The sequence below is a fragment of the Oreochromis aureus genome, linkage group 3 (assembly GCF_013358895.1).
Source record: "Oreochromis aureus strain Israel breed Guangdong linkage group 3, ZZ_aureus, whole genome shotgun sequence".
NCBI lineage: Eukaryota > Metazoa > Chordata > Actinopteri > Cichliformes > Cichlidae > Oreochromis > Oreochromis aureus.
This window is the reverse complement of record NC_052944.1, coordinates 12,837,404-13,357,781: the sequence shown is the minus strand read 5'-3', so window position 1 is coordinate 13,357,781 and position 520,378 is coordinate 12,837,404. Positions and strand designations below refer to the sequence as shown.

Sequence of the window (520,378 nt, the reverse complement as noted above, 5' to 3'; positions counted from 1 at the left end):
TTTGCACCAACAAGCTGAGATGTTTCCTTTGTTGTGGTTTTAAAGATGAAGTCAAATCTTTAAAAACCACATTTATAACCTTCAAATACATTGGATTTAAAGTTTGAAACATATTATAATATAGTTTTAGTATAGTATAGTTTCCAGAGTGCAGTATTGCAATAATATTTTTAGTAGTGTGAGACTTTGAGTGCTGAATTAATAAACAGGAACAGTGTTTCTCTGATATTGAGTGAGGGGACACATGTAAGCCATAAATGTTCACTTCATGATTCATGGCATGCTTCTCTCTGCAGGGCTTGTATTGGAGCCATCTTCACTTTGTACTTGAATCTTTGCCTTTTTTCAGTCTTTAGAGAATGAGGCTGGGTGAGTGAATAGTCAGCATGTTCACGTTCCTTCTATACAACCATAATTTAAATGTTCTGCTTTTCTTTTAAAATGAATTGTGAAATTGTTTGTAGATCCCCACAGTGGCTCACACGGTGGTTTTAAAGTCCAGTCTTTGCCATTTCAGTGTTTTACAGTCAAGTCAGGATGTTTTTCAGCGGCTCACCTTGACTCTGATGCATTCTGGGAAGCCGATTAAATTATCTAGCATCAGTTTAAGCTAAAGTGGCAAAACAAAGTCTGTGTATGTCAGCGTGAGTTTTTCACACGCATCCAAGAACATCGAAAGAGAAGATGATAAAAAACGATGAGGGAAAAAGACAATCACTATGGTAACAAGGAGAAGAAAATGCCCATTTTCCTCTGCTCTCCTCTCTAATCTTCCAGATAACACAATCGCCCCATGTCCTTCCTTTTATCAGTGTGTTTCATGTGTGTCCTGACCTCACACCCCAACTACCTTATGTGGACATTTAGTAATTCTGTGTTTACACAGTTAGGAAATGTTAGAATATTCTAAGACAATTAGCTCTTCAGTGAAAGCGTCTGGGAAAACTTTGGGGCTAAGCACCATGATGAACAGTATGAACACTGCATCTTGAAGTCCAGATGGGCTGTTATTTCTGCACCTCATTTGTGATGTTATCAGGGCCTCATGCTCCATTTGCTTTGAAGATTGGATTCTTTCAGCCACTTCAGTAATTAGATACTTTAGTGGCTGTAGGGCATTTCTGAAAACTGATTCGAACACTTGCATTAGTTCTGATTGGTAGCTTGTTCTTTCTTTATCTGAAACCTCAGATTAATACCCTAATACTTGCAAAACATAGTGTGTCCATTCGATGTGTATAGCAGTTGCTGGTACTTCTGTTTTGCTCTGTTCTTGGTGGATGTTGACGTGACATTAATGGTTTGTAGTAATGTACTGAGTCCAGTTTATCACTTTTAGTCTGAGGAGACATTAAACTGCAGAGATGTATTGGGTAAGCCCATATGTTATGAATCTAACTGAGTGAGGACACTGCTGCAGATAGCTCTCATTAACTGTATATAAAAGATGGGCACTGGTTTGTAGCCTCAGTTTTAGCTTTTTGATTTAGTAAAATGTTGATGTTGTTTGTTTGTTCTTATCTAGAAATGATCATAACTAGTGTATCAATTACTGTTAGTACAATTATCTACACACCATGCTACATTACAACAATAAGGAAGTTATTAAAGTCAGTCATGGTAGGTATAACTACCATGAAAGGTGAAATTAGCTCTGGACCAAAACTGTTTTTGGTTTTTTTTTGTCCAAAGCTGTAAACAGGGATGCATTTTAACAGAGAAGTGTATGGGGGCTGAATACTCTTGTAGTCAAGGAATGTTACGGCCCTAGCAGGGCCTCCTCCTGAAGGTGCCTGTGTGGGCGTGTCCCGCCACCTCTTCTGCCTGAGGTGCCACCTTTCCCTTTTACACAGCTGACTCTCATCAGTAATTAAAAGTATTTAAGCCCAGGGAAAGGTGAGCTCTGGGCCTGAGTGCCATGTGAGTGGTTACAGCTAGTGAGCTGAGTGTTTTTGTGGTTTTCAGCTAGTGAGCTGGGTGTCCGTGTTTGCAGCTAGTGAGCTGCTCTCTTTTTGACTTACTTTTATTTTATTGACCAACGCTTGAGTTTTGTTTGTTTTCTTAAATGGTGATAGCGGCTTGTCTGTCTCTTTTAGTTACTTTTAATACAAACTTTAATAAAACTCTTTGATTTAACCCTTTTGACTCCTTGACTCCTTTTTTCTGACCCGGACACTTTTTGTTACTTCCCCCTCGCCGCCTAGACCCCTCAGGGGAACGTAACAAGGAACTATAGTTTTCAACACTTTTTTCCCTCCTTTTTCAATCATAAAAATTGGTAGCACAAATCCAGCTGTATTCATGTAGAATGTAGGGCACAGACTGGGATAGATATCAGGGATTATGGTTAGATTTTTATAATTTTGTATTTTAAACTGTTACATTTCAGTATCCTCAAATAGAGTCCGGCAGCATACATACTTACTGACTAGTTGAATAGCTACACAAAACTGGCAATACAAACCCAAGACACAAAATAATACAAAGAAGTAAATAGGGCACAAAGAACCTCAGGAACATAGGAGAAGGATAAAACACAGAGTAACAGGTGGGTGAACAGATGAGCTTAAAGAAGAAAGAAGGACATGAGAATAGCTAACTGGTAAAAAAAACGTTAGTTGGAGACCTAGGTGGAAACAATTAAAGAAAACAGGGAATAAAAACAAAGGCAGGAAGTAAATATAACAGTAAGGCACATGAGAAAACTAAACGTCAAAGTCAAACCTGAAGTAACCAAACTATAAAACTAACTAACACAAGAAAACATGCACGGCGGCAGGGAAAGTAAAACCACAGAAACACAAAGGAGTACAACAAAACCGACACAATGATGTTATGTGCAGATTTTCTATCTGTCACACATATTGTACAGTGTATTTCTACAGACTTCACACACTTCCCTGTGTCACTGTACAAGTTAACAAAGCCCGTCTGGTGGAACTGTATGTTTCTTCAGAGCAAAGGTCTTTTGGTTGATTCCTCCCACATGTGATCAGTTTTCTGTTACTAGACAACACACAAGTTACACATTAATGCAGATAAGTCCATACTTTATAATTTACTGTAAGGCTCCACCCTCTGAGTGTGATGTGTTTATGCTCTCAGTGACCTTCAGCCTCTGTTAAATTGAGTCTGTAGTAAAGTAAACACAAAAACCTAACAAGAAGAATAAGAATATGCATATCAGTGCACCAGTGGTTTGTCCTCATGTGCTGTAGACCTGTGGCTGCGTGTGTCTTTATAAAACCACCACATTTGCAGGTCCAGCGTTTTCCTTCCTCTTATTACAGTCCACTCGTGTGTGTGTATCCATCTGTAGCTCTCTTCCATCATCTGTGATTGATGGAATGAGCCAAGGAGCAGCGACAAGCAGAGGGAAGTGGATGTATTTATTGAAGCAAATAAAAGATGGATAGAGCGTGGGAGATAGAGGAAGCAAGAAAGAGAGAGAGATGAGCTGTCAGGGGTTCTTGAATGGCACAGCAATTCCCACCTGCAAACACACGGCTTTTGAATCCTCGCTTTTCTGCTTCAGATGAAGTGAAAAGATTCACTTTTGGAGATGATGTCTGCCATTCTGCTATTGCTTTCACTTGCTCCACTTTGGGTCTGCTAATGGATGTGCAACAACTGCTGTGCATGCACACACACAAGCGCACAACTTGTTATGCAGTCACCACAGAGTCGCGTTCCTTTGTTTCTCAAGCTTAGATGTCAAATCAAAGCATTTTTCTGATATTTAGGTCATTCAGTGAGTTGTAAGCCACTACAAACCTGGAAGAGTTACAGGTATACACACACTTAAAACAGCAATACACACTTTTCTCTCAACTCAGAGTGCTCTAAAATTGGAGTGGGGGGAAAAGACTTTTCAAGGCAGCAGTAGTGTCTTGTTATGGCTCTGGTATGGATCTTCTTTAAAATGATGTCAACAGGAAGTCAAAAGCAAAGCAAGTGCTGCTCAGAACTTCCAGAACTTGGTGTCTACAACATTTCCTCTCCCATATCTTTCTCAGAGAGGACACAGCAGCACAGAGATCTGGATTATATGTTACACCTTTTGGAAAAACATCAGATAACATGAGGCCCACAAATGGCTTTACGAATAAGGAAAGGCAAACATTCACACACATGCTGCAATAAAAAGTGGATGAGTAGCTTAAATGAACAAATAATAGGTGATGAGATGTCAGAGTGGGGCTGGCTGAGGAGAGGAGAAAGAGAGGACAATGGAGCAAGAGACGGACCAGTCTTCTTCCTATGATGTTGTTGGAGTTTGTTAGTCTCTGGCACTGTGCTCGAAAGCTGTGTGAATGCGTTACCCGCCGGTTTATAAGTTACCCCCTTAAACCTCACTGGAAAGGGAAGGGGGAGAGCAAGGGAGGTGAAGGAGAGTGGAGATGAACCAAAGGGAGCGGAAGGAAAGAAGCAACAGAGGAACAAACACAGGCGAGAACAGAACAAAAAGAGTCGCAAATAAGAAGAACCTTGAAGTATTGCAGCATAATTATTATCCATTTGCCACGTTTTGTATTGGTGTGGCCCAGCAGCTGCAGGGATGTGGATAGAAACCAAAACAGAGGTGGAGAAGGCCAGCAGGACCCGGGCCAGCTTCAGTCGGCGTGTGTTGAATGGCCTGCTATTGTGCAGTGGAGACATGGAGCACTTGGATAAGTACATGAAGGGTAGGAAAACACACAAATTACATGCCATCCGGAAGCCTTTTCTTTTAATACTAATCTTAATGTAATGAATCGCAAAACTTTGCCACTAGAGGAAGTGCTAAATTACCATAATTATGAATAAATGATTCAGAAATGCTTATATCACCATTAAAACACGCAGATGTAATCATCATGCGACTCCCACAGAGAATGCTGCCGCACTTTTTCTCCAGCTTGGAACAAAATTATCATTAAAATCCAATTTTGATTCTGCTATAAAACCCTGACTTAGCAACAAGAAATCCAACTGCGGCTGAAATTTTGTGAAAGCTGCACTTGCCTCTTTGAGTCCACTTGCAGATGTGTGAGTCCACACACATCTGCAAGCACCTTGCTGTGAAGTTCTGTTTATTTATAGGGACCTTTTTTTTTTCCTCATGTGCCCTCAGACAAGTCATTTGTGCTACAGCTGGTAGTCTGTGGCCTGAGAGCGGTGGCCAGGGTAATTCTGGCCAACAACCCGCTGAGTGGTGGTCTCATCCTGGCTGCCCTGTACTGGGCTTCCCCCTGGCAGGGCCTGCTGGGAACTCTGGGAGTATTGGCCTCCACGCTAACAGCTGTCATCACAGGACAAGACAGGTGGGATGATATAGAAATGCACAAACACAGGCAACACTACAGAAGCTGAAAGCAGTGCACATTTATGTGTCCATATTTAATGCTTTGGTCATTCTAAAAGCACATAAATAAAACATATCCTCTTTAACCTTTGACCTTGTAATCTACTCAGGCTCGCTAAAATTGATCGGGGCTTCTACTTAAAATTCATGAGAGTAGTTCAGCTCCACAACTAAAAGCCCTGCATATACACCACCCTGCATTTATTTTTGAAGCCTTCTCCCAGTATTTATACCATACAAAGTGAAATATGTTTTTAAGGTTTATAAAACAATTCCAGCTGAACAGGAGATCCTCATATTTTTAACTTTGACATGCAGAGAAAGTTTAATGTCACCCATGGGACTCAGCTCATTAACTCAACTGAACATTTTATTTTTCTTGAGAACCCATTAAAATCTATTTAAAGCTTTGTTAATTTGTATTGCTTTACAGAAAAACAGTACAGATTTATTACCTTTCAGGTTTTTTAAATTCTTTTAATTTTCCACATGCAAAATGTAATCGTCATATGTGAATATTCCTGTTCTGTGTCTGCGTGTATAGTGCTGAGGTGGCGGGAGGTCTTCATGGTTTTAACGGCATGTTGGTGTCTCTGCTGATGGGAGAGTTTAGCTCAGCTGGAGACTGGTACTGGTGGCTCCTGCTGCCTGTCTTCCTGGGGTCAGCAACATGGTAAGAAACACATACACGGACTCATTGTTTTATATTGCCTTCTTGTGTGTCCATTATAGTATAGTATAGTATAGTAGTAGTATTTCCTCAGAGTGCTTTCTCAACTCTCAAGGTTTCTCAAGGTTAATGGTTCAGGTAAGGGAATGGCTGTCATTCATCTTGTCCTTTCAGTCAGATTCTCTAAATTCAAAAGAAGATGTTTCCTTCTGTCTGCAGTTGTTCATATCTTTTATATCTGACTCTGTTTGCGAACTTCCCCATCTTTCTATATGTACTGTACATGTGAAAATTGCAGTCAGTAAATATGACACTGATTAATCCAAATATAGCATGAAAGGAGGAGCTGACGTGCAAAGCAGCTTGCACATGCAAAGCAACTGTAGGTAAGCTAAACCATATTGCCTAAATAGCATGCTGTAAATGTGAGGTGCCAGTTGAATGCATAAAAATGAACATTGGATTATAGCTTCCCCATCATGAGTTGTCTCTGCTGAGACTTACAGTAGTCAGTCAACAGGATATTCAAGAAAAAGAAGTGACTGCATCAGTGACAAAACGTGTCTCCCACTGAAAAGTCCAGATGAACATAATAAACTTTCTGGGTTTTCCTTACCTGGATGATAGAGCATGCATCAATAAGTTACCAGTGTAATTTTGTCTATTTCAATAAGAAAGGGTTTCTATTTCTCATTATTTCTTCCTTACTGTTTTCCTTTTTTCAGTGTCTTTCTTTTTAGTGGACTCTCATCGTTTTTAGACCGCTGGGACTTGCCTGCTGCCGTGTTTCCCTTCAACATTATTATCATCCTCTACCTCCTGTGTACTGGCCCAGAACACCCCTATTTTCCACACCACTCAGTAAAACCACCAGGGGCCCTGGAGCCTAATGCTACAGAGCTCATAGCATTACAGGTAAAGAATATGTAAAACCTCTGAACTGGGATTCTGTCTGATAAAAACTGTAGAAGTAATTATGTGAAGGCACAGAGATGCAACTATAATCTGGAATCGATGACTAAAACCTTGAGATATGGAAAAGAAATACCAAAATACTGAAGGCTACATTTTAACAGATTTTTATACCTGTCACCCTTTTTATTTTTCATTGACTTTCATACTGGGACAGAAAGTCTGACACAACGAAAATGAATTATTCATTTGTCTCATATCATCTAGCCATGTCCAGGTGCATTATTTGCCTCAGGCCTTAGATCCCTGAAGTTGTCCATATGTTTTCTGTGAAAATTATTGAGATTGATTTCTGCACGTTCAAGTTTATGTAAGAGTTGACATCTTGGTTTTCAGTCTGACTGTGTTGGCTCAGTCCCACTGGCACAATCACTCATTATATCCTGTCTATTCACACAGGTGCCATTTCCTAGAGTATGTGGTACTGTTTATTGGTATTTCATTACAAAAAGAGATATTTCTCTATTTCTGACTCTCCTCACTGATATAATTAGAACTATTGAAACTATTAAAACAGATTATGAAATAAATGTATTAAGTGTCATATAAACTATATAACAGTACATAAACAAAAAAATCAAAATCTCTAACATCTTGCATAACCAAATAACTGTCTTTCATGCCAGCCATATTTCACGGGCACTAGTGATACTGTTAACTTCAGTGATAATTGTCACATGGGAGAGTCAGATTTACAGTAACATTACTTTGAGATGAGGATCATTTAATGATCCAGAACACAGGTGGGCTGTGCTCAATGCATTGGGAGAACTTTATTACAGCACTACATCTCATTGATGCCATTAGGAGTTTATTAGGATCCCACACATAGAAAGGCAAGTCACAGTTTCTTAAAATGTGTCTCTCTGCTGAGAGTTAACGGTGCTGTGAGACTAGTAGAGAGGAAACCAATATTCTTATCCAGGATGTGCCAGAGGTGTAAATATTAAATAGTGAAAATATGCTGGCAAAGACATTTTTTTTAAGAATTGAAGTCCAGCAGTGAATGCATTCAAAGTGCACCATGGGAAAAGTTTTAATTAATTTTAGTATGATCCCATTTTCTTCTAGCTAGACAAACGCACATATATGAAAAAATTATAAGTGCAATTACAGGACAAGGTTGTACAGTTTATACAATTTTAACCAACACTTGGAAACAACATGAATGCAGGATGGAGCCATGCCTTCATTTTTTCCCACCAAATATTGATCTTACCATCCAAATGTTGCAGCATTAATCAAGGCTCATCAAAACAGGCAATGTTTTTCCACTTTTCTCTTGTCTCTCTACCTGGTTCAGGTTTTCAGAGTTACCTTGACTGTAAAGAGTGGACACTGTTACTGTTTCCTTCCTATCAGTTTGCAGCTATGTGGCCATTCTACTCTGACCTCTGGCGTTAACAAAGCATTTTCCCTTCAGTGATCTAATAGGTAAAGTCACTTTCTTGGACCATTCTCTGTAAACCCTAAAGGTGGTTTTCCAGGAATATCCCAGCAGATCAGCATTTTCTGAAATCCTAAGACCAGTCTGTCTGGTGCGAACAATGATGAAACATTCAAAGTCACTTAAATCAGCTTTCTTCTCTCTGATATTTCTTCTTTCTTCTCTCTCATGCCTAAATATACTGAGAGCTTTTAATGAGACTGGCTAATTAGATATTTCTTTTACTAAGCAGCAGAACAGGTGTACCTAACAAAGTAGCCAGGGAGTGCCTAATCGCTCCACTAATCGCTCCACTTTTAGTCCCATTAGCCACATTAGCCACTTGATTGGTTTTATAAAATTCTACCTGAGAAGTAGTAAACTACATGATGGTTAACTGGATTTCTGTTACTGATGAGCTGACATCATGAGGATATCCAGTAAAATATCTTAAAAAGGCAGCTCATCAAGTCATTTAAAAAGAAGAGGTGCTGCTCATTTGCAGTCACAAAAGGAAATATTAGAAGTTGGCAGGATATATAATGAAGAAAAAAAAAGAGACATAAAACAAGCTTAACTAAGGCCAGGGTTATCCTAAGAGTGCGCATCATGTTGCAGCCTGGTCTCCAGAGTGAACAAGTAACTGGGAGCACTATATGCATAAGAGCAGCCAGCAATGACTCACCAGTTACTTAGCAACAGTCAGTGGTGGCGCTCCTGTTTGGAAATTATAATGAGTCAAAACTGTTTCAACTAATGATTTTTGCTGGGAGAATGTGATTGCACAGGTTAGGCTCTTTATAAAGGTTAAGGTTTTAATTGTATTCTTTTCAGTTTCTGCGGAGAGAAAGGGCTTGGACTTGTGATGAATGGTTTAAATATCACGACTGCTAATCAAGTTCCCAGTAAGTTTGGGAGTAGGTGGGTGGGCTGAGATGGGGGTTCAGGGGGATTTGGGAACTTGGGGTTCAGCAGTCAGGGACAAAAAGACAAAACATCGGAGTGAGAACTTACTCCTGAATTTGATGCTGAAAGTATAGTAGACTGTCTACAAGTTGCTGAACAGTGTACCTTTGTAAGGAATTTATTTCCTTTCAGCCAGTGAATTCAAATGAAAGGCGCTTACCTTGAGCTGCTTCTCACAAGACAAGAATCCAGACTCTCACCAGCTGCTGTGTTCGGCTTTTGATCTCAGTGAGCCAGCTGGCATCTCAGCACTTAAACAGCAACTGAATTTAAATTTCCATTCGATCTTTGGCAGACCCAATTAAGTGACCCAAATCAGAAAAGCTTTGTGATTCTGTGGATATTATAATGTCTTAACAACTAGGTTTATGCTCTAATTACAATTTGATAGTTTAAAAATATACAAATTCCTAAAACATGTTTTTGTATAGACTCACACAGAGAAACACCAAAATACAATCAGGTCACTGACTTGGTCATGGAAGAATATCCAATTTCTTTGTGTTGAGAAACTCCTGTGTTGTCATTGCAGTATGCTTTGTGTCGTTATCATTGCGCTGCAAAACTGTCAGATCAGTTTTGCAGCATTTGGCTGAAACTGAGCAGAAAGTAAAGCCCTGCACACTTCAGAAATCATCCAGTTATTTCTGTCATCATCAGTAAACACATCATTTCCACTTGCAGCCATTCATGAAGGCATCTCATGCTTTCTCAAGAGTGTCCTTGACTGGTGGAAGGGGGGTTTTATATCAAAGGAAGTAATTTACAATCATCAAGGTTGAGGGCCAAATTATCAGCTAACTTGCATTATTTTTCATTTTTATTTTTCATTTTACCAAAGCACACTCGTAGTCAGCACAGACTGCTTTCTCAACGAAACTGAAGCTCCAGATTCTTTCCTGGGCCGTTAGTACAATTAACCTCACAGCAATTCATGCTGTTTGTCAGATAACCAGCAGCACAAACATGGTCAAAAGGTGCAGGTTAGTGACTCCAATTAGCCGAGGTTATGTCTAGAAGATAACCAAGAGCATAGTTTGAACCCACCTGTCAAACAAAGAGGACAAAGAGGAGTTATGCATTAACAAGCCCAATAACCCATGCATGACCTCAAGCCTTAATTCGGTTTATATAAATATTTTATCCCCTGCGAGGCAACATGCTGCCGTGATGGCACTCTTGCCTCGCAGCAAGAAAGTTCGGGAATTGAATCCACTGTCAGGCCGAGGGTCTTTCTGTGTGGAGTTTGCGTCTTCTCCCCATGTCTGCATGGGTTCTCTTTGGGTACTCTGGCTTCTCCCCACAGGCCTGAGACAAGCAGTTAGGTTAATTGATGACTCTAAATTATCCATAGGTGAGTATGTGAGTGCAAATGGTTGTCTGTCTCTCGCCTTATGGCAAATGGGATAGACCACCCATGACCCAGATAATCAGAAGAAAAGGGATAGATTTTATCCCATGTGTTGTTGCCACAAAAGAGAAAATGACATATAGATACCAAATGCATTAGGCAGTAGTCAGGTGAGGCGCAGCTGCAGGAGAAGCTGACGCATCGGAGCTGCATCGGCTCATCATGCTGCCCTGCGTAAATAGCACTGGGTCCTGAGTGTGTGTTGTGGTTGGTGATGTGTTTGGCTGCGATCTGGAAAGCTGCACCCGAGTATTGTTAAAACAGCAACCGTGAAAAAAGTATGCTGGAAAGCATGAGCTCCAGGTTAATGGGTATGCAAATTTGAGCATTTTAACATGGGAGTCAGCTGGAATTGAACAGCCTTTAGAATCAGCCTTAAGTGTTCATTTAGGGAACTTCAGTCTTTGGCTCTTGTGCTTTGACTTCAGCTTTCATCCACTGGAGCCGGGAGACATTCTCTCTGTTTTTGTGCATGACTTTGCTTCATTATTTCTTTAAGAAAATAACAATTCCCTGCTAACAAAACACTGAAGGCAGGGACACGACCTTAGAAGACCTGTAAGCAGGCTTGCTAGTATGAAGCTATCTGACAAAGACTACAGACTGAAATTGTTTTTTCTTCTTCTTTTTTTTTTTTTTTGTAGCACATTGCCTAGAGTGCATTTCTGTACACGACGATATGCAAAGTAACTGTGAAGTTATCTAAACTAGATTAGCCATGCTGCCTTAAAGCCTTAAGCGCTGTAAGGTGTCCTGAATATGGAGTCAAGATTTACACATGATTCCATTAACAAGCATCACACCCTGTGGCACAGTTTGTCCATCACACTAAATAATTACTTTCCACAACTTTCAGCTCCATCAACTCAGATTCTTTTTTTCTGTTTTTTTACCCACATATCAAAGTTTCTCCATCTTTCCCTCCCTCAGACATATTTCATTATTTCCTTTCTGATTCACTCCATCTGTCTGTCTTTCATCGCATAAAAAGCTGTTCTTTGAATTTAATAGATTCCCTTTTTGTTTGTTACTTATGAGATTTAAAACCTCTAAATCCTTCTTTTCATTTCTGTGCCTCTCTTCCTTCCAGTCTGTTTCCCTGCTCTGCTGTGCAAATCTCCTTCCTCCTTCCTTCCTTCTTTATCTCTCTCCTTCCCTTTAGTTTACAATGAACAAGGTCACTGTGATCCAGTCCCATCCTCTTATTCCTTGCTACTTCTTCTTTCCTCTTCCTAATTTTCCCCTTTTTTATCCAGTATTTCTTTTCTGTTGCTCTCTGTTTTACTTTTTTCCATCAGTCTCCAATTTCTCCTCCATTCTTTCTTTCACTCATGTTTCCTCTGGTTCTCTCCAGAGATGGTGATGACGTCGATCCTATTTATATTTGATGTCTTCGACTTCAGTCATTCTGCTGAGGATGGTGCTCTGGCTGCACTTCACTGACAGTGTATTTAATCCTTCACAAACACACACGCATACAGAGGGACGCATGCAAGAGTTACAGCAATATAATGAAAGACCGTTTATGACTTGTAAATATCCACGACAGGCAGGTGCACCAGCACATCACCATGGAAACTCTTCATTTAACTGGTTTGGATGCAGCACGGGTGTGTGTGAGTGTTGGTAAAAAAAAGAATGCTGATTTAAGCTGCAAGAAAGTCACTGAGGTTATTTCAACCATTGTGTTATTATGTTTTTGTGAGAGTGTTTCTGCTCTTGCAACTTATATAAATTCTATGTAATGCTCTTCAGTATGCTAGGTAATAAAAGCAAAGCAAATAATCCCCTAAGTCCTCTCTTTGTCCAGGTAATACGTGGCATCCCTCTTGGAGTGGGTCAGATCTTTGCCTGTGGGGACCTGGGACCGTCCCTTCTCATCTTGGGAGCCGTTTTCCTCTACTCCCCCTTGCTCGCCGTTCATGCTCTGCTGGGATCCGCAGTAGGAACACTGACCGGTTGGTTTCAATCTGTGTGTTCATGTGGCTGCGTGGGAGGAGTGGGAGAGAGAAAGTGTTATTGCATTTGTTTGTGCATCATACAAATGCACCACTCACAATAAATCCCAATTTAACACAGTCTTCAGTGATACTGGGATCAACTTGTCAGCATTTCATTGTATGATACATCACCTTACAGCTCACCACTTACAGGAAACTCCTAAACTTCACAGGAAAATGTGAGGAGGCGAGTATTACTGTGTGAAAATAGTGTAACAATGTCCTCAGTGGCTCTGGGGTACCATTTTCAAGCATGAGACAATATTTATGACAGAAGGCCAGCAGTACAAACTATAAGAAAGACATTTATGTTTACTGAGGAGAGAAGTGGACCCTTTCACAAGGTAGTTTTGTTTGTGTTATGGTGTGGTAGAAGGATCCAATTTACCTTCACAAAGGACTTAAAGTCTGCCTTTTCTGAGCCTATTAGACCTTTCTTGAAGACACTGTTGATATAAGACACAAAACACAAAGAGAAATACAGCCACAGTCAGACTGAAATCTGGAATAGCTCATGGTTCCCTACAGTGCTCTAGGTCTGTTTCATGCTCTGCTCTCTGTGATTTTACAAATTGTGAATCCATTGTTTATCCATCTGAGCCTGCCTTATTTACTTTAGGAAATATGCACACATTTGCAAATCAATTACAAGGTTGGAAGACACAGATTATTCATATTTTTATTCACACAATTATCCTACAGTAACTTACATGCCTTGTGATTGATACCCAGGTGGAAGCATGATGATAACCCCAAATGAGTCAGTAACATTTACACATAATATACTGGAAAACTCTGTTTATATTAACAATATTAACAGATTTGGCCTAAAAGCTATGCTTTATCATGCTTTACTGGTTTGTGAAACAATGTGTCAAAGTTGGTGTTACACATGTAATCACACCTGTGCCCAAAACCAAAATGCAATACCTCTGCCAGGACCTGAAGACATAAATGTCTGCATGCGAAATGTCACATGAAAGTGTGTTTTAATGAGGTCAGTGTCAGGTTAGGTTCATGCATCTCTCTGAAAATAAGACATGTCAGCAGCAGATGCATAAGTAAGAAGCTGTTTGCAGCAGTAGCTTGTGCGCACTAAGATAAATAAAACACAAAGCAATTAGCCATGCAGGGCACTAATACTGTTGGCTTATATACAAACCCACGGGGCTGTGGAACTGTGTTCTTCTTATATCTGCTTCGCTCTGACTCTGTTTACACAAAAGAATGAGAAATGCTGGACGTTCAGCACTGATTCCAACCACATCTATGTAACTTTAGTACAGTGTCCCAAAATACTTTGTGTGTGTGTGTGTGTGTGTGTGTGTGTGTGTGTGTGTGTGTGTATATGTGTGTGTGTGTACATCATGTGTGTTTGTAGCTATGAGTCATACAGAATAAAAAAAGAAGAGTGGGAGTAAGCTGGTACAGCTACACACTCACACAAACTTGTGGACACATGCTAACAGTGGCAGGGACATACACACAGGCATGCAGAAACACACACAAACACAAACAACCACACAGACTGCTGCAATAAAAACAACGGTGTGATGGGAAAGTAATCAAAGGGATGTGACCAGCGCCGTAGCTCCGCAAACGCACATAACGCACACTGCGTAGGGCACCAAATGGCCGGTAGGGCACCAAAAAAATCAGGGTCGTAAAAAAAAAAAAAGTAAACCATATTAATACTATAAATATCATATGCATTAATATGGTTAAACAATACAAAAGCAACATAAAACAATTTTCCGAGAAAAAAGGGTGAATCTGCTTTGTGCCCTGTCTCCAGTCTCCTCCTGGTGCCCCCCACTCCCAGTGGTCTGTTCTATAATGCCTCAATTCGGTATTGGTAAACACCTGTTTGAACATGGCCTCGAAACGGCAACAGGAGTCGGGAGCGGAGAAAAGAAAGAAGAAGAGGAAGCGTGATGAAACTCAGGCGTCGCTTGCCGGTAAGGCAATGTTTAAATAATAACAATAAGAAAAAGTTCATTATTGTAGCCCTTGCTTGCACGCTCATGTCCGTCAACTCTGTGATAGCTCCTGTTAGCAGTGTTCATACTGTGTTAACAAATGTTGCAAATGATTGATGTTGGGTAGTTTGTTTACGTTGTGGATATGAATATAGAATGGACTACTAAAAGCAACTCATCATGGTCACTCAATTGACGGTTTTCAGATAACGTTAGCAATCGTGAGACTAGCATTTCTCCTCCTCAGGTTGCTAGCTGGCTAACGTCATGCATGCTACTGATTAACCTTAACTTTGGGATAGGTCAGTGATGCAGTCAAGTATTATTATCAGATTAGACAAGATTACTTTGTATGTTGCTGCATTTCAGGATATCTATAAAGACGCATATCTTATTTATGCGGCATAAATAAGATATAGGTTTCATATTACAGTGTAATATGAAACCTATATCTTCAGTAATATAGATTTCCTACTTGCGCATTTATATCAAATTATGTACAGCATGTTTATATTGCCATTTGCCATTATGAAAATCTATACATGTAAAATATAGTTAGTAATTTTAAATGTACCAGTGACTTACTTAATTTATTAGTCTTATAATGCAATTTTTTCGTAGGCCTACTGTAGATTCAAAATTGTATTTCTGTAAAATCCTGAATATTTTCTCTTGTATGCAGGGTCAATGCTTAAATATGTTCAAGGAGGATCTCAAGGACAGGATGAACCATCCAGTAGTAGTGCCATCCCTGGACATCAACCACCAGCCATTGTAGACCCTGCAACAATCCCTAGCCAAGAAGAACAAGAACCATCAACCACCAGTTCAGGTACAGTTCCATACACAAGTACCACTGAGAGTCCTGTCACTGAGAGACTATCAGAAAGTGACACTGTGGAGACATGTGCCCCTTCAACCGATCCTGCTCTTTGGCCAGCTCACATTGTAGATGCTGATCGTGTTGAAATTGTGCGGAGAGGTCCTTTTAATGTCAGCTCTGATTTTAATTTTCCAAAGGGGCCTGAGTATTTATTTGTAACAGTATTTTTAACCTCCTTTAACCTTATTTATTTGTTTAACTGTCATGTTTGTTGTTATTTAATTAAACAAATTCCACTGAGAAATTCAAAAGTATTAATGTTTTTTTTTTTTTTTTTTTTTTAAGTGGGCGGGGGCACCATAAAGCATTTGTGCTTAGGGCACCCAAATGGCTAGCAACGGCCCTGGATGTGACTATAATGAGATTGTGTAGGAGACAGAGCCAAGAGGAAGCAGCCTGAGGTAGCGTAGCAGCTAAATGCAGAAAGACAAAATGCCAAAGTCTCTCTCACTGCTATTTGTGCATGCTCTCTTTTTTCTGTGATCCATTCTTCTTTCCTTCATTTCTTTGTAATGCGGCTTTTGCTCTTGATGATTTTAGAATTTTAGTCATATTTTAGCCATATTAAGCTATTTGAAGTGTTTTATTAACATGAAAGCCACTCACTCTTTTGTCTCTGTCATTTAGACACCTGTAGTTTAGGGCTCCATCAGAAACATTTTAGCTGCTGCAAAATCCAAAATTTAGCCGCTAGCCTAAAATATGCTCTTATCCAACAAACAATCCTGTTCCTAATTTTAAATGCTGTTGTTACTGCAATTGGCTTACTATACATCTGCCAGGCAACAAATCTCTCAAAAAGAATAAAACTAAACTTCATTTATTGTTTTTGTACTTTTTGTCTACAAAAGTCTGATGTATCAGATTCCTCTGCGTCACAGATCTGCACAGTTGTTCTTAACTATTAAATAAATGGCATGTTGCACTATACTGTATATACAGTCATGTGAAAAGTTCATAACATTTACTGTGTAATTATAAGCAGCATTTAACCTTTTGGTATTGTTTGGTGAACCAGAAGTTCTGAATAAATGTAAAATGGACACCCACACACCGAAAGAAAAGAAGCCACAGCTGCAACAAATGAGACAGTTGAGAGTGTGAATAAGTGCTACAAGGTTAAACTTACAACTGAATCCTGTTCAGCAGAGAATTAGAACAAGAAAAGAAGGATCAGTGTCAGGAGACAAAACAAATAGAGATGGAGAATTGAGAAAGGGTATAATAAGTTTTGAAGGGAAAGTAAGGATAAGGCATGACCTGAGTAAATGAAATAAAAAAGTGACAGGGAGAGAAACAACAAAAAGATAAACATGCTTGAAAATGCAGCACAGGAGAGCAATGTGCATATCTCTCTCTATAATATTTTACTGGTAGCGAGTAAGTAAAGTAAAGTAATAATTGACAACAGATTTCCTTCATTTGAGGACTGAATTATTATAATTCATGACATATGTGATAAAAAAGCTGGTATTTACTTTAAGAAGAGAACAAGCCTGTAAATTATTGTGAATCCTGGATTGAATTTGTATCGTTATTTGGACAAGATAAATGAACCGATAATCTTTTGTGATATTTCGCCCACTAGTTGGTAAGATACACAATGATCAGTAAGCACCTTTTTAATTAAGTTTATTAACTAGGTGTAAACATTTTTTTAGATTTGCTATACAAAAACCCAGACAAAACAAAATAAACAAACAAAACAAACAAACAAAATCAAATATAAAATTGGAATGTAAAGGTGGATTGTACATTTACATTTCTGGTTACAACTAAAAAAGTAAATAATAAAACCAAATCAAACAAACAAAAACAAACAAACAAAAAACCCAAAGTGTTTTGAAAAGAAAACATTTTAAATGTTTATATTATTTTTGTTAAAATACTAAGGCTTACTACTTATGCCCTGAAATTATGTTCGTTTTTTTAAATATACAGTATCTCACAAATGTGAGTACACCCCTCACATTTTTGTAAATATGTTTTGTTGCCAGCATTTGGTTGTATGTTGAGTAATTTTGAGGTGAACCTAATTTAAAAAACAATAGAATAAAATATTTACAAAAATGTGAGAGGTGTACTCACTTTTGTACTGTATTAATGCAAGTAAAAGTAAAAAAACAAAAAAAAAAAACTGTGTAATTCATCTATGGACTAAATGTCACCAGTTTATTTCTTTGTTTGTTTGTTTGTTTGGGTTTTGTTTTTTACTTACAAAGTATGAAATCAGTGACAAAAACATAAATAAAAACAAACAAAAAAATGACTGTAGTGCTAAATGTGTAGAGATCAAAAGGCAGGCAGGTGGCAGATGTTCAGAAATGTGTATTTTATTGACAGGCTGATGAAATCATTGAGGCTGTCTCAGCTTAACAGCTTCATCGCCTTTTAATGTCTTCAGAAGGAGGCAGAAAGATACAGAAGCAGGGGTCAGACTTGGAGAGGAGAGAGTATGAGGCCATTTTTAGAGCTGTCATTCAAAGGATTGTGCTGTAAACTAGTCCCATGAGGGATTTCAGGAGGAGGAGATCAGGGGCTGTATGTAGGCCATAGCCTGTCTACCTTCTGCTGCATTCATATTGTGTATCAGGTACAGGAGGAAAGAAAAAGTGAGGCATCAGAGAAGTCAACTAGGGTTCACTGTTAACTCTGGGTTCTTTCATCAAATGTGAAGCTATACAATGGGAGCCTATTTTAGAGTAAAGGTCTCACATCTGCATTTGTGATTTTGCATAGCATAGCATCAGAAGAACAAAAGAAAGGTGGAAGAAGAAGGAGAAGGATGTTTATTTGCGACATGTAGTATAATGTAATGCATAGGGATGTTTAAAATATATCAAACTAGAGTGTAAAGTAAATGCTAACACCTGTTTTTGTAATTTTATTTAAGCTCTTGGCAGAATTATGGTCAAACTGTACACCAGTGGTCTTGAGTCAGACCTTCGGGTATTACATAAGAAGCTTAAGGACATAAATGAAGTATTTTCTGTGAATGACTGAGCTGAACAGTCTGAAATTTCTGTTTATTAAGTCAGAGCATGTTTCTATTAAAGTTCATAGTAATAATAGAATAATGGAAATTTCCAGAGGTATAATGATTTCCAGCAAATAACTGTAGCAATAACCATGAATCAGGCCAGCAAAAAGAAAAACTGCCCATTTCTACTATATTTCATAGTAATATTGTCTCCACATTATTATTCCATTATTACCATGTTATTACCAAGCTGTAATATAAAGTACTACTAAAGCTAGGATAAATAATTCCATCTGAAGCTTAGACTGTTGAACCCTGGAGAGTGTTAACATTTGAGTCCACATTCAGTCAATTTATGTTCATCCCCAAACAGTTTTCCCCTTAAAAACATCAAAGGCTGCATCACTAGTTGCATGAAGCCCAGAGGATCAGCGCCTCCAGAATTACTTTCATGGATATGGCCACTAAAAATATTGGGGTGGCACACCTGAAACAGAATTTCCAGCTTTATTATGCTGTTGCTGCCTCTCACCCTATAGTAGCTAGGATAGCACCCCCTCCCCTGCCCCCCCTGACAAGGAAGAGCATGGATGGATGGATATTGTGCTGTTGTCAAATACAGGTTGCTTGAAAGATAGAGAAGAGGCAAAAGAAGAGAGAAAAAAGAATTGCTCTATCTTGTGCTCAAGTTTATTAGAATTATTACCAACATAGGACGGTCTTGCCAGGAGGGTCCACTGGGTGGGAAAGGAAATTTAGGAGGCAAATGCCAAAATACCAAGTTAGACATTATGCAAAGTTCATATGAGTTCATTGCGATTAATTTCTCCACCATTTACTCTTTTTGCAAGTCACTGTTAATGGAGGAATGTGGAAAAGGGAGGAGAGGAAAAAAAAGGGGAGAGGACATACTGGATTTAATATCAATCAATCAAAATTTATTTATATAGCACATATTAAAACAACAGTGTTGACCATAGTGCTTCACAGTCAGTAAAAGCATGAGACAATTAAAACAAACAATAAAACAGGACAACAAACAATAGGCAACAACACAACAAGCTATGATATGAATACTCATTCTGACTCATTCTGACAGCACAGATGACATCAGAAAGAGAGCAGGAACACACAAGAATAAAGAAGTAAAAACAGTAAAAAAAATTTAGTATCCTCCAGGGACTTTCTCCATCAAAGCTATTAGCCTTTAATGGTGTAGAAAGAGACCAAGTGGGAAAAGGAGGAGTGATGAAGGAAACAATGAAGGGAACAGGAAAAGTACTGCGTGTGAGAAACAAAAGAAAATGGTGGGAATAAAAGATGGAGAGTGTGAAAGGAGGCAGAGACAAGATGAGCGCAGAGGGAAGTGAAGCGTTTAACGAGCAGCTGCTGAAGGAGGTGGCCGTAAAAAGAGAAAAAGCAAACGGGAGTGGAAGCCAGTAGTCTAGCAGACACAGAGTAAGGAAGCACCACAGGGGTGTGGTCAGTCTGCTTCAGGTCCAGACTGCCAAACTGCTGCTGCCGATGCCTGGTAATAAGGAAATCAATCACAGCAGTGCCTGAGGGTCATTAATCTACAGAGGAACCACCGAAATTGATAGTTCCTTGGAAAATACAGTCTGTGAAACCAGCATCAGAGCGACCACGCACAGTCACCATGCATTTACACTGTGTATTATCTTTAATTTTCAGGCATTAAAGAGTTTCTACTGGGTCTGAAAGATTAAAAAAAAAATGTACTTAGCAAAGTGGAGCTCATCCAGCTTAGTGCACATGTGTATTAATGATTTATAAGAACAGCAAATGGAGGATTAAAGGGTCACTCCTCACAGCCAGACCGTGTTCAGTCATTTATTTTATAATATTAGACAAATACAGACAGTTAAAAGTCCATCACTCCTACTACAGGGCTCGTGCTGAATCTTACGAGCTACGTGGTGCACATTTACTAACAACTTTGCAATATGCACTCTTTTTATCCAGCTTATATAGTCACTTGCATTAGATCTGAGGGAAGGCATGGGGGATTGGACACAATATTGGTGCGGCTCTTGGAATGGAAATATTTAAAAAGCTGGATGGATTATAACACAGTTTTTCACATTGATGAACATAATGTGGGCATAATGTGTCCTAATGACTTACAGGTTAAAGCTTGTTGTTAACAAGTACATGACAGATTGCCATGAAAGCTGATATTGGCATGTCCTTGAAATGAATATTAATTATTTCGATTGTGTCCTAACTATTAATCTGCAACCTACACCAGGTCAACATTTGAATATATCCAGTACTGTAATTAGAATATCTCCTGACATACTAATTAGCAATTGTTGGCATTCTGCTGATGGATTGGGATGCATTACATTAAAAGGTGTTTACCTGCATGAGGGAAGTGAACATGCAGCCATTGCAAGTTAGGTGTATGACAATGGAGCAAAGTTTAAATAATCAATCAGGAAACAATCTGACACAAAAACTTTTTCAAAAGGTCAGATCTGCTCCAAATGCAAGGTTGAAGATGTATCCCAGGGCGAGAGGTGGGGTACACCGTGTACAGGTGACCAAGCTATTGCAGAACTAACGCAAACAGACAACTATTCACACTCATATTCCGGGGTACATGAAGAGAACCCACATAGACAGAGAGGGAACAATGAAACTCCAGAAAGAAAAGCCTCAACCAGTCAGTGGATTGTGCGAACCACCACAACACTGTGTTGCAATACTTTCTTTTTTTTTTTTTTACATTTCAACAAAGGTTAAATATTTCAGAGAAATGTTAACTGTCATGCTCACTGATTCTGGAAAAAAAAAACTTGTTGGCCTTTGCAGATGAACTCAGTGGCTCTACGTGTTCTTACTTCATTGTATTAAAATTGTTATTCTCCCTTGTGAAGGTTGAGAGACATTGTGCAGCTGGTGCCGGAGGCCAGGGAGAAAAAATGGCAGTGCTTTTGGCCCTGCAGAGATTTATCTGGGTCAGCATGCCCCCTGTGCAGTTTGCTTTTAGTTTCAGCGTCACACTGTTGTGGATATCTCGTGTGCACGGGAGACAGAGGCAAGGCATTGACGTTGTCTTAATCCACCTGCCTCTTTGACATCAAACCCAGAATGAATTAATCACTTGTGATAAAGATTTTAATGTTTTTCTCTGTTTCAAATCTAAAACTGCATGTCTGATAGGATAAGGGTTAAGAAAATGTAATAGGCAGATTCGCTTTGGTGTGGCCCCATTCGACATACAGATGGCCCAATTCAACCTGCAATATTCTGGAATACAATAGACAAAGCAGGCAAATTGGCAGCGGTTACCTTAGTGATGCATCATATTCTGTAAACCCAGTTACACAAGACTTTAAAATACTAATTGCTCTTATTTGAGCTTCAGTGAAATGTTGATATTCAGTGACATTTGTTCTATAATCTGTGCTTTTCTCTTATTTTTGTATCTTGATTGTATATATGTAATCCTGTTTGCTATTTATTCTTGCTGTCCACTATATATTTTTTATTCCTGTGGAGCACCCACAATTTCATTGGACATGTACAATGACAATAAAGGCCAATTCTATTCTATTCTACTCTGGACCAGTTTTTGTCTCTTCCTGTGTGTTGATTTGAAGTAGCAGCCAGGAAACATTAAAATGTCCTTATTAGGTTACACGCAAATTACACGTTGCACTGAGAGCAGCCACACAATAGTGTGCATATAGCACCACCACATGGACACTTACTTAGTACTTCAGTATGTCAGTGATGGATGCAGTAATTAATTGTTATTTGTGTATTTCCACTTGTGTTATTACCATATCTGCGAACAAGTGTGACTCATTCATTGGCTCTTATTGTGTGTATGTGTGGCAGGTTTGTCCATGGCAGTGCGTCATGAATCTCTGTACTCAGGTCTGTCAGGGTTTAATGGAGCTCTGGGCTGCATGACTGTTGGAGGACTCTTCTTTACCTTCAGCTTGTGGACGCACCTCTTTGCTATCGCCAGTGGTAACACAAACACACAGACACACACAGGCACAGTTATTATCTGTTGTCCCAAGTATCTAATGGCAGTTAAATGACGCGGCAGTTACATAACAAATGATGTAAGATGGCATTTAAGTACAAATTTATTCTGGGGGATGCTCTTCTCTAGCCACTGTGTATACTCTAATACGCACAATAGCTTTTGCCTTAGAAAAAGTGCCCTACCAAACAAGTACCTTGGGTGTCAGGAAGGGCAATGTGGTGCAAGAAATTTTAAAAATGGAATATGTGGAGTTACCTGCTGTGGTGACACCTTTTAATTAAGAGAGCAGCTTAAAATAGCTTTCAACAACAATACAACCATATTGTTTCCCATTTTTAAAATAATATGTGCTTGAAATGAAGTGATCTTCCTTGTATTTATCTTACAGTAATAATAAAACTGCAAAACAATCTTTTTGCTTGTGTAATTGTGGGTCTCAGTACTTAAATATGCCACTGGAGGGCAACAAAACTATTATTACTAGTCTAAACATAAGCTTCCTATTGCCTCTGTCCATGGTGCTGAAGCATTAAAGCTGGCTATCACTTAGCTTTAACCCTTTAAACCAGGGTTGGCAACTCCAGGCCTCAAGGGCCGGTCTCCTGTAGGTTTTAGATGTATCCTTGACCCAACACAGCTGATTTAAATGGCTAAATGACCTCCTCAACATGTCTTGAAGTTCTCCAGAGGCCTGGTAATGAAATAATCATTTGATTCAGGTGTGATATCTAAAACCTGCAGGACACTGGCCCTTGAGGCCTGGAGTTGCTCACCCCTGGGTTAAAGCAGTCAAATTTATTTATTTATTTATTTTTTCTTCATCTTGATAATGTGGGTAAGAAGTTTTCATGTGTCAATAACCCGATAGTAATATGTAATACTCACAGCAACCAACTTACTTTGAGAGGAAAGTGAGGTCAAACAAACAAGACAGATTTTTTTCATGCCCAACACAATAAAACCATTTACGTGGGTCTCTGTGATATTCACCCGTTTGAACGAAAGGCTTCTTTTTTGTGCATTTATGTAATTTGCTCAATTTGCTGGTGTTCTTTGACTCACCAAAATGTCACTTACTCCATCACAGCTCTTCTCGGTGAATCATAACTAAATGAATTCTTTTGTTGATCATTCTGATGTTGAATCATCCCTCCTTAAGAAGAATATGGCATGTCTCCATTAATGACCACATACATATGAAATAAACAGCTTATTTAACCTGCAGTCACACCATTTCTGTACATACACTATTTCCACTTTCCTGTCATTAATTCAGTTTATTTCCCCCTTTTCTACGTTATCCCTCTACTTATTACTGCTCCTCTCCTTTTTTCCTCTATTTACCTCTTTCCTTCATGCTGAATAGCTGTAATTACACTGAACAATTGTTTCTAATTGTGTCAGTTATAAGATGGAAAGGCATTCTGAATAGACAGATTATCTCTCTATTCAGAATGTGTTTCCTTTTCAAACCTTTAACACGTGAATACAGAATCAAATTGCAGCTCAGGCAACATGAACAGTGGTACTGACCCCTCTGAAAAGGGACCTAATCTGCTCACATTAGGTAAATTGGCCTTACGTGGAGCTGGTAATGTGCCTACTGTCAGGACAGGAGAAAGTGCAACTAAATACCACAGAGCAGTTTGTGAGACAGAAACCTGGAGAGTGATAGGGAGTGAATATGTGGAGGATATATTTGGCCCAATCTTTTTTTTTCTCCCGTCCGCAGCCTTCTTCTCTGCATATGCTGACATTGCTTTGAGCAATTTGATGGGAACTGTGAGTACACACACAGGCCTTTCACAACCCTTTTCACATTTCTGATCCCAAGGGTGATTCCCTGCAAGCTTGGCCTCTTATGTTTTATAGTCTGTAGAACTTCCTATTCTTCCAAAATAGGATATAGCTTTCAAATTGATTGGAACTAGATCTGGAACTGTGAAATTTAAATCACTTTCTTTAGCCTTAGATGTGTTTACAGGAGCCACCAAATGTAACTAAAATAACTATAACTTTCAAATAAGTAGTCACAATAGATACACGATCCGTGTACTTTGAATCTAAAAAAATTATGGATTCAGTGTCCTAAAAGCTTGCACATATATAGAAGGAGAATTTCTAAAAGTAGTGGACATGAAATTTTGTCTCACTTCAGTCTTATTCATTATTAAAGATCCTCTCTCTTTTTTCTGCCAAGGTTGGTCTCCCAGCAAGCAGCTGGGCAGCTACTCTGGTGGCCACACTGATGTTGCTGTTGACCGGCAGTTTAGCAGCGTACCGCATCCCAATTGGTCAAGTGAGAGCTCCTGAACGCAACCTGCGCTCGCGCAGCCAATGGGAAGCTGGAAACACCGAAGAAAGGGAGAGCACAGATGTGTAGCGTGAGGATAGACATGCACTTGTGTACGCAGTACTGCATCTGAACTGTCATGCTGTTAGTTGGATGGACTAGACCATAACATTTTTAGGTAAACATTCTCATGTCAGCATAGGCTTGTTAAGGACCGTGAACACTTTACTGAACACTTTAAGGAGGACTTCATTCTATATTTTGCCGACAGTGTTGCAATTAAGGCACAGCAGTGAAATGTTCAGTAGTCTTTACATAAATTTATGTATTCAAACCTGACCATTTCTATTAAATACGTCAAATATTCCACTCTGATTAGCCCCCTTGTATTATTTTCCTCAAATGAAATACAAAGCCGACAGAAACAGGCAATTTAAAGGGAAAGAAAACCTCTTTTAATAAGCATGAAAATCAACAAGTCAATAAAATCATTGTTTTTTTTAAAATGACAGTTTTACTGTTATTGTCAATAAAAACACAGACTGAATTCTAGTTTTTTTTTTGGTTGGTTTTTTTTTTTTCAGACTCGTTCATTACCCTGCATAGACATACAACAGCACTCCACTGGAACTCACTGTAAACACAGACCATACATGTTGCTCAATGCAGGCAGGAAACTGGATAATGAGATGCTGAATTTAACTGTGGTCAGCTGCTTAGGCCTGGAATTTAAAGGCAACTGCTTTTATTATTACTTTTATCATTATTATTATTACTATTATTGTTATGACACTTGTTAAAAATTCTCCCAAATCAAAAACATTGTGGTTTACTACACTTTCTTTTTTCACAGTGCTCCATGTTGCCTGTGTAGATTGTTCACGTACATATATTTCCCATCATCACCCCAAACACGCACGCCTACATTCACATACACACTTTTAAATTAGAAAAAAATAATAATAACACTGAATTTCCATAAAGGTGAAACGACAACTTTCTGCAACAAACAATGTGACATCTTTTCTAAAGATTTCCTCTACATCATGCATATTTTGCTGCCTTTTTTTTCTCTTCTACACAATTACCTGGGACTACATGAAGTACTTAACAGACAATGCTGATGAAGCTGGTAAGAAGAAGAAACTTACAAAAGTGCCTTTCAGTCTGTGATTGATCGAGCATAATAGTTTAAAAAAAAAGTAGAAATATAAATACCTGCACAAACAGTAGTTGCGTCTTCTTAAGCTGCATTACAAAAAAAGAACATTCATAGTTCTACATACTTTAAGTTGAAGATTTGATTGTGAGTGTCGTTGTGCTTTTTTTTAGAATGAGTGTGTGTGTTTGTGTTTGTATGTGCACACGGGCGCAAGTGTGTGTGTGTGTGTGTGTGTGTTAATCGCACAGCTGGAAATCACCAACTGTACTTGGAACATTATACATGACGATGCTTCAGGCCCACCACTGCTGACCAATCACAATCTTGTGGTGTCATAAAGTGACACCTTCAGGGCTTTTTGAAAGGCTTTCCAACATCTGGTTAATGTTTTGATTACTCCAAAATTTTCTCAAACCGTTTTATTGCATAATTCTAACTTAACTTTAAAAAATGAAGAGGGTGGGCAGCTCAAACGATGATGATTTATCAATGGCTTTTGGTTTCACGTGCAACATAAACCCCAGAGTCCTGGGTGAAAGTCCTGTGGTTAACACAGTCAAGCACCATAACGTGCCCTTTATCTTTCTCCTTTTTCTGGCTCTTCATGCGCTTTTGTCTGACTTCCTAACTGCCTTTTCATAAGTCTTTAAGCTATGACATCACAACAACATGATTGGCCAGTTGCAGTAACAGTCCTGGAGGAGCAATAATTGTATTTTATTAATAGTCATAGAAAGTTGTAGAAACAACATCTATGTAATGATGACAGACAGACCTGTGTTCACTGCTGTTTAGAATAAAGGCAGAATCACAAAGCTGTCTTGGTTTGTATTTTTTTTTTGGCACTCACTCACACATGCACACATCTCATACAAAATACACATGCGTACCACCACCTAGGCCAGTGTGTAGCAGTTTTTACACACTGACAATGTCTGTAAGATCTGACAGCTGTATAAATTTTGTCAAATGAGGGAGAGGTATCAGTTATATCTAACTCAAATACGTGTAAACTTTAGATCGTGTATGTGTGTGAGTGTGTGTTACTGTGTTTCTAATGAATTTTAGCACGCATGCGTTTGCATTTTCTTGTTTTGTTCCTACGCCATAACAGCTACAATGGCTGTCCACAAAAAAATCATGTATGTTCAAGCATGCCAGTAAAATGGTATTTGTTTGTATCCCTATTCTCAGAACAGCCACACAGTTTTTTGTTCTTCATGCACGTAAACATTCATCTAAACTAAGCGAGTGTAAACAGTGATGCCAGCCTAGTTCTGATTTGATGTTAGCATACTTTTTAAACCAGCAGGACAGGCACTGGAAAACATCCTAAATTTAAATAGGAAAAAAAGATGACGATTTATAAACAAAGCGAAGAGAGGAGAACGCTAGGTTAGCCACAGAAGCTTTTCCCTGGGCAGGTTTTGGAAAGGATTTTTTCATCTTGACTTAGAAGTAGTTTGAAGATTGACAACACGCTCCGTGAGTGGTTAATATGAAGCTATGGCTAGTTTAGCACACTGGAAGCAGGGAGACAGGCACGTTTAGCTCAGTCCAAAGCTGACAACATCTGCCTACCAGCACCGAGCTCGGTCATTACATTAAATATCACCTCAGTTGGGATATTTTATACAAAAGAACACAGTTATTTCCATCTGCAGTAACTTACGTTGGGCAGCATGGCTTATTTCTGGGACCTTCTTGCCTTTTTCGGGTGCACACATAGAAAATTTAAGGCAGGAAAAGCATCACCAACACCACAGATATGGTACTAATTATGCCAGACACAAGGTGAAAGGAGGAGCTAGGGTGGAGGTATTGTGCAAAGTGTTTTGTATGCACAGCAACTCTGGGCAAGCTATAGAAGCTTAAATAGGATCCTCTGTAGCTAATTAGATGTGTAGAAGGGTCTGGCAATGAAATCAGCTTGACTTTGTGGCCTGCTTCAACTAAAGCTACACTCGTTTTTGTGTAATCCGTGCACTAGTAAGCCCAAATCACTATGGCTATATTTAAGAAATAACTGGACGCATTAGTCTTTGGACAGAGAGCAGGTAGTGTACAAAGTTGTTTCTCTTTTTGTCAACAATGCCTGGCTGCAATTTCGGAAAATTAACCTGATAAAAGCGGTGCAAATAAATCAAACTAGTAGTGTTGTCAGCTTAAAACTCCGCAAAAATAAGCGAATAAGAAAAAGTACTAAAAAACTCCATAACACTGATTATTCCAGCTTTAAAAAAAAGATGCATACATCTATGATGAAAAGACCTATGGCCCACAGAGCTGCTTGGATCGAGCACTCAGCTACAATCTCAAACTATTCTGCTGCTCACTTTCTTTGAGAAATCTTGTAATCCTCAGTCGTGGGTGGAATCTGAGAAAGATTAGCACAGCCCTGCTAAAGGTTTAAACTTTAAGCTTATTTTATATTTTGTAAATCCCTCCAAAAGCTCTGGGTTGATCCCCATTACTGCCACACAGACTCAAAGGAATCCAGAATTGTCACTCAAAAGAAGGTTTCCTCTCTTGATGGAGAAAAATATGGACCTCACTTCTTTGCAAAGCACAGTTGTTTATGTCTGTGCCGTGCACACTGCATTTCTAACACCTCTTTGTGCATAAGTGCCTTTGTGTATCTACCACATCAGTGCAAATGTCTTTGTTGTTTGTCGTGGTGTGTGTGTGTTTGTGTGCCTGTGTGTGTGAGATCATGTGAATGCTTATGTGAGTGTTTTGTGTGTTCTATGTTCACAGCAGCCTTCCCAGCACCACCCCCTCTCTGCTCCTGGCTTCTCCCCTGAGGATCTCCAGGAAGCCCAGTTTAGTCAAGAACTCCAGCCTCTGACGGTCTGTAGGCTGCACCTCACAGAACACACCCTGAGAACCTAGACACACACACACGGCACAAAAATCGCAAAGCAAAGAGGCAGTCATTGACAGATCAGTTTTTCTCCAAGAATAAATCATACAAATATACAAGCAACATATAAATAACAGAATTAGATAACAAAATGCCTTTACACAGTCTAAAGCAGCAACATAATCAGCAATTACAACTAGTAACTTATATTTAACGGTGTGAAAACAACTACAGGCAGCTTTTCCCTTAAACCCTTCCTTTATTATTGGAGTATTCTTCCACCCTCCGCATGTTTTTTCTGCTCTTCTCTCATCCTCTAATCCTTTTACTTAGCCTTGAGGGAATAAGCGCATACAGATTCATGCTAATATATGCAGCAGAATTTTATTTAACAAAACACACACTCACAAACACACACGTGGAGCTTACCATTGGCCTTTAGCGCAGTGAGGAGGGCGGTGAGCAGGGTGCGGCTGATGCTGATGTCCACCAGCTCGGGTAGGGCGTCCAGTCGCAACTGCGAAGGAAAGTGGTAGAGCAGCGAGTCTGGGTACTCGCCCTGATCCTCCTCCATCAGCTGAATCAGGTCCTGCACAAAGGAGAGCAGAGACACAGATGCACTTTCACATGTTGCAGAAGATTGTTCTTCCCCCGGCTGCCACTAGATGTTACCAATTGGGCACGTTTGGTACCAGACTCATTTCCAGTTACCCTGCAACCTTAAAACCTTAAAATGAATACAAACACACAGTAAAACACTAATCATCATTACAAATTAAGATTTGCTGACGCTGCATTTTAAGTATACTAGTACTGCCTGGTGACCCCAGCAGACACTCCTTGATCAGCAGCTTTTATATTTATATGCAAAGATTTCTGGGAAGAGTCTAATGTACTTCCTGTCTCAGAAGCTGATAAGCATTTTTCTTGGAATTGAGTTAGCTAACAGCAACTAGAATACAAGTGAGGTAATGTAATAAGCAGCTATTTGTATAACATACCAGTAATATGTAACTATGTGACACAAAACAGGGGAAAAATAATTAAAAATTCTCTAGAACAGATAAATGCATATGAATATGTAGCATCAGTCGATGAGGGAGACCATTTTTGGTAGATTTTTTAAACCCATTTGTAATCCACTTGTAGTCCTGACCAATCAAATTTGAGCATACTATGGCTGCATGTTAGTAAACAGTCCCTGTGGAGAGAAAAAGATGGATTGTATTTGCAGAAATGCAAGCTTAAAACCAAGATGTTGACAATCTTTTTTTCTTTGTTTTCATTTTGCTGCATTTGTAAACACTGACCAGTAGATGGAACCAGAGGCACTGGCGTGGATATCTACTGGTTACACCGGAAGCCTCTTAAGGTGCCAGCCCTCCCAATTGAGCAAACTAACCGATGGATTCTTTGATCGAACACTCTTGTTCCCTAGCCAATTTGAATGTGACAAAAGCTTTCAGCTGGTAAACTTTAAATTTTTCGGCACCTGTGGCTGCCTGCTGAAGTGTGAATGATCCACAGCATAGCTGTCAGTTTGCTCCGTGACGCACAGAGTGGCTAAATGAATCCGCCACACATGTCAGAGTTTGACTCTGTCTGCTGGTCACCACCAGTTATGCTTGGCTCTTTGCCAGAGATCACTGAAGAGTTTGTGATGATGATGCAAAAACAACATCAGCACTGTGTGCTACTGTATAGACTTCAATTCTCAAAAATGATTCTGTATTTTAGAGCACTTAAATCCTTTTCTTCCCCATATTTGCCATATTTCTGCATTTCTCTTTTTATTAACAATTAGTCACATTCACATGGCAGCAGCTGGTAAATCTGAATGCACCATTCGCAAGTTTACACACTAACCTGCTGATACAGAAAACAGGCCCACTAAAGATAGAAAGAATACTGCAGGTGGCTCTTAGACACATACTAAATTAAATCATTAAATCCGGTCTGTGTGTGTGTGTGTGTGTGTGTGTTATTGTCTATGTCTACCTTTGTGTTCCACCTAACTCCCAGCGAGTTATTATCCTTCACAGAGGAATCCAGATGGTGTGACAGCAGGTACTTATAAGTCTTAAGTTAAGTGTGCGTAATGTGAAACTGGTCTGTCGAGTTGTGTACTCTGTGAGCATTTATGTTTCAGCATAGGGTGTCAATCAAAAAGAGAGGTTTAACTGGCTTCTTGTGAGAGGGTAAAACCCACCTGGGTGTTTGGATGTGTGCCGTTCATTTTTGGTGGGTATTTGTCCCTCATGGCGGGTATCCAGCTGGCCTGGCACCGCTTGGCAAAGGAGCGAACATCCAAGATGCCTAACACACAGCCACAAACGCCCAGCTCATCCTCCAAGATGAAGCTGTACTCGGGGCACAAAGCTAGGCATGGTCCAAGACATCTAAGAGAGTGAAATCAAGTGTTATTGATTTGATGCAGTATTTGACAAATCGTTGCACACTTCCCGATTGAGTTTCTTTTTTCTCTCACACGCAGACACACCTGTCTCCTATGACATCTGGATGAGCAGCACTAGACTCTGGCCCACCCTGTGTCCTCAGGTGAAGTTGGCGGACCATTCGATACAGCTCCACCTAAGTACACAACCATTAAACCATGTGTCTTCCCACACCAGTGTTTAAATGTTGAATTAAAAATCTACTGAATAGTTGGACCTCTTTTAACAATTTAAAAAGTTCCATAAATGTTGCACCTACATGATCTACTGGTTTGCTCCCTGGTTGTTTAATGCAACTGTAAAAGCTAACACATGACCTTCCAATTCCCCTTTTGTTTAACCTCTTTGCCAGTTGTGCTATGTCAAGAGTTTCTGCGTGTGGGTGAGGCTACCTTGTCTTTGCTGTGGTATGGCCTGATATTGTAGAGGCGAGAGGTAGGGAAGAGAGGGGGAGGATGAGTAAAAAGTTCACTGCTGCTCCCTACTGGCAGAAGCATCTGCACACCACATGGGGAAAAAAACATGCACACACATTAGGCAGTTTTAGGGGCTCGACTTGATAGAGCAGAGTAAAATATTATCAAGAATTTAAGAAATGAATGGCATCTGAAATAAAACACACTACCTGCACCTCCCCTGACACACCCCCCTTGAACGCCCATGGCTCAGACTCTACTCCCAATAGGTCCGCTCCCGTGGTCTTCCCACACCCTAACACAGAAAAAACAATCATATGTGACTGGTTACATGACATGTTCAGGGACAGTGAAATACTAGAAAAGTTACCAGTGCACACGGAGAATGATCGCGCAGCTTGAAAATTTTATGTCGAGCATAAAACTTTAGAGCTTTACAGCATTACAGCACCACAAGAGACGCTCGCTGAAATAAACTTTTTTTTTCCCTGTGTCATAAAAAATTCAGTCCTCCCTGCACCGTTATCAGCTGGGCTCCACTGAGCACGAGCTGAGAAGTAATGACTGAATTTTGTAGTAAGTTATTTCAGGCGCAGATACAAAAAGTTTAAAGACCATCAGAGATCAGGCTTACTCACATTGGAAGCAGTTCCTCCAGGAGCCGAGGGCAGAGCTGTCACTCAACACTCGTCCATCTGAGTGAGTGAGTAAGTGGGCATGTTAGAGTGTAAGAGAAAAATGAGCCACAGACAATGACTGGCAATAATCTACAAAACCCCTTCACTGATTCCACCAGTGTCCTCTCTTAACATAAGTACTGAATATGTACAGTTTATAGTATGTGCTACATTATATAATGCTATAAATAATAGAGCAGAGACCATAGGGCATACTACTAAAATAGTAATCATACAACTAGACAGTAGATTAATTATTATTGAATAGTATGTCTACACAAAACAATAGAAATCTGTTACATGCAATGTTATACAATACTATAGTATACTATTATTGTATTCTACAGCAGAGTATTGTGTTGGGCTCTTACACTATAGCACTATAATACTACACAGTTTCTCAATATAACATCAGTTCAATAGCATGGTAAACTATATACTGCAGCGTGCTTCTAGTATACTAGGACCAAGTGGTATACTTCTACTATGCTATTATGCTCTGTTCTGCTACTGTATGGTAGCACTGTAATGTTTATTTATCTAGTATTCTTTAATTAAATTAACCCAATTATCACATCCAGACAAAGCACTTTGCAAGCAGTTAAGTGGACACGTCTGTACTTTCTCAAGTTCAAGTGAAATACGTTGTGCAACAACTGTACCTCACACGTGGCATAATTGCTGTGGGACAGCTGTAACAGCACAGAATTTCAGTGGAAACTTGTTTGAATGTGAGGGACAAATAACTTTCTCCTTTAATACCTTAAAGCAAGAAACAGGAGTGACCATTCTGTCATTCTACATCTATATCTATCTATAGCTATATATTTATCTGTCTATATACAGGGAGTGCAGAATTATTAGGCAAATGAGTATTTTGTCCACATCATCCTCTTCATGCATGTTGTCTTACTCCAAGCTGTATAGGCTCGAAAGCCTACTACCAATTAAGCATATTAGGTGATGTGCATCTCTGCAATGAGAAGGGGTGTGGTCTAATGACATCAACACCCTATATCAGGTGTGCATAATTATTAGGCAACTTCGTTTCCTTTGGCAAAATGGGTCAAAAGAAGGACTTGACAGGCTCAGAAAAGTCAAAAATAGTGAGATATCTTGCAGAGGGATGCAGCAGTCTTAAAATTGCAAAGCTTCTGAAGCGTGATCATCGAACAATCAAGCGTTTCATTCAAAATAGTCAACAGGGTCGCAAGACGCGTGTGGAAAAACCAAGGCGCAAAATAACTGCCCATGAACTGAGAAAAGTCAAGCGTGCAGCTGCCAAGATGCCACTTGCCACCAGTTTGGCCATATTTCAGAGCTGCAACATCACTGGAGTGCCCAAAAGCACAAGGTGTGCAATACTCAGAGACATGGCCAAAGGTAAGAAAGGCTGAAAGACGACCACCACTGAACAAGACACACAAGCTGAAACGTCAAGACTGGGCCAAGAAATATCTCAAGACTGATTATTCTAAGGTTTTATGGACTGATGAAATGAGAGTGAGTCTTGATGGGCCAGATGGATGGGCCCGTGGCTGGATTGGTAAAGGGCAGAGAGCTCCAGTCCAACTCAGACGCCAGCAAGGTGGAGGTGGAGTACTGGTTTGGGCTGGTATCATCAAAGATGAGCTTGTGGGGCCTTTTCGGGTTGAGGATGGAGTCAAGCTCAACTCCCAGTCCTACTGCCAGTTTCTGGAAGACACCTTCTTCAAGCAGTGGTACAGGAAGAAGTCTGCATCCTTCAAGAAAAACATGATTTTCATGCAGGACAATGCTCCATCACACGCGTCCAAGTACTCCACAGCGTGGCTGGCAAGAAAGGGTATAAAGAAGAAAAACTAATGACATGGCCTCCTTGTTCACCTGATCTGAACCCCATTGAGAACCTGTGGTCCATCATCAAATGTGAGATTTACAAGGAGGAAAACAGTACACCTCTCTGAACAGTGTCTGGGAGGCTGTGGTTGCTGCTGCACGCAATGTTGATGGTGAACAGACCAAAACACTGACAGAATCCATGGATGGCAGGCTTTTGAGTGTCCTTGCAAAGAAAGGTGGCTATATTGGTCGCTGATTTGTTTTTGTTTTGTTTTTGAATGTCAGAAATGTATATTTGTGAATGTGGAGATGTTATATTGGTTTCACTGGTAAAAATAAATAATTGAAATGGGTATATATTTGTTTTTTGTTAAGTTGCCTAATAATTATGCACAGTAATAGTCACCTGCACACACAGATATCCCCCTAAAATAGCTAAAACTAAAAACAAACTAAAAACTACTTCCAAAAACATTCAGCTTTGATATTAATGAGTTTTTTGGGTTCATTGAGAACATGATTGTTGCTCAATAACAAAATTATTCCTCAAAAATACAACTTGCCTAATAATTCTGCACTCCCTGTATAGATAACTCCCTGCCCACTTCCTTCAGGTAAGCTTGTCTCAGTTCGTTAACACAAATATCTGATCAGCTCACAAATTTAAGTTTAAGTGATTTACATGCCAAACCTTGAAGCACGTGACCTCACTAGGTGACACAACTGTGTGCTAAGAACAGGAAAGTGGAGCTAGAGTTCAAACTTGGACAAACAGAAGGCTGGGAAACCATTGCCTGGTCTGATGAGTTGATTTCTGCACATTCAGATGTTACGGTCAGAATTTGGTGTAAACAAAATTAAAGGATGGATCCATCCTGCCTTGTATTAAAATAATCTGGTAGCCTTAGTGTAAGAGTGTGGGGAATTTTTTCCTGTTTAAATGGCACAGCCTGCCTGAGTATTGTTACTAACCATGTCCATCCATTTATGAGCACAGTGATACATCTTCTGACAGCTGCTTCCAGCAGGATAACACACCATGTCACAATTAGTTTCTTGAACATGATAATGAGTTCACCGTACTTAAATGGCCTCATTCTCATGGCACATTCTCGTACAGCAGAGAAGATCAAACCAGTGCAGAGTCCAATGCATCACACTGATAGTATATCAGTATATTGCTTCTGTCCTTACCAAGCCAGCATATAAATGCCTTTGCCACCAGAGCTGTGTTCCTCAAGTCCCACACATAAGGGTAAAGGTCATAGAGCACAGCCCTGTTGTTCCCACCCACCACACTGCAGTGGAGCTGCGCTATGTCTTCACACAGAGAAAGAAACCTGGAGGCCCGCCCACGCCATTCATCAACCTGAGGACATAATAAAAAAAAAAGACTACATTATGTTGTTATTTCTCACGTGTAATATACACAAGCTGTACAAGTACCTCAACAAAAACTCCTCTCATAATCCTCACTGACCTTTTGAGGTGCTGCCTTCTTGCTGTTAGTGCTGACCAACTGGCAGTTTGTTTTCAGCCAGGTCAGATCCTGCAGTAGCTTCTGGGCTGATGGGCCATGCTCGTGAGGGAGATAATGAAGACCAACCAGCAGCCGCACCTGCGACTCGCTTAGCAGACCTTTCCCACCGCAGAGCCCACGACCCTGGGCTTTCTGTCCCCGACCTCCAGCCGCAGGTGCTCCAGGCTTAGTTCCTGGAGGTTGCTGGATCGGTTGGCAAGACTGGTATGACTTCCTTTTCTCCCCCTCTCGTCCTTCCCTCTCCCCACTCACTTTAGTGGGTGAGGACGGAGGGGAGCTGGAATTCAGGGGGAAGACTGGGAGTTTGGCCACAGTAGAGGTTCCTCTGAAGGTGGAAGGACAGTCAGATCTGTCAGGAGTTTTACTGTGAGATGTTGGGACAGAGGCACGCTGGTCTGTCCTTGTGTTCTGCCGGCCTACAATCATCATGAAAATAAATTTTAAAAAATGCACAGGTTGAGTGTTTGAGTAACAACACTACACTGAACATAAACTGCAATAATTCATCAGTGTTTATCTGTATACATATATATATATATTTTACCAGCTTGTAAAGGTTGGTTGAGTTCTTCCATCCAGTCTTTCAGTGCAGCAGACAGAGCTCTATCCGGACAGTACTCACACTCCTCATCTGGGGCACACACAACAATGCATTCAAAACCAAAAACAGCCACACCTTGCATTCTCGTTCTGTAATGGTTATTGGCTTACATGACACATTAAGGAAACTATTACATGTCTGCACAACACAACCTCCTGTAACAATTAAAATTTTTCTCATCTCCTCTTCTGAAAGCGTCTTTGTCCTCCAGCCTACCGCCCAGTTCTTCCTCCAGAGAGGGACCGGGCTCTCTCCTCATTTCCTCCTTCATCACACCGTGCAATTATTCCTCAGTCATCACCTCTCCCCCACCCAGTCTTCAGAACATCACACGCTACACTGCTTCTCTGTTTCCATCCCATTCCCTGCCCTTCCCCCCGCGACAAAAAAAAAAAAAACTCTGTGTGCCTGTGCTCTAATGCATTTTACTGTCACGGTAAATGAGATGCAATAAATATGAACAACATATATGCTGCAGCCCACTTTTGCAGAGGTGTGACAGGAATTCTTACATTACACTTCGAACACATAACTTATTATACACTGTGTGAAAAAGACTAATGAAATGACTTAAAGTCACAATGTTTTAACAGCTTTTACAATAAAGGCAGATTGAGGCTGGTGAAACTGTGTAGGCTGAAAGCTTACCAAGTGACTTTAGAACAACAGATGGAGCTTTGACTTTGCTTATTTGGTAGGTAATATCAGACACAATGTCTGTCTGGTGGTCAAAATGGTGCTAGTTGCCAAGCAACACAGGCTTATTAAACATTTCTCCTGAAGCGATGGGACTAACTGTACATGGATGTGGTCTGGCAGAGACAATATTAGTTTATTAACTCAGGACATCTCCTGTCTCATCATACTCCCTCACTCCATCTGCCTTCCCTCTGCTGGATCCCTCACCTTTCGTATCCTCTTTCCCAGCTCTGTGCCAGCTTCCCAGCGTGTGCAGCGGGATGTAGTTGGCTTCAAACTCGCAGTTGGGGTTAAGCAGCAGGCCCCTGAGATGGTTCCTAAGCTGAGGCTCTCGACCCTTAAAGGGCCCCAAAAACAGGCGTCTGGAGTCATAGTCATTTGCGTGCAGATTGTCCCAGATAAGTGGCGGGCGTTGGAGGACTGACTCCACCTCAGCCAGGGATTCCAGTGACAGTTTCCTGGAAATGACCTTACTGCCTGTGGAAAGAGAAAGCCCAATGCTAAAAAATCTGTTAACCATTTTCCATTTAAGAGGTCTACCTTAGGACAGCTAAATAAACAAACCTACGGTCAGATAACAATGTTACTGCGAAATACTGGAGTTACAAGGTGCTTACAATATGTTTTAATGACACGCACCTAAAATATTTCTACAAGCTTTGATGCATATTTGGCATGCAGAGTAATTTCCCTGTTCAGCTGGTCCTCCTGGAGGGACTTGTCGTTTCTCATTCAAACTAGAGGTGCTGTTGGCTCTGCTTCAAATCACATTAAATCATTGGAATACAAACTTGTTTCTGTTCCATTTAACGTTATGGGCTTTGTAATGAGCTACAGATTCTATTATAAATCTTAAACTTTTCGGTCCTTTTGTGTTTTTGAAGGTTTTTCCTGCGTTCCTTCTGTTCCTTCTGCTTCAGCCCCCCTTTTTTGGTGACGTCTGACTTCATTCTGTCTCTCTTTCGATTTACTCCCTCCTTCACTTTGAAGGTTAGTTTCTCATGTGAGTTTTTGCATTTTTTCTTTCCCATTTTTCTTCTCCCACCTTCCTAAATGCGTGACTTCACCTGCATGTTACAGGCCTTCCCTCCCTAGTGTCAATCTATCAGGCTCTTGCTGCAACTCCCTTGTGTTTCTAATCACTTATGTTTTGAGTCTTTCATCTGAGTTTGGTTTCTTTGTGCCCTATTTGGTCTTTTGAACTACAGTACGGATTTCCTGCCCCATATTTCCAGCACCGCCTGTTTAGAAGGATTTTGTAGTAGTAAATTGTGACAGTTTTCAGCAACTGGAAAGCAGAATCAAGTCCAATAACAGATAAGCAATTAAGGAAATGGATAGATAAAAACAGGTACACTACATGCATATATTGTCCATATAAAACAATGTCAGAGCACCATATAAGGTAGCTAACCAGCGAATTCATTTCCTTTAAACTGGACAGGGGCCATTGCCAACATGACCTAAGGTCTATAGACCTGCTGCAGGTCTCACTAGTGAAACAAAAGCCACTGTTCTGAGCATTGTAAATTATATCTGCAATATGCAAGTGGCACAGATTGAGTAATACTTGTCATGGCTGAACACAGACAGTGCTTCAAGTACTATAAATATAAAATAATATGAAATCAGCAATAAAATTGTAGTTCACAGGGTCACAATAAAAAAAATATATAACAAATATACATCTTACCAGTCCATATTACTGTTATGTTAGGCAGCAGGTCCTCTCCCACAGTTTGCAGGTAGGGAGACTTGGATACACTGGGAGAACAGAGAGAACCACAGTACTCTACACAGAGAGGGAGAAAAGCAGTGATATTTCATGAAGAGGCAAATATAAAAAGTGCTCATGTTACATTTTTTTGTATAATTTTCAGTCCTGTAACAAGTCCTTAATCGGCAAGCCTACCTGTAGGGCAGAACAGGAAGACAGGCGGTTCCCCCAAGAACCGATAAATCTCATTGGTTACTGTGACCTGAGCGTGGGCAAATGAAGTGAAGGCCTCGCTGTCGGCTTGACACATGGAATGATCAATGTCATCGAACAGAATGGCAAATGCCTGGCAACCCAGGTCTGATACCTGGACAGAGTAAGGAGGTTGTGTTTAAAGAAAACAGAAATCAATGAAACTTCTGTAGTAGATGACCTTGTGTAGCCTACCTGTCTTAGTTTGCGTTTAAGTAGAGTCAAGTCGCAGGAAGAGGAGAAGACTATGTCCTGACCAGGAGACAGCGCATAAACAAACCTGAGGCCTCTCGACTGGGCCTCTACAATGAGAGTACGCAGCTGACCTGAGAGGACGAGAAAAGTGAAAAATACTAAATATGAATTTTAAAACAGGACAAAAATGTTTTTTAAACACTGATTAAAGATGTCTGAATATTTTGTTTTCACTTTTTTTATATGACAAGATTACATACTAAATCCTGAGCTGTGGTATAATGTGTACTGACATTTCCCTTCCCCTCTTTTTATGTATCCTTGTAGAAATCAGCTTGACTCTAGCAGTAAAAGGTGCAAAAATATAATGGACATCATAAAAACTGTAGACGCCTTTACGATCATAATGAAACATACATTTAATGCCAAAAGGGAAATTTCAGAATGTGTCAGAGAAGTTCTGCTATACTAGTGTACAATGAATTATTAGTCTGATTGTACCCTTGTGGTTCCCCTTTAAATAGATTAAATTGGTTTTACAGATTTCAGGAAACCATGGATGCCCATATGAGTGAAAATTTGCTATGGTTAGAGGTCCTTACCCTCCTCTTCAGGAGAATAGACTTCTCTCCACAACAGTCTATGTTTCAGGTCATCTTTCGGACCGTACAGGTAGGTGTTCAACCCCCAGTGCTGCATCCTGATGGAGAAAGACATGACCAGATGGGTCACATGTTGTCACAATGCTCACACTCAGAGTTTTGCAGAGCCAGGAAACAAAAAAGCTGCTGAAAAATCACAGCTGCCATGACTCACCACAGGATGGTAATGTAATGTACTTGCATTTATCTAGTGTTTTCCCACTCAAGTCACTTTTTTAACCACACACTTATATAGACTCAAAGCACTTTATGGTCAGTGTAGAATAACCAGTTACTCCAACATGCATGTATCTGGACTATAGGAGGAAACTGGAATACTCAAAGGAAACCTGCATAGTTATTCAATTGGTTGAATAGCTTTCAGTTTCAGGAAGCCATGGAGTGAAAAAAAGCTTAACAAATTAACAGATGGCTCGAGTGACAATTAGAGCAAAGTCCAAAAAGGCCAGAGGTGGGGCTCATATCAGGAATCTTCTTGCTGTGAGGTGTCAGTTTTAACCAGTGCAGCATCATGCTGCCCAGTGGGCTGCAGTTTTTGGATTTTTGGTTGTTTTTTTGGTTGTTTTTTAATAATAATACTCCTTACAGTTAAGTTACAGCTACTCTCCCATATACCACATTTGTATTTGGGAGTAGCTCACACTTAGGTATGAATTAGAGTCACTGCTTTCTGGTGCAGTTCATGAATCCATACTTCTAAATGACTGAATATGGATTAAACCACCATAAATGATTTTGTATATTTAACTGTTAGACACTTTACTCATCTTCCATATTTTGAAGCTAGAGGTTGAGCTCAGGCAGAAGTTTCAGGGGTGAGGCAGGACTTGGGTTTCTGTGCATGATTTTAGGTATTGCATACAATTTAAACAATTCAAGAAAAGTAGCAGAAATCTACTAATTTTTGACTTGAATGTTTGCACTGGGCACAGAAAAGACAACCTCAAACAAAAACATCCTAGTAAAGTTTATGACAAGTTACAGGATAAATGGTTCAGAATATATCAATGGCCCAAACTAATAATAGGGAAATAATCTGAATCAAGGCCCCAACAAAGACATGCTAGAGGACAAAGAATAGACGGTGTCATGTAGACAAAAGAAAGGAAGCTGGAGGACAATGACAAAATAATGAGGCAAGAAGAGACCAATGTAGAATTTGTAGCTATCTTCACAAATTGTGCATATTACCATAGGCAGGTGTGTCTGCCAGCAGAAAAGAATGGATGACATCATTTGGAAATCAAGCTCTGCAAAATCAGCTGCTTTGGTTTATTTCTGCATTATTTCTTCACTTCAACATATCGTGCTGGACTTGCTCTGTGTAAGCATACATATCATTCAACATCCAACCCATGGAGCGAGACAGAGTGATCGAGACAGAATTGGAGCTAAGAGTGAAGACAGAAGGAGGAAAAAAAACAAACAAAAAAAGTGGATCTAGCTGCAAGAACATAGATCCACAATATCGATTGAGAGTCTCCAAGGCTGTCTCAGTTACAGGAAATGACCTCCTGAATTATAAATAGAGCATAGTACTAAGAGTGAAACAATACCAACATCATTCATACACGCACAAATATACAAACATGAACACTGCTTTGTCTCTGTACATGGACCGGCTCTTGTCTTTCTTGTCATTTTGTGGGTGTGCTGTGCTCTCGATCTCTCTCTCTCTGCTTCACTTCCTGCACAGATGGTAAGTCGCCTCCACAAAGCTGCATCCTACCTCCCTCAAACACACAGTCACACACACAGTCACACACACAATTACATACTGTACACGCATCCACGGCTAATCTTACGCAACATTCAGCGTATGATTTTTGCCTGCACCCCACACTGGAGTCTAAAAAAGCTTGTCTATAAATAAACCTGGAGCCCACACACTCAGCTGCAGCTACGCAAAAGTTTTGGAAAATAAATTAATTCTCTTTATAAAGCATCCACTGCCTCGTTACCCAGTTTTCTGCACCCTCCCAATGCAGTGCAAGTTTACAGATAGATTTGAGCAACTTACAAAACTGCTGATCATGTCTTTTTTTTTCTTTGTCACAATCCAAAACCTATTAAATCACAATAACAAGCACAAACAATGAGCCTTAAAAAAAAAAACTGGAAATATATCATGCGCATATATCATTCAATGGCAGTGGAAAGAAGAGAAGCAGGGGGACCTACCCTCTCTGGGGATGCAGACGGCTGTGACTATTGGCTGCTGAGCAACACAACTGTGTCACAGCTCCCAACAGGGATTTATGCTGCTCCGCTTGTACTTAACATCAAGATTTAATCAGTCTTATGAGGTGGGCAAATGTGAACATACATAAAAAGGAATTGCCTCATTGTTAATTAGTGCAGTCGTTTGTATTTAACTCACTGTTGTTGCTTTATTGTTGTGTTCCTGATGGTTACTTCCTGAATGGACAAGAAAATGCCGCTTTGAATGTGTGCTGAAAAATAGTTGATTAGTATTCTGCCTCTGCTGTCATGAAAATCACTGGGAGCTGATTCATGCTGAAAGAGCTTGTCTCTCTTTGTGAGCTGATCAAACTGTTAATGAAAAGTGCTGTGGCCCACTCAATAAGGAGCTATTTTTGCCTTCGTTTAGTCAAGATTTGAACCCCAACAGTATTGCCTTTAAATTAGATTCCTGCCTCCGATAGCAGCCATACTCTTAAGAACATTTGATTACCCAGAACGTTGATTTTATCTAGCTTAAACAGCATTTGTCTTCCATTTTTAAGTTGTTGTCATGCTTATGGGGCTGCACTGTATCACTCCAGCCTCCAACCACCTGAAGAGTGTGATGGTCCTTGAAAGCTTCTTCATTGCAGAGCTTCATGCTCAGCAGATAATAGTTTATGTATGGACACTTAAAGGGGAGCTAATCTGCTCATTTCAAGCTTGAATTTCTAATTCTTAGACTAAATTTAACCTTTATTTAACTTATGCTGGGCCGTGGTGCAGCCCGTCAGCTCATCCATTTTCTGAAAATAAATACATTTTAAAAAAGCTGTTTTAGCTCATCTTGTAATAATATCCACCCCCTCTCTCAGCAAACTTTCTTCTGATTGGCCGGCCCTTTCAAAGAAAAGGTTTGAATAAAAGGTAGGTGGGGCTTCTGTGCTTCTGTGGATTACTAGACATACACTGATGTGTATGACAGGACATAAAGAGGAGCATAAAATGTCTCCCTTGAATAATGGGGCACTTTAATCATATGATATTATCATTTTAATAACTTGACCTTTGATAAATTTCCCACTGCAGCGTTGGAAATGCACTGCACCCGAGTAAAAACTTCGCAAAATAAGTTTTAACACCAAAGATGGTAAAAGAAGATCTTTTGAACCTCTTTCTTAATCCTTTCACTATAACAAGATGTAGTGTCTGCCTCTCCTTTCCCCTCCTGTCACCCATAGCTGAGCCCTAGCACTGAGGATGAAGCTGTCCTTTACTATGGAATCATTCTGCCTCAGTAATTTCTCTCTGAAGCTGTGCTTGGCACTGAAATAAAGGTTTGGATCTGGTTTCAGCCTAAAGGCATCAAGTCAGCAGCTCCTGAGCCCACACTGTTTTAGGGAAAAGAAGATCAGCGACACAGAAACATCCCGTCTGACCAGGGTTAGAAGACATATGCATGCTCACCTGTGCTCACAGACTGTGCATACAGAAGAGTGAAAGCAGGGATGCAGAAAAAGCACAAATATCTTGAAGAAGTGTTGGGAGACTTACCACTGGAAGAGTACTTTCCTCTGATCCATAGACCAAGGCCTCCCATAAAAACCTGATGAGGAAAAATACGGAACTGAGTGCACACAGATAACTGAATCACTTGGATGAAAAGATGATTGTGTTAATGCACACTCAAATGAGATCTTCAATGACTTCCTCATTTGCTATCACATTATTCAACAGTAAACATGAAATTTACACTGCATTCTCACATTTATACACAAAAGGAAATATACTGTCGAACCTCCATGAGTGTCTTTGACTATAACCCTTCAGCGCTTGCAATTGGAATTTAAAATAATGTGCTTGTTGGTTAACAATATTGTTTGATACACATATATGTGTGGCATTTAACTCCTAATTACTGCAGCGTTTATTCACAAATCAGAGAATTACTGGACCCCTTTAGCAGCTACATTGCTGTCAAGTACAGCTACACAAAATGTTTCAAGATCTTCCCAAGCTTATGTGGTCACATGCCTGCTGCGTTTGGCACAGCCATAATTCATTTCCAGCTACACTCTCCATCACAGTTTCTATTCTTAGAAATGGGAGCATCTCCAGTGTCCCTCTTCCTCCTTTGTGTTTTGAATAAGTCTGCAATGTGTGTGTATGTGCGAGTGTCTGTGTACAGTAAATGGGTCAGAGTAAAAATTAAATCAGATACACTTACAATTTCGACTGCTTTCTCCTGCTAAATACTTTTGGGGAATTGGTTTTATATTGGTGTGCATGGGTATGGCATGTCTGCATATGTGTATGTGTCCTGTGTAAAGCTGCCCACCAAGCCAAACCCAATTACTACATCTGCTGGATGCCACCACAGGGTTGAGCATGTACAAGAATAAGTAATCTGTGTGCAGCACCACTTTGGTAGAAATTCACAGAGCTATAAAGCTGAGATGGTGGACAGACCAAAAAGTACAGAAACAATGAATCAACTCACATAAAATGAATCTGCAACAATTTTAATTTTCGAGGACCATTTCAAAAAATTCCCTAAGCAAAAACATGAAAGCAGTTCAGCTCCCTGTTTTATATTCCCGTGAACTGTATATTTTTGGAGTTTGGATTTGTGGGTGAATATATAACAAAACAAAACACCACACAACCAACTCTAGGGATTACAGAGAATGGTCTGAAAAAGAGAAAAAATATCCAACTGTAGTTCAGCAGTTCTCTGGGAGTAAATATCTTTTCGATGTCAGAGGTAAGAGGAGAATGGCAAGATTTACGGCTGATAAGAAGACATCAGTAACTCAAATCACTCATTACAACCAAGGTGTGCAGAAGACACACCTTGTGTCTTCTGAACACAGAGGGAACCTTCAAGCAGATATGCTACAGCAGCAGAAGACCACACCAGGTGCTACACCTGACAACTGAAACAGGAAACTGAGTCTATAGTTTCCACAGGGTCACCAAATTTGAGTCTTGATTTCTGCTGTGATATTCAGCTGGTAGAGTCAGAATTTGGTATAGAAAACATAGGCACATGGATCCACAGTTCAAGCTACTTGTGGGGTGTAATGGAGTGGGGGATATTTTTCTGGCACAATTTGGGCCACCTCTTACCAACTGAGCATCATTTAAATATCACAGATTGTCTGAGTGTTGTTGATGACCATGTCCATCCCTTTATGACCACAGTGTACCCATCTTCTGATGACTGCTTCCAGCAGGATAACGCGCCATGTCACAAAGCTCAAATCATCTCTAACTGGCTTCTTGGAAACAACAATGAGTTCATTGTACTCAAACGGCCTCCACGGCCATCAGATCTCAATCTGCCAACAAATCCACAGCCGCTGTGCGATTCTATCATGTCAATATGGACAAAAATCTCTGGGGATTGTTTCCAGCACGTTGTTGAATCCATGCCATGAACAATTAATTCAGTTCAACCCAGTACTAGCAAGACGTAGCTAATAAAGTGACTGGTGAGTGGTAATACTATAAAACACAAATTAAACTGTTGAAGTGTGACATCAATGCTACTTCATGAAAAGTGATACAGAGAGGTGTATTTTGTGAAAACACTGAATCCCAAAAACCAAAATAAGTTAATGCCGTTTTGCAGGGAATAATTAAAAAGAAACACTTGAGACAACTTTTTATTATAGGTTGTCAGTTTCTTCTCAGTAATTACACCCTGACGATTAAAAATAATCACATAAATGTTTGTCAGTACACATAGTTTGCCATTGGCTTCTATGTTAAACACGAACCTTTTCTCTTCACACAATGCTGTAGAAAAAATATACTTGGTATCATTTAGAAATGGTCTCTGCATTGTCTGCACATGCACTAGAGTAGCATTACCGTGCAGACAATGCATGTAGTCAAGTAGTATCTTCAAAGCAAGCTGCTAACTAGCTTTTTGAAAGATTTGATGTACCAATGACCCTATAATGTTGAACGTCTGCTTCTCTACCAGCAGACTAGGAGTTTGTTCTGAGCAGTCACTTTGCCGTTTGTGAGGACTCCACTTCTATTCTTAATGTGACTGGAACCACTCTGGACTTCACCTTTCACAGGTGTTCTTCTTTCTGCCTCTGGTTCTACTCATTTCATACCATGTCATAATTTGCTGGCTCTGTGTGAGTGTGGTGGTTATGGAATATAATGATGGGACAGGTGTGTCACCATTCCCACTGTCCTTTTGCAGTATCCTCGTAGCTTGTGTTATTGCAGTTCTTCTCTTCTTTGTTGATTTCTTTCATTGTGCTGTCATCATCAACACTACCATCATCATATACATATATATATATATATATATATATATATATATATATATATATATAGTTTTTGTTTTATATATATATATATATATATATATATATATATATATATATATATATATATATATATATATATATATATATACATATATATATATATATATATATGTGTGTGTGTGTGTGTGTGTGTGTATACACACACACATATATATGTATGCAATCTCCAGTCACTATCTTCACCATCATCATAGTATCCTCATTCCAACTACTGTCAATGTTATCATGATTTTCATCATTATCATCTTCATTGTGTTTCCTTAGGTTGGAGCCTAAGGAAACACAATGAAGACCGTATTGAACGTTTTTCATCGCTTGCTTTTTCATCCACACTTCAAGCCTGACTGATTACCACTAGATCTTTTCATAAACCCTTTTCATTCCACCTAGGCCCGTTTTCTTAAGCATACGCCCCTCACACACGTCTCGAGTAAGTAAAGAAAAACGTTCGGTTGTAAATATAGGTCAAATGGTGGTCTGTTTAAAAGCAGCCCCCCAAGGGAAAAAAATCACATGATCTGACAGGTCGATCTGGAAGTCGGGCGCTCTTACCTTCCACCACCCCACAAAGGAACTGCTTCTTCTCCTCCATTCTGGCCACCCTCCGCTTCCAGTCGGCCCCTAAGGAGCGAGGGCAGACAAGATGCTCTGCCTATCTGTCAGCTTAGATCCCGGGGATAGTCTTCATGCCTCTCCTCGATCTGCTTCCACCTCCTCCTCTTTTCCTTTTCTACACAGCGCTGATGCTCCCGTGCTGCGTTCAGGTGCTCAAGCCAACCTCGTACTTTTTTTCCAGCAAAGTGCCGAGTAATTTCAGAGAAACGTTATCATTTCCAATAGGTTCAAGCTACCGCACAAAACACAACATACAACCCACTAACAGTTTAAATGACCCTGTTAAAGAGGTGGGTATAGGTAAACAAAAAAATAACAGCAACAAAAAACGATATTTTACAGACAATGCAAGAGAATGAAGAGGATGAAAATCAGCCAGGACAAGTCATTAAATATCTGTTAAATGTAGGTGTGTAAATCCACAAAGAACAGTGAGCTTCAGCAGCGGTAGTAACACAGGTCATCTGCTCACAGCCTTTAGATTAAGAAAATCTACTAATTTCTACTCAATAGAAATTATTGTCAGATGTGATTCTTTTGCCCACACTCCCCGCCTGCCGAATCCAACTTTAACTTCTTCATTACTAGTTTTCCTGTTTGGAGGCAAAGGTCACCGTCTACAATGTAGGCAACGTAAAATAGAGATATATTTTTATTATTCTTCCTTTTCTGTTCTACTTACCCAGTTCAAGCTGAGTGCATTCATTGGAATCAAAAGGTCAGACTAACATAAAGTTTGTATTTTCAATCTACTAATATTATTTTATTATTGCATTAATGTAGCACAAGGTTCAGTTAACTCTGCATTAAAAAAATGGCAGAAAATTTCTTCAAGGAGCTACCATTACTTTCTTACTTTAAGTACATTTCAGAGCCTGTACTTTTTTCACGTTTACTTGAGTAAAGAAGTTTAATCAGTACTTCCAATTTTACCCGAGAAGTTTTTTAACACAATTACCTGTACTTCTACTTGAGTGCAGAATTTCTGTACTTCTGCCATCTCTGGATAGATAGATGTACAGATTTCCCGAAACACTGAAGGCAGCATCTCCCAGTCGTCTCTTCCAGTCTCCGGGCGCACAGGCGCAATGGCACCTTGATAGGAAAGGGGAATGAGGTGTGTGCGTGTTTGTGGGTAACTTAATGACCAACCTAATAATCATCCACAGTTACATTCGTCGTAGCCGGTATTTTTCACATGCACAATACTTCCTGGATTGCTGACTTACTAAGCTCGTGGGTGTGGCATATTCGATGTTTATCTGCTCTAGAGATGCTTTAAAAAGTGTACCGTGTATGTTAGTTTCCAGGAAATTGTTGTGAAAACTATCGTGATATTGGTACTACAGTATGTTTCTAAATTGTTTTGTATGATGCTTATAACTTTTATTACTGTGAATAAATGGGCTAATATATAAATTTGAGTTAGAGCACCTCTTGCTGGAATTACACTTAATTACACCAGTGCTGCACCCATATTAGGGGTAAGAATAGATAAGTACTATAGTTACATATACAGTTGTATGGAGCTTGTTAAGGGTCCGAAATTGAGGACGAGAGTAAAACAATGATAGTCCAGAAAAGGCCGTTCAAACAATTGATTTTTAATGAATGCACGCAGCGTGGAGAGGTGCAAACTGCAAAACAGTTGTACATCTCTGCCCAAAATACACTCTAGATTGCTTTTATAACATCAGGGTATTGTAACGCCCCTTCTTGCGTTTACAAGCACATAATTTGCATGTACAGAACATTCATGTATTTTAAGAATTAACTGCAACATAGAGGTTCCTCCTTGTGGCATCCTCTTAAGAATATGGTGATGATCTAAGGCCTTTGAGGTCACCATGGACTGGACATCCTTACGTCACCTGTAACTAAGCAAACTCAAATGCAACAAGAAGCTGAATACATTCAGGCCTTTGCTCAGCTACTTTTTTTTTACTGTAACAATATACTCAGCATATGAGTTATGATATATATATATATGTTTAACTCAATCATTTTAAAGTAGTTATAACTGCACCTGTAATAAACATGTTAATATTTGATTATGATAACCCCTATAATATAAATTATAACATAATGCCAGCAACTTCAATAAATGCTTGGATGTTATAATAATTAATGCAATGATAAAGATGATGGTTATGTAAAATAATCCCTGTAATTCCACAAGCTGTATATGCAAAGCTAATGACTTTTTCTCAGTGTTGTTATTATTTCTTATTTTTATGGCAGCTGCACATGTACTTCAATCTAAATCAGTAAAACGGAGCCAAATGTTTATGTCTAATGTAAGTATCTATTTATGCATGTGTGCTGAAGTGTCACAGAGGACAACCAGCAGGCTATCACTATTACCTTATTCTGTTTACTACTTGGCAGTTCCCCTTTACCAGGTTAATTTTGCATGCATCTTAAGGAAATTAATTCTCTGTTGGGCCTGAAACCCTCCTGGCTCATCTCAAACCTTGCACTGTACCAGTAAGCATAATGTTAGCACCTGATAAAAAAAAAAAAAAACAAAACTGTCAAGGTATGAATACATTAAGATAACCATTATTTGTCAGGACAGCTACTTTTAATATGCTGAGGAATGTTGTTTGCCCAGATAGTTGCCAGGTATGTTCACTTTAAGCCGCAGCTGTGTTAACAAAACAAGTACATGCATGCCAGACAAGATAAAAACAATCCATTGGCTGTATGATCAGATCTGTTTGAGTTTTTTCATTACTATTTGAAAGTTGCTGTGGACAGAAGAGCAACTTTAAAGTAGACGTGAAAATTACTACACTGTCCATATTATCTATATTATGATTTCTGCGATATTTTTCAGTAACATTTTAGAAGCAATGGGTAAGTCGGTTTATTTAAGATATTTCAGTATATATTATGTTTTTGTAATTTTCCATATAAAAGACATAATTTCTTTTAGCCAAGGGGTCAGCAGCCTTCACTATCAAAAGAAGCCTTTTTAAGCAATTAAAAATATGGACTGAGTTAAATATTATTGCTGTTTTATTGGGAATGTGTTCACTGCAAGTATGTCATCAATCTCTAGCCACTATGACAAAAGATTTAATAGGTTGTTCTGGCTGTCGGACCTAGTTTGTTCTTTGAGGAAAAGATGGTTTACAGTAGTAGCCAGGCTTACAAGATCAAGACTATAAATACCGTAGTATACTTTTAGTTGAATAATTTACCTCCGACTTCTCACTTAACAAGGAGTAAGAATCTAAGAAAGTCTTCTAGTTACATTCTGATAGGAGCAGATGCCCTCTAACACTGTTTGCAGGCAAAAAGTCAAGTTTTTAGTTTTAATGCAGTCACTTTGATCAATATGGTGTCCAGAGCAGAAGATATATAACATGAGGGTTTGTTAGTAACTCACAACGTTAGACACGTTTATCGCGTCGCATCAGATTATAAACTATAAACACAAAAATACATACGTCAAAGCCATATGAATATTGTGATTGGGCCAAATTGTGTTGTTTTAATTAACAAATATGTCTAGCTGGCAAAATAAAAGAAAGTGAGGAGTTATGAGGAGTGAGGAGTTATGCAACTAGCATTAAGCATTTGCTAGGGAAAACCCCAACAGATGCTTTATTTCCTTAAAGAATAGCACTCAAAACACTAAAAGGAGCAGGTGACAAGGCGAAAGGTTGGCAGGTTGACATTTAATTATTACTAATTACAGATTAAATATTTTTCTGAGCCAAGATCTTGAGTTTAGGTAATCAGGATTGACTATAAGACTGCCCTCCGTTTAAAAATGGTCAATGCAATATTTAATAAGAGATTAAAAGCTATGCAGTACTTTTTTCCCACATAAACTGTAATCTTTTTTTAAGCAGTTCCTTCTAGTTCTTTCCACTGAAGATACTGCCAGATCTTCAGTGGCAGTAAATATTGCCAGAATGCCTATGAAAAAGAGACATGACTTTACAGTACTCTCACTGCAGCATTTTGGGGTCACCCAAAGACATTTCAGGAAGTTTTGAGAACAACTGGATAATAGTAGGTAACAATAGTCCATTCTAGAACTAATAAATAACTTACGAATTAATTTTTCAGCACCAGAATGAAACAACACGTTTCAAATTTTTGAGATATTGTGCAAATACAAAAAAGCAGTCCTACGTATTTGTTTAATATGCACACTGAATTATATATCTTGGTCAAAAATGACCCCAACATTCCTCACAGTGTTACTGGAGGCCAATGTAATGCCGTTCAGAGTAAGCATCTGGTTAAACACCATGTTTCTAAGCTTTTTAATAATAATAATGACCTTCTTTCACTGCAGCTTTTTTATTTTGCTTTTGTGAATATAGCCTGCTGTAGCATCAGACTTTTCCTAAACTCTTCTATATTCTGTAGTTCCTGCTGTGCAACCAGGTTGTTGTACTTGTCCTGAATATTTTTTCTTATAGAGCCGTCTTATATTATAGTGTTTAATATACAGCCACAGTAGCTCAGTTAACAAGGTTTACTGGCAATGTCAACAAGCAGCTAATCTGCCCTTAATCTGCCATATAGTCAGACGTGCAGGCTTTTGAACCGAGCACAGATAAAAAGCTGAAACAGCTGGATGATCTCTCTCCTCTTTAGTCCAGAGGATATGGAGTCTATGTTTTTACATTTTTATTTGTCTGTCCACAGAACAGTTTTCCACCTTGCCTCAAGTTTAAATAAGGCTCAAAGAAGATAGCAGTGTTTGTGCATCATATTCACATATGGCTTTTTCTCAGAATGATAAAGCTTTAACCTGCATTTGTGGATGGCATGGTGAACTATTAGTGACTGTCCATCTTTGCTTCTCTACATTTCTAATATGCTCTTTTTTATGCCCAGTCATGTTTCTGACCTGTTGCCAATTATCCTGCTTAGTTGCAAAATGTTCCTCCTGCATTTTTTTGTATTACCTAAGTTTTTGCCTTTTGTTGCACACATGTCAACTTTGTTGAGACATGTTGCTGTTATCAGATTCAAGTTAAGTTTATATTTTACTTCCTGATAGTTTTGTCAAATGATTTGTCACAGAAGAATCCGTTTTACTTCCTTTAGTTTTAGCTACACCCACAAGGATGATCTTTAAATAGTCACAGCAGAAGCTGAGCACTAATAAACCCTGACATTGTCATGCTCAATGAATCCTAAGGGGCACTTGGAGTATTTTTTTCTAAGAATCGGTAAGAACTATATATCTATATATCTAACATATTTAACTGGAATGTTTTCTAAGGATCTGTTTCCACATCTGCACATCCACACATATGTTATATTTATAGTAGAGATGGACCGATCCGATATTACATATCGGTATCGGTCCGATACTGACCTAAATTACTGGATCGGATATCGGCGAAAAATAAAAAATGTAATCCGATCCATTAAATATAAAAAAAAAACCTCACAAAACTTGTAACACCGCGTAACTCGGCTCATAACCATAGCACGTTGCAGCAGTGTGCATCATGTGATAGAGCGGCTGTGTGTATTTGTAGCCTCTACCAAACCAGCATTTCATCTCCGAGGAAGTTATCCCAGAGAGAAGTAAAGCAAGTGTGTAAGTTCATCTCTGAATGTTTGTAACGCATTCCCACGTTAAGCTTAACAACCGAAATATGGAGCGACTGCCTCTCTCTCTCCCTCTCCTGCCGCTACTTCAATCGTGAAACTGCTAAACAATCAGCTGATCGCGAGTCTGTCTCTCTTTGTTTTTGGCCCACTTTGCACCAGAAAGAGGAAACCAGCGGCGGAACAACAGCAGCACGTTTAAGCTTGATAAGCTGTTGTTAGAATTTATTTAATATTACTTTCTACACCAGGATCCTTTTCTATGTAGCTGACGGCTGGTAACTGTGCAGGGGCGGATCTAGCAAAGTTTAGCCAGGGGGCCCGATAGGGCATTAACAGGGAAAAGGGGGCACAAAGACATACTTTTCTTTCTTATTCTCATTTAAAATACGTAGCTTTTAATAAATAATTATCTGAATCTTACACCCAAAGTTTTAATCTGATATAAAATGTATAGAAGTCCATTACTATATATAGTAACTCTTAAGTCTATAAACCCTAGTAAGCTATAGTACTTTTTCCTTTGGGAAGATACCATCTGTGAATTCTGCAATTCTGTTGAAGAAAGATGTTGAATCTATTTAATTATTCTTGAAAAATAATTTGTTTCTGTGCATTTTTTTTCACCCTGCATCAAATTAAAGTTGATTACATCGATTAAGCATCATGAGGTGGAGGGTGGGTGGTTCCCTTTTTTTTTTTTTGCTGGGAGTTTGCAACCCTATTAGTTAGGTTGCTTAATATTTCTGTTAAGTACTCTTTAAAATACCAGAATAGGGAGGATGGAGTAGGTTTAAGTTAGGTTTTAAGTTAGGTAAGGTTTATTAGATTGATCATTGTTGCTGAACTATGAAATATTTTGGGTGCAGTGTATTTTTTACATACAGGTATAACAGAATAGCTTTAGTGTTGTTGTTTATTTAAACTTGAGTATGAACTTATACAAAATGCAGCAAGATATTAAAAAAAACAGTTTTATTGATTAAAAAACACACAATATCGGATTCATATCGGTATCGGCAGATATCCAAATTTATGATATCGGTATCGGTATCGGACATAAAAAAGTGGTATCGTGCCATCTCTAATTTATAGTAGCAAAGATATATTCATTTTACATTAAACAGTTTAACATTGTGGCTTTTTTCATAGTTTGGACTTATGGATTATAGACTGATCATCCTGGTGTTCACAGGTTGGTGCCTCTTTTTCTATTTAAAAAAATCGTTACAGGTCAAAAGTCTTCCTTTAATCCTACCTACATACATGTGTTTCTAGATAACATGTAACTGCAACAGAGTGGTCAGCTTGAAAAAATTAAAAAGCTGTATCCATCAGTCGTAAATGTATTCTTGAGCAGCAGTCCCCAACCACTTGGCCACGGACCGGTCGTTTGGTACCGGTATTCTGAGAAACCCTCCTACTAAAATTTGACGGTGACTTGCAACTAAACCTAACCCTACCCCTAACCATAACCCTAACCATAACCTTAAGAAGTATTCCGGATGGGTGAGAGAAAAAGAAGTTAATTCGGCGTTGGTTTTGTGCGCGTGAGCCGCGTCTGTGCAGAAACATTGGGTAGGATGTTTTTTCAGGTAGGATGGATTCCCAGAACACCTGCCATGGCTTGGGTTGAGGCTCGGGTGTGAAATTTATGGTTTTCAGGGGTTTTTATCGTTTTTTTTTATCACTTCTATTGTTAACTTGGTTTCCCTGGGTCTTTTCCTATATGTTATGAATAAACGTTCTTTTTTTGGCACTGGTACTGGTTTTATTTTGTTGTATTTAGACGCGACACCTTAAAGGTCGGTCCGTGAAAGTATTGTCGGACATAAATCGGTCCATGGTGCAAAAAAGGTTGGAGACCGCTGCTCTAGAGGACATCTGGATTTGATGCTGTAGTATTAATTTTAGATTTTACTTAAAACTATGACAAAAAGAACTAAATTAATTAAAATACAATACAGATTTCAATCAGTTATGAATACTGTCTGACACATACTTCCCCACAGTTATGTAAGCCTGTTCAATGGTTTTTATGAGCGTGAAACTGAAGCTAGCTCTAGCTATGCCTGCAGAGGACAAATTGTCTCAGCTTTAGATTTTAAATTCAGTGCTGTTTAGTCTAGGTTTAGTGCAGCATTCATTAATGTTATATAACACAGGTATGTAAAAGTATATTAAAGTCAATGACATGGTATTGAAGGAGGTATTTTCTTGATGTAGATTTATGGTGAAATACAAAAATCATATCATCGATTAAGACACTTTGTGAAACCATGAAGTAATATTTCTAATAATATATCTGATTCATATTCCCTTTTATATTATTTTGTTAAATAACATATACATTCTACATAATTCATAATGCTCCATAATTTAATAATGCCTTATTTCAGGAGCACTGGTTAGTGTTGCCTTTTCTCAGACTCGTCAGTACTACTTTGTGAGCACCTCAAAGACATGGACAGATGCACAGAGTCACTGCAGAAATGTCTTCACTGACCTGGCAACCATAGAAAACACAGCTGATCTTTATGCTGTCGCAAGCATTGCACCAAACACAGGTGAGTGTTTAATATTGGAAGTAAAAATAATACATAACGAACTGTAAAAATATATACATTTACATTAAGCTGACAACAACCAAATTCTTGAGAAACCTTAAAGGAATACAGAAAACAACAAACTGCATCTTTTTAAAAAGGCAAGGCATGGATAGGTCTCCATGATGACCTGCAGAACAGTTGGAGATGGTCCCTAAATGACGGCAGCTTCTATGGTGTAGGAGAGGCAGCATTTAGAAACTGGTACCCGGGTTCGCCCAACAATCTTAATGGACAGCAACAGTACTGTGTGGCACTTTTAAGTGGGAGTCCATACAATGGTGAATGGGATGATCGCTATTGTGGCAATAACTACTCCTTTGTGTGCTATAATGGTGAGTTTACATGGAGTAAGAATTAACAATGTGTCAAATATTTCTCCTTAAACATTTTGACCTATTCAGTCTAGATCATAAATCTACTATTAGGTCTTCTTTTTCATTTGCTGAACTCCACACACATTTTATTGAAACTATGTCATCGGCAAGTCCAACCTATCAGTCTACTGGTTCATTATTTCTGTATATTTGCAGGTACAATAAATGGTGAAGCATCCTTTGTTAAGGTTAACATTGCTGTAAATTGGACTGATGCTCAGAGTTTCTGCAGGAATAATTACATTGATCTAGCCAGGTATAGTATTCACTAAAGAAGACTTTTCTGTTTATTATGTCAGGGCCATTAGCTGATTAGTTGGTTACCTACTTTTGTTTTAGTCTTTTTTATTGTTTAAGGTAATAGAAAATGATGAAAATATACTACACAAAAAGGTGTTTGTCATATGTAAGACTGCTGTTCCCCTGTTTGTTGCTGGTTGACACCAAATCTTGAAAGAGCCATTAAATGCACTTTATTTCAAAATAATTTAAATAAGTTCTAATAATACATTGGAAAATGTGTTGCATGTTGAAGTGTCAGTTGTTTTACTTCTGCTTTAAAAATCCAACTCTTCTTCTTGCAGTATACGAAATCAGACAGAAAATCAGAAGATCACGGTCCTAGCAAATGGAAGCTTTGTGTGGATTGGTCTGTATCGAGAAAAGGTGTGGTCTGATGGGACTGACTATCTATTTCAATACTGGGCCAGTGGGCAACCAGACTCTGGAAATGAGCAGTGTGTTGCTGCAGATTTCAGTGACTCAGGACGATGGTCGGATGAATTGTGCTCTAACAACTTTCCATCCATCTGTTTTACTACAAGTAATAGATCCAATTTCTACGCTCATATACTGAATAGATATTCATTGTTGAGTTAAGGCAGTTTACCATGCACCTGTTTGCTACTGAATACTCATAGTCAAACCAGTACTTTTGGTTTGGGAACAAGTAGTCCTGTAAGATAAAAGTGCCAGTGAAAAAGATGTTTATATTTATATTTTGTACATGAAACAAAAGCAGACACAATCATTTTAATATTATATACTATATTAGAATATACAGTTCTTCACAGTTTGCATGCCAGCTAAATACAGTGCTAATCTACTGATCTAATTTTAAAAACAGTATCTGCAAAGTGATTATTGGGCTTTGTTAAAATGGCACCAAACAAATAGCTAAGGATTTCACAAACACTGGCAAAACAGTTTTTGTTGTTTCTGTCATTTACAGTGACGTTCAGACTAACAGGACAAACTGAGACCAGCATCACTCTGCAGTGGAATAAGATCAGCAACAATGTCAGCTTTGTTCTCCAGTTTAATGGTACAGAGACAAACATCAGTGCACCAGCTGGAAATGGACCAGTGAATCAAACAGTCTCATCTCTCACTGCTGGAACTCAATACACATTCACTCTCTACTCTGTGTTTGAGAACGTCAGAAGTAGTGGAGTCAGCATTACTGCAGTCACTGGTATGATACTACATTTCTTGCTCACTGTATCCCCCCATTCTATTTTCTGCATATATATGTGTGTGTGTATATATATATATATATGAAACAGTAGACAGTATGTGCAAATATTTACCTGAGATTACATAGATCAATGTCAAGAAGTGTACTCTTTTTAACCAGCAGTGATGATCACACTTTATGGCAAAAGAGTTTGTGTTATAATACTGATGGCTCGGGTTTAATTGACAGTGCAGATGAAATGCATCTACCAAACGTCTTATCAATAAAACAATAAAAACAACAGACAGAAAATAGAAATTAAGACAAAAAAAGTTATTTTACATTATAATGTTTATGTCCATATCCAAACAACTTCTGAATTTTTTTTTCATTTTTTCCTGTCAAGAACAAATCTAACAATATACTATGTTTTTCTAGAGGTGTTCTGTCTTTATACATTGCCATACCCAATGAAATTGTATCTGGTATAGCTTTATAACTTGCCAGGAGTTATATATGTTCAGATCAACCAGTTATAGAGTGTTGATATGAAGTGTTTTTTCAGAGTAAGACGTGCAGCTCAGACTGCTTTCTAATCCTCGTCTGTAATTTTATTTTCCAACTCATTGTTATATGTATTTATTTTATAATGTGCATTCTCTGCTGAGCAGGATATATACAGATGATAAAAAAATTTCTACAGGTGTTTGTGGGAGCTTAAATTATTGAATTGAATTAGTGAATTGTGTTATCTTAGTATGTTGTCTTCTGAGGTGGGGATATTTACACAAATAGTTTGTTTTCACATCTCATTTTTTCAAAGGACATGATGATAAGAGTGTGGAAAATACAATTTTTGAATCTTTTAAAACCTTTAAGAAGTCAAAACTTAAAATGTACCATCTGGTGTCTTAAGCTGCAGCTGGGAAATTTTTGAAAAAGATAAAGTAATGTAAGAACTTTGTCTTTAAATAGTTGATTTAATTTAAAAGACTGGTAATAGGACATTTTTCTTAGTCATGAGACCAGCAACAATTTTGGTCTTAAATATACTGAACTTTCACTGACTGAACTTGCTATGAATATTTTTTTTCTCAGCTCCTCTAAACACAGACAGCTTCATGTCATTTGCACAAACTGAGAGCAGCATCACTCTGCAGTGGAATAAAGTCAACAACAATGTCAGCTTTGTTCTCCAGTTTAATGGTACAGAGACAAACATCAGTGCACCAGCTGGAAATGGACCAGTGAATCACACAGTCTCATCTCTCACTGCTGGAACTCAATACACATTCACTCTCTACTCTGTGTTTAAGAACGTCAGAAGCAGTGGAGTCAGCATTACTGCAGTCACTGGTGAGTTATTATATTCACATAATTTAATTATTTATTTCACAAAAAACTAAGATAAAATACAAAAAAGGCTTTTAGAAGCAGCTTTAGCAGCAATAACGTGGACTAATAATTTTATCTATAATGGCAAATAAATTTTGTTTTGGGTTTTTTTTTTTTTTTACTTCAATTTAAGCAGTGTTTCAATTTAAGATGAACTGAATATGCATTTTTTTTTAATGTATGTTGTTATCTGAATCAAACATCTCATTACTGAGAGGGTGCTGGTGCTGAACTTAACACGGATCATAGTGCCATCTAGTGGGAACACAAAATTAAACATTTAACACTTTCCTACACAGATCCAATCAGGTTGACCAGAGCCATCTAAAATTTGATCAGGAAAGCCTTAAGGAGTTGGTGTAACTGTATTGTGAGTTTTTATGAAAAGTCATGACTCTGTCAACATGGCGAAGTTATATGTGTCCCCATAAAGAAGGAAATTCCTGTAAAGTATGGGTATTGTATGCTACAAACTGTCTGAAAACAGTCCCAACTTGACCACATCTTTAAGCCAATAGTAAGGGATACTTAGAGCACCAAATAGTGGGAACACGAAATGTCATGTTTTGTACTTTGACATACTCTTCCTCACAGGCTCACCAAATCCACGTGAAAAGTGGTCTGAATAAACTTTAGACCATAATGATTCTTTCGTGTGAAAACTGTGAGGCTTCATTTCACAGTGAGTCAGGATAGTGAGGACATTTTCCATGATCAGGAAATTGCTGAGGGGCTTGGAAAGCTTAAAAAATCTTGAAAATTAGACTCGCCTCAGTCATGATGAAAACTTATGAAGCCCATGTGGAAATTTATCAAGACAATTTGTAATCACTCATCTTCCTGCTTTCCTGGGTGTTCGATTGGTTTTCTGTTCTTTACATGATAACCACTTTCCCATGCTGTCAGTCTCAATGCTGACATCAAGTCCAATCATCTTCTAGCCCACCTTCTCTGATCCAATCAGCCTCTGCTTTGTGTGGTTTAAATCTGTGCTCACCACCATGCACCCCTTTAGACTCTCTTTCATGCAACCCACCTCCTCCCCATCTTCACCTCAGACACCTCAGCCAGAGCTCTATTCAAATCTCAGTCTTCATCTTCACCACCAGTGTCTGGAGGGGTGTCTTGTCCTAAATCCTGTCATCACCGGGATTCCGTTCTGCCATGATTGGTCATCGGAGCATAATAGGCAAATACATTGATTTCTCTATCTTAATAAATCAAGTTCAGTTCTTCAAATTGATCTTTACTAATTAAAATACTTAATAGTTTTTGTTCATGCATGTGGCAAAATGCCTCTATAGTCCCAACTGCAGTATTTAAATGAAGCAACCCAAGTGGTACGTTTCATCCACATGTATGAAAATTGGTCGTCCACCCAAACCAATCCGAAGGTTCATTGTTCAAGTCCTGCTAAAGGGACGCAAGCTAAAGGGTTCTTGGGCAAGAACCCTTTACCATGTGTCCAATGCATCCACCAGGGTGTGATTGTTTATGTGATAGTTGGCAAAGTACTTCAAGCATAGAATACAGTGCTGTATCAATAAAGATGATTTGGCTTGTAATACCAAGTGCTTGTTTGTCCTGCAGGTGTTGACTGCATGAATTTCCAGTGCTTTGACCCCTGTCAGAACTATACTGCTCTGAATAATGATTGGCGGTCAACTAATAATACAAACATTCAGGACCTACACTGTGATCGTAATATTGACTGGCAAGGCTGGTATCGCCTGTTTCTGGGGCAATCCAGTGCTCGTATTCCAGAGAGGTGCATAGACTCAAACAGGTGTGGGACCCATGCACCTTTGTGGATAACACAACCTCATCCCACACAGGTTGGTGAAATTGTGAATCGCACTGTGTGCAATACTTGGAGTGGCAGATGCTGCTTGTTTACCTCACACACCATCCAAGTCAAACTCTGCTATGGAAACTACTATGTCTACAAACTTGAAAAGCCAGTCACGTGCTATCTTGCATACTGTGCAGGTATTGTTATACTTTAAGTATTACTACACTATATCAAATTCATATTTATCAAGTTTTCCTCAAATTCACCTGTTCACAACAATGGCTCCACCATGACTGCAGTACTTGTATTTATTTTTAACTTTAAATAGAGGTGAATGGAACAGACCCTGAAGTTCCTTCAACCACAACGTCTCCAGCCACTCAGGTTAATATCACTGCTACAACAGCAGTGAGCAGCAGCACAGCAGGTGAGGGGGAGGTCCGTCTGGTTAATGGAGAAAACAGCTCCTTCTCTGGTATGGTGGAGCTCTTCCACAGTGGACAATGGGGGACAGTGTGTGATGATTACTGGGATGCTCAGGTGGAATGTGTAGACAGCTTGGCTGTGGCTGGGTCCACTCAGCACCGCAAAATGCACTATTTGGACAGGGCATAGGACCCATCTGGTTAGCCGATGTTGCCTGCACAGGCAGTGAGTCAACACTCTCTGAATGCTACCACTCAGGGTATGGATCTCACAACTGCTGCAACCATGATGATGCTGGTGTCAAAACAATGTGGAAGAAAAGAGTCATTTTAATTAGCTTGGGCCACTCTGTCATGATCACAGACAGAATCAATTTGATTGGATTTGATTTTTTATACTGTCTGTGGTCATCATTTATCAAATGTGAACATTAATTAGAATAGATTAAGGTGAAATTATAGATTTAAAAACCAAATTTAAAATTAATTATTCAGCTGTAACCTGACAGATACAAATTTTGAGAAACAGATAGGGGACAGTTTCATTATGGCCCTCTGCCAGTTATTACCCAGGAAGAAAGAGACTGTGGGTGGGTCCACCCTCAAGTTAGTATCTTATTTGTATTTAAAAAGTGTTTTTGGACCAATTTCCGACCATTTCATTTTTACATTAACTGTTCAATAAAATGTTGCATGTGTTATGAAAAGCTCAGTTTTATAACTAAATCAATTATTTCTGTCATTACTTATAAAGATAAACTCTACGTTAAAAGAGAAAGCTTGTCTCTGCAGTTCACTTTGCTAGGAAGTTAGTTTTCTCACACTGACTCTTAGAGATTGTTAGAGATATGCATTCATATCAAGCAGATTAGACTACGATAATACTCTATTTGTAGGACCAAAAATTATCATTATCAACTTGTTCAGTATGTAGCAGCCAGAGACATCACACCTATACAGATGTTTGTACTTATGAACACAGTACTGGCTCCATTACTTCACTGGCTACCAGATGAACAGATAATTACCTTAAATTATTTCACTCAGCTTATAAAGCACTCAATGGTGTGCCCACTGAGTGCCACGCCGACTTACTCATTCGCGTCAACACAGTAAGATGTGTCAGATAGCAGAAATACTAGAGGTATTCACCTGATTGACTCTTAATAAAAATAGTAAGACTTAAAAAACATCACATTCTAAGTTACAATTATGACAGGATGCATGTGATGCAAGTGAAAATATAAAAATCTGCAAAAGTTCTTATTCGAGACACCAATTGAAAAAACAGATGCAATGTGCTGATCAAGTCACTTGCCTGCCCAAGAAATCAAATTTTGAACTTACTTTATTTGACTTATTTTTCCATTTAGCTCCTTCAAATGCAGAAAACCTCATATCATCAGGACAAAATGAAACCAGCATCACTCTGCAGTGGAATAAAGTCAACAACAATGTCAGCTTTGTTCTCCACTTTAATGGTACAGAGACAAACATCAGTGCACCAGCTGGAAATGGACCAGTGAATCACACAGTCTCATCTCTCACTGCTGGAACTCAATACACATTCACTCTATACTCTGTGTTTGAGAACGTCAGAAGCAGTGGAGTCAGCATTACTGCAGTCACTGGTCAGTTCATGAATTTATTTAAACTGCATTACAATGTTATCACATATTAATGATTAAAATCAACAATAAAATTATTAAGTGTTATGAAGTAGCGAGAAATCAATTCTAAAGAAATTTTGAACTTACTTTATTTTTCTCATTCTTTTGTTTAGCTCCTTCAAATACAGAAAACCTCATATCATCAGGACAAAATGAAACCAGCATCACTCTGCAGTGGAATAAAGTCAACAACAATGTCAGCTTTGTTCTCCAGTTTAATGGTACAGAGACAAACATCAGTGCACCAGCTGGAAATGGACCAGTAAATCACACAGTCTCATCTCTCACTGCTGGAACTCAATACACATTCACTCTCTACTCTGTGTTTGAGAACGTCAGAAGCAGTGGAGTCAGCATTACTGCAGTCACTGGTCAGTTCATGAATTTATTTAAACTGCTTTATAATGTTATCACATATTATTGATTCAAATCAACAATAAAAGTATTAACTGTTATTAAGTAGCAAGAAATCAATTCTAAAGAAATTTTGAACTTACTTTATTTTTCTCATTCTTTTGTTTAGCTCCTTCAAATGCACAAAACCTCATATCATCAGGACAAAATGAAACCAGCATCACTCTGCAGTGGAATAAAGTCAACAACAATGTCAGCTTTGTTCTCCACTTTAATGGTACAGAGACAAACATCAGTGCACCAGCTGGAAATGGACCAGTGAATCACACAGTCTCATCTCTCACTGCTGGAACTCAATACACATTCACTCTATACTCTGTGTTCGAGAACGTCAGAAGCAGTGGAGTCAGCATTACTGCAGTCACTGGTGAGTTCATGAATTTATTTAGACTGCATTACAATGTTATCACATATTAATGATTAAAATCAACAATAAAATTATTAAGTGTTATGAAGTAGCGAGAAATCAATTCTAAAGAAATTTTGAACTTACTTTATTTTTCTCATTCTTTTGTTTAGCTCCTTCAAATGCAGAAAACCTCATATCATCAGGACAAAATGAAACCAGCATCACTCTGCAGTGGAATAAAGTCAACAACAATGTCAGCTTTGTTCTCCAGTTTAATGGTACAGAGACAAACATCAGTGCACCAGCTGGAAATGGACCAGTAAATCACACAGTCTCATCTCTTACTGCTGGAACTCAATACACATTCACTCTATACTCTGTGTTTGAGAACGTCAGAAGCAGTGGAGTCAGCATTACTGCAGTCACTGGTCAGTTCATGAATTTATTTAAACTGCTTTATAATGTTATCACATATTATTGATTCAAATCAACAATAAAAGTATTAAGTGTTATTAAGTAGCGAGAAATCAATTCTAAAGAAATTTTGAACTTACTTTATTTTTCTCATTCTTTTGTTTAGCTCCTTCAAATGCAGAAAACCTCATATCATCAGGACAAAATGAAACCAGCATCACTCTGCAGTGGAATAAAGTCAACAACAATGTCAGCTTTGTTCTCCAGTTTAATGGTACAGAGACAAACATCAGTGCACCAGCTGGAAATGGACCAGTAAATCACACAGTCTCATCTCTCACTGCTGGAACTCAATACACATTCACTCTCTACTCTGTGTTCGAGAACGTCAGAAGCAGTGGAGTCAGCATTACTGCAGTCACTGGTGAGTTCATGAATTTATTTAAACTGCATCACAATGTTATCACATATTATTGATTCAAATCAACAATAAAAGTATTAAGTGTTATTAAATAGCGAGAAATCAATTCTAAAGAAATTTTGAACTTACTTTATTTTTCTCATTCTTTTGTTTAGCTCCTTCAAATACAGAAAACCTCATATCATCAGGACAAAATGAAACCAGCATCACTCTGCAGTGGAATAAAGTCAACAACAATGTCAGCTTTGTTCTCCAGTTTAATGGTACAGAGACAAACATCAGTGCACCAGCTGGAAATGGACCAGTAAATCACACAGTCTCATCTCTCACTGCTGGAACTCAATACACATTCACTCTCTACTCTGTGTTTGAGAACGTCAGAAGCAGTGGAGTCAGCATTACTGCAGTCACTGGTCAGTTCATGAATTTATTTAAACTGCTTTATAATGTTATCACATATTATTGATTCAAATCAACAATAAAAGTATTAAGTGTTATTAAGTAGCGAGAAATCAATTCTAAAGAAATTTTGAACTTACTTTATTTTTCTCATTCTTTTGTTTAGCTCCTTCAAATGCAGAAAACCTCATATCATCAGGACAAAATGAAACCAGCATCACTCTGCAGTGGAATAAAGTCAACAACAATGTCAGCTTTGTTCTCCAGTTTAATGGTACAGAGACAAACATCAGTGCACCAGCTGGAAATGGACCAGTAAATCACACAGTCTCATCTCTCACTGCTGGAACTCAATACACATTCACTCTCTACTCTGTGTTTGAGAACGTCAGAAGCAGTGGAGTCAGCATTACTGCAGTCACTGGTCAGTTCATGAATTTATTTAAACTGCTTTATAATGTTATCACATATTATTGATTCAAATCAACAATAAAAGTATTAAGTGTTATTAAGTAGCGAGAAATCAATTCTAAAGAAATTTTGAACTTACTTTATTTTTCTCATTCTTTTGTTTAGCTCCTTCAAATGCAGAAAACCTCATATCATCAGGACAAAATGAAACCAGCATCACTCTGCAGTGGAATAAAGTCAACAACAATGTCAGCTTTGTTCTCCAGTTTAATGGTACAGAGACAAACATCAGTGCACCAGCTGGAAATGGACCAGTAAATCACACAGTCTCATCTCTCACTGCTGGAACTCAATACACATTCACTCTCTACTCTGTGTTCGAGAACGTCAGAAGCAGTGGAGTCAGCATTACTGCAGTCACTGGTGAGTTCATGAATTTATTTAAACTGCATCACAATGTTATCACATATTATTGATTCAAATCAACAATAAAATTATTAAGTGTTATGAAATAGCGAGAAATCAATTCTAAAGAAATTTTGAACTTACTTTATTTTTCTCATTCTTTTGTTTAGCTCCTTCAAATGCAGAAAACCTCATATCATCAGGACAAAATGAAACCAGCATCACTCTGCAGTGGAATAAAGTCAACAACAATGTCAGCTTTGTTCTCCAGTTTAATGGTACAGAGACAACCATCAGTGCACCAGCTGGAAATGGACCAGTAAATCACACAGTCTCATCTCTCACTGCTGGAACTCAATACACATTCACTCTATACTCTGTGTTCGAGAACGTCAGAAGCAGTGGAGTCAGCATTACTGCAGTCACTGGTAAGTTAATGAATTTATTTAAACTGCTTTATAATGTTATCACATATTATTGATTCAAATCAACAATAAAAGTATTAAGTGTTATTAAGTAGCGAGAAATCAATTCTAAAGAAATTTTGAACTTACTTTATTTTTCTCATTCTTTTGTTTAGCTCCTTCAAATGCAGAAAACCTCATATCATCAGGACAAAATGAAACCAGCATCACTCTGCAGTGGAATAAAGTCAACAACAATGTCAGCTTTGTTCTCCAGTTTAATGGTACAGAGACAAGCATCAGTGCCCCAGCTGGAAATGGACCAGTGAATCAAACAGTCTCATCTCTCACTGCTGGAACTCAATACACATTCACTCTCTACTCTGTGTTCGAGAACGTCAGAAGCAGTGGAGTCAGCATTACTGCAGTCACTGGTAAGTTAATGAATTTATTTAAACTGCTTTATAATGTTATCACATATTATTGATTCAAATCAACAATAAAAGTATTAAGTGTTATTAAGTAGCGAGAAATCAATTCTAAAGAAATTTTGAACTTACTTTATTTTTCTCATTCTTTTGTTTAGCTCCTTCAAATGCAGAAAACCTCATATCATCAGGACAAAATGAAACCAGCATCACTCTGCAGTGGAATAAAGTCAACAACAATGTCAGCTTTGTTCTCCACTTTAATGGTACAGAGACAAACATCAGTGCACCAGCTGGAAATGGACCAGTGAATCACACAGTCTCATCTCTCACTGCTGGAACTCAATACACATTCACTCTATACTCTGTGTTCGAGAACGTCAGAAGCAGTGGAGTCAGTATTACTGCAGTCACTGGTGAGTTCATGAATTTATTTAAACTGCATTACAATGTTATCACATATTAATGATTAAAATCAACAATAAAATTATTAAGTGTGATTAAGTAGAGAAATCAATTCTAAAGAAATTTTGAACTTACTTTATTTTTCTCATTCTTTTGTTTAGCTCCTTCAAATGCAGAAAACCTCATATCATCAGGACAAAATGAAACCAGCATCACTCTGCAGTGGAATAAAGTCAACAACAATGTCAGCTTTGTTCTCCAGTTTAATGGTACGGAGACAAACATCAGTGCACCAGCTGGAAATGGACCAGTAAATCACACAGTCTCATCTCTCACTGCTGGAACTCAATACACATTCACTCTCTACTCTGTGTTCGAGAACGTCAGAAGCAGTGGAGTCAGCATTACTGCAGTCACTGGTAAGTTAATGAATTTATTTAAACTGCTTTATAATGTTATCACATATTATTGATTCAAATCAACAATAAAAGTATTAAGTGTTATTAAGTAGCGAGAAATCAATTCTAAAGAAATTTTGAACTTACTTTATTTTTCTCATTCTTTTGTTTAGCTCCTTCAAATGCAGAAAACCTCATATCATCAGGACAAAATGAAACCAGCATCACTCTGCAGTGGAATAAAGTCAACAACAATGTCAGCTTTGTTCTCCAGTTTAATGGTACAGAGACAAACATCAGTGCACCAGCTGGAAATGGACCAGTAAATCACACAGTCTCATCTCTCACTGCTGGAACTCAATACACATTCACTCTCTACTCTGTGTTTGAGAACGTCAGAAGCAGTGGAGTCAGCATTACTGCAGTCACTGGTGAGTTCATGAATTTATTTAAACTGCATTACAATGTTATCACATATTAATGATTAAAATCAACAATAAAATTTTTAAGTGTTATTAAGTAGCGAGAAATCAATTCTAAAGAAATTTTGAACTTACTTTATTTTTCTCATTCTTTTGTTTAGCTCCTTCAAATGCAGAAAACCTCATATCATCAGGACAAAATGAAACCAGCATCACTCTGCAGTGGAATAAAGTCAACAACAATGTCAGCTTTGTTCTCCACTTTAATGGTACAGAGACAAGCATCAGTGCCCCAGCTGGAAATGGACCAGTGAATCAAACAGTCTCATCTCTCACTGCTGGAACTCAATACACATTCACGCTCTACTCTGTGTTCGAGAACGTCAGAAGCAGTGGAGTCAGCATTACTGCAGTCACTGGTAAGTTAATGAATTTATTTAAACTGCTTTATAATGTTATCACATATTATTGATTCAAATCAACAATAAAAGTATTAAGTGTTATTAAGTAGCGAGAAATCAATTCTAAAGAAATTTTGAACTTACTTTATTTTTCTCATTCTTTTGTTTAGCTCCTTCAAATGCAGAAAACCTCATATCATCAGGACAAAATGAAACCAGCATCACTCTGCAGTGGAATAAAGTCAACAACAATGTCAGCTTTGTTCTCCAGTTTAATGGTACAGAGACAAACATCGGTGCACCAGCTGGAAATGGACCAGTAAATCACACAGTCTCATCTCTCACTGCTGGAACTCAATACACATTCACTCTATACTCTGTGTTCGAGAACGTCAGAAGCAGTGGAGTCAGCATTACTGCAGTCACTGGTGAGTTCATGAAGATTTATTTAAACTGCTTTGCAATGTTATCACATATTATTTATTAAAATCAACAATAAAATTATTAAGTGTTACTAAGTAGCGAGAAATCAATTCTAAAGAAATTTTGAACTTACTTTATTTTCCCATTCTTTCGTTTAGCTCCTTCAAATGCAGAAAACCTCATATCATCAGGACAAAATGAAACCAGCATCACTCTGCAGTGGAATAAAGTCAACAACAATGTCAGCTTTGTTCTCCAGTTTAATGGTACAGAGACAAACATCAGTGCACCAGCTGGAAATGGACCAGTAAATCACACAGTCTCATCTGTCACTGCTGGAACTCAATACACATTCACTCTCTACTCTGTGTTCGAGAACGTCAGAAGCAGTGGAGTCAGCATTACTGCAGTCACTGGTGAGTTCATGAATTTATTTAAACTGCATTACAATGTTATCACATATTAATGATTAAAATCAACAATTAAATTATTAAGTGTGATTAAGTAGCGAGAAATCAATTCTAAAGAAATTTTGAACTTACTTTATTTTTCTCATTCTTTTGTTTAGCTCCTTCAAATGCAGAAAACCTCATATCATCAGGACAAAATGAAACCAGCATCACTCTGCAGTGGAATAAAGTCAACAACAATGTCAGCTTTGTTCTCCAGTTTAATGGTACAGAGACAAACATCAGTGCACCAGCTGGAAATGGACCAGTAAATCACACAGTCTCATCTCTCACTGCTGGAACTCAATACACATTCACTCTCTACTCTGTGTTCGAGAATTTCAGAAGCAGTGGAGTCAGCATTACTGCAGTCACTGGTGAGTTCATGAATTTATTTAAACTGCTTTATAATGTTATCACAGATTATTGATTCAAATCAACAATAAAAGTATTAAGTGTTATTAAGTAGCGAGAAATCAATTCTAAAGAAATTTTGAACTTACTTTATTTTCTCATTCTTTTGTTTAGCTCCTTCAAATGCAGAAAACCTCATATCATCAGGACAAAATGAAACCAGCATCACTCTGCAGTGGAATAAAGTCAACAACAATGTCAGCTTTGTTCTCCAGTTTAATGGTACGGAGACAAACATCAGTGCACCAGCTGGAAATGGACCAGTAAATCACACAGTCTCATCTCTCACTGCTGGAACTAAATACACATTCACTCTCTACTCTGTGTTCGTGAACGTCAGAAGCAGTGGAGTCAGCATTACTGCAGTCACTGGTCAGTTCATGAATTTATTTAAACTGCATTACAATGTTATCACATATTATTGATTAAAATCAACAATAACATTATTAAGTGTTATTAAGTAGCGAGAAATCCATTCTAAAGAAATTTTGAACTTACTTTATTTTTCTCATTCTTTTGTTTAGCTCCTTCAAATGCAGAAAACCTCATATCATCAGGACAAAATGAAACCAGCATCACTCTGCAGTGGAATAAAGTCACAACAATGTCAGCTTTGTTCTCCTCTTTAATGGTACAGAGACAAACATCAGTGCATCAGCTGGAAATGGACCAGTAAATCACACAGTCTCATCTCTCACCGTTGGAACTAAATACACATTCACTCTCTACTCTGTGTTTGAGAACGTCAGAAGCAGTGGAGTCAGCATTACTGCAGTCACTGGTCAGTTCATGAATTTATTTAAACTGCATTACAATGTTATCACATATTATTGATTCAAATCAACAATAAACGTATTAAGTGTTATTAAGTAGCGAGAAATCCATTCTACAGAATTTTGAACTTACTTTATTTTTCTCATTCTTGTCTTTAGCTCTTTCAAATGCAGAAAACCTCATATCATCAGGACAAAATGAAACCAGCATCACTCTGCAGTGGAATAAAGTCAACAACAATGTCAGCTTTGTTCTCCAGTTTAATGGTACAGAGACAAACATCAGTGCACCAGCTGGAAATGGACCAGTGAATCACACAGTCTCATCTCTCACTGCTGGAACTCAATACACATTCACTCTATACTCTGTGTTCGAGAACGTCAGAAGCAGTGGAGTCAACATTACTGCAGTCACTGGTGAGTTCATGAATTTATTTAAACTGCATTACAATGTTATCACATATTAATGATTAAAATCAACAATAAAATTATTAAGTGTGATTAAGTAGCGAGAAATCAATTCTAAAGAAATTTTGAACTTACTTTATTTTTCTCATTCTTTTGTTTAGCTCCTTCAAATGCACAAAACCTCATATCATCAGGACAAAATGAAACCAGCATCACTCTGCAGTGGAATAAAGTCAACAACAATGTCAGCTTTGTTCTCCTCTTTAATGGTACAGAGACAAGCATCAGTGCACCAGCTGAAATGGACCAGTAAATCACACAGTCTCATCTCTCACTGCTGGAACTCAGTACACATTCACTCTATACTCTGTGTTTGAGAACGTCAGAAGCAGTGGAGTCAGCATTACTGCAGTCACTGGTGAGTTCATGAATTTATTTAAACTGCATTACAATGTTATCACATATTAATGATTAAAATCAACAATAAAATTATTAAGTGTGATTAAGTAGCGAGAAATCAATTCTAAAGAAATTTTGAACTTACTTTATTTTTCTCATTCTTTTGTTTAGCTCCTTCAAATGCAGAAAACCTCATATCATCAGGACAAAATGAAACCAGCATCACTCTGCAGTGGAATAAAGTCAACAACAATGTCAGCTTTGTTCTCCAGTTTAATGGTACGGAGACAAACATCAGTGCACCAGCTGGAAATGGACCAGTAAATCACACAGTCTCATCTCTTACTGCTGGAACTCAATACACATTCACTCTATACTCTGTGTTTGAGAACATCAGAAGCAGTGGAGTCAGCATTACTGCAGTCACTGGTGAGTTCATGAATTTATTTAACCTGCATTACAATGTTATCACATATTAATGATTAAAATCAACAATAAAATTATTAAGTGTTATTAAGTAGCGAGAAATCAATTCTAAAGAAATTTTGAACTTACTTTATTTTTCTCATTCTTTTGTTTAGCTCCTTCAAATGCAGAAAACCTCATATCATCAGGACAAAATGAAACCAGCATCACTCTGCAGTGGAATAAAGTCAACAACAATGTCAGCTTTGTTCTCCACTTTAATGGTACGGAGACAAACATCAGTGCACCAGCTGGAAATGGACCAGTAAATCACACAGTCTCATCTCTCACTGCTGGAACTCAATACACATTCACTCTCTACTCTGTGTTTGAGAACGTCAGAAGCAGTGGAGTCAGCATTACTGCAGTCACTGGTCAGTTCATGAATTTATTTAAACTGCATTACAATGTTATCACATATTATTGATTCAAATCAACAATAAAATTATTAAGTGTTATTAAGTAGTGAGAAATCAATTCTAAAGAAATTTTGAACTTACTTTATTTTTCTCATTCTTTTGTTTAGCTCCTTCAAATGCACAAAACCTCATATCATCAGGAGAAAATGAAACCAGCATCACTCTGCAGTGGAATAAAGTCAACAACAATGTCAGCTTTGTTCTCCAGTTTAATGGTACAGAGACAAACATCAGTGCACCAGCTGAAATGGACCAGTAAATCACACAGTCTCATCTCTCACTGCTGGAACTCAATACACATTCACTCTATACTCTGTGTTCGAGAACGTCAGAAGCAGTGGAGTCAGCATTACTGCAGTCACTGGTGAGTTCATGAATTTATTTAAACTGCATTACAATGTTATCACATATTATTGATTAAAATCAACAATAAAATTATTAAGTGTGATTAAGTAGCGAGAAATCAATTCTAAAGAAATTTTGAACTTACTTTATTTTTCTCATTCTTTTGTTTAGCTCCTTCAAATGCACAAAACCTCATATCATCAGGACAAAATGAAACCAGCATCACTCTGCAGTGGAATAAAGTCAACAACAATGTCAGCTTTGTTCTCCACTTTAATGGTACAGAGACAAGCATCAGTGCACCAGCTGGAAATGGACCAGTAAATCACACAGTCTCATCTCTCACTGCTGGAACTCAATACACATTCACTCTATACTCTGTGTTCGAGAACGTCCAGAAGCAGTGGAGTCAGCATTACTGCAGTCACTGGTGAGTTCATGAATTTATTTAAACTGCATTACAATGTTATCACATATTAATGATTAAAATCAACAATAAAATTATTAAGTGTGATTAAGTAGCGAGAAATCAATTCTAAAGAAATTTTGAACTTACTTTATTTTTCTCATTCTTTTGTTTAGCTCCTTCAAATGCAGAAAACCTCATATCATCAGGACAAAATGAAACCAGCATCACTCTGCAGTGGAATAAAGTCAACAACAATGTCAGCTTTGTTCTCCAGTTTAATGGTACAGAGACAAACATCAGTGCACCAGCTGGAAATGGACCAGTAAATCACACAGTCTCATCTCTCACTGCTGGAACTCAATACACATTCACTCTCTACTCTGTGTTCGAGAACGTCAGAAGCAGTGGAATCAGCATTGCTGCAGTCACTGGTAAGTTGATGAATTTATTTAAACTGCATCACAATGTTATCACATATTATTGATTAAAATCAACAATAAAATTATTAAGTGTTATTAAGTAGCGAGAAATCAATTCTAAAGAAATTTTGAACTTACTTTATTTTTCTCATTCTTTTGTTTAGCTCCTTCAAATGCAGAAAACCTCATATCATCAGGACAAAATGAAACCAGCATCACTCTGCAGTGGAATAAAGTCAACAACAATGTCAGCTTTGTTCTCCAGTTTAATGGTACGGAGACAAACATCAGTGCACCAGCTGGAAATGGACCAGTAAATCACACAGTCTCATCTCTCACTGCTGGAACTCAATACACATTCACTCTCTACTCTGTGTTCGAGAACGTCAGAAGCAGTGGAGTCAGCATTACTGCAGTCACTGGTAAGTTAATGAATTTATTTAAACTGCTTTATAATGTTATCACATATTATTGATTCAAATCAACAATAAAAGTATTAAGTGTTATTAAGTAGCGAGAAATCAATTCTAAAGAAATTTTGAACTTACTTTATTTTTCTCATTCTTTTGTTTAGCTCCTTCAAATGCAGAAAACCTCATATCATCAGGACAAAATGAAACCAGCATCACTCTGCAGTGGAATAAAGTCAACAACAATGTCAGCTTTGTTCTCCAGTTTAATGGTACAGAGACAAACATCAGTGCACCAGCTGGAAATGGACCAGTAAATCACACAGTCTCATCTCTCACTGCTGGAACTCAATACACATTCACTCTCTACTCTGTGTTTGAGAACGTCAGAAGCAGTGGAGTCAGCATTACTGCAGTCACTGGTGAGTTCATGAATTTATTTAAACTGCATTACAATGTTATCACATATTAATGATTAAAATCAACAATAAAATTTTTAAGTGTTATTAAGTAGCGAGAAATCAATTCTAAAGAAATTTTGAACTTACTTTATTTTTCTCATTCTTTTGTTTAGCTCCTTCAAATGCAGAAAACCTCATATCATCAGGACAAAATGAAACCAGCATCACTCTGCAGTGGAATAAAGTCAACAACAATGTCAGCTTTGTTCTCCAGTTTAATGGTACAGAGACAAGCATCAGTGCCCCAGCTGGAAATGGACCAGTGAATCAAACAGTCTCATCTCTCACTGCTGGAACTCAATACACATTCACGCTCTACTCTGTGTTCGAGAACGTCAGAAGCAGTGGAGTCAACATTACTGCAGTCACTGGTAAGTTAATGAATTTATTTAAACTGCTTTATAATGTTATCACATATTATTGATTCAAATCAACAATAAAAGTATTAAGTGTTATTAAGTAGCGAGAAATCAATTCTAAAGAAATTTTGAACTTACTTTATTTTTCTCATTCTTTTGTTTAGCTCCTTCAAATGCAGAAAACCTCATATCATCAGGACAAAATGAAACCAGCATCACTCTGCAGTGGAATAAAGTCAACAACAATGTCAGCTTTGTTCTCCAGTTTAATGGTACAGAGACAAACATCGGTGCACCAGCTGGAAATGGACCAGTAAATCACACAGTCTCATCTCTCACTGCTGGAACTCAATACACATTCACTCTATACTCTGTGTTTGAGAACGTCAGAAGCAGTGGAGTCAGCATTACTGCAGTCACTGGTGAGTTCATGAAGATTTATTTAAACTGCTTTGCAATGTTATCACATATTATTTATTAAAATCAACAATAAAATTATTAAGTGTTACTAAGTAGCGAGAAATCAATTCTAAAGAAATTTTGAACTTACTTTATTTTTCCCATTCTTTCGTTTAGCTCCTTCAAATGCAGAAAACCTCATATCATCAGGACAAAATGAAACCAGCATCACTCTGCAGTGGAATAAAGTCAACAACAATGTCAGCTTTGTTCTCCAGTTTAATGGTACAGAGACAAACATCAGTGCACCAGCTGGAAATGGACCAGTAAATCACACAGTCTCATCTGTCACTGCTGGAACTCAATACACATTCACTCTCTACTCTGTGTTCGAGAACGTCAGAAGCAGTGGAGTCAGCATTACTGCAGTCACTGGTGAGTTCATGAATTTATTTAAACTGCATTACAATGTTATCACATATTAATGATTAAAATCAACAATTAAATTATTAAGTGTGATTAAGTAGCGAGAAATCAATTCTAAAGAAATTTTGAACTTACTTTATTTTTCTCATTCTTTTGTTTAGCTCCTTCAAATGCACAAAACCTCATATCATCAGGACAAAATGAAACCAGCATCACTCTGCAGTGGAATAAAGTCAACAACAATGTCAGCTTTGTTCTCCAGTTTAATGGTACAGAGACAAACATCAGTGCACCAGCTGGAAATGGACCAGTAAATCACACAGTCTCATCTCTCACTGCTGGAACTCAATACACATTCACTCTCTACTCTGTGTTCGAGAATGTCAGAAGCAGTGGAGTCAGCATTACTGCAGTCACTGGTGAGTTCATGAATTTATTTAAACTGCTTTATAATGTTATCACAGATTATTGATTCAAATCAACAATAAAAGTATTAAGTGTTATTAAGTAGCGAGAAATCAATTCTAAAGAAATTTTGAACTTACTTTATTTTTCTCATTCTTTTGTTTAGCTCCTTCAAATGCAGAAAACCTCATATCATCAGGACAAAATGAAACCAGCATCACTCTGCAGTGGAATAAAGTCAACAACAATGTCAGCTTTGTTCTCCAGTTTAATGGTACGGAGACAAACATCAGTGCACCAGCTGAAATGGACCAGTAAATCACACAGTCTCATCTCTCACTGCTGGAACTAAATACACATTCACTCTCTACTCTGTGTTCGTGAACGTCAGAAGCAGTGGAGTCAGCATTACTGCAGTCACTGGTGAGTTCATGAATTTATTTAACCTGCATTACAATGTTATCACATATTAATGATTAAAATCAACAATAAAATTATTAAGTGTTATTAAGTAGCGAGAAATCAATTCTAAAGAAATTTTGAACTTACTTTATTTTTCTCATTCTTTTGTTTAGCTCCTTCAAATGCAGAAAACCTCATATCATCAGGACAAAATGAAACCAGCATCACTCTGCAGTGGAATAAAGTCAACAACAATGTCAGCTTTGTTCTCCACTTTAATGGTACAGAGGCAAACATCAGTGCACCAGCTGGAAATGGACCAGTAAATCACACAGTCTCATCTCTCACTGCTGGAACTCAATACACATTCACTCTCTACTCTGTGTTTGAGAACGTCAGAAGCAGTGGAGTCAGCATTACTGCAGTCACTGGTCAGTTCATGAATTTATTTAAACTGCATTACAATGTTATCACATATTATTGATTAAAATCAACAATAACATTATTAAGTGTTATTAAGTAGCGAGAAATCCATTCTAAAGAAATTTTGAACTTACTTTATTTTTCTCATTCTTTTGTTTAGCTCCTTCAAATGCAGAAAACCTCATATCATCAGGACAAAATGAAACCAGCATCACTCTGCAGTGGAATAAAGTCAACAACAATGTCAGCTTTGTTCTCCTCTTTAATGGTACAGAGACAAACATCAGTGCATCAGCTGGAAATGGACCAGTAAATCACACAGTCTCATCTCTCACCGTTGGAACTAAATACACATTCACTCTCTACTCTGTGTTTGAGAACGTCAGAAGCAGTGGAGTCAGCATTACTGCAGTCACTGGTCAGTTCATGAATTTATTTAAACTGCATTACAATGTTATCACATATTATTGATTCAAATCAACAATAAACGTATTAAGTGTTATTAAGTAGCGAGAAATCCATTCTACAGAATTTTTGAACTTACTTTATTTTTCTCATTCTTGTCTTTAGCTCTTTCAAATGCAGAAAACCTCATATCATCAGGACAAAATGAAACCAGCATCACTCTGCAGTGGAATAAAGTCAACAACAATGTCAGCTTTGTTCTCCAGTTTAATGGTACAGAGACAAACATCAGTGCACCAGCTGAAATGGACCAGTGAATCACACAGTCTCATCTCTCACTGCTGGAACTCAATACACATTCACTCTATACTCTGTGTTCGAGAACGTCAGAAGCAGTGGAGTCAGCATTACTGCAGTCACTGGTGAGTTCATGAATTTATTTAAACTGCATTACAATGTTATCACATATTAATGATTAAAATCAACAATAAAATTATTAAGTGTGATTAAGTAGCGAGAAATCAATTCTAAAGAAATTTTGAACTTACTTTATTTTTCTCATTCTTTTGTTTAGCTCCTTCAAATGCACAAAACCTCATATCATCAGGACAAAATGAAACCAGCATCACTCTGCAGTGGAATAAAGTCAACAACAATGTCAGCTTTGTTCTCCTCTTTAATGGTACAGAGACAAGCATCAGTGCACCAGCTGGAAATGGACCAGTAAATCACACAGTCTCATCTCTCACTGCTGGAACTCAGTACACATTCACTCTATACTCTGTGTTTGAGAACGTCAGAAGCAGTGGAGTCAGCATTACTGCAGTCACTGGTGAGTTCATGAATTTATTTAAACTGCATTACAATGTTATCACATATTAATGATTAAAATCAACAATAAAATTATTAAGTGTGATTAAGTAGCGAGAAATCAATTCTAAAGAAATTTTGAACTTACTTTATTTTTCTCATTCTTTTGTTTAGCTCCTTCAAATGCAGAAAACCTCATATCATCAGGACAAAATGAAACCAGCATCACTCTGCAGTGGAATAAAGTCAACAACAATGTCAGCTTTGTTCTCCAGTTTAATGGTACGGAGACAAACATCAGTGCACCAGCTGGAAATGGACCAGTAAATCACACAGTCTCATCTCTTACTGCTGGAACTCAATACACATTCACTCTATACTCTGTGTTTGAGAACATCAGAAGCAGTGGAGTCAGCATTACTGCAGTCACTGGTGAGTTCATGAATTTATTTAACCTGCATTACAATGTTATCACATATTAATGATTAAAATCAACAATAAAATTATTAAGTGTTATTAAGTAGCGAGAAATCAATTCTAAAGAAATTTTGAACTTACTTTATTTTTCTCATTCTTTTGTTTAGCTCCTTCAAATGCAGAAAACCTCATATCATCAGGACAAAATGAAACCAGCATCACTCTGCAGTGGAATAAAGTCAACAACAATGTCAGCTTTGTTCTCCACTTTAATGGTACGGAGACAAACATCAGTGCACCAGCTGGAAATGGACCAGTAAATCACACAGTCTCATCTCTCACTGCTGGAACTCAATACACATTCACTCTCTACTCTGTGTTTGAGAACGTCAGAAGCAGTGGAGTCAGCATTACTGCAGTCACTGGTCAGTTCATGAATTTATTTAAACTGCATTACAATGTTATCACATATTATTGATTCAAATCAACAATAAAATTATTAAGTGTTATTAAGTAGCGAGAAATCAATTCTAAAGAAATTTTGAACTTACTTTATTTTTCTCATTCTTTTGTTTAGCTCCTTCAAATGCACAAAACCTCATATCATCAGGAGAAAATGAAACCAGCATCACTCTGCAGTGGAATAAAGTCAACAACAATGTCAGCTTTGTTCTCCAGTTTAATGGTACAGAGACAAACATCAGTGCACCAGCTGGAAATGGACCAGTAAATCACACAGTCTCATCTCTCACTGCTGGAACTCAATACACATTCACTCTATACTCTGTGTTCGAGAACGTCAGAAGCAGTGGAGTCAGCATTACTGCAGTCACTGGTGAGTTCATGAATTTATTTAAACTGCATTACAATGTTATCACATATTATTGATTAAAATCAACAATAAAATTATTAAGTGTGATTAAGTAGCGAGAAATCAATTCTAAAGAAATTTTGAACTTACTTTATTTTTCTCATTCTTTTGTTTAGCTCCTTCAAATGCAGAAAACCTCATATCATCAGGACAAAATGAAACCAGCATCACTCTGCAGTGGAATAAAGTCAACAACAATGTCAGCTTTGTTCTCCAGTTTAATGGTACGGAGACAAACATCAGTGCACCAGCTGGAAATGGACCAGTAAATCACACAGTCTCATCTCTCACTGCTGGAACTAAATACACATTCACTCTCTACTCTGTGTTCGTGAACGTCAGAAGCAGTGGAGTCAGCATTACTGCAGTCACTGGTGAGTTCATGAATTTATTTAAACTGCATTACAATGTTATCACATATTAATGATTAAAATCAACAATAAAATTATTAAGTGTTATTAAGTAGCGAGAAATCAATTCTAAAGAAATTTTGAACTTACTTTATTTTTCTCATTCTTTTGTTTAGCTCCTTCAAATGCAGAAAACCTCATATCATCAGGACAAAATGAAACCAGCATCACTCTGCAGTGGAATAAAGTCAACAACAATGTCAGCTTTGTTCTCCACTTTAATGGTACAGAGGCAAACATCAGTGCACCAGCTGGAAATGGACCAGTAAATCACACAGTCTCATCTCTCACTGCTGGAACTCAATACATCACTCTCTACTCTGTGTTTGAGAACGTCAGAAGCAGTGGAGTCAGCATTACTGCAGTCACTGGTCAGCTCATGAATTTATTTAAACTGCATTACAATGTTATCACATATTATTGATTAAAATCAACAATAACATTATTAAGTGTTATTAAGTAGTGAGAAATCCATTCTAAAGAAATTTTGAACTTACTTTATTTTTCTCATTCTTTTGTTTAGCTCCTTCAAATGCAGAAAACCTCATATCATCAGGACAAAATGAAACCAGCATCACTCTGCAGTGGAATAAAGTCAACAACAATGTCAGCTTTGTTCTCCTCTTTAATGGTACAGAGACAAACATCAGTGCATCAGCTGGAAATGGACCAGTAAATCACACAGTCTCATCTCTCACCGTTGGAACTAAATACACATTCACTCTCTACTCTGTGTTTGAGAACGTCAGAAGCAGTGGAGTCAGCATTACTGCAGTCACTGGTCAGTTCATGAATTTATTTAAACTGCATTACAATGTTATCACATATTATTGATTCAAATCAACAATAAACGTATTAAGTGTTATTAAGTAGCGAGAAATCCATTCTACAGAATTTTTGAACTTACTTTATTTTTCTCATTCTTGTCTTTAGCTCTTTCAAATGCAGAAAACCTCATATCATCAGGACAAAATGAAACCAGCATCACTCTGCAGTGGAATAAAGTCAACAACAATGTCAGCTTTGTTCTCCACTTTAATGGTACAGAGGCAAACATCAGTGCACCAGCTGGAAATGGACCAGTAAATCACACAGTCTCATCTCTCACCGTTGGAACTAAATACACATTCACTCTCTACTCTGTGTTTGAGAACGTCAGAAGCAGTGGAGTCAGCATTACTGCAGTCACTGGTGAGTTCATGAATTTATTTAAACTGCATTACAATGTTATCACATATTAATGATTAAAATCAACAATAAAATTATTAAGTGTGATTAAGTAGCGAGAAATCAATTCTAAAGAAATTTTGAACTTACTTTATTTTTCTCATTCTTTTGTTTAGCTCCTTCAAATGCAGAAAACCTCATATCATCAGGACAAAATGAAACCAGCATCACTCTGCAGTGGAATAAAGTCAACAACAATGTCAGCTTTGTTCTCCACTTTAATGGTACAGAGATAAGCATCAGTGCACCAGCTGGAAATGGACCAGTGAATCACACAGTCTCATCTCTCACTGCTGGAACTCAATACACATTCACTCTCTACTCTGTGTTCGAGAACGTCAGAAGCAGTGGAGTCAGCATTACTGCAGTCACTGGTGAGTTCATGAATTTATTTAAACTGCATTACAATGTTATCACATATTAATGATTAAAATCAACAATAAAATTATTAAGTGTGATTAAGTAGCGAGAAATCAATTCTAAAGAAATTTTGAACTTACTTTATTTTTCTCATTCTGTTTAGCTCCTTTTGTTTAGCTCCTTCAAATGCACAAAACCTCATATCATCAGGACAAAATGAAACCAGCATCACTCTGCAGTGGAATAAAGTCAACAACAATGTCAGCTTTGTTCTCCTCTTTAATGGTACAGAGACAAACATCAGTGCACCAGCTGGAAATGGACCAGTAAATCACACAGTCTCATCTCTCACTGCTGGAACTCAATACACATTCACTCTATACTCTGTGTTTGAGAACGTCAGAAGCAGTGGAGTCAGCATTACTGCAGTCACTGGTGAGTTCATGAATTTATTTAAACTGCATTACAATGTTATCACATATTAATGATTAAAATCAACAATAAAATTATTAAGTGTGATTAAGTAGCGAGAAATCAATTCTAAAGAAATTTTGAACTTACTTTATTTTTCTCATTCTTTTGTTTAGCTCCTTCAAATGCACAAAACCTCATATCATCAGGACAAAATGAAACCAGCATCACTCTGCAGTGGAATAAAGTCAACAACAATGTCAGCTTTGTTCTCCAGTTTAATGGTACGGAGACAAACATCAGTGCACCAGCTGGAAATGGACCAGTAAATCACACAGTCTCATCTCTTACTGCTGGAACTCAATACACATTCACTCTATACTCTGTGTTCGAGAACGTCAGAAGCAGTGGAGTCAGCATTACTGCAGTCACTGGTGAGTTCATGAATTTATTTAACCTGCATTACAATGTTATCACATATTAATGATTAAAATCAACAATAAAATTATTAAGTGTTATTAAGTAGCGAGAAATCAATTCTAAAGAAATTTTGAACTTACTTTATTTTTCTCATTCTTTTGTTTAGCTCCTTCATATGCAGAAAACCTCATATCATCAGGACAAAATGAAACCAGCATCACTCTGCAGTGGAATAAAGTCAACAACAATGTCAGCTTTGTTCTCCACTTTAATGGTACGGAGACAAACATCAGTGCACCAGCTGGAAATGGACCAGTAAATCACACAGTCTCATCTCTCACTGCTGGAACTCAATACACATTCACTCTCTACTCTGTGTTTGAGAACGTCAGAAGCAGTGGAGTCAGCATTACTGCAGTCACTGGTCAGTTCATGAATTTATTTAAACTGCATTACAATGTTATCACATATTATTGATTAAAATCAACAATAACATTATTAAGTGTTATTAAGTAGCGAGAAATCCATTCTAAAGAAATTTTGAACTTACTTTATTTTTCTCATTCTTTTGTTTAGCTCCTTCAAATGCAGAAAACCTCATATCATCAGGACAAAATGAAACCAGCATCACTCTGCAGTGGAATAAAGTCAACAACAATGTCAGCTTTGTTCTCCTCTTTAATGGTACAGAGACAAACATCAGTGCATCAGCTGGAAATGGACCAGTAAATCACACAGTCTCATCTCTCACCGTTGGAACTAAATACACATTCACTCTCTACTCTGTGTTTGAGAACGTCAGAAGCAGTGGAGTCAGCATTACTGCAGTCACTGGTCAGTTCATGAATTTATTTAAACTGCATTACAATGTTATCACATATTATTGATTCAAATCAACAATAAACGTATTAAGTGTTATTAAGTAGCGAGAAATCCATTCTACAGATTTTTGAACTTACTTTATTTTTCTCATTCTTGTCTTTAGATCTTTCAAATGCAGAAAACCTCATATCATCAGGACAAAATGAAACCAGCATCACTCTGCAGTGGAATAAAGTCAACAACAATGTCAGCTTTGTTCTCCAGTTTAATGGTACAGAGACAAACATCAGTGCACCAGCTGAAATGGACCAGTAAATCACACAGTCTCATCTCTCACTGCTGGAACTAAATACACATTCACTCTCTACTCTGTGTTTGAGAACGTCAGAAGCAGTGGAGTCAGCATTACTGCAGTCACTGGTAAGTTAATGAATTTATTTAAACTGCTTTATAATGTTATCACATATTATTGATTCAAATCAACAATAAAATTATTAAGTATTATTAAGTAGCGAGAAATCAATTCTAAAGAAATTTTGAACTTACTTTATTTTTCTCATTCTTTTGTTTAGCTCCTTCAAATGCAGAAAACCTCATATCATCAGGAGAAAATGAAACCAGCATCACTCTGCAGTGGAATAAAGTCAACAACAATGTCAGCTTTGTTCTCCAGTTTAATGGTACAGAGACAAACATCAGTGCACCAGCTGGAAATGGACCAGTAAATCACACAGTCTCATCTCTTACTGCTGGAACTCAATACACATTCACTCTATACTCTGTGTTCGAGAACGTCAGAAGCAGTGGAGTCAGCATTACTGCAGTCACTGGTGAGTTCATGAATTTATTTAAACTGCATTACAATGTTATCACATATTAATGATTAAAATCAACAATAAAATTATTAAGTGTGATTAAGTAGCGAGAAATCAATTCTAAAGAAATTTTGAACTTACTTTATTTTTCTCATTCTTTTGTTTAGCTCCTTCAAATGCACAAAACCTCATATCATCAGGACAAAATGAAACCAGCATCACTCTGCAGTGGAATAAAGTCAACAACAATGTCAGCTTTGTTCTCCAGTTTAATGGTACAGAGACAAACATCAGTGCACCAGCTGGAAATGGACCAGTAAATCACACAGTCTCATCTCTCACTGCTGGAACTCAATACACATTCACTCTCTACTCTGTGTTTGAGAACGTCAGAAGCAGTGGAGTCAGCATTACTGCAGTCACTGGTAAGTTAATGAATTTATTTAAACTGCTTTATAATGTTATCACATATTATTGATTCAAATCAACAATAAAAGTATTAAGTGTTATTAAGTAGCGAGAAATCAATTCTAAAGAAATTTTGAACTTACTTTATTTTTCTCATTCTTTTGTTTAGCTCCTTCAAATGCAGAAAACCTCATATCATCAGGACAAAATGAAACCAGCATCACTCTGCAGTGGAATAAAGTCAACAACAATGTCAGCTTTGTTCTCCAGTTTAATGGTACAGAGACAAACATCAGTGCACCAGCTGGAAATGGACCAGTAAATCACACAGTCTCATCTCTCACTGCTGGAACTAAATACACATTCACTCTCTACTCTGTGTTTGAGAACGTCAGAAGCAGTGGAGTCAGCATTACTGCAGTCACTGGTAAGTTAATGAATTTATTTAAACTGCTTTATAATGTTATCACATATTATTGATTCAAATCAACAATAAAATTATTAAGTGTTATTAAGTAGCGAGAAATCAATTCTAAAGAAATTTTGAACTTACTTTATTTTTCTCATTCTTTTGTTTAGCTCCTTCAAATGCAGAAAACCTCATATCATCAGGACAAAATGAAACCAGCATCACTCTGCAGTGGAATAAAGTCAACAACAATGTCAGCTTTGTTCTCCAGTTTAATGGTACAGAGACAAACATCAGTGCACCAGCTGGAAATGGACCAGTAAATCACACAGTCTCATCTCTTACTGCTGGAACTCAATACACATTCACTCTATACTCTGTGTTCGAGAACGTCAGAAGCAGTGGAGTCAGCATTACTGCAGTCACTGGTGAGTTCATGAATTTATTTAAACTGCATTACAATGTTATCACATATTAATGATTAAAATCAACAATAAAATTATTAAGTGTGATTAAGTAGCGAGAAATCAATTCTAAAGAAATTTTGAACTTACTTTATTTTTCTCATTCTTTTGTTTAGCTCCTTCAAATGCAGAAAACCTCATATCATCAGGAGAAAATGAAACCAGCATCACTCTGCAGTGGAATAAAGTCAACAACAATGTCAGCTTTGTTCTCCAGTTTAATGGTACAGAGACAAACATCAGTGCACCAGCTGGAAATGGACCAGTAAATCACACAGTCTCATCTCTCACTGCTGGAACTCAATACACATTCACTCTCTACTCTGTGTTTGAGAACGTCAGAAGCAGTGGAGTCAGCATTACTGCAGTCACTGGTGAGTTCATGAATTTATTTAAACTGCATTACAATGTTATCACATATTAATGATTAAAATCAACAATAAAATTATTAAGTGTGATTAAGTAGCGAGAAATCAATTCTAAAGAAATTTTGAACTTACTTTATTTTTCTCATTCTTTTGTTTAGCTCCTTCAAATGCAGAAAACCTCATATCATCAGGACAAAATGAAACCAGCATCACTCTGCAGTGGAATAAAGTCAACAACAATGTCAGCTTTGTTCTCCAGTTTAATGGTACAGAGACAAACATCAGTGCACCAGCTGGAAATGGACCAGTAAATCACACAGTCTCATCTCTCACTGCTGGAACTCAATACACATTCACTCTCTACTCTGTGTTCGAGAACGTCAGAAGCAGTGGAGTCAGCATTACTGCAGTCACTGGTGAGTTCATGAATTTATTTAAACTGCATCACAATGTTATCACATATTATTGATTCAAATCAACAATAAAAGTATTAAGTGTTATTAAGTAGCGAGAAATCAATTCTAAAGAAATTTTGAACTTACTTTATTTTTCTCATTCTTTTGTTTAGCTCCTTCAAATGCAGAAAACCTCATATCATCAGGACAAAATGAAACCAGCATCACTCTGCAGTGGAATAAAGTCAACAACAATGTCAGCTTTGTTCTCCACTTTAATGGTACAGAGATAAGCATCAGTGCACCAGCTGGAAATGGACCAGTGAATCACACAGTCTCATCTCTCACTGCTGGAACTCAATACACATTCACTCTCTACTCTGTGTTCGAGAACGTCAGAAGCAGTGGAGTCAGCATTACTGCAGTCACTGGTGAGTTCATGAATTTATTTAAACTGCATTACAATGTTATCACATATTAATGATTAAAATCAACAATAAAATTATTAAGTGTGATTAAGTAGCGAGAAATCAATTCTAAAGAAATTTTGAACTTACTTTATTTTTCTCATTCTTTTGTTTAGCTCCTTCAAATGCACAAAACCTCATATCATCAGGACAAAATGAAACCAGCATCACTCTGCAGTGGAATAAAGTCAACAACAATGTCAGCTTTGTTCTCCTCTTTAATGGTACAGAGACAAGCATCAGTGCACCAGCTGGAAATGGACCAGTAAATCACACAGTCTCATCTCTCACTGCTGGAACTCAATACACATTCACTCTCTACTCTGTGTTTGAGAACATCAGAAGCAGTGGAGTCAGCATTACTGCAGTCACTGGTGAGTTCATGAATTTATTTAAACTGCATTACAATGTTATCACATATTAATGATTAAAATCAACAATAAAATTATTAAGTGTGATTAAGTAGCGAGAAATCAATTCTAAAGAAATTTTGAACTTACTTTATTTTTCTCATTCTTTTGTTTAGCTCCTTCAAATGCACAAAACCTCATATCATCAGGACAAAATGAAACCAGCATCACTCTGCAGTGGAATAAAGTCAACAACAATGTCAGCTTTGTTCTCCAGTTTAATGGTACGGAGACAAACATCAGTGCACCAGCTGAAATGGACCAGTAAATCACACAGTCTCATCTCTTACTGCTGGAACTCAATACACATTCACTCTATACTCTGTGTTCGAGAACGTCAGAAGCAGTGGAGTCAGCATTACTGCAGTCACTGGTGAGTTCATGAATTTATTTAACCTGCATTACAATGTTATCACATATTAATGATTAAAATCAACAATAAAATTATTAAGTGTTATTAAGTAGCGAGAAATCAATTCTATAGAAATTTTGAACTTACTTTATTTTTCTCATTCTTTTGTTTAGCTCCTTCATATGCAGAAAACCTCATATCATCAGGACAAAATGAAACCAGCATCACTCTGCAGTGGAATAAAGTCAACAACAATGTCAGCTTTGTTCTCCACTTTAATGGTACGGAGACAAACATCAGTGCACCAGCTGGAAATGGACCAGTAAATCACACAGTCTCATCTCTCACTGCTGGAACTCAATACACATTCACTCTCTACTCTGTGTTTGAGAACGTCAGAAGCAGTGGAGTCAGCATTACTGCAGTCACTGGTCAGTTCATGAATTTATTTAAACTGCATTACAATGTTATCACATATTATTGATTAAAATCAACAATAACATTATTAAGTGTTATTAAGTAGCGAGAAATCCATTCTAAAGAAATTTTGAACTTACTTTATTTTTCTCATTCTTTTGTTTAGCTCCTTCAAATGCAGAAAACCTCATATCATCAGGACAAAATGAAACCAGCATCACTCTGCAGTGGAATAAAGTCAACAACAATGTCAGCTTTGTTCTCCTCTTTAATGGTACAGAGACAAACATCAGTGCATCAGCTGGAAATGGACCAGTAAATCACACAGTCTCATCTCTCACCGTTGGAACTAAATACACATTCACTCTCTACTCTGTGTTTGAGAACGTCAGAAGCAGTGGAGTCAGCATTACTGCAGTCACTGGTCAGTTCATGAATTTATTTAAACTGCATTACAATGTTATCACATATTATTGATTCAAATCAACAATAAACGTATTAAGTGTTATTAAGTAGCGAGAAATCCATTCTACAGAATTTTTGAACTTACTTTATTTTTCTCATTCTTGTCTTTAGCTCTTTCAAATGCAGAAAACCTCATATCATCAGGACAAAATGAAACCAGCATCACTCTGCAGTGGAATAAAGTCAACAACAATGTCAGCTTTGTTCTCCACTTTAATGGTACAGAGACAAACATCAGTGCACCAGCTGGAAATGGACCAGTAAATCACACAGTCTCATCTCTCACTGCTGGAACTAAATACACATTCACTCTCTACTCTGTGTTTGAGAACGTCAGAAGCAGTGGAGTCAGCATTACTGCAGTCACTGGTAAGTTAATGAATTTATTTAAACTGCTTTATAATGTTATCACATATTATTGATTCAAATCAACAATAAAATTATTAAGTGTTATTAAGTAGCGAGAAATCAATTCTAAAGAAATTTTGAACTTACTTTATTTTTCTCATTCTTTTGTTTAGCTCCTTCAAATGCAGAAAACCTCATATCATCAGGAGAAAATGAAACCAGCATCACTCTGCAGTGGAATAAAGTCAACAACAATGTCAGCTTTGTTCTCCAGTTTAATGGTACAGAGACAAACATCAGTGCACCAGCTGGAAATGGACCAGTAAATCACACAGTCTCATCTCTTACTGCTGGAACTCAATACACATTCACTCTATACTCTGTGTTCGAGAACGTCAGAAGCAGTGGAGTCAGCATTACTGCAGTCACTGGTGAGTTCATGAATTTATTTAAACTGCATTACAATGTTATCACATATTAATGATTAAAATCAACAATAAAATTATTAAGTGTGATTAAGTAGCGAGAAATCAATTCTAAAGAAATTTTGAACTTACTTTATTTTTCTCATTCTTTTGTTTAGCTCCTTCAAATGCAGAAAACCTCATATCATCAGGACAAAATGAAACCAGCATCACTCTGCAGTGGAATAAAGTCAACAACAATGTCAGCTTTGTTCTCCAGTTTAATGGTACAGAGACAAACATCAGTGCACCAGCTGGAAATGGACCAGTAAATCACACAGTCTCATCTCTCACTGCTGGAACTCAATACACATTCACTCTCTACTCTGTGTTTGAGAACGTCAGAAGCAGTGGAGTCAGCATTACTGCAGTCACTGGTAAGTTAATGAATTTATTTAAACTGCTTTATAATGTTATCACATATTATTGATTCAAATCAACAATAAAAGTATTAAGTGTTATTAAGTAGCGAGAAATCAATTCTAAAGAAATTTTGAACTTACTTTATTTTTCTCATTCTTTTGTTTAGCTCCTTCAAATGCAGAAAACCTCATATCATCAGGACAAAATGAAACCAGCATCACTCTGCAGTGGAATAAAGTCAACAACAATGTCAGCTTTGTTCTCCAGTTTAATGGTACGGAGACAAACATCAGTGCACCAGCTGGAAATGGACCAGTAAATCACACAGTCTCATCTCTTACTGCTGGAACTCAATACACATTCACTCTATACTCTGTGTTCGAGAACGTCAGAAGCAGTGGAGTCAGCATTACTGCAGTCACTGGTGAGTTCATGAATTTATTTAACCTGCATTACAATGTTATCACATATTAATGATTAAAATCAACAATAAAATTATTAAGTGTTATTAAGTAGCGAGAAATCAATTCTAAAGAAATTTTGAACTTACTTTATTTTTCTCATTCTTTTGTTTAGCTCCTTCATATGCAGAAAACCTCATATCATCAGGACAAAATGAAACCAGCATCACTCTGCAGTGGAATAAAGTCAACAACAATGTCAGCTTTGTTCTCCACTTTAATGGTACGGAGACAAACATCAGTGCACCAGCTGGAAATGGACCAGTAAATCACACAGTCTCATCTCTCACTGCTGGAACTCAATACACATTCACTCTCTACTCTGTGTTTGAGAACGTCAGAAGCAGTGGAGTCAGCATTACTGCAGTCACTGGTCAGTTCATGAATTTATTTAAACTGCATTACAATGTTATCACATATTATTGATTAAAATCAACAATAACATTATTAAGTGTTATTAAGTAGCGAGAAATCCATTCTAAAGAAATTTTGAACTTACTTTATTTTTCTCATTCTTTTGTTTAGCTCCTTCAAATGCAGAAAACCTCATATCATCAGGACAAAATGAAACCAGCATCACTCTGCAGTGGAATAAAGTCAACAACAATGTCAGCTTTGTTCTCCTCTTTAATGGTACAGAGACAAACATCAGTGCATCAGCTGGAAATGGACCAGTAAATCACACAGTCTCATCTCTCACCGTTGGAACTAAATACACATTCACTCTCTACTCTGTGTTTGAGAACGTCAGAAGCAGTGGAGTCAGCATTACTGCAGTCACTGGTCAGTTCATGAATTTATTTAAACTGCATTACAATGTTATCACATATTATTGATTCAAATCAACAATAAACGTATTAAGTGTTATTAAGTAGCGAGAAATCCATTCTACAGAATTTTTGAACTTACTTTATTTTTCTCATTCTTGTCTTTAGCTCTTTCAAATGCAGAAAACCTCATATCATCAGGACAAAATGAAACCAGCATCACTCTGCAGTGGAATAAAGTCAACAACAATGTCAGCTTTGTTCTCCACTTTAATGGTACAGAGACAAACATCAGTGCACCAGCTGGAAATGGACCAGTAAATCACACAGTCTCATCTCTCACTGCTGGAACTAAATACACATTCACTCTCTACTCTGTGTTTGAGAACGTCAGAAGCAGTGGAGTCAGCATTACTGCAGTCACTGGTAAGTTAATGAATTTATTTAAACTGCTTTATAATGTTATCACATATTATTGATTCAAATCAACAATAAAATTATTAAGTGTTATTAAGTAGCGAGAAATCAATTCTAAAGAAATTTTGAACTTACTTTATTTTTCTCATTCTTTTGTTTAGCTCCTTCAAATGCAGAAAACCTCATATCATCAGGACAAAATGAAACCAGCATCACTCTGCAGTGGAATAAAGTCAACAACAATGTCAGCTTTGTTCTCCAGTTTAATGGTACAGAGACAAACATCAGTGCACCAGCTGGAAATGGACCAGTAAATCACACAGTCTCATCTCTTACTGCTGGAACTCAATACACATTCACTCTATACTCTGTGTTCGAGAACGTCCAGAAGCAGTGGAGTCAGCATTACTGCAGTCACTGGTGAGTTCATGAATTTATTTAAACTGCATTACAATGTTATCACATATTAATGATTAAAATCAACAATAAAATTATTAAGTGTGATTAAGTAGCGAGAAATCAATTCTAAAGAAATTTTGAACTTACTTTATTTTTCTCATTCTTTTGTTTAGCTCCTTCAAATGCAGAAAACCTCATATCATCAGGACAAAATGAAACCAGCATCACTCTGCAGTGGAATAAAGTCAACAACAATGTCAGCTTTGTTCTCCAGTTTAATGGTACAGAGACAAACATCAGTGCACCAGCTGGAAATGGACCAGTAAATCACACAGTCTCATCTCTCACTGCTGGAACTCAATACACATTCACTCTCTACTCTGTGTTTGAGAACGTCAGAAGCAGTGGAGTCAGCATTACTGCAGTCACTGGTAAGTTAATGAATTTATTTAAACTGCTTTATAATGTTATCACATATTATTGATTCAAATCAACAATAAAAGTATTAAGTGTTATTAAGTAGCGAGAAATCAATTCTAAAGAAATTTTGAACTTACTTTATTTTTCTCATTCTTTTGTTTAGCTCCTTCAAATGCAGAAAACCTCATATCATCAGGACAAAATGAAACCAGCATCACTCTGCAGTGGAATAAAGTCAACAACAATGTCAGCTTTGTTCTCCACTTTAATGGTACAGAGACAAACATCAGTGCACCAGCTGGAAATGGACCAGTGAATCACACAGTCTCATCTCTCACTGCTGGAACTCAATACACATTCACTCTATACTCTGTGTTCGAGAACGTCAGAAGCAGTGGAATCAGCATTACTGCAGTCACTGGTGAGTTGATGAATTTATTTAAACTGCATCACAATGTTATCACATATTATTGATTAAAATCAACAATAAAATTATTAAGTGTTATTAAGTAGCGAGAAATCAATTCTAAAGAAATTTTGAACTTACTTTATTTTTCCCATTCTTTCGTTTAGCTCCTTCAAATGCAGAAAACCTCATATCATCAGGACAAAATGAAACCAGCATCACTCTGCAGTGGAATAAAGTCAACAACAATGTCAGCTTTGTTCTCCACTTTAATGGTACGGAAACAAACATCAGTGCACCAGCTGGAAATGGACCAGTAAATCACACAGTCTCATCTCTCACTGCTGGAACTAAATACACATTCACTCTCTACTCTGTGTTTGAGAACGTCAGAAGCAGTGGAGTCAGCATTACTGCAGTCACTGGTAAGTTGATGAATTTATTTAAACTGCTTTATAATGTTATCACATATTATTGATTCAAATCAACAGTAAAATTATTAAGTGTTATTAAGTAGCGAGAAATCAATTCTAAAGAAATTTTGAACTTACTTTATTTTTCTCATTCTTTTGTTTAGCTCCTTCAAATGCAGAAAACCTCATATCATCAGGACAAAATGAAACCAGCATCACTCTGCAGTGGAATAAAGTCAACAACAATGTCAGCTTTGTTCTCCAGTTTAATGGTACGGAGACAAACATCAGTGCACCAGCTGGAAATGGACCAGTGAATCAAACAGTCTCATCTCTCACTGCTGGAACTAAATACACATTCACTCTCTACTCTGTGTTTGAGAACGTCAGAAGCAGTGGAGTCAGCATTACTGCAGTCACTGGTGAGTTCATGAAGATTTATTTAAACTGCTTTGCAATGTTTTCACATATTAATGATTAAAATCAACAAAAGTATTAAGTGTGATTAAGTAGCGAGAAATCAATTCTAAAGAAATTTTGAACTTACTTTATTTTTCTCATTCTTTTGTTTAGCTCCTTCAAATGCAGAAAACCTCATATCATCAGGACAAAATGAAACCAGCATCACTCTGCAGTGGAATAAAGTCAACAACAATGTCAGCTTTGTTCTCCAGTTTAATGGTACAGAGACAAACATCAGTGCACCAGCTGGAAATGGACCAGTAAATCACACAGTCTCATCTCTCACTGCTGGAACTCAATACACATTCACTCTCTACTCTGTGTTCGAGAACGTCAGAAGCAGTGGAGTCAGCATTACTGCAGTCACTGGTAAGTTAATGAATTTATTTCAACTGCTTTATAATGTTATCACATATTAATGATCAAAATCAACAATAAAATTTTTAAGTGTTATTAAGTAGCGAGAAATCAATTCTAAAGAAATTTTGAACTTACTTTATTTTTCTCATTCTTTTGTTTAGCTCCTTCAAATGCACAAAACCTCATATCATCAGGACAAAATGAAACCAGCATCACTCTGCAGTGGAATAAAGTCAACAACAATGTCAGCTTTGTTCTCCAGTTTAATGGTACAGAGACAAGCATCAGTCCACCAGCTGGAAATGGACCAGTGAATCAAACAGTCTCATCTCTCACTGCTGGAACTCAATACACATTCACTCTCTACTCTGTGTTCGAGAACGTCAGAAGCAGTGGAGTCAGCATTACTGCAGTCACTGGTGAGTTCATGAAGATTTATTTAAACTGCTTTGCAATGTTCTCACATATTATTTATTAAAATCAACAATAAAATTATTAAGTGTTACTAAGTAGCGAGAAATCAATTCTAAAGAAATTTTGAACTTACTTTATTTTTCCCATTCTTTCGTTTAGCTCCTTCAAATGCAGAAAACCTCATATCATCAGGACAAAATGAAACCAGCATCACTCTGCAGTGGAATAAAGTCAACAACAATGTCAGCTTTGTTCTCCAGTTTAATGGTACAGAGACAAGCATCAGTGCCCCAGCTGGAAATGGACCAGTGAATCAAACAGTCTCATCTCTCACTGCTGGAACTCAATACACATTCACTCTCTACTCTGTGTTCGAGAACGTCAGAAGCAGTGGAGTCAGCATTACTGCAGTCACTGGTAAGTTAATGAATTTATTTAAACTGCTTTATAATGTTATCACAGATTATTGATTCAAATCAACAATAAAAGTATTAAGTGTTATTAAGTAGCGAGAAATCAATTCTAAAGAAATTTTGAACTTACTTTATTTTTCTCATTCTTTTGTTTAGCTCCTTCAAATGCAGAAAACCTCATATCATCAGGACAAAATGAAACCAGCATCACTCTGCAGTGGAATAAAGTCAACAACAATGTCAGCTTTGTTCTCCAGTTTAATGGTACGGAGACAAACATCAGTGCACCAGCTGGAAATGGACCAGTAAATCACACAGTCTCATCTCTCACTGCTGGAACTAAATACACATTCACTCTCTACTCTGTGTTTGAGAACGTCAGAAGCAGTGGAGTCAGCATTACTGCAGTCACTGGTAAGATCCAACATTTCCTACTGTCGTATTTCACAGAAAGAATTCATTACATTGATATACACAGTTTGTAAACTGTTTGTTTACGGTTAGATGTTCCTTGTCGAAATGAAGTACTCTACAGTACCTAGTGATTTACACACTAAAAACTGCTGGGTTAAAAATAACCCAATTTGTTACCCAGTGTTGAGTCCAATTTGGACCGAGCCAACGCCTGTTTGTCTCAACTTAACATAGTTGGGTTTTTGGTTTGACCCAGCACACTGGGTTAGGATTAATATCCAAAAATTGGGTTAAATTGACCAATGTTTAAAGTTGAAGTTACCAAAAATGATATTAAAAGTCATAACCCATCACAAGCGTTATATTACCATTAATATTTTGCTTAAGATTCCTACTTACTGTGTGCTTTTAACACTAACTATTTTTACCTCACTTGGGAGACAGGCGACTATATTCCACATGGTTGAGACCTGTCGGCCCAGGTTCAAGTCTCACCTGTGGCCCTTTGCCGCATGTCTGCCCCTGTCACTTTCCTGTCAGTCTTTACTCTGTCTAATAAGGCCAAAAAATGGATTGCTGCTTACTATAAAATTCAGCGTATAGAAACTAGATTCAAAACAGATTGTCTCAAAACTACTTTTATTGCCATATGATACATAGAATATAGACAGTAAAATTCATACAAAATATATCAATGAAAGTAAAATGCAAGTAAAAAGTGTATCTAAAAAGTATAGAATTCATTATATTATATCCATTACTTCAAATCAGTCTTTGGTTAAAGCACATGTACACACAGTAAGTAGGAATCTTAATACACATAAAGACATGCTATGTAAAGCCAGCTCTTTAGAAGAAATTTCATGTAAAAACTTTTTTTTTTCTTTTTTCTTTCAGTTTTTTAGGCCCTTTATTTCAGTCGAGTCTCAGAAACTAAGGTGTTCTATTTGACAGTTCAATCTCTCTCTTTTTTTTTTTTTTTGTCTGTCCCATTTGGTTCTTTAGCCGTCAGAATTGTTGTCTGAAGACCAACAAGGATACCAAATGGATTTATTTTGCAAAATGGATCATCATGGCATTGCCGTATTGGTCCATTTGATCAAACTTTGTTGTTATTATTTATTTTATTTTCAGTTGTTACAGATGGGACAGACATGACGGGGGATAGGAAGGGAGAAAGAAAGAGAGGAAGGAAAAGAAAACAGAAGGAAAAGGGACAGTGAGAAAGGGCACTTACAAAGACAAAGAGAAAGAAAAAAAAATCTCCTGGATCACCTGTTGAGAGAAAAGAAGAGAAGACAAAAAAAAAAAACCAAACAAAAACAAAGCAACATACTAAACACAACACCATCACGTTAATCTAGCTAAGTGTGAACAGCAGTAAATACTAAATATTGAAAGTTGTTGTGCAGCACGCAGGACAGACAGCGCACAATGTGCTTTGAAGTAGCAGCTAAGAAAGGTGTAGTTTATGTCTACGAACAGTGAACACCCGTGTGCACACCTGTGTGGATCAACGCGCTTGTATACAAAAGGTTTCCCCATGAAACGGTCTGCTAGAGGGTGTGGAGGCCCATAGCCCCGTCCCCCAGGGCATGAAGCAGGCATGGAGGAGATCCAGGCTCCAGACATCCAGAGGCCCCAGAGTGCGAGAGCCCAAGGAGTACCACCGGAGGGGCATCCGTGCCACCCTCCTGGGAAGGGCTGAGGAGATCCCCAGACGAGGGTGTCACCCAGTAGTCACGGAGCAGAAGCCAGAGGGGGCTGCACTGGCATGCCTGCCATGTAAAAACTCTTAACATTAAACAACAGATGATTTTATGATTTTTTAAGTACTTTACGTACATCAACACTTTGGAAAAGTGGCAAGAGGGAATCTCCCTCTCAGATCATTTCATGCACCTTAATGAGCAACATTTTACGCTTCGATCATAGCTAAATGAGCCCTCATTAATTTGATCATATTTGATTCATGTCCTCGGATTCATCTACTCCCAGGATAGATGACATTGTGAAGGAATTCCCAAACCTGGGCGTATGACTTTGGGTAACTTGATTCAAAAACAAAAAATGCTTTGAAGCAGCCATCAACAGACCTTAGACTGCTGCAAAAAGCAGAAACAAATCTAACTTCTAGTGCCAGGCAAAATTACCATTTTCTTGGGGTTTCTTTGGTGCTGAATTCTTCTTCCTGATAGAACGAAGCCTTTTCCTGACATTGCATAGACACTCCCCCAGAAATTCAGTTGCTGGCCTATGCGTTCTGCCGGGGCTGAACCATGCATCCTGAAATTTTTAAACAAAAGAAAAGAAAAGGCAAAGGTCAGTAAATTAAGATTTAACAGATTGTTTGCAGTTGTTTGAGTAATGTCAAGCTATCTGTAATCCTGGAGTGGTGAGCTCCAACATTATGCTTGACATTTGCTCAGATAGGACAAAAGAACAATGAAGCAGTATCACTTCTTCATTGTATCAATGTGTTTCACACACTTTACACTGTCACAAGGCTGTACCAACCTTTTTGCCAACTTCTCAATAGATTTACAACAAATGTTATTATTTATGCATCTATAATGTGCATATGACTGAAGAAGTCACTTGGATGAGTGATGAAACATTTCTGCCACTGAAAACGCTACGTCCAGATGAACAGAATCAACCTTTTGGGATTTAACTACCTGGATGATTGAGCATACATGAAGACATATAATGTGCATACATTTTATAAAGATGTGAAAATTGAGTAAATACAAACTAAATATTTATTTTTATAATCACAACAATAATCAGTATACTGATTGAAAAACTGGCCGGCATTCAGGTATTTTAATTGTTGTTGTGTGTATCCATTGAAGTGTAGATACTTACATATCCGGTGCCATGGCAGTCCTTTAAACATGGAAAATGATCTACTATTGATGAGGCCAAAATTGCCTTTATTCTTGAAGTTGGGTTGCAAGCAGAAACAGTTGCATTTAATAAAAATGGATAAACAAAAAGGTCAAACTAACCCAACTTATCAACGTACAGCTTTTACCCAGAAGTTGAGTTACAAAAATAACCCAGCATTGTTAGTGTGTATATGAAGATGCAATGTTTTTTATTAAAAAATCAGTAAAGAGCAGTTGGAAACATTAATTTCATTCAACAGTCGCCTCAAGGCACTTTTTATCGTAAGGTAGCACTACAATATTAGAGAGAAAACCCCAACAATTTGATGATCTTGATGAGGAAACCTGTGTGGGAAGGAAAAATCCATTGGAGGCTTAAACTCAGCAATATATTAAAAGAGGCTTAAATAAATAACTTTCGGATGCAAGTTGGAAATAATAACTTTACAATGAAAAGCTGTTACAGTAATGATACATCAGTGGTTTAATGTTGTAATGTTGAGGATTGATTTAAGTTACATTAGTTACAGTCTGGCTCTCCTCAGACCTGGTAAGATCTGCTAATGAAATGTTGCACTTTCACAATTGTATTGCTTACCTCCCAATAGAACACTCACAAACTCTTTAAAAAGTCCCCTTACTACTCTCCCTCAGCTCCTCCTAATGCGGACAGCTTCCAATCATCAGGACAAAATGAAACTAGCATCACGCTCGAGTGGAATAAGATCAACAACAATATCAGCTTTGTTCTCCAGTTTAATGGTACAGAGACAAACATCAGTGCACCAGCTGGAAATGGACCAGTAACTCACACAGTCTCATCTCTCACTGCTGGAACTAAATACACATTCACTCTCTACTCTGTGTTCGAGAACGTCAGAAGCAGTGGAGTCAGCATTACTGCAGTCACTGGTAAGTAAATTAATGATATGTACAAGGAGGAAGAATAGGATGTTGTTGTTGTTGTTGTTGTTCCCTTTTGCTGCTCATCTGTGCATGTGATTTTGTCCTTTTCCTTGTTTATTAGTTTTGAAGAATACATTTACATATAAATATTTTGTTTATAGTTAATTTTATTTTATTTTCTCTCCATATAAATGCATAACTGATTCTACTTTCTACATCCAAAGGGCCTAGTAAGTATTTGCATTTCTTTCATTTACTGTATCCCCCTGAAGCATTTCTTCATGTATACAAATTGTATACCTGTGTTTGTATCATTTGATAATTTACAATTGCTCTGTAATTAACTTGTAATGCATTATGTGCTTAGTGCTATAATCCTAATTTAAAAAACGTAGGATTCTTTGAAAAATGTAACCAAAAAACTATACATTTAAATACAGTATAACAGAAAAAATAATCCTTTAATTTCTTTCATAAATAAAGATTTCATGATCATTATTCATTATTATTTCATGTAACATTTGTGTTTTTTGTGTATACAGATTCTATTATTGGACTCAATGCGAGGCTGCGGTCATTTCTTAAGCTGTCAGAGTCGGACATTCAGAAGAGATTGGAAGAGGTCAGACTAGCCTCTGTTTGATTTTCTTTTTTTCATACTTGTACTCACTTTTTTCTGTTTTTTATGGCTTGTTTTTTTTCTCCGCCTCTAGTTCTTCAGACAACATGGATTACAGCCACAGGTTATATCCCTGAAGATCCTGAAGGTTAAACCATGACACCAGATGAGAAAAGTGCTTTATACTTTACATATTTCCAATTAATTTCCTCACGCTAGAAGAAAAATAAATTTGATTAACCATTTTTAAAGATCTCCATATACATATTTTTGTGTATTCTGTGTACTGAGCAGCAGCAGAGGTCATTAACAAGTTAAATGTTACCTTGACCTTTTGGTAATCTTTGTTGCTCAGAAGTTTGTTATAGGTGTGTAAAGTTTTGTTTATCAGTGTTACAAATGTGATGAAGCAAGTAAATTAAATACTGTAGGCATTTATGTTATATCATTGTGTTTCTAAACCAGTGGTTCCCAAACTTTTTTGCCAGGCCCCCTTTTTACAAGAAAAATGTTCGCGCCCCCCCAACCTAAGCCCCCGCACAAACACATCCTCCAAACACACACACCCATATTTTGTTTACAAACTCCATTGCGGTTTATTTCACACCTCAAACATTTAGTAAACAATTAAGCAACTACAAGTAAACGGCAATAAATTACAGGTAGTAATAAAATATACTACTAACTCTTTTACGCTACGTCCATACCTATATGGGTATTTTTGAAAACTCAGCTGTTTCTATGCGTTTGGGCCTTTCATCCACACGTAAACGGCGTTGCGATTCACCGAAAACGGAGATTATTTAAAACTCCTTTTTTGCGTTTATGTGTGGACGAGGATTACAGAGTTCGTCACGCAACTACAAAGGTATGTGCCTCTTTTCACGTCACGCTGTGCGCCACGTTATTGTTTACATGAGATGAATTGCAGAATGGCAGATAGAGACAAAATACTGTTAATCTGACTATCTTCAGGTTTTACACGCTTACATATACACACGCAGTTACTGTCCCTCCATTTAGAAAGGCAGAGGCGTCACGGTGTGATTATTTTACGTGTAGTTGTTTTGTTTCCTGTGTAATATATTCAACATTGTTATCAATACATTTTTCAAAAAATGGCTCTCTGTGCAAAATGGGTTTAAAAACAAAAACAGCTGTGGGATACTGTTTGTCCGTGATTTGAACAGGGGGAACAAATTACGGCAGGATCAGCCTGATATTATTTGTATCCCACTGTAACTTTACTGTATAAAGAGCTAACATCTCCATTTTTCTCTGTATTTACTATTGTGCTATTGTGCTATTACTTTTACTTACTTACTTACTATCTACTGTACAATATAAAGCGCCTTGAGGCGACTTTTGTTGTGATTTGGCGCTATATAAATAAAATTGAATTGAATTGAATTGAAAATGTCAGGAGTAGTTAGTCATTACAAGAAGTGTTTGTGAACTACAAATCAAGAATGTGGGATACTGTTTGTCCGTGATTTGGAGAGCCCAGCGCTGCTCCCGACGCAGGGAAACCAATTATGCAGGGGAGACCTACCTTGGCACTTGTGCAGGTGAAGCCAAAGGGAAGATATGCTTCACCATATTTTCTAGTCTTTGGCTTGGAAGGAAGTTGGTTTGGAAACATATTTGGCGATGCTTCATCTCCTGCTTTGCGTTTGTGTGGGAGCCCCGTCAAAAACCTGTCCAGTGTCCAAGCGCTCTTTTTTTTTTTCTTTTCATACCGCGCCCCCCCCCTGCAATGGCTCTGCGCCCCCCCCCCAGGGGGCGGGCCCCACACTTTGGGAACCTCTGCCCTAACTCCTGCAGACCATGAGACATGAGTGAGACAGATAAATATGAAGGCATGCCGGCTCGGACGTCGCCCGGATCAACAAGGTCCGTGTCAGGTGTTGAGGAACCAGGGCACCCTGACGACAAGTGGGCTACTGGAACAAGAAGGCATCGGTGGGCAAGAGATGAAAACAGGGCGTTGTTGGAATGCTACTACGCAAGTAACCCTGGCGGAAGGGGTTACATGAATAGGATGAGGGACCTATAGATACATATACATATATATATATATAACCAGCTTGTAAAGGTTGGTTGAGTTCTTCCATCCAGCTCTATCAGGATAGTACTCACACTCCCCATCTGGAGCACACTCAACAATGCATTCACCACCAAAAACAGCCACATTTTGCATACTCATTCTATAATGATTATTGGCTGACAACAATAACAATGTTACTGTGCAAAACTGCTTACAATATGTTTTAATGACACACATCTAAAATATTTCTACAAGCTTTGGTGCATATTTTGCATGCAGAGTAATGTCCCTGTTTTGCTGGTCCTCCTGCAACTTGTTGCTTCACATTCAAACTGGAGGGGTTGTTGGCTCTGCTCCAAATCACATTAAATCCTTGGCATACAAACTTGTTTCTGTTCCATTTAACGTTATGGTCTTTGTAACGAGCTATAGATTCTATTATAAATGTTAAACCTCTTGGTGCTTTTGTGTTTTTGAAGGTTTTTCCCTGCATTCCTTCTGTTCCTTCTGCTTCCAACCCTGTTGTTGGTGAGGGTTTGTCAAGGTTCATTCTGTTTCTCTTTCAATTTACTCCCTCCTTCACTTTGAAGGTTAGTTTCTCGTGTGAGTTTTTGCATTTTTTCTTTCCTGTTTTTCTTCTCCCACCTTCCTGAATGCATAACTTCACCTGCACATTACAAGCTTTCCCCTTCCTGGTCTCAGTCTATCAGGCTCTCGCTGCAACTCCTTTGTGTTTCTAATCACAAAGGAGCCTTTCATCTGAGTTTGGTTTCTTTGTGCCCTATTTGGTCTTTTGATTTTCATTTTTGAACTATAGTACGGATTTCCTGCCCCATATTTCCAGCACTGCCTGTTTAGAAGGATTTTGTAGTAGTAAATTGTGACATTTTCAGCAACTAGAATGCAGACTCAAGTCCAATAACAGATAAGCAATTAAGAAAATGGATAGATAAAAAAGGTAAACTACATGCATATACTGTTCATATAAAACAATGTCAGAGCACCATATAAGTTAGCTAACCAGCGAATTCATTTCCTTTAAACTGGACAGGGGCCATTGCCAACATGACCTAAGGTCTATAGACCTGCTGCAGGTCTCACTAGTGAAACAAAAGCCACTGTTCTGAACCATGAAAATTATATCTGCAATATGCAAGTGGCACAGAAAGACACACAGACAGATAGATGTTACCTGTCCATATTACTGGTATGTTAGGCAGCAGGTCTTCTCCCACAGTTTGCAGGTAGGGAGACTTGGATACACTGGGAGAACAGAAAGAACCACAGTACTCTACACAGAGAGGGAGAAAGCAGTGAGAAGTAATATTTCATGAAGAGGCAAATATAAAAAGTGCTCATATTATATTTTCTGTATAATTTTGAGTCCTGGTAACAAGTCCTTAATCGACAAGCCTACCTGTAGGGCAGAACAGGAAGACAGGGGGTTCCCCCAAGAACCGATAAATCTAATTGGTTACTGTGACCTGAGCGTGGGCAAATGAAGTGAAGGCCTCGCTGTCGGCTTGACACATGGAATGATCAATGTCACCGAACAGAATGGCAAACGCCTGGCAACCCAGGTCTGATACCTGGACAGAGTAAGGAGGTTGAGTTTAAAGGAAAACAGAAATCAATGAAACTTCTGTAGTAGATGACCTTGTGTAGCCTACCTGTCTTAGTTTGCGTTTAAGTAGAGTCAAGTCGCAGGAAGAGGAGAAGACTATGTCCTGACCAGGAGACAGCGCATAAACAAACCTGAGGCCTCTCGACTGGGCCTCTACAATGAGAGTACGCAGCTGACCTGAGAGGACGAGAAAAGTGAAAAATACTAAATATGAATTTTAAAACAGGACAAAAATGTTTTTTAATCACTGATTAAAGATGTCTGAATATTTTGTTTTCACTTTTTTATACAACAAAATTACACACTAAATCCTAAACTGCAGTGTAATGTGTACTGACATTTCCCTTCCCTTCTTTTTATGTATCTATGAAAATTCAGCTTGGCTCTAGCAGTAAAAGGTGCAACAAAAAATATAATGGACATCATAAAAACTGTAGACGCCTTTATAATCACAATGAATCATTTAATTGCAAAAGGGAAATTTCAGAGTGTGTCAGAGAAGCTCTGCTATACTAGCGTACAAATGATTGATAGTCTGATTGTGGCATGTTTTGCTTTTCTTCTCTTACTTTAAAGGTATCTCATCTCATGTGTCATGTTTAACGTTGCATCCTCTGTCTCATTGTGTGTAATTAGCCCCAGCTGATGTGTTTCCTGTTCCCTCATCATTCACTGTGTATTTAATCCCTTTGTTTTCTTCTGTCTAGGTGTGTTGTTCTTCCTCCTGGCTTTGTGAGTTTCCCTGTGTGTTCCCGTGTGCTCTAGTGCTTTAGTTTCGTATTGCTTTTTTTTTTTTTTTTGTCAGCAAACAAAGCTGTGTTCTTTGAGTTTAAGTGAGTCTGCTTTTGGGTGGATGTAGGGAGTTGGGAGTAGATGTAACTGGTAAGGATCCATTTGGGCTGATCAACGTTAATTTTAGGGAAGAGCAGCCTGGACAAACCACAGCCCAGAATGCCAGTGCCCCCATGGAAGTACCCAGGGTGGATACAAAGAGTGACACTACCATGGTAATGGTGGATTACATCCAATTAAAATCTATAGATGTGATAGAGAGGGTTACAGGCTACATGGACAGCAACCTTTCGTTAGATTGGATGATTCAAAATGCCAGAGAACAACAAGTAGGTGATTGTGTAGCATGTGCAGGCACCTGACCTCACCTGTACACTGAACCTGTATCCAGAGAACTCATGGGGGTTCAACTGCATGATTGGCTTAACCCAACAGGCAGCTCCAACCAATTGTACGATAGTAGCTAGTATAGTTCCTCCAATTGATAAAAACACTGAAACAGGTACATTTTTATCTAAATGTGCAAATTACACTTGTTTTAATTTTACCACCCCCTCTGCTACTGTTAATTATGGAAACATTGAGGCTGATTGGTGTAATATCACTCTTAGTGGCACCAGCAAAGGTGCCAGAGTAGGAGAATGGGGAAGGGCTGGCTTATATTATTATTGTGGCAGCAACTGTTTGTTTATCAGAATTCCCCAAACTGCCATAGGAACATGTGCCAGGGTTAGACTAGGAGCCCCACTAGTGTTGATAGGTGACAGGGGATATGGGGCGATCGTGGCTCAAGAGTTGGGAGTTTGCCTTGTAATCGGAAGGTTGCAGGTTCGAGCCCCGGCTCGGACAGTCTTGGTCGTTGTGTCCTTGGGCAAGACACTTCACCCGTTGCCTACTGGTGGTGGTCAGAGGGCCCGGTGGCGCCAGTGTCCGGCAGCCTCGCCTCTGTCAGTGCTCTGTCCACACACACTGGTGTGGCTACAATGTAGCTTGCCATCACCAGTGTGTGAATGTATGGGTGAATGACTGGATATGTAAAGCGCTTTGGGGTCCTTAGGGACTAGAAAAGCGCTATATAAATACAGGCCATTTACCATTTACAGACTAGTGAAAACGAATGATGCTGGCACCCTGACTAGGAGGCATACATGCCATGTGCTAGCTCGTAAATCAGCAGGAGCCTTTGACCTAACTGTAGGATCACCCACTTCTATAGATGCCATAGGGGTACCTGGAGGAGTTCCCAATGAATATAAGCTGGTAGATCAAGTAGTCTCAGGGTTTGAGAATATTCCAATTATTTCAGCATTCTTTCCTGTCACACCAAACAAAAATGTAGATAGGATTAATTATGTCCATTGTAACGTATTGCGCTTGCCAGCTTAACTAGAGATGCAATTGAGGGACTAGCTGAGCAAGTAACCTCAACGTTTCTGATGGCGGTACAAAATAGAATGGCTTTAGACATGCTGAACATTCAGGGGTTGACAGTCCATTAGAGTTTGTTTGTTATGTTTGGTTTGGATTTATTTTATCTATTATGATTTCTTTAGCTACTTTTGTTGCAATTTTAGTGACCTGGGGATGTTGCTGTGTTCCTTGCATCTGGTCTCTTGTGTTAATAGACCTCTCTCCATCGAATCATATCTGTTATTAATCTCTGTCTCTCTTCCACAGCATGTCTTTATCCTGTTTTCCTTCTCTCACCCCAACCGGTCGCAGCAGATGGCCGCCCCTCCCTGAGCCTGGTTCTGCCGGAGGTTTCTTCCTGTTAAAGGGAGTTTTTCCTTCCCACTGTCACCAAAGTGCTTGCTCATAGGGGTCATATGATTGTTGGGTTTTCTCTGTATTTATTATTGTGCGATCTACTGTACAATATAAAGCGCCTTGAGGCGACTTTTGTTGTGATTTGGCGCTATATAAATAAAATTGAATTGAATTGAATTGAATTGGTTAAGCTCATCACTAGGACCATTGAGCCCACAGGGCCTGACCAAAAGGGGGCGATGATGCCTCTGCAAGTCATCTTCTGGTGCTTCCAAGCATTCTTCTCCCATGGCCAAAAGAGGTGATCTCTTAAAAGAGATCAAAAGGGGGATTTGTGGAAATAATGTATTGTTTACTATGTATGTTAAAGAGAACATAGTTTATTATCGTTTGTCATATTATGATACTGTTGTTGGTAGGGCATAGAATACAAATAATAAAACATTGCTGGAATGTGAACAAGGAACTAGGGTGCGATGCAGGAGAACAACTAACCCCCACCTATGTTGATCTCCAGTTGATCTCTGTAATGGTATTTGGGAATAAAGTGATTGTGTGAAACTTAGAAGCATCTCTGTGTGGTCTCTACCAAGACAAAAGGATGGGAGAGACTGGTGTTATCTCGACAGTATGTAAATTTGTATATAAGTATCTATGTATGCATGTGCAATGAGTTGTCACAGAGGACAGCCAGCAGGCAATCATTGTTACCCTATTTTGATTACTACTTGGAAGTTTAAACAGCTTCCTTGGATTTTTTGCTGCTAAATAGATGAAGCATTCCCCTTTACCAGGTTAATTTTGCAAGGAAACTAATTCTCTGTTTGGCCTGAAAACTTGCTGGCTCATTCCAAACAATGTACTGTACCAGTAAGTATGATGTCAGTGTCTCATAAAAACTGTTAAGGTATGAATGCACTAAGATAAAAATACTATGTCAGGAAAGCTACTTTTAATACGTTGAAGAATGTTGTTTGCCAAGATAGCTGGCAGGTATGTTCACTTTAAGCTGCAGCAGTGTTAACAAAACAAGTATATACTTGCCAGACAAGGTAAAAAAAAGTATGGCATATAGACGTAAAACTTGCTATTGTCATGTTTTTGTAATTTTCCATATAAAGGACATTCTTCTTCAGACCTCCTACTTAATATGTGTAGGGGTTTTAAAAAGTCTTCTAGTCAACCACTGACAGGAGCCGATGCCCTCTAACAGTGTTTGAATGCAAAATATGGTGTCAAGAACAGTTATAAATGCAGTATGTCACATAAGATTAGGAACAATTACCACAAAGAACCATGTTGTTAACTTGTGTCATATAGAAAAACAAAATGAGGAGTTGTGCTGGGGAATTTTCATTACATCTGTGCACCACTACTTCCTCAAAGCATAGCTCTCATAACACTTAAAGAAGGAGGTGATGAGCTGAATTCAATTCAATTCAATTTTATTTATATAGCGCCAAATCACAACAAAAGTCACCTCAAGGCGCTTTATATTGTACAGTAGATAGCACAATAATAAATACAGAGAAAAACCCAACAATCATATGACCCCCTATGAGCAAGCACTTTGGCGACAGTGGGAAGGAAAAACTCCCTTTTAACAGGAAGAAACCTCCAGCAGAACCAGGCTCAGGGAGGGGCGGGGCCATCTGCTGTGACCGGTTGGGGTGAAAGAAGGAAAACAGGATAAAGACATGCTGTGGAAGAGAGACAGAGATTAATAACAGATATGATTCGATGCAGAGAGGTCTATTAACACATAGTGAGTGAGAAAGGTGACTGGAAAGGAAAAACTCAATGCATCATGGGAATCCCCGGCAGCCTACGTCTATTGCAGCATAACTAAGGGAGGATTCAGGGTCACCTGGTCCAGCCCTAACTATATGCTTTAGCAAAAAGGAAAGTTTTAAGCCTAATCTTGAAAGTAGAGATAGTGCCTGTCTCCCGAATCCAAACTGGAAGCTGGTTCCACAGAAGAGGGGCCTGAAAACTGAAGGCTCTGCCTCCCATTCTACTTTTAAATACTCTAGGAACAACAAGTAAGCCTGCAGAGCGAGAGCGAAGTGCTCTAATAGGGTGATATGGTACTACAAGGTCATTAAGATAAGATGGGGCCTGATTATTTAAGACCTTGTATGTGAGGAGCAGGATTTTGAATTCAATTCTGGATTTAACAGGAAGCCAATGAAGGGAAGCCAAAACAGGAGAAATATGTTCTCTCTTTCTAGTCCCTGTCAGGACTCTTGCTGCAGCATTTTGGATTAACTGAAGGCTTTTCAGCGAGTTTTTAGGACATCCTGATAATAACGAATTATTAGAAGAGTTAAAATGTAGTTGTTACCAATTACAGATTAAAGAGTTTAGTACATATGAAACTCAACGTTAATGACACTCAATGTCAAAAAAAGAATATTTTTACCCAGAAGGAACCTGGTACTGGAATAAAACCATAACAGATCTTTGTTACATAGCATGACACCAATGAGGATATGCACAATGATTTATAGGATGGGTTTGAAGTTGCATTCCACGAAAGCAGAAAAACAAACAAGAAAGTAATTTTTTTTAGATTTTACTTCCTCATAGCTGCTCTGTTGTCTTTCACAGATATATCTACACACAGCAACGCTCTTTAAACTATCAGATGACCTGAGCGCTAATAACCAAAGATACTATATTATGTTACAGGAGGTACTGAAAGGCAGGCATTAGAAGTATATGTTTTCTTGGACTTAAAATTGCGATAAGAACAATCTATGACAACCATATTTTACTCAGAAATATACTAGTGAGCTCTTCTATTTATGCAAAGGAGTAAATTCATTTGAAGTTCACATATTTTACAGTGGACTTGTGGATCTTCTCATAGCTCTAACTCATGGATTACGGACTAATCATCTGTGTGCTCACAGGTTTGTGCCTCTTACAGTTGTATTATGAACACTTTTATAGATACAGTATATCTCTCCCATTTTATTACTACATGACATGTTTTGCTGTTATCATCAACACAGGAAACTAAGCATGGTTTTACTGAGACAGACTGCAATTTGATCTAGTTAAATCTGCAGGGAATACAAGTTTTAGGTAGACATTATACAGTTTATACTGGACCTACAGTATATAAAGTGTAATATAAAGTGAAGGTATAAACCAGTCAGTGACATCTCAGAAATAGTGTGGGATTTTCTCACTGTAGTTAAATGTGTAATTATACTTGAATATAAAATACATGAGATAAAATGTATCACAGTGCTTCTTAGTTTATGAAAAAGTACAATGCTAGTACCTTACAAAGTGCTTTTTGATCATATTGTTAAACTACTTAAACCTGATTCAAGTTGACTCTTTATATTTGTCACGATGAGCTGTTTGGCGGGTAGTGATTGGACCCAAATGCAGGACTCTGAGATGAAGTATTAAACTTAAAGGTGGCAGTTTTTATTCACTGGCAAAAAATGACTAAGAAACACAAAACATGAATACTAGAAACAAAAACAAAACTCAAAGTAGGAGGGATGACCTGAACTGGGAGTTCAGGAAGTGACATGACGTAACCTGACAAACATGACGAGCACGGAACACACAACTAATGCGGAGGACGCAACAACTGGCAGGGCAAAACACAGGGCTTAAATACATACTGAGGGAATGCGAAACAGGAGGGAGACACAGCTGGGGACAATGCAGACACGATGAAGCACAGGGAAGCAACACAGAACACCCTAATCCAAAGACTAAGAATATAACAAACAGAAGATCACAAATCATAATAATAATCAGAACTAACAGTTCATTACTTAAACATAAATAATAAACAATGTGACAATATTAGTTGTAAAATAACACAGTATTGTACATAATTTATAAATAAAAACTGACTGCTACAAAAATGAACAATGCCTCACTTCAGGAGCCCTGGCTAGCGTTGCCTTTAGTCAAACTCATCAGTACTACTATGTGAGCACCTCACTGAATTGGACGGAGGCACAGAGCCACTGCAGAGATGCCTACACTGACCTGGCCACCATAGAAAGCACAGCTGACGTTGATGTTGTCAGAAGCATTGCAACAAACGCAAGTAAGCTCTTAATACTAATATTATAAATGTAACATATACAGTTCTTTAATTATACATATAAAACAAACTCCCAACAGCTTGAGAAACATAGGAATACATAAAACTAACAACTAAAATAATTTGGGTTGTAAAAAACAACAATGAATGCAATTTGTGGTTGTTTTTGCATTTAAACATGCAACCATTTTATTTAATGAACATCTTTTTGAACAGGCAAGGCATGGATAGGTCTCCATGATGACCTGGAAAACAGTTGGAGATGGTCCCTAAATGACAGCAGCTTCTACGGTCAAGGAGAGACAACATTTAGAAACTGGTACACTAGTCAGCCCAACAATCTTTTTGGACAGCAATACTGTGTGGTACTTTTAAGTGGGAGTCCATACAATGGTACATGGGATGACCTTGAGTGTGACAACATGCTAAACTTTGTGTGCTATAATGGTAAGTTTATATTGAATAGTTTTTCTGATAGTTTGCAAATTAAGAAATGTTTTCCCCCACAATTATGATAAAATCTGTTATTAGATCTAAACACAACACATATTACAGATTTTACAAATATCTATTTTGACATGTTGTATTTCTTCTTTTCTTCCATATATTTCCAGGTACAGTAGATGGTCAAGAATCTTTTGTTAAAGTTAATATGCTTATGACCTGGAATGAAGCTCAGAGTTTCTGCAGGGAGAATTATGTTGACCTACCCAGGTACACAATCCATCCATCCCTATTGACGACTACAAGAAATAATATTAGTTTCTAAGATTTCTAAGAAGCCATAAATATGCGATGCAGACATGATGATCTTTTCATTCATTTCAGTGAAAGTTGAAGTTAAAGTACACAATACACAATGTGCCTTTACCTACTGTATATAAATATTGAAATTATTATAGTTATCATAAAAATTTTAACTTTTAATGTGTGACTAAATGCTGGATATGTAACATTAGGCATTATAATTCCAAACCAATACATTAAGAAACATAAGCGAAAAACAATACATGTGTCAACTTATGTAGATGCTTAACTCTGTATTGAAAATGCTGCATGCCTTCTTACAGTATACGAAATCAGACAGAAAATGACAAGATCACGGTCACAGCAAATGGAAGCTTTGTGTGGATTGGTCTGTATCGGCAAAAGGTGTGGTCTGATGGGAGTGACTCTCTGTTTCAATTCTGGGCCACTGGGCAACCAGACTCTGGAAATGAGCAGTGTGTTGCTGCAGATTTCAGTGACTCAGGACGATGGTCGGATGAATTGTGCTCTAACAACTTTCCATCCATCTGTTTTATGACAAGTAAATTTCTACTCTCACATCCTACATAGGTGTTCAGATTTGCATTAAAAATTTTAATCATGAACTGTTTTTTGTGTAATATTCATAGCACAACCAGCACATTTACCATGAAAGTAATGTGACAAAGCTGGATAGTGAATTTGTGTACATGAAAATAAAAAGGAAACAATGATTTTCTGTATGTTTACATTTCTCATGCACAGCCAAGATACCAGATTAATATAGTGGAAATACAGCATACAGATTATATTTTAAAAGATTATATTTTGTTTAAAAAAGGCAAAATGGACATCTCTTAGATTATATAAATATATAATATTATTTGCTATGAGTTTGTAATATGCAACAGACTGACACTTAAATACAAGGATAAATTATGAACCAATTCAAAAGTGTATTTGAACCAGAGTGATAATGTCTGTCAATATACCAAAGAACTTCTTGCTTTTGACTGCATTTTCTATAATGATTAAGGGGGATAATATTTGTTGTAACCATCTGTAATTTTTATCATCTACAGTAACAATAAAACTAAAAGAACAAAATGAAACCAGCATCACTCTGCAATGGAATCAGATCAACAACAATGTCAGCTTTGTTCTCCAGTTTAATGGTACAGAGACAAGCATCAGTGCACCAGCTGGAAATGGACCAGTGAATCAAACAGTCTCATCTCTCACTGCTGGAACTAAATACACATTCACTCTCTACTCTGTGTTTGAGAACGTCAGAAGCAGTGGAGTCAGCATTACTGCAGTCACTGGTATGATACTAAATGTCTTGCTCACTGTATCCCCCCATTATATGTTCTGCAGTATAGAAATTTTATATCTGTATCTATATCTATATCTATATATACATATATATATAGAGAGAGAGAGAGAGAGAGAGAGAGAGAGAGAGAGAGATGAGTTCATCAGGAAGATGGCCTGAATGACTGAATACCTTAGACAGCAAAAACCCAAGAAAGAGGAGCAAGAGGAGGAACCATCATGGAAGGACAGACCCCTACAATGTATGTACTACCAGCAGATAGAGGAGGTGACTGATATCCAGAAATCCTACCAGTGGCTGGACAAAGCTATACTGAAAGACAGCACAGAGGCACTAATTATGGCAACACAGGAACAAGCTCTAAATAAAAGGTCCATAGAGGCTGGGGTCTGACAGAAGAAGACGGCCGTAGTGATAGATGTAGCGACTCCGAATGATAGCAACATCAGGGATAAGGAACACGAGAAGCTTGAGAAATACTAAGGGCTCAGAGAAGAGCTTGAGAAGATGTGGAAGTGAAGGTAACGGTGACCCCAGTGGTAACCGGAGCACTAGGTGCAGTGACTCCCAAGCTAGGCCAGTGGCTCCAGCAGATGCCAGGAAAAACATTGGAGATCTCTGTCCAGAAGAGTGCAGTCCTAGGAATAGCTAAGATACTGTGCAAGATCCTCAAGCTTCCAGGCCTCTAGTAGAGGACCCGTGCTTGAAGAATGGACTCCCCACAGGGGCGAGCGGGGAATTTATACACAGTTGATATTACGTGGAAATATTTACGTGACATTGCACAGATCAATGTCAAGAAGTGTACTCTTTTTTTACCAGCAGTCAGGATCATACTTTATAGCAAAACAGTTTGTCTTATAGTACTGGTGGCTCGGGTCTAATTGACAGTGCAGGTAAAATGCATCCATCAACTTAGCAAACTTCTAATCAAGAAAACAATAAAAACAGCAGAAAGAAAAGAGAAATTAATAATATATCTATATTTTACATTATTATTTTCATGTTCATAACATGAAACAACAACATCGAACAACTTCTGAAAATCTTTATTTTTTTCCTGTCAAGAACAAATCCAACAATATATCATGTTTTTCTAGAGGCATTCTATCTTCATACATTGCCATGCCCAGTGAAATTGTGTCTGGCATATCTTTATTAACTTGCTAGGAGTTATATATGTTCAGATTAACCAATTATAGAGTGTTTGTGTGAAGTGTTGAGAGTATTAGTGTTAAGACTAAGATGTGTAGCTCAGACTGCTTTCAAGTCCTCTTTTGCAATTTTAGCTTCCAACTCTTCATTCCATGTATTCATTTTATAATGTGCACTCTCTGCTGAGCAGGATATATAGAGATGGTAACATTTCTACTGGTGTTTGTGGGAGTTTAAATTACTGACTTAAATTAGTGAATTGTGTTATCTTAGTATGTTTTCTTCTGAGGTGAGGATATTTAAATAAATGGGGGGGGGGGGGGTCAGTTCTCATTTTTCAAAGGACATGATGAAATCAGAGTTTGGAAGATACAATTTTTGAATCTTTTAAAACCTTAAAGAAGCCCAAACTTAAAATGTAGCATCTGCTGTTTGAAGCTGCAGCTGGGAAATGTTTGAAAAAGATAAACTAATGCAAAACCTTCATCTTTAAATAGTTGATTTGATATAAATGACTGGTATTAGGACAATTTTATGAGTCATGAAGCCAGCGAAAATTTTGGTTTTTAAGATACTGAACTGTTACTGACTGAACTTACTATGAATTATTTTCTTTCTCAGCTCCTCTAAACACAGACAGCTTCATGCCAATTGCACAAACTGAAACCAGCATCACTCTGCAGTGGAATAAAGTCAACAACAATGTCAGCTTTGTTCTCCAGTTTAATGGTACAGAGACAGACATCAGTGCACCAGCTGGAAATGGACCAGTAACTCACACAGTCTCATCTCTCACTGCTGGAACTAAATACACATTCACTCTCTACTCTGTGTTTGAGAACATGAGAAGCAGTGGAGTCAGTATTACTGCAGTCACTGGTAAGATATTAAATGTCTTGCTCACTGTATCTCCCCAGTATACAATCTGAAGTATGGAAATTATATATATGTATATATATATATATATATATACGGTGGCACGGTGGTTAGCACTGTTGCCGCACAGCAAGAAGGTCCTGCGTTCAATTCCACCATCAGGCCGGGGTCTTTCTCTGTGGAGTTTGCATGTTCTCCCCGTGTTTGCATGGGTTCCCTCCGGGTACTCCGGCTTCCTCCCACTTTCCAAAGACATGCAACTTGTGGGGATAGGTTAATTGGATAATTCAAATTGCCACTAGGAGTGAATGTGAGTGCGAATGGTTGTCTGTCCCTGTGTGTTGGCCCTGCGACAGACTGGCGACCTGTCCAGGGTGTACCCTGCCTCTCGCCCTATGGCAGCTGGGATAGGCTCCAGCGCGCCTGAAAAGGATAAGCGGAAGCGGATGGATGGATGGATGGATGGATGGATGGATGGATGGATGGATATATATTTTATTATTATTTATTTATTTATTTTTAACTGTAAATAGAGGTGAATGGAACAGACCAGATGCTGGTGTCAAAATAAGGTGGAAGAAAAGAGTCATTTTAATTAGCTTGGGCCACTCTGTCATGACCAAAGACAGTATCAATTTGACTGGATTTGTTTTATTATATTGTTTTATTATACTGTCTGTGGTCATCATATATCAAATGTGAATATCATTTAGACTAGATTATGCTGGAATTATACATTTAAAAACCAAATGTAAAATGAGTTATTCAACTGTAACCTCACAGATACAAATCTTGAGAAACAGATAGGGGACAGATTCATTATGGCCCTCTGCTAGTAATTACCCAGGAAGAAAGAGACTCTGGGTGGGATTTCATTTTTCACTGTTCAGTAAAATTTGGGATGTGTTATAAAAAGCTCAGTTTTTATAACTAAATTAATTATTTATGTCATTACCTTTAAAGATAAGCTCTGTGGTAAAAGAGAACGCCTGTCTATGCAGTTCACTTTGCGAGAAAGTAAAAAACAAAAAAAGATTTTTCTCACACTGACTCTTAGCGATTGCTTAAGATATGCATAGATATCAGGTTAGACCTGGAATAGTTAATGTCATTTTTTATATTTTGACAACTCCTCACAGGTTGACCAGATCCACATGAAAAGTGGTCTGAATAAACTTTAGTTGTTGATGATTCTTTTGTATGAAAACTGTGAGGCTTCATTTCACATTGAGCTGTCCCAGTGAGCTGCTGAGGGGTTTGCAAAGCTTGAAAAATCCTGAAAATTAGACTCACCTCAGTCATGATGAAAACTTCTGAAGCTCATTTGTAAGTTCAAAAAGGAAGATCTGTAATCACTCATCTGCCTTCTTTCCTGGCTATTCGCCTGCTTTTCTGTTCTTTACATGACTACCGCTTTCTCACGCTGACGGTCTCAATACTGACATTACTCTGGTCCAATCAGCTTCTTACCCAGTTTGTCCTGGTTTAAATCTGTGACTCTCTTTCATGCAACCCACCTCTTCTCCATCTCCACCTCAGACACCTCAGCCAGAGCTCAATTCAAGCCTCAGTCATCTTCTTCACCACCAGGATCTAGACTCGGAGGGGTCTTGTCCTAAATCTAATCATCAGCAGGATTCCGTTCTGCCACGATTGGCACGACAGACTCTCTAATTGCCAAATACATTAATTTCTGTGTCTCAATAAATCGTGCTCACTTCTTCAAAGCGATTTCTCCTTATTAAAATGTTTTATAGTTCTTGCTCGTACATGTGGCAAAATGCCCCACCTGCCATATTTAAATGAAGCAACCCCAGTTGTATGTTTCATCCAAATGTCTAAAAAAAAATGTAGCTTCATGTAATATCCCAAGATGTGCAAAAAACCTCTCTTGGAATTATATCCACGTACTTACAACAGAAATTCACCATTTGGTACTAAACATCATCAGACGATGACTAAATTTGCATTGCGGTTCCACACGTGATATACAGCCACATGATGCTGGATTTTCTCTAACACCACCTAGTGTGCACAGGAAGGGATAAAATCCCTTTTTAGTGCAGCAGCTAGACTTCTGTATAAGACTTTCATGTTGTCTTTATGAATTGAATTTGACAAAATGCAATGCTCAAAACCAAATTAAATTTTGCACAAGCAAAAAGACTGGTGAAATTCGATGCACATGTATAATATCAAAAATTCTCTCCTGTGCACATACCTTTAACCCAACAGAAAATCAGCCATTTTCAACTGAATAAAACCACAATCTTTTCTCCAATGCATCCACCAGGGTCTGAGTGTTTATGTGATAGTTAGCAAAGTACTTAAAGCATACAATACAGTGCTGTATCAATCTAGATGTTTGGCTTGTAATACCAAGTGCTTGTTTGTCCTGCAGGTGTGGACTGCACGAATTTCCAATGCTTTGACCCCTGTCAGAACTATACTGCTCTGAATGATGATTGGCGGTCAACAAATAATACAAACATTCAGGACCTGCACTGTGATCGTAATATTGACTGGCAAGGCTGGTATCGCCTGTTTCTGGGGCAATCCAGTGCTCGTATTCCAGAGAGGTGCGTAGACTCAAACAGGTGTGGGACCCATGCACCTTTGTGGATAACACAACCTCATCCCACACAGGCTGGTGAAATTGTGAATCGCACTGTGTGCAATACATGGAGTGGTAGCTGCTGCTTGTTTACCTCACACACCATCGAAGTCAAACTCTGCTATGGAAACTACTATGTCTACAAACTTCAGAAGCCAGTCACGTGCTATCTTGCATACTGTGCAGGTATTGTTATACTTTAAGTATTACTACACTATATCAAATTCATATTTATCAAGTTTTCCTTAAATTCACCTGTTCACAACAATGGCTCCAGCATGACTGCAGTACTTCTATTTATTTTTTACTTTAAATAGAGGTGAATGGAACAGACCCTGAAGTTCCTTCAACCACAGCATCTCCAGCCACTCAGGTCAACATCACTGCTACAACAGCAGTGAGCAGCAGCACAGCAGGTGAGGGGGAGGTCCATCTGGTTAATGGAGAAAACAGCTCCTGCTCTGATAGGGTGGAGATCTTCCACAGTGGACAGTGGGGGACAGTGTGCGATGATTACTGGCATGTGATGGATGCTCAGGTGGTGTGTACACAGCTTGGCTGTGGCTGGGTCTACTCAGCACCAGAAAGTTGCTCTATTTGGACAGGGCATTGGGCCCATCTGGTTAGCAGATGTTGCATGCACAGGCAGTGAGTTAACACTGTCTGAATGCTACCACTCGGGGTATGGATCTCACAGCTGCGGCCACCATGATGATGCTGGTGTCATCTGTGGATGTAATTGTGTGTTGCTAAAGGCACTGTCCCACTGTTTTACTGCATGTCCATAGTATAAAGTTTAAATACTAACATCTTGATGCATTCTCAATCATCCAGGTAAGTAAATCTTCTAAAGTTGATTCTGTTCATCTGGACGTAGCGTTTTCAGTGGGAGAAACGTTTCGTCACTCATCCAAGTGACTTCTTCAGTCTCAGCTGACTGCAGGTTTCCCCAATCTTATAAACAGTACATTTGCGTAATGACTGAAACCAGCCCACTGAAGGAACAATGGGCTGGGAGGTCACCTTCATCATAATTATGCAAATTCTCATGACCATTGATCAACAACCACTGATCAAGGCCCACTGATCAAAGACCACTGATCAATGGCCATGAGTACCATTCACAGAGAGTTGTGGAATGGCTGCAATCACAGCATTGTAAGTATTTTCGTCACTGCTCAGTGACGAAAATACTTATGAGCCCCTGAAACGAGACCCAGGAAGTGGCTACAGGAAGAGGGTGATAGACTCTCTGAAGCAGTTAGAACAAGACAAGGCTATCGACCAGATCTCATACCACAGGCTATACCCAGGGGAATCGACACCAAGTCTGTATGGTTTACCGAAGATACATAAACATGGTGCACCTTTAAGACCAATTGTCTGCATGATCAACTCGGTCACCCATAACATCTCTAAGTTTCTGGCTTCAATCCTCAACCCGCTGGTAGGCAGCTCTGAACACCACATCCAGAACACTTTGGATTTTGTTGAGAAGGTGAGCGATGTCATTATGGAGGCAGATGAAACCATGGTGTCGTACGATGTTACATCTCTCTTCACTTGCATCCCAGTCACGGAAGCGTTGGAGGTAGTCCGTAAAAGATTACAGGATGACACCAACCTCAGCAGCAGGACCACTCTCAGCATCGACCGAGTGTGTTTGCTTTTGGAACTGTGTCTTCATTCCACCTACTTCACATACAAGGGTCAGTTCTACAGGCAGAAACATGGGTGTGCCATGGGCTCCCCAGTTTCACCCATCGTGGCCAATTTGTACATGGAAGAAGTGGAAAAGAGGGCTTTGCTATCCTACCCTGGAACACCACCAAGTCATTGGTTCAGATATGTGGGTGACACCTGGGTGAAAATCAAATCTCAGGACGTACCACAATTCACGGATCACATTAACTCAGTGGACCAATACATCAAATTCACAAGGGAGGATAGGAAAAGTGGCAGGTTAGCCTCCTTAGACTGTGAGATTTCCATCAGTAATGGGGGAATCTAAAAGCTGAGGTGTACCGGAAACCTACACATACGGATCAGTATTTAAGGTCTGACTCTCATCATCCACTGGAGCACAAACTGGGTTTATGCCCCAGTGGAGCAACCATCCCCACAGACACAGCGGCCAGGGAAGCAGAAGAACATGTGGTTATAGTAAATGTGGTTATCCCAGCTGGATATTTGTCAAAGCTGGGAAGGCACCTAAAGAAAGCTCCAGCCGATCCAGGAGAGAAGGACAACTGCTGCCCAAGCGAAAACCTGTAGTGATCCCGTATGTGTCAGGAGTATCGGAGCAATTGAGATGCATTTTTTCTAAACACCAGGTCTCTGTGGCTTTTAAACCCCAAAACACGCTGCGCCAAAAATTAGTCCACCCCAAGGATCGGGTCCCCCGACACAAACAGAGTAACATAGTGTACGCTGTTAAGTGCCAGGAGGATTGCCAGGATTTATACATGGGGGAAACCAAACAACCTCTGGCAAAGCGGATGGCACAACACAGAAGAGCCACCTCGTCAGACTCTGCAATCTATTCACACCTACAGGCCAGTGGACACTCTTTCAATGATGAGGATGTACACATCCTGGACAGGGAGGAACGCTGGTTTGATGGCGGAGTCAAGGAGGCAGTGAATGATACTCATGGCCATTGATTAGTGGTCTTTGATCAATGAGCTTTGATCAGTTGTTGTTGATCAATGGTCATGAGAATTTGCATAATTATGATGAAGGTGACCTCCCAGCCCATTGTTCCTTCAGTGGGCTGGTTTCAGTCATTACGCAAATGTACTGTTTATAAGATTGGGGAAACCTGCAGTCAGCTGAGACTGAAGAAGTCACTTAGATGAGTGACGAAACGTTTCTCCCACTGAAAACGCTATGTCCAGATGAACAGAATCAACTTTAGGAGATTTAAATACTATTTTAGAAACATATTTTTAATTTAAGCCACATTTTTTGTTCACAGATATTTCAATATAAATTATTTTGTCTTCCAGTCAAGAATGATAAGGAATATGAATGTATGTCAAAGTGGAACATAATGTTTATCTTAAAAAACAAGCTTCATATTTATTAGCTCCGGCCACTCTGTCATGATCATAGACAGTATCGATATGATTCTGTTTGATTTTTCTATATTTTCTGCGGCCATCATTTATCAAATGTAAATATTAAATAGACTAGATTAAGGTGGAATTATAAATTGAAAAAACAAATGTAAAATGAAATATTCAGCTGCAACCTGAAAGAGACAAATCTTTAGAAACAGATACAGGACAGTTTCATTATGGCCCTCAGCTAGTAATTACCCAGGAAGAAAGAGACTATGGGTGATTTTTCACTGTTCAGTAAAATTTTGGATGTGTTATAAAAAGCTAAATTTTTATAACTAAATTAATTATTTATGTCATTACTTTCAAAGATAAGCTCTGTGGTGAAAGAGAAAGCATGTCTCTGCTGTTCACTTTGCTACAAAGTAAAAAAAAAAAATTTAAAAAAGATTTTTCTCACACTGACTCTTAGAAATTGCTTAAGATATGCATACATATCAAGCAGGTTAGACTATGATAACGCTCTATTTGTAGGATCAAAGATTATCATTATCAGCTTGTTCAGTATGTAGCAGCCAGAGACATTACACATACATAGAAGATTGTACTTATAAACCTATTACTGGCTCCGTTATTTCATTGGCTGCCAGATGAACAGATAATTGCCTTAAAATTATCTTAAAATTCACTCAGTTTATACAGCACTCAATGGTGTGTCCACTGAGTACTTCGCCGACTTGCTCATTTTCTTCAACACAATAAGATATATCAGATTTACAGCAATACTAGAGGTATTTTCCTGATTTACTCTTAATAAAAATAGTAAGACTTTGAAAACATCACATTCTACCTTAAAATTATGACAGGATGCATCAGATGCAAATAAAAAAATAAAATACAACAACAGATGCAATGTGCCGATCAAGTCACTTGCCTGCTCTCTTCTTTCAGCTCCTCCAAATACAGAAGGATTCAAATCATCAGGACAAAATGAAACCAGCATCACTCTGCAGTGGAATAAAGTCAACAACAATGTCAGCTTTGTTCTCCAGTTTAATGGTACAGAGACAAGCATCAGTGCACCAGCTGGAAATGGACCAGTGAATCACACAGTCTCATCTCTCACTGCTGGAACTCAATACACATTCACTCTCTACTCTGTGTTTGAGAACGTCAGAAGCAGTGGAGTCAGCATTACTGCAGTCACTGGTAAGCTCTTACATTTCATACTGTGCTATTCACAGAAAGAATGCATCAAGTTGTGATTATAAACAGTAAACTGGTTGTTTACAGTTAGTTCCTACTTGTCGAAATGAATCAGTGTACATTACATACTAGTGATTTATGAAGGTGCAATTTGGTTATTTAAAAATCAGCCAACAGCAGTTTGAGATATTAATTCATCAGTCGAGGCAGTATCAAGCAGTGTTGGGTAAGTTACTTTAAATTAGTAACTTAGTTACATTACTAGTTACTTCTCTAAAAAAGTAACTCAGTTACTTCAAGTTACTCGTTACTTTCAGAGTAACTAGTTACTAGGGAAAGTAACTTTGGTTTTACTCAGAATTCTCTTGTTAATGTGTTGCTTCCGTAACTGGATACCCAGCAAGATTGCCAGTCTTCTAGCTTGCTTACTTGTCACAAGTGCATTGTGCCACCTACCAATAGAAAGGAAAAAATAATGTGCACATTTCCACGAGAGAAATCGCACGCCTGGACCATCGTTGACCGCCGCATGATTCTAGCCTGCTTTTTACATCAAACACAAAAACTGCAGTCGTGGTGCTTTCGATTGTACTCAGAACTCGGAAATTCTGCCGTCTGAATAGGAAGATGTAGGTAACACCAGACTGCAGATGAGCTGCATACAGAGCTGGACTGGGACAAAACAATCGTCCCAGGCATTTTGACTAGAGACCGGCCCACCATTATAGGAAAAATCATAAAGCCTTTGAATGAAAATAAACACTGTTGTGACAGTGATGTACACTGTTCTGATGGTATATATGTATCAATCTATCAATTGTTTGTTGTAAGACTCAGATAATTATTTTTTTTTAAAAGCTAGACATTTTAAATGAGAATAAGAAAGAAAAGTATTTCTTTTTGCCCCCCTTTCTCTGTTAATGCCCTACATGGACCCCTGGCAACACATTGCTAGACCCGCCCCTGCACAGTTACCAGCTGTCAGCTACTTAGAAAAGGATCCTGGTGTTATTTGTCTCTCAGAAACAGTTCATAACTTCCTTTCAACTCATTCATGTCACCTAAAAGGTAAACCTGTTTCTCGTATGTCTGTGAAGGTTCTCAGTCATCCAGGTCATCGTAGTCAAAGGAGTTTGCAAAGAAAAGCGTCTGGACTTCTTTGAGTTGCTTGAAGACGTTTCACCTCTCATCCGAGAAGCTTCTTCAGCGAGCGTGAGCGACCATCTTTGAACAGAGGCGGTGGTTTACGACACCAACTGTCTGCCATCTATAATCCAGTTTTGAGTTCCCTCCCCAGACGCCTTAACGCCCACTCACATCCTGGGCCATCTGACCTCAGGAAATCACATGATAGGGTGGGGCCAGGTTTCACAATGAGCTCACCCGAAACCCTGGCTGATTAGGTCCCACACCCACTTTCACACCTTGGCGCATGTGATTAGAGGATCACCAGGGGGTCCTTTGTCCCTCCTTGGGGGGATACTCCCACTGGGTTTAAATCTGGAACTCTCGGCCATTTGACCTTAGAACTGAAGAAGCTTCTCGGATGAGAGGTGAAACGTCTTCAAGCAACTCAAAGAAGTCCAGACGCTTTTCTTTGCAAACTCCTTTGACTAAACCTGTTTCTCCATCACCTGTTCAGCTCTGATGATTCAGTAAGGACATCTCCTGGTTTCATCTTCATGTTTCCCTCTCACCAGATAACCAAACCGACATCATGACCAGCAGCTTTACAGCTGTGGCTCCAGCAAACATCAGCTGATACTAGAAATTAATATTAAATAAATTCTAACAACAGCTGATCAAGCTTAAACGTGCTGCTGTTGTTTAGCGCGACATCCGCTGGTTTTGTCATGGTCCTGGGTCATTTTAACCCAGTGTTCTTAGTTTTCCTGTGGTTTTGTATTTTGTTCTTTATGTTCATAGGATTGTTTGGTTTGGTATTTGGATTCCCCCTGTGTCCATGCTTATATTGTGGTGTTTGTTCTGGTACTGTGTTCCCATCCCTTGTGTTCTGTGTTCTCCTCATCCTCTCGTGTATTCATTCTTGTTCTCTGCCTCTCTCTCTCTCTGCCTCTCTCTGTGCTCATCTCTGTGTACTCTGTGTTGTGTTTAAGGTCCACATCTTAGTGTCAGTATTTTCAGTTTCGTGTCCTCCCCGCTCTGTCATAAGTAATTGTCCTCAGCTGTGTTCCCCGTGTGTTCCCACTTCCCTCATTACCTTCCGTGTATTTATGTCAGAGCAGCGGTTATCCAGCCGGACATGTTGGGGGCGGTTGGTCATGAAGTCCAGTAACCATTTGCAGATGAGGGAACTGATGCCCAGGTCTGTCAGTTTCCTGATGAGTTGTGAGGGGTGGATTGTATTGAATGCTGAACTGAAGTCTATAAACAGCATTCTGGCGTAGGTGTTGTTGTTGTCCAGGTGTGAGAGGACAGAGTGCAGTGCGATGGAGACTGCATCCTCTGTGCTCCTGTTCTGGCGGTATGCGAATTGGTGGGGGTCCAGGGTGGGGGGAAGACAGGATTTGAAGTGTGCTAAGACCAGCTGCTCTTAGCACTTAGTGATGATGGGGGTGAGGGCTACTGGGCGGTAGTCATTGAGGCTAGATGGGTTGGAGTTTTTGGGTATCAGGACGATGGAGGTGGATTTGAAGCAGGCCGGTACCACAGCGTGGGCCAAGGACAGGTTGAATATGTCTGTCAGGACTCCTGCAAGCTCCCCAGAACACGCTCTGAGAACACGCCCGGGGATGCCATCAGGACCAGGATGCTCCTCAGTCAGTCAGTCAGCCTTCTCCTCAGTGTACAGTCCAGTCTTCTCCCCAACCACCATTACTACCACTAGTTCAGTTTGCTACCCAGTCTCCCTCAGTTAACTCTGTAGCTCAGTCTCCTGCGTCCCCGCTAGCTCAGTCTCCTGCGTCCCCGCTAGCTCAGTCATCTACCCAACCACCAACTCCACTCTCACCACAGCCATCATTACAGCCACTAGTTCAGTCCCCTGTGCCAGTTCAAACTTCAGTTCAGTCTCCCGTAGCAGGTCAGCCTCCGGTTCAGTTACACACTCAACCACCTGGTCATCTACACGTTCAGCCAGGGGTCCCAATTACCTCTGGCTCTACATCAGCTCCTGCTGGAAGCTCGGATGAGTCCATCCAGCACTTCGCGGCTCCCACGCCGCCAACCGCTGGATGAGTCCATCCAGCACTTCGCGGCTCCCACGCCGCCAACCGCCTCGTCCGCTGGGGGTTCTGGTGAGCCCGGCCAGCACTTCCTCGTCTCCGCTGGGGGTTCTGGTGAGCCCGGCCAGCACTTCCTCGTCTCCGCTGGAGGGTCCGAGGGGCCCGTTCAGCCACCTGTTTCCGCTGGGGGTTCTGGTGAGCCCGGCCAGCACTTCCTCGTCTCCGCTGGGGGTTCTGGTGAGCCCGGCCAGCACTTCCTCGTCTCCGCTGGAGGGTCCGAGGGGCCTGTTCAGCCACCTGTTTCCGCTGGGGGTTCTGGTGAGCCCGGCCAGCCCTTCCTCGTCTCCGCTGCGGGTTCTGGTGAGCCCGGCCAGCACTTCCTCGTCTCCGCTGGGGGTTCTGGTGAGCCCGGCCAGCACTTCCTCGTCTCCGCTGGAGGGTCCGAGGGGCCCGTTCAGCCACCTGTTTCCGCTGGGGGTTCTGGTGAGCCCGGCCAGCCCTTCCTCGTCTCCGCTGGGGGTTCTGGTGAGCCCGGCCAGTACTTCCTCGTCTCCGCTGGAGGGTCCGAGGGGCCCGTTCAGCCACCTGTTTCCGCTGGGGGGTCCGAGGAGCCCGTCCAGCAGCACGCCTCGTCTGCTGGGCGTCCTGGAGGACCCAGCCAGCACATCCTCATGTCAGCTGACGGTCCGGGGAAGTCTGTTCAGCCGTCACCTGCTGAATCATCACCTGCGACTTCTACACCGTCACCTGCAGCATCACCGCCTGCAGCATCCACATCGTCGCCTGCAGCATCCACATCGTCGCCTGCAGCATCACCGCCTGCAGCATCACCGCCTGCAGCATCACCGCCTGCAGCATCCACACCGTCGCCTGCAGCCTCACCGCCTGCAGCATCACCACCGTCAGGTCCCGCGGCCGTCCCGCTGCCATCAGGTTCCGCGGCCGTCCCGCTGCCGTCAGGTTCTACGTCTTCATCCTCGTCTGGTCCAGCCTCCGAGCCTTCATCCTCCTCGTCTGGTCCAGCCTCCGAGCCTTCATCCTCCTCGTCTGGCCCTGCCTCCGAGCCTTCATCCTCCTCGTCCTCAGCCTCGCCTGGTCCGGCCTCTGCTTCAGCCCCGCCTGGTCCGGCCTCTGCTTCAGCCCCGCCTGGTCCGGCCTCTGCTTCGGCCCCGCCTGGTCCAGCGGTTGTTACACCACCGTCCAAGGTACGTCCAGCACCTCGGCATCGTCGGCCACTTTCTGGGCCTCTAGCCAGATGTCATCGCCGTCGTGGGCGGCCTCCGGACCGGCTCTGTCATCTCCTTACCCTGCGTTGCCGCCGCTGCCTTATTGTAATGTAGCACTACAATAATAGAGAAAAAAGACCAACATTTAGTTGATGTCTATGAGGAAACATTTGCGGGACGGGAAAATCCATTGGAGGCTAAACTCAGCAATATATAAAGGGAAGCCTAAATAAATAATTTTCAGATGCAAGTTCGAAACAATAACTTTACAATGAAAAGCTGTTACAGTAATGATACATTAGACTCTCAGACCTGCTAAGATCTGCTGATGAAACTAAAAGCACATATGTGTGTCTTTAACTTGATGTTCCACTTTCACAACTGTCCCCCCACCTAACTGCTCTCTCTCAGCTCCTCCAAATGCAGACAGCTTCCGATCATCAGGACAAAATGAAACCAGCATCACTCTGCAGTGGAATAAAGTCAACAACAATGCCAGCTTTGTTCTCCAGTTTAATGGTACAGAGACAAGCATCAGTGCACCAGCTGGAAATGGACCAGTAACTCACACAGTCTCATCTCTCACTGCTGGAACTCAATACACATTCACTCTCTACTCTGTGTTTGAGAACGTCAGAAGCAGTGGAGTCAGCATTACTGCAGTCACTGGTAAGTAAATTAATGATGAGTACAAGCTGGAAGAATAACAGCTTTTGTTTTGTTTTTGACTTTTTTCTTTGGTTTAGTTTCATTTTTGTTGTTGTTGTTGTTACATCTTCCTTTTGCGGCTCATCAGTGCATGTGATTTTTTTCCTTTTCCTTTTTTTATTAGTGTTGAAGAATACATTTACATGTAGATATTGTGTTTATAGTTAATTCTATTTTGTTTTCTCTCCATGTAAACGCATAACTGATTCTACTTTCTACATTCAAAGGGCCTAGTAAGTATTTGCATTTCTTTCATTTACTGTATGCTCCCAAAGCATTTCATCAGGTATATTGTTTGTATACCTGTGTTTGTATCATTTGATCATTTACAACATTTCTGTAATTTACTTTATAGTGTATTACGTGTATATCTCTACAATCCTAATTAACAAAAACTTGGATGCTGTGAATAACAACATACATTTAAATACAGTATCCAAGAATAAATACTCCTTTAATTTCTTTTATAAATAAAGATTTCATGATCATTATGTCATTATTAATTAATGTAACATTTGTTTTTTGTGTAAACAGATTATGTTATTGGACTGAAAGCGAGACTGCGGGCATTTGTTCAGCTGTCAGAGTCGGACATTCAGGAGAGACTGGAAGAGGTCAGACTAACCTCTGTTTGATTTTCTTTTTTCATACTTATATTCACTTTGTCCAGCGATAACATGAAGCCTTTTTTCTGTTTTTTATGGCTTGTTTTTTTTCTCCACCTCTAGTTCTTCAGACAACATGGATTACTGCCACAGGTTTTATCCCTGAGGAACCTGAAGGTTAAACCATGACACCAGATGAGAAAAGTGCTTATACTTTACAAATTTCCAATTAATTTCCTCAAACTGGAACAAAAATTAATTTGATTGACCATTTTTGAAGATCTCCATATACATAATTGTGTGTATTCTGTGTACTGAGCAGCAGCAGAGGTCATTAACAAGTTAAATGTTACCTTGACCTTTTGGTAATCTTTGTTGCTCAGAAGTTGGTAACAGGTGTGTAAAGTTTTGTTTATCAGTGTTTTAAATGTGATAATGCAATTAAATTAAATACTGTGGGCATTTATGCTATATCATTATCTTTCTAAACCGATGGGTTATATTTTTATGGGATCTATTTGAACCAACAGAATACTGTGTTAATGTAACTCTGAGCACCCCTTGCTGGAAATAAAAGGAATTACAGTGCTATTGCTTCTGTTGTAGGGCTGGAAAAGGAGAATCAATCTAGCTCAGATTATGTCTAAAGTCAAATTCCTTATCACTTCTTTTTTGTCAGTGCTGCCATATTTCTGATGGCCACACATTGTAAATAAATATTGACAAGATCACAGCAGAGGTGGACTTTTTTTTTTTTTTTTTGCTGTTTCTTTCTACATAGTGTTTGGTTCTCTTATCATTTTTTGTCCTGGTGTCTGCTGCATTTTTTCCTGAGTGCTCTGTTCTCCTGTCATTGTCTGAAGGGCAGTCTGTCTTTGTTAGCTCTGCAATAAACTGGTGATCTGTCCAGAGTCTAGCACAGTGAGCAGCTGGATACGCAATAAACTAAATTAAAATATTGCTATTTATTTATTAGTATCTATTTGTGTTCCACTTTGATTCTTTTGGGATCAGAATCAACAACTGTAAGCTAATGTGACGTAGCAACAGGAAGAGTTGCCATACAGCATTAATCAGCTTACTTTCAAGAGGTCACACTGGTAGTCTATTTATCAGAAGAGCGACTGCAGACCCGCAGACCACATGTCAAAGTGACCTTGGACAAGATACTGAACCCCAAAATGCCTGTCATTCATTCATCAGTGTGTAAGGCTACGTTCACACTGCAGGCGAAAGCGCATCAAATCCGATTTTTTTGACCCTATGCGACCATATCCGATCATGGTATGACAGTGTGAACGGCACAAATCCGATATTTTCAAATCCAGGTCACTTTCATATGTGGTACTGAATCCGATACATATCCGATGTTTTAGAAAGCAACTGCTGTTTGAACGGTCATGTCGCATTAAATCCGTCTTTTACGTCACTGACACAAGACAGACGCCAATTATCAGCTCCGGAGAAGCGCCCGAGAAGACATCGCGAACGCTCCCAGTGTAGATGTCAGTGAAACTGTTGGGAAGACAACGTGAACATTTTATTTATACTGTATAATCTGCAGATTCTGACAGAAATCTGCAACTATCCTTTGAAGCACCGCTCCTCTCTAAAACAGCAATAATTATTAGGTTATTTACATTATTATGTAAATAACAAAATAACTTAAAGCAAAAATTGGGAAACGTAAAGTCCGAAGTCTTTATATTAAGGGCCATCAGTCAAACAATACTGTTTGCTCTGGGTCTAAACAGAGCGAGTTGTGTGTGACATCTTCTTTTGCGCATGCGGGCCGCTTTGATCGTTCACACTAGAGCGCGTTTGATGTCGCATTTTATTTGTAGTGTGAACAAGCAGACAAAAAAAATCGGATTTGATAAAAAAAAAATCGGAATTGAGCATTAAGACCTGCAGTGTGAACGTAGCCTAAGTGTATATCAGCCAAGTGATACATACTTATCATTCCCTATAATTTTTCTTCAGAAGGACTGACTTACAGTGAGCCAAGAGCCACGTATTGAGCAGCTGGACATACAGAACCAAACATAAGGGGAGGCTCTAGGTCCAGAGATGGAGCAGGTCATCTACTGGAATCTGTTGGATTCCAGTCATTGCACAGTCATACCTTTTATATTAGTACTATGAAATTGGAAACTGTCCTGCGTCAGCAATACGCACATCACAACACGAGACAGCACAGCACAATACAACATAGTAGCTTAGGTTTTTTTTTTAAGGTGCAAGAAAGGTACGAGCAAAGGAATGACTTAATAAATAGAAAGAATGAGTGTATGTTTATTACGGAGCCCCGCAGGGGACATGGGAGAAAAAAAAAATTAAGACGGACTTTTGCGAGATCTCATAAAACAAACTCGAGATCTCGCAAAACTTTTGCGAGATCTCGCATAAAACTCTTTCGGGATCTCGCAAAACTTTTGCGAGATCGCAAACGCGTTTTGCGAGATCTCGCAAAAAGTTTTAGCCGCATTCGAGGCCGCTAGGTCGAGGCCGACCGGGAGGTCGAGCACGACGTGCCGGGAGAGCGGTGTTTCTCCCGGCTGTAGTAGGTCTCGACCTCCCGTTAGCTTCGAGATGGTGGGTGTCAGATCTCGAAAACGTCGGAGCACTTTTTGCAAATATGTGATGTCTTGTAAACCGCGCAGATATTTGACATTTACACAGCTACATTCACGCCTCAAAATATCTTAAAAGTTTATTTTGTGACCCAGAAAGAGTAATATTACGACTAAGTAGCTGCCGCCATTGTTGAATTCAACTTTTTGCGGGATCTCGCAAAAGTTTTGCGAGATCCCGAGTTACTATTGCGAGATCTCGCAAAACTTTTGCGAGATCGAGTTATTATGCGAGATCTCGCAAAACTTTTGCGAGATCCCGAGTTTGTTTTGCGGGATCTCGCAATAGTTTTGCGAGATCCCGAGTTTTGTTTTGCGAGATCCCGCAATAGTTTTGCGAGATCCCGAGTTACTTTTGCGAGATCTCGCAAAAGTCCGTCTTAATTTTTTTTTCTCCCATGTCCCCTGCGGGGCTCCGTAGTTTATTGCACATTATCATTATTATCATTATTATTATTGTTATTATTATTATTATTATTATTGTTATTGCCTAACAAAAAGTCCAGGGAGGCAGCCAATCAGGTTAGCTGTTAGCAATGATTAGGGCTATTGCCCTATTGTAAAAGCTGTCCATGAATCTGTTTGTCCACGACCTCAGCAGCCTCAATCTCCTGCCAGACGGCAGCAGCTTAAACACCCGGTGTCCTGGTGTGTGCAATCCCGTAGGATTCTGCATGCCCTCTGAGGACAGTGATGAACAAGGAGGGAAGAGGATGTCCAATGATTTTGGGGGGCATATTAATGACCCTCTGAAGGGCCTTTTTGTGTGCCATGGTGAACCATACACAGAATTGTTAATAACTATACTTACCATGTGTACCAAACAGGGCTGCGACTAGTAATCGAGTAAATTTAATAATTAGATTAAAAAATTCTCAACACTGATTCTTTGCTTTGATACTTTGTTTAAGGCACGGCTCCGTAGCACGCCATTGTCAACGTGGAAGCGCAAATGCGAGTATTTTAACCCGGAAAACAAACCTGCAACACAAACGTATTTATGAGCAGCATGTGAATAAAATGTTTGACAACATTAAGCCCACACACGCTAATGACAAAACAGAAGCAGTGAGGATGATTCTGGCATAGTTTCACATGGTGCCAGAATCTGTTCCCACACCGCCAAGAACAAAGAGGCGGAGTGATTACCGAGACAGTGAGCTCAGGTAGAGTGAAAGAAAAGCGAACTTTGGTGCTGCTGCATCCACCTTTTGTTTTACACAGCGAAAAAGCATCAGGAAGTCTCCAGATGTTGTATTAAAATATGCAGATCAACTGCTACCCAAGTCTGATAATGTGACGAAATTATCCAGCTTAAGGAATCTGACGGCAGCCGTCCTATTTTACATGGAAGCGAACAAGGGTGAAAACCACTCAGTCATCAGAGCCAAACCCTTTAGAATAAACACCCAGCAGAATATATGCATTCAAAACTTTGTACATATATTTCTCATTTACACAGAAAAACAAATGTCTGTTGAACACAATTAGGCAGATACCCACTGATGATTAACATTCAAAAGGGAGTTATGAACTTTCTAATCAACTTAAATCCAGCAGCCAAGACCAAATCTCTAAGGTCTCCAGAACTTAAGGGATGAACCCAGAAAAGAGGCCCCTATGTCAACTGATGCTGAGACTAAACACCAATCAGACTGAACCAAACTGTAATAAAGTGCAAATCTAAAACACGGGAGAGAAGAACCTAAAAGCCAAAGTAGAATCAAATATTCTCTGTCCATAAACAGAAATTATGAATTAGCATAATATGTCTTACTCTGCTGATCAAACATAGACTCTGTGACTACAAACCAACATGACTACAAACCAACAATGAAATAAAGAAGACAAAAAAAATAATCATGGAAACCAAAAGAAAACAGAGCAGTTGAGGTTCTAAGTGAGATACATATCCTTCTCACATGTTAATGAGTCATTATTATCAAACTTATAATCAAACATATTCAGTTCTATAATTCCAAAAATACAGAACTGTGATCTAAAAATACTCCTAAGGAGAATATCTGGCTGCCCATCATACACTCATCAGCCACTTTATTAGGTATGTGTTCAAATGCAGGTTTTCACATATATCCAATCACATGAAAGCAACTCAAGTATTTACGCATTGTAACAGCCCTTATTGTACTATAGCACCACTAGCGTGGTGGCGGCCATTCCATGCTGTTCATGTTCTGTTCTTAGGAGAAACCTTACCATTGTAACGGGCTGGTGCCGGCGACTACCGATCTCCGCGGATGTATGTACGGACCGAGTAGAGCTGTGGAGACCTGGCTTGTATGGTCTTTTGTTGCTGACAACGAATAAAGGTCTGTTGTTTGATTTAACTGACTGGCTTCGAGTTATCCGGCTAACCTCCCCACCACATGCCGGCTGGAACTGCTAGCCGCTCCTTCCTCGCCAGACTGCTGTTACACAATGGAGCCTGACAAAAATACATACACTGATACGTTGGGTTCAGTTTCATAGGGTTTGTATTCTATCAGAGCAATGAGGAAGTAAAAAGCTGGTCCATTTTTTACTTTATTTCCTGATACCCTACACCAGAGGTTCCCAAAGTGTGGGGCCCGCCCCCGAGGGGGGGGGGGGGGCGCAGTATGAAAAGAAAAAAGAAATAAAGAAGAGCGCTTGGACAGGTGGTGGGGGGGCGCGAACATTTTTCTTGTAAAAAAGGGGGGCCTGGCAAAAAAAGTTTGGGAACCACTGCCCTATACCAAGGTATTTGTCACAGAGGGTCTGATTTACTTCTAAATAATCCCATGACTAAGACCTTAAACATTAATAATGAACATAGTTAAACATTAAAACATGCATTGTATATTGACTTACAGGCATTACTTAGGATTAAAATATTGATACCCACCTATGTTTCATGTTTTTACAGGGAAATGCACTGAGAATCTGTTCATTTGTACAAACACACGCACACACAGTCTGGCAGTTTGCTGGTCTGGTGCAATCAGGTGCAATCTTCCAAGGAAATTCCCCTGAGGTGAGAATATACAAAACAAACAAACAAGAATTTTTTTTTTTTTTAAAAAAGCACTCACAGGCCTCACTCACCATGTTAAATATTAAAGATCATGACAGTGGAATTTCACATCTTCACATGATCTGTTTTACAACAAATAATTTACACAATCTATTTACTGTCACAAATCTCCACTATGAGATTTACATTATGAATGGTGTAGCTTTTAATTAATGTCACATGCTATAGTGCAGCCCACATACTAATGGGCAAATAATAAGTGACATGGGAAATTATCTCACAAGTCAGATTTAATTGCATCACAGCCCTTGGGTTTGACATGTCTGCACCTAAACCTTTGCATACATTTGCAATATCTCTAAAATTAGAAACATCCCATTACAGCGTGATACTGAAAAACTAGTGGATGCATTTATTATTTCTAGGTTGGACTACTGTAAATCGTTTTCAGTCCTAAAATCTCACCAAAAAACCTTCAATTATCCAAAATGTTGCAGAGGGAGTACTGGCTAGAACGAGGGAGCATATTTCTTCAATACTGATTTCTTTTCATTGGCTCTCTGTTGAATCCAGAATCAAATTTAAAACTCTTCTCCTCATATACAAGGTATTGAATAGTCAGGCCACATCTTATGTTAAAGACCTCATAGTACCATATCACTCAAGTAGAACACTTTGCTCTCAGACTGCACTTCCCAGATTATTTTAAAGTAGAATGGGAGGCAGAGCCTTCAGCTTTCAGGCCTCTATTCTGTGGAACCAAGTCCCACTTTGGATTTGGGAGACAGAAACTGTCTCTACTTTTAAGATTATGTTTAAATATTTTTGATAAAATATATATTTCGGACTGAATCAGGTGACCCTGAATCCTCCCTTGGGCTTGGGCTACTGGAGATTTCCCATGATGCACTGTGTATTACTTCTTTCACTCATGTGTTTATACACCACTGTGCATCTAATGATCAGTTATTATTCATCTCTGGCTCTCTTCCACACTGTGTCTTTTATCCTGTCTTGCTCCCCTCACTCCCAGTCATACGCAGCAGAAGGCTGTCCCTCTGCCACAAATGATTTTGCACATCATCCAATATTTTTGTTCACTGGAGTTGTAACTGGTGTTGTAAAGTATTTCTTTTACCAAGAAGGAAAAAGGAAAAAACAGATGAAATAGCACTATGTTATGCTGTAATATGAGACAAAAAGAGATAAGCACTGAGACAGGTTGGTTTTTGAAAGAATTTGTATTACATCAAAGTAGTGAATACAAGAAATGTCTGTAAGGTTTAGACTGTTCTTCCTGATATCTGATAAGTCATTGTTACAGAAAAATCTGTTTTACTTCCTTTTGTCTTAGCTACACCCATTAGAACGATCTTTAAACAGTCACAGCAGAAGCTGAGAACTAATATTTCTACACTGACATCTTACTCAATGAATACTGAGAGGTGTTTTAAGTATTTCTTTTCTTGGACTTGGTAAGAACAATCTATATTTACTGTATTTTATTAAAAGGTTATATAAGGATGTGTTTCTCTAAATGTATATTCATTTAAAATAGGCTGTTTAACATTGTTGCTCTTTTTATAGTTTTGACTAATGGACTATAGATTGATCATCTTTGCCTTAACAGGTTGGTGACTCTTTTTCTTAAAAAGAATATCAGCTTAAGCAATCTTCTTTCAATCCTACCTACATGCAGGTGTTTCTACATAACATGCAACAGAGAGGTCCGCTTAAAAAAAGTTGTATCTATCAGCTATAAATGTTTTCTGTAGGGCTCTAAATTTGTAGTCAAAATTTTAGATTTTTGTAATATGGCAAAAGAAACTAAATGATTGAAAAAATGAATCTTAATCTGTTATGAATACTGTTTGACGCGTACTTCACCATATTTATGTAAAACTATTCAATTGTTTTTTAAGACTCAAACCAAAACAAGAGCTACCTAAGCCTGCAGAGGACTAATTTTCCTTGTTTTAGAGTTTAAATTCAGTGCTGTTTAGGGTAGGTTCAGTGTAGCATTCATTAGCGTATCAACACACTGAATTTCAACATTTCAGCACATCTATAAGGAAGTATAATCCAGTCAATGACATGAAGAGCTAGAATAGGTATTTTACTCTTGCTATAGAGAAATGTGTAAGAATGAATGTGTCTTTAAGTATATGAAGAAATAATAAAACAATAACAGGACCTTACAAAATCTATTTCGCTGTTGTCAAATGACCTATAAGTTGGTAGATTCTTATATAAGACGCTTTGGGAAACCTACAGTAATATTTCTAAACCTATTTTATCCATATTCCCTCTTTACAGTATAAACTATAATATATTATGTTTTATTGAGTGCTGCAAAATTTAAATAGTGCCTTATTTCAGGAGCACTGGTTAGTGTTGCCTTTTGTCAGACTCGTCAGTACTACTTTGTGAGCACCTCAAAGACATGGACAGATGCACAGAGTCACTGCAGAAATGTCTTCACTGACCTGGCGACCATAGAAAACACAGCTGATCTTTATGCTGTCACAAGTACTGCATCAAACACAGGTGGGTTCTTGATATTGGAAGTATAAATCATACATAACAAACTGTAAAAATATATACATTCACAATAAGTTGACAACAACCAAATTCTTGAGAAACCTTAAAGGAATACAGAAAACAACAATTTGCATCTTTTTAAACAGGCAAGGCATGGATAGGTCTCCATGATGACCTGCAGAACAGTTGGAGATGGTCCCTAAATGACAGCAGCTTCTATGGTGTAGGAGAGGCAGCATTTAGAAACTGGTACACTAATTCGCCCAACAATCTTAATGGACAGGAACAGTACTGTGTGGCACTTTTAAGTGGGAGTTCATACAATGGTGCATGGGATGACCGTTCTTGTGGTGATAAATACTTCTTTGTGTGCTATAATGGTAAGTTTACATGGAGTAAGAATTAACAGTGGGTCAAATATTTTTCCTAAATCATTTTTACCTACTCAGTCTAGATCAGGGATGGGGAGCTCCAGCCTCAAGGGCCAGTGTCCTGCAGGTTCTAAACATCACCCTGGGTCAACACACCTGAATCAAATGATTAGTTCATTACCAGGCCTCTGGAGAACTTCAAGACATGGTGAGGAGGTCATTTAGCCATTTGAATCAGCTGTTTTGCATAAAGGACACATCTAAAACCTGCAGGACACCGACCCTTGAGGCCTGGAGTTCCCCACCCCTGGTCTAGATCATAAATCTACTATTAGGTCTCACTTTTCATTTACTGAACTTCGCACGCATTTTATAAAAACTCTTTCATCAGCTAGTCCAACCTATCAGTCTACTGGTTTATTATTTCTGTATATTTGCAGGTACAATAAATGGTGAAGCGTCCTTTGTTAAGGTTAACATTGCTGTAAATTGGACTGATGCTCAGAGTTTCTGCAGAAAGAATTATGTTGATCTAGCCAGGTATAGTATTCACTAAAGAAGACTTTAAGGCACAACACAAGTTACCTTTTTCTGTTCTGGCAATTTTTTCCCAATGAAATTTGAAATTACAAGACACATTCCCTGATTTTACAACAGCCTTTGCTTTTATGTTTTAAATGAAAATTGGTTTAAAGTCATAGAAAATTTTAAAAGTGTTTGCTTTATATAAAATTTCAATTCCTCTGTTGATTGAAAGTTATTGCCAAATCCTTAAATAGCCACTAAATGCACTGTCTTTGAAAATAAAATAAAAAAAAAGATTTTTCCTCTGTATTCAAAATCCAACTCTTCTTCTTGCAGTATACGAAATCAGACAGAAAATCAAAAGATCACGGTCCTAGCAAATGGAGCTTTTGTTTGGATCGGTCTCTATCGGCAAAAGGTGTGGTCTGATGGGACTGACTATCTATTTCAATACTGGGCCACTGGGCAACCAGACTCTGGAAATGAGCAGTGTGTTGCTGCAGATTTCAGTGACTCAGGACGATGGTCGGATGAATTGTGTTCCAAGAACTTTCCATCCATCTGTTTTACTACAAGTAATAGATCTAATTTCTACTCTCACATACTTAACAGATGGAATAGCCTGCGTCGAATAAACATATTTCTATTAAGGCAATTTATTTTTTACTGAATTTTAATACTCAAACCAGCACTTTGGTTTAGATATTAGTAGTGTATGATGAGTCCTTTAAGATCAAAGTGAGAGTACATGTTGTTTTCAGCTCAGCTAAATGCAATTCAAATCTACTGATCACAAAACTATATAAAAGACATTTCAGGGGTTTTTTTTCTCATTTCTGTCATTTACAGTAAACTTCAGATCAACGGCCCATAATGAGAGCAGCATCACTCTGCAGTGGAATAAAGTCAACAACAATGTCAACTTTATTTTCCAGTTTAATGGTACAGAGGCAAACATCAGTGCACCAGCTGGAAATGGACCAGTAAATCACACAGTCTCATCTCTCACTGCTGGAACTAAATACACATTCACTCTCTACTCTGTGTTGGAGAACGTCAGAAGCAGTGGAGTCAGCATTACTGCATTTACCAGTAAGATAATAAATATTTTCCTCACTGTATAACTACTGCCCGTCACCCCTCCCAGGGTAAGATCCATCTCCAGAGATTTCTCTCCTGAGCCATTCTTTCTAGTTGGCTCCAGGTGTAGCCCATCTTATTTACTTCTGCCTAGAGGTCTCATCGCCAGGTTTTTCTTGGGTGGCCTCTCTTTTCCTTGTCTTGAGGGATCCACCTGAGAGCCTGTCTGGGATGTTGGTTGGCGATTTATGTAAAGTATGCCCTACCCAGCACCATCTTTTCTTCCTGATTTCTTCCTCTACTGGAAGTTGACAGGTTCTTTCCCATAAGTTGATATATTTGAGAGTGTGTGCTAGCGAATGTGGAGGATCCGTCTGAGACAGCTGATAAGGAATTTCTCGGGGGATTCCAAATCTATGTCTTCCAAAATGTATATTCTTTTACATTAAATGTTGTCATAATATGCAAAAAAAAAAAATCATCTACAAGCAGCTTGGGAAGCTCAAGCTAACGCTAATACAAACACAGACATGCGAATGCCTACCTGACTTCTTTTAGTGGTTCCTTTTTCAAGTGGCACTAATCCAGCTTCCAGGGACAATAGCTAACTATGGCCACAAGATGGCAGTAATGTTAAGTCCCTGTGACAATAGGCATCTGCTGTAAAACATGCAGAGTCGTCTGCTGTGGACGCATTTCTTCTCAACTACATAAAACATGGTCTCGCAATTGGTCCTCCTAATTCTTCTTTGGCAGTTTTTGTGTCCAGATGTTTTGATTCATTTATCTGAAATAGATAATAGACCCAACGCAACCAAGGATCCATTTAGCTCCTCCAAATCTGTTGAAATATTGTACTACACTGTTTTGTAAACTGCTCTAAAGCCTCTCTTTATTTAAAAAAGAGGCTTGCAGTATTGTCTTCATAACAGAAGCCACTCAGACCAGTAACTTATATTTAAATTACAAAACTGCGATTGTTTTCTGCTCATTGGTCAGTTCTTTATTTTTCTTGAATTTTCTCTCGTAACTGCATTCTCTTTTACTTTTAAATGTAAAAATAATAAAGCTCAAGGATGGTGAAAGAAAGATAAACAGCTAATAATATTGAGTGGTGCCGGATTTTTTTATTTTTATTTTTTGAAATATTTTGTTAATAATAAAAGAATAATAATAAATAATAAATAATAATAAAAGAAGCGATACTACAACCTAAAGATAACTCACTACACATAAAACTATATTATTGGAAAATTGTTCTTAAACCATCAAAAGTAAAACTGCCTACTGCAGAAAAATGTTCCCCAGTGTTTATTCATCAACATCACTGTTGCTAAGCTCGTATCAGATCAAATAGTCGTATCAAGGACTATTTGATCTGTTTCATCTACAGTGCAACATTCATCCAAATTTCCACTTATCTCTCATAGGGCATTTAAAGTTAATGTTACGCACATATGGGAAGGGCAAAAACAGAGAACAGGCAAAAAACAATTTAGAATAAACATCATGGCTATCTTTTTATTTTTGTATTCTAATATTCTAGTATTCCTAGATCTAATGAGAAGTTAATTGATTAGAGGTAGATTTTAAAATAAATGCTTAGGTTTTTTTTCTGTCTCAGTTCCTCCAAAGGCAGAAACCTTCAGGTCATCAGGACAAAATGAAACCAGCATCACTCTGCAGTGGAATAAACTCAACAACAATGTCAGCTTTGTTCTCCAGTTTAATGGTACAGAGACAAACATCAGTGCACCAGCTGGAAATGGACCAGTGAATCAAACAGTCTCATCTCTCACTGCTGGAACTCGATACACATTCACTCTCTACTCTGTGTTTGAGAACGTCAGAAGCAGTGGAGTCAGCATTACTGCAGTCACTGGTCAGTTAATGAATGTTATAGATGTGTAAGTTAACTGAGTTAAAATGCATTTTGACCCACTGGCGTATCACTGAAATCAATAACAGTACACTTTTAGTAACCTAGTGATTTTTGACAGGAATGTGCTGGGGTGTCTGACATCCAGTCTCAAGAGCCACTCCAGCACCCCAGCATCCTAAACTCCTTTTCTGCAAATACAATATAATAGAACAGTGTATTGTCATGTTCAGTTTCTTCAGAAGGAAGTAGAGGAGACATATGTGTTGTTTAAAAAGATTTAATTTGCTTCGGCAGTTGAAATTACAAGTTACAGCACTGGACCTCGATGTCAACACAGCCGTCTGCCTCACACCAAGGATGACTCTGGTTCAGGCCATACAATTTTATACTGTGACAACTGTACATCTACTTCTTCACTCACGTCAGCTCACTTCCGACCTCTCCTCGTATCTGCTCCTTCCCCTGGAAGAGACAGAAAAAGAAAAGCACCTCCCTGCCTAGCCTTGGTTACTTTAATATTATCCTAATTCTGATTCTATATATCTAGTTCTGGACTCTGTGTTCGGACTCCATTTGGCCCCTTATAACCGTTATTAGTGATGTGTAAGCATGTAGCAAAACCCCCTGCGCTACTACGTCAGCTGTCAATATTTCAGCCCAGACATACCACTGGACAAAGCTTTCGACCCTCTAAACACGGAGTGCCAACTTGTTTCTGTGCACACTACATTGTGTATGTAAAAATAATGAAAACAGCTTTATTTAATCATTTTAAACCCTAACAATAATAATATCAAATGTAATGAAAGAATTGGCTAACTATGGAGGGAAAGCAATGTATGTAATGTAACTTTTGAAAGCTGGATTCCCTTTCATGCATTGTGCCTCAGTAGTTTGGTCAGCTGCCTATCATTCCTTTAGTCCTTTGCAAACTATAGCCAGTAGATTTATGAAACACTTTTACTTTTACCACTCAGTAAAATTAACCATATTCACTGCTGTATCTACACAGTATTTTTTATAACATGATTACCTTGGCATTTAATCTTACTCTTCAATGCAGCCACTACATGGAACTGTATCTCCTAATGCATGTTTATTGAAACAGAAGGTCTCTGCGCATCAAAATCATTTTAACTCACTGAAAATCCAGGAAAATTAAATCTGTGTTTGAGTTTCCTAGTTTAATGTAACACTTTAAAAGCTTGACTACTTAGCCCAAGGGAAACAAAAGTGTTTTTAAAGTCAGCCGCTGACTGATATTTTTTTCTTTCAGCACCTCCAAACACAAAAAGCTTCACAACAACTGGACAAAATGAAACCAGCATCACTCTGCAGTGGAATAAAGTCAACAACAATGTCAGCTTTGTTCTCCACTTTAATGGTACAGAGACAACCATCAGTCCACCAGCTGGAAATGGACCAGTGAATCACACAGTCTCATCTCTCACTGCTGGAACTCAATACACATTCACTCTCTACTCTGTGTTTGAGAACGTCAGAAGCAGTGGAGTCAGCATTACTGCAGTCACTGGTGAGTGAATATGTTTCAAAAATAGGGTTAGGGTCAGGGACACTACAGTAGTGAAGCAAAAAGCTCTCGTCTACCTCTGAGCACAATTGCTCTGATTTTGCAGGTCATAATGTATGCTTTTGTATGATTAAGTATTTGTAATTCAGTATTTCTTGATGAACTTGGTAAAAGGTAGAATCAGCAATCACTCAAACTGAATTAAATGTTGGATAAATAAAAAGGAAAATTACTATTTTTGTGGGTTTTAATTTCCTTTCGGTAACACTTCAGCCGCTCATCCGTATCTTTAAGCATCATTCTTTTGATTTTTCATTTGATTCATTAATGCAATGCAATGTTTGATTTACACTATGAAGACATGTCAAAGAAATATTTATTTAATTTTAAATGTTTTTTTTTTCTTTATTTTTCTGTGTGAACACGCAATAAACTCTGCTTTCTACAAAGGACCTAGTAAGTGTTTATATTTTTTGTTATTATTTTGTATTATATTTAGTTTTTATTAAAAATATTTGTGTCTGATCAGATGAATTTCATATTTCTATCCAGTGCTTAATTTACTTCATTGTGTGTCATGTGTTTGGATCTATTTAGCCAGCGTTTAAATTTAATCCTAATATTAATCCTAATATTAAAATGAAAGAAGACACTGTTATGTAGAAAATGTCATAATAAAAAGTCAAATAAAAATGTTCTCCGTAAACAAAGAGGCATTTGAATACTAGAAATTTTTCTCCAAATTTCTTCTAAACAAATTTTTCATAAACAATAATATCTGTAACATCAAATTGGAATGGCTTATATAGGTGTAGTATAGCTTTTGTGTACTGTAATGAAGTCACACTGACTATTTCATGTTATTATTTCAAGTAACTTGTTTTTATTTATGTGAACAGATTATGTTGTTGGAATGAAGATCAAATTAAGGTCATTTGTTCAGCTGTCAGACTTGGATATACAGGATAAGATGAAGGAGGTGAGATTTCCCTGTGTTTGATTTAATAAGCTTTCTAAAATTTACTTTTAAATAGTGTTTAGAATTTTTTGTCTAGTGGTAACATTAACATTTTCTCTATTATGTGCGTATGGGTGACATTTTTTGTTGTTGTTGTCCCAATCTAGTTTTTCAGACAATATGGATTATTACCACAGTTTTCATTCCTCAAGGTTAAGCCTGTTCAGCCATGACACCAGAGGAGAAGAGATGAGATTAAGAGAAAGTGACTGGATCTGTACTGTTATAGAAAAATTATATTTTTAATTACTTTCCTTAAACAGAATCAAAAATAAATAAATAAATTATTTTGGGGGGTATAACTGGGAAAGAGCATTGTACATCTTTATCCTTTGTACCTTAACAGTAGAAGAGGTCATGATTTAATTTCTTCTAAAATTATCAGTAAGCACTGTTAAACAACAGCAAAAGACTGGAAGATGAGCCATCTGAAATGTAGTCGTTCCTTGGACTACAAGATTCAAGATTCTTTATTTGTCACATGCATAGTTATACGAGTACAACACGCAGTGACTGTGCCCTGAAACACTCCGACTGTGCAAAAAGAGAACATTATATACAGTAAGTGAATATGTACAATAAACGTACAATAAAGGATAAAGTTTTAAAAACTTTGCACCAGATAAATTAATACACTGTACCTTTCTAAACTTTTCACTCATGGATTGTGCACTGATCATCCTTGTGCTCAAAGGTCAGTTGTCTTTCATTTCTACCTGGCTACATCTGGGGAAATGGTTTATGTTTCAGACATTTAATTCAGTCCTGTTTAAGGGTAGGTTTAGTGAAGCATTCATTGTTTGTATGTTGCACAATTCTGTGAAAGTATAATATAGTCAATTATCAGTCAAGACAGAATTGATTAGGAGACAGAATTGTCCTTTTTGGTGTAACTATATGTGTAAATGTGTAAATATGTAAGAAAACTTTGACACGTGTAAATAATCACAATAATCAGTAAATATCTCCTTATAAAAACTGCAGTATACAGTTGGTGTAATCAGATCCAGAAGATTGGGTCTAAAAACTTAACTGTTGGAAATTCCAGCAGAGGCACCAGAGGGATCAGCCGCTGCCCAAAAATGGGACGATACAAATTGGTCTTGTATTTTTTCCTCTCTATAGCTTTTTCTCTGCACAGTTTTGCCATGGTTGATAAATTCAAGAGGTTTTTGATTTCCACTCAACACAGAATACAGAGAGCGCATATTCAAGCCTGGGTGCTCCCATTCCCTTTTCAACCTTTCTGACCTGGTGACCATAGAACACAGCTGACCTTGATGCTGTCAGAAGCATTGGAAAAAATACAAATTCTTATATGAGTACTGCTCAGAGTTTCTGCAGGGAGAATAATGGTCATCTAGCCAGGTACAGAATCCACTATTGAAGATTTAGAGGCACAACAAACAGACTACTCAGGGCTTTTAGTTTTCTGTTTATGAACTCAGAGCTATGAAATGTTGATACAGTTACTTTTAACCACTGACTACAATTAACCACTGTGGGTAATTTATCATACAGCATTGATCTTTTGAATGAAAACTGACTCATTTTGCAATAGGAAGGGATATTGATTCATCTATTTTGGAGAGTGTCCTGTATATTTTGAACAGTAATTTGGGGGGTTTGAAATTAAAGAATTGCTCCACACTTGCTGGGGTTTGCAATTTGACTGTGATTAGGCTTACATTTCTTTTTTACTAAAGATTTTATTTGTTGATATTCTAAAAATCTAATCTTGTTAATCCCACACTGTATTACTAATCTGTCAAACAGAATAAAGTGTTCCATCAAATATATGTTCCAAGTATTTAATTCTTTTACAACTCCAATCTGGAAAGGTAATCTTATTATTGTTCTGTAGTATGTCAGGTTGTTCGAAATGGGTGTACGTTTGCATGGGATTAAAGAAGACTTTTAGAAATGCCCATCGTGCTAAGAGGAGTTGATGTTGATGGATACATGTTGTCTGATATTTAAGCTAATGAATGGTAGGTCCAAAATCTGTGTAGCCATGTCTGTTTCTCCCTGGGTCCCAATGTAAAGTCCATGTGTCTCACTCTGTGTGTTTCCTGTTTGATTTTGACAGTCTCTCATCCCATGTACAATGTGCTGAGTTTTGCTTCTTCTTGTGTCATAAAGTCTATTCATCACTGTCCAGATGTTTTGCTTCATTAATACTCAAAGTTTAGAGTACATTACGGAGAAACATGTTGGATTTTGAAAGGTTATAAACAAAAATATTCATCTCCTGGAATCTTTCTTTAGTTTAAATATTATATGTAAAATAGTCGTAAGACTAAAGACAGATATACATATATTTGTAAGAATAATTGCTGTTTAAAGGGGACATGAAAAGCTATACAAATAAAAGCTAATTTACACCACTCATCCCTGCTCTCAAAAACTGACATAGATGTAACTTTGTCTATAAAGCTGAATTTAGAAATAAGTGCGTAAAGTTAAAGTTTTAAACGTGACATCATGTGGTTGGTCGGTTTGCGGCTAATAGACTTAACATTAGTTTATAATGACACCAATGTGATCAATCAACCAATCAACTGTCCCGCCCTGAAGCCCACTTCTATGTTGAAGAGGGAAACAAAGCCAAGGTTCTTCCAAGGACCATGGGTGGGCAAATGACCTAAAGTTTCCAGTGTATTTGTACTGGTTGGATAGTGCCACTTCCTATCATGAAGTGTTAGAAGTGTTTAATGTCCCACCACCATAGTCTATGATGTTGTCCAGCTGGTGTGGCAGAATTAAAGACATGTATAAGAGTTTAGTTTATCTTTTTGCCACAGGTGAGCTGCAGAAGCCTGTTAGTTATCCTAAACAGATAAGATAAGATAAGATAAGATAAGATAAGATAAGATAAGATAAGATAAGATGGCCTTTATTAGTCCCACAGGTGGGAAATTTGTGGGAAACAGATGCCTTGTAAGGTGCCATGTCACACAAAGACTAAATAATCTGCTTTATTCTTGTAGGACTGAGAACTGTTTGTGACTACATATTTTACCCAGAAGGAGCCTGTTACTGCATAAAGAAATAACACAGCCCTATGTCATGTGACCTAAAAAAGGATAGACACAGGGACAATAGAGGTTGGCCTTGAACAAACTGTCATTGTATTAAAGCAGTGAAGCAAAAAAAGATAAGGCAGAAAAAATGTTTTAGATTTTTCTGTCCTGATACCGGTGCCAAGTTACACAAAATTTTGTTATACTTTTGCATTGCTATACACGCAAGAATGCTCTTTAAAGAGTCCAGCAGTAGCTGTGCACTGATAAACCTTGACAGCATACCAACAGAGGCATTTGGAGTGTTTCTTTGTCTTAGACATAGTACTGATATAACATATTTTACTTCAACCTTTACTGGGGACCCAGCTGGGTTGAGGTTTGGACTTGGAATGAGTCACTGGAACCACTTCAATTTTTTATTTTTCCGCAATTCTAATATAGATTTTGGATGTAGAAAAATATGAAAGATCTTTCTGTCAGTCAGATCATTCTTGTTTGCAATAACAGCCAAAGTTTTGTTTGTCTTTTTTCTGACTGTGCTTTTATGATATTGTGGTAATACATTTTAAAATGTACTTTAAGCATTTAAAATACTACAGAACGGTCTTGCTAATAGAGATGGGAAAGGCAAACTAGTTCCTGACTGTTGCACACTGCAAAAGAGTAATGTTCAAACCATGGCAGAGACTGATGTTTTGCACTTCAGAGTCTCTGTCTTGTGTTTAGTTCCCATAGTGATTGGTTTGCATTTCTAAATGTAGTGTACAAAAACAGCAAGACTTCCTACACAAAAGTTGGATTTTTAAAAAATACAAACTCGAAAGTGAAATCTGCACAGCTATCAGAAGGTCTGCAAACATTTGGGAGACAGGGGAAACAAAAGTACAAGTGAAATGTAACGATCATTTTACATGGTACCACTTTATCAGTCAAATTCACATGAGTAGTGTTTTTGTGCCAGTGATCCATGACAGTATAGATATAAGCAGATTCTATCTATGGTGAAGAGAAGTTGAAGACTGCCAATGAATCTGGATGTTCATGAACAACCAGATTCATTTGCAAACAGGTTTAAGAGGTTTATTACAAACTCAACCAGTGCAGAGGAAGGGTACGGCAAGCTCCAGGCTGAATAGAGAGAAGCACATCCAAGAGTTGGCAGGCAAGTGACAGTGGCAAGCAAAGTCCTCCAGACTCAGAGCAATTTCTGAAAGTATAGATATGCCTGATGTTTCCCACAACTATAGCTGAGCAATCAGGCAAGGTGTCAAGGAATCGACTAATCTTTAATTCGACAAAAGGATGATGAATGACACCATTTGACAATTACTGTTAAGTGGAGTGGAGCAAAAATGCAGGACGTTAGATTTTATGATACTAAAAACAAAAGTTCCCAGGTGTTCACTTAGGGAGTGCCATTGCTCTTGTTAACAAGTTCTTCCTCTTAAAACTCATTTAACAGTAGAATACACTAAAAATTAAAGAATTTAATTCCCACAAAATTAGACTGAGAGCACAAAACAAAATCTTTAGGAATTTGTGGCAAAAGAATGAACAAAATAACTGCAAAATGACTCTGCTTATGCAATTTTTGATGCTTTTCAGTGAAAATGTAGTGAAGCAATGTTAATCCATTTAAACAATCATGATAAAAGCTACTCAAAGCATTCATAAAAGTCAACCAGTGATACAGCAGATAAAATAAGTATCAAACAGGCCACCAATTTTCAAATTAACCTCCTAGGACCTGGCGTCCACATATGTGGACATCACATTTTGGGTTATTTAGACCAAAATACTCAATTTTGCTCTACAAGGGCCTGATATCCACGTACGAGGACATTATACTGCTACTGTTCTATCAAAATTTTAAATGAATATCCTCATATGTGGCTCTTATTTTTCTTAAAAATAAGGTAAAAAAAAAAAAAATCTGGTAATTCTTTGTTTTTACATTCATCGGGCCCCAATATGCCCAAATATCAATGAGAAATTAAAAATGCATGCCGTGGAAGAGTTCGGGTCTTAGGAGGTTAAATATATTTCTAAAGATACAATGAATATGAAATTCTCAGATATTGGTAACAGCCCGTCACATCCAGCCCTGTATTCTTAAAAAAATGTGTAGACTTTGCTTTGGAAAGAAATTGTATTTCCTGTGACCAGTGCAGTAAAGAATAAGGTTACATTTTGTTACTGGCATGGAGCGATTCAGCACAAAGCATTCTCTTTTACTTCCTTAAATCTTATCTATGCTGTTCACATGATCTTTAAATACTCACTGAGCAATAGTAAGACTTTAAATACGGTGGCCCTGAGAGGCAAACGGACCGCAACTTCAGAAAACACTTGCAAAAAGAAAAATGCTGCAAAAAGAAAAACGCTGCAAAAAGAAAAACACTGCAAAAAGAAAAACACCTGCAAAAATAAAAACACCTGCAAAAAGAAAACGCTGCAAAAAGAAAAACACCTGCAAAAAGAAAAACACTTGCAAAAAGAAAAACGCTGCAAAAAGAAAAATCATTATATTAATAATGATTAATATAGTAACTATAATATTGTCCATGTTGTATTTACATTACCAAAGTGAGATGGCTTTAGTCTCATGAACAACATTAGCTAATTGTTATTTACTAGCTAATCTTAAAATGACTGTTCAGTACAGAAATGAAGCCCAACAATCATGTTTTACAGTCCCGTGGTCGCAGCCTCAGATACTTATCAAATCACACAAAGCTCATGTAGAAACAAATGAACAAAATATGTTCTCCTTCATTTCTGTCAAACAAAGCTGTATGACACGTTTCCAGCTGTTAGTATCATGGTTGCTAGGCAACCTTGGAAGCGCGACGGAGGCTAGACCGTCCCATTTCACAAGCCTACAAGCCTCGCACTTCCCGCCTTAGCAGTCTTTGAGTACGCGGCCCTTGAGGACCGTTAAGGCTGCGTACTTTAAGGCTGCAGACCCTGAATTGGGATACAGCCATACATACATGTTTTGGTTGGTGCAACTGGTCCGTCGGGTTATTGTCTCCCCAGAAACATTTCTGTTGTGTCTTGTGTGCTTTTGCAGCGTTTTTCTTTTTGCAGCGTTTTTCTTTTGCAGGTGTTTTTCTTTTTGCAGGTGTTTTTCTTTTTGCAGCGTTTTTCTTTTTGCAAGTGTTCTTCTTTTTGCAGCGTTTTTCTTTTTGCAGCGTTTTTCTTTTTGCGGGTGTTTTTCTTTGTGCAGGTGTTTTTCTTTTTGCAGCGTTTTTCTTTTTGCAGCGTTTTTCTTTTTGCAGGTGTTTTTCTTTTTGCAGCGTTTTTCTTTTTGCAAGTGTTTTCTGAAGTTGCAGTCCGTTTGCCTCTCAGGGCCACCGTACTAAGCAGCATGCACACTTAGAAACATCTGAAGTACGTGGAGTTAAAATAGTGGTAAGAACAATCTATATCCACTTTATTTATCCACTCCAAAATATGGGTGAATGAGCTAATAATTACACTGTTGTTCATCTTTTCTTAGTTTTAACTCATGGATTATATGGTGATCATCTTTGTGCTAATACGTTGGTGCCTCTTTTTGATTAATTCTGTTTGTATTTTTGTTTGTTCTGAACAATTACAGCTCCAGAAACCTATATACTCAGGGATTTTTGTATAAAAAAAACAAAAAACAGTTGTGAATGTTGTTCTCCTGTAGAGTGTATTTTATTTAGGTTAAGATTTTGTCACTGAACAAAAGCTATTTTCCCTTTTTTGGTAAATGGGTAAGCATGAATACAAAAGAAAAGATGAAAGCTATAAATTCATAATAATATCTATATATTAACAATATGAATCAATAATAGCACTTTGCAAAGAGATTTTTGATTTATTTTATTTGATTGTTTGTTTGTTTTTTTGCTTAAAAGTTGGTGCCAAACAAAAATGTCTCAAAGGAGAACAAAGTTCTGTGAAACCTTACAGTAATGTTAAACTGAACACTACCAAAATAAAAGACAATGCTTTGTCTCAGGAGCGCTGGTTAATGGTACACTTAGTCAAACTCATCAGTACCACTATGTGAGCACCTCACTGAACTGGACGAAGGCACAGAGCCACTGCAGAGATGTCTACACTGACCTGGCCACCATAGAAAGCACAGCTGACGTTGATGCTGTCAGAAGCATTGCAACAAACACAAGTAAGCTCTTAACACTAGTATTACATATGTAACATATATGACTATACATATAAAACAAACTCCCAACATCTTGAGAAATGTAAATGGATTATATAAAACTATAAAATTATATACTTTGGGGTGTTAAAGAAGAACAACAATTCCAGTTTGTGGTTATTTCTGCATTGAAAAGTCTCATTTTTATTTAATGAGCATCTTTTTGAACAGGTAAGGCATGGATAGGTCTCCATGATGACCTGGAAAACAGTTGGAGATGGTCCCTAAATGACAGCAGCTTCTACGGTCAAGGAGAGACAACATTTAGAAACTGGTACACTAATCAGCCCAACAATCTTAATGGACAGCAATACTGTGTGGCACTTTTAAGTGGGAGTCCATACAATGGTACATGGGATGACCGTGACTGTGACGGCATGCTAAACTTTGTGTGCTATAATGGTAAGTTTATAAGAATTTAAAATAATATTTCTGATGGTTTGCACATTAAGAAATGTTTTCCCCCACAATTATGAAAAAAATCTATAATTAGATCACTTTTTTCTCAATGAACACAACACATATTAGAGATTTTACAGATATCCATTTTGACATTTTGTATTTCTTCTTTTCTTCCCTATATTTCCAGGTACAGTAAATGGTCAAGAATCTTTTGTTAAGGTTAATTTGACTATGAACTGGACTGAAGCTCAAAGTTTCTGCAGGAAGAATTATGTTAATCTACCCAGGTACAGGATTCATCCATCCCTATTGACATCTACAAGAAATAAGATTTGTTTCTAAGATTATGAAGTCATGAAAATGAGATGCAGACACGATGATCTTTTCATTCATTTCAATTAAGGTTGCACTACACATTGCATGATGTACATCATGCAATGTGTAGTGCAACCTTAATTGTCTCTTTACCTACAAGATGTAAATGTTGAATTATTGTTGGTTTTCTCCAAAAGTTGAATCTGTTCATCTGGACGTAGCGTTTTCAGTGGGAGAAACGTTTCGTCACTCATCCAAGTGACTTCTTCAGTCTCAGCTGACTGCAGGTTTCCCCAAACCTTATAAACAGTACATTTGCATAATGACTGAAACCAGCCCACTGAAGGAACAACGGGCTGGGAGGTCAGTTCCTTAATCATAATTATGCAAATTCTCATGACCATTGATCAACAACCACTGACCAAAACCCACTGATCAAAGAACACTGATCAATGGCCATGAGTACCATTCACAGAGAGTTGGGGAATGGCTGCAATCACAGCATTGTAAGATGCCCCCTCCTCGATTCAGAGATGGTCTTTCCCTTTTCATGTAAATGGCCTCCTTGACTCCGCGCTCAAACCAGCGTTCCTCCCTGTCCAGGATGTGTACATCCTCATCATTGAAAGAGTGTCCACCGGCCTGTAGGTGTAAATAGACTGCAGAGTCCTGGCCTGACGAGGTAGCTCTTCTGTGTTGTGCCATCCGCTTCGCCAAGGTTGTTTGGTTTCCCCGATGTATAAATCCTGGCAATCCTCCTGGCACTTAACAGCGTACAGCGTATTGCAACTCAGGTCGGAATAAAAACGCTCGGACAGGTTTAACGTGTACACGGTCGAGACTCAGGGAGACTCGCACTGTGCAATAAAAAGAAAGAGTCTTTATTCAGAGAGCACATACAGGAAGAGAGAAAATAGAACTGCAGGCTTCCTGTGTAACTTCCCCATTTAGGAGTCTGCACAGAGTTGCAGAGTTTAAGCTGAATACTGAAAAGAGCAAACACATTTAGATAATGAAACGTACTTTTAAGCATAACATAATAAAAATCCCAAAATCCTAAAAAATCTCTTCACATTCCCTCCTGTTGTACATATGTATATGTACAGTTCATAGCTTATTGTATCAGTCTATGGTAACAATTTTAGCCAAGACATCATAAAACAGTGGGTTTCGTGAGTATGTTATATCCAAGTGTCTATCTCATTATGACCTTCTTCATCCTGTGACAGGGTGATGCAAGCATGAATTGACAAACAAGGTATGACACATGAAGTGTAAAGACACAACAACAGTATTATAACACCAACAAAAACAAGTCCTTTAATGAGCAGGGACTTCCAAGAGCCGCTTAAAAGCCACGTAAGCCAGTCTTCTGTGTTTGCGGCATAGTCTCGTTGTTGTGCATCCCGAAGTTGTCTGAGTGTTTTCAGAGCATCAGTCATGTTCGGTGAGTGCACATTATCTGGAATGTATGTGCAACATGTGTTGCTAAAGAGAATTCTCCTTTCTCGGCGAGAATTATGTCCAATGCTACCCTGTGTTGCATTACTGCAATGCACAGAGCATCAATCTCCTGATCCCATTCGTCGTTGAATTTACATGAAGCATTCAGAACCTTTTGTCTTTCAGTCCAAAGTTTAAATTCCTCTGGGACATCGGAACCCCATATGGAATCATGCTGCTTGAGGTCCGGGGTGCTTCGTCTTTTCCTTGTTGTTGACGTTGATGTTGACGTGGCGTCCATGGTTATCTTGAAAGTGTGGTCAGATATGAAAATGGGAGCGCACTGACCTGTCCAATTCCCAGGAAGGATATCCCAGGCCATCCCTTGCACCCAGAAGGTGCCATTTGAGATGTTGCTGCTCTTCACGGGCCCTCCAGGAGCGTGTGTCTGTACTGCTTTGCAGTTGGTGGTGTTTCCCATTGGCGTGGATCCGTTCTCTTGGCGGTAGCATAGGCTGTGGCTCGAATTCCCATTGTTTCCAAGAAAGACTGGGAATGATTTAGCCTTACTTCTGTGCTTCACTTTCAGGTCAACCCAGAACCATTCGTCACATGTGCCATTTCGCAGTCCTATCTGGAGAGGTTCCTCATGGTTGACCACGATTCCCTGGAATTGATGCCCAAGGCTGGCGTAGCTTGCGGCACACTTTGCCTGAATTATGTCCATTCCCTTCGCATACAAGGTGGCGTATTGTGTCGTTGGGGGCATGTAGGAGCAAACATAGCAGTCTTTTCTGGGTGTGCTGTCATGTATATATCGATACCATGCGTTGTTCATCCATGGATGAATGTGGTCTTGTGTCATGTCATGGAGATGTGAGTTGTCATGTGTCCATCTTGTCTGCAGATGGTGTTGTTCATCTTTTTTCTTTCGGGTGAGTGTTAATAAACTCACCAGGAGTGCAACAGTAGCCACTAGGAGGACGAGTGTCTTCATGATGACCAGACACACCTGTGACCTCTGATGAGTAGACTACTGGCAAGAAGAAGAAGGCGGGGTATACCCGATCAGCCCTCCCTCCACCAGTAGATCACCATACAGGAGTTAGGGGTGTGGGCGTCTAGACGTATTAGGTCGTCACTCACTTTTTTGCAGTGGCTTTGATGGATCCAGGACGGTCTTTCTGCTATTTTGCAGGCAGTAGGTGGACCTTCCCACCTTGGTGAACTCCAATTTTTCCTTTGGAGTACTTTGATCAGGATCCGATCACCTGGTTTCAACCTGCAAGATACTGGAGAGTTGTTTAGAACAATCTCTTTATTTTCAAGTAATTTAGTCATCCATTCGGCTAGTGTAGTTTCTCTTATTGACTTATCTATAGGTTTATCTATAGGTTCACTTGTGATTGCTAGTGGAAATAGTCTACCGTGAATGATTTCAAAAGGTGTGAGTTTCTGAGAACTTTGTGTCAGTCTCATCCACATTTTTACCAGGCCTATACACTCAGGCCATGGTCTCCCTGTTTCTTCCATGCATTTTCTCAGTCTCTGTTTTATTTCCTAGTGCTTCAGAGACCTTACTGATTACTTCATTAACCATATGTGTCCCATTGTCTGATCTTATCAGAGTGGGGATGCCATATATTGAAATAAAATGGTTGCACAAACATTTTGCTACTGAGATGGCGTCTGCTTTTTTACTGGATAGATTTCTGGCCATTTTGAGATCACGTCTATGATCACTAGAGCGTATTCTGAGCCTTGGCATTCATTTAGCTCAATAAAACTCATGTGGATTGTATGAAAAGGATGAGGTGGTGTGCATTATGTGCATTATGTTTTTGGCAAATCATGCATGTTCCGACAAATTTCCGAAATTTTATCTACCACTCCTACCCCCCCTCCTGTTGACCATAATGCTGCTGATATGTGTACTTTGGTAGTATTGGTTTGCTATTACAGGTCATCAAATCATTTTCTGGCTGTGCTCCACCTTTTAACCACCTCTTTTGTTCTCTAGTTGGTGCGGCTTTCTGTTCGTTTATAAGCACATCAAGTGGTATTTGCATTGAGGAGTCAGACATTAATGTGTCTATAGTTTGTTGTGCTGCTGCTTTTGCTGCTTGATCTGCAAAGTTATTGCCTTTAGTGACCTCTGAGCAGCCTTTCTGGTGTGCAGCACATTTACAAAATGCTAACTGTTTTGGCAATATAATTACTTCTAATAGTGTCTTTAGAAGATCTCAAAGTGTTGCACAGCTGAAAAAACATACTGTCTGTCAGTGTATATATTTATATCTTGGCCTGCGTGTGTGAGGATGTCAACGGTTTCGCTTCTACAACTCTATCTGCTGTGGTTACTGCATAGCCTACACACACTATTCTTTGAACCGTCTAAGAATAGCCACACAGTTTCGTCCTAGGCTATTCTTAGACGCTGAACCGTCTACAAAAACATCACTGAAACCAGCTTCAAGTTACTGAATGCTTCTTCCGCTTTCTTCTTTGTAGATGCAACACTACATTTTGACTTAAGGCATTTTAGGCAATTCCTATTTCTCAAAGAATTCATACATCTTACATATTTCAAACTTTTAAGTTAGGAAAAACTTTGCATTGCTTATAGCTCATAGCTCACAGCTCTAAAACTCGTCATTGTTAAATCATGTGCCTAATCATTATATGTCACTGTGATCCACAAGTATGATCACAAATTTGTTTTCCAAACTTACAAAACAAACAAACAAAAACAAAAACAAATTGCCTATGGCATCAAGGCTCTCCGTTCATATTAATTGAGTGTAAGCTGCTTTCTTCATTGCAAGTGTGTATTGCCATAAGGTTTAATTCATGCATCATATCACTGAGTTCTAAGTTCAAATTATCTCCTCACACACACACGGTTTCCTGTCACCGACAGGCACACATTTCCTGTTTCTGCAGACTAATCGAACTCTTTTGTTTCTCTTTGTATTCATAGTCTATAAGACCTCTTTAATTCTACTAAATCTTGATCTAAAAACGATACATCTTTATTTCACACACACTTTTAAATTGAGCTCTTTCAGACATCAGGAATCATCACACACACTGCCTTTTCTCTCAAACTTCCACTTGTTCACTCACTCTACTATGAACCTTTGTAGTGTTATTATTACTTATGTTTTATTATTTTTGTACAAATCACACCCAATCACTCAAAACCTACTACTCACAGCATTTACACAGTTAAAATCACTCAAAATATGCTTTCATACGAGTATTTCAGACATGCTTTTCAAGATATATAGAGGTCACTCACTGTGCATCCACAGTAATGAATTCAAACTCTATTTATACAATTGTAGTGAGCAAAACCAGCATCTCCATGCGCGTCACTGCTCCTCATTAGCTTGGTAGTGTCCACATATTTAATTCAGCTTCTCATTAGTTGTTAGTATAGGTTTGCTCTTCATCCTAACAAAGTCTCATCTAAGATGACAGGTTTACAAGCAGGTCAAGTGTCTCTATGCACCTGATTAGTGTAGTTAATTCCTTATTTTCTTCATCTCATATATCATTGTACTGAGTTTGAGCAAACCTTAAGCTTGAATCAGACTACTTTTAACAATCATTCACCTCATATCATAACTGACTGAGGTGCCTCTTCTTATTAATAGTATGTCATTATTAGTGTTATCATTGTATTGTTTTTCCTTTTTTATAACAGCAATAGTATATTACAATACACTACTTCACTACTTTACTACTAATATACAATAGTATATTAGTTTATATTTTATTATGTATCCATCACGGGTCTGTGTGAATCTGCAGCTTCACACCTTCCCAAGCTGGAGACATTTGCTTTTCCTTGGCTGAACAATGACGCAGCCGTAATATACCTTATGCATCTCTCTTTTTTATTTGATATATTTTGTGTGAATTATCTGGTTTCACGCATTCTATTCATTCAGCTTGGTTGTCTTCCCAATTTTGTTTCATTGTTAATACCAGTTTACAGGTTGTTAACCTTCCTATTATCTCATATTATCATGCTTATCACTAGATAAGCTTTGCTTTAATTTAAGTTAACCTTAATTTAACCTTTTGTTTATTCCACTTCATTCCTCTTTCCATGCTTTAAAATATTACAACTCTTGTGTACGCTTTGATTTCTTTTTAGCTTCCTTTTCAGTATTTATTTCTGCTTGGAGGGTTTCTTATAATTTAGTTAATGCATTTTCCCTCCCACGTGGGACATTTAGTTTTCTTTGGATTTCTCCATCTATATGCACTAATTTGTCCGGCACCTGGACATCTACTTTTAACCGGATTATTCATCCAGAATTGCTGTGCGTTGCTGACCTACAGCAGACAAGAGATTCTGGACATCTGGACTCATAACTCCAACAGTTTTATCGCCGATCTCCGACTCATCCCAGAGATCTCCAGAACACCGGAGGCTGCCCACTCTCCCCGGCCGGGCGGAAGTGCACGCAGACGGCGCCGAGAACGTAAACAAAGGCGAGGTAGGCGCGGAGGGCTACGGGCTAAGCTAAAGCTAACACCACATTGGCTGCCTTTACCCAGTATTTTCCTCGCCAATGTCCGTTCTCTGGCAAACAAAATGGATGAGATACGGCTCTCCATCACTAACAACAGACGGATTATGGACTCAAATGTCATGTTTTTCACCGAAACATGGTTGAACAACAGCTGCCCGGACAATGCTATCGAGTTAGCAGGGACGCCACACACACCGAGCCGACAGGCTAGCAGATGACTCCGGCAAGACCAGAGGTGGAGGTTTGTGCATTTATATTAACAATGCTTGGTGCATGAACTCCTACTACTGAGAGTCACTGCTCACCTAATGCGGAGTTTTTAATGGTCAAATGCAGACCTTATTATCTCCCAGAGAACTCACTTGATCATACTCACTGCAGTATATATCCCCCGACGCTAATGCTAGGTTGGCCATGAAAGAACTTTCTGCAGCCATTAACAAACACCAGAATAAACACCCCGAGGCTGCTTTTATTGTTGCTGGCGACTTCAACCACACCAACTTAAAGACAGTCCTCCCCAGATTCCACCAACATGTCTCCTGCCACACCAGAGGAGACAAGACTTTAGACCATGTTTATTCCAACTTGGCTGGAGCCTACAAAGCAACACCCCTCCCCCACATTGGACAATCGGACCATCTCTCCCTGTTCCTCACACCTAGGTATTCACCACTCATCCAATGTGTGAAGCCTGCTGTGAGGACAATTAAAAAGTGTGGCCAGAGGGGACAGACGCAGTGCTCCAGGACAGATTTAAAACACAGACTGGAATATGTTCACCCACACAGACCTGGACCAGTACGCCTCATCTGTACTGGATTACATCTCGAAACCACAGACAGTGTCACCACCCAGAAACGGATCACCATGTACCCCAACCAGAAGCCTTGGATGAACCGGGATGTTCGTCTCCTCCTGAAGGCCCGCAACACCGCCTTTAGGTCAGGAGATGCACACGCCTACAGTACAGCCAGGGCTAATCTAAAGAAGGGCATCAAAAAAGCCAAACACCATTACAAAAAGAAGGTAGAAGAACACTTCTCCAACTCCAACCCCCGACGCATGTGGCAAGGACTCCAGACCATTACAGACTACAGGACCACCAAACCCTCCCCCGCATCCTCTGATGCCTCCTTCCTCAACGAGCTCAACAACTTTTATGCTCGTTTTGAGCGAGGGAACCCCACAACCACAACCATAACAGACATGACGCCAGACCACCAACCTCTGACTCTCTCCCCCACCGATGTAGGAGCGGTGCTGAGCAGGATCAATGTCCACAAGGCTGCAGGTCCTGATGGTATCCCCGGGCGTGTTCTCAGAGCGTGTTCTGGGGAGCTTGCAGGAGTGCTCACAGACATATTCAACCTGTCCTTGGCCCACGCTGTGGTACCGGCCTGCTTCAAATCCACCTCCATCGTCCCGATACCCAAAAACTCCAACCCATCTAGCCTCAATGACTACCGCCCAGTAGCCCTCACCCCCATCATCACTAAGTGCTTAGAGCAGCTGGTCTTAGCACACTTCAAATCCTGTCTCCCCCCCACCCTGGACCCCCACCAATTTGCATACCGCCAGAACAGGAGCACAGAGGATGCAGTCTCCATCGCACTGCACTCTGTCCTCTCACACCTGGACAACAACAACACCTACGCCAGAATGCTGTTTATAGACTTCAGTTCAGCATTCAACACAATCCACCCCTCACAACTCATCAGGAAACTGACAGACCTGGGCATCAGTTCCCTCATCTGCAAATGGTTACTGGACTTCCTGACGAACCGCCCCCAACATGTCTGACTGGATAACCGCTGCTCATCAACAATCACAATGAACACCGGTGTACCACAGGGCTGTGTGATGAGCCCTTTCCTCTACTCCCTCTTCACCCATGACTGCAGACCTGCTGATGGTTCCAACACCATCATTAAGTTTGCAGATGACACCACGGTGATTGGCCTCATCAGTGACAACGACGAGGCCGCCTACAGGGAGGAGGTGGATCGTCTGGCTGAGTGGTGCGACACAAACAACCTGCTGCTTAACACCGAGAAGACTAAGGAGCTCATCGTGGACTACAGGAGGAATGCTGACCCACATCCACCCATCCACATTAAGGGGATGGCTGTGGAGCGTGTGAGCAGCTTCAAGTTCCTGGGAGTCCACATCTCCGAGATCTCATCTGGACGACCAACTGCTCCAAGCTGGTCAAGAAGGCTCACCAGCGCCTCTTCTTCTTGAGGACTCTGAGGAAGAACCACCTGTCCTCAGACATCCTGGTGAACTTCTATCGCTGCACCATCGAGAGCATCCTGACCAACTGTATAACAGTCTGGTACGGGAACTGCTCTGCCTCGGACCGGAAGGCGTTGCAGAGGGTCGTGAAAACTGCCCAGCGCATCGCCGAGCACCACTTCCTGCCATAAAGGACATCTACAGGAAGCGGTGTCTGAAAAGGGCTGGGAAAATCATCAGAGACCCCAGTCACCCATCACATAGACTCTTCACCCTCCTGCCCTCTGGGAGGCGCTACAGGAGCCTCCGGACTAAGACCACCAGGTACCGGAACAGCTTCTTCCCCACAGCTGTCAGACTCCTGAACTCTGCCTCCTGACATCTGACCCACGTTAAACTCATGGACTGAACATACGCACACCCACAACCACTAGCACTTTACCACTACTGTATAGTTCTGTGTAGATAATCATTCTGTACATACGATAATTTTTAATCCCACAACTGTTTATAACTTACATAGTTCACATTCTGTATAACTGTATATCTCAGATTTCTGTATAGTTTTTATTTCATATTTATATCCTGTTCATAGCCTGTACATAGCTTGTACTCACTACAGCCTGTACATACTTATAGTTATAGAATATTCATAACATACTTCACACTGTGTACATTATAACATACCATAATAGACCCATTTCTGTTATATACTTACACATCTCTATTATTGCTAATTTATATTGTAACATATCTATATCACGACTAAAGCACTTTCTGGATGGATGCAAACTGCATTTCGTTGCCCTGTACCTGTGACATGTGCAATGACAATAAAGTTGAATTCTATTCTATTCTATTCTATTCTATTCTATTCTATTTCTTTTCTAACCACAGCTCGTCAGCAGTGAGCAGTGTTGGGTAAGTTACTTTAAATTAGTAACTTAGTTACATTACTAGTTACTTCTCTAAAAAAGTAACTCAGTTACTTCAAGTTACTCGTTACTTTCAAAGTAACTAGTTACTAGGGAAAGTAACTTTGGTTTTACTCAGAATTCTCTTGTTAATGTGTTGCTTCCGTAACTGGATACCCAGCCAGACTGCCAGTCTTCTAGCTTGCTTACTTGCCACAAGTGCACTGTGCCACCTACCAATAGAAAGGAAAAAATAATGTGCACATTTCCACGAGAGAAATCCCACGCCTGGACCGTCGTTGACCGCCGCCATGATTCTAGCCTGCTTTTTATATCCAACACAAAAACTGCAGTCGTGGTGCTTTTGATTGTACTCAGAACTTGGAAATTCTGCCTTCTGAATAGGAAGATGTAGGTAACACCAGACTGCAGATGAGCTACATACAGAGCTGGACTGGGACAAAAAAATCGTCCTGGGCATTTTGACTAGAGACCGGCCCACCATTATAGGAAAAATCATAAAGCCTTTGAATGAAAATAAACACTGTTGTGACAGTGATGTACACTGTTCTGATGGTGTATATGTATCAATCTATCAATTGTTTGTTGTAAGACTCAGATAATTATTTTTTTAAAAGCGAGACATTTTAAATGAGAATAATAAAGAAAACTATTTCCTTGTCCCCCCCCCTTTCCCTGTTAATGCCCTACATGGACCCCTGGCAAAAATTTGCTAGACCCGCCCCTGCACAGTTACCAGCTGTCAGCTACTTAGAAAAGGATCCTGGTGTTATTTGTCTCTCAGAAACAGCTCATAACTTCCCTTCAACTCATTCATGTCACCTAAAAGGTAAACCTGTTTCTCCATCACCTGTTCAGCTCTGATGATTCAGTAAGGACATCTCCTGGTTTCATCTGCATGTTTCCCTCTCACCAGATATACAAACCGATATCATGACCAGCAGCTTTACAGCTGTGGCTCCAACAAACATCAGCTGATACTAGAAATTAATATTAAATAAATTCTAACAACAGCTGATCAAGCTTAAACGTGCTGCTGTTGTTTAACGCGACATCCGCTGGTTTCCTCTTTCTGGCGCAAAGTGGGCGATAAATAAACAAGAGAGAAAAGCCGATCAGCTGATCATTGATCAGTTTCGTGATTGAAGTAGAAACGGGAGAGGGGAGAATGAGAGAAGAAGAGGCAGCTGTGCAGCTTCAGCTTTGTGTCTTTTTCATTGTAGCTGAAGTCCTGGACAAACTGTGTTCCTTTTCACCTCAGTACGAAACGCGTAATATTTTCTCTGAATACGAGACGATTCTGTTTTTTACTGGACGGTTGGCAACTCTAATAATTAACCGTATGAACCAAATAAAGTTCAGCATCAGTAACATAGCACCCACCCAGCTGTATAGAAACTCCGTCATGCTAGCTAGCACGCAGTACGAAAATGTCAGCATACCGAAAATAAACTCCACCTAAACTTGGTTTATATCTGACCCAGATAGACTGCAGGTCATAACTTCTTACCTGAAGTTCAGTTCAGCTGACACGCGGACCGGCGGCCGCTTCGGGTCTCTCCTCTTGCCTCCCTTTTCCTTCATCCACCTGCTGGCCTCCACCACTTGCTAATGTTATTGAATCTGTGGAAGCTCCGCGATATCCACCACACGAAGTAACGAGTAACGAGCCTATCTAAATCCCAGTAACGAGTAACGCGTTCCTGGTTTTGGCATAATAACTAGTTACCGTGCTCGTTACCACAATAATAACGTAGTTACTGTAACGCGTTACTTAATAACGCGTTAGTCCCAACACTGGCAGTGAGTTACCCATTTTAATCCTCTTATTTTTAATTTTAATACTTTACAACTACACAACTGCGGCACCTTCTCTGGCACGAGAATCGAGAGAGGTAGTTGACACGGCCTTCTACTTTCAAGCTATTCTTGAAAGCGGTGTCAACACGACCTGTTTCTCTCTTTTCACCAGTACCTGGGTGGCCAACAGCAAACAAAATAGTGGAATAGTTCAGCATCCTTATTGTGCTGTAAAATCAACTTATTCCACCAACAAAAATAAAACAACAACAATACCTTTTCAACGTGCACTACGTTTTACGGACGAGGTTTATCTAAAAATGCTTCCAGCCCTTTTCCAGGCGAGCCTTTACTTTTAGAAATCCACCTAAAAATGCTTCCAGCCCTTTTTCAGGCGAGCCTTTACTTTTAGGAATGCTACCAGCCCCTCTGGGCGAGCCTAAAAACGTTTTTACGCGAGGTGTCTGAGTGTTAATATTCACCTGGTTGCTGCCGGTCTCTCAGGTCAACCTCATCGACCCCCACCGCCGTGGACCACTTATAAGAACGCTGGCCAGAACCCGAATTCACGTCTCTGGACTTTATCCTGTACCTAGACAGGAGCTGTCGACAGACTTCAGCGCGGGCTTCTCACGACGCCAGGACTCGATGAGGCTTTCCTGTGGGATCACACAAAAATGCTGTGTCCCATCCGGCTCGAAGGACCAAGAAATGTCAGGAGTTTTCCTGTATTGCAACTCAGGTCGGAATAAAAACGCTCGGACAGGTTTAACGTGTACACGGTCGAGACTCAGGGAGACTCGCACTGTGCAATAAAAAGAAAGAGTCTTTATTCAGAGAGCACATACAGGAAGAGAGAAAATAGAACTGCAGGCTTCCTGTGTAACTTCCCCATTTAGGAGTCTGCACAGAGTTGCAGAGTTTAAGCTGAATACTGAAAAGAGCAAACACATTTAGATAATGAAACATACTTTTAAGCATAACATAATAAAAATCCCAAAATCCTAAAAAATCTCTTCACACTATGTTACTCTGTTTGTGTCGGGGGACCCGATCCTTGGGGTGGACCAATTTTTGGCGCAGCGTGTTTTGGGGTTTAAAAGCCACAGAGACCCGGTGTTTAGAAAAAATGCATCTCAACTGTTCCGATACTCCTGACACATACGGGATCACTACAGGTTTTCGCTTGGGCAGCGGTTGTCCTTCTCTCCTGGATCGGCTGGAGCTTTCTTTAGGTGCCTTTCCAGCTTTGACAAAAGTCCAGCTGGGATAACCACATTTACTCAGGGCCTTGATGTGCTGTTCTTCTGCCTCCCTGGCCGCTGTGTCAGTGGGGATGGTGTTCGCTCTGTGTTGTAGCGTCCTGATGACACCCAGTTTGTGCTCCAGTGGATGATTTTCAAGATAGCGGCTTGAAGTAAGGTTGTACCAGAGAGTGCTAGCACGCCAGTTCACTGATTTTACACTGATAACCCGCAGTTAAAGCTGCAACACGGATACTAACTATTTGTAAGTCTGCGATGAGCATCAGCAACTACTTTTTGAAACCGTCCGACAACAAGCCGCGAAGGAAAGCTGCAGTGTCTGACGCCGCAGAGGGCTCCAACCTACAGAGCGGAGAAGCTAACAAGGGGACGAGTATGGGAGCTGACGCGGACTTGGTTATTAGATCGGAACCAGCGGTCCGCGAGGTGATTCGGGAAGTAACTGCGAACCTCACTAAAGTTATTGAAGATAAACTTGGACCAGTCTCTCTGCTTTTACAAGCGCAAAGAAAAGCAGCTGGAGGACCATGAAACAAGGATAAAGGAAGCGGAGGGCCGGATCTCGGTTTTGGAGGACGCCACCAATCCAGCGCTGGATAAGCTCCAGTCGCTGGAGAAACGGGTAAAGGAGCTCTCGGAGTGCGTTGATGATTTGGAAAATAGAGGGAGGAGGAAAAATATCTGTATCATCGGTCTCCCGCAGGGCGCAGAAGGTAGAAATCCTATCAGTTTTTTTGAGTCCTGGCTGCCTGAGCTTCTCAATATCAAAACAAAAGCTGGTCGAGTTAAAGTGGAAAGAGCGCACCGCACAGTAGCACAAGCCCCGTCCTCTGGACAGAGAGCACGTCCTGCATTGGTGAGGTTGCACAATTATCAAGACAAACAGCGGATCATGAACGCAGCATGGGCAATGAGTAGGGATAACCAGCCCTTGAAGCACGGGAATGCCACAGTGATGATTTTCCAGGATTACTCAGCCGCGGTTGTACGTAAACGGAAAAGTTTTGATGAGGTAAAGAAGCGCCTTCGGAGCTGACTATAGGCAGATTTACCCCGCTTTACTTAAGGTGACCCATCGCGGATCCACTAAGATCTTCAGAGATGCGGCGGAGGTAGAATGCTTCATCGAGTCGCTGGACTTAACCCCTGCAGCTGATGACGAGTGAGAGCTGATTTCTCTTCCTGTTTTTCGGACGTTACATACACGGAGTTCCACTATCATTACCGTTCGCTAAGAGGTCGTCTAGAATCATTCTGCGTAACATTTGTGGTATGTTGTGAGCGTTGCTAGAACTCCTGGGGTGTTTTTTTTTCTCTTTTTTCTTTTGGGCAGGGAAGTATCTTCTGCTGTTAGGAAACCTCTACACTCGAGCTCCTCCATTTCAGGAGGGGAACAGTGGGTTCTTCTTATTTTTGTTTTGTTTTGGTAATGTTTAGTAGTGTCTGTTTAGCTTGGTATTTGTTTACCTGTTTTGTTTTGGCCCGGCTTTGTTTTTATGTTTACCTGAGTTACTGTCATTATTTAATTTTAGGAAGATGTGTAGAATACTCCAGACCCTATCTGAATAATAAAAGACCAGCATGTCAACAGTGAACATATGCACCTGGAATGTGAATGGTACCCATACGCCTGTTAAGCGAAGAAAGGTCTTGAATTATCTCAGGTGTGAGCAAGTCCACATTGCTTTATTACAGGAGACGCATTTGAACCCTGTGGAACATGCTAAACTAGCGCAGGGGGGATTTGGGCAAGTTTTTTTTTTTCATCCTTTACATCAAGGAGCAGGGGTACAGTTATATTAATTAGGAAAAATCTACCATTCACACCTCTTGATTGTATAAGGGATACTGAGGGCCATTTTGTTATAGTGAAAGGTGTTTTATACGGAGAGGAAATTGCCATTATGAATATTTACTGTCCCCCTGGTCACCCGGGACACTTTTTGATTACAGCCTTCACAAAATTTGTGGACTTAAATGTTAAAAACTCATTCATTGGGGACTTTAACTGTCATTTTAATCCAATTTTGGATAAATCTCCTCAGGGTAAACCATCTCTTTCACCTCAAGCCAAGACCCTCGTTACCTTATGTAGGAAACTGGATTATGGGCTGCGAATGGTATTTCTGCCTTTTCTGACTTAATGGACGGGTCTAATCTTATGTCCTTTAACCAGCTAATCGATAAATACAACATTCATAGGCATGACTTTTTTAGATATTTAAAAGTGAGGGACCATATACAAAAGGCTACAACGATACTCACTAACCAGACCGTCTCTAAATGTGAAAAGCAGATATTTCAGCCAAATCTTATAACTTCTATAAAAATTTGCTATGGCCTGTTAACAAAATTTGGGGTCACTGACACAACCTATTTGAAGGGTTAGGGTTATATACATATGGGGATCAGTGACGAGGTATGGGACGAAGTCTGGGAGAATGCTAAATATCTGAGCGTCTGTAATAAAGTAAAGGCAATCCAACTTAAAATCCTACACAGAGTTCACATATCACCTTCTCAACGCCATAAATACAATTCAGACCTTTCTCCGCTGTGCCCTAAATGTAAAATAGAGGTGGGCAACCTAACACACTGTCTATGGCCCTGCCGGAAAATACAACAATTCTGGTTTCTCATAAAGCACGAACTGGATAAGATCTTCACCATTGACACTGAATGCAATCCACTGTGCATGCTACTTGGAGTGGCAAATGACAAAATTTAGGGGGAAGTTTGGAAAGCAGCTCTATGCGCTGTTAACATTCTGTCCAAGGAAATGTGTCCTCTTGAACTGGATCACGGACACGGCCCCATCTAAAACTCAATGGCTGATGCTCCCGTGCTGCGTTCAAGTGCTCAAGCAAACCTCGTACTTTTTTTTTTTTTTTTTTACCAGCAAAGTGCCGAGTAATTTCAGAAAAATGTTATCATTTCAAAAGGTTCAAGCTACCGCACAAAACACAACATACAGCCCACTAACAATTTAAATGACCCTGTTAAAGAGGTGGGTATAGGTAAAAACAAAACAAAAAACAAACAAAAAAAACAATATTTTACTGACAATGCAAGAGAATGAAGAGGATGGAAATCAGCCAGGACAAGTCATTAAATATCTGTTAAATGTAGGTGTAGGGATGGGTATTGATAAGATTTTCACGATTCCGATTCCATTTTCGATTCTGTTTAACGATTTGATTCTTTATTGATTCTCTTATCGATTCTTATTTTTTTTAAAAGAGAACACTAAGGTCGATTAGCTTAGAACTTTGTTTTATATCTTCTCTTTGAACAAGATAGAAATTTAGGAGTAACATGGCCTTACAAACCCAACAGTGAGATCTTAAGAGATTCACAGCCTACGGCTCTTCAATGGGGTGTCACAGGGTCCCCAGGAAAAAAATTGTAAATGTAAAATAATAAAATAAATATTCTTAACATAACATAAATTATTCTGTAGCAATTACACAAGAATATCCAGTAATGTCCCTGCCTACAATTAAACACATTCACTTACCGAAAATCGGGGCAAATGGGTGCAAGCCTTTGACCACAAACTTAGTCACTGCTCGGTGACATTCGTCTATCCTGGCCTGAAAGGAGACGCTAACGGTAGACTGCAGCGAGAACTGCCAGCCAGACTCTGTCTGTCTCATCATGGTCACCTAAATGCAGCGCACAGTAATGGCAGGTTTTGTAATAAGGCAGATCGCGCTAACTTAATATGCACTGTTAGCTGATTATTTACCTGCTGTATTAACGGGAGAGGACGTGCAAACGTTACCGCTGCTGCTGGTTTGAGATTCACGAGTCCGGAGCGGAATTAAAAACACGACATTCATTTAAGGTTATCGTGTGTTTTGTGAGCAAATGCTTTTGCATATTCGTAGTGTTTCCTCCCTTAAATGAAATATCTACTTTGCAAGTATTGCAAGTTGCCCCGTTGTCATCCGTTCTCGTAAAGTATAACCAAACTTTTGAGTGTTTAAGCCGCTTAGGCGCCCTGCCAGGTAAATGACGCTCCGCAACGTGGTGACGTCTTTCGGGGCGACTGGAATCGATAAGGGAATCGTTTGCAAAAATGGCAAACGATTCCAAGGAATTGAAACAGTGGGAACCAGTTCTCAACAAGAACTTAAGGTTATGTATATAACCCCGGTTCTCTGAGTAGCATGAGTGAGTGTCTCACTATGGGAACGCCTCCTGCGTGACCTCATCAGAAGCTCAAATACCATTACGCCAGCCCTTACAGGCTGGCTAAGTGACGCCCATGTCAGGAGGGGCTAGCACCCCCCTATATAATAGGCTGACATAGCGTCAGATGTCATTCAAAACAAGCCCACCTCTTCCTCGCTTCCATAGCAAGGAGGGCGGTCTGGTGAGACACTCACTCATGCTACTCAGAGAACCGGGGTTATATACATAACCTTAAGTTCTCTTTCATAGCATTCGTTTCGTGTCTCAGTATGGGAGAAATACTGACTCCCGGATTGCCAGACATGCCTGTTAAGAAGACAACTGTCCCCAACAGCACTTCACAGGGGAGAAGCTCCCACCTGGGAAGAACCTGCACTGAGGACTGAATGCGCCAGGTTAGGTGCTGTTACATCTAACCTGTAAAACCTAGAAAATGTGTGAGGTGAGGCCCAGCATGCAGCTGCACACACCTCCTGAATAGAAACTCCCCTAAAAAGAGCCCATGAGGTTGCCAGACCTCTAGTGGAATGCGCACGCAAGCCAGCAGGAGGCTGAAGGCCCCTGCTAGTATAGGCCAGGGCAATTACTCCTACTATCCAATGGGAGAGGCGCTGTTTAGACACAGGCTTTCCCATGTGTGGTTTAGCCCAGGACACGAACAGCTGGTCACTTTGTCTGACACTCTGGGTTCTGTCCATATAAATGCGCAGAGCACGGACTGGACACAAGGTATGCAGCCGCTGTTGCTCCTCTGAGGAGAAAGGCGGTGGGCAAAAGGCTGGCAGTTCTATAGGGGAACATGTGCCAACAACCTTTGGGATAAAGGCAGGGTTGAGCCGCATACTGACCCTCGTATTATCCGAGGAGAACTGAATGCATGACTGATGCACTGAGAGAGCGTGGATCTCTCCTACACACTTAGCTGAAGCTAAAGCAATTAATAGAGCTGTCTTCAAGGACAGAAATTTTAACTCAACCTGTTCCAGGGGTTCAAATGGGCAACAGGAGAGCGCAGCTAATACTGTGGGAAGGTCCCATGATGGAGCCAGTGGCCTAGATGTAGGCAATTTACGTCGTGCACCCTTCATGAAACGGCATATTAAGGGATGCTGACCAACAGTCTTTCCCTCAAAACCACTATGGCAGGCTGAAATTGCTGCCAAATACACCTTGATGGTGGAGAAGGCTTTACCTTCATCAATCAGGGCCTGAAGAAATGACAAAATCACAGCCACAGAGCACTGAAAAGGGATGGCCTGTGATTCTAAGCACCAGCTTTCAAACACACGCCACTTGTGCTCATATAGCGTCCTAGTGAGCGATGCTCTAGAACTCTGAATAGTGTCGATAACACTATGAGGGAGCCCCACTGTGTTCAGGTTAAACCACTCACGGGCCAAGCCCGTAGAGCTAGCCTCTCTGGGTGGGGGTGGAATATTTCCCCCTGTGCCTGAGACAGGAGGTCTCTGCATAGTGGTAATGGCCAAGGTGGGCCGCACAGCAACTGAAAAATCTCCGCCAGCCAGTGCTTCCCTGGCCAGTGCGGGGCTATCAGGATCATATAGTGACTCTCTCTCTCACTCTGGCCAGAGTTGGAGAAATGAGGGCCACTGGGGAAAAGCATAGAGGAGGGTTCTTGGCCACTCGTGAGCTAGAGCATCCACCCGAGTGGAGCTCTCTGATCGTGCAGCAAGTAAAACAGGGACACTGAGCATTCTCCTGGATGCATAAATGTCTCACGGTCGCCTGACCGAATCGCAGCCAGATCTGCTTCACCACCTCTGGGTGAAGCTTCCAGTCTCCGTACAGTGGGTTGCCCCTGAGAGAAGATCTGCTCCAAAGTTCAAGATTCCCGGCACGTGAGTTGCTCTCAGTGACAGCAGGTGGACACTGCTCCAGACTATCAGTCTGTGTGCCAGTGTGTGTAACTTGGGGACCCCAGACCCCCTGTCTGTTGATGTAGGCCACAACAGTGGAATTGTCCGACCTCACTAAAACATGATGACCTCTCAGCCAAGGGAGAAAATGTTTTAGCGACAGGTGAACTGCCAGCAGTTCCAGACAGTTTATGTGGGTGGAGCGCATGTGAGGGCCCCATTCCCCATTCACTGTTCTGCCTTCGTGGGTGGCCCCCCAGCCCGAAAGAGAGGCATCTGTGGAGACCACCTTCCTGGCTGAAACTGCCCCCATGGCAACGCCCTGAGACAAGAAACCTGGCTTCTTCCACTCGCGGAGAGCGAGTGAACAGTCTGCAGAGACTCTCATGCGACGGTGGCCGTCTCGGTGAGGGTCTAGTCCCCGCGAGCCCACCCAGCGCTGAAAGCCTCTCATATGCAGGCGTCCCAGTGTTATCGCCACTAGAGAAGAAGCCATCAGACCTAGCAGCCTCTGGCACTGTTTGAGGGTCAGTGCTAGGGATGACAGTATGGTCGCTGTTCTCTCTGGGGACAGAAAAGCTCTCACCCGGAGGGAGTCTAGGCTGAGCCCTATGAAAGTAATGCACTGAGTTGGCTTCAGTGTGCTCTTTTCCATGTTTATCTGGAAACCCAAACTCTCTAGGTGGTGTATGAGAGCATTTGTGTGACAAGCCGCTTCCTGGCGGGTTGGGGCTGCCACCAGCCAGTCGTCGATGTATGTGGCCACCCGAATGCCCTTTTCTCTGAGCGGGGCCACTGCTGCCTCGGTGCATTTTACAAACACCCTTGGGCTCAGTGAGAGACCAAAAGGCAGGACTACAAACTCGTATGCTATCCCCTGGAAAGCAAATCTTAGATACTTTCGGTGTGGGGGATATATGGGGATGTGGAAATAAGCATCCCTCAGGTCGATTGATGTGAACCAGTCGCCCGCTTGTACAAACCGTAGCAGCGAGGCGTGCGTCAACATCCTGAACTTGTATGTCCTTAAATGCCGGTTCAGGGCACGGAGATCCAGAATGTCTCTCATCCCCCTCCCCCCTTTCTTTGGCACAAGGAAATACCTTGAATAAAATCCGCTGTGCATTTCCTCGGGAGGGACAACTCTTATAGCTCCTTTGTCTCTCAAGGTGGAAATCTCCTCCAGGAGAAAGCCGGCAGACTCGCCCAGAGCATGAGAGTAAATGATTTCTTTGAAATGTGGTGGAGCGACATTGAATTGCAGCCTGTAGCCCTTTTCCAATGTCCTCAACACCCATGCTGACTGAGTGCAGGTAGCCCAGCACTTTATGTGGCGAGACAGAGGGCTCACTGGCCACTCCACCGAAGATAGCGTTTTGGCGCCCCCTTGTGGTTGTAGCGCGAAACATACGCCATTTCGGTGTCCCGTCACCTCTGTCGCAGGCGAGGGAGGTGACGGGCTCACCACGGGCTGCGTTATGGCAGACGTTGCTCTGTTTTTCAGCATGTTTGATTTTTTCATGTGTTTTACAACACTCAACAGCGCCCTCGGCAAACTGCCTGGATGCGCGTGTCGGGGCTTTCTTAATACAGAATGCACGAGAGAAGTGCTTGTGAAACAACACTGCGAACTTTGGCTCTCTTTCCCTCTGGCGGGTCCAGTGACAGAAACGCCGGCCAGAGTTATGCACTCTGTGTGGAGCATGTTCCGTTGAACTTGCTCTGGAACGGAGCTGGTTGGCGGCAGAGCGGCCCATGAAGGGGGGAAACTGGGTTCGCTCTCGCCTAGAGGAGAGGCTGTCAGGCCGGCCGCTTCTTCCTCCTCACGGTCGCGGCAGCGGGGAGGAGGAGGGCCGCTTCGAGGTCTGGCCTGGGGAGACTGTTTCCGAGTCCAAGGATTCTTTGAGCCCCAGCAGCCTGGGGGCTGCCTGCGTCTTAGGCACTTTGGGGATCCTGAAAGCGGGGACCGGGTGAGACGCTGCCTGCGCGAATGACTGGCGCGGTGCCGCTGGGGTGGCGTGCTGGCCCCTCCTCGGCAGGCAGAGTTTCAGAGCCTCATCATCTCTCTTTTTCTCCTCACATCTCTTCTGCATGGATGTAACAGCCGCACCGAAGAGACCTTGAGGGACGACAGGGGTGTCGAGGAGTTCCTCTTTTTCCTTAGTCGTCAGGTTGGTGAGCCCGAGCCAGCGTGCTCGCTCCTGAAGAACCATGAGGCCCATGGCTCTCCCAGTAGCCTGTCTGGCTACCTTGTGGAGGCGGAGGACGTGGTCAGTTATAACGCAGATTTCTTCCCACACTGTGGTATCTGGTTTAGCTGTCATGTCCTCTTCTAGCTCAGCTTGGTAAGCCATTAGCATAGAGAGGCGTTGTGGGCTCTTACCGACAGAGCCGCTGCCTTGTAGCACTTATCTGTAAGGCTAGACTGGAAGCGGTCTGTCTTGGAGGGAGAGATGGAGCCGATGAGGACAGAGACGTCTTCGGTGAAGATGGCTCGCTACCAACGGCTCCACTTGTGGCATCTGGCGGAGGCCGATAGACTCCATCCTCACAATCCAGCAGAGAGCTCCCCGCGATGGGGTGTTTCTCGCTGTAAGGTTTTGCTTTCCACGTCACCGCTATCTCATCGAGTAGCTCCGGGAAAACAGGCAACACATGCTTCCCTGTCTTTTTCGCCTTCGGCAATTTCTTACCGTCAAAACGAGATTTTACAACCTCTGTTTGTATAGCGGGCCACGGGATGTTGAGCCTAGCAGCTGCGCGGCTTGCACATGTCCTGCATGTCGAGATCCAGGGAGACGGCGGTGTCGGTTTTTCAACCTCGCGGTAGCCGAGTGCTTTGCAGCCCAGCTGATGCTAGCCAAGGAGGTGGAATTTTCCTCCTCCTCGTCAGACAGCAGGAGCTCCGAGTCAGCCGACTCATCTCCGTCCTCGTTAGCATCTCCTCCCCGGGTGACTCCAGCATGGGGAAAAAACTCACAATCTCCGTGTGCCTCCAGCGACGGGAAAGCGGTCGCGATGGGCTGAGGGTCTACCTCTGCCCAGCTCGGCCCTGGCGTTGCGGCCAAATCATCGGGCATCTCAATTTCTCCTTGCACCGCAGCAGCCTCACACAGCGAAGGGTCGCCACCCGACAGGTTAGCCTGGCGAGCTAGCCTGCGGCAGAGTAGTTTGCGTGGGAAAGCCGCGCAGTGGATACAGTGGGTGCGGGTGTCAAGGCAGCCTGAGCGTGAGATAAACCCAGGCATGCCGCACACGAGGTGTGTATCCCAGGCAGAAATCTTCTTGCCGCAAGGACAAAGTTTTGCAACTGCGTTGTCAGTCGTAGCCATGGTTAGCTAGAGGGTTGCGCACGTTAGCGAGACTGACACTGAGTGTGGAAAATATTGCTATTCCTCAGCTAGCGTGGGGTGAAAAGTAGTGCTACTTTTCTACAGGTATTGCTACCTAATGTGTAAAAACCGCTAGCGCCGAAGGGTATTGCTACCTGATGGTGAAGCTAGTGGTACCTTTATTAGCAAAGTGTTGCTACTTCGCTTTGGGAAAATATTGCTACTTCCCTGGGTGAAAGTATTGCTACTTGACACCAGCACTAGCTACAGAACAGTATTGCTACTGCTTGTATGCTAGTGGACAACTGAAATGCGGGGAACAAAGCGACCGGCGACCGAGTTGTTCACTCGAATCTGTGGACAGTTTAGCTTAGCACCCAATAGCACAGTTGTCTACAGGCTTCTGTGAGAAGCGAGAAGAGGTTTTTGAATGACATCTGACGCTATGTCAGCCTATTATATAGGGGGGTGCTAGCCCCTCCTGACATGGGCATCACTTAGCCAGCCTGTAAGGGCTGGCGTAATGGTATTTGAGCTTCTGATGAGGTCACGCAGGAGGCGTTCCCATAGTGAGACACGAAACGAATGCTATGAAAGAGAACCGGTTTTCGATACCCATCCCTATGTAGGTGTGTAAATCCACAAAGAACAGTGAACCTCAGCAGCAGGAGTAACACAGGTCATCTGCTCACAGCCTGCACGCTAAGAAAATCTACTGGAGCGCTCAAATGAAATTATTGTGAGATGCAATTCTTTTGCCCACACCCCCGCCTGATGAATTCAGCTTTAACTTCTTCATTACTCAAGCTGAGTGCATTCATTGAAATCAAAAATTTAGACAGACATAAAGTTTGTATTTTCAATCTACTAATATTATTTTATTATTTATTTTCGGCACCTCTATATAGATAGATGTACAGATTTCCCGAAACACTGAAGGCAGCATCTCCCAGCCGTCTCTTCCAGTCTCCGGGCTCCCAGGCGCAATGGCCCCTTGGTAGGAAAGGGGAAAGGGGTGCGTGCATATTTGTGGGTAACTTAATGACCAACCTAACAGTCATCCACAGTTACATTCGTCACAGCCGGTGTTTTTCTCATGCACAATACTTCCTGGATTACTGACTTACTAAGCTTGTGGGTCTGGTTGCATATTCGATGTTTATCTGCTCTACAGATGCTTGAAATGTGTACCGTGGAAAGAATGTTACTTTCCAGGAAATTGTTGTGAAAACTATCGTGATACTGGTACTACAGTATGTTTCTAAATTGTTTTGTATGATGCTTATAACTTTTATTACTGTGAATAAATGGGCTAATATATAAATTTGAGTTAGAGCACCTCTTGCTGGAATTACACCAGTGTTGCACCCATATAGGAGTAAGAATAGATAAGTACTATGGAGTTACTGCATATGCAAAGCTAATGACTTTTTCTCAGTGTTGTAATTATTTCGTATTTTTATTGCAGCTGCACATCAATCTAAATGAGTAAAATAGAGCCAAATGTTTCTGTCTAGTGTAAGTATCTATTTATGCATGTGTGCTGAAGTGTCTCAGAGGACAACCAGCAGGCTATCACTGTTACCTTATTCTGTTTACTACTTGGCAGTTTGAACATCTTCATTGCATTCTTTGCTGCTAAATAGATGAAGCATATTCCCCTTTACCAGGTTAATTTTGCATGCATCTTAAGGAAATTACTTCTGTTTGGCTTGAAACCATCTGCGTCATCGCAAATCTTGCACTGTACCAGTAAGCGTAATGCTAGCATCTGATTTTAAAAAAAACTGTCAAGGTATGAATTCACTAAGATAACCATAATTTGTCAGGACAGCTACTTTTAATATGTGAAAAATGTTGTTTGCTAGGATAGTTCACTTTAAGCTGCGGCAACGTTAACAAAACAAGTACATGCATGCCAGACAAGATAAAGACAATCCATCTTTAAAGTTGCTGTGGACAGAAGAGCAACTTTAAAGTAGATGTGAACATTACTATGCTGTCTATATTATCTATATTATGATTTCTGCGATATTTTTCAGTAACATTTTAGAAAAAATGGGTAAGTTTGTTTATTTAAGATATATCAGTATATATCCTGTTTTTGTAATTTTCCATATAAAAGACATAATTTCTTTTAGCCAAGGGGTCAGCAGCCTTCACTATCAAAAGAAGCCTTTTTAAGCAATTAAAAATATGGACTGAGTTAAATATTATTGCTGTTTTATTGGGAATGTGTTCACTGCAAGTATGTCATCAATCTCTAGCCACTATGACAAAAGATTTAATAGGTTGTTCTGGCTGTCGGACCTAGTTTGCTCTTTGAGGAAAAGATGGTTTACAGTAGTAGCCAGGCTTACAAGATCAAGACTATAAATACCGTAGTATACTTTTAGTTGAATAATTTACCTCCGACTTCCCACTTAACAAGGACTAAGAATCTAAGAAAGTCTTCTAGTTACATTCTGATAGGAGCAGATGCCCTCTAACACTGTTTGCAGGCAAAAAGTCAAGTTTTTAGTTTTCATGCAGTCGCTTTCATCAATATGGTGTCCAGAACAGAAGATATATAACATGAGGGTTTGTTACTAGTAACTTACAAAGGTAGACACCTTTATCGCAAACTATAAACACAAAAATACGTACGTCAAACCGATATGAATATTGTGTTGTTTTAATTAACAAATATGTCTAGCTGGCAAAGTAAAAGAAAGGGAGGAGTTATGAGGAGTGAGGAGTTATGCAACTAGCATTAAGCATTTCCTAGGGAAAACCCCAACAGATGCTTTATTTCCTTAAAGAATAGCACTCAAAACACTAAAAGGAGCAGGTGACAAGGCGAAAGGTTGGCAGGTTGACATTTAATTATTACTAATTACAGATTAAATATTTTTCTGAGCCAAGATCTTGAGTTTAGGTAATCAGGATTGACTATAAGACTGCCCTCGGTTTAAACATGGTCAATGCAATATTTAATAAAAGATTAAAAGCTATGCAGTACTTTTTTTCCCACATAAGCTGTAATCTCTTTTTAAGCAGTTCCTTCTAGTTCTTTCCACTGAAGATACTGCCAGATCTTCAGTGACAGTAAATATTGCCAGAATGCCCATGAAAAATCACGGAGACATGACTTGACAGTACTCTCACTGGAGCATTTTGGGGTCACCCAAAGACATTTCAGGACATTTTGAGAACAACTGGATAATAATGGGTAACATTAGTCCAGTCTAGAACTAATAAATAACCTATGAATTCATTTTTCAGCACCAGAAGGAAACAACACGTTTCAATTTTTTTTGACATATTGTGCAAATACAAAAAAGCAGTCCTACGTATTTGTTTAATATGCACACTGAATGATATATCCTGGTCAAAAATGACCCCAACATTCCTCACAGTGATACTGGAGGCCAATGTAATGCCATTCAGAGTAAGCATCCGGTTAAACACCATGTTTCTAAGGTTTTCAGAATCAGAATCAGAATACTTTATTGATCCCTAGGGGAAATAATTTTTTTGTTACAGTGCTCCATTACAAACTAACATTAACAAAGACAGACAGTACACTGACTAAGAATAGCACAATATATACAGGCATATATATATATACATAAAGTCACTTATTAATAAATAGCTAAAAAAGAAACATGTGTAGCTGTTGCAGTAAACAGTGTGTTAAGTGGATGCGTTGTACAGGGAGATGGCCACAGGCAGGAATGATTTCCTGTGTCGTTCAGTGGTGCTTTTCGGTAATCTCAGTCTCTCACTGAATGTGCTCCTGTGACTGACCAGCATGTCATGGAGTGGGTGGGAGGTGTTATCCAACATTGTCTTTATCTTGCATCCGCCTCTCCGACACCACCTTGAGGGAGTCCAGCTCCATCCCCACAACATTACTGGCCTTACGGATCAGTTTATCGAGTCTGTTGGCATCTGCAACCCTCAGCCTGCTCCCCCAGCATGCAACAGCATAGAGGATCGCACTGGCCACAACAGACTCGTAGAAAATCCTGAGCATTTTCTGGCAGATGTTGAAGGACCTCAGTCGCCTCAAAAAATAGAGACGACTCTGGCCCTTTCTGTAAAGTGCTGTGGTGTTTTTAGCCCAGTCCAGTTTATTGTCAATGTGTACTCCAAGGTATTTATAGTCCTCCACAATGTCAACACTGACCCCCTGGATTGAAACAGGGGTTAAGTGTTTCTTGGTCTTCCTAAAGTCCACTATCAATTCCTTGGTCTTTGCCACGTTGAGCTGCAGATGATTCTGCTCACACCACGTGACAAAGGAGTCGACCACAGCCCGGTACTCTGTCTCATCATCCCTGCTGATGCATCCAACCACCGCAGAGTCATCAGAAAACTTCTGAAGATGGCAGGTCTCTGTGCAGTGGCTGAAGTCTGTGGTGTAGAGGGTGAAGAGGAAGGGAGAGAGGACAGTCCCCTGTGGTGCCCCTATGATACTGATTACCTTGTCAGACACACACTGTGGGAGACGTACATATTGTGGTCTTCCTGTCAGGTAATCAACAATCCAGGACACCAGTGAAGCATCCACCTGCATCGCTGTTAATAGGGCCAAGCTCCTTTTTAGTCCAGAGAATGTGGAGTCTATGTTTTTACTTTTTTATTTGTCTGACCACAGAACAGTTTTCCACTTTGCCTCAATTTTAAATGAGGCTCAGTGTTTGTGCATCATATTCACATATGGCTTTTTCTCAGAATGATAAAGCTTTAACCTGCATTTGTGGATGGCATGGTGAACTATTAGTGACCCTCTGTCCATCTTTGCTTCTCTACATTCCTAATATGCTGTCTTTATACCCAGTCATGTTTCTGACCTGTTTCCAATTATCCTGCTTAGTTGCGAAATGTTCCTCCTGCTTTTTTTGTATCACCTAATTTTTCAGCCTTTTGTTGCTCACATGTCAACTTTGTTGAGACATGTTGCTGTTATCAGATCCAAGTTGAGTTTAGATTTTACTTCCTGATAGTTTTGTCAAATGATTTATCACAGAAGAATCCGTTTTACTTCCTTTAGTTTTAGCTACACCCACAAGGATGATCTTTAAACAGTCGCAGCAGAAGCTGAGCACTAATAAACCCTGACATTGTCATGCTCAATGAATCCTAAGGGGCACTTGGAGTATTTTTTTCTAAGAATCGGTAAGAACTATATATCTATATATCTAACATATTTAACTGGAATGTTTTCTAAGGATCTGTTTCCACATCTGCACATCCACACATATGTTATATTTATAGTAGCAAAGATATATTCATTTTACATTAAACAGTTTAACATTGTGGCTTTTTTCATAGTTTGGACTTATGGATTATAGACTGATCATCCTGGTGTTCACAGGTTGGTGCCTCTTTTTCTATTTAAAAAAATCGTTACAGGTCAAAAGTCTTCCTTTAATCCTACCAACATACATGTGTTTCTAGATAACATGTAACTGCAACAGAGTGGTCAGCTTGAAAAAAAAAACCTGTATCCATCAGTCGTAAATGTATTCTTGAGCAGCAGTCCCCAACCACTTGGCCACCGACCGGTTGTTTGGTACCGGACCATGGCTTGGGTTGTGAGTTGAGGCTCGGGTGTGAAATTTATGGTTTTCAGGGTTTTTATCGTTATTTTATCATTATTTTATCGTTTCTATTGTTAACTTGGTTTCCCCTGGGTCTGTTACCATATGTTATGAATAAATGTTCTTTTTTGGCACTGGTACTGGTTTTATTTTGTTGTATTTAGACGCGACACCTTAAAGGTCGGTCCGTGAAAGTATTGTCGGACATAAATCGGTCCATGGTGCAAAAAAGGTTGGAGACCGCTGCTCTAGAGGACATCTGGATTTGATGCTGTAGTATTAATTTTAGATTTTACTTAAAACTATGACAAAAAGAACTAAATTAATTAAAATACAATACAGATTTCAATCAGTTATGAATACTGTCTGACGCATACTTCCCCACAGTTATGTAAGCCTGTTCAATGGTTTTTATGAGCGTGAAACTGAAGCTAGCTCTAGCTATGCCTGCAGAGGACAAATTGTCTCAGCTTTATATTTTAAATTCAGTGCTGTTTAGTCTAGGTTTAGTGCAGCATTCATTAATGTTATATAACACAGGTATGTAAAAGTATATTAAAGTCAATGACATGGTATTGAAGGAGGTATTTTCTTGATGTAGATTTATGGTGAAATACAAAAATCATATCATCGATTAAGACACTTTGTGAAATCATGAAGTAGTATTTCTAATAGAGATGGACCGATCCGATATTAGGTATCGGTATCGGTCCGATACTGACCTAAATTACTGGATCGGATATTGGTGAGAAATAAAAAATTTAATCGATCCATTAAATATAAAAAAAAAACAAATACCTCACAAAACTTGCAACACGCATAACTCGCCTCATAACCGTAGCACGTCGGAGCAGTATGCATCACGTGATAGAGCGGCTGTGTGTATTTGTAGCCTACCTACCAAACCAGCATTTCATCTCCGAGGAAGTTATCCCAGAGAGAATTAAAGCAAGTGTGTAAGTTCATCTCTGAATGTTTGTAAAACGTTCCCATGTTAAGCTTAACAACCGATATATGGAGCGACTGCCTCTCTCTCTCCCTCCGTCTCCTGCTGCTACTTCAATCGTGAAACTGCTTAATGATCAGCTGATCGGCTTTTCTGTCGCAAGTCCGTCTCTCTTGTTTGTTTATCGGAAACTTTGCACCAGAAAGAGGAAACCAGCGGCTGAACATCAGCAGCACGTTTAACCTTGATAAGCTGTTGTTAGAATTTATTTAATATTACTTTCTACACCAGGATCCTTTTCTACGTAGCTGACGGCTGGTAACTGTGCAGGGGCGGATCTAGCAAAGTTTAGCCAGGGGGGCCGATAGGGCATGAACAGGGAAAAGGGGGCACAAAGACATACTTTTCTTTCTTATTCTCATTTAAAATGTCTAGCTTTTAATAAATAATTATCTGAATCTTACACCCAAAGTTTTAATCTGATGTAAAATGTATAGAAGTCCATTACTGTATATAGCTTAGAGCTTAGAGCTTTTTATTGTCATTGTGCAGTTTCTTGCACAGTGAAATTGGGTAGCTGGACCACAAAGGTGCTAATGTAAGAAGAAGAGAAACCAATATACAACGAAGGGGGAAAAAATAAATAAATAATAGAATAAAATAAAAAGCAGTGCATATGTATACATATGTGAGTGGAACTATATACATGTCTTGATGCATTCTCAATCATCCAGGAAAGTAAATCTCCAAAAGTTGAATCTGTTCATCTGGACGTAGCGTTTTGTGGGAGAAACGTTTCGTCACTCATCCAAGTGACTTCTTCAGTCTCAGCTGACTGCAGGTTTCCCCAAATCTTATAAACAGTACATTTGCATAATGACTGAAACCAGCCCACCGAAGGAACAATGGGCTGTGAGGTCAGTTCCTTAATCATAATTATGCAAATTCCCATGACCATTGATCAACAATTACTGACCAAACCCCACTGATCAAAGACCACTGATCAATGGCCATGAGTACCATTCACAGAGAGTTGGGGAATGGCTGCAATCACAGCATTGTAAGATGGCGAAAGATGTACCCTTAGGGCCCCTCCTTTCTTCTTTCTTTCCCTTTTCACGTAAATGGCCTCCTTGACTCCGCGCTCAAACCAGCGTTCCTCCCTGTCCAGGATGTGTACATCCTCATTATTGAAAGAGTGTCCACTGGCCTGTAGGTGTAAATAAACTGCAGAGTCCTGGCCTGATGAGGTTGCTCTTCTGTGTTGTGCCATCCGCTTCGCTAGAGGTTGTTTGGTTTCCCCGATGTATAAATCCTGGCAATCCTCCTGGCACTTAACAGCGTACACTATGTTACTCTGTTTGTGTCGGGGGACCCGATCCTTGGGGTGGACCAGTTTTTGGCGCAGCGTGTTTTGGGGTTTAAAAGCCACAGAGACCCGGTGTTTAGAAAAAATGCGTCTCAACTGTTCCGACACTCCTGACACATATGGGATCACTACAGGTTTTCGCCTGGGCAGCGGTTGTCCTTCTCTCCTGGATCGGCTGGAGCTTTCTTTAGGCGCCTTCCCAGCTTTGACAAAAGTCCAGCTGGGATAACCACATTTACTCAGGGCCTTCTTGATGTGCTGTTCTTCTGCCTCCCTGGCCGCTGTGTCAGTGGGGATGGTGTTCACTCTGTGTTGTAGCGTCCTGATGACACCCAGTTTGTGCTCCAGTGGATGATGAGAGTCAAACCTTAAATACTGATCCGTATGTGTAGGTTTACAGTACACGTCAGCTTTTAGATGTCCCCCATTACTGATGGAAATCTCACAGTCTAAGAAGGCTAACCTGCCACTTTTCATATCCTCCCTGGTGAATTTGATGTGTCGGTCCACCGAGTTAATGTGATCTGTGAAATGTAGTATGTCCTGAGATTTGATTTTCACCCAGGTGTCATCCACATATCTAAGGGTACATCTTTTGCCATCTTACAATGCTGTGATTGCAGCCATTCCCCAATTCTCTGTGAATGGTATTCATGGCCATTGATCAGTGGTCTTTGATCAGTGGGTTTTGGTCAGTGATTGTTGATCAATGGTCATGGGAATTTGCATAATTATGATTAAGGAACTGACCTCACAGCCCATTGTTCCTTCAGTGGGCTGGTTTCAGTCATTATGCAAATGTACTGTTTATAAGGTTTGGGGAAACCTGCAGTCAGCTGAGACTGAAGAAGTCACTTGGATGAGTGACGAAACGTTTCTCCCACAAAACGCTACGTCCAGATGAACAGATTCAACTTTTGAAGAACTATATACATGGTGTATGTGTAGGAAACATTGAAACAGACTGGGACCAAAATAATTGCACATGAGCCAAACATATTGCACAGAACATGGAAAGACTGAGATATTGCACATAGATGATCAACAGCAGTGTCAGAGTGGATGTGTTGGGGAAGTCTTTACACACTCTTAGTTTGCATTAAGAGTTCTGACAGCCCACGGGAAGAAGCTGTTCTTTAGTCTGTTGGTTTTGCACCTGATGGATCTGAGCCTTTTTCCAGAGGGCAGGATGTTGAAGAGGTGGTGGTTAGGATGGAGGTGGTCCTTTATAATTGCCCTGGCTCTGGAGAGACATCTTGAGCTGGCAATTAAGTCCAGGGAGGGGAGTGGACAGCCAATCACCTTCTCTGCAGTTCTGATGACCCTCTGTAGTCTCTTTTTGTCAGCTGTTGTGCAACCAGCGTACCACACAGGGATGGCGTGCACCAGCACACTCTCGATAGTGGCACGATAGAAGGACACTAGGAGTTCAGTCTGCAGCCTGTTCCATCTCAGAACCCTCAAGAAATGGAGGCGCTGCTGGGCTTTCTTTACTAGGGCTGATGTGTTTGTGGACCAAGATAGGTCCTCGAATATGTGGGTGCCGAGGAACTTAAGGAGGACACCCTCTCCACATAGTCACCTTTATGGATAGGGAGGGGATCAGTTCTTGTTTTTATGGAAGTCCATGACCACTTCATTTGTTTTCTTGGTGTTTAGGGTGAGGTTATTGTAGTAACTGTTAAGTCTAATATACCCTAGTAAGCTATAGTACTTTTTCCTTTGGGAAGGTACCATCTGTGAATTCTGCAATTCTGTTGAAGAAAGATGTTGAATCTATTTAATTATTCTTGAAAAATAATTTTTTTCTGTGCATTTTTTTTCACCCTGCATCAAATTAAAGTTGATTACATCGATTAAGCATCATGAGGTGGAGGGTGGGGGTGGTTCCTATTTTTTTTTTTGCTGGGAGTTTGCAACCCTATTAGTTAGGTTGCTTAATATTTCTGCTAAGTACTCTTTAAAATACCAGAATAGGGAGGATGGAGTAGGTTTAAGTTTATTAGATTGATCAGTGTTGCTGAACTATGAAATATTTTGGGCGCAGTGTATTTTTTACATACAGGTTTAACAAAATAGCTTTAGTGTTGTTGTTTATTCAAACATGAGTATGAACTTATACAAAATGCAGCAAGATATTAAAAAAAAACAGTTTTATTGATTAAAAAACACTATATCGGATTCATATCGGTATCGGCAGATATCCAAATTTATGATATCAGTATCGGTATTGGAAATAAAAAAATGGTATCATGCCATCTTTAATTTCTAATAATATATCTGATTCATATTCCCTTTTATTTATTATTATGTTAAATAACATATAAATTCTACATAATTCATAATGCTACATAATTTAACAGTGCCTTATTTCAGGAGCACTGGTTAGTGTTGCCTTTTGTCAGACTCGTCAGTACTACTTTGTGAGCACCTCAAAGACATGGACAGATGCACAGAGTCACTGCAGAAATGTCTTCACTGACCTGGCGACCATAGAAAACACAGCTGATCTTTATGCTGTCGCAAGCATTGCACCAAACACAGGTGAGTGTTTAATATTGGAAATAAAAATATTACATAACAAACTGTAAAAATATATACATTCACAATAAGTTGACAACAACCAAATTCTTGAGAATCCTTAAAGGAATACACAAAACAACAAACTGCATCTTTTTAAACAGGGAAGGCATGGATAGGTCTCCATGATGACCTGCTGAACAGTTGGAGATGGTCCCTAAATGACAGCAGCTTCTATGGTGTAGGAGAGGCAGCATTTAGAAACTGGTACACTGGTTCGCCCAACAATCTTAATGGACAGCAACAGTACTGTGTGGCACTTTTAAGTGGGAGTTCATACAATGGTGCATGGGATGACCGTTCTTGCGGTGATAACTACTCCTTTGTGTGCTATAATGGTGAGTTTACATGGAGTAAGAATTAACAATGTTTACCATTTACCAATGTGTCAAATATTTCTCCTCAAACATTTTGAGCTGTTCAATCTAGATCATAAATCTACTATTAGGTCTCCCTTTTCATTTCCTGAACTCCGCAAACATTTTATAGAAACTATTTTATTGGCTTGTCCAATCTATCAGTCTACTGGTTCATTATTTCTGTATATTTGCAGGTACAATAAATGGTGAAGCATCCTTTGTTAAGGTTGACAGTACCTTAAATTGGACTGATGCTCAGAGCTTCTGCAGGAAGAATTATGTTGATCTAGCCAGGTATAGTATTCACTAAAGAAGACTTTTCTGTTTATTATGTCAGGGCCATTAGCTGATTAGGTGGTTACCTACGTTTGCTTTGGTCTTTTTTATTTTTTATTGTTTAAGGTAACAGAAAATAATAATAATAATGATAAAAAATATACTACCCAGAAAGGTGTTTGTCATATTAAAGACTGCTGTTCCTCTGTTGGTTGAAGGTTCACACCAAATCTTGAAACAGCCATTAGATGCACTTTATTTTAAAATTATTTAGATAAGTGGTATTAATACACTGGAAAATTTGTTGCACGTTGAAGTGTCAGTTGTTTTACTTCTTCTTTAAAACTCCACTCTTCTTTTTGCAGTATACGAAATCAGACAGAAAATCAGAAGATCACGGTCCTAGCAAATGGAGCTTTTGTGTGGATTGGTCTCTATCGGCAAAAGGTGTGGTCTGATGGGACTGACTATCTATTTCAATACTGGGCCACTGGGCAACCAGACTCTGGAAATGAGCAGTGTGTTGCTGCAGATTTCAGTGACTCTGGACGATGGTCGGATGAATTGTGCTCTAACAACTTTCCATCCATCTGTTTCACTACAAGTAATGGATCTAATTTCTACTCTCATATACTGAATGGATATTCATTTTTGTGTTAGGGCAGTTTACCATGCACCTGTTTGCTACTGAATGCTCATAGTCAAACCAGTATTTTTGGTTTGGGAATAAACTGTAAGATAAAAGTGACAGTGAAAAAGATGTTTATATGTATATTTTTTCACATGAAACAAAAGCAGAAAGAGTCATTTTAATTGGTTAAACTATACCAGAATATGAAGCTCTTCACATAGTTTGCATCCCAGCTAAATACGGTGCAAATATACTGATCTAATTTTAAAAACAGCATCTGTAAAGTGATTATCTGGCTTTGTTAAAATGGAACCAAACAAATAGCTAAGGTTTTGTCAAACACTGGCAAAACAGCTTTTATTATTCTTGTCATTTACAGTGATGTTCAGACTAACAGGACAAAATGAAACCAGCATCACTCTGCAGTGGAATCAGACTAGCAACAATGTCAGCTTTGTTCTCCAGTTTAATGGTACAGAGACAGACATCAGTGCACCAGCTGGAAATGGACCAGTGAATCAAACAGTCTCATCTCTCACTGCTGGAACTCAATACACATTCACTCTCTACTCTGTGTTTGAGAACGTCAGAAGCAGTGGAGTCAGCATTACTGCAGTCACTGGTATGATACTACATTTCTTGCTCACTATATCCCCCCATTATATTTTCTGCAGTGTAGGAATTATATATATCCATATATATAACAGTAGACAGTATGTGCAAACATTTACCTGAGATTACACGGATCAATGTCTCTTTTTTACCAGCAGTGATGATCACGCTTTACAGCAAAACCGTTTGTGTTATAAAAGTGGTGGCTCGGGTTTAATTGACAGTGCAGGTAAAATGCATGTATCAACTTAGCACACTTCTTATCAAGAAAACAATAAAAACAACAGAAAGAAAACAGAAAATAAATTTTACATTATTATGTTTATGTCCATATCCAAACAACTTCTAAATTGTTTTTATTTTGTCCTGCCAAGAACAAATCCAGCAAAATATCATCTTCTTCTATGTATCTTCGTACATTGCCTTACCCAATAAAATTGTGTCAGTGCATATCTTTATTGACTTGCTAGGAGTTATATTTGTTCAGATTAACCAATTATAGAGTGTTGATATGAAGTGAAGAGGTGTAGCTCAGACTGCTTTCTAATCCTTGTCTGTAATTTTAGTTTCCAACTCTTCATTCCATGTATTCATTTTATAATGTGCACTCTCTGCTGAGCAGGATATATAGAGATGATAACATTTCCACTGGTGTTTGTGGGAGTTTAAATTACTGACTTAAATTAGTGAATTGTGTTATCTTAGTATGTTTTCTTCTGAGGTGAGGATATTTAAATAAATGGGGGGGGTTTCAGTTCTCATTTTTCAAAGGACATGATGAAATCAGAGTTTAGAAGATACAATTTTTGAATCTTTTAAAACCTTAAAGAAGCCCAAACTTAAAATGTAGGGATTGCTGTTTGAAGCTGCAGCTGGGAAATGTTTGAAAAAGATAAACGAATGTAAAACCTTCATCTTTAAATAGTTGATTTGATATAAATGACTGGTATTAGGACAATTTTACAAATCATGAAGCCAGCGACAATTTTAGTTTTAAAGATACTGAACTTACTATGAATTATTTTCTTTCTCAGCTCCTCTAAACACAGACAGCTTCGTGCCAATTGCACAAACTGAGACCAGCATCACCCTGCAGTGGAATAAAGTCAACAACAATGTCAGCTTTGTTCTCCAGTTTAATGGTACAGAGACAGACATCAGCGCACCAGCTGGAAATGGACCAGTAACTCACACAGTCTCATCTCTCACTGCTGGAACTAAATACACATTCACTCTCTACTCTGTGTTTGAGAACGTCAGAAGCAGTGGAGTCAGCACTACTGCAGTCATTGGTGAGTTATTGTATTCCCAAACATGTCTCTGCTTTTGAGTATACCAGTGTAAAATGAAGCTTTTGCTACAGCTCGTATATTCCATGTGATTTATAAAAACAAGAAAGGTGGTTTAGAAATAGCAGAATGCCTTTTCTGTTGACGTTACCTATTTTTAAGCAAACGCTCCAATTAAATTCAAACTACAAGAAATTAAATATTTTTTAAATATTTACTTTTGAAAGTAGGAGAGTTATTGTTAGAAGCGTTTTACCTTAACTTAAAACTAAAGCTGGAATTTGAGTGATTCGAAACATAATATCAGGAGGATCAGTCCTTAGGAGGTCTAAAAATTTGATTAAACTAATTAAATACAACCTGAAATAAACACATGACATGCCATGATTTCATTATTTATTTCACAAAAGACTCAAACAAAGTACAAACACCGTAAAAAGCTTGTAGAACAGCTCTAGCAGCAGTAACATGGAGTCAAAATTTTCTTTCAAATGGCAAAAAATGAAATTTTTTAATGGCACTTTTTTTTTCTTCTAACGTGGAGCAGTGTTGATTTAAGATGCCAGGAATTGGTTTCCTCTTATCTACTAATACTGGAATTGAATACGCATTTTAATAATATCAGTTTGTTTTCTGAATCAAACATCTCACGACTGACAAGAGTGCTGGTCTGAACTCAACAATAGTAATATACATACAGACACATACATCCAATCAGGGTGTCCAGAGCGGTCTAAAATTTGATCAGGAAAGCCTTACAGAGTTGGTGAAACTGTGCTGTGAAAACAATGAGTTTTTATCAAAGGCATGACCCTGTCAACACGGTGAATATTGATGTGTCCCCATGAACCATGAAATTCTTGTAAAGTATATGTATTGCATGCAACTGATAACAGACCTAACTTGACCACATCTGTATATAATAGTAAGGGCTACTTAGAGCACCACCTAGTGGGAACAGGTAATGTCATGTTTTATACTTTGACATACTCCTCACAGGTTGACTAAATTGACATGAAAAGTGGTCTGAATAAACTTAGACCTTGATGATTCTTTTGTGTGAAAACTATGACACTTCATTTCACCATGAGATGTTGCAGGGAGTTGCTGAGGGGCTTGCAAAGTTGCGAAATTACACTCACCTCAGTCATGATGAAAACTTATGAAGCATATGTGTAAGTTCAGTAAGGAAGATCTGTAATCACTCGTCTGCCTTCTTTCCTCAGTATTCATCTGCTTTTCTGTTCTTTACGCGACTACTGCTTTGTCACGATGTCAGTCTCAATACTGAAATTACTCTAGTCCAGGGGTCCCCAATCCCAGTCCTCGAGAGCCGGTGTCCCTGCAGGTTTTAGATCTCACCCTGGGTCAACACACTTGAATCACATGATTAGTTCATTACCAGGCCTCTGTAGAACTTCAAGACATGTTGAGAAGGTAATTTATACATTTAAATCAGCTGTGATGGATCAAGGACACATCTAAAACCTGCAGGGACACCGGCCCTCATGGACTTGGATTGGGGACCCCTGCTCTAGTCCAATCATCTTCTCACCCAGTTTGTTGGTACATTATCCATGTACCGACAACAGACACTATGTGGTACTAAACATCATCAAATATACACTAAATTTGCATTGTGGGTTCCACACGTGATATACAGCCAAATGATGCTGGGTTTTCTCCAACACCACCTAGTGTGCACAGTGAGGGATAAAATTACTCTTTGGTGCAGCAGTCTGTATATGACTTTCATCTTGTATTTATGAAATTGACAAAATGCAATGCTCAAAACCAAATTACATTTTGCACAAAGAAAAAGAATATCAGAATTTGATGCACATGTATAATATCAAAGATGTGCAAAAGAATTTTCTCCTGTGTCCAGGCTTTTAACCCAACAGAAAGTCAGCCATTTTCAACTGAATAAAACCACAAACATATCTCCAATCCATCCACCAGGGTCTGAGTGTTTATGTGATATTTGGCAAAGTACCTCAAGCATAGAATACAGTGCTGTATCAATCGAGATGTTTTGGCTTGTGATACAAAGTGCTTGTTTGTCCTGCAGGTGTGGACTGCATAAATTTCCAGTGCTTTGACCCCTGTCAGAACTATACTGCTCTGAATGATGATTGGCGGTCAACAAATAATACAAACGTTCAGAACCTGCACTGTGATCGTGATATTGACTGGCAAGGCTGGTATCGCCTGTTTCTGGGGCAATCCAGTGCTCGTGTTCCAGAGAGGTGCATAGACTCAAACAGGTGTGGGACCCATGCACCTTTGTGGATAACACAACCTCATCCCACACAGGCTGGTGAAATTGTGGATCGCGCTGTGTGCGGTAAGTGGAGTGTTGGCTGCTGCGATTTTAATGCACCCACCATCCAAGTCAAACTCTGCTATGGTAACTTCTATGTCTACAAACTTCAGAAGCCATCCGGGTGCTATGTTGCTTACTGTGCAGGTATTGTTATACTTTTAAGTACTACTACCATATATCAAATTCATATTTATCATGTTTTCATTAAATTCACCTGTTCACAAAAATGGCTCCAGCATGACTGCAGTACTTGTATTTATTTTTAACTGTAAATAGAGGTGAATGGAACAGACCCTGAAGTTCCTTCAACCACAGCGTCTCCAGCCACTCAGGTCAGCATCACTACTACAACAGCAGTGAGCAGCAGCACAGCAGGTGAGTGGGAGGTCCGTCTGGTTAATGAAGAAAACAGCTCCTGCTCTGGTATGGTAGGGTCTTCTACAGTGGACAGTGGGGGACAGTGTGTGATGATTACTGGCATGTGATGGATGCTCAGGTGGTGTGTACACAGCTTGGCTGTGGCTGGGTCCACTCAGCACCAGAAAGTGGCACTATTTGGACAGGACATAGGGCCCATCTGGTTAGCCAGTGTTGCATGCACAGGCAGTGAGTCAACACTCTCTGAATGCTACCACTCAGGGTATGGATCTCACAGCTGCAGCCACCATGATGATGCTGGTGTCAAAACAATGTGGAAGAAAAAAGTCATTTTAATTAGCTTGGGCCACTCTGTCATGATCACAGACAGTATCAATTTGATTGGATTTCTTTTATTATGTGTTATAAAAAGCTTAGTTTTTATAAGTAAATTAATTATTTATGTCATTACCTTTAAAGATAAAAGAGAAAGCCTGTCTATGCAGTTCACATTGCGAGAAAGTTTAAAAAAAAAAAAAAAAAAAGATTTTTCTCACACTGACTTTTAGAGATTGCTTAAGATATGCATACATATAAAGCAGATTAGACTACGATAATACTCTATTTGTAGAATCAAAAGTTATCATTATCAGCTTGTAGCACCCAGAGACATTACACATACATAGAAGATTGTACTTATGAACTCATTACTGGCTCCGTTACTTCATTGGCTGCCAGATGAACAGATAATTGCCTAAAAATTATTCAGTCAGTTTATGCAGCACTCAATAGTGTGTCCACTGAGTACTTCGCCGACTTGCTCATTCTCTTCAACGCAATAAGATATATCAGATTTACAAAAATACTAGAGGTATTTTCCTGATTTACTCTTAATAAAAATGGTAAGACTTAAAAAACATCACATTGTACCTTAAAATTATGACAGGATGCATCGGATGGAAATAAAAAAAATAAAATACAACAACAGATGCAATGTGCTGATGAAGTCACTTGCCTGCTCTCTTTTTTCAGCTGCTCCAAATGCAGAAGAATTCAAATCATCAGGACAAAATGAAACCAGCATCACTCTGCAGTGGAATAAAGTCAACAGCAATGTCAGCTTTATTCTCCAGTTTAATGGTACAGAGACAAGCATCAGTGCACCAGCTGGAAATGGACCAGTGAATCAAACAGTCTCATCTCTCACTGCTGGAACTCAATACACATTCACTCTCTACTCTGTGTTTGAGAACGTCAGAAGCACTGGAGTCAGCATTACTGCAGTCACTGGTCAGTTAATCAATTGATTTAAACTGCAATACAATGTTTTCACAAACTACTGATAATACTTCAAGAGTATAATTTTTTACTGTTTTTAATTAGTGAGAAATCAATTTTGAAGAATTTTTGAAACTTACTTTATTTTCTCATTTTTCCATTTAGCTCCTTCAAATGCACAAAACCTCATATCATCAGGACAAAATGAAACCAGCATCACTCTGCAGTGGAATAAAGTCAACAACAATGTCAGCTTTGTTCTCCAGTTTAACACTAAGTCCCAGGCTTTTCTAACCCTCTGTCAGCCAAGTGGAAGCTAACTTGGCTAGTCTGTTAGCATCAATTCACATGTAAATTGGGTCATTACCTGAGAATTGTGGAGGGGAGTGGGGTGTGTGAATGATTGCGAATTTCTAACTGCAAACTGCCTCTTTGTTTGTGTGTGTGGGAGGGGAACTGCTAAAAGCTGTGAACTTCATTTTGTGTTCGTCTTGATGCATTCTCAATCATCCAGGAAAAAAAAAATCTTCAAAAGATTTATTGATAAAAACAGTACAAAAAAACCAAAAATATTTCTATTTAAAACAACCATTTGTACACATATTTACAGATCATAGGAAAAAGTGAGTGAGTACATTTCAATCACTCACAATCCTGGCACTACCATGGTATCTGTAGTCTGCATTTACCACATGTGTATCTGTAGCAGTGAACACATCGCACAGTGGCATGATTGTTCTTGCATTTGTGTTTGACCTGACACGTGGCTCTTTTGCAGGGCTAGGTGTGGAGGTTGTGTCCGTCAGCAACTGTTCTTTTCAGCCTTCTTCCCAGCCATGGAGAGTTAGCCAACTCTCTTGCAAACTCCACCAGGAAGTCCACCCGTCTTTCCTGCGTCCGGTGCATTTTGATATAGCACATGTGCATTCAGTGCTGCCATGTCAATCATGTTATAGGACCGTGTACTCCCGCACCATCTGGTCCATCACATCCACGCCACACTTTGTGGTGTTGTAAAGGTGACAGTGTTTGGCTTCCTCTTTGGTGGTGTTATCAGTCTGAACCACGCTGTGCATGCTGCTAAGAATATCACTGTCTTCTTCCGTTTGGCTGCATACGCCGTCAGCGTGGCAGCAGAGGTTGAAAACACCTAAGAAATAAGATAAATTGTTATTTCCATAGCACTTTTCACACACAATGAAACACATAAACATAGAACCACAAAAGACCTGCAGCCTACCTGAGTGGTGAATTCATTGCGATTTGTGTATCTAGCGGATTGAGGAATTTCCCAGCGAATCTTGCTGACTGTGCCGAGGATGGTGGTTTTCCGTCTTTAAGTTTTAACTAGTAAGTGAGCGCAATGTGAAGAAATTGTCCGTGGTAACATTTCTGCCCTTGTCCAGGAATGGTTCCATCAGCCTCATCACTACATTTTCAGACAGTCTCTCCCCACTGGGACGATTGGGGTCCTTGCCAAGATATGTGAGGACATTGCAAATGTACTTGGATTTTAGAATCGCAGAGCCACCCAAAACTTGATCCCAAACTTGTCAGGTTTACTTGCAATATACTGCAGGAAACAGCACCGAGTCTTTGATCTTGATCAAAGATCTTGATCTCACTGGGGGTTACTAGGGTTCCATCACTACGTGACTGCTGGTCAGCAAACCTGGGAAACCCACAGATCATTGGAACTATGCGCGTAACCGCTTCCAAGACATCATGCAACACCTACGCTTTGATGACAGGTCCACCCGCAGTGATCGAGGAAAGACTGATAAGTTCGCTGCAGTTTCCAGTGTGTGGGGATCATTTGTCACCAACTGCATCACGTGCTACAACCCTGGTCCACATATCACCGTTGATGAACAGCTCTTCCCATCAAAGACTCGGTGCTGTTTCCTGCAGTATATTGCAAGTAAACCTGACAGGTTTGGGATCAAGTTTGGGTGGCCTACAGAGACAAAAATCCAAGTACATTTGCAATGTCCTCACATATCTTGGCAAGGACCCCAATCGTCCCAGTGGGGAGAGACTGTCTGAAAATGTAGTGATGAGGCTGATGGAACCATTCCTAGACAAGGGCAGAATTGTTACCACGGACAATTTCTTTCACATCGCTTTCACTTGCGCAAAACTTCTTAGACGGAAAACCACCATCCTCGGCACAGTCAACAAGATTCGCCGGAAATTCCTCAATCCGCTAGATACACAAATCGCAATGAATTCACCACTCAGGTAGGCTGCAGGTCTTTTGTGGTTCTATGTTTATGTGTTTCATTGTGTGTAAAAGTGCTATGGAAATAACAATTTATCTTATTTCTTAGGTATTTTCAACCTCTGCGGCCACGCTGACGGCGTATGCCAATGAAGAAGAAGAACAGTCTATATTCTTAGCAGCATGCACAGCGTGGTTCAGACTGATAACACCACCAAAAGGAAGCCAAACACTGTCATCTTTACAACACCACAAAGTGTGGCGTGAATGTGATTGACCAGATGGTGCGGGAGTCTCACACGGTCCTGCAGAGGAACACGGCGCTGGCTAGTTGCCGTGTTCTATAACATGATTGACATGGCAGCACTGAATGCACATGTGCTGTATCAAGCATGCAACGGGATTTAAAGGAAAGACGGGTGGACTTCCTGGTGAGCTAGCAAGAGAGTTGGCTAACTCTCATATGGCTGGGAAGAAGGCAAGAAAAGAACAGTTGCTCGGACACAACCTCCACACCTAGCCCTGGAAAAAGAGCCACGTGTCAGGTCAAACACAAATGCAAGAATAATCATCTGCTGTGCGATGTGTTCACTGCTACAGATACACATGTGGTAAATGCAGACTACAGATACCAACATCAGTGCCAGGATTGTGAGTGATTGCTGAAAATGTTGAAATGTACTCACTCACTTTTTATTGTTATTTGTAAATATGTGTACAAATGGTTGTTTTTTTATTTTTGTTTTTGTACTGTTTTATCAATAAATCTCAGCAACAAAGGAAATACACCCATGTGTGTTGATTTCTCCCTAAGAAGGCAAACTGAAACACAAGTTTCCTTGTGGCTCAGGAAACTAACCACCCAAGTCGTTCAGCATGGCCCCACCGTTATTTTACATAACAAAAGCAGCTGTTCACAGGTGATTAAGGATATTAGCTAAAAGCCTACCAGCCATTTGGCTCGACGGTGGTTTTATAGGTAGAAAAAGCCAAATGGGCTCTTCTGGGACTTCTAGTGTTAATGGTACAGAGACAAGCATCAGTGCACCAGCTGAAATGGACCAGTGAATCAAACAGTCTCATCTCTCACTGCTGGAACTCAATACACATTCACTCTCTACTCTGTGTTTGAGAACGTCAGAAGCAGTGGAGTCAGCATTACTGCAGTCACTGGTCAGTTAATCAATTGATTTAAACTGCAGTACAATGTTTTCACAAACTACTGAGAATAATTCAAGAGTATAATTTTTACTGTTTTTAACTAGTGAGAAATCAATTTTGAAGAATTTTGAAACTTACTTTATTTTCTCATTTTTCCATTTAGCTCCTTCAAATGCACAAAACCTCATATCATCAGGACAAAATGAAACCAGCATCACTCTGCAGTGGAATAAAGTCAACAACAATGTCAGCTTTGTTCTCCAGTTTAATGGTACAGAGACAAGCATCAGTGCACCAGCTGGAAATGGACCAGTGAATCAAACAGTCTCATCTCTCACTGCTGGAACTCAATACACATTCACTCTCTACTCTGTGTTTGAGAACGTCAGAAGCAGTGGAGTCAGCATTACTGCAGTCACTGGTCAGTTAATCAATTGATTTAAACTGCAATACAATGTTTTCACAAACTACTGATTATAATTCAAGAGTAGAATTTTTACTGTTTTTAACTAGTGAGAAATCAATTTTGAAGAATTTTTGAAACTTACTTTATATTCCCATTTTTCCATTTAGCTCCTTCAAATGCACAAAACCTCATATCATCAGGACAAACTGAAACCAGCATCACTCTGCAGTGGAATAAAGTCAACAACAATGTCAGCTTTGTTCTCCAGTTTAATGGTACAGAGACAAACATCAGTGCACCAGCTGGAAATGGACCAGTGAATCAAACAGTCTCATCTCTCACTGCTGGAACTCGATACACATTCACTCTCTACTCTGTGTTTGAGAACGTCAGAAGCAGTGGAGTCAGCATTACTGCAGTCACTGGTCAGTTAATCAATTGATTTAAACTGCAATACAATGTTTTCACAAACTACTGATTATAATTCAAGAGTAGAATTTTTACTGTTTTTAACTAGTGAGAAATCAATTTTGAAGAATTTTGAAACTTGCTTTAATTTCCCATTGTTCCATTTAGCTCCTTCAAATGCACAAAACCTCATATCATCAGGACAAAATGAAACCAGCATCACTCTGCAGTGGAATAAAGTCAACAACAATGTCAGCTTTGTTCTCCAGTTTAATGGTACAGAGACAAGCATCAGTGCACCAGCTGGAAATGGACCAGTGAATCAAACAGTCTCATCTCTCACTGCTGGAACTCAATACACATTCACTCTCTACTCTGTGTTTGAGAACGTCAGAAGCACTGGAGTCAGCATTACAGCAGTCACTGGTCAGTTAATCAATTGATTTAAACTGCAGTACAATGTTTTCACAAACTACTGAGAATAATTCAAGAGTATAATTTTTTACTGTTTTTAACTAGTGAGAAATCAATTTTGAAGAATTTTTGAAACTTGCTTTAATTTCCCATTTTTCCATTTAGCTCCTTCAAATGCACAAAACCTCATATCATCAGGACAAAATGAAACCAGCATCACTCTGCAGTGGAATAAAGTCAACAACAATGTCAGCTTTGTTCTCCAGTTTAATGGTACAGAGACAAGCATCAGTGCACCAGCTGGAAATGGACCAGTGAATCAAACAGTCTCATCTCTCACTGCTGGAACTGAATACACATTCACTCTCTACTCTGTGTTTGAGAACGTCAGAAGCACTGGAGTCAGCATTACTGCAGTCACTGGTCAGTTAATCAATTGATTTAAACTGCAATACAATGTTTTCACAAACTACTGATTATAATTCAAGAGTAGAATTTTTTACTGTTTTTAACTAGTGAGAAATCAATTTTGAAGAATTTTTGAAACTTGCTTTAATTTCCCATTTTTCCATTTAGCTCCTTCAAATGCAGAAAACCTCATATCATCAGGACAAAATGAAACCAGCATCACTCTGCAGTGGAATAAAGTCAACAACAATGTCAGCTTTGTTCTCCAGTTTAATGGTACAGAGACAAACATCAGTGCACCAGCTGGAAATGGACCAGTGAATCAAACAGTCTCATCTCTCACTGCTGGAACTCGATACACATTCACTCTCTACTCTGTGTTTGAGAACGTCAGAAGCACTGGAGTCAGCATTACTGCAGTCACTGGTCAGTTAATCAATTGATTTAAACTGCAATACAATGTTTTCACAAACTACTGATTATAATTCAAGAGTAGAATTTTTTACTGTTTTTAACTAGTGAGAAATCAATTTTGAAGAATTTTTGAAACTTGCTTTAATTTCCCATTTTTCCATTTAGCTCCTTCAAATGCACAAAACCTCATATCATCAGGACAAAATGAAACCAGCATCACTCTGCAGTGGAATAAAGTCAACAACAATGTCAGCTTTTGTTCTCCAGTTTAATGGTACAGAGACAAACATCAGTGCACCAGCTGGAAATGGACCAGTGAATCAAACAGTCTCATCTCTCACTGCTGGAACTCGTTACACATTCACTCTCTACTCTGTGTTTGAGAACGTCAGAAGCAGTGGAGTCAGCATTACTGCAGTCACTGGTCAGTTAATCAATTGATTTAAACTGTAATACAATGTTTTCACAAACTACTGTTAATAATTCAAGAGTATAATGTTTTACTGTTTTAAACTAGTGAGAAATCAATTTTGAAGAATTTTTGAAACTTGCTTTAATTTCCCATTTTTCCATTTAGCTCCTTCAAATGCAGAAAACCTCATATCATCAGGACAAAATGAAACCAGCATCACTCTGCAGTGGAATAAAGTCAACAACAATGTCAGCTTTGTTCTCCAGTTTAATGGTACAGAGACAAACATCAGTGCACCAGCTGGAAATGGACCAGTGAATCAAACAGTCTCATCTCTCACTGCTGGAACTCGATACACATTCACTCTCTACTCTGTGTTTGAGAACGTCAGAAGCACTGGAGTCAGCATTACTGCAGTCACTGGTCAGTTAATCAATTGATTTAAACTGCAATACAATGTTTTCACAAACTACTGATTATAATTCAAGAGTAGAATTTTTTACTGTTTTTAACTAGTGAGAAATCAATTTTGAAGAATTTTTGAAACTTGCTTTAATTTCCCATTTTTCCATTTAGCTCCTTCAAATGCACAAAACCTCATATCATCAGGACAAAATGAAACCAGCATCACTCTGCAGTGGAATAAAGTCAACAACAATGTCAGCTTTGTTCTCCAGTTTAATGGTACAGAGACAAACATCAGTGCACCAGCTGGAAATGGACCAGTGAATCAAACAGTCTCATCTCTCACTGCTGGAACTCGATACACATTCACTCTCTACTCTGTGTTTGAGAACGTCAGAAGCAGTGGAGTCAGCATTACTGCAGTCACTGGTCAGTTAATCAATTGATTTAAACTGCAATACAATGTTTTCACAAACTACTGATAATAATTCAAGAGTAGAATTTTTTACTGTTTTTAACTAGTGAGAAATCAATTTTGAAGAATTTTTGAAACTTACTTTATTTTCTCATTTTTCCATTTAGCTCCTTCAAATGCACAAAACCTCATATCATCAGGACAAAATGAAACCAGCATCACTCTGCAGTGGAATAAAGTCAACATCAATGTCAGCTTTGTTCTCCAGTTTAATGGTACAGAGACAAGCATCAGTGCACCAGCTGGAAATGGACCAGTGAATCAAACAGTCTCATCTCTCACTGCTGGAACTCAATACACATTCACTCTCTACTCTGTGTTTGAGAACGTCAGAAGCAGTGGAGTCAGCATTACTGCAGTCACTGGTCAGTTAATCAATTGATTTAAACTGCAATACAATGTTTTCACAAACTACTCATAATAATTCAAGAGTATAATTTTTTACTGTTTTTAACTAGTGAGAAATCAATTTTGAAGAATTTTTGAAACTTACTTTATTTTCCCATTTTTCCATTTAGCTCCTTCAAATGCACAAAACCTCATATCATCAGGACAAACTGAAACCAGCATCACTCTGCAGTGGAATAAAGTCAACAACAATGTCAGCTTTGTTCTCCAGTTTAATGGTACAGAGACAAGCATCAGTGCACCAGCTGGAAATGGACCAGTGAATCAAACAGTCTCATCTCTCACTGCTGGAACTAAATACACATTCACTCTCTACTCTGTGTTTGAGAACGTCAGAAGCAGTGGAGTCAGCATTACTGCAGTCACTGGTCAGTTAATCAATTGATTTAAACTGCAATACAATGTTTTCACAAACTACTGATAATAATTCAAGTGTTTACTTTTTTACTGTTTTTAACTAGTGAGAAATCAATTTTGAAGAATTTTTGAAACTTACTTTATTTTCTCATTTTTCCATTTAGCTCCTTCAAATGCACAAAACCTCATATCATCAGGACAAAATGAAACCAGCATCACTCTGCAGTGGAATAAAGTCAACAACAATGTCAGCTTTGTTCTCCAGTTTAATGGTACAGAGACAAACATCAGTGCACCAGCTGGATATGGACCAGTGAATCAAACAGTCTCATCTCTCACTGCTGGAACTCAATACACATTCACTCTCTACTCTGTGTTTGAGAACGTCAGAAGCAGTGGAGTCAGCATTACTGCAGTCACTGGTCAGTTAATCAATTGATTTAAAATGCAATACAATGTTTTCACAAACTACTGATAATAATTCAAGAGTATAATTTTTTACTGTTTTTAACTAGTGAGAAATCAATTTTGAAGAATTTTTGAAACTTACTTTATTTTCTCATTTTCCATTTAGCTCCTTCAAATGCACAAAACCTCATATCATCAGGACAAAATGAAACCAGCATCACTCTGCAGTGGAATAAAGTCAACAACAATGTCAGCTTTGTTCTCCAGTTTAATGGTACAGAGACAAACATCAGTGCACCAGCTGGAAATGGACCAGTGAATCAAACAGTCTCATCTCTCACTGCTGGAACTCGATACACATTCACTCTCTACTCTGTGTTTGAGAACGTCAGAAGCAGTGGAGTCAGCATTACTGCAGTCACTGGTCAGTTAATCAATTGATTTAAACTGCAGTACAATGTTTTCACAAACTACTGATAATAATTCAAGAGTAGAATTTTTTACTGTTTTTAAAGAGTAAGAAATCAATTTTGAAGAAATTTTGAAACTTACTTTATTTTCTCATTTTTCCATTTAGCTCCTTCAAATGCACAAAACCTCATATCATCAGGACAAAATGAAACCAGCATCACTCTGCAGTGGAATAAAGTCAACAACAATGTCAGCTTTGTTCTCCAGTTTAATGGTACAGAGACAAACATCAGTGCACCAGCTGGAAATGGACCAGTGAATCAAACAGTCTCATCTCTCACTGCTGGAACTCGATACACATTCACTCTCTACTCTGTGTTTGAGAACGTCAGAAGCACTGGAGTCAGCATTACTGCAGTCACTGGTCAGTTAATCAATTGATTTAAACTGCAATACAATGTTTTCACAAACTACTGATTATAATTCAAGAGTAGAATTTTTACTGTTTTTAACTAGTGAGAAATCAATTTTGAAGAATTTTGAAACTTGCTTTAATTTCCCATTTTCCATTTAGCTCCTTCAAATGCACAAAACCTCATATCATCAGGACAAAATGAAACCAGCATCACTCTGCAGTGGAATAAAGTCAACAACAATGTCAGCTTTGTTCTCCAGTTTAATGGTACAGAGACAAACATCAGTGCACCAGCTGGAAATGGACCAGTGAATCAAACAGTCTCATCTCTCACTGCTGGAACTCGATACACATTCACTCTCTACTCTGTGTTTGAGAACGTCAGAAGCAGTGGAGTCAGCATTACTGCAGTCACTGGTCAGTTAATCAATTGATTTAAACTGCAATACAATGTTTTCACAAACTACTGATAATAATTCAAGAGTAGAATTTTTTACTGTTTTTAACTAGTGAGAAATCAATTTTGAAGAATTTTGAAACTTACTTTATTTTCTCATTTTTCCATTTAGCTCCTTCAAATGCACAAAACCTCATATCATCAGGACAAAATGAAACCAGCATCACTCTGCAGTGGAATAAAGTCAACATCAATGTCAGCTTTGTTCTCCAGTTTAATGGTACAGAGACAAGCATCAGTGCACCAGCTGGAAATGGACCAGTGAATCAAACAGTCTCATCTCTCACTGCTGGAACTCAATACACATTCACTCTCTACTCTGTGTTTGAGAACGTCAGAAGCAGTGGAGTCAGCATTACTGCAGTCACTGGTCAGTTAATCAATTGATTTAAACTGCAATACAATGTTTTCACAAACTACTGATAATAATTCAAGAGTATAATTTTTTACTGTTTTTAACTAGTGAGAAATCAATTTTGAAGAATTTTTGAAACTTACTTTATTTTCCCATTTTCCATTTAGCTCCTTCAAATGCACAAAACCTCATATCATCAGGACAAACTGAAACCAGCATCACTCTGCAGTGGAATAAAGTCAACAACAATGTCAGCTTTGTTCTCCAGTTTAATGGTACAGAGACAAGCATCAGTGCACCAGCTGGAAATGGACCAGTGAATCAAACAGTCTCATCTCTCACTGCTGGAACTAAATACACATTCACTCTCTACTCTGTGTTTGAGAACGTCAGAAGCAGTGGAGTCAGCATTACTGCAGTCACTGGTCAGTTAATCAATTGATTTAAACTGCAATACAATGTTTTCACAAACTACTGATAATAATTCAAGTGTTTACTTTTTTACTGTTTTTAACTAGTGAGAAATCAATTTTGAAGAATTTTTGAAACTTACTTTATTTTCTCATTTTTCCATTTAGCTCCTTCAAATGCACAAAACCTCATATCATCAGGACAAAATGAAACCAGCATCACTCTGCAGTGGAATAAAGTCAACAGCAATGTCAGCTTTGTTCTCCAGTTTAATGGTACAGAGACAAGCATCAGTGCACCAGCTGGATATGGACCAGTGAATCAAACAGTCTCATCTCTCACTGCTGGAACTGAATACACATTCACTCTCTACTCTGTGTTTGAGAACGTCAGAAGCACTGGAGTCAGCATTACTGCAGTCACTGGTAAGTTAATCAATTGATTTAAACTACAATACAATGTTTTCACAAACTACTGATAATAATTCAAGAGTAGAATTTTTTACTGTTTTTAACTAGTGAGAAATCAATTTTGAAGAATTTTTGAAACTTACTTTATTTTCTCATTTTCCATTTAGCTCCTTCAAATGCACAAAACCTCATATCATCAGGACAAAATGAAACCAGCATCACTCTGCAGTGGAATAAAGTCAACAACAATGTCAGCTTTGTTCTCCAGTTTAATGGTACAGAGACAAACATCAGTGCACCAGCTGGATATGGACCAGTGAATCAAACAGTCTCATCTCTCACTGCTGGAACTCAATACACATTCACTCTCTACTCTGTGTTTGAGAACGTCAGAAGCAGTGGAGTCAGCATTACTGCAGTCACTGGTCAGTTAATCAATTGATTTAAAATGCAATACAATGTTTTCACAAACTACTGATAATAATTCAAGAGTATAATTTTTTACTGTTTTTAACTAGTGAGAAATCAATTTTGAAGAATTTTTGAAACTTACTTTATTTTCTCATTTTCCATTTAGCTCCTTCAAATGCACAAAACCTCATATCATCAGGACAAAATGAAACCAGCATCACTCTGCAGTGGAATAAAGTCAACAACAATGTCAGCTTTGTTCTCCAGTTTAATGGTACAGAGACAAACATCAGTGCACCAGCTGGAAATGGACCAGTGAATCAAACAGTCTCATCTCTCACTGCTGGAACTCGATACACATTCACTCTCTACTCTGTGTTTGAGAACGTCAGAAGCAGTGGAGTCAGCATTACTGCAGTCACTGGTCAGTTAATCAATTGATTTAAACTGCAGTACAATGTTTTCACAAACTACTGATAATAATTCAAGAGTATAATTTTTTACTGTTTTTAAAGAGTAAGAAATCAATTTTGAAGAATTTTTGAAACTTACTTTATTTTCTCATTTTTCCATTTAGCTCCTTCAAATGCACAAAACCTCATATCATCAGGACAAAATGAAACCAGCATCACTCTGCAGTGGAATAAAGTCAACAACAATGTCAGCTTTGTTCTCCAGTTTAATGGTACAGAGACAAACATCAGTGCACCAGCTGGAAATGGACCAGTGAATCAAACAGTCTCATCTCTCACTGCTGGAACTGAATACACATTCACTCTCTACTCTGTGTTTGAGAACGTCAGAAGCAGTGGAGTCAGCATTACTGCAGTCACTGGTCAGTTAATCAATTGATTTAAACTGCAATACAATGTTTTCACAAACTACTGATTATAATTCAAGAGTAGAATTTTTTACTGTTTTTAACTAGTGAGAAATCAATTTTGAAGAATTTTTGAAACTTACTTTATTTTCCCATTTTTCCATTTAGCTCCTTCAAATGCACAAAACCTCATATCATCAGGACAAACTGAAACCAGCATCACTCTGCAGTGGAATAAAGTCAACAACAATGTCAGCTTTGTTCTCCAGTTTAATGGTACAGAGACAAGCATCAGTGCACCAGCTGGAAATGGACCAGTGAATCAAACAGTCTCATCTCTCACTGCTGGAACTCGATACACATTCACTCTCTACTCTGTGTTTGAGAACGTCAGAAGCAGTGGAGTCAGCATTACTGCAGTCACTGGTCAGTTAATCAATTGATTTAAACTGCAATACAATGTTTTCACAAACTACTGATTATAATTCAAGAGTAGAATTTTTACTGTTTTTAACTAGTGAGAAATCAATTTTGAAGAATTTTGAAACTTGCTTTAATTTCCCATTTTTCCATTTAGCTCCTTCAAATGCACAAAACCTCATATCATCAGGACAAAATGAAACCAGCATCACTCTGCAGTGGAATAAAGTCAACAACAATGTCAGCTTTGTTCTCCAGTTTAATGGTACAGAGACAAGCATCAGTGCACCAGCTGGAAATGGACCAGTGAATCAAACAGTCTCATCTCTCACTGCTGGAACTCGATACACATTCACTCTCTACTCTGTGTTTGAGAACGTCAGAAGCACTGGAGTCAGCATTACTGCAGTCACTGGTCAGTTAATCAATTGATTTAAACTGCAATACAATGTTTTCACAAACTACTGATTATAATTCAAGAGTAGAATTTTTACTGTTTTTAACTAGTGAGAAATCAATTTTGAAGAATTTTTGAAACTTGCTTTAATTTCCCATTTTTCCATTTAGCTCCTTCAAGTGCACAAAACCTCATATCATCAGGACAAAATGAAACCAGCATCACTCTGCAGTGGAATAAAGTCAACAACAATGTCATCTTTCTTCTCCAGTTTAATGGTACAGAGACAAACATCAGTGCACCAGCTGAAATGGACCAGTGAATCAAACAGTCTCATCTCTCACTGCTGGAACTAAATACACATTCACTCTCTACTCTGTGTTTGAGAACGTCAGAAGCAGTGGAGTCAGCATTACTGCAGTCACTGGTCAGTTAATCAATTGATTTAAACTGTAATACAATGTTTTCACAAACTACTGTTAATAATTCAAGAGTATAATGTTTTACTGTTTTAAACTAGTGAGAAATCAATTTTGAAGAATTTTTGAAACTTACTTTATTTTCTCATTTTTCCATTTAGCTCCTTCAAATGCACAAAACCTCTTATCATCAGGACAAAATGAAACCAGCATCACTCTGCAGTGGAATAAAGTCAACATCAATGTCAGCTTTGTTCTCCAGTTTAATGGTACAGAGACAAGCATCAGTGCACCAGCTGGAAATGGACCAGTGAATCAAACAGTCTCATCTCTCACTGCTGGAACTCGATACACATTCACTCTCTACTCTGTGTTTGAGAACGTCAGAAGCAGTGGAGTCAGCATTACTGCAGTCACTGGTCAGTTAATCAATTGATTTAAACTGCAGTACAATGTTTTCACAAACTACTGATAATAATTCAAGAGTATAATTTTTTACTGTTTTTAAAGAGTAAGAAATCAATTTTGAAGAATTTTTGAAACTTACTTTATTTTCTCATTTTCCATTTAGCTCCTTCAAATGCACAAAACCTCATATCATCAGGACAAAATGAAACCAGCATCACTCTGCAGTGGAATAAAGTCAACAGCAATGTCAGCTTTGTTCTCCAGTTTAATGGTACAGAGACAAGCATCAGTGCACCAGCTGGAAATGGACCAGTGAATCAAACAGTCTCATCTCTCACTGCTGGAACTCAATACACATTCACTCTCTACTCTGTGTTTGAGAACGTCAGAAGCAGTGGAGTCAGCATTACTGCAGTCACTGGTCAGTTAATCAATTGATTTAAACTGCAATACAATGTTTTCACAAACTACTGATAATAATTCAAGAGTAGAATTTTTACTGTTTTTAACTAGTGAGAAATCAATTTTGAAGAATTTTGAAACTTACTTTATTTTCTCATTTTTCCATTTAGCTCCTTCAAATGCACAAAACCTCATATCATCAGGACAAAATGAAACCAGCATCACTCTGCAGTGGAATAAAGTCAACAGCAATGTCAGCTTTGTTCTCCAGTTTAATGGTACAGAGACAAGCATCAGTGCACCAGCTGGAAATGGACCAGTGAATCAAACAGTCTCATCTCTCACTGCTGGAACTCAATACACATTCACTCTCTACTCTGTGTTTGAGAACGTCAGAAGCAGTGGAGTCAGCATTACTGCAGTCACTGGTCAGTTAATCAATTGATTTAAACTGCAATACAATGTTTTCACAAACTACTGATTATAATTCAAGAGTATAATTTTTTACTGTTTTTAACTAGTGAGAAATCAATTTTGAAGAATTTTTGAAACTTACTTTATTTTCTCATTTTTCCATTTAGCTCCTTCAAATGCACAAAACCTCATATCATCAGGACAAAATGAAACCAGCATCACTCTGCAGTGGAATAAAGTCAACAACAATGTCAGCTTTGTTCTCCAGTTTAATGGTACAGAGACAAGCATCAGTGCACCAGCTGGAAATGGACCAGTGAATCAAACAGTCTCATCTCTCACTGCTGGAACTCAATACACATTCACTCTCTACTCTGTGTTTGAGAACGTCAGAAGCAGTGGAGTCAGCATTACTGCAGTCACTGGTCAGTTAATCAATTGATTTAAACTGCAGTACAATGTTTTCACAAACTACTGAGAATAATTCAAGAGTATAATTTTTTACTGTTTTTAACTAGTGAGAAATCAATTTTGAAGAATTTTTGAAACTTACTTTATTTTTCTCATTTTTCCATTTAGCTGCTTCAAATGCACAAAACCTCATATCATCAGGACAAAATGAAACCAGCATCACTCTGCGGTGGAATAAAGTCAACAACAATGTCAGCTTTGTTCTCCAGTTTAATGGTACCGAGACAAGCATCAGTGCACCAGTTGGAAATGGACCAGTGAATCAAACAGTCTCATCTCTCACTGCTGGAACTCAATACACATTCACTCTCTACTCTGTGTTTGAGAACGTCAGAAGCAGTGGAGTCAGCATTACTGCAGTCACTGGTCAGTTAATCAATTGATTTAAACTGCAATACAATGTTTTCACAAACTACTGATTATAATTCAAGAGTATAATTTTTTACTGTTTTTAACTAGTGAGAAATCAATTTTGAAGAATTTTTGAAACTTACTTTATTTTCTCATTTTTCCATTTAGCTCCTTCAAATGCACAAAACCTCATATCATCAGGACAAAATGAAACCAGCATCACTCTGCAGTGGAATAAAGTCAACAACAATGTCAGCTTTGTTCTCCAGTTTAATGGTACAGAGACAAGCATCAGTGCACCAGCTGGAAATGGACCAGTGAATCAAACAGTCTCATCTCTCACTGCTGGAACTCAATACACATTCACTCTATACTCTGTGTTTGAGAACGTCAGAAGCAGTGGAGTCAGCATTACTGCAGTCACTGGTCAGTTAATCAATTGATTTAAACTGCAGTACAATGTTTTCACAAACTACTGAGAATAATTCAAGAGTATAATTTTTACTGTTTTTAACTAGTGAGAAATCAATTTTGAAGAAATTTTTGAAACTTACTTTATTTTTCTCATTTTTCCATTTAGCTGCTTCAAATGCACAAAACCTCATATCATCAGGACAAAATGAAACCAGCATCACTCTGCGGTGGAATAAAGTCAACAACAATGTCAGCTTTGTTCTCCAGTTTAATGGTACCGAGACAAGCATCAGTGCACCAGTTGGAAATGGACCAGTGAATCAAACAGTCTCATCTCTCACTGCTGGAACTCAATACACATTCACTCTCTACTCTGTGTTTGAGAACGTCAGAAGCAGTGGAGTCAGCATTACTGCAGTCACTGGTCAGTTAATCAATTGATTTAAACTGCAATACAATGTTTTCACAAACTACTGATAATAATTCAAGAGTATAAATTTTACTGTTTTTAACTAGTGAGAAATCAATTTTGAAGAATTTTTGAAACTTACTTTGTTTTCTCATTTTCCATTTAGCTCCTTCAAATGCACAAAAACCTCATATCATCAGGACAAACTGAAACCAGCATCACTCTGCAGTGGAATAAAGTCAACAACAATGTCAGCTTTGTTCTCCAGTTTAATGGTACAGAGACAAGCATCAGTGCACCAGCTGGAAATGGACCAGTGAATCAAACAGTCTCATCTCTCACTGCTGGAACTCAATACACATTCACTCTCTACTCTGTGTTTGAGAACGTCAGAAGCAGTGGAGTCAGCATTACTGCAGTCACTGGTAAGTTAATCAATTGATTTAAACTACAATACAATGTTTTCACAAACTACTGATAATAATTCAAGAGTAGAATTTTTACTGTTTTTAACTAGTGAGAAATCAATTTTGAAGAAGTTTTGAAACTTACTTTATTTTCTCATTTTTCCATTTAGCTCCTTCAAATGCACAAAACCTCATATCATCAGGACAAAATGAAACCAGCATCACTCTGCAGTGGAATAAAGTCAACAACAATGTCATCTTTGTTCTCCAGTTTAATGGTACAGAGACAAACATCAGTGCACCAGCTGGAAATGGACCAGTGAATCAAACAGTCTCATCTCTCACTGCTGGAACTCGATACATTCACTCTCTACTCTGTGTTTGAGAACGTCAGAAGCAGTGGAGTCAGCATTACTGCAGTCACTGGTCAGTTAATCAATTGATTTAAACTGCAATACAATGTTTTCACAAACTACTGATAATAATTCAAGAGTATAAATTTTACTGTTTTTAACTAGTGAGAAATCAATTTTGAAGAATTTTTGAAACTTACTTTGTTTTCTCATTTTCCATTTAGCTGCTTCAAATGCACAAAACCTCATATCATCAGGACAAAATGAAACCAGCATCACTCTGCAGTGGAATAAAGTCAACAACAATGTCAGCTTTGTTCTCCAGTTTAATGGTACAGAGACAAGCATCAGTGCACCAGCTGGAAATGGACCAGTGAATCAAACAGTCTCATCTCTCACTGCTGGAACTCGATACACATTCACTCTCTACTCTGTGTTTGAGAACGTCAGAAGCAGTGGAGTCAGCATTACTGCAGTCACTGGTCAGTTAATCAATTGATTTAAACTGCAATACAATGTTTTCACAAACTACTGATTATAAATCAAGAGTAGAATTTTTTACTGTTTTTAACTAGTGAGAAATCAATTTTGAAGAATTTTTGAAACTTGCTTTAATTTCCCATTTTCCATTTAGCTCCTTCAAATGCACAAAACCTCATATCATCAGGACAAAATGAAACCAGCATCACTCTGCAGTGGAATAAAGTCAACAACAATGTCAGCTTTGTTCTCCAGTTTAATGGTACAGAGACAAGCATCAGTGCACCAGCTGAAATGGACCAGTGAATCAAACAGTCTCATCTCTCACTGCTGGAACTCGATACACATTCACTCTCTACTCTGTGTTTGAGAACGTCAGAAGCACTGGAGTCAGCATTACTGCAGTCACTGGTCAGTTAATCAATTGATTTAAACTGCAATACAATGTTTTCACAAACTACTGATTATAATTCAAGAGTAGAATTTTTACTGTTTTTAACTAGTGAGAAATCAATTTTGAAGAATTTTTGAAACTTGCTTTAATTTCCCATTTTCCATTTAGCTCCTTCAAGTGCACAAAACCTCATATCATCAGGACAAAATGAAACCAGCATCACTCTGCAGTGGAATAAAGTCAACAACAATGTCATCTTTCTTCTCCAGTTTAATGGTACAGAGACAAACATCAGTGCACCAGCTGGAAATGGACCAGTGAATCAAACAGTCTCATCTCTCACTGCTGGAACTAAATACACATTCACTCTCTACTCTGTGTTTGAGAACGTCAGAAGCAGTGGAGTCAGCATTACTGCAGTCACTGGTCAGTTAATCAATTGATTTAAACTGTAATACAATGTTTTCACAAACTACTGTTAATAATTCAAGAGTATAATGTTTTACTGTTTTAAACTAGTGAGAAATCAATTTTGAAGAATTTTGAAACTTACTTTATTTTCTCATTTTTCCATTTAGCTCCTTCAAATGCACAAAACCTCTTATCATCAGGACAAAATGAAACCAGCATCACTCTGCAGTGGAATAAAGTCAACATCAATGTCAGCTTTGTTCTCCAGTTTAATGGTACAGAGACAAGCATCAGTGCACCAGCTGGAAATGGACCAGTGAATCAAACAGTCTCATCTCTCACTGCTGGAACTCGATACACATTCACTCTCTACTCTGTGTTTGAGAACGTCAGAAGCAGTGGAGTCAGCATTACTGCAGTCACTGGTCAGTTAATCAATTGATTTAAACTGCAGTACAATGTTTTCACAACTACTGATAATAATTCAAGAGTATAATTTTTTACTGTTTTTAAAGAGTAAGAAATCAATTTTGAAGAATTTTTGAAACTTACTTTATTTTCTCATTTTTCCATTTAGCTCCTTCAAATGCACAAAACCTCATATCATCAGGACAAAATGAAACCAGCATCACTCTGCAGTGGAATAAAGTCAACAACAATGTCAGCTTTGTTCTCCAGTTTAATGGTACAGAGACAAGCATCAGTGCACCAGCTGGAAATGGACCAGTGAATCAAACAGTCTCATCTCTCACTGCTGGAACTCAATACACATTCACTCTCTACTCTGTGTTTGAGAACGTCAGAAGCAGTGGAGTCAGCATTACTGCAGTCACTGGTCAGTTAATCAATTGATTTAAACTGCAATACAATGTTTTCACAAACTACTGATAATAATTCAAGAGTAGAATTTTTTACTGTTTTTAACTAGTGAGAAATCAATTTTGAAGAATTTTTGAAACTTACTTTATTTTCTCATTTTCCATTTAGCTCCTTCAAATGCACAAAACCTCATATCATCAGGACAAAATGAAACCAGCATCACTCTGCAGTGGAATAAAGTCAACAGCAATGTCAGCTTTGTTCTCCAGTTTAATGGTACAGAGACAAGCATCAGTGCACCAGCTGGAAATGGACCAGTGAATCAAACAGTCTCATCTCTCACTGCTGGAACTCAATACACATTCACTCTCTACTCTGTGTTTGAGAACGTCAGAAGCAGTGGAGTCAGCATTACTGCAGTCACTGGTCAGTTAATCAATTGATTTAAACTGCAATACAATGTTTTCACAAACTACTGATTATAATTCAAGAGTATAATTTTTACTGTTTTTAACTAGTGAGAAATCAATTTTGAAGAATTTTTGAAACTTACTTTATTTTCTCATTTTTCCATTTAGCTCCTTCAAATGCACAAAACCTCATATCATCAGGACAAAATGAAACCAGCATCACTCTGCAGTGGAATAAAGTCAACAACAATGTCAGCTTTGTTCTCCAGTTTAATGGTACAGAGACAAGCATCAGTGCACCAGCTGGAAATGGACCAGTGAATCAAACAGTCTCATCTCTCACTGCTGGAACTCAATACACATTCACTCTATACTCTGTGTTTGAGAACGTCAGAAGCAGTGGAGTCAGCATTACTGCAGTCACTGGTCAGTTAATCAATTGATTTAAACTGCAGTACAATGTTTTCACAAACTACTGAGAATAATTCAAGAGTATAATTTTTTACTGTTTTTAACTAGTGAGAAATCAATTTTGAAGAATTTTTGAAACTTACTTTATTTTTCTCATTTTTCCATTTAGCTGCTTCAAATGCACAAAACCTCATATCATCAGGACAAAATGAAACCAGCATCACTCTGCGGTGGAATAAAGTCAACAACAATGTCAGCTTTGTTCTCCAGTTTAATGGTACCGAGACAAGCATCAGTGCACCAGTTGGAAATGGACCAGTGAATCAAACAGTCATCATCTCTCACTGCTGGAACTCAATACACATTCACTCTCTACTCTGTGTTTGAGAACGTCAGAAGCAGTGGAGTCAGCATTACTGCAGTCACTGGTCAGTTAATCAATTGATTTAAACTGCAATACAATGTTTTCACAAACTACTGATAATAATTCAAGAGTATAAATTTTACTGTTTTTAACTAGTGAGAAATCAATTTTGAAGAATTTTGAAACTTACTTTGTTTTCTCATTTTTCCATTTAGCTCCTTCAAATGCACAAAACCTCATATCATCAGGACAAAATGAAACCAGCATCACTCTGCAGTGGAATAAAGTCAACAACAATGTCAGCTTTGTTCTCCAGTTTAATGGTACAGAGACAAGCATCAGTGCACCAGCTGGAAATGGACCAGTGAATCAAACAGTCTCATCTCTCACTGCTGGAACTCAATACACATTCACTCTCTACTCTGTGTTTGAGAACGTCAGAAGCAGTGGAGTCAGCATTACTGCAGTCACTGGTAAGTTAATCAATTGATTTAAACTACAATACAATGTTTTCACAAACTACTGATAATAATTCAAGAGTAGAATTTTTTACTGTTTTTAACTAGTGAGAAATCAATTTTGAAGAAGTTTTGAAACTTACTTTATTTTCTCATTTTTCCATTTAGCTCCTTCAAATGCACAAAACCTCATATCATCAGGACAAAATGAAACCAGCATCACTCTGCAGTGGAATAAAGTCAACAACAATGTCATCTTTGTTCTCCAGTTTAATGGTACAGAGACAAACATCAGTGCACCAGCTGGAAATGGACCAGTGAATCAAACAGTCTCATCTCTCACTGCTGGAACTCGATACACATTCACTCTCTACTCTGTGTTTGAGAACGTCAGAAGCAGTGGAGTCAGCATTACTGCAGTCACTGGTCAGTTAATCAATTGATTTAAACTGCAATACAATGTTTTCACAAACTACTGATAATAATTCAAGAGTATAAATTTTACTGTTTTTAACTAGTGAGAAATCAATTTTGAAGAATTTTTGAAACTTACTTTGTTTTCTCATTTTTCCATTTAGCTGCTTCAAATGCACAAAACCTCATATCATCAGGACAAAATGAAACCAGCATCACTCTGCAGTGGAATAAAGTCAACAACAATGTCAGCTTTGTTCTCCAGTTTAATGGTACAGAGACAAGCATCAGTGCACCAGCTGGAAATGGACCAGTGAATCAAACAGTCTCATCTCTCACTGCTGGAACTCGATACACATTCACTCTCTACTCTGTGTTTGAGAACGTCAGAAGCAGTGGAGTCAGCATTACTGCAGTCACTGGTCAGTTAATCAATTGATTTAAACTGCAATACAATGTTTTCACAAACTACTGATTATAATTCAAGAGTATAAATTTTACTGTTTTTAACTAGTGAGAAATCAATTTTGAAGAATTTTTGAAACTTACTTTATTTTCTCATTTTTCCATTTAGCTCCTTCAAATGCACAAAACCTCATATCATCAGGACAAACTGAAACCAGCATCACTCTGCAGTGGAATAAAGTCAACAACAATGTCAGCTTTGTTCTCCAGTTTAATGGTACAGAGACAAACATCAGTGCACCAGCTGAAATGGACCAGTGAATCAAACAGTCTCATCTCTCACTGCTGGAACTCGATACACATTCACTCTCTACTCTGTGTTTGAGAACGTCAGAAGCAGTGGAGTCAGCATTACTGCAGTCACTGGTCAGTTAATCAATTGATTTAAACTGCAGTACAATGTTATCACAAACTACTGATAATAATTCAAGAGTAGAATTTTTTACTGTTTTTAAAGAGTAAGAAATCAATTTTGAAGAATTTTGAAACTTACTTTATTTTCTCATTTTCCATTTAGCTCCTTCAAATGCACAAAACCTCATATCATCAGGACAAAATGAAACCAGCATCACTCTGCAGTGGAATAAAGTCAACAGCAATGTCAGCTTTGTTCTCCAGTTTAATGGTACAGAGACAAACATCAGTGCACCAGCTGAAATGGACCAGTGAATCAAACAGTCTCATCTCTCACTGCTGGAACTCAATACACATTCACTCTCTACTCTGTGTTTGAGAACGTCAGAAGCAGTGGAGTCAGCATTACTGCAGTCACTGGTCAGTTAATCAATTGATTTAAACTGCAATACGTTTTCACAAACTACTGATAATAATTCAAGAGTAGAATTTTTTACTGTTTTTAACTAGTGAGAAATCAATTTTGAAGAATTTTTGAAACTTACTTTATTTTCTCATTTTCCATTTAGCTCCTTCAAATGCACAAAACCTCATATCATCAGGACAAAATGAAACCAGCATCACTCTGCAGTGGAATAAAGTCAACAGCAATGTCAGCTTTGTTCTCCAGTTTAATGGTACAGAGACAAGCATCAGTGCACCAGCTGGAAATGGACCAGTGAATCAAACAGTCTCATCTCTCACTGCTGGAACTCAATACACATTCACTCTCTACTCTGTGTTTGAGAACGTCAGAAGCAGTGGAGTCAGCATTACTGCAGTCACTGGTCAGTTAATCAATTGATTTAAACTGCAATACAATGTTTTCACAAACTACTGATAATAATTCAAGAGTAGAATTTTTACTGTTTTTAACTAGTGAGAAATCAATTTTGAAGAATTTTGAAACTTACTTTATTTTCTCATTTTACCATTTAGCTCCTTCAAATGCACAAAACCTCATATCATCAGGACAAAATGAAACCAGCATCACTCTGCAGTGGAATAAAGTCAACAACAATGTCAGCTTTGTTCTCCAGTTTAATGGTACAGAGACAAGCATCAGTGCACCAGCTGGAAATGGACCAGTGAATCAAACAGTCTCATCTCTCACTGTTGGAACTCGATACACATTCACTCTCTACTCTGTGTTTGAGAACGTCAGAAGCAGTGGAGTCAGCATTACTGCAGTCACTGGTCAGTTAATCAATTGATTTAAACTGCAATACAATGTTTTCACAAACTACTGATAATAATTCAAGAGTAGAATTTTTTACTGTTTTTAATTAGTGAGAAATCAATTTTGAAGAATTTTTGAAACTTACTTTATTTTCTCATTTTTCCATTTAGCTCCTTCAAATGCACAAAACCTCATATCATCAGGACAAACTGAAACCAGCATCACTCTGCAGTGGAATAAAGTCAACAACAATGTCAGCTTTGTTCTCCAGTTTAATGGTACAGAGACAAACATCAGTGCACCAGCTGGAAATGGACCAGTGAATCAAACAGTCTCATCTCTCACTGCTGGAACTAAATACACATTCACTCTCTACTCTGTGTTTGAGAACGTCAGAAGCAGTGGAGTCAGCATTACTGCAGTCACTGGTCAGTTAATCAATTGATTTAAACTGTAATACAATGTTTTCACAAACTACTGTTAATAATTCAAGAGTATAATGTTTTACTGTTTTAAACTAGTGAGAAATCAATTTTGAAGAATTTTGAAACTTACTTTATTTTCTCATTTTCCATTTAGCTCCTTCAAATGCACAAAACCTCATATCATCAGGACAAAATGAAACCAGCATCACTCTGCAGTGGAATAAAGTCAACAGCAATGTCAGCTTTGTTCTCCAGTTTAATGGTACAGAGACAAACATCAGTGCACCAGCTGGAAATGGACCAGTGAATCAAACAGTCTCATCTCTCACTGCTGGAACTCAATACACATTCACTCTCTACTCTGTGTTTGAGAACGTCAGAAGCAGTGGAGTCAGCATTACTGCAGTCACTGGTCAGTTAATCAATTGATTTAAACTGCAATACGTTTTCACAAACTACTGATAATAATTCAAGAGTAGAATTTTTACTGTTTTTAACTAGTGAGAAATCAATTTTGAAGAATTTTGAAACTTACTTTATTTTCTCATTTTTCCATTTAGCTCCTTCAAATGCACAAAACCTCATATCATCAGGACAAAATGAAACCAGCATCACTCTGCAGTGGAATAAAGTCAACAGCAATGTCAGCTTTGTTCTCCAGTTTAATGGTACAGAGACAAGCATCAGTGCACCAGCTGGAAATGGACCAGTGAATCAAACAGTCTCATCTCTCACTGCTGGAACTCAATACACATTCACTCTCTACTCTGTGTTTGAGAACGTCAGAAGCAGTGGAGTCAGCATTACTGCAGTCACTGGTCAGTTAATCAATTGATTTAAACTGCAATACAATGTTTTCACAAACTACTGATAATAATTCAAGAGTAGAATTTTTTACTGTTTTTAACTAGTGAGAAATCAATTTTGAAGAATTTTTGAAACTTACTTTATTTTCTCATTTTACCATTTAGCTCCTTCAAATGCACAAAACCTCATATCATCAGGACAAAATGAAACCAGCATCACTCTGCAGTGGAATAAAGTCAACAACAATGTCAGCTTTGTTCTCCAGTTTAATGGTACAGAGACAAGCATCAGTGCACCAGCTGGAAATGGACCAGTGAATCAAACAGTCTCATCTCTCACTGTTGGAACTCGATACACATTCACTCTCTACTCTGTGTTTGAGAACGTCAGAAGCAGTGGAGTCAGCATTACTGCAGTCACTGGTCAGTTAATCAATTGATTTAAACTGCAATACAATGTTTTCACAAACTACTGATAATAATTCAAGAGTAGAATTTTTACTGTTTTTAATTAGTGAGAAATCAATTTTGAAGAATTTTTGAAACTTACTTTATTTTCTCATTTTTCCATTTAGCTCCTTCAAATGCACAAAACCTCATATCATCAGGACAAACTGAAACCAGCATCACTCTGCAGTGGAATAAAGTCAACAACAATGTCAGCTTTGTTCTCCAGTTTAATGGTACAGAGACAAACATCAGTGCACCAGCTGAAATGGACCAGTGAATCAAACAGTCTCATCTCTCACTGCTGGAACTCAATACACATTCACTCTCTACTCTGTGTTTGAGAACGTCAGAAGCAGTGGAGTCAGCATTACTGCAGTCACTGGTCAGTTAATCAATTGATTTAAACTGCAATACAATGTTTTCACAAACTACTGATAATAATTCAAGTGTTTACTTTTTTACTGTTTTTAACTAGTGAGAAATCAATTTTGAAGAATTTTTGAAACTTACTTTATTTTCTCATTTTTCCATTTAGCTCCTTCAAATGCACAAAACCTCATATCATCAGGACAAAATGAAACCAGCATCACTCTGCAGTGGAATAAAGTCAACAGCAATGTCAGCTTTGTTCTCCAGTTTAATGGTACAGAGACAAGCATCAGTGCACCAGCTGGAAATGGACCAGTGAATCAAACAGTCTCATCTCTCACTGCTGGAACTCAATACACATTCACTCTCTACTCTGTGTTTGAGAACGTCAGAAGCAGTGGAGTCAGCATTACTGCAGTCACTGGTAAGTTAATCAATTGATTTAAACTACAATACAATGTTTTCACAAACTACTGATAATAATTCAAGAGTAGAATTTTTTACTGTTTTTAACTAGTGAGAAATCAATTTTGAAGAATTTTGAAACTTACTTTATTTTCTCATTTTTCCATTTAGCTCCTTCAAATGCACAAAACCTCATATCATCAGGACAAAATGAAACCAGCATCACTCTGCAGTGGAATAAAGTCAACAACAATGTCATCTTTCTTCTCCAGTTTAATGGTACAGAGACAAACATCAGTGCACCAGCTGGAAATGGACCAGTGAATCAAACAGTCTCATCTCTCACTGCTGGAACTCGATACACATTCACTCTCTACTCTGTGTTTGAGAACGTCAGAAGCAGTGGAGTCAGCATTACTGCAGTCACTGGTCAGTTAATCAATTGATTTAAACTGCAATACAATGTTTTCACAAACTACTGATAATAATTCAAGAGTATAAATTTTACTGTTTTTAACTAGTGAGAAATCAATTTTGAAGAATTTTTGAAACTTACTTTGTTTTCTCATTTTTCCATTTAGCTGCTTCAAATGCACAAAACCTCATATCATCAGGACAAAATGAAACCAGCATCACTCTGCAGTGGAATAAAGTCAACAACAATGTCAGCTTTGTTCTCCAGTTTAATGGTACAGAGACAAGCATCAGTGCACCAGCTGGAAATGGACCAGTGAATCAAACAGTCTCATCTCTCACTGCTGGAACTCGATACACATTCACTCTCTACTCTGTGTTTGAGAACGTCAGAAGCAGTGGAGTCAGCATTACTGCAGTCACTGGTCAGTTAATCAATTGATTTAAACTGCAATACAATGTTTTCACAAACTACTGATAATAATTCAAGAGTATAAATTTTACTGTTTTTAACTAGTGAGAAATCAATTTTGAAGAATTTTGAAACTTACTTTATTTTCTCATTTTCCATTTAGCTCCTTCAAATGCACAAAACCTCATATCATCAGGACAAACTGAAACCAGCATCACTCTGCAGTGGAATAAAGTCAACAACAATGTCAGCTTTGTTCTCCAGTTTAATGGTACAGAGACAAACATCAGTGCACCAGCTGGAAATGGACCAGTGAATCAAACAGTCTCATCTCTCACTGCTGGAACTCAATACACATTCACTCTCTACTCTGTGTTTGAGAACGTCAGAAGCAGTGGAGTCAGCATTACTGCAGTCACTGGTCAGTTAATCAATTGATTTAAACTGCAATACAATGTTTTCACAAACTACTGATAATAATTCAAGTGTTTACTTTTTTACTGTTTTTAACTAGTGAGAAATCAATTTTGAAGAATTTTTGAAACTTACTTTATTTTCTCATTTTTCCATTTAGCGCCTTCAAATGCACAAAACCTCATATCATCAGGACAAAATGAAACCAGCATCACTCTGCAGTGGAATAAAGTCAACAACAATGTCAGCTTTGTTCTCCAGTTTAATGGTACAGAGACAAACATCAGTGCACCAGCTGGAAATGGACCAGTGAATCAAACAGTCTCATCTCTCACTGCTGGAACTGAATACACATTCACTCTCTACTCTGTGTTTGAGAACGTCAGAAGCAGTGGAGTCAGCATTACTGCAGTCACTGGTCAGTTAATCAATTGATTTAAACTGCAATACAATGTTTTCACAAACTACTGATAATAATTCAAGAGTAGAATTTTTTACTGTTTTTAATTAGTGAGAAATCAATTTTGAAGAATTTTTGAAACTTACTTTATTTTCTCATTTTTCCATTTAGCTCCTTCAAATGCACAAAACCTCATATCATCAGGACAAACTGAAACCAGCATCACTCTGCAGTGGAATAAAGTCAACAACAATGTCAGCTTTGTTCTCCAGTTTAATGGTACAGAGACAAACATCAGTGCACCAGCTGGAAATGGACCAGTGAATCAAACAGTCTCATCTCTCACTGCTGGAACTCAATACACATTCACTCTCTACTCTGTGTTTGAGAACGTCAGAAGCAGTGGAGTCAGCATTACTGCAGTCACTGGTCAGTTAATCAATTGATTTAAACTGCAATACAATGTTTTCACAAACTACTGATAATAATTCAAGTGTTTACTTTTTTACTGTTTTTAACTAGTGAGAAATCAATTTTGAAGAATTTTTGAAACTTACTTTATTTTCTCATTTTTCCATTTAGCTCCTTCAAATGCACAAAACCTCATATCATCAGGACAAAATGAAACCAGCATCACTCTGCAGTGGAATAAAGTCAACAGCAATGTCAGCTTTGTTCTCCAGTTTAATGGTACAGAGACAAGCATCAGTGCACCAGCTGAAATGGACCAGTGAATCAAACAGTCTCATCTCTCACTGCTGGAACTCAATACACATTCACTCTCTACTCTGTGTTTGAGAACGTCAGAAGCAGTGGAGTCAGCATTACTGCAGTCACTGGTAAGTTAATCAATTGATTTAAACTACAATACAATGTTTTCACAAACTACTGATAATAATTCAAGAGTAGAATTTTTACTGTTTTTAACTAGTGAGAAATCAATTTTGAAGAATTTTGAAACTTACTTTATTTTCTCATTTTTCCATTTAGCTCCTTCAAATGCACAAAACCTCATATCATCAGGACAAAATGAAACCAGCATCACTCTGCAGTGGAATAAAGTCAACAACAATGTCATCTTTCTTCTCCAGTTTAATGGTACAGAGACAAACATCAGTGCACCAGCTGGAAATGGACCAGTGAATCAAACAGTCTCATCTCTCACTGCTGGAACTCGATACACATTCACTCTCTACTCTGTGTTTGAGAACGTCAGAAGCAGTGGAGTCAGCATTACTGCAGTCACTGGTCAGTTAATCAATTGATTTAAACTGCAATACAATGTTTTCACAAACTACTGATAATAATTCAAGAGTATAAATTTTACTGTTTTTAACTAGTGAGAAATCAATTTTGAAGAATTTTTGAAACTTACTTTGTTTTCTCATTTTCCATTTAGCGCCTTCAAATGCACAAAACCTCATATCATCAGGACAAAATGAAACCAGCATCACTCTGCAGTGGAATAAAGTCAACAACAATGTCAGCTTTGTTCTCCAGTTTAATGGTACAGAGACAAGCATCAGTGCACCAGCTGGAAATGGACCAGTGAATCAAACAGTCTCATCTCTCACTGTTGGAACTCGATACATTCACTCTCTACTCTGTGTTTGAGAACGTCAGAAGCAGTGGAGTCAGCATTACTGCAGTCACTGGTCAGTTAATCAATTGATTTAAACTGCAATACAATGTTTTCACAAACTACTGATAATAATTCAAGAGTATAAATTTTACTGTTTTTAACTAGTGAGAAATCAATTTTGAAGAATTTTTGAAACTTACTTTATTTTCTCATTTTTCCATTTAGCTCCTTCAAATGCACAAAACCTCATATCATCAGGACAAACTGAAACCAGCATCACTCTGCAGTGGAATAAAGTCAACAACAATGTCAGCTTTGTTCTCCAGTTTAATGGTACAGAGACAAACATCAGTGCACCAGCTGGAAATGGACCAGTGAATCAAACAGTCTCATCTCTCACTGCTGGAACTCAATACACATTCACTCTCTACTCTGTGTTTGAGAACGTCAGAAGCAGTGGAGTCAGCATTACTGCAGTCACTGGTCAGTTAATCAATTGATTTAAACTGCAATACAATGTTTTCACAAACTACTGATAATAATTCAAGTGTTTACTTTTTACTGTTTTTAACTAGTGAGAAATCAATTTTGAAGAATTTTTGAAACTTACTTTATTTTCTCATTTTTCCATTTAGCGCCTTCAAATGCACAAAACCTCATATCATCAGGACAAAATGAAACCAGCATCACTCTGCAGTGGAATAAAGTCAACAACAATGTCAGCTTTGTTCTCCAGTTTAATGGTACAGAGACAAACATCAGTGCACCAGCTGGAAATGGACCAGTGAATCAAACAGTCTCATCTCTCACTGCTGGAACTAAATACACATTCACTCTCTACTCTGTGTTTGAGAACGTCAGAAGCAGTGGAGTCAGCATTACTGCAGTCACTGGTCAGTTAATCAATTGATTTAAACTGTAATACAATGTTTTCACAAACTACTGTTAATAATTCAAGAGTATAATGTTTTACTGTTTTAAACTAGTGAGAAATCAATTTTGAAGAATTTTTGAAACTTACTTTATTTTCTCATTTTTCCATTTAGCTCCTTCAAATGCACAAAACCTCATATCATCAGGACAAACTGAAACCAGCATCACTCTGCAGTGGAATAAAGTCAACAGCAATGTCAGCTTTGTTCTCCAGTTTAATGGTACAGAGACAAACATCAGTGCACCAGCTGGAAATGGACCAGTGAATCAAACAGTCTCATCTCTCACTGCTGGAACTCAATACACATTCACTCTCTACTCTGTGTTTGAGAACGTCAGAAGCAGTGGAGTCAGCATTACTGCAGTCACTGGTCAGTTAATCAATTGATTTAAACTGCAATACAATGTTTTCACAAACTACTGATAATAATTCAAGAGTAGAATTTTTACTGTTTTTAACTAGTGAGAAATCAATTTTGAAGAATTTTTGAAACTTACTTTATTTTCTCATTTTCCATTTAGCTCCTTCAAATGCACAAAACCTCATATCATCAGGACAAAATGAAACCAGCATCACTCTGCAGTGGAATAAAGTCAACAGCAATGTCAGCTTTGTTCTCCAGTTTAATGGTACAGAGACAAGCATCAGTGCACCAGCTGGAAATGGACCAGTGAATCAAACAGTCTCATCTCTCACTGCTGGAACTGAATACACATTCACTCTCTACTCTGTGTTTGAGAACGTCAGAAGCAGTGGAGTCAGCATTACTGCAGTCACTGGTCAGTTAATCAATTGATTTAAACTGCAATACAATGTTTTCACAAACTACTGATAATAATTCAAGAGTATAAATTTTACTGTTTTTAACTAGTGAGAAATCAATTTTGAAGAATTTTTGAAACTTACTTTGTTTTCTCATTTATCCATTTAGCTGCTTCAAATGCACAAAACCTCATATCATCAGGACAAAATGAAACCAGCATCACTCTGCAGTGGAATAAAGTCAACAACAATGTCAGCTTTGTTCTCCAGTTTAATGGTACAGAGACAAGCATCAGTGCACCAGCTGGAAATGGACCAGTGAATCAAACAGTCTCATCTCTCACTGTTGGAACTCGATACACATTCACTCTCTACTCTGTGTTTGAGAACGTCAGAAGCAGTGGAGTCAGCATTACTGCAGTCACTGGTCAGTTAATCAATTGATTTAAACTGCAATACAATGTTTTCACAAACTACTGATTATAATTCAAGAGTAGAATTTTTTACTGTTTTTAACTAGTGAGAAATCAATTTTGAAGAATTTTTGAAACTTGCTTTAATTTCCCATTTTTCCATTTAGCTCCTTCAAATGCACAAAACCTCATATCATCAGGACAAAATGAAACCAGCATCACTCTGCAGTGGAATAAAGTCAACAACAATGTCATCTTTCTTCTCCAGTTTAATGGTACAGAGACAAACATCAGTGCACCAGCTGGAAATGGACCAGTGAATCAAACAGTCTTATCTCTCACTGCTGGAACTCGATACACATTCACTCTCTACTCTGTGTTTGAGAACGTCAGAAGCAGTGGAGTCAGCATTACTGCAGTCACTGGTCAGTTAATCAATTGATTTAAACTGTAATACAATGTTTTCACAAACTACTGTTAATAATTCAAGAGTATAATGTTTTACTGTTTTAAACTAGTGAGAAATCAATTTTGAAGAATTTTTGAATCTTACTTCATTTTCTCATTTTTCCATTTAGCTCCTTCAAATGCACAAAACCTCATATCATCAGGACAAAATGAAACCAGCATCACTCTGCAGTGGAATAAAGTCAACAGCAATGTCAGCTTTGTTCTCCAGTTTAATGGTACAGAGACAAGCATCAGTGCACCAGCTGGAAATGGACCAGTGAATCAAACAGTCTCATCTCTCACTGCTGGAACTCGATACACATTCACTCTCTACTCTGTGTTTGAGAACGTCAGAAGCAGTGGAGTCAGCATTACTGCAGTCACTGGTCAGTTAATCAATTGATTTAAACTGCAATACAATGTTTTCACGAACTACTGATAATAACTCAAGTGTTTACTTTTTTACTGTTTTTAACTAGTGAGAAATCAATTTTGAAGAATTTTTGAAACTTACTTTATTTTTCTCATTTTTCCATTTAGCTCCTTCAAATGCACAAAACCTCATATCATCAGGACAAAATGAAACCAGCATCACTCTGCGGTGGAATAAAGTCAACAGCAATGTCAGCTTTGTTCTCCAGTTTAATGGTACCGAGACAAGCATCAGTGCACCAGTTGGAAATGGACCAGTGAATCAAACAGTCTCATCTCTCACTGCTGGAACTCAATACACATTCACTCTCTACTCTGTGTTTGAGAACGTCAGAAGCAGTGGAGTCAGCATTACTGCAGTCACTGGTCAGTTAATCAATTGATTTAAACTGCAATACAATGTTTTCACAAACTACTGATAATAATTCAACAGTATAAATTTTACTGTTTTTAACTAGTGAGAAATCAATTTTGAAGAATTTTTGAAACTTACTTTATTTTCTCATTTTTCCATTTAGCTCCTTCAAATGCACAAAACCTCATATCATCAGGACAAAATGAAACCAGCATCACTCTGCAGTGGAATAAAGTCAACAACAATGTCAGCTTTGTTCTCCAGTTTAATGGTACAGAGACAAACATCAGTGCACCAGCTGGAAATGGACCAGTGAATCAAACAGTCTCATCTCTCACTGCTGGAACTCGATACACATTCACTCTCTACTCTGTGTTTGAGAACGTCAGAAGCAGTGGAGTCAGCATTACTGCAGTCACTGGTCAGTTAATCAATTGATTTAAACTGCAATACAATGTTTTCACAAACTACTGATAATAATTCAAGAGTAGAATTTTTTACTGTTTTTAACTATGAGAAATCAATTTTGAAGAATTTTTGAAACTTGCTTTGATTTCCCATTTTTCCATTTAGCTCCTTCAATTGCACAAAACCTCATATCATCAGGACAAAATGAAACCAGCATCACTCTGCGGTGGAATAAAGTCAACAACAATGTCAGCTTTGTTCTCCAGTTTAATGGTACCGAGACAAGCATCAGTGCACCAGCTGGAAATGGACCAGTGAATCAAACAGTCTCATCTCTCACTGCTGGAACTCGATACACATTCACTCTCTACTCTGTGTTTGAGAACGTCAGAAGCAGTGGAGTCAGCATTACTGCAGTCACTGGTCAGTTAATCAGTGTTAGTGATATGTTACAACCCATCTTCAGCAATATTTGTTTACAGAAGGAAATGCAAACATAGAAAATGTTAAATGCAGTACATCTTTGATTGACCAATGTAACATTTTAAATCAATCTCTAGACAATATTTAATGATGTATGAAGGTGCAGTAAATTTGGTTCCACTTAATAATTGATCAAGAGCAGTTGGGGGGCATTAGAAGATTATACTCAGCAACATATGATGGAAAACGTAAATAAATAATTTTCATATGCAAGTTAGAAACAATAACTTTATAATGAAGAGCAGTTACTGACAGTCATGGTACATCAGTACTTTATTGTTGTACTAGCAGTAAAAATTGGTCCAGTGATGCTTAGTAAGACCTGCTACTGAAACTAAAAGCTGGTATGTGTACTGCTTGCACAAGAGGAAGCAAACACATTTTAATACTTTGTTAAACAAGTCACTTCACTCGTTATTTTCTCTCTCAGCTCCTTCAAATGCTGAAGGATTCAAATCAACAGGACAAAATGAAACCAGCATCACTCTGCAGTGGAATAAAGTCAACAACAATGTCAGCTTTGTTCTCCAGTTTAATGGTACAGAGACAAGCATCAGTGCACCAGCTGGAAATGGACCAGTAACTCACACAGTCTCATCTCTCACTGCTGGAACTAAATACATATTCACTCTCTACTCTGTGTTTGAGAACGTCAGAAGCAGTGGAGTCAGCATTACTGCAGTCACTGGTGAGTTAATGAACAAAATAATACAATGTAATGTGATCCACCATTTTCAGGAAAACCGTTACGTAATTTGAATTTAATTTGAAATGCTTTTTTTCATGTAAAAACACCACTGATTCTGCTTCCTACATCTTAAGGGCCTGGTAAGTATTTGCATTTCTTTAATTGCTGCACAGTCATGAATGATTTCTTTGTGTCTGCAATTATCTCTTTGTGTCATTTGGTCATTTTAGTTTTAGTTTTTTACTTATATGTGTCTGATGGGTTTGGGTCTGGAAAACCAGTTGGAAAGCTATGTAAAATATTTTATACTTTACTAACTATCAAACATAGAAACTATATCATATGAACTTATTTTGCATTATTGTTTTTTGAGACATGCACCAACATGTCTCAAGATGGTAATTTTGTCTGAAATGCAAACAAAAGTGAACAATAATAATAAATAAATTAATAAATAAAATAACGTTCCTCAACATAAAACTGCTAAGACTTTGAATATCTCATTATTGTCATACAGTACATAATGTCTTTGAAATATTCGCGCAATTTGGAGAAATCTCTCCAAAATCAGCAATGGATGTCCATATTTCATATTTAGCTTTCAGAAATTGTTGTGAACATATTCTACTCTGCCTTGCACAAATGCAGGTTAAAGCTCTATCATGCTAAGACATAGGTAAACACAAAATGCCACTGCCTTCTATTGGCCAAAGCTTATTTAAAATGGAGTGAGGCAATGTGAAAACTGTTCCGTGCCCAGTGTTCAGTTCAAAAGCCGGTATCCCTGATGGTATGGGTGCTTTGGTACACTAGTGCCTAGGACATATTGACAGACTCTTGTGAAAGGTAGAGGGGATGTTACACGTTGTTAACCATCAAATTCAAAAAGATTCAATTTCATATCTTTTTTTCAAATCGTACATGTTTTTTCCAGGTAAAAGAACTTATTTTTAATATTGTATTGTGGATAAAATATGGGTTTATGTGATTTGTAAAATAGTGCAATCTGTTTTTCTTTGCATTTTAAATAATGTCAGGATAAAGCAAGACAAAATACTCACTTAAAAATGTATAAAATATAAATATAATTGAGAAATTATGAAATAAAAACATAATACTGTAATGAGGTCATATGTTCTTGGTTAACTCTACTTCAGATAATTAAATAAAAGAATAATTGCTTAGTTTAATTCAAAAATAAAGATTTCATAAAATCATAATAACAAACATCATAGTATTGTTTTATGTACTGAAATGAAAAGTAATACATAGTTATTTTAAAAGAGTACATTGTCATTTAAAATGATTGTTTTATTATTTTATGTAAAAATTGTGCTTTTGTATCAACAGACTTTATCATCAGACTGAACGTGAGACTGAAGTCATTTCCTCAGCTGTCAGACTCAGAAATTCAGGATACACTGGAGGAGGTCAGACTAACCTCTGTTTGATTTTCAGCATCAAGACATTCTTATTTTACTTTCACTTCATCCACTGATTTTCCTGTTGTGTGTGCATGTGTTGTTTTTTCCCCATCTAGTTCTTCAGAAAAAATGGATTATTGCCACAGTTTTTTTCCCTGAAGGTCCGGAAGGTTAAACCATGACACGAGAAGAGAAAAGAAGTGATTGAATGGAAGTGAACAGATCTGTGCAGCAAAGAAGAAAAGAACGTTTCTTAAGTGCTTTTCATGTTTATTACTTTCCTCAAAAAGGAACTAAAACAAATTAATTGTTTAATTAATAAATACATAAATAAAAGTAGATTTTTTTTGCTCTTTATTCTGTGTTCTTTAACAGTAAAAGAGATCATTCAATAATAGCTATGTGAAGTTTTGCTTGCAAGTATTATAACTGTGTTGATGCAAATAAACAAAATTCTGTAGGGATTTATAGTACAACACTATATTTCAAAACCTATTGTCATGTGTCCTGTGTGGCAGGCAGGATATAGGACCCAATTGCAGGACTCACGAAACAGAATGAACTTAAAGCGTTTATTGCTGGGAGACTTTCCGTAAAAAGTAAACTTCACAAAAAAAATAACCAAAACCTCAAACATTAAACCAGAAACTAACCTGGACACTTGAGTCTAGAAACTAGGGATAGCTTGCTTGAAGCTGACACTCTGGAGCGTGTGTCACAAAAAAACAACACACTGCGTCAGAAGCACTGACGCACTGACGTTAGAACGTAACTCTTCGGCACCTGGTTCAATGGTTTATAAGGAAGTAAATCATGCATGGGATTTGTGGAGTGTTTTGATGGTGAGAGATAGCAAACCACTGATCATTCTATTGAGAGATATGGAGCCAGCAAGGAGGAAAGGGGGTTCTGTCATATGGGAGTATTTTGAGTTGATTTTGGTCAATCGGGTGGGTTTGCCAGCTTTGTGTTCTTGTTGTTTGCCTTTGTTTTGGGTGTTATTTTATTTTTAAAACAATCTTAAAATGTTATTCTATAAAATGTGCAGCAATTGAATTTGTTTATTCTGTGGGACCCAGGAAGACCATATACCTGCATCTCTACCAGTTTCTGTGCACGCCAGCCTCTTCTGTTCCATGTGAGCGGATTTTCTCTAAGGCAGGAGAAATTATCTCCAAAAGCAACAGACTCGGCCATTGCACAGTGGAACAAATTATCTTCTTAAAATAAAAGCCAAACAGGATAACCTTAAGTGCATCATGTTTTTATTTTACAAGTTCATAAGTATTTCCCTTTTCAGTTCACAATCAATTCCAGGTCAAAAATATGTATAAGACAATTGACCTGATATAATATTATTTATAAACATAGCTGTCCATCTGTCCAGTGATTAATTGCATAAGTACATGGACGCAGGACCTCACACCAGAAGCATACTTCATAATAATAATGTACATTATTATTATATGTATATTATATGTTTTTTTCATCTATTGTGTTTACTAACATCAAGAAGTCACAAGCAAAGACAGACCACACCATGGCACATGTTTAAATAAGGAAATCAAATTTGTTTATTAAACAAATAGACATAATTTTTTCTCCCCAAAAAATACATGTTCAAAGCAACACAAGGGGGACCCAATATCAGACAGAATTGTGAACTCCACCCTGTAGAGTGGGCAGCCATATGAAGCAGTACACTTTAATTTGTAGACTCAAGCTGTTCTTCATGTTTTTGGCCAGCAGATGTCACCAGAGATGACTGTGTTGAAAAGCTTCAAGTAATGAACCGTTTTTTAACACGAGCTTCAATGCTTTAGAAAGCTTAGTTTAGCCATCGCTACTAGAAACTAAGGAACACAAACTAGGAAATTCATAACATGGCAAAGATGGTGGGGAATGAAATATTCTCTCAGTCTTAGGACATGAACACCTTGGATTTTTATAAATGAAATCAATGTTCTGTTCTTGTCAAACTACTCTTAAATAGAAGTTAGTAGAGTACAAAAATCTGACCAATGAGAAAGATGCTTTATGAAATGAAACTGCAGCGTCTGAGTTGAAGGCAACTAGACTTTTTATTAAGTTCTTGAAGACATTTCATTTTTCATCCAAAAAGCTTTTTCAGTTCTAAAAAGTGATGGTGAGTTTCAGATGGACACATATGGCGTCATTTACCATTATCTCAAAAAGCATCTGTGTCTTCTAACCAAAATGTGAACGTTTTTACTTTCAAAAGAATGATGTGAATATGTACATCTGTGCTGATGAGCTGGGCCTCCTATGTTGTACTATCTGCAGAGTGGGCTCTCCTATGTAAAGGTCTGAGCACTCCTCACTCCATTGCACAGCACACACAGTTCAGTTTGTTTTTATGTGCTTTGTCATTAGGATGAAATAGTTTTTGTCTGAGGGTGTTTCCGGGTCACAGAGTACCAGCGTGCTACGCTTGAAGAACACTCTTCTGAGTTTCTCCCACGAACTTGCAACATAAAGAACAACAATGTTGTTCTGCCAGTTGTTTGGTTTCTGAGTAGTTGAGGTTTTTTTCCTGAATCTCTTTAGTGTGTGTTTGTGTGTATGTGTGTATTAACTTGTCTTTTATTTCAAATTTTGTTTTGTAGTTTTTATTGCTTTAAAATATAATAGGCCAACATAGATTTTTCTCTTTTTTTTCTCTTTTCAGCAAATTCAGTCATGTAATCATGTAATCAAATGTACTATATGAATCAACTCAGCCATTGTCATTGCATCTAAAGCATGCAATGTATCAAAAGGATGCTGAGGACACTTCTGAGGAGGTGAGACTAACCTCTGCTTTTGTTCTTTTTTTCAGTGTCAACATCTATTAATATTCACTTTAACTGACAATTGACTTTCTGCAGCACCAAGATTTTTTCATTGGTTTTATAGGTGACATTTTTAAAAAGTAGGTCTTCAGACAATATGGATCAGTGCTGCAGTTTTCTGAAGATCTTTTCAGCGTGTTGAGCTGTGAATCTATTGCAGAATTATGAGAAATGGGTAACAGATAAATCATCCGTGCTCAAAAATATAATATTTTTGGGGGGGGTTTATTCAAAATCAACATTTAAGGTGTGTGCAATACAAACACAGTAGCAATACGTCCATACAAAGAACTACCACACAATACAAAACCAGCAATGCACCTGATACAGACCTTACTCCTCCCACCCAGGAACAAAATGCAAAGGAGAAAAAAGAGAATGAGAGGGAGAGTCGTGTGGGTGTGCCAACAGCTGAATAGGGAGGACTTTGGCTTCACAACCGCAGTGCTAGTATTATGCTTCGCTGCCTCAGAGATCAGCTTTCGCATTCAGGAAAGGTAAGAGCAAAACACGATGAGAGATGAACTAGGTATGAGTCAACATTATTTTTTAGATATTTCTGCTCTTGATCTGCTTTCCTTTGTACCAGACAGACAACATACTGTATACTAATATCTGAAGCTGTCAGTTTTTACCCCCTAAGGGAATATGGTATACTGAAAAGTTTCCACAATGACAAATTACAATGGTTGGAAACAAGGGAGCATGTTAGTATGTCTGTTCAGTGTCTCAGGCCCTTTTTTAAAGTTAAGCTTAAAGAGGAAGTGAAAGGCTGAGCTATGTCGCCATGCAGCTGGACTTTGTCCAGTGAACTGCTTTGAATTGTTTCAAACCATTGATAAGGAGGTTTGTGTGTCTGGCTCTATGCCAAGTACTTACAGAGCTGACAATAAGGGAAATGCCTTGAAAAATGACCTCGATCTACGTTTGAGGTCATTTGTTAGCCTTGTAAATGTCCCAGTGTTACCAATAATGACGTTCTCAGTGACTCAGAAAGTAAATGATTAATGTTTTCTAAGCTCTCTCCTCTCTAATGTGCTTTCTTTAGCTCTGAGGTGATGGCTTCCAATAGTTTTCGTCTGTCAGAGGTGCAGTTTCAGTGTTCCATCTGCCAAGACGTTTTCTCAGAGCCCGTCTCCATCCCCTGCGGTCACAGCTTCTGCTTCACCTGCATCACAACACACTGGGACGTAAGCCGTGCAATTAGCTGCCCCAGATGTCACACAGTCTTTGAATGCCGCCCCGAGCTTTGTGAAAACTCTTTCGCTAAAGAAATGTCAGAGCAGATCCGAGCGAGAAGGCAGAACGGCGTGATTGCAGTGACAGAAAAAGTCATCTATTGTGATGTGTGCACAGGAACGAAAACTCAGGCACTGAAATCATGCCTCACGTGTCTGACCTCATACTGCGAGATGCACCTGGAGCCTCACCTGAGAGTTGCCACTTTGAAGATTCACAAGCTGATTGAACCTGTGGCAATGCTGCAGAATAGGATGTGTAAAAAGCACCAAAGGCTTTTGGAGCTGTTCTGCAGAAGTGACCAGAGGTGTGTTTGTGTGCTGTGCACCGAAACCGACCACCGCTCTCACAAAACGGTACCAGTGGAACGAGAAAGCCAAGAGAGGAAGGTGTGAACTCCTCAGCAGCACTAAACTCTTGTTAAATTAAATGCTAAACGAAACTCTGGAATAAGACAGTAACTATTTAAAGGTTCTGTCTTCATTTTAACGTTTAGGTGCAGATGAAGAGGATCGAGGTTGATGTTCAGCAAATGATCCAGGACAGACTGCAGAAAGTGGAGGAGATTAAACGATGTGTGGAGCTGAGCAAAGTGAGTTAACATATCTGGGTGTTTAAGCCTCTCAGGCTGTGATTAAAGCACCTAGAAACTAGCACCATTCCATAACAATGGACCGTGAGCTCAGTTTCATCATCATTAATATGCAAATTGTCATGACCACTGATCAATCAGCACATTGTAAGACAGTTAGGCCCTTTCTCAGTTCAGTAGTTCCTTTTTTACGTAAATGGCCTCCCTGTCTCCCACTTAAACAGGCATTCCTCCCCGTCCAGGATGTGTAATGTCCTGGACATTGTTAGGCAATGGTGCTAGTTTCGGTCATTATGTAAGTGCCCTGAGACTGATGAACTCACTTAAATGAGTGACAACACAATGTTCAGATGGACATAATCAACTGTCTGGGATTTGTATTATTCTGCTTGGAAGCCACATGTGTTCAAATGGATCTACTGCTGAACCTTTTGCTGCCCTGAGGAAAAATGCGTTTTTGTTTGTATTGCTTAATGCCCTCTATAGGTAAATTCAAAGAGAGACATAGAGAAAAGCGTGCAGGTTTTCTCCGCTCTCATTCGTACCATGGAAAGAAGTCAAGCCGAGCTGGTGGAGATGATCCAGAGGAGGCAGGCGGCAGCAGAGCAGAGGGCAGACAGGCTCGTTGCAGAACTTGAGCTGGAAATCACTGAACTGCAGAGGAGAAGAAGTGAAATGGAGCAGCTTTTTCACACAGATGACCACCTCCATCTCATACAGGTTAGGAATTTAGTTTATTTTCCAGAAGGTGGAAAGGTAGACAGAAAAAACACATGGAAGTGGCTCCCATTCAGTGGGAGACGGATCATTTGTCATTGTTTTGCTGTTAATTTATCCAGTTACAAAAAGCAGGATTTTTTTTTAAATGATCCTACTTTGTATTGTAAATGATTGCTTTTAAAGTAAGTTTTCTCTTCTTTGTGTCAGAGGTTTCCAGCTCTGAGTTCTCTTCCATCTGCCAGATCCTGCTCTGAAATCATCGTCCATGCAGACACCAGTTTGGGGATATTACGCAGAGCAGTGTTCAGCATTGAACAGCAGCTGCAATCGGAGCTGAAAAAACTTTCCATTCAAGGTTCATATCTATTCTGTTTTTTTAATGTATTTATTTTTTGTCAACATCATTACATTAAATGACTGAACAGCTGCTTTCAAACAACATCACAATTAAAGATCACACATGGATGGAGTATTTTTGACCGTATTTTCTGATCTTTTTGCAGAGCATGAGAAGATTCAGCAGTATGCAGGTAAGAGTGTTCATCGTTAACTGTCATGAAAGGGAACATTTATATTTCCTGCTTTGACAAAACAGGAAACCACACAAAAATATTTTCACATTAGAAATAAGAGGCTAATAAAGTCCCACATAAACTGTGTCTTCCTACCAGCTGATGTTCAGCTGGACCCCAGGACAGCCAACCCTTGGCTGGTTTTATCAGGGGATGGAAGGCAGGTTTGGGATGGCAATGTTGAACAAAACCTGGCTGACATACCAGAGCGTTTTGACACAGCACCATGTGTCCTCGCCCTCAAGGTAATTAAAGATGTAGCGGGTTCCCCTTTAAACATTTTGTCTTTTTGTTGCTCTCTGTGATACATGGATAAATGGGCAGTCAGTGATGTGTAGCTCTCCCCTTAAACAGGGATTCACCACAGGAAGGCACTACTGGGAGGTGGATGTCGGAGACAAGACAGCGTGGGATCTAGGTGTAGCTAAAGAATCAGTCAACAGGAAAGGTTTGGTCACACTGTGTCCAGAAGATGGTTATTGGACTATCTGTTTGAGGAAGGGCAGTGAGTACCGGGCATGTGCTGGACAGGCAGAGCTGCTGTCCCTCGCTCAGAGACCACGTATCGTTGGGGTGTTTTTGGATTATGAGGAAGGCAGGGTGTCATTTTACAACGCAGACACCCAGTCACACATCTATTCTTTCACACACGGCCGATTCACCGACGCGATGCTTCCCTTTTTTAACCCTGATATGAGTGACAACGGCAGCAACAAATCACCACTTATCATCCGCCAAGTCAGTGGAATCGATGAAGGCAAAGATTTAGATGACATCACTATATGATGTACGTCGGTCTGGGTTTGTTTTTTTGCATTAAACTGTTCCCTGTTTTGTAATGCATGAAGATATTTTTTAAACATTTAAAAACTGCATGCAAATTGTAAAGTTAGTATTAAATTTTTGAATGAAACTTTTCATAAAATAAATGATCCTTCTTTCTCAATAAATACCTCAAACTCTAGTTGCTTTGCTTAGCAACTGTAAAATAATGATTTCTATATATAGGATATATTGCATTCTGGCTTGTATACTAGAGAATTCATCCTTTTACTTCTATCAGCTGTCACATCATCAATAAACGCTAGTGACTGGGTGCCACAGCAACCATACATGTCCATGCCATAACACTGGTCCCACCATATGCTTCTGACCATCAGCGGTTTCTTTCCTTCTCCACACATTTCTCCTCCCATCATCCTGATACAAGTTCGTCTTGGTTTCATCTGTTTTCTGGCCTTCCCGTTCTTGACTGTAACAGTGATGTAATGTTCTTGTAAATCCTTGTATTTAAAACGACACTGAAAATCTATAACATACAAATGCAACACAATGAATCGACTGAATCATCTTTGTATGTTCTTTTCATTTGTCATGGTATAATAAACCATCAGGCCATGAAACTGCTTGTCAGTCAATTAATTCTTAGCCTCTGAAAATTACCATAATAAAAGTGACCTTGAGTAGAAAAGCACTACATTAAAACCATACTTTTTGTGAGTTTTTCAATCAGCTGCTCTTGTCTGTTGTATATGCTTACAGCCTCCACCCACTTATTTATTATCTGCTTCCCTTGTGCTTCAGTAAACAGATCTGAGACCTGCTTCTCTCTAATAACAGCTCTCCTCAGTCATTAATGCCTAACTACAAAACTGATTTCAGAGCACATCTTAATCTACAACCTGATGCTCGCTAATCAGATTAGCATGGAAATAGGATTAGCATCCACGCATGTGGATCACTACTTCAAGATTGGACCACGACTACTGTATACTAATGTTTCTCACTGAATTACATCTATGCACAGAAATATATCAACATAGATCTAAAGTAGAAAGCATCTCTCTGTGAAGACTAAGCTAACAGAGGTTGGGAAGGAATGAAAGAAGAAAGTCTTAAGAGGGATTAAACCTGGACAGGAAGGGCAGACATAAAGAAAGCCTGGTTGTGCTGGACACTAGGCTCAAGCAGGAAACACCACACAGTTTTCACACGGTGAGTTAAATAGCTTTTATTAGGAAAGCTTTCAGTGTTGAAGTCTGAATTCTTTTTTAAAAAACTGTTAGCTTTTCTGGGCATTGAGCACATTACAGTTTAAAGTAGTCACTTTGGAATATCTTTAAAAACCTTTAGACTGTAGAGACCCTACAATTATTCTCTCTCTCTCTGTTTTTAATTGTTGTAAGCCGTTTAGTGTGGTTACCATAGTGAAACTTTAAAACATGTCATATTTGCAGTATTAAGGTATTTCGTCTTCAGCAATTCAACCTCATTTGAACCAAATTCAGGTTTTGTAAGGCTGACGGTTTCTGAGAAGATGAGTCTGTGAAGAGCGGTGTAATGTCGCCGGTGGTGGACGAGACAGCTGGGGACCTCCCAGTGAGGGATGTGGGCATGATGAGAGGGGGACTGATGCCAACTGTCCCAGGTTGGTTTGTACTGATATGTGTTTTTGTGTGTGTTTTCTTTAAAAACACAACTTGAAGAAAATAAACCACAACCTTGAAGTACAAGCATCAGAGATAATGCCAATGAAGGTTACAATTTAGCTTTGCGTTAAGTCTCAGTTTATTAATAATGAGCAGGGTTTAGGCAATAAATAAACTGTAAATCATTAGGAATAATTCTGCAAATATCCCCTTATTGCCATCTTCTCAGATACTCTACGGGATGTCAAGTCCTGGAAGAAGCATCATGTCATGAGGACAAAAGGTAAAAGCACTTCAGGTTTTTATAGTCTGTATGGAAGTCACACAACAGAATCTTCAGTTTTCATGTGTGTGTGTGCTTTCTCTGTGTTTCCATCTCCCTGTCCAGCAGACCCTCAGCGCCTTTTTCGATTTCCCAGAGAGCACCTGGAGGACCTGTGCCTCCGACTGCAGGAGGAGAACAGTGTGCTAAAACAACACACACGCACCCAGGACCAGAGACTACGCAGGTAACACACACACACACACAAAACACCGACACACACTATTTGTACCTGATTCCATACATTTGAATACTGTGGCGCATATTAATGAAAATGTATTTACTGGCAATAAGATGAAAGTAATATTGGAACCCCAAACATAGATTAAGGAGTGCATTTTGCACTCTTTGAAGGCACTTACTGAACACCTGTCAGCTCATGCTAACTGTGGCAAATTAAACCTCTCTGCTTTGCCTCAGTATGTCTTCAAGGCTAATGCGTCTTCGTCAGACCAGTCCTGGCTCCAGTGGTGTTAAGGAGAGGGACATGGAGGACACAATACAGGAGCTGGAAGCCCGAGTGGCAATGCTGGAGAGCCAGAAAGGAGTGCTGCAGAACAAACTCAGCCTGGCCAAGCAGCACATTATGGACCTGGGAGCTCGCACACCCTACAAATTCAGCAAAGGTGTGTGCAACAGCAACAACAACAGGAATAGAGGCTGCAGTGATTCCCTCTTAAATCTCTTTATTTTACTTCCCTGGTCTTCGTGTTGTTAGGTAAAAATCTGGACGGAGACGGTGGAATGAGGAGGGCAGCCCAGACTGCACCACCTCGATATGGCCCTACACTGGAAGATACCAGGGCAGAGATGGAGAGGTTGTAAGTGTCCCATGTGTGATGCGCTAAATGACCAAATGATCCATTAGCTACAGCGGATCATCCTTTAGCATGCCATTACTGGCCACACTCTTGTGTAGCTGAAGTAAATCGCATGACCTCTGAGAGTCTCATCATGATCTCACTGTGTCTTTCCCACCCAGCAGGTCCACTATGACAGAACAGGTGAGGGTGGCAGAGCTGGAACTAACTGCCCAGGCGATCAGAGACTCACTGAGAGAGAAAGAGAAAGAGATTGAGGGGACCTTTCGAGAGATGAGAAAGCAACAGGCCGACAGACACCGGTAGCTACAGCAGAGACATCACAGAGACAATAATGAAACAATTAAATAAAATAGGATAATTGATGTTACTGCATTTTTTGTTACTGCATTTGTGAAACTGGATAACTGTGAATGCTCAGCATGACAGCGTCCTAATTTGACTTTAATTTGCTTGTGCCGCTTGTAGCATTTCCTCCTAAACAAGAACGTTAAATGGCAGCACTGTAGAGCTAAGTACCTGTGTGCATGATACAGCACGTATCCTCTCAGCATATCATACAATAATCTCACACGTTGTATCACAGCTGTACACTTGAATTGAGTTGAGCCCCTTGTGCTCACTTTCACACTCTACCAGACAAGCTTTGCACAGTTCACCAGTGAGTGAATCAGCTGATTTAAAATAAGTCTTGCTTATGTTTTACTGGGCTTTGGCACAGCCTGTCCGTTCAACCCACTCACTGTCTGAAAGCTCACTGTGTGTTGTAGCTCCTCAGTCTCCTTTTTGAACTTTCTTCTTATTGGCTGCAAATTGCAAAAAGAAGGTGTGAGCAAACACCAGGATTGTTCCCTCTCTTTGTCATCAACAAAAAACTGAAAAAGCAAAAATAGAGCTGTCTGAGATGAAGCCTTGTTTAAAGCGTTCATCGTGTTTGAGCATCCACTGCTGTAACGGCGAGGACAGAAAAGACAGAAAATAAGCCTGTGATCTTAAACTTTAAACACAAACACAAGCAAACACTTGCATTTTTGCTTTTTTAAAAAGAACATAAGTAAATTCATCCATCAAATATGTTCAAAATTATTTGTCTCTACCAGAATAACTATCAGGGAGAATGTGGATTTAATCCGTCTGCAAAAGCAGCTTTCAGAAAAGAGCGCTGCCCTGAGAGTTACAGAGGAGAAATTCACCAACCTGCAAGAGGTCAGAAACACTGTCTGTCAAACATTTCTTTTCTTATGTCACAGGAACTTCTTGTTTCAGCTTACTAGACATTTTGCTTTCCTTCTAGGCTTATGAGAATCAGCTAGAAGAGGTAAAGGTCTCAGCACACTGATAAAGTTCAGCTGATGTTTCAGGTAAATAAAATTTGAAAAACCGCTAATCGTAATTTTGTTTTTATATCAGACTCAGAGATCAATGAGGGAAAGTCAGGGAGCTCTACTGGGGAAAGTGGAGGAACTGACTGAACAACTGAAACAGGAAAGACAAAAAGCTCTGGAACTAGAGGGACAGCTTACCAACACGACCCTGTCTCTGCAGACCCTTGACAAGGTACGCTACCTGTATCTGCATGAGCAAATCTAAGAGAGAACTTCAAAGATGACAGAAGGATGTCTATGGTTCATTACAAAAAATCTGGAGATCATATAATATATCATTTCTCTATCAGCTGCAGGAGAGGATATCAGACCTGGAAGGAGAGAGGGACCTGATTAAAAGGAACTATGACACACTGCTAGAAAGGTAAAACAATATGTGCTTCAAGACCAAAGAAAGTTATTAATTCCGATGTAAACCACAAAACATCACCTGTTGTTTCAGTGGTTATTTAAACCTTCTTTTCCACACTCTTTTTTTCAGTACTTTATCTTCTCAAAGCAACCATGATCACCAGGTGGAAAAAGAGAAAGAAGTGCTCCAGACAAGCCAGAAGCTCGGGGAAAATATCAGCAGGATGGAGGAAATGCTGCTGGCAGAGCAGGAAGACAGACGCAGGCTGGAAGTGGAGAAGGAGAAACTGAGACAAGAGAAGGAGATACTGGAGGAGCAGATGGAGCAAGAACGAGGTCTCTTCATTTCTCAGCATGTGCTCGTCCAAAGCAAACAGGTTGTGTAATAACAATCCCGTTTGTTCACTTCTGTTGTTACATTTAGAGCTTTCCTTGTCTATGAGAGACAAACAAGAGCAGCTGGAACAGGAGGTGCTCCGGTACAAGGAGCAGGTCTCTGCTCTGCAGGACAGGCTGGACTCTGTGAGCAAGGTCTGTTTTCATGCAGCTCAGCAGCTAATTTACACTTTCTGTGTGTTATCGTTGCTTTAAGCACACTTTGTGACACAGTTCCCTCTCTTCCAGGAGTTTGACATGAGCGTTGAGGAGCTGAGTGAAACCCTTCTGCAGATCAAGGTTTGCACTCTGTTGTACCCTGTTAGACAAACAAACCACATAAATTAGGAGATAAATTGCTTTTTTTTAGCCTCGTGTCGTGTTCACTGCAGGCATTTAGAATGCAGCAGGAGAGCAAGGAGGGTTTGCGCTTCCTCCTGGCTGATGGGAAGTTGGAAGATTCACCCGGCGAGCTGGTGAATATCCAGGCATCGCATGCTGAGACTGTGCTCGAATTACAGAAAACCAGAAACCTTTTACTGCTGGAGCACCAAATCACTAAAGACCTGCAGGTTTGCACAGCTTTTAAATGCATATGTGAATTATGTGGAACATAGCTGTTATCGCCATTTTTTTCGCAATTTCTCCCATTTTCTTCTCAAAGGAAGAGTTAAGTACAGTCAGTCAGAAGGTGGAGAGAGAGAGAGAGGAGAGCAGGAGGAGGATTGCAGAGAAAGACAAACTGCTATCAAAAAGAGCTCTGCAGATGAACAGTTTACAAGGTGTGACGATGACAATGACAGCAACTCTTTCTACATTATAGTAACAGGAGATTCTAGAGAATGACAAACAATTGCTAATTAGTTACTCAGACTTACTATTTGACATGAAAGAAATGATGTACATTAGACAGAATCTCCAAATATTTTATTTTCTCTTCTGTACCTAAAGCCCAGTTGAAAGAGTTGGCATACAGCCCCAGGAACTACAAACGTACCATACCAGTACAGTACACCTGGCCAGTTGGAGATCAGGAGGTGGTGCAGCCCATTGAGGATGACATGTCATTCTCTCAGCTCAAGGCTGGGGAGTCGCTGCTAGAGATCCACCTGAAGGTAAAGACTCACATCCCGAGCCTGAATAATTTCAAGCTGTTTTCCCAAAGGTTATGATAAGTGCTCATTCCCACCAACAGGCTGCAACCTTCACCCCAGCAGGACTGCGTATTATGGGGGGCATCCATCCAGGGGCAGATAAAGGTGAAAATATTGTGAGCTTCTGCACATACAGCCTGCTGGACTTTGAGATGCACTCTACTCCTCTGGTGTCAGGAAGCCAGCCCAATTATGGCTTCACATCCCGCTACTGCCTGACAGTCCGGGATCTGGGCCGGCTGGGAGGTCAGGGGTCAAGAGTCAGAGTAGAGCTCCACCAGGCATTAGGAGGAGTCCGGTTTGTGACCCACGGAAGTGGACAGATGTCTCTAATGGGTGCCATAGAGAGGAGAGGAGAGCGTATTGGTGGACACGTGAATATTACAGGTGTGTAAAGAGAAGCTGTTTTGTTAATTCCACTGCATAGATGAAAAAAAGATATCTTAGAAATGTTTTCATTTTATTTACTGTTTCCCTCTCAGGACACGAGGGTGAAATTGTTGGTGTTGTGGATTTCTGGGCACGTCTGTTCCCTCCTGCAGAGCCTGTGGTCACTGTGGCAGAGAGTGGAGCTGACTGGAAAACAGTGAGACACAGAAGCCCTGTGCAGATCACGCTTGGGTGGCAAGACAGCATTCATGAGGTAAATCAGAGAGAAGATAAGCTGATGAAAGCACAGTGAATAGTGTGTCCATACTGGGAATACACACAATTTGGCCTTCCAGCTCATACTGAACCTACTGTATGAGCTACATGTATGTTCACGTGTTAAGGCAAATCTGTGCCCCTTGTCATCTTGTTCAGTATTAGCTTTACAGTTAAGTGTATATATTTGTTACAAAATGCATTCATTTTATTTAACCTTCTAGTTTTTTTGGGGGGGGAGGTTGTTTTTTTCCAATTTGAGTCCAGTTTGGGTGAAGTAGCCTTTTAAAGTTGGATGCTCTGCTTCCAAACATGTACAGAATCTATTTATGACTCTATTTATATTTATGGCAGGAGTTACATGACTATGGTGGAGGAATCCCCAATGAACTGGTGGTAATGCTGGAACGCTGTGTGGGCCTCAGCGCTCGATGGCCAGGACTACTTCCTGATGCCTACCTGACATACAGGCTCTACGACCTGCCGCCTCATGTCTCTCAAACAGTCAAGTGCACAGCTGATCCAGTGTTCAATGACGCTACTAGCTACCCACTTGCAATAACAACTGATGTGCTGCAGTACCTCAGGTACGCTAGCTCAAAATTGGAGGGTTTTCTTTTGTTTTTGTTTCGATTTAATCTCACCTCTAACAGCCTGCTAACTTCACTCAATGGCACTTTTTTCTCAGGTCAAGCAGTCTGTGGGTGTACGTGTTTGATGACAGTGATGACCAGATACCGCCACCTTATCTGGCCAAAACCCCAATACCACTGCGGACCCTGGCTACAGGGAGAGAGATCAGAGGTGAGGGATTGAGAAAAGTAAAAGAACTGCATGATTTTTCTGCATCCATAACTCCAGGAGACATTAATGGAGATGAAGGTGGAAAAAAAAGTTGCTACAAAGTATCTACAAAGTAACACAAATTGGTTTATAATACTTTTATTTAACCTATTTACATGCTTGTTTAGGGAAACTGATCATATACAGGTTATGAAGTACCATCTGTTTCTGAATCAGTTTTGTAGCATTGCTCAAAAACCAGAAAGGCTGGATATCTCACAAGTTTCTTTTTATTCTGCCAGGGGATTATGTGCTGAGAGATCCAGCCGGTGGACCTCGAGGCATGGTCAGAGTAATGATGAAATGGAAGTACCCATTTCATCCACCAGTGGATGCCTTACTAGGCCGACAGGGAAGCAGAGTGGACGTGCAGGGCAGAGCACGGGAAAGCAGTGAAAGGGAGGAGAGGAGAAGAGAGAAGGATGATGCATCACAGAGACCCATAGCTAAGCCCAGAGTGAAGGTGAGGAAAGTGCATGATATCTGTGTGTTCAAAGACACTTCCTATCCCCTATAGCTCAAAATCTGTTTTTCGATGGCTTTTTTCACAGACTTGGAAACCTGAGCCATTGCAGAAAGAGATGAAAGCCTGGGTAGGGTTTTATTTTGAAGAATGTGTGGGTGAGGTAGTTCAGCACACAATACAGCCATGTTTGTTTGTGCACTGATATACAATATTTGTCGGCTTACAGCCTCGGCCACCACCCACCAAGCAGAGAAGCTCACAGGATGTAAGAGCAGAGCAAACCACTTCTGTGAGGCCACGGTCTACAGACAGAAAGAGGTCTACTAAGCTTTACCAGAGAACACCTCATCTGACACCTGAGCCAAGACTGACCACACCTTCTCATTTGCCAGCTACTAAGTAATTTCTTTTTAATATAAGGGTCGCTTCTTAAAGTTGATATCACTGGAAATAGTTACATATGAAAACCAAATAAGATTTTTAAATCCATGATAATCAGTTTTAATTGTTTTAATAATTGACTGGAAGTTCCAACCATAGCTTTTATGATCATCAGCAGAGCTGAGCAGAAACAGCTCCCAGAATAGAGTTAACTTTAAGCGTAAACTTGTTCAGGAAAGACAAATAAGTGTTAGATAATGTAAGAGTGTGAACTTTTGGCTCTGTGTGATCAGTCCAGGGATTGGCACCAGCTTTTATGCAACCTGATATGGATCAAACCTGTAAATAATATGGTAAACAAATAATATCAATCACTAAGGGCAGTGGTTCTTTCGCTGGAAATAAGACTTTTGACATTTCAAACACCACACAGAGACCTTCATGTTTTGCAAAACCAACTATTTACTCGTACAAAACAAAATAATCTTTCAGCATCACATTTAATTCAAACAGTCTTATCCATCCGTCACTTATGAGAAATTTTGTAAGAAAAACGTGATTAATTTTTTAAAATGTATTAAATCTTATTTAAGATATTCAGAGAGGACATCTTCCAGACAATCACTCACCACTGCGTCGAGGGTCAGCTCTGTCAGCGATGCCAGAACTCAGGTCAGCTCAATCACCTTCTCGTATTCGAAACAATGCTGTGAAAAGCTAATTAATGTAAATTTAGAATGAAAAGACACCAAACGAGGACTTGATTGTGAATGGGCTCATGTGTCATGTGTTCTCTTCTTTTCTTTTTTTAGGACATTTCCACTGTGGATCAGGTGTCAGTGGTTGAGGGTGAAGATGAGGACAGGAGTGAGAGTGGTAACTATTCATATACAAACAACACACTTGATTTAGGTTGCTTACGGCAATTTAAAGCTTAATTCTGCCATTCATTAAATATGCAGAAAAAAGACTGTTCAGTGCTGCCAATGCTTTGATTTTGACTATACAGCTGCTGCAGAGGACACTGAAGCCCCCGAATCTTCAGAGTCAAGTTCCTCACAGAGTGACATCATTGTCATACCACCAAAACGAAAAATGAGGAAGGTAACTGTCTGAAAAAACGGAGCAACAACAGACAACAAAGGAAACATTATAAACATACTGCCTTTACTGTGCTCGTCTACATTGCGCTACAGTGGAACACAATACGAGCTTTTATTTTGGAAATAATGTGGAGGCCAACATTTGTCATTGTATTTCAGGGAGAAAAGCTTCGAGTGGAGATTCTGTCCCTGACTTTTGAACCTTCCTCACATGTGGCGATGGATAAGTCAGTGCAGCGAGTGTACGTGGAATATCGGCTGCTGGGCATCCCGATGGAGACAACAGAAACACCCATGTCCCTCCGCAAACCTACCGAAGGAGAGGAGATTCACTACAACTTTACACGAGGTAAGGGTTGGTGAGCTGGCCATGTTTGTGTCAATAAACTTTGAACTTAAACGATCCTAAATAGACTCAAAATCTCTCTGTTTCTTTCTCAGTGATTTATGTGGATGGTTCACAGTCAACTCCACTTAGACGGTATCTTTACACGATGTTGGAGGGCACTGACCCCAACCAGGGCAGGTAGTGTTTGCAAAGAAATTGTTCACGTTAAAATCTAACTTAAGAAGTTTAATAATATCTCTGCTATTGAAAAGTCTTGCCTCTAAATTTAAGTTGTGTGTCTGTACGTGTCACGGCAGGTTAAGGTTCACAGTAGTCAGTGAGCCAATGGACGATAACGAGGAGTGTGTGGACGTTGGACACGCTTTTCTGAACCTACAGGAACTGCTGCTCACAGGAAATGATGTCATTGAACAGCAGCTTGACAGTGCGTGAGGTTTTTTTGAGCAGTGTTTATTAAATGGATATGCCAAAAAGTTGAAAAGTCTGTTCATCTCGATGCAGAGTTTTCAGTGGGAGAAACATTTCGTCACTCATCTAAGTGACTTCTTCACTCACTCAGTCTGGATGGTTGACAAAACGTTTCTCCCACTGAAACACACATCGAGATTAACAGAATCAACTTTTTGGGATTTCCTTACCTGGATGATTGAGTATGCATGAAGATAAATGGATGTTTATTATGTGAAGGAAACCATCAAGACAATCACATTAATTCATAGTAGTTCAAATGACTGTTGACTACATCTAATTTCTAGAAATCATAATATTCTTTCAAATGGTTTCTCTTCCTGCCAGTTGTGAGCGTGGATGAAGACGAGGTGATAGGAAGTCTCAAAGTGTCTCTAGAAGCAGCTAAAGCTCTGACTGGGATATACCAGGAATTTCACACGGACAAGACTGAGAAAGATGAGAAGACAGATGAAGAAGAAGAGGAGGAAGACGAAGGCAAAGAAAAGAAAAAAGATCAGTTACAAGTGATAGATTATGATGATAACAGTGATTTCTACTGAAAGTAAAAGTGAAGCACAACGAGAAGACTTGCTTTTTCACTTCCCATTTTAAAGTCTCATCAACATTCCCGATGGAAAGAAATAAAGATTCATTTTTGAAAGACATAAAAATCTGTTTGAAGTTTATGTAATTTTAATTTTTTTTTCCTTTGCTTTTCTCTGCCAAACTCAGAATTTTAAGTGGCCGATTTTATTTGTTCTTTACACAAACAGTGTTCGATTAAATGACCGAAAACTAACTGATTTATAGAAAACCTTGGGCCAGCTAGTGCTATCACAGTAAAGGCGTTATTTTTCAAGGAGGAAATGGCTTAACAGGCACAAGAAGAGGTGTGGTTGTAATCCATATGTGCACGTATATTTAAAAAAAGAAAAAATAACATCAAATTGCATTTTCACAAACTATTCATATTTTTATTTTTTAAAAAGCTAAAAAAAAACATCTAATATGATGTATATCTGATATTAATTCAATTTATTTTATTTATTTATTTATTAAGTAATTTATTTTTCATTTTAAAATTAGTGTCGACCCATCAAGATTAGAGCACAAAAATACGTCCCACAGTCGTTAAAAGCACCATTTAATTGGCGACACCTGCAGTGTGGGGGGGTGTTTGAAACTCCCGAGTGAAATATTTGTAATATTTCTTTTTTTAAAATTCACACCAACTTTAAACTTTTAAAACACCAAGTGGTTGAGGAGGCTGTCGCAACTTCGGGCCTTGAAACTAAAAACGTAGCGTCGCAAGAGCCACTTCAGAGGAAATTTGGCTAACGCTAGCTAAACGCTAGCTAAGCTGGTTGAAAAATAACACCAACAGCTATAGCATTTAAAAGGGGCTAGAATTAGTGGTACAGTTTGCATCTAAACTCAAAAATGGTAAGTATTTATTACATAAGTGATTTTAAGCCAACAGAAAAATAGCCAGCTATTTTATTCATTTTGTTGATCATTAGTAAGCTAATGTTATTGCGAAGTATGGTAGAGAAACTCTGATGTCAGGTCAATATCTCATCTGGAAAAACTACCTCACCATTGAGTTTGCACATTTAGGCATTTTTAGTGAAAAGTATTTATGACCACAATTTGAGCCCATAGAAAGAAGCAACAGTGTTTGACTTTGTAATTTAACAGCGGGAGATCATGAAGAGTGTGAGCCACCTGCAGGCCAGCCAGCTGCTCCATAACAAGTTCATCGTGGTGTTGGGAGACTCCAGTGAGTAGCTGGCTGACAAAATGAATGAATCGGCATTTACGTTATCTTGTGTATTTAGCTTAAGGTGTTCTTGTTTGCCCAGTGTTGACTGTTGTGTGAATAAACTGTATGTACCGTTCACATCCACTTCATTAGGTTCAGTTTGGTAGTGCTGGAAATTATACCCGTTTACCTTCATGAATAACATAGGCTAGTTCTTCATGACATGTGTCCAAGTTCAAATAATGGCATCAGACACGCAGATTTGTGTGTGGCATCTTTATTATACAAGAGTGTGGTAACCATATCTGTTCACTGCGATCATAAAGGGATGAACGTGGTCAGTAACTGTACTCGGGTTCGTTGCAGTTTACATTACACATATTTGCAAATAATAGGGCAGCATTAATTATAAAATACCCTAGAACAGTGCTTTACCACAACCAGGTTAAATTGTTCACGCAGTCCAGGATGGATCCATGTTTTCATGTTGTAAGCGCTAAATTCTGACCGGATTCAATGTATCCTGTGCCCCAGTGTCCACTGCTGTCATCAAGACATTTTTATCCAGAAGTCTTCCTGCCAGAAGTCTTGTGTATATATATTTTCCTTTCTGCACCATTCTCTGGCTCAAATAGATGGTAGTAAGTTCAGTTTATCAGCAATTTCTAAAATGCTAAAACCAGCCCATTTTTCTGCCAAGTGATGAATTAAATATTGAAGTGGACTTGAAAAGGTGTGCCTAATGAAAGGACTACTATTGAATCTGTATCATGTAATGTATGAATCTATGGGGACTACTTCTAATCTATCATTTTATTTCTTCCTCAGTTCAGCGGGCAGTGTACAAGGATCTTGTTCTGCTGATACAAAAAGAGAAATATCTTTCCTTGAGACAACTAAGGAGCAAGGCAAGGGCTAAAATTTTACCAGTTTTATACACTGATACAAAAAAGAGGGCAGGGTGTATAATCATGTGCATGCTACCAGATAAAACCTCAGCTAACTTATACAATATAAAGTTTGTGATCATGCCACTGGTGTCATTTAAATTGTAATGTAAAAAAATGGGTGTAATATTTTTGCACAAATAGAAATGAGTCTCATTTGAATCCCGTGCTTTATATCTGTTCACCTCCTTGTTTGTGTTGTCCTCAAACTTGTAACCTACTTCTCTAGGGTGAGATGAGCTTCGAACAGGACTGCCTGGTGGAAGGGGGCTGTCTGGGTCAAATGCACAACGGCACAGAGTACAAGGAAGTTCGACAGTTTCAGTCCGCCCACCACCTGGTGCGCTTTTACTTCGTGACACGCATCTATTCTCGGTACATGAAGAGCATCCTGGAGGACTTCCGCCATGGCTTGAAACCAGATCTGGTTTTTGTTAACTCCTGTGTTTGGGATATTTCAAGGTGAGTATATTGCGTAACTATTAATAGGGCTGTTAATTTCATTTCATTAAAGAGCATATGTGAGATGAGTCAGAAGTGAGAGTGATGGAATTCATATATTAGTGCTACAGCGTTGTTGTTTACTAGGGGGAGGCACAAAAATAAACATTCCCACACAGAAACAGCATTCCCAGTGCAACCAAAGGGTGGTGGGCTGTAGGAAACTGATTTTGTTAGGGGTTTTTTGCGTGCGTCTATCAATTCAGAAGAATCAAAGCATAACTTTTGATTATCCCCAATTGCATTCCTCCCACTTTAGTGATTTTTGTTTCTTCTTCCTGTTTATGTCTGCACTGGGTGTTCTAGATACAGTTGCAGCTGGGTTGATGACTACAAGGAAAACCTTCATAGGTTCTTCGACGAGCTGCGTGAGGCTCTGCCAGAGGAAACGCTGGTTGTGTGGAACCTCACCATGCCCTTAGGAGAGAGGATCAAAGGCGGTTTCCTGGTGCCTGAGGTCTGTTAGCAAGTCCCATTTGTATTATGATTTAACACTAATCTGATTGTGTCAAACACATTGCATGTCAAAAGTCTCTTGTCATCTGGGGAAAGCTGATCTAAAAAATTTGCATAAGCCATATGCCTGTAGTGGATAATGTGGTGCCACTGTCCCCTCAGCTAAGTGCTTTTAGAGGCTGAGTAACAGCAGAAATCGAATAGCATTAACATCTCAAACCCCAAGGGTCATTTCTATTCGAAATGACATGCCCAAAATTAATAGTGTATCAGGCATGTCAGTATTTCTTTGCAATTACAACTCCGAATAAACAATCTTGGTATCAAAATAAAGCTTTTGAGACTTCATCACAGGTGTAACTAATACAGCAGATGCTACTGTGTCAAAGTAACTGGGGATGCCTACATTTTTTATAAATTTTAATAAATATATTATGGTGCGATCTGTAGTTTTTTGGAATTTTTTAATATACTTAGTTTATAGGTTTATTGCTCTGCATTATTTTTTATTTTACCATCTTCTGTTTTGAGTCTTAAAGCTTTGCCTTCCCTCATTTGCCTCAGATTGAGCACAAGGCACCCCAGTTGCGCTACGATGTGATTGAAGCCAACTTCTACAGTGGAACTCTGGCCGATGCCTATGAGATGGATGTGTTGGACCTCCATTTCCAGTTCAGATTCTCACTGCACCATCGAATGAAGGACGGAGTCCACTGGAACGCAGTTGCTCATCGCAAGATAACTTCTCTTCTGTTACAGCACGCTGCAGAGGCCTGGGGTGTGATATTGCCCTGTCCTGTGACTGTCTATGGTGAGGAGGAAGTCAGGAGTCACACATACATGCAGAAAAATATTTTGCACTCCCAGGATAAAATGGGATTGGTTGGTGTTTAAGCTTTCTGCAGGGTTTGAAGTTCACCTTTTTTTTTTTTTCTCCCTTTGTTTTTTCTGGTGTAGAACACACTGAGGTTGCTGAGAAACAGCCAGCCTATGACAGTGCTCCAAAACACACAGGTAAGACGTTTTATTCAAACTTTGCAGAGACCTTGAACACGGAGTTATTGTTTGCAAAGTTTGGGTAATGACCATATTATTAGTGAGAATCTTGTAGTAAGAAGCATCAGCAAACTGAAGCCCTGACGACATGTATGTGGGTATTTTAGTGGACGTGGCTTTTTACCCCTCAGCCATAAAAGGCTTAAGAGGTACTGTCATCACCAGAAGAACAACTTTGTAACTTGTGTATTTATGTGTGGGCAAGTTAAACAGATTTCTATATGGTTAGAGTTGTATCATCACACATTGTTTTGGCAAGGTCTTGACAGCACTTCAGGACGTCTTGTGTGTTTTTATGTGGGTGTAGATATTTTTCAAGATGAATGCAGAAAAACCTGTCAAAAAATACCCATGTTTGTGCAGATGTAGCTTGATAAGTTTTAATTTTTGCAGGTGCTTCTCATGCTGTTTTATCAGTGTGTCCAAGTACTAGTAATGTCCTACCAGTTATTAGAAATAGGAAAGACTGCTACTCATTCCCGGTCTTTAAGGCGTTTCTGTCACAGAAAAACTGTTGCAGTAGATTTTATCATTGTTGACGTAGGTTGATACAAAACAAATATCTAAAAAACAATCTAAGGAATGACTACAGGCTTGCAGACTGAATGCATCAATGCACAGAATGCTCCTTTTAACAGTTACCTTTTTTCTGCTGTCTCCATTTCACAGACTGGCGCTTGTCAGAGATACCTTACAGTGGCTACCGGGCAGAATTCTTCAGCGATTCACTGCCCACTAACTACTTTAACTTTGAAAACCCATTGCCACAGACGTGTCACTTTGAGGCTACTGGACCTCAGAGAGCTGCACTCCCACCAAAACCTCACCACAGAAATCGGTACAGAGAGACTAGAAATGGTAAGTGTGCATACAGTGGAATGTGGACATACTTGTAATGGAATGAAAAGATGGGAACACCCATGCTGGAATTCACTCTGCTGTCAAAATATTTGCTTTAAAACTCAGGTATCGATGTCTTTTGATTAGTTGCTGATTAGCTTTTTCACTGTGCAAAGATGTGTTAACTTGAAGCTCCAGATTTAACATGTCCTGTGCGTCCTGCAGGTTTTGACAACAGGCCTCCGCACCGCTTTGAGCCCTACCAGGAGTACAATCATCAGCATGTGATGAGAAGCAGGCACTCCCGACACCACTATGCCCCATACACCCAACACAGACCTTTTTACTATGGCTACAATGGCGGCTACTACTGAATAGGTGTTTTACAAGCGGCAGACGCGTCCAAATTCTATTCGTCGAGTTATCTTTTCTGTATCATCGGGACATTTTTCATTGTAACTACAGTCCTGTGTTTTACATCTACTTATAAGAAGCGTCATTCTTTTTCTTTTTTCTTTTTTATTAACCTGTAAGCATATATACAGTAGTTTACCCTTATTATACATATTTTCTTAGTTGTCTAAATTCAATTTTTCTGTCACCAACAAGACATTTTAAATTTCAGATTTCAAAGTTTGTATTTTGTGCTCTAAAGTTAAAATTAAAGTGTTGACTGTTATTGCTAGAAATGTGTATCATTATCCTTTTTGTTTCTTCAAATCTCTCACAGGTATAGATTTGGTGGGGGGGTGAGATAGTCTTAAGTTAAAGAGGTTGAAACCAAAATAAGCAGACAAACTGTCAGCTGGCACTGGACTTTATCGTATTAGTGAAAGTTTACACTGTAATATCAGATTACTCAAAGCTTAAAAGTATAAACGTAAACATGCATTTGAGTATTTCTTGCTCAGAATTGGGCTGCTATCTTTTATTGTCTGAATTAGCACAAATACAAAAGATACAAAGGAACAAACCTATCAGTCATTGCAAATGTAGTAAAAATTGCTTTGTAGTCCTTCCCATTTGCACAGAGTGAACATTGGTACAGAAACTTCTTCAATAATGAAATCATGACACCTTAATGACATTCGGGAGTCTTGAAATTCAGAAAAACAATCACTTTTATAAAGACACTTCTCTGGGTCGATAATATTAGTGCTATAAGTGGAAACCGTTTCCTGAGAAAAGTGAAAAGCAAAAAAGACAAATAGGAGGAATGCTAAAGTGTTAGCTGGAATAAGAAGGTACTCTGCTGTGTGATCCTACTGGTCTAAACCATGAGGAGACGGTGCACTTGCTGCAACTGCGGCTTTGATAGGACGAGACGGTGGACTTGTTCCTGTCCACGGGTGCATGGAATCGCAACACGGCCAATGAATACCGTGTCTCCCTGCTTCTCTTCCTTGGCCTAGGAAACAAAAAATATGACAATAAAATATGTTTTCCACTGTTGTATAACATGACTCATTTATATTCTTTTATACTATTATAGTAATACCTTAGTAAAAGAGGTGACTGGGAATGTAGCAAAGTCAGAAGAAGCCTTTGCTCCAGGCTGATGTGAGACCACATGTTCGGCTACCTCACCCTGAAACAGGAGATTTGGTCAGACTGCTTGTTTTTGCATTGCTGTCAGATAACAAGACAACATAAGGACTGTGTAATAGAAACTACTTTTAAAGCGGCACCTTGAGTTTATCCAGAGCATCACTGAGGTTCTGCAGACGAGCTGTCTGCTCCAGGAGCTGAGCGCTTGCACTAACTAAGAAATGAAGGAGTCATAAAATAATTGCTCAATGCATTTAGCAAACTCACCAAAGTCGTCTTCAGAATATGAAAATACATGTTAAAACCTCTGTGTCCACATACCTGCCGTCTTTCCAGTGATGTCCACCACTTTAACCTCGGCACTCAGCTTGAGCAGGGTTGCCAGCAGCTGGTCAGTCCTTCGGTATATGCCTGTGTTTAGTCCCTCTGGAGGCATGGAGCTTTCTTTAGACACTTGTGGGAGTTTAGGAGGGCGGAGCGGCGGCAGGGAGGCTAGCTGGGCTCTCATTTTCTCTGCCTGTAAGTTTATGTAGTTTATTATTAACGTTTTGTTTTGATATAAACACACACACACACGTGTAGTGTCATAAAAAGTATCTGCCCTATTTTTTTAAATTCCTTTTTTTTTTTTTGCATATTTGTTAAAAATGTTTCAGACTATCAAACATGTTAATATTAGACAAAGAAATTGGGTTTTTTTTTAAATTTTATGTAATTTAAAAACATTTTGTTTTTACTCTGGTTATTTTTGTCTTCTATTACAATTTGTTTGATGATCTGAAACATTTAAGCATCACAAATATACAAAAACCAAAGAAATCAGGACGGGCCCTGTAAATTCACACACATACACACACTTGAATCTAGCGTACCTTGAGTCTGTTGTTTTCATTCTTAAGGTGTTTAATACCCAGCCTCTGGGCCTCGATCTGCTGCCTGAGGAGAGGAGAGTCCACCACCTGCATTGGCCCTCCCATAGAGGGAGGCAGACCTGATGGGGAAAAATAAAATGATTGTGGAAACAACAACACCTTGTGGTTCTCCTTAGATGGTGCAGATTCTCCTCACTTTCATTTAGTTAAAATCTGACTGAAGTCTGGTAGGAAAAGTTTCACTGTAATAGAACATACTCAATTTATGCAAGACTTCTTATAAAATCCAGATAGTTGCAATTGCTTTTCTCTGGGTAGAACAATTACATGTGACATTAATATAAAACACCATCAAATATAAAACACCATCAATTCAGCCGCTGAGAAGAAATGAGCATAAAAAAGAAGTGAGAACTTCACCTCCTGCTGATCCCTGAACGATGGAGGCAATTCCTGAGGCAGGTGGACCTCTCAGGCCTTCAATGGTCATCTTTGACTGGTTACTGAGTCGTTGTTTCAGCTCTGCCTTCTCAGCCTCCAGCTGGTCAATATCAGCCTGCAGAGCATCCATCGTCTCCTCAAACTCCCTGGAGAAGAGTAACGGGGAGGGTCAAATGAGGAGGAAAACAACCGCCATAATAGAGAAAATGGAGAGGAAAATTTCATTGTTTATTAATCCTACTTTTCTTTCTTCTTCAGCAGGGCAAGGTTCTCATCCAGTTTGGTCTGAATCTTCTCCACACGTTCATCAGCATCTTTGGTGGAGGTGTCCAGCTTCTTCTCCAAGAGGCTGAGGCGGACATGGGCCTCACTCAGCTCCTCACCCTGAGATAAAAAGGAGATACAACGCCATGCTTGTTACACCTGTCGGTTCAGTTTTCATCTTTCCAGTCCCTTTCACTTCGAAACAAATTTTCTTCAGCATCTTACCTTAATCTTGAGAGACTTCTTGAGCTCCTTGATGACGGTTTCTCTGTCTTCTAGTTTGACTCCCAGACCTTCGGCGTCAGTCATTTCTGCCCTGACTGTGGCTGCTCTTATTTCCACTGGAAGAGTCTAATTGGTGAAGTGAGAATTAGTCTGAAAAGTCCCAAACTGGGGACTTCACCATGTGAAATAGGTACTGTGAAACTGTTCAACCGTACAAATACCTTTCCCTGTGGTTTTTCAGCATCATACTCTCCTTCCTGCATGGCTGTAGCCATCTTGTTCATGGTGGTGATGACAGAGCTGCAAGACTGCCGCAGTAACTCTGGGCCATTTACACCATGGGAGCCGTATACCTTAGAGAACAGAAAGCAGATGGCGATAATAGCAAGAGATTAAATCAACAGTGCTTAATACACTACCTACTGATATTGTACAAAATGCTCAGAACACAAGATCAAACTTCTGATGTGCTGTGTGCGCCAATTAAGTAGATCTACAAGTCCTTACATTTCCCTAAAAAAAAAAAGAAAGAAAAGAAAGAGCTTTTGACTTTCAAAGAGGATTGTGCAGCCGTTAAATGTGAAAGTACCTGCTCCACAACCTTGCAGGCAATATCCTCCAGTTTAAGAGCATTGAGACCTTCCTGTTCTCCCAGCGAAGGAACCATCTGAGCTCCAGCTGCAGCTACCTCTTGAAGTACCGCAACCACACGGGTCAACTGACGCCTGCACTCAGTCAGCGTCTCTGAAACCTGCCATATGAGGAGAGACATGTCAGGCGTACAGCTGTAATTACATAGATCCCAATCAGCAATGGTGCGTTGGTTTGTATGACATGTTTCCATACCTCTGGTCCAAAACTGAGAGCAGCGGGGACTCCAGCTACATCTGTTCCGGGCATGCGACGGCGGATCTTCTTACAAAACTGTCTGATATCAGAACAGGAGGTGTCCAGGTCCTTCAGAAGAACTGCTAAACCAGAGCTCTCCTGTCCTGATGACAGGAAGGCGCGCAGACGAGCTACCTCCACTACCATACAGTCCAGGGCACTCTGAGTAAACTGGAGGTGAAAAGGTGGCATGTGTCATTTAAAAGGAAAACCCGACACTTCTTTTTCCTTACAGATTTATACATTTTGGACATATTAAAAAAAATATTTTTTATAATATTGTTTTTTTTTCTGGTTTTATAGCCCTGCATTACAAGTGAAACTGTATAATCTTTGTAACTTTGTTAAACATGCTTGATGTACCTTAATGTGATCAGCCAGCTGCACTGTGCAGTCTTCAGTGTGATCTGCCAGATGGACACTATACAGTTGCTGGAAGACAATACAACAGATACTTGATATAATGAACATGTTATAAACTCATTGACATCTACAGTTACAGAGTTTATACGACAACTGAAATTTCTAGTTGTGACGTTTTAATGTAAAACACATCCCTGCGTTACCTGATAGTACTTGATGGCCTTAGTGAGAGGTTCCACCTGAACGGTCTCATCCAGCTGATCTTTATGAAGCAGATCTATGAAATAATCCAGAGAGCGTTCATGGAAACTCATTTCAGAGTAAAGGGTTCCCATGCGCTTAAAAATGTCCACGCTGCAGGTGTTCAGAGCCCTAAACGAGTGCAGGGAAAAGGAAAAGAGTAAAACACATCGACCCAGTGATGAAGGTATGTTCACCTATTTTATTCCTGCATCTTTATTGGTAAAGCTGCGATATTTACTGTTCATATTTATGCAGGGTGGCCTGCAGCAGGCTGAGGGAGTAGACCAGTCCTGAAGCGAAACTGCGCTGTTCTCCCGGAGGCCCTCTGAGCCCTGTTCCCTGCACCGGGTTCCCATTCAAGTCAAACTTCTCCTGTGCCTGTTTACTGATGAGTTCAGCCTTCGGACAAGGAAATATCGACCACATACAGACACAGCTGAGTGAGGATTTGGGAAAGCTCTTTGAAAAACGTCCTACAACCAAGTAATTCTAAAATCGAGCACAAGAATTCAAACCTGTCATGTGTCTGCCTCATACCTTACAGATGAGCCTGGGAATAAGCAGGAGCACCAGAATACAGTCATGGTCCCCACCATGGCGAAGGAAGGAGTCTGGCATGAAGGAGGTGAGGAGGGACACTTGTCTGTTCGACTGAGCTACTTCCATTTTCCTCAGCTCCATCTCAATGGCCTGGAGACAAGGAGTGAGGTTAGTTGTTTAAATAAAGAAAACCAACAGCACTGGCACCGAGGTTGTATATCACCATGGAGCTCTCTTACCTTGGCATAAGCCTTGGTCTCTGCAAACTTGATCTTAAAGTCAAACAGCTCTGCAGGTGGTTGCTGAACTTGTTCTGCATTTGCATTCTGCTGACTGATCAGCTCCCTGTTGGCCTCCTAATGCACAAAACAAACCTTTTACAGCATCAGGACGATAGAACTGCAGGCCTGCAGAATTACCCCTCCATCCACCTACCTGAAGTGAGGCAGTGAGTTCTCTGTATTTGTTGATGGTCTGCTGGTAATCAGCTACAGTCTCCTGGGCAGCTTCCACCCTTTTTTCTGCCTCTCTGACCTTTGCTCCACTCAGGTCGAGCTGTTCCCTCAGCTCCATCTCTGTTTCTCTGGCATTCTCTTGGAGTTCATCATTCATCTCATTGATGGCTTCCTGTTAATGCAAAAAGAAAAAGAAAAAAAAAAGTGGTTGGTCTACTATAAATATCTCATTCAAACCTTTTCCTCACGCCTTTGTCCTGGATGTGTCATGTTGGAGATTTAAGGAGTGTCAGTTGTATTCTATCAGATCTATTATAAATACAGCTGCACTGACCAGATCAGTCACTGTTTCTCTCAGCTCTCTGACTTTCTCCTCAAGGTCGAGGTTCCTCTCCGTCAGGGTCTCCACCATCTCCTCTGAGCCCAGAGCAGCATCCACCTGGTACACACAACACACAGGTCTTTAGTTTCCACAAATAAGTCTCACAATTTTTCTCACAATTTATCAGATTGAGGACATGCATCTTTGCTGTCAATGACTAGTCTCAATAAACATTTTTTACCATGTATTATGAGCTACTGTGAACCAGTAGAACCTAAATAAACCATTCCCTTTCTGCATTTATGTATACATCCTTTACCTGTTCCTTCAGTTCATCGATTGTGGCCTCTGCCTGCTTGAGTTCTTCCTGCAGTTTTTCTTTCTGAGTCCTCAGAGTCTCCAGCTCCACGTTCTTCTTCTCTGTCTGCTTCTGAAGCTTCACATGTTCCTGTTTCTCCGAAGCAGACAGATCTCTCATCCTGAGGAGGAACCAGAAAAATTGAAATTTTTGGTTTGTTTATTTGTTTTTTAGGACTTGTCTTCTCTTGCCGCTTTTTTACGAGTTAAGACAGGTTAATTTGATTTCATTTTTATTTATGTGTACGCAGTGTAACAAAGAGCAGGCAAATACCTTTATTTGAAAAGGTATTTGCTACTGACCTGACCAGCGCCTCCTTGAGTCTGCTGTTCTGCTCCTCCAGCTGCTTGACCTGGTAACTGGAGGCAGCTCCATCTGAGCCTGCAGCAGGAAACAGTGCACAGAAAGGTGGAGCAGCACTTGATGATAAGTGAGCAGAAATGAGATGGATACAGAATACATAAGAAGACCATGTGGATGACTTGAATATTGAGTGTAGTGGTTATTATAAACATGCCGTTTGGCCTTCTTGGTGCTTTTTTACGAACCTTTCTCTGAAATCTCATGCCTAAGGATCTCCAGGTCCATTGAGAGCTCCTCCACTTTCTCTTTCAGGGTATCCACCTCAACCTGGAGCGATTCTGCTCTCTCTTCTGCCATCTCTTTGTCCAGCGTGGCCATCTCTATGGCATCTGCTGTGTCAGACATCTCCTCCATGTAGCGCTCCTTGGCCTCCTGTGCCTCCCTGGCTTCCTGTGAAGTAAGAAGGTATAAATAAAATATTAAACTGGCAAGTCTGATGAGTTAAGAGGCTGTTCTTTCATTCCCAAAACCTTGAGAAAAAAAAAGACATCATACTGTAGCACCGATGACTATTTAAGTTCATCCATTCCAGTGTACCTTCTTGGCCTCTTTGAGTTGTTTCTGCAGCTCGCCCTGCTGCTCCTGCATTTTGGTCTTCCACTCCTGAAGCTGCTCCAACTGGATCTTGTGTTTCTCCAGTTCCTTAAGCTTGGCTTTGTCTTCTGTTCGCTTCATCTTCAAAGTCTCCAGTTTCTCCTCCAGGTCCTTGACTTGAGCTCGCAGTGATTCCTCCTCCTATGAAGTGATTGGAGGCAAGACGATGGGAGAGCGGGATCAACAAAATTAATCCATTAACTGAACCTTCCCTAGACTCTACTATTGAAAATGGGGGAAAAAAGAAAAAACATTAATAAAGTCCCACCACTAAAACCCCAGACGCATGATGCATAACATATATGTTACTCCAAATTCCTTTGCAAATAATTTTTTATTTTATTTTATTAAAGGGAAAGGGAGACAGAAAGAGAGAGAGTGTGGGAGAGAGAGAGAGAGAGAGAGAGAGATTCTTACAGTTCAACCATTTCCCTTAGAGACAGTGATAAGTGCCTCAAAGTAAACCATGCATCATCATCAGAAAATTCACCGTGAGGACATTTGAAAACCATGGTTAAGTATAGAGAAGGTCTGCTGAGAATAAGTTTTCCCCCTGATGTTGTTAGTAAACACATGCCAGGCATCATCAGCATGCATGTAGCCATTAAGAAACTCTACCTGCTTGGATATGGCAGGTTCCACCTGGTTTTAATAAGATGGATGAAATATAACAAAAATCAATTCAATGATAACCAAGAAATAAAATAAAAAAATAAAAAATGGAGATGAGCTGACAGAACTGAGGGGATTGAACATGAACCCCAATAAAGTGTTCTCTCTAAGAAGAGCCTCTTCTTTAAGTTAATGGCCTACCTTGCTCGGAGTAGCTGGAACAGAAGCAGCCGCTGCTGCAGGTGACCCGCTGGGCTGAGGTATGACAGGGGCGCCCAGAGCACCCTGCTGGGAGGACAGGCCCACCTCACTGACATCACCAGACAGAGAGGATGCGAGACTCTCACGAGAAGCCTGTTGACGAAGGCAGATTATGAACGGACTGCGATGAGCGGGAGAAGTTTAAAAATAAAACAGGCGAAAAAAGAAGAAGAGGTGTGCTGTAAAGCATCGGCAAACAATCCAACTATCAAAACAGGAGTTTGGACCACAGTGAACAAGAACCTTCAATAAACCCAGTGGATGATGCAAGATTCATCTGTGAAATGAATGTGATACAATGATTACCAAATATAATCACCTCCCAGTGTCCCTTACATGAGACGCCACCCTGCAAGTATACACCTGTGCGATAACGTCAGTAATGTGCTTCACCCCGCTCCCTGTGAGGTGTCAGCTGAAGTTCTATGACACGACAGAGCATACCGTGACCGACAGGCTGGAGCGGCTGGAGGGACGGACCAGGAGGGAGGGGAGGGAGGTAGCTGATGTGAGACGTGGCGTATTCCACTGCCACAGTGTGATCATAGAAACTGTGTCAGAGTGCTGATGGGTTACTTAAACTAAATGCAGGTTAGACTGAAGATGAATAATGAAAGAATAATGAAATGAAAGCTTTTAGTACTATCCCTTAATGTTATCATACACAACCAGGTTAGTGATATTAACATCCTGTTTTTAGTCTGCCCCTCCTGAGTCAACGAAAGATCACACACCTAGAATAACTACTGCTCATACAATTCTTTCAATGTTAAGTATTTCATAAGGAGAAATCTGCTTCTTATGGTCCCAGTGTCTGCTGTTCAAACATTAAAATAATCAAGCTTTTCAGAATTAACTCATGTATTTTCATTCCATTTGTCCTCTCCACTCTGCTGTAGGCAAGCTCACCTTTGCCGAGCGGCGGGCAGAGGACTGGAGGAGATGCGTGCACACACACACACACACACACACACACACACACACACACACACAAAAACACACACGCAGATATACATACATCCAGTGGTAAGGCAAGATAAGAGATTAGAAGCACATAAGAAGCATTTGCTGTTAGTTTGTATTCACAGATCGTTACTTTAATACAGCATATGGTCAAAAGCACTGGGCCATGAATCTTTGAATTCAGGTGTATTAACTCAAGCACCCAGCCATGCAGCCTGCCTTTACAAGCATTTATGAAAGAATGGGTCATTCTAAAGTGCTTGTTAAATTTTAGTGTGTACTGTAACAGGGTGCCACCAATGCAACAAGTCAGTCTGTGAAATTTCTTCCCTCATAGGTTCTCGAAAATCTGCAAAAAGTGGAAATGTTCTGAAATTAACTTCAGCAACTCAGTCATAGCTTGGCACACCACCAAAGTTACAGGAGCAGGCTCGCCAAGTGCTGAGACACACAGTGCATAAAAGCCACAAACTGTCTACTGACTCTAAAACTGCAAGGTTCCACAGTTTCACTGGCATCAACATCAAACTGGGTTTCCACAGTTTCCATGGTCGAGCAGCTGCTGTTGGTGTAATGTGTAGGGGGCCCAGTACTTTTGTCCACATAGTGTAGCTGCGTGCACCATTTAAAAATCATCAAAAGCAAAATTAATCTTGAGAAATCACAGGGACAAGAAAAAAGTGAGATCATGCAACAATGTAAAACTGAAAAAAAGAATTCATTGAATTATGACACAAAGAGAACTGACATGAACAGCATCAGGAGAACCTGAAACTGTCACCGTGTTGTCGTCTACGCATGTACACGAAATGCCATCACCAGAATAAAAAAAAAGCTTAATGAAAGTAAAGTGGGAACACCAAAAGACAATGCACTGAAAATGGCACCTATCACAAGTTATGTCTTTATGACCCATGCAAATGTCAACAGATAAAGAGCTTAAGTGCAAAAAGATGAACTGCTGCATTAGTACCAGTATGACGCAGACCAAGCAAACGTGCTGAATTTAAATTTAGCTCTACCTTTTTAATGCTCGCTGGTGGCTGAAAGAGGTATCCAGAAAAACAAAACATGAGAATTCAGCCCAGCAGCTGAGAGCCGAAACAAACAACATCGCATCATAAAGGAGAAAAAAAAACAAACAAACTAAAAAACAACAACAAACAGCTGGTCTGCAACAAATGTCACAACTAGTGGGGTCAAACTGATCACATTTTAATAACAACTCTTCACAATTAAAATTTAAAATTTAGGGGTTATATGGACATTTGTTTAATCCAAAGTACATGCACCAATGTTAAAAACCAAGTAACAGACTTGTCGCATTTTTACTTAATTGACAAATAAAAAAAAGTGAGATCAAACATGTGTTTGCCTACCTGTTTGCTTGTTTTGGGAGTTTCAGGAATGTCTAGAAAAAATAAATAAATAATTTATTACACACTCTTGTTATCAATACTTACTTTGAAGCATTATGTTTTAGAAACGTGAGTATCAGTTGTGGTCCTTGCTCACCTTTTTGCTTAAGTGTCTTTGCTGTTCCAGACTCAGGGGTATCTGGTGATGTGGCACTGGAGCCATCTTCTACCACCTGGATCTGTACAATGGAACAAAAGTGTGTAATCAGAACAACATTTAAAAAAAACAAACAAATTACAAAGCTTCATTTTGAATAATGAACAAACACGGACAGAAAACAGAAGAAAGGTTGAGAATAAAAGATGTCAGTCTGCCACATTTGTACATTTATTATGTCATCTGCCTGTTTGGATCTTTACAGTTCAGTGCTGATACCATTACACCCTCATCAGTTCCACTTGTGCCCACCGGTAGGTCACTAACCTGGGACTGCCTGACGAATATGCCGTGATTTTCCTCACAGGTGAAGTAGCGTTTGCCCTGCACGGTGCCATCGTTCTTGCCTTTGGGCTCATCCAATATGACACCCACCCATTTCCCAGAAGCAAAGAGGGTAGCGCCAATGTAGGCAACAGTGCCGCGCTGACCCTTTCCTGTCACCTCGACTATAGAGCCAATCTGAGAGACAAAAAGTGGATAAAAATTCTTTGAGTTATAAGCCATGTTATTCCTTCCTTTGTTATGTCTGCATAGAAAAAGGACCCACCTTTGGAGGTTTACTACTCTCCACTGTTCCTGTGCTGCTCATTTTGCTGATCAGTGGGCTGGTCAGCTGAAGATACAGGTAAAGAGAAAGAGGTGAAAGGGTGGATAAATAATAATAAATAAGGAGTACAATGGGGGGAAGGAAAGAGACAATAAAGAAGGAAGCCAAGCTAATGAAACACTAGAGAATTTATTGTTTATATTTAAGAATTCCAAAGTACCATAATTCTCCTTGCTTTAGCCTTTAACATCAAGTCTTAGGAATCGAAAATATTCAATGACAAAACAGCCCTGAGGCTGCACAGCACAGAAGCATACTTGCAGCCAGTCATATGGTGCGGACTACAATAAACAAGCAGTATCTCTGCCTTGCTCAGACAAAGGCACACATTGAAGACAAACTAGGACTGTGGTATGAGTCTAATCCTTTTATAGAGATGTAGAAGCATGTGAATCCATGCTATATTAGTTTGAACCACAGGGCAGGATAAATCAGAAGAGGTTTAATATTTCTGGGACAGAGGATTATACTCACTAAAACAAGACGGCAAATGAAAATAATTCACCTACAGATTCATTGGTTTTAGACAGACTGGCCTTTAAAAAAAAAAATCTACTCATGTGGTAAATATTAAGACAGTAATGTTATTCTCATCGACAGGTCTGTCTATACTTGAAGATTATTATAAAATACTAAAAATACGTATCAACTCTGATGAAGCCAATAGATGTGAATGGACCGCACATCTACATTATGGTGAGTCTCACAAATCCTTACTTCTTAGCATTATAGTGCAATAACTCACTGTTACTTTTCAAATTGATTAATCAAAAATTATCACTGTTGTATTCATTTGAGCATTATTTACTGTTAAGTACTCATGTTACTCACCCTGGGAGTATAAGAGTGACGTCTGTTCAAAGCCATAATTAAAAGTTAATACGGTTTCACTGCAGCCGAAAGAAGACTTAAATTTTTCTCTACTTCCCCATGCTCTCCTCTTCTTCAGAGAGAGGGGAGGATAACACAAGAGTGCGATTACAGGGAGGGATCACAAAACGTCACAGCTGATTTGAACTGAGAGATGGAGGGTAATTTTTAACCAGCTGAGACTTGGATGTTGGTTACTTTAAGGACCCATTGAAACAGCTACGAGATAATCTTATCATTAATCTGATTTAACACAGCTAAATGTACATGACACTCAAGTGAGACGTATGAAAACACACACAAAGGTCGGTTTTTATTACTTTTAGCCATTATTCCCATTCATTTCACATAATATCAACCCATGGTATTTACAAGACTAATACATGCTAACAATGAGCAAGTTAAAGACTGAGGTGGTTCACAGGTGACACACACAGGCTAACGATAGCCAACATTACTTCCTTTAGGACTATTGCTCAAAGGGTCGAATACTAAATAAGCTACTTTAGAGGTTTATTTAAACTAAGAACCAACAAGTCAGATACGCACTTGCAAAAAGTAAACAATACATCCAAAGGAAGTCAAAGGCTTGAGCCAAAACAATAGTGACAAAGTACTCAATGGGAACAAATGTCCCGACACACAATTATGCTAATTCTATTTTAATGTTGACTCTTTACACCAAACCGCTTTTAAAGGCTATCTATGTCCATGTCGTAACAAATTATTTAGAGCAGCTTTACAAAACCTTATACTCTGACTAGCCAAAACGGTTTGAAACATTAGCAACAGGCTAAAGTCCGAGAGAAAGGCGCTGTTAAACAGCTAACATGACACAGGTGTATTTTGTAATGCAACTCACCTGGTATATGCAGATTCCTGTCTTTAAATTAAGCCTTTTGATGTATTCATGCAAACAATAATCCTCTGGTGTTTTTTGGATAAATTGCTTAGGGATCCGGTGAGCTTTTCCGTTTTTGACAGGTCACTTCCGGCAACCTGACAGACTAAAAGAAGAAGAAATGGGAAAAATAGCGCCCCTAGTGGCTGGTAAATTCTGTTTGCAATGAAAACACCCAGCTTATGCGGTTACGAAAAAACACGGTACAATACAAGAATGGGATTTGCTGTTGGTTTACTGAGATTTCAATTAAAATTTTAACGGGCGGTTAAAAGCCACATCATCACATTTTACAGGGGAGGCAAATAAGTAGTCAGATTGTTTTACAGTTTGGTTTCTGTTCAACAAAATAACCATGTCAATTAATACACTAGTCTAATTGTGCTATATTAGTAATAAGTGAATATTAAAAGAAAGGATACATTAAATTGGCCTGGGGAGACAACTCTCTTCTTTTGTTATGTTATGCTGTTGTTATTATTATTATTTTTATTTTGGGTTGGTCACTTATTAGACATATCTGTGTTACAGTAACACGAAGGCCCTTCATGCGTTATCACACACACACACACACACACACACACACACACACACACACACACACACACACACACACACACACACACAAACAACCGTTTTGGTGTGGATGGATCGGGTCCCTGGATGCGTATTGACGTGTAATTATCCAGAGGCCTATGCGCAGCCGACCAATCAGGTGGCGGAGGAGAGGCTGTGCCTGCCGGCCGGCACACACCGGGAACGAAGCCAACCCCCGTGGCGGTGACAGCGCCAAAGCGACTGGACCAGGTCCTGACTTCACCACCTCGTCCGTGTAGAGCAAGGTAGACTGTTCTGGTAGCTTTTAGAATAACTTACATGGGGCTTAAAAAGTTTAACTCCTGATAAAGCTTGGCCGGTGGTGTTTTTTTGTTTTGTTTTTTTTGGGCTACTCCCGGATTTGATGGTTGAAAAGTTTTCAATCGGTCTAGCAAACTTTATTTCCGGCAGCTACTTTCAAAATTAAAGCTATTGTTAGTCATTTGCCTTGGGAAAGGTAACCGGTGTATCGCGGTTGTTTTATTATGAAGGCAGGATTTATATAGTTCTGGTATTTTGATATCGCTTTTTAACTAAGTCGACGGAGCCACTGTCCCGGCTTTGGTTGGAGGATTTAACTCGATATTGCGCGCAGTATGGTCGCATAAGTGGGCTGTATACCGGTATGCTCTGTTGGTGTGATTTTATTTTTTCAGAGCCACTTAAGCACAGTTTTTGCTCATGAAACTCATAAAGGCAGAAGAAGTTAAAGCAAATAGTTTTGTCCCGATGGAGGGTGTGGAGTTGAAGTGTGACACGTTACGTCATTCATCCCTCTCCCGTCTGCTGTCTGCGCTGCTCAGAGTGGCCATATCAACAAGTGGCCTAAAGCCATCTCATTCTGAAATAGTCTGATACTTTAACTTCATCCTGCTCCAGTTCCACCACCTTCTTCATCACGGTACTACCTGAAATATGATAAATATATTTAGAAATACTTTAATTTGAATAATTGATTTTTCGGGGACCAATTTCGAAAGAAGATCAGATATCGTTTGTGTTTCCCAAAGTGCAAAGTTGACTCTTTCCGAGTGTGCCTGATCTCGCGTATTCCTAAATTTTAGTCATTGTTATTTTTTTAAGGGGCAAGTTGAGGATTTCCACTTGTTGTTTACACTCCAGTGTGTCTGGCGAGACCCCTAATTCTGCTTTCAGGGTGTGTCTCCATGTCGGTCAGAAGCGAGATTTGATACCAAATGCTTGTTGAAATCTAAAGTTTCGTTTTACTTTTGCCTAAAGTTCGAAAAGGAGCAGCTCTGTATGTTTCAATTCCGCTGCAGGGCGCTTTAGTTTGGAAACCGAAAGCATTTTTGTGCAGAGAGATGGAATGTAACAGCCTTTTTTCAAAATAAAAACACAAACAAGAGGAGCTCTTTGCCAAACAGATCGCTGGCGTGGATCTATTTATTTACTGTATTTTTCAAAAGCAGGTTTTTATTTTTGTTTGCTTTTGTTTTACATTTGTTTGCTTTGGTCATGGATGTTTTTTATGTCTAAAAGAAAAAGCAAATACTGTACTGATACTATGACTTCTGAATTCAGCTGCAGTTTTACTCTGCAACAGAGATTTAGATTTGAATACACTGCTTGTTTCTTGAAATCTGATCAACACTTCATGGAAACTTGCCTAACCAGTCCTTCATTGACCTACAGGGTAAACCCAGCCTGTGTGGACATTTGAATGGGTTTGTGTCATTATCAGATTAAAAGATTTCAGAACTGAAGTGTTTAAAAAATTGCGTTTTGGGTTTGTTTTTGTTTTTTTCCTTCAGATGGCTGATGCGGAGGTGGCGAAAAAAATGCTGCGGGGAATCCTGCAGTCCAACAAAGGTGGAGTGTCATTGTCACACCTGCAGTCAGAGTATAAGGAGCTGACTGGGGAGCACATACCACATAAGCAGATGGGACACAGCAACCTGGATGCTCTTCTAGCCAACATGCCATCTTTAGTCCGCATGGAGCGCAGCCGCTCAGGAGAGGTGTGTGTCGATGACATAAGCGGCAATGAATGATATATATTTTTCTGCTTTCTTTCTTTAAACACATCATTGGCAGATTGTTACATTGTGTGATGTGCATTACGCCTGCAGGATTTAACCATGTCTACATTACATTAGAGCACAACTGCATGCTTGTTGCATTCTCTATTTCCAGATGGTTTATTTTGCCTCAGGGGCCAAGGAGACAGGTCATCTAGCCAAGGTGGTGGCTCGTCAGCGCACATCCAAGAAGACGGGTCGACCTCACCTCGTCAACACCCAGATGAGGGTCAAACCAGCTGCCCCGCTTGTCCTCAATGGTAAAAAAACAATACAAAAATTGGGACCCGTACAGGGATGTCCGAGTCAGCATATTCATAATGAATTTGTGTTGATCAGTTAATTAGATCATTTGTTAGTAAAAGGAGAGGATTAGGTGCTGCTTATACTCTGCCTAGAGGTGGGCCTCCAGGTGCATTGTGGGATGAAGTCAGAGAACGAGTAACATCAGATGTGGTAACAGGAAAGCTAATCAGAAACTTCTTTTTGGAAGAATGAGTCAACATTCTTCCCGATGAGCAGGTCTGAGCTCCAACTTTCACAAATACTTTGACTGCTGTGCTGCTGATAAAGAAGGTTCAAACAATCCTTAAATCCAAAGGTTACTGTTTTTCGTTCCTTCAACCGTATGACTCTTTGATAAAGAAACAGAAGCATAGATTTGTTAATAGATTATTAGCTTTCAAGTACATCTTTGTTTATGCATGACCATTTTAGAGAAACTGGCAAATATTTTCATTCAAAGTTTTGCAATGTTTTTCTATTTTGCTGGTATTTTGTTTAAGTTCCAGTCTGCAATCTGTCTAATAATATTGTCATTAACTGAATTCAATCTCAAATCTGTTGGTATCTACATCAGAAGAGTCAGGGGTGTGCTCACAGTCAGCAGGCTGCAGAAGAATAATTATGTGAATGATATACAGGTGAACTCCTATGTTAGAAATTGCTTGGGACTTTTTGTGGTCCTGAGGATTGAAACTCAGATGGAGCGCAGGCTTTATTCAGAGATAAATATATAAATTTCATACAGAAATAAAATCTGCAGTGCTCAACAAATTTAATAAACCACCTGTGATAAAAACAAGAAAACACAAAAAATGTAAAAATGTATCAAAAACTTGTTTAAAAGTTACTGAATTCAATTCAATTCACCGAACTGAATTTCTGTTTGTATACCCACATTTGAACTGGCACATTGGACTTTTCTGAGAAGTCAGATGTTAATCAATCATAGCATTCAACCACTAAAACTAATTCTTCAATTAAGGCGTGCAGGTAAATAACTGCGATAACTTTAGAAAAAAAAATGTATTTCACTGTTTTTGTGTTGTTGGGTTTTTTTTAGCTTTTTTGTTAATTAGCAAATTTGAACATTCATGAATAACTACAGTAATAATTTTTTAGCATTAAAAATATTTAGATTAAAGAGCTTCTGTATACTTGCAGATGAACCAATAATGAAGCATTAAAAAGTATTTTGGTAATTACCAGTAAGGCTGATTTAGGGCAATGAAAATACTGTTACTGTGACACATGTGTAAATGTGCCCGACGCTCTGGGTTTTTCGGCAGTGTGTGAAACTGAATCAGAGCTATGCACCAGGGCTGCTGTCACACAACCTGGTTTTACAACTGATGGGCTGATAGAGAAGAGCAGCCACACTGCTGACTGAAAAGATCAACTCGAACCTGACCATCATTCATATTTAGAACTTGCGGTTCATAATATTGTAAAACACATCACAGAGACAAAACATTTTTACATATTTATTAACTCTCAAAGTCTGCTGTTGTCAGTAATTTGAAAAGTTTATATTTCATATTACATTTCAAAGTTAATTGGCACAGCTCGCCAAATGGCACTAAGAGGAATTTAACTCTTACATGTTATACTATTTATATTGCTGCGTTCGATTGCAAGTGTCTGAAGAAGAAAGCATGAGACTGGAAATGTTGCACATATTAATTTAACTATAACTCTAACATGCTTATATTCAGACATTAATGGAACACACCTAATAAGTGTGTTTTGGCAACTAGTAATCGTGCCTACTGACGGGAAGTAAAAGGAAGAAAGAAACATGAATGTTGTTCTGTGTGTGTGCGCACTGCTGAGAAAGGACAAGGAGACATGTTTTTATTCTGCTCACTGTAAAAAGTTAAACAAGATGTATCCTCATATGCATTGGCATTTTTCCCTTCCTCTGACTCTCCATCAGGTTCAGTTCGGAGTAAAAATCCCAGTATTTATCATTCTGCAATCACACATGCAAGAGCATGAATATGTGGAGCTCAGCTAGAAAAAGCGATTGAAGACTGAGTAAATTACATCACAAAATTGAACATATGTTCGCAAAACAACCTAAAGATTGGACGTTGTTGTATTGTTGTAGAATATACACCCTAATGTTGCAGTTTTCCTCAGAATCATAGAAAAAAACACTTTTCAGAGATAAACTGAGAGCTCAATTTGGCAAGTGAGCCATTTAGTGGAGCCATCTGCTGTGTAAAAGCCCAATGACGATGACGGAGCAGTTTTGTAGTACCCAAACTTTCACATTTTCACACAACAAAAAGGAGCTTTTCCAGACTCCTCTAGTGCTACAGTGCAGCAGTGCTGCAGCAGCAGCATAGAAACAGAAGTGGTGTTCAGTGTCTATCTCAGTACTGTGACAATGCAAAATGCAAATGCTTTATGTGCTGCAGCCTCACAGTTTGTAGATGAACAGCTGCCCTGTTTAACTGCCCCTCTGTGGAGACCTGTTCATCCTTTAGGTACTAAGAATATCTCACACACTCAGACAAGCAGCTCCACGGTATTCAGGGCTGCACGCGAGCATCAGGTGTACCGAGATCTCAGCCCATACACATCCTTACTGCATGTCCACAAACATTTCTGAACTTTTATTTATCGTTTTGCATTCACACACACACACTTGCACTAAAACATTTACAGTGCATACACATCTGCTAGACTATGATGCTGCAGGATATTCTGAGAGCCAGAGGAGGAAGTGGGAGGTGGTAGTGCAGGGAGGAGAAAGAGAGAGAGGGAGACAAAGGAGTAGAGGAGAGAGAAAGAGTGGCAGTGAGACGGTTGGAGGAGAAGAAAGATGGAGGGATGGTGAAATGGTAAGGAGACAGGGAAGGAAGGAGTCAAAAAAAGGAGAGAGAGGGAGGGAGAGGGGGATGTTGAAATCCGAGGCTAACACGGTCTGTAGCAGCTGAGAGTCAGCTGCAAGCGAGGAGACGCTGATTCACAAATCAAGCTCTCTCTTCCCCACGCACATGCACCCTCTCCTTCTCTCCTCCCCGCTTGGGTTATTGATATTCAGGCAGAGACAGACCAGGGACTGTGTGTCCATGCCGGTGAGGTGATGCAGCGTCTGCTCTTAGTGTTGGTGTGTATGTTTGTGGGTGTTTGTCCTTGACTGTATCTGCATGTGGATTTATGCTTATGCCTGCTGAGTTTCTCTAATGTGTGTGTGTGTGTGTGTGTATAGTTCAGTGATTTATTAACTGGCTGATTTATTAATTAACTGAGTGCCAGTGGCCAATAGGATGTCCACAGAATAGATTTAGATGCGGGAATTGCCTACTGATGACTTTTGAAGTCACTGGCTGATGAAGGAGCTCTTTTCTCTCAGTAGAAATTGTGGAGATTCAGTGGGGACAGAGTGAATAAGAAAGCAGGAGAAAGTTCTGGATCTCACAGAGAAGCAAAGAGATTGAGAAGAAAGAGTGGAGATAAAAGAAGAGTCAGTGTGAGGAAGAAATGAAAAGGACAGAGTGTGGGAGTGTAAATGACTAAGGGTTATGCACAAGGAGGTATACTGGTGAGGTCATCGTGCAGAAATGTGATGTCAGGACAAATGTGAATGGTGTAACTCTGACTTTCCATCTTTCTGCTGGATAAACAGGAACTATAATGGATTACAATTACTGGATTTATACTCACATCAGACTAATCCTGATGTTTTTTGTTACATGTACCTCCAGTCTTAAACTAAACATATACGCCATACAGTTGAACTTGTGTTTCACCTTAGCTGTGCCAGTTGAAAGAGTTTGGGGAATAAACTTTGTTTTCCTTTATTGCTTCAAGCTAAATAAGGCATCTGTTCAATAACTGGTGCACTACAGCCATGTGTCGGTTATCTTAACTGAACATAAAGACTGGAAGCAAGTGGAAACACCTCGACTTGCTCCTTTTAGATTTTAAAAGTACATCAGTTCTGCAGTCCTGAAGCTAAAAATCTCTGTTAGATCTTTTTTGCTTTTTTTTTATACAAAAACATAAGTATGAAGTTTGAATACTATAGCAGCAATTTCATTACTGTCTTCTTGATTTTTGTACTAATCTTAAGCCAACCCTCGTAGCAGTGACATGTGTTATCTTTCCATCTTGATCTGAACAGCCTTCATCTTGCACGCCCATTTATTACACAAGCTGTGTGAAAATTTAAACAGAGAAGCTGAAAGCCTTGATTATACCTTCCATGTCAGCGAGTCTGCTAGGGTTCTTTCAGGCCCGGGTGACATAAATGCCTGTTTTTTGTGACCACGTGGACTTAGTGGTTCTCAGACAATTTACAGTAGATTGCAACAACTGCAAGGATTTCAGGCACACTGTCCATGTCCTAGAATCAGGTTTAGCTTAATTAGGTTGTGTGTGTGTCTGTGTGTGTTTGTGTTCTTGCACTTATATTCACTTCAAGTCCTTAACTTTATTTTTTTTCTTGTTTGCTTTCTCTCTCTCCACAGCCAAACCTCAAAACTCTCTGAGGCAACCGAACCACCGTGGCCGAGGTGGGGGTAGAGGAGGAGGCCCTGGCCGTGGGGGTGGACATGGGGACTTCAGACAGGCAAGAGACTTAAGGAATGGCCCATCAGAGGGCAAGACTGGGGGGCATCCGAACAAGATGTCCAGTCAGAACACTTCCAACAGGAAAGGAAACCAACCTCCAGACAAGTGAGTAAAGGAATTTGGATTTGGATGAGAGTGAGTAGATCCAGAGGGAAGGTTGAGAAGAGCAGTGTTTCACTTTTCAGATCAGATTGTCAGTTAAATTTATTTATTTGATTAGATGCTATAAAATGCCCTCAATAACAAAATCCAGTCTTTGGAACTGGACAAAAAAGTGAAAAATTCTTTAGGGTTTTACAATAAAAAGACCTAGTTACCTATCCTTCAACCCCACTTACATGTATCAGTCATCAACCAGACTTCCACAGTCCTTTGGAAATCCATGTAGAGTAATGTGCCACAGGCAGCTGTGCTCAAAAAATTCAGATCTCATGCCAGAAAAGTTGTTTTAAAATATTTCAGTCATGGAAGATATAAAAGAGCTAATTTTGTAGTGGTCTTTATTTGCTTTTATAAAGTTATAGGCAATGTAAAAAATCATTGCAACCCTCTCTTTCTGCCTTCTCTCCACCTGTGTGAGCTGAGCTGAATCAAAATAGTCTGCTCGTGAATGGATGTCTGGTTGAACTCTGCTTGGTTTCTGGGTGATAACCATCTCCCTGCTGCTGCTGCTTATTCAGCACTGGGCTGCTGATGCGCTGTCTACATTATTCTGGTTCTCTCTCTGTGTTCTGTCTCCCTTCATTCTTTCTGTCTTTGTTCTTCCTTCTTTTTGCTTCTTTTTTTATAAATGTATCTAACATTGTTCCATTTGTACTCATGCTGCTGCTGTCATTTGCTAGATCTCTAATTTAGTTAACTACCGCATTGTTTGTTGTTGAGGAAGCTAATCGTGCTAAATACCATCTTTTTGCAGTGCTTAAACAATGAATCAAAAATGACTTCAGCTCAATGACTGTTTCTCCCACTTCCATCCACCCACTATTTAGTTCACTGTCCTGTGAAAACAACTGACATCAGTTCTATATCTGTATCACTGAAGGTGCTCAGTGTGCTGCTGGCCCTCTGTAATACAATGGGGCAACAGGGTGGGACGCCTGGTGTATTGGCAGGGGACACGAGCCCAGTGCAGGGGGAGCATGAGCCCGTTTTAATCCCTGTTCTATTCTGTGGTAGATTAACTCTTCTAAACCGGCACAGAGTGAATCAGCACATCTCTGTGTCCCTCTAGATGTTCCACCGTGCAAGCCAGAGTCATCATCATTTATTTATTGTGTGTGTGTGTGTGTGTGTGTGTGTGTGTGTGTGTGTGTGTGTGTGTGTGTGTGTGTGTGTGTGTGTGCAGTAGCACTACGGGCTGCCTGGATGTGCAAGCTGTAAATTCAGTAAAAAGACAGGCGCAGTACAATACTGAATTACATTTAAACATCATTTATATGTCATTTGATGAAAAACCAGTGAAGTAATGAAAACGTTAATTAAGTTGAAGACGGTTCATTAGATTACTGTAGGTACAATAAAAGCTCATAACTTTAGAAAACGACTATATTTGTCTCAAATTAAAAACTACTCTTCTTCATTCTTGCCAGCGTACTGAGGCAGGCAACATAGGGGAAACACTTGGACACAGCTTTATATCTGCACACTGCACGATTGAACCTGTTGTACTGCTTTCAATCATTTTATTTATATAAGAAAACACTGGACATTGTGATTGATGGAGACCTCCACATTAATGTTGCTACACAAACATAACATATGTAGTTATTCAGGGCGCCTCAATAAAAAGCCTGAATTTACTTTTCATTGTTTATTCCTTCAGTGTGTTTTCACCACCTCCACAGGCCTCAAAAATAAAGAAAGAGGTCAGTGTAGTGCACATTTCCTGTTATTGTGTTTTGTAATATACAGATTTTATGTGTAGGTAAGACATTCTAATGTCCTCACAGCCATTTGGGGCTCTTGCTCTGTTTATTGACTGCATGATTACATTAACATGTACCTGAGTGAGGCAAGAGTTCTGACTGAAGATTGGAGAAATGTTTAAACGAAGCTGTGTGATTGAGTTGACCCACAGGCATGATAAGGATGAGGGGCAGACGAAATTGATGGAAGATCAGTGAAGATTTCAGCAGAATAAAGAGATGGATATTCTACTCAGTGTAGAGATAGAGGTACTCAGCAGATCAATGCATTGGGAAACTAGTGCAATGCAGTTCCTGCTGTGCAGTGTCTCAGGATTAACAGGTCATCATTCTGAGAACAGATCAAAATTTGCTTTTGAACTTTAGCAAGCTATCTGTTTGGACTTTGAAATGTTACCTGAGTCATTTTGAAGCTCTCGTTGTGCTTTGCCTCAAATACGATAGAAGACCTTCCAGCTCCAAATCAAATGTAATGTTTTTTTAAAGGATGCCCCAAGAGTCAGACGTTCTAAACAAAGAAGGAAGAAACAGGTAGACAGCCTGTCATCAGTATTTTCTTTTTCTTTGCTTTTAGAACTTACAAAAAACTAAATTCTTGTTTGTTCTCTTGTGTTCAGGAGGATGACCCTACCGTCACGGTTTCAGAAGGAGGTGCACGCTCACCTTTCCAGAAACTCCCAGCAGACCGCTCGTAAGTAGGACAGGCTCCTTTTCAGCACACTAAAAATACATGTTGTGTATCGTTCTGTCCTCCGAATCAGCAGAAGACAATTCGTTTCTGATTATTAGTGATTTTGTTTTTTAATATTGCTCTTGCTTTTATTTTGGGTTGCCTTTGAGTCAGCACATAAAAATAGAAGTAATGGGACTTTTGTCACTCTCCTATTTTGTTTTCTCTTTTGCTTCTATTTCACTTTTAGAGGGGAAGTCACGTCATTCAATCTAATAGTTTAGGTCCAAGGAAATAATTACTTTAGAAGCAGTAGTGGCCTTTATACATGTGTCTGATCTTTTTTTCCCTTCTTGTCTGTTTTTCTCTATTTATCTTCCAGCACCCTCAAACTTAAATGAGAGCTTTGGTTCTGGGAAAGGAAAGCCCTACAACCCCCAACTGGTCCAAGGTCACATCAGAGAGATCTTGGCGAAGTACAGTAATGGCTTCTGGGTGTCGAAACTGCCTCAGATGTACAGAGAGCTTTACAAACAAGACATGCCCACAGAGGCCATTAAAGACCTGGAGACCTGGACACACATTTGCATAGTATGTGTATTTATTATTCGTGCTTTGGTAGCTTAATAAGGGTTTCTGTTTCCAAGCAATGCAAATGCAAAATGCTTTTGTAATAGGGCTGCTCCGTTTGTTTTCCCAGGTAGAGAAAACCTGCAGCAGCAACCCATCAGAGCGGCTTCTCTACCCTGCCAAGGAACAGACAAACACTTCCTCCTCCTCTTCGCCCATCCTCACCCACCCAAACTCTGCTACAACCACAAACGTGCCCGCAGACAAACCTTTCCAATCCTCTGTCCAACAGAGACCCCCCAGCACTCGTCCGACTCGCTCTGGCTCTCGGTCTTCTCAGTCTCCACCTTCATCCTCCTCTTCACCCAGCCCTCCCTCGTCCCCTGCAACCCTCAGCCCTGACCTGAAGCAGAAGCTGGAGGAACTGTTAGTGAAGTACTCCAGTGGCCTGTGGGCCCATGCGCTGCCCAAGCTCTTCCAGGACACCTACAAAGTCAGTAATACTTCAGTATACTTTCATGTAGATGCCGGGTGAACCTGATAATATTATTATATCTTATGTGTCTTTAAGACCAAACTGCCAGGACATGTTCTGGTCAACCTCGATCTCCTCTCTGACATCTGCACCATCGACTACCCGATGCCTGACAACCCCAAGAGGGCCATCCTGTACAGGCGAAGCAGTACTGGAGGTGGAGGAGGAGAGGACGAGAACTGCAACAGGAGGAACTCTTCAGCCAGTGAGGAGGAGCTGAGGGTGAGGAAGGAGCTGGGGAGGAGGCTCAGCAACCAGGCAGTGCCTCCACTACAGATCCCCAAAGAGGAGTACCCCTCTGTGCTGGTGGTGGAGGCGACCAACACGAACGGGGTTTTACTCAGGTAAGACAGAAGTTGTGCGATTGCGTCGAAACACGCATAAATCCCTGACTGTCTCTCCTCCGCTGCAGGTACATCGGTGAGGGTTACTCCCAGGCTCAGGAGTCCATGGAAGATGAAATGAGAGAGTTTTATGGCTTGGACCAAAGCAGCCCAACACCTGTATCGTCCCTATCCTCGGGACAGCTTGTTGCAGTCAGGGCGGAGGAAGAGGAGGAGATTCTGAGGGCACAAGTCTGTGAGGTCATGACTGACAAGGTCAAGGTGAGGGGTCAAACACAGGAAATGACCTGAAGGATTAATTTTAGAAAGTATAAGTTCTCCCTCTGATCTTTTCTTTTTTGGCTCTATAGGTGTATTATGTGGATCATGGCTTCTCAGAGGTGATCAGCAAAAACAAAGCGTTTGAGCTGCATGAGAAGTTCTTTAAACTGCCTTTCCAGGCAACCAAGTGTAAACTGGCAGGTGGGTGTGTTCATTATTTAATCATAAAAAAACAATTAATTTAGAAGAAAATTCAGCATTACTTAGAAAAATTCTTTACCACTCCTGTCAAACTTTCCTTTTCCTTTCCTAGTTGGTTCGTATGCACAAAAGACTGAGATTTTATTCCCGGGGATTTTAAGTAAAGTTGCCTCCACACACAGCGAAAAGCTGTGGAGATTAGTCCAAAAATAACTTTTCTCTTTATACGTCATTTTGCACATAACTGTTCGAGTTGTGTAAGTAGATGTCGGTAATGCAGCCAATAAACAGTCGACCAGTCAGAAATGTTCAGTGCTGCAGGGCCCAGTCAGAGTTGTGAGCAGGGACACTTAGAGGTAAATTAAGGTATCCTGAACAGAACTGATCGTTCTATGGAAAAGAGCTTCTCCAAAGGTTTCCAGTACCTGAGAATATATGTTTTTTGTGTCTTTGTGTGTGCCTAGGCCTTGAGCCATTCTGTCAGGACCCGGCGGTGCTGAAGAAGTTTGAGACGATGGCGAGTGGAAAGATTCTCTTGGCCGAGATCCTAGAGAGAGGGCAGACCCCTCTGGTTGTCCTGTACGACACGTCGCAGGATGATGACATAAACATCAATGCTGCCTGCATGAAAGCTCTGCACGACAAGTCGCTAGCAAGTCCGTTACAGGTACCGAAGCGATTGTGCGTGTGGGTGTGGGTATGCATGTGGTGTTGTAACACAGCAAAATTGTTTTTATGACTCTCCTCAGGTGAACAGCGCTTATATGAATGTGACCATCAGTAGTGTTTGCTCAGATGGGACTATCTACTGTCAGCTTCCCTCCAGAGGTCTTGCCAAAATGAATGAGACACTGGAGAAAATAGAGACGTACTTCCACTCACAGGTAAACGCTTGCTTCGTGTGCTGTCTCAGAGCTTTTTTGGAACTGTAATACTTTTATCAATATGTAGACTGATTATAAACTTGTAGCCTTGATATGTTATATCTACTTATCGTAGTATTAGAGAAAAGCTAAAATAGCTAACATGACTGATATCTTGTCATTTTTAATTGATATGCAAATATTACAGCTGAGCATATGCAGAAGAACAGACAGCGTGTTGTAGAAAAAGCAACAATATTATTTAATTTAAATTACATTTATTTCAAGTATATTACGTGATAGTATCTATTACTCACTGTAGCTGTTTATGTTACTATTTTCAGTACAGTTAAATACTGTTAAATGGCTACACTTGAACATTAGTCTGCGAACAACAGTTGACAAAACAACTCAACTGAACATTGTATATCGTAGTAGCTTTTGTCCAGCAGCAGGCCCAGGTGAGACAATTTATTCATTTCGGTTTTCTGCAGATCTGTTTCCGGGACACCTCCACAGTTTCATGGCTATGTTTGAGTAGATTACCTTCAGAAAACTTCATGCTAATTTCAGGCTCTGAGGACATGAATGAGACTCGTTCCAAATGAGAATTTCATTTTCTAGCTCACACTTCTCTTTCTGTGGCTTTACATTTTATCCTTTCTTAGAGCTTTTGTAAAAATGCATTTATTGTCATTAAATAACTGGATCACATTGGGTCATACATACATGCGTCCTGTGTACAAACTGGAAAATAATAAAAAAAAATATAATCCAACCTTTTATCTCTTCTTCTAATTCTCTTTGAATTAGTAGATGGGAGCTCATCAACTTCATCTTAAAAAGACTTTTGTGAATGTAGCAATGCCATGTGTCTTCTCTCAGGCAGTGTTGTGGACAGATTAAGATTAGGTTGCTAATCTGGAGTTAAGACATGGCCAAGCCACTTAATCTGTTAGCAGCACAGTGCAGCGGATGCTTTTGTAGTTCAGCGGCCTTTAAAGCATGTAGCGTCATTTTTACGTCAGCGTTTGGGTAAACAGAGCAGAGGTGCCAGTGTGTTTTGTTAAGACGGAAGATTTATTGGATCAGATGATTTTAGGTCAAAAATGCACAGAATGAAACATTAAACATAAAGAAATGTACATTTTAGATCAAAGTCACATTGTAACAGTGTAGTCAAATGTAACAATTATGTTTTTTTGTTTTCTTATTAAAGATTTTAATTCCATTCATTTTATTCCAGGTGACATCAGAGTTCCTTGTCTCCCGACCTTTTTGTGGGAAAAGATGTTTGGCTCGCTACAAAGGAAAATGGTCCCGTGTCGAGGTAACTGTTTCCTGCAATAAACAATGTGAATTATTAAACAAGTTCAAGTAAGGAACAAAATGACTGTTGCACAATAGAGGACCATTTATTTCCTTTTGTTAACCTTTGATAAGCAGTCACTACCTCAGTTAATCCTTGTGTTGCAATCAGTACAAAGTATAGTTATCTGTTTATCTATAACTTTTCTCTGAGGCAGTTTAAAAACGTGAGGCTTCCTTGTCTCTTTAGATCACCAACCTTCATGGCAGCAGAGTGTTGGACATCCTGTTCATTGATGTGGGCGTGCAGGCTTCTGTCGAGGTGTTTGAGCTGAGGGAGATTCCTCCCCCATTCCTCCGTGACCTTATGGCTATCCCACCACAGGTCAGGGTCTATGTCTTTAATGTGCAGACAGACCAGAGAAATAAGTGATAAGATCATATATGATATTTATACAGTTAGGATTTAGACGGTATCTGTAGAAATGTGGGCATATTGTTAGATAAGCTGATGCATGCAACCTGTGTTCAGGCTGTGAAGTGCTGTCTAGCAGACCTGGCTGTCAGTGTTGGATCCTGGACTCCAGATGCTGTGCAGTGGCTTCGAGACAAAGTGTTGAACACCACTGACTGTAGTATGAAGGTAAACGGCTTTGTCCCCTTTATAAATGTATTTTTTGGCATTTTGATCTGAAGAGATGGAGATGATGATAAAAAATGTTACAAAAATTCACACTATGCTTTTTTTTAACATATAGCAATATATTTAGATTGATTTAAAAACTTAAAACAACAGTGAAAAGTATTCTAATATATTCTATTCTAAAATATTCTACTATGAAGAAGCTAAACGCAGCCTTAAATGTGTTAAATGAGTTTTCTGTGTTTTTTTTCTCTGTGTTTTTCTCCTTTGTGTCCCTCCACACTCACCAAGGTTGCCAAAGTGGATGAAAAGAAGCGCTGCATTCACGTCCACTTATTCACAGACAAGAACTTCCATGACCCGGACCGCAGCCTCAACCGTCAGATGGCCCAGTCTGAGCTGTTAAAGCAGCAACCAGACGTCTTCCTGACCAGCCACAGGTTCTCGATGATGGTTTTTCACCTGTTAACTTTGTGCCGTCTAGCTAATGTCTATTTTTTCTCTTCTTTCTCAGTTGTAATTCATTTAAACTGAATTTCTAGTTTTATGACTTTCTCAGCTCTGCCAGGATTTCCACACCTACTTCATCCACCAAGACCTCCAGTGCCAGTAACTCCACCAATGGCAGCCCAACATCAGCTAATGTCCCAATCAAGCCTCACCTCAGGAGGGCTCTGTCGGGACCCAAAGGCAGTGGAGGCGGCGGAAACACCACCACCACCCCCAGCAGCCCGACAGAAACACCATCATCCCCCACATCCTCTCTCCAGCTGCCACCACCATTAGAGCTGCCCACTATAGGTACCAAGGACGAGTATATTGTCTAAAGAAAACACTGCTGTCTTTTTTAAACACCCTACAGTATATACTGCATTTGAATGCTCTAATCCTCAATGTTCTTATTTCACATTGGACTTTTTTCAGGAAACAACATGGATGTATACGTATCATTGGCGTGCCACCCCGGCCACTTTGTGCTACAGCCATGGGGAGACATGTACAGACTGGTAGTGCTGATGGGAGAGATGATCCTCTACTACAATAAAACAGAGGAGAAACCACTAAATATAGAGAAGAATCAGATTTATGCTGCTAAAGTGGAAAACAGGTGAGTTTACAACTACAAATCTAACAACGTATGCTGTTAAGAACTTGAATTGTAAGTGCGTGTGCTTTCTCTCCATCGATTCTTCAGCTGGCATCGTGTGCTGGTGAAGGGAGTTCTGAACAGTGGCTTGGTGTCTGTTTATGAGTTGGACTATGGTAAGCACGAGCTGGTCAGCTGCACACAGCTCAGACCTCTGATCAAAGAGTTCAGGCAGCTGCCGTTTCAGGGAATCACTGCTCAGCTGGCTGGTGAGTACACATCACATGACACTCAGTCAACTGGGCTATACAATTACATCAATCTGCAAGACCTCCGTTTGATTTATGACTTATTATTTATACCTATTTATTTATGCCTGGTTCTCATTTGGTTTGACCCGCAGGAGTGAAGCAGAGGCAGTGGTCCGAGGAGGCCTCCATTGTTTTCCGGCACCACGTGGAGAAGAAGCCTATGGTGGCCCAGCTGGAGGCCGTACAGGAAGCCACCAACCCTTGGGAGAGGAAGCTGACTGTCTTCCTAGTTGACACTTCCCAGGAAGAAAAGGACACCTGGGTGCATGACATCATGGCGGAGTTTGCAGATGAGCTGACCAACGAGCTGTAAACAATAGAGGACCACTGAGAAGTCTTACTAGTCAGATCCTGTTGATCAAAGAAGGCGCAGTGTGTCGTGGATAGAAAAAATAGAAGAAGCTTATCTGTCTTTATCTATATACCTACCATCTAGTTGGATTAAAGAAAGGAAGAAAGGGGTTTCCTAAAGAGATGAACAGAGTTTGAGAAGTAAGCGGAGAGGGGACACTGAGATGTTTGGCAGCATGTAGAGGAACGAAGACGACACAAAGAAATGAAGGCACCGTAGCTGCTGTAGTGTTAAAGGCTGTACACAGAAGGATGCTGTGATGTGGTGTGATTTGAGTTACTGCAGTGTGACCAATGGACAGCATGCCCATTCATGATGACCAAGTCCATACTTGATACAAACAGATCTACAGTACAAAAATAAACTGTTAATTAAATCAATATAACCTCGCAAAGCAGTCAGAATGGTACAGCATGCATTCAGATATTTGACATGGGCTTTAATCCAAAGCATCCTAAAGTACCATGTCCGGTTGTAGTGTGTGGCATCCTGGGAAAGCCAGAACACCCTCAATCCTGCCAATGTGAGCACCACACAAAGTGTGTAAAACTGAACCGAGCAAGTTCTCTCGCTCAAGGAAGACGTGCAGTATATGCACCCGTTTACTAAATCTGCTTTTGGGATGGTGCTTCTCATTGTCACAAAGTATACAAAAGGTGGAGCAAACATTCCAATGAAAGTAGGAGAAGAGGGAGGTGGTACGAGGGAGAGCAGGAGCTTTTATTTTGAAATTACTTCATGTGCAAAATATAAGTAACTGGTATTCAGTGGAAAGTATCAAATTAATGATGAGCATTTTTTATTTGTCTGCTGGACTTATTGGTGAAATACAACACAGAATTTATTGTGGTTTGAAGATGAGTTTTACAGTGTGGATGTGTAAAACTTCGGTGTAGGTTTGGGATTTACAGTTTTATTAAAAAATGAAGGCTAAATAATGCATCAAAGCTACATTGTGACCAGCTGTAAACAAGATAAATGTGTATTTTTAGAATCTCAAAAGTCTAACATACGAGAGAAAATGCATGACAAACTCCTGATTATAACTCCTGTGACGTCAGTGCCTCGTCCATCTCTGTGCTTTTTCGGGAATTTGATATTTCTGGCTCATGTTTCCGTTTCTCGCCTGGCATTGAGACGTTAATCTCGGCAGATTACTCGTGCTGCATGTTACAGATTCCCTGAGCTGCGTGCACATACGGTTTAGTTTGACGTTATAGTAAGAACAATAATCATGATATTAATACGCAGATTAAGTTTAATGTAGTGATATATTTATAGAGTTTTAAATGGAGGATAAGTTCGGCTTATGATTGGGATCTGCTAAATGTCGGCCTGATGTGGGATTTGATTCTGAAATGTGAAACTTTTCTTTCTGATGATTTGGATGTGCAATTCTAATTCTGACGGTAGCCGACCTGACATTATCTTATTTATATTTAACTTATATTCTCTGGATAATAATGATCAATATCATTCCTATTTTGTTTAACAATGACCTGGAAACAATAAAAAAGATGTTTTTGGAATGAAGTCTGCTGTGATGTGATGCTCGTTGTGATGTGTCATCACTTTTTTAGTGACAGGCATGAGTTTGATTTCTTTATTAAAATAGCAAAACACTGCAGTCTTATTTACATGATATATCACAACAAAAGGTTCATGAATCTACAAAATGATAACACTCTGCATATTCTGCACTTGATGACATGTGGGAGTCATGCAGGACTTCATCATATGCAGCATTATTGCAAGGCTAGGCCACACTTTATGTAGTAAAAGTCTGTAGCTAGGTTACAAACACAAGTGAGCCTAACTGAATACAGCTGTGGAACAAAGCAGTCTGTCCATGGTTGGTCGGTCTGTCGAACGATTAGCGAACAGATAGCATCATCACAAACTCTGAGTAAGAGGAGAAGAAGAGAAAACACAAAATTGAGTCAGTGTGTGGCTATCTGACAGAAGAGCAGGGGTTTGTTGGTGTAATGGTGAATGTGGATGAAAAGTTTAAAAAATGTAAAAACACACACACTTCTAATAAATCAGTTAATGGCCCAAACATGCTGATGTCTTCTCACCTTCAAAATCAATGCTCCCATCTGCATTAATATCCAACTCCTTTAAGATCTCCTCTAGTTCTCCTTTCTTCAGCTTCTCCCCCAGCATGGTCTTCAGCGCTTCCTTCAACTCCTCCTGGTTGATTATTCCATCTCTGTCTACATCAAACTGAAAAACAAAGTATTTGAAATGACGTGCGTATCCGGTGATACTGTGTGCACACATCTAATTCGATAACTGCGGTAACTGAGTCATCGTTAGCTGACAGACCTGCACGAAGGCCGACTGGAGCTCCTTTAGTCCCAGCATGTCCGCCGTCTCGCCCATCATCCTCGGTCCCATCAGTTCAATGAAGTCTTCAAAGTCCATTAACCCGCCCACTGTGAAGAAGAAAGAGGCTCTTACCAAGGCCAAAACATGGCCTAATATGGAGTTGTTGTTTTTTTTACTTCACTGTTTAATAAAGATTTGAAATCGACTGATCGATTTCATTAAACATGTTCTCAGTGGACTCACTTCTCATCTTTATCTGTTGCACTATTTCCAGCAGTTCCATTTCAGTGGGCATGTATCCCATAGTCCTCATGCACTCAGCCACGTCCTTGTAGTTCAAGTAGCCATCTTGGTCATAGTCAAACTCCTTAAAGGCCTCATGCAGCTCTGTGAGAAATATCATAGGGGTTGCCAAGAGAACATGAAAGTTACTGATAACATTTAGCACCCAGATTCACACAATTTAAGGAAAACTGTTGGAAAAATAGTTACAGTATGTAAAATGAAAAGGTCTGGTCTTTCCACGGGAACATTTCTCCCTATTTGTGAACATACAGCTAAGACGAAAGAGGGAAACCTTTTCATTTATTCATGCTTTCCAAATGTTTAGCCTCATTTAGTCTTCAATAGATATATGAAGATGGAAAGAAACAAACAGTAAATGAAATCAAAAACAGAAAAAACAAACCAAAATATTAAAACACTAAACAAAAGCTGGGTTTAGGCAGTCGTTTTAACAGTAACAGTTCCTTTATACTCTGTAATAATTTACCACTGACAACACAAAACAGGATTTTTAGGCGATCACCTCTGAGGCCCATACTGACACCTCAGTGTAATAAATGTAATGCTGATGCAGGTGTGAGTGAGACTCACCGTCTAATTCAGCCTGAGCCAGTTCTCTGTCCTGCACACACACACGAATCAGACATGTCACAGCAGCAAAAACAAAGTCAAATAGTCCATAATAGAATAAAATCTACACCATTTCATTTTTTTAAATGAGTGTGATGCTCATGACATTAAAAGATTGTTAACTTGTGTGTAATTTTAATTTATAAACGTATCAAAAAACAAAAGGTCTCGTTCTGACAGAGCTCTTCGTTTGGATCATCCTAATGAATTGTGACGCTAAGCTCGTGCTAATGGGCGACTAACACGACAGACACACCAGGCTTAGTGGAAAAAAGCTCCAGAAAGATCAGGAGCACACCTGTAAGTACACCATCCCACCTCCGCCTCGCTCCTGACATTGTAACATGTGACACCTCTGACTGTCGTCATGGCGTTTAAATCGATAATGATATTTTTTTTAAACAACTGTGTGTGGAGAAAAACTTAATACTGGGATACAAAATTGAGCTAAAACTGTGATTGAATATGTGAAGGTCAAAGGTCACAGCTGTACAGCACATTTGAATGAGTGAAAGTACTTACCGCCCCAAAAATACTGTTGAGCACGGAGATGTAGACTTTGTTCTTACTCTCAGAGACTTTCTTGGACTTCTTCAAAGACTTCTTGGGCGTTTCGGAGACTGAACCTGATGGGGACTCCATTTCCTTGGGAGATTTAGTGCCGCCTTCTTTTCTAAAACATGTAAAGTCACAATTCTTCCTCACATTTGACACCAGAGAACAATACCTCTGCTATAAAAATCATCTTACCAATAAGCATATTTATTGCTTGAGAAATTCTAACATGTTTTCGTGAGGTAATAAATGAAGTTACCACAGCCACACATCAGAGTTGGGGAAATCGTGCATACATTTAGATAAATTTATTCTATTCTGAGGAAGATACACAAAGACAATCTCAAGTTACCCATCTGCTGAGGCTGAGTCAGCGGAAGTTGTGGAAGGGGTCCGCTCTCCTGCTTTGGACATGCTGTGGATAAACAGAGACACACATGCCACAATAAGTGCACTCTGTACTCCAATTAAGCATATTAGTGAAAATATATACGTGCATGTTTGGACATGTGAAAATGGACAGTTTTAGGAATGCTTAAAAATAAAAAGAAACAGTGTTTTCTATCACTGTCGGTCCTTGATCTTCATTTTTTCCACTGCACATCGCTTACCTTACCTCTGTGTCCAGTTAGTATGAACAATAAGAGATCGACCGCACAGCCCGTGTTCCTCTTGTGATGTGAATGCTTCACGGTATACTCTGCTCTATCTGCTCTCGACCTCCCACCGTCAGAGAGGCTTAACAGGTAATCACCTGGCTAAACATGCAGCCAGCAATCAGAGAGCAAAACGTGGAGCAGCACTGTGACTGTGGCTTTCTGTGACTGTGAATGTGAGCAAGTGTACCTGGGCACAAGAAGAAGTGAAATACCTCGTTGGCCGTGGACAAATAAAGACAAAAGATAAAAGCTATACCAACAATCCCAGACCCAGAACAAAGAAGCACGTTTATCATTAAAACAGATGAGTAATTCATTTGGTTTATCTCAGGATAACAAGGATTTTCATTTGAATTCCAAAAACAAATTCCCAATGTTAACTGCATCACCCGAGTATCCTTTCACGTGTATAGTTTTTGGCAAAGTCGCTTTTTCTTAAGTCTCATTGATATTAATAACCCCTGCTGTAACTTAACTTTTCTTTAAGTTAACAGGCTGGTAAGCTTGTGCGTCACCAGGTGTCAGATAATGTAGGTCTCCTCTGCTAATTAGTAGCCGTTTATACTGTTTTCAATGTGTGCGAGTATGGGATCATTTATGGCAGCTAAAACTGTGCAAGTTGATGGCTTAACTTCACAAAACAAGCTCTTGTTTAAACGTCAGATGACTTTTATTCAATATTTGCGTTTATGCAAAATAGCCGTGTGTTCACTGGGCTCACAGCACCAGGCCTACTGCACATGCACATTAGCTTGTCTGTGTGTTTGGTAGTCCACTAGATGGCGCCAAAACTCACAGTACTCTTACAGCCATGCTAGCATGACATTGCCGGAGCAGTTTATTCGTAAAATAGACGAATGTCGACGCATGTTTTGTCCCATATGGACTTGTTTTACAGTGTATTGATTTTTTTCTTAACGTTTTATGCCAGTTGTATTCAACTTTTGTGGGCAAAGCTGGGGAAACACCTGTTAATAGTCACCGGGTCGATATGGCTGAATGAAACCACAGTTAAAAAGAAAAGCCTCACTTATCACGTTAGTGTTATAATTTTGGACGCTTGCAGAATATATAACATGAATGACTGCTCATTCAATGCTAGTGTTTGTATAATGATTTGCAAAACTTTTAAAAATAAAACGCTCGCTGACCGGAAGTAAGCTGCGACGTCAAACCAATTGCGTCAAACCCATACATTGCGGCAAAGCATCATGGGAAAATCTCAGCCTATTTAACTTTCAAATTAACTATTACATGTCAATAAAATAGCATTAATCATTTGGTGAACGAGTTAGATTTTAAATTATGATCGTGTTCCACTAAACACTGTGTTGCTGCTTATTTCCGTAACACCGTCAGGCTGACTTGTATGTGGCTGAAACCCACCCCCCTGCCTGGCTATTTCCCACTCATACTTACCTGGCAGGGATGATACCATGATCATGAAGGTGGTTCATCCAGAGTGAGGCTTTGCCATTGCACACAGGCAATTCTGACCTCTGTGAATTCCTCAAATGTGGGAATCTCAACTGCACAATTTATGGCAGTGGGGACTGCGTGCGCGCTTTCCCCTAATAACGTTTTAAAAAAAAGAAAAGCAATTCTGAAAACACAGTGGTAATCGGGGTTTCACCGATGATCGAAATCCTTGAAGAGTGTTTGGATTTCGGATGTGGTGGTTAAAACTACTTGAAGCTATAACCGTATTTCATTCACTTGAATAGTTTTCTTCAGCTATTAAATGAGTCGCAAAGTCTAAAAGCAAAATTTCTCCGCCTGGGCTGCCTTGCTCCTCTGCATGTCAGTCTGCCGAACAGTCGCACTACCGTAGACTCGACTTCTGCGAGCGGGGCGAGCGCGACCGGCGAGCACATGCCTGGAGGTTGCTATTTTAATGACTGTTTGCTGGAAAACGACAAATACAAATCATGGATAACACAAGGAATAAATCCACCTGAAAGGTCTGCGAAAAGGATTTGCACCTTTTCACGAGGGGGACTTTGCGTAAGCCCTAGTACATAATTTTCCAGTGTGTGTACTTTACACATGCTAATTTTTCTAAATAATTGTTTTGCTATGATGATTGAAGTGCACTGAGTATGATACAATATGGCAGCGCTATTATAGCAGTTAGTTATGGCGTGGTGATGTATGAAATATGCTGTGAACTCAGCTAACATTACTTAGCAGTAACAGTAATGTGAGTTACTTCACTCAAGAAAGCTTTAAACGTTAACCCGATACTTAACTAGCCAACTTAAGGCTTTCTGATTAGAGACTAAAAGCAAAGTTATAACCAAGTAAATAGAAAAATGTTTATGTTTTTGTGTATGACTGCAGCTTTTTTCTGGCATTAACATGGTGCCTTTGGAAACACCTTAAGGGGAAATAATGGTAAGAAGAGGGACTGTTCCATATGTGCACAAAGAATAGACACTGTTTTTGTGCTACCGAAGTTCCCTGGCTTTCATTCAAAATCTGTTTATCGTGAGCACCTACACATTAAACAACTTCAACATTATAATGGCTTCAAGCTCACACTGAGGCCTGTGGGGCCTCTCCATGCCTGTCTTACTGCACATGGTGCACAAACACTTTAAAGGTGATCATTTAGGACTTCAACAATAATACAGACAGGAATGTAGTTAAACATCTCACAGTTAGTTTTGAATGAATGAACTAAAACAAAAAAAACATCTGTCTCCTACTTTTTGTGTCACGTAGGAAAGAAGCATCAATATCTGTGAGAAGACTTATTAATTTGGCCTTGCTGTGTATTATTTTGGTTTGATTTTGATGTTTGGTGCAGTTTTCTTGCTTTGTTTTCAACAGAAGATTTGATTTGAACACATTTGTACATCTTAATTTTTAAGTGAGATGTGCCTTTTGAGTTTCAACACTATATGCATATAAGGCAGCCTTTTCCTTTTGCAGTATTTTTGTGTGGTGCGTTTTTCTATGTTTTGATGAAAGGGGAACAAAGGACATTTAACTCAACCTAAGATGATTTGTTGTGATTTTCACATGGTCTTACTGGGGTGATGCAAAGTGAAGCATGCATTCTTGTTTGTTTGTTTGTTTGTTTTTGTTTTTGTTTTTTTGGTAATGTGCTAGAAAAGCTTTAAAATTGACCTTAAAAGTCCTTAAAAAGTGCTTGAATTTGACCCTGAAAAGGTTTATGAACCCTGATTAATCCAACACATTATTGAAGTTTGCACTTTAACAAGAATGGGGATAGATAGTTTGTTATGGTATGTAACATCTTAGCTGTCTCTTGTATTTTAAAACTTGTAACAGCTATGATGTCTAATAACGCCTAACAAACAACACATCTTATTTGTTTATTGGCTGATAACAGTCAAAAAGACTAATGTTGGTGGATTTCATCATTCCCCTAAAGCAGCTGTTGTTACTCCAGTGGGCTCTGATAGTCGCTCTGGTGGATAAATGGACCACTCCTCTTTAAACTGCTTTTGAACTCTGTAAACTCGCGCTAATAAAACGGCAGACCACACCAGCAAACTCTCGTAGCTTTATTTATTTAAAAAAAGGAAACAAAACATGCAAGAGAATGCAGTCACAGTTTGCAACGGCTAAAAAGAAAACTACACTAGACATATAAATGTTTCTCATTATAACATAATTGTGACAGGATACAGCCGTGAAGTGTCAGTACAACTTTTGTGGGATTTGATGTTTTTTTATTATGTCCAGCTTCCTCTCAGTTATTTAAAAACACATACAAATAAACCAGACCATCATGTAAGTGTCTTTTGGTCTTGGCTGTATTTTATTGACTTGAACAGGCTCTCTTATTGAGACCGTGTTATTTAACAAAGTGGAATTTGCATTTGATCTGGCTTATGTTTTATTTTAATTGAAGTATACACACTTTGTTTGGATTCAGTTTTTTCCATAATGCTGAGGCAATATTGTAACTAGAAAGTTACAAGATAAAATTCCACTAACAGCAAAGTACACCTTGCTACTTTTTTAACAATAAATGCTGCTCTGTCTTTATTAACCATGTAAAATGTCTTCCATGATTCTGAGCTGGTTTTTATAGTAATTATAGCTCACATATCTCAATTTTCCTGACATCTGCTGCCTTTTCTTAACCCCTCTTTTTTTGTTCGTGCCCCTTTATTTAATCTAAAGGTCTTTTTTCACCCCATTTTCTTTTCCCCTTTACCCAGCCCACTGTCATCTCACACCCAGACCTTCCCCTTTCCACCGCCATCAGCAGCATCTCGACCCCCGCAGCAGCCCGTGCCCAGGCCACGATGCTGGGTGGCCGGGAGGTTCTTGTACACGGCCCGGCTGTATGGAATGAAACACAGGCCCAGCTGGAGGTGTCGGGCCAGACGACAGTATGCAGCCAGTGCCAGGACTAGCAGAGGGGTGACCAAGAGGAAGCCCACCACCAGCAAAGCCACACAGCCTCCATCGGTCAGTAGGTCTGAGCAGTAGGGTGTAGTTCCATGGGGGCGGACCTGCAGAGACCACATGGAAAACTTTAGTGTTTTCAGTCAGTCAGCATTTTAAACCTTTATTTTGCAACTTTACCCAGGATGATACATTTTTTTAAGAAGGCTCTGCTCCCACACAGTTACACACACGAAAACCTTGGCTGATCTGCCGGCCATCATCACAATCCAGTAAATGACGTACTGTATGTGGTATGTGTGTATGAGGTGAGGACAGACACCAGGTAGTCTGAGATATAACACTCTTATTGTCTCTCACACACATAAACACATGGATGTCTGAGAAAAATAAATGGAACTAAAAAGACGTTGGTTGAAGCTACTGTGAGCTGGATCGATGCTCTATGTCAAAGTATGTGCAATAGCACAGTGGGAGTGGAAGAAAAGGTGAAGGGTTCAAGATATGAATGTGGAAGAGGAGGAGAGACGGCAAGCCTGAATTATCCCTATCACCCTGTGAAGTGAACATATGAATGCACCAGCAAAGTGCAGGCTGCAAGAAAGAGGAGAAAGCAGAATGACATGGAAAACACTAAACTCTGTCAATCTTTGCCTGTTAAGTGGCAAAGCTGTGTATAGTTTAACTCACTGGTGTTTTCTTTTCTTTTTAAGAAAAGTTCGTCTCATTCAGTATAACTCCCCTGTGTCTTTTTTTCCCTTTAACTATCATCTTTTAATGATGCTGATGTACTGGTGCACAACTGAGCAAGGCAAGAGTTGTGCACCAGAATCCACTGCTTCCCCCAGCACCGGAAATTGAAATAACGTCTTCTATATTGTTCCTTTAAATGATTAAAGTCGTGCAGTCTTAAAACCGTATAGTTGATTTAATCTTATTTAAAATTAAAACAACGTACATTCTGCATAAAAATATAATATAGTGCGAGTTAACGGAGGAAGCATTTAGAATAGGAGTCGTAGAAGATAAGACTTCCAGAGGTATGCCCGTGTTTGTTTTAAAATCGTGAGAGCTCCTGAATGTCTCCAGATCTGACGCAGGGTGTACTGAGAAAGGAATGCGCTTGTTTCTTTTTTGCAAAAAGTTGTATATATTTCATGTGTGGTTGACTGTTGCAAAATAGTTGATTTTATGCAGTCTGTTTTCTTAAATACTTAGATCCAACTTACTTTCTGGATATGTTTTTTTCTTCGGCCCTTTTTATTTCTCCTGAATTTCCTCCTTTCTTCACCCTGCCAGATCCTGCTTAATCCCTTTCTAAGCTGGTGTCACATGAGGTCTTATTGTGAGAGAACATGAGAGAATCCTGGTCCCTCTGGTTATTAAGGAGGCCTACACAAGTGCCACTGGTATGTGTGAAAGCCTCACCATGACTTTTTGGTTTAGTCCAGGTGATGCTTCTGCATACGATGTTAAGTGAGCAGCTTGGTTTTAGCTGTATGTGCTTTTTAAAAATATTTTTTGCTCATATGCAATTCTGTGTATTAACCATTTATTTAGTTTATAATATTTATATATTACACCACTTTATGGTGTGAAAGCATTTTAAATATTATGCTTTCACAATCATATGTTAAAAAGTGTATTTTAATCCCTAAAGCAGACATTCTTTAAAGTTTTGCGCTCTAATGCCTATCCTAGACTGCTGGCCACTTGCCCTGTGCAGTTGTTTCTTCTCAACATCTAAAAGAATCTGAGACTTATCAGATTATAAAAACCTCTCATCGATGATAGAAGCCAAAGCACTCCCTAAGCCCCAAGCACACTATTTCAAACTTGTGGATAAAAGTTACAAGATTAGGACTTGTAGATATTTCATAAAAAGATGGATGCAATCATCTCCACTTAGCATCCCTCCTTACATACTCCAGTGGTTTCAAATGTCTGTGATGCATGATTTTTGAGAGCAAATAGCTCTCTGAATTATTATGAAATGCGTCTGAGGATGCATGTAGATGTGCTAATCCAGTTTAAATTGCGCCTGAATGCTGCGGTGCAGCAGAAGAACACAAAGAGTTCACACAGTTTTCACACGTTCCCGTTCATTCGCTCCCCGTTTTCCCTTCTCTTACTGTAGAGTGACAGAGGAAGCCAAACACAACCATGACGATGGCTGGTGTCAGGATGATCCCGAACACCAGTCCAGCGAGGCACGCGTTGATTGCGGCGATCAGCACGTTCTGAGCGGTCACCAGCACCGAGCAGGCCCAGCAGTCGAGAGATCCCCGCAGCTCCAGAGGAGCCTCGCTTCCCCCGCCGCCACTCTCAGCTGCAGAATAAGGAGGAGGCACAACCACACGTGAAGGTGTTTCTCTCCCTCCACCCACAGCCGTGGTGGATGCCAGGGAGTTGGAATGGTGAAGATGCTGCTGTTGGTGGTGGTTGGTGTGGTGATGGTGGTGGTGAGGTGGCAGCTCCTCAGACAAGTCCAAGGCCTGATGGTGTGCCCCCCTCTCGAGAGTACCAGTCATACTCATAACGAACTGTGTGAAGAAAAAGAAATCGAAGCTTGGTCTGAATCAACATCAGGGATGAGCAGATTGTGCACATCATTGCAGGTGTTTTGAATGTATGTGTGGCCAATGTGTTTGTGGTGGAGACTGTGTGAGCAGTCACATGTCAAAGTTACAAAAACCACTGCAAATTCTTCAGATTGCACATATCCATGGGTTAGTGGTTGTGGGTTCACTAAGAGGTTACATGCTTTTTCTGTCAGGAAGCTAGCCTTGTGTGATGCCATCTGTGAGGTGATGATTATCAGCGAGCTGATTGGCCAAAAGGAAAAGGCCCCATAATTGCTATATGTAGTTTGTGAAGTGGAGAGATCAAGGCTAACTCGCATCAAAGTTTGTACATGTGGGTGTTGTTTGCCCATGTACTTGTGGCTATGTGGTGTTGTGTGTTCTGTATGTACAGGAGAATATATCTCGTACTAGTAAAACAGTCCACCGTTACAAATCGAAGCCTTGGTTTTCACCGTAGCTCAGTGAAGCACCAGCTCAATAATGCCCATGACTTTGCTACTTTAAAAAACTGCACCGCAACGAATTATTCGCTTATTTTGTGTTAAAATAATGGTCATGTTTTCTCGTGATTTAGCAATTTTTTGGCATCGGAAGAAATCAATAAAGGAACAGCAGTTTAAAAGGAGTTGGTCACAGGTTTGTATATGTTACTGTAGGTCTTCACCTTATAATATAAAGTGCTTAGAACAATAATCTAACATATTCACAGTATTGCAGGGGACAGGGTTAAATATTTTAAATATTTTGGTTAATTAAAATAAAACCTTAAAATTATCTATTTTCCCGTGATATTATTAATGCCCAACATGCCATTATTGCAAAATGTTAGGCATTTTATGGAAATATAACAGTTTATAGAATTATTTAACTTTTATAAATAATGGCCTTGTGAGCATAAAATATTAAAAATAAATAATGGCAATTTTATATAACAAAGTAGATAGATATATCATTTTAATGTGGTCATTATTTAACTTAAACTGATTTCAAGAGATCTTACACCAGGACGTTGCACCAGGGTTTATGGGGTACGCAGCTGCGTCTGCTGCAGGATATCCTCACTTCTCTGAGGTCAGGAGACAGCGATGACCATGTTGGAGAGAGGACGTGAGAGTACCACGGCTTTGCAAGCTGCCAGAAAAAGCTTCAGTGCTGGAAAAATCCCAGCAGGAAAGACCTACTCAACCTGTCATCCTTTTCTTTTTAAAAGCATTGCCACACACTGATAGGAAGGCCATCTTTTCTTTGACTTGAATGAGTCACAGATTCATATTTATGCCGTATGCGAATGCTGTGTGGACAAAAATTGAGCACGTTAGAATCTATCCTGTGCAGGAACCAGTGGAGGGCTATGCCTGTGCTGGCATTCGTGTGATGTGTGTAATGAGTGGTTCATTGTGATGGCAAGATGTAACTTGTGTGCACAACAGCAGCTTTTTGTACAAACAAAAATGGGTGAGGCCGTTTAATCATGTAAAGTCAGAAAGGTCAGGTAAGATGGCCGTGTGTGCACGCTGTGTGCACTTACAGCTCAAGTGGAACGAAAAAAGTAACCTTCAAAATATATTGGCTAACGTTGGACTCAGCAGGTACAACAGATCCGGGGGTTTCGTGATGCTGTCCTGGGTGCTTTAGTGTTAATTTTTCCACGCCTGTGTCCCATTGTTATCCCAAGTGTTTTTGTAAGGTGGAAGGTCATAGAGGAAGGACTGGCAGGAAAGTGTGTATGTGCACATGCGTGTGTGTGAGGTGACTCATTGTGCTGCTTACTGAAAATACATTTAAGGACTCCGCCCATTTTACTCACTGCTCTTACTTTTCGTGGAGTAACGTGTTGTGTCGTAACTAAATCGATTATTTAGTTTAGCTTAAATATGGAAAACTGAGCAGCGAGGTTAATGAAGCTACTGTATGATGATCTTTTGTTTGCCCGGCACTTTTTCCTTTTGAATTTATGTTTTTGTCATAGTGTCTAACGCTTTATTGTGGATAAGCTAGGTCTCAGTGCTGTCATGCTTCATTGATTCAGGGAGATTTTCTATTGTTCTTTCTTTCTATTATCTGGAACAAAATAGCTGCAATAATACTTGTTTGACTCTATATACTCATTACGTTCTGTTGAACATCAGTAAATAGATGTAAACAATGTTTTAGCTTCAGTGTAGTAACTTAAATCTCAGCTGTTCAGTGTTAAATGATTTCATTGTTTGAGGTCGTACTCACGTTGTGCTGTGGGGCCCGGTGGACCTCTTGCTGTTCCTCCTCCAGATTGTTGCTGCTTTTCTCACTTCTTCTGCAGAAGACTTGTGACCAGTCTGTCAGCCACACTTGTGCACTCCCTGCACACTTTAATGAAGCTCTTTCGCTCTGCTTTTATTCCTTCAACTGTTCTTTTCCAGTTCTCCAGAGTGAAGTTGAAACAGGCTTTGAGATCTTCTTGGAGGTTCCCCTCTGAAGCCTTATCTCTTTAGGTGATAAGTTGGTTTCCTGCAGCTTTGCTTTTGGCTTTTGTCAGATATCCTGAGATGTCAGTAGAAAAGATTGCGTCTTAAATCTTCTGTCGTCTTCTCCAATCGTCCAATCAAATTGTTGCTGTGGACGAAGTAGTGCAGAGATGATGGTGGAAATAACTGGAGCTTCCAGTTGCCGTGGTCTTTGTCTTCGGTATGTCAAACTGTCTCTGCCCTCCTCTTTTTACCCCCCATCTGATTGAGTCCAGAGTGCTGTCTCTTCCCTCCTCCTGCACTCCCTGCATCCATCCCACTTTCTCTCCACCCACCAAACTTATCAACCCCCCCTGCTTTTCTCCAGCAACTCCTCTCACTGCACACATTCCACCTCTCTTATCCAGGACATGCTACACCCCTTCACCCTCTCCCTGTTGCAATGGGGGCTGGGTGTTGTGTGTTAGGGGTCAGAATGAGGCGGCTGACCTGATAAGTTGAGGTGCAGGAAAGCAGAAAAAAGGGGGGGAAGGGCAGTAGAGGCAGACTTGGTTTGTCTTAAAAGTGGAGGTACCTCCGAGCTGAGCACATTCTTTTTATCATGTTTGTTTGTATTACAGAGTCCAAAAACTGCTTTATAAAATGTTAACCAGTGATTAAAACCTACAGGTAGAATTGATAAGAGGCAGATGATGCCATCTGACACTTACAGTTTCATACACAGCTCTCTTAAGGTGTCAACGCAGCATTTCAATCAGGTTGACTTTGACTTTGACCGGGCCAAGCTTTAGCTGGCAGACAGATGGTCTCACATTTGACTCTGAATACTTTATATACAGAGGAGTTCATGGTTGACTTAATGACTGCAAGATGCCCAGGTCCTGTGGATGCAAAACAAGCCCCCATCATCACCCCTCCGCCTCCATCCTTGACAGTTGGTGTGAGGCGTTTGTGCTGAAATGCTGACTTTGACTCCTTTTAAAAGGAGTTTTTGGTTGCGTTGTTATTATAAATCATGCCGTAGAAGGTGTGATTTGGACCTCTGTGGGTCTTAGAGGTAGTCTGTGACACCAGTGTGTGGCATTGCCGTGCACGCACGAAAAGTTGGTTTGAGTCCAGAATAGCGCCCTCTTTGTGCTACATGCTACAAAAACAGAGAATCACTAAGTTTAGTGAGAGCTGAAGCAAATTTTATACATCTAGATTTAGCTTGACCGTGTGTGTGTGTGTGTGTGTGTGTGTGTGTGTGTGTGTGTGTGTGTGTGTGTGTGTGTGTGTGTGTGTGACTGTGTTCATATGTCTTTGTGGGGATCAAAAATTGGAAGTTTACTACACTTGTGGGGACCAAAATCCCGGTCCTGGAAAGTTTGAAGTCATTTTTGAGACTCAAAATGTGGTTTTAGTGTCAGGGATACAATTAGGTTACGGTTAGGTTTAGGATGAGCATTAGGATTAGGATTAGGGAGTCATTGTTGATGGTTAGGGTAAGCGGCTAGGGAAAGCATAAAGTCATTTAGATGTCCCAACAAAGATATGAAAACATATGTGTGTGTGTGTGTGTGTGTATGTCGTTTTTAGTGCAGTAATGTTTAATACATGTTTTTTTGTTGCGTAGTTCATGCCCCTCTTTCTTAAATATACTGACTACACTGATCCAGCTTTTCTCTGTAAAGTAAAAGCAAATGCTCAAGATGCTTTTATGTTGAGTAGGTCTTTATAGAAATGAGTTTTAGATTAGCTAAAAAGATTTTTAAGTAGAGGAAACACTGATTTGACCTGCGCTCTCCGCTTAAAGGACATTGTCTTCAAATACTACATTACGTTGTTGCTCTTAAAACATCCTGTTGTTAGGGCTCGACAATGCTGTCTGCAGCTTTGAAGACCTGATCAATGCCCAGCAATACATACTTGTATTTTAAGTATGTTTCAACTAAGAGATGGAAAATATGATTTGAGGGGGTCTTATAAGTTTGAAATACCTAAAGTGAGAACCAATGTTAAGTATAGATGTGTGTCAGTTTTGGGGGTGAAATTATGGAATGGACTTAATGATGAACTGAAGATGTGTTTTTCTTTGTCATTTTTCAGGAAGATTTTAAAAATTTGTATTATACAAGGTTATAGAAATTTGGTTTGTTAAAAAAATTTTGTGTTGATTTAATTTATTGATTTATCATTGATTTCTTTTCAAACTGTTAAGTAACTTTATTTATCAATGCTATTTATTTTCTTGGTTAAGGATTCGATTATTTTTATGGGGGTAAGGGATAGAATAATTATAAGCCACAAGGCTTCAGCCTATTCCTTTTTCGATTACTGTTTGAGTACTTTTATGTAAAATTATAATCTGTTGTTGTTGTTGACTGAAAAAATAAATTCATTCAAATTCATTCATTCATTCAATAGTTCTGTCTATGCTGTTGGGTTCAAATCAGCCAGGTACCTGATAAAGTATAAAATTTAAGAATTTAAGCACTAATAGATTTAATATAAATATAGATGGTTGATGGGGTTTTTTGTGTAATCAGTTTGAAGTCGCATGTATAGCTTTTGTCCTTAGGTAACACAAATAATAACTAAAGATTATTAAAAAGGAACTACTATGTTTCCATGTGAGAAACTGCACACTTATATTATGACAACTGTTTTATTCTAAATGCTAACAAAAAGCCTCTATGGTATAAAACTCCACAGTGACAGAACGTTGGGAGGTCACCGTGTCCTCGGGTTAAGCTAGAGGCCATGGGGCCAGCAGGAGGACAGGCTGAAGGAAATCCTGCTTGAAAACACACAGGAAGACCACCTCCGTCTGTCTATCTGTCCACCCCGCTGCAGTCAGGTGGCGATAAGAGAGCCAACGCTCTCGTCTCAGCCAAGAAAAAAATACTTCAGCTATGCAATCATTACCAAGCGGTGTAATCAGGACGATCAAACTTTGATGTTTGTTTACGCTGCTCTTACTGACCATGAGAGCAAAGGCTGTGAAGTAACTATTTCATCTGTAATGTCGAGATCATACAAAAAACAACCAAGATCTAAAGTGGTGACTTTTCTGCTGTAGCATAAAGGCTTATACTCTTATGCTACATTAAGCAGAAAGGTCACCTCTAGTTCTACATACCACGTATAGCTGTCCCATTGATGTCTTCAGATTTATTGGGTAACTGGGGATAATAAAGAGGCCAAAGAAGGGCTTTAAGTAAATAAACAGTGTAAGCTCAAAGCAGAGGAAAAAGGCTGGAAAATCAGGATCAGACAACACTAATTATTTTGCTTATGCTCTGATCTTTTATCATTTCACTGATTACAGCCTTTGTGGGTCTCTTGGGATCCTGCCGTCTTACCTCACTGCTTTCTATCAGTGTAACTCAGATTATCTCCCATTCTTCATGTTTCTTGCAACATCTTATATCTGTTTATTATCGGACTGCTGCTACTGCTGCTCATCATACTAAACTTGAGGTGTGACTTTGACCAGAATAAATCACCATCTGAACAGATAGATTCTTACAAACCAGATTATGTGTCTTACAAACCATGTAAGACTTGTCTGACTAGAAGTTACTTGAAGCATGGATATACTACCTTTTTTGCAATAGTGCTCGTTGGTGGCTGTGGTGGTGTAAACAGAGAGCAATCTAAAGCAAACTTTAGTGCGTTCTCTGTGTGACTTGTTGTCGTATAATCTGTGAGGAAAGTCTGCACACGTCTGTTATTGCTTTGTGCTGTTTCCTGCTCTGCTATCTCTGAGGTTTTTCTGCTTGTGCAATCTCCTTCCTTAGTTTATCCTGGATTCTGATGTCCAACTGGAAACTTTTAGATTACTCTAGCTGTATTTTTTCACACGCTTGTCTAACAATAGCAAGCCTGAGGTGAGGACGTGAATAACAAAGCCGCGCCAAACATATGTCACAGCCAAAGGATATGACTGTTTTTAAATGGTTTGAAGGAGGGTTGTGACATATTTTAGAGCGGTGAGGTGGCTGTATGTGTGCTATAAATAAGAAGAGAGGTGCAAGAGGATGGTTAGCGGAGACGGATCATCAGAGAGGTTAAATCTATTGTATTCAGTGTGCAGCTAATGAATACTTTAAAACAAGCTGGACACAGCTAACACAAAGAAGTTTGTCTTGCTCCTCCATGTGTGCGCTCACATTAATGAAGGCTTTGACAGGATTTATGTGGCGATTGATTTTTCAGCAAATTGTGTCACAGAGAGCTCTGTGTGTTTCATATCAAATATAGAATAGGTAATAAATATTTTAATTATTGAATTTTGAGGTAATAAATACATTTCAGTGGATTTTTGTGACCAGTGTTGCTACAAAGTAGCAAACCTAAAAGCCTGGCGATACATGATGAGTATCATGACAGTGGCCCAATTTTCCAAACCGTGTTAGCTTCAGTTCCAGCAGTGTAGAACCGACTAATTAGGACCTATAAGATATACTTTAATGCAGCACCAACACATTCCCAAGTTTGTGCTGCTTTAACTTCACTGCGCAGCTTCCTTCAGTGGTATTAATAAGGAACATTTGCATTCGAGCACACGATTATTATAGGAATTAACAACAAGTGGTGCTTAGAGTGAAATAAATAATAGAAACTCTGGTCTGATACCCGGACTAGAGAGACAGACACCTCTGTGAGATATTTTAATGCAAAAATATGATCACAATTTTTTATCAATCACTATTCTTTGGTGTATAGTTACTTCTTGAAGGTAAATAAATTGCAGTTCAAAAACAATTAAAGGAAGACTTGGAGAACAATTGAGATCTCAGTGGGGTAAAAAATCATGTTGGATATCTGTTCTGATATGGACCGAATAATGAGTTAGGTGTCAGGTTTCGGAAAGCAGGAACCAAACACAGGACCGTCTGAGTTGGCGACAGTGATATCACATAGTTTGATGGAAATGGCTTGTCATGTCTTTTTTCCTGTCTTCCTTCTCGCACCCCAACCGATCGCAGCAGATATCCGCTCCTCCCTGAGCCTGGTTCTGCTGGAGGTTTCTTCCTGTTAAAATGGAGTTTTTCCTTCCCACTGTCGCCAAAGTGCTTGCTCATAGTGTGTCATATGATTTTTTTCCATGTATGTATTATTGTAGGGTCTACCTTACAATATAAAGCGCCTTGAGTCGACTGTTGTTGTGATTTGGTGCTGTATAAATAAAATTGAATTGCATTGAATTGAATTGAAATGTAAATGATCAAGCCACAGAAGGCTAAATTTAAAGACACCCAAAAATCTCTGTCAGGTCAGTTCATTTTGCAGAAATTTCATCACAGCAACTCAAAATAATACTCAGTAGTTTGTATGTAATGCATCCTCCAGGAACTGCCTGCATACTCTTGTCACATGAGGCCTGATATTGTTGTGCACCAGGAGGAACCCAGGACCCACTGCACCAGCGTAGGGTCTGACCAATCTCTGCAAGGATACCTAATGGCAGTCAGGGAGCTGTTGCCCCCGTTGCCCAGCCTGTAAAGGTCTGTGACATGCCTCAGACAGGCAGCATAATGTTTCCCACAGGTTCTCCAGACCCTTTCATGTCTGTCACATGTGCTCAGGGTAAAAATGCTCTCATCTCTGAAGTACACAGAGCTCCAGTGGTGGACCTGCCAATTCTGGTATTCTCTGACAAATGCTAAACTGTGGGCTCCATGTGACAGTGAGCACGGGCCCCAGTAGAGGACGTCAGAGCCTCAGGCCACTTTCATGAAGTCTGTTTTTGATTGTTTGGTCATAGACATTTACACCAGTGGCCTGTTGATGTTATTTTGTAGTTCTTTGCAGTGCTCATCCTGTTCCTCCTTGCACAAAGGAGCAGATACCAGTCCTGCTGATGCGTTAAAGACCTTCTATGGCTTAGATGGTGCTGGGAGACGCAGCAAACCTTCTTGTAATGGCACGTATTGATGTACCATCCTGGATGCACTGAACCTGTGCAACCTCTATAGGATCCAGATATCACCTCATGCGACCAGTGGTGACACTGAAACTAGCCAAATGAGGGTTGTCTCATTGTTGCCTCTCTAGTGCACCTGAGGTTAATTTCATCTCAACAGCAAAGCAGCTAAAACTGATTAACAACCGCCTCTCCTGCTTAACTGACCAGATCAATATCCCAGAGGTTTAACTGACTTGATGCTGAGCTCTGATTAAAAAGTGTTCCTTTCATTTTTTTGAAAAGTGTATTAGACAGGAGCAGTTGAAGATCTCGTCTGTTTTGGACGAACTCTGTGCTGTCAAAGCAACTTATCATTTATACTGATTGTATATGGATTAATTTTGGATTGCAGAAAGCACACCTGAACCTAAATGAGTGGGTTCATCCTTTGACCTTTCTCCACTTCTACATCAAGTTTTATAAAATGTGTCTCGAGCGTGTAGGAAAGATGCCGGTGTCAGATGAGAGGTGAAGAAATTCAGACAAATTGTTCTCAGTCTGAATTTATCAAAAAGCGTTTATTAATAGTCATAGTAATGTCACAAATTCACAAGTGTTTAAGACATGTCTGGCTCAGTTTGGTGTGTATGTCTGCAAGTATGTCTGTGTGGATTCTCTAAACAGTGCAGTTATAAATGAATGACCACAAAGAGAAGGAAAGTGTAAGATAATATTGCAACAGGAAAAATAGAATTCTCATTTTAAGAAGACAAAAAAAAGAAAAATTGTTCAGAGAGAACATTTAGCACCATCTATCCCGTTAGCATATTCAACAGATATCATAAAATCATTAAAATCTCATCTAAAAGCCCCCTACATATTAAAAAAAATTACCATTTCTCAAAACACTTTGGAAAAAAAGTCATTCTGTTCTTTTTTTTAATAAGCGTACAAACACAGCATTCCATTAGTCATCTTCTCTACGTGAGCAGTGTGCCTATTGTCTACAGGAAAGGTGGTGTTATATTAAAGATAAAGATATAATTTAATATATATCATGAGAGAAAAGACAGGAGGCGAGAGGCGAGCACCAGAGAAACAGTAGCCTTCACTCCGTCGGACACAGCCTCCATGTTTTAGTTCTTACAGAGCAAACAGTCACCATAAAACAAAGGGAATAAAACATAGCAAAATTGTACAACCCTATCAGAAAAGGGAGAACGCCAATATCCAATAAATAGAGGAAACATTTTAAATTAAATGTACAATGCCAAAAAAAAAAGTTCAGGAAATACGAAGTCTGCATATTGGAACAAACAAAACACACACCAGAGGACAATGACTTTTTCTTTTTTTTAAAGAGAGAGGTCATACACAGAGTGAAGAAATGAACAAGACCTGACGACCTGTGACAACTGAATATTAATCTCCAGAGAAAACAAAAGCTAGAACTCATAGAAACAAAATTTACAACACATTCAAACTTCTGAAAAAAGTAAAGTTTAAAAAAAACACAAGAGCCCCTCCCCCAACCCCCCACAAAAAACAACCAAAGTTGCTATAACCCGTATCTTTTGAAGCATTCCAAACAATTTTTAAATTCTTAATGCTTTTAGAAAAATGTTCATAACTCTATTATTAGTATTTTTCCATTTTCTCTTTTCTAAATACAAGGCCAATGTGGTATATATCTAGGCGGATCTAGTTTAGAAAAAAAACAAACAAAACAACAATAAATTATTTTTAAAAAGACAGCACCCCACGAGAAATTTCAAAACAGCATGTACAAATTTCAATATTCAAGACAAGAGAAGAGTTCTTTCCGGTACTGACAGAAACACGCCGCTGAGACCGTCAACTACCCTCCACAGTTTGTTCAATGACAGCACCAACTGCCCCCGTTAACCACCACAGAGTCCAGGGGTTCTCGTTGAAAGCACCATCTGAGAGTAAACTGGTATCTTATTGGCGGCTTGGTTTTTTTTCTCTTTGTAAACAAGTAATGAGTAAACGTAGTCAACTGGCTATTCGGCAAGTAGTAGCAGTAGTCGCAAGAATCATGCTAAATAATAATGAATGGGTAAGTTGAAAACCAAAGTGAAACTGTCTTTGTCCTGCCTCGCAGGAGTTTTGGTTATGGCTGAGGAGATGTACGTGGGGAGCTCTGTCATCGGGAGGAGGAGGCCTGGAAAGATGAGACATAGATATATTACTGACAAATTTAAAAAGTCAAAGTTTTCGATCGAGTTATTTCAGGAAAGAACTGGGATTATGCACTAAAAAGTCAAGTCTCACCAGGGTGAAGGAATCGTATACGTTCATGAGCTCCTCTATGCGGTACTGCTCCAGCACAACTACGTTGGTCAGGTTGGGGTTGCGGCGTCGTGCGCAGTCCTCGCAGTGAACCACGTACGTCTTCCTGCTGTTGTTCTCACTCGTCACAAACAACAAATTGAACACCTCCACCTGCGACAGGAAAGAACAGCAGAGGGGTCAAACTTTGATGAGGAGCAGTCTTCTGGTAGAAACTTTAGGAGCCGTCTTTCAAATCTACAGCTTCAGAGTTTGATGATACTAAAAAGTCTTATTTTTCCTAGCTTGTAAGCTTACTGGTAAAGATAAGACATTAGACTCAGTGGCCATTCTGTGTGCCATAACAAACTCACTCTAACCCCCCTAAAAAAGGTCTGTAGATGATGAAAATGAAGCCACAAAGCAACGAAAGTTTAAGTTTGTGTTAGCAGAAAAGAGAACTCGGTGGCCGACGGTTACTCACATCGCACTCGTTGCAGTAGTAGGCAGGCTCGTCTTTGACTCGACTCTGATAGGAAATCTTTTTGCCTTCACCCACCAGCTGGTCACGCAGGATCTGGATGTGCTTCATGGACTGCATCAGGCAGTGTCTGACAGGAAGGCAGAGACCCACGTTTGCAATCAATATCAATATTCACTGGCAGTTTTTCTGTGGATTGCCACTTTAAAGTCATTGCAATATTTTCTGCTTTCACTAAAACAGATTTTTAGTTTGTGCTGCTGTGGATTTACCTACTAAGTGCCTAAACTTTGGTGTGTAAGCAATAAAAACCAGCTGTACTCACTTGATCATCTTGTAGGTGTCTGGGTCAGTGGTCTTCAGAGTGCGGGCCACATTCCAGGACACATGAATCATGGGGACAATGGACTTCACCTTCTTCACTTCGTTCCACTCAAACCTCTCGAGCGCCAGCTGATACTGGTAGCCTGTAAATATACATGAAACAATATTGAAAAATACAAGAAATGCTACCTTAAAAAAAGAAAAAGAAAAAAAGTTGAATGAATATGCATTTGGCCACTAGATGGTGCCCTTCTTACCATTCAACGGTCCAACATTCCAGGCAATATTGTTGCACCAGCCCACAGCCTGAACCCAGTGAACAGTACCAGCATTAATCCACACCAAGTCTCCAGGCCGCTGGATGAAGCGGTACACTGGGATGTTGGCGTTGTAGAGGTCCTCCAGTACTGGCCACCAGGACCCTGTCAGGTAGTCCACTCCGTGCCTGAGAACATTAAAGGCAGACATGTAGAAGGTGTCCAGCTGTTGTAAACCAGTCTCACCACAACACTCCTGCACATCCACTGTTAGTCTCCAGCTACTCACTTCTCACAGAAGTCACTGATGGCCTGCCAATAGTTGTCATGGACACAGAACCACTCGCAGTCTCCGGGGCCAATATTGATGTTCACTGAGCAAAAGTTGTTGTTCTCCTGGTGACCTGTCAAACAAGCACACACAACATTGTATGTTTTTGCTAATAGTGATTGAAGGTCCATCACTCATTTAGATAGTAACCTGCGCTGCCTATAGTTTCCTTTACCTGGTGTTCGGCTTCCTGGGACCTTCATGTAGAGCTGGACGCTGTTCATGCCTAAGATGGTGTGTCCGACATGGGTCAGCATGTTTCCGCTGGATGACACGCGCATAAATGCTGGAAGCTTCTGCAGCTCCTGAAGCTGAGGCTTCCACCTGAGCAGAGAGACAAAAGATTTGAATGCCATCCTCTTAGGTAATGTACAATTATTAGCTGCACAAAGACACAAAGAGTTGTTTTAGGCTACTCACCTCTTGGGATCAGAGAGATCAATGTTGGTGCCAAATTTAATGATTTTCCCAACTGGTTTCTGCTCACCACTAAAGAAGATATTGAAGCATTAGTACAAATGACAAAACCCTGATGTGCCTCCAAAAAAGCTGGGTTAAATGTTTCATAGAAAAGTACACTTACTTGCAAGTTTCTTTAGAGCTGTCTTTGTTGGGAGTCTCAGAACTGTTGGGTGGCTTCTTCTCATCATCTTCATCATCCTCTTCATCACTGCCTTTCTCCTCCTGAAAACACAGACAACAAGTTTATAAGACAAATGCAGACACATGACAGTCCAGACCGTCTGGCGTAAAACATGAATGGGGTAATGGAGCACTCCATGTTGCATAACTCTTGCTGTATTGTTAAACCTCTGGGATCATGTTCCAAGCTGCTGTTTCAAACCTGCTCTTAACAGTTCAGGAAAAAAAAGAAAGAATATGAGCTCGTTCAACTTCTGCTCATAAAATGAAAGACTTAGTTTCAACACTGTTGGATCTCTTTTAGATGCTTCCACAGTTATTAGAACTGAAGTTTGAACTGGAACTAAAGCCACTGCTTTATTAATAACAAACCACCCTGTCACTCAGACTCTATCTATTAATGGTATCTTTTATGCATACATTCAGTTATATTGAGGGCTGTAATTAGCATATATTGGTTATGGTCACAGAGAAAACATGTTCTACATCCACACTGACACGACTTATTTTTTGCTCCACCACCTATTTTAAACTTTAGGATTACCATATAAAGCTAACAATTTTAATTTCTGTAAATAGCACTGGATCAAAAAATACCTGGAGAGACTCCTGGAAGCTGGAGGCCTGGTACTGGGCGTACTTGGCGATGGTGGTGTGGGAGCGGCTGCTCTCACAGGGCCACGTCTGGCCCGTGCCACTAGGGTCCCAGTTCTCGTCGGCAGGTTGCTGCACTTGAGTCCTCACCTCCACCATCTGATCTGCATTGGCTTCCACCAGGGATTTTGTTGAAAAGAGCCCAAGGTCTGAAAAGGTAATGGGAAAATTAGGTACAAGTTTTCCAAATCCTGTTTCTCTTCTTCATAAAATTTGGGAGAGTCTACTTGCATGTTGTTTCATTATATTTGTTTACACATAAGCCACTGTGAACTTACTGAGTCGCAAAGATCCAGCTAGTCCTCGGATGACAGTAACAGGATTCTTGGAGTCAGTACAGAACTGCAGGAGGACAGGGGAGAAGGCATCCCTCTTGCTTTCCAACTGCAAAGAAGAACATTACCGCGTTACAAAATCTCTTTTTATGCATAATTAAATCACAGGTATCGCTCAGTAGCGCGAGTGTTGTTGGTGTATTGTCTATAGATCTCTTCATGTTGTTTTAAACAATGTATACTTAAGTGATAAAACACTGAAATTCCAGAATTTCCCCAATTTGCCTTTGTTGCTTGCTGTTCTGTATGTTGGGAAAACCCATGTGAAGTCTTTGGCCACCACAGAATTTGTGTACAGTAGGTGTGTGTTAGAAACGTAGTGACGTACATAGATGCTGGGTGTAGGAGGGTTGAGTTTCTCCCTGGGAATTGGTTCCTCTCTGCTTATGATGGGTTTCACAGAGAAGGCTGGCAGTAAGTAGGATTCTTTAAACTTCCCTTTGAGTCTGGCTGCCCTACAACAGGAAAAAAAGGCAAAGGTTAACAGATGCAAACATGAAGGCACCAATCATTTCTCTAACAGTTCATTCCAAAACTGTTACTTGCTAATTTAGCTTCATTTGAATACTTGTGAGACATTACATGACATAAATCTTTAGTTTGCACTTACTTGCAGGATCGGATAATCTCACTTGCAGTGTTCTTGATGCTAATGTCCTTCAGCGGAATCCTTTTTTCCTCCACCTCTGAGGCAATGAACGTCTCCCTGTCGCCGCTCTCCACTTTGATCAGCCGAATCTTGAGCTCTTTTGGTGGCCCATCCGACAACGCCTTCAATTTCATTAAATCTGTAGAACCTAACGAAGATCCAGATTCGCCTTTTTTGTGCTCAGAAGATCTTTCTCCCGTACTTGAGGTCCATTCTCTACGCTCGCCTTCGCTTGTGGAGCTGGTACCGGATGCTTCCTTGCATTTCCTTTTTTCAGTTTCATAGAGACCAAAGGTTTTCTCTGAGCCCTCCTTTCTCTGGAGATTGAGATCACTTAGGATTCTGCGATCTTTCTCTTTATGGCTTTTGCCATCTTTGTGCCGCTTGTGGCTGGAACTGGAATGGGTGGATGAAGAAGAATCTTTCTTGTCTCTATGCTTTTTCTTTTCCTTTCTATCTTCGTGCTTTCTGCTGCTGCTATGACCGTGCTTTCTCTTCTTTTCTTTGTCCCTCTGTCTGTCTCGGCTTCTGCCTTTCTCTCGGTGTTCCCTTACTTTCTCGGGTTTGTGTCTGTTCCCCATTTGACCTTGGCTGTCATGTTTTTCGTAGGAGCTCTTGTAATGGAGTGACTGTCGGCTAAGCATGACCTCACAGCTCTTGCCCAACTCTGCCAAAGAAGATTCAGAGATGGTTGTCAACTCTTGCTCCTCCTTCATCGGCCTAATAGGCTTTATCGTAGGAATGCTTTTCTTTTTAATAAAGGTGATGCCTTCCTCTGAGTCCCCTTCATCTGTCCAGACATCCGAGTCCTCTAATTTCAGTTTCTTATCTTCCAGTAGAGAACGAGGAGAGGACTTTATGGGTGGGACAGCAGGGCTGAATGGTGGGTTTGTTGAATCTGATGTTGGAGAACTGCTTTGCTGCTGGCAGCAGATATCAGGGCCCAGTGACAGCGAAGAGGAATATTTGACCCCAACCAGAGCTGATGGAGGAGGTCTCCCAAAAGGCCCGCCACGGTAGGCATACTTCTGGCTCTCTAGGACAGTTGCTAGAGACTTGAACATGCTATTAACACCCGTCTGATGAAGGTGGGGTCTTTGGGGTGGCGGAGAACAAGATGGGGCCTCGGAATCCTCTTCATCTTCGTCCTCATCAGGGTCACTTTTAATCTGTTCAGGGAGACCGTAAAGTTTAGCCAAGTCACTGTGACGGTAATTGGTGTTCCCTATTCCCATTGGCATGTCCACGTGCCGTTTGGGATTATTTGGAGAAGGTTTAAGATAGTCCTCATCGTCCTCATTGAGAGAAGATGTTCGGCTGCAAGGTGATGCCAGAGAGCCTTGGCGGCTGAGCACAGGAGGACTGGCGTTGGATCGGTCTTCGTGACTGGGCTGATGTTTGGTCGCTGGAACCAAGTCTGGGGCGCAAAGATAGTTCTTGCTGGGCTCAGCACTGGGAGAAAAGGTGTCAATGAGACCTGCGGGCCCATTCTTTTCACTGTTATACATCTCCTCTTCCTTTTTGATGGATTCATCCAGCATGGCCATAATGTTAGCCAGACCATCGGGAAGCAGCGTGGACTCTGAGGACTCCTCCTCAAACTGAGCGCTGTCAGAGTCGGCAACTTCCAAACCGCCTCTGGTCATCTGCTTGTTGAGGATTCCCCCGGTGGAGGTGGAGGACAGAGGTGGGAGGTTTTCTCTAGAAAAGGCGTGATACAGCTTCGGGGGCTCTCTTAGTGCCACCGTGGGGAGAGAGTGTTGGCTGCTGTCTCTCTCCCTGGTTGGGTCTTTGGATTGGCTGGGTGCAGCTTGCATCGCCGGGGGCTTGTTGGGGTATACCGGCTGGTTCATCCCTGAGGTATTGTTTGTTGAAGAAGGACTGAATGTCAATCCGCCATTGTTACTCCACATCTCCCTCTGCCTTTGCTTTTCTCTGGCATAGTCTGTCTGAGGTGTAAGCGGAGGCGGCCGCAGCCTTTCGACATGAGCGGCAACAACGGCAGCGGCGGGTGTCTGGCCTGATTGGCAGGGGAGTACACCACCACGGCTTAGCCAGGGGTATGGAGGAGAAGCCTGAGCACTGGGTGGAGATGGACCTGAAGGAGATGCAGTGACAGAAGAGAGGGGAGGAGGTGGGGGCACCGGGGAGGTGTTTTCACAGAGTAGCCTTTCTAGATTTTCGATAGCAGCCTGTTCTTTTCCTTTTGCGCTGCACAGTTTGTCGTCTCTGTTTCTCTCCATCCTTTTTTTCTCTTCCTCTTTTCTCTCTAGCTCTTTTTGTTTTTTCTTTTCTTCCTCCTCCCATTCCAGCTCTCTTTTCTTTCTCTCCTGCTCGTGCCTTTCTGCTTCCCTCCTCCTTTTCTCCTCCTCCTGCTGCTTCTCCCACTCCCTCCTTTTCCTTTCCTCTTCTTGCTTCTCCCACTCTCTCCTCTTCCTTTCCTTCTCCCATTCTCTCCTTTTCCTTTCCTCTTCTTGCTTCTCCCACTCTCTCCTCTTCCTCTCTTTCTCCAGTCGCTCCACTTCTATTCTCCGTCTCTCCTCTTCTTTCCTTCTCTCCTGCTCCTGCCTCTCTTGTTCTCTTCTCCTGTTCTCCTCCTCCTGCTTCTCCAGCTCTCTTTTCCTCTCCTCTTCCTTCTTTTCCAGCTCTATCCTCTTCCTCTCCTCCTCCTGTTTTTGTCTCATTTCCCATTCCCTCTTTTCTCTCTCTTTTTCTCTTCTTTTTCTTTCTTGCTCCTCTCTCTCTAGCTTCCTCCTTTCCTCAGCCTGCATGTGTCCCTCTAGCTCAGCATCGAGTTTGTCGAGAGCCTCTTCGATGGATTGAGGGACAGAGGTTGGAGTTTGCGGATGAGAGAACATCTGTTTGGAGGGGAGGGCTGGGCTGGATGGTTGAGGAGCAGAGCTGACGGTGGAGTGAGAAACCGGGCAGTAAGTTGGAGAGTTGGAAAGCGGACTTGAAACTGTGCTTGTAATCACACTGTCCCCTGCCCTGTTTTGCCCTGAGGAGAACAGAGAAGATGAGGAGGAAAATGGAGGTTTTTCCAGTTGAGCCTGAGCATAGTACGCCATTTTCCCCTTCATATGCTGGGACTTGGTAGCTCCGTGTTGGTGAGACTGATTTGCGGTGGGAGCTGGGCCTCGATGATTGCCTGGCTGCTGCAGAGCATCCCTGTGAGATTTGGAGTTAATGACGGCACTGGTAGGGGTTTGTGGGGCTGGTTCCCTTCCTCCTTGCCAACGGTTACTAGTACTGTCATTGTTCACAGAGCAGCCAGCAGGGGGAGATGTGGCCACTGCGGAGGAAGCAGCCATAGCAACTCTATTAGAGCCGCTGCCGTTGCTATGGCGGCTGACAGAGCAGGGGGTCTGGGACATAGGAGGGTTGGTTGTGATGACAGGTGTTCGAGTAGGTGGCAGGGGAGGGCTGACGTGATGTTGATGCCGGGAGGAACCTGGATGCCGACTATCCACGACCTGATTGTGGCTCTGCTGGCACTGAGGTAGCAGCCCTGGAGGCCTGTAGCTGCCCGACTCCTGAAGACAAAGAATTTTTCAGTCACTTAATATAATAGTGATCAAAAAACAACTGTGTTAACAGCTGATGTGGCTGCGTTGTGCTGCTGCCCTTTATTAAAGGAACTCATTCTTGCAGCATGGTTCAAATGAGGCTGCACCTGAATAACTTGAACTCACCAGGGAGTGATTGCTGGGCGTGCTCTGATATCTCCAGGCCTCATGTGGACCGCTTTGCTGTTGCTGAGGTACTGAGGTGCTGCTGGCTTGAGGCGGTGGAGGAGGAGGACCCTGGTGGACCAGCCCTGGATGAGGCTGGAAGTGGCTGTAAGGCACACAGCTGCTGCTGTTGTTGCTGCCGGTCGCAGAAACGTTTGCTGGTGATGACTGGGCATGTCGGTGATGATCTCTGTCTCCCCTGGTTGGAGTTGATGCTGTGTGAGAGGTAGCTTGGCTGCCACCTTGGCCCCCAATGAGAGGGCCTCTCTGCATCTGAGGACCACGAGTCTCTTTAGCTTGGCATGGCGGAGCACTCTCCGGTTTGGAGCCAGGACTGGGGTAGGAGGAGTGAGGGGACCGATGGTTTACAGCCTGAGGTTGTAACTTGTCTTTCTGAATCTTAGGAGCACATCCCTGGTTGTAGCTTCCCGGAGGGGAGTTGGGTAAAGGAGCGAGGTTGGAAGGGGCCAAAGATGCAGGAGAGGACCTCTGGGTGTAGCTGCCCATACCTTGTTTGTTGTTTTCCTGTTGAGCCACAAAACAAGAGAAGAAGAAAACGAAAAACAGGACAATGAGAATAATATACAAAGGGCCAAACCAAGTTTACCAAGATGGGCTAAAAAAAAAGTAGACAGTGCAGAGATTTTGTTCCTGCTCAGACCTGGAACTCATGTGATTGTGGGTTCTTGCGCTCTGAGGTTTGTGGCTGCCAGGGAACACTGCTGTCCTTGTGAATGGGGTTCCAGAAGGCGGGCTTTGGAGGGTGGTGCTGAGCAGACGACTGCTGCTGTGGCAAAGATTGGCCAGCACCAGAGAAACGTTGTAGCCCAGGGTGAGATACCTGTACAGGGGAAAGCACATTACAATATTTTACTACTCAAAGATCTGAGGAGGGGAAAAAAAGAACCGAGGTTACAAATTGACACTGATTGAGGCTGATTTTAATATTTGTGACTGTCCAATACCTGATCTGAACTCTTTTTCCTTTTGCTGGGGCTGGGACACTCCTCTGCTGTAGACTGTGAGGGCGTGTGCAGCGATGGTGAAGGCGTGTGTTGGATAACAGAGTGTTCACCCAGCGGAGGGCCTGGTCGCTTCAGCTGACCTCCTTGCATCTTTCCTGGGTATGGCCTCTGCTGTGCACAGAAAAAAGAAAAAGATCTTAGTTGCTGCTGATGAAGACAACTAGTGCAACTATTGCAGTGTCAGTCCAAAGAATCCCTTTATCAAAATATTCAGAGCAAAATCCAGGAGGGAAAAGTGGCTTTGAGTGGAACTGGTGTTTTATTGGTCTGAACAGGGAGTGCTGGGTGTTTTTGTCGATGATGAAACATGATCCTAACCAATTAGAGAGTTCCTACCTGGTGCACCTGAGCCCACATGTCATCTCCCAGCAAAGGTGGACCCCGGGGAACATTCGGCTCCTGAGGACCCCCAAACTAAAATAGACAGAAAACCAACAAAAGAAAGTGTTTAGAGTGATTTATTGTTCATCAGCAGAGAATCATTTAACCTCAGTGCAAAAGGCTGACATGGAATAACACTGCAGCACTGTTCTTACTTTCAGCATGTGGTTTGGCCCCCTGGAGGGGAAATGGGGGTTAGGTGGAGGTCCGCCGCTGCCCCCGTAGCCTCCATTATGGAGACGGAGCGAGAGGTCATTGGGCAGGGGCATGACCGGATGTCCTCGAGGAGGAAGGTGGGAATCATATAGCTGGCTAATTTCCCACGCTCTGTGATGAGGTGGAGGATGAAGATGGTGGGGAGGTCTCTGCTGCTCCCTCTGCAGAGGTGGTAACATTGGCTGTGGGAGATCGAGCTTCTCGCTTCCTCGCATCGGCCTGGAGTATAAAACACACAAATGATTAGAAACATTTGAATGACATCACAATTTTAACTCCTCTTGTAGCTTTCTCTAAATCTATTGCATTTTAAAAGTAGTTGTGCCACCCATGTCTTTGTTCATGACTTACCCATTACTGAAATATTTGCTGTGATGGTTTAATCCACCCATAGGTCCAGGAGGTAGATGGGGAAGTAGCTGGTGTTGGTTCATTGTAGGTGAACACCTGATGAGGAACAGAGACGGGATACAAAGTTACTGAGCGCCTTTAACTTGAATTCTATTAGCAGGATTAACCTGATGAATCAATGCAACCAAAGAGGTTTTGCAAAAATATGGTGGTGTGTTGTCATGACTACATACCTGGCAGGTGGCTGCCAGGCGCGGCCGCCCACGGGAGGCCATGGCCCCCGGTTGAGTTCGTCCAGAGGGAAGGAATCCCGTGTGCCTCGCCCGCCAAACTGCTCTACTGGGTGATGCATCCAGCCTGCATGTTTAGTTGTACAGTCACACAATTAACACACAGATACGCTCATAGAGAGAAAACAGAAAAACATCTTTGGATGAAGAGCAGCTGCCGTACTTTACGATGCAGATTTTACAAATAACTGGTCCAGTCATTATGTTTTAATTTTCATAAAAAAAACTTCATAGTTTTTAGTTCTCGTGGCGGATTTGTGACAGATCCATCAAATTCCTTGCTGCATAAACAAAAGTACTTACCAGACTAGCTGTATCTGTGAAGCCCTCCACTGCAGCTCAGAGAGGGCCTCACTCCAACACTGAGAATATGTGGAGGTCTGACACCTCTATCTTCAGCACCAGGAGCCTAAAAGTCAACTGCCTGCAGAAAGAAAGGACCAAGAGAATCATTATGAGAGGGGAGTCAGAGACTTTAAAAACAGAAAAACCCATCAGGTCTTTTATTTTATTGTGTGGACAAGCTGGTGTGTGTGTTTGGAAGTAAGTGAATGAGAGAGATGGACAGCTTCCCAGCATCTCCTCTGCTTCTGTCAAGAACATTTCCTGAAGAATGTTACATTTATAACTTGTCTGATGACGGCTGCTATGCATAACTCAGCCTGTAGGAGGCAGCAGTAAACTAGTCGGTGTGGAATCTGATTATTTCTGAAGCCCAGATGGCTCAGCAGGGAGCTCACCTCTGAGGACAGACCTGGGGTTACTGTAATCCTTACCATGAGCCTCCTGATAGCCAGAGACAGAGGGAAAGACTAAGAGTGAGAGGCTTTGGTCTCACGCCAACTGTGTGATGTTGGACGCGACGCAAGTGGAAGCGGTCCAAGTGTGCAAGCTGCACAGTGATGGCAGGCCTGTGCTGTTTTAGTGCATGAGAGAGAGAATAGTGCGCTCTCTTTTAAGTGGATGATTGTGTGTGTACTGCAGTTGTGTGTGTGTATATGCGTGCGCCCAGTGGATACACTAAGGTTTAATCTCATTACGGCAGGCGTGATGAAGAGGAAGAGGGGGGGCAGCGGCAACAGACGGTCTGAACAGGATGGGAAGGATAGATTAAGGAGAAGAGGGAAGGGATGGAGGGAGGGAGGTGGAGTGCAGAGTGGGAATGGTGCCACGAAAACACCCACGCACCTTCCCACAAACACACAAATGACACAAAGGAGATGGTTGAGGGGAAAACACATGAAAGAAGCTGAGAGACAACTCTCTCTCCCCCTCCCTGCTTTCAGAAACACCGGACACACACGGCACAAAAGACCGAAGGTGTCGGGATGAAAAGAAGAAGTGTGTGTTTCAAAGCACAGAGATTCAATACTGACAACAAAAGAGACCCGAGACAAAACCTGAGAGGGAGGTTTAAACCTGCACGTTCATGACCGCCGTTAGAAACTAGGCTAACTAAATATCTACATGTAACATGTTAAGTAGTTAAAAATCCCCCATTCTGTCATCCATTTAACACGAGATTAAAAGGTTAATCTTTCAAGAACAATACCCAGATTCATCTTTATCATTATATTCAATATAATATCAATGTAATATAAGACATATATGTAAATAATACATTTAAGGTGGATATTTCTGTCCCTGTCTGGGCCTAACATAAGTACAGAGATGTTTTATAAACTGCAGTGCTATGACTGAAATGTGCTGCATAAGTCATCACTGGGAGAGTAACAGACATGCACACGAGGGTTATGATTCATTTGCCTTGCTCAGCATAGCACTCTTCCACTAGTTTTTCCAGAATTAGCTCTGGACGTACGCAGTACTTCCTCCCACCAGTTCATCTTCCCTTCCTTTTCTTCCTCCCACTAACACTGGATCACGGGCTCTATATAAAGCCCAGCAGAGGATACTTCAAACACTGTACACTTTTAGCTCGCGAGGAGGGTTGCTGTTCACTGACACATGAACACCACCCTCAAGGGGCGAGGGATCACGATCCGCCAGACGCCGCTGCTATGTGAAGATAGGCCGGCGTTAACTGTCAGGACTGCACTCGACATGCTTTAAAGGAAAGTGATACAAACACTCACGCTGTGCGCACCTTTAGAGTAGCACCGAGTTATTGATTCACAGTTGTGTTAAGTCTCAGCTTCAGCTGCCAATCATTTCTTCCGGGGTCTCCTCAATCCTGAAACACAGAGAAGGGAAAAATGTCAGCATGTCAGGGAGAAAAACAACAACAACAACACGACCAGGGTAAACAACACTCTGAGTTAGTGTCTCAGTCTCAAAGCACGAGACTGAGTCAAGGTTCTCTCAGCATCGACTGAGAAGCTCTTTACCCCGCCGCTTCTCTCTTTTGCTTCAGTGCATCATTGCCACCTGCATCATCCTCATTCTTCCTCACCGTTCAGGTGATGCATGGCAGAGTGATAAAATGGGAGTGAAGAACTCTTGCTCATTCACTCGTGCTGGCAAGTAAGAGGCCCGTCTAACTCTAACAGCAAAAGCCCATAAACTCAGTCAACCATCACATGGAAAACATAGCACTGGCAAAATGTAATAAAACTGCATTGTGGTGAAAGTAGAAAGGTTTAAATTAGAAGAAAGACAAACAAAAATACAGCTAGAGATCATCTGTGACTTCTTTTGAGAGCAAATGGGGACACGGTGGCCAGGTTGTAATTACTACTTTTATAGAGGGTGTGTGTGTGACCAAACAGCCATCTACCCTGGCTATCACATTGCTACTCAGCAGCACAGTGTTAGAAACTCAGTACTCTGTAATGAGATCGTACACACAGGCGGTAGAAACTTGTTCAAGAGCAGCTCGGGTTCTATCAGATTATACCAAAGCGATGAAATGTGGTTATAGCACCTATGGGTAAGAGTATGGTGTAGGAGAGGAGAAGCAGTGAGAGTGAGCGTGAGCATTACACAGGTTATTTTTTTGGGGAACCCCCGATGACTCAGCTCGCCTGGAAGATGGCTTACCCCAAACCGCTGGGCCTGAAACTCCGCCCCTCTGGGACACCACTTACAGTCAGGTGACCGGGGGCGTTTCTGCACCACTGCAGAAGTAACAACAGTGGGAATTTCTCTGACCGTGTGATGTCATTTCTGCTTCCTTAGAAGAGTGACGCCTGGGTGATCAGTACGTGAGTGCACGTTCAGATAAATACGCAGGATGTGCCGATGAGATGTTCGGTAGGGGGTTTCGTGGCCGAGAGAATGATCAAACTAGTAAACCGCAACTTCAGGAGAAATGATGAGGAAAATTCTACGAAAATGTTCAGACTGATTAATCCGTAACCGGTTCACCCAAATGGAACGTTCTGCTGCCGAAGAAGCCAAAGAAAGACAGGAAGTACTTCAAGTTTAAATTTAAACCTTCAAACGCTGCAGGTGTTAGTGCGATTGCTACTTGCTTTCAATTTTATTTTGCTCTAACCACAGCAAACAAAAACTACTGCGGTATCTACGGTAAAAGAAGTGAAAGCACTTTGAGAACATCTGCATCTGTCATACACAGCTGATAAAACTATCCCTCATGACATAATTTATTGCTCAATCAAAAATCCCCTCCAGAGTACATCTTGTGGAAGTGGAATCCCCCCCGCCCCCCACCCCCCGACCATCAAAGAGGTGTTCCTGTCAACGCCCTGGTTATCGTAGGAAAGTTAGTTAATGTCCCCGAAACAGCAGCCCAGGGGTCGAGCGGGAACAGAACAACGCTGTGCCGTCGGCCGTCAGACAACCATTACACCCAGGAAGTCAGACAGTTAATGAAACGTCTCTCTGTGGGATCTGACAAGCGAAGTAATTTCATGGCACAGCCCAAAGTCACATGCTTGTGGCTGTGCACAGGGAAGCCTGCTTCGTCGCCAATGAGCGCTAAGGGGAACAAACAGTTTAAATTAAATCATTACATGAGATCCGTCTCTGTGCCATAGCCTGCCATTTATTCACAGTCATCCCTTTCTGCCTCTGTCCCAGACAACCGCGGTGAGGCCGTGAGAAAAAACGAAAAAAGACGCCGGTGACGACGTCCACTGCAAAAATATTCATCTGTGTGACACTTTAGAGTCTACTTGTTTGCAGACTTGTTTGTCTGAGGAAAGCACACGAGGCTGCTGGAACAGGAATATGAGCAATGACCAAGGACGAGGGCTTGACGAGGTAAAAGCAGGCAGCTGGAGAGCATTTTACTGTCTGAGTAAATTCACTGCAGAGCCATTCTGATAAGAAATGACCAGATAAAACTGGGAGAAGTGGCAGATAATAGAAAAAAACGAGTTAGAAAAGAGCTCTGGCAGCAGTTAGTCTCCCATCAAGCATGGCGGCAAGGCCATGCATGGTCTTCTCTCTCTTCTTGTTCCTTCCTCCCGCAGCTTTACTCCACTTGGCCATTACATAATCAGTCCCAGATAGAGATCGTGTTCTGGAGGAAACACCGTGCATTTCTCTCTCTCTCTCTCTCACACACACATAGCCCCTGCATCCGTCCTCCTCTGCCCCGTTGCCAGGATTCCTGTGTCTACATGTACGTGTGTATTTATTTGTTTGTGCGTGCACTAACGTCAGTGCATGCTGTTCCAAGATGATGATGATGTGGGCTAACTTTATCACGTCTGCATCTTTACACACACACAGAATTAGAAGATGATGTGCCAGCCAGCGCACACAAGGCAGTGCAGTTCAGCTGAGGACACGGCAAAGCAAACAGTTTCTGCAGAAAAACAGAAGGAGCTGACCTTCGGACAGTTCACAACAACAACACACACACACACACACACACACAACTCTTGACTGAGAAAACACTGCGCTGAGCAGACCCTTAACCTACTCCCTCATTCACTTAAGCCTGTGCAGAGCAAGGGGGTTTAACAATTCAGGTAAAGCTCACATTTGCTTTCCTCCGTCTCATTCCAGCTTGTGTGCGTACTCCCACACATCTGCTCGACATTGAGGCCGTGACAGAGAGACCGTAGGAGCATCTGTGGAGGCAAAGTCTTCATATTTAAACTGTGTTGGCTTGAAGTTGCTTCCAGTTTAAACATTTAGAAAACAACAGGGACAATCATCAGGTTAGCAGCAACCACAAACGAATCATTATCTCGTTCTGGCTGTCAGTGGTCAGCCTGTCAGTTTGTTGTTCGGCTCCTCAACGCTACTTTTTCCATTAATTTTGGTGGTCTTGACAACCGCCCTGACCTCATTCAGGAGATGAGAGATGATTACAGTTTGACTAGGTTTTTGTCTCTTGGTGGAAAAAGAAGCACAAATTGCAACAGGAGTGTGTAGGTGGGAAAAAAAGAAAAGAAAGGAAGGAAGAAAACAAGAGGTCCTTTTATTTTCCTGTGACATCCGGGCTGTGACTGACAACTTACGACTGAGTTACAGTGGTACACAAATCATACAAAAGAGACCAGTTGCACTTGTGTGTAAGTGACGTTTAAAGAAAAGAGGAAGAGAGCTCTAAGGGGAGAGGAAACTGTCGTCACGACCACAGGAAGTGGGCCTCCCTGAGGGGGCGTGTGTATAAATGTGTGAGGGAGAAAAATCGAGCTTTGGGGAAGGGTTTTGGTTCTTTTTAAAAACCATGAGGCTTCCTGTTAAAAAGATAACTCGGAGCGTTTTAGAGTGTGTGCAATAAATGACTGTCTTCTGTGACTAATACGAGCCTCTGCAGATGTGAAATAAGCAGGGTCAGCTCGCCACTGCAGGTTCCTAAAAATACACCTCAGACACACAGTCATCCTGTGCGACGGCACGTGTGTCCAACTCATGACTCACACCAGCCACTTCAACAAAAACAAGCGACATAACTGACTTCAAAAGAGATTTACTCTGATCTGCTGCTCAAGTGAAAAGCCTGATCGCGCTCTCAGGCTTCTGGTAAAAGTGACAAACAGGTGATGGGAGAATGGGCGTCTGTGTCACTTGTACTTTTCGGCTTCTTTTTCACAGAAACTCTAGAGTTTCAGAGGAAACTACAGACTTCTGTGCATGTCGGCGGAGAATCGGAAAAAAAAACAAGAAACACCAAAAAAAAGAGGGATGACTCAACACCTCTGAAGGACAAAGCCGAAATCTTAGAAGCGACGGCGGCTCGATTCTCGCACATGAGCAACCTCAGAAGTCCCCCAACTTCTCTTTCTGCTTCTCTTGAGTGAGGCTTTTCCATAACCAGTGTAAGAAAAGCTCTGGACAAACACAACTGCACGTTTGAAAAAAGTCTAAAAAATCCCCCCCCCCATACGCTGCTCTCTCATTCTCCAGGTACGTCTAGTCCACATCCAGGGCTGACACACTCAAACACACAGACGCTCAGAAATACACTAAACAAGACTAGAGACTGCTTCCTTGGCAACAGTCACCAGGGGAACTGGCTGCGTCTTAACCAACAGTTATTGAAGTAAGCTGGAGAGTCTGACATAGACAGACGGGGTTTATGAGAGGACTTTACGAATCAACATGTTTCCTGAAACACAAGGCAGACTTGACCTCACACCATCCCCTTCCTCTTCCTCACTGGACTCACTGGCAGTCTGTGTGCGTGAATAACACTCAGCAATGCGTGTGTGCATGTGTATTCATATCCTTATGGGGACCAAAATCCCAGTTCCCACGAGTTTGAAGGCATTTTTGAGACTCAAAATGTGGTTTTAGTGCCAGGGTTATGGTTAGAGTAAGTGGCATTATGTCAATTAGATGTCCCAGCAAGACATGAATACCCGACATGTATGTGTGTGTGAGAGAGAGAGAGTTATAGCAAATCAGAGATAATGACAGCATGTGTGCAGATGGTCAGCACGCCGTTGTTTTTACAGTGGGTGTAATTACGATCATTTTGACTTTATCAGAACAACCGTGACACAGGCAGGGCAGCTTTGTTATGACGTTTGTTCGTTTAGACCAGAGAACATCCAAGGCCTGTTTATAGATTCTCCAAATACCACAGCTGCTGATCTTGTAGGGGTTTTTTCCCCTTCATGAATCTCCCTACTCACCGGCTGACTTATCAGCTATTCTCCCAGCGTGGCGGACGTGGGTAAATGCAGTCACAGGAGGTGAGGCGAGGTACCAAAGGAAGGAAGAAAATTCTTTCCAAGTTGTGAGAGCCTGTTTAACTTTAGCTATGAGTCACACACACACACACACACACACTGTAGGTTCAAACACAGCCCTTCCACTGTGGCATCATCGCTGATGGCAAACGGCCAGAGATAACAGAAACTGAACTCAGAGAGAAAACTTTCTCCTCACTCTCACTGGCTTCAAAATAGTAGTAGAACAGGAACACCCCCTTTCTCCCCCTTTTCAGTTCACTCCTTAAGATTGCAAAATGTATTAAACAGAGGATCTATTTTTTTCCAAGTGCCCTCAGATCACATCACAGCGTAATATAAATGTCCGGTACAGCAAATGATCGATGTCCATGGTTTGTGTGTGGCCGGTGACATACCAGAGCCCCGCTGGTTTGTAGAAACTAATGAGAAAGAAGTAGCAGGGATAATGAATTCATCCATACACGCTTCTGTGATGCCATATTTCAAAAGCTAAAAAGCCAATTATTGTCCATAAAATGCATTTAGAAAGTTCATATGCCACTGGCATGTGCATGCAAGTTCAGTTGTGTCTATTCCAGTCTTTTGCTGTTTTACTGCCAATTATTGTAATTTTGCCTCATTTAAAGCTCATATTTTATCTGACTCTTTTCACCAAATTGATTTTTTCAGCTCTCTTTCATACCCGACAGACATGCATAATAACTTTTACCATATGCTGGACCCTACAGAACACAATATGGTTGTTGTTTTTGGGCCCCCGCTGCCAATTTTGGCAGACCTTGATCCACAGCAGTCTGTCTCTGAAGGCATAGTGGAATTCCACACTTGCCTGACTAAGATATTGCCTCCAGCTGGTCCCCCGGCAAAGTCTTAAAGCCCTTCTTCCTTCAGTCAGTAAATCCTTATCAGCGTGCACTTTTTAAAAACGCTGCATGGACAGACGATCAGCTCATGCACTGAAAATTAGCTCTGTGCAAAAAACCCCCCCGCTGCTATATGTGATGTCATCATGTTTATTACATAGAGGGGGTGGGTGGGGTCAGTTGAGGTGAACAGGATGCCTTCCTTTAAACGTTGAAATGAAACGATGGGCAAATTCCTCGACTGGTTTCCCAACAAGTGTGTCAGCCAGCACATGGAGCAAGTCCAGATTTAATCGGCTGAACTGTTGGGGTGTGTTTGACAAACTGATCATCGGCAGAGGAGATGCTGTTCTGAAAACACACACACAAACCCCTCTCTCACCTCCTCTTTTACTTTTTACTCCACCTCTCTCGTTCTGCGTTGCTCTCTGAAAGAGAAACTGCACCCTTTACTGGAATGGTTTCAACGTTGTGGTGTCACACAGATGCTTTGCTGCCACATTCGATCACTGACCTCAACAGTTTCACTCTGAAACACTTGCAACTTGATTATATTCGTTTTGTGTAACGGGTGACAAAAAATGGTTGATGCGCAGCACCCACCATGTGACACAGACACACACGCTGAGAGCTCTTGTTTGATCAGTGTTAACTGGCAGGAGTAGCTGAGTAATCACTTCAAGCCAGCCTACTGACCCATTTTGAATGCCAGGCACATATACAAAGGAAAAAAATCATAGTGAACTAGTTACATCTGTATCAGGGTTATGTATGGAGAAAAGGGAGAGTGCTGTGGGTGGGACTGGGTGAAAAGCTCTAATAATTTGCTCTTCTTACTGAGGTTTTAATGACTCAACCACTGCTGTTGAGCCAACAGCTTTCTTTCCACTGTCACGTCTGTTTCCTGACGCGTGTATATCGCTTTAATAATCGTCCATGTTCGTCATCAAGTCATAGTAAAATGGGCGGCGATTGTTCATTCACACATACACACGCACTCCTGTTGAGATCACTGGAGAAAGGGGGCGGGGCTTAAGCTGAAGCAGCAGCACACAGTCGGCGCAGCGTGTCAGAAGCGAGGTGGAGCTTTAACTTTCTTTTACTACCCCGACATGAAAAGGTGAGACAAAACACGCTGCCGTTTCCATGCCAATCGATCTGATCGATCGGAAGTGAACCTTCAAAGGGATTCGTTTTTGTTTTCTCAGCGATCCCCTGCCAGCACGCTCCTCTTCTTTCTGATCTCCCCTCGTTTATTGCGGGCAATAAAATGACAAATGAGCGACATGACCAGCCACAAATTCTCACCAACTGCCTTCTCCCGACTAAAAAAAAAGTGTGTAAAGTCTGTGGGTGGTGATGCAATAGCTCATTATGATACTTCAAACGCTTACAACCACTCCTCCAAACGAGTTAACTGGGTCGTTATTGTATATGTAAGGCGGCCAAGGCGCACGTATACGCACGGGTCAGACGCAGAGAGACTTTAGTGGACTATCTGACCCTGAAACTCAGACTTAAAGGTCAGCACCCATCCCCTCAAAAAAAAAAAAAAAAAAAAAAGCAGAGGTGATGCAAATCACTTCCTTTCAATCCAGCTCTTTGTGTGCGTAACTATGACTGGAGGGTGATTTTGGGGGTTGGGGGAGGCAGCTATCCGACCTCGGTGATCCTGCCCACCCCCCTCTCCTACACACAGACACACAATGGCGTGAGATCTCATTACACAAGCAGTTTTCTGTCCTCTAACTCCCCTTCCCCTTTTCCAGCCACGGCATGATCATGAGTTTTCAAGGCAACGCGAAACGGAACTAGGACCGTGGTCGCGTTGCCGTGGATGGAGCTGTCATCACACACTGTCGGCACGCACAGACTAGCTTCAGGACAAAAGTTGGGGAACTAGGTTTCGTGTTAAGTACAAACAAACAAAACAAAACAACAACAAAAAATCCGCAGATTCACATCTAATCACCAATTTAGCAGAAATAAGCCCACGTGCGCCGAATAATTAACCGGGTCCGGTAAAGACGCTCAAACGCGAATATGATGAAAACAATTCGGCGAACTGAGACCCAGCCTACACGCGTGGGATTAAAGGGAGCCACCTGTGGTTGAGAAAAACACAGCGAAATTCCCCCACCTCATCGATTACACACGATCGACGGTTCCACTCAGCCAGTTCCGATAATGCGCTCATTGTTCCGAATCAATCAATCGATCAGTAATCGAACATGACAGCACGGCTATGGTATCGCCCAGTGATGCTACACGAGGCCATTTCATAGTAAACTTTCTTTTCACCCCCCAAAACCCACCCTCATTACAACCAAAACAAAGTCGCCTGGACTTTTAAATCCCCCCTCCTCCTCCCACCATCCCCGGCACTCACCGGTCACAGTAGAGCTTCCAACAGTCGCAACAGAAGGCAAATGAAATGTTGAATGAAAAATGAATGAAGTATCCGGGTCCTCGCTGTCAGTCACAGCAGCCTTTTACACTCGCTGTGTTTGGAAGTTTAGAGCTCCGAGTGTGCATAGAAACTCGAGCAGCCGGCAGAGCGCAGAGCAGCTACAGTCCTATAATCCCTGTCGGTCTCTGTCGTTTCCTTTCCCAATAAAAAACAGAACAAAAAAAAAAAAAAAAACGAAACTTGAGCCTCCTGACAGCAGGAGAGCGTCTCCGGTGTCCGTGATGGGCTCGTTCAGATATTTTACTCCGTGTCTGATGGCTGTCTCTGCTGTCAAGCCCCAGCTCCGCTCGCACGGCTCTCCGTGTTTCTCTCCGCGTCAAAGAAGCTCTCTCACAGAAGCTGACGGGCAGAGATCGTATTGCGCTGAGCAGTGTTTAAAGAGAACGTGACGTCAATCCCCGCCCCCGGAATCCCAGGGTAAGCTCGCGTTAGATCCGACTGCCGGTACCGGGCCCGTTTATTTCTCTTTGTACCTTTTTATTTTTAACTCTGGAGGGTTTTTTTCTTCAGGCAGACTCGTGACCAGCGCTTGGACTCCAGCACAGCCAGCAGCTATTTCTCTGCCTCGGTCTATTTCTGGACGAGGAAGCGCCCCTCACTACATATTACCCACAGGAAGACAGAGACTATTGCAGTGTTATAGTCTGAGCATATTTTTGCTTCTGACTTGGATTTCTTATACATCCATAATAAGAAAAATACTGGCCTCACAGATCCACTACTGAAATGATACCGGAATGGTTTCTTCTCTTTGGGCATCTTGCACATTGTTACAGTGAGAACAGACAGTCTGTCACGTTAGACTCAACAGTTTTCTAAAATGATGCAGCCTGCCCTCAACCTGACTAGAATACACTATTTATTAATAACACAGTTACAAAGATGGTAAACATGTAATAAGTGCTCAGTAAACTTTAAATTAGTGGCATTTGGTTCTGATTTTATGGATGTATTTACTGGAGGTGTCCATATTCTACATCTTGCTTGTACCAGGTTAGATCCCTTCTTTTTCCTTCAAAGCTGCTGCAAACTGCAACCTCAGTTTCCTGTTCCAGCTGACAGGAGTGGCAACCAGTGTGGTCTTCTGCTGCTGTAGGCCATCAGCTTCAAGTTTCAATGTGTTGTGCATTCAAAGATGCTCTTCTGCACACCTTGCTCGTAGAAAGTGATCTATTGTTGCCTTCCTGTCAGCTCTAAGCAGTCTGGCCATTCTCCTCTAATTTCAGGCATCAAATGAGGCATTTTCACACAGAGAAGTGAAGCTCACTGGCAGGGGCGGAGGTAAAAAAGTTTTCTTGGGGTGGCATGGAAATCAAATGGGGTGGCAAAATCAAAGCCTTTTAAAAAACCCACATATGCAGGTATTGCATATAGTTAAAATGATTCAAATGAAGTATACACATTTCATATAAATATAGCCTATAACTTAATTATTTTCTGTAGCCCACATAATTATACATTTAAGTTATAAAATCCGGAAAGCTACACAACATGGGGCGGTTCATTTACAAACACAAGCCTAACTTCAGTTTCACACTTTTTTGTTAGAAAAAATCAAATTGTTACGTGCTTAAATTTACACAGAATGACAGAAATCTGCACTGTCATGAACAAAAATTTAAACCTAATTTTTCACGATTTGTTGGGTCATTAAAATTTAACAAGTGGTGTATACTTTGAAGTTCAAACTTTCAACACAAGCTGAAAAAGAGACTCAGCCTGGCTGCAGGGTGTTGCTGTTTCAGTTTAAATCAGTCATGTGATTTGCAGGTGTAGTGTGTCTGTTGACCCCAGAGGGTTAATAACACTCACCTTCAATGCATTTCCAGAGTGTGACAACCAACAACCTGTATGACATCTGAAATGCCCATGGTGCTGATTCAAAATGTGCTCTGGCACAATCATAGGCATCGGTTGTTACTGAAAACAAGAAGTAAAGCCAGGCCACGCTATGGGCTGAACCATTTGTTAATGGTGGAGGTGCAGTAACACTATGCAATATATTCAGTTTTAGAATTTATATTCAGTGTTAACTGTAGCTAGGCTCAAAGTGTTAATGCTATATTATTATAATAAACACCACTGTCATATGCAAAACTAGGGTGGCACTAGGGGTGGGAAGATATCATTTTAGGGTGGCACATTCCACTCCTCTAGATCCGCTCCTGCTCACTGGGTATTTGCTCTTTTTCAGACTATTCTCTGTACTTTGGGTATGTGGTAGATCAGTAGTTTGTAAAGCGGTCAGAGCAGCCCGTCTGGCACTAACAATTGCATTTTTTAACCATCTACTTCATAGATATGTTAGATGTGCAGAGTGTTTTATGGCTCAATAATATAGAACTACTGTATTTTTATTTGTTGAAACATAGCTATGAGAGCTTTGCCAACATATAAAACCTTGACTTATGAGTTTAATATATTTCTTGGTTGTGCCTACTAGATGACAGTAATTTGACTGTGTGCACAGACAGTACAAGAATTATATGCCACGTGCTCAAAGGTAGCCAAACAAGACTTTGAAAACTACAAACGGGTCTCTCCAAGGCCGGAAACATTTGTTCCAGCCATTCCTTGCCAAAGCAACCATCCTGTTCTCTATAATAATGCCAAAGAGCCACACTGGTACAACCAACAGTATGCATCACAAACCCAACAAACACACACAGGTTATATTTAGAAAGCACTGCCTCAGCAGGATAACAGGAGGCAAAATTAGTTGCCGCAGGGAGGACGGGAGTGTGTCATGGATGATGCTAAGACGATGACTTATGGATACACGCGCACACAGTTTATTTATGGTCAGAACAATTCTAAAAGGAGGACAGACTACAAACAAGCAATAAACAAACAATAAAATCGGAACATTGTGAAACCACTCCTAGCGTTGGTGCAAATCGGTGAGGCTACAGTGTAAATTCTAATTAATAAGCTTTAACCTCAACCAATTGCCTTAAGATAGTAAATAATTGTTACTCATCTTTTTCGAGTGCTTCAGAAATCAATAATAAAAAAAAAGACCTAAAAAAAGGCCTAAAGTTACAAGTAAAACTTTTTCATAACATAATATAGATGATGCCCAAATAAAGGAAAACAAGTTTAGTCTACTAAGCTGTCCCTGTTCACACATAAGTCAGAAATCATCATTTAGTTTCACATTTGATGATTTTAAGACGTTTATTTAGTTGCATTCAAGTTCTAAAACCTTCTTTTCTGTCTTAATCTAAGCGTTAGTCTTCAAATAAATATGAAAGTGTTTTTCACAGCTTCAGGGCAGTCCGAGGGTAAAACATTAACAGCCCAAACAAGAAAGTACTCTGGGGAGGTTCTTGGGATCATCCATTAAAATATCTCTCTCAGAAATACGGTCAGTAGTGTCTGTATCAGGGTGGAGAGGATTTGACGAGATGGGCGCAGCTACATCAGTGACAGCACCATTAACAGACCCCAGGCCTCTTCATTCTCACAAGCCTCTTTAAAAGCAACCAAACAACTCACACTGTGTACTATTTAGATTCTTGGAACTCTGACTCAAAATAGGGCGAGTTCATCGACATCCAAATAGGAACAAGGAAACAGTATGAGTGAACATCCTACAGAGAGGTCAGTACTTATAGAAACAACCATGTATCTACAAATGATATTTAAATCCTTAGAGTCAAATATGGTGATTGATTAACCAGCCAGCATGGCTGTAACAAGCTTCATGTAGAGTTGCCTCTGTAGCTGACACTGTCAGTACTGTCAGTATTTGCATGGAGTTCACCTGCTGTAACACCTGGAGGGCCAAACTGCATTCACTGTGTCAACTTCAGCAAAACGGAAAACAACTTTCAAATTTGATAAGGTTTCACTTTAAATTCAAACAAATAAAATATGTTTTGGGGCACTCGGTAAGTGACCTCGGTAAGGACAGCGAGACTTTACTGCCAAAACATGCATCTACATGTTCATGTGGCAGAATTTATCCATCAACGGTTTAACTGTGGAAAAGCTATTTATCATTAAATATTGTCGGCTGCACTGAGAAACAAATTTAAACACTTATTGCAAGTTTAATAACTTACCTTACTGTTCCTTAAAAGATAAAATAAGCCGTAAAAATGGGCAAAATCCAAGCACTCTTATGTGCTTGGATTGGTGCTAGCCAGCCCTGCAGAACTTTTTCGTATTCTTCGTTTCGTATTTAGTGGGAAGTCCAATAAAATCACGCCAAAGATACAAATTTCGGCGACCGTTACGTTGCTTACACTGAATGTGACACGTGAAACAAAGACAAACACAGAATGTAACATCGGATTTGGATGAACATTCAGTATTCGCTCGTCTGCCTTCACATGCATATGAACTGGAGAGCATCCCATTCTCCCACGCTTTGCAGCTACAACAGCTTCAGATCTTCTGGGAAGGCTTTCCACAGAGTTTAGGAATATATTCATGGGAATTTTTGACCATTCTTCCAGAAGCGGATTTGGGAGGTCAGATACTGACATCTTCTTCTTTTTGGCAGACTCGACACAATGTAGCGCCAAGTCTGTTTCCTCCTACTGGTGGAACAATGTCATTGTTTCCTTTGCTTCAGCTCTTTTGCTTTATGTTAACGTCACTCGAAGCAATAAGTAAAAAGTAAACATTTTCTCCGTACAATTAACAGTAACCTCATAAAATCTAGTAAAAAGTATATTTTTATTAATTAAAGTAAAGTTGACTAATTTATGTAGGTCAGGAAAACTTCTGGAATTTACAGTATATCAGTCTCCTGCTGCCTGTTCCTTTTTCCTATCACAAGATTAAATGAGTGGAAGCATTTTTGTTTTCATTAGCTCACAGTGAAAAGTGACAAGAAGAGAGAGTGTGCGCTAGATTCGAGCCCCCGGTGAAGTAAGTGCATGGCATGTGCTGCATGTCCTACCGGGTGAATCTAGATGTCTATTGTGAAGTGACAAAGACTGTTCAATAATGTGTTTTGTGTTGAAAACGGGGAGGGACAGAGCACAGAGGGGGTCTTTATGGTACTTGAAGGCAGTGGTGCTTATATGGATGGATTGTTTTTCTTAAAGCCTGTGTTTATGGTACGTACAGTACTGTGCAAGGAGCTTGGAAGCATTAATGGCTGCACCAAGAATAACAGTAAGGGTCCACACCAAAGTTCACATTAATAATGTCCAATTACATATTAATTACACATCTGATGTGATAAAACACATTTTAGCATGTCGTTGGATGCTGCTAAGGCCTGTACTGCTCCAGTTGTAAATTATCCAGCACAGAGTAGTGAATTATACATTATCTGTTCACAATTACAGTGGTTAAAGTTGACTAAATGTTATTTATTTAGCCCAACAGAAATGTCTCTTTAAGTCCAGCCACACAGTGGCCAATGTTGCCTTACAGCAAGAAGGTTCCTGGTTCAAACCCTCACTGGGCCTCTCTGTGTGGAGTCTGTTAGCCATGGATGTGTGCTAGATAAAGCACTCTGAATGGTCAGTAAGACTAGAAGCACCATATAAATCCCAGCCATTACTCTTTAAGCAAATATTGTGCTGTTGGGGAGTTTTTTTGTTGTGTTTTTTTGGACTGGTGAGTCTGCTTTCTCACATTGCTCCTAGTGTGAGATTAGTACAGTACTCTATTCTATTATGGTGTGTTTACTGTCTAAAGTGTTGTCTCGAGTGAGTGCACACCAAAGAGTGCGGTGAGAGAACATCATCCTGCAAAAGTGAACAGGAAGAGGACTGCTGATTGATGTGGGCACAGGTGGGACTTTCGTGTGCCACACACACTGTCCCTGCACAAACACAGTTTCCTCCAGCTGCTCCTCTCATACATGCACCCATATAATAAGAGTCTGAAAAGATTAAATATATATGAGCTGAATTCCCATACTTCTTCTCCCACAACAAGGGAAGCTGAGGAATTACAGCCTGTCCCAGGGGTCCCAAATGTGCATGTGTGTGTGTGGTAGGAAGGGACAATAAAGGGAAAAAAAAAAAAAGCAAAGCACTGTTTTCGCAGCTCTCGTACAAGGCTAACAATCATGTGTTTATGTGTGTGGAAGAAATGCAGGCATGTGTGCATGTGTGTGTGAGAGACTTTGTGTGTGTAATTAAAGAGATCAGGGATGGGGACGGAGCAGTTCTCACACTCCAAATATATACAGCACCTACTTTATGGGTGTGAGACCCCAAATTCTTGTCATGCCAGCCACACGCATGCAAGCATGTTTGAAAAATAAACAGCTTGTAACAGTGACGGGGTCTAGAAAGAAAGTTTGAAAGTGGCAAGTGAAGTTATGTGTCTGTGTGTGTGAGGGTGTGTGAGCATGGGTGTAGGAGACTGTGTCCCTGGTACAGATGGTACTTTTCAGCCTCTGATATGTAGGATTGTGTGTGGGACTGTCCGTGTGTATGTCCGTGTGTACATGTGGCATAACGTGAGTCAGCCTTTGGGTACAGTGAGAGACCGACAGACACTATAATAATCACCCTCACGCACACTCACACTGCGAGGAGACAGAGAGCCACACAGGCAGTCAGACTGAGAGACTGCCTAAGCACACCCACATATAGCTGGCTGAATGGAGCGCTGCAGCCCTGATAATTAGGGCCTTTACTCGAGGAGAGAGCGACTGATAGGGAGCCCCGGCTTTTCCTTTAGTTCCCCAAACAACCAGCTAATCCCAACTGTGGTGCAATGATAAGCTAAGAACTCCAGTCCTGCTTAATATACTCCCCCCCCCCCCCCCCCACTAAGTTATACTCAGTGAAAAGTAAAGGAGCTTACAAAGTTAGGAGCGCATGTAAAGGAATACATTTTCAGCAGATTGTCCCAACTAGTCAATTACCTATCATGGAGACTAAGGCTAAGTCACATGTCCCTGCAGATAACTTTGCTTTGAAGTTTGCTGCTAAAACTCAAACACACACTGCGCTACAACATTGAGTTTAACCAGACAGCAACCATCCAGAGCTGTAAAAATGAGCTTGCAGCAGCAGCAGTGACATTATAATGTGATTATAACATGGAGTAACTGGGGAGGTTTTGTGTAAGGTTACATAGTGTAAAGCAATACGACAGTTACATCATAACCCAAACTGCTTTGGAGGTTGGGAAAAGTTTTCAGTAAATGAAACTGTCAGTGAGATACGGTGAATTTTGCTAATCACAGCTAACAGAATGAAAAACGAAATCATTGATCTCTCTCTAATGTGGTTTTGATATGAGTTGAATGGCTGAGTCAGCAACTTTTACAGAACATGCACATTCAGCATTTACGGCACACACAAAGTTCAAAAGCATAAAAAGGTGTTTGCGTGTATGAGAAATCGTAAAAGAGGAGTAATCCACTGACACCCGTGACTTTGCAACTCACCTCCTTCATAATTAATGATTGTGTGTGTGTGTGTGTAATGTGCACTCCTACTGCTCTCTTACTCACTCCGTTCACACATCGACCTACTCCTCTACCTGCTTCACCTACATACCCTAATTTTTTATAGCCTTTATCTGTTACATAACTGGGTAAAGTCAGTCTGTTAAATGCGGAGCATAACTGAGAGGTCACAAAGCAGAGCATAGTTTATGAAGGACAGCTGTAGTATATTATACAACATTGTGAAAAAGTCTTGAGCCACCTTTCATTTCTTTATATTTATTTACAAACTTGGCAATAAAAGTGATTCTGATTTTGTTCTGTTCTCTGTCGAGATGATCCCACACTGCTTCTAAAAACGTCACATTGGGAGTGTTTTTGGGATCACTGCAATGCTGAAAAATGAAGTCACACACTTCTCATATTGCTTTGCATGGTGGATCAAAATCTAATGCTTCTTTTCTGTGTTCATTATTCCATCGATTTTGACAAGATCCCCAACACCGCAGGCTGAAATGCAAATCCAAAACATGACAGAGCCTCCACCGAGTTTTACAGATGGCCGTCTGCACTCGATGTCGTACCACTTCTCTGGCCAAACTTGGATTCTTCAGTTTATAACGCCTGTTGCCACTTTTCAATCCAGTTCTTGTGTAATTTTGCATAACTCAGCCCTTTCTTCCTGTTTCTCTTCCTTCGTCCATGGTCACAAAGAATGGCTTCTTGGCAGCCACTTTTCCCCTGACACCATTTCTGATGAGGCTTCAGTGATCATTAGATGGATCAGATGAAGGGCCACATGCATCTCCGAGGTCCTCTTGTCAGGATTTGTCTTTGTTTCTTACAGGCATGAGTTTAAGATGCTGTTTTAGGCCTGCCACTTATCCGTTTGTCCTCTGCTTGTCCAATTTCCTCAAAATTTTCAAAGAGACACTGCACACCATGTCAAGATATCCTCAGTTTTTGGCTAATAGCTGTTTCAATATAACCTTGTTGGTGCGAAAATACAATTTTTATGTTATGTTTTACTTTTTTGGGGAAGTCAACGAAAGAAAAGGGAACAAATATGTTTTTGTGACAGGTTTCTAGTAACAAAGTGAGTAAAGATTCAGTTAAAAATGAGTTCTTTGCTAAGTTGTCTGTCAGATGTAGACAAAACAGGGGTTGATCTCTTAAGTTAGGTGCATTTTTATATTCTTAAATGATTCATAGTTCAGTGTTAAGTGGGTTAACCAAAAAAAAGAAAAGAAATTTTTTTTCCCAGGAAGCAAAGTATGAAGAAATGTGGGGTGGCTCAAGACTTCTGCACAGTACTGTACTTAGTACTGCTTGGTTATGTGAAAATTGACACCAAGTTAGAAACTGTGGATCAGAGAAGAAAGTATATGCTTAAAGAGTCCTACCTTGAGGTCAGAGGTGATGTAGTCCCTCTTTTTTAGCATCCACCGGACACCATGACACCTCTCAGCTCCTGAAACCACAACCGGGGGACCACGAGTCAGTCTGGTGTCAACATTAACAACGTTATCAGGAATACAGAGCTGGACACTTCATTTACTCAAAAGAGAATTTTGACAAATAAATAAATAAATCACTGTCATTTTAAGACTTTACTCCCAAAATGAATTTAGTCTTCCCCCCAAGAGCCTAATGTCAAAACTAGGTTAAACACATGTGACATTCCAGTGTGAGTTGAATCAGCGGTCATCAATTCATCAGCTCTTTAGTTGAATAACTGGAAAAATGAAGCCTGTTCTCCTGCTCAGGGCAAACTCACAGAGCTCACTCTATATTCTCTGCACCTGTCTTAATTATGCACGCGTGACGTTTGCTGAATGTTCTGTGGTCATCGTGTCGATGTGTCATTCGGTGCGGCTGATAAACCACAGTGTGAGAGTGTCAGCCAAAACGCACAGCAGGGCCGGGACCAGCGCTGTGGCCATCTGTGTGTGTGTTCCTCATGTGCCGCCTGTTCAGTGATTCACAGTGTCACTGCTGGGCCACATGACTGAGAACAGGTGGCACTCTGGTGCACCTCCCCACCCCGAGCACACACACACACACCTCCGCATACACCCTGAGAACACAGAGCACCTGCAGTGTGCTCAAACACTAAACAGGCATGACTGTACACAACGCACACACACACAGTCTGTCTTTTTTGTATACTCAGATCCACAAAACGGACCGAATACCCCCTCTTTTAACAAACGGCTGTCGACGATGGTTGATAGTTGTGAGCTAAATGTCAGCACCTCACTAGTCCTCTTACTCATATCTTACCCTGCCTGCTCTCGCCCCCACCCTTTTTTCTCCTTAACATTTGACCTTTGATTTCCGGACAAAAGACACTGCATCCTCTTTCCTTTAGTAAGGACCACACATATGTATGGATATGCATTTTTTCCACTGTCTTGTTGATCAATGTGTGCAAAAAACTTACAGTCCAATAAATCTCACTTTTTGATTTTCTTTCTTTCTCCACCTTTGCTGTCTTTCTTCCTCACACTCTGATATTCTACCTGCAGGGCTGCAACACAGAACACGCCCACACATTTCAGCTTCCATATGTTTCCCTGCTGAGCACGTCCGCGCTGCACCAACGTAGTATACATTACCTAGAGCAGCTTGTATATGTGTGTGTGTGTTTGTCACAGCTGTGTGAATATGAAGCAAAAAACAGCTGGCTCAGCCTGATCTTGCAGGCTGGTGGCTAAGGTCCCCAAACCTTTTAACTCAAGGTCAAAGGGCGAACTCCCCTCAGGAGCCACAGCTGGCTCCAGTGTAAAGGTGGAACAGCTCTGTGTGTGTGTGTGTGTATGTAGGTAGATCAGCAACAATTTGGGTTTTTTTTTTTTTGTACTGCCACCTTAAAAAAAACACAAGAGGAGGTGAAAGCATGCTTGACTTGCAGGCTGAATAGTTGCAAGAATAGACTGTCTTTCATGACATATACAAAAAATGTCACAACCTTTCATATAATCATTTGATTTTGTACTGATATTACATGTGAGGGGGCAGATGTGAAAAAGAGATGATTAAAGACAGGAAGGAGGCAAGACAAAATAACAAAAAGGAGTAAAGCGCACATTTAATTAGCATATTTAAATTGAAACAATGACAGATTAAGTCTGACACAAAGTGAAAGAAAACAGGCGAAGTTGCAAGAGATAGAGTGAGAGATAGATCGGGCTAGGAAGTGATGCTTATCTTTTGTCTGTAAAGGTTAACCAGTGGGAGTATCTTCCTTTGACATTAACCAGCACAGAGAAGAGAGACAGAGGCAGAGGGGTGAAGCAACAGACTTTGCTCAGAGGCAGAGAGCAGCAGAGATGAAGAGGCAGATTAGGCACGAGAGGGTGGCAGGAGATCGAGTAAATGGCCTCTAGTCAAGACAAGAGAAAATAGAAGGAAAAAACCAAAGACAGGTTGAGGGAGACAAGGTGAGAAAGGAAATGAAGCAGGGCTGGTTTGACAGGCATAGGTAGGGAGAGAGGTTAGTGTCTGGCTGTAGCTCAGGAGGTAGAGCAGGTCACCTACTGATCGGAAGGTTGGTGGTTCGATCCCAGGCTCCTCCAGTCTGCATGTCAAGTATCCTTGGGCAAGATACTAACCCCAAGTTGCTCTCCGATGCATCCATCGGAGTATGAATGTGTGTGAATGCAGTTAGATAGCACTAAGTATAGATAAAGTGCTTGTATGAGTGGGTGTGATTGGGTGAATGTGGCATGTTGTATAGAGCGCTTTGAGTACTCCGAGAGAGTAGAAAAGCGCTATATAAGAAACAGTCCATTTACCATTTAACATCAACACAGCACTGTGCTTCAAGACAAGAGGCACTCTGGAAGCATGTTGCTAATGGTGCAGCGAAGAGATGAAATAGCAAAAAGCCAAATTTCCTGAATACGTTAATCAGGCATTTAGCATTTTTATTATTTTAGATGACCAGATTCAGAATATGAGCAAGCATCAGAACAGTTCTGACATGAAATATAGATGCTACAAAAATGGTCCAATCCAAACATGAGGTCAGATGGTGGAAAACCAATGAGAAAACAATCATTAGGTCACTGAGCAAACGGCACCTTTCTAAAAACTGTCTAAAGAACTCTCGTCTTAGAAAGATCGGGTTAAAAGGCTGCACATTTAGGTGTTCCACCTGCAAAACACACACATACAGTATGTTTACAATGTCCACACACCCACATACACACACATTTCTATCCATATAGATGCAATTAAGTGCAATAAAGTAACCACACACTTGTCCAGTTCCTGCAAATCCACATGTATGCACAAGCTGATACCTGCATTTCTTCATACTTTATGCAGTACCTATCGACTTTGCACACAACATAATCACATTAACCACACTAGCACATTCACCTACTGGCAAACACACACACAACACTCAGCATGTGCGAGCCTGTATGGCGTGAGTATAGTAGCCTTGCTGGAGTTGCTCCAGTCCTTAGTCACCCGTGAATCAGAGGTCTTTTCAAGTTAGGGCAACAAGCTTTCATACCCCCACCCCCCCCACACACACACACATAAAACAGCAGGTTGCTGCAGGAGTGGTGCTAAATGACAGGGTTATCTTCACCAGTGTCTTTCCGTCTAGTTTGCCTGTCTGCTGTGCGTCTCTCTACAGCCATTTGCTCGTTGTGCTTCTCGTTGTTGTGCGTTTAAAAAAAAGAAGCTTGGGTCACATCCTTAAAATGACCTTTAGCAAAGCCACCAGCATGTGGGCAAATCCTATAAAGTCAGCCCTGATTGGCGCACACACACATCAAAGAGCTAATCATAAGCAAGAACATATTGTTCTGTGAACAACTTCATATCTCCTGGAATGTTGTCACACCACATCCTGAGTGTGCGTGCGTGAGGAGCAGGATACGGGCAGATAAGGATAATTTGCAGTGGAGTTGTATTGTTCACACTGCCTGGTTAACAAGCTACAGTGAGGAACGTACGTCACAGTGGGGGTTTTTTCTGATTCAGTTGGTAGGTCAAAACTTTCAGACTCAGTCTTCTGTACTGAGCTGGTGTGGAGAGACCTATTCTAGCCAATGAACCGGCTTTCTGTGTGCATAGACGACAGAGCCATAAAGTCTGTTTTCTGTTTCATTTGCCTGTTTGCGAGGCCAGAGCTGGCAGAGCCACAGAGAGTGAGGAGGAGTGTCAGGTTGGCTGTGGTTGGGGATGTTTGGCTCGGTGAACTTCTACCATACGGCTTTAGTAAAAGGTCATGGTCAAAAACCAAGCCTGGCTCACAAACCATCACACCCACTCTGACTCCCACACGGGTGGATAGAAGTGACAGACAAGGCAGACAGTCTGACTTCCTCTTTGGGGACAAAGCAGGAAAATGACACCCACATGAAGAAGGGGTGACAGACAGATTCACCGACTATCGCCTCACCACACTCACAGACACACACCCGGAGACTGTCTGAATATCCAGCAGTAGCGAGACAAACGCGGAGAGAAGGCGAAAGAACAAGAATGAACAGTTGGTCATAAATTGTGTCTAGACAGACGCTAATGAAGGCAGCCTGACTGTGGCTGCTGCCAAAATTAAGACCTGTGAAGAGTGCAATTACGTGTGTGTGAGTGTGTGTGTGTGTGTGTGTGTGTGTGTGTGTGTGTGTGTGAGAAAGACTGAAAGAGAGTCTGTGTTTTTGTGAGCAGTTTGAGCAAGCATGTGCAAATTGGTGTTTGATGAATATAACCCTTTTAACACTGGGCCTTTTTTTTTACCCTCACTGTCCTCCTTTTTCTTCTCTCCCTCTCTTTCACACACACACACACGCAAACCACACCAGAGCAGCCAAGCAGAGCGTGTCCCTCACAGCTGTAGACGGCATTCAAAGTGCAAACTCTGACGCCGGCACAGTCTTATGACGTCAGTCCTTCAAAATAAAACACAGCTTTGCTGATAAGCCCTGAAAACCTGACTCGTCAAGTTTATCTCGGAAAAAAAAAGAAAAACTCAGAATCCCACATACATAAGGGCGGACACAAAGATCCGTAAACAAACACCCGCCCTTGAGATGTTTGGGGCTAAGCAGGAGTAAGAAATTAGTGGGTTGCCTACTGCTGCAACTGGGAAAAAGGATTGTTGCGACAAACCTGGTCCTTTATCTCGTAAACCTAAAAGAACAGTAAAAACTAAGAGAAGTACAGTGCAAGAGGTCCAAATCCTGGACGAGCCGGCTCAAAGTTAGCTAAAATAGCTGGTACCACTAAGACAAAGACTAGTGTGCCTTCCCACCAGGTGTGGTCAATTAACAACAGCTGAACACTCTTGCACTGCCACTGCAAAGAGATCAGGGGCTACAGAGGGGTGTAATAAGGATAAAAGAACATTAAATGTGGAGATTTAATAAAACTGTTACATTCACATTCACATCTATTCAAGGTTGCATCAGTACATCAAACTTTATACTAATCATTACTTTTCTGTGTGTTTTGAAACTGTTCTCTAGTCAGCTGCCTACAAACCACCTCTATAATTCACAGGTTGTGCGCACAGGCTACACTCTACAGCTCTGACTAAACAGGGGTATCGCAGGGATGAAGAGGTTGGTTGTGCCGATCACTGAACATTATGACATTCCACCGTTTCACTGTGTTTGGCAATGCACCTGCAGTCTATGAATACCTAAGTGTGCATACTGACACACTTCTGGTAGCTCAACAACAACAACAGTACTAAAATGGAGAGGAGCAGGCAGATGGCGTGTTTAAACTCGCTTCAAACTGAGAAACACACCGTCTGAGAAATGTGGCCCGTGGCGTCCCAACAAAATAAAAAACTGCAGAAGGAGAAGAAAAGAAAAGGATGTCTTTGATGAAAGTGGTAAATGGTTCAAATTAGTTATGGCAACGACATCTCTGTTTGTGTTACAAGATCTGCAATTTTTATCAACAGCTGCAGGCACCAAGGACAAATAGTCATTCCTGTTAAACTGTCTTCAAGTCCACTTAGTGTCTAAAGGACGGAGGTGTAGCTGGTACACTGCAGTGAACAGTAGCACAAACTGGAAAGCACGCGACAGCCAATCACGCTCAGATTATGACATTTATGCTACTTCGATTACGTGGATGCTATATGTGACTATAAGGCCGTAAGCATTAGCTCTGGACGCACTCTTATGCTCTCCTGAGCTGTTCTAATATAGGTTTGGGGCAAAGCTGGAGAGCTGTCAGGCAAGCCCTGCCAAGCCCACATACTTGAGCAGAGGTGCTAAACTGTACTATCCAGTTGCTCAATAACGTTTAAGTTAACCGTCACATACCAAAAAGACTGACTCAGGTCTTTATAAGCACGCTGCTGTGTGTGTGTTCGCTCTCAACCATAATGATTTCATAGCAATGCAATAAAAAAAAATTTGCAACCAGCCAAACTGTGTAGTTTTAGGAGTAGACTGAAAGGCAAGAATGGTAAATAATATGAAGGAGGAGGACAGTGTGTTTGCATAGGTTACTGTGTATACTGCATGTATATAAGGTCAGTGTGTGCACGTGAGTGAATGTGTCTGACATCAGCAACTCTTCAGCTCACAAAGACTTCTTTATCCCACCGTGGCACATGTGATCCCCACATGGTGGCTTGTGCAATCTTCACAGGACCACACACACACACACTCACCTACACACACACACACATAGAGACTCACACACACAAATCTCTCAATATTGTAGTTGCAATATGACAAGCAGTCAACTCCTTTATCCAGCATGTAAACATACAGCCCGATAAGGTATACGGCAGAACTCCCACTCCTCTTTGTCTCCGACTATAGGCTGCATTCTTAAAGGCAAATTATCAGTGTCTGGGTATTTAAATGGGTCAGAGGCTTGCTTGGCTTTCCTCCAGACACAGTGACCCCATGCTTCCTGTCTTGGTCAGGCGCCACGGCAGGCAGGCGCACAGACAGACAGACACACACACACACACACAGATGTCACACAAATGAGCTTCAAATACAGAAGCCACAGACAAAAGGTGCATGTGCACCTAAGTGGTCGTCCTTTTCAGGTTTACCTGTCAGACATCACTGTGTAATATCCCCAACGTAGTAAAGACAAAGAATAATAGATATCTGGATAGACACGGGACAAGGTTTTTGATACCATTAGTGTTCTGTTTTCTATTTGCAGCCTACTGAACAATCACGTTTAAGCAGGTTTTGTTTGCATGCAGGTAAACGGTCCTTTAGGAAAACATCAGATGATAAACTCTACATTTTCTATTAGCTTTTTAAAATGCTCTGCATTTGCAAACAATGACCCAGATATTCGCTGGCTACACCTGCTGCACCTGAAGCCTTGGAGTAGCAGTCACTGCCACCGCGGTCAGGTCAGTGATTCGCTGAGGAGTTTCCAGAAACTTGAACTTTTTGTTGCGTGTAATTTGAATCTATCAAAACAAAGCAATTCACTTGGATATCCTTTACACTCTTTAGCACTGATTTTTTGTAATATTGTTAATGTAGGAGCTGAATCTTAGTCAGCAGCACTTAAAGCATATCGGCTAACTGCCTGAAGTAAAAGTGAAAAATGACATTTGGGAGTGATGTTGGAGCGGGATCATTTTTTTTAATGGTAAATGATCATCTCTCCCGAGTCCCATAAAACTGTGTGCTGGATCAACGTACGACCTGCTGAAGTCAGCGGCGAGTGTTGTTAAGCGTGCATTTTCATCAGAGCGTCACCATCATAATGTCCCTCCACTGTTAACACTAGCATAATAAAGGGACTGCCATCGAGAACTGTCACGTCGCCATAAATAACCAAAGACAGCTATAAATAATGGTTGGTGTAGCACTGCATAGATACACTGTGAATATGAAATGCAGGGGAAAGGACTTGAGTGACTTTGCAATGGGCTGTCAGTGTCGCCATGGAAATGCTCGACCAGTCGGGCTGTAATCATTGCTGTAATCCTCTTCCACAGGAATCCAAGTGCAGATGGCCTCGTGAACGCTCCCAGCGCGCACGCTTCGTTCGGGCTAACTCTTCGGCTGAGCCTTCTCCATCTTTTCTTGAGGTAGCGTGCGGCGTGCGTGTCCCCTGTTCTTATAACGAACGCGCGCTTGTGCGTAACCGTGTGCGTTTGTGTGTCTAAATGTGTGTCCTTGACCAGCTGCACAGGGCAGAGGAAATGAGGCGGAACTCAATCTGGTCCACACCTGTCTCGCTCCCTCCCTCGCTCTCTCTGGAGGGAGGAGCCTAGGGCCTCAAACACCCCCACACACATACACAGCTTCACAAGTGCACTGTTCACAATCTGTATGAGCCGATAGATTATGCATGCAGCAGTCAGCTAAGGAGCTTGGATCTATTAATGTATGCACCGAGACAGTTTTATGTTTGTGTATGCTTCATGAGCAAGAGAGAAGGACAGAGAGAGAGAGGGAGCAGTGATGTGTATGCTCTCTATGTTTGTGGTGCATGACGAGCTAAGGGGAGAGGAAGAGATTAAAAGAGTGCCACACATTAAATATAGAGAAAGAGAGGATGACAGAGACAGGAGGAGGAGGAGACTTCTTTAGGAAAAAGCAGAGAGGCGAGGAGTGAGGCTGGAGGGAGAGAGAAGATGAAGAGATCAGGGATGACAGTCTGAGCCACACAAGGACACAGAGAGAGAGAGGGACAGTGAGAGAGATTGCACTGGTATGGGAGGGTGGGGGCGAGGGGGGTTACTCTGGGACACCAGAACCCAGTGACATGACACAGATGCACTGTGCTACTGTGCAGAGAGCAGTGGGTGGGGGGAGGAGGGTACCGAGTGAGAGAGGAGGGGAGGAAGAAGAAGAGGCGATGAGTATCTGTGAGAGCTCGGTGCCACTGTACTGTTTCCACTCGGTGGTGAGGAGAAGACGATGGCAGGTATAGTGTAGGGATGAAAACCATAACAACAAGAAAAAAGGCAGAAGCACCAAATAATCAGAGCCTATAATGTTTGAGTATGAGAGATCTGAATTAACGTTTTACACGAAATTTGAAGCACCTGTTACTGCTGCAACCGTGAAACCGAGACGTCGGGCGAGGTTCTGCCAGCCGCTGGTCATTTTCAAACGCAGGTGGTACACAACGAAGGTGCGCGTGAGAATGAGAGCTATGTAGCACAATATTTTACTTTGTTTTAGATACAGTGGTACTGGTAATAGTTTACAGCTAGTGAGTGGCTGTCATGTGTCCCGAGTCCTGCACGCTCCACTCAGACGAGCCAAGCAGAACTTCCACGAGTGAAAACGTGGCCGACAGGAAGTATTTCCTGCTTGTCTGCTGCATGTCGGAAAGGCTGACTCCATCCAGTCCGACTTGATTCTCCTGACATTTCAGACTCCAAGCGTGAATGTTAATGTAAAGCACCGTCTGTCATACATGTCATCACATGTGCGTGCCTTTACGCTGCCCAACAACAAGGAAGAACATATCTGAAAGCATCGAATACAAACCATGAAAGGATCTTTTTAAACCAAATTCCCAACTTTTTAAATAATTTCTTTCCTGTATTAATATGAAATTTGACCAACAGGCTCGAAAATACTCTAATTATGTTTAGGTTTGTGTTATGAGGATGGTTAACACTAACATTACTGATTTTGTTCTGTCAGCGATTGTGAATGTAACATTTTTCATAATGTGTGTCACCAGGTTAGAGAGTGAGAGGAAAGTGTATTAATGATGGTAAAAAACATATAGTGTTCATTTTCAACAGGCAGAGACAGCATGTCAGAATAAACAACATTCATCCACATCTTTGTGGCAGGAAGCAACTGGGTGTATAGGAAATGTAGTCTTAATGATAGTAATATAAATTCTGAAAAACAAAAGCTGTCAGTCATCTCCTCCATTTGCCTACTTATTTTAGACTAATTATAGTGACATATTCCCATTTGACAGGGATGCTTAAAAAATGCAGCCACCTCAATGCAAAGCACAGACTGCAGCCTATAGAAAATTATATATGCCGTCTCGTCTGCACAATAACATACGCCCACACGCCCGTGCACATGAACTCATTTCCAAGTCGCATGCAAAGGACCTTACAGCTGAAGAATGTGTGTTTCCACCCACACAAACACACAATTACTGGCTTTTCTTTCCACTACACTACATATATGCCAAGCACATGCATTTATGCACAAGCGGGCAGGCACAGTGGCACAGTTTTCCATCCATCCCTTTACCCTCCACCCCCCCTCCCTCCCCTATTTGTCTCTTCCCTTGCCGTACACCTGCCAGGCCTACAGCAAGGTCACACACCTCAATTACCCCGCGCACATGCACACACATATGCACAAAGAGTGAGAGAGAGAGTGCGATAGTGAGGGAAGATAAGAAAGGAGGGGGCGAGAGCAGATTTCACGCTACCCTGAGCAATGGCTAGCATGCACTAGTGTTTCTGACATTTTATTTATGATGTGCAGTGTTCAGTCCCCAGCTCGCTTTTCTTTCTTATCTCTCCCTTTGTGTCTCTGACTCAGACTGCCATATATATGTTACCCTTTGTTAAAAGAAACCCAGAAATAGAGCGCACTAAGTTTACAGAATCCACCATCTGTGACTTATAATTTAAAGATATTTTTCGGTCCATGCAGTTTTGAATGTCAGCCAAATTTTAAAACACTCCGCAGTATTTTACTCATCAATCGCCAATAGTAGCTGAAACCTGAGTAGCAACTTTGAATGACTAGCTGAATGTCAATAACAGATATCAGGCGGCGATAGCAACGCTAATCTACCTCACAAATACAGCCACGAATCCCAGTGTGCCCGATAGCCATATTAATACAGCAGCTGTGTATGTGATCCTCCTATTAGAGCTTTCCATATCTGCAGGCAGACTGCTGTTCACCCGAGCAGCCACAGGAGGCAGCCAGCTGTGTTTACACTGTGGGTTAATGTAGCTACCATATGGCCACAGAGCACAGGACACACGCAGCGGACACCACCGCTCAAACACCACACTGCTGCACCCAGGAAGCGTTAAAAGCAGGAATTTGATAGGAAGAGTCGCCTGAGCCTGAAACTGAAGAGAGGAGACAGAAAAAATTTGTGGGAGAATATTTTGCAAGCAGCGGGAGGGCGGAGGACTTGTTTAGCCTCAAACTCTCCGTAAGAAGGGAAACACAGTATATTAAAACCACCTACACGTCGACCTATGCCCATCAGCGGATGAGTGTAGGAGTTTTTAATTTGTTAGCCATCTCTTATTAAAGGATTCTGAACTCCCAAAGCCACTTGAACTTATGACCTGAGGATTTTCTATACATCTGAATGCATTTAAGGTCACAGGTTTTTATTTCCTATTTGCAGCTCTGCTACCTTCAGCACAGAGAGGAAAAACATGCAAAGAGAAGCCCGAGTACACACACAGTGAAGCATGTAATTCTATACATCCTTGATAGAAATCCTGTGGGACAGACTCAGCCTGTCTCATGACCTCCTCCATCACCCTGCCCCACCCAACCCACACGCAGACAATCCACACTATATGGTATCGCTGCAGTACAGTGCAGGCAAATGTGCAGCTTGCCGGCATGCATCTAACACCAGTCGAACAAAAGAGAACAACAGAGAAAATCAATAGAGATTGAAAATGTGACGTCATTGAGGGGTAAAACCGCAAAGGATTGTGGGAACCCAAGGCAAGAGGTACTAGCGCACGCAGGCTTTCAATTGAAATAAGTTACACAGCGATAAAAGAAACAAAAATGCCAAGAACCTGTTGTATTATTAACTGCACAAGCCGGGCGAACGACAGCGCGTGAAGTCGACGGGAAATGCGTTTGGTTTTATCGGATTCATCAGATTTTTGTCTCAGTGATTGCCCAGTACGATTACAGCATACAATATTATTATCACTGCTACATTTCTGTAATGCATACCATATATTCTTTGCACTACTAATTAATTACCGTGAGCTAAAAGGTCCTATTTATAAACGGTTCACGAATGTGTAATGAAGACGATTTGTGAGACAGGTAAACTTACCGTTGTGCGCACGATGGTCTTGTGCTCAACACGGTGCATTTCTAGGTCCTGTACCCTTCCGTCCGTGAACTGCACCTGGGCCTGTTGCAGTGACCTGAAGTTACTAAAGCGTCATGAGTGTATGCACTCACTCCAAGAACCATGTAATTATAAATCTGAGCGTGGTTAAAGTTGGGCAGCACGCTGATGTCTTTTGTCCAGTCTGTGTGCTCGTAAAGGGTCTAACCCTTTCACTCCTTTGATTTTTCCAAGTACCTTTTCTTTGCCTTTTCCTCGAACGGACCGGCATTGTTCTCCTTCGTTTTGTACATTATTTTTTGGTGAGAAAAGAAAAAGCAAGACGGTATTGGAACGTGAGAAAAAACGTTTTGCGGTGCTGCAAATGCTTGCATTTGATGCGGTAATTTAAATGTCCTGCCTTCACCTCCCGGCATGCAATGCGCGAAAGTCACGTGGTCTGTCAATCTCTATTATAATGTCCAAACGCGCGCACAGCTACCTCCTTCTCTCTCCTCTGATCTCTGCAATCAAAGCCATCTGATCACAGTGTGTGTGAGCGACTGATAGAAAACTGCCAAAATGCAAGCGGATGGGGTGTAGACGATTGGGTTTTAGGGTTTTAAATGACTAAAGATTTACAAGGTTAAGGTTGAGATGAAGGAAAGGCGAGGGGAGGATTAATGAAAGATGGGAAAAGGCTGTGAATGGACAGAAAAGATATTGGAGGGAGGTGAGGGAGGGTGCAGACAGAGCAAGGAAGGAGGAAGGACCAGACTTCAAGGCAGATCATATTACTAGTCTGGGGGCAAACACACACACACAGACCCATAAAGGTCACAGCGTACCCGCTGCCCTCCAGACACACTCACGCAGAGACACAGATCTCCTCATAAACACTCAGCGACAGACCAGTTTTGATTTCACACACATTTCTTTTAAGTCTGCAGAACCGTTAAAACAAAGAAAGTCAATCACACATGTAGAACGAGGCTAATGAAGTTACAAACATGAAAGCTGAATCTTACCAGAAAAACAAAAAAGAGTGACTCCAGCGTGGCTCAGCTGTGACTTTTGAATCACGCATTGAGAAGAAGTGGAGCGAGAGACATTGTTGGGCACACAAAAGCACAGTTATCACAGAAGTTACACAAGTGAGAGGAGGTCAGGGTTCAGTGTGGAACTAGGTTAAAGAGACAGGCAACGCCGCACATGTGTGAGAGAGAAAGTAAGAGCGGTGCGAGAAAGGCTGTTCAGGGGAACGACTGGACCCAGAGTTTTTTTAAAAAAATAGCAGGAGGATAAATTAGAAGAAGAGGAAAAAGTAGTGGAAGGATTTAAAAGAAGCAAAAGAAAAGAAGGAGGAATGACAGGGAAGGTAATAGGAAAGAAAAAGAAAGCTGAACTCAGCCTTCCTTACTAACAGGTAATTATACCTGCCAGAGCCTCCAGTCACACACAGACAGACCTTCAACTTCCTTCTCCTAATAATGGTCCTCTGTCTGCTTAGAAACATAATCAGGTTAATGCATTACTTTCAATCAGCTGGATCAATCGAGGTCACTGTGGGGTCACCGTTCATGTGCACATGCACGTTTTGCAGGCGTGATTAATACGCACACTTGTAATATTCAAATTAAAGACTTTGCTTTAAACTCCAATTATCACAAAATCTTCCCTTAATGAGTTTAAGTCGTTTGAAAGACACATTCAAGTGTCATATTATGCCAGTACTACAAATACCAGTTAAAACGAACACCCCGTCTGCAAAGCCACCCCTCACGAATGTGATGAAGAGGCATAATGAGTGTAATGGAACCCCTGTGCCTCTCTTCCTTGAATGCACAAGTAGCTCATTTAGGGTTATACAAGCTTTGAGTTTGCGCATTCTGCAGTAAAAATCTGATGTAAGTATGACAAACCTCGACACATTAATCAAACAGCGAAGCCGGTGCGGGACTAAATACCGCATTCCGTTCTTGCATCATTAGCGGCAGAAGTTAAACACATATCCTGCACGCAAACCCCCTTTTTCTGACTCTGGGCCACCGCTCTCGAGTGCGCCTCCAAGGACGCGCGCGCTCATGCGTTCCCCAAAGCCGAGAGGCAGGTGTGAGTATACAAGCAAATTCACGCAAACGCGTAATGAGAAGCTGCGCAGGACCACATCGCTTGGTGCGAAGCGCCGTAAATAAACAAATACGGGGAAAACACAAAGAGGACAGCCCAAGATAGAACCTTTAAAGAGCATTCTATCGCATGCAATTGCAGGGTGCAGTAAATGCACGCGGCACTGGCCCAGCTGCTGTGCGTTTGTGTGTTTATGCAGTTGCATTATAGATTCCTTTTTTTGTGTGTGTGTGCAGTTTACATTCCAGCCATGTAGTAGCTGCTATTCACAGTGCAACAGCAGGATACGCCTCGGAGTGCACACAGCTTCATGACATAAGATGCTAACAATCAGTACAAGCAATACAACAGAAGGAACAAATACTTCCTTATCATTAGATGTACTTGGTACAAAATGCAGCTGACTGCTGTTTATTGTAAAACTCATTCTTTGGTGTTGCTTAGCCTCTCTGTGATCCCTCCCATTGTATCATGAGCTATAAAGAACTGCAGGGCCCATTATTACTGAGCTAGCACAGTTTAACAGTCTACAACCATCCATGCACATTATGCAAGAGGTGCTGTAAACATACGCACAGTTCCACCGTTGACCTTTATAAAGCAGCAATAAAATCAACCACGGGCCAAAGACTTTTGCTTTAGATGCACACACACACACACACACACCTGTGCCAGTCACTCACACGCTCTGTGTGTGCCTGTGTGTGTGATTTATGGATTTGGGGTTTCTCTAGTTGTAGTGACAGAGCCCTCTCCTGACTGAAACAACTGGAAGTCATTACCTTAAAATCAACAAACCCTGGCCCCTCTCCTCTACACAAAGAAGCCATGTGCACACTCAGCATACTACGCCTGCCAATGGGTCTGTGTGTGTGTGTGTGTATTCTCAATGTCTCAGCATGGCTACTTTTCTTTCACCGTCCCAGACATCTCTTCATCTGTGCTCCCCTTTTCTTTTCTCTCTTTCTAATTCGTCTCTCTCTCTCGAGCGTCACAGGCTGCAGCTCAGAGCCAAACCTATCTGTGCAAATAAGAAGTCGAGCAGTACGTGCTCCTAACCTTCCCTCAACCTGCCCAGCTTCTCTGCCTTTTGTCTCGCACTCGGCTAATCAAACAGCATCTTACGCAGGCTAGTTACCGTGGTACGCATTAGCACCAAGGCCAAAGCTAATCTTCTTGAGCCCTTTGACCCCTGCATAATGGAATTAGTCACCTAAGCCTTATCCCTTTGTGTTTTAACAAACTCTGGAAATATATATAACTACTGCAATTAAAGATGAAGCATAGCACTAGCTCATTTAGCCAAAAAACAAAACAAAAAAATGAATCAATAAAAAATGCTCTTTGAACACATGACAGTTGTGAAGGTAGAGTTTACTCACGGCACATGTACTATTTGACACACCAAATTGCACCTTGCTTTGGAAACAGTACAAAGACAGCTGGTACCACCCACTATACACGCACAGCTCACCAAAGCCCGATTCTTTCCAAATCAAACACATATCATTTTTTTTTTAAACAAACTGCAATTAATGTCCAAGCAAAATATGAATGAATCGGTCTAGATTAAGCCAGTATTTGGCTTAATCACTGTTTTACGCTATATTCTGCACACATGAGCTCAGAACCACTTTTGTCTTCTCAGTTTTGTCCAGAACTGCAGCGATGACTCGAAAGCGTCACCGTGTTGAGCTGTCAGCTCATTGGATCAGTTCCAGGAGCAAACAGACAATTATGAACATCAAAGCGTCTCAAACTATTGCTTGAACACGAGCTGTTAATAGCCCAGCCCCTCTCTCCGCAAACACAAGCCAGCCACGGCGCCAGCCATCCACCCGTCCTCCCCTCACCTCCACCCCTGAATCGCCTATCTTTCCTGTCTGCTCCTCTCCTTCTCCTTCTCCTCCCCCCTTTCCAGTTTTTTAAACATGAGGGGGGAGGGGGGCTCACCCCTCCCCCCTTTTCCCCTCCTCTTCCCCCCCCCCCCTTTTTTTTCTTCGCCAGGCAACACACTCAATCACTCTTACCCCCCCACCCCACCTCCTCCCCACTGCTATCTCAACCTCCATTCCAATGAATGTGCAATCCCCCCACCCCCCTCCAACCCACCCCTTTTCTTCAGCCATGGGGGACTGCCCTGGGGCTGAGGAGGGGGTAAAGAGGAGAGCAGCACATGTACACACACAATTTCAGTCGCAAAAACACAGCACCCCCACCCCCACCCGTCCATCGTGTATCTGTGTGTTTGCGTATGTGCACATCTGCAGAGGAACACAGGAACATGGTGGGTGACAGACGTGAGGGGGGGAGTTGGGTGGCGTCCTAATGGCTCTCAGTGCAGGAAATGGCTTGTTGCTACACAGACAGCTCCAGAGTCAACAGTCATCACAGGCCTCATCCCCATATTTTATCTGCATTGGCAAAACACACGTCCACTCGCAGCTGGGCAGGGTCAGCCCCTCCCACCGACTAATGACTATGCAAAACTGTTCCTGCAGGGCAAAAAAATACAACTGCAGCCGTCATGAAGGTAAACTGTAAGGAATCTGTGTGGGCACATCATTATGCCATGTTTATGTAGACCTACCTAAAAACTCTGTACCTGTGGTGCACACTACATGTATTGTTTTAAACCTATGTTAACTTTCTGTTAGGTTTTCCTGGAAAGTAGCATTTGGTTTCGTATGATGAAAAATATGAGCTGCTTTAAAATGCAAGAATGCAAAAAAACCAACTCAAATTCATTGCTTTTCCTTTTTGCTCCTTCACTGCTCACATTCCATTATTTAATGTCTTTGTTCTAATATAACACCTGAAAACTAACACGCAGCAACTCTGTGACCTGCCCTATCTTAATCAGTTCTGCCCAGCTCTAATGTCAGATCATGCTCTCTGCTAATACAGCATACTCTGTTCTCTCTATGGGAACCAGCAGCACAGTATAAACAGATTAGCGCAGCATTAGTGCTGGCTGCGTCCTGTATACAGTATTTCCTAATTGGGCAAGGCTATGTGGGATAGAGAGCGTGCAGCTATGATGTATTCCAGTCCACAGCAGGCGTCCCTGGCTGAACCATGCCTGGCACGCCACTACAGGATAATGACAGCTGGACAGGAAGTGGTGGATATATATAAAAAAAAAAATAAAAGGTAGGAAAAGGAAACAAAAGATAAAAGGAAAGAAATGTCAGAGCAGAAGATGTTCTACTTCCATTGGTAATGGACTAATGAAAAAAAGAGAGAGAAAGGAGGAAATTCCCCAGGGAAAACAGGAAGGGTGGGGGCAGCAAATAAAATAGTAACAGAGATTTTTTTTTTGCCTTGTGTGTGGAAATGTGTGTGTGCGCATGTGCAGACCCGGACGCTCACGTGTGTGAGTGGGAGAACTGGAGGGATCAGTTTACAGTAGGACGCGTGAGATGTCTTTCTAGTCAGGCTTTTATTCTAGGAATGTTTGTATTGGTTTGAACACAGGGGGGCAAGGACTTAATTAGGACAGGGACCGACACATCAATACACACACACACACTCACACAAATGCACACAAAGTCACATAGTGACACCAATATTAGCTCCAGGCAGACGCCGGCACAAGTGTTGAGTTTCTCACACGCTTACACTGAGGAGTGTGCACATAAACACACACACACAAACACACACCACACACTCATTTTAAAAAACAAGTGCTAACCACAAGACCAGAGCAGACCAAACCCCCCCCCGCCACCACCACCAGACCACAACACACTTGACAGGACAGCGCACACTTTGTATTAGTGAGCCGTGTGTGTTGAAAAACTAATAATGGGAGTCGGCATCTGTGTGTGCAGAAGAGACAGGCATTCACCCAGTGCCTGAGCGGTAAAGTCCCAAGATCCATGTTCCAGCACAGTCACCTGCCAATATCATGACAGAGAGATGAAGTCAGAAAGTGCAAGAAAAAGGAAAGCACTGAAAAAAAGCAGAAGAAGAATGTGCAAGAAATAGAGAAAGCCTTTGTGCAAAGCTGGCATTTAAATCAGCATGGAGTGAAGAGTAAAGAGGAAAGAAGGAGAAAAGAAACGCAAGAGTGGAGAGGAGGAAGGATGAAGAAGATTTTTTTAAAAAGACACAAGTAAAAAAACCAAAACCCTACTTTTGTGTTTTGTTTTGTGAGCCAGCTGGCTGCAGATCCTCCTGGAGCATTTAGATCACCCTGCTGTGAACCGAACCGCTGGTTTTCAAACCAGCATGCTGGGAGCTTTAAGACTCTTCTTACTGGGTTTCTTCTGCTTCCCAACAATAGTTTGATTTCAGAATATTTGCTTGCATGAAAAGCACCAAGAACTGCCATATGATGGCTATTATGACAGAAGCCTTAACTCTACACACAATCAGCCAGAGCAGGACAACTCCTAATTCAAAAAAAAAAAAAGAGAGAGAAAAGAAAAAGGAGGGGGCTTAGTTGTTCAGTGCTTGTCTATTTTGGGGGCATCCCTTACATGCAAAAGTTTGGGTACACCGCGAGACATAAACACTCATGGCTGTCCACAAAAGCGTACACATACACACACACACACAGCCCCAGCTGGAGCACACAAGCTCCCTTTGTGCTGTATTCCTCACGCCTTTCAGCCTTAGCTTCAGCCTTTAGCTTTAGCTTCTCTCCATCTGCACACACACACAAACGCACACACAGAGCAACTTTCTCCTGCTTTTGTCTGCAGAGCGGCAGTGGTCAAACAGCTGAGAGGTTTGTGGATAGGAAGCTCGCCTTACCGTGGCCAGGTCCAGGCCGAGCACAGAGGGGAGACCCAGGGCTGGATCGGTGGTGTAAAAATAAAAAAAAATTAAAAAAATAAAAAAATTCCAAAAGCAGCTTGTCGGTTAGAGCGTCAGCCAGCTCAGCAGATTCCCACTACCTTCCCTTCCCTCGCCTTTCCTGCTGTCTTGCCTGCCTGTGCTCCCAGCTTTGTGCGTGCCTTGTATTTTCCCTTTAAACTGCACAGGCTGCTTCCCCCCACCTCCTCAGCGCACACACGCGCACTGAGCCAACACACAAAACACTCACTGCTCCTGAATATGACACTGTTGTCAAAAGCATTCAGTGCAGTGTTGTTGTTGCTGTTGTATATATATATGTATATTTCTTATTCTACAGCCTGCAAAGGAAGAACTGAAGGGGTGAGTGGGGAAAAAAAAGACACCAAAACAGAAATCCTCTTTGTCTTTCTTCTTCTTTTTCTTCTCTAAATAAAATAAAAGTGACACTGCTTTTAGATCCTGCTCTTCTCCTCGGTCTGTGTTCCTCTTCCTCACCCTCTCTCTCTATCTTTCTATATTCTGTCTCGCTTTTTTCCCCCACTCAGTAGTCAAACAAAGAAAGGAAAGGAACAGAGCGAGCGCACACACACACACACACACACACACACGTGCGCACAAACACGCACACACATACATATATAACACACATTCGGCTGCTTTCTCTCTCTCTTGCTCTCTCTCCCTCTCTCTCTCTCACATGCACAAGCTCGGAGCCCAACCCCCCAGCCTGCCTCCCTCTGATTTTTTTTTTCACTCCCTGCCTTTCTCTAAACAGCACCTCCCCCCTTTCCACCCCCCCTCACCCCCACCCCCCCATCCCTCCCTCAGCCTGATCTGGCCTCGTTCTCATTCGTCTACCACCGCTCTCTCTGTTTCTCTCCCTCCCTCCCTCTGTGTCAAGCAGATGGGATTGGAGAGCAGAAGGAGCCTCCGTGCTCGCTCTCCACCTCGATTTCTCTTCTTCATTAATGTGATGTAAGCCTGATGGAGACGTGCATTGACCTACAGTAGACGCACTAATGATTACAAAAAATATAATCAATACAGATGTAGAAAACTGGTGGTGTTTTATAAAACTCTGATGATGCTGCCATGCAGATGTGAATGATGCGAGAAGCCGGTGATGACCCACTTAAACACTGGACGTGCAGATCATGTCTATATTGGGTCCATCGGTCCTCTGTCAATTCTTGACATCTATACGACGTCCGACCATGACCCGACCTGGACGTCAATATGACTGACGTTCAACATTTGAACTTTGCATCATCAAATTTACATGATTAATAAATGTAATTTAATATATATATATGAATGGCAACATTGTCATTATCAACACGATACATATGAATACAGATTATTTATAAGCAAACATGATTTATTATGCGTTAGCCTACTTTATTCAGTACTTGTGGGATTTTTTTTTGTTATTTCACATTTTCCTGTTTTTCCTTAATTGGTTTATTTATTTCAATGAATCGGCTTATTTGTTTGTAACCAGGTTAAAAAAGTCATTTATTAAAATGTGTTGAAATATTAAAAACATTGAAATCCATGTTAAAATGTAAAATAATAATGGTTAAAGTATTTGGAAAACATTTGGAATTCCGTTTAGAAGAAGTACAATGTGTTTAACAAGATTAAAAGAGCATTTGCATTATATAGTCATTTTCACGAGTATAGTGTTTTATTGTGAAGAGCTTTGTAAGAGAAAGCGAATTTGGCTGTGATCGGTAGCTGGACTGAGAGAAGTTGCGATGCACGGGTTGTGCAAGTATGAATGTTTGAACTCGACTATCTGCTCTACGGTCTTTGTCGATGCCCACATTTTGCAAACTGCCTGTAAGACGCTGGGAACATTTCTGCTCCAAAGCCACCAAGCAGCTGCTCAGTTCTGTTTTAGCGTCAAGAGCCCAGCGCCATCTTGGAGATGTCTGCTGATCACTCTGGCTTCCTGCATTCCTTCACACATGACTGTTTCTGTACAGAAAACATGTCCTCCACTCTCTGGAAGCATGGGACTACAGCGCCTATGGTACGACGTCTAAAATATGTCGAAGTTGGACAATGAAAGGACGTCTACAGCGACCGCGTTTGGATTATAAATAGCGTGTACATGGAGGACCTACTGGAGTCAACACTAGACATTCAGCAGACACTAAAAAAAAGACGTCATCTGGCGTTACAAAGCAACCCATTCAGTGGACCAAATTTCTACGTCCAAAAGTGACTTATAAAAGACGTCACTCTGACGTCACTTTGCGCAGTGGGGAGGCTTTGGGGAACAGAGACCAACACGAGGCTTAGTGAGAACAATGGTGTCCAGTTTAAGAAACAACCCGACCTACGTTTACAGACTTTGGGATTTATTTCTAATTGAATTAATCAGACCCCATCGGATGATTTCCATTCAGTCGTTTCCACCTTCTAAACTTTTGGGGGTGTTTTGTTGTGCAAAATTTTAACCTAAAGAATAATTCCCATTTTATGACGACTTGGCCTAATTCTTCATAGTTTTTAACCTTAATTAATCTGAGTCACTGATCCAGCGTTTAGAAAATGGTCCGACTTGGCTCACTTGCAACCTGCTCCAGTTCTGCCAACAGTTAAGGCAAATCAGATCACATCATAAAGCTGTAACGATCCTTCATAGTCTGCATGTGTGTAACTACTAAACAAAGTTGAGACTGAACAGTGTGGCTAATTTGTTTACGTATGTTTGATATGCAGGTTTAACTGGAACCTCATCTGCTCAACTTTTTACTGATACATGTAACAGTAAAAACACCTATATATAGGCACACACATACACACATATATATGGGACCCCCATTTAGACTGAATGTCAGCCTTTATGTTTTCCACTACTTTCTTTTCTTCCACTGCTTTGCTAGTGTTTTTGTTATCTTGAGGACATCACAAGACATTTGTGTAACTAATGAAGAGCTTTTCAGATTGATGCTGAGCGTGCAAGGCTGACCAATGAACAAGGAAAGCTATTCAAAATGATCTTTTAAAGTTTTTTCTAACAAGTAACACTTTGTTCAGAGAAATTTCAGCTTTGGGCTACTTTATTAAATGAGTGGGTACAAAATGTGCTGCATGTACAGCAGGCACAGAAACTAAGTTCAGGGTTAGAGACAGTAGTGTCCACTTGCTGACATGTTGCACACAAAAATACATACTCCATGCTTCCTCTTCCTCACAGAGTTGTTTCCTAAAGCTCACGTTTAGACCCACATAAACACACAGAATGCCCTTTTAAGTGCTGTCCACATGCAGGAAGATGGAATTCCAGAGCAAAGAGAAAAAGTACAGTCGGAAAGCCGGGAAAGAGGGAGACAGGAGGGGGGGGTTGGCGGTTATGGGGTGACGGTATGGAAAGTACAGCATGGAGCCACTGCTCTCTGACCAGGGCACAGACTGGAGGAAATATCGGCACCATTATTGCACTGCCTGACTCCTATAGACCCCAACCCCCCCACCCGCAACAAAAATGTAGGGGTACCATGACACACAGCTCCACGCTGCATGACCAGAATAGTGAGGTGACAGAGAATATTGAGACAGAAACACTGAGCCCTCAGTGTTTCTGTCTCAATATTCTCTTTCCAATAACAAGCATTTGAGTACAAAGTTGAACAGGACAACTTAAACGCCTGCTGCATCACTGTTATAGATGCACAGCGTGTAGATCCATAAATATTTAATATATTTTCAGCTGCAGTGGAAAATTAAAATGTATTATTAGTGACTATGACTTCTGATCAGTGCTGGCTGTAACGCGTACCAAAGTAGCGCTTTACTTCAGTTTCATTGCACTCGGCTGTGATGCAGTAACGTAACGCACTGCTATAACACTTCCGTCACAATAAAGTTACAATTTTGTCATTACTTGCATTACAAAAGGTTCTTCATCATCTGCACGGTGGAAAAGAAAATGATGGACATTTATACAAGTTTTCGTACACATTACTTACAGGTGTCAGTTCAAACGTAAAAGCAAGCGGTATAATTCGGTAACCTCGGAGGAGTACGTGAGACAAAGATACACTATGTTGCCAAAAGTATTCTGTCATCCTTCCAAATCATTGAATTCAGGTGTTCCGATCACTTTCATGGCCACAGGTGTATAAAATCAAGCACCTAGGTATGCAGACTGCTTTGGCAAACATTTGTGAAAAACTGGGTCGCTGTGATAGGATGCCACCTGTGCACATTTGTAAAATTTCCTCGCTACTATTTCACAATCAGCTGTTAGTGGAATTACAAAAAAGTGGAATGACACCAAATCAGCCACAAATTGGTAGGCTGGGTCAGCAGATGGTGAGGCACGTGGTCCGCAGAGATTACCAACTTTCTGCAGAATCAATCACTACAGATCTCCAAACTTCATGTGACCTTCAGACTAGCTGAAGAACTGTGCGTAGAAAGCTTCATGGAGTGGGATTCCATGGACGAACAGCTGCATCCAAGCCTTACATCACCAAGCGCAATCCAAAAATGATCAGTGGTACAAAAGCATGTTGGAATGCTCTCTGGAGTGATGAATCACGTTTCTCTGTCTGGCAACCCGATATACGAGTCTGTGTTTGGCGGTTCCCAGGTGAATGGTACTTGTTTAAGTGCACTGTGCCAAGTGTAAAGTTTAGTGGAGCGGGGGCTCATAGTGTGGGGTTGTTTTTCAGGGTTTAGATTCAGCTCCTTAGTTCCAGTGAAAGGAACTCTTAATGCTTAAACTTACCAAGTCATTTTGGACAATTTCATGCTCCCAACTTTCTGGGAAAAGCTTGGGGACGGCCCTTTCCTGTTCCAACATGACTGCACACCAGTGCATAACGCAAGGTCCATAAAGACACGGATGAGTGAGTTTTGGTGTGGAAGAACTTGACTGGCCTGCACAGATTCCTGATCTCAACCTGACAGCACACCTTTGTAATTAATTAAACCAAAGCTTGCGAGCTAGGCCTACTCATCATAAGATCAGTGTCAGACCTCAGGAATGTGATTCTGGAAGAACGGTCAAAAATTCCTATAAACAAACTCCTAAACCCTGTAAAAGCCTTCCTAGAAGATTTGAAGCTGTTATAGCTGCAAAGGGCGGGCCAACATCATAATAAACCCTATGGATTAAGAATGGGATGTCACGCAAGTATGTGCAGTGAGACGAGTGAACGCTTTTGGCAGTATCGTGTATACGAGATACATAAATAGCGCTCTGATACAAAAGGGATCTGGTGTAGGCAACTAGCTCACAGAGGAGTCAAACTGCACGCTGCAGATGTGCCTGCACATCTGCAGTCTGCTGCAGTTCTACTCTCAATGGCTAAGCAAAGGAGCTTGGCAACAGCCCAATGAGGAAGTCAAACAAAGATGTGAGATAATTCATTTGATCAAGTAGATAAAATGTTGTTGTGAGTCTGTTTAACCAGAAATCCTGGGAACCGACTTGAAGGCGCACAAGCACTTTTTCAGTTTTACCCTAGCAAGCAGGACAATTGACAAACTGCTTAGTGTAGTTTCTACCTGTCCATGCCTCACTTCCAATGCTCTCCCTGGCTTCAAGCTACACTGTAATTAGGCAGTGATCACAAACAAATGAGCCTTTACACAGACTAAACTCCAGAGTGCGTCCCCTTGTGTTGTTTCTAAAAACTTTATTTTCCATGTCACACACCCACCAGGTTAAAGATCTAATTATAATTATTAAAATCATATTTAGACCTTGATTCTTGGCAGTTATTCAGATATGACAACAGCGTAAGCCTGCACACCAGTGTGTATAATATGCTTTCAGCCTAAAACTGAATCTAGGGATAAATACGACTGACAATCCAGTTGGCTAAATGAGGGCAAAAGCAAATAAAGGGAAGTAAACAAGGTGAGACAATGGCAGAGGGTAGGGAGCAAAAGAGGAAACTACCGGGCAAGGAACAAGGAGAGACAACCAGTCAGTTGGGTGCCACGTTACATAATTCTCTCGCTGTATTGATTGCTGTTCTGATTTGGCCTCTAGCCAATATTCATAGCATTTGTAATTATTGAGCCGAAGCCCAGACGGATTGAGAGCGCGAGAGAAAGAGACTGAGATTCTGAGGGCAGATAGACGGCAACCGTTAGAGAGGACTGCAAAGAAGCGAGAAACAGAGGTATGAGTGGAGAAAGGGTGAATAATAGCCGTGAATTTTGGGATGTAGCCAAAGTGACACCAATAAAGAGAGCAAAGAGAAAGGAAGCAGCGGCAGATAATGAAAAGACACAGAGGGAAACAGAGGGAGCATGTTTGAGAGATCATTTAATTGAGTGAGATGGAAATAGCCTAGTTGTGGGAGAGAGGAAACAAGTGTGAGCTGGGATGAGGAGATAGCGACAGATCGAGGAGAGGCGGAAAAAAAAAGTGTGTCAGTGAGTGCAAGGCAGGTTATTCTTGCTGCTGTAATCAGTACTGTTATATAAGCTTGTAGCACTGGGCAGAACAGCCTGAAGCACTGGATCTGCAGGACAGACTGGGTTTACTGCACGCACACGGAGCGCACAGTTCGTCTTCAAACACTTTACAGTAGGAACAGAAAGTGCCTGCGGCCACATATGCTGCATATGAACCTCAACATCGTTCGCAGGTTGCTCTGAGAGTACATCTGCCTGGGAGCATTTGAAAATACACGTTTCCTCTCTGCCTCAGACCAAAATTTCAGGTTTTTCCTGGTTTCGTGTTTCAAGTTTTTGTCGATTCAGCATCTCAAAACCTGTCCTTCCTAACTCATGCAGGATAGGGGTCAGAACTACATCTGACAAGTTTCTCACTTTAGCACTTTTCAGGCACGGACGCCTCGTCAGTTTGACGACTTGATGTCGTTCTGCCTTTTAGAGGTGGATCATGCAACATTACACAACACTGACAGTACTCACATATAGTGGTTGGGATTTGGTAGGACATCAGGTGACACGTTTATTAACTTGGTGGCTATATATCTACAAACTTACTCTGCCACATGCGATATATAATTACAGGAATGCATTCACACACACTTTAGTACAGTTTAGTAACAGTAATCATGGAACTGCAGGTTTTAAAAAACAGCTCAACTGTTTCTGTTTACTTTAAATCACCAAAATCAAACTTTTGACCCACTTTGATCTTCAGTCGCCTGGACCAATTCCCCTGTCAGAGTGAAGATGTGCAACTATACCTTTACACTGCAAATTTCAGTTTTTGCACAGTTTTTCTATTGTAGTAAGTAAAAGGAAATGAGAGAAATATCTCAGCACAACTTTTTGGGCTTTGGGGGAGGGTCAAAACATGAAAACAGTCCAAAGTCCAAAATTTAGGCCATCATTTGCATTTTCCAAAGCCGCCCAATGAGCCAGTTTGGAGTCTTTGCTGGGCCGACTCTGGCCCCTGAGCCTCATGTTTGACACCCCTGTTAACACTATCTTCCTCCATGCACAAATGCATGTGTTGCTTCCTAAACCGTGTCTTTAAGAGGTCACACAGTAGAGATATGAGTCTCCTGGTCGTCACTGTAACATCATCCATCATGTGGTGGGTTAAAGTTACTGGGTCGGACCACGCGGGAATACATGAAAGTGAGCAGGGTGTGCATTCGGACATGAAGCTGAAACATTCAGAAGCGGGCAGATTAAAGGACAGAAGCCACCAAAATAACCAGCACGCATGTTTTCTGTTATTCATCTGACAGCAAAGAAGTAAAATATCTAAGTCAGGAGAGCAAATTCTGGCTCTAGCTGTATCAACACAGTCGGATAATGCAGAGCGGAAGGGGGTGGAGCTACAATGTAATCAGCTAAAACTCTGCTGCGTCTGTTCACTGCTGCCAGATGTTGACTATGCTATGGCTACTCTATTCACTCGGCAGGGTTTTATAACCTAAAGACAAAGAAATCAACAAGTGAGGATGTTTCCCCACACGCAGTTAACTAACAGTCCCACTCTCCCTGTTGTAATCCTTCATCCGGGGGCCTCTCCTTCCTCCCCGTCTTCCATCCTTCGCCCCCTCTGGCACTTCCTCCGTTCTATGACATCCCTCTTTCACTCCCTCCTTTTCCATCTTTGGATGAACTATAGACAGATGAGGGGAAGGAAGCGCAGATAAAGGCATAAAACTATATTAATGAAATGAAAGAAGCACAAAGAGGGAGGAGACGGGCAAGAAGATGGAGGAGAGAAGAAGCAGGGAGGGAGACAGAGAGGTTGTGGTGGAACAGATTTTCCTGATGCTGGTGAATAATTTACTTTATTCTCCCTCTCTCGCTCTCTCTCTTTTTTTTTAAAGATATAAAGATATAATCAACTGGGGGTGGGGGGGTGGGGGTCTGATTAATTGCCAATTAATGTTTAACGAGGCACAGCTGTGTTCATTTAATACTAGTTTAGGCTTTGCCTCTCCTGGCACCCCCTCCCTCTTTGTTTCCCTGAAATGTGTTGCACTCTTCTTCTGCTGTTGATTCTTTGCCACAACAAGTTCAACTGGAAGGATTACCAGTGCGTTCATCAGTCACTACAGAAAAGTAACTGATTTACCCTGTGAGTAGATGCAAAGGCACCACAATAAGCGTCAACGCACACTCACACACACACAGAGCTAAAACAACCCTCCTCTGCGAAGACACATGTACGTCTCTTTTTGTACGACTACAATACTGCTCTTTAAGAAAGACTTGCTTCCTTGCCAAGAGTTAGATCAGAAGAAGAGTGCAACTGACAAGTTGTGGTTTTCCAAAGGGTTATGTGCCACACTTTTCCTTTCCCTGTAACAGTAGCTTCCTGAAAACTAAACTGGATGACATCCAAAAGCACAGCGATGACAAGGCTTCAGGATGACTGTTTACAGGCTTTGTGCTAAGCTAAGCAGCTGCTGCCTGTGGCCATTTACCCGACACACATGAGAGAGACATTAATCTTCAAATCCAACTCTCGGCAAGGCCGTCGGTAAGTGCTTTTAAAGGCCATTTTTGGCACTCGTGCTTCTTTCAGAAAAGTTATGGAAAAGCTTGGGAGTAGTGAAAAATCCTCTAATGATGTCCAAGGAAACCTAACCCCAATCGACTGTCGAAAGACACTTCCCAGCTTTGTAGTGGATGCTCAACTGTGACAGCAATTTCAAAAGAACTGATGGAAAACATCTTATTGAGAGTTCGCTTCTCTTTAATGTTTTAAAAGTTTGCACACCTTAAATCGACAGTTAGATATAAACATAGTTGGAGATGGAAAGAGAGGCTTGGCTATGTACAGCTTTGCACCTGACAGCACAAAGACTCGTAGGATTGTTAATGTTTAAACTGTTAACTGATGACTGAAGTGATTAAAGACCACTAGTGTTCCCCTTAAATGTGTGTTAATGTTAAATAAAGCAGCATTCCTGATGTTGCTTGGCGTATAAATGACTGGACTCCCAACCTCTGCTCTCAAAACTAAATCGTGTTTGCTGAATGTAAATGGTTGAGTTCTTATATAGTGGTTTTCTACACTAATCACACACACTTAAGTGCTTTCTATCCAACACTCACGCTGATGAGTGCATCGGGTTCAGCATCTTGTCCAAGGACACTTTGAGATGAAGCAGTCAGGGATCGACCCGCTAACCACGCGGTGAGTAGATGACCTGCTCTACCCTCCGAGCCACAGTTATGTTAGAGTACTAATATTATTAATGTCCATCAACTCAGAGAAGTATGCCGTGATACACGAAGAATTCATCACATACTGCTGTTGAACTCACTGACACTGACTTTTGGATTCTTCACCATACCCTCATAACTCTGCACGTAAAAATGTACAGGGCTCATCTCGCCTCATCTCTTTCTTTCCTCTGTTCGCCTGATGCATCACACGCCTGGAGCCTCTAGCTTCTTCCCTGTGTGTCTATCTAGGAGAAACATCATCACTAGGCACTGCTCAGATTTAGAGTAACATTTGGTATACAGTGAACTCACTGTATTGTATAACCTGTCTGACCTGAATGCATGTAAATATTATGGCTGTGGACAACGTAGAGCCAGTAAACTACATGGGATGCAAAGTACTGCATCTGTCAGCAGAGTTAAAAGTGTTGTGTTCAGTCATGTGTGTATGTAGCGTACATATGTGTCTGTCTATCCCTTTTTTCCTGTTTTGGCTCTCATTACAATCTGATACCTCTATCCATCTGTTCACAAAGGAGAGTGAGACAGAAGAAGGGAGGAGAGGTGGAAGAGTTGGCCATCACTCTTCATCCACGCCCCTCCTCTTCCTGCTTTATCTGCTTTCTGTCTTTGTCTTATAGCTCCCTACCCACCTCCTCTCTTCTCCTCAACCTTCCCATCCCTCTCTCTAGTCCCTCCTCTCCCTCCTGCCTGTCTTTCTTCTTCTCCCCCTTTCATCTTCGGTTAGAGCCAGAATGGAGCTCAGCTTCATCTGAAAACCCAGCAGGTGTGTGGTGTGTCTAATTGTTCGTAAGTGTGTGTGAGTGTGCAAAATGTGCTTTAAAGTCCTGCGCGTGAGAGCTTTTTTTTCTCGCAAGTCACACTGTGCCTGTGTCTGTAGCTACTGTGTGTAGCGTGCCTGTGTGAGATATCTTGTTTCCTCAGGGGAGGCCAGGCCCATTTCCACTGTCTGCTGCAGCCAACCAACCCAGCAGTGCATCGATAATCTATTAGAGTAAAAACACACACACACACACACAAGCACACACGGATAAGCTTGTTCATCTTACCTGCCACTGTTGAGAACACTCTGGATGCGTATGGACTAAGTGGGTGGCCAAATGCCTGTACCTGAAAAGCGAGCATACCACAGAGATTACAAATAATTCACACATTTCCACACCAGCACTGGCCAATAGAAATCAGACATAGTAGAGCTGACTAAAAAGCCACTTCACACAGACCAACACTTCCACTGCATGTTACACCCAATTGACATAAAGTAAGTAGATACTGAACTTTGCACTTATCTTAATATTTTGCATCAAAACTGCAGGCATTTGTATATAATTTACCCCCTGACCCCACCCCACACAATTCCTGCTTTGAGCAGAATCTCTTTCTGGTAATGTGAGAGATGGGAATGCTTACAAAATTGGACATGAATATCAAAAACAATGGGACCGAGATGAAAATTTGGGCAATGTTGTCTACAAAGTCATCATGCGTGCGCCGACAGATTATTCAGGAGAAGTATCGCTCTGTCCCCTTGAACTTTTATCTCTGTGATACATCCTGGTTCTCCTCCACTGTGCCAGAAGAGCACACTTTTACATTTTTGGGAAGCGGACAAATTCTCAAGGAAGCTGGAAACTGGGGCAGGTGGTGGACAAAGAAATAAAACTACTATTTTCATGATGTGTGCTGGCGCGTGTTGCAGTCAAGGTTGTTTGTGTTGAAAGCTCTCTCCCAGAAACCTCAGGATCTTAGAGTGAAGTTACATTTCTGTCCCCCAAAATCCATGCACCTGATCACACCCCCGGCTTTGTAAGTGTAAACTCTTAAACTGAAAATGGCGGGTTGACTCATCATCAGATAATCCTCCAAAGGAAAGTTGGACCACTTTGAACTGATGAAGAAGACTTTGATTGGGAGATTGGCCGAATCAAAATCAGTTATGGTTGTTCATTTTTATAGACCCATTCCTGGAACTTGGTTCATTACACAACTTGCATAATGAGGCACAACACTGTTCCCTTGATTTTTTTTTTCTGGCACGTTCCTTAAATAATCCTGGCAGAGACTTCTATAGTTTTATAGTATTTTTAACTAAAAAAATATTGAACTCCAAGCTGATTAATTTATTTGCCTATTATAATGCCATTGAACACAATGCAACAAATGTAACACTCAAACATACTTCAGTAGTGCGAGGAAAAGAAAAACACATTTTATTAGCCATGCCTCTCAAATCTAATGCAGCTGACTCACCTTTATGAAGCTTTTCAAATCTAATTTTCAGTTGATTTTGTCAAAAAGGTGATCAAATTTTGTTTACCATTAAAGTAACTAGTGTCGGTGTACAGAACTGCATTAGCCAGAGGTTTCTTCCTATTAAAAGGGAGTTTTTCCTTCCCACTGTCGCCAACTGCCCTCTCACATGGGGTCTTGGATTGTTGTGTTTTTTTTCTGTATAATTTTAGGTCTTTACTTTACAAAGTGCCTGACGTGACTTTTATTGAGATTTGATGCTATATAAATAAAACTGAAATGAATTGAAATGAGTGGATAATATTTTACCACTGTACCTAAAGTTGGTGCTGAATGTATATTAACGAAAACACAAACACACAATCATATGTCTCAACTAAAACTACATAGATGAAACTATAGCAGAAAATATGTACTGACATTTAGATTTTTTAAAAAAGGATCTGATGTAATTCTCCATGTAAATGTGAAAATACACACACACACACACACACACACACACACACACACACACACACACACACACACACACACACACAGTACTAGTCTATTGACCAGCCGTGCAGAGTGGCAGCGATTACACTTGCCAGACATACACCCACGGTTATTATATCCTCAGATATCCAAACTGCATGCACAGGCAGAGGCTTGGAGAAATAGTGATGGACAAACACGCACATGCACAAAATAACACAGGGCCAGACAAAACACATAAACAAGATACCAGCATGATGTAAGAACGTGCAATATCAGACATCACATAATTAAAGCTAAAGCCTGTTTATCGACCAGCTAAGTAGGACAGGAGGAGCTAAGCCCCAAAGATGTAGCCTGTTTACAGCCATACACAGATAATGTAACACAACACTGTTCTGCTGCCAGCCTATATTTACCGTAGCCACATAAGGAACACAAGGACGATTTTTCTCGGCCAAATTCTGGAGGTCAAATAAAGTAATAGAAAGCATTAGTTATTTCCCTGCACCACAGAGAGCTTTGAACAGATACAGCCTGAGTTTCACTCAGGGTTTCCTAACTCCAATGATACAATAAGTACTCATCATTTTATCAGTCCAAACCCCAAAGATCTGCACTGAAATAAAGGGTGAAGGCAACAAATTTGCCATGGTAGGACTAGCACGTCAGAAACTAACTCATTATACAATTTCCAGTTTATTAAAACACTTCTCAGTTACTTCAATTGGTCCTGTAGAGCTCTACAATGCGACATGCAATGAGAAAAAACTGTATGTGCGATAAATTATTTTGATTAAATAGCACTCGCGTGACAGCTTTGTAAAACAGTGTGTTATTTTGTGAATCATAGTACGTCAAAATCAAATTGTTATCATATCAATGCAATTAGCCTTAAATTCAATAACAATTCCCACAATTCCTTTGTGTTTGCTGCCAGCCCACTGGTGGCTCAGAGAAAAATGGAGCAACAGAAGAAAACGAGCCCATACAGAATATCAGATTATTTGTATTGTGTAACTATTTAATTCTAATAATGTGTCAGACAAGGTAACCTGGAGACTTAAATAAGTCGGAAGAAAGTTGTTTTTAAAAAAAAACAATGAAACTAGTAAGAATGTCCCATAATCCAGTGCTGGTTAAAACAGTTTTATTATCTTTGCCTTTAGAGTTTAAAAAAATCCAGCAACAACAAACAATGATTTTAACTCTCCTTAAATTAATCTGCCTACTGTCTGCATTAGGAAACTCTTAAAACCCCACAAACGTTGACTTTAACACAGTCAAAGCTCTAAATGCATTTAATTTTCAAAATAAAAATTAGTCAAGCCTTTACCAATTTCCATTTCAAAAGCACAAAACCCGAGCAATGATTTCAGGTAAACCCTAAATAATTCCATCATCTACCATTTTCTTCCTTTTGATAATCCCCAGATTCCTGCCTTTTGGAATTCCTCCACAGATTATCCCTTGGCTTTAACTCCTCCAGGGGCAAGGAGCAGGGGTGGAAGGGGTGGTAGTGGAGTGCAGGCTGAGAATGGCGAAGGAGGGGGTTGGGGGTGTGGGACAGCGAGTGTTGTTTTAAGAAGTTGGAAGTCTGTGAATCTTGCTGTGCTTGTAATTCCCCCTACGGACATGTTTTATACACGTCAAGGAATTCACTGGATTCCTCTCTTGTAAGCCTGCTCCTGATTCCCTAGTCTCACTTCTTTCCTTCTGCTTTCTTTCTTTTTCCTTCTTTAGGGAACAGAGATATGTAGGTAAATGCACACAGCCAGGCTAGCTTCCAACATTTCCCATGATCTGCCTGACAACAGCCTGAGGGCCTACACATGGGCACACTTACATGCCCACAATAATAGAGAATTGAGATGGCAGGAAAAAAAGAAAGCAATAAGGGGCCCTGCGACGAATCCTTGGGGCACTCCAACCTTGTGACGCAGCAGCCGCCCCCTTGGCTGCTAGGCCAAACTAACCAGTGGTTAGAAGCTGTTCTGCTCCGGTTTGCTAGCTGCCTTTGTTTGGCAGAAAACAATGACAATCCCCCTCTCTCTAATTTACAAGGGAGTTGGCTCATTCCTCTGGGTGGAATGTACAGTGGGAGCAGCCTGCATTTCATGCTAGGGTGGAGAGATCGGTGATTGGGGAGGTGATCATCCGGCCAGAGTGGGGCTGCTTTAAGGGAAGGGTGAGTGAGTTTAGTGGCTATTTTTAGACGACATGTCATTTCAATCCGTGGCATGTTTCTGCGCTGTGGTCAAGGAAGGAAACACTGGTGGGGATACGTGGCCTTGCACTGTACTCGCAAATCTGTGCAACAAAGTAGAAACCTGCAAAGAACCACTTCAGCAACCAGACAAGTTACATTGGGGAAAAAAACAAGAGAATGTGAGAAACAAATGCTGAAATCCATATCCACAAAGAGAACAGCGAACAGAATCCTCACCAAACACACCTTAGACTGCGAGGACAAATCATCAAAGCTTACTGAAATCCACACAAAAACATATGCAAACAGCCACGCAGTCACTCCATCGCCAAACCACCACCCACTCAATTTCACTGTCACCTCACTTAACCTGCAGTGCACTATAAGAGCTAGTAAAGATGCTGAGAGAGAGGCAGAACGGTGAGGAAGATGCACAAATGGAATAAAGGCAATCTAAGATCAGCATGTTTCACTGAGTCTGTGCAAAGCCTGAAATGAAAGGGGATAAAAGAGAGCCAGAAAGAGAGGGAAGGAAAGACAGACTTCATAGAGCATATGGGGACCTAGATTCCTTCGCCTTCCCTCATCCTTCCTGTTTCCCCTCATCTCACACACCTGGGACCATTACTCCTAGAGGAACCAACACCCAATCTAACTCTCCTTTTTTTAATTAGTTTTCGATCTTTCTTCATCCATATGCTATCATCTGTCTGTCCAATCTGCTGTCTCTTTAGACTGCCTTCATGACGATATCTTACCAGACTGAACTAATTTTTCTCTTACACACCTGCTTCTACAACTTTCCTGTCCAATTATTGATTTGAAATTACAGCATTAACATAACATAGTAACACAGTATTTAAATGGTGGATAAATCTACATGTATAGCTCTCTTTGCCACATTAACTCTCTAGCTACAGTATTTGTGTGCATGTGGTGATTAGTCCACAGGGATGCAGTTTTAGAAAGTATGAACTATTCTCACATATTATTGCTTAACTAATTTAGGCAATTAAGTAATGGCTCAGCCACATTACAGTAAAATTACAACAGCAACGTCTTGACCACGAAGAAAAATGTGGTTGTGCGGTGGCTGCATTGAAATTTTGTTGACTTTTTTGCTGTTAGAGATTGACTGCAAGTTGTTGTAGCAATAACTAGAAGCAGAAAAACCTCAACCTCTGGGTGACCACTTTCAATCTTTCTGCAACACGACTGTTCACCACGTGGGAGGCAACCTGTCTCGAAACACTCATAGCCTAACTCAACCTGACTGTAATCACTCTCAGATAGATAGACAGGCGAAGGTTTGCAAGTAACTCTGCAATATTGGACTTGAATCAGTTGGTTGCCAAGGTTAAACTCTGGTTATGCATAACTAGAGTTTAACCTTGGCAAGGTTGCCTAGTGTCTATGTGATTTTGGCCCTAAATTGCCATCCTGCAGGAACTACATCACTTTTCATGGAAGGATTTCCAAATTTGTGGTTTAAAGTTTTAATGTTCTGGCTGTATTCTGAGTGTGAGTAGTTAATGGGAATTTCTGTATAACTAGAAGGCAAATCATTTGGTTTTTTGCCATTTTATCACAGTTAATAGCCGTATTATCACAAACAGATTGCATGTAATTGCCAACTTGGCCACCATTCAATCCCAAGGAGATAGCATACTGATACTGAGTGTCTCCATGTTACTACTTTCTTGATGCACCAAAGTCCCTTTGAAGATGCCTACTGAAAGTGAGTGGACAAAGACCTGGTCCCCGTCTTTGAAGCAACCATTCCAAAGGCAACGAGACTGCCAGTTTATTGCACATGGTCAAACGTGGTTAATTTTAGTCGTGCTGTGGCTTCAAAGCACTGTTTTCCTTAGTTTTACTGTAGCTTAAAGTTAAAGTCTTCAAACTCTTAACGCTATATCTCAGTAAATTGCAGATTGCAGTCAACTGAATTCTGTTTTCTTATTCCTCCCAAGTAGAGCGCATAATCCTAGCTACGGTGGCCACTGTAGGACAAGCAACTCTGGCTGCCATTCATTTGTACTGAGTGTAGGCTATCAGTCCACTGTTTACCTCAGGGTTTTGTGTCCACGTCTGTTTACTCTGGAGGAGGCTCTAAAACTTCGTGAAAGGACTCCAATATCAGTCGATGAGTCAGTGAAGCTCACTTCTCTCTGGTTACACAGTGATACTGAGGTGTTTTGTTGAGGATATCCTGAACTTTTCGGTTGGTAAGAGTTGCTGTCTTTGCCGCTGTTAGCTGCTCTTAGCCAGAGTTGATGAAATTTTCTTTGAAGTGGATCTAACATTGTTGGACACGAAACTCTAATGATATGAGAATATCATCAAACTCATCAAACCACTCTCAGGTGATGGGAGGGTCACAATATATTGTGTCTTATTGTCTAATTTTATGTAAATATGTAACTGTGACAATATCAAGAATAATTAAGAATTTTTATGCATATTTTCATTTGTAAGAGCCCTGACTTTAGCTCATGAGATAAGGCTCGAATATCCCTTCTGGGATGTTAAAACACAGCTATGATCCGGTATATCTTAATTCTGCAGATCCAAATTAAAATTTGCCTTCACACCACAGAAACACCTACAAATTCTCTTCTCTGCCGCCTTTGGTCTATCACTCTGTATCTCTGTTTCTGTTTAGCTGTAATTTCTTACATGTACAAAGAAATAAAATAATTACAAGTGACTCTAATTTGTGCATTTAAGGCTTTTTCTTCTATACCCATTTTGTGAGAATAATCAATTTCAACTTGAACCAGGTAGGTTTGTTGAAAACAAACGTGCCTTATAGAATTAGACTGGCAAAGTGACATTTAAGGAATTACTATGAGTTGCTTTTTTTTTTCTCGAACATGACGTGAACACCGAAAACACCACATATAGAGTGAAGTGCACATTTGAAAGTGTGCTTCGCTTTGATGTGTGCAGCCCTGACCTCAAAAGGGACAACTCATTATATGCATGTGAAGAGTATCTGACAGGGACTGAGACAGGGTACGAAGGAATTTATAACTCACTAAGATTACTGAGACCATACACCAGTAAGCCCACATCAAAGATGTCCACTTTCTTTGAACTGTATATGTGCATTTTCAAATGAGAAAAAGCAAACAAACAAACAAACAAAGGAACAACCACAAACAAAAAAGTACCTTCATGAATAGGATACACAAGTTCCCCCCGAGGTTCAAAGGAAACATACACTGAAAGCAGAGATGTATAAAAAAATGTAGATAACCATTTAAAACACCTTTAACCCTTTTTCTAACTTCCAAGTAAGCCGGGAGAAAAGTCAGTGTAAAACTTTTCTGGTATATGGAAATGTAACTAAGGTTGTATATGTCCCAGTTAGGACTCTAAGCCATTCTGAAAAGATGTTATAAATACACTACAGACAAGTGTAACCTTCCACCCTCATGATTTATGATGTCCAATAATGCCTCAGCTTACTTGGTTTCATGATGGCCATTACTATGAGTTATAGTGGTGTTAATGAGAGCTATAGCAGTGTCTACACGGATTGCACATGACTGAAAATGAATAGGTAGAAAACCACAAAAACCCAAAACATAATTAAGTCAATAACCAGATTTTCCGCAGAAATGACAAATACTAAGGTGCCCCCAGTTGAATAAGTTATACTGAAGGTAAAGATAACAAGTTTACAAGCACCAAGTCGATGTGAAAAGGAACAGCTCTTCAGATTAAATGGGCAACTTCATTTACTGTACGTAAACGAGTGAAATGCAACAACACGATCCCAAAAAGAAACGCACACAGGCAGAACAGAGGTGGAGCGATGCCAAAGTGATTTCAGTGGTTGATGCGTGACAGATGAGCAAATTTTGCAAGGGTGTCAAAGAGCACACAGAAGAAAACACAACAGAAAAAACAAAACATGGATAATTGCATCCTGAAACTTGAGCCTATCTAAACACTTTCTGGCTTCCTGTAGTCAATTATCCCTGTTGGCATCCACTTTACAGTAGGTACGGCTATGAACTGGTGAAGTTCAGAAAGGAAGTCTATCATTCCCCAGAAAAACCCACTGAACCAATGTCATACACAAGTTACTCACAGGGCCAAACCCCTGAAGGGGAAGTCAATAACACTCACACTCAGTAACACGGTTACTTAGGCTCATTTTTTTAGCAAAAAAAATAAACCAAAAATAAACACCAACCAGACCCTCGTAAGATGTGGCCACAAATGAAAGCTACAGTAGGAAGAATAAACATGGTTTACCTTGAGTAACATGTTATTCATTGAATTACAAACACGAGGTCAGCTGAAACCCTGCAAGTGCGCTTGACTCTTAACTGTTTCAGGGGAATAGTGACAGCCAAATATGCCATTAAGATTTAACTGCTGAGTGTACAAAGGTATATTTTGGTGACTGCATAGTTTTTGTTTGAGCTACTAATTAGAAGATGGAATGCAGTGAAATGAAGTGGGTGGAGATGACCAAATGACGCAACGGCATTAAATCAAGCCGAAAAGAAAAATCCCACGACTGTGTTCAATATGGTGCAGCATGTGCTGTTCAGCGGTGCTATATTTGTGAGAGAGGATATTTTTGTCGGTCCCTCACTGCTTACACACATTTCTTCCATTGTCTATTCGTAACCTCGCCCTCCCTCTGCCTGGTTGCTAGGACACCTGCTATGAGCACGTGTAGCAGCCTGACTGTCAGGCCTAACTTTTGACCCCAAACAACTCTAAACCTTATGACCTCAGCAGTGGTCTGAGTTCATACCGACCACCCCTACCGCTCTGTATGTATGTGTATGTATCTGTATGTGTGTGTTTTCTTGTGTCTGTGCATGACAGTCTGAGCACATCATACTCACTAGTTACACTGGTGTTTGAAAATTGTGTTAACCCTCAATTATGACCCAAATGTCATTCTAAATCTAGTTAAAGGGAACTCAACCAGACAAAAACATCAGACTTTGTCAATAATACATCCTGAGTAAATATCATTATTGCATATCCATAGTCCAGCTTACAGGGCCAAAGTGTTTTTGTGGGACACATTACTTATAATGAAAGTGTCTGTCCCTTGAGATTCAGTTCACAGATACTGCCACCATATTTTACCGTGATGACGTTCTGTTTTCCTTTTCCCCAAATATGACACCAAAACATGTGTTTTGGTTTTATCCATCCACAAAATATGGTTTCACCAGTGCTCTGGCTTGTGCAGATCTTTAGCTACAGACAGCAGCTAACAGAACACTTCACTCTCAGACCGCAGGCTTACTTGTGAGGGTACTTAAAAGTAAAATGGGAGGCCGTGGCTTCAGCTTTCAGGCCCCTATTGTGTGGAACCAGCTCTCATCTTGGAGTCAGGAGATAGATATCCTCTCCAGTTTCAAGATTAGGCTAAAAACTTTCTTTAAAACTGCTTCTACCAGAGCTTCCTTCCTGTTAACAGGGAGTTTTTCATTCCCTTTCTTGCCAATTGCTAGTTTATAGTGGCTTGTCTGATTCTTGGGATTTTCTGTGTATTATTGGAGGACCTTTACCTTACAATATAGAGCCTTGATTTGACTAAATGTGAAATGAATGAATGTGAATTGAAAGTTGAACTGAACTTATACTGCTTCCACACAAAACATTGTTATACAGCAGGGGTCCCCAACTCCAGGCCTCGAGGGCTGGTGTCCTGCAGTTTTTAGATGTGTCTGTGATCCAACACAGCTGATTCAAATAGCTAAATGACCTCCTCAACTCCACCTGGAGTTGGGGACCCCTGTTATACAGTGTTTTCTTGACGGTCCATTTACAAACATTAAACATTAGAAAGCTGAGCAAGGTCTTTATTCTTTAGAAGATATCCCAGCTAATGGCTGTTTAGTGATCTTTTTTCTCCATCTGCAGCACACAAGCTTACAGGTAATATCTGCAGTGCTTCTAAAACAAGCTTTGACTTTCCTGAAAGAATGTAGATCTGCTCAGTGCTAAATTCCAAAGTAAAATCTATACCAGAAGCCTTGGATGCAATTTGGAAACCTGACCAAGCAGGCTATAAAATAAAGAGGCCACCAGGAGAGGGTGAGAACTTGGGCAGTTTGCCAAGCAAACTCACACATCCAAGAAATGGCCATGAATGCAGAGGCACAGAGAAGGTAGGACACTGGGTCAGAGTGTTGCACAGGACCAACATTATTCCACTGTGCAAACATGGGCTTGCAAACATAGTGGCAGGGAGCTTTGTGTGCGTCTGTGTGTGTGTGTGTGTGTGGTGTGTCATTCTGTCTTGCCAGCAGCAGACACAGGCTCACTGGGAAGGCGTCACGCCTTTATTTATTCATCAACCTTCTGGGAACTGGCAATGAGAGACAAGGTCAATACATCTTTGTATACATGGGTACGCACAAACACACAAGCATGTACACCCCCTTCGGTCCACCTATAGGGCCCATATACAGTAAATACTTTGCTAGCATACCCCTGCCAACACATATGCTGTAATGACTCGTTAAAACGCTATCACAGGAGACACACACACACAGTATTCAGAGACTGTTGGCTCACTGGGCCATGAATCTGAGCCCAGAAAGCACACAGACCCTATTAAACTTTGCCGGATCTGCAATACACACCCTATTAATTCTTCAGATAAGCTGAGTCAGCATGCCAAAACAACAACAAAAAAGAGTGGAAATTAAGACAAAACAAAGAGCACCGTAACCAGGAAACGTGGGTTACACGCACAAAAGTTTACTCCTGATCTTCTACAGCGTGATGACATATGGCACACTCACAAGAACAGAAACGTGTACACTGAAACACCCAAGAACAAAGGAAGCAGAAGGACTCTTGCAGACACACATGATGCGAAAAGGCACACACCACTTTAAGTATCACAAGCATGCGCATGTGCATCGCATCTGGTTCCTCTTATACCAAGAAACAAATAAGCATCATATGTGAATGTGGCGTTGTGTGTGCGTCAAATAAATGGTCACTGCTCTGTTAGCCAGAGAATGAGGAGGAGGGCTCACAATGAGTCCAGACAGGAGAGAGAGAGAGGGGCCAGCTGCTGTCAGATACACAAACACAAGCCACATGCAGCTGTTCATTGTCTGCCCAAGAGGCACATGACACATGCACACAAACACACAAACACGCAAACACACACACACACACACACATACAGTCTATGCAAACAGACACCATAGCAACAGAGGTAAAGTAAATCTGTGAGTTTTTTCAACAGCACGTGCATCTCAGTGGAAATCCTCAAGTTCAGTGTGCACGAGCAAGCTAGCTGCACAAGTACTCGTGAGTCATCTAACGGGCTACGGCTTGACTGTGGGGTAAAAATAGCCCAGTGTGTCAAACATGGAAACAGAGTGATGATGAAACAACTGGCTGTACCAGCTGCACACAAACACACACACACACACACACACACACACACACACACACACACTGATTCGAATGCATGCAACTCCATAAAGTCTTTGTCTCATTTCATTGGACATTATTTGCACAACATGCTGCCCCTTACCTCTGATGTGTCTTAGTTTGTACGTTAGGGATGTCAGTATGTCTAACCTGACATTCTCATTCTTTATCTGCAGGACACTCCAATGTTACTTTCACCAGATCAGAGAGAGAGAGGTGGAGGGGGGATACTGAGAGGAGGAGAAGGGTACTGAGATGAAGGCAGGATGGTTGACCTAACTGTTTGATGTTAAAGTTTAGCGTAAACCAAGGGGAAACTTCAAACAATTCTTGGAACTAAAAAGATTACCTCCCCTGTACACACACACACACACACACACACACCTACAAACACAGTTATATCAATGCACAATGGGTCAGCATGCCCTTGAGTTAGGGTCTCTGCTGTGGATTAGTAGAGGGCTAAGAATACTATACGTATATAAATGTCAGTTTAAATAGCAGTAATTACAATATGTGGACATAATGTTTAAAGTATTGGAAATCAAGCAAATTCAGTAGTTAGTTTATTGATTATTATAGTAAGTTTTCATATGTAGTGATGTAGAATTTTTTTCCAAGGATATATGATCTGTTAGAAGGTTTTTCCATTGCACAATGTTTATACTATTTTTTAGAGAATAGCGTCATTGGGACCTGAATAGATGACAAGTCACCTAGGATGCACAGTTGTGAAGACAGTGGGAGCAAGTCAGACAGCTGTTCAGTGATCTGAAAAGTGCTTGACTAAGGTGCAGAGTCAGATTGCATGTAAATAGGTGTCAGTGGTGATCTGCGAGCATTGTATGCAAGTATCTGTTTTGCTAAATCCCATTTATATAATGTTTCCTTGGTATAGTGTACTCTGCGCAGAACTTTATATTGTATAAGTTTCTGAAAATATTATTACAGTTTTGAATCCAGAAGTCTGTATCAGTACCAAGTTAGAGATCTTGTTCTCATTTTAATGACATAGGGAGGGATATTGTTGTTTTATTGGAGATGTTATCTAAGGTGCTGTAAGTTTTAAGAGATGTTCTATTGCACAGGTGTCTCGAGGGGGTTTTAGATGTGTCCTTGATCCAACACAGCTGATTTAAATGGCTAAATTACCTCCTCAACATGTCTTAAAGTTCTCCAGAGGCCTGGTAATGAACTAATCATCTGATTCAGGTGTGTTGACCCAGGGTAAAACCTGCAAGACAGGACAGGCCTGGAGTTCGACACCCCTGTTGTATTGGAGTTGAATAATTACATTTAATAGGAGTAATGTAAAGTTTAGAAAGTATAATTGATTTTATTTGTAAGTATTCCAAAAATTGTGAATTTCTGATACCAAACATCCGCTTTAAATATTGAAAACTGACAAAGGAGATATCATGAAATAAATGACTGGGAAGAGTAATTCCTTTTTCTTTCCAGATAGTTGAATTGAACAAGCTATAATTGAATATAAAGTCGGGGTTATTCCAGATTGGTGCCTGAAGGGATGGTGGAACTACAGAGTGTGTGCTTTGGTGTGCATTGCACCAAGCTGTCAGAGTTGAAGCTATTGTTATACTTTGGAAACATTTATGTTTTTTAACAGGCTGGGTAATAACTGGTAGGTCTAACAAATGTATATCTTTGCCAAGTTCTTGTTTGGTACCTGACCAGGCAGTTTCATGTTGGGAGAACTTAAGCCATTCAATAAGGTATTTAAACTGATTAGCTAAATGATATAATTCAAAGTTAGGAGATTCTAATCCCCCTTTGGCTTTTTGTAATGTTATAAGCTTTATATGAGGGTTTTTATTTTTCCAATAGAATTCTGATACAGCGGAGTTAAGAGATTTAAACAATTAAACCATATTTGGGGAAATTGGAAATAATGGAAAACAAGAAATTCATTTTTGGTAGAACTAACATTTTGATCATTGCTATAATTTCAGGAAGTAATATTGGGACTTTAGACCATCTATTTAAATCATCTTGAACCTTTAAGAGTAGTGGAGCGAAATTAAGGCTAAATATTGATTCCAAGATACTTAATGTTACCTAAGTGAAGATAATAAGGTGATACCAGGGCTGCCGCATCTGGCTTATCTATACAGAGCCGTAAGATTGTAGACTTTAAACAATTCACATAGTAGTTGGAAACTTTTGAAAAAGAATTAATGACTGTAAATAATTCTGGAAGTGAAGATTGTGGGTCTTGCAATTATAATAATACATCATTTGCATAAAGAACAGTTTTATGTTCTGTAGTAGTTTTCTTAATGCCTCTGAGCTGCTAGTGGTTCAATGAACAGTGCACAGATATGGAGAGAGAGGACATCCTTGTCCGTACCAATGTGGGGAGTGAAGCTTGACGTACTCAACCCATTGGCCGTAACATACTACACCTACAATGGCTGTGGGTGTAGTTTAGAGTGCCTTAATCCAGTTGATAAATGATTTTCCGAACCTGAGATTATGAAGTGTTGCAAAAGACATTTCCAGTTAACTCTGTCAAATACTTATTCTGCATCTAATCATATAATTAAGGTGTTAAATTTAGCTGCATTAAAATAAAAACCTTGCAAGTATTAGTAGCAGAATGTCTACCTTTAATAAGGTGGTCTGATCTGGGTGAATGACAGTCGGGACGACTTCATCTAGCCTGGGTGCCAAAGCTTTGCTTATAATTTTATTGTCCGCATTTACGAGAGAAAGCGATCGATAATAAGCTAGAAGGCTGGACTCCTGACTGGACTTTTGGTTTCATGAGTAGGATGATCATTGCTGCGTTCAAACTTGGTGGGATTATAGAGGTTGTTTTAATATCCAAGATAATTCTTGTGAAAAGTGGAGAAAGAAATGATCAGAAATGTTTGTAGCACTCAGCAGGGACGCCATCAGGTTCAGGGCCTTGTTGTTGGGCTTGACCTTGTGTTAAATGTGGATGGATTATGATGTTGAGGAGTTCATGAATATCATCATTATTTGGCTTGAGGTCTGAAGAGTGCAGTTTTTTATAAAAGTCCATGAACACATTGTTTATATCTGCTGAACCGTGGAAGGGCTTCCCTGCTGAGTCCTTGTTGTTTTTTCTTTATTCTGTTTGATTAGGTTTGAGAGGTATTTGCTCGATTTATTATTGTACTGGAATTTATTACGTTTGAGTCGCTCAATGAGGAATTTTGTCTTTCCATTAATTAGGTCATTATCTTTCATTTTATATTTTATTATTTCACAAAGTACTTTCTCAGATTGAAAAGTGAGCAATGAATTTTCTAATTCTTTAATTTTGGCTTCTAATTTGTCTTCCTGTTCAATATCTTTTTTATTTTAATGGGAGCAATATGAAATGATTATACCCCTTAAAACTGCTTTACTGGTTTCCCAAAGAAGCACTGGAGAAGTGTTCGGAGAATCATTTATTTCCAAAAAGGATTTCCATTCCCTTTCTAAGAAATCAATTAATTCTTGGTCATTAGCAAAGACTTATAGAAACGCCATCTGGAAGTACACTGTGGTAGGTAGTTTTTCTTAAGAGGAACAAAAGCGGGGCATGATTGTTGATTGTCTTTGAGAGAATTTGTGTTTGAGATGAGAATAAGTTTGTGAGATGAGGCTGAAGAGTAGGGGATAAAACCCTGAAGGCCACATAAGTTCATGGGAGGAATGTGGGCTTATCAACAGCAGCTTGGGCTTCATACTTTTATTTTTTGGTTTCAGTTCATGGACTAGATTTTTTTTCATTACTTTAATATAGGCTGCATCTGCTCAGAAGCTACTCTAACGGAAGCTAGTACCTGTTGCACATAGCCACATTCAAAGCTGTCCATATAAAAAGTGATGATTGCTCAAATGGATCCATTTGGCCATCCAAAGTGCAGACTGTACAACCAAAGCCTTAAATCTACCATCACCAGGCAGATGAGTGCAAAGTTCATGGTTACAAAATTTGCATGGACAGGTGTGATGGAAATGTTGACATTTGCCAAATTCTAAGGGCACGCTGTCATATTTTCCAGTGTCACTGTGTGAACATATTAACCCATGCAGCCAGTCATGCAGGTTTTTTTAATGTATTTTTTATTAGCTGTTATTTAACCAGTCATCAATCTCTTTTGCCAGACTGTCCTGCACAAACACAGGCAGTGTTAACTTAGCAGCTCTTTGTGAGAAACTGCACAGTACAGGAAGAATGTGAATCCACACAGGAGAGTCAAAAAGGCTTGAACTGAGGTTCCACTATTGTTATAGGTTAACACTAACAACCACTGAGCCAACATGCTTTATAGGGTTAAAAAGAACATAACTACAATCTATAACAAGTAAAAAGTTTGACACCTCCATGTGTGTGGGTGCTCTTCCTTCTTGTGTGAAGGTTGTGGTTCTGACTCATTATAAGATGGCAGAAGATTAAGTTAGTAAGTTATTAGACTGAAAAACACAGGAAGACTGAATAATAAATATAAAAGAAGTAAAAGAAGTTCTCTGTTCTGGGACAAGGGAGACAGACGAAGTCAGAGCAGCAGTCACTGAGAACACACATCAAACCTGAATGATGAAATGACTTTAATGAAGTAAGAGTGAAAGACAAAACCAATAAATCACTAATCTTTTTAAAGTAACAAGAGTCAACCAGAGCTGTTGGTGGCAGCACCGTGGGTGGTTGAGGAGGATGGAGTGGGCACACACACACACACACACACACTCCCTCTAAGAATGATGCATGCTAGCCGGTTAGCTAGCACTAGCCTTTATTGGGTAAAGCAGCTGGTTTGATGTGGAGGCCACACAAGGCGACAGGATGACAGGCAAACTAACACGCACACCACAGAGAGGGAGGAGGTGTATGTGTGGGTGTGGAAATGGGCTCTGTGAAGTTCTGCTGTATGCCTGTTTATGTGGGAGACGTGTGTGAGAGGGCTTCAGGAAGACTCTGTGTAAAAAATGGTTGTGTGGGGATAGTGTGAGAGTTTACCTGGAGGTGTTGATACCTGTGCACCTGCGTGTGTTTAGTCTTGCCCCCCGGTTCAAACATATGTGCAGGTGTAACAACAATGACTTGAGATATGCAAGTATGTGTGAAATGATCTGTGTAAAACCCCGAGCAAGAAGTGATTAGGAAGAGTGCAGAGAGATTGACATAAACAATGGAGAGGAAAAACACAGCATAGAACAAAAGGAACAGAAAAAGTGTATTCAGGTAAAAAAACAAAAAAAAACAAAACTGGGCTGATATGACAAAAAAGGAAAGAAAAGAAGAGAAAAAAAAAGAAGAGACAAAATGACCTCTAATGATTGAGAAGAAAAAGGAAGAGTCTGGCAAGAGAAAGGGGAATGATGGAGAGATAAACGGAGAGCGTGGAGTGTCTGGCCATGTCCCAGCTTTGTCTTTGGTCTCAGGGAAGGGAGGCTGGCAGGCTAGTGGCTCTGGCCCGGGGCCAGGCCACACACTGTGCCACGCTGCCCAGGAAAAGCCCCAGCCAGAGAGGGAAGGGGGTGTGAGGGGTGGTGATGGAGAGATCCCAAGTCCAGTCCTCCTCAAGGCTCTTCAACGTTGCCCCAGGGGGCCTTTTGTGCCCCAAGCTCAACCACTTGACACATCTGGTCCCCTCTGCCTGCCTGAGGACTCATTCACCCTGACACTGTGCTGTGGCTGTAAAGCTACAAGCCCATCTGTGGTAGAACTGGAGACTGGAACTGACAATACAAATACCAGAGTAAATATAACAGACTATATTACATCCACAGCTTTGAATTATGGGGATGACTGGTTACCAAGTTAGGCACTGTTCAGTGAAGTCGAAAGGGCAGACCCCCCGTGTGGATTTGTTAGCAATGTACTGTACAACATTCTTGAGGTGCCTCTCAGTCTTTACTTTATCTTTACTTGCTTCCAAGGGGTCAGACTTGAGCAATAGTTCTGCAGGCTTTGGCTGCAGAACTGAAGATAAGTGATGAATCCCAATTAGAAGTTTTATGGTTTACGTCATTATAAATATGTTCAGATGAGGTCAGGAGAGAAGTACAACAGTAAATGTCCACAGCCATGTAAAAAACACAGTGGAGGCTCTGCCGAGGTTCGGGGGTGCGTTTCAGTGAGTGGCGTTAGCGATCTTGTCAAAATTGATGGAATTATGAACATAGAAAAGTACCATCACACTTTGATCCACCTGAGCATTACTGAAGCAGTATTGGACCATCCTGACAGAGAACACAACACAATCCAGCCAACACCCAAAGAAAAGCTTTGAATGTGCATCAAGAAGCCTGGAGAAATATTCCTGAAGACTACATAAAGAAGTTACAAATCTTTCCAAAGAGAGCTCAGACTCTCATGGAAAAATACAGGTGATCATACTAAATATCGACCTTCAAGCTAGTTAGAATTACGCAAACTCTATTTTGCCTTACATATTGTGTCTATTTCACATTTTCTTAGAAGAAAATAACGAAATTACAGGTTAGCTCAAGACTTTTGCTCGGTACTGTAATCAAAACAATGTTTAATAGTGACTCCAGGCAAAAGTACTCACTGCAACATGCAGTTATGGATTATAGACCATCCAAAATCTAAATATTTCATTGGTCCTGATGAAAAACTGTAATATTTTAAGTAGAGATGGCACGATACCACTTTTTTATGTCCGATACCGATACCGATATCATAAATTTGGATATCTGCCGATACCGATATGAATCCGATATAGTGTGTTTTTTAATCAATAAAACTGTTTTTTTAATATCTTGCTGCATTTTGTATAAGTTCATACTCAAGTTTAAATAAACAACAACACTAAAGCTATTCTGTTATACCTGTGTGTAAAAAAATACACTGCACCCAAAATATTTCATAGTTCAGCAATACTGATCAATCTAATAAACCTTACCTAACTTAAAACCTAACTTAAACCTGCTCCATCCTCCCTATTCTGGTATTTTAAAGAGTACTTAGCAGAAATATTAAGCAACCTAACTAATAGGGTTGCAAACTCCCAGCAAGAAAAAAAAAAAAAAGGAACCACCCCCCCCTCCACCTCATGATGCTTAATCGATGTAATCAACTTTAATTTGATGCAGGGTGAAAAAATGCACAGAAACAAATTATTTTCAAGAATAATTAAATAGATTCAACATCTTTCTTCAACAGAATTGCAGAATTCACAGATGGTACCTTCCCAAAGGAAAAAGTACTATAGCTTACTAGGGTATGTTAGACTTAACAGTTACTATATACAGTAATGGACTTCTATACATTTTACATCAGATTAAAACTTTGGGTGTAAGATTCAGATAATTATTTATTAAAAGCTACGTATTTTAAATGAGAATAAGAAAGTAAAGTATGTCTTTGTGCCCCCTTTCCCTGTTAATGCCCTATCGGCCCCCCTGGCTAAACTTTGCTAGATCCGCCCCTGCACAGTTACCAGCCGTCAGCTGCGTAGAAAAGGATCCTGGTGTAGAAAGTAATATTAAATAAATTCTAACAACAGATTATCAAGATTAAATGTGCTGCTGTTGTTCAGCCGCTGGTTTCCTCTTTCTGGTGCAAAGTGGACCAAAAACAAAGAAGAGAGATGGACTCGCGACAGAAAAGCCGATCAGCTGATCGTTAAGCAGTTTCACGATTGAAGTAGTGGCAGGAAGGTGAGGGAGAGAGAGGCAGTCGCTCCATATATCGGTTGTTAAGCTTAACGTGGGAATGCTTTACAAACATTCAGAGATGAACTTACACACTTGCTTTACTTCTCTCTGGGATAACTTCCTCGGAGATGAAATGCTGGTTTGGTAGCGAGGCTACAAACACACACAGCCGCTCTATCACGTGAGCACACTGCTCCAACGTGCTACGGTTATGAGCCGAGTTACGCCGTGTCGCAAGTTTTGTGAGATGCTTTTTTGATATTTAATGGATCGGATTACATTTTTTATTTTTCGCCGATATCCGATCCAGTAATTTAGGTCAGTATCGGACCGATACCGATACGTAATATCGGATCGGTCCATCTCTAATTTTAAGTCCCACTCATCAAACAAGGAGAATTATTCAGGACCAGCACGCTTTCATCCCAGGGTGTCAAATGTTGCCTTTTGCACCAAAAAGCTGGCTTCACAGAGATGTACACCAGGAATGTTCTGGCCTCGGTCATGTGACCCGTCGGCAGCAGCAGTCAGTTTTCTATTCAGCCAGTCTTTTCTATTTCAATTCTAAAAATGCTCTGGATTGACAGCTCTCAAAGTCCTTGGCTCATTTCTTTTTTCTTCTTCGCACTCACAATGCTTTCAGATGAAAATACTTCAGGTTTTGGAACACTGCTGCACTCGTCAAGGTCACTTCTCTTCCACCACCCAATCAAAATCAGATGGGGTAGGACTGTATTGGCAGAGAAACCGATCCTGGCTGTCAATAACCAGCCAGTTACTTCTGATCTAGCACTTGTAACCTAGCAACAATACATGGTTTAGCGAAGTGCTCTAAAAAATGTCTGCGGATACGGCACAAAGGCCGTCACGAGTGTCTTCGATGAACATGATCCGTGTCCTTTTTAGAAGTCTTGTGATCTTACCCACATAGCAGGCAGGTCTGGCCCAGATCTGGTGTCAAGCCGGCACTGCTGGCTGACTTCTGGCATGGTAAGTGGTATGTCATCCACATGTGGGCCAGGCCTGGCATAGATGACACTATTTATGTGATGGCACGCCATATCAGACCCGATTATGGTTTGGTTTATGTGGCCCAGGCTCATATAACACAGGTCTGGCCCGGACCTGGCATCAAGCTGGTACTTCTGACTGACTGGTGTCATGGCAGGGTGTATGTCAACCAGATGTGGACCAGGGGTGGCAACGATGGCACTATTTACGTTCCTATTTTCCTATTTTATTTAGAAGACCCAAATGCCATGTTGCAATACTATACTGCTATGGTAGCCAACGTTTCAAATGCAGGTTTGACAGGTTTGTGAGTGTACACTTTATCCAAAACCTAGTGAGGGTTTACTCATGTTTACCACCGGGTGGTTTACCACTGGCTCAGGAGGTAGAACAGGTCACCTACTGATCGGAAGGTTAGTGGTTCGATCCCTGGCTCCTTCAGTCATGAGTGTAAATGTGTATGAATGTAGTTAGGAAGTACTCAGTTTAGAGACAGTGTGTGAATGAGGCAAGTTGTATAGAGCACTTTGAGTAATGCAGGAGAGTAGAAAAGCATTATATAAGAATCAGTCCATTCACTGTCCGAACTGAGTTTTGTCAAGTTACTTTTGCACTATTATGTTCCGGCACATGTTGTTATAACATGACTTGATTAAGCTACACATTAGGCTGACATCTGGGGCCAAGCTGAAACTGTTCTGGGCCAGCATAGGGCCAGCAGTGTGTCTACAACTGGCCTTGTGCTGGCCCATGTGTGGGCCACCTCTGGCAAACCAGATCTGGGCCACCAAAGGGCCGTCATTCTCTGCGGTATGTGGGCCATGTGTAGGCACATTGTGTGGGCCAGATCCGGGTCATACCAATTTTGCTATGTGGGTAGGTAGTAAAACAACCTGGTTATTAATCCGGTCAAAAAACAGACAACTTGCATTAACATTTTTGACCATCTTCCCAAACCCTTGGGTCTAACCAATGCGGTGTTGTTGTTTTTAAAACAATGCTTTTTTTTTTTCTACCAACAATTTTCAACTGTAAAGGTTAGCTCGTGCTTTTAACCCTGTGTTAATGTTAACCATGACGTAGAGCTATGCATATAAATACAACTCAAACACAAGGAAAAAGCTACTAGAAGACATTAATATCAGTTGCTCAGCTGATATCGTCAGTACATACTTAATGCTCTCTCAATTACAACACAAATTACTTTAAAAAGTAGAATGGCACGTAGCTCAATACAACAGAATGTAATACGACAAAGCCGATACACTTAAGCCTACATTAAACTAAAGCCTAAGGTCTATATTATTATGTCCTGGCATTTACAACTGCCAATAAATGATGCAGAGTCGTCACAGAAAAACTATTCAGTGTGTTGACATTGCATAGCATGTCCACCACATGGCACACAGCAACTTCCTTGTTGACACATCACAAACAAGACCAGCTGATCCAAGCAGCGTTATACAGAGTGCAAGCAAGGACATGAATACAAGTAATGAATATTTGGGAAGGCCATGTATGTTTCGTGTTTCGGAAAGGAAAAACAAATATTGGAATTTATTTATTTATTGGAATATCAGATTTTTAAATCACCAAATATTGATATCAGTATTGGTCTGAAAACATCTGATAATGATCTTTAATGAGAGCACATGGTTATGCAGTGTGTGTTTATACAGTAGCTCATGACTTCTAAAGAAATCATTTCTATGATCACGTGTGTGCAGTAACAGCTCAAAACACTTCCTGTGTGTAGAAAAATAGGCCAGTGTGTTCAATAGAAGAACTAGTCAAACCAGCTGAAAGGCCAGGCTTTGGGAACTTTGAGGAAACTGGGCCAAGTTTTCCAAACTTGACACCAACACTACACATAAATGAAAAAGCTAAAAAGCAAAAGTCTCTGAATCAAAGCCAGCAAACTGTCTGACTGAGATCAGCTCAGCAGCTGCAGCAGAGGCTGAGAGAGCTCAGACTTCAGTAGAAAGTAACTTGAAAGCAACTGAAGCACTGAGCCCAGAGCCACTTACTAATGAACGCTGTTTCACCATTGCTCGCTTTGACTGATTAAAACCCAATAAAACCTCCCTTCGGTCTCTCGTTTTAGATTACAGCTGAGCACAGCTTTCTATTTTATTTCTATATAATTTCTTTTAAACAGTTTTTTTCTTTCTTTTTCTCCTCTGAATCTATCAACCTGACATGTTTTTAATGAATTAAAGCAGCGTGAATGCATGCAAGCAACTCACAAGAGAAACAACAGTTTCACTTAATTAAGCCACGGAGAAGAGTTTTAATAATCATGGCAAACAACAAAGCCATGATTTGAAACATGCCTGTTCGCTTCCTTTATGTTTTGTTTCCACCATGGCTCTGAATCTGTGCATTTCTTTTTCTTCTCCACTGCGTTCTGTTATCCTTCCTCCAGCTCATCGCTCTTTGTTGATTACATGTACTGTATGTATGTGTGTCAGAGCATGTAACTGCTCAAGGGGACAAAGCTGACTAGACTCCATTTTCCAGCTGCCTGGACAAGCCAATCCGGGGAAAAGGACTATTGCCACAGCACTGTTGCATGGGGGTTACATCACTAATGGTGGGCAAGAAATATGTTTTTCCAATGTGTATACATATAAATGTATTCCCGGTGTGTGTGTGAGTGTGTGCGAATGCATACTCGTATCCAGTGTCTATAAAAAATGACCTCTGTGTTGAATATACAATCAGTAAAGCTCAAGTTACAACCGGCCCTTCTTTTTTCTGTCTGTCTCTGTTGAGATATAAGATTACCACTGGCTCCAGACAGTGAAGCTAATACTCCTCCTCTTCCTTCTCCCCTCAGCGAAGTCTCACCTGACCAGGGGAAGGAAAAAGCCAGGGAGGATAGACAGACTATAGGGATGAGGAGGACGGAGAATGTAAAGGAGGGGCGGAGGGATAGCGGACACTCAGACCGGCAGAAATTTATATAGCAGGCGTGAGAAAGATGAGAAGCGGTGATTGTCTTGTCCACCTGCACGACTGTCGTGAGGTGAACAGACAGGAGGGCGAGACGCACCCCGGGACAGCCAAGGGAGTCAATACACGGAAACCTAAGATGGCGGCCGACGGGGGCCCCATACCGCCTCTCCCCTGCTCGTCTTCCCTCCTCTTAATTGAACTATGCCAGGGGCCCCATTGGGGTCACCCTCGTATAAACGCAGAGGCGCACACACTCCTGACCCCACCCTTCCCCCAAATGGGCTCCATATTGATGAGGTCACTAGATGAGAGGTCAAATCCCAGCGACAGGAAGAGAGATGGAGAGATTGAAAAAGCAGAGTAGAAAAAAAAGACAAAGGAGGAAACGGCAAGAAGAGCTCATTTTTCACACTGATAAGCATCATTCACACAAGTCTGCTGCTGTTTCTCATCTTCATTCAGATAAACAGAACTATATAGTATGAAAATGTACAGAATATAATTTATTATATTCTTATTTACTTGGCCCACTAGATAGGTTAAGGAAGTCATGAAACAAATTAAAACTATAAATTAAACAAGGTCTCAATAGACAGGGTATGTATTCTGCAGACTAGAAATCACCAGCAGGTCAAACATGTCAGTGTTGGTGCTTTTCTTTCAGACTCCACTGCAAAGTCAGTTGCCAGACAGCAGCAAGAAGAACTAATGTTAGAACTGCATCGCATTATATGAGTCAAAGAGAGAACAAAATCTCATCAACAGCTCAACGGCTGACTGTAACTGTCTATGTGTGGAGGAAGTGCAATGTTAATAACTTGGCTTGACAGGTTTGTTGAGGTAAATGGTTCAGTCGTACTGAAGTAAAACCAGGATGGTAAACTCTTTGCAACTATAGGAAAACAGAAAGGAAAGGAAACAATCGTGAATTGCGTTGAATTTTTCTGCTGTTTTCTGGGACCAACTGCAAGTCGCTGTGGTGACCAGCTGTTCACCCAGAGCGTTCTGGGCGAACACTCTCAATCACAAGGAGATTGCACAGGTTCCCTGATGGGAGACAAACTGTCTCCAACCTGTCACAGTCCGACTCAGACTGATTTGCTGTGTAATTTATAATTGCCATCATGTTGCAATCAATATGAGTCAGTCAGCGCCAATAAGCCCAACTAGTCTGTGATGCATTTAATTGCAATCAGGGACTTGACTAACTGGTAACACTAAAAGCAAGGTTGATGACCTCCTATGTCATTTTTCTGTAAAAACACTGTCCTGTTTCAACTACGTCACTATTTGTGGAGGAACTTCCTACATTTCTGTTTCAGATCAGATGAACTTATGGCTGGACTCTCAAAATGTAAAGATTAAGTGAACTTCTGTGTATGTAGATAGCAACGGATTTGCAATTTTTGCTGATTTACCATAGTCAACCCTTGTTATTACAAAAGGATTGCATGTAATTGCCAACTTGACCCTATTCAAACATAAACTGATAGCTGGTGTATTTTGTTATTAAGCAGTTGAAGATAATACAACACAAACTCTTGGAGAGAGTCAGACAGAGATTCATGTTTCAAAATGAAGCATGTGCACATGGAGTGGGCACCAAAAAACATGAAGTACAAGTCAGACGAGTGGTCACAGACATGATCCACGTCACCATTTCAAAGGCAACGAGACTGCTGGTTAATTGCATATCCTTGCAATCATTTTGATTATGCTGCACTCTCCAAACAGTTTCCTGTTTCCATGTTTTCTGCCGCTCACTGGAACTCTCAAATAAAGCCATTAGCACAGGCAAGACATCTGGCTCTCAGACTGCATCATTTTTAAGCAGAACTGGGTTCAGATGATTAAAACTGTAGATTCATGATTAGGATGAAAAGTTACACTTACATTTTAAAAATCTCAGGTTTTTGGAAACAAGCCTACTTACAATTATCCAAATTTGATGTAGAGACGTTCATCCGTGCAACCTCAGATGGTTGTGGCTATTTCTAGTTTCTATACCTCTAATTTATCACATATACCTGTACGCCAGCTGTGCAGAAATACCTCAGTCGTCGTTATTACATGTCAGAGAAGATCAATGACTAATTATCACAAAAAGCTAATGTCAAGCCCTGTGATCCATCTTACATGTCCAGTGCTTCCTCTAATAACTGCACGTATATCTGTGCGACAAGGCTGTTATTACAAGAAACGAACTGACATAACGCTGCTCAGCACACACTTGTATTGTGTATGATCACCGCTGCCTTCAAGTGTTGAGATGAACCATGGACACTGAAGAGGTCTGAAATGCACCTGTACAGTCTGAGGCATGTATAACATTGTATTAGTGCTGGTAGCAGTAGTGAGGGTGGAAATAAGGAACCACCATAAAAAAGGGAATTGATTTGGTTGCAAATAAATTTTAAACCTAAAGCAGAACGGTGTGCGGCACTTCAACGACATGAAGAGCTGAGCGTTATAAAATCTGCATGTAAAAGCAGTTGTTCTGCAGCTTCACAATGACACTATTTTACAAATAAAAAAGGGCAGATGTTAAGCATTTTATCTAAAAGGGTCATCACACAGCACCTTGCCTGCTCCATAACTGTTCTTACAGCTGTTTTAAATTAAGTGTTTTGTCACAAGGCGTGTGCAGAAGGGGCACAAACGTCATGAACCTAAACGTCATTTGTTATTATATATACTGCATATCTGCGTATTTGTATGATTGAACAGTGTCTGTTACTACACTGCAGACTATAGCATATGCTAATGGGGACAACAGCAATGTAGACCACTTAATCTCATTAACATTGAGGGACCTGTACAGTGTAGCCTGCATGCACTAGAGCTACACATGTCCAGTGTGTGACGATATATCATGACAGCTTTGTCTTTTTATCTTTCAAAGTCTTGTATAATGCAGTCTGTTCCCACAGCATGCATTTGAACAAATGTGAGCTGCAGTGTAAATAAGGAGAACTATGGCCCTTGAAACTCTCCTTTCTCTAAATATCACAAACTTGTGACTCAGATGCCACAGAAACTTTGACCTGCACATCTGTATTTACTTCTTTTTTTGTCTAATTCATGCACAGCTTGCTATAATTACAGATTCGGCAGTCATCAAGGCAGAGGCAGAGTCTTATCTGCGCTTGAATTCAAAAGTATTTCCTTTCCTGACACTAATACAGGAGAGAGAAGTGAATTTGCCATCTACTGCAATGTTGCAGAGGGTAGCTTGGCATTTTCACAGAAAGCCAGAGACAAAAATAACTCTGTAGCAGAGAGACAAAGAGACAGAGAGCAAGAGAAGGAAAAAGAGTGAAGCACATGGAAAGTGTGATCTTTTGCTTTCATCGTTCCCCTCCCTCCATGTTTTTCATGTCTGACATTAAATTCCTACTTCTTCATCCTCCACCGGTCTCTCTCTCTCTCTCTCTGTGGGTCTCTGTGGAGGGGCAGTCAGCAGTGATCAGAGAGATAATAAACTGTCACTGCACCGAACGGCAACACACAGGAGTGGCAAAGAGAATTTCTGTGTACACAGATAAATACTGGCAGTAACAGTGTGTTCTGTAAATTCACCATGACACCTGCTCTACCCTCACACTGTCTTTTACTCGCTGTTCTTCCCCCCCCCTCCTCCTCCTCCTATTTGAATCTTTTTTTTTCTGCTTCTCTCGAAATCTTGCCTGTGAAGCTGAGAGAGAGAGATTACTGAAAATCCATCTTTCAGACGTCTCAGAGTGTGCAGAGCCGAAGAGTCAGAACGTGCACGGGAACACGCAGGCGAGACACAGAATATGCACAAACGCACACGAGCGGCTATGACTGAAACACATGCTCGCTGAAATGTGGCGATGCAAACTTAGACTGTCTGACATTTCCACAGATACGTGAATGCTGTGATCTTAACACTCGTTCTGCTCTCGGTCCATTTTCACTTACCTCTTCTTTGCCATTTCTTCTGTGCTGTCTCTTTTAGTTTAGTTTTTTTTTTTCAGATGGAGACTGCAGTGAGGGAAAGAGGGAAAAAACAGAAAACGGAGGAAAGCGGGGAAAAAACACTGAGCTCAGCCAGTCAGATGCTTTTTGCTTCTTCTATTTCTGAGCTGCAAGCTCAATGTGTGTGTGTGTGTGTGTGTGTGTGTGTGTGCTACTTCTATTTTTAAACTTCTACACAGTGACTGACTCCTTGCTTCTTTTTCAATAAGTCCCCCTGACTGCACAAGTGCACACTAGGAAACTTTCTCAGTCTGTGCCCGTGCACATGTGTATAATGTTTTCCATTGTTCCGACTGTTCAGGTGGAGCACGTGCGTGTGTGCATGTGCTCTTCAAGAGTCACTCCTGTTTACTAAAGCATGTCTACAAATGGTCAGTTTTTGTTATTTCGAGCATTTGGTTACCATTTGAACAGACCTGTTACGTTTATGCTGTGTTAACACACAAAAGAGACACACGCACATACTCACACAGTATCAATACGAGAACCGTGGTGATAACCCAAATGGAACCAGTGGGAGAGCTAAGAGCCAGATGGGGCTCCTGCTTTTGATCTCCTCTTTACACACACACACACACGCACACACAGCTAACACTACTAATAATGCCTGTAATTGCTTTGTTTTCACATGAAGTGCGGTCCACCGTCTCCCTTCCTCTCCCAATTTCCCACTCATCTCTCTCCATCTCTGGCTCTGAATAACTGATTGTGAAGATTATTATGAATGAATGGTTGGGGGCTATGGGATGGCCATGGCGTGTGTGAATGTGTGTGTTATGTCATTGCAAAGGCAGCCATGCTCTATTAGGGGAGTTTGATTCATAAGTGGGAAGCGTCAGTTCAGTGATTCCCCTGGCATCAGTAGGCAGGTTGATCCATTAAGCATGCACAGACACACGCACAAGGGGAAAAGGAGGCTCGAAATGACAGCAGAAGGTGAAAAAAGTGCCTGGGAGTGAGAAATATGAACAAAGAGAGGATGAGAATCAGGAAGCAGGAAGCGTGGAAGGAGGAAATGTGAGGACGAAGGAAACAGGAGGAGGGGAGAGACACAAATAATGTAGGGAGAGCAGAGCCTTTGTTTCTGCTTCTGTCAACTTGTGGGATGACGTGCTGTATAACTCCGCTTGTCCAAAAACAAAAAAGGCATTCTTTGTAGAGCTTAGCCTCTTGGCACAGTTCATTCACTATCCCTACGTACGGCATGAATCAGTCCAGTAGTTATGATCTAGATATTAAACTCTAGTGGGAGACCTGCATGCACGAATAAAACGCTCTCTATATAAAAAGGGTTAGCTGATAACTCATGCAGCAACTCTGTAATAAATAAATAATGATGGTGACTTTGTGACTGATGCTGACCAACAGTTTCATAAGTAGATGAACACGCAATAGTCGTCCTACTCCCTGTCCATGCTTGTCATTAACGCACAATCGGTCCTGGAGATACATGAAGTCATCAGGGTTGTGGAGGTTCACACTTTGCATGAGTAAATTAGCTCAAAGTTCACAGCTGAGTTCACCGAAACCACAAAGTAACAGGCAACAATAATGCTGCTTTTTGGATGTGGGGAAATTTAACTGCAAGAGGCATCAAGGTTTATTCAATATAACGGACATATCCTAGTCAAAAACTACTCAAAGATTCCTCACAGTATTCCTGGAGAACAAGTAACTGGCTAGGCAACTGTTTCTAAGATTTTAAGGACCGAATTCAGCTTTATCTGAATTTAGAAGCAGGAAATTAGAGATCATCCAGACCTTTGTGACTTTAAGACCTCCCTGCAGTTTAACCTATTTGTTTATGTCATCTGGCTTCTAAAAATACTGCCTAAGGAAAGCATGTGTAGGATAAACAGAGGAAGTAATTATCGAACTTTGCTTGGAAGTATTGAAATTTACCCTCAACCAGTTGCAACTGATTTCACAGCAAAGCATATTATTTATAAGACAACTGCATTTAAATTGTTTATAAATTGCGGCACAGCTCAAACACATTTGAGAGGTGCACCTGTCAGAAAAGCAGCAATGGCCCTCATTATTCAAACTTTAATAAATGTAGGTGACAAGAACAGGGAAATGATTTAGAGACCCCATGAATGTTCGACATTCTAACACTGTCTTTGCCCTCGCACGCCTGGCTTTATTTTTCAGCTAAAGAGCTTTAACTCGATTGAGGTATTTCATTTATAATGCTAAATATCACAAAACTGTAGCTTTGCAATTTGGAGTCTGTGACACTGATCTGAGACATTTCTGTAAACTACAAAACCACATAAAAGGACATATCTTACTTATGCATGTATATACAAGGTTCAGGTTCCTCTAAAAGCTACAAAACCAGAGAAACCTACAAAGACTGTGAACTTACACCTTGACTGTAAAGCTTGTATCACAACCACCAAAGCACATAGAGCTATGAATTATGGGAGTTATCAGCATGAAACAGGTAAGTGAAATTACATCATGTTGCTTATGACTGGATCACACCCTTAACGACACGCTCCCATATAAAAATCAAGGACTTATAAGGAATTTATAAAGTGAAGTTAACAGTGGTTATGACTTTGTAGTTCCATATGGAGTAAAGAAAGGGTGACGATGGTGGTAGTGGGTGGGGTTCAACCCTGTGTGACACCAGGTGTGTACCCAATACTACCTGGCTGGCGTTCAAACCCACCCCCACCCACCTAGCTACTGGGCCACAAATCCCCGGAGAGATCCACAACATGAACACTCAGATAATAAACACACAAAAAACATGCTACCTCATCACGCAACCACAAGACAACAAAGATATCAACACTTGGTGAACGATGGCGTGCTGCCAAAAGAGGCTCAAAGAGACAACGCGCGAAAAGAATGGAAGGAAAAAAAACAGGGAAGGATAATTTCCCAAAGAACAACTCAGGCAGATGCATGTACTCAGAAAACATACACGATAAAATAAACAGGAAAAAAACATGTAAACTTTCACAGATTCAAGTGAACACCCACATACACGAACACATGCACACACACTGCTTCATGTATAGGATTTCGACGGCTCTAACAAACAACAAGCTGCATGAAATATTCAGTAAAATTTCCAACATGTGCTCCTTCCCCTTCTGCACATGTACAAGTGCAAAAAAAAACTGCTGGGAGAGAGCGATGAGGAGGCGAGGAGGAGGAGGAGGAGGGGGGAAAGGAGTCAATGAGGGCAAAGGCAGAGCTAGCAGCAGGAGAGAGAGAGTGAGTGAGCGAGAAACTGACTGTGAGAGAGAGAGCGAGAGAACACCCAGCTGACTCTGTTACAAGCTACTCCCCTTAGCAACAGCCCTAGCTCAGCCTGTATCCCATTGGCCGGCTCACAATCCCATGTATGGCACCTAAGCCAATTGCAGGCTTCCTTACAACTCTGCATTTTGGATTTCATCTTCACCATGGCAACACAACCCTGGCCTTAGCGCTGTATGTGGCTTGTAAGTTTGTACACAATGTACATACCGTAAAAAGTTGACTCGGGCAAAACAATAAGTCTGAAAGCATTAAGAATATAAACAAAAGGCACACAGCAGACAAGCTAACTCAGCACCATCTCCACATCTGTAAAATTTATGTGCCCAGCTGTTAGAAACACAGAGGCACACTGAGTCTGAACAGGGCGACATCCTACACAGACCACTCCATAAATTCACACGGAGAAGAAACACCATACTAACCTCTCCACTCTTTCTTCTGTATGCTCAAATGAAACTAAACTATCCTCACAGTTTTCTTTCTTTCACAGGGACAGTGCATGTTAACAGTTAGCAAAAATGCTAATTTACACACATGGCCCCTGAGCAGACCACAAAATTCTATAAAATATAGAAAAAATAATACACATACACACAAAGTGCAAGAGTTAAAGCTCATTTCGCACATATATATCATTACTATGATTCATCAGGGATGCTCACGATACAAAGAATGTATCATGAGTGGGTGTGGGTTTTAAAAAGAGTGGTCCTGAGCCCTGTACATAGTGGAAGTGATGCACTTTCAGGCTGCCAGCTGGTCGCTAGGAGACATTCTGGTTGCCTAGGTGAGCCTCTAGTGTATTTACTACCAGGTCATGTGTCAATCAACGATATTCTACACTCACTGTAGTTTCACTGGTAGTCTCTTCAGTCTGAAAGGTTATCACAGGTCTCACTCACTTCACATTGCCAGCAGTTATTTCACCCCTAGCTGCTCGAAGTTGCCAAATGTGACCGTGGCTCAGGGGATTGGGAAGCTCATTCGTAACCGGAAGGTCGCCGGTTCAATCCCCCTGCTGTCTCTGTCCTGGTCGTTGTGTCCTTGGACAAGACACTTTACCCTACCGCCTACTGGTGTTGGCCAGAGGGGCCGATGGCGCGATATGGTGGCCTCGCTTCTGTCTGTCTGCCCCAGGGCAGCTGTGGCTACAACTGTAGCTTGCCTCCACCAGTGTGTGATTGTGAGAGTGAATGAACAGTGGAATTGTAAAGCGCTATATAAATGGAATCCATTATTATTAAATATCATTCGCTTTCTGTGGTCTCTGGTCGCCATTTGTTTAAGATGTTTTACAAGGACTTGGTTGGTCTAACCGTCACAAAAAGAAGGTCCTGGGTTTGACTCCATTGTCTGGCCCGGGCCTTTCTGTTATTGGGGTTAGGTTAAATAGTGATTCTAAATTGCCCACAGTTGTAAATGTAAGGGTGGATGGTTGTCTGGCTCTCTGTTAGCCCTGTGACAGAATGGCAACCTTACCTGGGTGTACCCCACCTGTCGCCCCCATGGCAGTGTCAGTTCCCTATCTAAACCCGATTCCATGTGCAAAACCACAAAACTTTTTGGGCCCAAAGAAGTCATTAATCTTGTCTGTGACTTTGGACTTCTAGAAGAAATTCTCCAATGAATTCACTGAATGAATTCAAAGTATCCCATCTTTTGCTACATAATGCCACAGAAGGTTCATTTCTCATAGCTGTCTAAATGTAGGCTGGTTCTCAGAAGATATATCAACCAGCTCTGCACCGGAGCACCAACGCCTTATTTTAAAGAAGGTATACATCACATGGAACAAGAAGGGAGCTCAGAGTGCCTCCACAACCAATGCCAACACCAAGCCAAATCTCGTAATTTTAAGAAAGAATGTAATGGGCTCTTCCTCTGCACAGATTTTACATTATCTTGACTCAGCAATCAATCAACACTGAAAACACATCTCTGCCAAGGTTCTCCCTTTAAAAAAGAAAGGGAAAAAGTTCACTAGGTTTCAAAACACAAGGATAATACCAAGAAAACTCGAAAAAATAATAATGGAAAGTCCATCTTTTTTTCCGTTTTTGTACAGGACCACTCTTCCTTCCAAACAACATAGACACAAATAAATAAATACAGTAAATATTTGATTACTTGTTTTAATAAAATGTGTGACCACCTCAAGTCACTGATAATGTTTTTACTGTTTGTGTATATAATCTTCCTTACACATCAACAGTATGGCATCCAGTCCTGATAAGCTTGATGGAAACTATTGCGCTATGTAGTAGGTGGGCGTCCGGGCTTTGTCGCTCTCTGTGACCCATAAAAGGCCAAAAACTGTTCCAGTGATTTCTGTGTCAGTGGAGGAAACCAGCTCTGTGGGTTGAGCCCTCAGCATCACACATGCACGCAGGCAGAAGCAGACAAGGTAAGTGGCTAGGTCCCCTTTGTTCTCTTGGTGAGGCGAGTGTGAGTGAGGGTGTGAGAGAGGGAGGGAGGGAATCAAAGATATAAAAAGAGGAGGAGAGAGATTGAGAGTGGGGGGGGGCAAAAGACAAAGAGCCAAGTAGTGAGAAAGGTAGAGAGACAGAGTATGAGACAGGCCGGCTCCTGAAGAATAAGAGGGAGGAGAGACGATGAATAGCAGCTCCTCTACAGACAGACACATGATGAATGGGTCTGCTGCCTAAAAAGCCAGAGCACAGAGGACAACAAGGAAAGTGTGTCTGCTCATCCCACAGTGTGTGTGCATGTGTGTATTCGAGAGCATGTGTGTGTGTGAGGACAGAAGTGATCCATCTGGGCCTTTGTTGCAGTGACCACACTGGAGAGGAGGTTGATACCCAGTCCCTTCCCCTTCCACAAGCCAAAACTCGCCCATCAGCGCCAAAAAACAGCACTCAGGGTCAGTTGTCAAACCTAACAGCAGGTAATTAAAAGTAATAGCACAGCTTCCTCTTGGGTTTGACGCCAGGCAATGTATGTATCCCACCAACAGCAATTAGTCAGCCAATTACCCGGGGGCATAATTATTACTACTGTCCATAGGAAGGCTTCGGGGGAGGCAATAATGGCATCTTACGGTAACGAGTGTTTATCTAAGTGATCAGTGATTAGCGTGATCATGGGGAAAGGTCAGGACCTCACATGAAAGGCTGGCTCCCTAACTGACATTCCTGCTTAGCTGCGGTTAATTGGTACGACAGTAGCAAAGTGCTGTTTTCCATAAACAGTTCAGTTAAGTACGTATTAGGATGCCATTGTGGAGGCTGCAGTGAATTTAAAGATCCAATGCAGAACACTTTCCTGAAGACTAAAGGCATGTTTTTATGTTTCAGTCAGTCACTAAAACAATGGTAAATGGAGCTTTTCTGTTATGTGTCTCATGCTGATGTTTCGAATATTACACATCGCTGATAGAGCCATATTTGCACTACAGTAAGTGCCACATTTATGATGCTGCATTAGCTGGGAACTGGGTGTATATTATTTTGGCGGATTTAATTAAATCTAGCGAAGGGGGCTCCTTAGCTGCGCTCATCGCTGCGCTCTGAGAGGAATGCTTGGCGGCAGAAGCTCCGCTAATCGAGTTAGCTGCGATAACAGGGGTGGCAACCAGCTTTCCAGGAACATGGTCTCCTCTGAGCGTGCACTCTGAGCAAGTGGGTTTCACATATGCATCTGCACACAGATAAGCACGCACAAACGCACCCAGTGTGACCCACCTTTCTGTTTCCTGCGTTTTAAAAATGCATGTGCAGTGCTGTGGGTCTTTGGATGCTAAATGTATAATGCATGCGCACGCGCTGAGACAAACCTATTAATACATTCATCTCGACATTCACGGGCTGCCATCGCTCACTTGCTCTGTACACGCAAGTCTAACAGGTTTCACTTTCACACGAGTTTATGTGTTCCTCTTTCTGCCGATGTTTAAATGACTTGCCAAAGCGAGCAGCTCTGGCGAGTCATTTTGGTAGGTCAGTAGGTGAATGACGCCTTTGGTGTCTGGCCATCTTGTCTGGTTAACATAAATAGACAAACACGCCCTCTAAGCTGCATAATGACCTATTTCCAGTATCTAAGTTTGGCGACCTGTGTCTTTTTCTGTTCTGTTTATGTTTGTGAGGGTGACACATGATTTTAAACACAGCTCTTAAAAGCTTAGGCAAGTCAACTATGACTTCAATTACTCATGAGTACTTCTACAACCAATCAAAAAAAAAAAAGTCTACAATAAGATAAAAGTTCTGCAGAAACATCCTTTTTTTAAAGGGTGGTTAAGTGAGCAGTTATTTTAATAATATAATTAACAATAATTAATATAATAATAATTAATATACTAATATAAACAACAAACATTTAACATGAAAACCCAAATTTTAAAAGCATCTAGTTTATTTACATTTTGTATGACCTTGTTAAAAAAAGTGTAAACTTGCACGGACGTCTAATGACAAAGTTTCTCGTTCATAAATATGTACGGACACACATACAAGCACTTCGAAAGATTTTCAAGAATACTGACTCACTTAAAATCTAGCATTGTTTTTGTTTACGGCAGATAATTAAAAGCTGTGTATGCGCTACACTGTCTGTAGTCTGATTTTACAGTATGCTGGATTCTCATACTGTCTGTGTTAGAACTGCTACATATCGCCCCCTGTTGACTTGGACATAATATATACGCACTGATCTGCTACAACACTGAAACCGGTTAAAAGTGAAGCGACCAACATCGATCATCACGTTGCAGTGTAATGCTCTCCCAGGAAACCTTTGCAATCATTTGGGTTTCAGTTGGACCTGATCCACTCGCTTAAACGTTGGAGACCAACTGAAATTACCAAAAGCAGTGGCCTCTCCAAACAAGAGGATGTGCCAGCCAAATAGCAAAAACTGCTCAGAAACAACTTGAGGAACAAGGAGGCCAGTGCATGGACCTGAACACAAAAACAATCTGGATCCCCATCCAATCAAGCATCCGTGGAATGCACTGGAACGAAGCGTATCCACAGACTCCCGCTCCGCAACCCACAGGATCTGAAGAGATCCGCTCTCAATCTGCAGGTGCCAGATACCACAGGACAACCCCAGAGGTCCTGTGTCCATCCCACAGTGACCGATGTATATTATTGTAACTCCAACCAAACTAGCAAAAATTACTAGAACCTGTAAAGCTCTAACCACAGAGGATATTTCAGCTGTGTGTTTCGACTGACCACATACACTTACATTTTAAGTCAATCCAGTTATCTGTACTAGTGACATGAGAGCCAGAGTTTTTCTTGTACTCTCCATCTATAAACATAGGCTACTTTCCTCCGTTTCACTCATTTAACTACAGCGATTGTGTTTACAGCTGTGCAAGAACTCAATAAAGTGCCTAAATGGAAAAGGAGAGAGAGAACTGAAGGTATATCTATTCAGGCCACGCCTTCTAGACAGAGTATTTTGTTTTTTTTATGTCTTTTTGTCACATATCACATTATAATATAGAAAGAGACCAAAGACACTGAAAATTTCTGCAGGGTAAAGGTGGACGCACCACCTTTCTCAGTGTAAATCCAAAGGTCAAGACAGAACATGTATAAATAAACGACTTCATGCTCCAGCTTCACATCTCATCTATAGGATCCCTCTCCATCCTAGCTCCTGTCGCTCCATCTCTCCTCCTCTACACACTCTCTCTCTCCCTTTGCTGGCCTCTCGCACACAAAGGCAGGGGGAGAGAGGTGGAGGATGGAGGGAGGGGAAGGGAAGGGAAGAGAAGGCACAAAGGACTGGGAGCTGTGGGCTTGCCCTGGGGAAAGGGAGGGTGAGGGGGGGTATATGTGGGGTAACAGGGGGTCAAAGGGGGGCCACAGAGGGGTGGGGTGGGGGGTAGATAGAGGAGCTGGGGGTGGGGAGAAACCTGAGAGGCAGAAAGCCAAAACAGGAGCTGGGTGAGAAAGATGGGGAGGCGACGATGGGAAGGGAGGGTCTGAGGGTGAGAGAGCACAACACAAGAAAGCTTATAGCTGCAGTGATTTTTCCCCCCACTTTGAAGGGGGTTGGCAGTGGATTTGTTCGAGAAAGGGATTTGGTTTGGGAGAGTCAGAAGAAGCTAGGATTTGATGAGATTTACACTTTTTCTTCAACAGGAATGCACATCCACCATCTACTAAAGCTCGTGTAAGCGTTTTAGCCACATCTCTTTGGGCTTTTTTAGGCAGAGACCGTTCCCATATTCTGCCCTGAGTCTTTTAAGGCAGCAACAAAAGCTACAGCCAAGTTTTTTCTCAAGTCCTCCCAAAGACAAACAGACAAATGCGTTCTTTTTTTCCCGCTAGACAACATAACCAATGATCAGATGCTAAAAATCCAATTTAAGTTGTCACGTAGCGTGTGGTTCAGCTATCAAGGTTTATTATAGTGGGAGACAAGCCAAGTTCAAGATGTCCAACAGAGAGTGATATAAAAAACGTCATATTCAGCATCAACATGAGTGCAGGTGTTTATTGATCATGTACACTTTTAAAGGCGACTGTCTGCCAGTGAACTTTGTGTAACTACAGTCATTATGATTTCGCCAATAACAACAAATTGCACTTCATAAAAGGATCCGACAAGTATGCTCTAGAGCACAGATAAGCAATTGATTTTCCCAAGGAGGCAAACTGGGACTGTTGTAGCACCGATATACTGAAATCACTTTAGCTTAGTGGTGCAGCTCAATTCACATGAAGACATGTGAAATCGGGACTTGTGATGTGGTGCTGTATAAATAAAACTGAATTGAATTCTGCCTACTATTAATTTCATGTCTTTATAAGCTTATCTGCATGGTCCTACAAAATAGTCCCAGTTTTTTATTTGTTGCCACTTGGGAAAATTAATTGGAAACCTCTGACAAACCAAGCTAACTTCAAAAAACTGAAATGAAATAAGCGAGTAGATGATACTTGTCTTGTCCGTGCAGTGTTCTTCTATCAAACATTTCTCTTTCAGAAGTCTTCAACTTTGAACTCCCACCAAGGGAACAAATAAAGCACATGCAAAGTTACGATATTAAAAATAAATCAGTATTGTTATTTATGCTATGACACCGTCTCTCCCTTAGTTACAATATTAGATTTAACATCCCTCATTTGCATTTTGTCAAACGTCCTGCAGTACCCCAAGAGAGCCCCTGTGTAGTTATTGGTCTCTTAGGCTGCAATCACACGGACCTAGAGAGCAGTCAGTGACCATCTGGCAAACACTGGTCATGAGGATAAAATGTGTGTTTCCCAAGCGGATGGAGAGTGGATGCTGGAGGTAATGGCAATTGTTGTGAAAACAACCACTAAAGCTCCAGTCATGCAGGCCTAGAGACTGGTCAGTGACTCCCTACTAGCCAACTGGTAGTAAATCTCAAAAAGGTGCAAAACAAACCAGAAAGGGAGACACTCTACCTGTAAAATCAAAGCTGTGCCTCACCAGTGCAACTTCAAAACGTGCAAACATTCTCCTTTTTCTGTTTGTGTCGCACTTTTCACAGTTTTTCTACCATTTGTAGAGTAGTTGGCAAGTGTTTGTAGTTGTGCTTTCCCTGCAAATTATGGGCATCTTTGGAAATCTGCTAGCAATGAAAGCAATCAAGAGGTTTTTGGGGCAGTACTCAATTTTACCTGCCAAAACCACTCTGGGAATACTCATTTTTACTTAGTAACCAGGGGTCGCCAACTGGTCACTGACCAGTCTCAAGGCCTTTATAAATGAGGCCTCAGATGTGTGTTTTGGAGGTCAATTATGATTTATAACAACAAATTACAGATCCTAATTTGTTTTGAAAGTAAGAAAGACCAGTGAAAATTTCAGGCTTTTATCTTAAATAGTTTTCTGAAATATTCATGTTCAAACATCGCCTCAGATTTGTGTGAAAAAAAGGCCTGAAAGTGAAATTTTATATTGAGTAGTAAATATGGATGCTAAATTCTATAGCACTCATAAGTATGTTTTAACTGTGAAATTTGTGCATAACTCAGAGACGGTCGAACAGAAAACTTAAAATTAGCAAAGAATCTGAGCTGGAGTGGCCCAGGGCGGACTTTCCCCAGTTCTAAAACATGAATTTTAAGGCCTTTTGCTATTGTCAAGATTTAAAATCGAAAGTAACTGTATAATGTCTTGCATTTTTATTAATATTACACTGGTCAGTTGCAGAAAAAGTAAAGTTGAAGGTAATCAAACCACACATATGAACAAAAAAGTTACGTGACAGCCACACTGTCTAATAATCACACACCTAGTCACTTTCCTCAGCAGCTCTCCTCATTTGTAGCTTTGTTTGTGGGCGGCTGTTGTATTGCATTAAAAAGCTATGTCAGCACCTACCCCGCGTAATTCTTTTTAAAAACTAGTGCAACCCTCTCCATATTGCCTCCATTTGCTTAAATTACCACAATCTCACACTAATCTTGCACCATCTAACCACCCCTAACTGCCTAAAAGAAAAAACACTGCGGAGGATCAGACGCAGGTGCACACATTAACACAAACACCAACAGACGTTCAAGTATTTAAGTAGCTGGCCTATTAAACGTGTAGTAACACAGACACACAAATATGAAGCCTACCACCGGAGAACTGTGACGGTTGCGAAATGCAGGCCAAAACAACAAGGCCAGCAGTGAAGGAGAGGCATCTTTTGGCTCTCTCATTCTCTACACACTCAAACACGAATAACAACACAGCCTAAAAAAAGAGTTCACACACACACACAAACCCAGTGCCCTCTTTTCACATGAGCGTTATATAACCCGACAGGCAGAGGAACACTTGGTTTCATCACGTCTTTATCTTGGCTTTATCTCATCTTCCACTGTGAGATTTCTCTTCGTTCCATCTTTTTCACCCTTTAGTCTCTTGTAGTAAAAAAAAGAAATATAATTTTTCCCCCTCTCTGCCAGCTGTTATTTAAAAGCCTTAAAATGCCTTTGATCTTGTAAACGTGTGTGTGTGTAATGTGCTTTATGCAGCTGCAAAACGCCCTCACAGACCTCCAGGAAGTGGATGATGTCAGCTCCACCTCTACTGTTCTTCCCTACGCCACTCCTCCCTCAATGACACTGCTGATGATGACAGGAGGAGGAGGAGGAGGAGGATGAGAACAACGACGATGAAGAGGAGTCTCTCCCCCTCCCCTTTACTTCCTGTCCTCCTCCTCCTCACCCACTGCTTCCTGCTGTCCTACCCCCGGGCATCCTGACTCAGCTCTCACCACCTCTCTTCCTCCCTTCCTCTATATCCTGTCTCACAGTCTGCTCTCCCTTGAACCAGAAGCATCATTTCTTTTTAGTTTCATCCCAATTGAAGTTAAATTCAACAGTGTCAGCATGTTTAATTTAACATGTCTGTGCTGGGGCACTCATATGTGGATTGCACATGTTTGCTTGTATTTAAAAGAAAGAAGCGGAGGAGTGCGATGGTGATGAAAAGATGCCAAATCCTAGCGTCTGTGTCCACAGACAGCATTTTCTTTTTGTGCCATTGACCTTAAATTCAGACCGCTTATTGTTGCTAGGTTACAAAAGCCTTCTTCGTCAGAGTATTTTCAATTATTTACAGCGGTGATATTCCAAAAGGACAGCAAACGCATATCAAAGGCCAACCGCCTCTTTTTCATTTTGATTGGTTGGTGAGAGAAAAGTGAAACTGATGAATACATTAAAGGCCTGTGGACACGAGCCTTTGATAGGCCTACCCTAAACCCAGTATCAAATAGTCACCAACTGAAACGTCTGTTATTCACCTCACTTTATAAGCAGTTTTGTTTGTTTTTTCTAATGTGGACATATCTGAGCCGTCATTCCTGTTAAAATTACATTTGTGGCTTATTCCACTCCATCAGCGTCTGCAGGGCTGTGCTTTTATGGTGCTCTCTCTCTGCGGGGTTGCAGCCGAACATGTGCCACTCATCTACCAGGTCTTAAACTAGATCCCTGTCCAAATAAACCATCTGGCAAAACTGGTCCCAGGTGCTCCATGTGGAATTGTTTCACTTACAATCGGCCAAAAAGTGGAGAGGGTGCTGCCAAGCTCTATAAGTGAAGCGTGGTGACATCATCATAGCGTTAGATTTATTATTACTGTTGGAGGTGGCTCTCTTGGAATCAAACCAACACTAAGAGGGGGGGAATTCACACAAAAGGCTGTCAGTCACGCTCAAACTGGGCCTGGGCCACAGTACACTTTCAGCCTTACTCCACATACAGCACCCAGCCTGTTCCTCTGGTGCTTGTATAACAGTCAAACAACTGGGCGTGAAAAAAGACGCATAAACTCGAAGGACGTAAAGAAAGAATGTTATAATAAAATAATCAGAAAGACATATGATCTGATTAAAAGGCTGTCATGCACTCACGCTCGATCTGATATCATCCTGTCAGTGTTGTTCCTGGATCAACAAAACTAATGTTGGTTCAACATTGCAAGTGCCCAATCACAGTGCAGTGCTGTCACACTTTTGCAACGTGGAAACACTGTGACACCGCACCGCAAACCGTAAACATAACCCCGTAACCGTAACCCTCACCCCCATCACATCCTAACCCCCGACCCTAAACACTCCCTGTTTGGGGTTTTTTGCCTGAGTGGACATCAGCAGGTTTTTATCCCCCCAAAAAACTATGACATCATAACAATGTGATTGGTCCTGGACAAGCCTTATTATGTTGATAGAGGAACAACACCAAGACGAGCGTATCAGATAGACCTGCACTCACTATGGATGGAATTTCATAAGATAGTACAACTGCATCTGATACACAGTCATCCTCAGGAAGGTGACCAAACGTACCAAACACAATACAGCAAATAAAAAGACGAATGCAAGGCTTTCACCTGTTTTACAGCTGCAGGGTGCCGGTGCCAAAACTCTAACTCCAGTACTACACCACATAACTGCTGGGACCAAAATTCAAACCACCGATGTTATTATCTATGCAAGGGGCAAGAGTGCAAGAGTCCCAGAGTCTGGCAGCCATGATTATCTTGGAACTGAAAAAACTTCTGCTGGAGAAGCTAAACCTGTTAAAATAAAGCAGTAAAACAGAGCTGGCTCTACATCAGCACCACAATATTCATCACTTTTGCACATGTCACACATTTCCAACTAAGTACACGTGAATCTGCACAGGTACACAGCAGCACAATCACCCCGACTATCAAGCCCTAACTGACGACACTGAAACCAAAAACTACTAAAAAAACATCTTCTGATCGTCTAGATGTTATATTTGACTGCTTCTCTGGTTCTGCACATGTGGTGTCAGCTACCTGTTGCAAACCACAATCTGCTTAATTCACACAGGTTGATCCATTCATGGTTTGCTTCTTATACAGCAGTAATCTCTGCATTTCCTTGGTTAGTACTATCTGAAGTTTGACTGTAACTTCTTGACACCACTCTGGGTTTGATGCTGCGATGCTGTTTCTTATTTGAACTACAAACCTTCCTGTCTCGCTTCCTTCTCTGAGGCTCTTGCAGCTATACTTTGCTCAGCATGTACGTGCATGTGCGTGTGCAAGAATAACGGCCTTAAGCGAGACTGCGAGTAATGTGTAGCGAATTCATGTTTCTAATGGATCAGATTCATTGCCAGCTATAAATGCATGCAATAAAGCAGAGCTGGCCGAATCACAAAAAACACTGCAGGTGTGTGAGGCTTGGCCAGCATGTGTGCATTTGTCCCTAGATGAGTGGGAGTGTTTGAGATGTATGCTAGAGAGTGTTTCAAGTGTGAAAATGAAACAGAACTGGTGCGGGGTTAGGTGTGTGTACACCTAAATAATGGTGTTACAGCTGTAAAACAGAGAAGCTTATGTGTGCATGGCTCCAGCCTGGGCCCCAACCCTGACAGTGGTGAGAACAGCAAAACAGAGAAAGATTTATATCAGTAAAATAGCAGAACTACATTTTTTTCTCTGTCTGGTACATGCCTCGTGAATGCAGGCGAACAGCAGGGCAGAACAGAGAAGAAAACCTTTAAATGTATGGAACTTAAAGCATATTCAAGGCCACTTAGCCTCTGGTTCAGCCTATGTAAGCTATACACATGCAAAACAATAGCCGACTACAACGTAAAATCTCTAGTGGAAGTGGATTTCTGTCTTTTCAGAGTAAAGGAGACAAAAACTGCAGCTGCATTTTGAGGAAAGCTTACATACCAGGACAAACATTTCTACCAGACAGACAAACAGAGCACAGAGAGAGGTTTCCATCATGGCTAAAGGGTTTAGTCATGCACATCCCATTTGTCACTGCAGAGCTGGCAGTTCAGGCTCTGGGTAAAAGGTGAAAAGTCTTACCTGAGCAGGTGGACACTTGCAGGGGCCAGGCGCAGACTCCCTCCCTGCAGGAGAAGACATGCCGATAAACACATGGATCTGACGAGAATCTGCCCAATTACTCAAAAACTTTGATACTAGTACAGATCAGAGCAGTATTTCTGTTAAGAGTCAGATACCAATCAATGTTAGTGCTGTTGATAGTTTGATAGAACATAGTGCAGTAGAATTTTAAGTTATAAGTCAGATACTATGAACAAATACTAGGTGAATATTAGAGTCTTTTAAGTCTATAAAAGTGACAATTAAAATATTTTTTGGAAGTTTGTTCCACAAAAGATCAAAAACTACATGTGGCAACAGTGTTTTAGCAACTGCTCTTAATTGCAATAATCATGCATAAAACTATTAAGTGTCTATGAGCATCCGTCATCACTAAGGGGTGTTTACCATTTCCATGCTGTGGGGCTGATGCACTTGCCCATTCTTGCCTGCAGTGTAGCCAGCCAAACTCATGGCCTCAGTCGGGCGCCGGCGGCTCTTTAAACATGCCGTGACAAGGCTTAGCCATGCTCCTCACTTTGTCCCTGTGAACAGGAGAGGTATACATAGATCAGTGAGTGACAGACATCTACAGAGAAGCATTTTAACACAGAGATTCAGAGAGGCCTATCCGCCTTTCCAACGCTTAAGTGAGGGAAATTAGCAGATGCTCTTAAAGCCCGTAAACAGTAAGACCTGGACTGAAAGCGTGGCACCATCTAGAGGTGAAAACATGCTCTTACATTTCACCAATTTGTACAAAAAATAGCTTTGAACAGCAATGTCCACACAGAAAGTGACAGAACCTCTGAGGTACTGGAAAAACTGCTTCTCTGCAAGCTTGTAACTGCAGTATGGACATAAAGCTTTAAATACATGTTGACTTCATGGATGACAGTGGCATGTGAAGGATGTATGTAAGTAGTAAAATAAATTGTACTGATTTTTTTTAACATTCTACAACTGATTGCAACTAAATTGGTAAATGGTTGCCCAGATTTGGAGGAAGACTCACTCACATCCACTTTGGATTGACCTTTCTACAAACAGTCACAGTATGACTTGGACTGACTGCAATCACGCTCAGAAAGACTGTCGAATGTTTTATAAATAAGTGCGCTCTGATATATTACTGAGGACAGGCTGCCAACATGTTATTATCAGTCTGAGTGAGCACAACATGAGGAGACTCGACTCAGCTGACTGCCAGTTGGTTGTATTGTGGTTATATTCCTACAGAACAGGAAGGTTGCAGAGCACAAATGTAATTGTTAAATATGAATTCTTGTTCATGTAGATGTCAACAGATATGAAATTTTCAATGATTTATCACAGTTAATTATCAGAAACAGACTCCATGTAATTGCAAACTTGATCCCATTCAATGGCAGACTGATAGCAGATGTATGGCAACATTTATGGCAGGTTTTAAAGTCACATAACTCCTTGAATAAAAAAAATCGACTGACAAAGTTTAACTCTGAGGATATCACTTGCAGTTTAAAAGGGGATAAATCACAATATGTGATTTGCAATACTTGGGATATTGTAAAATGTTAAAAATTGCAAAATCGGATCCTCGGGTGTGTGGTGATTCCCACCTCTAATACCCTCTCTAATGCATTGCATTGTGGGAGTTAATATTTAAACCTAATTTAAATTCAATTCAATTCAAACAAAACAACACTGTGTTTTATATTGTAAGGTAAAGACCCACAATAATACAGAGAAAACCCGAACAATCAGACGATCCCCTATGAGCAGGGGTGCACATAAGTGGTCCGCAGGTGCGCATGCGCTGTCAATATAAAAGACGCGCACCAAATAAGAAGTTGCAACGTGCGTTTGCGTACATATAAAAGGCACTGTTTTTGTCTGCTAGAGTGGGATTTTTCACGGCATCTTCTGCACCACATCTCTGTGCGTGCATCATTTGTTTGAAGCCAGGTCACCTCCTGCAACCACTTTTCCGAGAAAACGCGCTTCTTTTGCGGTTCGGACTCCTTCTGACATTTCTCTGGAGGTGGAGGAACACCAAAGTAATTGCTTAAAGGAGCTTGCTTCTTCGACATCTTTAAGAGTTCTAAACAAATGTCTGTCTCCTCCAGAAAATCTTAAGTATGCAAACGCGCGTTGCAACTTATCTGGTGCGCGTCTTTTATTTTGACAGCGCATGCGCACCTGCCTATGAGCAAGGACTTGGCAACAGTGGGAAGGAAAAACGCCCTTTTAACAGGAAGAAACGTCCAGCAGAACCGAGCTCAGGGAGGGCCAGCCATCTGATTGGCAGTGAAGGGAGGAAGACGGGACAAAGACACGCTGAGGAAAAGAGCAAAAAATAATAATAACTAATGATTAAATGCAGAGTGGGGTGTAAGCACATAGTGAGTGAAACGGAGTTATTATAGTTTTGTATTTTCTTATTAGTTTTTATTTCATTTTCTTTTTAATTTTTGTGTTTAATTTAGTTTAGTTTCAGTAAGTTTTCAAAGTGGGTTTTCTTGTTTCAGTTTAATTTATTGTTTGGACAATTTCAGTGTTAGGTTTAGTCTTTTTTAATTATTATTGTATTTATGGTAAGCAGTGACTCACAGTCTCACAGACATAAAAGCTAAAACTCATATTGAGTTTTAAATTTTAGTTTAGTTTTAGTTAACTACAATAACCTTGGAGTGGAAAAGAACAGTGAAAAGTGAACAAGAAACACTCATCATGGGATTTAAAGTCATTTAGTGAAAAGTGTAGAATCATACTAATAGAGACATTATTTCTCATGCGGGTTTCCAAGAAAAAAAGGGCTGATGTTAGTTGTGGGGGGAAAAAACATTTTAGTAAACGATTTAAAAAATGGTTTTAGGAGAAAAAAAAAAAAAATTTTTCCTTAAAAAAATAAAACCAACAAAATGAACTATTTTTAGACTGTTTTTAGTCTTTAATTCAAAGTTGTTAGCATCTAAGCTAGCATCAACATCTACAGTTATTGGGGCTAAATAGTGTAACATGACACCAATCTGGAAGTTAACTTAAACTGAACCGAGTCCCCATATTTAAACAAAATAACAACAACAACAATAATAAATGTGTTCGGTGGGTTTAACACAGCCGAGCCTGCCTGCTTCAGGATGGTTCATTAACGAACAGACCACAGCAGGTCCCCGGGTGACCTCGGTTCGCCTCACTGTATGCAAACAGTCATTGCTGAGGTCCTCTCACGCAAATACACTCATTTCCATACGGACATAAAAAGTAACCTACTCGAAGTTGAACCTCTGTCCTGGGTTGCCCTCCAGTGGCGGAGTACCCAAAGTGCTAGAGGAACAAGAGGGAGAGGGGTGGAGACAAAAAAATCCAAGGGGGAAGAAAATTCAAACGCTCTTCCTGGAAATAGTAAAGAACCCGCCACAACTTCACCACATGACATCTCAGAAAGAAAATGCGACACTCCTTCTGCCGACAGCAGCGAGCCCCCCCATTTCATTCAGCTGGCTCTTATCAGCCACCCCCCTCCCGTACTAATGACCAAAACATATCCCAGTGACGCGCTGCATTTCACACCCACGGACACGCTCCGTGGTCTTTTTCCTTACATTTGCAAATGTGTTAACGGAAATCGGCACACGGTGATTGCGACATCACCAACTCCAGACGTACCTTCCTGTAAACTCTGCCTCCCTTACCGTAGAAAACATGACATCACCAACTTTAGTTTGTATAATAAATTGGGTCTGTCAGCAACATAAAAAAGGGAAAAACACAACAAAACAGCAGCAACATCGAAACTTCTCCACCTTTATCCCTGCAAACTTGGAGCGGTGCAGCCTATTGCTCTATAAGCAATTACATAATACCATCAAATTGTGTCCTTATGGTTAAAAAAAGAAGGACACGTGAGGCTACTACAGCCTACAGACCCCACTGAAATTCCGCCTTTCTGCTGTGCAACATTTTCAGTTTGCTGGACTCATTTTCTAGAAGCAGCTCGCTTTTTTCTTCTTCTTTTTTTTTTTACAAGGTTTATTAACGAAAGAAGACGCTGTAGTTCAGGTTGTTTTCAATGGAGTCTCACCGCCCCCCGTACAATTAGGTATAAGGCCAGCATGCCTGACAGAGGCACGGAGAGCTTACCTTCTGTGTGTGATCCAAAACGTGCTGGGGAGGTGCCGCGCTGACTCTGGCTGTGAAAACAGTGGAAAATCTGCAAAGTAGCCCATCTCCTTCCACGGCCACGGGATGACGCAGACCTCTAAAAGCCCTCTCATCTCCCCCACTGACGAAAAATAAAAATACTAAGCCTTTCCATTCAACGTCCGTAATAACGCGTTTAGGCGCAAATTATGACACGGGGAAGCACTGCGCACGGAGATCGCAGACCCCCCTCCCCGCCCCCCTCCAGCACAGAAAATGTGGATGCGTTCGCCCATGGGCAAGGCATGACGAACACACTCGTCAGTGATGTTGCATCTGCACAGTCATATCGCGTTTCTTTTTCCTTCATCTGAACACCGTCGGGTTAAGAAAAAATCGCAAGCTGGTGAAGCCTTAAAAAAAAGCCTGAAAGACAGCGGGGGGGTTGCAATGGGGAACGGACTCCCCCACGCCAACAATCATCCAGAAAGCGCTGCTGATATCCGTCTCATGGACAGCAACGGTGCGAGTGATCCGAGCAGGGAGTGCGTAAAGAAATTGCGCAGTTTTTATTCCATTGAAACGGAGACTCTTTCCCTTCTGTCCCCGCTGAAAGGCTCTTTCCCTTCCTCCTCCCTCCCTCCTCTCCCTCCGCTCCCTTTCTCTCTCCTTCTCTCTCTTCCCTCATGCAGGTTTATTTTCAGTGGAAGAGTCTTGGACATTAACTGCCCCGCCTCCATAGTCACTGGCAAACACACTGTACAACTTGCCCAAATTCCATTATTAACTACTATTCGATTGCGAACAACCGAGCCGCAAGTTCCCGCCCCCCCTCCTCTCCTCTCTTCTCGTAAGCATTTGGTTCAAGAGTCCAGCTCTCAGCTGGGGGAAGAGTTGCTGGAACCGAATGGGGCCCAAAGAGCCACTCGTAGTTGTAATCTTGTCAGGTGCCTTACACTTCCCAAGAAACGGAAAAGTTGCGCGCAAGCATGCCGGGAAATCAAATTAGCACAAGGCGAAGCCAAATAAAGCCAGCTGAGATCGGGTTGGCTCTCAGGAGTTCTTGAGCTGTTGTCAGGGCTTCTCCAAACGCAGACAAGCAACAGTCTGTGTTCAAGAGCGAGACGTGTGATTAAACACTTCCCTTCCTTGTCGTCTAAAGAGTTCAAAAAAAGGTGCTGGATCCTGGATCCTGTTTTCACCCGCGCCGAATAAATGCTCGCAACATTTCTTCAAAGTGTTTTAAATTTAAGGGGATGGGCAGATGGAAAAGCTGTCTTCTTAATTAATACTCCCTTTCCGAGAACATTGCCTCTAAAATCCACTGTGGTGATGCAGTGTCACCAGGTCTCGCAAGGAAGATGAGCAATATGATCTGAATCCCTGTCTGCACACATCGCATCAGTGAGGAGGGTTAATTAGTACCACTTGTACAGTGTTTCTAAAACGACTCCACAGCACATCAACATTCAAGTTTACTTCAGCTTAAGCTCTCATCCAAAAAAACAAAAACAAAAAAGCACCTCCCAAGCCTGATATTTGTTACAATCAGGATGGAGAATAAGCCAATTTGAATTTGAATTCCATGTGCTCACCCCTCCATCTCCCACCCAACTAGAGACCACCAGTGTACACACACACACACACACACACACACACACACACACACACACACACACACAGACCTAGGTCTGATAAAGAGGCTCTTAAACCTCAAGGAAGTCTGTGTTGGTCTTTGAGGGGGACAATCCTTAATTCTGAATACAACCTTGAACTCAGCTTCCCCCCGCCCCCTCACTGGTTCCCCCTCTCTCATTACTGGAATCATTCTTCCTCCCAGCTTACTTTCTCCAGGGTCCCTTCTCTTGTTTTTCTCTCCCTCCCTTTCAGGAGTTTGGGCCGAGTCCTTTTCCAGTGGGGAAGTCCGGGGCTTCTCCCTCTCTCTCCCTCTCACAGTGCTGACTGACTCCAAACGTCTTGTCTGTGAAGCTTCATTAGAATTCATTTGTTTGAATGGGTTCATTTCTCCTTCATCCACTGCCCCCCCTCCCCTCCCTTTTTTTTTCCAAGCTCAGGAGACATGCATATTAGCATAAAAATGTCCTCTGCCTCACCTTGAGTAACTGCATTGTTTACTTGCTTTTTATTTTTTTCACTGTGGACATGTTTCTGCATACCTGCATGCAAAAATAAGACAAATTTAATTTCTTTCAAATTTCTATCAACGTCATTTTGGTTTAAAGGTTGTTAAACGAACGCAATTGGTTCATATTCTCATGACTGTTAGAGCACTAAGTGTGAAAAAGCCGAGAAGGAATATATTATGACCTCCTCATAAACACTGGAACTATGCAGTGGAAAATATGTGAAGCATTTAGTACTACATTCATATATACGCAGCCTGCTTAAGCCAATAACACAAACAATTCTAATCTGCACTAACCATTAAAATAAATTTGCAGGGTACGTGGAGGAATGAGGTCAAATCTTCCACTTAATAACTGTTCAAAGCTCCTGTAGCAGAAATGACAAAGGACTATCAGACCTGCTCAATGTTCAGAACAAACTCTGAACCATTACTTTATTCAAGACTGCTTCAGCAGGGCCACATCGTCATGGTGTCTGGTGTTTTGAGGTCATTCCACAGCCTCTATATTGTGATAAACATACTATACAGTAAGACCTTTTAAACATGGGGTCATCGGGCCACTTTGAGCTTCAGGTGGAGGATAGCCACTCTGACATCATACTGTAAAAATGCTTACATCTAAATCATCTTGTCTTGCCGATGACGCTATTTTCCATGCAACCGTGCACCAGGGTAAAGAACTCTCCCAAGGCCTATTAAGCAAATCCAGATAACATTAAATACAACACATTGGTGCCTCACTAGTAAACCCATATTTTGCTCAATAGTGACTTTGATAAAAAAGTTGACCTCTGACCTTGATGTCAAGGTCATTCACAAATTTGGATGCCTATGCCCCCCCCTCACCCATCACTGTGGCAGGGTAACAATAGCCCATTAGCCTTTTAAGGCTGAGGGGTCAAAAGGGTTTCTTTATTCTTTTTTTTGCCAATTTTGGATATGCAGCTGCAAACGGCCACTATTCCTTCCAATCATGCTATTCTGCTCATGCACTTACAGACCAGACCTGTCTACTTTTTAAACACACATAAAATAGATGTAATAGCTCATCATGTTACCAAGGAATCCAGTGAGCACACAGTCAAACGCTTACGTGACCAAACAGTCACTTGATCCAGATGTTACAAAGAAGTAGGTTTCCAGTAAGCGCCGATACTTCACAGTCGGAGATTTCCTGTGCATGTGTATGTAGACGGTGGTGTGTTAATGTGTGTGTTTCAGCAGGGTAAGAGGGGGTCAGCATGGAAAGACTGATGGAGGTCTGTGGAGAGGAGTGCACAGTCGGTCATGTTAAGAGCAGAGAGAAGAAAAAGGTAAAAAAAGAAATAAGAGAAGGAGAGCTTCCAGAAATGTGTCTGACCTGCTTCAAAGAGTCAAAGAACGAGTCGAGCCCAGGTGTAAAATCCGACTTTATATAGAATTCACTTTACTGTAGAACTCACATTTGAAATCATTTCAGTCACAAAAACAGATAATAAAAAAATAAAATAAGAACTACTACAGAATTAATCCCTGAACATTGCACAGAAACAAAGTTTTACAGTCAGTGTGTGCGTGATTGTTAAAGCTTTCAGTTGTCCAGGCTCATGAGAAGAGCAGTTCCTCTCTTGATCCAGTGCTCTGGAGTCACAGCTCCAGATTTAAGTTCAACGCCGACAACAAAAGACGCTCGGCCTGCCCCACCGGCCCGCACCGGGTAGTAGTAACACGGACACAGGTACATACCTTCACACAGAGACACACAACTGAGTCAGTGAAACCACAGAGCGAGACAGAGAACAAAAACAAGAACCCAAACTAAGTGATTTGTAGATGAACATAATAACACAGGTGACAAAAAAACCACATGAAAATAAATAAAGTGGAACATAAAAAAAAGTTTGTGAGACGAAGTAAGGAATTTCACTCACTCTTGGCCATCTTCTTGCGGTTTTCCACTGGTTTGAAGTGGATGGTGGGTATAGGACAGACCATCTGCATGGGTTTAGCTTCCACCAAACAGGAGTTGTTCTTGTCCCAACCCGCTCCCTCTAAATACAAACCTCTGACAAAGACTCCGTCCTGGAGCGGCCAAAGAGACAGGTATGGAAGGCCATGAGCAGAAAAACGGAAAGAAAATGGATTATAAATAGGTAAGGGTAAGGGGGAGTAATATAAACACTCGCTTGGAGGTGACTTCTTGCATTAAAGAAAACATGACTAACAGCTCTGCCAAGGAATTAGATAATGAAATGAGGAGAGGAAAGAAGAGGGAAGGGGAGGGCTGCAGAAAGAAAGATGGATGGCAAAAGGTGGTGGTGGTTGGGTGGCGGGGAGTACGAAGAAGCTAGAGTAGAGGCAGAGAAAGAAGAATACGAATAAAACAAGGGTGGCTCAGAAAGGAGGTGAATGGGAAGCAGTAGGTCATGAGAGAGAGAACATGGGAACACAAGAGTGGTACAGAGAGGACAGGAAAAAGGAGGGTGTGAAGGAGGAGAGCAGAAAGGGAAGGCGGGGGAGAAACCAGAGGAAAAAATCATTTGGACAGAAGGAAAAAGAGTCAGAGCTAAAAAAAAAAAAAATGAGGGAAAACATCAAGTTAAGAAATGATAGAAGTGTAGACTGGCACTGAAAACGCAAAAAGAGAGAAAAGAGATCAGGGATAGAAATTCTGGCATAGAAAAGGAATTAAATAATTACAATGTAAGAAAATATGACAAATCAAAACATTTTACATGATCTATAAAAAACCCAAACATCTAAACATGAGTGTATTTGAGGGATGAAAATAGAGATGCAAAGTTGCTGCTTTGAATGAAAATAGACTGTTCTGGGAAAAACAGCCAGTGTTTGAGTGAAGATGAAAGATATGATGTAAAGCTGTAATGACAGCTGAAAGCTAATGGCGGCAGATTTGTGTCATTTTCTATACAATTTTAAGAAATAAAATGTGTCTCACCTTTGGTGGGTAAAGGAGCTTGTTGTCATCTACAGTGGACACTATAAACTCCCAGGACAGCATGTCTACTGATATCTGCAGGGACACACAATAGAGTAGTTTTCATCAAATAAACACTGCACAGTAAGCAAAGTAGGGTGTCTATATTATGTGTATTTTATGTGCTGTGAAATTTAATCTTCGCTGTTTAATCTTCGGTTTTGGAATCACGATTCACTGGGTTCAGCTCACAAAACCCTCTGTTAAAACAAGCTGAGACACTCAAAAATATATGGCCATCAATCACAAAGTGAGCGGGATTACATAACCGTCTCCTGTGCGCATGTGGTTGTGTGAATGCTCACGTTGCGTTGTCGAGCTGATGACTGCAGAACAGCAGTGAGGAAACCGTTGGGAAAGGTGAAACCGGACAGCCAGAACAAGTTGGGGGGCTGGGTCGTCTGTGCCCAGCGTGCAAACTGATCGACTCGCTGGCAAAGATCCCTGGTCCACGCTGCCAGGGGTTTCAGTGAGGGGTATGCCTAGAGGAGAGGGAGGGTGTGAGAGACGAGTGAGACATGGAAAATCTACAACCATTTCATGCTTCCAGCTGTTGGCAGCTACTCAAAACAGGAACAAGTTCTGTTCAGTGCAGTCACACTGAGCACTGATGGCCTGTAGGTCTCATTAGCACACGAAAACTGAACTGGTGAGTGAGAATTGGATGTCTTAGCATGCTGGCATCTTCAGATCTCAACAGGAAACTTTTACTTGCTTTGACTGATTTGATAATACGTAAAGACTCGCTGGAATCTAAAAATAACTGACCAAAACATAAAAGTGATTGTGATAATTGGTTTTATTATCTAATACATAAAAAGTAAGTAAGGATGACCTGTTCTCATTTCCAACTCCACTTTGCATGATTCACAATTCAAAATAATCACTGTTTCTCTTAGACTGGTCCTTAGTGCAGCCCCTTGGTTCATCCTCTGTCTGAAACAAGCTGTTTTAGCTCCCCAACCCTCCTTTAGACTGGCTGCCCCTCACAAAGCCACGGGTGGGTGGGCCTCCTGTGTTCACAGCTAGAGCTGTATGCCTGAAACGGCTCTATTATGGAACAGGAGGGTAACCTCCTCATAAGTAGGAATTCTTGGTTGCATGGTGATTGGTTTGATTTTTATTTTCATTTTTTTGCATTTGGCGACCGACTACAAGTAGTTGCAGCAACTAACTCCGAGATTCAAGGCCAAACCACAGTGTTACTAGAGGCCAAGCTAATGCCATCCACAGTAAGCATCTGGCTAGATACCGTGTTTCTAAGATTTTCAGGGCCGAGTACAATAACCTCAGTTTTATCTGCATTTAGAAGCAGAAAGTTAGCGGCCATCCAGGTCTTTATGTCTTTAAGACATTCCTGCAGTTTAACTAACTGATCTGTGTTATCTGGTTTCATGGATAGATAGAGCTGTGTGTCATCTGCATAGCAGTGAAAATGTATGCTATGTCTTCTGATGATATTGCCTAAGGGAAACATGTATAATGTAAACAGAATAGGTCCTAGCAAACCACTCCAGTGCAGTACCTTTAATACCTACAGAGTGCTCTAATCACTCTAATAAAATGTTATGATCAATACTGTCGAATGCAGCACTGAGGTCTAGCAGGACAAGCACAGAGATGAGTCCACTGTCAGAGGCCATAAAAAGATCATTTGTAACCTTCACTAAAGCTGTTTCTGTGCTGTGATGAGCTCTGAAACCTGACTGAAACTCTTCAAATAAGCCATTCCTCTGCAGATGATCTGTTAGCTGTTTGACAACTACTCTTTCAAGGATTTTTGATATGAAAGGAAGGTTGGAGATTGGCCTGTAATTAGCTAAGACAGCTGGGTCTAGAGATGCTTTTTGAGTAAAGGTTTAACTACAGCCAGCTTGAAGGCCTGTGGTACATAGCCGATTATTAGAGATAGGTTGATCATATTTAAGATTGAAGCATTAATTAATTAATTAAAATTTTATTTGTGAAGAAATTCATGAAGTCATTACTAGTTAATGTTGAACGAATTGTTGGCTCAACAGAACTCTGACTTCTTGTCAGCCTGGCTACAGTGCTGAAGAGAAACCTGGGGTTGTTCTTATTTTCTTCAATCAGTGATGAATAGTAAGATGTTCTTAGCTTAACGGAGGGCTTTTTTAAATAGAGCATCAAACTGGCTTTCCAGGGTAAATAATGATTTTCTAAATTAGAGAGACACCATTTCCTCTTCAGCTTATGAGTTATCTGCTTTAAGTTAGACATCTGAGAGTTATACCAGTGAGTCATGTACTTAGAGGAGCTACATTATCTAGAGTTGTACAGAGTAAAGAAGTAAAGATATTAACAAAATGATCAACATCTGTGGGAGTAGCGTTCAGCTGCTCTGCACTGTGTTGGCACAAGGCATTGAGGAAGATAACAATGGATGAATTATATCCTTAAACTTAGTTACAGCGCTTTCAGAAAGACATCTACTGTGATGAAATCCATTTGCCACTGCTGTGTAGTCGATTATTGTAAAGTTATTAGGAAATCATTAGACAAAAGAGGGTTTTCAGGAAACACTGTTAAATGTTCAGTTTCTATGCCATATGTCAGAACAAGATCTAGAGTGTGAGTAAAGTGGTGGGTGGCTTCTTTTAGATTTTGAAAGAAGCCATTTGAGTCTAATAACAGATTAGAGGCTGTCACTGTTAGAGTCTACATGGATGTTAAAGTTAGTCACCCACAATAATTATTTTATCTGAGCTGAGCTCTAAATCAGATAAAAAGTCTGAGAATTCAGACAGAAACTCTGAGTAAGCTGGACGATAGATAACAACTGTTTTTTCAGTTTTCCAGCTAGGGCGGACAAGTCAGGCTTTCAAATGAATGTAAACTCTGTCCAGGTCTTTGGTTGATTAACAAGCTGGAGTGGACGATTTCTGCCACAAACCCCACCTGTGCTTCGATGATTCTAACAATTAGTATAACTCAGGGGCGTTTAGTTCATCATACTGTAACCAATCAACAAATCCAATCAATTTGTTGATTCATGATTAAACCATAAAAAATAAACTACATACTACAAAAATAACAATAAAAAGAGCTATATCCATTTTTTTGCAATCAAACCTCAAGTGCAATCAAACATCTTTGAAGGAATCATTTTAAAGACATCATGGCCTTAATATTTGAAACTATGATTTTGTTTAATGTGAGTATCCACGATTTTATATACGACAGAAAATAAGGAAAAGCAGAACAGATGAACTGTTCCTGTAGTGATTACTTTCACTATTAGTCATATCCCCTCATATCCCCTTTGTTCAGTAGCTTATCAGCCATCTTATCTGCAGTAACATCAAACACAAGGTGAAATACCAAACACAGCTTTACAAACAAAACTATCCGTATAATAAAAGCTGAAAACAAAAAGGCGTGTCGCGTATAAATTAATGCCTCAGATCAAAAGAATAAATGCTCACGAACCACTTTTTCTGTCAGTCAACTCACTGATTTAAAAACCTTTTATTCAAAAGCAACAATTACAACAATGGGTTAGTGTGACAGACACCGTCACAGTTCTCTATAATTTCAGAGAGTGAAAATAATCAAAAACGTGTGTTAGCTGTAACAGTAAAGATATAGCTGTGAAAATGGCTCTTGCCTAGTAACTTTCCAACACAATAAATATCAGCATGACTTAGTAATTCTCCATTTCAGAGGAACTAGCTATTAAACCTTTCAGCATTGTCACTGACGTTAAAGCTTCCATATCTGCCAAGAAGGGCTGTCATAGATTAAAAAGACCAAACAGATGCCTAGGTTGAAGATGGATGTAATAATTTCACTGTACAATACCATCTTAGCGACTTTGATAAGATACATGTTTCTTGTTGGCCCTCACATTCACAGACGAGCTAAATGCTTTCAAAATGTAAGCTTAATGTATGGAAAGCCACCAAGACTTTATTGACAATATACAATTTAATGATTAATTTAGATGTCTTCTACGCGCACACACAGTCATTATATGGTCGTCACACATACGCACACAAATACAGGCAAAGGCTTGTGAGGAAACCAGATACAAAATGGCCGGAGACAGAGAGGCAGGCAGGCCAAAATTAAAGCCACGAGTCTGAGAGCTCAGAACTAATGACAGGCTGCTATGCCAAAGAGGGGCGGAGAAGAGAGAGATGGAGGGACGGAGGGATAAATAAGCAGGACACTCTTTGAGGGGCTGTAGTCGCTGCCTGGATCAGATGAAGCGTGAAGAGAAAGAAAGAGAGCAGAATGGAGGTAATACTTCCAACATATAAACAGGAATGAGATACAGACGATGAAGAATGGAGCTGGACAATGACTGAACTAGTGCACAAAATGAGAGCAAGAGGAAAAAGAGTAAGCCATAACTGAAGTGAAAAGACGAAGAGATGAATAAAAAGCCAGGAATTGGAAGAAATATAAGGAGAGTCGTCAGGTTTACAAGTGATCAGCAGAACAGAGGCGCTCAGCTGGAGGCAGCAACTCTAATAGCTATCCAATACTCCTATAAAAGGAAATAGATACACACAGTCACACAGACACATACGGTATATTGAGCTGTATTAAGCTCCTGGCTAGAGCACAATGAGCTCAGGGTCTTTTTAGGAAAGTGGAGCAGGCCTTGGAAGGTTTACTTTGCTTATTACACTACGATTAGTTCACAGACACAGGCTTTGTTTGGCTGCTGAAGGCCGAGGTATGCTCCACCTGACTAACAGCCTCTCACAAATGCACCCATGAGCAAAAACACATACATGCATACATGCATGCTTTTCATCCACAGCTCTTAAAGAGCACTAAGTCAGACACTTGAATATAAACATGAACTGCCCTTACTGACCCTTGTCAGTGGACACACACAAACACACTCTAAACACACACACCGACACTCCCTTGTAGTCAGAAGCCTTTCCAGCCCCTTGACCTGGGCTGACAGCACCCTGTGTTCTCTCCCCACTGTAAGGAGAGGTCCAGTGATAATGAAGCCAGAATGGAGCATTTGGACAGAATCACAGCTGGAATACAGCCAGAGCCACACTGAGCCCATCTGTGTGTGTGTGTGTGTGTGTGTGTGTCTGTGTGTGTGTGGACAGACCAGAACAATAAATGTGTGTCTGCGTAGCCAGGCAGGGTGACGGATAAATACACATTTAATAACAGACCAGTGAGTGAGCACAGAGACAGGCATGCAGCTGTTTCAGTGGCTCAAAGCAGATTAGATCCGTACTGATCGGATCACAATCACAGGGATCAATATGTGATATGAGTCCAGAGCAGACATCTGAAGGGCCTCTGTCAAGCAGCAACACAGCAAAGGAATCTGTGGTAACTATCTCAGGCAGAGGAAGGCTTAAAATGCAGATTAAATCAGAATATGTAATGGAAAAATAAACATAGCACTCTGTCAGTATTGAAATATTATCTGCGACCCTTATTCAGAAATGCTTGGTCAGTGTTTGATTATACAGTACAGCACAGCCAAACCAAAAAAAAGAAAAAAAAGTTACAGTTCTCTTCACTGTGTGCCTTTAAACATGCATTCTGTTACTCCTTTTCAGAGTTTTACTTTAGTTCTGATTCAGCAAAATCTTCTTTGGCTTGTATATTTTTCTGTGCGCCCAATTTTCCAATAAGTAGCTTTCTCAACACTATTGATCTTAGCAGTCCATCCTCATTGTAGTCTGCCAACTTTATGAAGTAAGATAATCAGAAAGTACCACATGCAGTTTCACAGCTCTCATGATTTAGAACGCGTGCATCACACATAGGACGTGTGAGTGCATCTATTTATTTTTAAAAAGTGAGAAGCCGCCTCATGCAGCTGAGAAAAGATAACCAGTGAAGCACATTTGGGTTAATGTTTTTTGTAACCTCAAATGAACTTGTTTAAAGGTTTGACTAAAGCTTGTGTGAGTGATTGTTGGTGACAGGGCAGTCTAGAAGTCTAATCTCATTGCAGGTCTTTGCATTTCTACAACCAAAAAAAACTGACCCACAGTTGAAGAAAAGTGCATGTGATGATCTGTTCTTGTTGAGCGAGCAGAGACATATACAGAAGACTACATCTGCATAATGACACAGCTCTATAGTGACTCTCTGACCCAAGAAGGAGCCAACTGGCACTAACTAGCCTGCGCTGGTAGCTGTAATAAACTGTGTGCATGTGTGTGTTTGCACCTTCTCCCACAGTGATGGTACACGGGCATCATGGATACAGTTGAAGGTCTCCTCCAAACTGGGTGACATCACTACTAAGCCTTTGATCCCTTTCTCCAGTTCCACCAGAGACGATCTAGAACACAAACATACACAGTTACAGCAACGGTGACAAAATGTGTAATACATTTGATTGATAGGTCTTCAGCAGTAACTAGCATTAAGCCCTTTGATATTACTCTTCTTATTGCACATAAGCACAAGAGCAGGATGGTGAAATCCAAACTGCGTCTAGGACAGAAACAACTGCACTGTAATACTAACGCAACTTCAGCTGAGAAAGCTGCACAGACAGCATGCTAACACAAAGCTAGCCAAGAACCTAGACTGATGTTAAAGTTGAGAGCATTCTGAACCCAACTCAGCAGCCAGAGCCTGAACTTTAACAGGTAACAAAAGGAGTGATAAGAAGTCAGGCTTGCAGCATTGTAGCATCCATTTCTATCTGTACGTGTTTCTACAGTAGAATCACTTTAAGGCATTTTTGGCTGGTTTTCAACTTTGCTTTGTGTTCATATGCAAACACTAAAATAAACATGCCTCTGTTTCCTCATTAGGATTTGTACTGGTACATGAAACAGTCATCTAAGGTTTAAACGCATACGTCCCATAATGACGTAATGAGACTTTATGTTACTTTTAAGACAAGTAATGAGTAATGTGTAATACATGACTTTTTTTGGAATAACATCCCCGGCACTGCTTAAAACACATCTAGGATTATTAGCGCTCTGCGACAAAACCACACCATGTTATACTTAACTTATTCTATCAAGCACACATCTTTCTGTTATTGATTTGTCTTTAACAACACTGGTAAATGGACTGATACATATACACCACTTTTGTACTCTAAATAAGCACTCAACCACATTTATATTGCACTTCATTCTATGTGTTTTACTACTTCCCACTGCTTAAATGTTCCACATAGACTCACTCACTCTGATGCATACATCGGGAATTCAGGATTAGTACGCTTTAGCTCCTGAGCCACAACATTAAGTTAAAAATAGAAATAAATAGCATTGTTTTATAACTTAAAAAAATATGAATAGCTGACCCAACCAAAAATAAACGTGAATTTCTGCTTTTTTAATTTCTATTATTGTCTTCAAACTGGTACAGAGGCTAATGTGGAAGGAGTGAAAAAAAATAACAAAAACAAAAAAATCAAACATGTGAGAGAAAGCACTTTTGTTAGCAGCGTCTGAATTATTCAGTGAAAATAAAGTGCAATTATTCAGCTGTGAAACTGCACAATTTTAGCCTCAGATTTGTTTTTCTACCTGATGGCATATGACACCTACATTCATCCCATTTGAAACCGTAGATTTACACATCAAGGTACAATAAAACAGCCACACACACACACACACACACACACACACACACACACACACAGATTAAGAGTTCATACTTAATGGTGCTCAGCAGAGAGTTGTATCTCTGGATCTCTTGCAGCAAGACCACATTAAGGGGTGAAGGGTTGTCCAGCAAGAGGGTTCTCGTGCCCTCGTATTCAATGCATTTTGGGATCTTTCCACGAACATCTGTCAACAGCTCTAATACCTACAAACACAAATAAAGCAGATATAACAGGTTCATTCCTGATGGTAAAATAAACACACACACACTCCAGGAAAACCAATATGAAAGTGGTGATGATGAGATTTTACCAGTTAGACTGCTCACACTACTACAAAACTACAGCATTTAAAGCACAGAGACAAACTGCCAATACCTCCAAGAGGGATCCTAAGAGATAATGTGCCTTTAACTTGACTTTAAACAAAATAGAAATAATAAGCAGAGCTATATCTGAAAGCAAATCCATGCACAGGTGATTAGATATAATCAGATCCATCAACATTCAAAAGCAGCACCTAAGTGGGACCAGCATGTGGGACCTGTGTTAGAAGCAATTTAAAGTTGTGATAAATGCTCTGATCTTGATCTTGCACCACAGCAGCACTCTGTTAATAACTAACAGAACGCCGTTTTTTCATTTAATTTATTAAAAACAAACAAACCCAAACAAACAGTTTAATGTCCTAATAACACACAGTTTCAGTTTTACAGAATACAAATCTTTCGAGTCCTTTCCTTAAACTTCAGGGTGAAGCATAAGCCATAAAGCACAGATTCCCAGATCTGTATCTTATTACACTGATGACTGTTAGCCAGTGTTATGTAACTATATGGATGTCTAAGCCTTGCTGGGAAGAAATCTGTCAAATATGGCTGGCTGCAGTCATGCAGACAGCCTTTTTTTCAAGCAATTACTAACCATTAACTGGAAAAAAGAACATTACATTTCCCACGTTCTACTACACATACTTTTAAAAAGAGATGATGCCATTTAGGCTATACGGCCCAGTACACTGATTAACTACTAAGCCTAGGGATTAAAAAACACAAAACAAAACAAAACTACTTTACTCAATATGCACATTATTACGTTTTGTAGTTTCACTCATAGAGTCATCCCTGTTCTCTCCTCCACCCACCTTGTTTCACCCTCACCTTATCTTCTCTACTACCCCCGGCAGCAGTCTTGCTGGTAACCTGGGGTTGCAGGGAGAGCAGGGTGTCAAACAGTGTCTTGGTCTCAGCGATCTGGCTTGCAATGTCAGCATTAGGGTGCTGGCCAAATAGTTCTGGATGCTCTGTGGATGGCATCCTGTCGATATATTCCTTATATAAAGCCTGGGAACCGTCACGGGGGATGTAATAGTTGGTTAAAGTTGATAACCTGACAGAGAAAAAGGGGTTAATAATTATATATATAATATATAAAATGCCCATCAGCATAATAGTAGGGCAAAAAAAGACAACATCATCATAATACATATGATAAGATTAAGTGTTAGGGTACTGAAAATGAGTGTTCTGTTGGGAGCAGCAACATGAAGTGGTAGTAATTTCCTGTGCTTCAGATTGCCTCACCACATTAGCAAACAATCGCTCTACAACTACTCCTGCGTGAATGGAGTACTAGAAGGTTTGTATTCTACGCCTCAAAGTTTTCACTTGACATTGATCTAAGGGGAAATCTGAGTCTTTGGTTTGAAATGTTAGAAACACAAGATTTGTGAAGCCAGTAAATGAACAGAGTAAGAGATCTTGACAGCACTCAGTGTATCTGCTTTTCTTAAGAAGTGATGACCTTGCTGTCCTCTTGGTGGTGCTAGCACTCTGTGAGCAAAAAGGTGCTTCAGAAAGCCTCAGTTTGAAGCAACAGTTTGCATCAAACGTGGGAAATGTTTAGGCATCGGTACTTCTGCAAAAGTGCTTTTGTTTACCGAAACATATTTAAATTATTAGCACAGTGCACTGGTTTCAAAGTAGTTACTAGTACACTTGCAGTAGCACACGGAACAATATCTTACTTGAAGAATGGCTGGTTTATGGCAGCGTCACAGAAGTAGTCATTGATGTATGTGGTCAGAAGACGTCTGTCCCAGTCATCGGTGACGTGACCTCCATAGTTGACCCCAGCAATGAGGTACTTGAGTGCATCCCAGGGAATCTCCTCATAATCATTCAGGTACAGACTGAGTAGTTTCTCACTCACCTGGGAAGTATTAAGACAAAGAGCTCAACAGACTGGATTTGAAATCTGACACAACACACAAAGGACAAGTGCAAAACTCTCTGGTGCAGAAAGAAGAAAAGAAATGTTAATGAATCAGTCTCACACACCTGAACTAAATTGATACGATAGTGGTGTCATTTGCATTTTGTTGTACTTTTGTTTACTATGTTATTGTTCTCTGACACAGGAGAGCATTGTGTTGTTAGGAAAATAAAATCAACTACCTACATACTTATTATTAACTACTCTAAATGGCTTTAATAATGACAGCGCATACATTTATCCTAATCAATCATTCGTTTCCTTTACATACAAAACCATGTAATCTCCACTACATCAATCAGCAGATATAAACACAAACATTAATACTGCACTAAAGATTTGTTTTTCTGTCCTTTCTAATAGCTGTCACAGTTTTGTTTTCCTGTATCAAATGAATCTCTCACCTCAAAGTCAGAATCATTAAAGCCATAAACAATGTTCCAGCCCATCTGTAGAAACTTCTTTCTTTCCAGTAGGATGCTGTGAAAGAAGCAGAGGGAGAAGAGGAGCTTCCTGTAGAATACGGGTTTATTGCAGCTGTTGAATTGAGCTTCTGTCACCAGCTGGTAAAGACGCTTCATGTTGGCTTTAACACCCTGAGAATGAGAACGGGAAGTGTTAAGAGTTTTGAGTTTATAGTTTCAGTTACGTGTAGCGTGTATATAGTGACAAGTAAAACACTCACACACGAGAATGTATATAATGTGTGACTGTAGTGACACAAAAATGTGTCTGTGAGCATGTACCTTTGGTGGCTCAGTGGTCATCTTGATGCCAGCCTGCAGGATGGTAATGGGAAAATCAGGGTGTGGTGAAGAGCTGAGCCAGAGCCTGAAGTCAGGGTGGGGCTTCTGCAGCTGTAGCTGCTTAATCAGCTTGTCCAGCTCAGGCATCCATGACAGAGAGAGGTGGCAGTTGGCCAGGAACACCCAATGACCTGAAAAAGAAAGTAAGTTGATATAACCTGTTAGGATTTAGTTCTACATGTAGATTCCTATTTGAGTAATCAGACACGGTGATCATTAAAAAACAAACAAACAAACTGCAACTGGTCTAGCACCGTTCTTAATGCCCTCCTCTATCATGCTCTTGGCAATGGGAGCCTGTCCCTGGCCCAGAGACAGAGCCTGGAAGTGGTTGCTCATCCCAGAAGCCTCAGCTAGCTGCAGCAGAGTGCCTGTAGGGTCCACCCCGGGAGACAGAACAAAGATCAGAGGAGTACAGCTGGTTGATTCCTCCACAACCTAAGGAGCAGACAAAGATGGCACATTCATCAAAAAAGGAGGAAGAGAGTGAGATGATTAAAAAAAAGGCAACTCACTTGACACCTAACAGTAACTCTGCAATGGGATTTTGACACTTCAAGCGAAAATTCAAAAGCAACTAGAAAAATTATATTAATAAGAATCCGAATCTTTAATAGTGATACTTAGAAAAACATCAGGAATTAGTTTAAAAAGACCTGACACTCACTGATTTCATGTCGAGAACAGGTGGTTCCACAAAGCGAGAGCCGAGGTGTTTAATGATGAAGGAGGTAATGCAAAAAGAGACACGGTCGGGACGCAGAGAACGCACTATCAGCATTTTCTGGAACTCATTACAGTTACTCTCCCAATCACCTAAAGGGGGAAAAATGTAAATCTGTAATTATACAATTTATTAGGAGTGATGCATAAAGACAAGAAGAAAAACAAATAGTCAAGTAATTAAAACGGTTGCACAGCAGTAAGAAAAAGCTGACTTTCTTGCACATCAGTTCACCCAGCCTCTCAGGAGAGCACACTCAGTGAGTTTGTTCACAGTGAGAAGACTTTCCTCCATAAGAACAAAAAAATGTACCCTCTATAGCACATTCAGACCTGGAAGTGGAGCATTCTCTGGCTCAGAGCTGGTGAACCAAACGATCCAGTCTCGAGAGGATTGTTCAAAGGAGGACATGATGCCACGGAAGCCGGGCAGCTTATCCAACTGTGTGATGTTGTCCCAGCTGGAGTCTGCCAACCAACTGGTAAATGGGTTATCCATCTGCCCCTTCTTATCAAGAACCTACAAGCATCAATCAGTCAATCATCAGTCAGTAGTCTAATTATCTCATCAATATAGGATAAATAGCATATACTAAACACACTCATACATCCTACAGTATCAGGTCTTTTTGAGGGATATTAGCAAATCTACTGGTGAGGAAAGTTTTTACCATCAACAATGTGTGTGTTCTGTTTTTCTTACAATTCCACCTCGAAGTAAGAAGTTATACTGATCCATGTTGAGTTTTCCGGCCACCTCTAGAATTTTGGCGCACATCTGGAAGCTGAAGAGCAGCTTGTGAGCCTCAAACAGACCACGACACGTGTACCTGCCCAACACAAAACCACGCGTCAGGAAGACTCACCCAGATACAGCAGCTGTAGCAAATGATTAAGTGTAAGTTTCTGATTAATTATATCAAAATCTTACAACTGATGGAGATTCATAGTTTAATGCAGATCACATAATGAGTACCAAAATCACACAGGCGTACAGATCTATCTTTCCACAGCAAGTTCAGATACATATTACATGCCCAGCGTGCAGCATATCACTACATCACCTCTTTTATGGAACTGTTTATTTATGCATCGTATACATCATGTAACACATAGAAGCAGACGTGATTTCAAAACAATGCTTACTTGTACACTGCGTATGTGTGATAATCATTGAGGTTGGTGATCCTCTCCTCCAGCTTCTGGCTGCGCTTGCTCTTTTCTATGCTGAGGTTAAACAGGTTAATGTAGGCATCCAATGAGAACTGGTACATGGGGTCAATGCGGCCCATGTCACTTAGAATGAAGAAGAGAATAGAGGCTCGCTCAGCACATGGACGGTAGGCCTGTCAACACAAAAAATATTAAAGACTTTTTATTATCATTTCCAAACAGCATGCAATAATAAAGAAATGCTACATTTACTGTAAGACCAAGGAAAGGAGGACAATCCCCTCTGCCACTGTCCTGAGACCTGACCTCTCTTGCAGAGTCGATCTTGAGCTCGGTCTGTTCACTGCTTTCCAGCTGTTTTGAAACTTCAGTGGCTGTCACTTTGGATGCCTGCAGGGTGTTTACCAGCTGCACATCGTCCAGCAGCGAGCCAGTTGACTCATTCAGCAGTCTGGTAGAATAGACATAAACATACAACAATAAAAATAAAACAACCCCCCAGCCCAAATACACAAACCTGCTCTCATTCATGGGTTGAAAAACATCTCATTCCTTGGAAAGAATTTGCTTTCGAGGTTTAAAATAAACAGCTGTAGCAGTGTAAAAAGGAGCTATCAGCAGAGCTACTCACTAAACACAGAGTTGCTGTTGTAGAACTGCATGGCTGAAAACATGAGTGATCACCATCACGAGCTGATATGTACAACTTGTGATCTTTAAGATATTAATATATATAATGTATATAGATGTTTAATGCTGGGTAGGGTCTTAATCAGCTGCTCTTCTTCAAAGTACTTATTGCCTTAAGTACTAATAAGAGAATAATGGAAGTTGACACTTTTTTTGTTCCTTATATAATCCCTGGTTCTTATGGAGGTACAGTAGGTATGGCTACTTTAACAAAAATGTTATAATTACTATTACTGGTACAGCTGGTGGTAATAAAAGACTGGATCTAAACTGAACATTGTCCATTATGTGAGGAAAATATTGATGAAGAAGGACAAAGGTCAGTGTTTGAAACCTGAGAATCTCATCCTCCAGGTCCTGCAGGCTCTTCTTGCCAGAGGCAATGCTAATCACCAAAGAGTCCTTCTGCTCTTCCAGCTCTGGACGCTCTTTGCGCACCACAATTCCCAGTAGTTGGGCTTCTAAACCCTGTGTGCGTGCATGCAAAATACACAAAAATCCAAGTGACAGGAAAATTAAGACGGTATCTAATACTTGAAACTGCATGTAGACAAAAATTAGGAGTTATATGGAGTTATTAAGTAGCCAGAACATACAGAGGACACATATTGTTTCACAGACATGCATACTCACCTGCTCCTTAACAGCAAAGTTTACTATAGTGGTCATTGCAGAAATCTCTGGGGTGTAGTGGGGGTTAGAAAGCTTGGTGGTGATATAGAAGCGGAACTCAGGACTGTACTCCACCTCCTTATCACCCAGCTTCAACAGCAACCTGCCGCCTGCAAACACGTAGACACATAAACACAATGAATTCATGCACCTCATATCCATCCATCTATCCAGTTTCCTCCACCTGTCCTAGAGGCACACTCACATTCATTTAGAATTATAAATGAACTTAACCCCATGCGGTCTTTAGACTATGTGTGGAAGTACCCTGGCAGACACAGGGAGAACATGCAACTCCACACAGAAAAGTCTCCGCCTGGATTTGAAACCACTCAACCAGGTAAAGATTTATTTCACCAGCTGCTATTTTAAAGTGTGACTTTGCCTATGTGTGTGTGCATGCATTTGCATCAGACCTATGCGTGTCAGGGACTTGTTGAGAACTGGGTTGAGAGAGGGGTCCAATTCCTCCTGGACATTCTGCAGCAAAACAGGATTCCCAAACTGGATGGCATTCTCCAGCACCCGCAGGTAGTCTGGCATTTGAAAATCGATTACTTTGAGACCCTGCGAGTTTGGCAGATAAGAGACAACAACAACAACAACACAGCCTGTCAAACACAAAAACATACCGACAGCCTCAGAAATAATCTCCAAAAATTCCTCATTCATAATCATTAAAAATGTATTTCTTTATAAACTCATCTGAGTTGAGATTTTTAAATGTCAGTGAAGTTCATCTTATTTGCTTTGTAAAAAGTACTGGCAGGCAGTCTTCATAGGTTCAGTAATTACTCGAGGGGGATCATGAGTATGTTGGTGCAGTGAATTTGAGATGAGTTGTGATATACTCAGAAAAGTAAAAGGTCAGCTCAAATAAGGGAAATGCATTGCTACCAGGCACAGCAATAAAAAGGAAAGAAGAGAGAGGACAGTTAGAGTTAATGAAAACGTATCTACTAAGTTTAGTAATGCATTTTGAGTTATATTTGAGGATGTAATGTTCCCACCCAGCACTTGGTGGGATAGAAAGAACCCAGTTCTTACCCTTGATAGCTCCATCTTTTTAATCCACTTCAAAGCTTGGCCTTGAGGGTCCACCATCAGTGGCCATCTTGACAAAAAGAGCAGAGGAAGATATAAGAATTTGTATTTACACCTTCACACATGGTTTGTAAAATGTAAAACATATCTAAATCCAGAATCCCCCAAACCTAATAATAATAAACTTTTTAATAAGATACTGAATGATGTACTGACCGGTTTCCACGGGTGACTATAATTCCGTTCTCAGTAGAAAAAGCATCAGTGGGCAGGCCCTGGATGTTCCAGTCTCTCACCACTGTGGGTTTGGACATAAACACTGCAAAACTGAATCCTGGTGTACATGGGATCCCTAAGCCCTTTACCTGAAGAGAGTGTAAGCAGTTACAGAAAGAAAGAGAGCAGAAATAAAAACAAGGAAAATAAAAGAGTACAGTATACATGGGTTATTCAGTTGTTCAGTTAAACATTTTAAGAGGGCATTTTTTTCTTAGACGTTCACTAGAAGTTTACTGCACAGTAAGATTTACTGGGTGTTTTAACAGTGTGTTTTTGGCTGTCTGACCTCCTTCATCCAGATTTCAAGCAACTCCTCTCTATAGTTGGAAAGGAAGGGGCCCATGTATGAGAGAAAAGAAGCTGCCAGCAAACAGTCTCCCACCAGATACCCCATATTTTCTTCAAGGCCCTGAAAAACACACAGATTTGGATTACATAAACATGAATGTGGGTTTTTATGTTATGTATTGTTCTTTGCCATATTTTAAATAGTATTTTAAGTTTAGACACAGGTGATACAGCTCACCTGGGAACACGATGAGGTGCTGCTTTTTAAAATTCAATGCACATAAAGTTACAGTACACTTTTTTAGTACTCTTTCCATTGCTGTGTGTGTGTTTATGTGTGTGTGTGTGTGTGTGGGGCGTACAACAACTCTCTCCTCCCAGCGGACCCTCTCTCCAGCAAGTCCAGTCACCAGTTTGCCAGCGCGGTCCAGTTTCACCTCCATCTCATCTGATTTCTTCCTCAAACTCTCCTTCATGGCCAGTTTTTCACTGTGTTGCTTTTTCAGCTGCTCCAATTTGTCTCCCAACTGCTCACAAACACATGCAGATACAGAACGATTATAATAATGGAACGCCATTATGCTCTTTTGCAAACTGAGCTCTCATCAATCAAACGCTCATATCTGTCTGGTGGTTCCATGATGTATTGGTTCTTCATACCGCTCGTAGTTTGTTCTGAGCCTCGGCCAGTGCGGCCTGCTTCTCTGCTAGCTGGGCCATGGCAGCATTCAGCTGGGCACGCTTTGGTTCTACTACCCTGTAGACACGACCGTACACCTGGAAAAACCGTATAAACATTCATGGATTTAGTGTTGCCCCAGACTCTCTTCATATGTAATGGAGCTACTTTTTTGTTACTGTTCTTATACTCTACTTTCTTGGGCATGTGCTTTCTTCTTTTGCTGTAGTGTGCTTAAACTGCACTGTGGCTGACAGTGTCTTTTGTTTATCTAAAATCCATTATATATCGCCACGTTTAACTATAATCAACTACCACTTACTATATGCTAGCAGGTCTACGGTTACTATTGTTATTTGCAAACATGTTTACAAGTGCACGTGTGTGACTGTGTGTAGTGACCTCTTACCTCCATGGCTCTGACCCACATACAGAGTGACTTGGCAGCTAGCGATACTTTGCCGATTATCTCTGGCTGGAAGTCCACTTGTTTGCAGTACTGGCCAATCTTCCTCAAAACACGGTCTGATATATTATCTTTGTCAAAATTAACCAATGTTTTGATGAAGTTGGCCTCACCTGCCAGAGACGTATGACAGTCAGTTAACAATCAGTTGCTGTATTAAAGATGAAAAAGAATGAGTACATTTAACCACTAATATAACATCTACAATCACCCTTTTTCCTCAAAAAAGCTGACTGTAACTGTGGACTGTAATTCTCTGGTTGTGCTGTACTCATTTTCACTTCACTGTTTTGCCTGTTATTTCTGTTCTTTTGCCAAACTGTCTCTTCAATTAATTTCTGCACTGCTGCTGTCTCTCACCCAGCTGTCTCTTGGCCTCTGCCCAGGTTGGCTCTTTCTCCAGAAGGGTCATAACAGCATGCATCACTGTCTCCACCAGTGCAGGAGGACGGCCGTATGATTTGATCTCTGTCATGTCCTTCTTATTCAGAGACTCCAGAGCCTATGTGCAAAAACATCAATGTGTGGTTGTTAGAGGGCTCAGTCATGTGAAAATCCAATACAAATAAGACAAAAAACACATGCCGAGTGGTACTCATAGCAAATTACTCACCAAATACCAAAACGCCACAACCAGACAATATAATGAACCAAATAAGCGCATACCTCTTATTCCATTAGAGCAGTCAGCAGGACAAACATACCTTCATGGCTTCTTCCAGGGCAGGCAGGGCCTCGTCCAGGTCTCTCTGTGCATTCTCAGCCATGGCTTTACACTGCAACTCTTCTGCCCCAATTTTCTCATTTTCATCACTCACCGTCTGAATGCAAACACACAAATGTGAACATGTTTTTATTAATTATTCTGTTTTTTCAGTAACAATGTACCACACAACATTTCAAACATAAACCAGTTTTAATTCAAAAGGATCTTTAGGTGACTCGTGGAAATAACCCATGCAAATATTACTTCAATCTCTGCAGTGAGTTATGTTCATGTACTGTAGCACATACCTTCTGCTGGCTGTCGGCTTCTTTCTTTTGTTGCACAATGACGGACAAATATTCATCACACTGTTTCTGGAACTCGGCAACCTGCTTTTTGGCCTCCTCGAGCTCTATAGACATGGCCTCCACTTTCTCCCTCGTTTCACTGATTTTCAGAAGGCCGTTACGTAACTTGCTCACCTGCTCTCCCAACTCACCGCGTTTCTCCGCCAGTAGTCTGGATCGGCACAAACACATTTGCAAACAGAAGCCCAGCAAGCTGATTTTAACAGAGATGCACATTTAGGGAAAGCAGAGCTATTTAACCACCAAGGAAGCATAGTAGAGAAGAGTCAGACAGACTGCAACTGTAAATACCCTCAAACTCATAACCTACAACAGTGCAGCGTATCTTCATTGCTATCCAAGTGAGCCTAAACCACTAGTGAAGCATTTCAATGTGGCAGGAAAAGTGAAGACAAGCAAAGGAGGAATTCAAGGTTAAAAAGCTGCTTACTTCTTGTATCCTGACACCAGCTCCAGGTAGTTTGTTGGTGTCACATAATTTTGTCTCCTCAGCTCCAGTTTCATTCTTTGGGAGACTTGTGCTACTGACTGGTGTGTGGTCACAAAGATACTGGCAACATTTGTCTGGATCTAAAAAGTCACACAGAAATGTAGAAATGTTACCTTGAGACAAATCATGTAATATCCTCTCCCCTCTGTGCTTAAATGCTCAAATGTAAAAGTGCACGTGTCTCTCTTTGTGTGTGCATGCTTCACCCCTTCCATTGAGCCCAGCTCCATTCCATCCAAGTACCTCTCAGCAACCTCCAGGAGGGCATCTTTGGGCCATTCACAGAACCAGTCTATAGTGGTGCAGTTGACAAGAGCTGGGTACTGGAGGATGCGGTTCCTGTAGGCAAACAGTCACTTCTCAACATTGTGCAACTGCTACACTGCACTGCTAATCGCAACAAGGATTAAAAGGCCTATCACTCATAACAAGCTCTTCTCTTAATGCTTATCAGTGAAGAGCTGTTTTTATCAACAAAGAAAATGTGTGTCCATCTGTTTGCTTACTACATGTTTGTGTGTACAGACAGCTGGCCGTCTGTCTCAGCACGAGTTCTTGCTCTAGAATCACTCAAACAATTTGACCTTGTTTATCTTAGATGACTCACTGTTCTAACTGTAACTTTGAGGAGTGCTGTAGGGACTAGTCACTCTGTAAAAGGCTGCCAGTGGATTCAAATGTATTTATTTACAAATCTCCATGACTAAAATGATATCATAGAGGGTTTATTGTGTTCATTATACTTGGAATCACAAAGTGGATTTCTCAGTTTGAATACTGTAGCACAGCAAAAAACACTTTCATCCCTTTCTTCCTCCAGTCCCACATTTATTCGGTAGTTTAAAAAAATCTGGAGAAAAAAACCCCAACAAGGGGGCAGGAACTTCTTGTCAGTCAGGATACATTACATAAATAGACTCTACCTGAATGGCTCTCCCACTGGACTCAAACAGAGCACAATGTGCAGGTTGTTCCTGACTCGCTCGATCAGGTAGCTGAACAATGAGTCAGGAGTCTCAGCCACATTGTCTTTCCTGGCAGACTCTGAAAGAGCATTGCATACCTACAGGCAAAGAGATAGCATTACACACTGCATGAGGATATGAGCATTTTGAATCTATGCTTTGTGAAAACCGATTTCATTTAAACTACCCATATGTTACCTTTTGGCTTCATAGAATGAATAAATATGGTATGGAAATCAAATGATATGCCCTAGAGATAGAAAGACACACTGGCAAGATGAAAGCTATACACACCTCTACAAACTCGTCTGGCTTATATAGGTTAGGCACCTCTCCTGAACTCAGGATGTTATTGATATCCTCTAGGAAGGATTCATCAACAATCTGGGTGTCACTGAACAGAAAGACTGTGGGTTTGTTGTCCACACCCGCCAAACGGTATAGCCTCTTGATATCTAGAAGCCACACACACACACACACACTAAAAATCCCTCACTGTATGTTGGAAACTAGTAAACACATTCAACTTATGCAATGCTGACATCCCCGAATTTCCTAATATTATTAAATTGGCATGTTTGGTTTTAGCTTTTTTCATTTTAACTTGAAGGTTGTAGATACAATCACAGTTTCTCAAAAGTCTGTCAATGTAACGGTTGTGTGGCGGATCTCACCCTCTCTAAACTCCAGTTTGCGGTACTGCTTGGTGACTTCCACTTGGAATACCTGGTACTGACATATGAAGGCAGCTATCTTAGACAGGCTTCGCCGACCTGAGCCCCCGACACCTACCAATAGCATGTTGCCTCTGAGCTCTCTGATCACGCGAATGATCCGAGTAACTGCAGAGAGAGCACAAAGATATAACACATCAGCTTCACCCTGCCCGGAAATCCCAGGAGGAAACACAATATAAAAACTAAAGTTAGTGTAAATTAGATAATAATGCACTGCTACTGACTTAAATACCATGCCACAAAACAGCATGCTGACAGTATTGAGCGTGCTGATAGGTCCTTTGTCTCTCAGCTACATGTGGCTTTTAGTTTTGCTCTTTTTCTCTGTTTTTCAGAGCAGTTTCAAGATAGATCTGATTCTTAAAAGTGAGAAACTGATCCCAGCAAAGACAGATCAGAGCAGTTCAACAGTACAGTGACTTGTGGGTGGAACTGAAACTGTGGGTTGATGCATCAGGTGTATTGCCCTGTTTTAAACATGCATACAAATGTGAGTGGTTGTGTGTGTTGCATTTCAGATGTACTGTGTTCGATGGCATCTCTGAAGAGCACCAGGTTTGTAGGCACCACGCCAGGTGTCAGATTATAGTCCTCCTGCTGTGTTTCCATGAACTTCTTGAGACTCTTCAAGTCCTGCAGGTCCTCATAGACAGACGACTCACTCATGAAATCACCTGACCCACAGAACAAGAATAAACGCATGTAAACATTTTGACATTTTCTGGGGCTGGAAATGGAAATAGAAATGAACTCCTAAACTCATCTGTGAGAGTATTTTAACAGACATTGGAGAAACACTGCTTTATGCACAGAATGCAAATAATTAAGTACCAAATATTGGTGGTTGCTTGTTCGGGCAGATGCTGTGAAAGGTGAGGTCAAAGAATGAACCCAGTTTTTCCTCTAGGAGAGAAATAAAGGTATCCATATCGCTGTGGTTTACGAGCCGATCTGAGAAAACCCTGGAATTGACAAATTACATCATCCAGATATTATTCTCTGTATACATGACACAAATACCCGTGAATTTTAATTTATAAAGCACTGTAGAAAGGCATTCAAATACTGTGATCACCTGAAACATTCATGGATCCACAGTCTAGTAATGTTGGTTTTGGTATCATGGAAGTCTGGATGAGCTCTTAGTAAACCCTGAAACACCTACAAGAGATAAACAGGGGGGAAAAGATATATCACAGAGCATTTTAATTTCAAAGGTACTAAATAATTCAGAGTTTTCATTAAAATCTGAATGAACTCATGAAGACTGTTACCTAAAAGTGTTTAGCTAAGAAAATGTGTAACCAAGTGGATATGTGTTATTCTTACCAAGGTGAAGTTTAGTTAGGAAGTTTTTTATGGAAAATGCATTTTAAGTAGTCTTTGGTTGTACTATTTATGTGCTGTACAACAGAAGTTCATATTGATGTACACAACTGTACCTTGGAGATGTCCCTGAGGTTGAAGAGGTAATGTATCTTGGCTGGAGTGGGAAGAAAACAGGCAGTGACGCCGTTATACAGTTCTAAGGTGGCCTGAGTGAGAACCTTTCCAATGGGCTTCAGCTCCTCCTTAAACTCCTGAAGCTTTTGGTTGATCATGGCACTGTAGATGCACTTGATCTGGGAGGCCTGCATGCAGAGAGGAAAGGCAACAACATTCCCAAAACACAACATGCAGGCATGTCAGTAGCATACCAGGATAATGCAGGTGTAGTGGTTACAACAGCAAGATAATTTCTTACATATTAGAGATTAAAATCTAATTTCATGCTGCCCAATTCACACATAAACCAGGCAAAGCAGCTAAAATTTCAAGTGTTTAGATCGTGAATGCAGCATGGCTCCAGCAATTTTTAAAGCAAATTTAATTTAGCTCTTCTAAGGCAACAGAAAACAGGGTTGAGATTGGAGTCAGATAACTGATGCTAGTTGATAAATGAAAATACTAAAAAGAGATGGTGATTAGAAGGGAGCGAAGAAGGGAGTGAACAATAAAACAAGGAAATTATAAACATGCCCCGAACTACAAAATAAGAGTAACAAACACATAAGGGAACAAAGAGGGAGGGGGGAGATGGTAGGAGGTAAATTAGCAGGGCAGCGCACAGGCGGGCTACAACACAACTGTAAACTTAAGGGTGTTAGAAATGTGAAAGAGAACGCAATTTTACAGCATTTGTGATTGTGGCTATAATTACAATCAGGGTCATTCCTGTAGGGTGCCATGAAAAAAGCACTAACAAATAGCATTAAGAAAAAAAACCCAACAGGAGCAAAACCACAGTCAACACTGAAGAAATGCAAAAACGTACCTGTGTAAATGAAGAAGGCATTACACAGAGAAAATAAAACACAACTGCCTGCTAAAATATCACGCTGCTTATTTATTGGAAGAAAAGACAGGAAGACATAAAGACAGCAACACTTACATTAGGAAAAGTCATATTAATGAGGTTGAATCGACTCTGAAAACGCGGCGTGATGTGAGTCCTCCCACCACCAGGGGGCCCCATTGATGCTAGCAAGAACATGTCCTGAAATACAACAGAAAAAGTGTAGTGTCCTCTGCATATAAAACAGAAAACATTTCACATTGTCACACAGTTTAAACCAAGGCCCTTAGAAAGCAGAAAAAACATTTCTCCTATTGTAATATGCTTCACTCATGCCTTCATTAAAACTCAGTTTCTCACCTTGACAACCTTTAGGGTCTGTTTCTTGCGATCATACCAGAAGCCATAGTCAATCCAAAGGCGCAGCAGCTCCAGAGGTGGCTGGGAGCCAAAGAGGTCATGAGCCGGCATGTTGAGGTCATCAAGGAAACACAGCAGGTGTTTCCCACCTGCTGGCACATACACGCCTTTGGTTCTCTTTTCTATGCGACTCTCTATAATGTCCTGGATGTTGTTAGAGGTGGTCTGCACAGCAAACGAAAGATGAAACGGCGTGAATAATCGTAAAACTTTAAAATGTTTCTTCAGAGCATCTACCAGCTTATAACTGTAAACAAAACACAGGCACAAATTAGGCCTAATTAAAGCACAGAGACAAACATCAGCACACACGTCATACACAGCTGGACACAGACTATACAATGAACTGACCTGTGAAGACATGTTGATGGTGAGGGTCTTCCATTTGTTATCTAAGCCCTGCAGAATACTCTGGGCCACTGAAGTTTTACCGGTGCCCACTGGCCCAGTGAGCAGCACAGGGTAGTGTTTCAACACCAGAGACTTAACCAGTAAGTTATAGCGAACAGTGTCCACAGTTGGAACCATAATCTTATAGAATGGAGCTCTGAGGGAAAGGACAGGGAGATACATAAATATGTCATAGATCCAGATCTGGACCCAGATACAGCAGCTGATGTCAGGCCCATAATACCAGATGGTTACTTACGAAGCATTGTAGCGCCAGCCTTTTGGCAATTTATCTTCAAATGAAGCCCAACATTTGTTCTTTGTGTCCACGTAGTACTCATAAACTGTGTCCTGCAAGAATTCATATACGTTAACACTTGACACAGGCTTGCAAGTGTGCAACCATCGACTCAACATATTCATAGAATTAAAAGGTTTGAGTGATAATTGGGGAAAAACAGGTTACTGTGTTGGTCTACTTGTTAAAATTTTTGTAAAAAAATAGTTTATTTACAATTACAAAATAAGTACACTTGACACTGGTTAATTCCCTACCTTTATTGGGGAATGTAATGAGGTTAGAGTATAGCAGTTATCTCATTTTATATGCCATTAGTGTGTAAACAAAAATGTTCTCTGGAAGACCTTGGCAGGGAACGTTCCCTCCATCTCCCGTAGGAAGTTGTCCATCCTCTTGCGTCCATCCTCGTCGACAGAGGCACACATGGACCAGATAAGGCTGAAGATGAACCACAGTTCCACCATCCTACCCAGGTTATCTGTGTCTGAAGGATTCACCTGAAGGTAGAGCAAAAGGAAAATGTATTTAGTTACAACTAGAGATCAACAATTCATCACTGTTGTGGTGCAATTACCCATGGATGGGATTACAATCTACATTTGCACTCTGCTCATCATACCCCACTGCTCGATGTAGCCAAGGAGTCATAGAGGCGGCAGAGAGAGGTGACGCCATTAAGTTCGGTGATGGGGATCAGCTCCTTGCAGTTGCTCTCCTTATAGTTGATCGTGCTCTCTATGTACTTCTCGAACAAGGGCTTCAAATGGTTCACTTCAGCCTGTGAAGTGACATAGAGTGACACATGGAAGTAAAGAGAACGGTGCCAGAAAAAAGAGAACAACATTACTAATCGTGGTTTCCTCATACTCGTTAACTATACATACTCTTAACTGAAATGCATGTCCTAATGAGAGTTATTATGAGTGACTGTATTGTACTTTGTGTCGCTTGTTCAGCCAGGACTGCGCAAAAGGCTTCCATCCCAGATCAGTATAATCATTGTAGACCATTCCACAGCGGGACACCGTAGCTGGAGAAGCCACTGCTAGATTCTCCACCTCAAATAGAAGAGACACCTGCAACAAATGAATTGTAGTTTTTATACTTATTCACGAAAGCTGCATACATAATACCAATATGGCAGCAAACAGTAGTCCACAGTAATTGAATGAGATCTGCGATTCAGCAGGTGAAATAACTGCTGGCAACAGGAGGCAAGCATGACCTGAGATAAACTTTTCCCAACTTCCAGTCAACCGACTAAAGTGACTACCACTGAGAGTGACTATCGCTGTTTGACATATAACCCAGTAGTAAACACACCTAGGGTCGCCTAGGCAACCGAAGCTTGAAATGTTTGCAGCAGCCAGTTGTCAGCTTCAAAGCCATGTGGACAAGTGAATCTCTTCCAGCGTGTGCACAGCTTTATTGTCAGCATGTGTGATTCAGCTCCCTCCCTCAGTTAATCAAATAAAGCACAGACGATTCTGGGTGATGATAAGCTGAAATTTTCTTCCATTTCATATGTGAGCCAGATAACAAGGATTAAGCCACTTGAATGCTGCTTCTTTGTCTTATAAAACTAATCTTATCATGTGTTTAAGCTTTTGCTTTTCTGGATTTACTGAACAGAATCTGAAACAGCCTGGCTGCAGAACAAAACTATTTTAGCCACTGCATTTTTGCTGCTTTCCTTGCAGAAACTGATTCAGAACACCGGAGCACTAGAAGAGGACAGCGTGACCATAAATGATATTACAAAAGGTCAAAAGTCAAATAGTGAAAAAATGCCCATGAGTGTTGTTTCATGATCTGTTCTCACCTGCTCAGGCATAGAGATTCTCTCTCCGTTGATGAGCGTGAGCACTTTGTTGTCATCCATAACCGAGTTCATACTCTCAATCCACAGTGTGTCAACTGGCCCATCAAACACAATCCACTTCTCATCTGGTTTCTCATCTTAAGTGTGGAAAGGAGATATTGTGACAGAGACGTGTGTGATAGCAACATTCACACTCACAACAAGAAGACAGTAAGAAGTTGATGTACTGTTTAATAGTTCATAAAAAATAAAAGCACTGATTTTCAATCTTTAGATCTCTCCTTTGTAAACTGGCTTCACACTGACACTGATGGCAAGAAACTCTAAAATCAATACTATGTAATATACATTTTGAAACCAGTGTTGTGATCAAGATCGATTAATTATTTCTCTAACAGCTCCAAAAAAAGGAATCATCCTTCTTCAGTGCTGGATCTCATTTTAAATTTTGACTATTGTGACAAGTGAAGCCAATAAATGTTTGTGAATTAGCTCACCCTACGTAAGGTTAAGCAGATAAAGCTGCACAGCATGCTGTAGCTTCTCAGTGGCAGTATGCACACACGGAACAAAGAACTTATTTTGTTTTCATCATGACTTTAAAAAACTGAGCATATAAAAAACTTCCCTGTGACATTTCACTCAATTTCAGTCAGTTTAGAAGGTAGAATAGGGTATGGTGAAGAATCATCCCCACTGTGTGTTTTTTGAGGTTCTCACCTGCGCAAGCTGATCTCATGAGGGACGACAGCACTCCATCAGTCCACTCGTTGGTAGAGAGATCATTCTCGCCATACAGCTCTCCTAAACTGAGGGCTTTGGGATTCAGAGGATAGTCCTGTCAAATGAGACATGAATGGTAAAAATGGTGTCACCTGTTCTGTTTTAAAATTCTGAGTTTAAAAAATTCTGAGTTGAGAGTAGCTTGTAAAGAAATGCAAGGCTTTATTTAGCTGAATTTGACCATACCAAGGTTCACCAGTTGCATAAATACATTTTTAAAAAACATTTTTACTATTGAATTTTCACTCTGTGTACAGACACCAACAGAAACAGGCTCATAAGTCAGATGATTTTGTGAAGAGTAGCCAATCTATAATCAGCCAGTGCTTGGATATATTGGATTTGACATGCTTATTGTCTGATATAGGACAATATGAAAACTTTTTTTTATAGAACAGAAAAGAGAAGTCTGAGCTCATTTTAAAATTTCGCTCTTTCTTCAGCAGATCATAGTCCTGCTACATTGTTTGCAGCACATGTAGCAGAGTTTGCTACATGAGGATCTCATGTATCATTTATAGGCTGTAAAAAAACTAGATATGTGAATGTACGTAAATACAGATCAGTCATAAGATGAAATGCATGCTGATGTAAATGGGGCAACAGTGTTCTAATTTTGTTTATGTTTTTGCTCTTTACTCATTAATGTTTAAACCAGCAGCTATCAGCAGCTTTTATTGTGGAAAGTTAACTTAATGCAACATTTGAATTTGGGAAATATTGAACCATTTAGATATTAATATGACACTTTGTCAGCTCTCAAGCATAACACAAGCTTTAGTAAGAATTGGATTTCAGCTACATTATGATAAATATTCAAAAAGTGGCGGTGGTGGTGGAGAGTGAGTCTACAGGATCTGAGGTGTAGTTGTTCTCTATTACAGAGGGAGTTCATACTGTGAGTTTTCCTCTCAGCGATGGGCTTGGAGGAGCAAAAGGTCACACACTTAGAGACTTATGTGACTTCCAATTACTTCACTGAGAAGAGGGAGGGTTCAAACTCTGGACAAAAAGTAGTCTGTCTGGGACAAAAACGTACAATGGACAAAAGCTTTGACCTCATTTAATCAAACTGAAGCAAGCAGCCAGCTTCAGTCCCTTTAATTCATGTTTGCCTATTTAGATCTAATCACGGCAATGCTTACTGCCTGTTCTGTAACTGCATGAAAAAAGAAAAAAAATAATCCTGTGATAGTAGTTGAAGGTTCATAGTTGCAGCGTGCTCTCCTGGGAAACCCATGCTGAACAGAGCCATCTGTGCAATCCATCATGTTGATAAGTGCCACCAACCCCAATGCAGTACTTAATATTTATGTTTTTTTCCAAAACTGCTCATCCAAGAAACTTCACTCATTACTGTATTTTTTTAGGTTCATCAGTTTGCATGCATTTTGCCATTAAGAATACAAACTTCAAAGTCCGGCAACAAAACATTCTTTCTGATTAAAAAAGCAGTATTACAATAAAAAAGAAAAGAAAAAAGAAATGCTTTCTTCTCTGTCCTAACTAACCTGGACCTGCTGAAAGCCTGGCTCTCCTTTTTGATGCAGAGCAGTCATTGCATTCTGTAGGGTCCTCCAGGTAACACTCTTAGCACTGCCTGTCTTGCCCACCAGCATGGAGGAGTGTCGAGAGTTTTTAGTCTCATAAAGTTGGATGACTTTGGTCACGGTGAAGGGTGTCACCTGCAAACCACTCCGATTAAGCTCCTCCTCCACGGCTTCCTTTAACTGCGAAAATAAAGAGACCAAAGATAGACAAGTAGTCAGTGTGATCACTGACTGTGATGCCCTAGGTGAGATTGCATATATTCAGAAAAAAATGTGATACAGTATGAAAGATCATAGGGTCACATTTTTTAAACTTATTTTTGACATCTTAATGCACAAGAACATTGACCAAAAGAGATATTATATTATTTGTTTGGCTTTGTCCGCACAGGGAAAGACAAAGACATTCCTGCAATGTTTCCATTTTTTACCAGTTGTATATCAAATCCATGCTTATCTTGCCTGCTGATTTAGATTAACGTACTTTGCCGTAGTCTATTACAGGTGTTTCTACGACAGGGAACAAGTCTTGAATGATTCCACTGAACAATGGCAGGTCAGCAGAGGTCAGCTTAGCAATGTTCATATCCTTCATAGCCATCAGTAGGACCTAAGAATACAAATACAGGTAGAGAGTTACTCATGATTTCCCATTGGTCAGCTTATTTCTAAGAGCTCACAGAGCTGACTCAGAGCTAGTTGTTTGCACATGCGGACTGTGACTCTCTAATGGGAAATTAGCGTGCAAGGCAAGCTGCTGCTGCTGGCTCTGCTTTCACTGCTCTGAGATCAGTTATGAGCTTCACTTTTTATACAAAAACGGCTAGCATTAGCAAGTAAGTGAGTACTCTGAATTGTGGTTGTAACAGACGAGTTTTCTCTTCGTAACCATCTCGTGTGCTGTAAGAAACTTTTAATAACTCATTTAGCACATTAGTAATGAAATTAGTAATTATGCGCTCATATGAAAACAGAAAACAAGCCTGTTTCTGTGTTTTTGGACAAACTTCACCCATTTTTAAACTTAAAAAAAAAAGCAGTGTAAATAAATCAAATATTTGGGTTTTTTCTTTATCTCTTATTTTGTGAACAATATCAACTAGTTTCTGTAGTGTGTATGGCTGTAGATGTCTAAGAGTTCCTAAAAGATAAAAGTTCCAGTATTTATATTTTTATTCTTTTCAATTGCCTTCAAACCACTTGTGTGTGTGTGTGCATGTGTGAGAGAGTGTGTGTGTGTGTGTGTGTGTGTGTATGTGAGAGAGACAGGAAGAGATAAACATACTTCTTCATCAGGAACATTTGGGCAAGCGCGCCGCTTCTTTCCAGCAAAGCGAAGCAGAGAGGTGAGAGCACGAAGGCCAAAATCATAGTGGTCCTGTTTGGACAGCTGCTGCACCGCCAGAGAGTACAGAGTGAACACTTTCTTAGCAAGGACCTACAAGGACAACATCAGAGGGAAATTCAAATTAGCATAAAGACAGACAGAAAAAAGGAGGAAAAGGGAAGAAGGGTACATAGGATTAAAATTACAGTGTGACAGAAATGAGACAATCCACAAAATGCAGCATGTGTATTTAACCACACCAGCAGCTTCTTCTGTGGGACAAAACCTTAATAGGCATGTAATCTTCATGCTGCAAGAAAACAAGGTTAATAAAATAAAATAAAATGGTAATGTCCATTTAAAATGTTCCAAAGCTGTAGCTGTGGAAACCCTTTTTGTCTGTGTGTGTACTGTACTGGATGTGAGTATTCACAGCTCATGCACAATTACCACTTTCACTTTACCACTTTTGCATACTTATTATTACTTGTTAAAGCATTATATGAAAATATTTTTAATAACAGGAACCAAGACCTGCCCAAGTTGGTGTCCTTTATGTATGTATGACTCTCCAGCTTACACATACACAGAACAACAACATGCACTTCTAAATTTAGCAGCACTGAGAAGCTGTGCTGTTTCAGTACGTGGGTTTTTGTTGCCCTTGTTGCTTGGTCAATATCCTTAATTGTCTAGACCTTTGGCTAGTTGCAGCTCCCAACAGGATTCAGCACTGAAAAAGAACCATTTACCCTAGAAAGTGTGAACATGCTCACAATGCTCACACAAGGTCAGTAAGAGGGCACTCATTTTTTACCAGAGGGAGATCACATGTGATCAGCAAAGTCACAGCAAAGAAGGCTTCACCTTAGGTAGATCCAAACGAAAAAAGCACTAATACACTAACAGGCACCACTAAAATGTGAGGCATCATTTTGGAGCTATGTGGGTTTTTAACCCCTCCACCTCCTCCACATGCCAGGTCTTTGAATAACTGAGTGGCTTTGTAGAATGTGATGAACTTGATAAGGTAAGGGAATACTGGTAATAAAGATGTATCTTTATCTGTGTAAAAAAATCTCATCTGCTGATTGGTTCAGCTCTTCGTTTAAGCTGTGATAGTTTAACACAATAAAGAAATTATTGTTTGCATTCAGAACTGTGTAAAGGGTGAAACTAGTGCACAGATAGCATTTCTTAGGCTGACACCTGAGGTATGCAGATAAAACCTGCAGAGAAGTTAGCCTAAGAGGCTTAAGTGAGGTTTGTCAACAAAAAAGCAAGAAAAAAATCTAATCTGGTGTATCATCAGGACTCTTACAACATTTTAGTTTTGTGTATACAATTTACAGATTGCTCTGTCACTCATATGCACGGGATAATTGAAGAGTTTAAGATTATGGAGGAGCTGGCACGCAAGCACTCAATGAAGTACTTACACTCTAACCAACAGAGTAGTAGCATTTTCTATAAAGTTAATTGTCTTTTTTTAATGTTATATTTGGCCTTTTTCTGGCTTTATTAGATAAGAACAGTGAAGACTAACCGGAAAACACAGTGAGAGGGGAAGACCTGCAGCTAAGAGTTGGACTCAAACCCGGGCCGGCCGCTCTCAGCTGTACGGGATATATTTGCCTGTTCATCCCACTGAGATTTTTAGATTTTTCAAAAACATCCACATTTAGTTTGCATAAGTGTTTTTAAGGTGCATTTTACATTTCCATTGCCTAACTGTAACATCTCCTCTTATCAGTAGCACTTTATAAAGACATAAAATTAATAATTAGCAGAACTGAGTTCAGCTTATTAGTGTAGGTCAGGTCTCCACAACCGTCCCAGTTTCTCATGTGGCCCCCTGGGAAAATTAAATTACCACCCCTGCTGGGGAGATAAATTTAAGGCATACTAGTAACAATAATTTAAAACTGCCATTTTTCACTGGAAAAACCCCCCAGTTCCTATGACAATTTAGTAACATGGTGGTATGATGAGTGCAGGGTCTTCGGTTCAAATTCACCACACAGCTCTGGCCTTTCTGTGTGGAGTTTGCATGGGTTCTATGGCTTTCTCCCACAGTCTGAAAACATACATGATTAATTAACTGGTTATTTCATATTGGCCATAAGTGTGAATGGTTCTCTGTGTTAAGGTATACTGGCAACCTGTGTTGTGTGTGGGTGTACCCTGCCTTTTCATCCTATGATAGCTGTGATAGGTTCCAGCCCCCCTGCAACCCTGAAGTAGATACATGGATAGATGAAAACTACCTGCAATACAGTCTGTGACCTACTTCGTCCTTGCACCTCATAAATCTGTTTATCCCAACAGTTATATACTGTAATGTAATCTCTTCATGCTCCAGGATGAACTCCAACTCTTTTAAGCAGTAACCAAGACTACAACATTACCATTCAAACACTTGCTTGCAGCATTATTCCTGCAGAATATATTACTGTTTTGTTGCACTAAAACCAAAGCAACATATTTGTGTTAGACCTGTAGAGCAACAAATCTAATGCTTTTAGCAAAGAGCGCACTTCAGTCTTAAATGCTAATATCACTTAGCTTTACTTTGCTTGTAGCATTAATGCCTTCTGTTACCTTCCCAGAACAGTGCTGGGATACAGTTTTCATAGAGTGTTAATACCTTGCAGTCATTGAAGCCCTCACCAAAGAGCAGGATCTCAGCAATTAGAGTAGAGTCAGGCACCACCATTGATATAGGTCTGAACATGGACTTCAGGTTGTCAGGAAGCTCAGTACGACCAGCATAACCTCAGGAAAACAAAACAAAAAGAGAAAATAGATTAGATTAGGATAAAACATCTTCATGTACAGGTCCCCTCTACTGGCAACTCTTGCTCTATAGGTTAATGTTCAACATATGGTGACAATTGCACAATTTTGTTGACCTACCGGGATTCATGGTGATAAAGATGCCACATGACGAGACTAGACGGATGTGTTGTCCCTCAAAATAGAGCTTGGGCTGCAGAGCTGAGAGAGCAGACAGGATGGAAAGGATCTGCTGGGCCACCACCGACAGCACTTCAATGTTGATACGGTTGAACTCATCAAAGCATCCCCACGCTCCTGTCTATTTGAGGTGGACATAATGAAATACACACAAATTTGAAATCAGATTATGTAGGTTATGTTTTTTCCTTAGCTGACATGCAAAACCTTTGGCCTGCCTAAGGGTCGATACCACAAAAAGAAAACGCTATTCAGAATTTACTGAAGCCAAAAAGGTTTCAGCCAGATATTTTTCATATTGACATCATTACAGTAACCAGTCATGTAACAGTCATGTACTACACACAGCTAGTAATTACTCAAGCCATGAAAAGCATTATGTACCAATTTTTACAATTATTGTGGTCACCCGATATCATCATCTCTACTACTCCCTACCTGTGCCAGGCCAGAGTACATGCGTCCCATGGACTTGTAGTCCAGTCCTTCAGAGCAGTTGACTACGATGACATACATGCCTAGAGCTTTTCCTAAGTCCTTTACTGTCTCTGTCTTTCCAGTACCAGCTGGGCCTTTAGGAGAGCCTCCACGGTGGAGATGAAGTGCTGTGGTCAGTGTCATGTAACACCTGAAGTAAAACACTGACATTTACTTTACAGACCAATAAAAATGTTGCAATACAAGTATTAAACAAATACTGTAACTAGTTAATTGTGCAACATGGTATTAATATTTTTGTTACCCGCACAAGAAATCAAGAAAAAAACAAAAAAAAGCTTTTTGCTTTATCTGTATCTTCAAGTCACTCAGATGTCAAAGTTTCAAGATACTCATCCAATTCACTTTAATGGCCACAGGTGTATAAATTCAAGCAATTAGGCCCATAGACTGTTTCTACAAAGACTGGTGAAGGAGCGGAGCACGGTGAATTCCAGCATTGGTACCATGATCGGATGCCACCAATCCAGTCGTGAAATTTCCTCATTGCCAAATATTCAACAGTCCACTGTTAGTGGTATTATATGGTATTATGGTACCTGTCTCATTGTTCTGTTCCAATAGTAAAGTTCGGCAGAGGGGGGATTATGGTGTGTTTTTTTTTCTTCCAGGATTTGGATCCAGTCCCTTAGTTGCAGAGAAAGGAACTCTTAATGCTTCAGCACCAACATTTTGGACAAGTTCATACTTAAAATTTGTGGGAGCAGTTTGGGGACGGCCCCTTCCTGTTCAACCATGACTGCACACCAGCGCATAAAGCAAAGTCCATAAAGACATGGCTGAATGAGTTTGGTGTGGAAGAACTTGACTGGCCTGCACAGAGTCCTGACCTCAACCTGACAGAAAACCTTTGGAATTAATTAGAGCAAAAGCTGTGAGCCAGGCCTACTCGTCCAACATCAGTGTTTGACCTCACAAATGTGCTTCTAGAAGAATCGTCAGAAATTATCAAAACAGCTGAAACTGTTACAGCTGTGAAGGGTGGCTGACAGCATATTAAACCCTGTGGTTTAAGAATGGGATGTGTATATGTGAAGGTAAATGAGGGATCACTTTTGGCAGTATAGTATATCTATAAGGTTATCCAATATGCCATTATGACATAAACACATACATATTCTGACACATATTTGAAACAATACCAGTTAAGCTGGTGTAGCTATATATTTTGTACAGACAAAGATTTATTATAGGAAGAGCTACAAATACATAACTATTATAGAAGAATATTATGGGCCATTGGGCTACTGATAACTTTTGCTTCCTAGTCATCACCAGTCAAACCACAGCCATCTTTAAACGTGAATTTAATTTTTGTCTTGATAACCTGTAAAATTTTGTCACTGTCTTGTATAATGTGTACTTAAGGACTTGTAAGGACATATGACCGAAATGCACCACATAGCTATGCTGTGGTTTTGTCTACATTTACATGCAAAAAGAGCACTCAGAGACCAGCTTGACAGACAGAATGTCTTCTGTTTTATTTTTCACACACAGTCTAGTGACTATCCAAGAACTCCTTTATGTGCATCTCTCTGTCTGTCAGTCAATGAAAAGAACAGATGGAAAGACGTGTACCTGCAGTGGGAGAACACAACCTCGGCATATCATAGATCTGATCGTTGAATGTAGAAAACAGAAAACTTTTACACAGTCACTGTACCTGATGCTCAACAAGGGTCAGGGAACTGTGTTGTGAGCACTACTTATCATTTCCAAAGCATCCAAGTTGAATTGCTATATATCTTCCATATTTTTACAAATATTAGCCAAATAAAAAAATGGAAAATGTAATGATAAACAAAAAACAAATATTTGAAGAAGTGAAAATTTAACTCCAGCCCACTTTTTGACAAACACTTTAGTGCCAGTGCGTGCTACAGATGCCCAAGGTGAAAATCATTATACTCTGGATGTCGAGGCTAGTAACTAATAAATCTTAAAATTAGTAATTTTGTTTTTGCTATTGCTTTCACTAATCTTGTTATATGCAATTACACGTGAACCAAACTTGAAATAGCCTACAGTAAAAGACTAACAGCAGCATCCTGCTCTATCATTGTTAGCTATTGAATTATACAAAATACTAATCTCAGTGAAAATCACTCCTAAAAAAAAAGGTGTCCAAAAAGTCCAAAAATAAAACCCAAAAATATATTTAACATCTTTATGAAAACTTGTGACAATGACAGGCTGAAGAGTGCACTGCATTTGTTAAATGGTGCATTAACTGAGTAATATGATGTCACCTGTCAGTAAGCGGAGTAATGACGAGCCGTCCCGAGTTGCCCAGGTACTCATATCCATAGTTGAACTCTGTGTTGGTCTGTCGTATTATACAATTCATTGCATTCCCCTGGAGTAAAAACCAAACCAAACCAAAAAAAGTTCAAATATTTTTTTACTAAATTACTAAGCTTACATTAAACTAATGAAAGTGATTAGCTAGTACTTTCATTTGTCTATACAATATGAGAAGCTGTATAGACCAACATAGCACAGCAGGCTAGCTCAGACTAAGTACTGTTTTTTAACTTATAACAAAGAAGATGCTAATTTAATCCCATCTTTACTAAATGTTACTTATACCACCTGCATAAATGTTCCTTTAACCACCATAATCCACTGATAAAAGCAATTTATCAACTCACCTGTTCTATCAGTGTCTTGCAGTCAGCTTACCTGGTCTTTTTCCCAGTAAAGCCGCAGCTGAGAGACCCACTCAAAGGCATTGACATCGTAGCAACCTGCCTTGGCCAGCTTATCAATAACATCCCGAGCATGAACCTCTACTGTCACCAGAGCTACGATCTTCAAACGCAGGACTTTGGGCAAGTTACCACGAATGATCTCTGAATAGCACTGAAGCATGGAGACCTGAGAAAGACAGTTGTACCAAAAATTTGACAAATTTACTTAAAGCGTGCTCATTTTTTATTGCCAACATGACAGCTATGCACTGTAACTGCACACAATACCGACCTTGACTTGAATACCCAAATGTTTTTATGGATATAAAATAGTGTGACACCAACAACAACAAAAAAGATATTTACACACTTTCAGAAAAGTTTAGTGAAGTGGTAAAAAGTCAGTCAAACCTGTTTCTTCTTCATGGACTTCAGGGGGGCTTTGTCAGCCCTCTCTTTGCAGATAATGAGAGCTCTTGTGACATCAGCAGTCCACTGGATCTGACTAGCTGTGATTATCATCTAAAACAGGAAGAAATAATCCTTGTTTTAATCTTACTTGAATATTAAATTATACAGGTTGCAAATGTAATGACTTCTTAACTTTATAAACTAAAAGGACAATGAAATAAATTTGATACAAATAATATATAAGTAGAGTAAAGTAGTGTATTGCTTAATCTATCCAAATACACAAGGTGAGTAAATCTCTTTTAAACTGGAAAGAAATAAGTTTTATTTAAGCCACTGGGATTTCTACATTATTAACAGGATGTGCAGGATCAGTAACTGCATCAGTGTCAGTGAATGAGAAAATCATATAAGAGAAAAAGAAAAAGCAGGACAGGAAAGCCAAAAACAGACATACCTGTCCTGGCCAAGCTCGGACCCATTTGTCTCTTGGTCCTGATGTCCTCTTCAAATCTACAAGGCAGTCCTTCAGGGACTCCTTTAGTGAAAGGCGCATGCTATGCTCCAGCTTGCACAGCCACTCCTGCAAGCACACGTGCAAATTAACTGGTGCTCACATTCAGTATCATGATCTTCTCCACTGCATTTATCACCACAACACCCCTGTCATAATATAGTTCGGGTCATTGTTAGTGCTGTACCTCCACAGGTTTGTTCAGTTCCACTTTTTCATATAAAGAAACAAACTCGCCGTCAGCAGAGAACATCCCAGCAGCTACTGTTTTAAGCTTTGTCTAGAAAACACGCATTTTGAAGAAAATCCAGTTATTTCGGACAAAGCGGAGTGCTTCCAGTACATATAATGTGGTTTTATATTATTTAAAGCACAATCAACACAAAGAGAAAGCTTAGAAAATCTCACCAGTTTCCTTAAGAACACTGCACAAGGGCTTTTAATTATCTCTCTTTAATTATCTCTGGTCAATCCAAAAAATTTAAATACATATGAAATTGCATCAAAAAGCAGATATGAAGAAACACAAGCCATGAAAATTTGTAACGATTACTGCTCCTTACATATTTACATGGCTGCGCTCAATTAACTCCTTTGTTAACAGTAAATGTGTAGCACTGATCACACAGTATGATTGTTCCTGCCTTTTCAGTAGACAAGCTCTTAATGTTGTCAAAACACTTCTTCAGGTGAGGCTGCATGGCTTGTGGATTCTGTGATTGTCCCAAGATGTCCAGCACGTCATCATTGGACAGGAAATAGAACCTCGGGAAGATCTGCCTCTTGGTCTCCAGGTATATGTCCAAGGCTTTAAGGATTTCCTCCAGCTCACAACCCATCTGTGACAGCTTCTCTGGCAAACCTGCAAGGCACAGAGGTTGATAATAGACTTAAGACACATTTTAGTTTTACAAATTAGATGGAAGTCTTTTTGGTGAATCCAAACCCTTGTTTTGGTAACCTCTTCTATACTGATATTCTAAATGTTACATATTATGTTAAACATTTTTTAATAACATCAAAAAAGTTTTTAACTTACATTTGAGCTCTGAACTCATGAAACATTCTTATAGAGTTGTTAAGTGATTTTTAGGGCCTGAAGACATTCAGAAAAAATACTGTGTGCTACAGTTTTAATAAGAGCACATTCTTTAAAGTAACATGTCATACCAGGCTGGTGTGCTCCCTGCAAGGCATTTTTATCCTTGTGGAGACAACCCATAATGGTTTTCCAACTAGAACTTATGTCTTCAAATTCTTTGCACTCATGAGGCAACTGCTCCCGGATGTCCTTTCCTTGGAAAATGTTCTGGGGGAATAAAAGAGCATTTAAATATATAGTTACAGACACTAAAGAACAAAGAAAGCTCAATTTTATCCTCAAAAAAGAAGAAAATGAAATGCTCAAAGAGAGCAGCAAGAAAACTGAAATGAGAAAACAAAACAAGACAGCGATGGATAAAGACTGAAAAGGAATGACAACGTGCAACTAAACTGTTATCAATACAAGAAACTTCCATCCGTTGCATGCACAAAATAATTCATAAAAATAATACATGTATAAATCAAATAACTAGCATTCAAATACAATAAAATGATCAAATATATTTTTAAAAGTTAAGTACTCTGCCTGTGTTGCTTGTACCTCCAAATAAATCCAGTGCCGTTGCACATTAAGGATCATCTCAGTGACTTCCAGCACATGGGAAAGCTGACGCTCCCAGTGGTCCACCTCCTGTTCAAAGGCTTTGACAAAGCGAGATGCCTTCATTGTGGACAAAATAACTTGGTTGTCCTCCAGTGCCTGGAAAACCTCTTCTGTGCTCCTGGGAGACACAAGGAGGGTAAACATGACCACTGACGACTGCTTAAAATTGGATTGTAAGACTAATGTTGCTTCACTCTGTTAGCTTGACGCAGTAACAATGTTTCAGTGAAACTGTTGCACAGCTGTGGTGCCCTGTTCTGCATTAGCCGTGCACAGAGTCTGCTGAATTACAGTGTCACTGTGTATCTTCCCCTCTGCCTGCTTTCATCATGTTCAGTGTGGATCAGCGGCACTGTCAAATCAGCGGCAATGGCTCAGGCCTGCTGATTAAACTGGATCTGAGGTCTGACTCAGTTTGTATGCAGCGGATGGCTTAAACATTCCCGCTGACACATCTGCTCATTCCAACTTCATAAACAAGGCACATTACTCTCAGATCCATTCGATATACGCTCTGTAGTATACAGAGACGTAACACAGGCGTGTAGAGTATGAAAACCTAACCGCATGACAGTGCTGAGCTGTACTGAACAGTGGGTGATGCAAGTACATAAATGTATGATGGATACTTAAGTTTGATGGAAAACTTCTTTTTCTTTTCTTCTCTAAACCGTGCCTTCAAGGCTCACTTTCTCACCTCAGTCGATAGTGGCCTTCATCCTTGTAAGGTGCTATGTCCAGGGTCATTTCCTGCCACGTCTTGGTGATACCCTTCAGACCCTTCAATGTCACACATAAAAAGTACTGTTAAGAGAAAAACCACACTGACCTAGCAAAATAATGAGGAAATATTTCCACTCTTTTCATATTGACCAAACTTGATTGATGAGACAGTCATATGACCTGATTAATGACAGAACACAATTCATCTTAGCTTTGAGTTGTAGTGTATGAATTCACTGGGGATGGAGAACTTCTAAATTTGCATAATGACAAAATTTCTTTTCCAATCGCTCTTTTGTGACCTCTTCCAAGAGATTCTTTTTCCTATCACTGGGTCTGAGGTGGCGGGAATAAGAATTAGCACCTCCGAGTGCGAGCTGGTTTCAGCTGAGAAACGGTGGAGTGCCCAGCCCGGGTCAGGGACAAGGTGCTGCCCTGAGTGGAGGAGTATCTCAAGGTATTATGAATAAGTGATCGGAGAGTGGAGAGGGGAAAGTGCTGTTAAAGATTAGTTTTTGCTGTAATGCGGATGCTGTAGTGGACTGTTGTAGTGAAGAGTGTGAAAGAGTGTGTTCGATCTATGTTCCTACCCTCACCCATGGCCACGAGCTCTGGGTAGTGACTTAAAGAATGAGGTTGGAAATACAAGCAGCAGAAATGAGCTTCCTCCAGAGGGTGGCTGAGGTCTCCCTTGTCAATAAAGTGAGTAGTTCTTCTATTTGGTAGGGACTCAGATTAGAGCTGCGACTCTGTTACTGCTACTATAACCGACTGAGGTGGTTTGGGCATCACATTCGCTGGAGCGATTATATCTCTAGGCTGACTTCGGAAGGCCTGGAGATATAATCTCCCACCCGAATGAGCCGAAGGAGGAGGCTGACGAGAGGGAGGTCTTGGCTTAGAGTGCTGGCTCCATAACCCAGAAAATGGATGGCTGGATGAATTGTGTGACCCACACATACATCTCTTTTGGCAGATACTTTTTGGACTTAAGTTTTTCTTCATTTTACTCTGAATTTTCTGGTGTTATATGTCTATTAAGGGAAAAGATTTTATCAGTAATACAAAAAGTACATTTCCTTCTTAAAACCCCTGGAAGGAAACACTTTCTGAAACCTAATGGAGAATTTAAATTTCAGATCCTGACAGGGTAATACTGACTAAACCACATCAAACAATTGCTCCCTTCAGGCTCGCTTTCACTCACAGTGCTACTAAAGTTCCCACTGAGCATCTGTCTATATTTGTAAAAAAACACCTGTTCTATGGAGAGTTCCTTGGTGGCGGCTCCAGAGATCTCGCAGATTTTGCCAGTATACATGTTGAAGCCGAGAGATATGATCTTTTCCAGGGTGAATTCGGGACTGATTGGGTCAAAAGAATACTGCAGCTCCTCAGAGATCTGCTTCCAGTGCCTGAAAGAAGCATTTTAAGTTAAGTTATTCTTGTCCCATTTTTCTTGTGAAATATTGCAAGAACACACATATCTTTATTTAAAAAGCAATCATGAATTTTTAGTGTGTAAACAGTGTGGTAATAATGATGCAGTAATGTAACTTATGTCTGTTGTATCTAAAAAACAAAGCTAGGAAAATCTGTTTGTAAGAAGAGAAAGAAACAAAGTGTAAAAGAGAGGGAGTGTCAGCTAACACTTTGTGGCTGTTCTTGATTTGAGACACTAGGAACTTAGCTATAAGCAGTAAACTGTTCACAGTCTTAATTCTCTAATCTTTTAATGATGCTCACTTGTAGTTGTAAACCAACCCCATTACGCACACAGATGCTTCATGCATTTTATCCAACATATGCTGAAATGACAACAGAGAGCTTGTTTTCAGTCAGTACCTGTCTCTCATGGCTGGGTTCCTCAGATCAGCAATGAGCGGGATGACCTGCCTGAACTGGTCAATCTTGTTCTTGGAGGAATCTACAATATCCCACTGTTTATCCTGCAATCAGACAGAGATCACATTCTCACGGCTGGGTAATGAAAATGTATTGTAAGTATTGTTAAGTAGTTCATTTTGTGATTTTGGCAACAAATTTTGTAAATTTAGAAGTCACTAGACTGTCTTCGATGAAGAATATATGGCAGAACTGACCTTCAGATCTCTCTGGAGTTTATGGAGTTTTTTAAACATGTCCTGTGAGGCAGTCTCCATGCTCTCTGTCTGCAGTGTACCAAACTGGCCAGCCTTCCAGATATTCCAGTTGTTGTTCCATTCCTCTGTGATATCCCAGACCTGCTGCAGTTGGTCCAAGTCCTACACACCACATAGCGCAATTTATTGTCATCAAATGTTACTGTGTTGCGCCAATGCTATGTTAAGATTCTGAGCCTAGTGCTGGTCCAAACCTTCTCCAGAGTCCGTATGCTTTTGGAGGGGGCTTGTTCTATTTTGAAGAAGCTCAGCCCATCGTGGATGGTGCTTTCTTCCTGTTTCAGAGTCTCCAGTTGGCTACGATGCTCTGCTATTTGTTTTAAGGCCAAGTCAGTACCCAGTGCACTGTTAAATGGACCTGGGTATGCAAATGTAAAAACGTAGTGAGGTATGCACTCATGAAGGCACATAAACACAGACATTTATGTGTTTAAACATTAATCATCTGTTTAGCACTGAAAAAAAAAATGAAGAAACAAACATTGTCCGAACACACTATGACATAAGCCTTGAAAAAATAAGAGCAAAGGTTAAGTCATACAGTTTCTACCAAAGTTGTCGTCAGTAGTAAGTCTTATGTAATATTTCTGTTTATATTATGTAACTGTGGAACCATTTCTTTAATCGCTTTATAGGATTTTATATTGGTCTATTAGTCTATTCACCAACCACTGACCATACAAAGACTTGGAGTGGAAGTAATGAAAATAGGACATGAAACAATAGTATCACCTTCTAAATAGGAAAAAAAGATAATATGGGATATAAAAGCAGCAGGAAAAGGCAGAGGAGGTGGAAAAGGTGAGGAGCATTGCAAAGATGAAGTATTATGAGTAACAAAGCATAGTAATACAGGGTCAAGAAAAGATTAGAAACTGGGTATTGTTCCAAAAGAGGCTTAACTTAGATCGTTAATGAGAAAAAAAGAAACAGAGCAAGTGAAAGGTGCGCAATCAAAAAATCATGACAAACTTGAAAATAAAGTATCTGAATGTGTGAAAGAGCAAATGAGGGAGAGAGATACACAGAGGCTGTGACCTTTGGTGCTGAACTCCTCCACAGTGGCCTCAATCTGCTTCTTCAACTCCTCGTAAGAGATTACGAGGCTGTTCTTAAACTTTTCCTTTTGTTTCTGCAGCTTGATGTCACTGTCGATCAACACCTGCTGGAACCACACCCATTCCTCATTCAGCACATCACGCATTTCCTGCACCTGCAGAGAAACCGAACACGATCAGCAGAAGTGAATCATGATTAGAGGGAATGCATTTCTTCAAGACATTTTCCAACAGTGTGTATATGTGTGCAGACACTCACCTTCAAGGTATACAAAATAAATTTGGCCTTGATTAGAAAAGATATGTTTTGGTTGGTAAACTATATTTTGTTACTCTCTGAGGCCAAAGTTAACTGCACAGTTACTGTCAATATCAAAACAATATGAAGGACATTTTACTGGCATGTCGCTCATAAGCAACACCAGCAGTACTCTAACTGAGAGAGATAACTGGATAGACTTTACAGGGATACAAACACGATGTGGTTGTATATAATACATACACAAAAACATATGCTTTTTCTGTTTGTTTAGGGATGAACAAGGCACCTACATCTTGTTCCACTGGGACTTCATATTTGTCGAGGATAGCAAACTGTTCATGGATGAGAGGAATCTGAGCTTCGGTCTTGGCCAAATTGCTCTGGAGAGTCTCCAAGAGCTTTTGGCTCTCACTGAGCTCCGCCAGTGTCTGGGGAGATTTTTCCAGCCTAAGCACACATAGTACAAACAAACAAATACAACACAAAGTCAGATTCGCTTTTTATTATATTCATTCATTAACATTCATTTCGGCAATGTTAACTGGATCTTTCCTTCATCTTTGTGTTCTGAAGACTAAAGCAATCAAACTTAAATAAAGCCAACCTACTCCTCAACAGTGTAGCCTAAAACATGCCCTAATATGCACGATATAGTCACACTTGCAGGATTTGTAAAAAGTCAAAAGTCAATTAATTGCCCATTAAAACTGCAAGTGTTCAGAGGACAGAAGAGATGAAATGTCATGTCACCCAAATACAACAGACTATAAGACCCACTCAAAGTCTCGTTAGGCTACAGTTTGGTAGCCTATTAAGAATAAATTAATGACATATGTGATGTTTTGCATAACTGTAACCCCACCAGCAAGAAAGTTGTGAAAGTTGTGATATCATAAACCCACACTGTATACTCATTAATACATTAAAAACACATAAAACATATAAAATGTTTAAACTGAGATGGGATAAGGCAACAAAATGCTGGAAAATGCGTGGTACCAAAATGAAAGAGTTGAAGGAACATCTTGCAACTAATTAGATTCATTGGCAGCAGGTCACTGACATTACTGGGTATAAAAAGAGCATCTTAGAGAGACAGTTTCTCAGAAATGAACATGGGCAAAAAAAAAAAAAAAATGCATCTATTGGTTATTTCAGCAAAGCAATGTTAAGCAGCATACTGCATCTAATATAACTGCATGTCTTCACAGTAGAAGAGTTCAGACCTTTCACCAATTGAAAACATTTGATGCATCATGAAACGAAAAACACAAAGGGGACCGAGGACTGTTGAACAGCTACAGTACTATTGGACAACATTCGTCTCCTAAAAGTCCAGCAGCTGGTCTACTTAGTTTACCGCTGTAAATGGATTGTTATTCACAGAGGATGGGATGCAACACAGTCTGTGTCCCAGATGTGTTACTGCCATTAAATTATAAACGAGCGAATATTTTTCTTTCATTTTTTCAGTTTAAACATTAACTTGTTTTCTGTGTTCTAATGTGAATAAAATCATTGTATTTTGCTCTATTTATATTTGACCCAGCATCCAAACTCCATCTAAAATAACTGCTTGTTATGTGATTGTAATTGCATGTTACTTCCCAACCTCTGTGCTTCGATAAATTATTTTCAATTCTTTCACAAGGTCTCTGCTTAATTAAATACACTTAGCGCTGCTGACTGCTCTGAAGTTAAGTTTGGAAAAGATTGTATCAAATGCCGGTTAAGTGTAGTATACAATTACATTTTTCTGCTAAAAGCGCACAAGATTGCAAGTGTGTGTGGGCAAAGCAGTCTGCACTGCGTGGGCTGACCTGACCAGGCAAACAAGCACTGACATTCAGTTCGTAATTCATGATCAAAGCATGTACTGGATAGCGCACAGCTCACACAAACTGAACTCCTCTTTGATAACACTTATATAACTGATGTCTTTTTCTCAGCAGAATGATATTTTTGGTAAACTTTTATAAGACTTTTTCACTTCAAACAACATTAAATATTGACATTAAAACATACAGAATTTGTAGGAAATGAGTCCTCAAACATTAACTCTTGATTAATTATATTCACAAGAAAGCATCTACTAGGTCCCAGAGTCAGCGATGCCCTAACACACATAAAAACCCCTGTACGATAAGGTTATTTCACTGATTTCCCACCTGCTGGCACTGTCATGCAGGGAGGCATGAAGTTCTTTTAGGCGCATGCTGGCCATGTCACTGAGAAGCTGAGTGAACTTGGTTTGCCACTCATTGCAGTGCTGCACCAAGGAAGATTTGAGCGGTGAACAGTCCAGCATGACAAACTGGATGTTAAGCACCGTCTCTTCTTGTTGAACACTGCTGGCCTTCTCTGAGTACCTGGAAGTCAAGACGTGACAAAATATTGCAGAAAAAAAACTTTGTGGACGACTCGAGAGAATGCTGTTAAATATTTAGATTATATTTCACAGTACCTTTGTATATCTGCATCAAAAGAAGACAGCGGTAGGTTAAGTCTCTGGTAGCGTTGTATAATGGAATCCTTATTCATCTCCCAGATGTCCCTGTATTTGTCCCAGTTTTTTAAATGAGATTGCAATTGGCTGGCATTGGCTGTCATCCCTGAGGCAATTGCAGCCTGAATCTTTTTTATCCCCTCATCTTGCCCTGGTGGATCAAACAGCATCAGAGTTACACCCGGTAAAGAATAGAATTACAGACATGGTGACATATATGTTTATACTGTATTTTTATGTTTTAAAAAAATGTTCTGACCTATAATGATGTGTATGGGATCCTTCTGGGACTCTTGGTTGGAGAGAAGTTCTTGGAGTCGTTTAAATTCTGAGATGAGACTGATGAGCTGAGGCATAATATTCACAACCTGAGCAAGCTTTCTGAGAGTTGGGGAAAACTCTACCTGTTAAAAGGGACCCACATACTCTTGTTTTAAACTGTTAACATATATGGACATGTCCCTTCACAGTGTAAACAAATCAATATCAATGACCGAACCGGATTAAAACAGGTATCTGGTACCTTTGGTGCCATTTGTGGAGCTGCTCTGTGGAGGGTAACGAGGACTTTAAACAGGGGACTGTGTGTAGTCTTGCTGTCACCGTTGATCGCTTTGGATAGCTTCTTCAAGGAGTTTGTGATGTTACTGTTGAAAGCTTCCTCTATCATATGATCCACCCTCTCTATGTAGTTCACCCAGTGCTCCTGGACCTTAAAAACCATTTTACAATTTTAACATACAAAATACAGCGATAGAAACTAATATTAATTTAAAGACACTAAGGGCGTATGAATAAGGTTTGGAATAAGTGTCTTTTTGTTTATACTTCAGTTGTACTATTTTAGACTTGTTTATGATTTTTTTTTTCTGACAAAAATGACCAGAGTAAGGACAAAATGCAGTTTTTAAAGGACAATGTCATGTATTAGGGGAAAAAAGCTTTCCAGACCTATTTAACAAAGTGATTGCCACATGCAGGAAGGTGGTGAAACTTCCCAGGAGTGGCCAGTGACCAAAATCATCCCAAGGGGACATCACACACTCGTACAAGAGATCACAAAAGAACTCAGACCGACATCTAAAGAACTGCAGGCCTCACCTGGTCTTAGTTAAGAGTCAGTGTTCATGATTCAATAATAAGAAAGTAACTGGGCAAAAATGGCATCCATGGGATAGTTCCAAGGCAAAAACTGATCCAGAGCTTTCTCACTCCTAGCGCATAACATACACACATGAAAGACACGTCCTTATGAGACGCTCTGGGTTCCATCGAACAGAGGCTCCAGCCCTCCGTTCCAGCCCTAACCGTAACCATAACCCTATCACATAGTGTTTTTCAAAGTGTTTCACCAAAATGCCAGAGCACTTTGGAATAAATGAGTCAACATTTCTATTTGAAAGCCCCAAATAGTTTAATGGCAGATGAACAGAGGACATACCTCAGGTCCATGATCTGCCAAGATGTCATAGATCCGGGTCATGATACTGACAATATCCTGGTGTGCTGAGCGAAGTATTTGGAGAATGTTCTGCTGGTGATTCTTCTGGTCATCCTCAAACTCCAGATTCCTAAATGAAAATAATAAAATAAAATAAATAATACTTTACATTGAATTTATTTTATGTATTTATTAGACAGACTTATAATGTAATGAAAATGAGTTGTTAAATCAGTTCTTACCTGTACACAGTTTTTCCATCCAGTTTAACCAGAAGTGCTTCACTAATCCGATGACAGTGTTTGAAGATGGACTGACTGGACACTTTGTAATTATCAATTATCACATGAAGCTGAAAATAAGAGGAAAGTAGAGGGAAGAAGACAAGTGAAGCTGCTAAGTAAGACTCATCCACAGAGGTTTATTACAGGTTTTAAATATGCTACAGTTAAGGAAAATGTGATTGTTGCTAGTCTAGTTACTGTTGTCACCAGTCTGAGGCTCAAAATAAAAATAAATAAATAAATAAAATAAAAAAAGTGGTGAACTGCAATCTTACAACCTTGTCAACATGCAGGAGACAGTCACGGATGAAGATGTTAGAAGCTCCTTTAGACAACCACAGGAGTTTGGTCAGACCCGGCTGGACCTTCTTATCAATGAAACGTATTCTCTCCCGAAAAAGACCCAGCTCATCGGGAGAGAGCATTTCTGTGATCCTGCCACACAGACGTGACCCACAGATCAGAAAGGCATTAGGTAAATATGTTTTGTTTACTGACTGAATAATATCTGAACAGGCAAGATTATCAAATATAGCATGTACATCTTTCTCTGTGCTTGTAGGTGTGTAAATGTGCAAAATTTTGCATCCATTAAAGTCTTACAGGTGTTGATCTGTATTTGTGTCACGCTTTTCATTTTGTTACAATGCTCCAAAACAGGCTTCGGATAATAAAAGCCTTTTTTCTAAAAAAAAAGAAGCTTAAAATATATTTTGATCAACAAACTGTGGGATGTATGTAAGCTGAGGTCAGACAACACTTTTTGAAAAGATAAAAACTAAACAAACACACAAAAAAAGCACACAACGTATTGTTGCCTTCATTGTGGCTAACACAATTATTATCTTTGATCGCATGCACAGATGACAGAGCTCTGGGGAAAATGTAATGCTGACAGATGCCTATTTACTGTGGAAACTTTAAAGAGCAATTCATAGCCAATAGAGGAGAACTCTCTGTGTGCTGCTTTGTGCTTCATGTGCTTTGCTACATTTAAACTTATCTTGCTATCTTTTAGCCATTTACATCTGTTTGCTTCTCTCCTACTCCTCCTACACTGATTTAATACAAACCAGGTAAAAATTGATCTGTGTGCTTTTGTATAAAAGTGGAAGAACACGGGACCTTTAATTTAAGTGATTTTAATTAGCTCACTGATTAATAATCTTTTCTTATAGTGCTCACAATTACAAGGATGTTAATTCACAAAACGTGTTCACAACACAAAAACAGGTCAAGCTCTCCAGATGAATGGTGATGCTGTGTAATGCTGCAAGCAAGGGTTCCAAGTCAGACCTGTTATACTCGCGGACCAGTAGCAGCACTTGCTGCCTCAGGCCTCTGAGGTCCTCTCTGTCCTGGTAAATGTCAGATACACTCTGGGGGATCTCAAACTTTAGTCGATCCCAGCACTGGATCTCAGAGAATAGATTCAACAGGTTGCTAGACAAAAAAGACACAAAATAACGATACCGAGTAAGTACATTAGATTGTAAAGTTGTACGTAAATGTCTGGAGACCCCTGGGAAATTATACACTTTAATGACTGTTTTAAGCTAAAACATTAAATACACTGCCTCCAGTAAACAGCTATCTTGTTGGAAACATTTAAAGTATAACTTCTGCAATACAAGGTTGAGCAAAAGCATCCCTGAAATTCCACCAAGGCCTACTTTTAGCTGGCTACCAAAGCTGTTGTAAATACTTGTTTAGGGGGATGCCCAATAGTTTGCACATGATATAACATTTTTTTTTGTAACTCATAGAGTTTAATTTCACAGTCATCAATCTGTTTGCACACATTTATATAAAAAATATACATGTACACATTTGTGTCTTTGTATTTGTGGTCTTTACATGAATCGATTGTGTAAGAGCACATTGGAAGTGTATTTACCATCAGTTATATTGTATCTAGGTTTATTACACAGAGTTTAGCATGTAAGCTTTGTACCTCTTGCATTTAAGTCATGTGTGCTTGTGTTGTTTGACCCACTTGTCAAAATTGATGTCCAGCTTCTTGTCCTTGCAGCGCACCATGAGTGGCTGCTCCAGGCGTTTGAGATACTGCACATCCAACTTCTGAGTCCATTCACTGAAGTTCTTCCTCACAATCTCATCCAAAATTTGCATAGTTTGACCACAGGTGGTAAGTAACTCCTTGCAGGTCTGAGAATCCAGTATTAAGTGGGCCTTCTGAAGCACCTGGAGGCAAAGGAGAGCAAACAGAGCAGAGGAGATGGAAGTAAGGTGGTTAGTGATTGCACAAAGCAACAATTGTGTACTAAAAATCAAAAGTCTTTCTTATTGTCTAAACGCCTCACCTCCATGAATCTCTCTAACTGATGTCTTTGGGCCGTCACCCAGTAGACCTGGCCTGCTTTCCAGGGCATATGATCAGGGTAAGACAATGAGGTCTGGTTCAGCTCTTTGTTTCCCATTTTAAGCTCTTTGTAAAAGATATTGCAGGTTTCCTCCAGCTTCTCTTCTACAGTGCGCTTAATGGACTGTGATGGAGAAATTCAAAGATACATGTTATGATGGTAACAGAAAAAAAATAGGGCAAAGAGAAAAGTTTAGCTGTAATGAAAACAGAAAAATAGCATTTGATCGATCATTGCACTGAATAAAACCTGTAATCGGAACAAATCTAAAGGTCTCTAGTACAACAAAGGCAAACTATTCACCCATGTGTGTAACTGCTTTTACTCTAACAAACACACAAACTTGAGCACAGCAATTTATGCACCCTGTTATCATGGCAAAGCGTGTAATACGCTGTTCCATCGTGTCTATGGACACACGTGCAGAAGTTGCAGTCCCAGCAGGGTTTTGCCATGATACTGGGTTGATTTATTAGAATTAGCAACACAGGACCAGATATTAACCTGTAACATTTAATTAAAAACAAATGAAAATGTGTTACATTGTTTAATACAAATTTAGCCAATGGTAAAACTTGTGTAACTGTTTCTGTGAATGTCTTTGTGAAAGAGTACCTCACGAGCGAACAAAGGCGTAAAGACGTCCAGCAGTCGAATTCCTTCCTCAACTGTGTTCCCCGTCGTAAACACTGAACCAATCAGGCCCTGAATCTTCATCTCCAGATCTTTTACAAACGCACAAAACCTGTACACATGCATACACACACCAAAACATGTCTACATGCCAAAATACTTAATGAATTTAGCAAAGGCATGCTAACAGAAGTGTAGACACGCATACTAACACTGATATCCGCAGAGACGCATTAATGTAGAAGAGAAGTTAAAATCGTGTAGGGATGTATTAACATAATAAGCACGCGCAGAGGTAAGATCAGAAAAACAGCTTTTATATTTGTTCACCAATATAAGCACCTTCTGCCAAACCACTCATTTGGGTTGCATAGGTTCTGGTGCTCCCTTTATTTAACTGCCCGTGGCTCCCCACAAACAACAATTATCTTTTATAAGCATGAAAAAAACCCTTTCAAACTATTATATTCCATATTCATTTGATTATTTTAAAACAAACAAAGCTTAACCTGTTGAATTCATTGCACCATGTGGTATCCTTGACATCAAGTATGCCCTTGTCAACAGAGCGTAGTTTTTCCAGGCTACGATGGAAGTCGCTTTCATTCTTCAGGAGGGTGCCAGTAAACCCTGGTCCCTTGCAACCACCTAAGCATGGCAGAGCCCTCTGCTGACCATCCTCCCAACGGGCAAACTGATGCTGGCAGTCACATATCTGAGAGCAGGCAAGAGAAACTAATAACCACATATCAAACAACATATTTATCTATCCCATACATAAAGGGATTTTCTGAAATTATATTGGAGGTGCTCACCTGCTGACTCATAAGACTATCTATAATCTTGTCAACAATAAAGGCCACCTTACTCACACAAATGAGCAAACTCACTATACTTTGTATACTGTTTAATGAATTGTATTTAAATAGAAACATAATTTCTTTTCAGTTTTTGTTCTGGGTGTTTTGTGATTAGATAGTCTTCATTTTACAGGAGCCCAAGCTGCATTTATAGAAGAGTTCTGTCTACAAAAGAGCTACTGAAAGTGTAGGACAGCACAAGGTGGGTGCCATTTTTTTCTTTCTTTTTTTGAAATATGTCTTTTTAGTATTTTTCCTTTGCTCATGATGGTTAATGTGACAATTCTGATTCAGTATGTAGTGTTACTTGTTCTGTGCTACCGAGGGAAAATATTTACCTCAATTAGGTCTCTGAGCCTCTGAACATAAGACTCAATCACCACGATAAATGTTGTTTTGTCCAGGACCCAGCCTTTTCGGGAATACCTGATGTGAATGGAGAGGATAAAGATAAAGGAAAAGGCTAGAACAATGGAGCAAAGAGAGCAAAGCGAAACAGAAAAAAGGCAGGAAATGGGCTTGGATGGCTGGAGGTTGGTGGGCAACACTAAATGAAGTGGTTTTTCATTTTATAATATATCTTTAGAGGTTATGAATAGGACGAGTGAAGTTTATCAATTGTGAAATCTTTAAAAAGAAAAAGGACACTGTATATACCAGCGGTCCACAACCTTTTTTGCGCCACGGCCTTTAAGGTGGTGTGGATAAATACAACAAAATAAAACCAGTACCGGTACCAAAAAAGAAGAAGATTTATTCATAACACACGGGAAAATAACAACTCTGAAAACCATAAATTTCACACCCGAGCCTCAACTCTCGCGGCCCGGTACCAAGTGACTCATGGACCGGTACAGTCTGTGGCCCGGGGGTTGGGGACCGCTGGTATATACCATTATACAGCTGTGTATATGAAGGGCATCTCTGACCTCTCTTTGAGTTACAATCCCTCTAAAGTCTTCAGACTGTCTGAAATTTGTTTGCTTACTATGAACCCAATTTGGAAAAAGTCTGGACACTGTGTAAAATGTAAATAAAACAGTATGCAAGGACTTGTACATCTCAAAAATCTACATTTTATTCATAATAGAACAGAATATCAAATGTTTAAACTAAGAATGTGTTTCATTTAAAGAAAAACATTCATTTTGAATTTGATAGCAACACGTGTCTAAAAAGTTGGGACGGGGTCATGTTTGCCACTGTGTAGCTCCTTTTAACAACAGTCCGTAAACATCTGTGAACTGAGGAGAACAGCTGCTGGACATTCATGTCTGATAGAGGATTCTAGCTGCTCTACATCTTCTTTGTTCTTCTTTGTCATATTTTTCTTTCATGATGCACCAAACGTTTTCGGTTGGTGAAAGGTCTGAACTTCTACTGCGAAGCCACGATGTTGTAATAGATGCAGGATGTGGTTTGTCTTACTGAAATATGCGAGGCCTTCCCTGAAAAAGACATCATCTGGATGGGAGCACGCATGTTGCTCTAAAACCTGTGTATTCCTTTCAGCACTGATGGTGCCTTTCCAGATGTGCAAGCTACCAATTCCATAGGCACCAAGCACCATCAAGCTTTTGAACTGACCTCTGATAACCAGATGATCCCTCTCTCCTCTTTAGTCCAGGGGATGTGGTGCCTTTCCAAAAAGAATTTTAAATTTGGATTCGTCTGACCACAGAACAGTTTTCCACTTTGCCTCAGTCCATCTTTTGATTATATTATGTAGTTGGCAAGATATTCAAAGTCTTTGCAGTTTGACTTGGAGAAACATTATTCTGAAACTGTTTCAGATTTAATAGTTTTTTTGCTCTTTGGTGAACCTCTGACCACTGAACTGCCTCTCTAAGATACTCATTACTGACTGACTGTTATCAGTTAACCTAATTAGCTACAAAATGTTCCTCCAGCTTTTTGGAATTCGGCTTTTATTTCAAGGTTGAGAACAAAATACAAAAAGATCTGAGGTGATGATCACTGTAACCAACATCACTGAACTTATTTAACATAGTCTCACCTAAATATGAATTTAGCTTCAAGTTCAGACTATCTATATACAACATATTTAGGAATTTAAAACAATCAAGAAAACTCTGCTTTGCATTTCTATGCATGTAAAATTTCTCCTACTTGTGATGAATTTTTGAGGCACGCAGGTAAACTTCCTTCCAGGTCAGGCAACACTGCATGCAGTCACTGAGGATTTGTTTGCTAGATAACACGTAGCCTTCAAAAATCCTGTCCAGACAGATGCTTTGAGAGCACAGACGGATGATCTCATTAGTCATCTGCAACACAGGAACATACTTTTTAAATATTTGGCAGCTAAGCTTTTTCTTGCTCTTATTAACTTATTATAAGGAAAACAAAGAAAGCATCGCCCGTCTGATACTTGTTAAATTACCCCAGTCACAAGTCATTACCCTGCAGCCTTCAGGATTTACAAATTATATGAATTATATTAACCAGACAAAGTGAAGCTGAGCAAAAAAAAAAAAAAAAGTAATGCAAGCATGCTAACTCAAAACATAATAATTTTATAATTATTATAATTTATCCCTCTGCTTGTGGAGCTGTCATTTTAAATGTAAAAATAAGTCGTGCAATGAAAATGATCAGATATTTTATTTGGTCCATTGACTTGCTAGATATCAGAACTCTGATGTCTAAATATTCAAAACGGGTGTTCATGGTCTCTGACGATGATGATGGTGATGATGAGCACCAGTATGTAAGAAAAAGAAGGCACAAAAACAGAAAATAATACAGCTTAAAAAGGTGCTCCTAGAAAAATAATTTATCACAAAATGACAATATTGATAAATAATTAATAGAACAATGTGTAATACAGTCAGCTGCCTTTCAAGTGATTCTCTTGGCCCACGGATGGACTTCAGCTCCAACACAGTCATTTTCAAGTGTGTCCAACTGTGTGCCGGACTCACTGAAGGAGCTGGATTATGTTGAGGATTACCAGAAAAGCAATCTACAGTAGCAAGCATGTTAACCAAAACAGAAACCTAAAAGAGGATGGATGTTTGCTTGGTGGTTATCAGTGAACTGAACCTTCATAATAGAAGAAAGGTGGACTGGTCGCCAGAAAAACTGTTGACAGATGAAAAATAAAAAACAAATCCTGAATTATGTTTGTGCTGGCATTGACATGCCTGATCAAATACTGCTAGATGTTTGTTTTGGGTCTAACCCTTCCTTTGGAGGTCATGAAAAAAATGTCAGTTTTAAAGTTTTAGGTTTATTTAAAAAAAACCTGATATAGTTTATATAGCTTATATTGTAGCTATGGTGAAAAACAACCAGTATGAGCATTCCACATTTGATATATATCGTATGACAAGTTAGATACAATCCACCAAATCTCCAATGAAAGTACCAGAGCTTTTATATAAACACTGTTTTTCATTTTGATATTTAGGATATTACACAGTACAAGCCAGGGATAATAGATGAAAATTAGCCTATAGTGTTAAGTACTGACAGTTGTTGATTAATGAGCACTGCCCTGTCAAAATAAAATCCATAAAATGGACTGTATAATGAAAAGGACACTGGTTTAAGTCTAATGTTGAAATCTAGAGAGAGTTTAACATTTCAGGTACCTGGCGGAAGAGGTTGACGATCCTGTCACTGGTATTGTAGTAGGGGGAGTTGATCCAGATGATTCGAATGAGACTGACAATGTGTTTCAACTTGAAAGCAATTTGGCTTGGTTTGAGCTGCTCAAGCTCTTCGCAAGGCTCCTTCAATATGCACAAGAAGGTCAGATTTGACTGTGCCTGAACAGAACAATCCTGGGCAGAACACACACACAAAGTCAAGGTGATATTAATGATTACTACTATTATTTCAGTCACATTCACCAAAGCTTTCATGTTCACATATTGAAGCCTTCCAGCTAAGAAGCGAGTAGTTAGAATGGCTATAGTAACAGCCATGACTGTTAAGCACATGCTCCATCTATAAGTGAAAAAGAACTGATGTAAACTAACGAGTTAAAAGAAATACTGCAATAATGCATCAGGTATGCATATTTCTATTGACTCTAGACTGCAACACATCGTAGCACAACACTTTGTGCTTATGATGCTATTTGTTTTGTAAATAAAATGTTGACATTATTTTGAGTAAATCTTTATTATGAGCTGACTTTGCGCAGATTTCCCGTACCTGTATTTCATGGGCCAGTTGACAGAAGCGCTGTACATACAGAGACTTTGCAACCTGGAGAATGTTCTGGATGTGCTTGACCCCTGGCTTCTGTAGCTGCCGGCTGATGTTCAACAGCTGGGTAGAGCGAGTCTTCCAGAAGGATATCTCCTGCAGTGGACCAAAGCTGTCTCTCATGTTCACAATGTCTTGCGCATTTAGTAGCTCCTTGATTTGATCAGTCCAGTGGATCATTACAACTAAAACATGTAGAACATGTGAATGGAGGACAGATGAAATTAAGGTAGGAACAAAAAATATAGGAAAGACACATAATCAGTAGACATAAACTAGTGGTGTTATGCTATAACTACTAAGCATGACTACAGAAATGTCATGGATATGAGAATGCAACAGAGTTCTGAACATAGATGATGGAAATAGAAAGAAGTAGCCAAAAACATGAACAGGTGCAAATTTTGTAAGTTGGACGTTTAATGAAATAAAATCACTGGAGCCTGAGACAGAAAGCTCATGGTGCAGTTTCAATGTTGTCTTCAGTATAAAGTCAGAGAACAGACATTTGTAAGTGTGACCCTTTTAACCCATACCCTTCAGAGACACATGGAAACCAAAAGCAACCCTTGTCAGCTGCATACAAAGAGCTCCTCTAGCTTACTTTCCATTCTCTGCATCAGCTTCCTGTCCTTGCTGGCCTCCTCAGCACTGCACTGCAGGCCTTCCATTGGGATGTAGAGAACAGTGTTCCCAAACTTCTTATGCACATCATCTGTTCAAAAATAAAATAAAATTACACCACGTGTGTAATGCTCATATGTGACCATCAACTACTCACGGCATCAACTCAAGTCATCTGACAAGTTCCATTCTTTTCATCCTTCCTACCTAAAGTCCTGTTATACAGCACAATCTGCACTCAGAGGCCCATAAAATACCTTTCCCTCCATTTAAAGAAATACTCTATGCATACTATAAATAGACAATTCACAATCACAGAGGAGCTTGATTGAATCACTTCTGTTTAACAATGCTCACCAGCCAGTGGGGTTGAGCTTGAATGATTTTGCAGGAATATTGGCAGAAATAGCCAAGAAAAGCTAAGCTTGCCTTCCGTATTTATCATCAAGAGTACAAGGCACTGGTACAAAGGTACATTTTACTATGTAAGCCTAAAGTCAAACTGGAAAGCAGCAAAAAGTCAGAAGTAAAAGATTAGTGTGATTTTTACTGCCTATGTTCAGGGTTTGCAGATCGGAAGCATAAACAAGCGGGGGTGGGGGGGACATATTTGTGGAAGCAGAAGTACTTCTGTTAAGTAAGATGAGGAAAAATACTTCAAAGGAAGTTAACAAAACTGCCTGTGTAAACTCTTTTTTAATGAGCCCTAAAGAGTCTCAATGACAAATCATAGTGCGAAAAGCAAAGATAAATAACTTGAAAGAAGTCAAATAAACCGTATAATGTGAGACTAAGTGTTGAAGGAGTGAAATGCCTGTTTCTTTTTAAAAAAATAATTCACCCACCTGTAAGGCTGGCGAGATATAAGTGCATGTGTTTGGTATAGTTGTCCTTGATGCTCTGCTCCCTGTAGGCGCTAATGGCAACTGGGGGGGCGTGCAAACAGGTCATGTCATGAAGCAGCCTCTGGATGGGGTTGCCCCGCACCGTGCCAAACTGTATGGCTGTATCAAACGTTTCTAGTGTGATTATGGCTTCTGGCACACGGACAAAATAGGACAGCTGCTCTACCACCTCTCCCTATGAAGATAAATATTCAGATGCAGTGGTGAAAGAGACAGAAAAAGAAGGCAAAGGGGGGAACTGAATTAACAAACAAAACATCAGGAAGAAGAAGAAGAACTCCAACCCTTCAGATAAGGTCGACCAGCTCACAGAATCTTAGCCAGTATTTCCTTTTACCATTGCTTTTTAGTAGTTATAGTACAGTTACAAAAAATGACTGAAAAGACCCTGCACAGTAAAACAAAAAAGGCACTTTTATATTTTCCCCTCAAACATTACAAGACCAGTAAAATCAACTGAAATAAATCAACCAACCACAATGCTGAGAGGAAAGAGTGTTGTACCAGTAAGGGCATCGAGTACTCCACCCGAAGTCCAACCTTGGTGTCCAGGTAGACTACCATGGTTGTGATAGAGGTGTCTTCAATGAACTGATCCACAGCTTTCTTATTCTCCTCTGTCCATGACTCTTCGGTTACACCAGAAATAGCCACACAGTCGATGAACAACTTAGATGATAGTGAGATGAAAGGATGAGTATGTGTAGAGGAGTGGGGAGGAAAAGTTGATTAATAATTGCCACAACTCGTTAAGGTGGAAGAAAAAGTTTAATTTCTAAATCACATTCACCTGACGAATAGCCTTAGAGTATTCCTCTTCCATTTCTTCTTTTTTCCGTCAAGCTTTCTGTTCTTTCTCTATGGCTGTGAAAGATTAAGGACACGAATATAAGACACAGGCTACAGTGCAGCAGTAAAATGAAGCATCAGTTTAAAACACACACACACACACACACACACACACATAGTTTAGTAAACCATTATTATTACGTTACTGTAGCATGAGTGTTACAGACTAGCTTACCACATAGTAGTTTTCATAGTAGTTGGTAAAGTTTTAGCGACGTCGTTACCTTTGGAGAGAAGTCCTCGGCAGCAAAAATATTAACTTCACCTTTCTATTTAAACCCTCCGACATGACAGCTGTAAACCAGTAAAAAACCCAAAACATTTCCGTGCGGTCATTGTGACCAAACTTTAATCGGTAATTACACAAATGTTCGTCTATCTGGTCCTTCCTGTGCCTTTACAGTGAACCCTGTAGATGTGTGTGCTCGTCACCTTGGAAACCTTTGGTTGCCAGGGGAACCCACGTGGACGGGGGCAGAGCGCGGCTGACACGTGAGCGATATTGTTGGCGATACTGTTTTTGTTTTTTTCCCCCACAGTATATAAAACTACAAATTAGTTTTTCTGGGGCTGTTGGAAGATTTATTTTGTAATTGAAAAATTTGTAATTTTTTTCTACATTCTGTATTATCGGAAACGTATTGCCAGTGCACATGCGCGCTTTCATATATTCAAGATTCAAGAGCTTTATTGTTCATATATAGTAAACGTGCACATAGGTGTTGGTAATCATATTAATTCTGTGCCTAAATTAAATAAACCTTTGATTCGTTTAATTACTAATATGTGTTTTTCTACCTCATTGGTGGCAAATATGGTCACCAATGACCCACAACATGATTTTGTAAAATAAAAGTTCAGACAAGGAAGATGTACATTTTGGACTTTGACTGTATTTTCTCCTTAAGAATAAATGGAGTAAGCAAAAGATAAACTACTCAATGACCGAAGATGAGATTTATTTATTTATTGTTTTGCCTTAGGTATTCTATTAAATTTCTGGGATGCATAAATTATTGATAAACCGCTATGAACCAGTATGAATGAATGAGCCAATGAATGAATAAACAAACCTTTTCCATGGATTAACAGAATATTTCTGTTTTTAGGGACAACGTCCTAGTGATCTGCTCATACTAAAAACTTATGTAGTGTAAAATTGCAAGAGAGTAAAAAAAGTGACAATATTTACATAGGTGAAGGTGTACTGATGTTGTAGGGATAGTGAAATTAAGAAGATTATATACAACTTAAATGTGAAAAAGAATTCTAACAATAACTTCACTTTATGTAAGGCATAATAGCTACAGAATGTTTAGTATTTGTACACTGTAGTAAACACTTATTTTTCTCTATTAAATTTGGAACTTAATTAGTCCTTAATGAAGTCCACAGTAAAGAACAATAGTTCAAATTTGGAATAAGCCTGACTTCATTTGAATTCTACATACTGTCGAATGCGCCCCATACACCTTTCACCACTGAACAATGGACTGTATGTGCACACTCACAATAAGCTTTGTCTGATATGAGGCTTTTAAACCTCAAGGAAGCCTGTGTTTGGTCTTTGAGGGGGACAATCCTTAAATCTGAATACAACCTTGAACTCAGACCCCCGCTCCTCTCATTACAGGATTATTCATCCTCTTAGCTTACTTTCTTCAGGGTCCCTTCTCTTGTTTTTATTTTCCTCTCTTTCAGTCCTTTCCAGTGGGGAAGTCTGGGCTTTCTCTCCGTCTCTCACCAGAATGAACAACTCCAAACATCTTGTCTCTGAAGCGTCATTAGAATTCATTTGTTTGAATAGGTTAATTTCTCCTTCAGTCACTGCCTCCTTCAGTTTGGGAAAAATACTTCTTTGTATAAAATTAATTACTTCAACTTGATTAACTGAATCGTTTGCATGTGTGCTAACCTGGGAATTTGTCACATTTCTATCCGAACATGAGCCTGTGAAGTCACGGAGAGATGTAATTAGTGCAGACCAGAAATGAATGAATGAATCTTTTATGCAGATAGTTTTTTTGAATTTGTCATGTAAGTCTGCACTGGTAAATACCGCCTCTTCCAGGTAATAACCATGTGCTCGTACTCTTCAGTTATACAAACTTTTACTTACTTTGGGCAATACAGGGGACAAATGACTCATACTTCTTCCCTTCAGGGGCACCACAGCTGGTTGTGTGCTGAATACTTTTATTCTCAAATCAATCAGGCTTGTAAATACTCTCCTTGCCCTTGACATCACCCTTTATGTTAAACTGCAACCTATTTAGAACTTTGGCATGGCCAGAATCCCCCAGGTACCTACATGTGCTAGAATCTAACAGTAGACATCACAGGTTAGCCTGCTAGCATTTTAATATAACTACTGGGCTATTTCTAGTTTCTGCTACAACATGCACTAAATTTTACACATGTAAGAGCTGCAGTATTAACCATCAGATAATTGCTTAACTTCCACTCAGTGCTTGCTGAGAATAGAAATGTGCCACCAAAAAACTTCAAATTCTTAATGCATTTACAATTTCAGACCCTGGTATGTCTAGGTAATATTAAACCTGAGCCATTAACAAATGAAAACATCCCTCTGTGGCTCATATATATAAAAAATGACCAGTAACAGAGCTACTCCTGTTTCCCTGGTCAATTATGTCTGCCAGCACAAGCCTGGATAAATGTCCAGCCTGCATTGAGGTTGTAGGGAGTAGCTGACAGATGGAAACAAATGCATACATGTGTGGATTAGGCAGATGAAAGCACCTATGCCTGCCATACAGACCTGACCTACAGTGGATGCGTCATATGAACACTAAACACGCACACACACTACACTCTTGTGTAGAACCCAGCTAGAAAATTGCCAGAGACGCAGAGAGGCAGGCCACAATTAAAGCCATGAGTCTGTGAGCTCAGATCTAATGACAGGCTGCCAGGCCAAGGAGGGCTGGAGAAGTGAGGGATGGGAGGATAAATAGGACACGGAGTCTATGATGGGCTGTTTACATCAGATAAGGCCAGAAAATATACAGCATTAGTTTGAAAAATGAGAAAAGACGTGAGTGCAGAGGAGCACAAATATGAAGAAATTTAAAAATGAGAACGGGAAAAAAAAGAGTTGTCTAGTTTACAATTGGTCAGTTTAATAGAGAAGCTCAACTGGGTAGCAGCAACCTTGATAACAATTCAGTATTTCAGTGAAGACAGAACACATACAAGCAGAGCGATGCGCTTGTAGTACAATGAGCTCAGGGTCTTTTTAGGAAAGTGAGCAGGCCTTGGAAGGTTTACTTTGCTTATTACACTACGATTAGTTCACAGACACTGGCTTTGTTCAGCCGCAGAGGGCTGGGGTACGCGCCGCTGAACAGGGACTCAAAAGTATACACAGGTAGGTGCAACTCAAACAAACACACATCTGAATATATGCTTTCTTGTACATGCATAGCCAGGAAAAAATCTGACCCATGAATTAAAACGCATACTCCCCTGACCGACCCCTGCTCAGTCAACACACACACACTCACTCCCTTGTAGTGAGAATCTTTTCCAGCCCCTTGACCCGGGCTGACGGCACCCTGCGCTCTCTCTCCCCACTGTAAAGAGAGGTCCAGCGATAATGAAGCCAGAGATCCATCACTCTGTGTGTGTGTGTGTGTGTGTGTGTGTGTGAGTGAGAGTGATGGGAACAATGAGTTTCTATCTGTGCAGCCACGCAGAGTGATGGATAAATACACCTTTAATAACAGACCAATGATTCAGTACAAAGACAGGCAGCTGTTTGTCTGGCTGAATGGAGAAGAAATCACAGCAGATCAAAATCCCACAGAACAGTATACAAGGAGGAGATCATATTAAAGAATAACTCTATTTATGTGAATAATAAATGCTGGCTCGCTGCCTGAATTTGGTAATAAAGCACTGATCAGGTAGCTAGTGTTAAAAATGTAAAAAACCAAAAGATTTACTTGTAAATGTTGCTTTCATCGTGACTTTTTCCACCCAAAATTGTTTGTTTTATTCAAGGCTCATTCTCCAAAGAGCAGCTGTTTCGATATTATTGACACAAACACTTCAGGGAGAAACTCAAGGAGCGGCATAAATTGATAATTATATGTTGGGAAAGAATGAATGAAGACACAAAAGCAGTAGCAGTAGCCTTGAAAAATATAGGCTGAGAGGATGATGTTACTGGAATGTGTGTACTGTGCATGTTTGTGTGTGTGGGCCTGGCACCGTAGTGCTTCCTGAGTTTCACAGATGCAGTGAAAGGACTCTTCCAAACTGAATGACATCACCTCTAAGTTTGACAAATGCAGCGAAAGGACTTTTGAAAACTGCATGACATCACCGCTAAGCCTTTGACCATTTTCTTCAGCTCCACAGGAGACGAAAAAAAAAAAAAGACCCGCAAACACAGTTTCAGTTGACAATCTGTCATCATAACCCCCACTTAAAGTGGAAATTTTGCTGTCGCCCTGTCTAATCTGGATCTTCTGAAATTGCACAGTGATTTATTTTTTGCTTTTTTAAGAATAATGAAAAAAAAATAATGTTAAAGAAGCAACAGGACATATGGTCTGTGCCGCTCTGTTAGCTGTTTTCAGAGACGCGTTCACAAATTCAGCGTAATAGATTACCGATGTTGTCTGCCTTGACAACACTCACACACCCACAGGAAGACTTGCCGGGGAAAAAACCCCAGCAAGCAACCCTTATCAACACACTGAGACCCAAGCAAAAGCAAATTCACTGCAAACTGAGGAACTCAAAAGTAAATCACACCTATGGTACATTTAAAAAAAACCCATAAAAACATCTTTTCACCTGAAGAGTCTTCAGTTCTTTTTATTATTCCATTTCTTTTAATAAAATGTACATATAGAATACTAAAATCATTAAACAAATACATCCTAAGTAATTCAAACTTTTATTTTTTATACCCTCAGCCCCATGCAGTCATGCCAGTTGGCTGCCTTTCCCCGAGTCCGGTTCGGTTGGAGGTTTCTTCCTGTTACAAGGGAGTTTTTCCTTCCCACTGTTGCCAGTGCTTACTCAAAGTGGGTTGTTTTATTGTCAGGGTTTTCTCTATTAGTGTAGGGTTATTATCTTACAATATAAAGCTCTTTAGGTGATTGTTGTTGTGATTTGGTGCTTTTCTAAATAAAACTGAACTGTGTTGAGCTGAAAACTAATAATCAGTTGCCACGTTCATGCTCTTGTTGGGTATTCTTAGCATGTTATGGATAAAACTACACAGTACACTCAACGCTTTAATCACGTTTTGACAGCTGGATCAAGTGCAAACACACTCTGCAGACTGCAGTTCTGTAAATAAGAAATTGCATTTTATCTGCTCTGCCACTAGAATGGACCCAGTCTTAAATCATCTGAGAGTGGCTGGTTAGAAATGTTGGACATGAAACGAGTGGACACGAGTGCCTGTGTGTATTTGTGTAAGTGATTAAATGAAAAAAAAAAAAAAAAAAAGCAAGGACTAAGTGTTCCTGTCACTGTTCATCAGGGTGCCACTGTGTCTATATTTTCCAGGATGAAATGCTCCGAGGAGCCACTTGGTGGTGCTGGCACTCTGCGGCCGTGAGGAGCTTCTGCAAGGAGATGAAATGGCCTCTGTCAGCTCCAAGTGCAGCTGTGTCCTTCCTCAAAAAAACAAATGGGTTTTACGTCTGAACTCAAACACGTACTTTAATTTATCTGAAGCGAAATAAATGGTAGCACCTTTATTATTGCGTAGGTTGAGGTTAAAGGTGCTGTTCATAATTCTCGTTTTCACATTTGAGCTCTGTGAACTGCCTCGAGGGAGAGACTTCATAGCATCAGGTTACGTTATGCCCATGTTGAATAAACAGTGTGGCACAGTCTCTCTTAAAGTAGGGCTGCTTTATGACAGCATCAGATGACTCTCGTGGATCGTAAATAAACTGATTGTAAATAATCGCTTCCTCTTTTATTTTGAAATTACTCATCTGTTGAATTGATTTCGGTTCTACTTCTGCCCTCTTATTTCTGCATCCTGTTTTCAGCCTGTACCCTCTAAGCGTCTGTGTTTGAGTTTTGGATCTGGGACTTTGACCCTGCCTTTTGCGTGCTCCTTTTGTTGTTTTGTTGTTGCTGCTTACTTGTGTGTGACCCCTGCTTCATTGATCAAAACTGTGATTACAGACCTTCACTGTGAGTGCTGTGTGATCCTTGCTTTTAAGTCCGCTCTCGGTTCAAGTCATTGAAGACGTCCGTTCCAGTCATCTGTGACAAGACCTTATTAGGGACCTCTGCTATGAGATAGTCCAGTGGATCCCTGGGATTCTCCACACATAGATGCAGACTGAGCAGACTCTCACTCACCTGGGAGGCATCAAGACGAGGATCCTAAGCGACTGATTTCGAAATGCAAGACAGCATGCCAAGGGCAAGTGAAACAGTTCTTCAGCAGAGTGTAGACTAAAGTGGTAAATATAGAAGTGGTGAGAAAGACATTTCAACAAAGGCCATAAGAAGGCTTCAGTCTCATGTATCTGAGTGAGATTGTCATTATCCATTAGTCTAATTGGCCTTTACTCTGACAGGGTATGAAATGACCTTTCTGCTTGAGTTAAGCCTTTATTTGTGGTTTAGAGCAGATTACTGACAAGGAAACATCAGCCATGCATAAATTCCATGGAGTCATCACCATCACAACTAAAATCACTACTCCACTGTATCATTTGCTGGGTTTCAGCATTAGCTTATCTACTGTTTTCATGGCATTCCATCTAATCTTGCGTGTGGCAATAACTCATAGTTTCCTTTGGGTTGCAAAGTTTTTATCATGGATTGTTTTTCAAACCAGTCTGTTCAAACTTATTCTAAGGCGAGATGCTGTTTAAAAAAAAAGCATGATAAGAAGGTCATATTCATTTATTTTGGTTTAAACACGCTTAAGGGGACAGGTAGAAACTTTTTGCTCTGGAAATATTTTTGTTAGGACCATTCTGAGTTTAAGTATTCATAGTTCTTTGTACATTTTGTTATGGTTATGGGCTGTCTTTTTAGGTTCTGACAAATGCAACACAGCATGAGCAAATAACCTAAAGTTATCTGGACTTTTCACATTTGCCGGTCTGGGTGGTAGAGATGAAGTAAAATGTGAAGTTTATGTGTCATGTTTGAGCTTGTCTAGCTCAGACATCTATGACAGACACAGAGAGGAGAAATTTGTCTACCAATTGTTGACCTTGCTTTATTTATGTGTGGTTAAATTACAGTGATATAAACATAATAGTGCGTGCACTGCTCTGTCTTTTCATCTCTGCATCGTCTTCAAGGAAGAATTAAATTAAAACAGCAATAGATATCAAACAAAAACCCTCCGCCAAAATGATCCCTAATGAATCTTTATTAGGCTACATCAAAACCTTTAAGGGTGTTTCATACAAGCACTGATATGATATATAGCCTACATTTGAAATCAGACCTAAGTCTCATCGCAATAAATTTACCCTCTAACAATCAATACCTCCAACTGGAGAATAAACCAAAACTGTGTGTTGTTCTGCACCGATAGTGAAGCGCTCCGGGTGATGAAACAAGGTTTAATAAACATACTAGATGAATGAGTTTAAAAAAAAAGAGGCTCTTCATTTTAACTAAATAATACCATCTCTTTCCACCAAACCTTCGACTCCTACCAACATAAATACTAATTAGATGGTACAAGCACGCAAGTACACCATGGCAATAGCTATTAAGAGCAATATAAACACTCTGTTGTCTGTCCAGACCTGCTCTTTTTCCTTATTAAAGGAAAAGCAGAGCTAAAGCATACAACAATGGCCCCCAGTAGGAAATGAACCGAGGGCACTGCAGTTACAGTACGAGGTGTGAGCATCAAGTTCTCCAACTCTTCCCATAAAAGAAAAACCTGCTTACCTGCTTCAAATGTGACAAAAATCAGGTAAGTGTGGTGGGTGGTGAAGGAAAATTCTGTTGGTGTGGCCAAAACTCTGCCTTAGATGTCATTGTGCAAAACATCGGCACAAAGCCAATGACGTTGAGTCAGGATCTAACTAGAAGTCTACAGGCATAATATAAAATGCAGAAAGTGCCATATATAGAATTAAAGTGCTGCTGCATGGTTGATGCTAACATTTAGCACAATATATACAGTTTGTTTTATACATATTACAAAAACCACATGGTGAACAGTTTGTTGTACGTGCTATATACATTAGATCTGATCCATAGGTGCACAGCGAGAGGAACTTGGTGTAATTTTAGAGTTTTATAGGTGGATTTTATGCTCAAATGTCATGGCATGTCTCAGAAGTACAAGACTACTAGATGTCCTGATGGTTCTTTTGTGGTTTTTGTGCTATGCAATGTTTTCTTTTGTAGGTGCTAGCTTTACTAGCTCGGTGATAGATCAGTGAATGAATGGGTCTAGTCCTCGATATTCCATATATCACATATATTCTTCTGCACACGCCACAGCCATTTTAAGAGCAATGGATCATCATGCATTCAATGTGGTGAAAATCAAACTGGACTACAAAGAGTAAAATGTACTACTTGTAGCCAACTGTTATATATCTAAGACAAAAAAGGGGGGTAAATATGGAGGGATGAAAATGAATCAAAGGAAAGACAATAAAGATCGACTTCCCCAAACAAACAAATCGCTTGATGTATGACAGTGACATTTCCCCAGTTACAGAAAGGCGTGTCTGATAAGCAACAAACCCCAGAAAGTGACAGTCAAGTCTCCACTGGTATAATAAATAGCTGCAAATCATGCTGATGAGCACGAGAGAGCTGGGAAACAGTGGGTCGATACTGGGAGTGAAAGATTCATCTGAACAAACCAAATCAATCAAATATTCACAGATGACACTTGAGCCAAAAAGAAAAAAAACACACTTGTGAAAGGAAAAAAAAATTCTATTAAACACCAGAACAAATCACAGAGAGGCAGGCAGGAAGATGGAGCAAAGATGATGGTGCTGTACTGTTCTTGACGCCCTCTTCTATCATGTTCCTGGCAACTGAGGCCTGGCACTGGCCTACAGAGGAAAGACTCAAGTGCTTGCTCGTGTCAAAAGGCCTCAGCCAGTTCCATCAGCGCGCCCATGGGGTCCACTCCAAGAGACACAACAAAGATCAGAGAAGTCCTAGCGCTGGAGAATAGAGTCAACAAAGACAGAGAACGAAAGTGAGGACGGATGAGCCAACACAATGTAACTAAGTGTAACTGACAGTTACCCTTTGATGGTATTTTGTGAAATCGTGTGTTTTCAAGTGCGCCTCAATCCAAGTGAACTAGACAAGTGACGCGCAAAACAAATAACTAAACCTCTACAGAGTACTTTAGCACTCCGTCAGTGTCTGGTACACATTTTAGCCTGAAAAGTCAATCCAAAAAAACAAAAAAAGAGGGCTACGGTGGAGAGCGTGGGTGGACGGCCTGAACCACAAGCAGAGAGAAAAGAGAGACAACCACATGGATAGAGTGATGGTGTAGAACAAGACAGAGGAAGCAACGGGGATTGATGGGATAACAGCTGACACTCACAGCTTGTAGAGCGGTGGAGAGCAGGCAGCTCCACAAAGAAAGCACTGAGGTTGTTAACAATGAAGAAGATGATGCACAAGGACATGCAGTTCAGATACTGAGAGCGCACCGTCAACACCTTCAACAGCTTATTAGAGCTACGAAATCAGATGTTAAGAGCGTCTTCGAACAAGATGTAAAGGAAGAGAAGTGCAAGCAAGAAAGTACGTGACGAGAGAGTGAATGCACAGGATGAGGAAGTTAGGTCTTAATGTATGTTTATAAAGGAGAAACTTTAGTCAGACTTGCTAAGTTAGAACAAGTCTCAAATCATGGGCCCACATCATTATCTAAACTAGACTAAATAAACACCAGATTCTACTCCGAGCTGAAGGGAAAAGAAAAAAAATCCTCCTGTGATCACGTTAATATTGAACTCGGCTTTGTCGAATCTAATTCGCACTGATGGAAAAAAGCAACGGAAGCTGAGTGACAGATATCCACAAACCCACACACTCTCTTGCTCTCTTTAGTGAAGCCGCCATGAACAGATCCTCAGCTGTCAGAAAAAGAAAAAGGATAAGACAAGTATTGATCATCACAAGAGCACACACTGCAGGGGACTGTTTTTCTTAATCAAATACAGAAAGCGTACAGTTGTTCTCAACCTTCGGCGTCATGTTTCAGCGAAACCTTGAAACTTTTCTGCGTACGGCAGGAAAAATGTGATGAAAACACCGAAATCGCACACGCTGGCTTTCACAAAAAAACATCCACCCTCACACCTGTCTTCACTTCAACTTTATTGATACGAGTGGAGGAGAATATTCACATAGAGCTAAAATGAAAAACTTCAACAGCACACAGCAAAGTGAAGGTTTCATTGTTGTTGTTCGAAGGAAGTGGATGGAAATGCAAAAGTCGGACAGACTTTGACGAGGCTGGTCGTCCATCTGAACTCCTTCATCAAGCTTCTAACAATTTCAGCAGTTCCATGATTTTTTTTTTAATGACGAGACCAAACAAACAACACATGGATCACAGAGTACAAAGCTTGTCTCAGTCGCATTGAGAAATTCACCAGATATAAAGGTAGTCATGGGAATGCTATCTTTGAACGGCTGTGAAAGAGACTGTGCAACTGAATGGGCCGTCTTTGAGGGAAACATTAACTTCCACTTTTCAGTGGGCTGCCTTTTGGGGCTTTAAGTGTGTTCCAAGCCTTTGAAAATGAAAGACTTGTCCTGTTGGCTTATCTCAAATCAAATACAACAAAGACAAGATGTCTGTGTTTGTTGTGTTCTTTCTTACAAGTCTTCCTCCTGCTGAGGAAGAAGCTGGAGTCATCTGTGTTGGCACACATCTGGAGGCTTAAGAGCAGCTTATTGAGTTCAAACACAATACTGCACGTGTACTTGAAGGTGCACACAAATACACCTAGCTTCAGTAATGGACAAGAATCACAATAAGCCACTGCATAGACTACTACACGTCTGCATAATACACAGTATAAAACATGGATGTAGCCATTGTGACGACACCCATTAGTTAGGCTCTGCTTTAAGCGTTTTTGTTGGTACCGTGTTGGTTTTTTGAGGCCAGGCGTTATTTCATATGGATGAGTGGGTGTAGTGCTTAGTTTTCAGCTAACACTAGCAAGCTTGATTAGCAAGTTGCATAGTAGTACAGGTCCAGTGCTGTGACGTATATTGGGCCAAAAATTGCACACTCGATTCAGTCATGTCAGAGTGTATCTGATGTCTCTGTGGTAGTGTTTTTACTTCATAATAACGCTGGTCCAGGACCAACATTGAAACTGATGTTATCTGATAGCTTTGCAATGTGGGGGGAAAAGGGAAAAGAAAAACCTTAAAACTCTTATGCTAGTTTTTAAACGTGCTAGCTACCTTCTTGGTTAATGCTAAATAAATACTCAGACAACTACTGGTCAGTTGCAATACTGATCCTGGACCAACATTATTATTGAGATGCAGGAACAACACTAATACAGGGATAACAGATTGTCCCTCCTTTCACAGTCAGTAGAGCTCAAGGCTGCTCTGCTAGCTAAGCTAACTAATGTTAGCTAGCTAATGTAAAGTCAACATTTAAGTGTCTCACCCCACACAGTTAATGCCAGACTAACAGCATGTAGTTATTTAAAATGATATTTAACTGCTATTATCTGCCTCACTCACCACTATCTTGCTTTTTTCTCCTCTTCCTTGTTTTCTTCTTTCCTTTTCATTCCCAGAATAATAACTGCTCTTTAGTTTCTCTGAATAGCTTGTTGTTATTGGGTTTGTTTAAACTGAATCATGCACGCAACTGGCATCTGGAGTGACCAGAGTCATGTGGGGCCCCCCGAGGGTGGTAGGGTCTCTCCTACTGTAACTAAAACTTGCCACTGCTGCAGTTTGCCAGACCACATGGGTTCCTCACTGACCTGTGGCCTCAAGCAGTTGCCTGCCTTGCCTGGTGCTTTGATTTGTGCTAAGTAACTAATAAAACACTTTTCAGAACTGAAGCACAAACTTCAAGGATGATCAATAACACGCAATAATCCTAAATATCGGGCAGACCATTTATTAAAAATGTCTAAAAAAAAGGCACCAACATGATAAAGAGTTTCAGTTTAATGACCCAAAGTAGCGGATAAAGCCTAAAATATTGTGACTGGGGTTTATAAGTCCTGTTCTAAAGTCTCGAGATGAATTTTTCCATTGTTGCCATCTTGGTTGCTTGCTTGATTCAAAAAAGAAAAGGAAAAAAAAGGATTTCATTTCACAATGACTGTTAAACCATAAGCTCAATAACAACTCATTAGCCACTGAGCGTGCAGTTTTATACCACAATTTGAAACTTGGTATAACCAAGATTTGTAAAAGAGACTTAATTTTTTATTCACTATGACCCAAGTGAGTGACTCAGCCCATAAACTCAGCAGGAAAGTGTCATTTTTTGCAGCCACAGCTATCATCATCTGGCCGTCTTCAAATAGAATGCAGCTTTTTAGGCACTTCCCTATTTGCTTCATTTTTCCGTCTGTAAAGCAGCATCCATGTTTTATGCTTTCTGTAAGAGGAACTGCACTTTTTGCCACTTCAACTCTGATTTCCCTTTTTATGGTGCAGAGGCTGCCCTTGATTGTAGGTAGCAGGTTAATAAAAAACAATTTTTGGTGTCTTTTCTTCTTCTTCTTTTTTTTGCAAGATTACAGATGCTACATACCCATCAGGAGTTTTAGTATTATGGCTGTTCGTTAGTCTATATTCCCTGTATGGAGAGCGTTTCATTGAAAATCTTTATTTTTAGGGGGGGGGAAAGCTGGAAATCAATGTCTTAAACAGGAATGTACCTTTTCCAAAAGCATATACTATTAAGCTTACCATAGCTCTAAACTCAGACTGTATCCTTGCTTGTTTGATTGATCATTTATTTTAGCATATGCGTACACATATACAAGATAGAGCATATACACAGAAAGGAAAATATTGTCTTCTAGCACAACGGGTGCTCAAAGAGCAGTGGGAAGAAGTAATATATACTCCCACCGCTTTACATGTAACTATGTTGGCAGATTAGACACTGTTTCTAAGATCAAAGCATCCAATTTATACGACACAGTTCTAAGGTTATATCTGAAATGTCTTGACCATTTATAACTTAAACTCTCTTTTTTTCAGGCTCCCTTTCCCTATATAGAGTTAAGTTATAAATCAAGTCAGACATTGACAAAGATAGCCTACTGGTACTAAATCAAGGGTACATGAGGGCATTGTCTGCCTCAGTACAGAGCACTGAATTTAGGCTATTCAGTATACAAATTTCTCCTTACAAAGGTAAACTAAGTTGGCTAAATAATGCATTAGACAGAAACAGTATCATAACTGCCCCCATAAATGTAAAGGCTACTGTAATTGGGCAATTATCCAGTTGTACTGCAACAGTACATGTGGTGTACATGGAGCGTAGTTTATTAGTACTGTCTAGGGTTTAATCATTCAGGCTGGAAGCTCCAGCCCGATTCCAGTAATTTTAAGAAAAAGCTGACTTAGAACAAAGCCACGGTTATTTTAAAGGTTTGGTCCCAGTAGAGAGCTTAGGGGAGGTTAAGTAAGGTGAAAGAAAGGTAGAGAGGCAGAGGAGAGGAACAAAGGGGGAGCAGCTAATAGTTTGGAGGATCTAGGAATAAAAAATTTATGGGGTAAAATAAGGTTCCTTTAGTCCATCCGTCAGCATTGCTGCAGTGGAAATTAGTCTCTGCTCTAGACAACTCTCCACCCCCCCACACACTTCTACAATAACCTTTTGTGTTAAACAGTCTTTCTTTGCTGCTTCCCTGGTTTGTATACTGGGTCAGAGACAATACATGTATTTTTCAGTTTGTGTCAATATTTCCTTCTTTTTATTCTCTGCGTTTAGCTTTTAAACTATTTGCACCCTCATCATCTCTGGACCTTTCTCCACCCTTTCTTTCTTCTCCCTACCGTATGTCCTCCTGCTATGGCTCTTTGCCATTTCTTGCCTTCTGTTCTCCACTAATTTGCTTTTGTTTTCCCTCCTCCCTTTCATTATTTCTCCTATTCCTTCTCACTTCTTACATAATGACTGCTCTGTCAGTTCAGCCTCTCTTTTGTTGACTGCCACTATATCTTTTCCTGTCCTTCTATCGTCTCTCGTACTTATGTCCAAAGCAAATAGTCATAAACTATAATATATGCGATAGAGCTGATCATTACAAACATCAAAAACATTCATAATTCATATCACGTCACATAATCAGCATTACTATGGCTCCTTTCTCTAAAATACCAAATTTCAGAGCTGCCATTGGCCTGTAAATAAAACAAGCATTTTTAGTTGGATCTACTAATCTGTTCTTCTTCTCTATACCTTATAAAATCATATTAATAGATATTTTTAAAGGGGATTAAATGTGTTTATGTAGGAGACTACTTAGTAGGCGTGTGAAAAACGTTGAAGCTTCTCAGAAAGGTGATGGTGGTTGGCAGTTCTTTTCAAGCAACCAGTTTTTTGCCAACTGGTTGGGGAATACATAGTGGCAGGTGCTTTCCAGGGGGTCACTGGCCGGTCTGTAGACCTGCATGACTGAGACTTTAGCAAATCCATGTGACTGCCATCGGCTTCCAGGGACCACTCACATCTGAACTCAAAGTAAAAGTACATAAAACAGCATTCTTAGTGGCCACAAAATGACAACAACCTTAAGGTGCTTTATATTGTAAGGTAAAGACCGTAGAATACAGAGAAAAGAGATAAAACCCCAACAATCCTAGCACACAAACCATTATTCTTCCTAGTTGCCACCAGGCAGCAGCTCCTTTATGACATTATGTGCATATTGACCTCAGTAGCTGTCCATCATAATGGATGGGATATGTTAGTGGTGGTTACTGGACCATCTGGTAACCACGATAAGTTAACATCACATCAGTAATTGACATATGTGTGCAAAACCTCAACAGAAGTTTAGGACAACATGCTGCTACTTTTCACTTGGTTTATTACATCAGTAAATATATATTATAAGGATTTGCTTATTCAGTTTTCCTGATATGTGCAATTTGTTTTAAGTCTGTTTATTACTAGCTGGAAAAAGCATCCCATTTGAAGTCCCAGATCTAGCTTGTTAGCCAAGCTAGCTAACTAGCATTAGTGCAGTAAATCCTATAGCTGCAGCTCTACTATGTCTGATTTGCTTTATATGCATGCCATTTTGACTTTCCTTTGAAACTAAGTGATTGAATCATTATGGAGTAGGCATATTTGCACATGCAGTGGCTTGAAAAAGTATTTGTCGCCCTGATTATTTCTTAACCTGTTGATGGTAATATGATGGCCTGGGCCTGCTTTGCTGCTTCAGGACCTGTATAACTGCTTGTAAGTGATGGACCTATGAATTTTGCTCTCTACCAGAAATCCTGACGGAGAACATCCAGCCATCAGTACGTGCCCCAAACTCAGTGAACTTGGATTATGAGGCAGGAAAATAATTCGAACCACACCAGCAAAGTCCACTTCTGAATGGCTCCCAATAACAAAAACACAAACAAAGGTTTTGGAGTGGCCTAATCAAAATCCGGACTCAAATCCTACCGAGATGCTTTGGCATGACCTCAAACAGCCTGAAACAGCAAACAGCAATTTTCAGTAAAACTATTTTGAAATTCTTCCACATCACTGTGGAAGAATTTTGTGGGCCAAAACTCTTCCACAGTGATGTGAAAGACTCATTACCAATTATGACAAATGCTTGGCTGCAGTTCTTGCTGCCAATGGTGGCAAAACCAGTTATTAGGTTTAGTTTGGGGACAGTTGCTTGGCACTGTAGGGCTACAGCTAAAGAAGTCAACATTAATGTTTTTTTGTTGTGTCAGCTATCTGTAAAAGACAAATTTGATTGAGATTTCAAAATTCCTGAAGGAAATATCACACTCTTTAGTGATAAATACTGCACTATGCAAGTTCCAAGTGTTTTTTTCTGCCATTTGGTGCTCGGTTTTCATCCTAGGCTCAGAGTGTTCTCACTCTGGATGAGACATTTATGGCTTGTGGCTTTTGGTTTGAACCAAAACCCCAAATTCCCCGACCTAAAAAACCTAACAAAAAACACTGATAATCATATAATCTTTGTGGTATTACATTTCAGTTTCAGCACTGTATTGGATGACTATGCTCTGAGAGGTTTGGGGAGAATACATAACAAAATTATATGCTTATATAAAAAATATTTTATGGCAGTAGAAAAATGAAACAAGAGCAACTAACTTTTATTTAGGTCAACATATTTTTTTATTGTCTCGTCAACCTGTTCTGATTAAGTGCAGCTAATGAGAGCTATAACAGCTGCTTCTCTTACAGTGGTGGACGGGTATATGGGTGAACAAAGACTCCGGAAGGGTTATCGATTATCGGTCGCTTAGAACAAACAGACGACAAAAAAAAAAAAAAAAAAAAAAAACGTCACTCAAAAATGTCGCAGTCACGATCTATAACTACCACAACTCAATTGTCCCCTAAATGTCACGCTGTGGCTACGCTGTGAAGTGGCAACCGAATGAGGCGGGAGCGATGAAGCTCGGCAAAGACCCGAAGAGCGCGTGAGAGAGATGCACAAAAAGAGTGAGAAAGGTCAAAAAGACCAAATAGGAGAAACTGTGAGTGGCACACACTGGGAAGAAATTGACCAGAGAAAAGAAATGGGAGAGAGTAGAAGTCCTGTGGAGACAAAGAACGTTTAAAAAAAAGTGATGCAATGGGGGAAAAAAGTGAGGTGGCTGTCTCGCCTATTATTCTTTACCCTGCCTCTTTACTCTTCCATCTTGATACGTAGACCTTTGCAGCCGTCTCGCTCTGATTCAGCGCTTAGAGGGACTTACAGTGGTGTGGAGTCACTCTGCTGACAGAAATATAAAACAGACCGCATCTACATACGCCATCTCTCTCATCCCAAATCAACTCAGTCTGAAAGGATTTCTCCTCAAAAGTGATCACTAAATATGATAATTATTTAAAGGCCTAATTTAGGAAAGTGACAGAAAGTAATTGGAAATTACACATTTCCATTTGTTATAGGGGATTTTTGAAATGAGTCAAATTGATTCTCTAATTGAATTCAGAACATTTCTAAAATAAACTGCTCCCTATAAACGCAGCTGAGAGCCGAGGGAAGGATATCCAAGGGAAAGGAGTTCAGATTAGAAAGGGTAGTGTTCAGTCAGAAGAAAACACAAAGAGAAGTCGCAGCAGTTTAGGGAAACAGGCGGGGTATCTCAACTCCTGCAAACTTTCTTTGTTGCTTTGCCTGACTTTCCATGAGTTATAACTTATCTGATATTCAGTCAAAGTAAATCCCTTCAGATACAAAAAGGCGTCCACAATGCGCTTCTCAGCTGATAACGGTTTAAGACAATCTGGATTCCATTATGTAGGCCCGCATATGGGTCCTGCTGTCATGTTAGGCAACGTGTTTTTAATGTAGATTATTTTCTCAGCCTGCTAATGGATGAAGCTCAGCTGCTTTTAAAAAGCAAAGCAAACTCTTTAGTGGATGTATATGAGTTGCTCCAGGCTTTCTAGTCGATACTCTTCCCTCGATTATACTGCAAAAAAAGCTGGGACTTATCAAATGCAACACATGCCTTTCAGTGCAATCTATAAGCATGTGGTGAAGTTTACAGATGCACTGGAGGCCAACAGAAAACTTCCACTAGAAGCCACAGGTGGCAGAAATGGAGTCTAATCCAAAAAGGAAAGCAGTATTTGCATCTGACAGCAATGTAACACAAAGTAGGTGGATGTGTTTACAAGGGCGGGCGAGAAGAAGGAAACTATACTCCCCTTCCTTTAAAAATATCAGGAGCCTTCTCAAATTTGCAGTCTCCATCGCTCATCTGCATATAAGAGTTATATGAGTATCAACTGGGCAACAGAAAGGCACATTTCTGTTTTGCAACTGCGCAACAGCAAAAAGACAACAATGCAACAAGGCACATGTGTTCAATGAGACATGCTAAACAGTGATGCCTCCACACAAAGACAAATGACTCCTAATATTAAAGCCTAAAAACTAAAATAGTTTGCTTCCTCTCCTCTTTTCATGCCACGCTGTCACTCAGAGTGACAGAATATTTGTGCACTTTCTGGCATTTAATGTCGGCGAGGCCATGCCCCTGTTTGCTTTACTGATACTGATTGACATCAGGAAGTCACACTCTCAACAAGAAAAGCAATAAAAACAAAGCCAGGCAGCAACAGTGGATGGTGTGTTTGTTTAATTTCAATGTGTCTTGCTTTAGTGTGCTCACTGAACTGGAGCTGATTTCAGTCAATAAACCTTTAATGACACCTTGTGTGCAGATGTATTGACTCAGTGGAGATTGTGTCAGAGAACAGGCTGTGGTTGTCTTAGTCCCTCACTGCTTTTAGGTCGGCGAGGAAAACTGTAAAGGTGAGCACATGTGAAAAGGACTAACTTCTGCACTTGAACGGAGGGCAAAAAGAGAGCATGCCCACTGGGAGCGCAGGGACATTTTCTGGTGCCCTGAGGGTCAACTTGGTCTGCAACTAGCAACCAGGAATGAATTGACAGACCTCTGAGAATCCATGTATCAGGCCCATAGACTGTATGGGGGGGCATGTTCACTGAATGTATAGTAATAAGTAACAATTTCCCCCCTGTTTCTGCCCTCTTTCTATTTACTTTTAATGGACAGAGAACATTAATTGCTCTGTGACCTATTAATTAATAGTTTTCAGCTGACACCCTTTTTAACAATATGCTCATAATTTACTTCTTTTGCTCCTTGTTGTGCTCAGTGGGCTGCTCTGTGCTCTGAATATTAACGAATAAATCATAAGGGTGTAAAAATGATAAGATCATTATCACAGTGGATAAACAAAGGCAGCTGTGACTGTGGCTAAAAAGGTGACACATTTGCCTCTTTTCATGTCTTTGTGCTTTTGGTGTTTTATTCTTCGACTGATGTGATATATTTATTTCTCTCTTGCATATTAATTTGTCATTTACCCAATCACAGTGTTTCTTATCATGTATGCCTTGGCTAACCAATAAACCATCAAATCTGAGTTACCAGGATTAGCTGACTGACTAATACAATTTCTAAATAGCTGAAGTTCAAACCTAGCATCAGAATGGGGAAGATGCACGACCATCTCTAGGGTTTACATAGGTGATGGTCTGAAAAAGAGAAACTATCCGGCGAGTGGCAGTTTTCTGAGTGAAAATGCTTTGTTAATTTCAGAGATTAGAGGTGAACAACCTGACTGCTTCTGATAGGAAGGTAACAGTTAGTGAAACAACCACTGCAGAAGTATGCAGAAGAGCATCTCTGAATGCACAACTGTTGGATGTTGAAGCAGATGGTTTTTGCAGCTGCAACAACCTGGTGCTGGATGCACAGAAGACAGTGGAGATTATTGTAGACTTCAGGAAGCACACAGCCCCACTCCCCCACATCATCCTGACTGACACCCTCATCACCTCTGTGGACTCATTCCGCTTCCTGGGTACCACCATCAGGACCTCAAGTGGGAGCCCAAACCAGACTTGTTATGAAAAAAGAAATCCACAAAGACCAAAAATGTTTTTTGTACCACGTTGTAAACTGGCTTTTAATTACCATTTTATAGGGCATTTACGTGTGGGGGGTCTTCTAGGAGTGAGTCGCTTTTGGAAGCAGCCTCAAGCAGCCACAGCACGCATGGCATTGCCTTCATTTTTCACTCCTGGACGCTGATGTTTGTTAGGTGTGTTTGCAGTCTGGGTTATTACGGATAAAGTACAAAGTGACTGGAAAGACAACATGTCTATTTAATTAAAACCACAGTCAATAACCAACATTGAAAAATGGCCCATGTTTGATAAATGTAACTATAGACAGGAGTTTAAAAGAGAAGACGTCATACACTGTAGCACTTTCAAGGCTCCCAAAATATTTCTTGTTCACACTGAACAGGAAAACACACTTTTATATCAGTTGAATTGAACCTGAATTGGATAAGTTAATTGCATGGTTAAGAAAAATGGATGGATGGATTTAATTGAGACAGAAAAAAAAATACCTCTGATTCAGCTTTCACCTCTGATTCCAGTTCACAACAGCAGACATTGTAAAGCACTTTATGTATGCCACATTTTTTTTTAATTTCTTTGAAAGGCTACAGTTCCATGGGCTCACCAAAACTGGACAGTAGCAGATTGGAAAAATGTGGTCCGGTCTGTGGAGCCCATGTCCATCCCTTTGTGACAGCAGTGTACTGAACGTCTGGTAGCTGCCTCCATGTCACAAAGCTCAAGCCATCTCAAACGGTGTCATGGTCTGGGTGGGTCTCTGCAGTTATCCAGCAGCAGCCCTCCTCCTCTGGGTGGAGACTGGTTGCTCCTCCCTGGCCGACCACCTGTGGGCAATTATTCCAGCAGCATATAAGACCTGCACGCTCAATTAGTCATCGCCTGAGTATCTGCTATCCCATGTTAGTCAGTGGTGTTACTATCGCTCAGTCTATATCTTGTGTGAAAATTAACCTATTTCTTCCTGTTTTTATAGTCGGCTCCTAGAGCGGGGTTCTCGCCTCAGTCATCCCTGCTTACCTGGACCTTGGTCACCTGCTGCTGGTAAACCATTGCCAATTTGTTTGTCACTCACCTGCCTGCCTCCCCACGCCTCGGCCTCAAGCTCACCTGGACCTTGGGCTCCACCCGTCCCCTCTTGCGTCCCTCCACCTGTAACCAAGTAAGATGATTCAGTTTGACTTTGGGAACTCGCTGATTTACTGCTGGACCACTCTGACTGTGCTCTCCTCTCATTTCAGTCCCCTGGTTTCTTCATAGCATCCCCCCGGCCCAGCTTCCACCCCCCCACAGTCACAGCTGTGCCCCTGTATTCTAGAGCTGTGTCCATCCATCCATCCATTGGCTTCCACTTATCTTTTTCAGGGTCGCGGTAGGTGCTGGAGCCTATCCCAGCTGTCATAGGGCGAGAGGCGGGGTACACCCTGGACAGGTCACCAGTCTGTCGCAGGACTAACACACAGAGACAGACAACTATTCGCGCTCACAATCACTCCCGCATTCACACCTATGGGCAATTTGGATTAATCAATTAACCTATCCCCACAAACTGCATGTCTTTGGACTGTGGGAGGGAGTTGGAGTACCCGGAGGGAACCCACGCAAACACGGGGAGAACAAACTCCACACAGAAAGACCCCGGCCTGATGGTGGAACTGAACTCAGGACCTTCTTGCTGTGCAGCAACAGTGCTAACCACCGTGCAAACGTGCTGCAATATAGTGTCATAGTTTAAATTTGGATTTTATGTTTACCTTGTGGGAAAAAAAAAGCTTGGATCCTGCGCTTGTGTCCATCTCATCTTCCTCGGGCCGCTGCCCATGACAAACTGGTTTCTTGAACATGAGTTCAAACAACCTCAATAGTCATCAGATCTAAATCCAATAGTGCACCTTTGGGATGTGGAGATTTATATCAGGGAATTTGTATATTTATATTTATATGATCAGACTGAATGTTCCACCATCAACCCAAGGCATTAGCATATCGTCCTTGTCAGAGTTACCTACCAGTTTGATGAAGTTCCCCTGCGAAAGAAATTCAAGGGCACACAGATAAGGCAGGAGTAAAATTTTCTCCTGTGCTACTTTCTTTTATAACTACCAGTTTGATTAATTTCCTAATGGAAGTTGTTCTCATAAAGCCATAAATATTTCCTTGTTTTGCGACCTTCTTTGTGATCTCCTCCAAATCGCACCACTGCTTTCTGTTTTATGCGATCGTATCTGTTTTTTCAGCAGTGAAACTGTTACAGGACTGCGATCATCAAGATGGAACTTTAGCTCAGCGAGTCAGAGGGGAGACATTTCACACGCACTCGGGCGAACTTCATTATGCTTTACAGCCCTTGAGAAAATTGTTTTCTGCAAATCAGATTTTCTTTTCTTTTTTTTTGGTAAGCTGTATCTAATTAAAAAAGAAGCTTGAGCTGATGTTATTGTGAATATTTGAATTTAAATCTTAACGTCTTTAACAGTAAATTTCCATCTGGTGTGAAAAAAAATGAAAATACAAGTGATTCCAATTCATGAGCAAGGAGGAAGCAAAGAATAAAAATGCTCTAGACTCATTAGATGTCAAGCATAAATAATACATGAGGCAAACGTGTCAGATCTAGTTGGACAATTATAGATTTAGTACTCAGTAATTCTCAAACTATAACAGCACCTTTTAATTTTTTTTCCTTTTTGGCTGGAAAATACTGGATTAAAACAAACTCTGAATTCAGGGAGACTATTTTTTTTTTTTTTGGCAGTGAAGATAACAGAATTAATATCCCACAGCTCAACTTTACCTTCTACTCCCGAAGCTTTCTCCCGGTACCAACAAATTGAGTGAAGAGGAGTTCAATGAATGCAAAACAATTTGTAGTTAATAACTCAGTTGACATTTTTGTTTCTCCTTTTGTTTCTCAGAAAAAAATGGCAGCAATTTAACAGTTTGGCCAAATATATGCAAATTAAGAGGGCAAAAGAAAACAAAAAACACAAAACCTGGCCTGAAAATAAGAGAAATGACCTTTTAGATGCCAAAACTGAGCAATTCCAGTGGTTTCTCTTCATCAGTGGGTTGACTCCACTCATCGTCAGGGCCCAGTGCATCACCTGTTTTCTTTGGCTCTGTCTTCCTACATATCTCGTGTCAGTTGTCTCCTTCTCTATCCCTTCATCCTGTGTGTGCTGCTGCTCCTTTCCCAGCTGGCTCTTGGCCTCCGCCCAGGTGGACTCTTCACGCTGGAGGATGATGATGGGCTATATCGCTGTGCTGGGGGCGAGGGGCTTGATGTTCGTTGAGTCTTCTTACTTCAGAGGCTCGTTTTCCTGGTAAAAGTAAAGCCAGGGTTTTAGAGACTTTACATGATTTTACTACCGAGGACTTCCACTTGTCTACAACAATAACAGTGAGAAAATCAAATATATCACTTATTATTATCAAGTGATGAGTAGTGTAACATCTAATTAGTAATATTAGTCAATGCTGATGGACCACAATGATTTTATTATGGTGTCCTGTGGGTTTGTGCGTGGGAACATCATGAGTGTAGAGTGTAGCTGTGCTAATGAAGGTACCCGCATTAGATCGCTGTATAGTGTGATACTAATTATCACTAATGAGCTGTAGCTGTAACCCTTTCACTTCACATGAGCCACAAAGGGAGCGCTGAGTTGGTGGTCCAATTCCTGGAAAGCTGGACCTTGAATCCAGCAACTGTCACTCACTGATTTTCATCAAGAGTGAATCACTGTCACCAGTAATTTTGAGAGTTATGGATTGTATTGAAAGATGTTATGTAAATTTTACTAAATTTGCTTTTAGGATTTTAAGGTGTAAGTGCGGATAATGCTTACTTATAGAAAATTAATGCATCTTATTAGACACGTTTTACTGAGTAGATTTTATACTGTAGGTCTGTTTTTTGGTGTGTAACGTTCACGTATTCTAATATTTGCTAATGGACATTTTCAGCTTTGAGCAATAATACTATCATGGCCTTTGAAAGACTTTGGCCATGAACCAAATTTTGAACTGATAAATATAAAGGATAAGAGTTAAAGGAACCTATTAGGCACATTTCAATTCCAGAATTAAAGGCTCCACATTTTAATTATGATACTCTTATATAATAACTTTGCATGATTCACAGTTACTAAAAAAAGAAGACTAGAAAAAAGATTTTATTTATTCTTGCCCTTTCTACAGCCCCCTAATTTCATGCTCAGTCTGAAACAAGTCATTTCCTCTCCTGTCTCCTCATTGCAATATATTTATTGTGATTTCTAGAGCCTGTTGAAAAGCAGGACCGAGTGCAGGAGGCTGTACTCCCTCTACATTAGGGATGTGCATTTTGACCCCCTTTTGCCTTCAGAACTGCCTTAATTTTTCATGGCAAAGACTCAGCAGGGTCCTCAGAGATCTCGGTCGAAATTGAAATGACAACATCACACAGTTGCTGACGATTTGTCAGCTTCACATCTATAATGTAATCCACATCCACATTCCAAAGGTGCTCTTTTGTGGAGGCTGTTTGAGTACAGTGAACTCATTGTCATGTTCAAGAAACCAGTCTGAGATGATCCGAACCTTGTGACGTGCTACTTTATCCTGCTGGAAGAAGGTGGGTACACTGTAAGCATGGAGGATGGACATGGTCAGCAACAGCACTGAAAGACTCAGAGCAGCCTGTCTGGCACAAACAACCAAGCCACATTTAATGTCACTTACATCACCTTTTTCCTTTCTGATTCTTGGTTTGAACTTCAGGACGTCTTGACAATGTTTACATGTCTAAACTCAATGAGCCACTACCATGCGATTTTCTGATTGGGTATTTGCATTAACAAGTAGTTTGAGCAGGTGTACTAATAACAAAATAAATGCAATAAAGTAAAGCATATGTTCCCATTAAAGGATCACCAAAGACATCAATAGTCTTTCATGGCAAGTTCATTGCCCGAGTACCACGGCCGGTTTTTCTGGGCATCCAATGTAGCTTTGACATCTGGCAAAGATTGCTGGTAACAAATATATACACATTATGAAGGATATAAAAGGATAAATCATCATCAAAGTGGTTTTGAGATTAGAAATCTGTAAATTTTTTCTTTTTCTTGCCACATGGACCGTTTACCTGAATGAAACTAAACCTTCGAACGTGATTGGTTCAAGACCAAAAATGTAACCAAAAAGTTGCCTAGACTCTGCAAGTTAGCAGATATCAGTTCATAGAGATTAAAATTGTGATAATAACTTTCCCACAATTCCCAATCAATATGGTGCAGAGATAATTAAAGGATGGCTAAATTAGCCTTTAACCCTGTAATAGACTGGTGACCTGTCCAGTTTGGATCCTGCCATTTTGCCTATATAATAATTGGGATTGGGTTAATTGACTGTGGTTGGATAAGTGGTTAAGAAAATGGATGGGCTAATAAAGTAGTGTAGTTAGTTCATCAAGTCATCATTAGTTCATTATCCCTTCCATTACCTGGACAGGTTTTGTTAACCCTATTTAAAATGTCAGTGTGTTTATATAATTGCTTTTGCAGATTAACCAGTGCTGTGGTCCAACAAACATGCAAAATGAGGCAAATGAGATGGTAACGTGGGTAATAATAAATGGAAAGTTCCAAAACTCGTTCCAAATGACCACGCCTGGTTTTCCCTAAATTTACTTTCTACAGACAAAATATGAAATCGTGCAAACAAAATTAGGCGAATAATAAAAATGGAAAGCTACTGCTCTGATATTACAGCCAGCCAATGCTAAATCAAGCATTGTGGGAAAGAATTACAAAACCCTAATTTGAAAATGAGGTCTGGTCGAGAAGCTTGCAAATACAATTAAAGTCGGGTCATGTTTAATGGGCACGAAAATGAAAGCCTCCTGGTGTGGAAAGCTAGAAAAAACACCTCCGCTCTCTCTGTTCCCATTCAGGCATGTTCATGTTACTGCCTTAATTCCAGACAGCACTCCTCTCTCCTCTCCCTCCCATCCAAGGACCGCCCCACTCACAGGCTGACAAGCCTCAAGGCTCTGATGGCCCTGATTCACTTCATAGGGCACTTAAAGGATTCATCATGTCAGAGGAAAGATAAGGAGAAGTACCAGAACCACCAGTTGGTAAAACCTTAGGGCACCAGCAGGGCATCTTTTATGCCTCTCACAGAACTAGTCATTGGTGGTGAAGTGGACTAGCTCTGTAAGTTGGAGGAAGCACCCCCCATTTATGAATTTCATTGTATTTTGCAACAATTCCCACATTAGCCCAGTGAGTAGCTCTATGTTCAGCACAGATAACGATGAAGTAAATTGTCTTGCTCAAGGGTCCTTGCAGGAGGACAGCCCTTAAGCTATATTAGCCAGTCCAAATGGGCTGTCACTAAATAAGGTAAGGCAAAGTCTGCCTGAGACCTACAAAGTGAGTCAGTGAGTTTGGCGGGTTAATTGGTTTAGTAGAGCTCACTGAGCTCTGGCAATGTGATATGGATCCTGCTAGCAGCTAGTGGTCAGAAGGCCAGGACGCCTTGTCACCCAGAGAATGGTGATTAGCTCTGGGTAATGGCGCCTGCCAGCCCAATTAGCGGGATTATGTGTGACCACTACCCTGTGCCACTAATTACAACCAGGCCACGAGAGTGTGTGTGTGTGATTTAGAAAAGACGGGGGAGTGAATGTGTGTGACAGCAGAAGGTAAGAGAGCGAAGAAAAAGGAAATGCGTGCGCACGTGTGTTCCACCCGTGTGCGTGCAGGCGACCGCCCATCTCTGCCACCGCATCCACCCTGTCATTTTCAATTACAGTGAGCCTCGGGTCTTTGCTGCAGCATCACCTAGCTCGCGAGACCTCATTTGCTCAACACCGAGCGTCAATCTTGCATTAACACGCTGATTCATGGCGAGACACGACCCACTGTCCTCGGGGTAATATTGAGCATCAGCTGAAAGGTACTGTGGGGAATAATTACTTGTGTCTGAGGAATGTAAGAACCCTTGTGTGCTTAAAATTTAGTCTTTATTTTAACATCATCAGAATTTATTACATTAATATTACATGAGCAAAATTACACCGAGGATGCTCCAAATGACCAAACTGTGCAACTCTGTGCTCATGGTGGCCTGAGGTGCAAAACATAAAAAAAACAATCAAAACAAGAAAAATGGAAACAAAACAGACAACACAACAACACAACACTTTATAGAAAACTTAATGTTCTTTAGTATGCTTGCCAAGACCTGCATATGCAGTCATGGGACCTAGCCATGCATAGCTTAGTTCAGTTTAGATCCACATTAGCTACAACAATGCAGCAATTGAATTAACCATCATTGCAACAGCACACAAGCAAAAATCCACATTCATGATTCAACAACTTCTAAACTATGATCAAAAATCAGACCAAATCTGAAAACGGACACATTTAATAAATAGAGCAAATGGGTGAATTGCGAAAGTTGTGCTGTTTTCTAAGCACAGATGCATTCAGTTCATGTCAATACAGAGCACAAAAAATAAGATGTCTGTTTCTGGAGGTGGGGCTATATATCATTAGCAGTTAGCAGTAAGTTGGGTCCAAAGAGTTATTAAATTTAATTACTCTCCTCTCTATAATTTGCACATTGACAAAGGAACTGCCAGAAACAGGTACAAAACAGTTCACACCTCTGCATTCTCTTTGTGAATACTTATGTACCAAAACCCAACTTGTGCAGGGACTAAATCAGGCCCAAACAGTCTAAAGTTTTGAAGCCCTAATTCTGAATATTTTCTCTTTAAATATTTCTGAAATGTCATGTCATGTTTTCCTGAATGTTGTTGTGTGTATCTTTTTGTTGTGCTATGCACCTCGAGGCCTTTTAACCTAAAAACATAATCACATGGAAAACAAATAAATGTAGTGCATCCCTGCTGACAAAGGCAACCGTGGCTTGGTTTATTAAAATTGAATTTACACACACACAGACACACAAACACACACAGACACACACACACAATTTTCCATCATGTCATTTTTTCTTAGAAAGAAGGTTCCATCACGTGGATTCGGTTGCACCTTTTTTAAATGTACAATGACTATTTCTTTTAAAATTTCTTTGCAGTTCCGATTTTTACTCTCAACAACTAGAGCGACATGTGGTGCATTAGTCTGTTCAACCCTTTCACAACCTAAAAGAGAAAAATTCTTAAAAGGTGTTTGTGTGTGTGTTTGCATTTGTGAGCAGTATTTCCCTCTAACCAGTCCTTGACATGCTGGACTCTTGAACATCTGCCGCTGCAGTATCTGTTCCACAATTGAAGACAGTGCTCCAAAAAACTCTGGAATCTGGTCTTTAAGTAATGACATATGAACCCTGCTTTTGGGTCCAAACTACTCTGCGTTTATTAAGGCTGTTGTGTTAAGATGTTTTAATGCTTTGTATCTTGTTCTATTTCATCTAAACAAGTCCGTAAAAACAGGCAGTGATCACTGTCGGCCTCTCTCGGTTTTTATTACCACTGTTCATTTTAAAGCCCAGTTTTTAAAACCTTACATTGTAATTACAGCCCAGCCCATGCAGCAGTATATTAATGACTAACCTCGTATTGTGGATGGATTATCTCAGTTGTTCTTTTGACTGAAGTTTGGACTGTTTACAGCATCCTGCCATGCGATTGCATTTGTCCCTAACCATCGGGAATGTTAACTTTCATCAAGTGGAAAAATGTTAGCGTTCATCCTCCAGCTTCACTGTGCTAATGTGTTTATATCATGCTAACCATAGCTGTGTAGCTAGCCACAACATAGCACGTCTTTATACACCAGCTAGCCCAACTTAAGTAACCCCACAAAAGTCACTGCTGTTTAGTTTCCTGACTTCATTTATGTCAGAAGTGATAGCGTAGATGTCAGTCAGAGCATGCTATATTATGTTTAGGTGGAAACTAGCGAGCTAACTTCCTGCTAACTTCTAACTCATTTACTAACACATTTAATAAATTCTGTTTTCACGGATGCCTGGATGTTAAACTTAATTGTTACACCTGGCACAGCGGTCACACTGATTGTTTTAATAAAAATGATAGAATTTAGACAGTTTGTAACTCTCAGTGATGCTGCCATGTTCGTTTGACTTTGGGACCTGAAGCAGAGATTGAACGTCAGGCTTAAAGACCGGATAGTCTTCCTTCCACAATGAAATGTTTCCTGTCTACTTACACTTTTAAGAAAAAGAATGTACAGGCTTTTAAGGAGCTTTGGTTGCTCTTTGTGATCATGTGCTGTTTGTCCTGTCTCCCTGCCTTAACCCCTCAGCTAGTTGTGGCAGATCGCTGCCCCTCAATTAGCCTGGTTCTGTTGAAGGTTTCTTCCTGTTAAAAGGGAGTTTTTCTTTTCCACTGTCGCCAAGTGCTTGCTTATAGGGGGGCGTCTAATGATTGGAGTTTCTTTGTATTATATTTTATTTGTATGCTTTGTTCCATCTTGCTTTTGTTACATGTATTTAGCTTTTTACATATTACATTAATATTACACATGTATATCCTCTTTTTGTCTCGTGACTTTGCATCTATTTTTGATATTGCCTGTCTTACAGTCTGTAAACCACTTTGTTTGACTACTTTTCCATTTACAGTGCACTACATAGTAAATAAATAAGGCTGGAGCTGAGTTGTTTGCTTTCAAGGAAAGTTTTTATTAGATGATTAAATTGCCCCCACAAATAGAGCTGCTGCAGAGAAGGTGTGCCATTAAGCACCGAGCCCCCGTCAGCCTAGAAGGACTGCGGTGTGAATCACAGAGAGCTCCTTCTCGTAAACCTGTGGCGGCGAAGCCTTGAAAGCGGGTGTATGTTCACAGTGAGTACCTAGCCAAACACATTAGCAGATGAAATTTTCCGCTCTAATTGCCGTTGCACACGCAGGGTTATTCATCTGTGTTAACGCACTCATTGAGGGATACAGGCCAGAATAGGGTGAAACAAGAAACAACGCAGAGAAGATGAGAGAGGGAAGGCTAAAAACAGGAGACAGGAAAATACGGTGCGTCAGCTGATATCGGATGCAGTTTGCGGCAAGAAGCAGAAGCTACCTGACAGGCTCCGCCGCTGGGTTCACATGGACAGCGATGTGCAGATTGTTCCTGACTCGCTCCGTCAGGTAGCCGAGCAACTTTCTCCACCACATTGTTGTTTCTTGCAGACTCTGACAGAGTGAAGTATGCCTACAAGTAAGCAGACAACAGTTATATGAATCAAAATGAATGAATCTTTCCAAAACAGTCAAGTGTCAGGCCCTCTGTCAATTAATACATTGAACTGCCCCTGGCTCCCACACACTCGCTGCACTAATGGAGCTAAAAGCAGGAAAAAAATGCAGCATATGCCATGTATCATACTAAACAGCAAGCTGTTTTACCCAGTAATAAGTAGCTAGGTGCATTAAGATGAGTCACACCTGTCTCTATTAATTTTTAGCTCTTAGCATGCTTAATTCTTTTTCATTTATGGCCTTCTGGGTAAACAGCTACATTCAAATAAAGGCTACATGAAACAAATTCAAAGTGGTTGCAGAAGACATCCATTCATTCAGAGAGCAGACAGTCTGAAACGAGTAACAACTGATTTCCCGTACTGGGTATTTGTGTGGTTTCCCTCTCTGGCCGTCAACATTCATTGAAACACAAAACTGAAGCCAGTAATAATCGTGCTACCAAGCGACAACCCCGCTGTTCTGAGGTTACAAGAAATCAGAATTCAGACTTGGAGAGTCACTCATACAAAGGTCAACAGATTTAAATCAGCCCTAGCATTAACTGTTCAACCTTGAAACCCTGGGTCCTGACATCCATAAACACTGCTCCAGATCAGGAAAAATGAATAAAGAAATTAGGTATGTCAAAGGTTCAGGAAACAAAAAAATCTTCTTTTTGAAAAAGAAGCACAAAAACTTACAGGAATTTCCCACCGAGGTTTGTTTCAAATACTTGTTCCTGTGCACCTTGCGAACCTCCGAGTTTCAGTACAACTCCAGGTCATGCCACCTACAGAAATAGTCTGACCATTCTGCAGGGGTTGGATGTATAAGTAATGTGCACGAGGAGGAGGAGGAGGAGGAGTACAGAGCGCTAGTGGATGATTTTGTGGAGTGCTCTGGGAGAAGCATCAGCGTCTGAATGTGAATAAGACCAGAGAGACCGTGATCAGCTTTAGGAGGAAGAGAGCGGCTACAGCAACCTGTTCTTTGTGTGCTTCTTCTCTGTCCTAACGCATCTTTTTATTTGTTTACCTTCAAATCTCAGAAAAATAAGAAGGCTCAATGAGTGGATTTTGGAGACAAACAACTGGATTTTACAGTTAAAGAAGGTCATACTGTTTGTCTCTCCACTATTAACTGAGAGGCTGAAGCATACCCCGGGCTTTTAAAACTCAATTCGCTAAAACACAGATTAACAACATTGCGATAAGCTCTGACACTAATTTGACAGAGAAACAAATGCAGTGGTGAAGAGCAGTTTCTTCCAGCTCAGAACAAAAAAGTCTGGTCTTGCATCTAAACTGGACTACTGTAAAAATATACTGAAGTTAGTCTATTATAGCTTTCTCTTTTAAAATTAATTAAAAAAAGAGAGATCACATTACTCCAGTGCTCTGACTCTCTCTGCATTACAGAATCCAGTGTAATGTGCCACTGCTTGTATTTAAAGCCTTACACGGTCTTGTCCCGCCATACGTCCATATGCTCCTTTAGATCAGCGTTCCACAACCCCCGGGCCACGGACCGGTATCGGTCCATGAGTCGTTTGGTGGCGGGCCGCAAGAGTTCAGGCACAGGTGTGAAATTTATGGTTTTCAGGGTTTTATTGTTATTTTTTAAATCGTTTTTATCGTTAACTCGGTTTCCCTGGGTCTTTTCCTGTCTGTTATAAATAAATCTTCTTTTTTTGGTACCGGTACTGGTTTGATTTTGTTGTATTTATCCGCGACAACTTAAAAGCCGGTCTGTGAAAATATTGTCCGATATAAACCGGTCTGTGGCACAAAAATGGTTGAGGACCGCTGCTTTAGATCGTTAATGTCTGCTTCTCAGTCACTCCCGATCACCCCACAGTCAAAGCTTGTTGAAAAGGAGCTCGTCCCTTTGCTGTTTTTGCACTAAAACTCTGGAATGACCTCCCGGGTGACCTCAGACAAGCAATTATTTGAAATCTTGGCTGAAGACAAACCTTTTTCTGTCAAGTTGTTGGAAACTGTTGACTTCTGGAAGCTTGATCAGTGTTGGGTTGTTTAATGTAAACACTGTGAATGTGTGTACCATCATGTTTTAAAAGAATTTGTTTATTCTGTTTTATCTTAATGTAAAGAACTTTGGTTTTAAATGTGCTATAGAAATATGTCTATGCTGGGGCACGATATTTGAAAAGGAGTACGAGTACCTGGGCATCCACATTGACAACAGGCTGAACTGTAAAACCAACACGGAGGCTGTGTGCACAAAGAGGATGAGCCGGCTCTGTTTCCAAAGGAAGCTGGGATCCTTCAGTGTCTGCAGAAAATGATGAAGGTTTGCTATCAATCAGCTGTGGCGAGTTCAGTGTACTTTACTGTGGTCTGCTGGGGGAGCAGCATCAGAGACAGAGACGCCGACAGACTGACTGAACCGATCAGGAACGCTGGCTCTGTGATTGGTTGCAAACCAGACACAGCTGTGGCAGCTGAGAGGAGGTCACAGAACACACTGTTATCCATCACGGATCATGCCGACCACCTTCTGCACCGCTCGGCGGACCTGCTGCGGAGCTCCTTCGCTAACACGCCGATTCAGAAAACCTTTCATACATGCAAGAACTCTCTGCAATGAATCACATCTGCTGTCTAACTTTAACATTTTTATTTCAACACAACACTCACAACACACACACACACACAGGCTGCACTGCACTATTACACTCTTATTCTGAGCCACTGCTGCTTTTGCTATAATTAGTGAGCTATTTTTGCTTTGTTGACTTTGAAAAATGTACTTTTACTTAATATATTTTAGTTAAATTCCTATTTTACTTTGTTTTTTAAATTTCAAATTCATTTTTTATCTTATAGAGTTATTTTTATTGTCACATTGTATTTTATTTCATCAGTCATTCTACTTTTTTTAATGTATGTTTGTGTTTAATTTACTTTTTAAATGACTATAATACATAATTTTCCAAATCTGAGATAAATAATGTGTATGACATTAATTATTCTCATAGTGCCCCCCTTTTTGATTTCTCAAACAACACTATGTTTACTTGTTTTAAAGGTTACCTCTCTTAAACGTGTTTCACAACAGGCTAAAGTTGGCAGTGACTCAGTAGGTCTTAAATACGCTCAGTCCTTTAAAAGCTAAGTACAGCCCATCATTCAGTAGCTTGTACAGCGCCCTTCTGTGCCTTCTGTGACTTAATGAGTCAGTCACATTGTTGTGGAGGAGTATTTGTAGATTCTGTGAACTCTGGTGCGCTCGTGATCGCTGTACTGTTGCATGACCCAGTCTGGGCCAAGCTTTAGCTGTCAGACAGATGGTCTCCCATTTGACTCTAGAATGCTTTCATATAGAGAGGAGTTCACGGTCGACTCAGTGACTCAAGCCCACATCATCACACCTCCATCACCAGGCTTGACAGTTGGTTTGAGGTGTTTGTGCTAATACGATATATTTGGTTTTCTCCAAATATGGAACTGTGTATTTTGGCCAAACATCTCCACTGTGGTCTTATCTCTCCAAAGGACATAGTTCCAGAAAGCCTTGTTCACTTGCAGATTTGCAAACCTCGGCTGTGCTGCTATGTTCTGTTTAAAGAGAAGAAGCTTTCTCCTGGAAGCTGTTCCAAACAAGCCATGCTTATTCAGTCTTTCTCTAACTGCATCATCATGAACTTTAACATTTAACAGGTTAACTGAGACTTAGCTGAGCACCTGGCTACTCCTTACCCTCTTGTTTCCTACTGAGGCAGTAAGGGTGCATTATGTTTTTCACATTTCTGTATATCTTAAACATAGATATCAGCTGTAAGGTTTTCTAGCTGTTTTCCATGTGGGTCTCTGAAAAAGATGAGAGAAACTAACTGTACCAAGGCAGATAAGTAGAGGTAATTAATCAAAATGGTAATGAATGCCTGAATCCAAATGTCTTTATCTTGTTTTTCACAGAAGAAACGAACAAGTCATTAACTGCAAATTGTGTCCATTGTCTTCCGAGCAGGTCTTCCAGGGATCTTTTAGATTACAGAAAAAATATATACATATTTGGGCCTTTGGGCTAGACAGCCAGCACCTTAAACATTTCTATAATCTCTCCTGCTGCTGTGAGGTAGGTCTCTGCTGTGAATGAGATTGGAAGCCACATGCTTGTGTACAGCAGGAGTGTTTGCTGGATGACAAAAACATTAAAGGAAAACAAAAACAATGTGATTATCTCATAAAGATTAATAAATGAGAAATACGTCTGTCCTCTCATTCAAAATTCCACTTTGTTGACATTAGAGGCTTGAACAGAGATGCAGACGGGAGCTACCTTGCGCGGGGGGGCTAAATATGAACTGACAGCAAATAACTGTGACAAATGGCATCTGTGTAAAGTGCTTCATTTAGTGAAGATAAGCAACATAAGGACGGCAGTTTGAGACAGTTAATATTTAATGTTCAGAGCGTCACGGCAACATAATTCACTGCAATTATGTGCAAAACAAACTTCTCCAGCACAGTCTGAGGCACGACAGCTTCCCTTTATAATATGTTTGAAAGTTTCACTTTAGGTTTGCATGGGGTCAGTAAAAGAGCAGCGTAAAGCCATGGTTTGTATCACCCACCTGTTGCCTACACCTAACCCAAGGTTTGATCTGATCTTAATTCGGTCCCTTTTTCTTGGTTCTCGGTCTCCTCATTTAAAATTCTCAGAGGTTGCCTGGAATAAAACCTAATTAATTTTGCGATTCGTTCATTTCGCCCTAATCAGCGGAGCTGTCTGCAGTCTTCAGAATCGGTTCAGTGATTCTCTACTGTTTGAGTGAATGCCTTCAGCATTAATGGAAGGCCATTTATGCGGTAAAGAATGAAATGCACTGTACACAAAAGCCATCAAGAGAGTGTTGATCCATGTTGTTTCTATAGTAATGCACCGGTATTGATTCGCGGTAGCATGTGGTAAAGTGGCACACTGACAGCAGTGTGCAGAGCGTAGAGTTTGGTGCTGAGAGGCCCTCTTTCTTTCCTCTACAGGGTGGCTTTTAGCTGCACCGCATGCTGTGTGCTTTCAAAGGGGTTTCAAACTGGGCCTGATTCATAAAACTGGGAAACAGCAAATGCAGCGAAGACACATCAGAGCAGAGCACATAAGGACCTCTTCTATTGATTTTGGTAATGTACTGGATTGACTGGACTTGAATGTTCAGCGTGGAATTGATGTTGTGTCAGGGGAATCTGCTGCACCATGTATCGGGGGAAAAGACAAATATGTTCATGCATATATGAGTGTTGAGTTATACAGCATCTTGGAGGAAAACCAAGCTCATGGGCACTACGCCATCTGTCCAGCAGGTCTTTACGTGCACAAAAATCACACGTGAGTTCACCTCACCTACACGCAGAGACACAAACACACATAAACACACATCCATATACACATCCTGCCATATTCATCAATCTGTCAGTTAAGATATTACAATCGATCGACTTCAACCGCTTATTAAATCGCAGTCCATCGTCCAATCCATCATCCTGTCTGTGAGGCCATCACTGCAATAAATGTACCAAATAATGTATCAACGACAAAACTACAAGTAGCAATGAAAACAAGGATAATCCCCTGCATGCGTGTACACCCATTCTCGGTCCCAGCTCGCCACATGCTGACAGTTGCTGAGGAGCCCTTTGTTACTGTATTTTAATGCAAAGTGTGTGTTATTTCAATATGAAGGAGAACAAACCCACAAAACCCTGCTTTAGACAGGTTATCCTTCCTTCTCTTCTATCACAGCAATCCTCTGCATGTCTAAGGCCAAGAAGTGTGTCACTGATAGAAATAAGCCACTCCTTCCCCATGAATAATTATGTAGTTATAATACTTTATTTTATTACAATGTTCAGATGGTTAACTCTTTCACGCATAGTTGTCACTACAGTGGACAGCTATTCAAAGGCTGTTTTCTTGTATTTGTGTCAGTGTTGATGGTATACTTGCACATAAACAACTACATTGGACACTGATGTGTCACTCCATATCAAATTCATAAGTCAAAACGTATGTTGTCCACCTAAGTGGACATGTAAAAAACTCTTTGAAAAGTACATGTTTGAAAAAAATGAAGGTTAAAAAATATTTTTTTCATGCCTGAAGATGAGTAAAAATACTTAAGAAAAAAATCCTGATTGAGGTTGTCATAATTCATGCATGAAAGGGTTAATGTTATTTAGTAGACATAAATAATCCCAGTAACCAATGAGACAGTACTGGAAGCTGGGTTCCACAAGAGGGAACATCACTTAATATTTTCAGCTCTTCTGAGAGTCAACAGGCTTAGAAAACTCACTGTAACTCAGTCCGGCTTGCAAGAGTCTAGCGACTGTGTCTAAAATGTGGAATGATGCACTATGTCTGTAGATCTGCAGGTAAGCAGGTATTGTCTTGATGCATGCTCAATATGGTAGGGACAATAAGGTCAAAGGTTGACCTGGGAGTAAGGTTGTAGAGTCGAAAAATGGCCATTAATTCATTTTTTATGTTTATTGGTAGTGGTGTAGACGAATCATGAAGCTAACTATTAGCAACTAAAGCTAATTCACCAGTCCGTGTGGAGACCTTGTGGCGCCATAGTGACTTTGTACATGTACCTGGTAACTGGTAAATAGATACCAAGTAAATACAGGGACAGTAGTGTTGATACTGATACAGAAACCAATACTTTTAACCCATAAAGGCAGCTTGTGTAGGGGAGAGCAATGTGTCATGATTATGAGATGTATCAACATCATTTTGACATATTCTGAACACATTTTGATGATCACTAAATCACTGTGATCTTTACTTCCCACAATACTTATTAAAAACACAACAAAACACACTTTTCAGCTTTTCATGCATTTTGAAACTGGTAGTTTTGGAGACCTGGGATGTAAATCTGTCTTTAAAACACTTGGGGTTGACTTCTCTTGCTTAAATGTGCTATAAGCTATAAGTAAAAAACATGACAGTCACCACAAAACAGTATTCTAATTTATATATTTACAGATCATACAGTAATCTCAACCTTGCTTCTCTAACTTGATCCACATTATTAAAATTCACGACCTATCATAAACCCCCTTCAGATAAATGACGTATCTGGGTAGCTTTGCACGTCTACAAGACATAAGTGAATTATTCAAGTTTAGAAACCTCCCAAATCTTGAATCATGTAATCAGGAAAGTACACACAGTACAATAAGGTTTACTGAGTGTGATCAGTTGTCGCTGCATGGGAATTACTTTCAGACTGTGTGTTTTACTTTGTACACCAGTCAAAAATCATCTCCACCTACGCAGGGAAACAAACCTGACAGCAGAATTTCATTTTAGCAGTCGGGGTGAAAGCGGGGCATTTTAATTAGAGAAAAGGATGTTCTTCTCTGTTGCAGCCCTGTTTCTGATTTAGGCTGATAAAGTGGGTTTATTTTTGCATTAAGATCTTGCCAAGTACAGCCTGAAGTTTATTTGCACAACATTAACACGTAGCTGGAATGATAAAAAAAACGTATGCATATACGAGAGTAAAGCAGATCCAATCAATAGCATGCCATAAGCATAAATGAAAAGAGCCTAAGAAGATTATATCAGATTTACGCTTCGACACAAACAACGACAAATCAGGAGGCAGTACCGCTGCCGTCCCGGTACCTACCAAAACCAAACGACTATCAACGACTTTCAAACAGTAAAAGTAGAAAAAAATGACCATATGAGTGATTGCAAAATTTCGTCCAGCTTGCCAAGCACCTATTCAACAATTTGTCTGGTTTCGAAACAACACGGCAAATGTTATTTGATGGGTTGAGATCCTAATAAGCGAGAAGAACACACTTGAGGACGGAAAACATTCGTGCTGCAGCTTGCAAAACAATCTGACATTTACAAAGAATGATTATCATCTAGTTAATAACAGGACGGTGCTCTCAGCCTCTGTGAAAATAACAGTCGGTGCTGTATTTAAATGCAGCTTTTATGATTTCATCGAAATGAGGGCACAAATGCAGAAAACCAAAAGAGGGAAGTGCAAAGGAAACAGGAAAAGAAGAGCTTTAATAATGAAAGTCGATATGAAACGCAGACATGCAAAAAGGGTAAACTCGAGGAAAAAAATAAGAGAAAAAGAGAAATACCACGAAAGGAGAAGTACTAATATTATAAGATCAAACCAGGAATACTGAAACACAGGATAATCAAGGAAAAGACAAAAACACCTGCATGAAACACATCCGTCTGTGCACAGTGAAATGGGAATTTCACAATGAGAATCAGAATCAGGGTTCTTTATTAATCCCACGGGGGAAAGTGCTTCATTACAGAAACTCAATTAAAATATAAATATGAAAAATGTAATGCCTATTCTTCAAAATGAGTAAAAATAAGGCGCTCCTTTCAAAGTGCAACGTCTTAAAACAAATACTCCAAAGTTAAATGATTCTATGTCCAAAATCTACAGGATATAGCATGTGAAAATAGTCCAGGTGTTCTGGGGAGGAATTGTGACGTATGATGGCCACAGGTAGGAATGATTTACTGTGGCGTTCTCTGGTGGAAGGAATCGTTTGCTGATCATCCTGTGACTGTCTAGCACAGGGGTCCCCAATCTCAGTCCACGAGGGCCGGTGTCCCTGCAGGTTTTAGATGTGTCCTTGATCCATCACAGCTGATTTAAATGGATAAATTACCTTCTCAACATGTCTTGAAGTTCTCCAATGAGTTAATCATGTGATTCAGGTGTGTTGACCCAGGGTGAGATCTAAAACCTGCAGGGACACCGGCCCTCGTGGACTGAGATTGGGGACCCCTGGTCTAGCACGTCATGGAGAGGGTGTGAGAGTGTCGTGCATGAGAGTCAAACTCCAGGCGCCATAGAAACATCCTGAACATCATCCAGCAGATATTAAGGAAAAAACACGTCTCTGACATATCGTATTACTGCCGAGTCATCAGAAAACTCTGAAAGTAGCAGGTTTCTGTGCAATACCCAGAGTCTGTGGTGTAGGGGGTGGAGAGAAAGAGAGAGAGGGTGGTCCCCAGAGAGGCTCTGGTGTTGCTGACCTCACTGTCTGAAGCACAGTGCTGCAGGCGCACACTGACAGTGGTCTTACAGTCGGGTAGCCAACTATCAAGGTCACTAGGGAGGCATCCATCTGCATCGCTGTCAGCTTATCACCGAGCTGAAGTGGCCTGATGATGCTGAAGGCACTGGAGTAGTCAAAAAAACTCTCGCAGCGATCACTGGCTTGTGCGGGTGGATGTAGAAACAGCTGAGCAGGTAGACAATGGAGTCCTCAACACTATTTGGGTTGGGGTTGCTAGGCGACCCGGAGGGTGTCTATGAGCGACTGACCATGGGAAGTAGCTTGACCGGTTTGAGTCTTTACAAGATGATTTGCGACGTCAGTGTCAAAGGTTATTAAGACCATCGGGCCACTGGGATGTGAGGTCTTTGGCGCAGAAGAGGCGTGGCCTGTTACACAGCACTGGGACAAAACAGGAAAACTGTTACAACACATGGAATCTTGCAAATATTGGAATCACCATTTTCATTTATCAAAAAATATCCCCCCTGCTTGGTGCCTCCAGTTCTTTTCCTACATATAACCAAGACAGCAATCACTGCCAGTGAGAAGTTTACAGAATGCCACTCAGTATTTGGACCACTGCATAATCCTACTGATACTGGTACTGTATTTGTCAGAGTGAACCTTTTTATGCAAACAGTAAAAGCGGTATAAGAACACATATATGCAATCTGAGACACAGCAACAGACAAATAGGCAGTGAAATAGATGACACAGACAGAAAAGCATCTAAAGGTAAACTAAGAAATACAAACAAAACCATTGCAGCAGTAAATGTACAACAAGGAAGTACGGAGAGGATAACACACATTCATTCATTCTGAATTTTGGATACTGAGAAAAAAAGCAACCTAAAATTTAACTAGTAGGCCTTTAAACAAATAAAAACACAAATTAACATTAGTACTAATTATAGCACTTAAAGTCAGTGATGCAGTGTGTAATTATGGATAAAACTGAATAGCTATGCAATAAAACTAATTATTCAGTGAATCAGCCATAAAAATAGCCATAAAACTGAATACCTAATGCTGCTTGACAACACTATTATATGTAAATACTCCATTGACATTGTGCTGATTTCGCGATGCCTGCATTATTGTACTGCTACATGATAAGGAGAAGGTTGGAGATTACAAGTAGTGATAAAAGGGGCTGCTGATGAAGTACTGATACTGAGATTTTCAGCTGACAGTATCACCAGTCTGGAGGGACAAGCGAGGGGAAGGAGCAGTGAGACAGGTGGATTGAGAGAGAGCGAGAGAATATTGTAGTCCGTAGCCTCCACACAAGGACTACACGTGGAGCTGAGCTTTAAGCTTCACCCTGTATAACCATGAAGTAATAACAGCAACTGAAATATATACAATCAACTCTAAACAACTGATCCCATGGTGCTTCAAATGGAAAATGACTCAAAACATACTGCAAACGTGGGATATTCTGCTCTGTTGGGTTGACATCATCCAGCTGATCTCAACCCAGCAGGGCATGCTGTTCAGCGATTAAATACAAAACAGAATGCAGACAGACTCACAAATTTGGTGATATCCAGGAGATCTTCAGGCTGTGACTAACTGGGTATTACAGAAACCAACCAAACCAACAAAACAATGTCCTTACATTTCAAACAATCTAAGTGTGTGTAATTATTTTTGAGCCTCTGAAAATGCGGAGACTGTGTGCAGACATGGCTAACCGTATGGCTGAGAACAGCCGGCCCGGGTTCGAGTCTGACCCATGGCCCTTTGCATGTCCTCCCCTCCCTCCTCTTTCCTGTCAGTCTTCACCGTGCCTAATAAGCCCAATAAAATAATAAAGAAAATGACAAAACTCTGTATCTCTGTGTATCTGGTAAACTAAATGTATCCTGTGTTATTGAAATGATCAATAAATATTGTTTTAAGGGCATAAAAAGCTACTTTTTGCTATGTTTTAGGTCCAGCATTCTGTGTTTTTGGACCTCTGAGTGTATCTTTGCTCTAATTACTGCTGTGTTTACGAAATTCCTCATTTCAGTGTACCCTGCCTCCCCGGTGTTCCCAAGTCTCCATCATTCATGTTCCCTTTGTTTAGTTCTTCCTGTTTTATTTTGGTAGTCTCCTGTTGTGTGCATTGTATTTAGTTTTGATCCCTGTCTAGTTTTCCCGATTAGTCCCAGCTGTGTCTTTGCCTCGTTGTAGCTCTCTGTCATGTCATCCTGTTATAGTTCTGTTACTGCAGTCCTGCCCTACCTCTCTGTGTTTCCCTAGTGTTTGTATGCGCGTGGGTTTTCATGGTTTTCCTTTCAAAATAAAAGAAAACTTTGCTTTATTTGCTTGTATTTTCTTCATGAAATATTTTTTTCCTCTTTCAGTTTAATAATTTCTCCTCAGTTTATGGCAGTACTTCACAATCTAAAGAAAAAGAGCTACAGCTGGACTGCTGAACGTGACACTGCAAGCAAAGAAGGGTAATTATTCAAAGTTAATATTACGTAAAGTGTAATGCTACAAGTGTAAAGCAGCATTTTTGTAGACGTAGGCAGACTGCAGCTAAAATTATTTAAAAAACTACTATCGTCAGTGTTATTTTTCTCTTAAAGTTCAGGGCTGAAAAATCAAACATGTCAAACAGAATTACTTTTAGCTCAAATTGTAAGATTACTCTACTTAATCTGACTCAGTTTTTAAGGCACAATCTTTGTTACAAATTTAATTTGATCTAACCCGTCATCATTCGTGTTTGCTTGTGACTCACTATCACTGAGGTTAAAAAGGTCGATTATCTCAGAGAAGTGGGAGGCAGCGTGATGCAGTTTTCCACAGATTTCTCCCCCTTAAACCTGCAAAGCTTTGGGCTGATTGCAGCTCTGTGGATCTTGGACCTTTGAATGTGGGGGGAACCTGGATCTGATCACATTTTGCAACATGTTGTAAATTGCATATGCCTGTCAATTTGATATATATATATAAAAATGCAGAAAAAGCACAAGAAAGGACATAAAACTAAAAGAGACAAAGGACACTAACAGAGCTGTTTCATGTTGTCCACTTCACATTTTCAAGAAGCAAGGCAACTCTATAATTATTTCCTGAATGCAATCTGGCTAAAAAGCACATTTATCTTGGTCCTTTGTGGGAGAAGAAAATGCAGGCAGGAGAGCAGAGGGGTAGTGAGAGGGAGATGAGAACAAATAAGGGCTGAAAGAGAGAGAGAGAGGGAGCGAGAGAGCTGGGGACAAGTGGCTGAGGTAAGATGGACCAGGAAAGGTTGAAAGGAGCACAACAACAGAGATGAAAGACTGCCAGAAAATTGAAAAAGACTGAAGAGAGACAAAAGGTGAGCTGGAAAGGCAGTGGGCAGTGAGTGGATGGAGGAAGGAAACTAAGAAAAAAAAAGCCAAATAAAACACAACAAGAAAGAACGAAGGAAGAAAGAAAGAAACAAAGAGAGATTGCAGAGAGCAGAAAAAAAAATGAGGTGGAAGAAACATTTTGCAGGCAGCCTTTCAGTCAATCATAATCTCCTGGGTGTTGGATGTGAGCGAAAGAGTGCAATTTTGCAGTGGTTATCATTATCATCACAGCTATAATCATAATCAGGGTAATTCCTGTGTGGCGAGATGGAAAGGCGGATGGCAAAGGGTGATGGAGGAGTATGAAATGTCAGACAGGAGGTACAAGGGCATTACCGAGTGTAACCATGGTGAAATGCACAAGAGAGACAGCGATACAGTAGGCGGATGAGAGCAGAAGAAGGACAGGGGTGTAGAAAACAAAGCCACTGTTTAACTGAACATTAGCCTCTCTTAATTAAATCAGACAACCACAATTACCAGCATTACAGACCCTGTGTACTGCGCGAGCAGTTTTCAGGACATGAAAGAGCAACGGCAATGTGATGAAAGAAAAATATAACAAGTATTTTTATCACGCTTTAGAAAAAGGAAGAGAAAAAAAATGATGCTGTTGTGACTGCCCAATTTTTACTCATTTCATACAGCTGCGGCTGCCCGCTGTTTAGCTGCTGCTCCTACCGCTATCAAATGATAAAAAATCAAAATAATAAAAATAATTGTAGTTAAACAGCGGCGCGCTTTCTCTGACATATTCCTGCAACTTGGATCATGAGCTGGAACCTAAAGTGGAGAGTGACAACAGAGTTTTGTAGAAAAAAAGGGTTTTATTTAAGTTTTAAATAAGCGAAAACCCTGCTCGCAAAAATTAAGATAAAATAAAATAAAGGAACACTTTGGAAACATGTCACATCTCAGTGGGAAAAAACAGAAATCATGCTGGATATCTACAATGACATGCACTGGGTAGTATGTTAGGAACGAAAGGATGCCACATCATCAAAAAATGATGCGGCACTTTACTGGAAATTCATTGCATCAACTGAAAATGATTCACTCAGTAGTTTGTTTGACCCCCCGCGTGCTCGTATGCATGCTTGACAACTAAAAGAGCTTTTCTCAATCAGCAGTTGAACTGAAGGGTCAGGTATTATATGAATAATCTTGAACTGTGAATCATTCAAAGCTACTCTGAAAGAGTCTGCTAAATATGTAATATTTATTAGACTATTAACTGTAGTAAGATTCGAAAATGAGCATTACACGATCCCTTTAAGTGACACACGCATTTTTACAAAGTACAAAATCTTCATGTGCTTTCACACGAAACCTCAGCACACAATACAATACTTTATCAAACTGAACCGGAGAACTTTCAAGGCCGTCCCTTTAAGTGCAGCGTAATGAATCACAGTATAATAATTACTGACAGTCAGAAATTATGGCTGTAGTAAAATAGGCCAAATAGGACTTAATTGGAAAAGTGGGAAATTAAAATGAGAGGGAGAGGATTGAGTGTGTGCCACCGAGAGGACAAGAGAGGAGAGTCGGCAGAACCTCAATTAGGAAGGTAGTTTCATCAGCTCCGGAGACTGTAACGCAACAGAGAAGTGAATACTTCACTTTAAGGCAGGGGCTTCAAGGATATCTGTAGGAATACATACCAAATATTAAGGCACATGCATATCCACACGAATAGTAGATTTTAAACAGCACTGGCACACAAACAGGAAACAGTTCTAGATCTGTGAGACACAACTAGGAAAATAAAAGTTTTTTTTATGAGAAAGAAACTCTTCTAAATAAATAGTTCTTGACAAGAGACATACAGTGTAATCAGGAGCTTACTACAGAAAATATATCAAGGTAGCCGCAGACCTTATGCGACCTGAATCAAAATAGTCTTTTACCTTGACAAACGTTAGGCTCTATTCATGACGGCTGCACCAGTAATTTCAATCCAACACTGGCTGGGAGCCAAAGTGGTCAGGTGCTGGTAGCTTAAGTTCATCCTGAAAGCACAGCCGGTGTGACCCACTTGCTGGCACAAAGATTTTTTTCAGTTCTCTTTTCTATTTGGCTCTCTGTGATGACAATTGGTCTGGGCAGTGATGAAGACACAATGGGAGGGAGTGAGCGAAACAGCTAGTTATAGAGCTGTTTATTATTTTACCAAGCAGCTGCTGCCAGCAGATGTTAACCCCCTGACCCCAGGGCAAGTTTTAGAAACACCCACTTGAGAAAGCAAGCAGGGATCCAGCCTGTAAGAGCTTCACAACAGGGAGCCACAGTAATGTCTCAACTTTGAGACTCGAGAAACTCTGAAGAAATGACAAGTGACACTACTGCTACTCAACCTGTTCAAAAACATATGATGTGATGCACCAGAAAGCGGAGAACTGCATCTATTTTAGTCATAATTTGACTAGGAAACTTCTTTATTAAAAATTTCATGCCCAGCAATCGTCTAAAAATAACTGCAAGTTGGATTTTAATAGCAGATGCAGCCTGGTTCTGAATCCTTCAGGGTGGAAATTGTCCAATTTGGCAGAAAGCTGCTTATGATGAGATTTATACATCACTGATTCAGCTGCAGAAACTAGCTTAACCAACATTGTTTTTATTAAGTTTTAGCATTTAGCAAAAATGTCCTTTCAAGTTAAAGTTGTTCCATCTAGCTGCAAACAACCCATTTCAAAAGGTGTTTACTTTGAAGGTGAAGTCTCAGTCCCAGTGTTCACATTGGTGAGTGTTGCAGACAAGTGGGAATTTTCTCTACTAAGAACCTAAGCTGACTGCTACAGTTTGTTAGAAAAAAGCCCTTGTAAGGAGGATTTTGTTGCAATAGTTTAGACCTCTTTCTTTGCTCTGCAACTTATTCGGGAATAAAGATTTTTCCCAGATGGTGACCAGCGGTTGCTAGGGGTTGTCAGCCAGTCTTTAAGCCTGTGTGACTGAGAGCTAACTTGTGCATAAAGAATATCTGACCAGTTCTGAGTGAACAGAAGAGCTAAATTGGACAATTACCCCAAATTTATCATTTCCCTGCAACTTCAAACCACATAAACTTTTTGCAACAAAGTTTATTTGAGACAAATATTTGTTGCCAGTTTTTTCCCCGTACAATATTTGTATATAATCACTAGCCAGCCATGTGGCACTTTTCAAACTCTTCATTATTCATTATTCATAATTATTCACTGGCGAGTCGCACAAAATTCAACCACAGATACAAATTTTTGTGATCGTTTAAACTCGTTGAAATTTATGCACAGGCAAGGTACGTATCTGACATGTGAAACAAACGGAAAACAAAACACTCCGTTCACAGGGAGATGATGAATATGAAATGAGAAAGAATTGGGATTTATAAAAAGTTAAAAAAAAACCCCATATTGATGTTAATAATCACTGTGCGCGTCAGATGGCATTTTGAGATCTTTCCCACATTTGAAAAAGCAGAGATTTGATTTTGTCTTAAAATTTTCTATTTCTAAAAATGATACATTTAGCTGAGATTTTGTAGACCTTTTAAATTTTATAACAGAAAAGAATACAGATCAGAGACTTGGACGAGGTAAATGTAGCAGTATTTTTATGACATCATCAAGTTGATCTGCTGTAAAGAGTGAGCAGTCATCATGCTCTAAAGATCTGAAGAGCTCTCTTAGCCCTTCAGGGAAAAAAAGGTCACTGATGTTTAAAAAGATTCAAATTATTAGTTAATTTTCAAAATCATTCCACTGTAAGATGAAGCATCTGCGTCAGATATAGATTTCAAATCGCTGTCAGTCTGTCAAATACAATCAAGAGCAGGATTTGCAGAACACCTGTTGGAGTCAAAGTGCATGAAAAACCTTCACTGTCCATAAAGAATATTGAAGTGTGTCAACAAAAATCCCACTAATAAATAAAGAAATCCCTGTATGTGTATCTTTGTGTCTGTTCTTTGCATTCAGACATTGTTGTCCGGCTCACTGATGCTACTTATAGAAGTGTATTACAGAGTTGGAATCTGGATGAAACATAAAATGATATAACATTAATGTAATTCACATGATCAGTCCTGCAAACACAGCTGTGCCCAATCAAAACTGGACTGGAGAACAACACTAAAGCTTGAGAGAGAAGTGTTCCTGAAAGACATCGAACAACGTGGAACTCAGTCAGCACTGAAAACTGGAAATTGCTTATCACACCAGTACAAATGCTGTGCATGAACACCATGAGAAAGGTTTCAGCATAAGCCCTATCTCTCAGAGGTTCTGGGTGATTGAGGTGTAAGGTAATTTGAGTTTGGATAACTCCACACAGTCAGTGTGAAGTCTGGATGAGTAATTTGATGATACTGAAGTAGGTGCAATCAGCAGTGCTGGAGGGCAAGTAAATAGGCAGATTTAAAACAGGCACTAGTCTAATCCTTTGCTGTGGATAGATGAATCAAAGAGCTGTTGTCACAGTAACAATTCACATATTTGGCACAGACCACTAGCTGCTTTTTGAGAAAAGAACCTCGAGAGTTTGTTTGCTGGAGAATGGTGGTAGAAGTGTTACGGTTTCGTCATTGCCTCGGGGACAGGGAGGATTGCAGTCACTGATTCAACTATGAATTTTGCACCGCAGCAGTTTTCTTGAAGATAATATGAGGTCACCTGTTTGAAAGTTGAACCCGAAGATGACTTTTCAAGAGGATAAATATCGATCTAAGTGATTTAACAAATGCATTAGGGCATGGCTTGAATGAAGAAAGAGAGGGTTATAGAATGACCTGGTAAAAACCCAGAACTGCATTTCATTAAAATACTCTTAGGGTTTTTTGAAAAGGGCAGAATGTGAAAGAAAACCTGAGGAGATGTCACAAAAGTCAACAATTTACACACATTTTCTGTCATGACTGTGTTTACAAGATGACTTGGTGTTCTCCCTTAACTGACAACCGAAGGAACTGAGATTATTATAACTGGATGTACTGTGTGATAATTTGATTGACCTCAATTTATGCACTTGACAGCTGAGTCATGCACAAACATGTTATTCAATGCTAAACTTTGCATTCACTAAACATTTCAGTATATATTTAAAAAATGTTTGCAAGTAACGACAAACACACGCTTTTATAAACTTAGTTAGTGAATTGGGATACCACAGATATCTATCTATCTATCTATCTCTCTTTTTTTAACAGAGTTAACAGAAAGAAAACAGAAAGACAATCCAGATCAAGCCATACCATAATCTTCTATTACAATAAGGATTTTGGGATTCAGAGTTCACAGAAACCACACAATATATTCATTTTCAGAGACAAATAGAGGCTTTGGAGTATTAAAATAGGTGTGAGAGTAGTGGAAGGAGGAGATGGATGGATACGGGCAAAATGATTCAAGCCAGGTGAAATGCATCAAATTAGAGAAGATAAGGGGAGAATAAGAGAAATTGAGCTATTAAAATGGGAGCATGACTCTGAGGGGGGAGAAAAAAACGGAAGGAAGAGAGAGAGGGAGAGAGAGAGAAGCACTTACATAGACTAGAGAAAGGAAGATGAATAGACGTAGGGATGAACAGAAGGAAAGAGAGGGGATGAAAGACAGAAAGTTGGAAAAGGGAGAGAGAGCGAGAGATAGCGAAAGCAGGTGTAAGATTCATGGAGAGCACTTATCCCGAAATATATATGAATCTGTGGCAGGAAATGAGACAGATGCAGAGGAGAGAGGAAGAAATAATGGCAGGGAGAGAGCTGCCAGGTTAGAATGACTCTTGCTCAGAGAAGTTGCCTTGGAAAGTTTGGTGGTAATGGTGATGGATTTGGAGGAAGAAGGACGGGCGGTGGGGGCCGTGGCAACGGATGCTGAAGATGGTGATGATGGTGTGTGTGTGGTGGTGGTGTTGGTGGGGGGATGTCTCTATCTTCCTTGGCCCTCTAATAGCCCTTCATCAGAGCCGTCCAGCACTGACAAGACTCTAATTGCAGCACCTTGCAGCAAGGATCATTTTTACTCTAATTGTAGTGAAGCTGAGATGGAAGTTATTCAGAGGGGTCACGTGGTTGGATGGAGGCAGATGCACACCCAACACCTGTATTCATCCACCTTTGCATGGCTGCATCTCACGCTGTGCGAGAGAGGGCAGCCTGTCCAAAGGTATAATTAGCTGACAGGTGAATTATGACTGCCAGCCTGTGCTTATGTGGGTGAATGCTAACTGCACATTTGTCAATGACTGTGCGCCCTCTCTATTGGACTTATTGAAAACTTTGAGCACACACTCAAGCTTTACATTGCGATTCTGCCCTGCTAGCATCAAAAAAGTCAAGGGCATTGTGATTTTTAGTATTTACAAAGCTCCACCAACTCAAAATGTTGTTTTTCCCATAGTGCTGTTATTTCACTGAAACATTTTTCCTGGCAACACCAAGCAACTTATCAACCTTAGCTTAAGTAGTCCCAAGCCTGACTACAAAGAAGGGTGATACCTACAGTAAGACTGAGGAGAGAACAAGCACACTGACACAGCAAAATCAGCTTAGTCCAACTAAACCTGTGATTCTCATTTTCACCTGGAGGCTTCCTTCTATATAAGCAGCAGGAGAGATCACCATGTGCAAAACAAACACAAAAATTAAACTGGTTACACCCATTCATTACTCAGTGCTCCATCATCGCAGTCAGGTTCAACAGTAAAAGATGTAAATTTTTATGTTAGCAAGACAAGATATGGTCTAATTACAATCATTAAAAAAGACAATGAGACAATGATAATTAGTAAATTCTAGGTTTTGTGTCTAGTCGTTGCAGGAGCACACCTGCACTCACAGCCCCTCTAACCCACAGTGTGCTAGGCAGACGAGCTCTTCCCCACTTAGTGCTGCAGCTGTAGGGCACATAGTGGTCTTTACTTTAACTGAGCCTTGAGTTTCCTCCTTGTCATCTAAAAGTATTTGTTTAGTTTTTACACCAACTTTGGCTCTAAAAATTTAGACAGCTTTCCTATGTGGGGTTTGCACGCTCCCCCTCTGCCGGATATTCTGCTGTCCTCCTCTAGTCCAGAAACACGACTGTCACGTTAATTTGAAATTGTCCATGGGTGTTTATGTGAGTATGTGGTTGTCTCTCTGTGTTAGCCATGTGTCTAGGGTGTACCCCGCCTTTGGCCCAATGACAGGTCAGGTCTCTAGTCCCTTCATGATGCTGAGTGGTTAATTTGTTAAGAACATGGATGGATGGATGGATGTTATTCCAGTGCTGAATAACTAAAGTTTGCACTTCAGGAAAAGGTCTTCGTCCATACTGATACAGCTCACTTGGCACGTTTGTTGATATGGAGAATACAAAGGATGAAAATGAGCTTTGTCAGCATTTCCTGAACATTTTGTAAAAGTGCGACCCTTTTACCTTACTCAGTTTTGAAACTATCTGACTTTGCTTAATCACCATAAATATATTAAATGGAAAGGCACATCCTTTTAAAAGTATATTTGTTGGCTGTGGACAGATGGAGGCGATGCTAACTTGGACTGCCCCCTTTGCTGTGCAGCTAGTTGCAGCAGTGTATATTTGTGGGCCAGGAAAGATCTCTAAACTGTTTTAACTACAACAGCAGTTTGAAACATGGACTTTCTGTTACATATTTTTTTTCCAACTATCTCAGCATCCACCTGAAAATCATCAGGGTTATTTCCTCTTCCTTTGAAGAGGTCCTCTAGAGCAATATAAATATATATTGTATAACTCTTCACGAGCCGAGTGGTACTCTATACACTGAGTAAACCAACCTTTACACCATATGAAAAAAAATCAGTGGATTTCTCCTTTAATATGCTCGAGCCATCCTTGACCATAAAAATGATTTAGCTCCATAATAAACCATAAAGACAGAGTTTTGTTTGAATCCTGTCTCTCTTATCAAAACACAATGGACACCCCGAGTGCATTCCCTACCTTGTGTAAGCATCTGCGAATCCAGTTTTTAACACGATAACAACATCTTTTCTCAGCACAGAAATCCAAGACACATTTCCCATTTAAATACCAACCGCTTGCTTTGCGATGCCTCATTTAAATGAGCCTCCCACCTGTGCACTGTGCGCTCTGCACCTGGCACCGAAATATCACACAGATACACAAAGTGAATTCCAAGGTCAGGAAATTAAAACAGCGAGGGCTCTGCATGTGTTGGTTATTGCACTGCTACAAAAAAATTGGGCCCTTAGGGTCAAAACACTGGTCCTCGGCGTAGACGTCCTTATTCCAAAAAGGCAGGCTCTTTCAGGAATCATGGACCCGACACACACAGACACACGGACACTTCATGCACAGGGACCACCCTGAAACTTGATGACTGTCTGGGCTGTGTGGTGCTTTGCAGGACAGCCTTGACCAGCGAGATTTTACCAGCACTCAGCAGTCCAGTGAGCAGGACTGGGAACTGACCCAACAACAGAGCCCAACAAGGGAGGTGTCACGGGCCGGATGTGCTGCAGATATTAATGATTAGGCGCTATCATACAAGTGGGAACTCAGTGTGGTTTTGACTGAAGAAACTGTTGCTCTGGGTTTTTGAAAGTGACATTTTGTACACTGTTTAGTCAAAACAGCCTCTGATAAACAGTCAGTAAAGTAACTAAAGTGACAGAACGGGAAATGGATGAAAGGATGAGTGCGAAGTGGGATGAGATGAGACAGGAAGGATAAGAGGGGAAGGGATAAAAGTGTGACAGCAGAGAGAAAGACCGAAGAGATAAGGGATGAAGGCTCCGAATGGAGACAGACAGATGAAAGGATGAGCGAGTAGCATGGATGACAGAATGAAGTTAGAGAGGTAAAGTGGAATGAGAAAATAAGGGGAGAAGTGACACGAGTATGAGGGGCAAAAAGGGAAGTGAAAGGGGAGTGATGTACTTGGAAATAGAAAAAAAGGGAAAGGGTAAAGTAGGGTGAAAAGGGTTACAAAAACTGAATAGTTACAACTCCACACAGAGCAAACGTTTTAACAGGTAAGGACTATAAAATCAGTTTGGGGTTACTGATTAACTTGAACATAATGGACTGCATTAACTGGATGAAAACAGTTGTCAAAATCAACTTTTTTTCTGACAAATGGTGATTTTCACATGACTGCATGACTACAAAGCCTCCTACTTTGTATGCGATGTCAAATACATTGCACAAACACACAAATGGATACAAGCGACACTGTAATGGGGAGGTTTGTGTCAAATCTGGCAGCAGGTGTCCACCACCTGAGGTCAGGTACACAGGGCCAGATGGTTACTTACTTTTCAGAGTAGAACCAGCCCTTTGGCAACAACTCTTCAAAAGAAAACCAGGTTTTGTTCTTTGTGACCACATAGTGCGGGAAATTAGTGTACTCCTGAAACAGTTTCACTAATGTTTGATAATAACTTTAATTTCAGCGCCAATGTTCAGTTTGTTGGACAAATAAGCAGCGGGGAAGTTGGATATTATTCTGTGTGTACTTACAATCGTGGTGAGTGAGAATTTGTCCTTTTTTAGTGGTAGATATGAGCAAACTCAGGTTGCTCTCTATGATGCCAAGTTATAAAAAGAGAGAGACAATCAGCAATCTCAGAAATGTGATAAAGAACAGTAACACAATATATAAGACATATCGTTACTCTTGTTTTGAGCCTTGAATTCAGCTCATTGGCTGTCTCCATCTTTGTGTTTTGAACCCTGATCAGACAAGTTAGTCTCCAGTCACAAAGGCCTAGAGAACAATTGGTAATCACCAGAAAAGTGTGTATTCCCCACCCAGTGTGAGTGATTGCCAGATGTTGCAAGCAGTTATGGGGTACTGCGCTGAAAACCTCTGTGTGACTGGATTGGTTGCTAGCAGATAGCTGTGCAGGCCCATACCCACCTATGGGCTAAGTGATGGTGACACTGAGAAATGTGTAATGCAAACTGAACATTCGGACAGTTGTTGTTTTCAGGGTAAGGAACAACGTTTGCTTTGAAGGCAAAGGTTGTCTAGTTCAGCGGTCCCCAACCTTTTTTGCGCCACGGACCGGTTTATGTCTGACAATATTTTCACGGACCAGCCTTTAAGGTGTCGCGGATAAATACAACAAAATAAAACCAGTATTGGTACCAAAAAAAAGATTTATTCATAAAACATGGGAAAAGACCCAGGAAACCAAGTTAACGATAAAAACGATAAAAAAAGAACGATAAAAAACCATTAAAACTCTGAAAACCATAAATTTCACACCCGAGCCTCAACTTTCGCTGTCCGGTAACAAATGACTCATGGACTGGTACCAGTCTGTGGCCTGGGGGTTGGGGACCGCTGGTCTAGTTTGTGTCACGTGTTATCAAGATCCACTACCTCTTGGTGATTGGTTAGTGAATGCTTGCAAACAAGTTGGCATCGTCCAAACAAACTACAGACTACTTGCAACAATCTACTAGTGACCAAAGCAATCACAAGGTTTTTGGTGCAGTGCCCTCTTTGCGGTAAATTTCACCCATTAATGGCCAGCGACCTCCAGGAACCACTCTCCACTCAACTGGTTCCTGGACTACACATTTTCCCCTAACCAGCAGAAGTTTTTAGCCAGTCTCTGTCTTTTGTCTTAAAACTTGTGATATGACTTGAGTTTACATTTTCAGATCATAAATCAAGTAAACAGTATATAACTTTATAGACTGAAGAGCTGACCCCTACTGACTCTTATAATTTATACAGGTTTAATAGTTCTGCATTGGCTTTTTGGAACTGAAGCCTTTGTGTAGGTTTTCTCTTACACTGCATCTAAATATCTGGGTGCTACTGTATAATGCTGACTGTTGTTGTCTTTTATTTATGCTACAGCCTCATTCCATAGGTTAGTGCAATGCCAGAGTCCCTCCTGGTAATTCAGTACTTTAGGCTCTTTGTAAGTTCCTATTTGAACCAACTGAGTGGACACTCAACGTTCCCAACACTTAACAGGACAGAGTACCTAAGATAGTTAACTATCAGTGTCACAGTGGTATTTCAACACAAAATTAAAATCTGCAGTAACACTGAAAAGGAAATTGTAAAGGATGTGAAAACAGAACACCAGGTAAATAAAGAAAAGTAAAACCTGGGAAGTTCAAGAGATTTTTATATGGCTTTGTTGTACAACCAAACCTCTGTAGTAGTGCAGGCTTCTACTAACCCACCGCTGGAATCAAAGACACAACACATGGAAACAAAGAAATGCATGACAATAAAGAGGGGAAAAAACTCGTCTCTTCATTCTTCGTGTATAGCAACCACAAAAAAAAGTTTTTTAACTTTTCTCCAAGTTTTTAGCTACAGAAAGGAGGCGATGATTTAAGATTGACAATAATAGAAAAGGAACTACAGTAGATTAAAAATATTTGATGTTTATGTTCTTTCCAAATAAGACGTGACAAAGGGAAGTTATTCAGCAGGACGCAAAAGATAAAGGGGTTGAGTGGGTTACAGACACTGAGGTTATATGGATCACAGAGCTTAGGGACCAAACGAAAACCCTAATCTCTCAATACTCAACACTTTACAAGGCCGACTTCTGTATTCAGACAGACACGCTAAGATGAACTGAAGGGAAAAAAGTAAGGAAAAGATTTACAAATATTGTTTTTGTTTTTTTTACTGAAAAATATCAAGAAAACATGAACGACTCTGTTTATGACCAATCTGCAATGCTGAAAAAGACAATCCTTCATGATCTTGGCTAAATAACTAATGTGGATAAAAGGTTAGTAGAAGTTACATTATAGACAACTGTGGCAACAGTGTTACAGTGTTTAATTGCAAATTCTCGGGTGATAACATCATGAACTGAAGACAACATTTGAAGTTGCTCCTTAATGCAAGACAAATGTTTATGTTGCTGATATGAAGAAGCATACACAGAGGAAAGATGAGAGCAGCTGTTGAACTGGGAAGCTGGGATCGCTATTAGAGTAAATACAGGCGTATTACACATGTGGCTGACAAGAAGTTAATTTGCGTTTTAAACAATGAAAGCTCACTCACACGGAGAAATTGTTATTGTACTGAGAAGGAGTGTCTTCCAGCCCGTGAGTCTGCGAAGTAAGCTAAGTTTGATTTAATACACTCTCCATCATTTAATCATGCAAAACCCACAAACACGGCGATGATTTGTTTGGCTGTCAGTTTGTTCCATTTCTAATGTGAGCCAGACTGTCAGCAGAATGGATCAAGCTCTGTTTTGGTTTTAAACCATTAATCCTGGCCTGTCTTTGTGCTTTCACCTTGTCAGATTTACAAGACAGAAACCAAACCGGCTTCAGTTTGAGCCCTTCTAGGCTCTAACCTTTAGCCGCTACCCAGAACAGAAGAGTTTCTGGTCCCTATACAAGCTCTTTGACAAACTTTCATGTTAGTCATGTGTTCATTCTATAGATTTTATCTCTGCTGATGACTGTGGGAGATTTTTTGTCCTCATGTAGCAGAGTTGTTATACTGCTTTACTCTTTTTTTGTCACCTCTGCTTTCCCACGCTGTCAAACTGTCCTTATCCTCATTCTGTCGTCATCGCTCTGATCCAGTAATCTTCATTTTGCCTTCTCTGAGCCAATCAGTCTCTGTTCCACGTTCAGAACTCGTTGCTATTTTGTCATTCAGCCTGTCAGGCTGATATACAATCATCCTCCTCCCAATCTGCCCCTCATCCTAAATATTTCAAGTTCCATCAAAAGTCTCCAAGTGCTTCCCTACATCACCAATGTCTATAGACTCTGGAGTCATGTTCTTTTTCCTGGAATTGTTTAGGACACAACTTTTGCTACGCTGGTTCATCAGTTTAAATTTCAAAAAAATCTTTTTTACTATCAAATTTTCACTACTTGGTACACTGAAAAAAAAAGTTCTTTCAATTTACTTGATTTTATTGTGTACATCGGTCCCACACAATATGAATAAGTATGACTGACTTAATTTTCCACTTTCCCTCAAGTAATTAATGCTTGTCAAATCAAAGTATTTTATTTACATCAGATTACTTAAAAAATCATGTTTGATGTACTAATATTAATCTGTTACCATAATATCAATGTATTGCATAATGTCAATATATTTTAATGTTTAACACCAACTTATTTTTGATTGCCAGTGGTACTTAATGATATTGTGTAATGTAAACACATTGCAATTATGTTCCTGCAACACAAATTATGGCTTTAAATCCTACTTATTTTTTTTTCAATTGAAATATTAACTGATCGTTATTGACAAAAAAAGGCAAAAAGACCGTGAGTGCTGCTGAACAATTCACCTTTATTAAAGTGTAACAGCAGTGAAAGCAGCAAGCTGCCATGAACAAGTCCAAAATCACATCCATATAAACTTGTTAACACATTTTTAAAGATAGCCTGCAGAAATAACTAAAAGAAAAATTTAAAACATTTGAAATATTTCAGGAAAAAACTGAACTTAGCAGCAAATAAAGAGAAAGTGCTTATAGATGATCCTGTCATCTCTTACATATAACATTTGTATTAATTACACAATTGAAAATTTAAACTAAATTAAAACTACCTGAAAAAGCAACACGCTTTTATGAATAAACAGATTTACACAAATATAACTTGTGTATTATCTGACAACAGTTTCAGCTTCTGTACAAGTATTTACCTGTACAAGATTTCAACTAAGTTGAGCCTTAAATGACATTGTTACATAACTAATACCAAACACCTACATGAATCTTAATCTTCCTTTTAAACATATAAGCAGGACATTAAGGTTGACTCAGAACATATTGCTAAAAAAATCGTCAGTAAAATTTCTTACAACATGATACCAGAAGGAAAAATCATCCTGCATTGCAGTCACATGAGGGAAAGCAATAAAAACATAAGCTGTATAACGTTACTGAACACAAAATGAAAAACTGCAAAGAATTGCAGAAGTGCAGTCTTTGACTTCTCAATGAAACAGATGGTTTTGAAAGCAAGAACTTTAGAGAGTTTAGCTCCATCCAGTTCCATGAAAACCTTCTGGAAAATGTCAAAGTTGTAGCGGAGGTCAGCAGGGTAGGCAAGGTTTAATGCATACATGAGTCCAAATAGCATTATCACAGCAAACGCCTACATTATCCAAATTCTTCGCCACCCTGATGCCTGCAAGAACAACTCTTGTTCTTCTGCTGAAGCATTTGCTCTTTAAGATAAATTCCAACAGTGGTGTCTTCAACAGTCTCATTGATGGCACGTTCTTCCATGCCCTGTAAAAAGAAGCCATGTTAGTCATTTCATGCCAAGTAAGTAATATGACACACTGTGGAAAGTCCAAAAAAAAAAAAAAAAAAAAAAAAAGAAGTACATACCACATACTCCCGGATAAGCATGCCAGGGTCTTCACCCATGTAGATACACACTCCCTTGACACACTCACATCCAGCATCAACATCTTCACACTGAAATGAAATGTATGTAATTAGCATCTTCATTCAGCCCCTGTCCTTCATTTAAGTTTTAATAGTGTACTTTACATGAATTTTTTTTAAAGTAAAGGCACACAAATTAATAATAGGTTTACTGGCAATTAATAAGTTGACAAAGTGAAGGTTAAAAAAACACAAGCAGATGTAAAAATACAAAATGAGAGAATTTATCATGGGAAAACATCTGAAATCTTCCACAATTATAAAGTTTCATCCAAAGAGGATCATATTAAGTGAGTGTTGAGGCTTTATCACTTACATTATCCATTTGTGCCACAATTCTTTTCGGTATTAGTCCAAGCTCTCTCTTCTGTTGACCAACTTCACCAGGTTGCCCAAGTGGAGATCCAGCTGAGCCAGGAACTTTGTTTGAGGGGGATGGTGGCAATTCTCTTAAACTCAGCGTTGATCTGAAAACATGAGCACAGAGGAATGAGCTTCAAAGGTTTAATACCTGGAAGAAGGCTGCAATCACTCATGCTGAAGAAATGGGCTGTCAAATAACAACTGTGCCTTAACCATTTTAGGCTAATACCACCAGAACACCGTGTATGAGGCAAACCTTACCTCATGGAAGTCAAATAGAGCAGGCCATCTTGCCATGAAAGCCTCCACCATTGGTGCATCACGAACAACGTCATGTCTTCTGTATGAAAAAGTCTTTTCCATCTTCAGTTTCACCATCTCTGTTACTCCTTTTTTATGTCCATGTGGTGGGCTTTGACATGTCAATACCTTTAAGAGTCCCTTTGTCTGCTACTTCTGAAACTGAGGTAAGGTTAAGAAACTCATTCCCAAACAAGAATCCATAAACTGAAGTCTGAAACTGCCCTGAAGACCACAATGTCTCTTGACTTCAACGATGAGATCCTCAGTTGATTCAGGCGCTCCATTAGAGAGTGAGCCTTCGACAGGTTCCGTCAGCCAAGACAGTCTTTAGGACCATAGGACTCCCCCATAGGATTCTGTAGGCAAAAAAGAATTACATATCAGACATTCAGAAAGAATCATTTCAGTTTAGTTTTCATACAGCTATCCATACCCAATAGTCAAAGTTATAAAGATCAGACATAAAACCAAAG

General features: G+C 40.3%; 11 protein-coding genes, 5 long non-coding RNA genes and 1 other non-coding gene across 40 annotated transcripts; 8 read left to right on the top strand and 9 right to left on the bottom strand.

Annotated features, from left to right (window-relative positions):
• The first annotated feature begins 4,225 nt into the window (after nucleotides 1-4,225).
• Nucleotides 4,226-25,437, top strand: si:dkey-183c6.7 (urea transporter 2). 2 transcript variants are annotated; one of them, XM_031742305.2, is made up of 8 exons: nucleotides 4,228-4,685; nucleotides 5,114-5,303; nucleotides 5,889-6,017; nucleotides 6,740-6,929; nucleotides 12,600-12,747; nucleotides 22,499-22,633; nucleotides 24,388-24,437; nucleotides 24,856-25,432. In XM_031742305.2, the coding sequence occupies exons 1-8, from the start codon at nucleotides 4,559-4,561 to the stop codon at nucleotides 25,036-25,038; spliced, it is 1,152 nt and encodes a 383-aa protein (XP_031598165.1). In that variant the 5' UTR covers nucleotides 4,228-4,558; the 3' UTR covers nucleotides 25,039-25,432. The 2 variants fall into 2 exon arrangements, with proteins under 2 accessions (XP_039466391.1, XP_031598165.1); XM_039610457.1 differs by lacking the exon at nucleotides 24,388-24,437 and having other exon boundaries at nucleotides 4,226-4,685; nucleotides 24,856-25,437.
• si:dkey-183c6.8 (protein O-GlcNAcase) lies at nucleotides 25,381-47,229 on the bottom strand. The gene is made up of 17 exons (XM_031742307.2): nucleotides 47,098-47,229; nucleotides 43,748-43,799; nucleotides 39,950-40,047; nucleotides 39,348-39,478; nucleotides 39,096-39,267; nucleotides 38,877-38,975; nucleotides 37,391-37,660; nucleotides 36,428-36,514; nucleotides 35,824-36,299; nucleotides 35,538-35,712; nucleotides 32,484-32,540; nucleotides 32,055-32,140; nucleotides 31,822-31,926; nucleotides 31,474-31,565; nucleotides 31,183-31,372; nucleotides 29,403-29,562; nucleotides 25,381-28,998 (listed from the first exon to the last, which is right to left on the bottom strand). Exons 1-17 carry the CDS (start codon nucleotides 47,135-47,137, stop codon nucleotides 28,862-28,864), a joined length of 2,427 nt encoding a protein of 808 aa, XP_031598167.1. The 5' UTR covers nucleotides 47,138-47,229; the 3' UTR covers nucleotides 25,381-28,861.
• A 77,120-nt stretch (nucleotides 47,230-124,349) lies between these two features.
• On the top strand, nucleotides 124,350-125,974 carry LOC120438978. The gene is made up of 4 exons (XR_005612297.1): nucleotides 124,350-124,396; nucleotides 124,663-124,668; nucleotides 124,970-125,049; nucleotides 125,164-125,974. It is a non-coding gene; the product is annotated as an uncharacterized LOC120438978 (long non-coding RNA).
• Nucleotides 125,975-218,292: 92,318 nt separating this feature from the next.
• Nucleotides 218,293-222,734, top strand: LOC120438982. The gene is made up of 4 exons (XR_005612303.1): nucleotides 218,293-218,505; nucleotides 220,208-220,213; nucleotides 221,424-221,503; nucleotides 221,614-222,734. It is a non-coding gene; the product is annotated as an uncharacterized LOC120438982 (long non-coding RNA).
• A 1,993-nt stretch (nucleotides 222,735-224,727) lies between these two features.
• btr33 (bloodthirsty-related gene family, member 33) lies at nucleotides 224,728-228,890 on the top strand. The gene is made up of 8 exons (XM_031752064.2): nucleotides 224,728-224,846; nucleotides 225,398-225,977; nucleotides 226,085-226,180; nucleotides 226,667-226,900; nucleotides 227,108-227,255; nucleotides 227,404-227,430; nucleotides 227,572-227,717; nucleotides 227,827-228,890. The coding sequence occupies exons 1-8, from the start codon at nucleotides 224,728-224,730 to the stop codon at nucleotides 228,256-228,258; spliced, it is 1,782 nt and encodes a 593-aa protein (XP_031607924.2). The 3' UTR covers nucleotides 228,259-228,890.
• A 300-nt stretch (nucleotides 228,891-229,190) lies between these two features.
• rpgrip1 (RPGR interacting protein 1) lies at nucleotides 229,191-239,205 on the top strand. 3 transcript variants are annotated; one of them, XM_039608317.1, is made up of 31 exons: nucleotides 229,191-229,467; nucleotides 229,761-229,900; nucleotides 230,131-230,184; nucleotides 230,293-230,410; nucleotides 230,644-230,849; nucleotides 230,942-231,044; nucleotides 231,206-231,346; nucleotides 232,145-232,250; nucleotides 232,339-232,362; nucleotides 232,455-232,601; nucleotides 232,720-232,793; nucleotides 232,911-233,116; nucleotides 233,205-233,311; nucleotides 233,405-233,455; nucleotides 233,548-233,727; nucleotides 233,820-233,937; nucleotides 234,107-234,270; nucleotides 234,351-234,696; nucleotides 234,792-234,952; nucleotides 235,309-235,541; nucleotides 235,643-235,758; nucleotides 236,040-236,260; nucleotides 236,349-236,390; nucleotides 236,490-236,662; nucleotides 237,238-237,316; nucleotides 237,457-237,520; nucleotides 237,654-237,748; nucleotides 237,907-238,096; nucleotides 238,189-238,273; nucleotides 238,393-238,520; nucleotides 238,892-239,205. In XM_039608317.1, exons 2-31 carry the CDS (start codon nucleotides 229,813-229,815, stop codon nucleotides 239,104-239,106), a joined length of 4,035 nt encoding a protein of 1,344 aa, XP_039464251.1. In that variant the 5' UTR covers nucleotides 229,191-229,467; nucleotides 229,761-229,812; the 3' UTR covers nucleotides 239,107-239,205. The 3 variants fall into 3 exon arrangements, with proteins under 3 accessions (XP_039464251.1, XP_039464252.1, XP_039464250.1); XM_039608318.1 differs by having other exon boundaries at nucleotides 230,290-230,410; nucleotides 231,209-231,346; XM_039608316.1 differs by having other exon boundaries at nucleotides 230,290-230,410.
• A 453-nt stretch (nucleotides 239,206-239,658) lies between these two features.
• On the top strand, nucleotides 239,659-244,797 carry fam113 (family with sequence similarity 113). Of its 2 annotated transcripts, none has more exons than XM_039609402.1 (9): nucleotides 239,659-239,989; nucleotides 240,245-240,326; nucleotides 241,137-241,216; nucleotides 241,485-241,717; nucleotides 242,069-242,213; nucleotides 242,777-243,023; nucleotides 243,170-243,226; nucleotides 243,938-244,126; nucleotides 244,334-244,797. In XM_039609402.1, the coding sequence occupies exons 1-9, from the start codon at nucleotides 239,987-239,989 to the stop codon at nucleotides 244,480-244,482; spliced, it is 1,185 nt and encodes a 394-aa protein (XP_039465336.1). In that variant the 5' UTR covers nucleotides 239,659-239,986; the 3' UTR covers nucleotides 244,483-244,797. The 2 variants fall into 2 exon arrangements, with proteins under 2 accessions (XP_039465336.1, XP_031607931.1); XM_031752071.2 differs by having other exon boundaries at nucleotides 239,660-239,989; nucleotides 242,063-242,213.
• Nucleotides 244,798-244,909: 112 nt separating this feature from the next.
• LOC116329926 (dynactin subunit 1-like) lies at nucleotides 244,910-257,490 on the bottom strand. Of its 7 annotated transcripts, none has more exons than XM_031752065.2 (32): nucleotides 257,338-257,490; nucleotides 255,546-255,611; nucleotides 255,263-255,457; nucleotides 254,936-255,017; nucleotides 254,800-254,831; nucleotides 254,443-254,463; nucleotides 253,367-253,390; nucleotides 252,902-252,985; nucleotides 252,398-252,550; nucleotides 252,203-252,226; nucleotides 251,528-251,725; nucleotides 251,176-251,380; nucleotides 250,930-251,008; nucleotides 250,589-250,748; nucleotides 250,282-250,386; nucleotides 249,928-250,119; nucleotides 249,732-249,848; nucleotides 249,490-249,642; nucleotides 249,191-249,351; nucleotides 248,913-249,081; nucleotides 248,710-248,778; nucleotides 248,305-248,517; nucleotides 248,048-248,209; nucleotides 247,680-247,811; nucleotides 247,459-247,584; nucleotides 247,211-247,353; nucleotides 246,949-247,115; nucleotides 246,529-246,647; nucleotides 245,978-246,173; nucleotides 245,797-245,870; nucleotides 245,607-245,696; nucleotides 244,910-245,516 (listed from the first exon to the last, which is right to left on the bottom strand). In XM_031752065.2, the coding sequence occupies exons 2-32, from the start codon at nucleotides 255,585-255,587 to the stop codon at nucleotides 245,379-245,381; spliced, it is 3,825 nt and encodes a 1,274-aa protein (XP_031607925.1). In that variant the 5' UTR covers nucleotides 255,588-255,611; nucleotides 257,338-257,490; the 3' UTR covers nucleotides 244,910-245,378. The 7 variants fall into 7 exon arrangements, with proteins under 7 accessions (XP_031607925.1, XP_039465324.1, XP_039465325.1 ...); XM_039609390.1 differs by lacking the exon at nucleotides 257,338-257,490 and adding an exon at nucleotides 256,437-256,548; XM_039609391.1 differs by lacking the exons at nucleotides 252,203-252,226; nucleotides 257,338-257,490 and adding an exon at nucleotides 256,437-256,548.
• tdrd7b (tudor domain containing 7 b) lies at nucleotides 256,073-275,481 on the top strand. Of its 6 annotated transcripts, none has more exons than XM_039609396.1 (21): nucleotides 256,073-256,301; nucleotides 259,746-259,952; nucleotides 260,128-260,272; nucleotides 264,776-264,983; nucleotides 267,290-267,334; nucleotides 267,421-267,494; nucleotides 267,856-268,064; nucleotides 268,174-268,536; nucleotides 268,615-268,922; nucleotides 268,991-269,183; nucleotides 269,273-269,384; nucleotides 269,849-270,051; nucleotides 270,134-270,268; nucleotides 271,494-271,577; nucleotides 271,806-271,940; nucleotides 272,088-272,198; nucleotides 272,490-272,638; nucleotides 272,758-272,999; nucleotides 273,123-273,306; nucleotides 273,394-273,554; nucleotides 273,689-275,481. In XM_039609396.1, exons 1-21 carry the CDS (start codon nucleotides 256,260-256,262, stop codon nucleotides 273,907-273,909), a joined length of 3,531 nt encoding a protein of 1,176 aa, XP_039465330.1. In that variant the 5' UTR covers nucleotides 256,073-256,259; the 3' UTR covers nucleotides 273,910-275,481. The 6 variants fall into 6 exon arrangements, with proteins under 6 accessions (XP_039465330.1, XP_031607932.2, XP_039465333.1 ...); XM_039609399.1 differs by lacking the exon at nucleotides 256,073-256,301 and adding an exon at nucleotides 257,975-258,218; XM_039609401.1 differs by lacking the exon at nucleotides 256,073-256,301 and adding an exon at nucleotides 258,579-258,596.
• A 76-nt stretch (nucleotides 275,482-275,557) lies between these two features.
• On the bottom strand, nucleotides 275,558-278,781 carry si:cabz01076231.1 (calcium-binding protein 2). 2 transcript variants are annotated; one of them, XM_031752059.2, is made up of 8 exons: nucleotides 278,361-278,781; nucleotides 278,102-278,164; nucleotides 277,717-277,867; nucleotides 277,156-277,186; nucleotides 276,523-276,666; nucleotides 276,277-276,386; nucleotides 276,027-276,174; nucleotides 275,558-275,850 (listed from the first exon to the last, which is right to left on the bottom strand). In XM_031752059.2, exons 2-8 carry the CDS (start codon nucleotides 278,161-278,163, stop codon nucleotides 275,822-275,824), a joined length of 675 nt encoding a protein of 224 aa, XP_031607919.2. In that variant the 5' UTR covers nucleotide 278,164; nucleotides 278,361-278,781; the 3' UTR covers nucleotides 275,558-275,821. The 2 variants fall into 2 exon arrangements, with proteins under 2 accessions (XP_031607919.2, XP_039465337.1); XM_039609403.1 differs by having other exon boundaries at nucleotides 278,366-278,781.
• A 1,038-nt stretch (nucleotides 278,782-279,819) lies between these two features.
• Nucleotides 279,820-279,981, top strand: LOC116329932. Its single transcript, XR_004200209.1, has one exon. It is a non-coding gene; the product is annotated as a U1 spliceosomal RNA (small nuclear RNA).
• A 1,945-nt stretch (nucleotides 279,982-281,926) lies between these two features.
• tmem88b (transmembrane protein 88 b) lies at nucleotides 281,927-288,138 on the bottom strand. The gene is made up of 3 exons (XM_031752075.2): nucleotides 287,603-288,138; nucleotides 284,927-285,337; nucleotides 281,927-282,901 (listed from the first exon to the last, which is right to left on the bottom strand). Exons 2-3 carry the CDS (start codon nucleotides 285,329-285,331, stop codon nucleotides 282,617-282,619), a joined length of 690 nt encoding a protein of 229 aa, XP_031607935.1. The 5' UTR covers nucleotides 285,332-285,337; nucleotides 287,603-288,138; the 3' UTR covers nucleotides 281,927-282,616.
• Nucleotides 288,139-294,273: 6,135 nt separating this feature from the next.
• Nucleotides 294,274-401,438, bottom strand: kdm6ba (lysine (K)-specific demethylase 6B, a). Of its 6 annotated transcripts, XM_039609384.1 has the most exons (27): nucleotides 400,804-401,438; nucleotides 397,087-397,223; nucleotides 396,658-396,701; nucleotides 354,116-354,176; nucleotides 324,863-324,930; nucleotides 307,783-307,869; nucleotides 305,979-306,099; nucleotides 305,619-305,742; nucleotides 305,386-305,481; nucleotides 304,974-305,253; nucleotides 304,774-304,851; nucleotides 304,378-304,548; nucleotides 304,074-304,253; nucleotides 303,374-303,937; nucleotides 299,643-303,214; nucleotides 299,361-299,487; nucleotides 298,976-299,081; nucleotides 298,641-298,846; nucleotides 297,985-298,085; nucleotides 297,822-297,890; nucleotides 297,577-297,725; nucleotides 297,360-297,474; nucleotides 297,071-297,258; nucleotides 296,815-296,956; nucleotides 296,493-296,619; nucleotides 296,012-296,182; nucleotides 294,274-295,901 (listed from the first exon to the last, which is right to left on the bottom strand). In XM_039609384.1, exons 8-27 carry the CDS (start codon nucleotides 305,735-305,737, stop codon nucleotides 295,884-295,886), a joined length of 6,579 nt encoding a protein of 2,192 aa, XP_039465318.1. In that variant the 5' UTR covers nucleotides 305,738-305,742; nucleotides 305,979-306,099; nucleotides 307,783-307,869; nucleotides 324,863-324,930; nucleotides 354,116-354,176; nucleotides 396,658-396,701; nucleotides 397,087-397,223; nucleotides 400,804-401,438; the 3' UTR covers nucleotides 294,274-295,883. The 6 variants fall into 6 exon arrangements, with proteins under 6 accessions (XP_039465318.1, XP_039465319.1, XP_039465317.1 ...); XM_039609385.1 differs by lacking the exons at nucleotides 354,116-354,176; nucleotides 396,658-396,701; nucleotides 397,087-397,223; nucleotides 400,804-401,438 and adding an exon at nucleotides 343,359-343,952 and having other exon boundaries at nucleotides 307,772-307,869; XM_039609383.1 differs by lacking the exons at nucleotides 354,116-354,176; nucleotides 396,658-396,701; nucleotides 397,087-397,223; nucleotides 400,804-401,438 and adding an exon at nucleotides 343,359-343,952.
• Nucleotides 401,439-404,348: 2,910 nt separating this feature from the next.
• On the bottom strand, nucleotides 404,349-462,960 carry dnah2 (dynein, axonemal, heavy chain 2). 3 transcript variants are annotated; one of them, XM_039610056.1, is made up of 88 exons: nucleotides 462,714-462,960; nucleotides 462,480-462,553; nucleotides 462,194-462,358; nucleotides 461,630-461,864; nucleotides 460,765-460,875; nucleotides 460,107-460,345; nucleotides 459,539-459,730; nucleotides 458,052-458,209; nucleotides 456,260-456,347; nucleotides 455,571-455,776; nucleotides 455,044-455,173; nucleotides 454,369-454,551; nucleotides 454,041-454,249; nucleotides 453,341-453,487; nucleotides 452,323-452,479; nucleotides 452,003-452,112; nucleotides 451,761-451,890; nucleotides 450,843-451,031; nucleotides 450,579-450,723; nucleotides 450,278-450,470; nucleotides 449,982-450,182; nucleotides 448,104-448,260; nucleotides 447,532-447,706; nucleotides 446,688-446,851; nucleotides 446,434-446,595; nucleotides 446,177-446,280; nucleotides 445,590-445,746; nucleotides 444,306-444,388; nucleotides 443,546-443,726; nucleotides 443,071-443,209; nucleotides 442,545-442,762; nucleotides 442,088-442,180; nucleotides 441,844-441,969; nucleotides 441,387-441,497; nucleotides 440,968-441,162; nucleotides 440,535-440,641; nucleotides 438,223-438,412; nucleotides 437,725-437,905; nucleotides 437,456-437,583; nucleotides 434,767-434,919; nucleotides 433,966-434,091; nucleotides 433,443-433,661; nucleotides 431,869-431,986; nucleotides 431,149-431,285; nucleotides 430,265-430,402; nucleotides 429,946-430,104; nucleotides 429,671-429,823; nucleotides 429,285-429,376; nucleotides 428,987-429,182; nucleotides 428,576-428,800; nucleotides 428,312-428,416; nucleotides 427,323-427,511; nucleotides 426,956-427,041; nucleotides 426,712-426,842; nucleotides 426,405-426,554; nucleotides 425,818-425,985; nucleotides 425,438-425,598; nucleotides 425,102-425,241; nucleotides 424,385-424,517; nucleotides 424,119-424,258; nucleotides 423,629-423,839; nucleotides 423,319-423,435; nucleotides 422,975-423,116; nucleotides 422,558-422,727; nucleotides 422,130-422,246; nucleotides 421,832-421,996; nucleotides 421,468-421,590; nucleotides 421,119-421,267; nucleotides 420,906-420,972; nucleotides 420,275-420,425; nucleotides 419,820-419,968; nucleotides 419,521-419,654; nucleotides 418,803-418,947; nucleotides 418,470-418,669; nucleotides 418,027-418,153; nucleotides 417,657-417,843; nucleotides 417,268-417,416; nucleotides 416,855-417,038; nucleotides 416,541-416,731; nucleotides 416,199-416,390; nucleotides 415,547-415,731; nucleotides 414,681-414,909; nucleotides 413,575-413,726; nucleotides 412,116-412,230; nucleotides 406,235-406,411; nucleotides 405,891-405,965; nucleotides 404,863-405,013; nucleotides 404,349-404,677 (listed from the first exon to the last, which is right to left on the bottom strand). In XM_039610056.1, the coding sequence occupies exons 2-88, from the start codon at nucleotides 462,510-462,512 to the stop codon at nucleotides 404,523-404,525; spliced, it is 13,320 nt and encodes a 4,439-aa protein (XP_039465990.1). In that variant the 5' UTR covers nucleotides 462,513-462,553; nucleotides 462,714-462,960; the 3' UTR covers nucleotides 404,349-404,522. The 3 variants fall into 3 exon arrangements, with proteins under 3 accessions (XP_039465990.1, XP_039465991.1, XP_031607934.1); XM_039610057.1 differs by having other exon boundaries at nucleotides 404,523-404,677; nucleotides 450,579-450,666; XM_031752074.2 differs by having other exon boundaries at nucleotides 404,523-404,677; nucleotides 462,763-462,960.
• Nucleotides 462,961-471,214: 8,254 nt separating this feature from the next.
• LOC120433244 lies at nucleotides 471,215-474,555 on the bottom strand. The gene is made up of 2 exons (XR_005608421.1): nucleotides 474,281-474,555; nucleotides 471,215-471,708 (listed from the first exon to the last, which is right to left on the bottom strand). It is a non-coding gene; the product is annotated as an uncharacterized LOC120433244 (long non-coding RNA).
• A 7,900-nt stretch (nucleotides 474,556-482,455) lies between these two features.
• Nucleotides 482,456-493,413, bottom strand: LOC120435419. The gene is made up of 5 exons (XR_005609716.1): nucleotides 493,126-493,413; nucleotides 492,264-492,395; nucleotides 485,218-485,519; nucleotides 483,275-483,351; nucleotides 482,456-483,026 (listed from the first exon to the last, which is right to left on the bottom strand). It is a non-coding gene; the product is annotated as an uncharacterized LOC120435419 (long non-coding RNA).
• Nucleotides 493,414-519,009: 25,596 nt separating this feature from the next.
• LOC120438145 lies at nucleotides 519,010-519,598 on the bottom strand. The gene is made up of 3 exons (XR_005611699.1): nucleotides 519,556-519,598; nucleotides 519,180-519,269; nucleotides 519,010-519,077 (listed from the first exon to the last, which is right to left on the bottom strand). It is a non-coding gene; the product is annotated as an uncharacterized LOC120438145 (long non-coding RNA).
• Nucleotides 519,599-520,378: the final 780 nt, after the last annotated feature.

Coding starts and splice junctions, on each gene's coding strand:
- si:dkey-183c6.7 (XM_031742305.2), top strand. CDS start 4,559: ATGTGGATAGAAACCAAAACAGAGGTGGAGAAGGCCAGCAGGACCCGG. Junction 5,304..5,888: donor GTCATCACAGGACAAGACAG/GTGGGATGATAT, acceptor CTGCGTGTATAG/TGCTGAGGTGGCGGGAGGTC. Junction 6,018..6,739: donor TTCCTGGGGTCAGCAACATG/GTAAGAAACACA, acceptor TCCTTTTTTCAG/TGTCTTTCTTTTTAGTGGAC.
- si:dkey-183c6.8 (XM_031742307.2), bottom strand. CDS start 47,137: ATGGAGGAGAAGAAGCAGTTCCTTTGTGGGGTGGTGGAAG. Junction 43,800..47,097: donor CCTTTGTGGGGTGGTGGAAG/GTAAGAGCGCCC, acceptor TTTCCTCATCAG/GTTTTTATGGGAGGCCTTGG. Junction 35,713..35,823: donor AGAAGGCAGCACCTCAAAAG/GTCAGTGAGGAT, acceptor TTATGTCCTCAG/GTTGATGAATGGCGTGGGCG.
- btr33 (XM_031752064.2), top strand. CDS start 224,728: ATGAGAGGGAGAGTCGTGTGGGTGTGCCAACAGCTGAATAGGGAGGAC. Junction 224,847..225,397: donor AGCTTTCGCATTCAGGAAAG/GTAAGAGCAAAA, acceptor TGCTTTCTTTAG/CTCTGAGGTGATGGCTTCCA. Junction 227,431..227,571: donor GAAGATTCAGCAGTATGCAG/GTAAGAGTGTTC, acceptor TCTTCCTACCAG/CTGATGTTCAGCTGGACCCC.
- rpgrip1 (XM_039608316.1), top strand. CDS start 229,813: ATGTCGCCGGTGGTGGACGAGACAGCTGGGGACCTCCCAGTGAGGGAT. Junction 233,312..233,404: donor GGCTGGACTCTGTGAGCAAG/GTCTGTTTTCAT, acceptor CCTCTCTTCCAG/GAGTTTGACATGAGCGTTGA. Junction 237,317..237,456: donor TCAGCGATGCCAGAACTCAG/GTCAGCTCAATC, acceptor TTCTTTTTTTAG/GACATTTCCACTGTGGATCA.
- fam113 (XM_031752071.2), top strand. Junction 241,217..241,484: donor TGAGACAACTAAGGAGCAAG/GCAAGGGCTAAA, acceptor CTACTTCTCTAG/GGTGAGATGAGCTTCGAACA. Junction 241,718..242,062: donor TGTGTTTGGGATATTTCAAG/GTGAGTATATTG, acceptor TGGGTGTTCTAG/ATACAGTTGCAGCTGGGTTG.
- tdrd7b (XM_039609396.1), top strand. CDS start 256,260: ATGAAGCCAATAGATGTGAATGGACCGCACATCTACATTATG. Junction 267,495..267,855: donor AAACTCCCAGCAGACCGCTC/GTAAGTAGGACA, acceptor TTTATCTTCCAG/CACCCTCAAACTTAAATGAG. Junction 268,065..268,173: donor CCTGGACACACATTTGCATA/GTATGTGTATTT, acceptor TTGTTTTCCCAG/GTAGAGAAAACCTGCAGCAG.
- LOC116329926 (XM_039609390.1), bottom strand. CDS start 256,472: ATGGCTTTGAACAGACGTCACTCTTATACTCCCAGG. Junction 247,812..248,047: donor CCTGCAAGGTTGTGGAGCAG/GTACTTTCACAT, acceptor CTGTTCTCTAAG/GTATACGGCTCCCATGGTGT. Junction 245,517..245,606: donor CAGTCACCTCTTTTACTAAG/GTATTACTATAA, acceptor TTTGTTTCCTAG/GCCAAGGAAGAGAAGCAGGG.
- si:cabz01076231.1 (XM_031752059.2), bottom strand. CDS start 278,163: ATGTCCAAAGCAGGAGAGCGGACCCCTTCCACAACTTCCGCTGACTCA. Junction 276,175..276,276: donor TCCAGTCGGCCTTCGTGCAG/GTCTGTCAGCTA, acceptor TTTGTTTTTCAG/TTTGATGTAGACAGAGATGG. Junction 275,851..276,026: donor TGGGAGCATTGATTTTGAAG/GTGAGAAGACAT, acceptor CCTCTTACTCAG/AGTTTGTGATGATGCTATCT.
- tmem88b (XM_031752075.2), bottom strand. CDS start 285,331: ATGAGTATGACTGGTACTCTCGAGAGGGGGGCACACCATCAGGCCTTG. Junction 282,902..284,926: donor GCTTCCTCTGTCACTCTACA/GTAAGAGAAGGG, acceptor TGGTCTCTGCAG/GTCCGCCCCCATGGAACTAC.
- kdm6ba (XM_039609384.1), bottom strand. CDS start 305,737: ATGCATCACCCAGTAGAGCAGTTTGGCGGGCGAGGCACACGGGATTCC. Junction 298,847..298,975: donor AGCTGGATCTTTGCGACTCA/GTAAGTTCACAG, acceptor TTACCTTTTCAG/ACCTTGGGCTCTTTTCAACA. Junction 298,086..298,640: donor GCTTCCAGGAGTCTCTCCAG/GTATTTTTTGAT, acceptor CTGTGTTTTCAG/GAGGAGAAAGGCAGTGATGA.
- dnah2 (XM_039610056.1), bottom strand. CDS start 462,512: ATGGAAGAGGAATACTCTAAGGCTATTCGTCAG. Junction 421,268..421,467: donor TTGAAATCTGGATGAAGGAG/GTCAGACAGCCA, acceptor CACTCTCTTCAG/GTAAAGGGCTTAGGGATCCC. Junction 418,948..419,520: donor CTGGAGGATGAGATTCTCAG/GTTTCAAACACT, acceptor CTATTCTACCAG/ACTGCTGAATGAGTCAACTG.